The following is a 576,716-nucleotide window of genomic DNA, read 5'->3' as shown; positions in this document are numbered from 1 at the left end:
GGAAGGAGACTGAGGAATGCTTATAAAAAACAAAAAACAAACAAAAAAAACCCACCACAATGTGCAGCTGTCTCTGAAAAATGAAGAATGTAAGGGACAAAATGTTTTCAGTGTGAATTTAAAGGAAACTAGTTAAAGATCAGAGGGGTTTATACATGGCTCTGCTGGCCCTCTGCCAGTGGTGAATTTCACCCCTCTGATTCTAAATTGGAAAGAGTTTGTAAATTTGTTTAGGGACCTAGGGAGAGGGACAGAGAAACAGGGGCAGAAAGTAACTAAATGAGATTCAGGTTGGAAAATGTTAGAGAAGAGTAGTTCTCAATGAAATATAATTCATTCAATTGATTTAGCCCTTCTGCTCACCCATTATACACAAGTGGATTGTGTTTTCCTTGGCTTTGTTGTTTCAGTGCATCTTTCCAAATTTACCAGTGCAAGATGCTGATCTGAGTGTTCCAGAGTTTGAGCTGTGTTCGTTTGCTGTAATTGGTGAGATCAGTTGTATGGAATAGTTTGTTTGTGACCTGGATGAGGGAATGAGCACCTCCAGGGCCAGATCATCATGCTTTCTGTTGCACGTGAGCTTGTCTTACTGGCCCCCATCGCAGTTGTGTCCACACAGCCAGCAGTAGGATTGGACTTCCAGAGCAAATGTGCGTGCACATTTTACATTCATTGTCTGCAAATAACCTTCCAGGAGGCTTTTAAATTTTGCTTTCTAGGAGCTTTACCAATAAAGCTCAACCATTCAGACATCAGAGGAAAATAAATATATAGGCACATAAATATTTAGTATTCCAAGATAGATCCACTGCCATGATTAATTTGGTCTTAACTTTGCATCTTACTCAGTCTTGCCTACCAGCTATTCGCTTAAAGGACCATTTCCAGAAAAACCTTATCAAATGCATTTAGAAGTCCTCCCTACAATGACAGCTCTTGGTGGGATATTTCTTCCCCACAGTGATAAACTCCAGTCATATCAGTTAACAAGATCCTGGAGTTTTTAAAGCCTGGCTGGTTTGCAGCCGTCTGATAACAGCTTTTTAAGCGATACTTTAAGATCTCTTCCTATCCTGTTCGATTTGCTTTAGAATAAATATGTACCAGCCTTTCAGAGGACTGGCTTAATTGAAAGCATTGATGAATCTGTCTTTCTTCCACCATATCAGCCCCATGCTGAATTAGGAGTTGAATTGCCATTGGCTCTCCCCACACACCTGCACAAACTCCTCTTCCCACCTTCAAGAGAGGTACAAACACACAGTCCTTGACTCCTTTTGTGGCTATCCACTGGACTTAGAGAAGCTTTGAAGACTAGCTTCTCCTCTTCCCCTCCCTGTCCCAACTCCAAAACAGATTTTTGGCAGAGGAGATTGATAGCCAAAGGGGGAGGAGCCTTCTCTCCTCTACCACATTCTACAATCCACTTGTACAATCCAACCCCAGTGCTGCCAGACCTCCCTTCCCGCACCCCCTCCCCATTCATACTAGTGGAAGGGACCATGTAAAAGACAGCTAATAGTTTTCAACATTTTCCATCCAGGATCTCCTTTTCCATCTACCCATGAGCCAGAGACAAAGCATGTCTGCTGATAGTAGAGTGGGGGCAGCTTCCTTCTGTGTGAGCATGTTCAGTCCAAACAGAGCAACAAATTGGGGGAGGGAGACATGACCCTACTTGACCCCTTCCCCACGTGTCTCCTCTGCCATGAGCTAACCACAATACCCCTCCGATTTAGCAGTATTGGAAGGGCAGGGTGACTCACCTATTTTGACCCCCATGTTGAGAGCCCCTGATACATGCCACAGAGAATAAGATTTAGCCACTTAGTAAATTAAAGCAACAATTGTTGTTGCTTTCTAAATGCTCCCACCCTTTGATTAGTCATGATTTAAGTCATTTTCCCCCATGGGTGAATAATGCAAAATAAGATTCATACAAATATTTGTTCAGGTGTTTAAATGAATAGCTGGTAGGCAAGACTATGTGAGATACACAAATTAATTATGCCAGTAGACTTAGCTTAGAATACTAAATATTTATGGTCATCTTTAGCATGTGTAACTCATTCTGTGCCATTCACCGGAGTATAAATATCAGAGTCTGACATAGCATTACTCACCATGTATAAATTGTCATAGCTCTTTACTGCTAATCGCTCAGACCATTCCAACCTCATTAATTAATGAGTGAGTGAAATGAATTTTATTCCATTGTAAAGAGCAAATCTCTGTGTATTACTTAAAGAGTAACAGGTACAGCAAGGAAGCAACAGAGATGATTGGTCAGTTTTAAGGAGTGTATGTATACACAGTGATTGCTGTGGAAAGATTTATAATGGCTTAAGGAAGACTTTCAAAAACACCTTTGTAATGTTGCAGCACAAATCTCATTGTCAGTCAATGGAACTTGTGCTCCAAATACCTTAGGCACTTTAGAAAATCCCCTCCTCAGTCAACAAATAACATTACTGCATTATTTGTCGTATTTAAGTATAGCTAATTACAAGTAGGGGCAATATAGGGAAATACTCTGGCAATGTTATTTCATTACCTACTCAAAATTGGAAAAGGTTTGACTGTGGGGTGGGTGTGTGTGTGTGTGTGTGTGTGCGCGCTTGTGATATTTGAGGGTTATTGCCTCAGTTGGTGTAAATCATAATTCCACTGAAATCTATGTACACCAGCTCACGATTTAGATATATACACACAAAAATCCATGGTTGATAGGTGCCATGGAAGTCTTATTATAGAATAATGTAGAGTAGCTGCAATTTTGGAATGCTTGTTGAAGGACTGATATGAAAGGAGAATGAGTAAAATAAAGATTATGTAGAGAGGAACAGCATAACCAGGCTTCCCCCATGGATCAGCCCTCAATTGTGGTTCTCTAATTCTTCTCCTTTTTCATCCTGTAACATCGTATCAAGTTAGTACGCATGGTCCTTCTCAGATGTCCTCTAGAGTCCTGTGTCCCACTCAATGGCAGTCCAAAGGAGGAGCCTTGAACTGTCCAATGCTTTATGATGTGTTTCCATTTTTTGAAGAGAACCAGATAGAAAACAATAAGCAAACCTGCTTCAGCAAAAGAGTGAAGAAAGGGAATGGGAGCTAACCACTGGATGGGGTTGGGGGGATAGAGAGCACAATTTGCAAGCTGAGAATCAAATCAAAAGCATTATGCACAGAACCGCTTAGCACTTTCAGCATTAACTTCCCTCTTCATCACAATACACAGAGACCCAATTGTGTGTGTCCTGTTCCCCTCCTTCAGGGGGCTTAGGGGGCTTTGTATCCCTCGACTCCCTCTCCTCCAGCATGTACTCGCCCCCCTTCACTTTGCTTCTTTGTTCTCTTCTGCATCATGTGGCTGGTGGGACCTAAGGAGCTTCAAAACTCCACGTTTGGTATCTCTGTGTGGTGCAGCCTCATATGGCTCAGGCTACAGCACTGAGAAATGTAGGTTCTTGTGCTATTAACTTATACCAGCTTTAAGGGAAATGTATAACTTTCCTGCTAAATATTCGACCGTGGTTCTCCAGGTTAAAGTAACTACTTTAAAATGTAAGCAGGTTATTTTCTACAGCACAGGTAACAGGAGATTTCTCGAGAGGAATGTGCATGTTCTAGAACAGAAGCCCAGGAGAGGCATGATGCTGCTGTGCTCCATTTAAGTGCCTGATATATACTCCTTCACTATCCCCCCCCCCCCCCAGTATTTTTCTGTGCATGAAACTGAAGTGCTGGTGTAAAAGATTGTCAAACACTAGGATATCCTATCCAGTAATTCTACTATTGGAAGCGGGATCTTGCAGAACCAGTGACTGTTCTGGAGAAGCCAATTATTGGTGAACCACTGGCTATGGGAACGTCTGCCAGAAAAAAATGGCTTGAACTTCGACCACGTTATAATAGTAAGAGAAAAAGATTCTAAACCTCAGCCAAAGAAATACTCCTTGTTTGCTAAGGTACGTGATCTTTGCTTAAATCTGATTTTTTTTTTTTTTTTTTGGCCAGGTTAAATTAGCTGCAAGAGTGTGTCCGTAGAATGCCATGATTATGTTGCAGTGGGGTTTTTTTTTAATGAAAAGGACAAGTAAGTGAGAGAGAGAGAGAGAGTGTGTGTGTGTGTGTTTTAGCAGAAAAGCTAAAAGACCTGATTCCCCCTCTCCACTAGTGTAAATCAGGAGTAGTCCATTGAACTCAGAAGAATTACCCCAGTAATTGAGAGTAAATTAGAGAAGAACCAGGCCCACAGAGGTCAAATGCAAGCTCTTCCTTTGTGAATACCAAGCTTTTCCTGTCTGTAAAATGTCAACTAAACTAGCTCTGGGTTAGTGCCAGTGGTTAAAATGCTCTTGGGCAAATAAAATTCTACATTTTGAGCGCAGTTGCTAAGAGATGCACATTTCAGCCCAGCCTTGGGGAAAACCCCTTTGGCTGCTTTTCCTACTTCCCCATCTCCTGGGGTATAAGCAGCCAATCAGAGCTGCTGCAAGACGTAAGCAGAGCTCTTTCCCTCTGGATATGATGCTGATGGTGTTCTCAGAGGTGGGGAGGACGGAGCAGAAAGAGGGGAGCCCAGCAGCTCAGACCACCTCTCCTCTTGTAAGCAAGTGGATGGTTCCTCCCTGCAACACTTAGCCTGGGAAGGAGGAGAGGGGACGCTGCTGCTGCCACCCTCAGGCCTGGGAAGGGCAAAGAACCCCAGGAGCAGAGGTGAGGCAGGAGGGGGCAGAACAAAAGATGTGAGGACAGAACTGATGGAGGGGGAGAGGGACAGGCAGACTGGATCTTGGTGTCATTTCTGGAGAAAATGGTAGTGCCCCTCCCCTCCAACCCCGCCCCCCCTTTTCAAACCACTTTCAGCACAGCTTAGTGCTTCTTTCTGCAAGTTACTGAATACTCTGGTCTTGATCCAGCAAAACACTTATGCATGTGCTTAAATGGAAATACTTAAAACTAAGCACGTGCTTAAGTGCTTTGTTGGATCGGGGCCAGAATGCGTAGCATACTGCAGGATTGAGCCCCTTTCCAAAACTTTGGCTGCGTGGACAAGAATAGGATAAAAAAGGCAAAGGTTTCCCCCCACTTCTTGGTGAAAGCTACCACATATATCTTACATGGACCTAAGGCAGCTAGAGGCCACGTAAGTTCCTAGATAGAGCCAGATTCCTGTTTTGTGAACAGTACTGAACTGCTAGAGTGTTTGTTTGAAATCCAAACTTGGATCCATAGCCACATTTTATAACTGGAACCTCTTTTTACAGTGAGTTGAAACCAAACCAAAACCCAAACAGCCTCAAGCATTTTAATGCAGCTGACATCTGGATCCAGATTTGTATTTCACCACTTGTGCCCATCTGTATTATGCTGGAGGCACTGGAACCTGTACGTAGTAACCCAGCATGAATGAGACTCCACGCAAAATCTATTTGTCCATCTCGGACATCACCAAAAATGAGTGGAGGACAGGGCAGGAGCATGAAAAATCTGAGGGAGACCCATGCAGTTATTTATAAAATGTGGCTGGCCAGGGTGGTGCAAATCCATCTGATTGTGAGAGCTGGGACCATGCTGGGAAGTTTAGATCTGCATTTGGAAGGGAAAGAAGAGAGACTTGTACATTCACAGATTCCAAGGCCAGGAGGGACCTCTGCGATCTAGTCTGGCCTCCTGTATAACAGAAGCCATAGAACTTCCCCCAAATAATTCCTAGAGTCTCTTACTGCAGGGCAGACATACCCTAAAGCCCTATGTGGGAATGCAGGGCTCTTGCATTGTCACTAAAATCTCAAGTGTGGTTAAGTTTCAGAGCAATTACAGGTGAGCCATTCTTGCAGGTGCGTCCCCTTAATACCAACTAGGATAGAAGGGTGGAAGTGAGGGGCACCTCTCTGGGGCAGAAGGAATTAGGGAGCTAAACCAGAGGAGGATTAGAACACTATCAACAGCCTAGCTCAGGGAAAGACATTTAGGATGAGGTTTTCCCTGTGTTTATTTTGAGTAACAAGTAAAGCTGAACCCAAAGAAGAGTTTGGACACGCAGGATCAGATTGTGACTTTGGCTATGGATCCACATAGGAGAGTAAGGGGATATCAGGTTCCCCCTTACTACTTTGTGCTTTGTGATACTACATATCGTGGGTCACAGCGTGAGGAGAAAAATAGAATCCGTGGGGCTGCTACTTCCCCTTCTTTGCTGGTGGGGAAGCAGGGTCAAGAAGTGGGCAGAGCCAATGCGCGTGCCAGCACAGTTGAGGCGGTGTGCCAAGGGAAATAGAGGGATGGTCCAGATAATGTTCTTCCCCTCCTTTGTCCACCCCCTTCTCTGAGCAAGAGGAGAACCAGAAACCAGATTATGACCCATCACAGTTTGTCCCTGGTCTGGTCCTGGGGCTGTGTCTCTATGTACTGCCCCTTCTCAGGGGCAACACGGTCCTAAATTAGGATGTGTGTAGACTGTTGAAGATGGGGTAAGGAATCAGCCCATTCATATAGGCCAAAGTTGTTCACACTTTAAGCATAATCAGGTGCACTGCCTGCTGACACCATAACCTGTGTGGAAATCCCTGGGAGCAAGCCGAACGTTACTTTGTAATGCTTTAAGGAGTCTGAAACTGATCGTTTTGCTTTGTTTCATTAGCTCTGATGTAATGTAGCAGAGCTAATGCAGTCATATCTCAGTTAAGGTATCAAGCAGCTTTAGCTGCTTATCTGCCATAGAAGGAACCACTTTCACTTTTGTGATGAAAATTAAATGTGGAAATAATTCCCTGTTCCTTTTCTGGACTATTACTGTGCTATTAAATAGGCTTAAGACCATTAAAAAGTAATGACCTGAAGTTGCAAGCATCATTATTTTAAAGAGATTGAATGAAATATACTGTCTATCTGTTCCACTCCTAGACTAATCCCAAGTTTATTAGAGATTTGTAAGGCCATGATGCACATATATTTTAATAACAAAGTTGTATCTTCAGTCGCTAAAAAAGGAATTTTAGTATCTACACTATGAACAAAGCAAGCATGAAAGACCATGAAGATTCTGTTTTCCACAACCATTAAATTAAGTTTCTTCTGTTAGATAGTGTACTTAAACCTACAGAAATTAAATACAAAATTGGGGGAAACCAACTTCTTGTTCCAATTACAGCTACTGTAGAAGGCCACCCACAAACAGCCTTGCCCTACAATTTTCTCTCTAGCTGTCATAGATACTTATGTAGCTCCCCACTGCCACAGCTGTGAGGCAGAGAAATAGCATTGTGTTATTCCCCTATAACAGATGGGGGAACTGAGGCACAGTGACTTGCCCACCGTTGCACAGCAAGTCTGGGGCAGAGTGAGTAACTGAATCCAGGTCTCCCAAGTCCCAGGCTTAACCCCAGGGCCATCCTTCTTCTCTGAAATAGTCACTCCGCTGCACCTGGGGGCTCACGCTGGGCCACTGCTCTTGTTCTGAAAATTAGTTATTGCTCAAAATGTTGATGGCAAAATGTATATTTAATGCGCGGTAACTGACAACATTAAAATGTGAACCTCCACCTTTGTATTGATCTATACTGTACTCATCACTGCGGTATTTCACCTTAATGAGGGAGTGTTATAAGTTGAGGTAAAAAAATAGAGTAAATTTCGTATTCCATATGGTGTAAGCGCAAAGTGAATTGGACTCAGGTTCTTTAATGAGCACATTAAGACCTTGGGGTGGCAACTCATCCCCTAGATGACTAATTTGTGATGCCATTCAGTAAGTGTACAGTGAAAAATCATAGAAGGGGTTACTTTCTTCTAGTACAGAACAAGGAACTTGGTTAGAGTAAAGAAAACCATGTAATATCTAAATTTACACACACTCTGTCTCTTTCTGCATTACTGTAGAACTTCTGCCTTAACCTTCCTCATCCTCCCCTGCATCTCACCTCGCTGCCTGCTAGAGTTTTAAAGAGAGAGAGTGTGCAGTGGACATGGTCTCTCAGTAAAATATACACGGTGGGGTGCCAGGTCTATTGACCACTCGTAATGGAAAAATGTCTTATGCTTCTCAAATATGGATGCCTCTGTTTTTGTGTTCTCTTCTTGAAACACCCTAAAGAGGCCTGTTTTTCATAAAGTACTCAGCTCCCAACCTCTGAAAATCAGGCCCTTTACAGTGCCTCAGGTTGGTCACTAGTCACAGTGAAGATCAAGGCCTTTATCTTTTTCTTTTTTTTTTTTTAAATGGCCAACTGCTTAGTGGTAGGGATTTTTTCATGTGACAAGTACCTAGTGAATCCACTGATGCAGAGAAATACTCATGTGATAAACTGTTCAAACTACTGTGCACAAGAATGCCATGTAAGAATTCTCCAAAATAGATATCAGCTGGACTGGTGGTAGTTTTACAAGACATCAAAAGGCTATCCAGGCGCCGTGATTTACAATTAGGAGTGTATCCCTCAGGAAAATGCTATCAAGTGAGATATGAAGTTATACCCAATTTGCACAGGTAGTTTGAGTCTTTTAATTGTTTGGGATGTTTTGATTTATATTGGGTTCCTAAGTGTAAGATGAGGGTTGTAGCTTATCAGTGGGAAGTCCTCTTACTCGCCTTCTCTCTTAATACTGTGTGGATGGAAGGGAACAAAAATGAAGCTTGTGGGGAAAGTGCTAAATAAGAAGTCGAAATACATAGTCAGAATAAAATATTCATGCAGGGAGGAAATAGGCTCCATGTTTTATTCAAAGGAGATTGTACAGGATGATGATGGTTATATATCTTCACATTTTACATCAGCCTTCAAATCTTGGGTAGGAATCCTAAAATTAATGTTCATATCAATAATAGATTTCTAATTTTCAGCTACAAAAATATGGCTTTGGTTGTTTCTATAGGATAGTCATTTTAAGACACAAATCTTCTGTTTGTCACCAAGGTCTTATCACAAGAGGCAATAATTGGTTGAAATGGGTCATAAATTGACCGGATAACTTCTGTTGTGGGACTGTTCAAAGTATTTCATCTTTTTATAATCCCAATTTTGCTTTTTAAAAATTAATGTCCAAAAAGTTCAAGATGGCTGGTTGGCTCAGGGGACCAGGGATGGGATGTAATTTTTTGGTTTTGGGTCACTGGTTCAAATCAGGGCAATAACAAAGCCATTCCTGTTTGATGGCTTGGATGGAATAAATTGGTGGGTTCAGGCTCATTTACAATAGACAGATGTCCATGTTATGAAAACTGTCCTCAGAGCTGACTAAACTGTTGCCTCTGTTAGCTGTCCCAGGTAGGCAAAGCATCAAATGTGTAAGGAGAGAGAATTCCTCTTTCACTCCTAAGGAATTATTCCAACTGCCCATTCGTTTCCTGATTTACACCGGTGCAATGAGAAGCAGATCCCAGGTCCTTTTTGAAGCACTGAGGAATCTTGCCCTGATGCCCTTGAAGATATCGATCAGACTCCATTGCCCAGGGAACATGCATGTGCCCACACATGCCATCATCACATTAGTTTTACTCTGGCATGGCTCCTTAGGATTCCATAGAATTACTCCTGATTTGTAGAAGTTTAAATGGGCAGAATATTGGGACCAATCCAGTTTATAACATAGAAGCCAAAAAAAGGAATTCTGGACTCTGGTACAAAGTAATCAAGGCACCGGTACAATCTCAGATGGCTCTACTTTAGTTTTAAAATGTTTATATTATATCTTTACAAGCAGCTTTTGCATTAGGGTTGTATTACCATAACCTATCTGCTTTGAGAATTGAGACTGGATAGGATGGGAGTCCTGGCATGGGTCAATAAATTTTTCAGTTAAGAGGAGCATCCAAGTTGCTAAGAAAAGAGAGATTCACCTTTCCATCTTCCTTTCCTTTTCCTCCTTACCACTTTATATGACTATAAATTTGTAACACTCTTCTCCAAGGACTCTGCCACATTCCTACCACTGCAGGTTGTATGCCTGCTTGTCCCTTACATTGATCAATTGACACTTGTGGCAGTACCTCAGCCTGACAGTCAGTCACATGTGCTTATGCCTCAGAGCTCCCAAATGTGTGATTGTTGCCTGATGTTTCTGGAAACTCATCTTCACCATACTTAACACATCAGTTGCAGCCCTTATTCCACCTTGTAAAATGTCCTCACCTAGTCTCACTTCTCAGCCTATATATTTCTCATTGAATGGTTGGTTGGATTTTTCTTTTAAAAGGTTCACAATATCACCATTTCTGTGGAGGAGCATGCAGTGAATCCAAGGGATCATCATGTATTTTTCATAGCCTTGCTGAACTGATATCCTCTTTAAAAAAAAACAAAACAAAAAAAAACAGTGGACACCTAATAATATTGCTGGTTGTTGTGACTTTGTTTGGATACTCATCCTTCTCTGTGCTGTATGTAAACCTGTGCTCCAGCATTGTTATGGAGCAGTGTGCATGCTGGAGGTGCCATCTGTGATGAATTTCCCCCAGGGGTGCCCCCTGGAACTGGAGTACCACAGAGCCGTACTCACCCACCATCCTGGGCTCCCTTTTATACTGTACTGCTGTGGCAAGCTGCCAAGCCCTCTTCAGGCTCCAGCACACATACAGGTAGGGACATACCCAGCTGCAGTTACATGCAGATGCTCTGACCAGTCCCTGCAAGTGAAGGCTCCAACTCGGGCCCCTCCCAGTTCCTAAGGCACGCACCACCTCTGGAGCATAAACCTAAAATTATACCATCTTGCACTGCGCAGGAAACTGTACAGCGTAAGCTTATGAAATTCACCCCCTCCCTCAATGTGGAGAGGCATATATAACAGCTTTCTGCCCCGAGTTATGACTCGCACTCACTGGTTTTAGATAAAGCAAAACCAAGTTTATTAACTACAAAAGCTAGATTTTAAGTGATGGTAAGGGACAGCAAACAGATCAAAGCAGATTACCTAGAAAATAAAAAAAAAACGCAAACGAAGCTTAATATACTACATAGATCAGATATGAATAGCAAATTCTCACCCTCAGATTCTTAAGAAGCAAGCTGTCCATTCTCAGGCTAAAAATTCCTTTGGTCGGTCCAGCACTTCCCCCAGTTCAGACTTTATTCCTTAGGTGTTTCCAGGAGTCTTTTTGGGTGCGGAAGTCAGTGAAGAACCAAGATGATGTCACTCCCCCTACCTTTGTATAGCTTTTGCATATGGCGGGAACCCTTTGTTTCAAACGGTTCCCATGTCAGTCAGTGGGAAAATACTGACATCCAAGATGGAGTCCAGCACCAGGTGACCTGGTCACATGTCCCTGTCACAGAAGCCATTACTCGGAGGCTGTCTGTAGCATCCTCAGGAAGGCTCCCCAGGTGGGACATAAGCTTCTCTGAAGGCCTAGTCTCTCTAATGGCTCATTAAGCTGAATGGGCCCTTCCCAGCCAGCCAGCCAGCTAGACTGAGGGGATATCTACACTACAAAATTAGGTCGAATTTATAGAAGTCAATTTTTTAGAAATCAATTTTATACAATCGATTGTATGTGTCCCTACTTAAGACCATTAAGTCGGCAGAGTACATCCACAGTACTGAGGCTAGCATCGACTTCCGGAGTGTTGCTCTGTGGATAGCTATCCCACAGTTCCCGCAGTCTCTGCCGCCCATTGGAATTCTGGGTTGAGATCCCAATGCTTAATGGGGCAAAAGCATTGTCGCGGGTGGTTCTGGGTACATGTCTTCAGGCCCCCGTTCCCTCCCTCCCTCCTTGAAAGCAACAGCAGACAATTGTTTCGCACCTTTTTTCCTGGGTTACCCATGCAGACACTATATCGTAGCAAGCATGGAGCCCGCTCAGCTCACCATCACTGTACGTGTCCTGAGTGCTGGCAGATGTGATACTGCATTGCTACACAGCAGCAGCTCATTGCCTTGTGGCAGCAGATGTTGCAATATGACTGGTAGCCCTTGTTGGTGTCGTCATCGTCTCCTGGGTGCTCTTGGCCGACCTTGGTGAGGTCAGTAAGGGGTGCCTGGACATAAATGGGAGGGACTCCAGGTCATTCTCCTCTTAAGTTTCGTCTTATGGAGATTCAGTCTGCCCGGAAACGATGACGGCTTTGGTTGTACTGCACCATCTGCTGCCAGCCTACCCGTTGCTCCTCCCCTCCCTCCCTCTGTGAAAGCAATGGCTGACAATAGTTTCCCGCCTTTTTCTGTGCGGGTGACACATTGCTGTCAGCATCGTCATCCACCCACCGCTTCCACTGCCACTCTGCTCTCCTGCAGACGCCATACCACGGCAAGCATGGAGCCCGCTCAGATCACCGTGGCAGTTATGAGCGTTGTAAACACCATGCGCGTTATCCAGCAGTATATGCAGAACCAGAACCTGAAAACAGGTGAGGAGGTGACAGCAGTGCGGTGACGAGTGATGAGGACATGGACACAGACTTCTCTCAAAGTACGGTCCCCGGCAGTTTGGACATCATAGTGATAATAGGGCAGGTTCATGCCATGGAATGCTGATTCTGGGCTCGGGAAACAAACACAGACTGGTGGGACTGGATAGTGTTGAAGGTCTGGAACGATTCCCAGTGGCTGCGAAACTTTCACATGCGTAAGGGCACTTTCATGGAACTTTGTGACTTGCTTTCCCCTGCCCTGAAGCGCAAAGAGACCAAGATGAGAGCAGCCCTCACTGTTCACAAGCGAGTGGTGATAGCCCTTTGGAAGCCTGCAACGCCAGACAGTTACTGGTCAGTTGGGAATCAATTTGGAGTGGGCAAATCTACTGTGGGGGCTGCTGTGATCCAAGTAGCCAACGCAATCACTGAGCTGCTGCTATCAAGTGGAGTGACTCTGGGAAATGTGCAGGTCATAGTGGATGGCTTTGCTGCAATGGGATTCCCTAACTGTGTTGGGGCCATAGACGGAACCCATATCCCTATTTTGGCACCGGACCACCAAGGCAGCGAGTACATAAACCGCAAGGGGTACTCTTCAGCGGTGCTGCAAGCACTGGTGAATCACAAGGGGCATTTTACCAACATCAGCATGGGATGGCCGGGAAAGGTACATGATTCTTGCATCTTCAGGAACTCTGGTCTGTTTCAACAGCTGCAGCAAGGGACTTTCTTCCCAGACCAGAAAATAACCATTGGGGATGTTGAAATGCCTATAGTTATCCTTGGGAACACAGCCTACCCCTTGCTCCCATGGCTCATAAAGCCATACACAGGCAGCCTGAACGTTACCTGTTCAAGTACAGGCTGAGCAAGTGCAGAATGGTGGTAGAATGTGCATTTGGACATTTAAAAGCGTGCTGGCGCAGTTTACTGGCTCGGTTAGACCTCAGTGAAACCAATATTCCCATCGTTATTACAGCTTGCTGTGCACTCCACAATATCTGAGAGTAAGAGGGAGAGTTTATGGTGGGGTGGGAGGTTGAGGCAAATTGCCTGGCCACTGGTTAAGAGCAGCCTGACACCAGGGTGGTTAGAAGAGTACAGGAGGGCGTGGTGCACATCAGAGAAGCTTTGAAAACCAGTTTCATGGCTGACCAGGCTACGGTGTGACAGTTCTGTTTGTTTCTGCTTGATGAAAACCCGCCCCCTTGGTTCACTCTACTTCCCTGTAAGCCAACTGCCCTCCCCTCCCCCCTTCGATCACCGCTTGCAGAGGCAATAAAGTCATTGTTGTTTCAAATTCATGCATTCTTTATTAATTCATCACACAAATAGGGGGATAACTGCCAAGGTAGCCCGGGAGGGGTGGGTGAGGAGGAAAGCACCTGGTGGGGTGGGGGATGAGGGAAGGATAGGCCATACTGCACTTTAAAACTTATTGAATGCCAGCTTTCTGTTGCTTGGGCAGTCCTCTGGCGTGGAGTGCTTGGGTGCCCGGAGGCCCACCCACCGCATTCTTGGGCATCTGGGTGAGGAGGCTATGGAACTTGGGGAGGGGGGTGATTGGTTACACAAGGGCTGTAGCAGCGGTCTGTGCTCCTACCTTTCCTGCAGCTCAACCATACGCTGGAGCATATCATTTTGATCCTCCTGTAGCCTCAGCATGCCTCCTGCCTTCTGTCAGCAAGCTGACGCCACCTATCCTCTTCAACCCACCACCCGTCCTCGCCTTCATATTGTGCTTCCTGGACTCTGACATTGCTTGCCTCCATGCATTCTGCTGGGATCTTTCAGTGTGGGAGGACTGCATGAGCTCAGAGAACATTTCATCGCGAGTGTGGTTTTTTTCACCTTCTAATCTTCGCTAGCCTCTGGGACGGAGATAATAGTGTGAGCGTTGAAACATTTGCAGCTGCGGGAAGGGAAAAAAGGGAGAGTAGTAGTTAAAAAGACACATTTTAGAGAGCAACGGGTAGACTCTTTCACGGTGAACCTTGCTGTTAACATTACATAGCACATATGCTTTTGGTACAAGGTCGCATTTTGCCTCTTATATTGAGGGTCTGCCGGTTTGGTGTGAGAGATCACACACTCAGGGCCAGGCAACAGAATTCAGCTTGCAGGCAGCCATGGTAAGCCACAGTCTTTTGGCTTCTTTAACCTTCATAACATGTGGGAATGGTTTCAAACAGCAGCGCCCTCCTTTCCCATACCAAGCACCCATTGGGTTGGCAATTTAAAAGGAGGGGCTGTGGTTTTTGGGTTAACGTGCAGCACAAACCCAACTAAACCCCCCCCACACACCCAATTCTCTGGGATGATCGCTTCACCCCTCCCCCCACTGCATGGCTAACAGCGGGGAATATTTCTTTTCAGCCACAGTCACACAGCCCAGCAGGAACGGCCACCTCTGAATGTCCCCTTAATAAAATTACCCTATTTCAACCAGGTGACCATGAGGAGTGACCATCCAGGAGATCTTTATGGAGATGTCCCTGGAGGATTTCTGCTCCATACCCAGACATGTTAACAGACTTTTTCAGTAGCTGTACTGGCCACGAATGCATCCCAAGTGTTCAGGGCAAATTTAATCATTAAACACGCTTGCTTTTAAACCATGTATTATATTTACACAGGTACGCTCACCAGAGGTCCCTTCTCCACCTGGCGGGTCCGGGAGCCCGCCTTGGGTGGGTTTGGGGGGTACTGGCTCCAGGTCCAGGATGAGAAACAGTTCCTGACTGTCGGGGAAAACGGTTTCTCCGCTTGCTTGCTGTGCGCTATCTTCAATTTCCTCCTCCTCCTCATCATCATCATCTTCCTCATCCCCAAAATGCACATCCCTGTTGCATGATAATCCATTGACGGAGTCAAAGCACAGGGGTGAGGTAGTGGTGGCTGCACCCCCTAGAATGGCATGTAGCTCATCATAGAAACAGCATGTTTGGGGCTCTGACCCCGAGTGGCTGTTTGCCTCTCTGTTTTTTTGGTAGGCTTGCCGGAGCTCCTTAAGTTTCATGCTCAGTTGCACTGCTGCTGGTCTCTGTTATAGCCTCTGTCCTTCATGTCCTTGGAGATTTTTTCAAATGTTTGGGCATTTCGTCTTTTGGAACGGAGTTCTGATAGCACGCATTCATCTCCCCATCCAGCAATCTGATCCCATACCTCCCATTTGGTCCATGCTGGAGCTCTTTTGCAATTCTGGGACTCCATCATGGTCACCTCTCCTGATGAGATCTGCACTCACCCGCAGCTTGCCATGCTGGCCAAACAGGAAATGAGATTCAAAAGTTCATGGTCCTTTTCCTGTCTACCTGGCCAGTGCATCTGAGTTGAGAGCGTTGTCCAGAGCGGTCACAATGGAGCACTCTAGGAAGCTCCTGGAGGCCAATACCGTCGAATTGCTACCACGCTACCCCAGATTCGACCTGGCAAGGATGATTTCAGCACTAATCCTCTTGTTGTGGGAGGAGTACAGAAATCGATTTTAAGAGCCCTTTAAGTTAAAAAATGGCTTCGTTGTGTGGACAGGTTCAGGGTTAAATCCATCTAATGCTGCTAAATTCGACCTAAACTCGTAGTTTAGACCAGGGCTGAGAGCATTTTGCCTAGTGGGCATTGCCCTGGAATAGATACATAGTCAATATTCCTAACTTCAGATACAAAAATGATACATGCATACAAATAGGATAGTCCTATTCAGCAAATCCACATTCCCTATGACATCTCACATGCCTTATCTTGCATAAAATACATCATAATTATGCCATACTGAATCATAATATCACTGTGAAGAGTATGGGGTGCAGTGTCACACCATCATTGGGATGGGAGGTAAAATCCAGGACCTGACTGGTTGTGTTTTCTGTTGTACTTTTAATGAGAGACGGGTATGTGGATGATATAACAGTGAGTTAATGTTCATTTGAATGTAAATAAGAATGATTTGAGATTACATCTGTATCCCTTTTGTATTCACTTTCCCCAACCATTCCTGCATTTGCTTTTACTTACGGAAGGTGAATTTCATGCTATCATGTTCAAACACTGTGTGAGCATTCACTCCGAAAACTGGACTGTAGGAGTTACTATCCTTCATTGAAGAAGAGAGACAATACCGTTTTATGACTAAGCAACACAGCTTGAATGTTTAATTGCAGGCATCAAATTAGAAGTAATAGAGTAAACAAAACCTGTGAAAAATGCTTAACAGTCATTTCAAATAATGAATAAATTAAGAATCTCACTCTGGTCATGTGCATTGTATGACTAGGGAGAAAAGTGGCAAAACTCACTGAATAAATTCAGGAGGAATTACATGGTCGGTTCTAATATAAACCCTGCTGCTCTGAACAAATTCTAAACCGGGCAATTAATTTGAACCAGCTAAATTGCCCTTGTCGTTTAATGTTCCATCTGAAATCTATTATGTAGTTCTGGTGGACTCTATTAAATAGTTGTGATGCTTGATCCCAGGGTGGCTGCATGTCCATGGTGGTTGAAGTAATCTTTGCGTATAACTTGTAAATCAGTTTGTTTGGTAAAGTGTTTTGCAATCATTCAGGAAAGCTTTCATCCAAATGTAAAATAAGTGTGATTTCTAGCCAAAGCTAATTTCCCTCCCAGGAACAGGAATTGGTCCCAACAACACCATTTATTGCTGCTTCCTGCTTTGGTGGTTTTTATGGTACAGCTCTGTGAAAGGAAAGTGACCATTCTATACAGTGTCAGCTTTATGAAGCGAGAGGGTGGTGAAGATGGGCTGAAAGACAGACAGACTAGTGAGTTGCACTGGCAGAATTAGCAGATTCTCTCACAGTTCAAATGCCCTTGTTGAAAAGAACTGGCTCTGTTCCTCCTAAAAGGAGGCAGGGTATGTGCCATTGGAGTTTTGCTTTGGATGTGTTTACTGACTGACCCCTGCAGCTACGTCTGGAAATACAGTTCTGCAGCTCTAAATGAGTCTTGTCTAATCATGGCAGCTTCCATTGAAGCTGAATTCCCATTGATAACATAAGCCAGATGGTTTAGGAATGCTACATCTCCCAGCCCCTGCTGAAGTGGATTATCCCTAGTTTTCTGTGTTTCTTTTCTAGTATTTAAACAACTGCTCAGTACTGAAAATAATGCTTTGCATATGTGTTATATACACAGCCCCTGTCATTTAAGGGTCTCAGAGGACTTTCACAATAATAAACATCATAACATTCCTGTGAAATAGGTAAATATTTCCGTTTTGAAGAAGAGTAAATAAGGGAGATAGAGGTTAGGTGAGAGTACAGCAGAGCTGTTGTGGGTGCTTGGAGAAACCTATCAGGGTAAACAAAAACAGCTCTCCAAAGTGAAGAGTCTAAGCAGAGAGGAAGTTTCCTGTCTCATCACATAGTTTAGCTGTAATATGGCACCTAGTGCCGTCTCCACCACTGGTGTGTCTGGGGCACCCACTTTTCTTGAGCCGTTTATTTGGAAATTGAGGGAACCAATTGAGAGAGATGTAAATGCTGCAGAGTCAGGCTCAGCCCTCAAAATAGCAACTTCATTTCAAAACAGTCAAGGCTTTGTTTAGATATGGGCCTACGGGAGCAGAAATGTCTCTAAAGGCATGTTCAAAAGTGTCCCTGTGCTCATAAAACCATTGTTTATGAGGATTCAGCTCATCGCTAACCAATTTTTCAAAATATATTTGAACAAGGGTCTCTCTGGAAAAATGAGAACCTCCCCATTGCTTTTTGTGTGTGTGTAAGTAAAAGCAAGCTAGAAAGAAACCGAAGGGTAAACACAGTGAGGTTTTGTTCTCATGTTAACCTGCAAGAAACTTGTTTTCTGAGCTGAATAGCTAACAGTGGCTCCAATCAAAACTGTCCACTAGGAAGATACAGAATATATAAAACCTACTCACTGTGTGGTGTTAATAAAAGGGAAGTGAAACTATTATTGGTATTATGGAGGCTCCAGCTGAGATCACAGTCCCATTGTGCTAGGCACTGTATGAATGCTTAAGCTATGTCTGCACTTGGAGCTGGGGGTGTGATTCCCAGGGCGCACAGATATACTCACAGTAGCTCTCATCGAGCTGGTACGCTAAAAATAGTAGCATAGCCTGATAGCATAGGCCGCAACAGTTGCAACATGGGCTAGATACCCTGAGTACATACTCATGGGATCCAGGCCGGTTTATTTTCACGGCAGCTAGTGTCACTGCCCATGGTAGCACGGCTACTCCACTGGTTTTAGCACGCTAGCTCAATGAGAGTTAGCAAAAGTATGCCTGCCCAAGCTGGGAATCTCACCCTTAGATTCAAGTGTAGACATAGCCTCAGTGAGAGACTGCTCATGCCCTGAAGAGCTTACAAATCAAATAGAGTAGACGGGAACCAAGCTGCTGAAAATATGTTCTAAGGAGTTAGCCATCTAAAAGCCAATATACATACCAGATAGTCAAATACCCCCATGTCACTCATTGATGATTAGTCATTCACAGTGGGCTCATGATGCCAAGCAAAGACTTTAACACACTCCTTCATTTGAATTCATAGCCATGAGAATAGCTCGTGTAACAGGGAGACGTATGTGGGAGGAAGTATTGTGCGGCTGGAGGTTCCACTCTGTATCATTTCTAGTCAAGTGATTTCTAATGCTATATTATCATTACTATTTATTTCTATTATGGTAGCACCTACATGATCCCTTTAAGATCTGGGCCCCACTATGTTCAGGAAGGCAGTCCAGTGTTTTAACCATGAGACCTTTCTTCCTCTTTGCAGTTCATTCCCTTGTTCAGAAAGTCCTACAGAACTTAATAGAGAGGAAACTGATCAGAAATATGAGTTCTATGCCACCTTTGTATATCCCCTTTCCCATCCCTGAACTGTGTGGTGTATAGTCTTGGGTAGACTCCAGCAGTTACATAAATGTAAAGTCAGTGTAAGTGAAAGCAGATTCAGGCTCAGAGAAGCTATATGCTGAATAGATGAAGAGAGGATATGGTATACAGACTCCACTCCACCTAGTGAAGGGGGAAAACAAGAAGGCACGCATAGAATGATAACCACTGCCTTCCAAGGACAGATTTTTTGAGGCATGGTTGTTTCTGTCCATAGCTACTGTCTCTGATGAAAAGAGGAGGAAAAGTTGGAAGAAAACGGAAATGTTTGAAATAAATGAACATAGCTGCAGCACTCATAAACTAAGAAGAGATGTAATATCTTCCTGAATCCCTCCCAACGGGACGTATGGAATTTTTTTGGGCGGGAGGGATATTTTATTTTTCATTTTGAATGTTCTACCTTTCTTTCAGAAATAATCTTTGCAATGAACTCAGTGCTACAAGATCAACAGGCAAAGGACTGAAACGTGAAAAAGGATGAGAGATTTTAGGATAAGGTTGATGGTAGGGGAAGTGCAGCATTTGCTTATACACAGCGAGCCTGGTTCTTATTTACACTGCTTGGACAGTGTAAAAGGACCTTAAGGTGGTCATAAATTTATACTCACTGTAGGGTCTCCACTGTTAAGGGGCCTTGATATAACTTTCATTTCTCTGCTTCATCTCCTCCCGCAGTATCTCCTACAGATCAGTTATGCTCCTCTCACTCCTTCAATTTTAAATAAATATGACAAACACTGTAAACTCCACTCGTTATAGCCGCCTCTGGGCGCATGTAATTCATTAAAAAAAAAAACACCCCTGAGATTGGGTGAATAAATGTCACTCAAGCTGTAAACTAGCATGTAGCTTTCCTTCAAAACACTTAACAAATATAGACTTTTCAGGATTCCCTGAATTTTAACAGATTCAGGATCTACCTGATTATTAGAGGAATTCCTGTGATGAGAACATGCTGCCAGGAACTCCCAGATATTCAAATCTAGGCAATGTCAATGGGAGCACATCAACCAGTCTGTGCTGTTGTGGTGGTTTAGCTGAAGAGAGGTGGCTTCTCCAGGGAGCAATCCAAATAGAACTCAACATCATGAACTGCACCTCGACACTACTAGGATGTGCAGGCACTAGGACACTGATGTACATTGTCCTGTGGTCATCTAATTGGACCATTCAGCATTCTGCATCAGTTTTGGCTTCTAGGTCCTCTTCAGGGATGACTACATTTAGAGGGTTTTGCAGTCCAATACGGAAACTGTGGCAAGGTCCACATCAGAGGAAAAATGGGTGCAATTGTCATGCTCTGTTATAGAGATATTAGTCATGGCTGCCATGAAAATGGTGCAGTTGTGGTTCCAGCCTTACCCCTAAATTGTAGATCTCACTGACGAGGGCTGGGCAAGTACCATCAATCACAGGAGCAGACATTCTCCCCAGGAGAGGCTATAAATACTTCCTTGAACTAACCAGCATCAGATCTGTCTTGCCCGTGTTGAGTGTCAGTTGTGTTGCAGTCGTTGGGATCCCTGAATCTAGAAGGCACTGGGAAAGCAAAGCAACCATACTGGCTTTCCTGTTCTTGCTTTGGATGTATGAGTTTCCCTTTGTTTACTGGTCTTCTGTTCATAATAGAGGCCCAATCATACAGTCCTTTCTTGGACAAAACTCCCACTGAAGTCAATAAGAATTTTGCCTGAGTAGGGCCTGCAAGATGGGATCCTAAGGGGTCCTCATATTTCACATCTCAGAAATCCATGACATACCCTGGCGTTTCTGTTGTTGGTGTTATTTTTTACTGATTTCCTTAGTATAGTGGAGATTTTACAAGAGGCAGGTGGGAGGAAAGGATGAGAGGTATAAAAGGAGGCTCCAGTAAAGACAAACTATTTTGCAGAATGATACTAAATCTCTCATACTTTAGATAGGTCTATGAAGTCTGGTAGAATACTCTGTATCTTGCACTTTGCATCTAACTCCGCTAACCCTTGGAAATGTGATGTAGCTGCAGAAACTTTTTCTATTGCTTAGTTAAAGTGACTTGATTCAAGAGGGTTAAGAACTGACCATGAATGACTGTGATTTTCAGTGTACTGAAATTGTAGTTAACCCCAGAGGTTCTGGTAACTGTTGCCAAGGCCCAGCCAAATTCTGGTACCAAAATAGCAAAACAGGGAAGATATTTCTTCAAAAAGGATGACTTCAGATATATTCTCAACCTGCCCTTCCTTCAGCATCATCTTCTCAAGTTTTATGATCTGTTGAAAAAGGAGGCTCTCCCAGTAAGTTGATATTTGCCATATGGCCTAGCAGTCTTGTAACGAATTCCACCATCTTTGCCTAATGTGCACATCTGATTGTTTTAAAACAAGGGTCTAGGCTGCACTAAAGATGGACATATTCTGTCTATCTCCATGATGTTTTCAGCCTTTGTGCTTAGAGGAAAAAGGGTGAGCAGACATTAAGAGCTTAAGGACACCTAAATCTGTATGTGTAAGTGCTGGGTTACGAAGTACCCATTGTGCATGGGAGGTTTTAGCTGAATGGTGCTCGTAGTTATAGCTGCTTTATATTGATCATGTATTGAACAAGCTCTGTGGATACTGAAACCTCCCTCTTTCATGATATCCTTCTTGCATACCGCTTAACACTTAGTACCTATAGAAGTTTGTTTGTTTGTTCACAATAAAACAATCTAAATCCATGACTTGAAAATATTCCTCTGTGGCAATCTTTAGCTTTCATTAACATTTCAAAATGAAAAGGAGTACTTGTGGCACCTTAGAGACTAACAAATTTATTTGAGCATAAGCTTTCGTGAGCTACAGCTCACTTCATCGGATGCATCGGATGAAGTGAGCTGTAGCTCATGAAAGCTTATGCTCAAATAAATTTGTTAGTCTCTAAGGTGCCACAAGTACTCCTTTTCTTTTTGCGAATACAGACTAACACGGCTGCTACTCTGAAACCTGTAATTAACATTTCATTAACACTTTCTCTAACTCTTCCAGAGCAGTGATCCCAGACCACCGCCCTCGTTACAAATGAATACGACCAATGTATGGTGAGGGCACATTCTGTCTAATAGGAATATCTTGAACACCTGTGCAAGAACTGTGTGTGAGAGAGAGGGGAATGAGTAGAGGAAGGGGATAAAGAAAAGCACAGGGAGAGGGTGTTGTAATGAGAGTAGAGTGCAAAGAAGGGAGAGGTAGGAAAAGGCAAATCAAAGAAGCCCTCCGATGAAAGTACAGTTTGAGAGAAATAGAAAAGGAAAGAGAGAAGTAAAGGGACAAGGGGGAAGGAGGGGGCAGAGTAGAGAAGAGATGGGAATGGGAGGAGAGTAGAAAATAGATAAATGAAAGGGGAAAGGAGTTTAGTTGTGACAGGAGATTTCGTTGCCCCTTTCCCCCATGTTCAGGAACCTCAGTCTGTGTCCTCAAAAAGCTCACAAACATTGGCTGGGAACCCAAGACAGCCTTTTTCTTCTTCTGTAAAACCCCACCTACCAAGGCAGAGAATCGGCCTGGCCCTTATGTGTATGTAGAGTGTGGGGAGTGAGTATAAGGAGCCATAAGGTCCAGGTGATGGGGCTGTGGCTCCACCGCTCCCTCCCACATTTCTTCCTCTCCCCTCCCCCATATACCAGCCATTGGAAGTTGCTGGCCAACCTGGGCAAGTAAACTGCACCCCACAAAAGGGTGTAGTAGCAGGTGTGCTGGCTTTGAGCACCCAGAAACTCTGGGAGGAGGAAAGCCATGCAGTGCTCGCGTGTACAATGAGATTCTGCACCAGCCTTTACTAGGGGCTGTGTCAAAATGGGACAATGCAGCCTCAAGTGAACGAGCAGGGATTGGTTCTCGCTAGCTCCTGTGAACTGAATCTGTGTGTGTTCACGAATCTACCACAGACTGATACCTGCAGTTGCTGTACTCCTGCCTCTAAAAAAAGCTGTCTGTCTTCATAAATACTTCAGGCACTTGAAAGAAGCAAAACTTCTACTGTCAGTTATGAACTGCAACAGAGGACTTGTTAACCCCCTCCTTGGCTTTGTGGTGGTCTCTCGTCAGAGCTATATATTCACTGTGTGACTCTTTGCTACTTTCACTGGGAGGTCGGTAATGCGACGTTCAGCGGCCAGTCAACGACATTGGTATGTTAGTGAATTTGCACCAAGTACGAAAAACACCAACACTTAACAGGAGCACCGACAAAGACAAGATTAAAATCCTGCAGCCCTCCATGGAACCGCATCAAGACCCTTAAGCTCCGCTTCAATGCTGAAGCTCAATGGGGAGCCACATGGAGCATTTCAACCGCTCAAAACAAACCGCTTGTCGTTGACCCTGCTGAGGAGCCACCAGGTTTTGATTAATGTCAGAAAGACTGGTGCAGATTGAATGGCATCAGGACATATCATGGGAGATGTGGACACACCATCTTTAAATGAAGAATGAAGCAAACACCTGTATGCGACTGTGGTCCCTGGGCATAAACGATGGAACACATCATACCTGAGTGTCCCCTTAATTCTTTTGCCGGGGGCCTGAAAGACATTCACCAGCTCACTGCTGCAGCAATGTGCTGGCTATCAAATCTAGATATAAATTTGTAGTCGTTGCTACCTACCTACACCATACAAAAGAAGAAGAAGGCTGTGTGACTCAGCTGCCTTCTGAGTTAGTGTAACTGTTTGCCTTTAGAAACAAACTTAGCGATGCCATTCGTGTGTCATTTTTTTCTTTAAAATATTCATCCCTTCTGATATTCAGTGATGGAAGCTATATAAGCACCTACATAGATAATGCTGGAAAAAGAATACAGAACAGATGACTTTATTAATCACATCATTGTTTGAAGTTGTCATGGGTGGTTGTTTAGTTGGGGGGTTTTGTTTGTTTGGTTTGTGATTTTTTGACGCTTATTTTATTCCCCATTCTAGTGACAAAAGGCCCTTTACAGCAGAAGAGTTAAAAGATAGTCTGGGAGTCTGTCACAGTCATGGGAATCTTTCCCTGCCAGGCCTGATTGTCATCTTACTTCTGTAGAATTTATACGGTAACTCCATGGAATCACTCTTTGAGCTGCCACTTTCTTACAGTCTGTTATGAAACTCGCTTCTTTTTGTGTAAGGGGCAAGTACTGTATAATGAAATGCTTGTAGGCCTTTTGTTGTGACTATTTGATATGGAGGGTAGGTTTTTAGCTTTGAATAATAACTTTTGTTGTTCTTATCCGGACTTGGATCTATAAGCCTTTGTACTATGTTGTTTGATTTCAGGGTCTGTTTGGTTGTGCTTACACTTTCTTCCTTTTTAATGTGGGGTCCTTTTGCTGGTGGGTTTTGATTTGTGTGCAATAATCTTTTTCCCAGAAGAGTATTCCTCTTCATATCCTGTGGTCTTCTTTATTCTGGGACATTCATTGGTTTGCATTTCCTCAAGGCACTGAGCCATTCCAGTGGTAATAGATAATCAGTTCTGTATAGCAAGTTGTATGCTTGAAAAGGTGGGTGGTGGTGTGTTTTTGTTTTTTTGAATGTTCATTCATTTTGGTTTCTACTTTATTAATCTTTTGTCTGCAGTAACTTTTTAAGTTATTTTTACTGCATTCTGTGCAGTATCTTTGTAATATTTGTTTTGCTTTTGCTGGGAGATAGTTTTAGCTTTGCTGATGCTAGCTGTTTGTGTTTACTCTGAAATTAAGGTTTTTCTGTACAATCAAAATCATCTTTATTCATATTGTGCTGTTTTTTAATTTAAAAACGCACAACCTTCAAAGTGTTTTGCAACCAAACTCCAGTCAGATAAAAGACTTGGTGTACTTTAAATTTATTAGATTGATGCTAATATGTGCTCTGAAGGGGGTGGGGCACCAGTGCTACTCAGCCAGGTGTGGAGGGCTGGAGTGCTGCTGCTGCTCCGAGACCACTGCTCTGGGGATGCACCGGCCGCTGGAGCTGCAGAAGTCACAGAGGTCCTGAAAAGTCACGGAATCCATGACTTCCATGACCTCCGTGACAGACTCGGAGCCTTAATCATGATTATGTAGCCTGACCTCCTGCACATTGCAGAGCGCAGAACCTCGCCTACCCATTCCTATAATAGACCCCTAACCGCTGGCTGAGTTACTGAAGACCTCAAATCATGATTTAAAAACTTGAAGTTACAGAGAATCCACCATTTACACTAGTTTAAACCGGCAAGTGACTTGTACCCCATGCTGGAGAGGAAGGTGAAAACCCCCCAGGGTCTCTGCCAATCTTACCTGGGGAAAATTCCTTCCCAACCCCAAATATGGCAATCCGTTACACTCTAAACATGTGGGCGAGACCCACCTGCCAGACATCTGGGAAAGAATTCTCTGTAGTAACTCAGAGCCCTCCCCATCAAGTGTCCCATCACCAGCTGTTGGAGATATTTGCTCTTAGCAGTTGCCAATCAGCCAAATGCCATTGTAGGCCTTCTCCTCATACCATCCCCTCCATGAACTTATCAAGCTCAGGCTTGAAGCCAGTTAGATTTTTTTGCCCCCACTGCTCCCTTTTGAAGGTTGTTCCAGAACTTCACACCTCTGATGGTTGGAAACCTTTGCCTAATTTCAAGCCTAAACTTGTTGATGGCCAGTTTATATCCATTTGGTCTTGCGTCCGCATTGGTGCTTAACTTAACTCCCCTCCCTCCTTGGTATTTATCCCTCTCGTGTTTATAGAGAGCAATCCTATTTCCCCTCAGCCTTCACTTGGTTGGGCTAAACAAGCCAAGCTCTTTGAGTCTCGTCTCATAAGATAGGTTTTCCATTCCTTGGATCATCCTAGTATCCCTTCTTTGCACCTGTTCCAGTTTGAATTCATCTTTCTTAAATATGGGAGACCAGAATTGCACACTGTATTCCAGACGAGGTCTCACCAGTGCCTTGTATAATGATACTAATACTTCCCTGCTTCTACTGGAAATATCTCGCCTGAAGTATCCTAGGTTGTGCATTAGCCTTGTTTATGGCCGCATAACACTGGTGACTCATAATCATCAATCAGTACAACCAGGTCTTTTTTCTCCTCTGACATTTCTACCTGAAAAGGCCCCAGCTTATAGCAAAAAAAAAAAAAAAAAATTGTTGTTAATCACTAAGTGCATGACCTTGCACTTTGCACTATTAAACTTCACCGCATTTCTATTATTCCAGTTCACAAGGTCATTCAGATCTTCTTGTATGATATTCCACTCCTCCTCCATATTGGCAATACCTCCCCACTTTGTATCATCTACAAATTTTATTAGCACACTCCCATTTTTGTGCCATGGTCATTAATAAAAATGTTAGATAAGGTTGGTCCCAAGACTGATCCTGAGGAACTCCACTAGTAACCTCCCTCCAGCCTAACAGTTCACCTTTCAGTATGACCATTACAGGCAGATTAGATCATTTGCATTTCTTTTGTCTAAAAAATCTGTTGTCTTATCAAAGAAGGAGATCAGGTTGGTCTGTCACGATCTACCTTTTGTAAAACCATGTTGTATTTTATCCCAGTTACCATTCACCTCTGTGTCCTTAACTACTTTCTATTTCAAAATTTTGTTTCAAGATCTCGCATACAGTTGAGGTCAAACTAACAGGCTTATAGTTTCCTGGATCACTTTGTTTTCCCTTTCTTAAAAATAGGAAGTATATTAGCAATTCTCCTGTCATAGGGTACAACTCCTGAGTTTACAGATTCATTAAAAATCCTTTCTATTGGGCTTGCAGCTTAATGTGTTAGTTCCTGTAATATTTTTGGATGGAGATTATCCAGGCCCCCAGATTTAGTCTCACTAAGATGTATGAATTTGACTTCCCCCTTGTTCCCATTAGCCATCCTGCCACTACCCGCATTAGCCTTATTAAAAACTGAAGAAAAATATTTGTTTAGATGTTGGGCCATGCCTAGATTATCTTTAATCTCTACCCCATCCTCAGTGTTTAGCAATCTCACTTCTTCTTTCCTTGTTTTTGTTTTATTTATATGGCTATAGAGCCTAACCTTTCACTATAGGTTTTAATTTCCTTTGCAAGGTCCAGCTCTGCTTGGCTTTTGGCAGTTCTCACTTTATCCCGACACTTTCTGACCTCCAAGAGGTAGCTTTCCTTACTGATCCTCCCCATCTTCCATTACTTGTAGGATTTCTGCTTTCTCTTAACCTATTTGAGTTGCTTGCTCATCCAGTTTAGTCTGCAATCCTTCCCTATGAGATCTTTCCCCCCTTGTGTGGGATACAGGTTTCAGATAGTTTCTGCAACTTTGATTTTAAAGTAATTCCAAGCTTCTTCCACATTCAGATCCTTGAGTTTTTCAGTCCAGTCCACTTCCCTAACTAATTCCCTTGATTTCAAAAGGGCAAACTTAAAAAAATTAAGTACCCTAGTTGCAGATCTATTTTTATTTATCCTTCCATTTAGTTTAAATTGAGTTAGTTGATCACTTGAACCAAGGTTGTCCCCTACAACTAGTTCTTCTATGAGGTCCTCATTACTCACTAGTACCAAATCTAAAATGGTTCATTGTTGGTTCAGCAACTATTTGGTGAAGAAATCTGTCAGCAGTCACAGCCAGCAAAATCTGGGCCCTATTATTTTTAGTAGCACTTTTCCTCCAATCTATATCTGGGAAGTTAAACTCTCCCATAATTACACAATTCTCAGTCATATTTATTTCATTAAAAACATTAAAGAGGTCTCTGTAGCATATCCCAAGCACTATCCCAGGGGAACCTCTGGTAGCTTTTCAAAGTGCCAATATCACCTACCTGACTGTTAGCTTCACTGGTATTGGCATTATCTTTTGTCTCAATATCCATTCTCCTACCCACTGCTGTATCCTCTCTTACTTGATTATCCTCCTATTCAATGTTAGAACCAGGTGTAGAGATTACACGAGCATCTCCAACCATCTCCCCCAAGTTCCTAGTTTAAACTTTAAAGCTCTTTTAATCAGTTGTGCCGACTCCACCCCAGAAGTCTATTTCCTTCTCTCAGAAGGTGGAGGCCATCCCATGAGAACAATCCTCTGTCTGTGAATGCCTCCCAATGGTCAAACATCCCCAAACCCTCTTCATAGCACCACTGCATGAGCCATCTGTTGATCATTGTAATCTTGTCTCGCTTTTGTTCTCCTCCTCTAGGGACAGGTAGAATCCAACTACCTGAGCTGCCCTTTCTTTAAGCATCTTCTCCAGCCTGGCATAGTCTCCCTTGATGCGTTCCAGCAAGAATCTAACTGTATGATTTGTTCCCATGTGAAGGACAATAACAGTAGAGTTTGAGGAAAGATGTCACATTTTGGGGTTCAACCCAGACCAGTGAGAGATTGTCACTGCTTGTCCTGTATCCCTGAATACTTTAAAATGCACTGTTGCTGTAGCTCCCTGTATGGTTGCTCTCACCCAGCATACAAACATGCACTGAGTGTCCGTGTGTTAAGTAGCTCTGGTTACAACACACCTGCATTCTGGTCTCCACCAGCCTTGGTTTTTACATCCCTAGTCCCAAATTCCCCCAAAACCCTCTGCTCTGAAATGTCCAGCCCGCTCCTAGAATATTCAGAGAAGTAATAAGGTCCGTTGCTCCTTTAAAGAGACAAAAGCACAGTAGCTTGTTGCTTTAACTGGAGTGACTAATCACTTCAAGTCAAACACAGTACTGGGTTGATTTAGAATAAAAGAAAAACAAGTTTATTAACAGGAGAGAGGGTTTTTTTAGTTCAAGTATAAGGGATAAAATCAGAAATGGTTACAAACAAATAAAAGTAAAAAATGCTTTTAAAAGTCTAAAACTTAATCTAGCAACGCTAAGCTGTCATTATCTTAAACATGTTCTAGTAGTGTTCTGCAGTGGGACTTCATAACTTCACATGTAAGGTTAGCACATGCATTTTACAATGATATTAATAGCCAGTGTGGTGTTAGCTTTGATATCTCATAAAGCATATTTTGTACAAGTATTAATGCAGTAATGTGTAGGATATTAACACAGGAGTGCGAATGGATATGGAAATGATGATGATGATGTGTTGGGATGGGGTAGGCAGGAGGGATACTGGGATAGCTACTTTTACCTTTGAATTAGATAACTTCACCAGTGCATGGAGAGTGTTTCTCTATACGCCATGGAAAGTCTTGAGAAATTGACATCTCTCTTCTTATTCCTCTTCACTTCAAATTCCACATAACTACATCACGTGTTGCTGAGGAGGGCAGGAGAGAGACTTTTTACAGAATGGTGGTAATGCTTCTAAATCAGGGATTGGGGTTCATGAGACAGAGTAGTGCAAAATTCACTATGCTGCTTCCTTGGTGCTTCTAACTTTCACCAACGTGGAGGAGGAGGAAGCACTGGGTCTAGTCTTCACCCCCATTGCTGTGTGCAGAAGATCTAAAGCATGGACCAAATTAAACATTTTAACCTGGATGAACTTAAAAAGAGTAAGTTGGTCCAATTCTAAGGTTCTGACAGGTGGAAACCCACAAAACGTGTCAAGTCTAGAGCTCTGTGTGATTCAGTTACATGGGCACTAATGTCAAATAAGCAATTATACAGAAGTCAAACAACCCCTGTAAATTTGTCACGCAGCAGAAGAACATTATGTATAATTGTTACATCACTTTAAAGATGAGGCTCATATTCCAGACTCCATTAGCTTTCAGTGCCATTGTAATATATCCCTTACATGCATCTTAAAAAGTTTAGAGACAAGATTATTATTGATTTTTATTCACAGAAAGACCGATTTAGCTGACAGTTTTGATGCTGACATTTCAGACCTGCTTCTTTAAATACACATTGGCTTATACCTAGCTACCTGCATTTGTAAGATACTTGTACGATAGCTGCTCAGTTTCTGCATACATTTCTTTGACCTAGTTAGAATTGTTACAAGGAGACTATTGCTAGTGAATAGGCTTTCAAATTCCACCCTATTTCCCCTTTTCTTTCTTCCGCTTAAAGCCAAACCCTGAACTCCTAAATGTCCTTACATTGACTAAATTCCCATTGATTTCATTTTGGGTTTTGTATGAATGACTGACTGACCTTCAGGAATTTGCCCCAGAAGTGCAATCATTCCACAAGACCATTTTGAAGGGGTTGATTTTAATGGAGAGCCATTAAATACACATTTTTGTACAGTTTTAGTTGTGTTTAAACTTAAAAAGAAAACTTATATAAAATCAGATAATTAAAGTTTGTTGACCAAAACCTACATCTTACATAAGGAAATATACTTTTGACAGTAATATCGCCACAGGCTCAGTGAACAGCTCTATAACAAATACACCTGTACCTTAGCCCCGCTACAGCAGCTTTGGGCTGCTCTGAAACATAGGCCATGTCTACACTACAGACTTTGGCTGATGCCATTTACATCGGCATTCAGCCACTGAAATTAACATAACTTTTGTGTGCATGCATACATGGCTGTTTGCATCAGCTTATATCAGTGCTGCACGTACTCATCAGAAGTGCTTGTGTGGATGCAAAGTGCTGTAGACCATAGGTAGGTACTGCAGTGTGCTATGCACCACTGCCCAGCACAATGACTTTTGGGAAATTTTTGCAATGTGTTGGGGGTAAAATGAGTCATGCAGGGCTCTCTGGGCGCTAGGGTTCAGGTTTTCAGTATGCAGTTTTCTCCATCCCATAAAGCCATCCATATCCCATAAACTTTGCACCTTTAAATTTTTTTAAATCCCACAAACCCATGCAGCACTTTTCAGTCTCTGCCATCTCTGACAGAAGAATGGAACCCGCAGAGCTCTGCACTTTCTTCACGAACGTTGCAACTAAAGGATGCACAATCCTCTGGTATTTGCGGAGCTGAAGGAAGAACCGAATCAATGGGAAGATTTCTTCAAGGATAGGTTGCTGAAGGACATAGCGAAAACAAATTCAATTTTGTTGGTGGCGTTCACAGAGCAGCTGCAGAGAGTGGAGCTCCACTTCTGGGCCTGAGAAATGAGCACTTACTGGTGGCATGACATCATAATGGAGGTCGGAGATGATGAGCAGAAGCTGCAGAACTTTTGGATGCCAAAGTCCACATGCCTGAATCTGTGTGCCGAGCTTATCCCAGCCCTCCAGCTCAGGATCACCAGAATGAGAGCTGCACTGACAGTTGAGACGATAGCGCTCTGGAAGCTTTCAGTGCCAAATTGGTACAGGTCAGCACAAAATCATTTTGGAGTGGAAAATGCAAGTTTACAGGGCTATTAATCATCTCCTGCTATGCAGGACTGTGATGCTCAGCGATGTGCAGGACATAGTGGATGGATTTTCAGCAATGGGGTTTCCAAAGTGCATGGGGGCAGTAGACAGTGCACACATCCCTATTTTGGCTTCAGCCCACCTTGCCACAGAGTACCTCAATAGAAAACTGTTTTTCTATTGTTATGCAGGCCTTGGTAGATCACTGCGGATGCATCACTAATACAAACATGGGCTTGGTAGGGAAGGTGAATGAGGCTCCCATCTTTAAGAACACAGGGCTGTTCAGAAAGTTGCAAGTAGAGACATTCTTTCCTGCCCAGTGGATTACCATTGGCAATATTAAAATGCCAACAGTGATCCCGGAGACACCCAGCTTCCCTCTTGCTCTCCCTAGCTCATGAAGCCAAACACTGGCCATCTCAACAGCACCAAGAAAAGTTTCAACTACTAGCTCAGCAGGTGCAGAATAACAGTTGAATGTGCTTTCAGTAGATTGAAGGGATGCTGGGATTGTTTACTCACAAGATTGGATCTCAATGAGAAAAATATCTCAACGCTTACAGCTTCCTGTTGTGTCCTGCATAACATCTGTGAGGCAAAGGGGGAAAAGTTGCCGCAAGGCGGGAGGGCAGAGGTGGAGTGGCTGTCTGCTGAGTTGGCGCAACCAGACACAAGGGCCTTACACGAGTTCAGTGTGAAGCTATGCAGCTTAGGGAGGCTTTGAAAGAGCACTTTAACAGTCAGTCACATTAATGTGCTGTGTAGGGCTGTGCTCTTGCCCGAAGGTCTGAGGCTGTTAGTAACTGTGTAGTGCATGATGTACATTTATAAATATTACCCTGTGTTTTTAACTGAATCTATGCAGTGCTTGCTGTACACTTACACAAATGACTTGGTGGTGTTTTTGAATCTCTGAGTTCTGTGGTGCTGTACCCTTACAATTACTGGTGCTCTGAGTACTGCTGTGTATTCTGCAATATGTGCTATGGACCAACAAAGATGCAAGAGTCTCCATTGACTTTAGTGGGCCTAGACTCAGACTTGTCACTTCAGTTGTGTCCTTAAGACACTAGGTTAATAGTACAGGATTTTTACAAAGTGCTTAGCATTGGTCACCATTGTGGTCAGTGGGTTTGACCATGTACTTCAACAGAAACAAAATTAGGCCAGTACTGAGCACTTTTGAAAATCTACACTATATTGTGTGTCTAAATAGTCCAGTAATAGACAGAACAATCTTGTTTTGTCCTTGACGCAGAGATCTTGTGTCCTTATGTTTGTGATGAGCTCCTTCTCCATCTCAGTAAATCATCATAATAGCAACTCTTCCTTCCAAGCAATGTTGGCCAAGAATATAGTCTTATCTGACTCCCACATCCAAAATATTCTCCTATTCCAAAGAAGAAAATAATTACGATCTATCTGAGATTGTACACACATTATTCAGCAGCTCATAAATCTTATTCATGCATTGATTTATTTTTTTTATCCTTGTGAATCAGTTCTTTAGGTTCCCATATATTATAAACTAGAATATTTCATCAGTGCATTTGTCAGGTTGTGCTGCATTTGATTTGATGCTATTGATCTCAGAAGCTACCAACGAAAGGAGCCTGATAGAATTTTAGTAACTCTTTAATTCCGAATGAAGAACATCAGTTACTGTTGGGTAACAAAATTCCTATATTTTGTTCAGTCTTCATACAATACCTCCCTGATTCCTGCTTTTAGGATGCTTGATGAAAGATCAGATATCTGTGCAATCTTACCAGTCTGAGACGCATCTGTATTATTTATGTATAAATTGTCTATTCCATAGTAATAAAGCACATGCATATGAAAGAGGATAAGTGGAACCAACTGGTGAGAGTCATCAACTATTCTCCTATAAATCAAGCTTTTGTGCTCTATAAGGATGTGTCATATAATAAGTTCAAATCTTTATTTATACCACTGGGTAGCTGATCTCAATAGATAGGTATTTACAGCATGGGGAGTCTCCAGGCCTTTGAGATGGTGACCAAAGTTCCATGTGTCCCAGCATGCACTATTCCTTAAAGAACAGTATCTCAATTAGCTGTGGCAGATCCTATACCAAGGAGCAGGGTTATTTCTGAACTAATAATAAATGTATATACTGCTGGTTTGGATAAACAGAATTAATCAAATCACTTGCCAAATGGTTCCATCAGCACTTTAATTTTCAAAAGCTAAAGTTAATTGACATTGTTCCCCTTCTAGGCCTGTCCCTTGATCATGAGTAATGCAAAATTAGTTATCTTCCATCAGATTGGAAACTGGCCTAGAACAGTTAGAACAAATGAGTCATTTAGAACAAATAAGCTGACGGAAACATTCATAGAATCAGAGAAATAGATGTTCAAATTTCAATGGAAAGCTGGCATTTTATTATTAATGGACACCACAGCAGTGTTATATAATGTTGTGACCTTAGACACTGCTGTATTCACACCCAAACACTGCTGCAATAATATTTGTACAAAATATGCCTTGTGAGGTATTGTATGACCGCTAATAACATGCCGGTTAGACATATTGTTAAACGCATGTATTAACGTTATATGTGAATATATGAATTCCCTCTGTACGATGTTACTAGAACTTGACAAGACAGCCTAGCCTAGGTAAAGGTGATAAATAGATCTACCCTAGGCAAAGGAATGTGGGTTTATCTTAGCAGTAAACAAAGCCATCTAGCTAAGCCAGTGGGGGTTATCCTGATCCTGAACTTGAGAGACCCAGAATTAACATGGCTCCTGCACCCCAGAGAGACACAGGAGACTGAATCCCCAGGAGGCCTTCCTGACTTGTAAGACAAAGACATCTCTTTGGGGATATAAGGAACAGAATGCGACTCCATCTTTACCCTTCACCTGAGAAGACAAAGAAACCCAGTGCTTTGATCCCTGTGATGGTCCTGCCCAGGCTGGCCAATAAAAAGCTGGAAAGAAGACTGTGGATGAGAGAAGCCATTTTGGACAAAGACTGTATCTTGCTAGATTAAGTTTTAGACTTTTAGATGCATGTGTTCACTTTTATTTGCTTGTAACCCACTCTATCTTTAACTTTTACATGGTATCGCTTAATCCAGGCTCTCTTGTTGATAAATATATTTTGCTTTCATTATAATTCACCAGTGCTGTGGAAGTTCAGTAAAGTGTGTGCTTGTCAAAAGCTGACAGGCTGGAGTTTGACTGTCTCTGGAGAGGCAGTGAATCTATCACTCTCTCTGTGAGGGTCTAGTGAGAGGCACTGGTCTCTGCAGTAGGACGATTTGGGGGCTGGAATGGTACCATGGTCAGCCTACAAAGAATAACCAGGTTAGGCAAAGCCAGGGTGAGGCCTGTGGGCTGCTGGCAGGCTGTTGGGATCAGAGCTCTAGACCAAAGATTCACAGCCATATGATACCCAGGGTTACAAGGCAGACAGTGACCAAACCCCTTACTGGCCTGGGGAATCCCAAAACATCAAGCAAATTGTTCATATGAAGAAATACTAGGATCCCTTTTACCATAATAGCGATATGTACACCTATTGTCACCCAAGAAAGCTAGGTCAGTACACAGAGAGGCATGACATAGCTGGAATAATAGAATGCAAATTGTATCATCTCCATGCTTGATCTTTTCAGTAATCTGACATGAAAAGATATTGACCTCTCTCTAATTATTATGATATAATTCAGCAGGTGGTAATGAGATATGAAAAAGAGTAACATGATAGCCTAGTTACATTTCATATTAATAACTTGTGTCATTGTAACAGTGATTTTGTTGGACCATGCTGTGAGTACTGACTTGATTTTTCTTTCTCTCTGTCTCTCTCCCCCGTGTCTCATCCATAACATAAATGGTGAAATCACAGTAATTTGCAGGAATGGATATGATTCAGAAGCAGCAAAAGTACATTCTCAGTTTACTATGTGCTGAAAAAACTGTAACCTCTAGAGAAGGCTATGTACTGACCCTTTTGAAACATCTTTACACCAATAAACTCATTATCAGCCACTGTCAAAGAAACTAACACTTTCTGACTTCTCCTAGGTAAAATACCCTGCATGGCAAACACAAGGGAAATGATACAGTGCTGAGCGGAGGTGCGAAAGGGAAAGCAGCAAAGAAAGGATAGGGTACCAACAGAGAATTTTTAGATCTCAAATTAATAGAGATGCTCTTCATTGTCCTCCTGTGCTATAATTTTTTTAATGGGACTATAAAGTGTCCATTTATTGTATATCTGGCTTGCTGTGGATAAATTGCAGTGGTAAATGTTGATTTTAACAACACTTTCATTTATTTCAAGTATTGGGAAATTCTATGGTATCTCAACAGTGAGTGTTGGTGAATGTTGTCTTTGAAATGGCACCCGCTTCATCTTACAGGTTAATACATGCTTTCCCTTTGCTTGCATTGTTTTTTGCAAAGGTATTCTATGTATTCTCTAATAGATTGGCTTGTTGTGCTATTTGCCTTTATGATTCTCCCATGAATATTTGGATGTACCCCAACATACTATATAGTGCTGTTAGCTGTGTCTTTGGAAAACTATCATGATTTTTACACCATTCTGAACACATGTTCTTTGGAAATTAATACTCATGGAATGATGGTCCTAGCCCTTAAGTCCTAGGAATCTGCTGCCCTCACCCCGTTGTTACGGAAAGTTCGGAAGAACTGTGTGCATTGCTCATAAAATCCTGGAACTTTGGAAGCAAGGATAGTTAGGCATGATCCTGAGTGGGAATTACCCATCTTTTCCTAATCTCCTGGCCAGGCCTTTAGATTTATGGGAAAAGATGAGGAGCAGAGCTGAGCAAGTAACTGGTTTTTCAGTTCAGTAGCCAAACCAAAAAATCAGGGGGTGGGGGGGTGGGAAATCAGTTTATTTCAAACTAAAACTGTTTTTGTTCTTTACAAGAAAATGTAAAGCCAAAAAAATATTGTTTGGCTCAATTGAAACATTCTGAATCAACGTTTCATTTAAAAATGTCGAATGAACGACCCATTTCAACATTTTCTGCAGCTTTTGTTTACAGGCTTCGTTTGGATTTTTTTTGCTGAAATAGTCACCAAATTGGACCGAAATTTGTGAAATGCTCCAAAACTATATTTTTGGTGAACTTACTATTTTCAGGGGGTGTCCAGCTCTGTTGAGAAGGATTGAAGCCCCCCAGTGCTCAACGTCTGCATTCACAGAATTAGGTGAATCTTGCACAAACAATTTTCTAACAAATGATGCCTGCTAAATCCTTCACAAGAGGGCAGCCACTTTCCCATCTGGGTCCTCAAACCCTCTTCTGCTCAAGATCCTGCCAATGTGGCCAGGGGGAAAAAAATTCTTTGCAACCACAAAATTCTGATTACATAAGAGCCTAGTGTGTCCTTCCTGAAATTGTGAAGACTTAATAGAAATGGACTGACCAGTTTCAGAAGGGTTCGGATTCATTAATGTTTGTGAAGCAATTAGATATTACAGCAATGAGCAACCTAGCTCTGACCATAAGGAAATGTCTGCTTCTGTATTATTGCAAGCTTTAGAGGGCATGCAACAAATAAGGCAGAGTCCACTAAATGAATGATGAAGAGAGAAAAATATTGAAAAGTTCCCTCATTCCTTAAGAACATCCATCCTGTGCACTGAATGAGGTGGGGTCCTCTGGGAAGAATAGTATCTGATAATATAATTAACAACGGTGTCGTCGTGACACAGAGATCAAATTAAGTTTTTACAGACAACTCAATTTCTGGCATTTCCTAGCTTTCAAGAGCTTGAATTTGCAATCGAGTATTCTTTTGTAACTCTTCTGCCAGGCGGAGCCAGCAGCAACCAGGGCTGGGTTCAATATCTAGGGGGTCCTTTTCAACAATACAACACAGAACCAGCTCGAGTAACCTGGGAAAATTACATACCATCGCGGGGCGCCTCTGAGAGGCAATATTTCCCCTCTCACAAGCACAGAGTCTGAGTGTAGAAAATAAACTTTTAATGAAAAGAGGGAAGTCATCCGACGTTAATTAGGGAAAATGCCACAAGCAGGATTCATCATAATAAAACTCTGAGCAGGACACCCACCCCAGAGTGTGTCGGGCTGTGTCTTCTGCCTCATGCTCATGAGTTCTACAACCAAAAGTTCTTTTTCTGTGCCCACCCTCCCCGCTCCCTCACCATCCCCCATGCACAGTGGTTGTCCTTGGTCAGTGAGGAGCCAGGGTTCAGAGGTGCATCTGTGAGTTCACCTTCTTGCAAGCAAGAAGGTGCCTTGCTTGCTTCACCATCTGAGCACTTGTGCTGGCTGGCCACCCCACCAACCACTCATTCGCCAGCCAACTGTCAGTCACCTTCTGCTGCCACCTGCTTTTCTGCTGTGACCTCTGCAGGTCAGCCTCTTAGTCGTTGTCAGCTCTTAGTGATTTTTAGCTCTTAGCAGGCTGGGCAGAAACATGATCCTACCACAAGTGATTTCAGCTCTGAGCACTTAAAATAACAAAAAGGCTTCTACTGAAGCCTATTTAGCTCTACCTTTGAACAGTGGGGAGGAACAGGTTAAACCAGACCAGGGACCCTTATGGAGAGTCCACACCTCCTGCCTGGGACACCTGTCCCCACCCCTCTTACTTTCGCAGGGATCTGGCATTCGAGCCCCAGCTTTACGAGGTCCTTTCAGCTGAGGGTGATCCTCTCATTTGGGATAAGCTAAGCACAGTTCTGCTCCCCCTTATTCATACAATAAAGACGACAACATTGCTGATAATATTTCACTACCCCTGCATTCAGTACTAAAGTGATTTGTAACCCAACACCAGCCAAAGTAGATCACTTTGAGCAACACAGCTCTATCTGCTGGATATCTTGGCAGGGTAAGTGTGTTCATGTAAATACAGTTTGATCCTGAAGTCTCTCCCCCCTCCTAGCTAGCTGTCAGAGGAGAACTCATTCAGACTCTGCTTATACTTTGAACATAGCTTTTTCATACGTAATACACTATTTATATATTTACCCACCGTAAAAGGCTAAAACTAACAACTGGCAGATTCTTAAGCAGATGTGATTTTACATTTCTCAAAGTCTTTTTGATTATTGTATTCCACACTGAGGAGCAGTGAACAAATGGTACGGAAAGGAATTTCAGATAGCTTTGCTAATTGAGTTCCTAAAACTGTCCCCAGTGAAAATGAAAGATCAAAGACACAGTCAGGTTGAATTTGTGTTACTTCCTAGGACAAAGAATCAAGCAGGAAAACTTAAAGTTCTTTTTTTCTACTAAGTATTGTAGTGTGAATCTTCATATTGCTTCCCAGGACCTAGTCTAATTTTAAAAATATTAATGCCATAAACTACAGCAAAAATGAGTTTACATTGAACCTGTGAACTGTTGACCCTATTTCTTATTGTGATTAGTAATTAATCTTATAGAAGACATAAGTCATTTGTCAACATATGCTCTGTAAATCAGGTGTTGTCTGGGTGCCAAGGCATTTATTGGTCAGATGAAGGAGACTCCTGACAATCTTTCAGATGAATGGAAAAACTGGAGACATAACTCATATATTCTAGAAAATTTTAAACCATTGGATGCCATTTGGTTTTCTTGAAGATGATGGATCTAGATAGCAAAGAGATCCTCTATCAGAATTGAAAATGAAAGTGGATAAGCATGAAAAGTGGGCTAGATCCTGAGTTGGTGTAAATTGGGGTTGCTGCATTGTGAAGCAATGCCAGTTTATAGCAGATGAGGTTCTAGTTCTTACAGGTCTAGTGTGTAGAGGATGGTTCAACATACGCAAAGTGATACACAGAAAACACTTTCCAAGGTGATCTGTTAGTTTGACACTAATGAGGCCAAAAAGAGTAAAAAAGTGAAGATTGGGGAAGCAAAGTATAAAAAGCAGGCATATGATTTAACAGCTGTAGCTTTAAATCCTCCACAGATTTCTTTCTGGTGGACCCTGACAAATCACAGGACATACCCATCAGAGAAATTCCTCTCTGGAGGAATTTGATGGAGACTAAATTCTAGACCTGCATTGTACAGAATTAATTTCAGACTTTTCACAAGGAGGAGACTGGGAGTTACCTCTGAGTCAAACTGAAAGAGATGTAATTTCTAACCTGGGAGCCCCTGCTATTTAAAAATGGGCAGACAGGTTACTACTCTACTAGGCCTGTTGTTTCTAATTAGCACTGTGGGAAACCTGCCAGCTTCAGCTTGCACAGGTAGTCCAGGTTTGTCCCTCCACTTGTAGCTTTTGGTTCTAATGTAAATGTAAGCAAATATTTCTCTCTATTTTTAAGGCTAGGATTTTCAAAGGAGCGTAAGGGAGTTAGGCATCCAACTCAGTTGAATTTCGGTGGTATTTAGGTACATAACTCATTAAGGCTCCTTTGAGAATCCCAGTTTTAGAGGCAGATTCTCCTTTGCCTTGCACTTATGCAAAGTGAATGTAAAAGGCTACTAAATCAGAATAGCAGTGTTTTACGCCCACTTTGTACTCCTATTTATATAGGTGCAACTAGCGACACAGGATGCCAGGCAATGAAGAATCAGACCCATCATGTCCACACTTCCCAGACTTCTCATTTCATCTGCGATGGAGGGTACACCAGCCTACACTGGGCCAAAGGGGGTTAATGAGAGCCTGTGGGTTCAATCAGTCTTGCCCCACTACCCCTGCAGTGGATGTCAAGCCTACAGGGGGTAGTTAAAAGGGCCGAACCTGGCTCAGTTGGGGCTGACTGGGAAGGAGGGCACATCTCTGGCTCCCCCTCAGTAGGAGAAGCCTGGCTGGAGTCAGGGAGCTGAGTGCGATCTCTGGCAGATAGCATCCCTGAAGGAAGGTAGGCCTGCAACAGGGAGCCCAAGGCTGATGGGAATGACTGGTAGGAAGTGAGTCCGCCCAGGATTCTGCATGCAGGTGCGGGGGAGCCTGCAGGAAGGCTCCTGCTGAGTAAGGGATGCCCTACCAGGGAAACATAAAACTCACCTGCAGCAGAACCAGCTGGGTGGCAGATAGTGTTAAAAAGCTCTGCAGGGAGTCTGTAGAAGAAGCTTAGAGAGGTGGGAGAGCTGATACACTGGGAAGAAGCTGGGAAAGGTAGGAAGTGGTCCAGGAAGGCAGCAAGGGGTCTGTGTAGCTTGACTGCTTATTGAAAGGTCCCTGGACCAGAAACCATGGCGAGGGGAGGGGCTGGGTTCCTCTATGGTTCCATTGAGAAAGGTAGAATGGAAACTCCATGATAAGAGGTAATGACTATTGAAAACCCAATACCATGGTAAGGACTAGTGAGCCTGGAGTCCAACCAAAGGCCCAACATGAGGGCAATGGACTGTTGTTTGTTGGAGTGTTGGTTTGCTCTGGAAGGGACAAGAAGACACCCCTTCATCCTGCACTGAGGAATTAAATGGGTAGTGCGTTTACATTCTTGAAAACGGGATATCAGCCAACCTGGGTTCAAAACGCTAAAAAAGACTTTGAGAAAACTTCTTTAGACAGGAATTGCATGATAATTTAGTTTAGCCTCTAGATAGCCTGTTATGATTTTGTTTTATATGTAACCAATTATTTCTACTATCCTTACTCACTATCTCCTGACTCTCTAGACTTCGATATTTATGCTGAAAATGAGAATAAGTTTATGATCTCAGTGCTGTCTTGTTAAGTAAAGTGCTGGTCCTGAGCTGACGCTTACAAGCTGGTGTGCGTACTGTTCCTTTGGGGACAACAGACCTGGCATTTCTGTGTGTAGCCAGTATCAGGAGCTGCATATCACAGAGGGACAATTCAAAGGGGATCAGGGACTGGGGTGCACTATTGTTAAGTGGCAAGACAAAGAAAGGGCTGTGTAGTGGGGTGGCTACCTGCTCCGGCCCTGACAGGGCTGAGGCCAGCCTGGGGAGAGGTTTGGGGCTGTGGGGAAAAGCCCTGGCTGATGAAGGGAGCAGCCGCAGCTGTGGCCAGCTCAATCAGGCCCAGCTGGCCCCTATAAGAGGCTGTGAGCCAGGAGCCCAGACTCTTCCTCTGCCTGTAGAGGGAGAAGGGCCTGGCTGCAAGGTGCCGAGTAGGACACCTAGATTGGAGCAGGGCTAGGGAAGGGCCAGAGGAGCTGGGAGCTCTGGCCTGGAAAGCCTCAGGCTGCAGGCCTGACTACAGGCCTAATAGGTGCAGGGTTGCAGAGGGGCAGCCCATGGGTAGGCGGAGGCAGCAGGTCCAAAAACCCCTTGCCGGTGATGAGTGGTGTATACACTGCAGTCTGCCCCCAATATAAGGGGCTAAGTGGGGACTGGCAGTAGCCCAGACTGAGGGAAGGTGGGGTTAGAGGGTGGGGGTTCCCCTGGGTGGGGAGACCCAGAACCTGAGAGGGTAGGGGGTACTACCAGGGGGGCAGCACCCCAGAGAAAGGGGCCGGTGGTAAGGCAGATCACCGGCCTGCAGAGGGCGCTCCGGTGGCTGAACGAGCTAATTCTCAACGACTACCCGCAGGGGTGAGTTTGAACCTTTACAGGCTGGTATTGCCCAGAGGAGAGTACTTGAGTGGCTGACAGGCAAGTGGTAATCGGGGGGCTGACACCTAACTAAGCATGAGCGAGATTCCCTCCCACTAGAGGCAGAGCTGGGGAACAGTGCAGGGAGGTAACAAGGTGATTCGGGGAAACCCAAGAACCATCACAGTCACCAACTCGCCTCAGAATTTTGCGTAGAAGCACTTGCACTGTCAGAAGCACCAGAACTTAATAAATGTTGTAGTGAGTTATAGTATTTCCCCAGACCATCAGTTATGCTGCATGAGTTCCTAGTGATGCACCAAAGAGCTACTACAGATGTAATAAGGCAAAAATGGAAAAAGGACTGGCAATAAATATCTCACTCCCACAGTGGAATAGAACAATATAAGAGATCAAGGAAGCAAGCCTGGGCCTTCAATATCATCTCTTTCAACAAAGAAACCATCTTTAAGGTGTGCTGGTCACCCCAGAGGCTTAAAAAATTAAAGCTCCTCCAAAGATCAATGCTGGAGTGAGCAGTGAAGGAGCCCCACTTGCACATATGTGCTGGTTATGCCCTGTTGTTTCAAGCTCCTGAGATGGAATAAAATCAGAATTAACATGATCCTCCTTGCCTTCCCCTCTCAAGACACAAAGGATGATACAATGGACTGGCAGTGCTGCCTGAGAAGGAAAGGATCATATACAGTGATGAGCTGCCAAAATCTTAACAGCCGGTTCCCTCCTCACCCCATGAGGGGGCTGTGGCCCGCCCCCACCCCCGGGACTCCTGCCCCATCCAACCCCCTCCGTTCCTTGACGCCCCCCCCCCGGGACCTCTGCCCCATCCACCCTCCTCCCCTGTCCCCTGACTGCCCGCAGAACCAGGCAGGAGGGTCTTGTGGGCCACCGTAGTGGGTGCCCACCGCGCCCCGCCCCTAAGAGCCAGAGGGACCTGCCGGGGGGCGAGGTGGGGAGTCTCAGCGGTGCTTACCTGGGGCGGCTCCCAGGAAGCATCCGGCAGGTCCCTCTTGCTCCTAGAGGTGGGGTAGCATAGCTATTAGGGAAGCAGGGGAAGCAGGGGGAGCGGCCGCTCCCCCCACCGATCACATCAAAAGTGGTGCCTTAGGCGCCGACTCCGTGCGTGCTCTGGGGCTGGAGCACCCTGAGGAAAATTTGGTGGGTGCAGAGCACCCACCAGCAGCTCTCCTCCATGCTCCACGCCTGGCCCCAGCTCACCTCCGCTCTGCCACCTCCTCCCCTGAATGCACTGACTCGCTCTGCTTCTCTACGGCCCCCCCTCCCGCGGCTTCCCGCAAATCAGCTGTTTGCGCTGGAAGCCGGGGGAGAGGGGCTGAGAAGCAGGCAGCGGCTTTGCGCTCAGGCCCCCGGAGGCGAGCTGGGGCAGGGAGCAGTTCCCCTGCGCGCCCCCCAAGTTACCTGCTGCGGCACGGGCAGCCCTCCTCGTGCCCCCCCCCATCCCAGCTCATCTCTGCTCCGCCTCCCTGGGGCTGAGCGCAAAGCTACTACTTGCTTCTCAGCGCTCCCAGGCTTCCCACGCGAACAGCTGATTTGCAGGAAGCTGATGGGGCGGAGAAGCAGAGCATGGCGGCGCGTTCAGGGGAGGGGAGGAGGCGGAGGCAGAGGTGAGGTGAGCTGGGGCCGGGTGGGAAGCTGCCAGTGGGTGCACCCACCAAATTTTCCCCCTGGGTGCTCCAGCCCCGGAGCACCTATGGAGGCGGCGCCTAAGGTGCCACTTTTGGCCAGTTGTTAAATTTAGAAGCCCTTCTCGGGACAACCGGTTCTAAAAGAGCTTCTAAATTTATCAGCTGGTTCCAGCGAACTGGCTCCAGCTCACCACTGATCGTATACAGTAGGTGGCAGACTCCAGGAAAAATTCATTTGGGACAGTTTCCTAGAATTGGTCAACTAGTCCCCATGCTCCTTGCCCCCACTTCCCTCTTGACTTTGATTTCCTTTTTATTTTCTCTTTTTTAACTTAGTATGTGCCATTAAAATCTGTGTGCTGGAAATATTGTGGTTAATACGCAGGAATTCAAGCATTGTGTAAATATCTTGATTTTTTATCATTTCCATGGATAGTATTTTGTGTGTGCGTTCTATAAGTTATCACCTAGAATTTGTTTGGTTTGTTATAAGAAAAAAGAATGGAAAAGTTTTTAACACATATATTTTTAAAATGTTTTTGGCATTATAATGAAACCAGAAACCATGCAGGTTTTACGTTGTTTTGGATTTCATCATGACACTAGTTATGACAGTAGAAGTCTGTGGATGGCGTGACGGGGATGGGACACCTGTTTTCAGCTTACTTCCTTAAAGAATAATCTAAGACAGGTTGGATTTCAATCTGAGAGATGGAATTTGATACATGAAATGGAACACTAGTTGATGACCAGGCAATAATGTTCTTTAGAGGCTGGTAGAATAGAAATAAAAATAGCATGATAACAAGAGGATTTGATCTCAGAAAATATTGGGAAATATTTTTATAATGCCAGAAGCTCTAAAGGAAAGTGAAAAGAAAAATTTACTAGGAGCCTAGCCATGTTATGATTTTCCTGGAAACTGATTGTAAATAAGAATTATGTTCTCCTCCTTAACTAAAGAACTTCAGCAAACTCTTGGGGACAGTATTCATTTGTAGCCTTGGTTACTCAACCAAGCTGAAGACACTGAGGCATATATTGATTGGAGATGCCATAATAGAAAGCAAGTTAATTGAGACCAAGGGACAATAGTCTTCTCTCCACACTAAAAATCTAGTCTTTCCCCACTATATATAATTTATAGCACACTTTCAAACAGTAATAGGAGAATAACAACTCCTTTTCCTCCATCCATCCCTGTTTCAGACAGAGATGTGCTAGTCAATAGTTCCTTCATTTATTGACAAGTTCTTCAGTTGTATGAAAATATTTTAGGCTGCTGTATCCCATTTCAATAACTGGAATGTGTCTGTTGGTTGAAGAATCTATATATGTCTGTGGGTAAAAGAATGGCTACTTCAATTTAGGTTCAAATTATCTCCCACTGTATACAGATAGGTTTCAGAGTAGCACATGTTAGTCTGTATCCGCAAAAAGAAAAGGAGTACTTGTGGCACCTTAGAGACTAACAAATTTATTTGAGCATAAGCTTTTGTGAGCTACAGCTCACTTCATCGGAGGCATGCATCAGATGAAGTGAGCTGTAGCTCACAAAAGCTTATGCTCAAATAAATTTGTGGCATGCATCCGATGAAGTGAGCTGTAGCTCATGAAAGCTTATGCTCAAATAAATGTGTTCATCTCTAAGGTGCCACAAGTACTCCTGTTCTTTTTGTGTATACAGATAGGTATTTTACATTCTTTTCCTAATATAGGCTACTTTGATTTCATTTGATTGACACTTTGGACTTCGATTGATACTTCTAGACTACTTGTGGCTACACTGCTCTTGCCCACAATAGTAAGCAGAACTCGCTGTTTTATTGTTTGTTGTATGTTTTATCCTAAGCATGGCAAGGGTCTGAATTATCTTGATTCATTGAAATGAACCCCTGAATAACATAACAATTCAGAGAGCATGGCTGTGAACAAAAGACTGTTGTGAAGGGTCCGAGGCCATTCTGTAATAAAAACTGTCCTTGAAAAAATATATTTGTAATTTGATCTTGAATCCGGAAAACAACAAACTGCATACAAGAAATGAACATTTGGCACCTCTAAAACAATCCATTGCATGAATTACTGACTGTCCTTGTAATGCAGAACTGGATGATAAGGAAATGTGATAAATCCAGAAGTAATGTAAATGGAGCAGTCAGTAAAGGATAGGTAATCTGCCATAAAGTAAGGGAGGGTATGCGGGGTTTTATTATTACATGACTTTCTTCCTTGATAAGTCAGAAATCATGTCTTTGGCATGTTGAAAGCTTCTGAAATGGCACTGGTCTCTTCCCCCCGCCCCCCCCCCGGCATGTAAAACTGGCAGAAAGACAAAACTGGCCAATTTTGGATTTGCAGGAGAAGCTTTTCATACACATCTCAATATAATGTAAATCAGTGGTACCGATGAACAGGAATGAAGTAGTGGGATGTCCTTGGAAGACCTTGAGTCCCAGAGAGACTTGTCTTTTTCTGAAAGGTTTTCTCAAGAAATAATTTGTAAAAATTGGAGAATATCCTGATCTAGCTCTCTATTTCTGGATTTCTGTCCCAGTTCAATATCTGCAATCCAAATGTTAGAGAGGAATCAGGAAGCATCTGTTTATTTTAACCATCACTAAATAATATAGGTGAAACAATGTAGGCATCTTGCCATACAGAAATATTGAGGTGGTGGATAGAATAATAAGATTTTGCAATTTTTTAAAGTTGTTTGACCTGAGTTTAGTGTTTGTGAAAGTTTCTGGATTGATAGCCCTGGATATTGAAGTCCTCTCTCTACTCTCAAAACAGGTGCAGGATTGAAAGGTAGTTCAAGCTCTGTGCCTCTTTCTATGCTTGGTTTATCAGCTAAGATTGACAGCAATTATGCCAATTAGTGCCAATTACGATGATGACTTTTTTGATGTGGACACCTGTCCACTGGGAGCTGGAACGTGATGACACTCATTTAGCATAGGCCATTGAACAGCCATTTCAGGCCAACAACTTTTAGTCACAGACCCTTCTATGTTTTTCAACCTGGTTGACTAACGGCACTTTCTCAATCTCAAGGCCAGGTTCGATTCAGAAGTTGTTTTGGTGTCTGTACTGGCTTTCAACTAGAGCTCAGTGTCCCATTTCTCCCTAGTTGATGAGAACTGTTCTTTCATAAACTTTATTCCATGCCTTAATATCACCTTGATGAATCTATCCATCAGCCCTCCCAGAGAGAGCGCCGATCACAACACGTCATTCATGTTGTTCTAGCCAGTCATTCAGCCATCCGCAGGCCAGGCTGTCAGTGACACAGGACACCCGAATGGCATAGTGCACCGCAGCCCAGAACCCCTGAACGATCCACCAGCCTCAGCCTCCCAAGTAGCTGGGATAACAGGTGAATGCCACAGCGCCTGGTGCCTGTAATATATACAACCATATTGCAGCAGTACATGAGAATTTAAAAAAAAAACCCTTCTCTCCTTATGATGTATTATGTGTAGTCCTATTCTTCAGTGCCTGGGTAGTATCGCATTTTGATAGAGATTTTTTTGATTGTGTAAAAAATTAATTATTACGGGCCAGATTTTTAAATTTTCTATTTCAGTGGGAGTTAGGTGCCTAAATACCTGTAAACATCTGCCCAAAGGCTTTTGCTGATAAAACTGATTTAAAAAAAAAATAGGTGGGAGAAAAGCTTTAAGCCATTTTTTATCAGCACCATGTAGGCATTGCAATGGACTCTATAGAATGTGCATGATCATACTGAAATATTTACAGTAGAATTGTTTCTGTATATATTAAGAAACAATGAAATGGCCCAGAGCATTCCCTACATTCAAACACCTGCTGGAGAGAGGAGATCCATATGGAATTTTCCTCATAGCATTGCTAGGGAGCGGGGTGTCAGGTGGGGAAGGGGTGTCAAGGTGAGGGAGAAGGGACAGGGGGCTAGCACCTTCCCATAATGGAAATGTTGTAGGAGTCTCCGCTTCCACTTAAATTTGTGCATGCACAGGGGGGCAGAGGTGAGAGCAGGACCCAGAGGGTCTGGAGTGGCTGCCACAGTGTCCAGGATCAGGCTGGGGAGCAAGTAGGAACCTCTGGACTCCCCTTCCCAATCTGAGCGAGCTTGTCTCCCACCCCCCACATACACAATTCTCAGTAGTTCCCCTTACTCGCCTTCCTATCCCTCTTCCTCCCACCCCCCTCCCCTTCCCTTCCCTCTCCACCGCACCCCTAGGTGGGGTTTGTTCAGAATGGATCTTCCAAGGGTAAGAGACATCTAGGCTAAGGCCTTGAGCCACCACATTGGCTGCACGTTCCTCCCTGGGTTAGAAGGGAACTTCAGCTGTTTTTTTCTTTTCTGTCCCTGTAGAACTCCTCAGCACCCAGCCTGTCCCAAACTAGATTGGAACGAGGATTTGGCCCTAATGAAACTAAGAATTAATTCCTCCTGAACATAAGCACAGCTCAAGCTTGCCCTCTGCCCTCTCATATTTTTGTCTTCGCTGTAGACTCACTATTTATTGCTCTTTGAAATATAAAGAGGGTTTGACATCAAAATAACTTAGAATCACAGGTTTTATCAGTCTCTACAAGAAGTTGAGATATTGGTTTATTTGGTGAACCCAGAATCCTTGGTGTCATATTGCTTGTCAGCAATTGATCCTTTCAAATTTCTTTGTCGATGAAATAAAATGGCAAAAATTGGGAATCCTGAAAGTTCTGCTTCCATAACTGTCTTCCTTCATTCAATTTTAAGAAAGACCAAAAGACACTGACTACTTGGGAGTGACATAAATGACAGATTCTAAATTTCTACTTAATCCTTATTGTGTCACTGTGCGAGTCAAGTGCTGTAGCTTTAATATTAGAAGGGAAAAAAGCAGATAGAAGACAGCAGAATCCTGTATCTCTGACATCGGTGCAGGTGGATAAATGAACTTTCTCTACAGAATGGCCATATGAGCTGTATTCGTAGATAGAAGTATGTATGCAGTCTGGAAAGTGGGTGACACTGATATAGAGTTAGTAGTTATACAACCTAGTCCACAGTTTTGGAGAACTTGTATGGTATTGCCAGCACTGCGCTAAGCAAATGCATAGTAAACGTGAACATCAGCATTACATATAGAATGCAGTGTCAGAAATGACTACCAACAAGTCATTCTTATAAATTAAAAAAAGTAGCAACCCCAAAATAGAGCTCTGCAGGAAATTCCACTCCACGCTTCCAAAGAATGAAATTATTGTCAGTGCCTTCGCCAGCCTGCAAATGATTTGATAAATATTGTAAGAGCCAGTGTATTGTATCTCTCAGGAAGTTTGTTGGTTCAGAGGAAATGGAGTACTTCAGAAGGAGGTTTAATAGACACCATCTTCAGTCATGTAATGGCAGATTACATTTGTATATATTTTGCTGAAATCTGAATGTGGAGACTTTATCTTTTAATAATGCATCTCATTACTTATCTGCCATTATTAGGGCTCCCCTTCAAATGGGGTATCTTTATTTCATTGATCTCCTCTCTGTCCAGCAATTCTGAATGCAGTTCAAAACGTGTATGTATATTGTTAAAGATCACAAACAAGGTGTCTGAGATAGGTATTGGGCTGAGAGAAAATATATAGTACTGGACTTTAAAGAATCTCCCAGTCCACACTTGGCCCTTTCTTGCCTGTGCTAATTAAGGGCTTAATTTTTATTTCTTTGCATCACTTTATAGGCAAAAAGTCCATTAACTTCAGCTGCCTTAAGCGCAGCCTGTTTTTCACCAGCACAATCAAAGAACCTACAAGTCTTCCAAGTTTATACTGAAGATGCTTCCTTAGCTTATATTTTCAAATTCATTTTAAAACTCCACAATAATAATAAAAACTAAAAAATCAGCTTCACAAAATAAACAATACTTTACACCACTTCAGCACTTTCTCATGCGAATATTTCCAACTTAAGGTACCTTACAGAAATGCATCAATTCTGTTCGTGACACTCCAAATGGGGTAACTATTATTATCCCCCTTTTATAAGTGGGGAATATGAAACACAAATTGGCAAATGCATTGCCTGTAGCCACAGAACTAGTCAGTGGCAGTAACAAGAATAGAGCCCAGGAGTCCTTACTCTGTGTTCTGACTGCTGGGTTGAATTGTTTCTGTGTAGTTAAAGGTAGAGTGTGGCAAACCCAGAAATACAAAGAAATTGAAAATTAAGACCAAATTCTTCCATTGCCTGGCAATTGCCAGTGCTAAATTAAGCCAGCAACTTTTTGATAAAATCATAGCAGAGAGAGCAGAACAAGCAAATTAACTTTTCTTTTCCTTTAGTTCCCGTAGTGTCTCTACTTTTGGCTGCTGTTGCTATACCAGTTTAAGGTGCAGACTCTTGTTTGAATGTTATCCACACAAAGATTTTCTTTCCTTATATAAACTTACTTTTGGCAATACTGTTGCCCACATTATATTATTACACATACACCCTTTTCTATTTAAGTTATAAATATCATGTGACGGTGACATTTATTAGCTAAAGGCCTTGAGGATGAAAAGGGTTTTTTCTTTGCCTTAATTTATGCAGGGTCCAATAGTAACTGCACCGTTGTAAAAGAAGATTTTTACTGTGAAAGTGCTAGTTTGCAAAAACAAATTGAATCTAATCCCCAGTAGTGAACCTAGAATCACTACTTTCACCAGTAATAGGGATAAAAGATTTACAGTTCAGCACTGGAAATTCCCTAGGAAAATGTCCACACCACATGGTCAAACAGCAGCATGACTATAAAATATGATAGCAGCTTGGCAAACCTTTTAAACTTCCTAAATCTTGTAAGAATCCACTGGTAAACTAGCCTAGCTCTACAAATATTTTCAGGAACTACTTTCGCAACATTTACCAAACTATTGAAATAGAGTCCAAGGCCAATCCAAATATATTTTACAATATTGTACGAGGAAGGGTCACTTAAGGGGATCAGTTGAGGACAACACCAGGAGCCAAGAAGGATGGTTCCAGATTAAGTTATAGTGAACTAAACCTACTTTGCTTCTGAAGGAGAGCATCCATATGGAGATTAATGCAATTTAATGTGTGCTCATTAACTTCTCCACTTTAGTTGTTTCATTTTAACTTTCCTGAGTGTCAAGTTCGGAAGCTCCCTTTGTTGTTCAGGGCCGCATTTTCAGGTGTGGCCTTTAATTTTGTTTACCTTAATTTTGAGGTGCCAAATTTTAGAAACATCAAACTAAAGGCAGCTAAAACTACAGGCTGCTTTTGCAATTACATTTTCAGACCTGTTATAAAAGGGCAATTGACGCTTCTGTATCTTACAGAAATGAGGTAAGGGTTAATGAGTTACAATTTGTAAAGCTCTTTGTAGATAAGGATCTCTGTATTGGTGTGATTATTACAAAGACTTTGTAATAATTTAGCATTATTACTATTGAATTCTTTGTTAGGGCTGCAAAAAGAAAAGGAGTACTTGTGGCACCTTAGAGACTAACAAATTTATTTGAGCATAAGCTTTCGTGAGCTACAGCTCACTTCATCGGATGCATTCAGTGGAAAATACAGTGGGGAGATTTATAAACACAGAGAACATGAAACAATGAGTGTTACCATACACACTGTAACGAGAGTGATCACTTAAGGTGAGCTATTACCAGCAGAAGAGAAAAAAAACCTTTTGTAGTGATAATCAAGGTGGGCAATTTCCAGCAGTTGACAAGAACGTCTGAGGAACAGTGTATGTGGGCGGGATAAACATAAGGAAGTAGTTTTACTTTGTGTAATGACCCACCCACTCCCAGTCTTTATTCAAGCCTAAGTTAATTGTATCCAGTTTGCAAATTAATTCCAATTCAGCAGTCTCTCGTTGGAGTCTGTGTTTGAAGTTTTTTTTGTTGAAGAATTGCCATTTTTAGGTCTGTAATTGAGTGACCAAAGAGATTGAAGTGTTCTCCAACTGGTTTTTGAATGTTATAATTCTTGACATCTGATTTGTGTCCATTTATTCTTTAGCCAAACTGAACAGTCTCTACGTAAAGTGAGCCGATGAAGTGAGCTGTCGCTCACGAAAGCTTATGCTCAAATACATTTGTTAGTCTCTAAGGTGCCACAAGTACTCCATTCCTTTTTGCGGATACAGACTAACACGGCTGCTACTCTGAAACCTTTGTTAGGTCTATTATCTTTTTTAAAACTATCCTTCCTAGCCCTCAGTCTGCAATTTACAATCCCACTGGGTTCTCCTGATCGTTATGGAACTGAAAGATGTGTATTTCTTTCTGTTTATTTCAGATATAACCCTTTAAAACTACTGCACTCGAAAGCATGAGTATCTTTCATATGTAACCATTTAGAACTCCTATACTTTAAAATAAACCGGTTTTCTAATGAAGAGGTGCATTATATGATTATGATGATTTATAGACTTCTTTTAAGAGTGTTGTAAAAGATGTCGCTGTTTGTGATTTTTTTATGCCTCCAGATCAGGCTGTGGGAGATCATGTGGAAAATAGCAAAGTACATTTTAGAAAGATATTCAGGATATCAATTCCCAACATGCCTTGCTTGACTTGGGTTACTTGGTTATTTTATGGTGCACAGAATAATACTTTCTCCTTCTTTCAGATGTATTAGCATACCCCACAGTGAGGCACACAATGTGCGATGCAGAGCTCTTCATCCGCCGCCCACTAATGCTCCCATTGAAGGTAATGGAAGCTTTAGTGGTGGGAGCAGGATTGGACTCTTCTGTAAGTGCTTGTCCCTATATATGCCGCAGTTGGTGCAGATGTATTGAATGCACTGAAGCCTGGATTCTTTTGTCCAATAATTTCCACTGGGAGCTGCATCTGCACCCTAAGTGCCCCCTACCAAGTGCATAAAGAGTGGGGTGACCCCAACCATCCCTCAGTTCCTTCTCACCACCTGTGGCTATAAGTCAGAACTTGCAGCATCCCAGATTCTTCACTCACAGTGCAGTCTGTTCTTTCATGTTTTGTTGTAGATAGTGCTTTAACTGCAAGATTGTAAGATGAAAGAAGGGAATCACCACCACCACCTCCTCTTCCTCCTTTCTGAATGGCAACTAAGCCCCCCCCCCCGCCCCCCCGTGGATATAGCTCAAAACATTTTTTTATTTATTTTTTTTTGCCTGTAACTATTTGGCAAATTTGTGTTGAGTTTGTGAATAGTTTTAGTAGATCCAAAACTGCATTTTTCTGCGAAGTACCTATTTGTTTGAAAATGTTCACCCATGTACACCCTCTGTTTGGGAAGCCTTTATTTCATTTCTTTGTGGGGGCTGGAGCTCCATCACTACAGACCATTGGTTGTGGAAATCATAGAGATGGGCTGTTCCATCCAGTTTCAGACCCTCCCCAGCTTCCCTGTCTCTTTTCAGCCACCCCGTCACAAGAGCATGGTACATCAAAAGGTGTAGTTACTTCTAAGTCTCAGTACATTGGAGGAGGCACTTCAAAACCAAAGGGGAAAGGGGTTTACTCATTATATTCTGATTCCCAAAAAGAAAAGGGCTTGGTGCCCAATTCTGGACCTGAGACAAGTGAACATCTTTATCCACAAGCTTAAGTTCAGGATGTTGACTCTGGCATTAATAATTCCAACTTAAATCCACACGGTGACATGCAGCTCTTGACTTCCAAGATGCTTATTTTTATATAGCCATTCACTCTACCCACAGAAGGTATCTGAGGTTTTAAGTTGGCAGTTACCACTACCAGTGCAGTGTTACCATTCAGTTTACTAACAGACTCCAGAGTATTGACAAAATGCTTAGTGGTAGGGGTAGCTTACTTTGCAACCCAAGAAGTCCAAGTGTTCCTGTATTTAAACAACTGATTCACTCGTGGAAAGTCACACCAACACGTAACATACTTCTTTCAGTGGAATCTGCAGCTTTTTGCTTCCTTAAGTCTGAAGGTAAACAAAGTCAATACTGACTCCAACTTAAGGGTTACAATTTGTAGGACTCCAGGACAGCAATGACTTATCTACACTGGAAAGATTTCAAGCCAAACTAGACCTATCCCTCCACCTACATACTCACCTGAAGATACCAGTGAGAACTTTTCTCAGGCTGCAAGGTCAAGTGGCCTCCTGCACCTATGTAACTCAGCATGCCAGACTTCGCCTTTATTGCATGTCTGAGTGGTTGACGTCTGTATTTCAGCCAAGCATACATCACCTGGATATGTCAGTACAAGTTCACCAGAAAAACTATCATTAAGTTGGTGAAAAGACCTTCTGAAAGCCTGCAAGCGAGTGCTTCTCTTCTGTTCTCTGTCACCAAATGTTTGATGATATCTACATAATGGGTTGGGGAGCCTATTGACACAACCATCAAACACAAGGCACATGGATACCTCCAGGAACAAGCTTCACAAAAATGTCTTGGAGTTAAGAGACAGATGGTGGATGTGCATAACTTTTTCCTCCAGCTTTTAAAAGGACTGACCTTTCAAATCATGATGGACGATGTTTGATATAAACAAGCAAGGGGGAACAATATCCACTCCTCTATGTCAGGAGGCTGTATGTCTGGAATTTTTGTATCCATCATGAAATTATTCTGAGAGCAATACACCTGCCACCAGCAGTACATAGAAGATGCTGGCAGATCACCTCAGCAGACACTTTTCAAGTGACCATAAATGGCTGATAAAGGACAACATAATCCAAGACAGATTTCTCAGCTGGAGAAAATAAGAAGTGTCAAAAGTTCGGTTCCAGAGGGGAGCAGAGTCAGGGATCCTATTTGATGCATTCCTGATTCCGTGGCCTGAGTCCCCAGGCCTGATATATGCTTACCCTCCAGTTGCATTAATCCCAAGTTTCTCAGGAAGCTCAGGCAGGACTCAGCCATAATGATTGTGGTAGCTTCAGCCTGGCTGAGACAATTCCGGTATACAAATCTAAAGAATTTCTTCATTCAAGCTCTGACCCAGTTACCTCTCTAGCCAGATTTAGGACTGCAGAGATTGTCAGTTTCCCCCAACCAGATCCACATTCCCTGCACCTCACATCTTGAATACTGGCTAGCTGACTTCAGGGGAACGAATCTATTTCAATCGAAGTACAAAACGTCTTAATCCACAGTAGAAATCCCTCTCCAAGGTATACTTATGCTCTTAACTGAAATAGATTTACTACCTGGGCACAACACCACCATTTATCCCCATAACTGTCACAGTTCCCCGACTTACTGGACTACCTTCTGTCATTAAAGAACTCTAGCCTCTCAGTGAGCTCCCTCAGGGGTCACCCAGCAGCCATATCAGATTTCCATCCTCCCGTTCAGGGGTATTCTACATGTTCTCACCCTATGTTGACCAGATTTCTAAAGGGCCTTAAGAGGTTATATTTCCCAGTTAGGAAACCTACGTCTCATAGGGAGCTAACTGTTGTTTTCACAGAGTTAATAAGCCCGCCTGTTCGTTAGCTGCATGTTCCTGTTTCATCTTTCCATTAAAACAGCCTTTCTGGTAGCAACCACTTCGGCCAGAAGAATGGCAGGAGAGATACAAACAGTGGTTGCAGGTCCCCCATATACAAGTTTTCATAAAGATAAGATGTGTCCTTGAGACCTCACCCTAAGTTTTACCAAAAGTATTCTCTCTGGCTTTCATTTAGATCACATTATACATCTACCTGTATTTTTTTTTGCCAAAACCCCAGTCAAATAAAGGTGACTTCATACGCTAGATGCTCTGAGGGTGCTCTCTATCTACATAGAACTAAGTTATTGAGGGTATCCCCCAGACCATTCATAGCCTGGAAGGACATGGTTAAAGGACGGGCCACTTAAACAGAAAAGCTTTCTGACTGGGTCTCTGCTTGCATAAAGCTGTGTTATGAACTGGCAAACACAGACCACCTATGAGATTGACTGCTCACTCTATTAGATCACAAGCAACCTCTGTTTCTTCTTTGAGAAATGTTTCCATACTGGAGATACATAGGGCAGCTACTTGGGGTTCAGTGCATATGCTTACCCAGTATTACCACATAGTGGAAGCATCCAGATCTGATACTAATTTTGATAGGGCAGCCCTACAATCACTGTTTAGGTAGACTCCTACCACCCTCTGCTGTTATCTAGGTCACCGCTTGTGAGTCACCAACGCTGGAAATATAGATGGACAAGCACTCAAAGAAGAAGATATTGTTACTTACTTTACACTACCTGTGGTGTTTTGAGATGTGTTGTTCATATAAATTTCACAATCCATCCCACTTTCCTACTACTATGAACTCTGAAAACACCTAGATTCAGTATTGCCCAAGAAACTGAGGGGCACTGGGGTTGCCCCACCACTTTAGCATTGGTTGGTGGCATGAGGATACTCAGGGCACAGGAATGGCCTCCAGTGGACATTGAAAGTCCAAAGAATCTGGACTCATTGGACACATACACATCAACAATGGAAATATATATGAACAATACAGGTTGAAGAACCACAGTTACTGTAAGGTAAGTAACCATTTTTGTTGGTGGTGCAACATTCAGAAAAGTGAAGGAGGCTCTTCAAGCCTAAGATTTGTAGTGAGGTTATGCAATGACTCCTGTTCTCCATTTGTGATGTATATTACTTACATTCTTCTATGGATAGCTCAGACGTCTCCTTAAAGAGAACTCTGGGGCCAGAATCAAAGCATGTTGAAATTGAATATGTGGCCATGAGTTCCACAGGTTAATTATAAACTGTGTCAAAAAGCATTTCCTTTTAGGTTTTTTTGCAGGTCCTCCACTTGTAATATGAAGGTAAATAGGCATACCCTTTCTGTACTATCCAGCATTTTGTATATCTCTGAGGCCTTCTCATATTTGTCTCCTCTCTAAACTAAACAATCCCAGACTCTTCAATCTCTCCTTCTGTGGAAATCTCTCCATGCCTCTAATAGTTTCCATTGCCTGGCTTTGTACCCCTTCTGTTTCTACTATATCCTTTTTGAAGACATGTGAACAAAACTGAACACCGTATCCCCAGTGACCATGTATCCTTGAGCTCCATAATAATTTAGGTGTATAAAGAATGGGATAGAATTTGTTTACTTTTTGACAGCTTCTGCTCAATAAGCACAACTTTTCATTTAAGCCATCCCCAGTGATGCCCTTGTCTCTTCCCGAGTAGTTACATTTCATGTAGAAGCCAACAACATATGTGAGTGCTTTAAATTATTAGTACCTATGTTGATTATCTTGCATTCATCAATGCTGAAATTCCTCTGCTATTATGCTGCCCATTCACCTAGCTTTGCTCGGTCCCTCTCAAGTTCTTTAGTCTTTTCTGGTCTTGATTACGGTGAATAATTTTGTGCCATCTACAAATTTTGCCACCTTGCTCTGACCATTAATTAATGTATCAAATATTGGTTTTAGGAACAATAGGACAGCCCGAACAATTTTCCATGTTGAAAATTGGCATTTTATTCCTATTCTGTTTTTTATCTTACTTGAGTTTCCAGTTCTTGATTAAACCTTATGTATCTTCCCATAACTACCTTAGTTTCCTTAATAACATCCACTGAAGTTGAATGTCATCAAAAAGGTGGATAAAGGAGAACCAATTCATATAATTTATTGGAACTGTCAAAAGCCTTTTATGAAGAATTCTAGTATATCAGAGAGACATGACTTTCTTTGACAGAAGTCATCATGGATTGTTCCTATCATATCATGTTCACCCACATGTTTATGTTATGAAGCAAGGCTATCTGGTCTCTAACTCCCAGGACCACTTCTACTGCCTTTTAAAAATTGACAAGGATTAAATCAAGAGCAGAAGTTTCAGAATCAAGCCTGAAGCATGTTAATTCTGTTGATAATTTTGATTGCTTTGATCCAATGAAAGTTTTCTAGGATTTGAAATTCTGATATCATGTTATCAATAGTTTGAGGCTCTATTCTGTGAGGTACTGAGCATCTTTTGGGTATGTCTACTCTGCACACTAAGCCTAGGCTCTCAGTCAGGTGTGAGCCCAAGCCCCCCTTGTATTCACACACAGATCAGTCTGACTCAGGACCCAGGTCCTAAGACCCTGCTAGGGGGTTGGAACAGAGCCCAAGTCCCTCTGACCTGAGTCCAAGCCCTGTCATTTTGCAGTGTGGTCGCAGCTTCAGATCCAAGTCAGAAATTCTACGTAGTGCAGTATGAACGCATTAACATGGCTGTACAACACAGGTCCAACAACTCAGTTCGATGTACCCAGAGTGTTACCTGTGGTATATTGAACTTCAGGAATTTGAGTGACTCTGGATGAGTCCCCTAGAACATTCAGTTTAGCACCATTTAAAAAAACATGTCATTTGGAAGCAGTTCCCGATGGGGACTGTTTGGAGACTAAACTAGGAATGGAGGAAGCCAGCTGCATTTGCTAACAATGACCCGCTTGCTGGCTAGCTCTTAATCCATTTTTTGTTTTTGTTTTGTGGTTTGCTGTTCTTCTCATCCAATTAATGTCAGTACTGATCATTAAAAGGACATGATTGGCTTAACTGAATCTGGAGACCTAACATGTTCAACTTCTAATGAAGTCAGTTAGGTTGTTTGCACTAGACTTTTATTGGCAAAAATTCCCACTGTTGTTGCCACTGATTCAGCTCTGCCAGTAACAGCAACAGCACTAATATATACAGGGATCTATATGGCTGCTGACATTTTAAACACCGTATTGTCAATTCCTGCTTGGAGCAGGCCTAAATGACAAACTGGTAAATACACAGGTGGCCATCAACGCTTGCACTATGTCTGGGCTAATAATGGTGAGAAATTTGGGACAAAGAAGTCAAGTGTAGACATCCCCACAGGGATTTGAGGGCACTTGGCATCTCACAGGAATTGCTTAAATCTTGCAGGATCAGATCGCATACTGTAATTAGCCTTCGATTTTCAAAGGTCTAGAGAGACATTCTACTCTGACAATAGTTGACCGACACCAGCATAGTGTTTAGGAAGAGCAACGTCTTTTCTGACAATTTTATTATTTCTCTCTGTGTCTGTGTCTCTTTTTGCTAATCCTACCTGTAGGCAATATTTTAAACGATCAAGGCTACTTCAGTCCCATGAGAAATTCACCACAAATTTCTGAATATCAGCCTTTGTGCTTACAAAGTTCTAACATGGCTGTGACCATGTTAGGATTAGAAATTAATCAAGGACATTTTAGCAGAGCACAATGATCCAGTATCAAGAGTCATGAAATATATTACAAATAAAACTAAATGGGACAAGACCAGAGGATTAAGGCTAGTTGTAGTTAAGATGTTTTATAGCCCTCAATGCAAACTCAACATAATACATCCAGTAACGCTGCAGAGTTGAGTGAGGGGCACCTCCAGTACATTTGGTCCTGGAGCCCCATCTCCGCCCCTTTCTAGGAGGAACTCTCTGAACCAGCAGGAGCAAGAGGAGAGCAATGGAGTAGTGGGTGAGTCAAAGCTTACAATGCTTTCTCCCTGCTCAGGGCTCATCTTCACTAAAGAGTTAGGTTGTTTAAGGAGTTATAATAACTAGGGGTATGTCTATAGGGCTATAAAAAAAACCCGCAGTGCTGTGTCTTGGAACCCGGTCAGCTGACTAGGGTTCATGGGGCTTGGCTGTGGGGCTGAAAATAGCAGTGTAGATGTCCGGGCTTGAGCTGGAGTCCAAGCTCCGAAACCCACCAATCTTGCGGTGTCTAAGCCCAAGCCCAAAGGTCTACACTGCAATTTTATAGCCCCCCCAGCCCAAGCCCTGTGAACCCAATTCAAATGACCTGATCTAGCCGTTCCTTGCCATAAGTCTTTTACTGCAGGGTAGCTGTACCCTAAAGGCATGTCTACACTGCATTCTGGAGGTACAATTGTAGCATGTGTAGAATACCTGAGCTATCTCAATGCATAATGGCAGTGAAGCTGCCGCAGTAGAGACAATGGCACAGGCTTACCCAGGATCTGGGGTACATATTCAAGGGGCTGCAGCCCATGCTGCTGCAGCTTAGATCAAAAGCCAGGTCAAAGGTAGGTCAGGTATGTCTACATATGCGACAATCCAGATTGCAGTGTATGCATACGCTACCCGGATCTTAAGCATGACTTTGCTTTCAATATAGGGAGGATCAAGTCATGGTGCTGATAGAGAGCAGTGGGGGCAGATGCTGGAAAGAAGTCAGTTTCCTGCCTAGAATAGTGAGGAGTTCAGGGAGAACAGGAAAAATAGAAAGCTAACAATATATTTATTTTAATGTTTAATAAGATAATGCTAAAACAGTGAATAAATGGGTAAAGCTTAAGGAATCATAGAAGCATTGGAATTAGAAGGGACCGCAAGGGTGTCTACGGAAGAAAACAAAATTTTATATATATGTAAAACACAGACATACATTCCTGCCCAACCCTTAATATTCTTAGGCTTTTAACAGGGACCAATTGCTATACAAGTTACACGATACCCATAATAAAGGTATGCTCTTGATGCCCAGTGTATGATACTGTTGCCATTTTTCCTGTTCTATGGATCGTGGAAGAATTTACATTTCTGAGGGCCTGAGACACTTCACAGTGGAACTTTTTTGGTATAAAAGTTTTCTGGAGCTTTATATTGACTGATTAAGAAAGGCAATGACTGTCTTTGCCATTGATTAGTAACTGACATTTTCTCACATTACAGTTATGCCTTAAAGCCATCAGATTAATATTCTGTATTGTGATGTGGCTGGTGACACTCCAGGTTGGAGTTCTACACATGTATGCAGAGAATAATGTCAATGTCAGAGCAATCAAGAATATCGGAATAACAAAATAGTGGAGTCTGGGGCCACCATGCAAATCTAAGAGCAGAAGTCTGGGGCCACCATGCAAATCTAAGAGCAGCAGTCTCTGGTTTAAAACCATACTTAGGGCATTTTCTGCTTTGTATATTCATATCTGCACAAAATTATCATACAGAGTAGGAAACCAAACAATCTTCTAACAATGTTGTAAGGTTCAAGGTAAGAACATGAGGGTGGAATTCTCAAAGTCACTCATCATTGGCCTAATTCTGCTTTCAGTAAAATCAATGGTAAAATTCCCAATAACTTGAAAGGTAAAATTCCCAATAGAAGATTTAAGGCAATGCTGAATGTTTTTGACAACTCCACCATAGCAGGAAGAGGCTAGAAGTGTGAAATTTAGAGTTGGTAAACACCCACAACTCCCATACACTTGAGAAGAAGAACCAGGTGCTCAGTACCTCTGAGGTGATGCACTCCTCTTTAAAACACATTGCTCTGTGCACATTTCTTGATGAGCAAGCACTTTTTCTCTGTAGGGTTTAGGAGTGGTTCCAATTGGTAACATACTTCATATAAAACTTATTGTGGAAACAATAAGTTTTACAACAATTTAACGACAATTTAACAAAAATCATGTTAAAGGGTGAAAACTTGCCTCACAAAGGCATGTTTAAAAGGAGACCAATCTGTTGATGTTTTGCTGGTAGCTTGAATTAATTTATCCTGACTTAATTTTGCTGCTGCATTCATTAACATGAAGCAAATATTTTGCTCCAAAGACCTCTTAAGCTCTGTAGTTTCCAAGTCAATGGAAAGTGGTTGATTAAGTGTTGGTGTTAAGATACTATTTTACCCAATAATTTTTTACCTAATTACCTAATTTTACCCAACAATTTTTATATGCAGACTGAAACGTAAACTAATTGACTGGTTCAAGTGAGATTTGTAAAACGCATCTGGATGAGTTCCAAACATTAGAATAACTCTAAGGAAAGCTACCAACTTTGCAAATGAACTGATCTACTGAATATCATGAATATGTAGGGAGCATGCGAGGTCATGCTGTGCAGAGGATGGCATTTTGTTCGACAGGGCGTATTTGGGGCTGGATAGAATCATCCCGCAGGACAGCACTTGGACCACATTTTTTATTAATTCTGGGGGCATTGAATGCATGCCTTACATACATAGGCAGAATGCTACTGGTTCATATTGGGGCAGGGGGAGCAAAAAAAGTTTCAGATAAGTGTTGAAACAAAATGTTTACATTTTCAAAAAGAAACATTTTGATTTTTCAGTGCTAAATGATTTTTCATTTTGAAATTTTCTTCAATTTTATTTTTAAAAGGTTAAATGTCTACATTTAAGAAAACACTTCATTTAATTTTGGATTGAATGAAACATTTGGTTGGACTCAAAATGACTTTTTTCCACTTTTCGGTTCACCACCATTTTTGGAATTTTTTTGTTTCAGGTTAATCTATTTTTTTTCAAAACGGCTGTCAAACTGAATAATCTGTTTTCATTGCTCTGTTATGAATAATACGTTATACAGCAATTTGAAATTATAACTCACCTGCATAAACAGTAGCATTAACTAATTAACCTTCACAACAATAAGAAACTGACCAAGAGAGATTAAGGACAACACTTTCTAACTTTGGTACTTAAAGTTAGACACCTAGATCCATGTTTAAATACCTAAATAAGAGACCTGATTGTTAGAGGTCAGAACAATATTTATTCAGTTTCCTAAATTTAGGCACCAAGATTTGAAAATTGGCCTTAAATCCTGATTTTCATAGGTGCTAAACATCCATAAATTAATCTGAAATCAGTGGGTGACAAGAGCACACACCAAATCAAGATTCGACCCAGGATTAGAATCCAAGGAATCTAAACTCCCAGTACCATGTACAGCATGATCCAGCATGTCCTGGTGGATATGGCACCTGAGTTTTATACTTGGCTGCACCACTGACCTTCTGGGAGAGCACTTCTCCCTGCCTCTATTTCCCCAATAATCTAAATAAACAAGACTACAGTTGTTAAACTCTTCAGGGAAGAGTTTATCATTTCAAGACAGTTTCCAAAACAAAATTTGACATCAACACCTTTTATGCAAAATGTTTTGATTGTTTGAGTTGGTATTTTTCTGATAGAAAAACGTTCTGCCAGAAAATTATCAACCAGTGCTAGGTGCACAGGACAGGCCATGATCTGGACCATCGTGTTTACATTTTTATTTCATTTGCTCAGAATTCATAGAATCATAGAAATGGACCTTTATAGGTCAACTAGTCTAGTCCCCTGCACTGAGTCAGGACTAAAGTATTATCGAGACCATCCCTGTCTAGCCTGTTAACTTTCAGTGATGGAGATTCCACAACTTCCCTAAGTAATTTGTTCCAGTGCTTAACCACCCTGACAGTTAGGGGTGCTAATGTCTAATCTAATCTCCCTTGCTGTACTTTAAACCCAATACTTCCTCTCCTGTCCTCAGTGGATAAGGAGAGCAATTTATCACCCTCCTCTTTATAACAGTCTTTTATGTATTGAAGACCGTTATCCTATTGCTGACTCAGCCTTCTCGTCTCCAGACTAAATAAACTAATTTTTTAAATCTTTCCTCATACGTCATGTTTTCTAGACCTTTTATTGTTTTTGTTGCTCTCCTCCTGACTTTCTCCAGTTTGTCCCACTGCGCATGCCCTTCCAGCTTGACTGTGAACCACTGACAACTACTCTGAGTACAGTTTTCCAGCCAGCTGGGGAAGAAAAATTTTTTTTAATCCTTCTCAGTTTCTAAGTAACCAGAATTTAATGATAACAGTGTATGAAGTGTATTATGGTGGAATGTTTGGCACCGTTTGGCATGCATGTGGGTTCCCCTGTTTGTATAGCCTGCGTGGCCATAAGTGCTCCAGTGGATGACTGGAGGTCTGGCTACTGTATCAGATTTAGGATTAAGAGTAGCTACTGCAATAGCGATTGCTATTAAGTGACTGCAGTCCTGGGGGTTATTGAGAGACTCCCATTTATTTTATTTTTTTGTCTGACCCAGCTCAATATTTTAGTTGACTGTCTCTGTGTCGTGCAATGGGGAAGGATCACTTTTTGCACTTTTGTAAGTAGAATGTAATGAGTCACGAAGAATGAAATTTGTTAAGGAAAGGGATGTCTCAAAGTATGAAAGAGCTCTCAAAAACAGGCCGGTGATCGTTTGTGGGTAGAGACCCTAAAGGATAGAGAAATCATTCTGTACAGTAGAATATATCACTTAAACTAGGTTGGGAAGGAAGGTTTGGTTTAACTGGCTAATAAAGAGATGCAGATGTGATTAGATCAATAAAACTGCAAAGATTGGGTCTCATTATCCTATTCACTACTGCATACTGAGTAACGAAGTGTGTTAATTGAAAACCTTCCGGTATACGAAATGTGATTATAGAATGTTAAAGCCAACATAATACCAAGATTTATTTTAATGCTGACAACCGTACTAGAAATAAACATGAATTACTTTAGCTATATAGGGCAGTGGAGTACACTTATTAAATATATAATAAATAGGAGAAGCCAACAGTATAAAGCAGGTACAAAAACAGTTTTTAAAAGCTTTTACTGGAACTGTCTGGATGCTCCAAATCCACTGGGTTTTCTGATATTGGGAAGGAGTTTTAGGATATGGCATTTACAGATGGGCCCAAAGCACATAATTCACATATAGGCTTTGATCTGGATTTCAAACACCTCAAAACTTTGGGGGTGTTCAGAATTGGGATTCATGACCGGTAATAATAATCCTTTGTAATAAAATAGCAGCTTTAATCTGAGGATCACAAAGTGCTTTAGCAAGGATTATATGAATTCATTTTGTGATGAGTCTGAGAATCTGATATGTACTCCATCCTGACTGCTGAAACTATGTTTGGAGGTAATGGTCAGGGAAATTGGGATGGCAGGACCAGGGAACAGAATCTTAAAAAGGAAAGTCTGGTATAATATGTGTCTAAGACTTCATGTTCTACTGTAGTTGTGATACTTGCTGTGTAGTAGGGGAAATTAACTAGTTTTTGGCAGTAAACCTTGCACTTTGAACAGGCATAAGCAGAATACCCATAATCAAAACAGCTTTGTCAGAGCAATGCCTTCATTAACTCTTTCATTTTCTTAAGAGATATTCCAGTTTCCCTTATGCTTAAAGGATCTACATTATTGCAACCTTACTTCCAAAGAGGAGGACCGGGCACATTTCTCTATGGACACCATCAAAGCAATTCTTTGATGCAAAGCACAAGCTGTCTTCCTCTGATACTGGCTATGTTGGAGAAGAGATAACAGAGTAGGTCAGCCATTGGTATGACCCAATTTAGCAAGATGTATTTTGGAAGAAACCCACTTTCTGAAACTCATGTAAGAGACCAACACAACATCTACTTAAATTCTACTTCAGCTCACCGGACACCTCCAAATAGGGCTCCTGAGGTGTACATGTCTTGTGCTGACCTTTGTGCATAGGGGTGAATTTCACTCTGGTACTGAAAACCATTAGAAACCATTTCAGGTGGTTATTGGTATATTAGAAGAGAAGTTAACCATCTACATCATTTTAAAAATGACAAAGTTATTCCACTGTGGTTTTGAAACAATATTTTTCCTCAGATAACTTTTCAGATTTTGACACATCACATGAGCCTGTACCACTCACTGTCACATTACACAGCATGATGAATTGCAATGTGATACATCACAGCACAGCTAATGAGGCATAAAAACCAACATCAGAACAAAGTCTGCCTCAGAACGTGCAGGCAGAGATTGCTTAGTGTGGCTCTGACAATTTATTTTTATTTTGTTTTTTTTTAAACTACAAACAAATGGTCTATGTGCTTGTACTCACGGCCTGGAAATAATACTATAACGATAAAGAATGGTTATTTACCCTACAGTGACTGTGGTTCTTTGAGATGTTGTAGTCAGTGTGGATCCCGCTGTAGATGTGCATGTGCCTCATGTTCGAGAGATCAAAATCTTTTGAATAACAGTGTCCATTGGGGTCATGCATGCGCCCTGTGCCTCCTTTTGTTCCCATGCAAGAGCCTAAAGGGCCAAGTGGCCATGACCCTCCCTCAGTTTCCTCATCATTCAAAGCCTGTGATAGCTCAGGACTCGAAAGACTGGGGATGGAGGACATTGTGACATCCTCACTGACTACAACATCTTAAAGAACCTCAGTTACTGTAGGGGAGGTAACTGTTCGTTCTTCTTAGAGTATATGTGGCTCCCGCTGTAGGTGACTGGCAAGCAATATCTCCTCAGGATGAAGAGTATCAATGTATCAGTTAAACAGGTCCTTGAGGGACCCCACGCCAGATGCCCTTCCAGCTTGACTGTGAATCATTGACAACTACTCTGAGTACAGTTTTCCAGCCAGTTGTGCACCCACCTTTATAGTAGATTCATCTCGGTTATATTTCCTAGTTTACTTATGAGAAGTTCACGTGAGAGAGTATCAAAAGCCTTACTAAAGTTGAGATATATCACAGCTACTGCTTCCCCACATCCACAAGGCTTGTTACCCTGTCAAAGAAGATATTAGTTGGTTTTACATGCTTTGTTCTTGACAAATGCATGTTGAGTGTTACTTATCACCTTATTATCTTCTAGGTGCTTACAAATTGAGTGATTGATTATGAAGTTAAGCTGACTGGTCTATAATTCCCTGGTTTGTCCTTATTCTCCTTTTTATAGATAGGTACTATATATGTCCTTTTCCAGTCCTCTGGGATCTCTCCTGTCCTCCAGGAGTTCTCAAACATAGTCACTAATGGCTCAGAGAGCTCTTCAGCCAGTTCTAAAGTATGCTAGCATGTATTTCATCAGACCCTGCTGATGTGAAGATGTCTAACTTGTCTAAGTAATTCTTAACTTGTTCTTTTTCTATTTTAGCTTAAGATCCTACCCCCTTTACACTGATGTTCACTATGTTAATCATCCAATTGCTGCTAACTGTTTTGGTGAAAACTGAAACAAAAAAGGCTTTTAACATTTTGGCCATTGCTGTGTTTTCTGTTGTCTTTCCCTCCTCATTGAGTAATGGGCCTACTCTGTGCTTGGCCTTCCTCTTGCTTCTAATGTATTGTAAAATGTTTTCTTATTATCCTTTGTGTCCCTAGATAGTTTGATCTTGTTTTATGCCTTGGCCTTTCTAACTTTGTCCCTACATGTTTGTGGGTTTTTTTTAATATTCATTCTTCATAACGTGACCTAGTTTCCACTTTTTGTAGGACTCTTTTTTTGAGTTAGAGGTCATGAAGATTGCCTGGTAAAGCCAGGAGGGCCTCTTACAATAATTTCCTCTTTCCTACACATTAGGACAGTTTGCTCTTGTGCCCTTAATTATGTCTCTTTAAAAAAAACTGCCAACTCTCCTGAACATTTTTCCCCCTTAAACTTCCCTTTAACTTAAAATGGAATCTTACCTACCAATTCTCTGAGTCTGCTTAAGGCTGCCTTCTTAAAGTCTATTGTCTTTATTCTACTGTTTTCCCTCCTACTATTCCGTAGAATCATGAACTCTGTCATTTCATGACCACTTTCTCTCAAGCTGCCTTCCACCTCAACCAGTTCCTTGCTGTTTGTCAAAATCAAATCTACAACAGCCTTATGGTTTTCTCCATCATCTAAAATAAAAAGTTGTCTCAAATTCATTTCCAAGAACTTTTTGGATAATCCGTGCCGTGCTGTATTATTTTCGCACCAAATAGCTGAAGTCCCTATCACCACCAAGTCCGTGCTTTGGATGATTCTCTCTTTATATTTATTGTTAATTTGTATACTATTACGTCTTGTCTTGTCATTTTAACTCTTCACCAAGGTGAATATTTTATCTCATTCCGCTTTACCAACTTCTTCCATAATGTTGAATGTTTCTGTTGTGTCACCTTGACGTCACCTCTGAGAGTTTGCCTCTTCAACCTCTCCTCTTAACAATAGTTTATTCAAACTTGTCATTACAATGATTTGCCTTGGGTAGTATCCTCTCGAGGCCAGTTTTATGGCTATTCTCAAACTAAATATCCTATTCTATATCGTCTCTGCAGTGACACGATTGCATCTTTCCATTTATATTCTAGCCCTTCTGCTTGAAGTAAACAGTTCCTGTTAGTCTGTTTTACTACAGCAATACACAGAGTTGATGACTTCAAGGATTTTTTTTATGGTAACCCCTAAATGTCTTATGTGGCCGGCATGGTTGTATTTCTGCATGGTTTTTCTTTTTAATATGTACTCTCTATTTTGGTTCGTTGGCTCTAACTTTCTTAGTTTACACATCTACAGTACGCTGAATTTATCATTTTAGTAAACAAATCCAATATCCAAATGTTTCTGAATCCAGTTTCATTTCCCTCCTTTATTTGTTGTGTGCTCCAATTTTGATACCGTGAGCAAACTTTTGTTATCTAACTTTGATGTCGTAATCAAAATAATTTTCCTACAATCTACTCCAGGGCCCTGAATCAAGAAAGTATTAAAATGTGTTCTTAACTTTAATGACATCAGGAGTCCCATTAAAGTCAATGGGTATATTTACACTCCCATTAAACACCCATGGCTGGCCCATGTCAGCTGATTCAGTCTCGCGGGGCTTGGGCTCTGGGGTTGTAAAATTGCAATATAGATGGGCTCCAGAACCCCTGAGCCCAAGCATCTATCCCGCAATTGTACAGCCCTGCAGCCTGAGCCCTGTGAGCCTAAGTCAGCTGACATGGGCGAGCCGCAGGTATTTAATTGCAGTGTAGACATACCCAGTGGGACTACTCATGTAGTTTTCACTTGAGCATGTACTTAAAGTTATGCTGCATAGGGATGGACTCTTAGTCACAGGCTTGAAGTTTAGCATATGCTTCAGTGCTTTGCAGAATCAGGGCCTAGAAGAAAGGCCAAAAAACAACACTCTTTTGTGCTTCCTCTTAGACATTATAAGGCATTGTGTCTCTCAGTTTTCTATCAGATCACTTGTGTTGCACTATGAACTGTGCTTGTCAAAGCTATGTATTCGTATAAGGTAGAGGGGGTAGGTAGCAGAATTTTGTTTTAGATGAAGTTTCAGGAAATTTAAAAATAATCTGACTCTTCTTTCATTTATTGAAATTGCTTGGATTTCTGATCTATGCAAGCTGCATGGACCTTATTCTGATCTTACTTACTGTGAGATCCTACCAGTTCCTACTGGTTTGAGAAATATTGCAGGTTCTGCCAGTATTCCCCATCTTAAGTACAGAGACTCTCTCAAACAGGAGACTTTCATACTCTAGAAGAAATGTTTTAATTGTGATGTCTGTACGGTGAGAATTGTACCTAACTTCAGTGGAGAAAGTAGGGTCACAATCAAGCCCCATGTTTTTAATGAATACACGGACATGAGTTAGACAACTAAGGTTTTCTTCCCACATTAATGAATGGTCATCAAATCCCCAAACGCCACAGTTGAAACCTGTTCTTTGAAAGTCAGCTGAGAACTTAACACAGAGATGGCATGGAAAGAACAGGATTACAAGACGAAGATCTGCCACAAAACTACCAAAGGTGTGTGTTCCATTTACAAGTGATGTGACAAGGTACTGACCGGGCTTTCCTTCACTGATATTTGGCTGCCCCATGCTGCTTTCAGAAATAAATCAGGTAAGAATTTGGCCAGGACATCAGAAAGTTACACAGTGGAGTCTTGTGCAAAGCATTTATCTTGTAAAAGTGGAACCGCGGGGTGTGTATGATCACACTACATGTGATCTTGCATTGGCTGGTATTAGCATAGGCAAATTAGTCCTGTGGATACTTTGGTAAAGCAATGTTCATGCAGTATAGGGTGTAATGGTGTCATCAAACTTTATTATTGCTGTCAAACCTCTTTGTTGTAATATGAACTTATGACAAATTGGCACCATATGCCCTTTTGGAACTGTGTGATCCAGGGCTGGATAACCCAATAGGCAGACTAAGCACGTGCTTAGGGCACCAGCAAAGCAGGGGGCACCAAAAAAAATTTTTTGAAAAAATTTGATATTTCAAAAAAAAGCATCGAAGTAGTCAACATGGGAAAAATCAGAACTTTCTTGACTTCCTTACACTCCACTACACACTCTTCCCCCATTTTTCTGTTCTCTTTTTATTACTTATCCCCGCCTAAACCAGGGGGGCATCTTACTAACGTAGATCGAAATAATGCGAGGAAATCCAATCCTGTCATGTATTGCAATAAATGTTTTATTATTGTTATATTCTTCTGAGTTACACGTACTTGATTTGTTTTCTTTCTTATATGTGTGTATGTATAGACGTGTATGTGTGTATATACATAAAAATAGTGTATGTTGTGTAATTTCGTGTATCTACTTACTACACTATAATTGATACACCTGAAGCTCATATGAAGAGGAGAGGTGAAGTGTACAAAGAAGCATCAAGCAGATTTTCTTTTCTAAATGATATGGACTTATCTGATGAACAATATTCACAAGGTTCCCAAAAGCTAGTTGACTCAATCCCTGTTGACTTGAACATGAATCTTCTGTGGAGAAGTACGGCAGTTCCATTGTTATATGCGCACAAAGTTTAATGAAACAGGAAAAATATGTCAGTCACATTGATCTTCATGACACAATATTGAAAGGCAGAATACAATGTGTATTTCCAAATGTAGAGATCACACTACCTATTTTTCTAACACTGATGATTACTAACTGCTGCGCAGAACGCTCTTTTTCTCAGCTGAAAAGAATAAAAAAGCCCTCAGAGAACACCCTCAGTGTCAGGACAGACTTGATTCACTTTCCCTATTGTGTATGGAAGCGGACATGCCTCGTCGAGTCAGCTTCGATTAACTTATCCCGAATTTTGCAATCAGAAAATCTAGAAAGAAGCTATTTTAATTTCAGCATACATGTAAGTTTTGTGTCATTTCAAAAAATTTTATTTTACGGTATAGTATTGTAATTCAAAATAAAAACATATGAGGGGGCACCATAATCTTTTCAGTGCTTAGGGCCTCTAAAGGTCTTAATCCGGCCCGGGTGTGATCCCTGAGAGCTGATATGTCTTCAAACCACTCCTAAAACTCCTATTGATATTAATGGGAGTGGCGCAAAAGGGTTGCAAATACAGCTGTGTTCTCAACTCTATACTGTACCTCCCATTATGCTGCCAGTAATTTAAATGAATGCAAACACTTCCAAGCATGAATGGATGGGGTATTCTTGGCAGCAGGCCCTCATCTCTTGAATCTGCTACTTCCAGCCATGTGTCTAAACCTGAACCTGGAAGCATTAAAAAAGCACTGGAAGATGTACCTCTTCATTCAGGCTCTCTGCTAATCACTGGCTCCATTATCTCAAGCACTTAGTGTAGGGGCCAGTTTTTGCCATCTCTGCCTGTTGAAGTTGTGGCACAGTAGGTGGCCATGGAGTATCTGCTTACTACCCAGGAGAATTGTTTTTGTCTTTAAATTACATCATGAACATTGCACTGGGCTGGGGGGATGGAGGTCATATACATTATTTTGCACTACATTCTCAGCTGACGTTTATCAGCATAGCTCCACTTCCTTCAGAGGAACTACGCCAATTTACGGCAGCTGAGGACCTGACACAGGAGAATATAACTTATACAGTATTAAGAACATAACACAATTAATAGTCATGTGGTGGTAATGGGATAAATCTAACAAAAACGTATCCTTTTCATCTTTATTCCTTAGGTGGGAATAAATCTTTATAGAAAGATTAAATATGGAACATGGAAAAGCAAATCCCCAATGAAAAACCAATTGACATGAACAGCTGGCAAGTAAAAATATTACAGATGCTATTATCTCTAATAGAAATGCCCCTTTAAAATAAAACAGGTGGATCAGATCCTTACCTGCTCTGAATAGACATGACATCAGTGAAGTTATGATGATTTATACCTGCTGAAGATGTGGTCCATTACTTATACTGGCTTCTTTTGTGTAGCAAATTTGGATCCAAGTCCCATGAAGGGGGTTGTACCGTTTGGCTCACCATAACTCGGGAAATCGGGTGACCATTAAAGTGTTGGGCTCTGGTTTCAAATACTTGGCTTGTCCTTTGAGCAAATCTTTAAGAAGGGACACATAAGACATGCACTCTACTACCAGGAAAAATGAATTTGTCCAAGGAGTAGTTGTGAAAGAATCCTTTTTCTGTAACTGAGTATTCAAGCCAGAATTTTGTTGCTTTGGGTGGTTAAAATCTATTCAAGGCCATTCTGCGGGAATTGTCTATTTTGTAAATAAAAGTAGACTAGGATAATATATTAATCCTGAGTCTGCTGGCCATTCATTTTCTGTCCTAAAAAAATAGTCCACTTCTCAGGTGCCAATGTGCTAACCATGAAACATCATGACAGTATTCTACAGACTATTTTCCCTTCTAACAACACGGTACTGTAAAATGTGTGCTGTTTTACGCCTAGATAGAATAGAAATGGAAAATGCTGAGGTCTGACCCTTGAGGTCTCTTTACCCCATGCTATTCTCTGTGTAATGTGCAGGCACTGTTATCAGTGTCTCATGTGGCTTCTTCATTACAATGACAATGTTTAAGCTTTGTGGAGTGCTCATCTGCAGTATAATCGCTTTAAGCAACTGAAGCCTCTAATTGATCATCTTTCAAACCCATTTGTCAAGGCATTTCTGGCTGATCAAAAACATTTTTGTGGACAAGTTGATCATGCTTTACAAGGAGCAAAGCAGACCTCAGCAATTCTAAAGCCAAATACACAGTGCAGTTAGCCGTGTTTCAGATGAGATACTGTAGCTGTGGGTGCTTTATAAATAAATCTTAGAATATTATAGTAGTAATACTGTGTTTGTTTAAATTCAGTGTTGATGCTGCTAGTTAAAATATGCATAATGAAAATGTTCTAGACAAGCAGTTATATCTTTACCTTTTACCTAAATTCTACAGAGGCACATGTTTTAAGCCACTCCCATAAAATTGAAGCATGACTTTTATATCTTTTTAGGACTATAGGTAGGTAAGATCTGATTCTGCTCTTACCTGCACTAACATTAGTGAGGGCAGAATCCAGCCCTTTTAGTGTATACTCTTTGTCTCAGACCTCTTAAATATCAGACTTTTCCACACCACATACTTTACATTGAGTTTTATATTTCTGTCTTTTGACACTCTGATTATATATTGATCTTTGAGGTAGTTTAAATGCAGCCATATCATCTTATGTTGTCATCACCTTCACTTGTGTGAGATCAGAGTGGATTTGGATGCAGTAAAAACCTTGATGGGAGACCTCCAAGGAACATGTAGGCACTGCAGCAAGTGTTGCAGAAGTGAATAAAGTGTTGTCCATTTGTTCCTTACCTGCCTCATAGGGTATAATCAGACTTAATTACTGGTAGCAAGGTTTTTTGTGAGAGGTGCTATAGAGATACAAAGCATTTTTAAAATCCTACCAAACCTTAGCAAAAGCATCAGGTACATACACAGTGTTTCTCAAGTTTTGGCCCATTGTGTGAAACAGCCACATAAAAATTCATCTAGAAGTACATGGGGCACGAGCAGGAGCCCCTCCCCCCCATCATTCACTCAGATGCGCTTATGATACATCAAGCATGAACAGCAGCTACAAGATTCTCTTTATATTGGGTCCAAATAGTTCTCCTTCAGAACTTCAGATGGGCCCCACCACAACATTTGAATCCAAGTCCAAATGAGCCTAGGTCCAGAGAGAGCAGAAGAGGATCAGAGCTAGTGTTGAACTTTGGACCCATTCTCATGCAAAACACTTCATTAATTTAAACCCAGCACGTAGAAGCACCAGGGTAAGAAGCACCAGAAAGGGATATCCGGTAATGGGGTGTTCATTCCACACTAGCTTAGAAGGAGTTAATAAGACTGAGAAGGGGCCAATTAACTGGACAGGGGAATTAGGTGGCCTAAGTAACCCCTGAATGATAATGGAGCCCAGATGAGAAGGAACAGGCAGAGCTAGTAAGCTGGCAGCAGAAGAGGGCTGCAGTGAGGGAGCCTGCAGCTACTCTCTGGATGTTAGAAAAGGAAGGAAACTTAAGGGAAGAGAGTGTAGGAAAAGACTCAGGGAAATAGCAGCAAGGCTTAAGGTTGAGCTGGAACCTGGAGTAAAAGGTGTGCCTGGGTTCCCCTATTTGCCACTAGGTGGTGAATGGGGAGACTGTCTGAGACAGTTTGTATGGAGAGACTTTGATACCCCCAGAAGGGGAAAATGCACAGTGCTCTGGCCAGAGGGCTAAGCCACAAGGAGAGAGAGGCAGCAGAGCATATGAACAGGCAGCATGATGAGGAGCCCTAATGGTGAGTGGATGCTGTTTCATATCTAATTAAAGAAACTTAACTTGTAGAGACTTTGGGTACAGTAACTCCGCACTTAACGTTGTAGTTTGGTTCCTGAAAAATGCTACTTTAAGCAAAACGATGTTAAGTGAATCCAATTTTCCCATAAGAATTAATGTAAATGTGGGGGGGCTAGGTTCCAGGGAAATTTTTGTTGCCAGACAAAAGGCATTATATACCTATACAGTGTAAGTTTTAAATAATTTTAAACAAACTATTTAATATTGGACACCCCAATGATGATTGTGAAGCTTGGTTGAGGCAGGGGTGTATAGTGGGATTGGGGAGAGGGGGCTTGCCCCACTCCTCCCGCCTGGCACTCCTACCGAGGAGCAGAGTCAGGACGCAGGGACTTGCCCTGCTCCACCCATCGGGCGTTCCAGCCAGGGAGTGGGGTCGGGGCGTGGGAGCTTGCACCATTCCACCCGCCTGGTGCTTCTGATGGGGAGCGGGGTTGGGGGCTTGCCCACTCCCTGGCTGGAATGCCAGGTGGGTGGGGTGGGGTAAGCCCCCATGGCCTGACCCCGCTCCCCGGCAGAAGTGCCAGGCGGGCGGAATGGGCCAAGCCAAACAACCATATAACAGAATATCGCGCGACTCTAATCGAGTATGTTCTCTAAGAGATCAGCAACCCAATAACGAAACAATGTTAACTGGGACGACTTTAAGTGAGGAGTTACTGTATATATTCATATCATCCTTAGCATCAATTTAGTTGCCAGGGTAGGAAGAAATAGGACTGCTAGGAACAGGAATAAAGAATCCTGTTTTGAAAATCCCAGACAAATGAAATTCAAACCAACTATGCTTTAGAAGGATCTAGAATTCTAGCATAGTACTACGCTTTTTGTTGTTGTTTGTGTGTTGGGGGATGTTTTTGTTTCATTCCTTTGAAAGACATGGACAATACTTATTGTATGATTCCATAACAACCCCGTGGAAGGCCGCACACAGAAACATTCCAGTGTTTGCTTGCCTGCTTGTCTCTAATGGAAATATAAATGAAGATTATGAACCATTAACCTTGAGTTCAGTTTGTCAAAGTATTGAACAGCATTTAAAAACAATTAATTACTTTGCTTCACTAGCATCACTCTTTAGACTGGAGCAATTTAGCAGCTACTGCAGACCAGATTTCATGCACAACTATGTTTGTTTCCTTGAGGAACTCAATGTGCATTACAAATATGAATTAAAAGGGCATTGTCAACTTGACTTTTTAAAATTAATTTAACAAAGAATCATTTCTGATTTTAATTTAAATAATATGCCCTGGATTTTTTTAAAAAAATCTTTATTCCTAATTGCATAAGGCATTTGGTTTGGGTTTTTTTTCCTGCTCATCCATTGCTGTTTCTAAGGGTTTTTCCAGCAGGTTAGAAAGTAACCCAATCAAAGCACAAAGGCCCTTATCCAATACACATTTAAGTCCACTGAAAGACTCCCATTTCCTTTGATAGGTTTTGAGTCAGGAAAATATCCACCCACCTTCTTTCATTTATAATCAGCTTAGAGTACTTTTAACTGTAGAATGGTCCAGATTTTCAGACAGAGTTGATTTCCAACTTGTCTGTGTCCCTCCAAAGCTCACATGATCCCATGAAGTAGGTAATTTAAACCCATTGTACAGATGAGCAATCTGAGGCAGAAAAGTATTAGGTGTCTTGCTCAAGGGTGCACAGAGAGTCAGTGGGAGAGTCGGACAGAATGCTTGAGCCTTGATTTGCTTGTCACTGGTTTACAGACCACCTTTTCACAGCTGTCTGTCACTAAATTCCACCAACTTTTGGGTGGTATGATGGCAGGGTTGGTTTGAATTCTGTTTGGATAAGACAGAAGTGGTGCTGATTTAAGAAGGGGAAGTCTTTTAAAGAGCGGACAAAGTCTATGACTGCTTCTGCAATTAAGCCTCATGAGACTATGATGCTGGGCCCCATCCGAAGGCATGAAACACTCAGGACAGGTCTACACTACTGCTTAAGTTGATCCACTACTGCTTAAGTCGCTCAGGGTGTGAAAAAGACACCCCCATGAGCAACGCAAATTACAGCGACCTAAGCTTGTCCATACAAGGGCTATGTTCCACAAGCACTGTAGCTTCCGCTTCTCACAGAGGTGGAGTAATTATGCCAACATGAGAGCTCTCGCCCATTGCCATAGAGCATCTTCACCAGATATGCTACAGCGGCGCTTCTAGTGTAGACCTGCCTTTAAAGCTGTTACAGAAAAAAACGGCAATACATCATTTATGGAACCACCAAAGTCTTGTCTTGTTTCCTTTGAGCCAGACAATACTGACCTGACACTGAGTAATACCCTGCTCCGTGAATAGTCTCATTGAGGTCAGTGAAACTATTAGTGGAGTAAGGCATAACTCAGCGTGAGTAATGGTGACAGAATATGGCCCTTTGTGAAGACTAAGCTAGTAATTTGCAGAAAAGTTCCATGTCTGTGACGCAAACTTTCCAGAAAACACATTGCAGTTCCTGACAGTCATGAGTTTGGCCAATTGATAAGTGTAAAGAAGGGGCTGAATGTTTTTTTTGATATTCTTAATAAGGAGGTTCATATTTGTCTTTGAGCCTCAGCTGCCTCAGTTCACCAGCAATGCACCCCCCACAAAAAAAGTTGTGAAACTGAATAATAAATAGGACCTGACTAATTTATTCATGCAATAAAATAGCAATAGCCTAAAGTTAACTGAGCAAAAACAAACTCAACTAAAATGCTAAATTATACTTCCCTTCTGCACAAAAGTCTATTGCCTCGATGCATTTTCCAAAAGTTTAAACAGAAAACATTAAGTGTAAATGAGCTTTTAAAGATGATTGGAAGGTGCGCTTCTTATGGGTAATTCTGTTTTCTATTATTTTTAACATAAAATCTGAATATTTTAGAATAAATTGTATCGTATACTCATCCATTCCACTGCACTAACACAGCTTATTGTACACATTAAAAACCTGCCCAGCCCATATGCCTTTTTCTGTAGCTAGCCAACCGTGGAAAATTCTTCTTGATCATGTATTTATTACGCCCTCTCTTCTACTGTACTGTTCATAGTATTTTTATCCCCACCCTACAGCAATTCTCCTTGACACCACTGCAATAATTCCTGCTGGGAATTATAACAGGTGCAGGTCTTAAATTCCATTCTATTCCCCATCCCTTTGATGTAACTGTGCTTTGCAGTGCTAGGAAATGGAGAACTGTCTGCTCTTCTAATGTAGTATTTCCCCGATCTACAAAGTACCAGAATGGGTATCCCCTAGCCAACGCAATACATTGCTACAGTACAAGCTGCACGGAGCAAATTTATTGGGCAAATGGGTTTTTGTCCCTTTTTTGTATTTAAAAAGATTCATTTCCCCCGACAATAGTACTGTATCTTGTGAGTGAATGGTTTTCCTCTCCAAGGGCTAGATTCTGCCATGCTTATTTACAGTGAACACTCTTTATTCTGCAAGTTGCCCCCATTGAAATAAATGGAGCTGCCTGTAGAGTGTAGTGATACTCACTGAGGTTAGGGGCAGTAAAATCTGGCCCAGAGTGGGGGGGTTTTCAGAAGAATGATCAAAGTAATCTTCAAGTTACAAAGCCCAGCGTTTCACTGTTGTACATTTACTGAGTTATCTCCTCCAGCATAGGAACATGGCCAAACAACACCCACTTCCTCTAGTCTAGCAACCAGTGAGAAAACTGCTTTTAAGATTTTTTTTTTTACATGTTGATTTGAGCACTTGCAAATGTAAATGTAAAGTATTCCACGTGAATTCATTTGTGAGTTAATGAGGTGGAATAAAAGTCCTATTTCTCTTGAGGTGTGTGTGTGAGAGAGTATGAGTTGTATGTCAGAATGTGGAACCCTAGAGGCAAGATATGATTAATCAACATGTAATCAATAGCTGTCTGACTTTAAGTAAGTTAAAGCACCAGTGTAACTGGGTGGGTCCTAGGAGTACAGAAAGTGGAACCACAATTTCCGTTGAAGACACTGAGGCTATGTCTACACTACAGACCTTACAGAGGCACAGCTGTACCGCTGCACCTGCGCCACTGTAAGGTCTCCTGTGTAACTGCTCTGTGCCGACGGGAGAGAGCTCTCCCATCGGCATAACTAAACCACTCCCAATGAGCAGTGGTAGCTCTCCCGCCAACAGAGCGTTGTCCACACTGGGACTTTTGTCGGTGAAACTTACGTTGGTCACGGTTTTGATTTTTTCCACACCTCTGACTGACAAAAGTGCAAGTGTAGACATAGTCTGGGGAACAAACTCACCGACATCCGAGGGGCAGGATTTCGCACCAAGTTTCCACAGTTCACCAACTAACATAAGAATGGCCATAGTGGGTTAAATCAAAGATCCATCTAGCCCACTATCCTGTCTTCTAACAGTGGCCAATGCCAGACGCTTTAAAGCAGTGGTGGGCAACCTGCAGCCCATCAGGGTAATCTGCTGGTGGGCTGCGAGACAGTTTGTTTACATTGACTGTCCACAGGCACGGCCACCCGCAGCTCCCAGTGGCTGCGGTTCGCCTGGCCACCATTTCCTGCAGCTCCCATTGGCCAGGAATGACGAACCGTGGCTACTGGGAGCTTCGGGTGGCCTTGCCTGTGGATGGTCAATGTAAACAAACTGTCTCGTGGCCCGCCAGCGGATTACCCTGAAGGGCCACAGGTTGCCCACCACTGCTTTAGAGGGAATGAACAGAACCAGGCAATCTTCAAGTGATCCATCTCCTGTCATCCAGTCCCAGCATCTGGCAGTTAGAGGCCTAGGGATACCCAGAGCATGGGGTTACATCCCTGGCCACCTTGGGTAATAGCCATTGATGGACCTATCCTCCATGAACTTATCTAATTCTTTTTTGAACCTAGTTATATTTTTGGTCTTCACAACATCCCTTGGCAATGAGTTCCACAGGTTGACTGTACATTGTGTGAAGTACTTTCTTTTCTTTGTTTTTAAATCTTCTGCCTATTAGTTGCATTGGATGATCCCTGGTTCTTGTGCTATGGAAAAGGGATGCATGAGAACTGTGCAAAGAGGAAGGGATTCTCATTTCTATCCTCTAATCATAACATGTAACTAAATAGAAAAAAGTAAGAAGAGGTCTAATTGCCTGAGACCAGCAATAGAAGCTAGAAACTCTTGAGTACAGTCACAGGAATTCATCTCTCACAGGCCTTCTGAAAGCTTCTCACTCCCTTGCAAAATGGGAATACCTCAAATAGTGCAACAAAAAATATAACCAAATAAATGAGAAGAAAACTGAAAGCAGGTAACTGCAATACCAGGAAAGTAAGTTACAGTTTATTGAACAATATACTTTATATCAGAGAAGAATACGGCCAATCCTTTCAATTGCATCAGGTTGATGGTAGGTGGAAGTGCACTTCTGTTGCTCTGAGCTTTCAGTTTGTATGGTCTCTCCAAAATGAAACAATTCTTTGTAGCCTTTTAAAACTTCTATGGCTTGCAACATTTGTTTTAGCAACAACAGCTAAGCATCCCTTTAAAAGTAAAATACTGACCCGTTATTGAGGGAAAACTACAATCCATAACGTTGTTTAGATGGAAAAGGATTACTTTGTTTTCCAGCTTCCCCCTCTCTAATGTGTTTTAGTGATGGATGATGTGGCAAAAGAATCCTACCCAATTCATAATGCTATATAATCTACAAACAATCTGGCTGGAGTGTGATTGCATTCACCTTCAGCAGGACTGCTGTTTCTGCTGCTTCTCTGTGGCTTCCCCCTCCCACTTTCCTCAGTCAGGCTGCGGGTTTGTTCAACACAGAAACTCCGCTAGTAGAAGTAAGGAAAGGGCTCTGGTGTCCATTACAGGACATCTTTGTTAGAGATGAGCCTGAGCTATGAAGGTTGGTTTTGGATCCAGTATTCTAGTTTGGGCTCCTGCTCTAATCCTCATTGGAAAATCATTACATGTCCCTTTATTTATAAATTCTTGTGCCATGTATCAGGTCATTGAAAAATTCCCCAGGAAATTAAGGTACTAGTTCACTCTCCTTCAAATGCGTTCATACTTTCTCCTCTGCCACCTACTGTGCATAGCAGAAGCTCTCCTTAAGAAAGCCACTACATTGTCCTCCTTCAGATTGCTCCTCATAGCTCATCTCTGCCATGATGCCTGTAATACATTCAGCAACGGCCATGCAGCTGGTGTGCAGTTATCCCCACTTACTACACTAAGCACAATCACCTCACTGTTACCCCGTGCTCCCTCTCCTGATTGTTGTAGCCGCCAGTTGTCTCTTCAGATCTGAAGGCCCCTAATCTTAACTAGAATAGTCAATAGTAGCCAATGAAACTACTCCCATGTGAAGTTAGTGTTTGGAGGATCAGGGATTTAAATTGTAAGCTCTTTGGAGCAGGGACTGTTTTTCACTATAATCCATGTAATGCACGAGGAGGCTTTAACCTGGGCATTGCCACAATACAAATATTAATAAAATACATACTGATTTTAAATAAATATCAGTAAATAAGTTGAGGGTGGGGTGGGTGTTTAACCAGTAATTATTGCTAAGTAAGTGCCAATTAAATAGTGACTAGTAAAGAACAAGTCATTTGTTTGGTAGCAGGAATGTTAAAAAATTACACAGTGTTCGGGTTTTTTTAAAATTATTATTATTAGCTTGGAGAGTCTCTCCCCTTTTGATCATGTGGGAGTCTACAGGAAACACCCCAGTCTGCTGGTTTTTCACATACAGTAAGGTTTAAGCTTCCTGGAGATAGGCATGGAGGCAACTTTCCCCTACCTCTGCTTGATTAAATTATTATCCAGTCTGGAGCTATGTGAGTCTAAGATTAATAATATTCAATTCTATATACTCACCAGTATGTGGCAATACCCTGCAACTACATACTGAAGTCTCTGTCCCTGGAATCACAAGGAATTTTAAGGGCTTTGCTTGTAGGGTGCCCTTCTTTCACCCTATCTTATCTTTCTACAGTATTTTTACTGCTGATTTTTCTCCAGTGCATTTTTTCTTAGTCCCCTTCCCCTACCTGGCCCAGCCATGCTTCCATTCCTCTTGTCAGGCAGTGGTTGTCAAGTCATGCTGGAAATAGCACATGCTTAGCAGGTAAGGCTGTGTTGAACACACTCCTCTGGCGATCAAGTGCTGTGTGATACAGGTGAAGATAAATCAGTGTTGCATGCTTACACCTCAGTCAACGCCTTAGATTTCCATGGAAAACAGTTTGGTCCAGTCGATAGGAGACTATACTGGAAATCTGGATTTTATACCCAGTTCTTCCACCGACCTGCTGCGTGACCTTGGGCAAGTCATTTCATCTCTCTGTAGTTTGTCTTCCCCATCTGTAAAATGGGTATTGTGTATTGATACATTTTTGAGACCTAGGGATGAACAAAGTGTATATAATACAATGTTATAGTTTACTAGTATTATTAGAGGACATGTGGTAGTGCAGAATTTTGTCCATCATCCCAAGGAAGGAGTTGTACCATGGTGAATCCCAGTTTTTCATGCACCGCAAAAAGATAGATTTATACACAGCCAGGACAGCAGATCAAACTATCATTTCTAAGGGTATGCCTACACAATACTTCCTGTCTGGCAAGCTGGGGTATAAATGTATGGTGCTCCAGCATTCTGCTCACTAACTGTCTGGGTCGACCCTGTTGTCGCACACTGAGTTCCCCAGTGTGCATTCCTGTGATTTGAAAAAGCAAGAGACTGAAATCCAGGATATCTGAATTCCATTCCAGAATCCTGCTACTAACTCAGTCTCTTTGCCTCAATTTCTCCATGTGTAAACTGGAAAGATTATAAACATTCATCAATAAAATGCTTTCAGAGCTGCAGATGAAAGACACTGCTATGTAAAGTGCAAATACTTAATACTATGGGGCCTGCTCAAAATCCCCTAGTCAATGAAAAGACTCCCCGTGACTTCCATGGACTTTGGACCGGGATCAGGCCTCAGACTTACAAAGTATTAGAAATAGTGAGTGTACCATTGAAGTTGTATCCTCCATTGAGCATCCTGTATCCAAAAAGAAAAAAAAAAAAAAGAGAGAGAGTTCCCTTAGTATTGTGTATGTGAAGCACTTAACGGATCAATTTCAAAAGCTTGACAATGGCTCTACTGTACCTCTCAATATTTTTGCTCATAATTAAGTACATTCCCTGTAGTTGAAATGTAGACACTTTCTTTCCAATAGTGACTTACTGGATGGGGGAAAAAATGAAATAGAAACTTTTGGATTGCAGGCCAAAGGGTGGAAGTGAAAGATCACAATTCCAAAGACATTGTTCACTGTGCTGTCATCTTCTGTTGGAAAATTTGAGGCTTTAGGCAGCAGCTGTCCAGTGTGACAAATCATTTAAAAATGTATGTCTTACAGGTTCCCAGAAACTGACCCAGTAAATCTAATCAATTATAAAATCAATGTAATATATGGAATTTGGGCTAATAATCTGAACTTATCCCACTTCAAAACAGACTAGCCATTGTCAAATCTGGGCATGTTCCAGATCTCTTCCTATCTTCATTTAAAAAACAAAGTTATTTCACTTACGAAAAGTAGTTAGAAGTATACTTATTCTGATTCACAATGCTGCAGTACCTAACTGTTCTACTAGAGCACCTCATGGGACTAAGATCCTGCCTCAGTGGCAGGAGAGCAGAAGACAGTTTTCTGGGAACAATTGCAATGGTTGTGAAATTCCAATTAAACTAAATATTTCTCTCTTGCTCGCTTCTCTCTCTCTCTCTCTCATACACACAACCGGGGGGGGGGGGAAATGGGTGCAAAAACTAATGAAATCAGGGGAATTGTCTGAAAAGATTTGGAACTTCATTAGGTTTCACAAATTCACCATCATTTCAGGAATGGGAAACTGGTAAATACTATTCCAGTATTCCAGTGGGACAGAATACCAACCAAATCTAGACGTGATCTTGTAGATGGTCTGAGGAGCTGTTGTGGTCCAAACTCATCCTGAGTGTACTGTTTAATTTTGTAGAATGGGTCACATCAAATAACCCACAGAGGATGCAACTGTACCAAAGAGAGAGTTAAACCAGTGAGCTTGTTTGAAGAGGTTGAGGAAGAGGTTCTGAGGTGACTTCACAGCAGTATTCAAAGTTATGGGGAAAAGGAACAATTGTAAAATTTTCCTACCAGTGAAGGATTTAATAATCAAGAGTATAAAAAAGTCAAGGCAGTTGAGGAGAACTGTTTCACTCAAAGCTTAGTAAATGCAAAGTTCACAGTATAAAATAAATCTTAGAAACTATAGATAGAGGGAAGTGGAGGATACAATAACAAAGCAGAGGATGGAGGTAAGATCAGCTTTAAAAGACAAGTGCCTTGAACAAAATGCCCTTTTCCTGCATGCTTCCTCCATCCTTTGTGAATTCTGCTGTCCGTTTAGCTAGAGATCAGGTGAACATGATGGCAACATTACTGTGAGGATCCTTGAGATACCATGAGCAGCTGTGTAGGAAAGCTATAGCTCAGAACCGAGAGTGAGAGACCTAGGGCCAGATTCTGGTCTCCCCTACACTGGTGTTTGTCCGAGATAACATCTGTACATCTACTCTGGATTTATAGTGGTATGAACAAGACCAAATCTAACCCCTAAATTGTATTCCTGGCTCTGCCACAACCCTCCTTTGTAACCCAAGTCACTTAAACACTCTGTACCTCAGAGTCCTTGTCTGTTAAATGTGGACAACATGTACCTATTCTGTAGGGGTGCTGTGAGGGTAAAGTGACTGTTAGTAAACTAATTTGAAATCTTCTCATGGAAGACACCTTATAAGTATGAAGTATCGTCTCCAAGGACTTAGAGTGGCTAATGCACTCCACCTCCTTACCCCAAGGCAAGGTGTCCCAATGGCAAATAGCTGGGCATGGAGTTGCTCCCCCCAAAAGTGAAAGGGTGGACTCAGAAAAATGAAAGCATGAACTGCTGAAGGTGAATCCAGGAAAAGATCTGAGTGTCACAATGTAATAAAAATGCCTTTTTAAAATAAATAATCAACTATTGAAAAATGACTCCAAACCTACATGACTGCTCTTGGGAAGTGAATATTAAGCTTGCTGGTATGAGTTTTCACACTAGAAACCTGATTAAAAGACCAATCCAAGGAATAGAAACAGTACAATGGGGCTTATGTTACAAATCACAGCTGACCAATACCGTGGGAATTTTCAAAACCCATAGCAAATTGTTACCGATTGATCTACAGATTGAAGAAATGTCCACGTGTGCACGCGTGCACACAAAACATGGCTACATGTCAAATAAGTGACTGTTAATGATAAAGTGCTTTGCTCCAACTCTATTCCAGTAGTCATATAGTATTTATATATATTTTCAGCAAGCTAGTGCTGAAAATCCAAATACTTGCTCCAAAATTGTCATTCCCTATTTCCAAGCACTACTGTAGACTTGAAAAAAAAAAGTACTTAATATGTGAATCATCTTTGTTCAAAAGTCCCAAAATAAAAAAAGGTGGGTGGGTGATGGAGATGTTACGACATTGTGAGAGTACCTGATGCGGAAATACTGTAATATTACTGACGCAGGAGGGGAATAATGTTATGTTTGGGTAATTACTGGGTCTCACTGCCAATGCCAAGATGTCAGTAACTAAGGGGGAGCAATTGATTGAGTGGGTGGATGAGTAGTAAATGTGTCAGTGTGCAGGAGTGACATCTGGAACTCCAGCAGATCTGTCACTACAGGCTACAGTTGGCATATTAATGTTTATAATAAGACATGTAGCAAACTACCTGTAACTTGAGTCTCAAACTTAATTTCTTAACATGAACTGTTGTGACCACATAAATCAGCTTTCAGCGGGAGTGGTATAAATTAGCATGATTAATAAGTGGTGTATATCACTAATGAACATTCCCCGTACAGCTTTGGGAAAGGATTAGAAGAGACAATAAAGCAATGTTTTCAAGTGCAAATGCATATTTATGCATCTACTGGTGGTGTGGTGGTTTACAACAAACAGAAGTAGCCCTCTTTTGCCATTGTCTAGTGCTCCTTTCTCGTGCAGGTGTGCCCTCTTAGAGGAGCTTTTTCCCCCAGGATGCTTTCTGCAGCTGACCCTTTAAATCTGGCAGAGATAAAGAGCTGCAGGTCTAAAGTGGCCATTTTGAACTAGCTGCTGCTTGCTGCATCATTCTTCCTTTTAGCTTGTAAGTGCTGCTAACGCCTGCTGTTTTTGCCTCAGGAGAAATGTTCTCATGTGGGCCAATTTTCTATTTGTCTAATTATCTCTCTGTCAATGAATATAATGGTATTTTCTTGGATTATTGGTATTGTTAACTCCAAGCATTCAAAAATCAGAAGATTATCTTAAAATCAGGAGATTTTAAAACATATTTCTTTTAATTCCCTACTAGTTTTGAGCTTTTAAGGTCTGTTTTTTCAAACTTTTCTCCACAACTGTGAAACTTACTTTCATTGTCACATAATCACATGATTCCAGGACCTGGAGTAATAAGAAAAACACCAAATATCATGAGATTTCGGATAAAATTGCAGGAGTTGACAACGCTGAGTTAGTCATGACTAAGTATTACAATCTGGTACTCAAGGGAAGGATGTTTGTAGTTAAAGCACAGAATTGGGATTGTGGAGAACTAGGTTCAATTCCTACCTCTCTGCCATAGGCGTCCTATGTGAATTTTGGCAAGTCACTTATTTTTTCTGTGCCTCAGTTTCCCATCACAGAATTTGAGGATAAGGGGGCTACTAATATACTTCCTTATCTCCCAGGAGTATTCTGAAGATAAATCCAATCATGTTTGCAAGATATTTTGATATTCTATAAGAATAGAAAAGTATGATGCCAATGCTATACAAAGACAGCATTTGGCTTGCCCCTAGTCACAGGACCCAAACATAATGCATGGATTCCCCACAACTCAAGCAATCACTAGATTATCAGAGTGGTATTTCCTTCCCAAAGGCAGAAATTAATATATCTCGTTACCCCAATGGAGTCATTGGGTTCAGTTCTCTAATTAGCAAAGATTGGAGCTGTTTATGTACCCATTTGTCCTAAAAACACTCTCTCCATATGTAGTCTCCATTCAGGACCATATTTAACAAATATAATTTCTTTTTTAAACTAATATATATGTTATCAAGTGGTATGAGAACCTGCTTCTGTTTGAAATAAGATGAATATATTAAATGAAAGCAGCTGTGCGTATGAGCTTTTTTGTTTTAACTAGGAATCTATCCATTTCAATGGCATTGCTTTTGAGCAGAAGAAAATTAATCTTCAGTAAGGAGTCATTAAGACAAAATGCACACCAATATATCAAAACATTATTGCCTCACTGACTTCCATAGATAACTTTAGGAGCTCTTATTTCTTTAGTGCAGAAATCATGACCAGATATATGTGTTGAAAATGAGTTTTTGCAGCCTGTAATACATCTGCGGAAAAATAAATGTGTGCACTCTGTTCTGATATGAGATCATGTTTAATATTTCTTGGAGTAGATCAGTACTGTAGAGCTATTTGATTCATAACAATAACGCCACCCCCCAAAAAAAAAACTTTTTCTGAGGCCACTTCATCATCTCCTTTGTGTATTCATTGTACAGAAAGGCAATAAGAATGGTAAGAAACTGTGTAGGATAAAGTCTACTTCCTTTTTGTTTACTTTTTCTAAGAACATCCAATCTAGTTAGGTGTGTCACAAGTTAGGGCAACTGCACGTGTTTTCCCCTCTATGGTCCACCAAGAGCACCCACTCTAAGTTCCAGGTTCCTCAGCTATCGCCTCTATTGGGTGGAGACATGCATCTCTCTCCCCACTGACTGGGTTATTTCCAGGCGGCTTGGTTTCCTCACTATGCTGTGATATCCCCAGCAAAAGACAGACTGCCTAAGCAGGCCTTTTTTGCCTACCCTACAGTGATGCTACACCATGTAATTGTCACGGTTATACGTTAACACATGGCCCTTTATAAGCAGCCACATTTATTCTTAAGGTGGAAGTATTACAAAGAAGGTATAAGAAAACAATAAAAGAACCTACACACATGCTCATAGCCTTACCAGAGATCACCCCTTTACTCCAGCAAGAGACCAGTTTGGCGATTAGTCCTTCAAAACCCAAGGGTTTTTCATGTGGTCACAAATTCATCACAGCCTCAGTTGAGAACCAGCATGCTCGTGAATATGAGACCCCTCCTTTATCCTCTTTGGGTCTTTGATGCAACCGTGACTAGCTAATCAGCCAGACAGTGGGTTTCTGTTCAAGGCACAGCTTCAACTGGATCTGGAGGAGGGTTATTTGTATTCCCCTCCTCCCAAGTATTTTCTAGGAATCCCTGTAGGATTCATACAAGGTTCATGCGCTTGGCAACATTCAGGGCACACCCGGAGTGTTGTGCTGGACCTGTGCACACACAGCTCCTCTCAAGGGCATCAACCTTGGAATCTCGCCCAGATGACATGAACCGTGGGAAGCCTCTCAGGACTGGGCTCAAGGCCCGAGAGCAAGGAATGCGGTAGATAGAAATTGGTAAATAAGAATGTTAAACAAAGCCAGTGTATTCCTTTTATCTGTTGGAGAATGTAATGCACGGGGGGAGAGAGAGAATAAAGGGGAAGGTGGAAAGCTGACAGGCAGAAGCCTGTTAGCAGACCAGCCGCTTGCTTGCTAAAAGCTGTGTTCTGTCTTGTCATTGAACCGCCACAAATCCCCTACTTTGTCCAGCATATGGTTTCAAACAATCCTTTGAAGTGCATAACACTTCCTAAGGTTTTATTAGCCATGGCTTCTCCTTAAAGAAGTTACATGCAATTCCACAATAGCACACAAACCTTTGCATTTTGAATACAGTGAACTCCTAAAACACTTAAACTTAATACAGTAAGATTTAACTAGGATATTGTCATATCTGGCACAAGGTGCACAAACTAAGCCTCAGATCTGGTGCTGCAAAAACACGTACTTGGAGAGAAATGCGGAATGACTGAAGTATACTGAGCAGTCATTGATAAAATGGGTTTGAGTGATGGGTTTAGGATATGGATTAGAATCAGAGCTTCCCCATATTTGGAGTGGATGTTTAGAGCTGATCTTTCTGTTCAGGCCCATCTCTAGTACCATGCTTAGTCATTGGTTCAGTACTGTTGGAAAAGAAAGAGTGTGCCACTTACTCTAACCCCACTTTCTGTAGAACTTTGATGTTCCTTCATTTCAAGACTCCTATCCAACTACTAATACTGACCTAGTGCAACCCTGATTAGGACCACAGCCTGACTGGCCTTTACATGGAAACTCAGGAGTATGAAGAGATTCCCCTCACCTTGCATTCAGCTGCATATGATCCACTCACAGTTGCAGTACCTATTCCCAAGGGTTGCAGGGGGTGCTGCACTTTTGGGGCTTGCAATCTTGGGATGAGTGAGGAGGCAGAGCTCCAACCCTTGCTTCTGCTCATGGAGCAGGCCCAACATGCTGGAGTGGTGTAGCAGTGGATGGTCCAGCAGAAGAATTCTGAGGCAGAATTTGAAACAGAGTTCTTCCCAGGATGAAGATGCAGGTTGGGGGCCTGATGGGAGTCAAAGCATAAAATAGCATGGCTGTGGGCATACAGTAATTTACGGTAACAGAGCACGACCTCTAATTTACATTAGACATTGAATGCTCAGAATACCTCTCTTTATAAACTAGGGAGCACATTTTTATACCCCCTTTTTAAAATAATGTGTAATACTCTGTTTCCATTGCTGTCAGGAAACACTGGAGCAACCCTCCTGTAGCTGATATATAATACCTCTGTAAATTCCATAGCTTATACAATGCATTAAACATACTGGGCATTGTAAAAGAAAATATTAATAAAAAGAGTATAAAAGCAATAAAGTTCAAACAAACTGTATTTCCTTGTTCATAACAAGCTTTATGTTCATATCCTTTTGGGGTGGTTTTTATTAAAACTTCTATTACTTCCCTCCATCATTCCAATTACATGTTCCTTAACCCTAAACACCATTCCAAATCCAAAATAATAAGAAAAAAATAACTTCAGATCCAAAATACCATATATCACTTCCCCAAAAAGCCAGGAGAGAAAAACAAGAATTCAGCCTTAGGAAGATGTACAATTGGTTCATTTAAAGTTAATTCAAGACCTAGAGATATTCCTGAGCCTAACGGTTTTTGCCATTTTAAGTATAGGGAGTATCACAGTGGGTGCATTGATAGTTCTTTCTGGTTGCAGGCCCTGATCCTGCAAGCACGTACTCATGTAGCTAACATTACTCACAAGGGTGGTCCCATTTGAAGTCAATGGACTTACTCTCATGAGTAAAGTTAAGCATGTGCATAAGAGTTTTGAGGGTTGGGGGGCCCACAGAGAGAACTTTTAATGCACCCACTGTACCAGCTCTCACAAGTTTTGTATGTCACAATCTATAGTGTTACCTGATAACCAAGCAGCTGTGGTGTAATTACCATTAAGTATCTCCTTACCACTCCCTTGCTTTTGTGCTTCTTGACTATTGCTTCTGTATACTGTAAAACAGACTTTGGGACAAACATAGTAAAAACAATTAAGAATTAAGGGGCTCTCCCTACCAAAATTCAAATTCTCTCCTGTTTTCAGTTGTTTTGTTTGAGGGAAATCTAGTAGTAGGCCTTCTCCTATTAGACATTTTAATAGTCTATAAACTGAGTTTTAATATAACTGTTGGTGACATAATCATGTGAGAGGCCATATTCCCAATGTACCATGAGTCAATAGCACAATCAAGAGAACTCTGGTTTACTAACATTAACCACAGCTGAATGCACAGCGCTCCAACTCTGATTCAGCAAAGCACGTAAGCATGTGATTAAGTCCTTTTGAAATCGATGGAAATTAGGGCATACAGACAGAACGTGCTTACGTGTTTGCTGATTTGGGACCATAATAAATAAGTGTCTGCTTTGTTAAAATAAATATTTTTGAATGCTTTGTACTGTAATGGACCTCTGTGCTCCTTTTGGCAATGGAAAGATGCATAAATAGGAGGATGGGGGATATTGTAACGGAAGGAGCAGTTTGAAAGTGACTAGTTAACATATTTCAGATAGATTTGGAACTCTCCTCATTTCAGCAATGAAAATTTCTTGTTAATAGAAATGTTTATAACATGGTCAGTGGTACTGTGTGTGTCTGTCCGTCCGTCCCTCAACCTACCTGGAATGCGCTACTGGTACTGGACTGTTATAGTCAAAATTTGATAGGTCAGATTTAGCAAAGCTAGTGCAAAATTACACCTCTGTGTGCCAGCGAAGTGTCTTAGAGCCATAGTCATAAAGTTTACAGCCAGAAGGGATCACCAGTGCCCAAGACTCTATTTTCCTCTGAGGAGAGCAGGGAATGTTTCTGCTGTTACCCTCCATGGGTTTCAGGCAAGTAAGGTGGCTTTAATACCTGCTTGGGCTTTATATGTTCATTGAATCATAATCAAATGATGTATATCTTTGAATCCTTGACTGGTATTCTGAATGCCTGATATCCCTTATTTTAAATTACCTCAGACACCATTTTTTCCAACTACGTACACAGCAGTTATGATTCAAGGTGAAACATGTTAGTCACCAGAATTAGATATTTATTACTAGGGAAAAATACCTTTTCTCTCCCATGCATATCAGCAGTGTATGCTAGCATACATTTTGCAATATCCGTTTTACTAGGACAGTTTCTCACTTTTACGCATTTGAGAATTGAATTAGCTTTTGGTGCTGCTTCACTGGGTTCACAGAACATTTCTCTGCAATCATTTAACACGCTATTAAATTCTGGAGTATGTTGTCTGTACATCTGATATTTGATACTGAGTGATGTTTATGTCATTACTAAGCATTTTAGTCAGCAGCAATAATGTTAGTAATGTGTAACAAGGTTCTGTTAACAATGAACTCAAAAAGAGTTAGAGAAAACTCAGTGTGAAGCTGGCAATGAAAAGAATAGATTACTTTCACAGTCATCATATTCCAGGATAGATACTGGATTCAGTTCAGTTGAATCTGCTCCTTCTGTGTCCTCAATAGCTTTTTTAGTTTCTTCCATTTATTCGAAACTATGGAAAATTTGATCCATTAAAACAATTTTTGAACAGTTTGTTTCCAAGACTACAAGGCAGAAAGTTCTTTGGGGATTGTGATCACCTCCTTTTTATACATTATGTGAAGTCTACACCTGGATTATAAAAACTAAAAAAGGACACCTAGGGTAATATGATATTACCAAATCATTACCTAATCATCTTAATATGCAGGGCCTCATTCTCCTTGCCCACTAGTGCAAAGGTGGAGTTAATTTCCCTACAAACTGACAACTTTAGAGTTAAACCAGTCTGAAACCCCTGCAAGTGCGCGAAGAATCAGAGCCAGAGCATCGTGAGTAAACTCAGCAGAGAAATGACATTTTCATTAGCAATTTATGGGGTGTGAAATTTCCACCATGATGAAAACTATTCATGGACATGCAGGGTGGTCTCTCTCCATAAATATCAACATGGCAAATTAATGGTGAAGTTTGTGTTAGACTAAGAGTGCTGTACTTAGTACAGGACTTGGGTAGAGCGGTAAGGAGTTAAGGCAACTTTACATGACATTTGCAGCTCCCCATTTCTGGGGCTGGAGAGGAACTGATTTCGCTGCCAGCACAAGTAAAAGCAGCCTCGGGTCTGCTCTAATTTATTCACAATTTCTGATTGTCCCAAGGGCTTCTCATCAGCTAGAAATAGCTGGAGCATAAAGACATTTCATCTAACACCACCTGTTCGGAGGGCTTCGCAGGTTCTGACACTTGGAGATTCCACCTATGCAATGGGAATTCCCAGCCTGTCAGATCTTCTCCAGGTTTCCCACCCCTTTCTGCTGGAATAGTGCAAATTTCATCCAATCACAACCCAGAAATCTGAATAGTTATTCCATACTTCTCACAGAAATTGTCTGCACTAGCATATTTCTTCCAGTTTCCCACCTCTGCACAACTAACCACTGCAGCTCCTCCAGTGATACCACAATGGCGGGGACGGGGGACGCTGGTGTAGAGTGGCCATCAGTGTCCATTGGCATTTTAACGGTCATGTTGTATAGATCTGCTGTGAGTCTTCCGTCAACTTCAATAGTCTTTGGATCTTTCCCCTACATGGCTCAGTGGTTTAAACTCCAACAGCCAGTCTAAATAGCACTCTAACTGCAGGTAAGGAATGGGAAGAAAAGGCTAGTCTGTACACAGCCTAAATAAGAACAGAATCTCCCCCACCCTTCCAAAAAATTTTTCTCTACATCAGCTAGAAATAAAGGTGGAACATATGCAGCAGCATAAATAGACATTTATGTCTAAATGTGTTTCTTTAATTAGACACAGGCATGAAGTGGAAGCCAGATCTGGAAATGGAGAGATGAGAGAGACAAAATTCATACTGCTATAAACCATGTACGCCACAACATTTTTTTCTTTAGATTCCCCACTGTTGCACTTCCTGTGACTCAGCCCCAACCATGAAACAACGATGGGGGTATTACTCTACCAATGACTGTGGTATTTCAGTCTCCTTGTAGCTCAGGCCTGTTCTGAACAGGATTACATGACACACTGGGCTAAAAGGCTAGCGGTCGGTCTATGTTTATGCCAGTAGCTTACACTGGTGTGAGCACCAGTGGATGAATTTAAACTGGTGGCAGTGTGAGAATGGGAAACTCAAAGGAAACAGGTAGTATAGATGATATCCTATTGTCAGTAAAGACCATGCTGTTGATGGGTTTTTTCCTGAGCAGTAATTGACTGAAATCCTCTTACTAAATTGTTTATTGGTTTTTGTTGTTTAATTTCTTTCTGAAAGACGCATCCCAGACAATTCTATCATGAATGCTCAAGTAACTTGGATTCTGGACATTAAATGCAACATGGGCTTCACCATTAATTAGCAACGTGGATGTTTATGGGGAGAGGTTAAACTGCATTGTTGATGAATAGTTCACCATGGTGGAAATTTCACACCCAGTAAATCACTAATGAAAATGTCATTTCCCTGCTGAACTTACCTGAGATGCTATTAATCTTGCCATTCCCATTGGAGACAGAATTACTGTCAGTTTTGCAACAAAGACAGGAATGGATTTTTAATTAGCATCCCCACTACTGTAGATTAAAGATTATTAAAAAATGGTGGTTCATAGGTCCACTTCACAGACCCTGATCGGATTCATTGCCCATCAGCCAAGCTCTGGTATCTAGCATTATAAACAAGATTCACTTTTCATTAACCCTTACACCATTGCCTTTTTGTGGGCTGCCAACCAAACGGATGCTTGGAGGGGCTGTAATGAGTACTGGTATCCAAGGAGAGAAAAGCAGCAATATGGGTAGAAGTAAACTTGAAAGCATGAGGTATCAGAGTCAGAGAGTGAAACAGGTTGTTTTCTAGTTGTATTAATAAGGGTCACTACTCACAGGTGCCAACCTCCTTGCGTTTGGTCTCCCCAAAATGTCCCTGAATCAGATCAGCTAACCCCTTGATGACGTTGCTATAAAGGCAATTACTGGAAGATAGATTATGGTGTCCTGAAAGATCATACATTTATTTTACCTGATTGATGGTCTGTATCCTCACTTTTTTCATAATATAATTTATAATGTTGCCAACATACATGCAACTAGCCACCTCTAGCTTACATGATGATAGGATGATGTTGAGAAAAATAGTATCCCACCTCACTGGGTATATCAGTGCAAAATTAACTCATTGGCTGGAGGAAGAATACATATTATAAATACCACAAAACATTAGAATATGATTTGTGACAGGGTCGGGCCAGATGGCTATAGGAGAGTAATAGAAGGCAGATATATTAGCCCCAGGCTAAGAAGGTCCCTTTTCCCTGGGTAAGGTAACAGGGAAGGTTCCAGAACAATCAGGAACCTTCTGGAGACAATTAAGACAGGCTGATTAGAACACCTGCAGCCAATCAAGAAGCTGCTAGAATCAATTAAGGAAGGCTAATCAGGGCACCTGGGTTATAAAAAGGAGCTCACTTCAGTTTATGGCGTGCGTATGAGGAGCTGGGAGCAAGAGGCACTAGGAGCTGAGAGTGAGAACGCGGACTTGGAGGACTGAGGTGTACAAGCATTATCAGACACCAGGAGGAAAGTCCTATGGTGAGGATAAAGAAGGTGTTGGGAGGAGGCCATGGGGAAGTAGCCCAGGGAGATGTAGCTGTCGCACAGCTGTTCCAGGAGGCACTCTAGACAGCTGCATTCCACAGGGCCCTCCCTGGGCTGGAACCCGGAGTAGAGGGCGAGCCCGGGTTCCCCCCAAATCCTCCCAACTCCTGGTCAGACACAGGAGGAGTCGACCTGGACTGTGGGTTCAGAAAAATGGCCAAGCTGAGGGCTGCCGTGAAGCTCCAAGGCGAGCAAATCCGCCAATAAGCGCAAGACCCACCAAGGTAGAGCAGGAACTTTGTCACAGATTGTTATAAAAGATAACAGATCCACAGCAGTAGCTATAATGTATAGCGCACAAAAAGGGGTAAAATACACTCTCCATAAAGTCATATTCTGTAGTTGATGGTTCTGAGTTTATCTGTTTGAAATCGTATGTAAATACAGAGGCTTACAGTTAATCAATTATATGGGACTTGACAAACTCTGTGAAGTCTTTGAATTTACGTAGCTCAGGCTCCAATTCTCAATCTGTAGGGATGCACTCATAAGTAAATGCTTCTCAACCAGTTAGTAACTGCCTGAAACATAGCAGCAACTCTATTGTAAACTGTGCTGATTTGGACTATTATGAACGAGTAATGTAGGCTGTATTTCCCCCCAGTTGCAAGCCTTTCAATAGGCTGAAACGTCAGAATTTGGATCTGAATTTCAAACACTCCAAAGTTCAGGGATGTCCCGATTTGTTTTGATTCGGCCCATTATAGAGATCAGGGCCTTTTGCAAAATTTAAGTTTTGGTTGGGGTTTATCTTTTATACTCAGCTTTCATACATCATCGCATTGTCAGTGCAGGGAAAGTAACCTAGACAAACTATAGGCTAAATCTTGAGGCCCTTTATTCAGTTTTCACTCAGTACTTGGGCAAAACTCCCATTAACTCCAGTAGGAGATACAAGTGATCAACACCTCTAAAAATGAAAGACCACTGTAGCAGGAGGTGGATTAGATGACCTCCTGAGGTCTCTTCCAACCCTAATCTTCTATGATATAAGTGCCTTAATACAGCCTTACTCCAAATCCCTCAGACAAATTCCTGCTGATTTCAATTGACTTCAGTGGGCTTTGGATTGCCCCCAAATTCCTAACTTTAAGCACCCATGTTTGAAAATGTTGTCCTTGGTGACTAGTAATTCCTTCATGCTGCAGCCTACAATTTTGTGACTTGTCAAACAACCAGTTTTCCACCCAGACAGGGTGGGAAGAGGTTACATTGCCAACTGTGATGTTACTCGCTGCCTCAAGGCCACTTCTCCCTCAGGGAAACCTTCTCTGCAGCAACCAACTGTCATTCACATCAGGTTTACTGGCCTCCAGCAGAAAAACAGGGGTAATGTTCTCTTTGAAAGGGGGAAGCTGGCACCTTTTCATAAAACAAATTGACCACAAATGGTCACTTTGGGCTTTCTTTTAACAAACTCGATTTTTAAAAGTGTATTAGCCTCAGAGGAAATACACTGAAAAGCAAAAGCAGATGAATCGCTGATGCCTGATGAAAAGAGTGGGTGAGCTAGGACGCTAACCCTACAGTTCAATACACCGTACCTCTCCAGAGCACATATGAATTCTGCCTTCTCTCAGCCCACATGCTGGTTGTGTGTCACTCTCCTTGGAGGAACCCATCTCTCATTCAGTGTCTGGGGAAGCCATGACCAAAATGTCTTGGCAGATTTTGAGACCACACAAAGGGTCAACCATAGATACATATGAGAGAGAGAGAGAGAATTTATTTAAACTGCACTCCTATCTAATTACACCATTTCTTAGGAATAGGCACCTAGTATATTTTTTGGATGCTAGAGAAATAAGATACAGGTTCCAGTCCTAATTTATACCTATTTTGGTCATGAACAAAGTTCCAATCTGATCTCTCTTCGTAGGCTTGTATTTCTATTAGTTCCTAGGAACAGTTCTTTTTTAATAACTGTCCTCTTCCATGGTGACTGCCATCTGCATTTTAAAGATATGACACTCAGACTTTAAGGGGTTTTCTGAACTCGGCTTTTTTGCCAAAAACCTCCCTCCACTGCTACTAGCAGTCCAGCTCTACCAGTGTTAGCAGTTGGGAGCACTAATGTGAGAACTGCTCCAGGTGACTGTCTTTCTTTTAAGAACTGTTGTTTACTCAGATCAGGTTTATACAACAGTGCTAACAATCTCATAGACCACTGGTCTGTACCCGTGTTTCCACCAGTGCAAACACTGGCGGAGTTGAACAGCTGGCAAGAACGGTTGGATATTTTTGGCAAAAGAACCTGCTTGTAAGTCAGGCCGGAGTAGAACTGGTTTAGCTAAATGTGGAAATATAGGCCTTCTTAACATACAGATAGGGCATTTAATTTTATTGTTATATGTGATACATGTGGTACTCCTGGGGGAATTCTCCATCACTGCGCCTGTGCAGAATTCATGTTCCCCACAGATTTCTTTGCTTCCCTGCAGAAAAATGATTTCTGATGGAGAAGCTGCACGAGCAGTCATGCACCCCTCCCTTGCAGGATAGGCAGGTTGGTTCGGGCAAGCAGTAGAGATGTAAATCATGGGGTAGGCTGGGCAGTTGTGCATGTGAGAGAGAGACACTCTGTCCCGCTCGCTCGCTACTGCAACACACTTGGCATGGAGAGGCAGAGCTTTGGGGTGTTTCTGAGGAGGTAGGTGTGGGGCAGGATCTGTCCCCTGAGGCAGAGCAGAATATAGCAGCCTGCCTGCTTGGTGAATTGTTCCCATTGTCTTTGTGAATTCCCCCAGGAGTATAAAATAGGTGTAAAAGTTTTAAGAGTCCTTTACACTGCTAGAGTGGTTTAAAGGACCGTATGGCCTTATAAATGCTTATGGTGATTAGAACTGGTCTAAATTTTTGGACTGAAAAAGTTTCCTATCAAAATATGCTCCATGAACTGTTTGCTACTAACCTTTCTAGAGATGATCAGTAGCCAATATAAATTGTGAATTTGATTCACCAGCCTTCGTTGCCTCTGATATAACACTGACCATATTGGTGCATATATTTGTTGACTGATAACTAGAAATAAAGTGTCAAACCTAGCTACATTACTATTAGACATGGGGGTTTGGGTATTTCCTCCATTGCTTCCCACTCCCATTTTCCATCCATTCTATTGTAGTTTTAATAAATTATCTAAATAATTGAAACTGCGTGATTATATTGCATTATTTTGACAAATATGCAGAATTTTTGCAGAATTTTAAAATATTGTGCACAGAGCTTTTAATTTTGTGGTGCCGAATTTTTGATTTTTTGCTGCAGAATTCCCCCAGGAGTAATGTGGGATGGTATTGAAACTGTTAAAAATTGCAAGCTGTCATTTTAATTTGTAAGTGGTTTCCTCATCCTTGCAGGCTAATGGGTTCTATAGGGAGGCATGCAATCAGAGGGGCCCTCTGTCCCCCCTGCTGGCAGGCAGCACGGGAGCTCTGGGACCGAGGGAGAGGCCCATGGCAGCCCTGCAAGCCCCAACTTGCTACCCGCCCCCCCCCCCCCCCCTCGCCACCTCTCTCCTCTCCAGGTCCCTGCTGCGTGGCCTTTTGGAGCTGCTGCACGGCTATTTATAGCCTGCTGTGTGGCAGCGCAGCTTAGAGGGAGCTTAGGGAGATGCACTTAGGGTCGATAGGTGCCTCCACTGGCTTGCGGGCCTTGCAATGAAAAACACTGTGCTATATGTGGGCCTGGCAGACCAGTTCTTCAATGGGAAGGAAGGACTCTGTTTTGAAAAGTTATTTATATTCTAAGAAATCACTCTAGTTACTGAACAGGATATTTCCAATATAAACCAGATCTTGAAATAAACCCCATAGCCAGAATCAATGAAGAGCTACAGGTAAGAAGTTATTAACTTGTAAACTATACTCTACCCTGGAGATTCCTGCATGATTGTCTCATCTAGCGGCATCTCCCAATCTCTTCTTGGGAGTTAGGAGTTTGATGTATTGTTAAATAAGGGAGTCAATCTTAACACTGAGTGTACGCAGCCTGCTCCATGAAGGGGCATCTTTGACAAGGCAGGACAAGAATGAGCCTGCTGAACAAAGTGGTACTAGAAGCATACAGGCCCATAAGACATTTTGAGGAGAATCTTTCCCTGGGAAGAACTAGCTTATTCTAGGTGTACCTTTAAAAATACTGTGGGCCTGGCAACGTGGTCACTGAGGGAGAAGAACAGGTCTCAGGGAAGCTGTCTGGGATTCATAGAGAAGACTGTGCTGCTGGTACCAGTTTTAGGGCCTGAGGCTGGAGTTCTATCAGTAGGATGGGCTGGAACTCCTTTCCTCTCCTCTCAGTGGTCAGACTGGCTCCCCCCTCCCCCATAACTTCAGTCAATGTCTTGCACTCTGTCTTGCTCTCTTGATATTGAGGGAGCAAGATACTGGCTGAAATTATGGGGAGCCAGTGTGACCACTGAGTGGCTAAGACTAGTTATGTGGCTTCTCTGAAGTCTTTTAAAGAAACCCCATTACTTGTCTTAGCCTGGGGCAAGTCATGCTGGGAAATATGGGGAATGTATAAGCCCCACCCTCTCCTCAGATGGAGAGACACCTGGCGGGAGACAGGTTGTGCTGATGGTCTCGCCTGGAAGATTCGGGGCAGGTGCAAATACTTTATTTGTGTTTTGTAAGCCTTTGTTTTGTAATGAATATTGCCTGATGTCTGAACAGGGCCAAGTCTGTTTGGGCAGGCTTAAATAAATACCCCAGGCAGGGGAATGTATCCAAGAACATCCTTTTTTGTTGTTGTTTGGTCTGGCCTGCCATGTGGGGAAATGTCACGCTTCATATCCCACGTGTGCCACTTACTTCCTCATAATCCTACTGCTGCTAGGAGAAGAAAAAAAACGATATGATTTATTAGGAGGTGATGAAAAATGGTGAAGAGGTTTAATTATTATAAATCTTCACTGTTGTTTACACTGATGGCCTAAATGGAGCTCTGAGGTTGGGGTGGATTGGTGTGCATTTCAGGGGGTTGTAGTCTCTAAAAAGTTCTGGCATAAATTCATTAAGACTCATGTCCCTTTGTGACTATTGATGTTTTTTTATGTAAAGAAGAAAAGAAGCAAACCCATGTGCACAGAGCTGTAGGAAGTTTTTCATTATCAGAGGTGACACATATAGTGTCATATTCCCAAAACTTTGAGGTTATTTGAATCCAGGATTTTAGCAGGGCCCATTGGATCAGCCTTAAAATTAAAGGTGTAGTTTACCTCTCAAGTTTTAGATAGCCTAATAAAATCAGCCAAAGGAACAGGAGCCAAGAAGGAGACTGAAATCACTAAGCAGTGTTCAAATGAGGTCTCTGTATTAGGGTCTTGGTCAGAATTGTGCAGGAGAAAAGGGGAATGATGGTGAGTCAGGACTTGATCTTTGGAGGCATTGAGAGACAGGGAAAGGGTAACCATGGACCAAACCCTTTCCAGTCTCTTTTCTAGCTTATTGAAGAGTTTGAGGGGGGAGAGAAGGGCAGCATAGATTGGAGAAAAAAAAGTGCTCTCTTAGAATGTAGTGTTTTTCTTCATGAATATCAAAGATACCAAAAGAAAAAGGGCAGAGAAGCAAAGACTGGACTGACCCTCTCCACCCCCAATAAAAAATAAGCAAATAATTTTTTAAAAAATCATTCTTTTATCTCAGAGACTGAGGAAGAAATAAATGTGAGAGGGGAGGATGGAGAGACAAAAGCAGCTTTCTGTAAGTAAGGGCTGATCAAGGTTTTACAAAGTTTAGGGGGTCTCTGAACATGGAAATACTTTTCTAATTGCAGGTAAGTTGGGTATTTTAATATTACTCCTTCAGAGTCTGATCCAATTCCAATTGAAATCAATGCGAAGGTTCCCTATGACCTCGGTGAGAGTTGTATCAGACCCTTGAGGAGGAATGAGAGGATCTAAGAGGTCAATGAGATAGCATGTGTGCAAATGTAGCCCATTATTAAATAATGGAGTAAGGCTGTTACTAGTAGGGCTGTCAAGCGATTAAAAAAATTAATCATGATTAATTGTGTGATTAATTGCACTGTTAATAATAAAATACCGTCTATTTAAAATTTTTTTGATGTTTTCTACATTTTCAAATATATTGATTTCAATGACAGCACAGAATACAAAGTGTACAGTCCTCACTTTATATTTATTTTTTATTAAAAATATTTGCACTGTAAAAAAACAAAAGAAATAGTATTTTTCAGTTCACCTAATACAAGTACTGTGGTGCAATCTCTTTATCATGAAAGTTGAACTTACAAATGTAGAATTATGAACAAAAAATAACTGAATTCAAAAATAAAACAATGTAAAACTTTAGAGCCTACAAATCCACTCAGTCCTATTTCTTGTTCAGCCAATCGCTCAGACAAACAAGTTTGTTTACATTTGCAGGAGATAATGCTGCTGCTTCTTGTTCACAATGTCACCTGAAAGTGAGAATAGGCGTTCGCATGGCACTGTTATAGGTAGCGTGGCAAGATATTTACATGCCAGATGCACTAAAGAGTCATATGTCCCTTCATGCTTCAACCACCATTCCAGAGGAGATATGTCCATGCTGATGATGTGTTCAGCTCGATAACCATCCAAAGCATTGTGGACTGACATATGTTCATTTTCATCATCTGAGTCAGATGCCACCAGCAGAACGTTGATTTTCTTTTTTGGTGGCTTGTGTTCTGTAGTTTCCGCATCGGAGTGTTGCTCTTTTAAGATTTCTGAAAGCATGCTCCACACCTCGTCCCTCTCAGATTTTGGAAGGCACTTCAGATTCGTAAACTTTGGGTCGAGTGCTGTTACTATCTTTGGAAATCTCACATTGGTATCTTCTTTGCGTTTTGTCAAATCTGCAGCGAAAGTGTTCTTAAAACAAGCATGTGCTGAGTCATCATCCAGGACTACTATAACATGAAATATATGGCAGAATGCAATAAAACAGAGCTGGAGACATACAATTCTCCCTCAAGGAGTTCAGTCACAAATTTAATTAACGCATCATTTTTTAACGAACGTCATCAGCATGGAAGTATGTCCTCTAGAATGGTGGCTGAAGCATGAAGGGACATACTAATGTTTTGTATATCTGGCACGTAAATACCTTGCAATGCCAGCCAGAAAAGTCCCATGCGAACCCCTGTTCTCACTTTATGGTGACATTGTAAATAAAAGAAGTGGGCAACATTATCTCCCGTAAATGTAAACAAACTTGTTTATCTTAGTGATTGGCTGAACAAGCAGTAGGACTGAGTGGACTTGTAGGCTCTAAAGTTTTACACTGTTTTGTTTTTGAGTGCAGTTATGTAACAAAGTCTATATTTGTAAATTGCACTTCCACGACAAAGAGATTGCACTACATCACTTGTACGAGGTGAATGGAAAAATACTATTTATCTTGTTTATCATTTTTACAGTGCAAATATTTATAATCAAAAATAATATAAAGTGAGCACTGTACACTTTGTATTCTGTGTTGTAATTGAAATCAATATATTTGAAAATGTAAAAAACATCCAAAATATTTAATAAATTTTCAATTGGTATTCTATTGTGTAACAGTGCAATTAAAAGGGTGCTTAATCGCAATTAATTATTTTAATCGCGATTAATTTTTTTGAGTTAATGGTACATATAGTGACATTGAGACCCATAATGACTATCTTCTAATGGCAGCCACTAAATTCTTCTCCCACTGACATGGGAAACAAAAATTAAGGAAGAAAGGATTAAAAATAAACGACCCATTTGCCATGTCTGATAGAAAAGAGAAGAAGGAGACATAGGCCCAGTTTTACAAAAATATATAGGTGCCTAGAGTTGCAGGTAGACAGCTAGGGGATTCCAGAAGCACTGAACTGCCAATGAAAGTCGATGTGAGCTAGGCACCTAACTCAGGTGCTTTTGAAAACCCCAGTAGGCACCTGTCTGCATCTTTAGGTACCTAAATATCTTTGTGTATCTGGCCCTTGCAGATTGAGAGAGAGCATCATTTCAGAAGTGTTCTTTGTTAGAAGGGGATTTGGCAAAAAAACAAAGAAAAACCAAGGGGCAAATCAATCTGCACAGTTGTTCCAAAAATGCCCAGAAAGGATCAATCTGATTTTTTTCCCCAGTTCAGCAGCCTTGCCATTCAGTTCTGCAAAATGCTGCAATGCCAAAGGCTGTAGGAAACCTCCCTTATTTGTCTCCAGTTGTGCAAAGAAACGTTATGAATCCAAGAGAGGATCAAGGTTTGCTCTGGCTCTAACATTGAGCGTATGGTAAGGGAGTTAGTGATTGTGTGTGTGTGTACACTGTTAATGAATGAACCCTATAAAAACATGTCTGCTGCTGGCTAGCAAAATCAAACTCCTGTAAACTTAGATACGTCTAGCTACATACAGTGATCTGTGTGGAGAACAATCACAATTCAGGTGCTGTGCATAGGCTGATTGGATCCATTAGAGAAAAATCCCAAGTGTGTGTGGGTTTTTTTTCTCACTGCCATCTTTATTTTGTTCCTGCTGTTTTTCCTTATTCCTATTTGCCCCCAATTTTCCTTCCATCTCTGCTTATTATTACTGCGGTTATGTTCCCTACAGGCAGAAGAGTCTGGTGCAGTCCTTAAAACAATCTCTCTCAAAGTGAGTTTCCAGTTTCCATAAGCTCCCCTGAGATAAGGCACACAGGCCCCCCTGAGAAAATCAAGATCATAGTAAATCTCTTTTCAGTGGCTCTTCTAGACTTCTTCTGGTGCAATTTAATGTTACACATCCAATTACAGGGTGATTATATACTGTAGCTAAAGTGCACATTAGAAAATACAGCAGTCTTGTCCAATTCAATCTGATCCTGTCTTAAAAGAGAAAGCATTAATTATGAAACAAGGCATTTATATATTAGTAATTGACCAGGCAAGAGTTTACATTTATTCCCTCATAAGAAAATTGAAACTATAAATTCAGACAGCTGTTTCAAAAGACATATATTTTATTCATCATCATTAAACATGACTGTTCAGAAATCCCTATTTGACAGGCAAGGTGGTTTTATTACCCAAATATTGTATCTTACATACTTCATTTGCAGTTAAATGAGGGTCTGATCCACTGCCCATTGAAGTCAGTGGGAGCATTTCCATTGACTTTGCTAGGCATTAGCTCAGGCCCTTACTGAGCAGCTGACAAAGCAAACCATTTTCTTGATGCTAATACATTAAACTGCTTTTAATGGTATTTTTAACTTTCCTATACTTGAGGAACAAATTTAGTTTATGGTGATAAAATCTCATTTGGGGCATGATTGTGAGCCTGCCTGTGCACCTGCACAGATGCCTAAGTCACTCCCTACATCTCTGCATGAGCTATCCATAGTATGGATCTCAGTGCAGCTGACAGAGCAGCCTCTGCAGTGCTGCTATTGCCCCTTCTTCATAGGTCTGGGGCAAAGACTGGGCAGACCTTGACTCCATACCCCCACCCAAAACGTGCCACCAGCTAGGGCAGCTAAGCTGCTGCGGAGGCAGAAGTCATGTGCACCAGGTATAGGGCTGCTTCCCACCTGGAGCAAGAGAGAGAACCCGGGACTGCATTGACACACTCTGGCTTGTGGCACAAAGCCCTTTGTAAGTACGTCTGAACAAAAATGGGGTGGTCCTTGGAAAAATGAAAGCTGATATTCAGCCACCTCTCACAGAACCAGGGAGTGGGGAGGAAGTAGTCAATGTTAGCAGAAAACTTCTCATTCTCACAAAGAAAGGTGGGGATACAGAATAAAATTGTTCTCTGTGAGCTCATAGACCTCTGTCTTGAAGAGGGAGGGAGAGAGAGAAGGAGACAAGAGTGTATGGTGATCCCACAGACTGAGAGGAGCTTCAACGAAGGAAGCTGACCTCTGCCAAACTCTCCTGATTTGTCTCTGCAATAATGAGAAATCATTTCAGTTCAAGTGACTCATCCCAACCCTTTACTCATCAAGGGGATAGACTCATTTCTTTTCTCCCATTGTGAATTGAAGGCTTGCAGAAATCAAGATCCCAGAGGGCAATAACGGAGAACCTGTCCTTCTACACTGATTGCTGTACATCTTTGGGGTTAGCAATGTCTTCTTACCTCATAATACATTCACTATCATTCAGTTCAAAGGACTCAGTTCTGATTTTGGATACACAACAATGATTTACTTACTGTATCAGGGCTCTCAGCTCCTGGACTCCTCAATGTGGCAAAAGAAGAAGATGTTTGCGATCTGAGATCTTCAACCAGGGCAGAACTACAGGCTATTTAATGCTCAATACCTTCCTGGGCGGGGTGTACCTACCCCACACCAGCCCGGAGAGGGTTAACTCTGCTTTGTAGGCTGAGGAAGCACTGTCCCTCTGACCCTGCTGGGCATTCTCAGCCAGGAGGCAGCATATAAAAGGTAGCAGCCCAGTACAGCCTGGGCAGGCTGCTGGAGGGGAAGTACACAGGCTGTGAGCTCTCTCCAAGGATTTGCTGCAGGTCCCAACTGTGGGACCATGGCTCACAGAGTTCCAGACAGACTCCAGGCTGCCCGATGAGCCCCAAGAAGGGATCGCATCGGTGGGAGCCTGGCCATTCGAGGACCCCAGGGGAGCTTTGATGAGAGAGAAAGGGCAAGGAGCAGTCCAGGGGACTTAAGCTTTTTGCCGGTGAGTGAACCAGGGAACCAGTCAGTGGGTTCAGGGAGGATCCCTGCTGACTTGGTGATGAGCACCCCCAGTACCACCTGGGCTGGGACTTGGAGGAGCAGGGAGGACCCGAGTCCCCTTACCTGGGGTGCCACACCCCCCTTAGTGGTGCCCCACTCCCCCAACAGGCCAGGCAATCCCACAGAGGTGGGCTACTTTATTTACTCTGGCCATTAGGCCATACTGCCCCATGTAGGAGAGCCATTGGGCCACACTGCCCTGAGTGGAAGGGATGCTTTGTGGACTTCGGCCATTGGGCCATGCTGCCCTGAGTGGAAAGGCTGCTTTATGGACTTTTATTGACGCAACCACTAGGCCCTACTACCACATTTATAGTAAAGTTCACCAACATAAGAACTAACTGGCTGCAGTACTGCTTTTTCCCTTCTTGTGGATCTTACATGACCCAACACCCCGTGGCAGAGTGTACCTACCCCGTGACACTTCCAAAATAAACTTTACTCCATTCTCTGGTAGCTCTTAAAACTTTCCAGTTTTACAAAGGAGAAGCTTATGAGATTACCTCAGTGTGTACAGTATTTTTCTCTTGCATTTCCCTAGGCTCACTATAAGGAATGCTCGCAAATGCTGAGGGAGTCTAACTGCGTATACTTGTTCAGGGTTTGATTGGCAAGGGCACAAAGGGCTGCAAGTCCATGGGAGTTGGGTGCCTAACTCTATTTGTGCCTTTGAGAGTCTTACCGAAGGCCAGGTCTACACTAGATGTGTTCGCTGGTATAGTAGTGTCAGGTAGGGATGGTTTTTTTAGTGGCAGTTCTACATCAGCAAAAGTTCTAGCATAGATGCAGTTGTACCAGCATAGAAGTGCTTTTGCTTATTGCACTCCTTGAACTGGTGAAAGCACTTCTTTGCACGAGGAGGGTGGTGGTGGTACAGCTCTACCGGCAAATTTGTAAGTGTAGACAAGGCCTAAGGGAACTGGCAGTTTTGAAGGGTCACTCTGTAAGCAGTGCATACCCAATGTTTGGTTTTTATTTTCTCACTGATATTAACATAGATGATTGAAGTAAACTGAGATTTTTTTTCAAAGCCAGCTACGGGATATACCCTCAGAAATCCCATTGAAATTAATGGGAATTGCCTAGGGAATTTAGCCAGACAGCTTAAAAGCTATCTCATCCATATGATCTATGCTCATTTTCAAGTCTTTTTTTCCTGATCTATAGTCTGTGGTTTTGCTTTCTCATAGGCTGTGGGCTTTATAACTTTTTGTCCCTAATCTCATTAGCTCATTACATTGAGCAGCATGAGTCATGTTTGTTCCCCCTATTTTCTACTCTCTTATTTCAGATCCAAACTATGCTTTTAGAGGTCATTTCAAAAACACAAAATGGGGGTCAGATCCCAACTCCCACTGAACGTCAATAAGAGTTATATGCTTAGCTCCCCTTTGGGCATTAGACAACCTCCCCCTTAGCACTCTAATATAATTTCATAACACACAGAAAACCAAACCTACTCTGATACTGACCTTTGTGTTGTTTCTTGTTACATTTTCTGTCTTCTAGAACATTTGCTTTTGCTAATATGCTGAGTCCCCTATCCCTGTGCTAAATGTTAATCCCTGCCCATAATTCTTTCTTTACTGTGCTTTTACAATGTGAAAATTGATTTCTATCAATTTGTCAGACATGATCACTCTTCTGAGAATCCTCGTGGCTGACCCCTACTAAAATGTTTCCCTCTAACTGATTTGTAATCTTGTCCTTTGCTGATGGGTTTGCAAAATCCATATTGTTCTGTCTCCCCACTTTTTCTTTCCTTAAACACAGTATAAGAGCTACTGCATTGTACAAATCTAATGAACAAATACTGATGGAGAACACAGGTAGACATTACTTCGGTCTTCTGCAGTTCTGAATCACTAGCTAACAGATAAGATAAAATCTAATTCTTCTGCCATAGATTTAATAAGAGATTGGATGCATGTGCAGCCCTCTAGTGAGATCACATCTCCTGAACACATTTTCGATTCAATATTATAGGCTGTACTGAAAAAAAATGTAAGCATTGTAGGTGTCGGTATAACTTGGGCAATGATGATGTGACAACTCTTGCATGTTTGCCCATGCTGTATAATTAGTTAGCCTGGCTCATCATAAAGTCCCCTGCAATGGAAAATGGAGCCAAAGCATGGCTAGGAATTATTAATACTGTAAATCATTGGGTAGAAAAATTACAATTGTGGTTTGCAGACAGGTTAAAGTGTGTTCCTCACACACTCTTTCAAACTTATTTTACTTTTGGGAGAAAGATAAACACCCCAAAGAGAAGACAGTGGACAGCTGGTGGTGGGAATAGTGCAGATGAGGAGAGGGTAGCAAGGATTGTTTGGGGAAGTGGGTTTGAAAGAGGGATTTGACACAGGTGGGAGAAGGCACTTGGCAGATGGGTATGTTGTGCCTAGACACTGAAGTGATGGGCATATGAGAATGCCTGAGACAAGAGAGCTGTGGGACACAGCATAATAGAAGGTGGGAGGAGAAAAAGGTCTGGGGAACACACTAGGGAAAAAAGGTGGCTTTTGCTATGTGTTAACATCCTAATGTGTAGGATTAACGGTTGTAGCAGTTACATAGTTTTAACATGTGCTGGTAGGTCAAGGTAAACACCAGGGAAAAGCCTAGTGCAATTGGGAATCCGCAGCATAGACTCACAGTTGAAACCGGGGGAGTAGGTGAGGTTGCCAAGAAAAGAGGAGGATCAAAAGGAGTTTCTGGGTTGTCCCATCCATCTTCCTGCATGAGTGAAGAATTGGCTAGAGGCATGCCACATCATCCACTGTGAAAGCACTGGGGTTTTAAAAGCACTGTGTCTTCCCATTAAAGCTGTGGAGAGCTTTCCAACTGGCATCAATAGAAGCAGAGTTAGGCCAATGTTGAGCACTCTTGAGAATCTCCCCCTGCTTGCCTAATCCCAGTTGCTGGTTTCAAAGTGCTTCTGCCAAATGTGCGTCCAGCCTCTTGCCAAAAAATGACACATGGATACAGCCCCAGCCCATTCATACTGACAGACTTGGCTGTCAGTCATACGCTGACTTCCTGTTCCTCTGGGTAAGCACAATTGTACCTAAGGGTGGTTTACATAGTGCCCAGGCACTATTCCAGTCAGCGGAGATTTGCCAATAAGTCTGTTCTTTTTTCCTGGAAGAGTGACAGTAATGACACAAGTTAACTTTTTGGTTTGTCTGTTATTTATTATTAATTTATATTACGATAGCATCCAAAGGCCCCCTTCTGCTGGGCTCTGGACAACCAATGATGAAGAGACAATCTTAGCCAGAACTGTTAGTGGCATGCTGTAATCAGACATCTTGACTCCATAATCATGTGGCAGTGTGAATGATTGGGCCTGCATCCTATTTTGAACACTGGGTTGTGCCCTAGTTCATGCACCGAGTGTCAAGATTTCAGCCAACGTCCCATGAGATCTGGTGCGTGATATACAATTCACAAAAGTCATCACTCTCTCAGGAGATCTTGCAAGAGGCAACCTGGAAGATAAAATGCATCTCCCCTCTGTCTGTGTCTCTGTCTAATGAAATCCTCGAGATTACTGGTCAGTATAAATCTCTTGATTATTATATGCAGCAGTTCACAGTGGTTTATAGTCTGATACCAAAGCTGTGAATTTAGACTCTATTAGACTAGGGTATATTTAAAAGATTTTGGGGGGGACGGGAAGGGTTGGAGTCACTTGTCGTCTAACCCCCATGTGCAAATACACGGATCTAAAGTCAGACTCCACACACACACACTCACAGATGTGTGCTAGAGGTGGCGCACTCTCTGCTACTCACTAATAATCTCTGAAGTACGCAATGTCTTGTTCCTTCACGGGCCTGAACGCAATCCCTGTGGCTGATTGCTGCCTGTGAGCAGAGGGGAGGGCAAGGGAAAGCCGTGGATCTGCATCCCAGGCCAGGTGCCAAAGAGAATGCACACCACCCTATGCATGGATGGTAGCACTATTGTTATGATCTGGTTTCCCTGAGAGACCCTGAAGGAATTGTGGATTCTGACTTTAGTGAGATCCCTCTGGAATACCATTGCTGGCAAAACACAGAATCTAGCCTTTGCTTTCTTGTAAATTTTGAGAATGAATTAAGTGCTCATTAAAGTGTGGGACTAGAAGCCTTGGCTTGAGCCAGCCATAATACAAGTGTGATGGCTGCCATCTTGACAAACTCCAGAGACTGAACAGGGGACTTCCATGGCTGAAAGCATGAGGTTCTACAGCTCTCACTGAGAGCTGTAACCCATATCTCTCCAACGGGTACAGAGGGTGGACACATGGTGACCAGTGGGTTACATAAGCTGATGTTACACCTGGGTCCTCAAGAAGCTCTGCCAGTACGTGCGAATCCTGCCACCAACTGCTATCTTACCATTGCAGCCAGGGGCTTTTCCTGGCCCACGACAGAATAATGTGAGCTGTAAAAATATAGGTCAAACCGTTTGTGTCCATAGCATGCGCTGTGAGTTGAAAAGCTGTAACCTATGACTGTATGCTCACCTGTCTGGAGGATTATGAGAATGACATGGCTGTATTTAAAGCCCTGGCATCCCATGGAGTAATTCAGAAAGATGTCCCAGTATCCAGAGAGAAACACTTTGTTTTATGACAACTACATCTAATCCTGGTATGGAAAAATTCTATTTTATTCCTTCCATGAAACTTCACTGGAAAAGCTGCTACAGAAACTAATGCTACAGTTGACCTAGTTATGTGGTAGCTCTTCCTCTGTCACTTACTAATTTCAGGTGAATTTTGAACTTTAGTGATGTGCAGATTGCTTTTTACCCAGCTGCCACATCTTCTGAGTGATCAGAAAAGAATAAAATTCCAGCTGCTGTTTTTCTTCAATGCAGAGAGATACTATTCATAGTCTACTGGCACAGCACTTGACCACCTCCCTGGCGTGTTTGTTCAGTAGGTGACCTGCCATGGTGTTTAGCTCTTCTGTAAAGAGGAAAACGCATCTGAAATACGATCTGTTTCTTTCAAAGTTCTTATTATTTTCATACCTCCTTTGCTACCAGGTCTTAACTACACAGTTTTTTAAAAGTTTAAAGCTACAGGCTAAAAGTTTGAGCCTTGCCAACATCTGAAAGGAAAAAACTGGTTGCAGCCACTTTATTTATTATTATTATTATTTGATCAAGGTGATTCTGACTGAGGTTAATATGTCAGAGATAAAATAAGGGGAAATATAGTGTCTGATCAACATGAATGGAGCAAGAGAAAATACACATTGTTCTAACTGAAATCAGGATTGATCTCCCTAATGGGAAGCAGAGGGCCAAAATAAATGACAGAAATGGAGTTAATCAAGATAGAATAGCTAAAAGAGTAACTTTGTGCTAGTGAAACTGGTGTTGCTAATATTAAGACAGCTAGTAGAATATACCTTTTTGTAACAAAAGACACTAGACCATTTTATTCCTTTTATTTTATTCATCTTAGAGAGTTTGGGCCTTCCTGGATAAATAGGTTATTTCTAAGGTCATATGTTTAAAAATCCTTGTTCCATTTTATCTTACACCAAAGGTTGAACAACTACCCAAAGCCTAAGGCTACCAAAATGTTTGTTGTATGTCTGATAGTCCACCTTTCCTTTTATTTAAGGAGTTTCTCCAGCTTGCAAGTTTAAATAACCTTTGTTGACTGCAAGCTCCACAGGCTTGATACCAATTCCCCAAGCTTTCAGAATGGTAGGGTAACAATACATGTGGGAAACAAGCGGGGAGGAGGGGGAAGCAATTTAAAGCCTTCTGACAGTTATCAGGTAGAGCAAGCAACATTTTAAATGCCTTTACTCCAAAAACTCTATAAGATGAATGTTTGCTTCCAAAGTCAACAAACTTTGTTTAACCTGTAGTCCCAGCTGCTCTCACTCATCAGCTCAGAAATAAGTGCTGTAGTATCCTTAACTCAAGAGGAGAAAGAAAAAACAGCTACAGAAGGAAAACAATCTAGCAACAATGGCATGGCTGCCAGCAGTGGGTTTTCGAGCAGATTTTTCAAAATATATATTTTGGTAGCATCTCCTTCTAAATATGTATACAAGAGGCAACGCCGTCTTCGAACTAGAAGCAGCAAAGCTGACATCAGTAGTTCTTCACTCCCTGTTGGAAGCAACCTGAAATGAAAAGATTTTGCCTTACCCTTCCTTCATGTGGGGTAGTGGCAGGTCTTCTTTTTCCTCATTTCCTCTACCTCTGCTCTGTTAGCCAGACCCTAGGGGGAGCTGATCACCTCCTCTAATTACTAGGTGATAGCTGCCTCATGGTTTATGACTGTGTCTACACAACCATTTTTCTTTGCATTTCCTACTGGCACAGCTCTTCTTGTGGAGGCAATGAGAGCATTGGTGCAGACTGGCCCACAAGCATTTTAATTGCCATCTATTTAAAACTGCTAATCTACACAGTGGTTAAAGTGCAGGTCACCTGTTTACACCAGTGTGTTCACTATTGCTACCCTAGGGTAATTGTACAATGGTAATTGTGAAAGCTGTTTGCGTAGGAAATGATTTGAAATGAAGCTTCTCTTGTGGAGTTTGCTGGAGACTTTCAAGGCAGTCTAGGGAATTTTGACATATATTTCATTAATTTTAATTCAATTAAATTTTAATTGGAAGGTTTGTATGTAAATGCCCTAGACGCCACTGGAAATCTTTGCCACTGCTCTATTATTGTTTGTCATGAAATGTATTGTGGACTATGCAATAAGACTGAGCTGGCTGTTCTTGGAAACTTAAATTTAGCATTTTCCTGATTGTTTCTGATTTTAATCATACAAACTTAATGGTACATTAATACATGCTTGGATATTTAATATGCATTACAAAGTGACACAAATCTCTGCAGCATCAGGTTGTAAACGTCTCCAACTAAAACTTGAGAGAAAAGAAAAATTTATTTCACATGATTACAGGTGGATTCCATACAAAGTCTCCTGAAGGTTCAAGTGCGATATTTCCTGATGTGGTGCACAATTAAAAATATAAAAGGCATTCAAGAAAACTTGTGACAGTGAAGTTTTTAAAACCATCTTCATTCATGCGCCTTTGTAATAGGTGAAAGCTTCACCCCAAATCAGGCAAAAAAATGTTTCCTGCTCATTAGACAAATCACTTTCTAAAGGAAAGACAAAGAAAAAATATACAGTACAGGTGTCCTAAAACACTAGCCCTGGAGACAGTTGTGTAAATTCAGAACTAGACTATGCAAAAAAGGTATTTGTTTGTCAAGAGTCCGATGTCAGCAACAATTGAAGAGCATGTAAGCAAATCTTTATACATCCCTTTGTTGCTTAAAAAGACAAATGGAATACACGAAAGTAGGTTCCTCCAGTATTTTCAATACCTGCAAAATTGTTTTCTCCCCATCTGAAATCAGTGGGGAAGTTCCACAAAATATGCAATGGTAATATTGGCCTAAAGGTTTCGCAGACGAAAGTCTACCTTAACCATCTCTAGAATGGTTTCTGCCCTATCCTCGGGGTTAAAGTAATCAGTGCTTTCTTCAGTGCAGAAGTGGAGTGGGTTGGTTGCGGTTTAAAATAATCTTTAAAACAAGAGTGAATCTCTCTCAAATGTCAGAGGTTACACTTCCCAGACAGTTTTTACTACAGCGGTAACACTTTGGATGGCTTGGTTACTTTGGATGAAATGTTACTTTATGAAGCTCTGATGGATTCGAATACCTTTCCCTCATTTTAACTGTGGCCCTTTCTTGATATGCAAAGCTGAGGATTCAAAGAAACGGATATTTTAAATAAAGCTATTCCCTGCTGGTTAATACATGAGATGTCAACTCTTGATTGACCTGCGTTTTGCTGGAGGACTGGAAGACTAACGAGATGGGTTTCAGCCTATTGTGCTGCCGCTAAATTGCACCTTTTCCAGCCTTCCGTTGGGGAGAAGAGGGTATGGTGAGCCCTTCTCAGCTGTTCATCAGCAGGAGTTTGAGTTAGAGGCTCTATAGAAAGAGTGGAATACACAGAATCTGATTTAATCTGACCCTCCCCTTTTGCTTGTGAGCATGGAAGGCTGAAGCTCAGGTTTCACCTAACAGGCTGTTGCTCTCCAGCAGATCTTCCATAGGGTTCTGCAGCAGAAACGAGGCAGTCAAGAGTTGATCATTCTCTCACATAAAACAAAGCAATGAACAAACAAAACTCAAAGCAAAGACCGTAAGCAGAATAAAAAAATCATTTTAGGAAGCATGGAGGGAGTGGGCAATTGAGCACAATAAAAGACCAGTAAATGAGTGCTTTTCCCCCTCCTTTGTAGCTATAGCCAAGCCATTCCTGATAAAACATTTTTGGCTACATTCCTTTTAAATGAGAGATTTATGCTACTCCACAGTGAAGAGAGGATTTCTTGTGCTTTAGGATGTGGTGGTATATGCCTGATCATGCTAGGGTGACACATTTAGACTTGAATGGCCAGGGAAAATAGGCCTGGCATTTGTGCCTGTCATTTGCACCACCACAAAATGAGCGCAATATGCACTGGCCTTTAACACCCACTTTGTAAATGACTGCACAAGGGCCAAGGTGCTAGGGACTCAGGGCCAGCAAGTGTACACACAATTCTTACTGATATGGTCTCTATCACGGCAGTATCTGATAAACTCATTCACGTTTTTGAGGTAATCATCACACCTCTGTGAGGTAGGGGAGGATTCTCATCCCCATTGCAGAGTCACTCAGTCTTGCCCATGGTCTCATAGCAAGTCTGTGGCAGAACCAGGAATAGAACTCAGATCTCCTGAATTCCAGGAAAGTGCTTCCCACAAGGCCAGGCTTTCTTTCCTAAGTGTCCTGATTTGTGACAGCAAAAATAATGTCAATGGGAGCACAGCACGTTCATAGGAGGAATATTGAACACATTAATATCACAATATTGAACACACACAAAAACAGTTTCCAGGACTGGAAACTTGACTTAACTGAAACTTGTCTGCATGACTTGCACAATATGGTGTCCTGTAATTACTATTCATGTTAGAGCACAGAACAATGATCTGGAATAACACAGATCCAGATTTCTTTTGGCAACCATGTTTTATGTTGACTAGATTCCAAGGACAAGTTTCCTAATCTAGGAAATACAGCATGCAGGATTTATACGCATCACCTAACAATCTAACAGGAACCACATTGGGGTGGGGGAAATTCCTAAAAAACAGGTAAAACTCCTCTCTTCCATCCCCCAGCACATGCTGAAAAAGCCATTTAACCTAAAATCAACATGACAAGTAATTAAAACAGTTACATCAAATGATTTGATATCATGAATACTTTGAAAAGTTGGAGTTGTATTGCCAACAAGCTACACAGGGTGTGATAGAAGTAGCTCCTCTAGCCTCAAATTTCCACAGATGTGCACTGGAATGTGCTGAATTTCCATCAAAAGTAACTGGGTGGAGGGCGGTGAAATATGCTACCAAAGGGAAACAAATATTCAAAGTAAAGATGTACAAAAGGCATCAAAATTTCTCCTTATCCTGCAAACAGAAAAAGATTGATTTCCAGAGTGCTCCAAGTGATGAGGATTGAAATGTGTCTTTAGTTTCAGCGGCGGCACCCTTGTTTTTGGAATAATATTTCCTGAGAAGCAGCAAACTTGTACAGGTAAAGATTAGATTTGCCTTTTGGCTGCATTTAATTTCTATCCCTGTATTGTTTACTCAGATAATTTGCTGGTATGCATCAGTGTTTTGTTTGTGAGGCTGCCCTGGGAATACTGTGCAGTAGATGTTAATTAACATTCTAAAGGTCACTTTCTTCCTGGTTCACATCACTCACTATATTTGTACTCCTCTAATATGGAGACGCATGTATTCCAGGCTGCAGCAAAGGCAGGACTCTTGCAGGTCAATATCTTCAGGTGTCTGCTAATTTCAAGTGGCTATTTTTTGGGTTTCCAACTTGAGACTCGTTGGTCCTGGTTTTCAGAGATGCAGTGTAGCCAGAGCTCCCACTGACTGCTGTTGGAGTTATGGAAAGTGGTGTAGGCTAAGGAAAACCCCAATCTTGACTCACCATACAGTGGGCTGTGTGGGAGAAATGTTCCAGGCAGCCATGAACATGCCTTAGAATGGAAAAACTGCATCCTGCCACTTTATCTGCTCCCCTCATTTTTCTTTAACTTACATCAGAAGCCCAGGCCACATCATCAGGCCATGGTCACAGAACAGCTTTCATCTGTCCTTAGAGCTGTTTAAGTTTAATTTTTAAATGTTTATAAGTATAAACAGACCAGTTACTAACCCCATGGCATGGTGCTGCAGCATCTGGGCTGAGCCAGATATGTGGGGGGAGCATGGCCTAGAAAGTGGGAGGCTGCCAGAGGACCAGAATGCAAGTGGCCAGTATGAAAGGGCAGAAATCTGAGAGAAGGTCTGAGGGGGAGGGGAACCAGAAAGAACTCAGGCTGGGGCACACCTAGAGCCAGGAGATAAAGAGGGTGGAGGTGGAAAGAACTGGAGAGCATAGATTAAGAATTTTAGAAGGGGCGGTGGTGGCCAGGGGTCAATGCCAGGACGGTGTTTGGAAGGGGAGACGTGGATGGATCTACAGAGGCCTTGAAGAGGTCTGGAGTAAGGGTGGTAAGGATTAAGGTAAGCGAAGTGAAGGACAAGAAAAAAATCTTTCAGGATTGGGCCTGAGTTGAACAGCTCTAGTAATAAATACTATAAAAAATTTATAGTAAAATCTGAACAACTTGTATTTAAAACTGGGTTATAAATATAAATACCCTAGCAAAACTATATTCTCCTGGGGCCAATAAACTTTTCATTATCATCCTTGTATTGGTTGAAGGAAAGTATATTTTGGTAAATTTTCCTGAGTCTTTCGGGGCTGAAATGTAGTCACTCAGTAATTTGTACTAGAGCCATTCTTTACATTCAGAATCAGTTAACAGGAATGGTGTTAACTCACTAAACTTCAGGAAACTAAAGAGCAAACACAAAAGAGATCAGCCTGCTGTCCCTTTAATGAAGCTCCTCTATTTTACAGCAGAAAGCAGACAGGAAAGTGCAACACCTGGGATCTACATTATTGAAATAGGAAGTCAGTCTTACAACCTTAATTAAAGAAAATCAACAACCTGAACTCACGATTGATGGCCAGGGAAACAAAGCCAGAATCATGAACTTCAGAATTACCTAAGTTCCAGAAAGTCTGACTCAGGGAAGTGATGTGGGTTTTGTTTCTAACTGGTTAGCTGAATCACTTAGGCTTTTGGTACCTCCATTTTGGTATTTGGTTTCAACTAAAAAGCTCCCCTGGAAGAAATCACTTGCTCCTTGTTTTATGGGCCAGATTCCAGCATTCTGGTTTTCCTCTTAATCTGGAGTATAATAACGCTGCAAAAGCAGCATTAATTTTGCCCTCCTGTTCAGGCCACCATAGCTTCATGCAGATTATTGTTGCTGGGATGGAAGTGCATGAGGCTGAGGCCAAGTCAAGGTATATGGATGCGTTAAAAGGCATGGATCCTATTTGTAACCCTATGTCTTAGAACGTTCCTCCAGGTCTCCATGTCAATCTTAGAAAATCTCATCCAGTGGTTACAGTACAGAAATTCAGCAAAATAAATTCTGTATTGATCATTCCTATATTGCTTTCCATAAAGTGCTCCTCAAAGCCCCTGCTGGCAAAAGGAAAGATGGCCCACTAGCTAAGCTGCAAGCCAGAGATTTGGAAGACCCAGGTTTAATTCCCTGCTCTGTCACAGACTTACTGTGTGATGTTGGGTAAGTCACCTGCTGTTCCTCTTCTATAAAATGGATGTGATAACACACTTTTTCTTGCAGGAGGGTTATGAGGGTCAGTACATTAAAAATTGAGAACCTCTGGACTAGATTCACAAAAGAGGCTCAAGAGTTAGGCACTGCAACAGCTGGGTGACCTGCTGTCCAGTGGAAATCACAGCCCCATGTGAGACACCCAGACTCCCCATGTATTTTGTGGGAGAGTTAGGCACCTGAGGCCAGCAGAAGCCAGCAACCTGAGTGTGGAGATGTCTAAGCTAGGCAGTAGGAAATGCAGAGGAAAAGAGGTCTGGCTTTCAGCTCAGATTCACAAAGGGATTTACGTACTTAACTGACAGGCCCTGGACACCTCCTGGGTTAAGGGTGCTGAGCAGCTTGGCAGCATCAGGATTTAGGTGTTTTGCACATGCCCACTGGTGGAACCTTAGACAGCGATCTAGGGACTTCAGGTGCCTACAGAGTTAAAGGTGTCAGCAGCACCGGGGGTTTGTGAATAGCAGTAGCCCCTAAATACTGGACTTCTTTTAAGAGACAGCTAAACAATTAGTGGCCTTACCTCCCTTTGTGAATCTAGCTGTCAGATGCTATGATTATGTGCGCCGTACAATTCCCTAAGGTTGATAGATAATTATGCCTCACAGCAGCCATGTGAGATACTTTAGGTAAGTGTAATACATGGGAAAACTGGAGCACAGAGGGAAGTTAAGGTTTCACTCCTATTACTCAGTGTAAAATTAAGCATGTGTGGAAGTGTTTGCAGGAAGATTATACATCAGTCTTGTATAAGGAGGAAGGACAACTTTTGCAAAAGTTATTGCAAAATTAATTTTAAATCAAAATTGGCCTTTTACTCACGCCCTGTTGCAAGCTCATTTAAAAGAGCAGCAAGAGTAGATCATATTATTAATATATGTACATGCCCACACTTACTACAGTAGATAGATTACATTAGATACCATGTCTGAGTGTGAATCTATATGTATCTATGTCTATTTACATAACTATATAATAAGCCAAGGATTTTGCTTACATAAAAATGATAAAGTTGTAGTCTTATGTATGTACTGCTGCCCTCTGCTGATAACTTACTATATAGCACTTATATAGCAATTTTCATCACAGGGTACGTCTACAGTATAAAATTATTTCTAAATTATTCTATTCGAATTTTCGGATGCTGTTGTATATATTTGGTCTTCTGCGTCCCCACTAAAGCACATGAATTCAGCGGAGTGCGTCCACAGTATCAAGGCTAGCATCAAATGTTGGAGTGGTGCACTGTGGGTAGCTAACCCATAGTTCCCGCAGTCCCTGCTGCCCATTGGAATTCTGGGTTAAGCTCCGAGTGCATGATGGGGCAAAAACATTCTCGCAGGTGTTTCTGGGTGTGTCGTCAGTCACTCTTCCCTTCATGAAAGCTACAGCAGACAATCGTTTCGCGCCTTTTTGGCATGCAGACGCCATACTGCTTTGTAATCATGTAACACTTTACACTACTCTGCAATTGTTTGCCTCCATGCATTCAGCTGGGCCCTATCAGTGTGGGAGAACTGCATGAGCTCAGCAAACCTGTCGTCCCGAGTTTGTTTTTTCCGCCTTCTAATCTGGACCAGCCTCTGGGACGGAGTAGATAGGGGCCGCATTGAAACATTTGTACCTGCTGCCGGAGGAGAAAAAAACATTTTAGAGAACAAAGGGGACACTCTTTCTCAGTGAAACTGGCAATTCATAGTACACAGAACATGTTCTTTCTGTACAAGGTCACATTTTGCCTCTTATACTGAAGTGCCTGCCACTTTGATGTGAGTAAGCCACCATGTGTGGCCGGGCAACAGAATTCAGCTTTCAGGCAGCCATGGTAAGCCCTAGGGGCATGCAGGGTTCTGCTTCGTCCTCATTCATTTCAATGCTTTCAAACTGTTGGGCCCCCTTTCCCATAGCAAGCAATGCCTGGTGGGTTTGCCATATAAAAGGAGGGCCTGCAGGCTCTCTGGGATAATCCGTTCACACAACACCCTCCCCCCCCCCACACACACATACACCCACTGTGTGGCTCCGATGAGGTTCTGAGCAGGGATGAGCCCTTTAAACTAAATGAGAACAGCCCAGCACGGCTGGGTTTCCCCCCACCGCATGGCTCCGATCAAGCTCTGACTCACCAGAAGTGCCTTCTCCAGGGTCATGGTCCGGGAGCATGGCTTGGGAGTTGGGGGAGGCTATTGGCTCCAGCGTTAAGAATAGTTCCTGGCTAGGGGGGGAAACAGATTCCCCACTTGCTGCCTGTGCACTGTCTTCCTCCTCCTCCTCTTTGTCCTCCAAAAACTCATCCTCCTCGCTCTGTGCTACTCCCCCCTTGGAGGTGTCCATGGACAGTGTTGGGGTAGTGGTGGCATCACCCCCATAATTGCATGCAGCTCACGGTAGAAGCGGCATGTATGGGGCTGTGACCCAGAGCACCCGTTCGCCTCTCTGGCTTTTTGGTACGCTTGCCTGAGCCCCTTGATTTTTTGTATGACACTGCTCTGTGTCCCTGGAGTAGCTTCTTTCCGTCATGGCCCTGGAGGCTTTAGCTTACGTATTTGCGTTTCTTTTTTTGGAACGTAGTTCTGCCATAACAGATTAGTCTCCCCAACATGCAATGAGATCCAGTAACTCCCATTTGGACCATGCTGGAGCTAGTCTGCAAATCTGGGACTGCGTGGTTGCCTCTGATGGTGGATTGTGATGATGGTCACCTGTGCTGATGGTGACCAAACAGGAAATTCAAAAGTTTCCCGGGGCTTTTACTGCCTACCTGGCTAGTGCATTGGAGTTCAGAGCGGTCACAAGGGAGCATTCTGGTATAGCTCCTGGAGGCCAATATCGTCAAATTGCATCCACAGTACCTGTAACCCAGAACTGCGATCTCGATTTTAGCGCTACTCCATTTGCTGGGGTGGAGTACAGAAATTGGATTAAAGAACCCTTTAAATCGAAAAAACTGGCTTGGTCACGTGGACGAAATCAGTTTTTGTTTAGAAGTAACTCGGCTAATTCCGAAATAACCGCGTACTGTAGACCAGGCAACAGAGTACTTACAGACATTATCCTCTCTGCACCCCTATCCAATAGGTAATTTCTACTGTTCCCATCTGACAATAGGGGAAACTGAGGTAGCCTGGTTGGACCATATAACAAGTCAGTGTTAGAATTAGAACTCAGGAGTTCCAGGCTTCCAGTCATCCATTAAGCTACTCGACCTACCCTTCTCATAATGCTTTAAATATGCCAGACCTAATCGTGCCCATAGATTCCTTCTGTTGACTGAGCAGGCAGGACTACTCCTTAAGGGTTTAACCAGAGGCATGTTTTTGGATCCAAATGTCACCTGTATGATGATGAAAATAGAATCCATAAGCAAGAATCAGACAGCTGAAATCTGTAAGTTGTGCCCTCTTTCACAAATGGCTGAATTTGGCCTTACTGTATGTACCTGACTGACTAGAATTCCTATAAGCCTCTGCCTCAACTGGAGGGACTGCACATGCATTAATGCCCAAGAGGTGTTGTCCTCCTTTTGGGGAGAAAATAAGCAATACTATATTTTCCGGTGCATGTGTATTGTAAATCCTGTTTAAACATAGGTCGAGCAAAATGGCTAAACTGTGAACAACAAGCTGAAACTCTAACATCCCATTTTGGAGTAGGATGCTGGTCTGTCAGAAAGTCACTTCCTTACAAAACATAGTGGCCATAAGTCTCATTCTAAAAAGGCAAGGGGAACACCGATGTACTGTGTCAGTAGGCTCATGCCATGTTAGTATTCCTAGCCCTTGCATGCAAACCACAAACTCGGTGATGTGATGTAACCAAGAAAATGGTAGAGAGGTTTATATATAAAAAGCAACAGTGTCCTGATATTCTTCCCCAGTTCCTTTCCTGGCAGTAATTTATGAATGGAAAAGTGCATTTCCAGATCACCATCCATGTATCTGTGGAAGAATAGCATTAACTACAAAAATAGTTGTTCTCTCAGGCTTTTCCACCCCCATCTCAGAATGAATGAATGTGGGCCTACCTCGTCGGCATTTGTCAAGGTTCCTTCCCCACTCTGAACTCTAGGGTACAGATGTGGGGACCTGCATGAAAACCTTCTAAGCTTACTTTTACCAGCTTAGGTTAAAACTTCCCGAGGTACGTACAAACTATTTTACCCTTGGACTTCCACTGCCACCACCAAACATTTATCTGGGTTTATTTTTATTAGGAAAGCATCGTTTGGAAACGTCTTTCCCCCCAAAATCCTCCCAACCTTTGCACCCCACTTCCTGGGGAAGGTTTGGTAAAAATCCTCACCAATTTGCATAGGTGACCACAGACCCCAAACCCTTGGATCTTAAGAACAATGAAAAAGCAATCAGTTTCCTTACAAGAAGACTTTTAATAGAAGTAAAAAAGAATCACCTCTGTAAAATCAGGATGGTAAATACCTTACAGGGTAATTAGATTCAAAACATAGAGAATCCCTCTAGGCAAAACCTTTAAGTTACAAAAAGAGAAACAGACAGGAATATTCATTCTATTCAGCACAGCTATTTTCTCAGCCATTTTAAGAAATCATAATCTAACACATACCTAGCTAGATTACTTACTAAATTCTAAGACTCCATTCCTGTTCTGTCCCCGGCAAAAGCATCACCCAGACAGACACAGACCCTTTGTTTTTCTCCCTCCTCCCAGCTTTTGAAAGTATCTTGTCTCTTCATTGGTCATTTTGGTCAGGTGCCAGCGAGGTTACCTTTAGCTTCTTACCCCTTTACAGGTGAAAGGATTTTTCCTCTGGCCAGGAGGGATTTTAAAGGTGATTACCCTTCCCTTTATATTTACGACAGCATTGTCACTAAATAGAACATTTATAGGGAAACTCCCAAGTGATAGAAATGCATGGCTCAGTCATGTTCTCAAGGAGCACATCACACAATATTTGTTAGAACTGTTCACAATTTTTCAGATTTTCAAAATTTCTCAAATTTTCTTGATTTTTTTTCATAGGGGACTTTTATTTGTAATGCAATTGTTCACAAATCCCACAGCCTGTATGGGGGCCGCTTTGGGCTAGGTACTGTACTGAAAAGTTTAAAATCAGCTGCTTCGCCTGCTTGCATTTGCTAAGCAAGACAAGCCTTATGGTACTGCAGTTTTGATTCTTGTGAAAATGAAGTGCTTTTCTCCTAACTGGAGATATAGTATAAAGTTCTTCCAAAACCATCCAGGCTTTGTATTAACTTGTACAATGCCCCATACTGACGGCACATCCTCCCATTTAACGGAATAGAATAACAAAGCCATTGTGCTGTTCTGCGTTGCTTCCCAAGGAGAGAGATGAGAAGGAAGCGCCAGGGTGCTGTTGGCCCCTCCCTCATTTTATCATCTAGCAATTTTATAAGAAGATGGTTCCATTTTCTCTTCTGCCTGGAGGCCACTCTGTCTTTCATCCCTCACTGGGTTTGATCTCGTTTGGGTACCCTCTCAACAACTGGCAGCATTCAGGCTTTCTGTTGCTAACTCCCCTGACTTCTCCTTTCCTACAACAATGATCAGCACAGCAGCTGCCTCATTATGGAAGCCAGCCTTCCTGCCTCTAGCAGCCACTGGCTGAAGACGAGTGAAAGGCAGTGACAATTTCAGGACTATAATGAGAATATTGTACCACTTCCTGGTTTTCTGATCTCCAAATGCTATGTGAAAAGTAATTTTTTATGCTGTTCTGCAGGCTCATTACAGCGCAATAATCCTGAGTTGGAGACCAAAGTAGTAATGTTTCCTCATGCCCTGTATGCCACGTAGCCAGTCCTGATGTGTATAATCAGTTGATCCTTCTCCCACACACAAACATCAAGACAAATAAGTGAATCAAATGTAAAAGCAGCTGCAAATGATATGCAGCTACAAAATTCCCATTGAATTCACCAGTCATTGCATGTAGCAAGAGGAGAATGTGGTAAATCTTAATAAACAGCATTTCTCCCTTTCCTATGCAGTAAAATATAATGAACCTACATGGGCAGAAAGAAAGGGCTCTTCTATTTCCTTGTGCTTTAGCAATGCTGTAACCCTCAGCAGAAGGATGGTGTTGTAGTTCAGACACCAACCTGAGATTCAAGATCTGGGTTATATTCCAGGCTATGTCAGACCAACTGGACATGACCTTGGTTGGGTCATTTAATTCTTCCATGTGTAGAGGCCCATCTGTAAAATGGGGATATTACTTTCTTACCTTGTCAGAGGTGTGTTTAAGATACATGCCTCAACATTTGTGTGGTGCTCTGATACTACCACAATGAGTACCATGGAAAAACCTATAAACAAACACACTATTGAAAACCAGTCCTACTCTATGCCAAAAATCAATTAAGCTAAAAACAAAGAAGATTTATTTTAAAAACTTAAGCAGCTCCAAGTCATCTTCATCTTCCAATTAAAAATACATAGAATTATAGAATTGTAGGACTGGAAGGTACCTCGAGAGGTCATCTAGTCCAGTCCCCTGCACTCCAGGACTAAGTATTATCTAGACTATCCCTGACAGGCGTTTATCTAACCTGCTCTTAAAAACCTCCAATGATGGAAATTCTACAACCTCCCTAGGCAATTTAATCCAATGCTTAACCACCCTGACAGGAAGTTTTTCCTAATGTCCAACCTAAACAGCTCTTATTGCAATTTAAGCCCATTGCTTCTTGTCCTGTCCTCAGAGATTAATGAGAATTTTTCTCCCATCTTGTAACAACCTTTTATGTACTTGAAAACTGTTATGTCCCCTCTGTCTTCTCTTCTTCAAACTAAACAAACCCAGTTTTCCAATCTTTCCTCATAGGTCATGTTTTAATCATTTTTTGTTTCTCCAACTTGTCCACATCTGTCCTGAAATGTCGCGCCCGGAACTGGACACCGTACTTCAGTTGAGGCCTAATCAGCGTGGAGTAGAGCGGAAGAATTATTACTTGTCTTGCTTACAACACTCCTGCTAATACATCCCAAATGATGTTTGCTTCTTTTGCAACAGTGTTACACTGTTGACTGATTACATATTTAGTTTGTGATCCGCTATGGCCCCCAGATCCCTTTCTGCAGTACTTCATCCTAGACAGTCATTTCCCATTTTGTATGTGTGCAACTGATTGTCCCTTCCTAAATGGAGTACTTTGCATTTGTCCTTATTGAATTTCATCCTATTTACTTCAGACCATTTCTCCAGACATGCCACCCTGGAACAAAATAATTAAAAACAAAAAACAAAAAAACCTCCCTAAAATCTACCTCAGTGCTCACCCATGTTAGAGCAATTGTGAATTTGTTTCCTTGAAAAAGAAAACTTACTTTATTAAGTCAACTAACATGTAGTGGGGATTCACTCAGCAAGTGCAATTTCACTGGCTTCAGTTGCACTAAAACAATTTTGGACTAGCTTTTGCCAGAGATGAAGTCGGCCTGATACTTTCTTTTTTAAAACATGTCTATTTAAAGGATACTCAAGAAAATTGAATAGAAAATCTCTCTAAATAGACACTGAACATTTAAATTAATTATATATATATGTATGTTTACACATGCACATATGAATAAATGTGCTATTTATTGCCTTAAAGGCTGAATTTGATGAAAATAGTATTTTGTGCCAAGGTGGATATAATTATCATGTAATTCACAAAATGTATGATCCATTAAAGCTCCTTCCCATGCTATGGATTGTAAGAGGGATTAATGTTACCAATAAATCCATTCCCTTAGGGAAAACTATAACAAAAATGGGAAATGGTACAAAATACAGCCCACTTGGTAGTTTTACAGCCCTGTTTGAATTCTGTAATCATTTTAAGGACCTGTTGATTAGTACCAGCAACAGGAGTTGAATTGGCAGCATCAGTAGCATCCATTTTGACAACAGCACAGGAGGTCCTTAAGCCTCCATTTTGTGACTCAGATGAAAATGATTCTACCAGTCAACAGGTGCTATTCACTCTGTATTATACACTATTGGTATGACAGAATAAGGAAGGCAGAATTTGCACTTACAGAAATAGCCAAGTGCCAGAACAATCACACAAATACCATCATTTGAGCAGAGCACTTTATTGTGGAAAGAGTGAATTAAAAATAGAGTCAGATTTTCGCTAGTGGAATGAGTATAGCTTCACTGAAGTCAATGGAGCTAGGCCAATTTATACCAGTTGAGGATCTAGCCCAGAGAGTACTTGTTCCGTCAGCTAGATCCTGGGTTGCTGCAGTTTTCTATGGCTGGACCTATTGGCTTAGTCAAATCAGTACACGTCTTGGGGTGCCAGAAAGGAAGAGAGGATATATTGTAATGCATTCATTTCAATAGGGAAAATATGCCCCTCCATGGCCACTGATTGTGTTGGTTTTAACAATTTAGTAAACTATTTCAGCTACATTAATGAAATCATATCCTAGAACCTTACTAAGAGTCAGTGGTGACAGCTGGAATTATGCCATCAGCACCAACTACTGATGGTTATTTATGGATTGCAACGACTCATGACTTTCTAGTCAGTGCCTTTCAGTGGGGATTGCAAGTGCTCAGCACCTTTCTGGATTTGGTCTTTGGCATTTAGATTTCTTTTCATACTCACTAAGTGGTAAAATGTCCTGAGAGTTGCTTATTCAATCAGGTAGTTAGAGGCATAAATATTCCAATCTGTTCAACTGCAGGTGAAAATCTGTATCCTTTTGAAAAATTGGCTCTAAATCTGTATATAAAAGTTAACAAAAATATTAATACGAAATACACTTTGAGGCTGTCAGCCCCTAGGGGTCAGTACCATTACAAAAGAAAGAGGGGTTTTCTGCAGATCAGAGTTCCCAACTAGTGTTTATATTTTCACAGCCTTTCCTGGTACCTGGACCTAGCAAAGGTTTGACATCCTTATATACATGATGGCAAGGCATGAGCTTACGCACACCATAGACAATCACTTGTTGGTGCCGATGGCACAATTCCCAGCTATCACCACTGACCTCTTAAGATTTGGCCCCAAAGACGAGAAATAAAAACATATCAAAAAGTGAAAAGCATCATTATTTTCCCAATAAAATAAGGATTTGTGTTGTCACTTTCCCATCAGCAGTAAATCACTGTGGGAGTCCACAAACAGGTATTCCATTAACATTCGGTTCATGTGCAGTATGTGCGACATCCAAGCTATCCATGAAGATTTCCGAATGTTTATCAGTTATAAAAAAAACATTTCTGAGAACTGAGTAGGACCATCCCTAAGACAAGACTCTGCACTTGTAGGCCTCAGTAATACTCTTGGCAACTTACAGCACAGTGCAGTCAACTACTAAGGGGCCAAAGCAACTCTCTGTCATATTTCTCCCTTTAGCTCCTCCCAGCAGCATGACTGAAAGAAGAGGTATCTCATCATAATGGGAAGTAAGGCTGGTCTTCCAGTTAATGTATTAGATTGGGCCTCAGGAGATCTGGGTCCATTTCCTGGCTCTGCCCAAGACTTCCTGCATGATGTCAGGCAAGTCTCCCTGTGCCTCATTTCTGCATCTGTAAAATGGGTTTAATAACACTTCTCACCCTTCTTCTGTCTTGTCTATTTATACTGTAAGCTCTTTGAGACAGGTACTGTCTGCTACGCTGTTTTTGTGCCATGCCTAGCACAATGAGGTCAGGCCTCTAGTTATGCTTATAGTGGCAACTTTTCTCCCCTCTGTCAGCTTCGTAGCCCAGTCTAGCTTAATGCTCCAACATGACCCTTACTGTGTCTATTTCTCTGACCCTTCTCCCCCCCCCACCCCTCCCGCATGGAATCAGTTACAGGAGAAGTTAATAATAATTTAGAAGAACACCATCAAAACCACGAGAGCTGCAGCCATTGATCTGGCAGGTAGCACATACACATTGGCTCCATAATTTATGGTAGTTCCATTTTGTTCTCTCTTTTTAAAATTCATTTCTATGTCCTTACCAAATAGAGGCCTGGGGGCAGGGGAATAAATCCCTAGTGTTGCTCATTACTCTTTTTTCTATATTTCTGCTAATTTCCTGATATTTTAATTTTTTCTTATTTTGATTCATTTTCCTTTAAGGCATTGTAATTAATGGACTGTCCTAATTTCCTTTGAGACAACATTCTTAATTGCTGTAATTCTCACTTATGTCTTTTAGGCATCCCTGCTGGCATTGATTCATTTCAATTTGCATTCCTGCATACTTCAGTTATGAATACTCAGTCAATACATATAGACAGCTAGTAACCTGCCCTTAAAAAGGCTGCACATTGTTTTGGTGTATTTTGGTTAATGCTGACATGATGAGGTCCTATTTAAAATTGAACAGTGCCTTAAAAACTGGAGTATGTTCTGCCTTTGATATTTTGGATAGCTTTAAAAAATGACAAGGGTGTTTAAATGAAAACTGTATTTCACAGCAAAGAAGAGCATTGGCTTTAATTGACCCAGTGGATAATACTAATTAATATTAATGTTCATTTTAACCATCTATAGCAATTTAATGAAATGTTGAACCATATCATTGTTAGTCTGTTCTCTACCACTTCATACAGAGGTGGGGAAAAAAGAAGATAACCAGTTCAGATATTTTAAGTTCCTAAGTTTTCCTTCTCTCAGGGTAAAAGTCACAGAGTATGTCTACACTGAAGGAAGAAAAAAAACCTGCTGAAGTCAGTCTCAGAGCCCAGGTCAACTGACTCGAGCCCATGGGGGTTGTGTGAGGGGGCTAAAAATAGCAGTAGATTTCAGAGACCAGGCTCCAGCCTGAGTGTGTGTGTCTACATTGCTATTTTTAGCCCCCGAGCCCAAGCCCCCAGTCAGTTGACCTGGCTCTGAGACTTGCTGCCATGGCGTTTGTTTTGCAGTGTAGGTTTTCACTCCACACAGCCTGAATAGTTGGGTCTTGTGAGGAGAACTCCATGGAGTTGCGAGGGAGGGAATCCACTATGCCATAAAGCATTTAGCTTCTGAAGGACGTTTATATTTGCCCCACATCCTGCAGGGCCCTATGCGATGCCATGCTTCCTGTTCACTCCCACAGACTGAGGCAGGAACCAATTGCAGGGACTGGGATAGTCCGTACAGCCAGGCTAGAGGGCAGTAGCATCAGGCCTGTGTTTATTTTATAAATAATTTCTTGCTGTTAGTTAAGTTATCTTGCAGCTTGCCTTAAGCATTATTGAAATGCTATATCTGTTATGCCCCCACTCCTCCCCAGGGCTACAAAGCAGCTTCTCCACCTCTGATCCATGGAAATGTGGATCCTGGCCTCTTTCCTCCATCACCCCCATCTCATTAGTAATGTCCCCTTCACCTAACCTCTACAGGCTCAGTGCAGATGGACCCTAGTGTGACACCCAGTATATGGAGAGACTCTGCCCTGGATGGATTATCTGTCTGCCTTTCCCTGCACAGCCCCACTTGAGTGCAATTTAGTCTAAGGCCTTGTCCAAACTAGAAAAATGACAGTAGTAGCTGTATTGCCACATTGCTGCTGCAGTGGGAGGTAGCAAGGGCGTAAACACAAGCATAGAGGGGGCTCAGAGAGAGTTTGTATGACGTAGTGTTGGTAGAAATGCATGAGCGCACTCAAAACTGGTAGCCTGGACATCGCTGGAATGTGAGTGCTAATCTTTCTAGTATAAGTGTGTAACATGCTGCGGGGGTTACCCAGAGTTGTGAGCCACTGTGTTACTACTTTGCCTCAGCAAGAGTGAGCTTTGCTGGAGATTAGATTGTCAGCTCCCTCTCACACCACTCTGTTTTCCTCACCAGCAAAATCCTCCAGACTCTACCAGTCTTAATCTTGCCTAGCAGGTAACAATCAGAAAACTCCTGCCCCCGAGCTCCTCAGAGATGTCTTTCTGCAGCACAGAAGATATCAAAGTTTGCTGATCTATTAAAGTGCGAGTACATTACAGCTTATTAACTTAGCTGGGGTAAACACACCCTTCCCTTCAAATACAGCACTAAGTTGGTTTATAGTAAAAATAAAACAAGTTTATTTACAAAAGCCATGGGTTAAGTGATACCAAGTAGAAGTAAAGATAGAAATGGTTACAAACAAAAATAAATAATATGCTTTCCAATGGCTAAGACCTAACTTGACTTGTTAAATGTTTCCTCACCAATTTTCCTTTGTCAGCAATAGCTGGCTAAATGTTAGCCAGGATCCCTACTGAGGCACTGGTTTTCCTTGTCTCCTCAGCTGAAGGATGACTGAAAATGTTTGTGTCTGTTATGAGATGAACGAGGCCTAGCGGGCCCCTGCTGGAGCAGTAGAGGAGTCCTCCAGTTGCCTACAGTGGCTGTGAGGGATGCAGCCAATCAGGGCCCAGCAGGGCCAAGTTAAAGGGAGCTGCAGTAGCTGAACACAGACAGTTGATACCTGGAGCTGGAGGTGTGACACCTGTGTTCCTGGCTGACTGAAGAAGCAGCAGGACCATGGACAGATCAGTTGCTGGCAGGGACTGGGGGGGCAAGAGAGAGAGCTCTGGGCTGGCTGCTGGGACTTAGTAAAAGATATCAGCCCTACGGTAAGGGTGAAGCATTTGTGAAGGTGGTAGGGCCTTGGTGAAGTGGCCCAGAGAACTGTAGCAGCATAGTGACTAGTTAAAGACGATGAAGCAGCATGTGGCAGCTATTCATAAGGTCCCTGGGCTGGGACCTTGAGTTGTGGGCAGGCCTGGATCTCCCCATCACTGCCAGCCACTAGGGTAGTGGCTTAAACCTTAAGGAAGGGAGTTGAGAAGGGGCTGAATATTGACTTTGATACTCCTGGAAGGGGATTAGACTTTAGTGGCCCAGCTGGAGAGCTGGGGCCAGAAAGGCTCAGAGCAGGTGAAGACAGTGTCTCCAGGGAGGAAACCCTGTGAGTAGAACCTCATACCAGGTCTGGGATTATGTAAAGCCTGAGCCCGGGGAGGGCTACATAGATACCAACGGAGGGGTACTGGAATAGGCCCCTGGTGGACTATAGACCCCGGAAGTGGTCTGTTTTGTTTTACTGTGCATGTGTGTGTGAGACAGACTCGGCCAGAGAGCTGAGTCATTGGAAACCCACCTGAGAAACCACCAACAGGTCACTGCAGGCTGAGTGGAGGCACCTGGCCAGGGGGTTCTCGCAAGAGGTGGGTGCCACCCTTTTACAGTGTCCTTGTATCTCAGTCTGCCTTTGTTTCCCCGGTCAAATTGATCCTCTGGGAATTCAGTCTCCTCCTCTCCGGGGGGAAGCTGACTCCATCTTCATTAAGGTGTTCTCAGGTGTGTTCCGATATGATGCTGTTTTATACTGTAAATGTTCTTTTCCTGCAACCTCTAATACAAATGAATAGCTCATTGAATCTGGCCACACTTGTCTGAGATGTTGGCCTCTTCCCTGTATCTGGAGAAAATCTGTTTATCAACTCCCCCTGACATGCTAGTTTTAAACACTTTGTAGTCACAGACTGAAAAGCATAACATCTGTTTGAGTTCATAATTCCACATAAAGCACTGTGACATACATTTTGCAATGATAGAGTTGACCACTGTGGGGTTAGTTTTCAAATGATACCTCAAGTATATTTTGTACAAATATCATTACAGTAGTATGTAGGGTGTGAATAAAGGAGTGCCTAGAGTCACAATGTGCACCCTAAATGAATAGAGTGTTTGAGAAATAAGGTAAGGGAAATATATATATGGGAGTCATAAATGCTGGTGAGGATGTGGCGGAATTGGGATCTATCTGCATAGATGGTGGGAATGCCCACTATTGTACTTCAGAGGAAAATAATAGAATATTCAAGATGTCTACAGTTAGGCTACCCAGAGACCCCACAGAAGTCCTAATAGGTTACAATCCAAAAAAGTGTTGTTTACTCAATGACCTTTGATAATACAAATACTACTAGCAGCTAGATGTGTGCTAGCTCATTTCTGGAAAAGGGCAGATCCCTCAGGATTAGTAACCTGCAGAAGTAAGTGTGGGAAATCCTTCCAATGGAGGAGGGGGGAAATGACAGACTGGCCTTGTTTTAGGGTCAAATATATTTTATAATATAGGCTTACCATTTTTGGAATGGAACAGAATAAATACACAGATCTTGATAAGAGGTTGGCCAAATGGAGATGGGTCTTTTAAAGGTCACAAATACCAGTTATGATTAAGATTTGTTGATACTTGTATGGAAAGTTCATGTAGGTCATAATGTTTTTTAAAACACATAAAAGCAAGTGTGCCATTATTTGAAACTAACGTCTTCTATTTAAGCACATAAGAATGTTATGGGCAGCAGAGCTAGTTACCCCATCCTACCATTTTGTCTAATTCCCCTTTGGAAGGAACTACTTTGACACGTTGCTATTATTTATATTGCAGAAATACCTAGAGGCCCTAGCCACATTGCGCTTGCCACTGTATAAACACACAGCAAAAAGTTTCTGTATGAAAGAACTTACAATCTAAATATGTGGGGGAGAGCATAGTTGAAATTCTATGTCCATTCACTCACTGGCCTCTTCTGATGCTAACCCTCACGGTGTCCATTATATTGTAGACATTTGTACACTAGAAAGCAATCTGAGACCACCAAATCATTTCCAGTAGGCCATCTAAAAGCCATTGAGACAACCCCTTTCAGTCACTACTATGACATTGCACTCCATATGATTTTTATGAAAATATGCTAATGAGTGTGAATATAATGTAACTGGAATATGCTTCATGCAAAAGGTCTCTTGTAAGGTATCATTACAAAGCTTATAATCTACTGAGTGTGTCATCCTATTTGTATAAATGTATCACTCTTGTATCTGAAACTAAAAATATAACTGATGTGCTATTGTAGTTATGCCAAGTGTGGGCCATTAATGGTGGTTTGGAATCTTAATGGCTCCCATTAACCAGGACAATTACCTGTAGATGGCTCTGTTTTACTTGTAAGTCTTCCTGTATACCTGTGGGCTGGCAAGTGGGTAATGAAGTCTTACAGTGACGTGATCATGTCACCTGAACTGGAATCCATCTTTAACATGGTGCTTTTCCATTGAGAAGAGGGGTGGGAACCCAGAGGGACAAAGGATTCCTGCCTCTTGCAAAAGATATATAAGTGGGTGGAACAGAACAAAGGGGGTGGCCATCATGAGAAATCCCCTAGCTGCCACCTGAGCTTGAACAAGGGCTGTACCAGGGGACAGGATTGTGCCCAGACTCGGAAGGCTTCCAGTCTGTGAAAGAAACTTATTGAAACATCTCTGAGGATGAGATTTTTATCTGTATTCAGTTTCATTACTGTACTAGACTTAGACTTGAATGTTTTGTTTTATTTTGCTTCGTAATTCATTTTGTTCTGTCTGTAACTACTTGGAACCACTTAAATGCTACTTTCTGTATTTAATAATATCACTTTTTACTTATTAATTAACCCAGAGTATGTATTAATACCTGGGGGGAGGGGCAAACAGCTGTGCATATCTCGCTATCAGTGTTATAGAGGGTGAACAATTTATGAGTTTAACCTGTATAAACTTTATACAGGGTAAAACGGATTTATTTGTGGTTTGGACCCCTTTGGGAGTTGGGCATCTGAGTGTTAAAGACAGGAACACTTCTTAAATGGCTTTCAATTTAGCCTACAGCTGTTAGGGGACGTGGTTCAGACCTGGGTCTGGGTTTGCAGCAGGCTAGTGGGTCTGGCTCAAACCAGTCAGGGCACTGAAGTCCTAAGCTGCCAGGACAGGAAAGCAGGAGCAGAAGCAGTCTTGGCACATCAGGTGGCAGCCCCCAGGGGGTTTCTGTGATCCAACCCGTCACAACTACCATTGTAGATAAAGTGAGGTAGAGCCAAAGAGCTCCGTGTCCCATTACCAAGCTCCTGAGTTACCCAGTCCCCATGGTTACTTGTTTCTCTCTTTGCTTTTCATTCTCTTATCAACAGTTACTCCAGATGATTGCAAAGTTTTAAAATAAGATGAAAAACAATGCAATTATACCATAGGGTAAGTATATTGAAAATTGTTTGAAAGCCAAAAAACAAAACCACCCACCCCTACAAAGGAATTATCTTCATAGATCACACAGAAACACAACAAATATTGTCATGCTCAAGAAGTAATGTGCTACTTTTTTTTCTCTAGTAACCAACAGAAATGAAAAATCTCAGACCTTGTTTTGAGATTAGTAGTTACACAGTCACCTTTCCTGTACTGGTCAGGTGGAGCTGTAATGGGAGAAGAATACAGGGTTGCAGCAAGGTGGAAAAGGATTAACCAATTAAGATGATTAAACAACTAATTAGGAGAAGGCTTAAGGGCCCAATATGTTTTGAAATATTTACATTGGCAGCGTAAACTGCTTTCGCAGATTTCCTCTCTTCAAACCTGTGGTTATTGCATATGCAGTTTACAAATAAAAAGCGATGTCCAGCCTGTGCTAGAACAAACAGTAAACAGAATGGAGGAAAGTGCATGCTATAATGTGAAATTTTAATGTAGGGATCAAACACCCTCCCTTTCACACTATACTACTAAAATTCACCCCCTCACTGTTTTTTATTCCCACAAGTTTACCCTGAAGATAGAATTGGGCTCTGTGTGTTAAATTCTCTAATAGTTCATATTAACATGTGGGCAAATGTAAAAGTTATCTGGGCTGTGGGTGAAATGTAGTACAGGTGTCATTATTAAGAGCGTTACTACTACTTTTCACAGACAATTAATGTTAGCGTGATATTCATGGTATATAGCAAAGGTTTCTGTGCATCCAACTGTCACATAAATTACCACTCTATAGTTAAAGGCAAAATCCGTTGGTATAAAAGCTTCCCTGTTGAACATCTTTACAGAGTCCAAATAATAAATATAAGAAGCTCTCTAGCTGAAGTAGTACAGTTGCTCCTTGAGCAATGCATTGAGAGCAGACCAAGCTGCCATCGCACCTTTCAGTGTCACATTCACTCTTATTCAATGTCCTTTTGTACTGATTGACTCCGATGCACACTGCCAGCACACTATACACGTACGTAAGGCAATGCACTTGACTGCAGTGTGGAGACCCCATAGTTCACAGCTTAAACCTCCGGGGAGGGCAGGGACTGTCTCCTTGGTGTGCCCTCTGCGGTGCCCAAAGGCATAATTGGGGGCAGGTAGTATAGTGGCCCTTGGATGCATGTGTGCATGTCTCCTACTGAGTGTATGCATGTATCTGTGTGCAGAATGTGTCCGTTTTCTTTGAATGTTTCTTCGGCCTTTTTAGTACACTCTGCATGTTTTACTGGAGGCTTAGTGAATTCTGGCAAGCATGGCTCTGATCTACAGGCAATCACAGACCTCGCTGAAGCTGATGGGTGTGCTGGACACCTTTCATTCAGGCTAAATGAGGAAATGATGAAATGCCCTTTTTGTTTAGATAGCTGAACTAATAGAAGCCACCATCCAAGGCATGGCTCAGCATGGCAAAGCCTGAGGTAGAAGCGGAGCCCCATGGCCTGAGGGGTTTCCTTGGGAATTGTTGAAAATGCAGTGGCTCGAGCATTGATTGGTGGAGCTGTATATGTTTTGGTGGTGGGGGATGTGGGGGGGGGGGTGTTTGTTCTTTGTTTTGTTCCTTTCACGTCTGGAAGAAAATAAAGAGTGAGCAGATGGTGAGAGAAATGTTGGTAGAGTTGCCCTGGGTAGAAGCTGAGAGAGAGCGCTTCTTTCTAGCAGCCTGCTGGCTAGAAAGATAGGCTTGGAAATTGTGAGCAAGGAAATTGCTCCTGTTTGTTCCTACTGCGTTAAGGCAAACAGGACTTTGTGTGTGTTCTTTGTAAATAAACAGGATTGCACCAAAAGAAATAGCTGATTCTATCATCCATTTCTCTTAATGGAAACAACCCAGAAAGGCCCTGAATATTGGCTAGCTGCTCAGGCCAAAGGGGAAATAATATTGTCACTGGGAATACCTGCTTTCATAAGAACAGCCATACTGGGAAAGACCAATGGTCCATCTAGCGAAGAATTCTGTCTGCCAACAGTGGCCAATGCCAGGTGCTTCAGAGGGAGTGAACAGAACAGGGCAATCACTGAGTGATATGTCCCCTGTCATCAACTCCCAGCTTCTGGCAGTCAGAAGCTAGGAACGCCCAGAGCATGGTGTTACATCTCTGACCACCCTGGCTAGTAGCCATTGATGGACCTATCCTCTATGAACGTACCTAGTTTTTGTTTTGTTTTTTAATCCAGTAACAGTTTTGGCTTTCTCAACATCCCCTGGCAATGATTTCCACAAGTTGACTGTGCATTGTGTGGAAAAAGTATTTCCTTTTGTTTCTTTTAAACCTGCTGCCTATTAATTTAATTGGGCAAGCCCTGGTTCTTGTGTTATATGAAGGAGTAAATAACATTTCCTTATTCACTTTCTCCGCACCACTCATGATTTTATAGCTCTCTACCACATTCTCTTTCCCTCCCCCCACCCCCTGTCCTCTGATTTCCAAGATGAAAAGTCCAAGGCTTTTTAATCTCTTCTCATATGGAAGCTTTAATAATTTGTGTTGCCCTTTTCTGTAACTTTTCCAATTCTAAAACATATGTTTTGTGGCGGGGCAACCAGAACTGCATGCAATATTTAAGGTGTGGGTATGCATGGGTTTATATAGTGGCACTACGATATTTACTTTCTGTCTATTGCTTTCCTAATGGTTCCTAACATCGTTCGCTTTTTTGACTGTCACTGCACATTCAGCAGATGTTTTCAGAGAACTATCCACAATGACTCCAAGATCTTTTTTGAGTGGTAGCAGCTAATTTAGATACCATTTTGTTTATTAGTTAGGATTGTTTTGCATTTTTCAACAGTGAATTTCATCTGCCATGTTGTCCAGTCACCCAGTTTTGTGAGATTCCTTTGTAGCTTTTCGCAGTTTGCTTTGGACTTAACTACCTTGAGTAATTTAGTATCATCTGCAAATTTTGCCGCATCACTGTTTACCCCTTTTTCCAGATCATTTATGAGTATGTTGAACAGCATTGGTCCCAGTACAGATCCCTGGGTGACACCGCAATTTACTTCTCTCCATTCTGAAAACTGACCATTTATTCCAACCCTTTGTTTTCTGTTTTATAAGCAGTTACTGATCTATGAGAGGACCTTCCCTTTTATCCCATCACTGCTTGCTTTGCTTTAGAGCCTTTGGTGAGGGATTTTGTCAGAGGCTTTCTGAAAGTCCAAGTACACTAGATCCACTGGATCACCCTTGTCCCCATGTTTGATGACCCTCCCCTCAGAGAATTCTAATGGATTAGCGAGGCATGATTTCCCTTCACACAAACCATGTTGACTCTTCCCCAACAAATCATGTTCATCTGTGTGTCTGATAATTCTATTCTTTACTATCATTTCAACCAATTTGCCTGGTACTGAAGTTAGGCTTACGGGCCTGTAATTGCCAGGATCGCCTCTGCAGCCTTTTGAAAAAATTGGTGTCCCATCATTTGGTACAGAAGCTAATTTAAATGATAGGTTACATACTACACTTAGCCCTGGTCTCCACTATGAGGTTTAGGTTGAATTTAGCAGCATTAAATTGATTTAACCCTGCACCAGTCCACACGACAAAGCCATTTTTGTCGACTTAAAGGGCTCTTAAAATCAATTTCGGTACTTCTCCCCGATGAGGGGATTAGCACTGAAATCGACATCGCCGGGTCGAATTTGGGGTAGTGTGGATGCAGTTCGACAGTATTGGCCTCCGGGAGCTATCCCAGAGTGCTCCATTGTGACTGCTCTGGACAGCACTTTCAACTCAGATGCACTAGCCATGTACAAAGGAAAAGCACTGGGAACTTTTGAATTTCATTTCCTGTTTGGCCAGCGTGGCATGACCATGCAGAGCTCATCAGCAGAGGTGACCATGCAGTCCCAGAATCTCAAAAGAGCTCCAGCATGGACCGAACGGGAGGTACTAGATCAGATCACTGCATGGGGAGATGAATCCGTGCTATCAGAACTCCGTTCCAAAAGACGAAATGCCAAAATATTTGAAAAAATCTCCAAGGGCATGAAGGACAGAGGCTATAACAGGGACCCGCAACAGTGCCACATGAAAATTAAGGAGCTCAGGGAAGGCTACCAGAAAACCAAACAGGCAAACAGCCGCTCCGGGTCAGAACCTCAGACATGCCGCTTCTATGTTTAGCTGCATGCAGTTCTAGGTGGTGCCCCTACCACTGCCCCACCCGGTACGTGGACTCCTGCAAGGGGGGAGTCTCACGTAATGAGGAGGAGGAGGAAACCATTCTCCCTGACAGCCAGGAACTGTTTATCACCCTGGAGCCAATAGCCTCCCAAGGCAGGCTCCTGGACCTTGAAGGCGGAGAAGGCACCTCTGGTGAGTGTACCTTTGTAAATGTAATACATGGTTTAAAAGGAAGTGTGTTTAATGATTAATTTTGTATGTATAGTTGGGATTGTAGACTTGGGATGCATTAACGGCCAGTACAGCTACTGGAAAAGTCTGTTAACGTGTCTGGGGATGGAGTGGAAATCTTCCAGAGACATCTCAGTGAAGCTCTCCCGGATGTACTCCCAAAGCCTTTGCAGAAGGTTTCTGGGAAGGGCAGCCTCATTTCATCCTCCATGGTAGGACACTTTACCATGCCAGGCCAGTAGCACGTAGTCTGGAATCATTGCATAACAAAGCATGGCAGCATATGGTCCCAGTGTTTGCTGGCATTCAAGCAACATCCATTCTTTATCTCTCTGTGTTATTCTCAGGAGAGTGATATCATTCATGGTCACCTGGTTGAAATAGGGGAATTTTATTAAGGGGACATTCAGAGGTGGCTGTTCCTGCTGGGCTGTTTGCCTGTGGCTGAACGGAAATCATCCCCGCTGTTAGCCACGTGTGCAGGGGAGTGTTCACGCTGAGCTGTTAGCGTTTGGTTGGCAGGGATCTTCCCTGATATTAGTCACGTGGTGGGAGGAGGGGTGAAGCGATCATCCCAGAGAATTGGGTGGTGGTGGGAGGGTTAGTTGGGTTTGTGCTGCACATTAACCCGAAAACTGCAGGGCCTCCTTTTAAATGGTCAACCCAATGGGTGCTTGATATGGGAAAGGAGGTCGCTGCTGTTTGAAACCATTCACCGTTAAAGAGTCTACCCATTGTTCTCTAAAATGTCTTTTTAAATACTACTCTCCCTTTTTTTTCCTCCTGCAGCTGCAAATGTTTCAACGCTCCCAATATCATCTCTGTCCCAGAGGCTAGGACAGATAAGAAGGTGAAAAAAACACACTCGCGATGAAATGTTCTCTGAGCTCATACAGTCCTCCTGCACTGAAAGAGCTCAGCAAAATGCATGGAGGCAGACAACTGCAGAGTCCAGGAAAGCAGAAAATGAACGCGAGGAGAGGTGGCGGGAGCAAGATGATAGGTGGCGGCAGCATGATGAGAGGAGGCAGGAGACAATGCTGAGGCTACTGGAGGATCAAACTGATATGCTACAGCATATGGTTGAGCTGCAGGAAAGGTAGATGAGCACAGACAACTGCTACAGCTGCTGTGCAACCGCCCGCCCTCCTCCCCAAGTTCCATAGCCTCCTCACCCAGACGCCCAAGAACACAGGGGGGGCCCTCTGGACACCCAACCACTCCACCCCAGAGGACTGCCCAAGCAACAGAAGGCTGGCATTCAATAAGTTTTGAAGTGCAATGTGGCCTTGTCCTTCCCTCACCTCCTCCTCCCCCACCCCTCCCAGGCTACCTTGGCAGTTATCACCCTATTTGTGTGACAAATTAATAAAGAATGCATGAATTTCAAACAACAATGACTTTATTGCCTCTGCAAGCAGTGATCAAAGTGGGGAGAGCAGTTGGTTTACAGGGAAGTAGAGTAAACCAAGGGGGCGGGTTTTCACCAAGGAGAAACAAAGAGAACTGTCACACCGTAGCCTGGCCAGTCGTGAAAGTGGTTTTCAAAGCTTCTCTGATGCACAGCGTGCCCTGCTGTGCTCTAACTGCCCTGGTGTCTGGCTGTGTGTAAATCAGCAGCCAGGCAATTTGCATCAACCTCCCACCCCGCCATAAACTTCTCCCCCTTACTCTCACAGATATTGTGGAGCGCACAGCAAGCAGTAATAACAATGGGAATATTGGTTTCGCTGAGGTCTAACCAATTCAGTAAACTGCGTCAGCACACTTTTAAACATCCAAATGCACATTCTACCACCATTCTGCACTTGCTCAGCCTGTAATTGAATAGCTCCTGACTAATGTCCAGGGTGCCTGTATATGGCTTCATGAGGGGTAGGCTGGGTCCCCAAGGATAACTATAGGCATTTCAACATCCCCAACAGTTATTTTCTGGTCTGGAAAGTAAGTCCCTTGCTGCAGCCTTTCCCACAGACCAGAGTTGCTGAAGATGCGAGCATCATGTACCTTTCCCGGCCATCCCACGTTGAAGTCAGTGAAACATCTCTTGTGATCCACCAGTGCTTGCAGCACCATTGAAAAGTACCCTTTTGGTTTATGTACTGGCTGCCAAGGTGGTCTAGTCCCAAGATAGGGATATGCGTTCCATCTATCGCCCCACCACAGTTAGGGAACCCCATTGCAGCAAAGCCATCCACTATGACCTGCACATTTCCCAGAGTCACTACCCTTGATAGCAGCAGGTCAGTGATCGCATTGGCTACTTGGATCACAGCAGCCCCCAGAGTAGATTTGCCTACTCCAAACTGATTCCCGACTGACTGGTAGCTGTCTGGCGTTGCAAGCTTCCAGAGGGCTATTGCCACTTGCTTGTGAACTGTGAGGGCTGCTCTCATCTTGGTATTCTTGCGCTTCAGGGCAGGGGAAAGCAAGTCACAAAGTTCCATGAAAGTGCCCTTACGCACGCAAAAGTTTTGCAGCCACTGGGAATCATCCCAGACCTGCAACACTATGCAGGTCCCACCAGTCTGTGCTTGTTTCCCAGGCCCAGAATCTGCGTTCCACTACATGAGCCTGCCCCATTGCCACCAGGATGCCCAAATTGCTCGGGCCCATACTTTGAGAGAAGTCTGTGTCCATGTCCTCATTAATCTCGTCACCACGCTGCTGTCGCCTCCTCACCTGGGTTTGCAGGATAATGCACGAGGTGTTTACAATGCTCATAACTGCCACGGTGATCTGAGCGGGCTCCATGCTTGCAGTGGTCTGGTGTGTGTAGGAGAGCAGGAAAGCAGAGTTGCAGCGGAAACGGTGGCTAATGACCTGTGAGGTGGATTCAGGAGAGCAGAGTTGAAGCGGGTGACCATGACAGCCAACATAGAGAAATTCACTATCAAGACAAGAGCAGGAGAGCAGAGATGCAGCAGAAGTGGTGGTTCGATGACAACAGTTAACAGTCCTATTGCACGGTCTGCTGAAAGCAGTATGGCGTCCACACGGGGGAAAAAAGGCGCGAAACGACTGTCTGCTGTTGCTTTCATGGAGGGAGGGGCGACTGACGACGTACTCAAAACCACCTGCAACAATGTTTTTGCCCCATCAGGCACTGGGAGCTTAACCTAGAATTCCAATGGGCGCAGAGACTGCGGGAACTGTGGGATAGCTACCCACAGTGCAACACTCCGAAAGTCGACGCTAGCCACAGTACCATGGACACACTCTGCCAACTTAATGCCCTTAGTGGAGACCCACATAATTGACTGTATAACATCACTTCCTAAAAAATCGACTTCTATAAATTTGACCTAATTTCATAGTGTAGACATACCCTTAGTAGTTTTTGCAATTTCACATTTGAATTCCATCAGAACCCTAGAGCGAATATTGTCTGGGCCTGGTGACTTATTACTGCTTAGTTTATCAGTTTGTTCCAAAACATCCTCTAATGACGCCTCAGTCTGGGACAGTTCCTCAGATTTGTCACCTAAAAAGAATGTGTCCGGTGTGGGAGTCTCCCACCTCTGCAGTGAAGACTGTTGCAAATAATTCATTTAGATTCTCTGTAGTGCTTGTGTCTTCCTTGAGTGCTCCTTTTGCACCTTGATCATCTAGTACAGGCTTCCTGCTTCTGGTGTACTTAAAAAATTTTTTTTGCTGTTAGGTTTTCAGGCTTTAACTAGCTTCTTCTTCAAATTCTTTTTCGGCCTACCTAACTATACTTTAACACAGATATAATTTTCTCCAAATTACTGGGCTGAAGAGACTTGGTGAAGGAGGGAGAGGGGAAGACCAGAGGAGATGTAGGGAGAAAAGGATCAAAGTAAATTCCAGGGAAATATAGAAAGAAAAGGAGTACTTGTGGCACCTTAGAGACTAACCAATTTATTTGAGCATAAGCATCCGATGAAGTGAGCTTTAGCTCACGAAAGCTTATGCTCAAATAAATTGGTTAGTCTCTAAGGTGCCACAAGTACTCCTTTTCTTTTTGCGAATACAGACTAACATGGCTGCTACAGGGAAATATACAGTTTCTTTTATTGTTTTAAAGACTGCAGGGAAACGCTTTACCATGTACAGGGTAGTGGTACAGCTATTTTGTAGTGATGAGCCACTCCGGTGTGCTGAAGCCAAGGCCCTTGCATCCCTATGAGCCTCTATGCATCAATCAAATCGAAATGTCTCATCTGCTCTGTCTGTGACTCCATCTCATATTGCAAGGCACATTCTGATTCTCTGCCCACTCTGCACGGTCTAAAGGCGCAAGGCAGCGGAGAACCAGACTGGCTGCCCACAGTATGAGCAGACCGGCAGGTACCTGTGCTGGCAAGGTGCTGAGCACTCTCAACTCCTGCATCTCAGTGGGATTGGAGGGGGCTCAGCACCTTGCTGGATCAAGCCCTAATTACCATGCTATGCATTGAAGGTGGTTTAGATACTTTTGTTTTCTGTGCTGAAGTCTTATCTCAGGAATTTGTGGTGTCTGAGTGTGAGGAGAACAAAGGAAAAACCTGTCACATGCTTTTATGCTCAGTCACTTTCACACATTTCTCATTCTTATCAACTTGGCAGCTCTGCAGCGGGGGTGGGGAGGGGGGAGCAGGAAGTCCAACACAATAGTATTGAACAATAAAACACAAACACTACCAAGTGCACAGGCTGTGAAGGAAGACATGGGAGAAGATGGATGAAGGGATAAAATTTACTTAGTCGTTGTTGATCCAAAGTAAATGCAGCCCAGAATTTTCTAGTATTCATTGGAAGTCGGAGTTCACTAGGACACATTGGGCTGGATCAGAGAACCTTGTTTCCTGGAACTGATGCAATTAGGATGCCATTCACCATTAAAAACATAATTGACGGCCTGATTTTCCCTCCCCCCGCCCCACTTATACCAGTGTAAATGGAAAAACACGACTGAAGTCAATGAGTAGCACTAGTGTAAAGCTCGTGCACTTAAGAGAATTGGGCATGTTAAGGGTCACCCTGTGAAGAAGAGGATGGACCAGATGGCTGGAACAATATTAAATGTTGTGGGATTGGTAATGGGCCTTTCAAAACTTGAATCCAGCCCAGGTCAGTTGCAAGGGTTACATGTTCTATGACAAAATAATTGGTGGGTACCAGTTCACTTCCTATGACACTGCTGTCTTTTTTAGTGACTCCCATCAGAGAAGCTGAATAGCAAACAGGTTTACTAAAAGCGAATGACGCTCGCTGTGTGGTGAGGGGCAACTAAGCTTCATGGGCCAATACTCTAGACTGGTTGAAATAGTCTGTTCCTTTTTCAGCTGGGTGTGCATGTAAAGTGCTGCAATCTGCAAGACTGCTGTCTTGTATGCTAATGGTGGGAGGCTTGATTGCTGTGTAGTATACCGTTTTCTTTTTATTTTAACATCATCTTAATAAAATTCTTAAATCTGTTCTTACAAGTTTAACTGACAAGCAGTCCAAATCAGTGTCTGACCAGGTGATCACCTCTCTGACAACCAGGTTTATATGGTATTTGCAGCATATATCAAAAGTGCATTATCAAGGCAACTACTACACAGTGAGTTTTCTGCCCTCCAGTTCACCAGCTGCATCCTTTAAAAGCAGAGTTTCACTGGGTGATTTCGCAAGCTACTGTATATGATGTGATGTGCAATCAGAGGACAAGACCAAGCCTGAATTGTAGATTAGTTTTGGTCTGTATAAATACTCAATTGCCTCATTCTCCTTGTGACTTCGTTTTTAAAAAAAGAGAGAACTTAAAATTAGAGTGAATTAACATTCAAGATGTGTTTTGAGCTTAAAGTTGGCTGGCTTCCAGAATGTTTCACAAAGAGACAATGCCAGCAGGGGAGATAGCAAAAGCAGTGTGAGGGCCTCCCTCCCCCCCAAAAAAGGGGGGGAAACTAACAAGTTGGAAGGGAAGCAGTGATTTCTGTCCTATGAAATGTTCTTTAACTGACAGAGAAGGGTATGGGAAATAAAGAGTGGGTTCCTCTGCATGTGTTTGGGTTTAGGTGATTTTTTTTTTAAGTTAGGTGGTTGAAAAGCAGGGGGATTTATGAGGGGGAAATGCCATTTTTCCCCTTGGTATTTTTTCTGAATTTGAAATTTCAACCTTTGAAATTTTTTCAAAATTTTGAAGTTTGAAAGAATTTGAATCGGCTCTGTAGTTGGTTGGAAAATGGAAAACTTCACAAAAAAGTTGATCGCATTTTTCCTGATTTCAAACTCTGAATTTTGTAATTCCTTTGAAGTTTTGCCTAGATCCAGAAAACCACAAAAAAGAACAACAATAAAGGCTCTGTGTGAGCGAGCTTAGTGATTTGTTCGTATTCTGAAACACAAGCATGGCAGCTGCCTGTAGAGTAGAGCTAGGCCAGGCAAATAATGGAATTTTTGGTTTGCTGTCAGTTCTGAAAAATCAGCAAGTTTTTTGTTTCAGATCAAACCAAAAAGAAAATTCAGTTTTTTATTTAATTTTGGTAAATTGAAAAGTCCACACACACAAAATTGAGTCAGGTTGAAACTGAACACTTCATTTTGATCCAACTCAAAATTTTTGTTTTGCTTTCAGGAAGTTTGACAAAAGCCAAAGATTAGTTTCACAAAATGGCCAAAGGAGGAGCTGATGGCAGCACCATTATAAGCTTTAGCCCAGTGATTAGGGCACTTTCTTGGGATGGGAGAGTCTTAGGTTCAATTCCCCTCTTCCTGATGTGGAGAAGACTTGAACTTGGGTCTCCTACATTGCAACAGTGTGTACTACCCAGTGGGCAATGGGATACTCAGTATGGAGTTTTCTCAGTCTCTCTCATTAAAGCTGTTCTATTTTATTTAAATAAGTAGTTATTGGAGTAGAGACTTGAACTCAGGTCTCATACCTTCAAGATGAGTGGCCTAACTACCAGGCAATAGAGTCACTCTAACACACTTTCCCATGTCCAATAACTATTCATTATCATAAATTACTGTGAATTGCCACTATGTTTGAAGTCCCTGCTCTAACTTGTGAAATGTTAGTTGACCTTATCTGGACTTTTTGGCAAAAAATTCTATTCAAAATTTTTTTGCCCAGCTCTACTCTTTCCATCCATTGAGTTGGCTGTAATCTCACCACAGTTCGGGGGATGGGTATGATAACTTCTAGTGGCAGTGTACCCTGTTGTCTGGGGAGAGACTCTACATATTTTCCTGCCTCCTTGCTCCAGGAGGCAATACTGCCAACTCATGTGATTTGATTGGGAGTCTCATGGTATTTAGTGTTTTTCTTTGAAGACCCAGCTGCTAGAGACAAGTGACCTAATGGAATCTCAGCTTTCATTTAAATAAAAAGTAAGGTCCTAACCCTCCTGGCTGTGGAGAAAAGCTTGAAAATTTGCTCTACAGGTTCAAAAGCCAGACGGCAAATAAAAGGACCCAAATGTGGGGTGGTTTTCTTAAATCTCATGATTTTAAATCCAGTTTCATTATTTTGGGGGACTGATTCCTGGGTTTGGTATGGTTGAGGTTGGCATTATTGAAACAGTGTCATGGGCCACTTGGGGCTGCAGCATAGTTAAAACCAGAGTCAATGAGAGGACTGGCTCTCTGGCAGGAACATGGGACTTCTGGAGTTGAGCCGAACATTGGAGAGGAGGGCTCACCCCTGCGCATTGCTGTCTGGTAGAAGATACTGTAACAAGGATTTAGGGGTTTGGTCGACCCTCTCTGCTGACAGATATTGGAACCCTTTAGAGAGATGCTGACTGATTCCTGCTGATTCATTCTGCCCAGTCTGACTGGGTAACTCTGTAATGGATTTAAGAAAGATGGGAGTGGCAATTTGGGCAGAGGGAACAGGGTGATCTCTGCAGGGGAACCTAAAAATATCTCCGTTTAGGATGGACGCTTAGGCTTACATGTTTGTTGTTACCATTCACGCCACACCCGAGCAAGGGGTAAGTTTGGACTCTGTTCAGTGGCGGGGGAGATGGAGGGGCAGGCTGTCCAGACGGGCTGGGAGCACCACTTGCTTCCAAGGTGTAATGAAGATGAATTCATATTTGAGAAGCAGTTTGAAAATGGAAAGAGCTACGTGTTATTAAGAGAAACAAAATCTGACAAAAATAGCAGCACTCTGGTCTTTTCTTTGAAAGCTGACAAAGCATTGGCTGTCATGGTCAACTGACAATGACATAGAACTGCATCATATTACAAGTATTTGATCGGGTACATTTTGAAGCTGTAAATTCATTAAGATTGCTTTACTTTTCTTTTTACCCTGTCACTTCTAGTTAAAGCTCCTCTGTTTTCAGTGCAGAATTTTTAAGCATATTATGCTGGGGCTGTATCAAGAATCTCTGCCATCTGTCGGTTAAGTTGTGACTCATCAGCCCACGTAACCAATGAGGCTCTGTTTTCAGTGATAGGCTAATATTCTGTAATGCAGCAGTAACTGATTAATTGGACCCTATAGGAAATTTCATGCTTCATTCAAGTATTTTTCTGATAGAAAAATTAGCATTTGACAGTTTTCTTTTTTTTTTCCCCTTGTCCTATGTTTTTAATTGGTTTTCATTCATCAAGTATTTCCTTGCAAAGAAAATAATGGTTGGACAATAAGTCAACACAGCATTGTTTGCAAATGAACTTAACGGAGACAGAATTACCCAGGGGCTGAATGTGCTATGTACACTTAGCTGTGTAGCCTTACTATGTACTCAAATGTGTTGGGCTTTTTCCCCCTAATTACTAGTCAAAGGAATTTGTCCAATTTAGTTTTCTGGTAGATCCATAAATTAATAAGCATTCTGACTAAAAAGCATAATTAAACAAAGAGAAAATGCAGATAAGATGATGCAAGGTAGTATGACTGGAATACCATTTTGTAACTGAATGGCATACACAGGCAACACGAATTATTAAGGCATGGCTTTATTCTCTGGACTATCAAAGGAAATATGAAAACTTTGCTTTTATGATGCAGTAAGTGTCTGCTAGGAAAGTATGTGCAAATAACAGCAAGCTGCGCATCATAAGAATTGCTCCTTCCAGCACTTTTTTTTTGTGTGTAAAGTCAAAGAAACAATTCTACAACACTGCTGTTTAGAGTTAGAGGATATAGTTAAACCTTCCTTCTCTATACTGGACTTATCGGCTTGAGCCCAAACCAGTTTTCTAGTTTGTTATACAGAATAATCGACAGGAAGTAGTCTTAGCCAAATGTTACTAGTGGCTGGGAGTGATTACCCTGCAGCAGAGATTCAAAGAAGATAACCAAATAATAGTGGCTGGGGCTGTATAGCTATAGAAAGGAGTATCACAGCTCCTCTTCCATCCCTGTATTGAGCATCTTCTTCTGAAGTTCTCCTTCCTGGAACTGTCGGAACCAACATATTTGAGGTAGGAGCCAGATTTCTTAATGGCTTTCCTAATCATGACTGCCATTCCTGGTGAGCATGTGCCTTAAAAAATAATGACTAGCCCTTCTTACATGATGGTGTTTGTGTATCAATGTTATCTACTACAAAAACACAAAATAAATCTAATTGTTCCATGTACAGTATTTCTAATGGTGGTGAAGCTGACGAATGAGTAGTTAATATGTATATTTTTTAACATCCTGGCCTCCGTTGAAATGTTACTGAAAGCTATTTGAAAATGTAATCTTTTTGTCAGTTGTATTTCAACAAACTCTAACTTGCTTTCCTATATATAGTACAATGGCTCTATATCTGAATTACAATAATAGTACATGGTAATATGGTGCAGTAGCAGTCTGACTTGCTCACACTAAAGTCAATGGGAGATTTGCCACTGAGTTCAAGGGAAGCAGGACTGCGTCTTATATGGTAGTATTGTGCCCTAGGAAATAAAAATGAAAGCCACAAAGACCATCTTCAGAAGCACTTGTGATTACCACAGAGCAACATGAGGTGCAAAAAGTTGTAGGGACTTCTTTATGGGTGGGGGGGGGGGAAAGGACATGGATGTGCTAGGAAGAAGGTTTGGCTTTTGGCAGGCCAAACAATGATAGAGCCCCCTAAATAAATGGAAGACCTTAAATGTTCTTAAGACTTAGAAAACAGACTAGGGTCTGGACACCTGCTTTTCCCAGTTGTACATTATACCGTTCTCCAGACCAGCTGTTTGCCCTGGCAGTGGCACCATTAGTTCAGAGACAGTGTTCCCGTTTAAAGTTAGTAAGTCACTTGAATATTCTTCATAGTGCAGTGGCTTTATAGAAATTGTGATTTTTAAATTTGCACTGTGTGCTAGCTGCTCTGCCAATGGGCACGCTACAAATCTTTAAATAGTTGATCCATGTTTAAAGTGTTGCATCAGTATTACTATGATGTGCCATGCTTTGGATCAGATATTTATAATTTAAAGGCCGAGGTTCATCCCTTCCACCTTCCTATTCCTTTTCATTGATTGTACTCATTCCTCTGCATACATGTAAGGAGTCCTGAGAATCTGGGCTACAGAATACTTAATTCTTGTACTTTAAACAAGAGATGCACCTTGTGCAGCCTGTTTACAACTTATTCCTGCCAGGAGTTAAGCATCTGTAACTTCGGTGGTGCTCAGCTCATAAGAGGCACTCGGCACCTTGCAGGAATCATACTCTTTAATGCAGGGGAAATTGTTTATTCCCACAAACAAAGAGCAGAAAAGAGGCTCAGATTCCAAGGTCAGTTCTCTCACTGATACACAAGGGGATTTGCATGCTGAACTCACGTTCTCATTAACAAAAGCTACCCACATATAGAGAAACGGACCTGTGTAAACCATGCATATTAAAACTCCCTAATGGCATTATTCTTTCCTTTAAAAAAAAAAAAAAAGGGAAATTCACATACCAAACCCCCTATATTACACTGTCTTATTCACGTACCAAAAACTCCATTAAAAGAACATTAAGGTTCTAAGATGACCAGAGAAGAGGAAGAAAGAAAAATCACTGTGATAAAGGATGAAACAAATCATACCGTACTGTGTTCTCCATTACCTGGGCACTGAGGGGTGCCATTTTGACAGCTTTTTCTTGCACCCCATTGTGCGAGGGCATTCAATGAAATGTGGTTTGTTCTACCCCAACTGTGAATTTCTTTGGCTTTGTAGTTTCTCGTTACAACCTTAATGTTCTCTTACTGTAGTTTTTAGAGTGTGAATAAAAATAGTTGTAGGAAACATTACTCTTAAGGAAATGTTCTGTTTCTCCAGAGTTCCTGCTCGGGTAACTTTTTTGTTGTCTTCAGCTGTCTAATGCATAGCTATGGGAAACTTTTTAATCCGGTGCACATGTTGTGTATAATAAAGTAGGGGCAGTCTACAGTTTTCCAGGGATACTAGCAGACAAGACCTGATTTAATTCTACAGCGCCTCATACGGGGTGTGACTGGTGAAATAAATATGATAACATCTGAAATGCATTAAAATTATTTTTGGCTATGAATCACTTGATATTGTGCCAGTAGAGAACCACTGACCCTGACAGTGAGCCTGATCGTGCATCAATTCAAGACCCCAGTCCTGTAATCTGATCCTTTTGAGCAGATCTATGCAGAACCCGAGTGTCTTCCAGGGATCAGATCTAAGAAAGTGGCAACATTTCCATTATCTTCACCAGCAGGGAGATTGGACCCAATAGCTGTCATATTTTTGTTTTAATTAAATCTTTATTGAAATGTTGAACAAACATTTATTCTTTAGCACTGACAATGTGCTAGTACAAGGTACACAGAACATGAAACAATCATAGAAGTGTAGGACTGGAAGGGACCTCAATAGATCATCTAGTAGAGTCCCCTGCACTCAAGGCAGGATTAAGTAATGATTAGACCATCCTTGATAGTTGTTTGTGTAACGTGTTCTTAAAAACCTCTAATGAGGGAGATTCCACAACCTCCTTAGGCAATTTGTTCCAGTGCTTAACCACTCTGACAGTTAGGAAATTTTTCCGAATGTCCAACCTAAACCTCCCTTGCTGCAATTTAAGCTCATTGCTTCTTGTCCTGTCCTCTTTAACAAGAACAATTTTTCACCCTCCTCCTTATAACACCCTTTTATGTACTTGAAAACTGTTTTCATGTACCCTCTGTTTTCTCTTCTCCAGACTAAACAAACCCTAGTTTTTAAATCTTTCCTCATAGATCACGTTTTCTAGACCTTTAATAATTTTTGTTGCTCTCCTCTGAACTGTCTCCAATTTGTTCACATCTGAAATGTGGTGACCAGAACTGGACACCATACTCCAGTTGAGGCCTTATCAGCGTGGAGTAGAAAGAAAGAATTACTTCTTGTCTTGTTTACAACATTCCTCCTAATACATTGCAGAATGATGTTTGTTTGTTTGTTTTTTGCAACAGTGATACACTGTTGACTCATATTTAGCATGTCATTCCCTATAACCTCCAGATCCCTTTCCACAGTATTCCTTCCTAGGCAGTCATTTCCCATTTTGTATGTGTGCAACTGATTGTTCCTTCCTACGTGAGGTATTTTGCATTTGTCCTTATTGAATTGCATCCTATTTACTTCAGACCATTTCTCCAGTTTGTTCAGATCATTTTGAATTTTAATTCTACCCTCCAAAGCACATCCAAATCCTCCCAGCTTGATATCGCCACAAACTTTATAAGTGTACTCTGTATGACATTATGTGAATCATTGATGAAGGTATTGAACAGAACCAAACCCAGAACTGATCCTCGCAGGACCCCACTTCTTCCAGATTGACTGTGAACCACTGATAACTACTCTCTCTGAGAACGGTTTTCCAACTAGTTTTGCACCCATCTTATAGTAGCTTCACCTAGGTTGTATTGCCCTAGTTTGTTTTTGAAAAGGTCATGCAAGACTCTATCAAAAGTCTTACTAACATTCAGATATATTCCACTTCCCCTCCCCAACCATAAGGCTTGTTACCCTGTTACTGTTACTTATCTTATCTTCTAGATGTTTGCAAATTGATTGATTATTTGCTCCGTTCTCTTTCCGGGTATTGAAGTGAAGCTGATTGATCTGTAATTCCTTGGGTTGCCCTCATTCCCCTAGGATCAGCTGAGTCTGAGGGGACTTCATCTCATTGTTGAGTACATTGTTAAAAGACCTAAACACCTGGGACAGGGTGATGAGATTACACTTAGCAAAGTGTGAGCTGTGTTATGGTGTGGCACCTACCCTCCCTCCCCCCAATTGCCATTGTTGTGCACATTCTAAAGCCACCTTAGGTTGACCGTGACCAGCAAACATGTTTTTAAAGGCCTTAAACCCTGGTTAGTGTTTAAAAGCATATTGGTTAAAATGTGTTGGCTAATACTTCTTCAAATAAGAGCATAAGAATGGCCATACTGGGTCAGACCAAAGGTCCATCCAGCCCAGTATCCTGTCTACCGACAGTGGCCAATGCCAGGTGCCCCAGAGGGAGTGAACCTAACAGGTAATGATCAAGTGATCTCTCCTGCCATCCATCTCCACCCTCTGACAAACAGAGGCTAGGGACATCCTGGCTAATAGCCATTAATGGACTTAAATGTGGTCTCCCTTCCTAGTCTGGCCAAGGAGATTACAGAACATAGGAAGGAACTCCAGTTTCCTGAGTCCCAGTCCAGCCTCTTACCCACAAGTCCATCATTTCTTTCCGGTAAAACTTAGACCTAATTTACACACAGTTCTTGTACTGCTATAACTTTCAGTCAAATCCTACAGTGGACACAGTTATGTCAGTATAAAGGTGCCTTATAATGGGGCTTCGTCTGGATGTATATGGGCACAGCTACATCAGTCAGGGGTGTGAGGAAGCCCACACCCCGATCAGCATAGCTATGCCAACAAAACGCCCAGGGTAGACCGCAAAGGCGAAAGAAGAAGCCTTCTGCCGGCATAGCTAACGTTGTTCAGGGACGTAGTGGCCCCACCTTCTGTCAGTATAGGCTGCATCTGTAGTAGGGAGTTCTGCTGGCATAGACTCCATAATGTAGATTTAGCCTGGGATAGTTTATTCCCCTTCCATATGGGAATATCTATGCTGGTATAAAGCACCTTTTATACTGCCCACCTGACATGCTTCAAACACGCTGCTTCAGGTAGAATAAACAAACAGATTTATTAACTATAAAGATAGATTTTAAGTGATTATAAGTCAAAGCATAACAAGTCAGAGTGGTTACCAAAATAAAATAAAATAAAATATAAGCACAAAGTCTAAACTCTCAACCCTATAAGACTGGGCAGCAACTAGATTAAGCAGTTTTTTCTCACTCCACTGGATATTGTAGTCCTTAATATGTAGGTTTGTTCCTTAAACCTGGGCCAATCTCCTGTGTTGGAGTCTTGTCGTCTTCTCAGTGTTTTGGTTGCTTGCAGCATAGGTGGGGGCAGGAGAAGGGCCCAGTATGTGTCCACTCTGTCTGTTTTATACCCTCAGCCCATGTGCTTGGGGAGCACAAGTCCAGGCATGTATGGGGGGCATTGCTGAGTCTCTCCAAGCAAGGTTGAGCAATTCCCCTGATGTGGCCTCATGCAGGTGAGTCATTGCATTGTAGCTTCCTTGCTGGACAATGGCTGTCGATGCGTTGTTTGACACCCCGCCTGGGCGTTGGTTACTTTCCTTTCTGTTGCCTCTGGGGAGCTAATATCTGGCTGATTCCCCAATTTACAGCATGTTTTAGTGACTACCATACAACACAATTCTCATAACTTCATATGTATTAATGATACACATATATGGGTAGAGAAATGACTTTCAGAAGATCATAACCTTTCCCCAATACCTTACAAGGCATGCTTTAATGTAAAATCACAATTATATGGAAATGAGGAATATGGGAATTACAGTACGCTCCCCCGAGGTATAGAATGTCGCAGTATGCACCAGCGGGTTGAATTAGGGTTGCATAGGCAATCTTAACTCTGCCATTTCCTAAACTTTTGACTGCTTGACTTTGCTACCGTTACGAAGTAGGTTCTTTTAAGGTAGTGTGTGAGATCCATATAAAGGGTACATAATCTGCAGAGCTATACAATAAGCAGATGACTCTTAATTACTCATCCAGGCTCCTACCCTTCTGGGAGAAGAAACGGTGGCAGTAATAGTGGAATTTGGGAAATCATCAGGGTGTAAGGTCAATTGGACTAAATCAGAATTCTTGTAATTCTGCAGATTCTCTGTCACACTTTTAATATTATTTATTTAGTGTTATTTTTCTGTGTTTTCGCCTCAGCTGGCGTAACTTCCATGGAATTATGCCCATTTGAATCAGCTGAGGGTCTAGCCCTCAGATATGAATGGCGCTATGTGGATTTATATCAGCTGAGGATCTGGCCCAGATGCCTAAAAGAAGAGTGGCTGCACAGAAAATTCTTTTCAGGTTACTGTAATATTTTTAATCAATTTTGAGGTCAGATTTATATTTTAGTTTTTCATTTTCTGCTTTTGTAGTTTGTCCCTTTCAGTCAACTGTGAAGTGTCTTGACATTTCAGGTTGTGTTTCCATGTTATAAAGATTAATATCACCTTTGTATGAATATACCATTATAATTACTTGTGAGCCATTATAAATGAATTGTGAGTATAATTTCTTCTGCTTTGGTACTGCAAATTGACATTAATAGCTATTGTTTGGAAAATGTTATTTACGCTAAAGAAATTAGCATAACTATTCCATTATTTAGAGCTTTCTCTATTTTCCGTATGTCCTTTGTACTTAGCTCTTTGTCCCACATTTGGGGCATGGATGGTTGGGTGAGGCATTGCAGAACAGTGTGACATTGACAGTCGTTGGAAGCTTTATCTTGAAGTACTTACTCAAACAGCTTCCCAATGAACCCAAAGGGAGTTTTCTGTGAACTAGTAACACAGGATCAGGGCCCTATTCTGTCAAATGAGTTGAAAAAATGCACAGAGAAGATCTAAGTGTCAGATCAGAGGCTATCATTGAGCTGGGCTTCTCTGGGTAAATATATTACAAACAGACAAATCTTAACCTTCTTTTATATCTAAGTGCTGTATTGGTCATCCCAGAGAGAGAGGAAGCATACACATGCTGAGGTTTTATACTGCTGGAGGGGTGCCCTCCTTAAAGACTTTTGCCTAAGGAGAGAGTTTGTTGTAAGAGCAGTCATTTTGAAGTTCACAGTCTCCTCCCTGTGAAGACAGTGTTCCCTTCAAAGAACATCGCACAACTGCTGTGGCAGCCATTTGACGATTGTACCATCATTTGCCATTTTACAAACCTTTTTATGGTCAGGTATCCCACTGGTTTTCAAGGGAGATGTCATGCAGTAAAACTCATTAGTTTTTCTTTTTAGCATTTTTATCAGAACTTCTGATAAAAATGTTCCCAATTCAACAGAGACACACCAGAGATGAAGTCAGTGGCGGCATCCCAGTGACAGGCATGGCCCTCAAAATAGAAGAGATTTCTAAGCTTATAGATTGTTGTTCACCACAGTCCTGTTGCCCTGTTATAGCCTGCACTGCTTCAGATTACCATAATAGCAGAAAATCTGTTTTTTCCGCCTAGGGGGCCTCTCACATTTTTGTCCTGCTGGGATGGTAAATCTCCAGTGCTGTACAATATTTTAGCATTGTTGTTGTGTACAGTTCCTTCTTGTGCACTGGCTCACTTTAGCAAACAAAGAAATGCACATCCTTGATGTTCAAAAGCTTTGCAGCGATCCCTAGAGTCCCTTCTATGGAATAGTCTTCTTGCATAACCCAAGATGTTGGTATCATAGAATATCAGGGTTGGAAGGGACCTCAGGAGGTCATCTAGTCCAATCCCCTGCTCAAAGCAGGACCAATCCCCAATTTTTGCCCCAGATCCCAAAATGGCCCCTTCAAGGATTGAGCTCACAACCCTGGGTTTAGCAGGCCAATGCTCAAACCACTGACCTAGCCCTCCTCCTGTTGTGTGACAATCCAAGATCTGAGCTGAGCCAGCACATGTCTGTCTACCCGCGTTGGGAAGCACTCTGCCAGCCACAGGGTACATCTACCCTGCATGTAGTGTCCCTGAAGCAATGATCGTGTGAAAGAAGTTCACATCCAGGAGGGTGATAATTCATTGATCATTGGTTTGGTTTTCAATTCTACCAATCACAGTCAGGCCTGAAACATTCAAACACATCACTATGCTGTATTTTGGCTGAGTTTCGAGTCAGTTACTGGAGTAACTTTTCCCTCGAGGTTCTAGAAGGGCTGTATGTTACACAGCATCATACAGCGTGCGCCACGACTTTGATGTGCTTAAGTGTGAAAACATTTTCCTTATTGCTGTTTGTTCCCACAAGTCCACTCAATTGTGAGGCTACAGGGTCTAATGGAGTGAGCAGAGGACTTGGAATCAAAGACCCCAGTCCTCTGCTGGGTTGGGGCTCTCTTGAGCAGGAAGACAACCTAGCATGGGGGATCTTTTAAAGACATACAGCCAGCAGAGCAGCTCCAACCTCACTGCCTTGCCCTGTAGCCAGCGCAGGGGGTGTAGCTATGGCTCTGCTGTGCTCTGATGAGCCCTGGCTGCTGTGACTGCCGCTTAGGGCCATAGGCAGTTGGCACAAGTTAGGGTAGTCCCAGGATTGGAGGAGTCTAAAGATAATTTAGAGCCACGTTCCCTAGAGCTGCATGATGCACGTTTGGGCTACAGCCAGAGACTGGGGCCAGAAACTCCTCAGTGCTAATCCCTGCTATACCAACAGCAAGATATGCAGTCTTGGGAAAATCACTTAAACTTGCTGCTGAAGTATCCCCATTTGTGAATCAGGGATAACCAGGGTCAGATGGTTAATGTTTATATAAAATGTAGAGTGTTATATAAATGACAAGGATTAAACCCCAGGGACATCTTTGATGGTGTGTAAACAGTAAATAAAAATAAAATATTATTAAATTGGGCCAAAGTTCTTCTTAAATAGTCAGTTTTTGCAAGCTGCCTGTGGCACCTTCGTTAACTTACTGTCCTTCAGCAGCAGATTAGCCTGCACCAGGAGCGGATTTACCATGAAACAAACTGTGCGGTGGCATGGGGCCCCCAACGACAGGCAGGCCCCCAAAATGCAGGACAAATCTCAGCTGACAACCTGCCCCCAAGTCCCGGCCGGCAGCAAAACAGGGCTCAGGTAGGCTGCCTGCATGCCGTGGCCGGTGGCCCCACGCTGCCCCCGGAAGTGGCTGGCTGCTGGCACGTCTCTGTGCAATCCTGGCAGGGGGGAGGCGGCTCCGCATGCTGCTTCTGCCCCGAGCAGCGCACAGAGACCCGCTGTCCCCCTCTCCCCTCCCCCAAGGGGTGTGCAGAGACATGCCAGCAGCAGAGCTAAGGTGGGCTCCCTGCCTGCTCTGCCTCCCTCCCTCCACCCTGCTCCCGGAAGTGGTCAGCATGTCTCTGCAGCCCCTGAGGGGAGAGTGTCTCCATGCACTGCCCCTACCTTGAGCGCCAACTCCGCAGTTCACATTGGCCAGGAACTGCGGCCAATAGGAGCTGCAGGGGTGGCACCTGTGGGCAGCAGCGCGTGGAGACTCCCTGGCCTCCCCCGCCTAGGAGCCGCCGCCAGAGGGGGCAGTGTACCAGTCACTTTGGGACCCACGCCGCCCAAGGTAAGTGCTGCTCCCCTGCCCCCCTCCCACATCCCAGAGCCCACACCCCGCAGCCAAACTTCCTCACAGAGCCTGACCCCTTACCCTTCTTGCACCCAACCCCCTTGCCCCAGCTCAGAACCTGACCCCTTCAACACCCCTGCCCCAGCCCAGAGCCACACCCAGGACCCAAACTCCCTCCCAGTGCTCAACCCCTGCATCGCCTCCTGCACCCAATCCCCTGCCCCAATCAAGGTACCTCACTTTATTTTCATTTACTTCCCATTACTTTAAAGCCGCCACTGGCCTGCACGTATCTTCACCTCTGTTAGCAGAGATTTTGCCATCTTGGTTTAAAAGTTAAATGATGCAAGACTGGACGTTAGAATGATTACTTCATCAGTGGAAATGAAAAATTAATTTAAAAAAATCCAAGGGATGTAGACTACTTCTCATTTCCAAGCAAAACTACTTCAAGGACATCTAAAAAGAAAATCCCATCTAAGATCCTGGGCAAACTCTGAGGAACAGATTATTGAACACAGAAAGGATTCAGTTACAGGCCCTCTGGGAAACTGCATATCTTGTAACTTTTATTCCACATTATCTGACTTTGGTGTCTTACAAGGTCATGTGTGTTTTGTGTACAAGGACATGTAAAGTAATGAAATACTGGAGTAGGACATAACTGACAGTCCAGTTTTCAGGGAGACTGTTGAATTTCAAACAGGTCTTAAATGGGGATTACTCCAGAGTAACTCCAGTAAAACAAATAGGCTTAGCCTGGTGCAAGCAAGAGCAGAATCCGATCCACTGACTGGAGTTACAGAAGGTATTAACAGGTGTTCGAGGGAAGCAGTGTCAGTCCATGTACCATCCTCATCAGGGTGGTGTCTGGATATCTGTAATGTCCTTGTAGCGGAGCATTCACTCATTTCATTTGTTTGCCCTTCTCTTTAACTTCCCAGCCATACCTGCCTCTGAGCTGGGGATTACAGAGAAAAGCTAATGGAAAGGAGGGTAAAGGAGTGCTTCATGGACAGATCACAGGAAGGTAGGTGTAGAAAGAGATGAGGGTGGAGTATTAGGCAAGAAATTTAACTATGTGGAGACACCTTCACTGAGTTGCTATATTATCTAAGCAAATGTACTTATAGGTCCACTCTGCCAGGGTGTTTGGGGACCTATAGATACTCTGCAGCTTTCTTTTTAAAACTGTCATATTAATGTTACTAAACCCATCCTGCACTCCACACATGGTTCACACGTTGTTCACCATCTTCTCCTCCCATTGCTCTGTACGTTACACTTTGCTCAGCTGGAAAACTTTTGTATAGACAGGAAAACAAATCTTTGAGGTTATGTCCTCCCATGTGATTTGACTTCCCTCAAATCCCAAAAGAAGCCAGGCTTAAAGTTCAGAATGTGGGGTTGGAGTTTCCTCAGCTGTCGCTACAGCCAGCCTTGATACACCATTGGCTCAGATGCTGGATACTTACGAGCTGAGAATGCTAAATCCATGGAATAGAAAAATACGTGTCTGACGCTTATCCCTATGGGCGGAAAAAGTGTGTCCTGTGAGCCAAATCCTTACTCAGCCAATACTTCCACAACCTGATGGTGAAAGCTTTACTCACAGTGAGGAGCACTTACTCAAGTAGCTCTACCATATTATAAGTGCTCACCACTGTGAACAAGAGTGCCGCAGCTGGGTCATGGGAGTGTCTGTGTATATGCACGTTTGTTTGTGTGTTTTCATATAGACAACAACAGACTCAGGGCTTAATTCAAAGCTCACTGGAGTCAGATTTCAAAGGGATTTGAAAATCCCGTAGTGTAACCATGTCTGTACGCAGAAAACATCTTAGCTTGCTGCTTTCAGTTCTATTGCAACCAACCAGCTGAGCAGTCAGCTCAGACATATTCAAATTCACATGCAGACAGAGTTCAGATTCTGTATGTAATCTACCTACAGTCCTAAAAATTAGTGCATTATTAGACACATTAGCATATGTCTGATAATTATTGAAATGATGCTGTTGAATTCTTAATAGCAGAGTCACCGGGCAGTGTTATCATTCAAAGAGCAAAACAGCATCTTTAGCAGTCAAACGGGGGTTGTTTCATTGTTTGGCTGTGTCGGGTGTACAGCCATACAAATGTCATAAGTTTTAGCACTGGGAAAAGGCTGTCTAGCCCACCATGGAGTGAATTTGAGATTGAGATTGGTTTTTAGCCCCACCCTCTCCTTCTCCAAAAACAAATCGGATTAAGTTAGCCTCCCTTAGTACTTACTTATAACTGTAGTCCTATGCTGTACCCTCTCCAATGATGTGGCTGTACCCACACTCACACCTTCCATTGGCTGAGAGCCGTGTTTGCGTGGCACCTGTTTAATATCCATGTATTTAAGTACTTAAATAGGGATTTAGGTGCCTGACTTTAGGTACCCAAGTGCCAAAATGTAGGTCTAGCAAGTGCTATATACAACAAAGCGTGTTGCATTATGTATTCAAACCTTTTGCTAATGAAACTTAGCCCTCTTCTTTGCTTTCCATACAGATTTGCAGTGGGAGTATCAGTGTGTTTTCCCTTTTCCTGATCTGTTTGCTGAGGTGCATAGATACCATAGTGATATTCACTGTACAGTATAAAACCCTAAATAGACTTATTTTCATATGTAGGTTTTATTGTTTGGTTCATGGTGCCCAGATTAAGTAGCCGTTTTACTTTGTCTAAGTCAAAGTGAGGTTTCAACCTGCTGGCTCAATCATTCTAACAATCCAAGTTCTTTTCACTCTGGTGATATTCGTTCTCATTATTTTACTTCATCTGTGCTTTTGGAGTTATTTTCAATGTATGTTGGAAATAGTCGTGGTCCCAAAGCTGGCAATTGGAGAGATTTCATTCATAACTATTTCCCCACTTCAAATTCCCTTTGCAGTTTTTTCATGCCTGTTCCATACCTGGGACTCTTGGAGTCATGGGATCTTTGCCATTGACTTCAGTGGAACCAAGATTTGTCCTTACTGTAAGTGCACTAAAAATAAGTATGTGAAAATACTCAGGGAGTTTGTCTCATCCTGCTTCTCTCTTTGTTACTTTCAGCATTAAGTGTTGGAAAACTCAGTGTGGGATCTGAAAGCCAAGCTGTCTTTTCTCACTCATGCATGAGTAGCCATAACCCTTGTCCCTGCTGCATTGTTGATGTGGATATGATACCACTAAGGTTTAACCCTTGGTACAGTGTCAGGTAAAGATTCTGTAATTAGAAATTAGTTAACAAGTCTGATGATGGGACTGTACATTATCTCACTTCTCTTCGAGTTCTGCTTTGCTAACAAGAATCAAAAGCAACACAAACTTACGTTTGCCACTACAGTATCTTAGTATCTACCAAGGAAGTATTTATATATATACTTCCTTGGTAGATACTAAGATACTGTAGTGGCAAACGTAAGTATATATTTATATATATACTTCCTTGGTAGATACTAAGATACTGTAGTGGCACATGTAAGTTTGTGTTGCTTTTGATTCTTGTTAGCAAAGCAGAACTCGAAGAGAAGTGAGATAATGTACAGTCCCATCATCAGACTTGTTAACTGATATATATACACACACTGTGGAGTAATATACACACACACACTCTGGAGTAATAAGGTACCAATTTTATGTGGTCTCTTTTCAGATCACACTCCAAGCCTTTTGTTTTTCTGTGTATTCCCCTATATTGTGATGCTTTGCCTTAGCTATTAATCTATAGTGCAAAATTTTGTCAAATAGTTTTGGAAAATCTAAGGGCCTCGGGAATTACAGGGATTCAGCAAGGGATCAGCACATCACCGGACTTTTCATTTAGTATCAAGCATTCACTACTGTCCTTTGCCCTGTCAGTACTATACATTTGAAGATGAATGGTGCAGAGGAGATCTGCTCAGGCTTACACAAACCTCACATAGATATTGATGATGGGCAGAAATTAGGAGCCATATTCTGCAACACTCAGTTATGCTGAAATCCTATTTGTGGAGTAGGATAGAACTTGTGAGTAAGTGTGGCAGAATCTAGCCCTAAATGAAGTTCATAATAAATGTAGCACCTATGTTCACTACATGCGTATGAATGCATTAACTACAGAATTCTTACTCCTTAGCACTCAGAATAAATCAGATTTCTGTTCCTCACTAAGGAGGGCCTCTAAAGATTTGTTGTGCTTTGTAGACAATTTAACAAATTACTGGCTCACGTGGAAATGACTGTGAATTTAACCTGTAGCTGTGACATTAATAAAAAGAAAAAAGAAAAGGAGTACTTGTGGCACCTTAGAGACTAACCAGTTTATTTGAGCATGAGCTTTCGTGAGCTACAGCTCACTTCATCGGATGCATAGCATATTGTGGAAACTGCAGAAGATATATGTCTTCTGCAGGTTCCACAATATGCTATGCATCCGATGAAGTGAGCTGTAGCTCACGAAAGCTCATGCTCAAATAAACTGGTTAGTCTCTAAGGTGCCACAAGTACTCCTTTTCTTTTTTCTTTTTACGAATACAGACTAACACGGCTGTTACTCTGAAACCTGTGACATTAATGTATCTGAAACGTAAGCATCAGGATTGTCGAACTAGTTTAATTCATCCTTTGGTCCTGAGGCTAAATCGCTGCTTATTTACATGGAGAGAGACCATGTAGATTGCCAGTTCTCTGTGTGTGTTTGATGTATGTATAGGAAGAGAAATGTTATGAATAATACTGTATCCTTTGTGCCAGAAACTGTCTCTAGCATTTTAATGTTTTGGTTCACCAGCAATCATATGCTGCCTGCATGAGTGCTACTCTGAATTTGTGTAGGTGATGCAGCTAGAATGAAAAAAGATGAAATTGTATATCCAGCTATCCCGATGTGCTGGCTGATGCCTTAAAACCAAATAAAATAACAAAACAGGAACCTTTAGAAAACTTCTTGACTCTGGTTTTTAAATTATGGTGATCTAAAACAAACAAACAAACAAACTCTTGAATAGATCCAATTATACTGGCTTTATTCTTAATCAATGCTGTATTGAAATTTAGTGTAATATCCAAACAAAATTTGACATACAGCTAACACATCAGTCCCTGCTTTCAAACTATAGATCTATCATTTCCAGTGCTGAAAGGTGTTGTAGTTTTTCATTGAGGTTGGGGAGGTGCTGCTTTCTTCTAGTCCTTTGTGTCTAGGGGAAACACAATTATCACTGGTGTGACCCTACTGAAGACAATGGACCTACATCAGGGATGACTTTGGCTCCTTATTTCTAATATCCTTGTTTTTTACTTAATTATATACATATTAATACAATATAGTAAACATAGTGCCTCCAGCTAACCCTGCCGGTGCAAAGAACATTTTTATTGTTTGTATTACTGTGTTGTCGAGGAGCCCTAGTCATGGCCCAGGACCCCATTGTGGTAGGCACTGTGCAAGCACGGAACAAAAAGATGGTCCAGGTACAGACAAGAGACAACAGATGGTTACAGGATGCGGGGGGCAGGGGAGGGGGGCAACAAGGAAACAATGAGATAGTATTGGTCAGCATGGTAGGCAGTGGTCTCAGCACACCAGCAGCTTCACCGTTCAGGTTTTTGCAGGCATTGTGGCAAAGAAGAGTATTAAGGAGGATCTGAAGGTGGAGAATGAGGTAGCTTTGCAGATGATTATGAGGAGCATCTCCCAAGTGTGAGGGCAACATGGGAGAAAGTACAAAGGTGCTTGTTGAGAAAATTTAACATGTGGTTGATGGAGGCTGGTGTCATGAGCTGACTGGAGGAGGAAGTTGACATTTCAATAGTGAATGAAAGACGATGGTTGGTAAGGTAGGGATAGACTGCAAAGGGCCTTGACGGGGGAGAGAAATAGATTGTTTGGTGCAATAAAGAAGGAGCCAGTGGAGGGGTGCATGGAGGAATGACATGGTCAAAGCGATGGGCTTGGAGAATGATCTCAGATGCAGCATTCTGAATAGATAGGAGCGGGTCTCGATCACATTTGTCAAGGCCAGGATGCTGCAGTACATGTCACACAAGATGAGAGCCCAGACAAAAGGTTTAGTGGGATGGCTAGAAAAGGCTGTATCTTGGAGATGTTATGCAGAAAGAGTCAGCAATATTTCTATATAGCCTGGATGTGAGGACGTAGGACTTAATGCGCATCTTCCCTGCCCTGCCAACATAATTCTGGCTATTAGAACCCATTAAAAGCTTTATAGCTGTATCTCTGTACACAGAGCCAAAGAGAATGGTTGTCAGGTTCTTTGGAGTTCTGCAGGAAGCAGTGGGCTCTGTGGAAGGACAGTGCCACAAATTCCATTTGTTTCTTTGATTCTTGGCATAGTTTACACAGACCCAAAGATTCATCATTCACACTCCTCACTGTAAATATTAGCAAAAAGAAAAGGAGTACTAGTGGCACCTTAGAGACTAACCAATTTATTGAGCTGTAGCTCACGAAAGCTTATGCTCAAATAAATTGGTTAGTCTCTAAGGTGCCACTAGTACTCCTTTTCTTTTTGCGGATACAGACTAACACGGCTGCTACTCTGAAACCTGTAAATATTAGGTTGCAGTTCCCTGCTTAGTCACGAGGTGGCATGTGTCTGTGGTGAGCTATAGTGAAGCAAAACTGGAGTAGTTGCCCTAGAGAAGTCTGCTATGGCGGGAACCAGTTTTATTCTGCCAACTCACTTAATCAGCTCCACAACGTTTCTAACCTTCCTTTTGCTCTCTTGTATATTAAAGTCAAGAATGTGATCCAAAAGTGTGAGCTTTCCTGTGTTAGCAATTAGAAATTGCTTACAGCTTTGAGATCTGTTTCTAGTCAGGCTGGGCAAACACACAGACATTCAAACCTGGGCTCAGGAGTGGGGGCCAGCACTACATTTAAGAGCCTGAATCCAAATCAGTCCTTCAACATTATCGCTTTGTGACATCAGCCCAGTAGAACCGACACGGTCCTTGGGAGGAAGCTGCAAGCCTCAAAAAAAAAAAGGGGGGGGGGAGGGTGGGAAGCTCCATGGAACTGTGGACATCCTCCATCTCCTCCTTTTTCTGGGCCTGGGCCCCTAGATTTCAGGAGTTCCTAAAGATTGGGCACCTGGAGTGTAGGTTCTTCTCAGCTGATAACTTCCAGCTGAGGATCTCAGAGTGCCCATGTGAGGTAGTGGTGTCATCCCGATTTTACAGATGGAAAAGCTGAAGCATAGTGAGCTTAATGTAACCTATCTAGACCCATGAAGGGAGTCTGCAGCTGAGCCAGGAATACAGACCAAATCTCCTGACTCTCATGCTTTGTCTTAGCAAGACCATCACTCTGCCATGAAAATAGCATGATGCAAATGTTATCACTCTGATAAACTCAAATGCTCATTGTTTGTGTTCAGTTCAACTGACTCAAACAGACTTGTTTGAAAAGCTAGTCTGTCTTTTTGTTTTGCTTTTTTTAAAACCACGTGGCTAGCCCTAAATTAGATTTGCTTTTACCTCTGTATCCTGTTCTACTGTAATTATTCTTCCAGCGTAATAGAAACGGTCTATTTCCTGCTGATGCTGGTTCATTTCCTAAGGAAGGGCTTCACAAGCGCCACATTGCTTAACACTCAGTAGCACTTCTGAATTTTTTTGTTTGCCCTGCTATTAAACAAATAATCTCTTGTTTCCTCCATTTTGTTTTTAAAACAAGCAGGGTAAGAGGCAGAGATAATTGGGAGACAGGATTTAGCCCTTGACTTTTTATCAAATAGATGTATATTTGCAACATAAATATGGAGTCGCCTGCTTAGAAACACCTTGATGTCCCCTCACGAATTAAAGGAAAAACATTACCCGAAACTTCCATTGACACTACCCTAAGTATCATCTTTGTCCTAACCACTAGTCAAATTAAAAAAAAAGTATTCATTTGGATTTTGTCAGCACATTTAATTTGCATACAAATCTCCATAAAGTTTCCTAAGATTTAATGGATGTATTAGCATTGTTCTAATAATTATAGATGACTCAATTTACTGAAGAAAAATTTGACTTTTCTTGTAGCGAAATAAGATACATTTAGTGTTTGGTACTCTGTATACAAGATATGCACTTTCTGCAAGTGGCATGATGGGAAGGGATGAATTAATCTTTTCCATTTGAAACCTCTTTGATGCTAGTAATTTGAATGGGATTTGATGCATTTTTAATTAATAACTCTCCATATAGAAGCATGGTTTGGATGGTCTGTGGATGAGGTAGGATACTATTTCTGGGCTTAGCATAAATCATTCTGCTCGTATTTCTTTTTGTCAGAGTTGAAACTTGAATATTTTCCTTCAAACTCTTCATGTCATTTCTTCCATAGCTACAGGGATGAAATAAAATAATTTCATGCATGGTAAGAAATCACTGAGTTCTGTTCTGTGAGAGACCTTTGTACTCATCTCACTCCTAAGCTTCCCTACAATGAAGTCATGTACTTCTCACTACTTATTTCAAAGACTTATTCTTCTACTTGATCTTCAAAGAGTCTTCCCTTGTCACAGCTGTGGTGATGACTTAGTTACAATCAGCAAATTCACCTACATTATGGTGTGTAGTGGTATCTGAATTCATCTGTAGGGATAACTACATAGATATTCCAAAGACTCTGCTATGTTTCCCCCCACCCCCTTATACAGGGTCCAATTCTGGACAGACAAAATCAATGGGAACTTTGGCATTAAATTCAATGGCATCAGGATTGCTGAACAATGGGGAATTTACTTACAAGGATCAGTTTGGAAGTTAATTTCTTTTACTTTATTTGGTATTTTCAAAGGCAGAAAGGAATTTCACGTCTTTGAGTGCTACTTGTATGCCAGTGAAGATTGTGGTTCTGTTTGATATTCCAATAGCTAGCCATGCACTTATTAGACCTGAAAGTGATTTTCTTCTGAGCCACCTTATGATATGGTATTAACAAAAAACTGTTTTCCTCTTTCCATCAGGCCAGCCATTTGAGGTTTTCCTATATCTTTGAATCCCACACACACAGTAGTTCCTACACCAACCCCTTCCTGGGTTTTTGTGTACTGCTCATCTGATCCCTGGCTGCCTAAATGTCCCCTTGGAGCTCTGAGCAAGTAGCTATTGCAAAATAGCCTTTAGCTCTAGCTTGTGTAAAGGAGTGGACAGATGCCAAGTTGGGCTTAAAATCAGGGGATACGAAGGTGGGTAAAAGCCACCTTTCTTTGATCTTGCACTGAGCATAGGTTGGCCATGCTGCAGAATCTAATGTGAAGTCAGACTCAGGCCCACAGTGTCTGAAACTAGGCAAAACACATTAACCCACACCCATGGATGAATGTAGATATGCTTTAATCAAACCATTTTTAAAAAAAAGAGTAGAAATCTCACACATACACATATAAGCAAGCACACACACACACACTCACGAGATGCAGGGTTGAAAAAGTGAATCTGTTCTGTCTGTCACTCAGTGTAACATCAGATCATCTCACTCTCTTCTTGTGAGAAGCAGAGAGGCTGCAATTCCTCATCAGAGAGACTGAGGAAAGCAAAAACCCACTGATAAAACCAATAGGACATTAATGTAGAAAAACAATACTTAGCACATGGGCAGCTCTCTTCTAGATCAGTGGCTGCACTGAAGGACTAAGTGCCTTTCATACAAAATGCTCCATAAAGTACCCCCATCCTTCAATTAATCTGCTTGTCTCCAAATCAACACCTTGCATGGTCTTTACTCTGCAGTATGTGCTGCTTCAATCAATATTCAGCAACAAAGAATTGACAGTTGGTTCACACTTGATCCCAAAGCAGGGGCACTAGTCGACTCTTCCCTCGTCGTCTTCAGTTATTTGAGATCAAAGATTTCCCACCCTCGCTCCCAGCGCCCCCAAGGCTATGTGTGAAACGTGTCAGACATGAGCAGCATCCTACATTGTTGGAGTGACCGCAGTATAGAGAGTTTTAGCCCTCATTTGTTTGTGTGTGTGTGTATAATTCTAGGTTAGGTATAAACCCTACGGGGGGGCTCTATATATCTTACTACTTATTTAAATATCTATTTAATGCAAACCAAGTGTAAAAATAATTGCAAATGAGACTTTTCAAACAACACTACATTAACCTGTTTTGTGTGACCTCGGAACCTCCTTAATATGCACAAGGAACTGTGCATTTGCCAGGGGGTTGGCGGTGGGCAGGGTTTTCAATAGCCTTCATCACTGGCCAAAATCTGCTCCCCCTTAACAATGGGAAGAGAATTAGGCCAATTGTGAGTGCTTTTGAAAGTCCCACCCTTACTTTAAAATTATACCAGATTCAGAAAATTAGGCAATAATGTTACTTATCCAGTACTTACCCGAATCCCCTGGGGGTGGGGGTCTGAGACACATTATACCTAGATTATTAAAAGAAAACAATAGAATAGAGAAAAAGAGGCTCTCTAAGGGGCCAGCCACTCCAAGAGATACCAAATGCACTCACTTCCCATCAGCTCCATTATAGAAGCTAATGGCTTGATTCTGATCTCACCCCAGTCTTAGTTGTGATATATGCCATCATGTGCCAGCAATGCCCCTCTGCCATGTACATTGGCCAAACCAGACAGTCTCTACGTAAAAGAATAAATGGACACAAATCAGACATCAAGAATTATAACATTCACTTTTGTTTATTAATGAACCCAGAATAAGTGTTTAATATCTGGGGGAGCAAACAGCTGTGCATCTCTCTCTCTATCAGTGTTATGGAGGGCGAACAATTTATGAGTTTACCCTGTATAAGCTTTATACAGAGTAAAACAAATTTATTTGGGGTTTGGATCCCATTAGGAACTGGGTGTTGGGGTGCTGGAGGCAGGAAACCTGCAAAGCTGTTTTCACTTAAAGCCTGAAGCTTTGGGATGTGGACCAGACTTGGGTCTGTGTTGCAGCTGGCTAGCGTGTCTGGCTCAACAAGGCAGGGTTCTGGAAGTCCCAAGCTGGCAGGGAAAATGGGCTCAGAGGTAATTGCAACACCTCAGGTTACAGTCCCAAGGGGGTCTTGGTGACTGAACCCATCACATGGGCATTCTTTAAAAGTGAAGAGAGAGGGGAATTGGGTGGTTGAGGAGTTCAATACCTTAGGGGCCATCACAGTGAAGGCGTGGCTGCTGGGAAATCAGGGGCTAATGATTTAATAGCATTCGTATGCCTGCAGCATCAGGCCCAAATAGCTACAGCCATATTGATATCAGCAAGCTTTGTGTGTGCCATGATATAGTTAGCTTAGATACCTTTTTGTCCACCTACTAGTGTCTTTTGTTCTAGTCCAAGAGCTTCATCCTCTTTGGTTGTCAACTTTGTTGTTCCATTGGTGGACAATGGCATTAGCACCAGAGTGTTGTCCTCTTTATTCTCCTACTACTCATGACTAAGACATGGAGTTTGAAATTATATGCTGTGGGTGAAATTTGCCAATTAAATCCATAGTTAATATGTAGGCTTGTGACAGTCTTTTGCATAAGAGCGTGTTTCTCCCGCCTTAGTGTTCTATTCTGATTGTTATCTTCCGCTGTACTCATCCTCTGGCAGTACAGAGAGAAGCTCAGTATGTTTTAAATGCCATTGTCTTTTGAACATATTGACAAGTTCCACGTAGCTGAAATGAGGGAATGGCACAACTTGTAATTCATCCTGTCAATAAGTGGGTGGGTTAATCAAGGGGAAAATCTGTGCAATTGACTGATCTTGATTCCAATTAATTTCCCATTAACAGATTTACTAAATCATTAACAGAATGCCTAGTTACAGATGACGCCAATAATTCTTTGGCATGTATTCTCTTCCACCAATAGTGGAGGCGGGGTGTATCTGCACAGTCTGACAGGAGTTGTCTGAGCCGTGTGTGTCCCTCTGTTAGAGTAAGGTGGACATTCTATATAGGATTTTTCTCATGTGTCCTTTATCAAGGAAAACGTATGCTAGCAGACTCAGAGCCTCCATATTAAGACTTTTCTCATGGGTGTTTTTATGTATCAGAATTATGAAGTTGATTGCTCAAACATGTATTTAACAGGAAGCCCCACACACCACAGGAACATATGTTGTAAATCATCACTCCTGTTTGAAGTGACTGCAGCCCTGAGTAAATAAGGAGATAACATGTTCTTTTTCTTTCTCCTTTCTTTGATGAAGGTTTTCTACCTCCCTACATTCCACCCTGAGCATACAATCCAACCAACCTCCTCTGTCCATTTCCAAACATTATGAACATGCTACAAGACCACTACTAAGGCCACATATAACCACTTCAGGGCAGTCAGAAATGGGCAGCACGGATTAGCTAGTGAGGAACACAAGATTTACAGGGACCTAGATTTTGGCAAGCATCTCACAGGACCAATGGCTGATCCAAATTCTGTATCTGATCTGTAACAATAAGCAATATCAGATGATTTCCCAAGAAAAAGAAAATATCTTAATGCACCTAGCTATTTGCTCAAAGCTGTAGAGAGCACGTCAGATTCTCTTCTGTAACGGGGCTGCTTTGGGCTGTTCAAATGGTGCAAAGCAGCTCTTAAAAACAGATTAGCCAGCTGTGATGGGACTCCTTCAGTGTAGGGAGATCATCGGGTGGCATGGAGTGCCATACCAGCTCCTATACCATCCCCTCTCCTGGCTTTCAGTGCAATGGCATAGAAAGGAAGGGAAATCAAATTGCACCCTACTTTCAAACAAGTTCCCTGTAAATACAGTAAGTATCATGTATAGAAAGAGCATAATTTATCCAATGGTTCTACTGAAGCCATTGGGAGTTTTGCCATTTATTTCAGTGGGGCTAAGATTTCACTCCAGGTGTTTGATTTACAGTGAACAAGGGCACTTATTAGGATTATCTGATTGTACTAAAGGGCCTAACTGAGAGCACTGTTGGCCTTGGACTGGTCCTGGAAAATTGAATAATGGCACTGGAACTGAAAAAATGAGTGGTCTCAGGATTATCCCAGCAGAGGAAGGATCTATCTGTATCTTTTATCATGGTTATTCATTGAAAATGTCGGTACCAAATACACCTCACCCTGACCTTGTTCACATCACTGATTTGCACTGGTTTTAAACTGATTCTGATTCAGCATATATCACATTTGGTAACAATACTTACAAATAGAGCTTTGCATGCAGCAAAACTCTGTGCACCCTGCTTAAAACAATAGGACCAGAAGATGTAGTTAAAGTAGGACCTCTGTATGTATTGCATAATTATGGAATTTAAAACAGTATCTTAGTGCAGAAAAAACCTGTGATGCAAATATTCTCCTTGAGGGAGAGGGAAACAAAATTCTAATTCTATAATTAAACCATCCAGCAGATGACAGACTTTGTAAACTGAGTCCTGTTTCCCTTGGCAAGTCAATTTAATGTACATTGGTTGGAATGATATGTGTTTAACCAGCAGCACAGAAAGCAATTCATTTCAAGTTAAGAAAATCGCATTTAAAGGCTTTCAACATGCGCAGTCAACTAGAGACAAAAAACAAATATATCTTAACAAGCTTTTAAAATTCATTTGAAGTAGTGAGGGCAAAATATTGGAATGCTTATAAACACACATGGAAGTCATTTCAGCAGTTATGGATTGTATAACATAGTGAAAAGATTTTAGTTACTAACAAGCAGTAAAGCTTGTTGACTATTTAATTTGCAGTTTTATATTATAGTGTTTTTAAAATTGCCCTTTAGCAGTGAGACAGAATAAGTTGTGACTTAGATCCCAGAAGACACAACTCATGTTAATATTAAGGTTGGAATGATCATGGACGTGTACCATTCTCTGAGTTCTTGGTATGCCAGCCACTAATGTGGGTAAACAAATGGTCATTCAGATATCCACAGTTAATGTAGTTTTCCTTCACGAACAGTCCTACTGTAGGTTTCAGAGTAGCAGCCGTGTTAGTCTGTATCCGCAAAAAGAAAAGGAGTACTTGTGGCACCTTAGAGACTAACCAATTTATTTGAGCATGAGCTTTCGTGAGCTACAGCTCACTTCATCGGATGCATTCAGTCCTATTGTAGACATCCAGTAAGGGCTTGATCCAATTCCAGCTGAAGTCATTGGAAAGACTCCTATCAATGAGCTTGGGATTGGACCCTTAGCAAGAAGATTTCTTTTGTCCAGATGGCTAGTAAGTAAATTTAGCATTTATCAAAGCTCCATGGGGCAGAGACCATGTCTTGCCATGTATGTGTGCAGCTGCTAGTATGAGGAAGCCCTGAGGTTCTGGGAACTATTATCGAGTCAGTGTCTTGAGATGAATCTCAGTTCATATAATGCACCTAGATGGAGAGTATATTAATTCCATCCAGAGAGCAGCATGCACGAATCAGAAACTGCACCCTTGCGCACCCGGAGAGATCAGGAATTTGGGGGTCCAGCTCTGGCCCTGGGAGAGATTAGTGCTGTCTAGTGTAGTAAGAAGAGTGGTTAGGGAGGATAACACATTCAGTCTGAAAGACTGTGTGGCTAAGATCTGTGTCTGCCATTAACTTATTTGTAAAGTGGCAGAGGGAAGGGAACTCTTGACTGCCTTTAGGATTGTGGGGTGAGGACTTGGTTAGTTGTAAGGGCATAGAAATATAAGTGGCAGTTAGAGGGGAGACCACAACTCACGAGCTAATAGTTCTGAGCTCAGCATACCTTCTCCTTGGCTGCAGAGTACTAGGATGGCAAATCTCTTCCCCACTCCCTCTCCCAAACTCAATGGTGCAGTGGAATAGATAGCCTGACTCAGGTCTAAGACCTAATTTTCTGCAAAATCCAGAAACTTGGGAGCTCTGGGTGCTGTGTGAAAGCAACCTATTATTTTCAAAGATTAAGATTATTTTTTTTAAAGTCTATTTAAAGTAAGGGAATATTTATTCCTTCAGACTTCATACAATATGAAATGGAACCAATCATATTTATAATGGCACTGGCATCCAAGCCAGTCTGAGTCTCTGCTGTCATTTACAGGGCATCTTCATGTTGCACACAAACCATGCTGTGCTGCAGATTAATAAAAACCCACAACATTTCAGCTAGCAGCACAAAGTTTCGCTCCTCCCTTGGTGGTTTCGTGCAGCAGCCTGTGAATTAGTGGTGCTTTTGGCTATTTCCATCCATTTTTGGTTTGCCAAGTCAAACGTGGAAGATGAGGAGCCTTACCCTCTTTGGGGAATATGGCCCACCAGCAGATCCTTCCTTGCTTGTGGAGTTGGCTGACTGCCCTTGCCTAAAGACATAAATAAAGCCAGTTTCCAGAGATCCACAATTCAGATGTCTAAAGTGTAAGATTAAAAAAACACATTTCCCATGTTCTGAGACCTGCCATTTCATACCAAAAGCAAAACAATGTTGGCTGGTATCCATCTAGCATTCCACATACCCCTTTTGATACAGTGGCAAAGCTTCAGCTGCACTTCCAAAGTTGCCACTCATCCTGCAACACCCACTCTGTAGTGTTAGTTGTGGCTGGAATCATTGGTTAGCTGGAATCACTGTTCGGGACACAGACCACGAGAGGGTCTTGTGGGAGAAGTAGCTATCAGGGAACAAAGTTCATTTGGTAACTCACCCTCACCCTGCATGCTGCGCATTCAGTGCATCCTGGAGTTCCAGGCTTTCTGTCGTCTCTCACAAAAAGACAGGAACCAGCTTCAGAGACCGAGAGAGAGATTTCAGCCAGGCTAGATTACAGCAGCATTATTACTCTTTTTAGTTTGTATGTCACTTCTCCTTTGTTATTTGAGTTGTCGCCTTATTCTCTTTTTAGGTCCCGATCCAGCAAAGCACTTAAGTACGTGCTTAATTTTAAGCATGCAAGTAGTCACACTGAAGTTTATTATGGGAGTTTTTTCTATAGATAGGGTGTGGTGTGTGTAAAACCATCACAGTTTTGCTCACTAGAGGCACTCTGAGCCCCCTCTGTGGTTAAGCACATGCTTAAGTGCTTTCCAGGCTAAAGTCCATTCCTCGTCAACAAAGTACTTAAGCATGTGTTTAAATTCCATTGGTTTCACATTTGAATTTGAATGGACCTTATCATATGCTTAAAGGATTGCCGGCAAGAGGGCAGTCATAAATGGCTTGTTTACGGACTCAAGTACAGTCAGACCCTTAATATAAATTGAAATAAAGAAAACAGATAGTGCTTCTATACAAGTTTGCATGATGGGTTCTCTTACTTCCAGTGTGTTGCACTTATGTCTAAATTAAAACTCCTCATGCAAATTATCACTGACTATATAACTCTGCTTAACTAATTGCCATGCACATGTGCGAGATTAGTGATCTGCTATATTAACATTATTGACCTATAGTTTGGCTCTTAGCACTATCTGTTTTTCCCAGGTAATTGCAATTAGAGCATAATTAATTATCAAACAGCGGTGTTCCTTTCATTCTGAACACCATAACAGTTACACACTTAGATCTGCACAAAATCCCAAATGTATAATTCAGTGCGTTCTGTGCTTTTCCCACATAATCCATGGAAGCTGGTCTAGAAAACAGATACAAGTAGTTGATGCATAATGTATTTTTTAAGATTTATAAAAGTTTAATTCCCCCAGAATCCAGCGGGACTAGGATAGCTTGAATTAACTTTTAAAATGTAGAGCTGCGAGATGAAAAATAGATAAAGGGATGAATACTGGCTCTGGCATTGTATCAAAATAAATGTACAAATACTGGCTCCAACCCTCCAAACCCTCAAACATATGAATGACTTTACTCAAATTAATAGTCAGCCACTGAATCCAATTGAGCTACCCAGGAGCATAAAGTGATTCAGGCAGATGAGTATTTGCAAGATCAGGCCCATTGCATGAACTGTTGTTGTCGTTAAATAGGGACCCATTCACCACAACCATAAGCAGGGCAACTCCCTTGACTTCAACGGTATTATCACCGCTTGCACAAGCAGAGAGTTAAGCTCCTTGTGCTCTAGTCTCTTCTGTATATACGCTCGCCAATTCCATTTGTGTTAGCAGCAGTTGTATGTGCATGTGTGGAGGAGAGGAAGTATTTGATGCCAGTGAGAGCTTTCCTCCTTTTCTGTAAACAGCAGTGCCTGGCTAATAACGGTGACTTCATGATATGCCAGACAGGGTTGTGATGGGGCCAAACAAAAAAAAAGTCTACATCCCCACATGTTGAACAAGTTCTTTTGTAATAAAATTGCAACTTCAGAAGACGTGAGTCCTGCATCTTTAAGGGCCAAATGTAAAGGCAAATTGGCTTCTTCAGCCAAAAAAAAAAAAAAAAAGAGACATGGTGGCTTGCTCCAGATAAGTCTCAAAAATATGTATTAAGTAAAGAGTGTGGTTCACCTCACCGAGGGAGGGAGCAAGCTCCCACACTCCCCAGCAGCTCCAGATGTCTGTGACTCCTGTGGCCAGACATCAGCCAGCCTTCTAGCTTCCCACACTTCCTCTCTCTTTTAGAGTGACCCGTTTATGGCCCACATCTGACCCAGCTCTGATACTCTGTAGACAGATCCCAGACTGAGGACGGGAAGCTGCAGTCCTCTTCAGAGACCATTAAATCCTTCCCTCCCAGCTCCTGGCACATCCCATCTCAGGTCATTACAGTGATAGAGATTAGTGCAGCACTTTGGATAAAATGGATGGTAGGGATGGGTATGACTAATTTCAACCCCCCTTGGAAATAAAGGGATTGAAAATCAGACTCAAACCTCAAAGGTTACTGGCTTCATGCTCTTAGAGACTTTGAAAAGGAGCAGAGATGGGACATACAGATAAATCACAGTTTTTTAAAAACCACAGATTTTCAAAGGCACAAAGGGGGGTTAGGTGCCTAACATTCACGCAGAGAATGAACTAGGCTCCTAAATCACTTGGGCACCATTGACAATTTTATCTTAGAGGCCTTTCTTCACGGATCAAAATAAATGAGACTTGGGTACCTAATTATCCATTTGTGCATATAAAAATATCCCCCGCAGAATATATAGCTTCATTTATAGAGAGGCATGTGGCCTAGTGGTTAGAATACTAGACTGGGACTCAGGAGACCTGTGTTCTACTGGCTGTGCTACTGGGTAACCTTGATCAAGTCCCTTCCCCTTTTTGTGCCTCAGTTGTCCCATCTGTAAAACGTGGATAATGTTACTGACCTCCTAAAGTGCTTTGAGATCTATTGGTGAAAAGTGCTATACAAGATCTAAATATTTTATTATTATGACAGCTTGGAATTTACATGCAGGCATCCTCTACACTGTACATAACACAGACTTCCTGAAATTAAAATAATCTTTCCAAAAACTTGGTTTTAATTTACAGAAGGGAAAATGGGTTATGATTTTTAATTAGCTTTGCAAACCCCCAAATTAGAGAGGTTTATAAAACCTCAAGCTCCAGAATACTTACACAGTACATTCTAACCCCCAAAGCAGATGAGACTGAACACAAATGTTTTTGGAGGTTCAAAAATATTGGGAAAATTTTTCTTCCATTTTCTTTCATTTCTGCTAGCTCTGCCCTTTTTTGGTTCTGACTGGAACTGGAAGCAGAAATGGCAACTATCCCAGTAAAGGGTATTTTCATGATATATCTTTTAATTAGAAAGTACCAGGACTCATCTGAGAGCCTGATGACTTGTAGTTCTACAGAATCTAGCTTTAGATCTTTGCTGGGAAATAGAGGGATACTAAACTGTTAATTCTGATTGGCTGCTGAGCAGTTCTTTTTCAGGTTCTCTTTCTCAGTTCATGCTGTTTCTTTCACCCTGAGGCTAGAGAGGAAATTGTCTTTAATATAATTGTTTACGCTTTACCAACTTTTAAACAAAAATAAAAATAAAATGACTAAAACCCAAAGCACTTTAACATAACTCTATCAAAAGGTTATGTTGTAAATATAAAAACTTCATCATTCCAAATAATGTCATGCCATCCAGTAAAGAGTAGAATCTATTCTGTTTGTTTAGGTTCTTATACGTCACCCATAATCATGGCATCCAAACTCCTAAGGTTCCAGTGCTTTCATAGTAATTCTATTACATGATTATACATTGTCAAAGTTCAGAGTTAGAAGATACACATCTTATCTAGCAGGACCTATGGCAAGACCCCTCCCTACTGGAAACGTGCTCCTTGATGGGGGTCCCAGAAAGAAAACCCTGTCCAAACCATTCCAATGGAGCTATGTTAGTGAGGGTCCAAAGAGGGCAAAGGAGGTCTGTGGATTGCAGAATTGCTGTCTGTTCTTCAGAGGGAACCTCCACTCCTTCTGCAATACATGGGACCATCTATGGGAAAACTTCTCACAGAGAGAGAGAGAGAGAGAGAAAGAGATCCTCATGGAATTTTCCATTCGGTAAATTTTAAGTTATGGATGATATTAGTCAGGGATGTGACGTTCAAAAAGCTATTTCAGTTTGCTATGTACAAGAAGTTTCCATATCAGGGTCAGCTGTTTCTTTAGCACATTTAGAGATATCCTGTATAACCGATAAAGCAATATTTGTGGTGCTGCTTTTTCTCATTCTCATTAAATGTCTGTCTCTCCCTACATTTGTTAGGCATTCTTTAGCGCCTCATGAATTTATAACCTTGCTACATGTATGAAATTAAGGACTCCACATACAAAAAGAAAATGTCTTTTTTCGCTGTTTTAAGTGTTTTCCAGGAGGCTTTCCAAGTGTGCTGCTATAGCACAGCTGAGCTCAGCTTTCCATATCAGGTTTTACTGGTATGTTGTGGAATATAATTCTATTTAAAATGGCAGTGTGGAAAGAAGCAAAAAAAAAACTCCAGCAGTGACGGGGTTAGAGTGGGTTTAGCAGAATTCTACCCATCTGGAAACCTTTTTCTGTAAAACTTCAGACATATCAGAAATATTGGGGGGGGGGGGAGAGGGATTAGAGGAGACTTCAGGAGGTCTGAAAAATGTATCCCATTATGCATGTGCTTTAATTGGTGTTCATGAGTAAGCAGAGCTCCTTTTTAGCAATAAAACACATTGGTGAATTCTTCATATAATTCTATTCTCTCACTTTCTGGAAGGGTCTCTTTCTTTTTTTTTTTTTTTTTTTTATTTTCCAGCATAAACATTCTTTTAATATGTGCTTCACAGAACTAAAATATCTCCATATATTTGTGATGGATGTCTGACACAAATTAGGTCAGGGCAAATGGGATTTCAAGATGTTTCATTAAGTCACTGCTGCTGTTGCCAGTTTATACTGCAGAGCAAATGTGAACCATAAAATACAACTTTCTGATACCCATAAATGTGTTCCAGGATACAGAAAGTGATTGTTTCCAAATCTATAACCTGCATGTGCTTCCTCCATGATTCTACTGGCAATTTCCTCTTTGTCAGATACTGCATCAGGTTGAATAACTATCCAGTGTGTCTTCAAATTTCTCATTCTCATTATCAAAACTTTCAATGCACAAAGATAAATAAATATCCTTCAGGTAAATCAAGAAGATCCACTTCCTGGCTCGGCTGTCATGGAAAAGTAATTCATGAAGGATCCTTCAAATATTAGAATTTCAGTTGATTCATCTAGAAACTGATCAATGACTTAATCAGGATTATTTAGGACTGGATCCAAAGCCCACTGAAGTTAGTGGGAATCTTTCCACTGCTTTCAGGGGGGTTGGATTAGAAATTTAGAACAGATGACTGTCTCTACTATTATCTTATTTCACTTACCACCACACTACTCAGAATTTTTGTTTGCTTTTTGCAAGTCTGTTCAATGTAACGTTTTTTTTATTGGCTGAGGTTAGGCCATTTCCTTTGATCACTGGCTATGCCTAAATAGGCATTATAGCCCATACTAGGTAACAACAATAAATAACTTTGAGCTGCTGCACCTCTCCAAATGGGTTAGGTAGCTAGCAGAAGTATTAACAGAATGATTAATTGTCAACCATAATTATTTAATATAATTACAAACAGTAATTCAGAATTTGTACTCAGCAGTATAATGAAGTTATGCTGAACAGTTCTGCCGTATGTGAAATTTTTCAAAGTTTTCCAAAAGGCAACAGGGGCTATTTAAACAAGATGGGAACATATTCTGCTCTATTACACCAATGTAAATCTGGAGCCACTCCACTGGAGTCCACTCCATAAGGATTTAGTCCACTAACTCAATGGGAATATGGGCCAAAATTCTGTTTTTCTTCCTTAAACTATTTTTTTTATTGCTAGCAAGAGTTTCATAACAAAATCCTGCATTTGCATGGGAGCTCTTTTTTCTAGGCCCATGCATTGTCCAGTAGGCTAGGAATGCTCTCCTCTTGTATGAAGAGGAAACAAGATCTAGGAGTATAAACTGCCCTGGACCCAGGCACAAAATTCCTATTGATATCAGTGTTGTTTCACTGTGACTCAAAAAAATTGAAGGTCAGAGGTAATGAAGGTATTGGTGGGAACAGAGGAAAAGTTCAAACAGTCAATGGACTGCACAGAGTGTGAACCAGGGTAGAATTTGGCTCTGTGGTTAAATCATAAATTACAGCCCCATTAGGCAAGGTTAACTGTATGTCTGGAGGGGAAAGAACAAAGGACTAATTTCTTCTAGTCTTATGTATAGATGGGGTGAACTGGTTTCTATAATATAAGAATTGTTCCATCTTTCACCCAAAATTCAACCCATTCAAACCTTTTACTTTGGGGGGAGCGGGCATGGGAGAAAGGGGAACAGATCTGAAAAATTCTCTCTCCCTCCCATTTTCATACACAATTGCACTTCCTGGCTTCAGCCCGCACTGGAAGCTGGCACAAGCTACCAGAGATATGTTGTCCTATTGCTGACTGAGTGGAACAGGAAAATCCCATGAGAAAGTCTGCTTTCAGTTCAGTTTCTCGACTAGAGGTTGGGTTAAGCTTTGGATAAGCATAAAACGTTTGTCACTTAACTAAACTGACCTCAGCTTCTGAATTTCTCTAATCTCTCAATCACTCGGCTACCAATACTAATCCCTCTTCCACTAATCTCTCCACCGTTCCGTGTTTTCCTCTACTGCGCCTGTCTCCTCTCATTCCTAAAACTCCTTGTAATGGTCTCACTGAACCTTTTTATGTATGCAGGAAGCCTGATGGCAAAAAGTAGGTGGACTGGATTTTAAGCAAGTAAACTGACTTAAGTCCACTGACTAGTGGTTAGACTAATGGTAGTCAGATCCTCAATTGGTGTAAATTGGTGTAGCTACATTGACTTCAGTTCAGCCATGTCTGTCTGTTTACACTAGCTGAGGATCTTGTCCATAACATTTGTTGCAATTATTATACAAAGAAGTTTTTGCTATTATTCAAAATTAAAATAAACATTTTTAGAATAACTATTCTTTGGGATTTGGTCAGTCTTCAACTCCCAGGTTTAAGTCCCATTAAAATGATCATTGAGAGAACTAGATGAATAGTTTTTTTAAAAAAATCTTTAAATAAGGCCACTAATTTGCTTTGAAGGAGATCTTGCCTTCTTATTTATTTTCTGCTTACATTTGTATGAGCAAATCCATATTCATAATCAAGTGTCATGATGCAAATATGTATACAGATTTGTATGTACACTGCAAGTGTTCACACAGCCATCTTGAAAGATCTTGTGGGTTGCAGGTTTTTGGGTAACCAACTGCAGAGCACAAATAGCAAATGACAAAGAACAAATACTTTGAGCAAGAGTGGCAGTGAATGGCTTGCAAGCAACCCATAAATAAAGTCATATAATTGATTAATTCAATTTAAAATAATAAATCCATAACAATTGTAAACTGCTCCAAGAACTCATAAATGGAGAAAATGACGGGGGGGGGGGTAGCTCAGTGGTTTGAGCATTGGCCTGCTAAACCCAGGGTTGTGAGTTCAATCCTTGAGGGGGCCATTTAGGGATCTGGGGCAAAAATTGGGGATTGGTCCTGCTTTGAGCAGGGGGTTGGACTAGATGACCTCCTGAGGTCCCTTCCAACCCTGATATTCTATGACTACATTTTTTGATTTGAAGTGTTCGAAAATGTTAAGGTCTGTCTATAAAGAGGACGGTGATCAGTTGTTCTCCGTGTCTACTGAAAGTAGGACAAGAAGTATTGGGCTTAGTCCGCAGCATGGCAGATTCAGGTTAGATATTAGGAAAAACTTTCAAACTATAAGAGTAGTTAAGCTCTGGACTAGGCTTTCAAGGGAGATAGTGGAATACCTGTCGTTGGAAGTTCCCCAAAACAGGTTGGACAAACTTCTGCCTGGGATGGTTTAAACAGCCCTTAACTTATTTGCCGGCTGTTCTCAGGCCCTCCCTCTGTCTCCTTTTCTCAACACTAAACATGCCTCTTTGTTTGTTTGTGTTTAACCTTTTCTCATATTTGCTTTTCTCCAATTTTACACATCTTTCATCCAGTGTGGAGCCCAAAATTACACACAGTACACCACTGCGGAGTACAGCGGGGCAGTTACCTCCTGTGTCATACATACAACACTTCTGCTAAGGCACCCCAGAATATTAGCCTTTTTTGCAGCTGCATCACACTGTTGGCTCATATTCAGTTTGTAATCCGCTGTAACCCCCAGATCCTTTTCAGCAGTACTACCGTCTAGTTAGTTATTCCCCATTTTGTGTTGTGCATTTGATCTTTTCCTTCCTAAGTGACATACTTTGCACTGGTCTGTATTGAATTTCATTTTGTATATTTCAGACCAATTCTCCAATTTATCAAGGTCATTTTGAATCCTAATCCTGTCCCCCAAAGTGTTTGCAACTCTTCCCATCTTGGTGTCATCTGCAAATGTTATAAGCATACTTTCCACTCTGTTAGCCAAGGCATTAATGAAAATATTGACTAGTACTGGACCCAGGATTGACCCCTGTGGGACTTCACTAGATATATCTTACAGTGAACCATTGATAACTACTCTTTGAGTACTGTCTTTCAGCCAGTTGTGCACCCACTTTATAAGTAATTTCATCTAGACCACATTTTCTGTTTGCTTATGGGAATGTCATGTGTGTCAAAAGCCTTACTAAACTCAAGATATCAAGTCCACTGCTTCTCTTCTATGCATTAGACCAGTAACCCTGTCAAAGAAGGAAATCAGATTGGTTTGAAATGATTTGTTCTTGACAAATCTATTCTGGCTATTCCTTATAACTCCACTGTCCTCTAGGTGCTTACAAATTGATAGTTTAATGATTTGTTCCAATATCTTTCCAGGTATCAAAGTTAGGTTGACTGGTCGATAATTCCCCGGATCCTCTTTGTTCCCTTTTTTAAAGATGGGTGCTATGTTTTCCCTTCTCCAGTTCTCTGGGACCTCATTCATCCTCCAGGAGTTTTTGAAGTAATTTTTAATGATGCCAAAATTTTCAGCTAGTTTCTGAAGTACCCTAGGATAAATTTCATCAGGCCCTGCTGACTTGAATACATCTAATTTCCCTAACTATTCTTAAACTTTCTCTCTCCTATTTTGGCTTGCATTCCTGATTGCTGCTGTTAATATTAATTGTGTTGAGTATCTGGTCACCATTAACCTTTTTGTGAAAACTGAAGCAAAATAGTCATTAAACTTCTCAGGCTTCTTGATGTGATCATTTATTAGTTGTTCTTCCCCACTAAGTAGAGGACCTACACTTTCCTTCATCTTTCTCTTGCTCCTAATCTACGTATAGAACCTCTTCTTATTGCCTTTTATGTTCCTTGCTAGATGTAATTCGTTTTGTGTCTTAGCCTTTCTGATTTTGTCCCTACATGCTTGTGCTATTCTTTTGTACTCATTCTTAACAATTTATCCATGTTCCTGCTCTTTGTAGGATTCCTTTTTGATTTTTCAGGTCATTAAACAGCTCCTGATGGAGTCAATTGGCCTCTTACTGTTCTTCTTAACTTTCCTTTACATCAGAATAGTTTGCAGTGTTCCTTTAATACTGTCTCTTTGAGAAACTGCCGGCTCTCCTGAATTCCATTTTCCCTCAGATCAGTGGTTCTCAAACTTTTGTATTGGTGACCCCTTTCACACAGCAAGCCTCCGATTGTGACCCCTCCTTATAAATTAAACATACTTTTAATATTTAACACTATTATAAATTCTGGAGGCAAAGCAAGGTTTGGGGGGTAGAGGCTGACAGGTAATAACCTCATGACCCTCGGAGGGGTCATGACCCCTAGTTTGCTTAGATTTTCTTCCCATGGGACTTTTTCTACTAGTTCTGAGTTTGTCAGCTTTTTTTAAATCCATTGTCCCTATTCTGTTTTGAAGTCCATTGTCCTTATTCTGCTGCCCTCCTTCCTTTCACTCCTTTTCCTTCCAACTTCAGATTCACAACCAATTCCTCCTTCTTGGTCAGAATCAAGTCTAAAATGTGATATCTTTATTCTTTTTAAAATGAAGGCACAAATTTCTGATTCAACAAGGCTCTATGGATAAATGCCACTTTACTGACTATTAGTCCCCTAATTTCCAATCTGTCTATGTGGCAGTCTCTCCATTATGACACTCAAAAGCCTGGAGGATATTCTTCTGTTGCAAGAAATGTCCCACAGGAAAATAGATACTCTACACCCATGACATGTCTAAACTGCCTTAGTACCAGTACTCAGGTGTCATGCATGTTAGCCAGTCAAGGTATGCTGTAAGGCTGATCCCTAGAGAGAGGCATTCTTTCAAGGACTTTTTCTGATAACTGCACAGCAGCAAGATTCTATAACTTGTTGGGTGATAAGAGTTCAGTGTCCTACATTAACTGGAGCAAGTATGGTATGTTCTCGTGGAGCCTGCTGCAAACATAATTTTATTTGCCTGAGCTATATTCCCAAGAAGCAAATCTCAGCTATTAGTCATCTATCTATTCTCCACTTTCCTTAGGAAGTAATCAAGGAATTACCCTTGCCTGAGATTTGCTCCCCAGTACAGTAATGACAGCAGTAACCTCTTATCGTTACCTGGAAGAAATCTGTTATCACCAAAAAAGATCCTTTTTCAATACAGCCAGGATCACGTGCACTAAGAACAGCCTCCGTTTCTTGTCTTAAATAACATCCTTAAATATCCCTAAAATTTCTAGTAGTTTTTTTTTTAAAGAACATCTCCATTAGCTGACCTGTTCTCAAACAGTTTCTCAATTAGTTGCTACAAATAATCTCATTGTATCTAAAAGTTCCTTCTTGGCAATAATTCCTGGATCTCTGGGGTTGACTATCTGTATACCAGTGAGTATTCCATTTCAATATTCATTTCTGAAGTCTCCCGTGAAAGGGCTCTCAACTTATCTCTCACCTTACTGAGATCATAACTTGATTGACTGATGACTCACGACAACTGAATGTTGAAAGGACTGAAGTGTTTGTATTAGCCACAACTTGTGACTAAATTGCTTCCCCCCCCCCCCCCGCCAATCTCCTCTAAACTGCATTCGTTCCAGTGGAAGTAAAAGTTAAGTTTAAGTGTTCTCCTTAATTCAGACTTTTCAATTGATAAGGATGCTAAAATCAACATTAAGATTTCCTATAGTAATCTTAAAAATGTCAGGGCTACAACCATGGCTTAGTCAGAACATGGACACCTTGTTTTATTTCCTCCAGACAACGTTACTGTAACACATTGCTGCCTGCTTTCCACCGCCCCACAACCCAGTTAGCTTATTAAATTGCCCCCATCTTCTGCAGCCAGGATTATAATGAGGAAACATCATTTTATCACAATCTGCTAGCCTCAGTAGATTGATTCCCAGGTTAACCACACATTGATTTTTGAAATGCTCTCTATAGTAGGAAGCTCTACATCGCCTTTCACTTTGTGTTCTTAATGTCTTGTATCCTTGACAGATATTAGCCTTCAGTTGGAACTCTGGCCATATCTTTGCTGTGAACTTCATCTTTACAACTTGCAAGCCTGAAAAATGCCGAACTGAAAGATGACAGATTCACAAGTTTATTAGCAGCTGGAAAAGGTGGTTTAAAATGGAAAAAGTTAGGAACCTTATCAATAGCTTGATCAAGGGCTGCAATAGTACCTCCAAGCCTCTTCTGCTCAGGTGCTGCTACTCCTTACCATCCCGCATCACCAGACCATTTCTGGGATTAACAGTCATGACTTGGATTTCAATGAAGCCCAGAAGACTAAGGGCATTTTTCTATGGATCCAGGCAGTACCAAGGAAACTAATATATTTTTGTTACTCGAAATTGGGCCAGCTAGTAAGCTTAGGGAGGAGTAATGACCCACCAGAGTTTGGCAGAAAGCTGCCCGTTTATTATACTGATAGCTAAGCTCAAATGAAAGCGGGGAGGGAGGGAGTGTCACACTCGCATACTCACACTCCCAGGACAGGCACGGCACTGGAGATGTCAGGATCCTTCAAGGTAAGTGTCCCAAAGTGCAGTGATGGATGGTGTGATGAAGGTAAGTCTTCCTGAGTCATGATGGAATGTAACGCGACGAACCACTGGCCAGGCAGTCTGGGCGAAGGGCCTTCATGGGAGGTACAAGCTTGTGAGTGCACTCCTGAGCACATGGCCCCTTCCCCTTTCATGGGCCTGCTCCTCATGGTTTGCAACTAGAGATGACTTGGCCATGTCTGGTTGGTCACACTCTAATTAGGCAGCGATCACACACCCAATGCATGGACACTGCCCAAGGTGGAGTCCCAGACAGCTTGTCTACCTGGTTGCTCTTCTGATCTTCCAGTTGTTCAACGAGCCCATTCATCCCACAAGCATTCCAGGAGGGAGAGGGAGGGGGAAAGCCACTTCACAGGTATTCAAAGAGGGAGAGGAGACAAAGGGGGGGGAGCATACAGGTTGTACATAGCATAATCATACAGAGCATACAGGTCACTGCTGCTCCTACAACAATTTTATACCAAACATAAAATGTTTTAAAGAGATGGTTAAAAGTATTAATGTATAACACATAATTATTAATAGAACATTTGAGAATATAGAATCTAAACATTTTGGAAGTTCTTGATTATCATTTATTACAAAGTTGAAATCTATGCATACATATACTTGATATACACAGGGGAGAATTTAGTTTAAGTTGTGATGTTATATATAAATGTTATTCCTGTATTATTACTATTATTTATTAGTAAACATACTAATACTTATTTTGGGGGTTACTTAAAAGTTAATTCCAGTATTTAGAAATACTATACATTTCATGTTATTTCCTGTCCTTAAAATAGGGAATATTAATAGATAATATGGTAGTGTGTCTCAGAATGGAATTACCTTCTGTCATAAATATAAAGGGAAGGGTAACTACCTTTCTGTATACAGAACTATAAAATCCCTCCTGGCCACAGGCAAAACCCTTTCACCTGTAAAGGGTTAAGAAGCTAAGATAACCTCGCTGGCACCTGACCAAAATGACCAATGAGGAGACAAGATACTTTCAAAGCTGGAGGGGGGCGGAGGGGGGGAACAAAGGGTCTGTCTGTCTGTGTGATGCTTTTGCCCGAAACAGATCAGGAATGCTCTTCATAACTCCTTAAGTTAGTAAGTAATCTAGCTAGACATGTGTTAGATTTCCTTTTGTTTAATGGCTGGTAACATAGCTGTGCTGAATGGAATGTATATTCCTGTTTTTGTGTCTTTTTGTAACTTAAGATTTTGCCTAGAGGGATTCTCTATGTTTTGAATCTGATTACCCTGTAAGGTATCTACCATCCTGATTTTACAGAGGTGATTCTTTTACTTTTTCTTTAATTAAAATTCTTCTTTTAAGAACCTGATTGCTTTTTCATTGTTAAGATCCAAGGGTTTGGGTCTGTGTTCACCTATGCAAATTGGTGAGGATTTTTATCAAACCTTCCCCAGGAAAGGGGTGTAGGGCTTGGGGAGATATTTTGGGGGGACGACGTCTCCAAGTGGGCTCTTTCCCTGTTCTTTGTTTAACATGCTTGATGGTGGCAGCATAGGGTTCAAGGACAAGGCAAAGTTTGTACCTTGAGGAAGTTTTTAACCAAAGCTGGAAAGAATAAGCGTAGGGGGTCTTTCATGCAGGTCCCCACATCTGTACCCTTGAATTCAGAGTGGGGGAGGAACCTTGACACCTTCATACACTGAGCACATTTAAAAAGTTAATACAAGACTGTCTTTATTTTTAGGTGTCACTATTTCGCATTCTTCTGAGTCGTCTGCAATTCCTATATGTAGTGTGTGCTTTCTGAGCTTACACTGTACCTCAAGTGCTTAGGATACATTTTCCTACATAGGAAGGATATATTACTGTACTTTATCCTTTTCTGTGCTTGTGCTGGCTCTCAAGGGTAGTTTGCCCTTTTTAATATGCAGTTCACCTGCTGTCTGAAAAGGTGTCATGGTTTGGATAATAATTTTTCAAACAAATTTAATACACTAATTTCCTTGGGATGAAGATCAAGTAGTGTTCCATCCAGGATGCACCTAGAGGGCAACTTGTTTGAGTTACGGTTTCTGAAACAGAAACGACAGAATGTCAATTTGTTTTCTAACTGCATGTCATATCTGAGAATCAAATAAGCAATTACATGAGGCTAAATTGAATGTATTTCAATATCAGATTTGTAGTCTACTTGTTGTTCTCTTTGACTGAGATAAAATAGCCCTTCACCTATGCAGTAAACATGCTCAAATACTATATTTCTTGCTTAGCTTCTTTAGTTTGCAGTTTATCAGCCTTAAGTTTGAAAATTGTATGCATTGATACATGACCTCTAACCAACCTATCTACAACTAGAAGCCCTCACTGTATTAACATGATAAATAGCTACGAAGCATTTCTTCTGTACTGCAAAATAACTTGCAAATTGGCACTAATGTTTTTCAAACATAATAATTTTGCATTCACCAAAACCCCAAAGTTGAATGTGCAAATGGACCATCAGGAAGTGAGACATCTAAGCACTCAGTTACCATGTGCAACTGCTGTTTGCACATGCAAATCTAGGCTTTGATGTGCCCCCCAAAATAAGTGCAAATTTGACTTTTGGTATAAAAGTGACCTTGTAAATTTCCTCACAAAGTCATCCAAATGCTTGGAACTATAACTAGACACTACCAAATCCTTCACAAATTCACACTTGTAGGAGTCAGACTGTAGCTGCTCAGTCTTTTGTCTATGGTACTTATTAATATGCTTTACTGTATTTTGGTTTGTACATGACTTACACAAATGTTTCTGCTTCATTAACACTCTGTAAGGAGATTAGATGGCTCAGGGACTATTAAAGGGATAGAAAGGCTAGGCTTCTGGTCCAAATGTGGTCAAGGTTAATCATAATAATAGAGCTGTTACTAGAGATGGGCCAAATCTGCCTCCCCCACTTCCATCTTTTGCTAGAAGAGGATTCAGGAAGCTGAGTGAGTTCCGAAGGTTTAGAGAAGCAAAGATTGTTTTGCTTTTGTCTTTGTCTTTAGGTCTTTGTCACTAAATCAAAGCATAAGAAAACCTTTCCTATTACAAATTATTTCTGTATAAAAATTCCAAAATCTTTCTCTAAGATTATAATAGCCCTCAAGGTCAAATAGAATTTTGGTGAAGTATGTAAAGCTCTTCACTAAATCCCTACTATGATTCATTCATTCTATTCCGTGCAAATAAAATTCCTGTCTTTAGAACAAACATGAAAATGAAACCCCAAACATGACAGCTGAGGTTTTACTAGCCTCAAAATTACAATCCAAAACATGGCAATTGAAGTTTTGATAACACTGAAACTAAAATTTGGCTGCCAGCAGCAATATTTAACTGTTAGCTTTTGATGGTTCTGTTCACCATGTTTTGTGAAGAGGATTAGTGGTCTCCGTCCAAAAGTAGTCAGTGTGCACATGTATTCAGTGGCCATGTCCATCTGCAAAATAAGAACTGCCACCTGAACTGACAACCTCAGATGATTACAGACTGAATTGGCATGATGAAAGAACTACCCCTAAAAGTGGTCCCTGCAGACCAAGTTTCAGGTTAAATAACAGTGCAATTCCTTTGACTGCCATTGCTATGTTGTACTTACTCTAAAGATAAATACTGCACTTCTTCAACCTGCACTGTCAATTTGGCACCTTTCAGAACACTAAATTCCCATAACCTGTTTGTATTAAACAATGATTTTATTTAATAGCTGTCTCTATTATCACAAAAAGAAAAGGAGTACTTGTGGCACCTTAGAGACTAACAAATTTATTTTAGCATAAGCTTTCGTGAGCTACAGCTCACTTCATCGGATGCATTCAGTGGAAAATGCATCCGATGAAGTGAGCTGTAGCTCACGAAAGCTTATGCTCAAATAAATTTGTTAGTCTCTAAGGTGCCACAAGTACTCCTTTTCTTTTTGCGAATACAGACTAACACGGCTGCTGCTCTGAAATCTCTTATCACAACTATTCCTTTATAATAGGTCCCTTGAGCACAATTGTGCTAGTTATTAACACATACTTTCTTTGAATGCAATTTCTTTGGGCTTGTCTGCACAAAAATTTTCTTCATGACAAACCGGAGAGTAAATCGACCCAACACTTCTCTACTGTGGTGTAACTGTCTATGGGAACTCAGCTGTCACACATTTACAGTTTGTTAGAGCACTTTGAGCCAGTCCCATTTCAAAGGGGACTACACTGAAGAACTCTAATGAACTATTAACATGGGTCAAACGGACAGTTAGCCCACAGCAGACTAGTGCGGGATAGATTTGTACCCTTGCTTGCCACAAACTAATTTTTTTGCATAGACAAACCCTTAGTCATAGAAGTTGGAGATAGAAAAGATCTTAGTTCATTTAGTCCGTCTTCTCGATCAGGTAGGTGAGTTCCCCACAGTATGTTTACTAGTCAATGTTTTGACCAATATATGCAGTTTATATCTATACTTGCTCTTCTCGAGATACAAGGTAACATCACATTATCATTGTATGGTAGGATGTCTACCCCACACAAGACTGGAAGGGGTTAAGATGGCCAGGCAGGTCAATTAACTCCATAGGCTGCTCCTGGAGGAGGAGCAAGGGATTGATTGGGAACAGGCTCAGCTGGGCAGGAACAGACAGGACTTCCCTAAAGCCAGGGAGCAGACAACAAAAGAGGGCTGCCCGGAAGTAGACTGCAGTCACTCCCAGGGAGGAGTGTTAGGGGCTAGAGGTTAGTCCACATTCCCTCCCTGATAGGAGGGAGTTGGGAGGCTGGTGAACCCAGACAGGGAAGCTAGGCAGGTAGGAGAAGGCTAAGGGAAAAGCAGTAAGGTAGGACAGTGCAGGAGTAGAGGGTGGGCCCGGGTCTCCCTACCAGCTGCTGATAAAAGGGCATTGGCAGGGTGGTGAGTAGAAAAACTGCCCGAGCTCATTTGCCAAGAGGGACTTTGATACCCCAGAAACAGTGAACACATATGATGGCCCGGCTGGAGTGCCAAGTCACAAAGAGGAGGTTGCAGTTCCTGGAGAGAGCAGGGCAGTGTGGAGAGAACAGATGATAGGTCGAGAGACGGCCCAACCGCTAGCCAGAGCTATTCCTCAGGGCGGCCAGGAGAAGGCACCATTAGCAGTGAATGACCCCCATTGACACATAAGGTAAACTGTGCTATATCCTTTTCTGTTTTCTAGTTTTATGCCATTGTGAATAAAGGGCTAGATCAGTGATACTCGGACCTCATGGTTCAGGGGCCAAATTAGCAATCAACGTTATCCAAAAGAGCCACAGTAGCGTAAATTCATTGCTTCATTTACTACATATGTAAAATCACAGCAAAATGACTGACAGTATTATTATTTTATCAACTACAATTGGTTAATAGCAGAGTAAAAGCATCGTGATTAGTTAATTAAATCACAAAGTGTTTTAATACCATGTGCTGCAAAGAGCCGCAGGAAACACATTAATGAGCCACTTGCAGCTCGTGAGCCTCAGTCTGAGTATCAGTGGGCTAGATAAAGAATTTACTCTTCGTGGTCCATATCTACATCACTCTGGGAATAGGCCAGGGAGAAAGTTTGTTCTGATAGTCCCACTCTCTGAAAATCCCCTCCTGGTTCTTCCCTTGCTCCAATGGAGGAAGTAATCTGCTACTGGTTTATACCATTAGACTATTTCCCCTTCTATGCTGGCTTAGTTACACTGCTGTAGGGGAACAGAACCCATTCCCTGCCCATCTTTACCCACTCCTTGCCCACCTCTTGGTTGGGGGGAGGGGAAAGGTTAGTTGCCTCTCAGAGGCTGATCTTCCTTGCACTGTGACTTGCAGTGTGGTAGTCCAGGCATGTGAGTAAAAGAGAACGTTACTAGGGTGAGTAGGAACGTTGAACAAGTGACAGTCTTGCCCTAAGGGTTTTGTCAATATATTTTTTCACTGTGACTTTTCCTAGCTGGTACCCTAGCTGGCTTTGGAAATTGGTGCAGTTTTTCTTTAGTCTCTAATGCTCTCATATCACTCCAACCCGGATGGGGGAAATGGACTAGTGATTCCCTCCGATCTCTGGTTTCTGTGCGTCTGATGCTGTAGCTGTCCATGGAACTTCTGCTGCATGTGGTGTGGCTACAGAATTGAGCCTGTGATTCTACAGCCCAGTCCCTGTGTCCTTATTGCCTTAGTTGTCCAATCCTTTCAACCTTTCTTTTCTGATTTCTTGCCTTTTTTTAATCTTCAGTATTCCATCCAAATTCAATCGGTTAGAAAATTAATCTGAAAAATAGAAAAGTGATTTTTAAAATGCTCAAACCTATTTTGTCAACTGAAAATATTTTAAATGACTGTTTGTTATATTTTGCAGTTCTGTGTGCTAATTATTTCTGACTTTTTCATGATATCATGTGTCTGTTTGCCTTTTCATCACTGCTAGAAGTGTCATCACTGGAGTCATCTGACAGTAAGTCATAATTCTGACATGTATTTACAGTGATGCAAACAGCAGTTTGTCTCACAGGTGAAGAAGACCAGACTCAGACTCACATTAGACCAAATCTTACAATAAATGGACCAAATGTGGCAGCCTTGAGTAGCCACCCTCCATCTGTAAAATTAACAGCAACCAGGGAAAGGAGGAGTCCCATGTGAATGAGGTGAAATAGGATATGGCTCTTCATAGCTCTACACTCGCAGTTATTACCTTGTTGAATTCTTAAGCTCAGTCATTTGGAGGTCTGGCCTGGAGCTATTCTTCCACTGTCCACACTTGCTCCTCTAGGGTAATAATAACTTCCACTGGTGGCATGTCTCTAATGACTTGTCTACGCGGGAAAGATTTTCACGCTGTGCAATGTGGATTCTCTATTCCAGAAAAAAGTGGCTTTTTTCAGGTTAGCTTAACCCCCTCCCTAGTGACATAACCTAAACCACAAAAAGGCCACCTTCTACTTGAATAAGAGTGTCCACAAACAGGGTTATCCTGGTAGAGCTATAGCAGTTTAGATTCACACTAGCTTATACTGGTATAACTTTCCAGTGCAGAGAAACACTGAGTGGTGAGGTACCTCTCCATTCCCTTGGCAGTTCACCAGCTCCTAGCAATAGCGGCTGCAGGATTTCAGGCTTCCTCAGCAAAACATAAACACGTTTGCCAGCTGCTGAGTCAGTCTCTGAATGTCAGTGATATATGTGGAGCCCAAACATTTTAATTATTGGTTTAGTTTTTAAATGCCGACAATGTGCTCAGCCCTGGACAGGACAAAAATACAAAGACAGTCCCTGCCCTGAGGAGCTTACAGATAAGACAAGATGTATCGGGAGATCCAGAGGAGAATGCAAGCTTAAGTGTGTCATGCACACTTCTTTGTGCCTGCGATTTCAGGGTACAAAAAGGAAGACTGAATACCTGGCCCTTATGCCCACATGTCATCAGTGAAAATCCAATAATGTGTACCAGGTTGGCTAAGGCAGGGTTGCCGTCTCCAAATGAATCATCATCTAATCTTTGCAAGGGGTTGAGTTTGTTGATTGGACTGGAGTCCCTGTATTCTAACAAAGTGCCACACTATCTTTTTTTTTTCTGAAAAACCATTTACATTTGCATTCAACATATACTTGTATTCTTATTAACACTTTAAAAATATCTTTAGCTGGTGGATCTAGAGAAGCTGATTCACACCAGCTGAGAATCTGGCAGTATTATACTTACTGTGATTTTTATTAGTCATCTCTTGTTGGGCGCTTACAGACAGCCCCCCAACCTGAAGCAAATACTCTCCAGCAACCACACAACACTAACCCAGGAACCTATCCTTGCAACAAAGCCCGATGCCAACTCTGTCCACATATTTATTCAAGTGACACCATCATAGGCCCTAATCATATTAGCCACTCCATCAGGGGCTCATTCACCTGCACATCTACCAATGTGATGTATGCCATCATGTACCAGCAATGCCCCTCTGCCATGTACATTGGCCAAAACCGGACAGTCTCTACGCTAAAGAATAAATGGACACAAATCTGACATCAGTAATCATAACATTCAAAAACCAGTAGGAGAACACTTCAACCTCTCTGGCCACTCAGTAAAAGATTTAAGGGTGGCAATTTTGCAACAGAAAAGCTTCAAAAACAGACTCCAATGAGAAACTGCTGAGCTTGAATTAATATGCAAACTAGATACCATTAACTTGGGTTTGAATAGAGACTGGTAGTGGCTGGGTCATTACACATATTGAATCTATTTCCCCATGTTAAGTATCCTCACATCTTCTTGTCAACTGTCTAAATGGGCCATCTTGATTATAACTACAAAAGTTTTTTTCTCCTGCTGATAATAGTTCATCTTAACTAATTAGCCTCTTACAGTTTGTATGGAAACTTCTACCTTCTCTTTATGTATGTTTTATATATCTTCTTACTATATGTTCCATTCTATGCATCTGATGAAGTGGGCTGTAGCCCATGAAAGCTTATGCTCTAATAAATTTGTTAGTCTCTAAGGTGCCACAAGTACTCCTGTTCATATTTTGAAAAAGGTGCCATTGTCAAAAAAGCAAAGGTGCATTTGAGTAAGCATCTCTAATGCTTTCAGACTCAAGTCTTAAGTAGTTGGAAGGGTCACATTTAGGCCTTGTCTACACTACCGGAGTAAGTCAACCTAAGTTACGCTACTCCAGCTACGTGAATAACCTAGCTGAAGTTGACGTAGCTTAGGTCAACTTACTGCAGTGTCTTTACTGAGTTGCGTCGACGGGAGACTCTCTCCGGTCAGCCTTATTTTCTAAATTGAGGTGAAGCTATGCAATACTATTTGATCCTCCCTCGATTCGACATCTAGTCTCTCAACTTTTCTCTTCCTCCTGGTTCTGTAGTGTGACATAGATTATACCAGTATCAAGTAGACTTCCAACCCCATTAATCTAGCTAGCTTGTTTTCTGAGTATGAGTCTTTCAAGGAGCTCCTTTACATTTTGCTTGGAGTTCTCATTTTGAGCTCAAAATTTTTGATGGAGTGATGAGTCTATTACAATTTTGCCTTGTGGCACAGCCAGTTCATAAGGCAGTTGAGGCACGAAGAGCAATGAAATTATTTAATATATATTCAGCCAGAATCCATGTCTTTTTAGAGGAAAAAATGGCTTTTCTCCACAGCATTAGTAAATTTACCAGTTCATTTTTTTTTTGTCTCTAACAAGCCACAGAAGAGATGAGAGGTGAACTGGACACAAGACCCTGAAATATTGATGGTTCAGGATTTGCCGCAGTAATTTTTGAGGAGGATGCCAACGAGCAAAGGGACTGTGAACAAGCAGCAGTCTGTTGTGAAAGAGCAAAGGTAGTAGTAAAGTGCCAATATAAAGTTAAGAAGCTGGACTCCCCCTAAAGAAGATCTGTTGACAGGCATACCTGCAAACCATGGGCTTGATGTAAATCAGGAGTAACTCCTGTGTAGTCCATAGATTTGCACAAGTGTCAGTGAGATGGGAAGTGGACACCTTCTCTATGTGCTGTGGGATTTATTTGCTGTTCAGGATTTATAATCAGCACTAAAAATCTCTTCTTGCTGCTACAAAAATCAAGAACATCTTATACTGGAGCACAGCAATAATATGATTTGAATGTTATTAGGTATTGCTCCTACACATCGTATATTAAAGCACCTAAGTGTTTAACCCATGAATAGAACTCATACTATCTTTGCTTTTGAAACCTCTGTATAGACCATTTAACTACTCAGCAAGAAATCCCATGAGAGACCACAACAGCAGAGAACAAAGTAAAGCAAAGAGGATTGTATCGGATAGGGCTCTTGAAACACATTTTGCACTTGAGTAGAGAGAGAGCCAACTTGCATATTGCTCCTAATATAGATCAGCTTAAGTCAGATTGCTGTACAGCACAATATTGAGAGTGTTTGGCCATCTAGTTTTGCAACTGGAAAGCTCCTCCAATCTGTGTGACCTAGTAGAAGGGCACACAAAGCAGAATATCTGTCACCCCTTTGATAACATGGGAGTCCACAAAACAGGTGATAGATCCAATTTGTTTGTCATCTGTGCACAGGTATGCCCATGTCTGATATGTGAATATGTTCATATAAAGATGACGCAGCAAAGTGCTGTTGTCAAGCAGTTATCGAATCAGATACTAAATGCCATATATCTGAGGCTGTAATGTGTGGCCATTTGAGAAGAATCAGCATTGTCTTGCACGTCATGGGCCTGACTCTGATCTAGATAAATCAGGGTAACTCTGCTGAAGGAGTGAAACAGATATGAGATCAGAATGAGTCACATGAGGGCCACCTTCCCAGTACTGACATACCAGAGGGGACAGTTGGATGCTCTATAGAAGTCAGTCTGTTGGCAAAGTCCACATTCAATTCAGCAAGGTAAGTGGTGCAAAACTTTGGAATCCATATTTGGACCGGACTCTGACACCAGCAACTGAGAAATCAGAAGTAACTTAACTGAAGTCAATGAGATTCTACCCAAAAACTGTTGAGAGGAGACTTCATCTGGGTGAGGAACAAGCCAAATTCTATTATATTTCCTAAATAAATAACGGATTAGCAACAAATGCATAATGCACTAGGGGTTTGTTTTGATTGTTAGTGCTTGCAAAAGATGCCAGCTTGACAGCCCTACAAGAAAAAATATACAGCAAGATCGGGGAAGGATAAGCTTCCCTCCGTTGTCCCACTAACTTGAAAGGGCCATGGTGGAGAGGCCACTTCCAAAGCTCAGTCAGCTTCCCAGCCCATTTAATCCTCAACAGTTCTGGGATTGCAAACAAGTGTGCGAGTTTTGATGGTGGCAGCTATATGCATATCAGGTGACCGGATTAAGATCACGAAACTCAATACAAACAGCCATAATCCATTGTTCCTATAAGTACATTTGCAAAAACATTTAACAATTAGTGTTACAAATTGAATATGAGGTCTTTATATTTACCCTCGCCTCCACCTGTGTTGCAGGTTTGCAGGTACCACCACCTACATGCACACACAAAGCATGTGTCAAGTGTTAGAATTGTTCAAATGCAGGCATAAGTCTTTACTGGGCAAAGTTCAGGCATATGCACGTGTATATGCAATCTTGCCCACACAAATAGATGCCAAACGCCGAAAATAAGGTCCTTAAACACAGATTAAATTTCAAATCCTAATTTATATTCTACTAGTCATATACGGCCCCCCGTAAGTGGCATCTATAGTTATATTTATGTTAAACTTCCTGTAAAAACAAGATTTGGAAAAGAAAGTAAATATGCAGTGAAATGTAGAAGAGTAAATAAGTGTGCCCTCTGGTGATTATATTGTGTTCATAAAACAATTCCCACACATTGCTGTTGTCCCTAAGTCTTTGATACTAAATCATAGCATCCATTCTTCAGGAAAAACATTCATATTACAAATTATTTCTGTATAGAATAAACATGTTTACTGAAGAACATTATGCTCTTTAAGGTCAAACAAAATTTTGGTGAAATTTAAGTGCTGCACTAGGTCCTTAAATTACTTTGATCTATTCCATTGCATAAAAATAAAATCCCTGCCTTTACAATGAACATGACAAATAGAAATAACACACACAGATTATAAACATTTAGCTTTCAGTTCTTCTTCCCCCTCCCCACCCCCAAGCAACAGAATTGAATGAGGCTGGATTTTATAGAAAATCCATGATTGCAGATTTATTCTGGCTCTTGTCAAAAGTTATAACAACACATAACTAGTCTGACATGATACAATCCAGATATCTCAACAAGATGATTATTAGGTATATTGTTCTCCTTTGCTTTAGATCGGGAGTGGGCAATAATTTTCACAGGGAGGGGGGACACTCCACGAATTTTGGTAAGTTGTCACGGGCCACACATTTCTACCATATTAATGGTGGCGGTGTGGGGTCTGAGAAGGAGTTTGGCTGCAGGAGGGAGCTCCAGGCTGGGGTAGAGTGTTGGGGTACAGGTGAGTGGTGTGGGCTCTGGGAGGGAGTTTGGTGCAGGAGGGGGCTCCGGGCTGGAGCAGGGTATTGGGGTGCAGGAGGGGGTTCTGACCCGGGGCAGGGGGTTGGGATGCAGGAGGGGGTGCAAGGTGCAGGCTCTGGCTGGGAGGTGCTTACTACAGGTGGCTCCCGGCCGGCAGTGCAGCGGGGTGCTCAACGCTGCTCCCAGAAGCGGCTGGCTGCTATCACACTGTCACATCTCTGCACAGCCCTTAGGGGAGGCAGGGCAGCAGGTCTCCGTGCGCTGCCCACGCCCACAAGCACCGCCCCCACAAGCACCGGTTTCTGGAAACTGGCCAATGGGAGCTGTGAGGATGGGGATGGGTGCAGCGTACAGAGCTGCCTCCCACTCCCCGCCAGGGGCACACAGAGACATGCCAGCAGCAGCGGCCACTTCCGGGAGCAGCATGGAGCCACAGGAGGCAGGCAGGCAGCCTGACTAAGCACCTCACTGCACCGCGGGACTTTTAGTGGGCCAGAGATTGCGAGGGTGCAGCCAAAGAGCCTGGCAGGCCGGACAGAAATGTTAGACGAGCTGGATCCGGCCCGTGGGCTGTATTTTGCCCACCCCTGCTCTAGATTGACTTCCAGTATGCAGCTGCAATTTCATATACCCTGGAGATAAATCATATTTTTTGATCAATGAAAGCTAGCTTTTGGAAAGGGTTTTCTTGCAAAGTAATATTGAGATGAAATATTTTCGTCTTTTAAGATCCTGATGAGTATCTGGAATTCTAGTATGTAGCAGGGTCATAAAGGTTAGACCCCAATCCAGCAAGCACGTAAGCACAGATAGTCTCATTGAAGTCAGTGGCACTGACCATGTGCTGCAAGTTAAGCATGTGCTTAAGTGCTCTGATGGGTTGAGGCCTTGAAGAGCAGCGCTATGCAAATTGGCTTAAAGTACTTAAAATGCTCAAAACCAAGCTTAGTTTGAGATTGAACTGTATCCCCTCCGGTTCCTTAGTGATTCGTTAGGCCCTTTTTTGTGTTTGTGAACTCTGTACAGGCTTTGTGAGAATGTGTTTACTTGTATTGGATACCCACAAACTGTTTCAGGTTGCTGTCCATGGGTGTATTTGGAGTTTGAGACTTGTTCATCACAGGACACATGGGACAAGTGGTGGGATACTTCTCCTGGTCTGTCTCATTGACTGACGCTTCTGAATAGCTGATCCAGGCAACTCAGTCCAGCTCATCAAAAGCTCAGCTGGTTACAGAGAGAGACACACACACAGAGACTGGATTTCAGTTGTGCTTTCAGGTCCATCAAGAAAAATCTGAGATAAAAAAAGTTTCTCCTTAACCTATGCCCTGTCACTGACTGGAAGCCAGGTAGCCTTGTAGATCTATTAGCTCCTGTAATTCACTTGAAACTCAATTCTTATTTTGTATTTGGCCTGTAGTAAGCATCTTCTAGTTTTATAAGGGAAATGTATTTATATTGGAGTTCTCTACTGTTAGCAGTAGTCTAGTCCACAATGGCAGCCTACAGAAAGTATTCGTAAAATGGTGTGACTGGCGCAGGTCACCAGGCTGGAATGAGGAATGATGGTGGTGATTTTGGTCTTGTTCCCTGGCATCAGCTCTCTCCCATGATGCTCTGGGAGGCCTGTACTGCTCAGAAGGCAAAACAAAAGCTGGAGAAGTACCTTCAAGCATATCATTTGTCAAAGAGAGTCCAACAGCAGGGAGTGCCACCAAGTGCATAACTCAACCAACTCAGTAGCAGGAGACTCACTCCTAGGGGGCTCTTGTTGAACGTATTCAGAGCTAAAATGCACATATTGTCTCTTTCTGTGGGGCAGGAGATGGCATTTGGGAGCTGATAGATTTTGCAACTCCATGATAGCAAATACTGAATGTAGCAGAGCGAAGATTCAGGGGCGCGGCGCCTCCTGCTGGTCGTCTCAGGAATTAGCTCTTTTCCAGCCTCGAAGCGCCCTCTGCAGGCTGGTGTCTCACCTGCCGCTGGCGCCATGTCCCTCCTGGACCCCGGTGCCTCCTCACTCTAGGGTGCTGCCCCCTGGTAGTGTCCCCACACTCTGGGTCTCCCCTCCCAGGGAACCCCCAACCCTCTAAACTCACCTTGCCTCAGTGGCTACTGCCAGTCATCATCTAGTCCCCATTCACTGGGGCTGACTGCAGTGTAATGGCCACTCATCACTGGCAAGGGATTAGGATCCACTGCCTTTGCCTATCCTCAGGCTGCACCTCTGCAGCCTCAGTTCCTTTCTGGGCCTTGCACAAGGCCTGCAACCTTGGAATTTACCAGGCTGGAGCTCCCCAGCTCCCTTTGCCCTTCCCCAGCACTGCTCCACCTCAGGTACCTTGCTTCCAGGCAGCTAGCCCTTCCCACTCCAGGGCTAGAGTGAGACTCTCCCAGCTTCTTAAGGGCCAGCGGGGCCCTGTTTGAGCTGGCCACAGTGGTGGTCAGCTACTCACTCCGCTTCCCCCAGCTGTTCTCAGGCCGCTTCCCCCAGCTGCAGCCCTCTCCAGGGCTGCTTTTTCTATTGGCTCCCCAGGCAGCCCTCTCCCAGGGCTGTTTTAACCCCTTCAGGGCTGGAGCGGGGTGACCACCCTGCTACACTGAAGCATATCTTTTTTTAACTTAGGGCTTTCCAGAGCAGTGCTGGCAGTAGTGTGGTGTAACTTGGCCAATTGTGGGAGTACATTATTCACACAACTACTACCAGCGGTCAAGCCACTGATTACATGGATATAAGTGCCCACTGCTTCAACTTGGGCAGCAGCTCTATCTAACATATCACGTTGTGCATACATGGCTTTGATAAATCCCACATGGCCAATCACCTTTCAAAGAAGCAGGGTGTGGTTCCAGAAGACTGGTTGGCTCTCGTCTGCCATAAAGTAGGAGGCTGTGATGAGGCTGAAATCATAGTGATGGTGGGAGCTTATTTTCAAGATACCTCTTTTGTCTCTGCTATCACAGAACCACTGTTGCATTGGCAGCTCAAGAGAATTTTCTTCTAGATGCTCAGACTCCAGAGGGTTTATAGAGCCTGTCTGTCTCTCACAACCGCAAACTCTTTCCTGACAGGAAAGCATGCACCAGAATCTTAGTGAATCTTACACCTCGAGGAGTTTTTCTCCTCCTGACTGAAGGTCTGAGGCATAAACAAAGCTAGTTGGTTGGACCGTTACAAAATAATTTTCTAAAATGATGAGGGGAGTCACACTCAGCCAAACTTTAGAAAACTATGCCCCATACACATTGAATCATAAATCTTTTACACTATGCTATCAAACCTACAAATGCCATAGTCACTACAATCAGAAATTACATAAAATCAGATTAGGCCATCCTAAACTCATATGGAGTAGTAGTTTGCTCCACAATTAGCTCCAGAGAGCTAAATGACTTTAGGCAAGCCATATGCCAAGGGAGTGTGTGTAAACTATATCACCTGAGGAGTAAAGAGGTGTTGTAACTCAGCCACATCTCTTAATCATAATTTCTCTCTTGCTTTCTCCTTTGTCCCTAAATTTGGTGGAAGGATGGAAGTGCTGGTGGACTGACTGGCCTACACGAGCAGTAAATTATGACACTTGCATGCTGGCTCATCTGCCAACAGCTAAATAGGAAATGGGGCAACGAAGTGCCTGCCTGTTCCCCATCCAGCTGCTCTGGGAAGGGAGTTAGCAAGTGCATTGCCCCACTTATTCCTCTGCATCCTGACCAAAATCTGGATAGTTCCCACAGAAGCTTAGTGGGCATTCTTAGTCCAAGTCTCAGCTAGCACACTGGTTTCAGTGGGGCTACTCTGGGTGACAATCTCACCCACAGTGTGCAAATGTCCTTTCAATACAGCTGTTGGTACTGGTATTGCCACAATTTCATAAAAAATGCTGAGGTAAAAGTTGTATTAGATCAATTGCCACAGAGTATCTGAGTTTTTTGAAGACTAGTATTGAATTCCTCGACTGAGTATTTTAAAGTAAGCTTACAAGCTGAGCAATCTGAACAGTACCAGAAACTAAACAAGAAAACCTAATTTATTTTTAAGACTGCATTTTTCAGTGTTTGACCAAAACAGGTAGTTTACTAGGATCATTTTATTTAAAAAGCACATTTCATTCCTAATTATAGCCTCCACAGCAAACGATGATATCACAAATGAAAAATTATTCACAAGCAAGAAAATGCAGGTGAGTAATGAAAAATCTTTTGTTCGCACATACTTAGCACTGATAATTCATCATAATTCACTCAGACTAAAAAAAAACTGGTGTTTTTAAACATTGACTAATCATGAAAATTAATGCAGTTTCTACCTTCCATCCTTTCTTCCCCTCCCTTTTTTTTCTCTTTTCAGATACTACCTGTCCTTTTTCATTTACTGGGAGGACTATAAATACAAAAATAAAATAAACCATTTCCTTCTGCCTCAGACAACTGGTCCTAACTTAGACATTTCAAAGTAGGTCACCTTCATGAATCTTCCAGGCTTCTCAACCTACTAACTGAGAAGGATAATATGACTTTTAAATTAATGAGAGAACACCAGAAACAAGAGTTGCAGGAAGCTATGATCTATAATATCTCCTTACTTAACATACACTGCCACATGGCAAGAACAGATGGGTGATCCTTTTGTGATTATCCTGGACCACTGGCTGAAAGAAAAAGCTGTCACCACACTGCAGGCTGTAAATAAAGTGTGTATACATGACCTTCTCCCTCTCTCCCCATTGGTAATAAAAGGTTGTGTATGATAAAAAGGTTTTACAGAAGAAAGTGTTAATTTAGTGTGGTGGTAAAGGGAGTAAATCTTCAGTTTTTCCATGGTTTCCTAAAAAGGATCATATGCTAAGATCCTGAACTGAAGTTCTTTCTTAGAAGGAAAATACTAAATGGAACATTCCTTATTTTATACAAACTGAATATAGACAAGGATCTGCTTTAAAAATATTGGACTATAATGCCACAAAAATAGAATTTGGAAATATTTATGTAGCTACTTTATAGATATCATTACCAGAGTGAAAATTTACTTTTAAAGGCTTGTGAAGTCTGAGAGAGAACAACCTCAATATATAAAATGAAACTGAGGTGTATGATGTGGTGTGTGTGTGTAAATTCTTGAGTAACAAAGCAGACAATGATCAAAGATTACTGAAATCAGCAGTGTTACAGAGACATAATGAAAACCAGCTGTGGCATGTGCATATTAAGAACCAAATTCTCTGCTGGTGTAAATGGTCAGAACTCCATTGACATCAATGAAGTTCTGCCCATTTACACTACCAGAGAATTTGGCTCCATAACTCACTTTGAGAAGGGATATAAATGTAAGATTAATAAAATAGGCTTTTTGTTTTTTTGCTTATGAGAATAAAATACAGGATAGTAAAATCTTTGGTACTCTCTCTACCTGAATGGTCAAAACTACAGATATAACCCAAAAAATGATTAAACAAAGGATACGATGGCAGCTAATGATAGTGCTGTGGTTGGAATTAATTTGCAAACTGGACACCATTAAATTAGGCTTGAATAAAGACTGGGAGTGGATGTGTCATTTCACAAAGTAAAACTATTTCCCCATGTTTATTTTTCCCCCCTACTGTTCCTCACACGTTCTTGTCAACTGCTGGAAATGGCCCACCTTGAGTATCACTACAAAAGGTTTTTTTTCTCTCCTGCTGGTAATAGCTCACCTTACTTGATCACTCTCGTTACAATGTGTGTGGTAACACCCATTGTTTCATGTTCTCTGTGTATATAAAATACCCCTACTGTATTTTCCACTGCATGCATCCGATGAAGTGAGCTGTAGCTCACAAAAGCTTATGCTCAAATAAATTTGTTAGTCTCTAAGGTGCCACAAGTGCTCCTTTTCTTTTTGCGGATACAGACTAACATGGCTGCTACTCAGAAAGAAAAAGTGAGAGACTTGGAAAGACCAGGAGACAATCAGAAAACATCCATTGTATCGGATGCTAAACATGTTAGCAGCATTGACAACCTCAGAGGTGAGACAGACACCCCCAAAGGCGAGACAACAAATAGGAGATAACAATGGGAAGACTGACAATAACCATCAAATGATAACAGCAGAAAACCCCGAGATTAACACCACTTAAGGACTAATGATTACAGGATGACATTGCAAAATGCATGGAATCAAATGGGAATTTACAACTATAAAGCTGGGGTGTTTTGCCATGGAACTCTGGGTTGAGTCCTGCAAAGCCTCGGAGCATCGGATCGTGACCGACAGAGCCCAGCTCTTCACTCGTGCTCAATCTAACTGGCCATTAGATTGACTCGAGCTACAACAGACTGGTAACTATAAACAACAACTGGCAGGAGAGTGTGTGTGTGTGTGTGTGACTGAAAAGCATGCTGTTGTATTTTCAATAAATGCAGCGTATTTGCCTTTTCCCCTGAAAAGATCCCATGTGTTCTGTATGAGCATAACATCCTTGCTTCCTCCATATCCATATACCGTTTCATACATGCTCTCATTGTTACTTATAGCCTTCCCCTCTTCTAGAATCAAACCTACGTTTTTCTGCCAGAAAGTTCTCGAAATTCCTCGCTTTCTCACTCCATATCTTTTAGACAGGTAAATCTTATTTTTGACATTCATTTTTCATTCTTTCCATATGTTCAAACCGTCTTAACTTTCCAATTATTGTCCTGTTTGCAATTTAATTTTAAAATTTTATATTATCTTCTTATCCTAACATTACTTACCCTATTAATCAATGTTCTCCTGCACGTATTTCTCAATAAAAGCATTCCCGCTGCATTTATTCGGCTTTCATCCTAATATCATAAATTAAGTATATACCCGGGGTAATGGAATTTATATTAATTATTTTTATGCCTAATTTACAGATGGCGAAGCGAGACCCAATCGACATATTTATCAAGCAGAGACATCCGGTTGCTGAACACGCAAGTAATTCTGAATCAGATAACGGCAATGTAAATGAAACCGAAGTATTGTCAACAAAAAGAATTCGTACTAGCTTTACTCGGAAATATGATTCCTCATACATTCATTTCAGTTTTGTAGCCATGAATGATGGTGGAGTGCCAAAACTATAATGCGTTATTTGTGGCAATGTGTTGGCTAATGACGCAAAGAAGCCGTCAAAGCTCAAGAGGCATTTAAATACAAAACATAATGAAATTAGTTCAAAGCCGAAAGAGTTCTTCGAAAGAAAGCATGATGATTTAAAAGGCCATCAGAAACAGATCTTTGAAGCGTCACACATAAATACTTGTGCTTTGCGACCTTCTTATAAAGTAGCGCTTTGTGTTGCTAAGGCTAAAAAGCCATACACAATTGGTGAGACATAGTGATAGGCTGTATTAAAGATGTCTGCATGGAAATGCTGGAAGAGCCGGCGACAAAGAAAGTGGCTCAGGTGCCACTTTCAAATGACACTATAGCTCGACAAATTCACAATCGGGCTCACGATATGGAAGATCAGCTCATAGGACAGATTAAATTAGCAAAGTACTTTTCTTTGCAGCTTGATGAATCTACAGACGTTGCTAATACGGCAATTTTGATGGTGTATGTGTGCTTTGAACATGAGGGTGATTTGAAGGAAGAGTTTTGTTTTCTGCTTCATTACCAACAAAAACAACCAGTTCTGAAATGTTCAAGACTGTGAGCGACTATGTTAACAAATGTGGGTTGGATTTCAAGTTTTGTGTAGGCGTATGTTCTGACGGCACTGCCACAATGACAGGACAGTATTCTGGAGTGGTTACGCAGATTAAGGTGCTTGCACGCGAATGCAAGTCGACGCACTGCTTCCTTCACCGAGAAAGTCTTGCAACAAAAAAAATGTCAACAGAACTAAACAGTGTGCTCAGCGAGGTCATAAAAATTGTGAACCATGTAAATGCGAATGCTTTAAATTCAAGACTGTTCACTGCATTATGTGATGATATGGGAGCTGATCATAAACAGCTCCTATTGCATGCTGATGTATGTTGGTTATCGAGGGGAAAAGTCCTGTCAAGAGTATTTGAGCTCCGAAATGAGCTTGCCGAGTTTCTTCAGGACAAAAAACCAAATTGGTCACAATTGTTCCGAGATGTGCATTGGATAGCCAAGCTGGCTTATTTGGCTGATATCTTTGCCATCTTTAATGATCTCAACACTTCCATGCAGGGAAGGATGGCTTCGTGTCTTACAATGGCAGACAAGATCAGACAGACAGAAACGAAAGCTAAAAGCTTGGAAGAGTCGAGTGTCAAGAGATCGTTATGACGTTTCACAATTTAGCGACAATCATCGCCGATGCAGGTGAAGACCTCGATGTTACATCCCTAAGAAATGTCATCAGTGAACACTTGACGAATTTGGCAGAACATTTTGAGTTTTACTTTCCAGCAGAAGAACCACCACGGAAAGGGACTGGATGGATCCAAAATCCGTTTATTCCATTGAAAGATGACTTAACTGTCACAATGGAGGATAAATTGTTGAAGCTGGCTGCTGACGAAAGATTGAAGATGAGTTTCAAAACTACAACGTCACTTGCTTCCTTTTGGATAAAAGTGAAAGCAGAATATCCTGAGCTTACTGAAATTGCTCTGAAAACTCTTCTCCCATTTCCTTCAACATACCTGTGCGAGACTGGCTTCTCAACCATGAGTGTCATTAAGACAAAGTACAGGAATAGTATGGATAGTCATTCTCCATTGCATGTGGCACTTTCCTCAATTGAACCACGACTGGATAAACTGACAAAGAAGAAGCAGGCTCTCCTTTCACATTAGTAAAGGTTAAGGTTTTAACATGCCTATTATTGTGTTAATAATTTTTTTTTATAACATCTTTGTTAGGAGACTTTGCTGGTTTGATTTTTTAATATTTTTTATTTGTATTGTAATATTATATTATTTGTTTATAAAACAAACATAAAATAAAGTCTGCCAACTTTTATTTTATTCATTATATTGTTTCTGATATAAATTAATATTACTACGAATGTTCAAATAATATTTTCTTGGATCTTAAACGAATAATAGTCACTTTATACTATCCGCACAGCCTTTCAGTCAGTCTTCAATGTATTTAAATGGGAACATCTCCGCATGTATGCCACACTCCCATTCCAATTAATACAGTGAAGAATGTTAGTTTTTCTGATCTGATGTGCTACGTGCCTACGCGAAAACGATAATAATATGGCACAAATATGGTACCAGTCCCTGGCACATTGGGAAAAAAAATTGCCGGTCCGCCACATCAGATAGTTTGAGAAGCACTGGCTTAAATGATTAGTTGTTTGGCAGCCCTGTTAGCTCTGATCCTGTAAGGATGACGCCAGAGATTTTGGAACAGATTTAGGAGAAACAAAGGTATAGGACACTTTAATGCAGTGGTTCTCATACTATGGGGTGGGCTTCCCAAGGGAGGCATGAGCTGGGTTTTTTGGTCTCTCTCTTTTTTTTTTTTTTTTTAAAAAAAAAAGAGCTTTGGCTGTCAGCCCCAGCTGGCTGGGGCTCATGCAGAAGGCAGGCAGGGATAAAGGGGACAGCTGGAGCCGCACCACCTGGGCTCTCCTTCTTCCTCACCCCAATCCCTCGCTGGGACGCAGCATGGGCTCAGGATCTCCCCCACCCCCACCCCCACCCACCCAGGGCCGGCTCCAGGCACCAGCTTTCCAAGCAGGTGCTTGGGGTGGCATTCAGAATGGGGCAGCAGTCCATGTCCTGCGGTGGCAATTTGGCGGCAGCTCTGCTGCTCTTCCGGGCGTGGTGGCAATTTGGTGGCAGCTCCGCTACTATTGTGGCGGCGGCAATTTGCCAGCGACTGCTTGGGACGGCAAAATTGGTAGAGCCGCCCCTGCTCCCACCCACCCAAATCCCACAGTTGGAGGCGGTGGGGTGGCAGCAGTGCAGAAGTAAGGTGGCAATGGGGTGCTAAGTCTACTGTGAAAAGTGATACTGACTAATATTTTTCACATTGCCTCCCTTACTTCTGTGCTGCTGCTAGCACAGCCCTACCTTCAGAGCTGGGTGCCCAGCCAGCAGCCGCTGCTCTCCGCTCTGCCCTCAGAAGTGGGTGGCAGTATATGGACTGGGTGGGGGGAAGGGTTGTAAACAACTACAGACACAAAGAAGGGGGGCCTGGTCATATAAGTTTGAGAACCACTGATCTAATGTAATTTCTTTTGCCAGGAAAACTTTTCTTTTGCAGAGAATAGTGATGTGCTGAAGAACTAACATTCATCACTGTTGTTATAAGAACATCCAAACTGGGTCAGACCAATGGCCCATCTAGTCCAGTATCCTGTCTTCCGACAGAGGCCAGTGCCAGGTGCTTCAGAGAGAGTGAATGGAATTATCAAGTGATCCATTCCTGTTGCCCATTCCCAGCTTCTGGCAAACGGAGGCTAGGGACACTTCAGAGCATGGTTTTGCCTCCCTGCCCATCCTGGCTAATAGCCTCCATGAACTTATCTAATTTTTTTTTTGGAACCCTCTTATAGTCTTGACCTTCACAACATCCTCTGGCAAATAGTTCCACAGGTTGACTGTGTGTTATGTGAAGAAATACTTCATTTTATTTGTTTTAAACCTGCTGCCTATTAATTTCATTTGGTGACCCCTAGTTCTTGTGTTTTGAGGAGTAAATAACACTTCCTTGTTTACTTTCTTCACATCAGTCATGATTTTATAGACCTCTATTATATCCCCCCTTAGTCGTCTCTTTCCAAACTGAAGAGTGCCAGTCTTATTAATCTCTCCTGTTCCATACCCCTAATCATTTTTGTTGCCTTGTCTGTACCTTTTCCAATATATCTTTTTGAGATGGGGTGGCCAGATTTGCATGCAGTGTTCAAGACATGAGCGTACCATGAATTTATATAGAGGCAACATAATATTTTCTGCCTTACTATCTATCCCTTTCCTAATGATTCCCAACATTCTTTTAGCCTTTTTGACTGCTGCTGCACATTGAGTGGAAGTTTTCAGAGAACTATCCACAATGACATCAAGATCTCTTTTTTTTTTTTGAGTGATAACAGCTAATTTAGACCCCATTATTTTATTTTGCATTACAGTAACAGTTAGAAACCTGGGTCCTCTGGTGCTAGGTGCTGTACATGAAAATAGTACAAGACAGTTTATCAATCAGAGTTTACAGTCTTAAATAGATAAAGCAGACAAAAGTAGTACTATTATACCCATTTTACATATGGGGAACTGAGGCACTAGACAGATTTGCCCAAGGCCTCACAAGAAATCTGTAGCAGAGCTAGGAACTGAACCCAGATCATCATCTTCAAGTGCTTATTCATGTCAATTCCAACCAGGTGTGCACATGCCGCATGCATGACAGGCGGAAGATTTTTCCCCTAGCAGTATCCGTAGGGATGGCCTGTGCACCCCTAGGAGTCGCGCCTTCATGGCGCCAAATATTGGGTCCTGCGGACCCGATCCCCCCTCAGTTCCTTCTTACTGCCTGTGAAGACTAGCTGGAACTCCCTGTTGCTCTTGTTCGGCAAGCGTGTGTTAGCAGCCTTTGTGTGTATATAATTCGTGTTAGTGTAGTAGTTTTTTCTTTCGGGGCGGATCCCCCCTGCCCGTTGTTTTTCCCCAGCACTGGGTTATGCCTCGGTCTCCGGGTTTTAAACCGTGCTCAGACGGTGGGGGGTTTATACTGAAAAGTGACCCGCACGCTTTGTGCTTGAAGTGTCTCGGCGAGGGGCATCTTAGAGACAGGTGCAAAATCTGTTGAGGTTTTCGCCCCAGGCCTCAAAGACACGGAGCAGCACCTCTGAGTGTTGCTTATGGAGGCAGCACTTCGGCCTCAGTCAGAGCCGAGTGCAGCAGATCTGGCTTCAAGTGCCGCATCCTCGGTGTACAGCACTCCAGCACTGTCCATGCGCGAGCTGGTGCCGAGGAAGGACTCTGCTAGAGACTCTTGGCACTGCTACGGCTCTGCTCACAGGTCCCAGACATTGGTGAGGTACCAGTCACATGCCCCGCTGCCCCACAAAAGGAAAAAGGCTGACAGAGGGCGCTCTCTGACCAGGTCTAAAGACCAGCTGGCCAAGAAGCCCCCATCGGGCACCCATTTGGTGGAAATTCTGTTGACTTTGGGCAGCCACGTATGCCCTTTGAATCGGACCCATCCGCCGACATCAACGGTCTCCGCTCCGACGACACCTTCGATGACCATGGCACTGATCATGCCACTGGCAAGGGGGGCTCTGGTTGCCACACTGCCCTTGGCATCAATTCCAACACCAATTGCGCCGCTTACAGTGACTTCGTCGGAGGCACCAGTCCCAACGCTGGCCATGTCTCTGGCCACGTTGCTGACTGTGGCTCTGGCCATGGCACCAACCAGTCTCTGGCCACAGCACCGACCCCGGTGCAGCTGCTCCTTGCCTCACGAGATACCAGGGGGACCGAGGGCAGGGAACAGGCCCCAGTACCAACCACCATCTCATCTTCCTCGTCGCCGGATGAGGCGGTGGTGGGTTCCACAACTGCTCCAGCCTTAGAGGACACTAGGGTCCTTCAGCAGCTGCTGAGACAGGTGGTCCAGAACCTTAATATCAAAACTGAGGAGGTAGTGGAGGAGGCTGATCCGATGGTCGACATCCTCTCCCCTCCAGGCCATCCTGTATTGCACTGCTGCTCATTAAAACTATCAGTGATGCCACGAAGACTCCGTGGCAGACCCCGTCTTCGTCTCCGACCACGAAAAGGTACAAGTGGAGATACTTTGTTCCCTCTCAAGGATATGCGTATTTGTATATTCACCCCCCCGCCAGACTCCCTGGTAGTGGACGCAGCTAACCAGCGAGAGTGCCAGAGCTACTGGGGCCCTCTCCCAAGAACTGCGAGGCCAAAAAACTGGATCTCTTTAGGAGGAAAATATACTCTACAGGGGTGGGGTTTCAGCTTCATGTCGTTAACCATCAGGTGGTGGTTAGCAGATACAACTAAAATACCTGTGGCACAATGGAAAAGTTCACAGAGCTCCTGCCTACAGACTCTCGTGCTGAGTTTTCTGCGCTTGTAGAGGAAGGCAAATTGATTTCCTGTGCTTCCCTGCAGGCAGCCTTGGACTCAGTGGATGCAGCTTCTCGCACTATTGCTTCAGGGGTGGCTATGAGAAGGAGTTTCTGGCTGCAGGTCTCGGGCCTACCATACGAGGTGCAGCAGACAATTCAGGATTTCCCCTTTGAGGGTCAGTCTCTGTTTTCCGAAAAGACTGATTCCCATCTGCACAGCCTCAAGGACTCTCGGGCCACCCTGAAGTCCTTGGTCCTCCACATGCCTGCGACCCAGAGGAGGCACTTCAGGCCTCCCCCACCCCGAAGGAATTAGCCTCAGGGGAGACAGGAAGGGTCGTGTAGGAGGAACAGGAACTCAAGAAAGAGACCTCATCTCTCCTCTGGTCAGGGCTCTGGTCAGTCTAAGCACTCTTTAGGCCAGGGGCGACGCACCAGTGCAGAGACAGGATCCTCCCCACTTACCTTTTTGTCCTGTCTAGCCCCTTTCTACCCTGTGTGGGCCCGTATTACATTGGATTGTTGGGTGCTCCGCACGGTAGAAAGGGGATATTCACTCCAATCCTTGGCCCTCCTGCCCTTCCACCCCCCTTCTCCGTCCCTCTTCGGGGATCCTTCTCACAAGCAACTCCTTATCCAAGAGGTGCACTTGCTTCTCTCGCTAGGGGCAGTGGAAGTGGTTTTTCAAGAGCACAGGAACAGGGGTTTTTGTTCCCGGTATTTCCTAATACTGAAAGCCAAAGGCGGGCTAAGGCCCATTCAAGACCCGCAAGAACTCAATAAGTTCATGAAGAAACTCAAGTTCTGCATTGTCTAATTGGCCTTCATCATCCATTCCTTGGATCCAGGGGACTGGTATGTTGCCCTTGACTTGAAGGATGCGTATTTTCACATAGCAATCACTCCATCCCACAGAAAATACCTCAGGTTTGTGGTGAACAACCACCACTTCCATTTCACAGTTCTCCCATTCGGCCTGTCAACGGCGCCCTGTGTAGTCACCAAATGCATGGCAGTCATGGCTGCGTTTCTGCGCAGGCGCCAGGTACAGGTGTTCCTGTACCTCAACAACTGGCTGATCAAGGGATGCTCCAGGCCTCTTGAGGAGGCACATTCCCCTAGAATTCCAGTCAAATTCATCATCGTGACGTTAGATGAGCTGGGCCTTCTCCTAAACAGGGGAAAGTTGACTCTATCCCCCCTTCAGTGGATAGAGTTCATAGGGATGGTTCTGGACTCGACCCAGGCCGGGGTGTACCTGCCAGAAACAAGGTTCTGGGCCATGGGCGACATTATTCCAAGTCTCAGGCAGCTTCCCACCACCACAGCACGAAATTGCCTAAGACTCCTTGGACAGATGGCCTACGTGGTGCCAGGTTCAGGCTTCGGCCGCTCCAGTCGTGGCTAGCCTTGATGTATTGGCCGGTTCGAGACAGTTTGGACAGGGTAGTGACTCTGCCTCACCCAGTCCTCTACTCCCTTCTGTGGTGGCTCGACCCACAGGTGGTGTGTGCAGGGGTCCCCTTTGCCAGTCCCCAGCCAACTCTCTTGTTGGTGATGGATGCATCAGACTTGGGCTGGGGAGCGCATTTAGTAGTCCTCAGGATCTCAGGTCTCAGGCGGATCTGGCTCTCCACATCAATGTCAGAGAGCTGAGAGCGGTGCACCTGGCATGTCAGACTTTCTGAGCCCACCTAACAGGGAGTTGTGCATCTCAGACTTTCTGAGCCCACCTAACAGGGAGTTGTGTAGTTATGACAGACAACACCACGGCGATGTTTTATATCAACAAACGGGGGTACATGCTCCTCTCCTCTGTGCCAGGAAGCCCTCATGCTGTGGGACTTCTGTGTAGAGCATTCGATTCACTTGCAAGCATCATACCTCCCTGGAGTGCAGAACGAGTTGGCGGACTACCTCAGCAGGTCATTCCATGGCCACGAGAGGTCCCTATGCCCGGATGTCATGAAATTCATCTTCCAGTGGGGTTTCCCCAGACAGACCTGTTCGTCACATGACGCAACAGGAAGTGCCAGCAGTTTTGCTCCTTCCGCAACCACAGTCCGGGCTCCTTAGCGGACGTGTTCCTCTTCCCGTGGGGAGACCATCTCCTTTATGCGTTCCCACCCATTCACAAGGTACTACTCAAAATAAGGAGAGAACAAGCTTCGATGATACTGGTAGCTCCAGCCTGGCCCCACCAACACTGGTACACATTGCTCCTGGAAACATCCGTGGAAGCCCCAGTCAACTTGCCGCTTTTCCTGGACTTAATAACTCAGGACCACGGATGCCTTCAGCACCTGAACCTCGAGTTGTTGCACTTCACAGCGTGAAAGCTCCATAGCTGAACCCAACGGAGCTTGCTTGCTCAGACCAGGTTAAACAAGTCCTCCTTGGCAATAGGAAACCCTCCACCAGGGCAACCTACCTTGCCAAGTGGAAGCGATTTTCAATCTGGGCAATGCAGTATCATTCATCTCCGCCACTTGCCACTATCCCCCTTATATTGGACTACCTCTTCCATCTCAAGTAGCAAGGTCTGTCCACGTCATCAATAAGGGTTCACCTGGCCACCATTTCAGCCTTCCATCCAGGTACAGATAGCCAGTCGGTCTTCGCCAACCCTCTCGTCAGTCGTTTTCTGAACAGTGTCAACAATATCCCCAGGTCAAGCAACCCATCCCATGTTGGGACCTCAACCTGGTCCTTCCCAAACCGATGGGTCCAACTCTTTGAACCACTGGTGACGTGCTCCCTGCTCTCTCTCTCATACAAGGTGGCGCTTCTGGTAGTGATAACCTCATCCAGGAGGGTGTCTGAGCTTAAGGCCTTAACATCAGAGCCTCCTTACACCATGTTCTATTAGGACAAGGAGCAGCTCAGACCTCACCCGGCTTTCCTCCTGAAGGTTGTCTCCCAATTTCACATTAACCAGGACATCTTCCTCACAATATTCTATCCTAAGCCGCATACGAATGGCAGGGAGCAGAGGCTTCACTCACTGGATGTCCGCAGAGCCATAGCCTTCTACACTGAGAGAACAAAGCCTTTCTGAAAGTCTGTCCAGTTATTCATGGCAGTGGCGGCAGAATGAAAGGTCTGCCTGTCTTGTCTCTTAATGGATTTCTTCATGGATCACGTCCTGCATCCATGAGTGCTGCAACCTGGCAGGGTGCCCGCTCCTCTGATCATTGCGCACTCCACCAGGGCTCAGGCCTCTTCAACAGCATTCCTGGTGCAGGTTCCCACCCAGGAAATATGCAGAGCAGTGACCTGGTCCTCCATACACACTTTCACCATGCACTACATGATTGCCCAGCAGACCAGAGACGACGTGGCCTTTGGTAGAGCAGTGCTCCAATCAGTAGACAATTCCGACCCTGCCTCCTGAACTTGGGCTTGGGAGTCACCTGATTGGAATTAACATGAACTAGCACTCACAGAAAAAAACGGTTACTCAACTTCTCGTAACTGTTGTCCTTCGAGATGTGTTGTTCATGTCCATTCCAATACCCACCCTCCTACCCCGGTGTTGGAGTAGCTGGCAAGAAGGAACTGAGGGGGGTCGGGTCGACAGGGCCCTATATTGGGCACCATGAAGGCGCGACTCTAGGGGGTGCCCAGGATGACCCTAGGGATACTGCTAGGGGAAAAATCTTCCGGCTGTCATGCACATGGTGCGTGTACAGCTGGTTGGAATGGACATGAACAACACATCTCGAAGAACAACAGTTACGAGAAGGTGAGTAACCATTTTTTCTGAGTCCCAGTCCAGTGCCTTAACCATAACATATAGAAAATCATCTTGATTCACCAGGCAATGGAAAGACGTAAAGGGAAGATTAGTGCTTTATCCCGCCAAACAGCAATCAGTCCCAAATAGTAGCTCACCAGTTAAAACAGAATTTCTCAAGGGAAATTGGTCTCTTTCAAGTCCTATCCATTCCTTTGTTAATAATAGTACTAAGATGTGCAAGTTTTCATGTAGCCACATGGGTATACAAACATGCTAAGTGCCATAGAAGATTAATCCAGGTTCAGATATAACTCCTTATACAGAACTTGCCATAATGTATCTGAAGTCTAAATCATTTGATCCGATGGGGGGGAGATTGTTCCTATGATAAATGCAATTCTTTACTCTGAAATAATTTTAGTCTTTTACTAACTATGAAATGAACGTCAAAACCATCCATGAGTCATTCTGTGAGTTGGAGTTCAGCAAGTCCTCTAGTGCTTGTTCACCAGATGGGAAATAAGCTCTTCAAAGCAAAGGATATTATTTATTTCTCCTGTTCTAAATTTTCCATATTTCCTAGGACAGAAACTGATGACCGGATTCAGTTTTAGGGTATGTCTGGACGGCTCCCAAGAAGTGTGTTTACAGCAAGAAAGCTAACTCGAGTTAGCTGTTATCTTGCTGTAGAAACCCACTTTTTTTGGCAATGCATAACTCTCAATCATTTGGCAAACCTAATAATACCTTGTGTATTCTGCACCAGATATGAATAGTTTCATGTGAACATGAGCAACATCAGAAATCTTCAGTGAGGATGACACGCTTCTCCCAGACATCAGAAGTGTAGCCACATTAAACTTTTCTGTGATGCTCCAAAGCTCATTCCAAAACTGTCATAGCTAAGATGTATACTGAAGAACAAAGTAGACTTGAAAAGGAGAATCTATTATGCCTTTCATAACATGATTTTGAAATTTAGTTTGTTCCTCTCTGAGATTTTCAAAACCAATTCTTGTCCTTTTTCTTGTAGTGGTAGCTAATATATCCTTCCTCTTGTTTCTCAAGGAATACATCCCTGCCAAGTTTACTTCCTAGTTTATCAGTATCATTAATGTATCAGAAGAATTTTAGTTAGCTAAATTTTACTCCCTCAGAAAGCTAGTTGGCTGTCTCTATAGCAACAGAACAAAAATATTAGCAGCTGTTAGCGGTTCAGTCACTGGTGACAGGGTGATGGGTTTTTAAAATTAGTACCTGACTAGGGTATGTCTACATTACAGCTGTGCCACTGTAGTGCTGTAATATAGACACTTCCCACATTGACAGAAGGGGTCTTTCTGCCATTGTAGTTAATTCACCTCTCTAAAAGGTGGTTGCTAGATGGATGGAAGAATTCTTCCATTGACCTAATTGTGTCTACAGTGGTGGTTAGGTCAAACTAACTACATTGCACAGGGCATGAAATACACATAGATCAATATGGATCTGCAGAAGGCTAAAGACTTTGGTGCTGAGGTTCTGGGCTTCTGAGAAAGCTCTGGCCTCACTTCATAGTAGAGTTGATCCAGTGGAGCCCTACTATGCTGGACTCCCCCAGAAATCCCTGTTAAGTGAGGGATTCCTACTATGATGGGTTCCTCCTGGGGTGCCACCTGGAAGTGGGGTACCACTGAGCCCACCTGGGCTTCCTTTCCACTGTACTGCTGTGACCAGCCTGCTAAGCCCTCTCCCAGGCTCTAGCACACCTACAAGTAGGGACACACCCAGCTGCAGTACATACAGATGCTGAGATGGGGAAGCTACAACTGAAGAACTGCCCAGCTACTCAAGTGCACATCCCCCTCTGGAGTGTAAACCCAAAATTAGACCATCTTGCGCTGCATAAAGATATGCATAGTGTACGCTCGTGAAATTCACCTCCTCCCTATGAAACAGCTTTTTGCCCCAAGTTATGAGTCCTACACACTGGTTTTAGACACAGCAAAAATAAGTTTAACTACAAAAGATAGATTTTAAGTGATTATAAGAGATAGCAAACAGATCACCTAGCAAACAAACAAAACATGCTAACTAAGATTAATATACTAAAGAAATGGGATATGAGTAGCGAATTCTCACCCTTAATGATGATTCAAGCAGGCTGCAGTGATTAAGGGGCCACCTGCACTTGCTTACAGCTTAAAAAACCCCAGATGTTCCTTTCACAGGCTAAAAATCTCTTTAGCCTGGGTCCAGCACTTCCCCCACAGTTCAGTCCGTGTTCCTCAGGTGTTTCCAAGACTCTCTTTGGGGCGTGGAGTCAGTGAAGAACCACGATGATGTTGCTCCCCTGGCTTAAATAGCTTTTGCGTAGGGTGGGAACCCTTTGTCTCAAAGCTTGGTTCCCACGCCAGTCAATGGAAAAGCACTGGTATTCCAAGATGGAGTCCAGTACGAAGTGACCTTGTTACATGTCCCTGTAGTGCCACAGTAGCCATTGCTCATAGGCCGTTTGTAGCATCCTCAAGAAGACTTGAGGTGGGAGATAAACTTCTTCTAAGGCCTATTGTTTTCCCGAATGGTTCATTAACTTGAATGGGCCCTTCCCAGCCAGCCATCTAGACAGAGCATCTTTTGCCTAGTGGGCATTCCCCAGGTGTAAACACATTTGTAATACAGATATATAGTCTATATTCCTAACTTCAGATACATGTATACAAATAGGATAATCATTTTCAGTAAATACCTTTCCAATGATATCTCACATGACTTATCTTGCATAAAATACATCAGAATTATGCCATAATCACACCATAATAATATCACACTGAAGAATATGGGGCGCAGCGTCACACCTACTATGGTAGGAGATTGTACATCTTCCCTGTGCTTCCTGGAGCTATTAGGAGGGATGATATGTATCTCATCGTTGGTCTATCTATGCCTACTGCCTTCTTGCTCCCTGGACTTGCAGAGAGCCTTCCATGGATGCAGAGGAAGGGGAGGATGTTGTCAGAGATGCAGCTGGACTCCACCTCCTCTGCCTCCTTCCTCATAGGAGGGAAGAGATACACATGCTGATGATCCCCTCTATGCATGGCTCTTCACTATGTGTTCTTGCATATGCACAACATGCCTTCGGTGGCACGTGACCAGGATTCATCACCGAATTTGATCCGCTGATTGGATCATTAGCTTCCCCGGCCTTGGCTGGGTACTGACAGGGAGTGCGATGTGAACGCTGATTCCTGCCCCACACTGTGTGTTTAGACCCATTGATATCTATGGCGTATGTCAGGGTTTCTCAAACTTCATTGCACTATTACCCCCTCCTGACAACAAAAATTACTACATGATCCCAGGCAGGGGGTCCCAAGCCCTGCCATGCTGGGGGATGGGACGCAAAGCCGAAGCTTGAGGGCTTCAGCTCTGGGCAGGAGAGGTGGGGAGGGCTGTAACCTGAGCCCCAGTGTCCAGGGCTGAAGTCTGGGCCCTGTTACCCAGGACTGAAGCCCTCAGGCTTTGGCTTCAGTCCTGGACGGTGGGGCTCAGACTTTGGCTTCAGCCTCAGGCCCCAGCAAGTCTAATGCCAGTCCTGGCAACCCCATTAAAACAGGGTCGCAACCTACTTTGGGGTCCCAATCCATAGTTGCAGAACCTCTGGCCTATGTTACGCATGAAATTACTGTGGGCCTACACGCAAATCTTATAACTATACACAAAAATGACCAGTGCGAATCATTACCAGATTTGCTCATGGAGTCAGAATAACTGTATGCACAAATTAGTCATGAAATATACATGGTTTTCCCACGATGCTTAGAAAATCAGCCCCTAAAATCTAGAGGACATTCTCCATTACGTATAACAATTTTAAGGTACCATGGATCAAATTTTGAGCATAATTACTTTGTAGTGTCCCTTTTATACAGAAGCAGCATCACACACTACTAAATGTTTTCTGGCTTTCCATGGTTTTATCATTGCGTATCATGACCTTCACTGGTGAGCTTGTCAGCCAGAGATTAACAAGAAGATATTTCCTTCTATGCAGTTGCATGCAGAGCTGTGGCAGGGTACTGGATAAAATACAATTAAAATGAGTAGCATCTTTGGGAGCTGAAACGAAGAAGAAGAAAAAAAGGAAAATGTCTTTAAGAGGCTGTGTGAGACTTCTTGGGGGGCAGGGAAGCAGCTGAGCCACAGTTAATCTGAAGGGATTTATAAGACTGAGAGTAAAGGCGCTTCTGTTAAAAATCTCACTGGTAATATGGAGCTTCCAAGGAAGATCTTGAGGCAAGCAGCGAAGGCACAGAAAAATCCTGTTGCTATTAAATGAAGAGTCAGGAGATAATCCCGCTGAAACATATATGTGTACATGAACATATTAAATATCCTATTTTTAATTATTTTGCATATTTTAAAGAGCAAATTACATAAATGTACACTGCATTTGAACACTGAATATCTGTGCACACAGAGTATCTAAATCTTGCTTCTTTCACAGCAATTTTACACCAGTGTGACAATAATGACTTCAATGGAATTACTCCCATTTTACATAGGGGTAAGTGAGATCAGAATCTGGCTCTTAGCTCTATAAACATTTCAGAAGTGATTAGTGATTTTGGGAGCCTCTGTGTTTGGGTGCCCATCAAGAGATGCATTAAAGAAATCTGTTCAGAAAGTACCCTCTGAAAACCAAACCACTTTAAAGACGTGTTAAGTTGGGCACCCAAAAATTGAGACCCTCAAAAACGTTAGTCACTCTTGAAAATTTAGACCTTAATATTTAGTGACCAACTGACATAACTGTATATTAGAGCTTGTTTAATAATTGTCAAATCTGTTAAAACATATCTTTAATCTGGACGCTTTTCCGATTAGGGAAAATTGGCCTGATCCTCAGCTGCTGTAAACAGATGTAGCTCTATTAGGAACTATGTCTATTCACACCAGCTATTCTAATGTGGTCCAGTAACATTTTGCCTTCAAACAAAGAAGCATGGAGCAAACCTTGAGAGCTATCTTACCTGGAGATGACATATTATGTACAAACTCTGCATTCTGAATAGCTGGTAAGCTTGAGTGCCACTTAAAATAAGCCAAACACACTTGGAACAATATCCTATTTGAAAGAGTTGGTGCCCGTTTTGGGGCCTGACTCTGATCTTTGTTAAAGGAGGACTATTTGCACTGAAGTCAGTGTGAATTCAAATTCAGGCCCTTTTTTATGTTTATTCTATAGTACCAGAGCAAGGCCATCAGCTCTTTGTGTACGGAATTATTTCTTGTTTCTTTTTCTTCAGGCTATCGTTAGACACAGGAGACTCAAAACTATGTTGATCTGTGAAAAATAAGATTACTCATTCTTAGAACTTGTATTCCTCCACTTCTTTAGCCAGATGTTATGTACTTTTAGATATATCAAATCATTCCCATGCTGAGATTGTGGATCTAAAGGAGAGTAATCAAAGATTTAAAAGCATTATATTTCTAGTTATTTACAACTTTGAGGGAAACAATATATTTTACAAATCTTTGTCCTACTTACCCCTCTCCTACCCCGCCACTCTGCCCTCTTAACACCTCCTCCACACTACCTTTTTGAAAGTAAGTGTTCTTGGTGTCATTGAGCCATGCATTGTATTCCATTAACACAAAACATCACCCTTTGGATCATGATCCATAATTTGTGGTTTGTCAGGGAAAAAAGAAAATAAATAAAGCAAAAAAAAAAAAAAGTGGCAAGATTGCTCAGGCTCTATTCAACTATTGTTTAAAAAAGACAGTACACGACGTGAAAAAGCCCTCATATATTTGGTTTATGGTTTGAAATGTGAATTTAGTTCCTACAGGCTGGGATTGGACTTAACATAGGAACATTGTGCAGATTAACAAAACTCTTTTCTACCATCATCAGAAGATCCTATTATATGTTTAAGATTAGAAAAGACTGATAACCCTCTGGGGAAAAGCAGGAATTAAAGGAACTCACTAAGGAAACAGTGACACTTCATGAGAAGCTGGGAAGATGGTTCTACTCCCCTTGACCCTATCATGCAAAGTGCTGAGCCTCGTCAACAGGCAGGGAGTCGTAGGGGTTCAGCAGTTTGCAGAATCAAATCCTTTAAGAGTCAAGAAGCTGGATCTGCTTTTACTCTTTAATCTCCCTTCTAATGCTTTTTTAAGAAGCCAAAACCCTGCTTGTTCTAGAAAAGTTTAAAAACATATTTGCTCCTGAGACCTAACCCTTTATACACGTATGCAGGTGTGTAGTCCCATTGAAAAGTTATGTATCTGGGTAAGTATTTGCAAGGTTGGAGCAATGAATCACTTCTTTAGAGAAAAAAGAAAAAAGAAAAGGAGTACTTGTGGCACCTTAGAGACTAACCAGTTTATTTGAGCATGAGCTTTCGTGAGCTACAGCTCACTTCATCGGATGCATAGCATATTGTGGAAACTGCAGAAGACATTATATACACACACAGACCATGAAACAAAACTTCCTCCCACCCCACTGTCCTGCTGGTAACAGCTTATCTAAAGTGATCATCAAGGAGGGCCATTTCCAGCACAAATCCAGGTTTTCTCACCCTTCCCCCCCCCCCCCACAGACACACATACAAACTCACTCTCCTGCTGGTAATAGCCCATCCCTCTTTGAAACCTCTCTTTATAATGCGCATGATAATCAAGGTGGGTCATTTCCAGCACTAATCCAGGTTTTCTCACCCCCCCCACACACACCCCCCTCCAAAAACCACACACACAAACTCACTCTCCTGCTGGCAATACAGACTAACACGGCTGTTACTCTGAAACCGTTCTTTAGAGAAGTTATCAGAGGTATGGAAATCAGAGTAGTTAGCAGGTGTCAGGACCTTACAGGTTAAAGCCTAGAACTGGGGCTATTTTGAAATCTATTTTTCTAAACTACAGTTAACACCTTTCCAAAAACTATGCTGTGCTTACCTGGTGGATAAGGTAAGGAGTGGATGAGGAGCTGCTCATTTTCCTTGGAAATCTGATTATAGGAATTCAGTCTCAGAGTTGGGACTATTTTGGGGGGAGGGTTAAATTCTCATGAGACCGCTTTCACTTTTACACATATTTCATATCTGTAGTCTCAGGTGCAGATGCCATTTTTAAAAAGGCTGTTTTTTTGCGTTTAGTTTCAACTGCAGCCCTATAAAAATAAAAGGGTCCAGTCAAGCCAGTGCCCAGGCCAACTGGCAGCGCTCAATGAGAGCTATCTAAAGTGTATAGGCATTGCAAAGAAAAGCATCCAGCCATGCCCTAACGCCATGCTAATTCAGTGTCCATGGGCCATGCTGCACCTTAGCCATGGGTTAAAATAATCCCTGAAGCACTGACACAGGGGGATGAGGGGGTGCATTTTTAACATACCTGACTCCAGCAGCACTAGCCCTGAGCCATATCCAACCAGCCACTGGCAGGGCCTCTAGCAAGACGTTTGGGGCCCCGCGTCAGACTAAAACTGCCCCGCGGGTTAAGAATCCAGAGAGAGCAGCAGGGCGGGGGCCGGAAGGCCTCCAACCCCTACCCATGACTTGATGTGTATCAGCGGGGGGTAGTTCCTCAGACCCTGCACGAAGGAGGGGTGGGGACTGCGCTGCAAACACTGTAGCAGTCTTCAACCCTGCTGCCTTCTCCTTCCCCCTCCCTGCTGGCCCTGGCCCAAGCTCTGCCCTTCAGCTGCCCCCCGCAGCGCCCGCCCTGCACAAACAGGCACCTGCCCCACTCGCCCCGCCGGGGCCTGCCTCTGCTGCCCGCCACCTCCCGCCCAGCCGGGCTCCTGAGGGCCCGTCCCCGCTCTGCCCGCGCGGCAGCCCCCCGGCGGGGAAACCGCAGCCGCCTTCCCTCGGCAGATGGCAGTCACGGCTCGCTGCGCGGGCTGCCCGGCTCCGCGCCCCGCCGGGCTCGGCGCTGCCTACTGGCGGAGGGGCTGGTGTTCTGCGGCTGCCGGCGGACCCGCGGCAGGGTGGGGCGGAGGGGGGCGCGGAGCATTCCCCCGGGATGGAGCTGCCCGGTGCCAGCCGCGCTTGGCTGCCGACAGCCCCGGCTGCTCCTCCTCCGGCTCCGGCTCCCCCGCCCCGCCCCGCCCCGCCCCAGACCCCTCGGCTGCTGCGGGCCAGGGGCTGCCACATCGCCCGGCCTCCCCACTTCCCTCGCCCGCCCCAGCCCACCTCCCCCCCCCGGTCCGCCTTCTCCCTCCCCCCGCCACCCTCGCTGCTGACGTCTGGCTCTGCCCGTCTGAAAACTCTGCGCCGCGGCGGATGCGGCGGCTTTCAGGGGCTCGGCAGCCGCGGCGAAGATGGTGGCGGCGCCCTGCGCTCGCAGGCTGGCCCGGCGCTCGCACTCGGCGCTCATCGCGGCGCTCACCGTGCTGCTCCTGCAGACCCTGGTGGTGTGGAATTTCAGCAGCCTGGACTCCGGCGAGGAGCAGCGGGCCGGCGGCGGCCGGGAGAAGCGGGACCGGGGCGGCGGCGGCGGCGAGAGCAGCGACCACCGGGCGCATCAGCACCGCAGAGGACCTGCTGCATTCCACAGCAAGGCGCTGGTAGGTGCTGCCGGCCCCCCGTTCGCAGCCAGCCTTGGCACGGGGGGGACCCGAAGGCTGCAGCGCGCCCCGGTCTCCCCTTTGCACTTGGCCAGCTCGGCGGCGGTGTAATTAATCGACTCTTCTGAGCAGGGTCGGGTTGGCCCCTTGCAAGTCTGCAAGAGGCATTCGGGCAGCTTCTTGCCTCTGCGGCCAGCTGCCTTATCGGGGGGGGAGGGAGGGGGGCGATATGAATTTCCAGAACCCCAGGGCTCCTTGGACCGGGGGTAGTAGAGGCGGGAGAGTGAGAGAGAAAATCTGCTGGAGGCTTTTAAAGTGCAGGCGGGAGAGAAAGGCAAGAAGTTCTGCGGATGGGCGCAGGGTGGTTTTGGTGATCCGTGCATGCGCTGTAAGGGCAGTTAGAAGGCACGGGCAGGTAACTGACTGAGAAGATCCAGCCTGGAGCCGCTCTGAAAACTTTGAAAAAGGCTGCTCCTCTGCCGCAGTCGTCGCTTGAACCTCGGCAATTGGGGTGGGAGGTGGGGAGGGGGAGTCCTGCAAAGTTAGAACGGGATGGGACCGATTTTGTTGTAATTTCTCCGCTGGCCAGTAAGGCTCCCACCCCCAACCTTTGGAAGTAGCCCTGCTTCAGATGGCGCGATCTAGGCACAGAAAACCTCCTTGGCGCTGGACAGTGCTGGGGTTGTTCAGAACAGTCCGTGGGGGTGCATATTATTTATACATCATTACAGTGACGTATTTGTTTTAATCATTCCTTCCCTCCCCCCATCTACACCCTGCATGCCTGCAAACCTGCTTTCGAAGGATTTCAGTCGTGGGAATGGGACTGTGCTTGTTGATTGCGCATCGTTTCATGTTCATGAGGGTTCTTGCGCGCCGGCTGGGCGCTGCTGTGGGAATGGCTTGTTGTATTCATAGACTTGTCACTCACGTTTCCTGTGGTGTGAAAGTGACAAAGGAGCAGACAGCGCTGCAGTGGCGTTTTCTACTCCCTTGGCTGCTGGCAGCAGCAGACACAGACCTACTAGACTCCACTTTCCCATCATGTCACTCCTCTCTAGGAATGGAGACTGTAACATTGTTAACCCCCACCCCTTCTCCCCACAGGCTTGGTTCTCTCCACCTCAAATCTTGACTCTGCTCTTGCTCTTCACTCTAGAGCCCTTCACCTTGGAGTGCAGCTTTCCTATCCTATGGAAGAAAGTGATGTAGCTGTTGAGTGTCTCTCTCTTCTTAGGGACTGAACCAGGCTCACAAGAATTCTCCCAAAAGAAAGTGAACAAACAGCAGGGGACCTAGTTATAAAACAGCAACAAAGGAAAATGCTTTAATGGGATCTTCTATTATTAGAAGTCCTCCTCTGAGACTTAATTATATTTTGAAATGTATCATTTTCTGAATCTTCCAAACTTCAGTCTGGTGTAGTTATCTCACTGATACATTCTTATGGCCTTTATTATGCTGCTTTTTTGCATCTGAAAAACACACAGACACTATTCTTGATTGCACAACTGTATCAGGTACAGCAGGCAACCAGTGGTGAAATTTAATGCAATAATTTATTAGCCCACTAAGAAATCAATTATTTCTTTTTTGCATACTCTCAAATGTTTATTTAAATTGCTTGAGTCTGAACCATTGTATTTTCACAAAAGTAATTAGAAATTAAAAAACCTATATTTCTGGATTGCAAACAGGCAAGTAATGGTATAGTATGGTATTTGCTATAATGGTGTGGTATTAATTTCCAAAGAAATTAATCTGAAGCCCAAAATGTATTTCACTATGTATAAATGGTATTTAGCATTCTGTAGTTCAAGACAAGCTTCCTTTGTTTATGAGCTTTGCTTTGATAGTCTTCTATGTAAATCTGATTTAGGGAAATTTTGCGTTGTCCCTTTTCAGATATGCAATTCTCTCTTTATTTATTTCTATCTCTGTGTACATCCTAAGAGAGAAAGCAAGAGTCTAGGCTTTGATATGCCTTGTCTTCATAGATGACTGTGGTTGTCCCAACCACAAGTATGTTTTATGAAATCATCTCCTGTAATAAGAATAGATTAATGTTCTGTTGCTAAAATTCAGGGATGGTCTTCTGGAAGATTGCATACACTGTACCAGTGTGTGTGTGTGTGGAGCTTTTTCAGCTTCCAAATAAAATAATCTAAAATTCCTGCTTACTAAAATTAGCTTTTCTCTTGCTTTATTTTTACAGTCTTCTCACTTAATGACTTGTGTTCTGAAATTTTACATGTCAAACTTTGCCATCTTTCTCCTAGTATTCTGCCCTCTGCTCTCTTTTTCCATTGATGTCACTCTTTTCAGACCTCATTTTTTCTCAAGCTGTTTCTCCCATCCCCCCCAGTCTTATATTTAGTTGTTGTCACATAGGGATTTATTTATTAAAGCAAAGTCACAGCTCTGACTTCTTTCAGGCCCAGGAATCAACCTGAAACAAGTTTGCATCCATCTGCCCCTAGTATAACAAAAGGAATGGGGCAGGCTCTTCCTGAGGTCCTGTGGAGAAAATGTCTGTTATGAGCTCTGAACTGCAAGGGGCCATAAGACCATCATGTATTGGAACATGAAAGAATAAGGCTGTGAAGCCTATGGAAAAGCTCACAAGGTTTTCTTGAAAATACAGCATTATGAGCTGCCCATACAGCTTTTGCTACTAAAAGTGAAGAAGATAATGTGCTGTCACTCAAAATGCTGAAGTCCTGAAATATTGGCTGTGTGATGCTCACAGTATTAAAACAGATATTTCAGTGCTTCTTACATCATTTGTGGATATGTGTATTTAGAATAATATTTTTATGCTGGCAATTAGCAGTCATTCCTTTATACGTTTGCTTTCACTAAGGACGTAAATACTGAGTCATCTGGCTCCTTTTGAATCAGTTTTAGATAACATGCTGTGTAAACACGTTTTATGAACTTATTGTCCTTACGCTTGCTACGGCCTGGTCTACTCTTAAAAATTAGATCCATCTAAGTACATTGCAGGGCTGTGAAAAATTTTGCATCTTGAGCACCGTAGTTAGGTCAATTTAACCCCGAGTGTAGATGCAGCTAGGTTGATAGAAAAATTCTTCTGTCGACCTACTTACCACCTCTTGGAGAGGTGGATTAACTGCATCAATGGAAAAACCCCTTCTGTTGATGTAGGAGCTGTCCACATTACAGTGACACAGATGCCACTGTGCTCGTGTAGCATAAACAAACCCTAAGTAACCAGTGGGTGTCACACTAAGCTATGCCACAGTATCTTAAATGTGTTCTGAACCAAACAATAATGTTGTTGTATATAAACAATTTACAGATGCTGTGTGTGGATAGATGATTTGGCAACACTTCTTAAGGATGATTTCACAACACTTGTGGCTTTGCTTAAACTGCACCCCTCAGAGTGGTGACCATCTTTACATTTACTTCATCGGAGTACACACACCCACTAAGCATCCATTTGATGGAGCACAAATTGGATTTTTTGCAAATTTCTGGTAGAAATCAAACTAAGTATGAAAGCTAAAGAGCTCTACTTAATATTCTGTCAACCCCTTTGAAGTTCGTAGGCTAAATTCGCAAAATACTGACCTACAACTGTCTTTTCCACAGATACATTGTGCATCTCAGTGACAGGCGCATGACTGTCTTTATATTTAGGGGGCTCTATATTTGCTTATGTCAGATACGAAATGTTAGCAAGAAAGTTTTAAGCAACATAGGGCCTGATTCTGATCCACACAGTATCTTAGCCCTATTAAGCTCTCTGGATCCCCAGAGACCACAAGCGACTGCTGGGCAGACTGAAAATGCGCTGGGCCGATTGCATGACAAAACTCTTTGGCCAGAAATGGAAAGAACGTGTTTGTAACAAAATAGAATGGTGTGGCGTCAACCTGCGTTTGTGGAGGGACAGACGAGGACAAGCCAGACAAGGGGGACAAAGGTGAAGGTCAATGGAGTTATACCAGTATAAAATCTGTGTGGGAGAAAACTCCAGCCCATAATTTTTGGTGCTCAGTTTCTATGTTAAAACACAATTTATATACTGCCTGAGCTGGTTTAGGTTTTCCTTTTCAGCCTAAATTTCCCATAGTGTGCATTTATCAAATTTGTTATAGGATATTTTCAAAAGTTGGCTGGCCTGAGTACAGTAGCTCCATTATATCCAAACCCCAACTCTAGGGCTTAACCATTTCAAGAAGATTTTCACACAAAGTACTTTATTCAAAGTACTATATATCCTCTCTGTTTATTTTTTTTTTCAGTTTAATCATAAGAGCACATAATGCAGTTTGTTCTAGAGTATTTTTAGTATTCATTCAGTCTGTTAACTGGGCGCTAGTGTTAAAATACTCATTGGTCTGCCCAAAGGGAAGAACTGAATGTCTCCATCTGTGTGAAATAGTGGATAAGTTGATCACTTTTCCTTCCTCCAGGAGAGTCCATAATCATATTAAAAATATCTCTAGACTTTTTTTTAGCAAGGGCCACTTGTACTTTAGATCCATTTATTTTAACTAATATTTGATCATGTGGTCTGCAACCAACTTATTTTCTAATGTTTGCATAGAAAATATTTTGGACATTTGCTGAAGGTGGAACTTCCAAAAGCTCTGTCCAAATATTGCCACATATGGCTAAAATCCTTATTTTTAATTTTCCCTCCTGTTTTTGCTCCTGATCAGTGTGCAGAAATATATACAAGTATTAAAGAATGGCATTTATTTTATTGTATTGAAACACTAAGAAGTAAATAGTGTGGGGTTTTGGTAATCTACTTCTGTAGGAAAAGAAACAGTTTTTGAACGAAGTGTTTAAGGGGTATTTAGATTTATTCTAAATGCCATCAGATACATATAATAAGCAATTTCACTTGCAAAATGAAAAAAAAACTGCATTATAGTAAAAATGTTACCATTGTACCTGGTATAATTAAATGCAAGCTTCCAACTTGGCATAAAGAAATAATTTTGAATCGAGCTATTCTGCAAGTGAAAAAATTTACTGTGCTAGATCCCCTGGCCAGCTACAGCTGCAGTTTTCATTACTCATAAGCCAGTTTCCTGCTGTTGTTCACGTTTAATTAAACTGTATTATGGATGTCTTTAAAGAAGTATGAATATCAGTAACATTGACTTAAGTGGGTACTTGTAACAATATCTCTCTTTTTTTTTACATCCATTCAGGGCTATTTACAGAAGCTATATGCACTCAGCAAAAAAAAAAAAAAAAAAAGTATAGTAATTGATACCAAACAATAATTATGCTACTGTCTGAGAAAGTGTTGATTTTATTTAAAGGTATTATCTTTGAAAGGCACCGCAAAAGCTTTTGCAGGAACGGAGTAAGTGTAATGTTTTATTCAGAATTTTTACATTCAGCTTGGTACTGGTGGTGGCAGTGTCTTGTTGATGGGTATTCTGCGTTATGAGCCTTAAGGAAGGAAAGGAGTGCCAATCTCAGCTTTAGGGCTGGTGCTGATGAGATGAATATGACAGGGGAACTTCTGCTATAATTTTAGCTCCCACTCAGTGTTGCAGTGACGTGCAGTTATGCATTGCAGTGGATGCACTCACATTACCCAGCTGTGGCCTCTTCCCCGGAACCAGTTATTGAAAGCAACTGATGTGGGCTGCATGACTGTCTTTAATGTCATGTGTCATACAGCCCCATTGGGTTTTCATTCTTGTGTATAAAATAGTAAAGTAAAAATGCCAGCACTTTGTTAATATGTCAGTGCGGTGAAATGTAACTGTTGCCTGGCGGTGTGTTATACTGAAGGATCAAAGCATTTCTTGAACCATTAGTCTGAAATGCTGAATATCCATAGTTAAGAAATTGTATAAGAACATGCTGCTGGCAGCAGCCTTCTCCCTTATATACTGAGGGGGATGGTGTGGGATTTTGTTTTGAGCACCTTTGCTGATCACCTCTATAGTAGCATGTGAGATGAGAGGGCATTTCTTAGGTAGGTCGTTTCCAAGACATTTAGGCCTATATAAGTTAATACTAACACCTTAAATGCCACACAGAAACCAACAGGCAGCTGGTACAGATTACTATAGAGCACTGGTGCAATATGATTATGGTGAGATACCTTGCTTAACAAGTGAGTTGCTGCATTCTGCACCAACTGTAGTTTCTAAATGGGTTTAAAGTGTCCCCCCAAGTAGGGTGCAATGGCAGCAAGGTCCTTATTTGAGAGAAAAGACCCCCCCACCCCATTTTTATGTGGGCAGGAGATGGGTATCAAGATGCTGCTGAAAGATGATCAGACAACAATCACTGGGAATTTACCACAGTGCCAAGTTGAAAACATGAGTTAAAAAAGAAAGATAGAGATGTTTATTTGCACCATATCTTCTGGATTTTTCCCCAAACCTCAGTTGCTCTTTGGGTTTCTTTAATCAGAATTGAGCCTCAGGCAGCTCAGTATCATGCATGCCCCAAGCTTAGTCAGGTACTGGGGAAACTGCTTCACTGCATCATCTGAGTCTTAAGAGAGAGCGAGACAAAGCTGGTGAGGACGGTGCTACCCATCTCTGTTCAGTAGCCCTTCTAGTGACCTCATGTACACGTTGAACTAGATGGAGAAGTCGGAACTCCACTCAACTCCACATGAGAGATTGCAGTAGAGGAACAATCAGCCAACACTACACTTCGGGATTTCAGCCCATTTTACTTCCCCTAAAGTCTACAGGCATGTCCACAACAGTGGTTCCACAGGTGGTTAATAGGTGTAATAATATTGCTGCAGATTCTTGATCTTAATCTGTCACTAGGAGGCGACAGTCAGCCAATGGAACTAGCGCACAATTGTAATGTATGCTATAGAGTTAGACTAAAACTTTGACATATAATAATAATGAAGCTAGAATTAAAATACAATTTATTTAAATGAACAAAAAACAAGATTTCCAGTAATGACAGCTAAACCACTCTTATTCATCCCTTTGTGCCAAGGGTGTTAAAACAGAGTGAATTTACGTATAATATATGTTGCAATGTAGGGAGCTAGAATATTCCCTTCTCCCTTTCGTCCCGGATGCTAATGCAGTAAAATAGCCATGTAGACATTGCTTTGCTGTAGTGACTTGAACTAGAGCTTGGAACTCATGCCTCTGGGATGAGTGGGCTTGAAGGCCTGACCCAGAACATCAAAGCAATGTTTACACAGCTATTTTTGCGCACTAGCACGAGCCCCACTGGCGCAAGTGTGTGGACCTGGGCTGGGAGGTGCTATCCCAGATACAACATAGAGATATCCTCTGTGTGCTTTGCCTACGTAGGGATAATACGGCCCTGTGAATTCCAGTTCTGAAATGTGCCTTTCGATACAGCTGGGGGAGAAAAGCAAAAACTACCAAAGCAATGGTTTTTCTGACTACTTTAGGTCTAAAAAGCTTAAATGAGCTTGAATGTGACCTGCACATTTTTATGCTAAATTTCAGCCTGATGTAAGTTAAGCACCAGATCCTGTGACCCCTCACCCATGTGAGCACACCTGTTGATTCCAGTGGGACAGCTCACCTGAGTAGGGGTTAGTAGGATCAGCCCTGTGTAAACAAGGGGGCCTCCCCCCAGGCACCTCCTCGGGGCAGCCCTGCAAATGGCCTCTTGCCTCAGTTTCCCTCTTCAGTTCACACAGTAAGTCTAATACAAGCATAGAATTATAGAACCATAGGATTGGAAGGGATCTCAAGAGGTCCTATACTCCAGTCCCCTGCACTCATGGCATGTCCTCAAGTCTTACCATCCTGATGTCTTCAACCAGATCTGGACTCTTATCAGTAGTCCTTTGTACCTCCACCAGGACAGCCAACCCAGCCCTTCCTTCTCAGGCACAAACCTGCTCTTCCTAGAGAGCATTCTCACAGCTTCTCTGCTGGGAGCCTCTCCTGGTTCTTCTAGGCCTAGATCCCCAGCAAGAGGACACTAGCAGGTAAGCCTCTCAGCTGCTCCCCTCCCTTCAGGTCTCTGGCTCTTGATTCTGGCTCAAAGCCAGCAGACATTTCTCTCTGTTGCTATTTCCTGACTTCAGTCAGTCCTGGCTGTCTGGCTGGAGGACATCAATCATTCTTTCTGACTGAAGCAGTCTGCTCCTGCCGCTCTTAACTCAGTCGCAGGCTTCTGATACCTTCCCAGATGCCTCCCTGCCCTCTCAATTGGCCACCTGGCCTGGAACAGGAGCACTCAGCCCAGTTTCTTTTAGTGGGCCTGCTCCCCTATTGCCCTGACATGGCAGAATTACAAATTTCCTAAAGAATGGGTCCATAATGAAAATACTGACTTGGCCATTAACTACAGCTTCACTAGTTATCACAAGGATAATAGCACCAAAGTACAACTTTAATAACAATTCAAAAGGGCAGTGGAGACAACTAATCATTTTATAATGAGAAAGGAGGAAAACAATACATTTAGAAGCAGAGAACTGCATAATCATTTTACAAAGCTTTAGCACTTAACAAGGCACATGTTAATAAAACAAACACATCTTTTCAGTAACAGGGAACTAATGTATGCATTATTTAAGAACAGTATTAGAGCCAGATTAAATTGATGGACTCTTGTAGTAGTGATCTCATTAAGCATCTTTTCTGTAGGGATCTGCGAAATGGATTTTTATTAATTGGGGTTGTCAGGGGAATTCTTTTTCAGGCCATTGATTATTTTGATTATTTTTTATTATGTGATAGGTCTTTGCAGATGTTCCCTTTGAAATAAAAGCCTCTTTGTGTTCTTGTTTTACCAGGGAGAACCAGTTGTTGTAAAGGAGACATATACAAGTCCCATTTACTTGTCATCAGGTATTGCAAATGGCTACTTTACAGTACAGTATAAAATACCCTCATTACCTGTCATTTTTGGGGGCTATATTGAGAAATATTTTTCAAAATGTTTTTCCCTTTCTGTTTTGAAAGTGCAGATTTCAGATCCATCTTAATAGTGCTAGTTATTGAAACAGGAGCTGTTAGATAAGATTAGATAAAAGCAAGAACTAAGCATAATTTGCAGGTATAGTCACATACTGATCTTGAGGATGAATTTGAATCAGAATTGCTTCTGATTTTCTTTCTGTAGTTAGAGTTCGATCCTGCAGACATTAGAGTCCAGGGGAATTTTGTCTTAATTTCAGTCTTGGCAGGAGGATCAAGTCTTTACTTGTGTATTTTTCCCCCCAGTTTTTCTTACTGTTTGTCTAACTTGCTTAGTCATAGTTCACTGGAGATTGGTGGTATGAGATGTAAACGTGACACCCATGAAAAGTTATTTACAAGATACATTAGTTAGTAGATCCACACTTAACCAATGTAGATGAACTCACTGGTTCTGAGAGAGCCCTGCTTTGTGTCCCTGTTTCTTTTCCTGCTTGAAAATAATCTGTAATGGAAATCCTTCAGATCTAAACCTTATTACTTAAACTGTTAAAATACTGCGAACGCCAAATAACAAGCAACCTAATTTTTGCCAAAACAGAGAATACTTACAATGGGTAAAATTTTCAAAAGTGCCTGCATCTCATTCACAGGCACTTAGACTCTTAAGTCCCTTTTAGGCTTTGACACTGAACCACAGAATGCTGTAGTGAAAAGAAGAGTGTTAGAGCATGGGACGAGGAGTCAGAGCCCTGGATTCTGTTCTCATGTCTACCAGTAAATTTTTGTCTCATCTTCAGCAAGGCATTTACAGCCTCATTTTCAAAAGAGGACCCTAATTTTGGATATTTCAATTTTTGAGTGCTCAGCTTTAGACACTTTGTGTCTGATTTTTCAAAGGAGCTGAGTACTTGCGATTCCCATGGTTTAGTTGTTGGAGTTCTGAGTGCTCAGGCTCAAAGTGTCTCAGGTGGGCCACCCAAAAACAATGGTCATACTTGGAAATTTTAGCTTTAACTTTCTGTGCATCAGTTTCCCCATCTGTAAAACGAGTAGACTCAAGCTTACTGACCTCACAGAAGTGTTGTGGGTCTCAACTAATTACTACTTGTAAAATGCTTAGAAATCTTCAGATAAGTCTGAGCCAACTTCTTAGCTGGTGTGCATCGGCATAGCTCCATTGAAGTCAACAGAGCTATGCTAATTCATAGCAGCTGAGGATTTTGGCCTTGCAAATGTAATGATTGTTATAATAATAGTATCAAACAAGTAATTATTATTTTTCTCTTTCTTTTCATTGAAAAATGAGAACACGATTTTCTCTTGGATCAGTGCAAGTAATTCACATTAATGGCCCACATGGAAGAAATATACATTTGTTCAGTGCCATCTGTGTGCTAGAAACTTTACAGTTGTGTAGAAAGACAGGTCCCTGTCTTGAAGAGCTTACAGTCTGAATAGAAAATGTAGCAAGTATACATGAAATAAAATCTGCTCCCCAAACTGCTTTGAAATATTACACTTACACATTGATTCAACAAGGGATTTAAGCACATGACTAACTTTAAGCACAAGGGTAGTTTCATTGATCTCCATGGGACTAACACACCTCTCTGGAACTATTCTTGTGTTTTGTTAGGCAGGTGCTTAGGTGCCCTGCTCATAGACTTGAAGGCTACCATGATCATGATCATCTAGTCTGACCTTCTGCACATTGCAGGCCAAAGAACCTCACCCATCCTGTAATAGATCGATAACCTCTGGCTGAGTCACTGAAGTTCTCAAATCTTGGTTTAAAGACTTCAAGTTACAGAGAATCCACCATTTACTTTAGATCAAACCAAGTGACCTGTGCCCCATACTGAACAGGAAGGCAAAAAACTCCCAGAATGTCTGCTAGTCTGACCTGGGAGAATGCCTTCCTGACCCCAAATATGGCCATCAGTTAGACCCTGAGCATGGGGGCAAGACCCACCAGCCAGACATGTGAGAAAGAAGTCTCTGTAGCAACGTAGAGCCCTCTCCATCTAGTGCCCCATCTCTGGCTGTTGGAAATATTTGCTAATAGCCATCGCGGATGGGCCACATAGCATCGTAGGCAACCTCATCCTACCATTCCCACTATAAACTGAGGAAGCACAGTCTTGAAAGAAGTTCCGTTTTTTGCCTCCACTACTCCACTTGGAAGGCTGTTCCAGAACTTTACTCCCTGCTGAACTGGGGCCTTAATTTGTGAGTGAAGGGAGTAGCCCTTCCCACTCAGCAGCCATAAAAACTGAGGGCCACATAATGCTGCTATGATTTGCACATTGTGTAACTGTTCGATTCATCCTTTTGTGTCAAGTACCGAAAGGGTCACTACAGGACACTTATCATGTGACTCTTTATTTTTAGAGCAGATTAGTGGATTCCTCTGAGGGACAAACTATTTATGGCCCTATTTATAGCATGTGTAAACTGGCTTTTTTGGTAGTGGAATTAGAGTAAATAGGTGTTGTTTCTATAAAGTAGATAACCATGTTCTATTTTTCTGGTTGTCACTGAGGTCAAATCTTGAATGCTTCCCTCAGTGTGTTCTATTTTCACATTCCTGCTGTTTCTGTATTCTGTTATATTAGTAGAGAGAATTAGTGAAGGGAGCCTTTATTTTGTAAAAGTAATTTCTAAGTAGACGGATGACACTGTCCAGTTTTGGTTTAACCAAGATTTGTTTCTGTGGGTCATGGACAATCAGACTTCAAACTGCAGCCTTCGATTGGTTGATCCTTCAGATGAACTTTTTTTGGTTTGTGTGGTTGCAGTTGGAGAATTTTTTTTGCATTCTTCTGACTTTTTGGTTTTACTTTTCCTAATGTTGTATCTTGAATTTTGTGCTTTCTGAATTTCTCTGAGGTTCTTGTTGTTTTGTGCTTGGAAGAAACCCTAAGATATTTCCAGGGTCTCTAGTCCTCTTGTAGTCCCCCTTGGTGTTTAATGTTTCCCCTATACCTGGATCAGAAACTAGCTAAATAACAATCCACTCTGCTGTAGGCCCTTAAATTGAGTCTCCCTGCAAGAACTGCTTGCCACTGGGGACATCTTAATGTTGGAAATTTGTGTGCAAAAATACCCTGTCATCATAGTAATATATATCCAATGGCAAAAATACTCAGTGTTAGATTAAAAATAGCAAATAATTTTTACACACAAAAGTTAAAATTTTCAAATGTTGGTAGTTATAGGTGTGGACTTACATCCATATTTAGGCCTCTAATTACATTGATTTAGATGCCTGAATGCTGATTTCACCCGTAGATCTCTGTTTAGATGCCTGAAACGGACATTTAAATACGTAAATGTGGATCCAGGTGTGAGACTTTAGGCATCCAAGTTTGAAAATGTGGCCTAAAGTATAAAGCAAGCACAAACAAGCAGAAGAAATGTAAATGGAGTGAACAAAGCTGTTAGTGTGGACACCAGGAGAATAATAATATTTTACACTGCTGTGATATCTCAAGTTAGGCATTCGCTTAATTGAGTTTAGTAGTGTGGTTGCATAAATAGAATCTTTGAGATGCTCTCAGCACATACTGTAAGAGCAATAGTACATCTGCAGTGAAGAATCCGTTACCTTTTTGGCAGTCTCACAGGAGAGAAGTACAAATCTTGACTGTAATATTTTGATAAGTCACTAGTTCTTATTAAAATAATAATTAGGGTGATAATTATAACTGTAGTTTGCTCTCAGACTGAGCTGCTAACTGTACTGGGGAAAAAACCCTACTGTATATTCTGTTAAAATAGTTAGAGCCCTAGCTCTGCCCTTTTCATTTCACATGTGCGTATCTTGGGAGTTTCATTTGTTTGTCCCCCACATATTTTGCCAGTGTGCTGCTGCTTCAGTTTGTAGAATAAAAGGCTGCATAACTCCCCCATAGGAGGAAGCTTTAAATTCCTGCACATACCAAAGGACCTGCTCCTGCTCCAAATTGGAGTTTTTTTTGTTGACCGCAATGTGATCAAAATCAGTGGTGCTGCAGTGGTAAAATACTGTGACGAACCCACAGTCCCTTGGTTCCTCGTGGTTGTTACCATGCTGCACGGTGCAAACAGTGACAGTAGAACTCAGTGCTCCTCCTCCAAGGCCCAGGCTCCTATAATATTTGAATTAAAGGAAACTCTCCATCAGTACATAGGAACGGCCATACTGGGTCAGACCAAAAGTCCATCTAGCCCAGTATCCTGTCTCCTGACAGTGGCCAATGCCAAGTGCCCCAGAGAGAATGAACAGAATAGGTAATCACCAAGTGATCCTTTCCCTGTCTCCCGTTCCCAGCTTCTGGCAAGGTAGCAGTATAGGTTCCATGGCGCCAGCTGAGCAGTTATGATCCTACTTAGTAGAGAAAAATACGAGGTATGCACAGTAGCCAGCTTGTTACAATGTTCTGTTGGGCTCCATTTAATAAATGAATGAACTTGATTAAAAGCCTATGCATTCATTAAATAGGATTTCAAATATGATCATTCTATAAAAAACTAGTTTTGTGGTTATACCACCTCTTCCCTCCCCTACTAATAGGAATGATGGTGCTGTACTTCATTTCTTTTCAGATTAATTTTTCTGAACTAGACCTGCATCCGTTTAGCTTAGCAGAGGCAAAGCAGAAGGCACTGCTCCTTACTTTAGGGTAGCAAGACATAGGGTTGTCACAGTAACTCCAGGATGGGGTGAGGGGAATTGGAGTCTGAAGTTGCTTCCCTCCCCTAACTGTTCATCTCACCAGCTGACCAGCCAAGAAACTGAGCAAGGGGCAGAGCTAGGGCCCTGAGTTGCAGAGCGAGGTTTTCTTGCCTGGGAAGAGTAGTAATTCCAGGGCAGCAATACAATTGTATGAGCTCTGTGATTGTACAACCAATGTAAAACTTAAATAAATCTGACCCTTGCGGTGTTTGACTTTTATTCCATTCTTACCGGAGCAGTTCTCCAGATACACATCTCATCATATATCATTAAATGTGATCACTATTTTTGAGGGGTAATTGGCAGAGAGATGGGGTAAGATTTCATTTGCTTGTTGTGCAGACTTACGATGTAATCCTTTTGAGCAAGTGGCACCTCTGTTGCAGAGCCCTTGTGGAACTGTGTTTATGCACATTCCCCATTGCAGAATTTGACTGAAAGATAGTTTTCATGTCCAAATGGTTTGAGCATTTTTTTTTTATATCTTTGGATCTATAAGAACAGATGATAAAAAGCAGCTATCCCAGGCTCTAAGCACCGTTGGGATAGTGATTTAGAAACACAATACTACAGCTGTGTACAGGTTATATCACATGGCTTAGAGCTCCGGTACGAAACTGTGGTAAAACCTGAGTGTCTCTGGATTAAGTTTAGAAGTGTGTGCAACAAGAGTGATGTAGTGGTGGGAGTCTGCTATAGACCACCGGACCAGGGGGATGAGGTGGATGAGGCTTTCTTCCGGCAACTCACAGAAGCTACTAGATCGCATGCCCTGATTCTCATGGGTGACTTTAATTTTCCTGATATCTGCTGGGAGAGCAATACAGCGGTGCATAGACAATCCAGGAAGTTTTTGGAAAGCGTAGGGGACAATTTCCTGGCGCAAGTGCTAGGGGAGCCAACTGGGGGGGCGCTTTTCTTGACCTGCTGCTCACAAACCGGGTAGAATTAGTGGGGGAAGCAAAAGTGGATGGGAATCTGGGAGGCAGTGACCATGAGTTGGTTGAGTTCAGGATCCTGACGCAGGGAAGAAAGGTAAGCAGCAGGATACAGACCCTGGACTTCAGGAAAGCGGACTTCGACTCCCTCAGGGAACAGATGGCCAGGATCCCCTGGGGGACTAACATGAAGGGGAAGGGAGTCCAGGAGAGCTGGCTGTATTTCAAGGAATCCCTGTTGAGGGTACAGGGACAAACCATCCCGATGAGTCGAAAGAATAGTAAACATGGCAAGCGACCAGCTTGGCTTAATGGTGAAATCCTAGCGGATCTTAAACATAAAAAAGAAGCTTACAAGAAGTGGAAGGTTGGACATATGACCAGGGAAGAGTATAAAAATATTGCTCGGGCATGTAGGAAAGATATCAGGAGGGCCAAATCGCACCTGGAGCTGCAGCTAGCAAGAGATGTCAAGAGTAACAAGAAGGGTTTCTTCAGGTATGTTGGCAACAAGAAGAAAGCCAAGGAAAGTGTGGGCCCCTTACTGAATGAGGGAGGCAACCTAGTGACAGAGGATGTGGAAAAAGCTAATGTACTCGATGCTTTTTTTGCCTCTGTTTTCACTAACAAGGTCAGCTCCCAGACTGCTGCGCTGGGCATCACAGAATGGGGAAGAGATGGCCAGCCCTCTGTGGAGATAGAGGTGGTTAGGGACTATTTAGAAAAGCTGGACGTGCACAAGTCCATGGGGCCGGACGAGTTACATCCGAGAGTGCTGAAGGAATTGGCGGCTGTGATTGCAGAGCCCTTGGCCATTATCTTTGAAAACTCGTGGCGAACGGGGGAAGTCCCGGATGACTGGAAAAAGGCTAATGTAGTGCCAATCTTTAAAAAAGGGAAGAAGGAGGATCCTGGGAACTACAGGCCAGTCAGCCTCACCTCAGTCCCTGGAAAAATCATGGAGCAGGTCCTCAAAGAATCAATCCTGAAGCACTTACATGAGAGGAAAGTGATCAGGAACAGTCAGCATGGATTCACCAAGGGAAGGTCATGCCTGACTAATCTAATCGCCTTTTATGATGAGATTACTGGTTCTGTGGATGAAGGGAAAGCAGTGGATGTATTGTTTCTTGACTTTAGCAAAGCTTTTGACACGGTCTCCCACAGTATTCTTGTCAGCAAGTTAAGGAAGTATGGGCTAGATGAATGCACCATAAGGTGGGTAGAAAGCTGGCTAGATTGTCGGGCTCAACGGGTAGTGATCAATGGCTCCATGTCTAGTTGGCAGCCGGTGTCAAGTGGAGTGCCCCAGGGGTCGGTCCTGGGGCCGGTTTTGTTCAATATCTTCATAAATGATCTGGAGGATGGTGTGGATTGCACTCTCAGCAAATTTGCAGATGATACTAAACTGGGAGGAGTGGTAGATACGCTGGAGGGGAGGGATAGGATACAGAAGGACCTAGACAAATTGGAGGATTGGGCCAAAAGAAATCTGATGAGGTTCAATAAGGATAAGTGCAGGGTCCTGCACTTAGGATGGAAGAATCCAATGCACCGCTACAGACTAGGGACCGAATGGCTAGGCAGCAGTTCTGCGGAAAAGGACCTAGGGGTGACAGTGGACGAGAAGCTGGATATGAGTCAACGGTGTGCCCTTGTTGCCAAGAAGGCCAATGGCATTTTGGGATGTATAAGTAGGGGCATAGCGAGCAGATCGAGGGATGTGATCGTTCCCCTCTATTCGACACTGGTGAGGCCTCATCTGGAGTACTGTGTCCAGTTTTGGGCCCCCCACTACAAGAAGGATGTGGATAAATTGGAGAGAGTCCAGCGAAGGGCAACAAAAATGATTAGGGGTCTAGAGCACATGACTTATGAAGAGAGGCTGAGGGAGCTGGGATTGTTTAGTCTGCAGAAGAGAAGAATGAGGGGGGATTTGATAGCTGCTTTCAACTACCTGAAAGGGGGTTCCAAAGAGGATGGCTCTAGACTGTTCTCAATGGTAGCAGATGACAGAACGAGGAGTAATGGTCTCAAGTTGCAATGGGGGAGGTTTAGATTGGATATTAGGAAAAACTTTTTCACTAAGAGGGTGGTGAAACACTGGAATGCGTTACCTAGGGAGGTGGTAGAATCTCCTTCCTTAGAGGTTTTTAAGGTCAGGCTTGACAAAGCCCTGGCTGGGATGATTTAACTGGGAATTGGTCCTGCTTTGAGCAGGGGGTTGGACTAGATGACCTTCTGGGGTCCCTTCCAACCCTGATATTCTATGATTCTATGAGAGCCAAATTGGGCTCTTCAGGCTAAAATGACCCATCAACCCAGTAGTAGTTAGATGTTTTTTTTTTTTTTTTAACATTGAAAATCTTAATCAATAATATTGGATTATTTTATTTGCCCTTTTTGGTGCGATTACTGTCAGACAGAAAAACTCATGCTGCAAAAGTGCCATCATTAGGATATTTCATTTTGTGGTTTTTTAAAAAGAGCTTTAGGGCAATTTTCCCTCAGTTATACTCGTGTAAATCTGGGGTAATTCTATGACATAAGTGTCTTCAACTCATCCATAGTTATTTTGCACCAGCCTAACCAAGAGGAGAATTTTGGTCTTAAAGTTAAAGTGGTCCTTGAAAAGACTATGTACTGAAATAGTGCGGAGATAAGATATGCACCAGTGATAGAGCATTTGGGTGCTTTTTGAACTATCACTACAATTTCATAATGAGTCATAGTCAGTCAGATAACATCCTATAGAGATTTTCTGGTTGGTCTATTTCTGGAGTGTGCAGAAAAAAATAAAATAAAGGGTTTTTGGAATTTCGTGGGGCCTGGAATTATCTGAATCACTATATTCCATGTCCAGTTTAGCCTAAAGGATGTGGACATCTTCCTTTTCCAGATAGGTTAATTTCAATCAGGCTTTAAGCTACACTCCACTCTCATCAAGAACCTGACCCACAATCCCATTGGCTTCAGTTGGCTTTGGATCAAGCCATATCAGGTATTGTCTATTGAGCTTATTAACAAGTGTCAGACAGAAAAACTCATGCTGCAAAAGTGCCATCATTAGGATATTTCATTTTGTGGTTTTTTAAAAAGACCTTTAGGGCAATTTTCCCTCAGTTAGTTTGTTTTCAAGTGTTTGGGTTTATTTAATCTAATATTTAATCTAAGGGCGAGTCTACATTGGCAACACTAAAGCACTGCCGTGACAGCGCTTTAACATGCCTTGTGTGGTTGTGGCAAGAGCTCTCCCAGTGCTCTAAAAAACCACCTCAATGAGGGGCGTAGCTGCCAGAACTGGGGGCGTAGCTGCCAGCACTGGGGCGCTGTTTATACTGGTGCTTCACAGTGCTGCAACTTGCTGTGCTCAGGGGGGTGTTTTTTCACACCCCTGAGTAAGAAAATTGCAGTGCTGTTAATTGCCAGTGTAGACAAGTCCTAATTGTGTTTATTTTCCTCCTTACTGTTGAATGATTTCTTTTTGTTTGCTGGTGTTAGTTTTGCTGGCTAGTCATAGAACCCAAAACTACTCTGGTTGAAGTCAACCAGAGTTGTGACATTGACTCTTAGGGAAGGATTGGGCCAATATATTGGTAACACAATTGCCCAGCAAGTTAGATGGAAGGTGGATTAATACACCTCTACCCCGATATAACGCAGTCCTCGGGAGCCAAAAAATCTTACCGCGTTATAGGTGAAACTGCGTTATATCGAACTTGCTTTGGCCTCGAGCATTTCCGTTAATAATAGTCACTTCCCGCCCCCTGACTGACCCCTCAGAACCCCCGATCCATCCAACCCATCCTGCTCCCTGTCCCCTGACTGCCCCGACCCCATCCACACCTCTGCCCCCTGACAGGCCCCCCTGGACTCCCACGCCCTATCCACCATCCCGTCTGCTGACTGCCCCGCCCCCAGAACCTCCAAACCATCCAATCCCTCACCCCCACTCCCTGTCCCCTGACCACCCCCCGAGACCCTCTGCCCCTTATCCAACCCCTCAGCCCCGGCCTGGCACCCTTAACATGCTGCTCAGAGCAGTGTTTCGGAGCCAGACCGCTGATGCGCTGATCCACTGGAGCGCGCAGCCACGCCCCCAAGAGCCCTGCTTTACCGTGTTATATCCAAATTCATGTTCTATCGGGTTGCGTTATATCGGGGTAGAGGTGTATAATTGAAAAGCTAACTCTGTTTTGATTCTCTGTCAGATAGTAAATATTAATGATCCTTTATGAATCAGTGTTTCTCTTTTGTTGGATGAATGATTGTTAAATGAACTTGTGCAGTTTTATTTTCTTTCCTTTCATTATTGATTATGGACTTGCCTCAGTAAATAACGAGGCACAAAGGATTTGACTTTGCTGTCATTTGTAGGGTGCTTTGTTATTGTCTCGAAGTTGCATGGCTTGCAAGTGTATTTCCTGTTTTGTGAAAAAATAATTTTTTTTTCTACAGCTGTTGTGCTTTATGCGTCTGCAATCTTGGGGTGCATGGGATCTGAGTTACAGCAGAATTTATGTATTTAAAGTCCACTGCCACCATTTATGTTGCAGTTTCACTGTTGTGTATGGCTACCGTGGGGTTTTTAGTTCCTCTTGAGAAAAGCATCATGGGTGAATGTTTGGTGTCTTTACGAAGGTGACGCATGTTCAGGGCATGGTTTTGCAATCCTTAAATTGGTGAGCCTTTACTCCCCTAGTAGTCCCAATGAAGTCAACTACTATCAGGAGTAAGCATTCACCTGTGTAAGTAGGAGTTATACAGTTGGGTCTTAGGCCAAGATTTTCAAGAGTGTTTAGTGATTTTGGGGGCCTAATGTCACGCTGCCTGGACTGGCTCACAACCATGAGTACCAACCTCAGGGCAGACTGTCAAGAAGCTGGGCAGAGACCACAAATTGCTTGTATGTTCTATATTTAAATTTCACCAACTCAGTAACAAATGTGGGCTCCTAATGCACTATAGCAGTCTTGCCATGGAGTCGCAGACAGTCCCCTTGGGCATTCCAGTCTATCTTTTCCCCAGGTAAGCTCGACTCAGTGGTAGATGCTTGCTATAGACCAAAGATCACAAAATATTCAGGTTACTCCCAGTCCCCAAGGACCAGTCACTTATCCCAGGTCAGTTTGTATCTTAGATTAGTACCAAAGACACCTGCTTGTAGCCAATCCTATAGTAAAGTCTCTTAGGATTTATTAACTAAGAAAAGAGAGAGTTATTAAAGCAGGTAAACATATACACACAAAAGAGTTACACTCTGTGGTTTCAAAAGGTGACAGAGTAGCAATCTGTCGGCTCTGAATTCTTTCAGGGCTAAACCAAGTTGATCCTGGGGATCTCTCCTTCTGTTTCATAGCTCGGGCCCTCTGAGAGTCCAAACAGCAAAAGAAAGGACAGATTTTCATGTCAGCTATTTTTATTTCCTTCTTCCAGAATTCAAGCTGATGGCATGAGCTGTTTTGCATGTAGCCTCTTCATGGGTGCAAGGGAGCAATTAGCAAAGTCTTTGTATTGTGATGTCCCACAATGGCCCATTTAGTATTGATAGGCCTTCCTGATAGGCTTCCTGACTGGATTCATAATTTCAGAGCAAACATTTTTTTACAGTTACAAAGCAAAAACGTAAATAGTACCTTATTGCAGGTGATAAAGATAGAAGTGAGATTAATGTATGCAGCAACTTAAAAGCATTTCATAAAGTCTATACACTCAGCACATTGTGATAAGTCCAGTACCCATCTTAACCATACTAACAGACAGATAAAACAAACTGGTTTCCAGCAATGAATTTTTCCGTGCTTGGCTAAAACCCTAAACCTTTGCAAGAGCTAGCACCTTGTCTACCAGCATCACACCTAATTTAAAGGGGCCTTGAATTTGGAGAGTGTGTGATCATCACTTTCTGAAAATCATGCTCTTTTAAACTGAAGCATGCAAAATAACTAGTCACTTTCTACAATCTTGGCTTCACTATTTAATATTGACCCACATGTTGATCATTAATCTATATAAACGTGGTTATGGGGGTCAGGATGAAATATTACCTTTAGTGACATTTATACAAATGAAGGCCTCAGCCCTGCACTGTGATGTACAGACATGGGGCTCATTGCAGGACTGAGGTGTAAGGAGCGTTAAGAGCCTGTCCCTAAAAGATGTTGACCATCCTCAGTAAAGCTGTTGGAGTTGAGGGTGGTTGGTCTCTGGCAAGATCAGGTACAAATCAAGGCAGAAATATGCTTAAAGAAATATTGCCAGGTTAAAAATCATGTATTTAAGAACACAATGTCATTCCCATTAAGTAATTAAAACTGAAAAGATTTTTAAAAACTGATTTAACTTGCATTGGTTTTGCTGTTTGTATTTTTGCTTTAGTCAGTGAAAGTTGACTGATTTTAGTGTGTCCATTGTTTGTTTGTTTATCTTGAATTTCTAGTCAGTTTCACTTTGAGGTCCTCCTGAAAAAGCACCAGGAAGGAATGTTTTGTTTACAAACAGTGCAGAGGAAAATACAGTGCAAAACCTATAATTTGGGTAAATCTCATATGATAGTTTCCCTTTATAAATAAAAGTGTAAAAATTATATAAAATTCCCATAACTTGGTTTTTGGTTTTTTACTTGCTCTGCATTCTCAAATGGAGATTGTTTTTATGGGCAAATAAATAGTGTCTGTTTAACTCTAATCACCACAGAGAATTGCTATATTTTTTTGTTGAACCCTGCAGTCATTCTCCAACAATGACACTGCATTTTTATGATTTTGAAAAATATAATTTTATAATGTAGAAGATTTTTCTTAGGTGAATGAGCATGTTGCTAATTATTCTGCTGACCTTGTCAAACATCTTTCTAAAAAGTTGTGTTAATGGTTTCATCATATTGCATTACTAACGATTCTCATGCAGAAAGCAATACACATTGAATTTTGTGCTGTGATTGATTTAATGGAAGTTTTCATTTCAGCTTAAAGGTATGTTAAGTGCATTTACATTTTGGTGGGTTTTTTTAGATAGGACCAGTTCATATCTAACAATTGCTTAATTTGAATTCAGTGAGGTGGTCATCAGCTGAACCCTTCACAGCTTTGATCAAAGCGAAGTGGAGTGAGGTTTCAGACAGCCATTGTGGTTGAGGCATCTGCATCTTTAAGGGGCTAACTGTGGTTCTCAACCTGCAGCCCAGTCAGCACCCAGATGCAGCTAGGTGACATCCTCAGGATCATACAGGTAGTACTGGATGCGGCCCACGTAACACATATGCGGCCCACAATGGTAAATAGATTGAGAACCACTAGGCTAGTCTATACTAGCATTTAACTCAAGGTTATTGATTGCCAGTTAACTTGAATTAGCTACCAGCACATTGGTCTCTGCTGGTCTGGCCAGGGCTCAGCCAGTGTTAAGGTAAACTGTGAACACTGGTGTCCTGAAGCTGGGTAGTGTTCAGACTAGTACATACAGCACATTAGCTAATGTGAGTTAATTGCCAGTCAGTTAATTCCTGTTTGAAGAAAACTCTCTAGTGGGACAAATCATAGAATCATAGAATATCAGGGTTGGAAGGGACCTCAGGAGTTCATCTAGTCCAACCCCCTGCTCAAAGCAGGACCAATCCCCAATTAAATCATCCCAGCCAGGGCTTTGTCAAGCCTGACCTTAAAAACTTCTAAGGAAGGAGATTCTACCACCTCCCTAGGTAACGCATTCCAGTGTTTCATCACCCTCCTAGTGAAAAAGTTTTTCCTAATATCCAACCTAAAGCTCCCCCACTGCAACTTGAGACCATTACTCCTTGTCCTGTCCTCTTCTACCACTGAGAATAGTCTAGAACCATCCTCTCTGGAACCACCTCTCAGGTAGTTGAAAGCAGCTATCAAATCCCCCCTCATTCTTCTCTTCTGCAGACTAATCAAATCCCCCCTCATTCTTCTCTTCTCTTCTGCAGACTAAATCCTGAGAGAAAGGATGGTCTTGTGGTTCAGGCACTGCCCTAGTACTCAGGAGATACAGGTTCACTTCCCCAGCTTTGCTACAGATTTCCTGTGTGATCACAGGCAAGTCATGTGCTGAGCTCTCTCTTGGTTCCCGTTCTGTAGAATGGGAATTATAGTGCTTTCTTTCTCTAACGCCTCTTCAGGGCATGATTTGTCTCTTATCATGTGTCTGTACAACACCTATTTCAGTGGGACCCCAAGTTTGGGTCCATGGGCATATTGTAATACAAATAATAACAATGATATGGTCCTTTGGTCTGAAATGGTGTCCCCATGACAGCTCAGGTCCTGGCACGGTCTGACAGCATGGTTGGTTGTCATAGCCCTTTCTGCTTCTGCTCCTTTCTAGGGGACTGGCTGGGCAACCGCTACCAGCCTGCCCTTTGAAGATGCTACTCTCCGTTCTGTCAGACTTTCAGCTCCCTCTGCCAGGAGGTAGCAAGAGCTTGTCCTGTCAGTGCCACTAAGGAAGAATTGATTTGTGTCCTATCTGCAGGGTCATTTACATATTGATGAAGTACTGGTGAATTAGTGCTTGCACAAGTGATGTGTACCAGAACCTGCTTGGAGTGAGCTCTGATCTAGTGAAACTCCTGTCTTAGTGAAGTAGAATAAACATCTCTAATTATCTCAGTGCATTTCAGTAGGCAAACTATAATATAGGTTTACAGCAAACGTCTGCTGTCTAGGGATGGGGCAAATCCAACCCATCCCATTCTATTGCAGTAAAAGTTTCCTCCGGCAGTGGAATGAGGTGTGTTTTAGCATTTGTTACCCATGAAGCACAGAAATGTGTATTTTAGCATTTGTTACCCATGGAGCATAGCAATATATATATTTTAAAGTTACTGTATTGGAGGTACAACCTCTGCAGAACATTCCTATCTGTTTCTTTAGAGGGCTAGGCTGATGTGGATTGATCAGTTAGTTTAGAGATGGGTTGGATGGTGTAAGGAGTGTTAATTGCTTGACATTTGCACGTCTGGGGATACGTAGAAGTTTGTGTGCTGAGAGCACTGTAAAAAGGCTGGCTAATGTAGCTAAAATACATTACGGAGATTTGTCTAGACCAGTGAGATTTGCATTGGTATAACTACGTTAATGTAAAAAGAAAAGGAGTACTTGTGGCACCTTAGAGACTAACAAATTTATTTGAACATAAGCTTTCATGAGCTACAGCTCACTTCATCGGACGCACGTTAATGTAGTTACACAGAAACGAACCTTTAGTGCAGCAATACTGCATTGATGCACAAGCTCCATTTTTTGCTGGTTCAGTGTGTCTACATTAGGGGGTTGTACCAATGTAACAATATTGCTGAAGTTAACCTGGTGAAAATCTCCCTAATCTGGTATTTGGGAAGCACTGGCTTGAGCAAGCGCAGAGAGAGAGAATAAAATGTGTGTGTGTGGGGGGGAACCTGTTGAGAAGAGAGAGCACTGCCTGGGCTTACACTGCGCAGGCAAGGCTGTGCTAGTGTGTTGTGTGCTGCTCGGTTGACAGCATCACGTAGGAATGTGCACAGATATGAATTCATCATAAAACAATATGTCTCGGTAACCAGAACTCTAGTGCGGCACTCAAGTGCAAATTATTGCACCGTCTACACTGAAATATACGGCTGTATGACTTTTGTTTTGTGGGCTGGATGGCCCAAATCAGGAGAGCAGATTACAAATAGTAGCTAGTTACTAGTGCCAGCGGCAATAATTGTGCCTGGCTGGCCCAGCAGCAGCTGTTTCTATTTCCCTTCTGTTTCAGAGTGGTGAGTAGAAGGGGACCTATTTTATCTTCTTTCTGATAGTTTTGTAATCAGCATAATTTTTCAGTGGACTGCACACATCTGTGGCCTAAAATCTGTGCTCAGGCTTCATGTAATCAGTGGAAACTGACATTTCTCATATCTCAAGGTTAGCTTGCCATTTGTGAAAGGCACACGCTACTCTACTCTCCTCTTTTCCTTTTATTTTCATGATTTTATGTTATTTTCTATCAAGTCCTTCTGTTTCTACATGCAAACCTGAACGTCATGACCTCTTGTTCATCCCCACCATCTGCAAGGGTTTTGTTGCCTTTCTTAACTGAAATCTTTTTAACCCCCCATTTTATTGTGTTCAAAAATTTTAAATTTTTAGTCACTTCAGCTGTTGAATTCACTAAGCCCTTGAGAAGAAGCAATTGTATTTTCACTTATGCGCTAAAATGAGCTGACTAAACAAAATGTAAACAGATGTCTCCTTGCTTCAGAAAAACATACCTTCTAAAGACATTAGCCAGCTACATGTTGGAAGGCAAGTTAAACTGCTGCGTATATATGAAGCAATCCATTGGCCCAATCTTTACTCAAAATTCCCACTAAGTGAATCGGACTGCAGAATGGGACAGTTTCCTTGATGTTTTTAAATGACAGGATCACAATATTATGTTAGCCAAGAAGCTGCTGATTTTCCTTGTGGAAATACTGTAAACACATTGGGCCCAATTCTGCTCTTACACTGGTTTACCCTGCTGTAATGTCAGTGACTTGCATTGAATTACTCCTGTTAGAGGAGAGTAGTATCAGGCTCAGGGTTGTACAGTTGCCGGATGAAGGTGATTGTAAACTTTCATTAAACACTTGCTATGATGCGATCTAAACAATTCTGTAAATAATGCATATCAACAAACATTTGCAAACAAAAGATTAGTGGCTAGAAAACAAACTTTTTGCTTGTGTTTCTTTTTTTTGCTAACCTGTTAAATCTGCATCCCGGCCTCCTGCCTGTGGCACTTTTCTTTCTCTGGGTGCAAATAACTTGCATTTTTCATCATTTGGGCTATTTATTGTGAGATTATGATTTTTGGGTCAGTATAAGGTCTGTAGATGTATGTTGGATGATCAGAGTGGAAATCAGATGAAATCCTGTTCTAAATTAATTTGGGACCTTATTATGTCCATGTAACTTGTGTACCCAAGACTGTACCATCTTGTATGGCTGTCTTGGCTAAATTTAAGATGAAGGGATGATTAATATGGTATAGAAGCTGTAAACTAAGGAATGGATACTAAAAAGTTTGAAGATCCCTTTAGTACATTTGGCACTTTCAAGGCTAGTTGTAAAGAATTTGAATGGACTATTTTTGTGAGATGTTTTGTCTAGTCCTTTTCACCATGCTTGTCCCAATGGAATCTAAGTCCCTGCTTTTGTCAAGATGATTTCTCTGGACTTTCGTGTGAGTTGGTGCGTGTTAAGTGGGTTAGTGTTTAAACAGTGATTATTTCAGGCTGTGTTGGTGTCTTTCAGAGACATAAGGTAGGATTGGGGGAGGGGGATTTAAGGCATGTGGTTCGTGCAGTAATTACAAATAGAATTTTAGAGGTGTCACTGTCTCAGACCAGCTGCTGCTCTCTGCTTTCAACCCATTGCCTGCTTACCATTTGCAAACTCTGCCCAATGTAGTTTTCATCCCAGATTCCTTTTTGGTGCAAAACTTCCCTTTATTTCCACTTTGTGCTGAGCTCAGCTCGCTGCTGCTACTGTTTCTAATAACCTGAGGAGAAAACACATGGAAACATTTGACTGAATGCTCAGCTGCTATACTGTGGGATGGCTGCTGCACAGAGGGCCACATAAGTGAACAATTGTACTGCTGTGTTGAGCACTTTGCCAGAATTGTGTTAAGAGCACTGCAGGGCTGAACTTAGGCCACCCGTGATGCAGCAGAACACGCCTTACTTGCCTGCACAAGGACTGGTCACGTGTTCAGAGGTTAAACTTTTGTATGGGGTCTTCAGTAAACATCAGAAATTTTGTGTTGTTCTCACGCCTCTAAAAGAACAATAATAGTGGTGGCACAAAAGAGAACTGTTATCACAGACTGGTATCCTCGTCACTTCTCTCCAAATTATAATTTTCCACAGGTCATATTTTCATGGAGTCCTTTTAATTATTTTTCTTTCCCCCCTGAATAGAGGATGTTTGTATTAAGCTTTGAGCATTACCTAACATTATGTTCCCTGTATGCACATAATGAACAATTTTGTTCAAGAGGAAAAGCAGACAATTTTTAAAATCTTTGGTGCACTGTGCACTTTTTGCAGACTCTGCAAAATACCTATGTAAACAATGCATAGCATATTCCAGCTGGAAGTACGCTTCCGGCATGCAGCTTTTATCTGTGCAACCAGAAACCTTCACAAATGCTACACATTTAATATAAAACCACAGTACTTTTAGATCTTGAGTATTGCAAATAAGTGGCTTGACCAAAGATCTTGGCACTTTGGAACATTCATTATTTCACATAAATAAGGAAAATATACCAAGAAAAGATTAATATTCATCTTATTAGACTTCAAACATAGCGTTTACATACTGCTTGCAAACATTAACTAATTGTATAGTCCTTTATAAAAACCTTTTAAAACTAGTATTTTTATCAGCTTTCATATATCTATAAAAAACGAAGCAGGACTCTGTCCCTTGCGTTACCATGATTTTATCTTTAGATGACTACCCAAGGGCCCATAAACTGAAGTAGTAAGTATTCTTGTTGGTAGAATGAATGAATACCTGGGCAGACTTCATGGTTTGTTTTATAAGCATACAGTTCTTTTTGATGGCTTTGTCTTTAACACAGCTTTCTCTGATGGTCTGATCTATAATATCTGACTTCTTCCCCTCAAATGCCATTTTGATTTAGTATGCAGGGGTGCTGGAACAATTTGTATAGTGAGGTTGCTGGGAGCTGATGAACCCAACTGTAAACCCTGGATATGATGGAAACCACTTCAAACCATGGAGTGCGGCAGCACCCCTAGTTCCGGCACCATTGTTAGTGTACGTTTGATTTAATGACATTTTTGCATTGTGGGCAAATAGAAAATTTTAAATTGAATATTTGTGTAATAGTCCAAGATGGCTAACACAAGAGACCATGTTGGAAGAAGGTACAATTAGAATCTCATCTTCAGACAAAATCCCATGTGTTTGAGGAAATATAGCTGATGACTTTATTTTTATTACTCCAGATAAATCAGAAAGTCAACTTAGCAATGACTGGTCACACTGCCGCTGTTAAATGTCCAAAGGGACTCTTCTGTCTTAAGAAGCAGGATCTGTTAACAATTACTTACAAAATAAGCATTTTACTTTTGGCTTTCCATGAAAGTGGCTAATTAATTTTAAAACATTTTTCATACTTATTCTACTGTGCACTCTTTATGAAACTAAATGTTTTATGACAAGTATCTATTCATCTGTTTATCACAATAATTGAAGACTAAGGCTGCCATTTGTTATATGGACATTAAAATGAATGTATGGAAACAAAATATGGCATATCTATTAAACTGTGTTGGTAGGGCTCTGTTAGAGAATTGATCCCTGCTTGTGGTATGTGTGTGTAGAATATAGTGATTCATATCCTGAAAGCATGTTTAACACAGTGCTACATGTCAGAGTTTTGTATAAATATAGCTAAAATGGAAGCTATAGTTCCAAACTGGACTAGAAATAGGGAATACACTTTTAACAGTAAGAGCACTTACCACTGGAACAATTTTCCTAGAGGCGTGGTGGATTCTCCATTATGTTAACTCTTTAAATAAAGAGAGGTTTCAGAGTAACAGCTGTGTTAGTCTGTATTCGCAAAAAGAAAAGGAGTACTTGTGGCACCTTAGAGACTAACCAATTTATTTGAGCATAAGCTTTCGTGAGCTACAGCTCACTTCATCCGATGAAGTGAGCTGTAGCTCACGAAAGCTTATGCTCAAATAAATTGGTTAGTCTCTAAGGTGCCACAAGTACTCCTTTTCTTCTTTAAATAAAGAGCGGATGCTCTTGCTCAGCCAGAAATTATGGTCTTGATACTAGAATTACTGAGTGAAATTCTGTGGTTTATATCATGCAGGAGGTCAGAATAGATATTCATAATGGCTCATTCTGATCTTAAAATCTATATATTCTGGGAAGATGATATGATAGAACATTAAATCTGAGATTGAAATAGTGTGGCCCAGGGCTGTAGGTGAAAATCTGTCCTCAGATACACTTGGGAAGTTCTCATTAAAGTCATAGAGCAGGATTTGGCCCTTTATCCAGTATTACCAATTCTGTTAGCTGAGCCCAAGGACGTGTTATCCCTTGATAGTCCTAATCTTGAACTAACTACGTTTCTAATATGTTTGAATGAGTTGAATGTTAACATTAAAAAAGTTCTTCTTTCCACTAGTCTGTGGTGTCCATGTGTGAATTTCTGGCCCCATTAAAGTCAATGGAAAGCTCCCATTGACTTCAGTGGGGCCAAGATTTCACCTAATGCCTTCGGACAATTGCCCCTTCCTTAATCACAAACTCCCACTCTAAGCTGTAAGCAATGCTAAATACTGAGTGATTGTACTCTGTCAGCTGGAGCATTTTGCCACGGAGTCGTCATTTTCTTTTTAGCATAGGATGATGTTTCCTCTAACATACCATATTCTAAAATAATCAGTCATTTTTGTATCAAAAGTTGCTAAGGAAGTCCTAAAAATTCTGCCCTTATTTAAAGCAGTTTGGTGAGACATGACGTATATACTGTGGTAGGCTGTGAAGAAAGCACTGTGATCCAAGTTTTTAGGTTTCTCTCTCTCTCAACATCCTCTTACAACTGTCTGAAGTATGTATTTATTTCAACTTATAAAATACACCTGTTCTAGGCCCCAGACAAAGCAGAATATATAAATAAATTCAGAAATTACAGAATAAACTTACATCTATTATAATTCTTTTCTCTCCAGCCTCTCAACCTGTCCAGCCTAACAGTTCTATTACACCTTCACCTACCTGTACCTTCCTCAGTCTGTTCTTCCTCAAAAGTCTGGGAGAAGAAAGAGTCCTTGCAGGGTGCCCTGAAAATCAGAGACTTGACATATGTTGAGCCAAGAACAAACCAGTTCTAGAGCTAAGGTCCCTTCTAAAACTTTGCTGCCAACCCTGTCCCATTTAGACCACAGAGTTGTTAGCTGGAGGGTCCCAGATCTCAGCTGCTGTGGTATCCTATGAGGAGAAAGGTGGCCTTTCATTCCATGCCTTACAGAATCCAGTTACTTCAGTGCTTTGGTGGTATCATGGAAAACAGGAATTCTAAAAATGACTTGTAAGTACAGATCAAGTAAAGGTCAATTTAAACAGTTTACAGAGTAACAGCCGTGTTAGTCTGTATTCGCAAAAAGAAAAGGAGTACTTGTGGCACCTTAGAGACTAACCAATTTATCTGAGCATAAGCTTTCGTGAGCTACAGCTCACTTCATCGGATGCATACTGTGGAAAGTATAGAAGATCTTTTTATACACACAAAGCATGAAAAAATGGGTGTTTACCACTACAAAAGGTTTTCTCTCCCCCCACCCCGCTCTCCTGCTGGTAATAGCTTATCTAAAGTGATCACTCTCCTTACAATGTGTATGATAATCAAGGTGGGCCATTTCCAGCACAAATCCAGGGTTTAACAAGAACTTCGGGGTGGGGGGGGGGAAAACACGGGGAAATAGGTTACCTTGCATAATGACTTAGCCACTCCCAGTCTCTATTCAAGCCTAAGTTAATTGTATCCAATTTGCAAATGAATTCCAATTCAACAGTCTCTCGCTGGAGTCTGGATTTGAAGTTTTTTTGTTGTAATATCGCAACTTTCATGTCTGTAATCGCGTGACCAGAGAGATTGAAGCGTTCTCCGACTGGTTTATGAATGTTATAATTCTTGACATCTGATTTGTGTCCATTTATTTTTTTACGTAGAGACTGTCCAGTTTGACCAATGTACAGATGTCAAGAATTATAACATTCATAAACCAGTCGGAGAACGCTTCAGTCTCTCTGGTCACGCGATTACAGACATGAAAGTTGCGATTACAACAAAAAAACTTCAAATCCAGACTCCAGCGAGAGACTGTTGAATTGGAATTCATTTGCAAATTGGATACAATTAACTTAGGCTTGAATAGAGACTGGAAGTGGCTAAGTCATTATGCAAGGTAACCTATTTCCCCTTGTCTTTTCCTCCCCCCTCACCCCCCCCCCCCCCCCGACGTTCTTGTTAAATCCTGGATTTGTGCTGGAAATGGCCCACCTTGATTATCATATACATTGTAAGGAGAGTGATCACTTTAGATAAGCTATTACCAGCAGGAGAGCGGGGTGGGGGGAGAGAAAACCTTTTGTAGTGGTAAACAGCCATTTTTTCATGCTTTGTGTGTACAAAAAGATCTTCTATACTTTCCACAGTATGCATCCGATGAAGTGAGCTGTAGCTCACGAAAGCTTATGCTCAAATAAATTGGTTAGTCTCTAAGGTGCCACAAGTACTCCTTTTCTTTAAGCAGTTTAACGAAAGGTTGAATTCAAGCCAACAGACTCAAGCTAGTAGGAACAGAAGCAGCCAAAGCAGGGACCTGTGGGACGTTCAAAGAAGTTTCTACAGTTTTGACTGGACTTTCTCTGCCCTGTGCTGTATGGCCATTTACTCCAGACCTCTCCTTCACACACTCTTCATTTCACACTTGCCCCTCTTCTCTCTCCTTCCCCCCCTTCCTTCCCCTTTTATGTCCATTTAGCATATCCCCTCCTAATTAAACCTATTTCTCCTCTCCCCTCCACAATCCCATTGTGGAATTAATACGACGTTCACTGGCCTCACATTGTTCTTCTCGTGTGTTATATCACTTCCCCCAACCAATTATATTATTAGCTTTTCAGGGCAGGGACTGTCTGCTCCTCTGCCTTTGTACAGTGCCTACCACAATGGTGCTTGGTTCACCTTGAAGCACTAAATATGATTTAATAAGACAAATTGACAAGCCATACATGGATTGGGAACTTGGAAAGTACATGCCATTTAAAAAGTATGTAGTGTATTATAGCATGTTGTTATGCAAGATGGCAGAGAGTCTGCTTACTTAAGGCTAATGTTGCATCTCATTTGGGGCTAAATTTGTGCAAAGTCTTCATTTAAAAACCAAACAAAACCCCAAAGTCTTACCAAACCATATTCTTTTTCTGGAAGCAAAAATAGCATCTGAAAATTAGAAAGCACAGTTTACAATTTTTTTAAATTTGGGCTTCTTTTTAGATGCCTGTAAATTAATAATTGCCAAACAATTTGTATTTAATGTCTATAACATGACAAAGCATCTCCTTGTCACAGATTTTTATGGCTGAGTTATAAAGCCCTATAAATGGGAACTTAGTAAGGAAACTAACCAGTCTTTATCTAAGACAGGTGCTGATAAAATAATGCTCAGTTCAAGAGTAAGGAGGCTTGTTGCACAGTATTCTCAGGGGTTTCCCACCTCTCTGGCATGTTAACAGTACCTAACCCTCCAGATCTCTCTTTCTGTATATATTTTTAATAAATACCTAGATGAAATTTCTTTTCATTTGCTCCCTGCAGCTGATTGTCATGAGAAGTTCTGGGTCTAATCAGTGTGGTAGCTGCAACAGAAAATAATGCCTTACTAATCTACTAGAATTTTTTTGAACATGTTAGTGAAGCAAGTGAATAATTGAGAATGCATTAACACAATTTTTTTGTCTTTGGAAAGGCCTTTGACAAAATTTCTCACAAGAGACTACAAAAAAATTTAGCCCGTGAGTGAGGGGCAAAATATTGCCATGATCAAAAACTGGTTGAGGGGAAACAAATAATAGGAATAAATAATCACTCTTCATCATGGCAAAAGGTTAGCAGAGTGCCTTGAGGTTCTTCTGTATGAGGTCCAGTGTTGTTTTAATATATTTATTAATTTGGAAAGAAAGTTAAGCCCTGAGTTTGTTATATATGACAGCTGAACTGGGTGGGGTGAAAGATTCCTCTCCTGGGAAAGGCAGGGCATTCTGCAGCTGCAGGAGTGCAGACAGTTCCCTATCAGAATGAGTAGCCTTTTAGAAATTGATAAAGCCTGAGCCAGCAGATAATTTTTTGGTTGGCTCACAGCCATTCTGTTATGATCAGATTTAAGTTAATGGTATTAAATGACAAGAGACTAGTACTTATCTACATGTCAGAAATGAACAAACTTTTGCACTCAGGTGTGTGGTGTTTTACTACTTTTTATTGTTGCACCGTATCACCTCATCCTGTGATTCTGTTAAATTGCACTAGCTGTGAACAAGGTTACAAGGTTGAGTCTGCACTTGGATGGCTCCTAAGGAGCACTGGGTCTAAATGGCACTATTCCCTTTAAGTCTGTACTAAACAGATGCTGCATTGGTGGAACTATGTTAATGGATGGACCATCTTTCTAATAAGATGCAAAACTGAAGTCCAGTTCACTTGTTGTCATTAAAGATTTCATGCCATCACTATTCAAAAAATAGGTATGTTAATACTGGAGTCATGGCCAGAATCTGATCTGGCAAACTACCATCTTTTTACCTAAATTCCCTATTAAGTTGGAAAAGATTTTCTTCACTCCCTGGTTTATACTGTTGTGCAATGTGCTGCTTTGTGCCGTTAAACAGTTTGCCACATTTCATCACAGAGTTGGCTGCATTTTAGTGGTGGATGAAGTAAGAGCCTGTGTATAGTTGCAGTTTGAGACCTCCATCCTGTAAGTTATTTCTCTGCAGGCAAATGACTGAGTGCACAGAGAACCTCACAGACTTCAGTAGAACACAACTAATGCAGATCTACTTGCACAGTCAAGGCCTATGTTTCTAACAGTGCTATAGGATGTAAGGCCATTATATTGGCACAAAGCAGTGTTTGAAGCTGTACTGGGTGAACTATTCTGGTGACAGACAAAAATCTTTTAAAGGTTCTCTAATTATGATCTGTCTTGCAGATGCTGTCTATAAATGGAATCCATTTTTGGACTTCATCCTAGTTGGAAGTCTGCTTTTATTTTCTAAGTAGGAGTTTACATATTACTATATTTGCTGTGTAAGCAACATTTTAATTAATGCAAAAAAACTTCTTTTGTAGGACTTCTGGAGTAAAGTTGGCGGTTTGTAACATACATACTGTTCCTCAGCGTGACTTAGTGTGAAGTGTCTAAGATATTCACGTAACCATCAGAGTGACTTTGTAAATGCTCAAAATACAATAACTGTGTTGTAGACAAAGCTGTTTACACCTGGAAAATTTAAGTCCACTGACAACATGTGTTTTGTGACTTTTGTACACCTGAACTGCTAACTCCTGATGCAAGTTCAGTGAAATATAGGATTTGACTTCGAAAGTTATGGCCTAAATTCCCTTCATTGTGAGGGACTCCTTTTGGCCCACACACCTCACCAGAAGAGGGCAGAACATCTGGAGAAGATTCCAAAGAGGGTTTGTGGGAAGTAAGGGCAGCTAACTGGGATGCTGCACTCCACCCATGTCCACACACAAGCTCTCATATCTGCACATGATGTTCTTGGTGGTGGTCTGTCCAACCTAGTAGCTCGGTTTTTAAGAAGGTGCCGCAGTCATTTTGGAGCTGATGATTTATTGATAGCGGATAGTGTGAGGAGTTGGGAGGAAAAACTAAGCAAAAATGCCATAATGAAAACAAAGGAGTGTGTAAGATTTTAAACTTGTCAACATTGCCAGTTTTCTTCATGTAACGTTGCTGTCTTTGAAGTGGCTGTTCACAGAAATGAGTGCTACAGAGCACTTGCCTCATTGCATAAATATGAGGGTCCATGCTTTGCTTTGTCCTGCAGGTAGAATTTCAAGTCCCAAATAGATTTTTTTTTTTTAAAGGCTCATAGTCAGGCTGTTGTAGTTAGTCTGCACCTGTTACGTTTGTTCATATCTGCCACTGTGGTTTTACTGTATTCTGTAGAATCCAAGCTTTTGTTTCAGAAAAAGAAAAAAGGGGGGATCAAACCATTAGCACTTAAGGTTGTGGAGGTAGCTTTTGTTATACAAGTCCACATGATATTTTGTCAAGCCAGCAGCTAAGTTTGCTGAAACAAACAGGCGTAAAGTCACTGTCCAGTTCAACCTGACATCAGAACCTGCCAGCGACTAGTACTAATGCACAGACATCCAACTTGGATCACTAAAATGTAATTAGGAGAGGAAAATGAGCTTGGTTTTTGTTTGATATCTTGAATTCTTGTGTAGAACTTTTCTCCCAAAATAAAGCTGGATCTTACCAGTCTCACTGGTGTAACCAAAGCAAAAATAACACCTGTAGCTTTTTTAAAAGCTGTTGCTTCTTTTTTTTTTTGTTAAATATCTTTATTTGCAAGGGCATTTTACTTCAATTGATGTGCAGGTTAGCTAGCTTGCATCAAAGGAATACCTCTTACAAGTGGCAGAAAGTCTTATCTTTTGTTCCTGGTGTATTTTTTTTCCCCCCATAGGAAACTGAAAGATATCTCTTCAGAAATCCCCCCCCCCCTTTTTTTTTTTGGCCTTCCTATTTGCACTGCACCTAGCTATCAGATGGGAGCATCACCTTCAGGAAGTGATCTCTGAATGTCATCTCTGAAGAGGTATCTGAAACATTTACAGATCTGCCTGTAGCGTATGTAACATATGATAGAATGGATTTTTCTCTCTTTAATGAAGGTAGCAAACTTCATACCCACAACTCAAGTAGCAATGTCAAAGATTTAATCTCAGATATGATAATAAAGAGACACTTGCAAGTCACACCATGCACAGGAAGTGATACACAGAGTAACTGCTTTCTATTGTTGTATGTGTGCACTGCTGTTTTCTTGATGTGTGTTGCATGTTTTAAAACGCTGACATTTGGAGTGTTCCTATAGCCTGGTATTCCTCAAAACCTTTCCTTAGAAAACTAAACAAGTATTTGAAGTGAAGAAAATACATTGTTTGCATTATCCAAAGTAGTTCTTGTAGTAATTTTCAAGAAGTACAAGCAAACACTACAGATACAGTTGTGACCTTGCCAGTTACCCAAAATGAATTGACAAGTTTTTAAGAGCTACCACTGTATGTGATATATATTTTAATTGCTGTTGTTGCCACTTTGCAATCAGCAGCATCTTACAGATTATTTAATATTTTTTAAAAATCACATATTAGAGTAAAGATGTATCATGAAGCAATTAGCATTCTGGGTAAGCGGGGCAGATTTGCTGAAGACTCCGATCAGTTCAATGTGATCTCTGTAGTATATAACTCATACTCCAAAGGCTTTTAAGTGGATAATAACATTTTGAAAATGTATGTCTTTAATGCTCTTATTAAGAATTCAGGGTGAAATTCAGCCCCATGCCGAGCAGTGGGACAATGCCAATGCAGCACCTGTGCCCTGATTTTGGGATATAAGTGGTGCATTGATCCTGCCTGGCCCTCTGCAAGTAGGTAAATATAATTATCGGTACTTGTGAAGAGCCCAATAGAGTAGAAGTCCTCCATTTTTGCACAATGGTATTGCTTATCTCACGGCCTTGCCAGAATGTCTTGGCCCTGACCTTGGAGATATTACTACCTATTATCTCTAGAGGTGGGAGGGTATTTCAGAGCATGCTGGGAGGCAGCATGATCTTCTAGTGGATAAGTGTGTTGAACTTGAAATCTGGAGACCTGACTCTTCCTATTCCTGGGTCTGCCACTAACCTGCTGTATGGCAGTGGGTAGTCACTGTCTGTTTTCCCTTCTATCCTTGGTCTGTCTTCTCTACATAGATTGTAACCTTTTTGGAGCAGGACCAGTTTCTTATGATGTGTTTGTACAGTATCTAGCACAATGAGGCCCTAATCTTGTTTGGCGCCCCTAGGAGCTACATCTACTATAAGTAATAATCAGTCCAATAATCAGACATTAAAAAACAGCTTCACTGGTGTATGCTGATGTTTTGGAGAGAACTGAGCCAGTGGAATCCTGTGAAGTTTTGTATGCATCTCACAGTTCACCACCAGAGAACAGCAGTGTGTTGGAAAAGAATACTGTGGGGATCTAATTTTCCATCGGTTTTACCTTTAATCCACTGCTGGAACTGTCCAGTGAATGCATCTCCCAGGTTGTTCTTTAGCTTCTCCCAGACAATGATAAGATAAAATGTATGTGTGAGGCTTGGCTGCAGGAATCTCATCCGAAAAACCATGATGGGCTGAAATAATTTGTTTCATATTTTATCTTAACACCCTTTCATCACATTCTTTTCAGAGCTCCATTTCATTCTGTTTGGATCTATTTTGATGAGGATATTTTACTGTCGACTGTTGCTAATTTCCTTTTTTGGGCAGTGTGATTTATCTAGCACTTGTCTTCAAATGGATTCATTTACCAAAATTGATTGGTATGTGCTGCTGCTTGTTGCTGTCAAAAATGCACAGTGGTGCTTAAAAACTGCATAGCATTTTGCTGCCTAACTATGGTAGTTAAATCAATCCTTTATCTTCAATGACATGGTAAACCTTTTAAAGATGGAATCATATCTCATAGGTCTATTACTCTGTGATGAGAAAATAAATTACTTTTCTATAACATTGTCTGCTAAGATGTTCTTAAATTGTGGCCTTTAGCTCTTTGATTATGCATTAGATTGTCAAACTTTTCATATTACCACTTATTCTTTCTTTTACATTTCTCATAAACTTGGATATATTTGCTTATAATCTTCTTAGTTTAGAGGAGAAAAACTTCTTTGAATCTGTTGCTAAAATACACATTTCCAAGAGCTGCAGTATTTTGGAATAGTAATTCAAAGAAGAAATGGGCAGGATTATTACTACTTTTCTCACTGAATAATCTTAGATTTAAATCTCACATAAACATTTGAAACTCCTATCCAGTTAGAGGGGGCTTGACATTAATATTTTGGATGTGGATAGATATTAGAGGTGTTTTTGAAATGAACCTTTAAGACATTGGAAAGTTACTCCACCAGCATCAGTGAATTTACCCCAGAGATGAATCTGGCCTTGTATGACAAGGGCATAGAATAAGTAAGTGCACATAGTGTCAGACTCTTGAGGCTACAAAGAACAGAATGGATCCAAACAAAAGTTCCTATTTTAACTCTCTGGACAACGTAAAGCTTGAACTGGACCGTGCCAAAGGAAATGTTTCTTGTTCACTTAATTTCGAGAACAATGCCAAATGGTTTCATGGGATGGATAGGTGTTGGATCATATTAAAGAATTTCTGTATTAAAATCACAACTGAGTTTGATTCCCCATAGTTTAAATTCCAGGGTATTACTAATTAAGAGGTCTCTTTGGTTTTAATACTGTTTCTCTCCCTCTCTGTGTGAAACTTGCAAGCTGCTAATTGTGTTAGTACATTCTAAGACAGAGTCTGTTCTCAAAGCAATTCTTTGTAACAACAACTACTCACACAGAGAGAGACTCAAAGCAATACTCTGTAACAACAGAAACAGCACCCAGAGACTCCCCGCCCTTTTGTTGTATTCATCTCGCTTTGTTAACAATTGTGATTAAAATAGAGATAGAGGATGTATGTGGATGGATGCTTGGTGTGGATAATAACTGAATGATCAGGGAGGTGCCAGCCTAAGAATGCAGTGTCCATCGGCTGAAGAAGGCGTCAAGTGGAAATAACCAGAGGACCCCCGGAGGGCAGACTGGAATCCACCCAACAGCCTCCAGAATGGAAGAACCAAAGAACAAGATAACATCTGGCAGCACGGAGCCGTCAGGAATGTGACATCTGCTGATTGATTCAGCAACAGCATGATGAAGCTATTCCCATAGACTGGCATAGGAAGAAATTCCTATAAAAATGGACTCTAGAAAGTGAGAACTTTAGGGTCTGATTCTGCAAACCAACTTCCAGGAGCATCAGATGTGCATCTGACGAGGCCCTGCTCCCTCCTCATGTCCAGGCCACCTGGCCAGTGGCTTGACATGAGCAACTCTAAGGCTGGTAAATATGATAACAACCTTGCAGAACCCGTGTGTGTGTGTGTTTGTATGAATGAATGTGTGAATAAATATGAGATTGAATGGAATGTTATAGCTATAACTAACTGCTTACTATGATTTTTCTGTATTCACAATAAATGTGGTATTTTGCCTTTTCCCCTTTAATAAGATCCTGCTGGTTTTTATTTTGTTGGTATAACATAGGCATGGGGAAGGTTTGCTAGGAAAGGCAAGAGCACAAAGTCTGCCTTTGACAGGTGCACCACATTTCTTCTTCAGAGATTCCCTAGTGCTTCAGATTGTTCTGCATTCTACCAGTTTTGCATTTGTGTCGGTTGTATGAGTGCACATTGTTAAGAAATTCTGAGCTGCTTTTTCTGAATGCCACACTATACCTTTGTCATCTTGTAAAATAGCAATAATAAATATTGACTCATTCACAATGGCTCAAAAAACATGTCAAAACTGTATCATTACAAAGCCCAGCGGTTAAGAAGAATGATGGCAATCAGACACCTTCGTTGTGTTAGAGTGCCCATTAGTATTCTGTCCACATGGACTTTCCTTGAAAAAATCATCTTAATGGGCTCTGAATGAGCCCAACTGCCAGGCATTGTTGGATGACGAGAGGCTGCAAACTCTGCTACTTGTGAGTTATAGCAATGACTGCCTAATACCAAGCTAGATCAGGGTCAGGAGGCAGCTTAACATGACATCAATCAACAGCAGCTACACAGAGGAGACCTGCTGAGGCAGGATAGTATTCCCAGAGCATACTCAACAGGGGGAAGAACAGCGTTAAGCACTGTCTATAGTGTCTGCATTGGAGCCAGAATAACAGATTATTTAAAATACATAACAATTTGGATGTTGTCTGCCAAAATATTATATAAATAGCTGATGGAAAAAATCCAGTTAACCGTACTTTTGTAAGTGCACATACTGCTGTGCAGAGAGGGGGTATCTTCGTATCTATAAACTACCTTGAAATCTTGCTAGCTTTACCTAAAATAAATAGATAAACTTTCCTCAGTACCTGCAGTTTTTTCTTGTATTTCCCTAAATTTACCACATACCTTGATTACTACAGTGAAGTTATTCAAGTCAATTGAAGGTTTTTAAGGGTCATCATTGCATGTGTATATAGTTGCAAAGATTATATGTCAAAAGAGACTGCTCAGAGTCCAAACTGAGGATCTTCTGAACTTCTTCCTGGACACACTGCTTGGAAACTCTTGTTACATTTTTGGCTTGCTGAGGATCCTGGCAGCTTGTATTATTTCAAATAACACAAACAAATAGCTGATGGGATCTAGTGGGGTCCTTCAGGGCTCGTTCTGGGCCCTGTGCTATTTAACATTTTTTTATTGATGACCTGAAAGGAAACACACAATCATCACTGATAAAGTTTGCAGATGACACATAAATTGGGAGTGTGGTAAATAATGAAGAGGACAGGCCACTGATACAGAGCAGTCTAGTTTGCTTGGTAAGCTGGGAGCAAGCAAACATATGTGTTTTAATATAGCTAAATGTAAATGTATACATCTAGGAACAAAGAACACAGACCACACTTACACGATGGGGGAACTCTATCCTGGGAAACATTGACTCTGAAAAAAATTTGCGGATTTTGGTAGCTAATCAGCTGAACATGGCTTCCAGTGCAACACTGTGCTGAAAGGGTTAATGTGATCCTTGGGCGCATAATCAGGGGAATCTTAAGTAGGAGTAGAGAGATTACTTTACCTCTGTATTTGGCACTGGTGTGACTGCTGCTGGAATACTGTGTCCAGTTCTGGTGTCCACGATTCAGGAAGGATGTTGACAAATTGGAAGAGCCATGAGAATATTAAAGGATCAGAAAACATGGTTTGTAGTGATAGATTCAAGGAGCACAATCTATTTAGTTTAACAAAGAAAAGGTTAAGGGGTGACTTATTGCAGTCTATAAGTATCTATCTGAGGAACAAATATTTAATAATGAGCTTTTCAGTCTAACAGAGAGAGAAAGGTATAACACAATCCAATGGCTGGAAGTTGAAACTAGACACATTCAGACTGGAAATAAGGTGTAAATTTTTAACAGTGACAATTAAGAACTGGAACAACTTACCAAAGGTCGTGGTGGATTTCCATCACTGACAATTTTCAAATCAAGATTGAATGTTTCTCTAAAAGATCTGCTCTAGGAATTATTTTGGGGAAATTCTATGGTCTGTGTATACAGAAGGTTAGACAAGACAATCACTGTGGTTCCTTCTGGCCTTGGAATCTCTTAATCTAATCTAAAATGATCAAAGTATAAGAGATCTTTTATTTTATTTCAAAATACATATTTAAACTTCTTTCATGTAAAGGTAGGTGAGAGGACAAGAGCTTTATTGGGCACAGTCTTGGAGTCTTATGTTTCCACCTGTCGGGAAAGAAAAGAACATCTTTCTTTTACAGGAATTCAATATTATTCAGTGGAATTCACCATGCAGGGCAGGAAAATCTACTACAAGGAAGGTGATGATTTAACGCTCTTGGACTGTAGTATAGAAGATACTTTGAAAAAAGATTCCCACTTTTAATTGTGGGAAAATAAAGGGTCACTGAATGTGTTCCTTATGTGTATGTTTTTAATGGGAATTTCAAGAGGACATTGGAGATCTAGAAAATTCCTGACTCCAAGCGTCTGGATGAACTACCAGTTTTTGTAGGCATTCCTATATTGGAAAATACCTTTGGTCCATCTAATGTGGAATCCCATTTCTGTCATTGGCCAATACTGGATGGTTCAGAAAGTGCATGTGGTCAGTTTTGAAACGTGCTTTTTCTTCCTGATTCTGAGAATGAGTTTGCATCCTGAACCATGAGACTGTATCAGAGCTTGAAAAAATGTATCTGACACATGCTAGCCAAAGGCCTGCACCTGTTGCCCAGTGTCTGAAATGAATGATGGAGCGGGAAGGGTGGGGCAAACAAGTTCAAAGGTTATGCGCTGGTGAGAAATGTTGGCTGGTGGGAATGGGTAGGTGTTGGGATCCCTACTAGGGACCTCATCCTCTTCATGGAGTTGGCTTGGGTGCTCCATATTTTGTACTAGCCTCTTGATAGTAGGTAGCTGATAAAATAATGTTCCCAGCCCTGTTCCCTTCTGGCGACTGAAAGGAACTTCCTTTCTCATTCTGTCGCCTCAGAACCTGCTGACCTGTGAGCCGTTTTGGCTAATCTACCTCTCCCCAGTTTTGTAGATGCTGCTGGAGTGTTTTTTTCCCCCACACATCTCCTCCCCCATCTCCCTAAATAATCCAGAGGAGTGGGTCTCTTTTGCTCAGCCCCTACTACAGCCCCCCCATTTAGGTGCCTATGACTAGCCACAATCCTGCCTTTGCTGATCTTCTTCATGTCTTCCAGACTGAAGTATAGTGACACCTGATTTGCCTATATGGTTCTTCATAGTAGCCACAAAACTGCAGAGATCTGAAACAGCTGAGTATTATAAGTTTCACTCTGATAATGCTTGGGGGAACTCGGCATCAGAGACACTAGTCCTGCCATCACTGCAGCATTTCACATCAGAAAAGTTAGCGTCACAAACTTAAGGGCTAGAAAATTAACTTTTTCAGAATTCTGCAGAAATTGATGGCTTGTGCCTCCCTGTTCTCTGAGGAAAGTTTCCTACATACCTCTGGCAAATAGGAGGCTGAATTTTTCAAGCCCTCAATTTGATTGTTTGTTCCAGATTTAGCTTGCATACAATAATAAATACACAAGTTATTAAAAGTAATAAAATGAGCCTGCCACAATGTGTGTCTTTGTAACTAGGGCCCTACCAAATTCACAGTTCATTTTGGTCTATTTCACGGTCATAGTATTTTAAAAATCATAAATTTTATGATTTCAGCTATTTAAATCTGAAATTTCACGGTGTTGTAATTATCGGAGTCCTGACCCAAAAAGGAGTGGTGGGTGGGTCACAAGGTAATTGTAGGGGGGCGTTGCGGTATTGCTACCCTTACTTCTGTGCTGGCGATGGCACTGCCTTCAGAGCTGGGCAGCTGGAGAGTGGTGGCGGCTGGGCGGGAGCCCAGCTCTGAAGGCAGAGCCACCGCCAGCAGCAGTGCAGAAGTAAGCATGGCATGGTACGGTATTGCCACCCTAACTTCTGTGCTGCTGCCTGCAGAGCTGGGCCCTCGATCAGCAGCTGCCACTCTCTGGCCGCCCAGCTCTGAAGGCAGCAGTGCAGAAGTAAGGGTGGCATGGTATGGTACTGCCACCTTACTTCTGCACTGCTGGTAGTGATGTGTTGCCTTCAGAGCTGGGCACCGGGCCAACAGCTGCCGCTTTCCAGCCACTCAGCTCTGAAGGCAGACACAGAAGTGAGGGTGGCAATACTGCAACCTCCCTAAAATAAACTGGCGACCCCCCTGCAACTCCCTTTTGGGTCAGGGCCCCCAATTTGAGAAATGCTGGTTTTCCCCTGTGAAATCTGTATAGTATAGGGTAAAAGCACACAAAAAGCCAGATTTCATGGAGGGAGACAAGATTTCACGGTCTGTGACATGATTTTCATGGCCGTGAATTTGGTAGGGCCCTATTTATAACCTTCTGTTATGTTGAATTTCACGGGCTGACTGGACACTGCATACAAATAGAGCTGGTTGAAAAATTTTTGACAGAAATGTTTACCATCTGAAAATGCCGTTTTGTCAAAATAAAAACATTTTGTGGGAAGTATCAATTTTGATGAAATTTCAGAATGTTTGGAATCAAAATGGAGAATTTTGTTTTGGCTTTTTCATTTTGTTTTGTTTTCAGTGTTGTTGTAGCCATGTTGGTCCCAGCAGAGTAGAGAGACAAGATGGGTGAGGTAATATCTTTTATTAGATCAACTTCTGTTGGTGAAAGAGAGAAGCTTTTGACCTATGCAGAACAACACAAGTTCACCCACCGTCTCATTTCATTTTGACATTCTGGTCTATGCCTAGTTTCATTTAATCTTTATCGTTGTTTGAACTTATTTTTAACTGTTTATTATTTTCAGAGATATTTAAAATTTATATATTGAATATATTATACATATGTAGAGTGTGACTGGGTTTGTGTGTGTGTGTGTGTGTTCATTTTGATGTCTCTGAAATTAAATCCTTGGCAATTTTTGTTCTACAGCAAACTTTGAAATTTTGAATTTTTGTTCTTATTTGGAGTCAAAAGGAATTCCAGAATGTCAGAATTTCCCATGGGATGGAAATTCTGTTATGCAGCCAGCCTTACATACAAATAGTTTTTTTGGGGGGGGGCTTACATTTTCTTTAGCTTTCCATGTTATATGAATCCCCTTTTTATTATTTTGTTCAGGGGAAAAGGTATAACACAATATCTGTGTTCTTACCAAATGAAAAGAATTTCAGCGGAAAGTATCTCCACTGCAAATATGTACACATTTTCTTTACTGCAGTCAGTTCTATTTTTCATGGATTTCTGCTCTCAGTTCACTCATGGCTATATTTAACATATGTCATAGTACTTGGCTGCATTGTTTTAAAGACTCCTTTTATTGTTGTACAGATGTGTGTCGCAATGAGAGCAGTGTTGTATACAGCCACTGAACGTGCCATATAAATCTGTCTCCTACTCTTGTAAATGTGAACAGAACTGCTACATGGTGACTGGCTTAGTTGTTAATGTTTGATGTCTTTTTTTAAATTCCTGCTGAGGCTAACTCAGCAGATCACCTTGATGTGTTCTCATCAGCCTTGTAGCTTTGCAAAAATAATTGCTCAGATTGTCCGTATAGTTTTATATGGAGCTGAAGAATAATTTGCATTAGCTGATGATGAGACCTACAGCATCGTTGCGAGGACGTGTCCTCCATTGACTGAACATTTTTCTAGGAACTTTTGTTCTGAAATGAACTAATAATTTAATCTTCAATAACTAGTTCATTTTAAAGGTCACTGGTTATATAAGTACAATGATCAGCATCTGTTACTATTTTAATTGACAGGAATGAGCTAATATGGTACAGTATTTGACTTTTTTTAATGTTGTTCTTACAGTCTCTTCACTGTTGCCCCTTTGTGCCTTTCCACTGAATGAGGATGCCGGGGTCCAGTTAAACAGATCCGAAGCCCGTGCTGATTCTAGGCCAGGCATTGTTTTTTTGCAGTAGAAATGTGGAGCCCAATTCTGTAACGTGCTGAGCACCCTCAACTCCTATCCAAGTTGATGGGAGCTGCTGGCACTTAAGTACCATTCAGAAGGTGTTCAGAACCTTTCAGGGTCAGGTCTGGGTTACCTATTGATGTAGGCTGGGATTTTCAAAAAGTCCTAAGGGAGTTAGGCACCCAAATCCCATTTACTTTCAATTGAGTTGGTGCCTAACTCATCTAGACCCTTGTGAAAATTCCAGCCGTTGGTCCTTGTTTAGATCTTCTATGTTAAAAATGAGATTGAGCAGTCACTCGTCTGCAACATCATGGCAGGGATCCCTGGTGTGTTGCATTCACTTCCTCCGTGCTTTAGTTGCTAGCATTATCTGTCTGGCGTTTCATTATTCCACATCTGTTAAGAGGCTCATCAAGTACCTGTACTACAAGGGGTTGAATTACAAAAACTGCATCTGATGTGGCACATAACTCAACACCATGTATTTCCTCCAAAAATGCCAGGGGCACAAGACTAGGAGCAAAAGTAGGAATAGTTAGGTATGACATTGAATAGTAAACCACAAGCATGGTTATGTAGTGTGCATTATCCAATTGACAGAACTATTACTAGTGCATTGAGTATGACAATTAATCCGCAACATTTTGGTGCCTCTGAGCCACTCTGCTGTAGTGCCTTACAGATGTCATGAGAAGTCGCAAACACATTTGTGGTTTTTCAGACAGGCATGCAACATTTCATGGTTTTATATTTAGAAAGGATATAGATGACAGGAAGACCGTGTTGATAAGCATATGTCACATGACAATGATAAAGCTCATTTGCCTCCCATATTCTGTTCTAATCAGATGGGCAATTTATCAAGGTAAAAAGCTTGGGCTGGCTACAAGCCAACCCTGTAATAACATGTCGTTTCCACCCAGTTGTAACTGAACAATGAAGGATTTTTTTTTTATTAACTTTTCATTCCCTTAGAAGTTTTTTTGGAAATTCCCCAGAAGCTCTGAACTAATGGTAGCTGCTGCCCTGGAGCTACATTTCTGGTGGTTTTAAACTGTATTCCTTGAGGGTAAAGTCACATCTTGTCTTCTGAAAAAGATGATAAATGCACACTTCTGAGATACCTATTGCACAAATAATTTTTGTGAGCTCAGCTGCTCCATAGCATACGTTAACTTGACTACAGCTCAAGGAAAAGACAGGGCCTACCCAAGCTGTCTAGAGACACTAGTTAAGCTCTGCTGTTGCATATTTGGTCTTACTCCAGCTATGGATCGAGCAGCAGGATTTTAACACTCAATAGGAGAGGGCTGTAGCTGAAGATCCCATTGTAAGTCTTATATTCCTTGGAAATACATGATGGGCTGTCCAGCTTTTCCCCCATGAGCTTTGAATACGTTCTGAAAATGATGTGTAATTAGAATCTATAGCTATATCTACAATTATAGATAAAGATATCTGTGTGTATTATTGGGTGGGGGAAGCTGGTAGCGACCCCTGTTTGTAGGTTGCCTAATATTTTCCATTATAAAAGATTCTTGCAACCTTTTTTTTGAGCTGCTCTTATACTACCATTGTTTGCAGTAGGCCTTTAAAATTTGGCGGGGAGAAAGCTCTTGGGCTATGGAAGTGTCTGGGTTTTTTTTGTCTGTTTGTTTTTTGTCCCATGAAATTCCATTCAGGCGTAGCTGAGCTGTAATCTTTTGAAAATCTCCGTTTCACTTGTGTTCCTCAGAAACATTGTGGCAGCATGGTAAAATAACTGGTGGTGAACATCCTAATCTAAGGCTGTGTCCATCCCACTGCCGTAAGCAGCAGCAGACACTGCAGGAGCCCCTGAGCAAACACCCTCTCTTCGCTGCACACCATTCAAAGCCTGCAATAAATATAGAATTATTCATTCCCTTTACGGTCTTTTCTAAGGCTTGCCACAGTACCTGAGTGCCTCACAAACACTGTCACCACATCAAGATGATAAAGGTATAATCTCCATTCTACAGATCGGGAAACTAAGACAAAGAGACTTGCCTGAGTCCTCACAGTGGACTGGTGGCAGAGCCAGAATTAGGGGTCAGGATTTGACTCTCAGCACAGTTCTCCCCCATGCCACACTGCCTTACTGCCAGTGGAGCTGAGCTGCCATAGCTCTCATTGACATCAGTTGTGGCTATGAGTGCTCAGTACTGCTGCAGATGAGTTCCCAGGTGGTCAGGTTGGGCCCCAAGAGGTGCAGTTGCTGGCCACTTGCCAGAATTGTGGTTTCAGTGGCTTGCACAGTGCTACATACGAAGACTGTGGCACAGGTAGGGATCAAACTGAATTTTCCTATGTAACATTGATCTGCCTTAACAACCAAAGTATCCTTTCTCTTCCTGCAGTCGCTTGCCTTGTTCTCTACACACCTTCTAACTTGTAGAGAAATACAGCAGTGATCCTATGAACAGCCTCATTTACTATGAAGCCCTGATTCATTGTCCTTCCTGTGCACTGAAGGAGGCAGGGATGCCCTGAATGTATAGTATGTGTGATCATGTAATTAAAGGCTCTATGATAATGTACATGCAGAAGGGGGCTAAATTAAGGTTATAGATTCATAGATATTAAGGTCAGAAGGGACCATTATGATCATCTAGTCCGACCTCCTGCACAACGCAGGCCACAGAATCTTACCCATCCACTCCTGTGAAAAACCTCTCACCTATGTCTGAGCTATTGAAGTCCTCAAATCGTGGTTTAAAGACTTCAAGGAGCAAAGAATCCTCCAGCAAGTGAACCGTGCCCCATGCTACAGAGGAAGGCGAAAAACCTCCAGGGCCTCTTCCAATCTGCCCTGGAGGAAAATTCCTTTCCGACCTCAAATATGGCAATCAGCTAAACCCTGAGCATATGGGCAAGATTCACCAGCCAGATACTACAGAAAATTCTTTCCTGGGTAACTCAGATCTCACCCCATCTAACATCCCATCACAGGCCATTAGGTCTATTTACCATGAATATTTAAAGATCAATTAATTACCAAAATCATGTTATCTCATCGTACCATCTCCTCCATAAACTTATCAAGTTTAATCTTAAAGCCAGATAGATCTTTTGCCCCCACTGCTTCCCTTGGAAGGCTATTCCAAAACTTCACTCCTCTGATGGTTAGAAACCTTCGTCTAATTTCAAGTCTAAATTTCCCAATGACCAGTTTATATCCATTTGTTCTTGTGTCCACATTGGTACTGAGCTTAAATAATTCGTCTCCCTCTCCGGTATTTATCCCTCTGATATATTTATAGAGAGCAATCATATCTCCCCTCAACCTTCTTTTAGTTAGGCTAAACAAGCCAAGCTCCTGGAGTCTCCTTTCATAAGACAGGTTTTCCATTCCTCGGATCATCTTAGTAGCCCTTCTCTGTACCTGTTCCAGTTTGAATTCATCCTTCTTAAACATGGGAGACCAGAACTGCACACAGTATTCCAGGTGAGGTCTCACCAGTGCCTTGTATAACGGTACTAAAACCTCCTTATCTCTACTGGAAATACCTCTCCTGATGCATCCCAAGACCGCATTAGCTTTTTTCACGTCCATGTCACATTGGCGGCTCGTAGTCATCCTATGATCAACCAATATTCCAAGGTCCTTCTCCTCCTCCGTTACTTCTAATGGATGCGTCCCCAGCTTATAACTAAAATTCTTGTTATTAATCCCTAAATGCATGACCTTACACTTCTCACTATTAAATTTCATCCTATTACTATTACTCCAGTTTACAAGGTCATCCAGATCCTCCTGTATGATATCCCGGTCTTTCTCTAAATTGGCAATACCTCCCAGCTTTGTATCATCCTCAAACTTTATTAGCGCACTCCCACTTCTTATGCCGAGGTCAGTAATAAAAAGATTGAATAAGATTGGTCCCAAAACTGATCTTTGAGGAACTCCACTGGTAACCTCCCTCCAGCCTGGCAGTTCACCTTTCAGTAGGACCCATTGTAGTCTCCCCTTTAACCAATTCCTTATCCACCTTTCAATTTTCCGTGAGCAGCCTAAATTCTGGCATTCCCTAACTTTGAAGGGTTTGACTTTGCAACCTAAATAATGTCCCTTTAACACAGCTTTTTATGCGCGCAGCAACATGGACAATATTAGAAGCAAATTTTAAATGGTTGAGGCAGCACAACTGGAAATAGCTATTGCAAGGGCACCAGAATTATACCTGGCCCTGGGTTCCATACTGAGGATAGTCCCACCTTCCTGGGCAGTGCTGAGGCACCTGCCAGCCAATGGTAGCACACTCTTGTTTGGAAGGCTGCTATGGGTCAGTCTGTGACTTGAAGAAATGCCACCCCTGAAAGGTGTCAGCAGACAGAGATGGACTTCTGCTTGCTACCCCACACTGCGCAGGATATTGCTTCTCTGTTCCACGGCGGCCAGGAAAGGCTGCCTTTCAGTGTTGCCCAGTTGATTTAAGTTATGGATCAGGTTGTTTTTACTTTTCTGTAACTTTTATGCACCTAGGAGGCTGTTTCAGTCCGTAGGTCCAAGGGGTATGGACTCTTCATAGCCGTATTTTTTTTTTTTTTTAGTTGCCGTCTGTAAAGGTTTAAGAACCAGGCAAGGAGAAAATCAGTGAGACCTTTTGCCAATGAGCTGGATTAATGGGTAGCACTGGCAGGCTGGATAACAGTGCAATGTGTTTGAGCTGCTACAAGTGATACAGTGAAATTCAAGCCATTTGGTTTGGGTGGGCAGGGTGAGAATGTGTTGCATTAATTTATAGACTCTGAATAATCAGTTGCAATACCATGAATTTTTCAGAATGCTGGCCTGGGCAAGCTTTCAGCATTACATCTAAGTGGGAGGTGTGCTGCTTACTGTGAAGTGAAGACAGTTTTACTGCTTTCAGAAAGTGTCCGGTGGCGTACCTTATGGCTTAGAGCTTTCCTTGTGTTGTGGCATACTCATGCCTGACACTTAAAAAGACTTGTAAGTTCTTTGGAATAGCTTGCTAAAACCGGTATTGTTTCCCTTGTGGCATGTAAATGAAGCATTTAACTCTTAGGCCCTGAAGGAAGGGAAGTATGTTTCTAAAGAGATGTTCTGAGTTTATTATCTGTCTGTCTAGACATTTATACTGTGCTCATCACTGTAGTATTTCAGGGTGACTATACTGGTTCTTGGGTCCCCAGCAGGTGGCCTGCACTCTATTCCAGCACAGATCTCTCCTCCTTCTTCCCCCATCTCTCTAGCCTTCTCTTAGGGCCGACTGTGGCTATTTCAATAGGCTCCTCCTGATTGGATGACACGATGACCAGACTCACTACTACTTGTTCTCATCAGTCAGCCTGTTTCCAGGTGTGAAGCCGCTCTGGGCTCTATGCCAAAAAGTCCCCATTCCCAGGCTCGACTGTAGGCATATACTGTCTTTACTCTTCTAATTCCTGGCCTCATGGAGAGGTATGGAACCCAGTGTCTAAGTCAGCAGCTTGCAGTTGGAAAGTCAGCTGGGAGAATGAAGCTAATTCCTGTTGTTTGTTTGTTTTTTTGTTTGTTTTTTAAAGGGGAGGCATCAGTGACCCCTTCCCCCACACACAGTTCTTCCGTTAGTCACAGACTCTCAGCCCTCCTAGTACAGCATCCCATAATGATATTACCCAAATGATTAAAGTTAGCTAATCCCTACTTTACAAGTGTCTATATAGACTCATGGCTAGTTTTCTAGGGGTTAAATACTGCTATGTCAATGCCTTTTATATTACAATAGAATGCTTGGTGCAAAATCTCCCATAAAGCAAATGCTTTCACATATTTCAGTTCTGTCCTGCTGTGGGATATTTGTAACTAGATTATTTCATTGCAACTGAAAAGATCAATCAGGAAAGCAATCTCGTAAAAAAACACCAACCAAGTCAAACCAACACAATGCACATACATTTGCCAAATTAATCTGGTATTTACTAATCACTATCAGTTACAGTGATGAGATTATAGCTAGATTAGTAATGTCTGAGCTCAAAGTCTGAAAATGTGCATAGATGCATTGCCATGTTGGGGAATTTGAGTGAAGTTTGATGTGCCTCTCAAATTTACATCAGTGTTGTCTTCACTAAAGTCCATATGGCTGGGCATTTGTTTCTGTGTTTTCATTTTTCCTGTAATTGGTGCTGAATACTTGAAAGAACATTGGGCACATATTAGAGTTCAGATGTAAGAGACAGGTAATGTATATGCTAGAACTGTGTATGATAGCTGGAAAAATCATGGGTAAAAATACAAACTTGGGTAGATGTGTTGTATGAAACACACAAAAAAATGTAAATTTGTGGGTCCCTTTTCTTAGGGTATCTGAACAGCATTTTTTGAAAGTTTTCAAAGATTATGGGCCGAATCTTCAACTGTTATCAGTCATGTAGTTCTGTTGGCTACATTGGTTCCATTTACAGCAACTGAGGATCTGGCTCATCTGTATCAGTAATTTGGAGAGAAAGGTCCTTTCTTCATTTACGCTTATGGTACTCTACAGATTTCATTGAAGTTATTTACACTGGTTTACATGAATGAAGAACCAGGCCCTATTGCTTTCCTAATTGCTCTATTTAAAGTTTCATGGTCATTATTTACAAGCCTTTTTTTGGCCAACAAGTTTGTTGTTTTTATAATCTCATAGTGTCAACGTGTCACACTGGGCTCTACCAGTTGAGCACAGTTGTATAAGAATCCCGCTCTGTCTACATCATGCCTCCCTGAGAGGCTGCATGTTTGTAGTTTGCAGTGATTGGCAAGCATACTAAATGGGTGTCTTTTATCAGAAGTGTAAAACTTGGCTGTAAGGTAGGTTTGGAGAGGCACACTGCCTTGCTGTTGCACAAAGAAAACTTTTGCTCCTGGGGGAAATGGCCAACTTAGAGCTGTGATGCCAAATGTTAGAGGATGTTGTCGTAGGTAATGCTAGCCTTCTGAAAAATCTCAGACCTACTGGTAACAAGGTCTCATTGTACAGCAGGGAAACTTCTGCATCACCCTCACGATCTGTGCATTCATGAGTAGAATTGTCATTAAAGTTTATTCATTGCCTGATTTTCCTTAGACATGATCAACCAATATGCCCTGCTCTGTTGTTCAACGCAGAAGGAAGCAGTTTGTAAGAGATTGCTATAAAATGATATGATAATCCCCCTGTGCAGGAAAAGTGTGATTAAGTGCATTTTTTTCATCCCAAGATATCCATATGAAAGTAAGGAGCATGCTAATCTGTCCCAGATCCCATGCAATGAGGAAACTGGGCTGGGAGGAGTTAAGGATAGAAGCAGAGATGCTGTTTGGTCTAAGGCATATATATGGTTTGTGTTGTCTCACAAAATATTCTTTCTAGTCCCTTAGGTAGTTGCTTAAATCACGTTTTACTGCACTTGGAGCATTTTTCTTGCAATATCTACCTAATGCACAGTATTCATCACTGTGGTAACTAGGCACTATTCTAACCCCTCAGAAACAAAACCAAACCAAATCTGCCCCATAAGGAACAGTTGGAAAAGCATCACAGTACATCTCCAGGCAGCACTAGTCTAAGATTTGAAGGGCTATTAGAACCTGTTAATTGTCAACAACTATATTATAGTGCCATGAAATGCTCTAAAATTGAGATTGCTATACCTGTGTATGTGTATGGGGCAAAATAGTAGGATTCCAGTTGTCTGTTAATAAATATAGTAGGCATTTAGGGTCTATGGGAATATGGCTGTTAAGTATCAGTATTTTAAGGAGGCTGTGTGTTGGACAATGTTTAGCAGAAGTGATGCTGCCTTTCCCATCTAGCGTATTCCTTCATGTCTCTTTTAAAGCATTTTCGTTTGGATCACTTGTGTGACATAGTTACTCTCTCAAACTTGCACTTAACAAGTTTTCCTCTCGTGTTGTATCTGCTGTTGTGGCTCATCTCGGCCAGTTAACTGCAGAATTATACCCCTAAGATGCAAGCAGAGTATTCTAATTTTTGCTTAAATTTCTTTAGCAAACTAAGTATTTGCAGCCCAACTAATTCCTGGTGCAAATCATTGGAATTACACCAGGGATGAATATGGATTCTTAACTCTGCAGGTTTTCTAACCTCAGTATCTTAGTTTTAGACAACAACAGAAATAGTGAAGAGTGTTTACTATCCTTTTTTTTTTTTTTTTTTTTTTTTTTTTTTTTTTGGCAAAATCAGTGGCGAGAGAGTGCCAGATTCAACCCTGGTATATGCAGGTGAAAGTGCATTGTCTGCATGGAATTATACCTGTTTACTTCAAGGCTAAATTTGGCTGAAAATCTTTACAACATACCAGTGTTACAAACTACAGTGCAAGGTCTTCACATTGTGGTGCTCATCACTCTGCTTGAGTGATCTTCATTGAATCCTAGTCACTTAGTGGTGGCTCTTCTACAGATTACATGTTTACATTAGTATCCCTGCAGGGGTCTTCTGTGTGGTAAATTCTTATCTGAGTACTTGAAAGGCCATACCAAGTACTCTCGCTGAGAATTTCCAGGAATAGAATGAGAGCTCTGTTTCTTGACACAGTTCCCTTTTTTTTGGACTCTCATGACTCTTCTGGAACTTGATTTCACTTTAATTTTTTCTTTCAGCAGCTATTACAACATCTCCTGTATGCACATCTTTGACTTCAGCAAGGCATCTCCCCTTTTGTGTTCTCAAAACTCTGCGCCTATTGCTGATGAGAAAAGTGAAAGAAAAAGACTCAAGCTTGATTTCTGATTTAAAACAATCATGACATATTTCTGTTGTGCATGTGATAGTACTGAAGGACAGCCCAATGACTCTTCGAACCAGACTCTGCAGGAGCCTAAATCCAGTGAGAGCACACCCTTTCCCCATTCTCTCCCATTAGGGCTCTGAGTTCGCTGGCGTAATTCAACAAAGCACATGGGCCTGAGTTTGATTTTCGGCCTGCAAGTAGTTCCTGTTGACTATAGTTGATTTTCAAGGGACCATTCATACTTAAAGTTAAGCACACGCTGAAGTGCTTTGCTGGATCAGGCCAGACGGCTCCGCACCATGTGGGATTGAGTCCATGCTGAGTAGGTACTCCAAACCCATGCTGTAGGCTCTGTTAAAGTAGGAAGGTTTGGTACTAGCTCCCAGAAACCTGTAGGTATGTTTGAAGTATGCCATACTGGTTTGGCTATTTTCCTTTTTCTTTTTCTTTTCTTTAATAGGATCCGCTTGCTTTTATGGCTTATGGTTATAGATGCTGTAGACATGTCACTAAAGCTAAAATTTATAACCTCTCCATTTTGGGGTTTTATGTGTTGCTCTTATTTTGCCAGGTCCATGAAGGGAAAATCAGTTCCCCCTCCAGACTCCTCCTCGGATACTCATTTCCTTGTTTCATTTTTAGGAAGTGAGTCTTTTCTTCCCTCTAGCTGAGTTTGGGAATAAGCTCCATGAGCAACTATTTAAGTGTATTTTCCACTGAATGCATCCGATGAAGTTAGCTCACGAAAGCTTATGCTCAAATAAATTTGTTAGTCTCTAAGGTGCCACAAGTACTCCTTTTTCTTTTTGCGAATATAGACTAACACGGCTGCTACTCTGAAACCTGTGTTTAAGGAAGAAAATCTTTGCTACATATTAAAGATAATGGAACTTCTTAACCTTCAGCCCTTTCCAAACAATGACTTTTCATCTATAAAGAACTGTGGATTACTTATACTTCTGCCTCCACTGAGCTTAGTACAATGGCATTTTTAGCTTAATGGCAAATCCCTGACATCAAATACTGTGGACCCCAGAAGGTGCCAGAGGCAACTTCTCTCTGTCATTGAATGAATGTTGAGTATGTATTTTATAGCCTTCAAAAGCATCAGATCTGAGTATTTGATGACTTCTGTATTTATGTTACTGATCTCTTAAAAGCATAACAATGATATCAGATTTGATGACCTATATACCTTTGTGTCCAGTCAGATACATAACCATTTCAGCCACTCAAGCTATTGGCCAATTTGGCACCCCACGCAGCGTAGAATGTGCATTTGAAAGTAGATTTTTAGCTCTTATTTCCACTGAAGTACTTGGGCTCAATTTTAGCAAAGTAGCAGGAAAGTTAAGAAAAAATATAGTGTGAAAAATCATATTTAAAAAATTGTTAAAGAAGCTCTGTATAAATAGTTTTAAAAAATAATAATTCCCTCCAGAGGAAGAATTGGAGAGTACTGATTAAAATGCTGTGCATTTGCTCTGGGAATGATATTTTATCTTCAGAGTAGTTCAGTGGAAAGAAAAGCTGAATTGACATATTTATAAACAAGCTGTTACTTCAGCTGTGAGATAATTGGTTGAGAAAACTGTATTACTATTCAAATATAGGGTCCTTTGTACTTTAAACAGGGCCTGATACATTGTCTTTACATATAGAAAATATTGTAGGTGCAAATTGCTAATAATAGAATGAACTTCAATTTCAGGCCTGTTTGTTCTTAGATAAACTGAGTTTCCTATTTGTAACACTGAAATTCCCTTTCAGACACACAATATTTATCACCTTCTTGTTTGTTCATTTGTTTGAACAAGTACTAATAAGGAACAGCTGTTAGGAAGATAACGCTTGGAATTTTCTGTTTTTGTCAGAAAAGCTGGAGATGTTTACCATATACTTAGTATATTATTTAGATTTTCATTAGTATTATTTAAGGAAGGTGAAGTTGCATATTACTGTGGGGAGGTGGTTCAGTCTGACTCCTCGCTAAGCTTGGGTGACTAGTTTGTCGGGAAACTTTGTTCCTTCCATCTAGACAAGGACCTGGCCACAGTGATCCATGCAATTTGTCACATACAGGCTGGATTACTGTAACTCACTGTATATGAAAACGAATGTGAAGACAATGCACAGGTACCAGCTGGTACAGAATATAGCTATCCACCTTCTCCATAGCTCAGGCTGCTGCCAACTCAGAATGCGAGTGCTCAAATCTCTCCACTGGCTTCCAGTCAGTTTCCAGTGACAGTTTAATTTTTGAAGCAATTTCAATGTCCATTTGAAAGCTCCTGAGTTGGTGTTTGATGATGTTACTCCATTCAAGGTGTTGAGGTGTCTACACTGATGTGCACCAAGTCATGATGTGGCCCAACATGATTGTTTTTATTTCATTACTCTCAGTCATTGTACCAACTCATCAGCAACATGTTCTACTCACAGAATGCTTATAGCATTCTTTGCCCCAAATGTGTCTTGACTACTCAAAAAACTGGGGGCCATTTGATTGAGAGACAAGAGGAACTGTTCAGCCAAATCAATTATAATTATTATTTATTACTGGTATTATCTTAGTGCTTAGGAACCCCAGTCATGGACCAGGATCCCATTGTACTAGGTCAGGAGTAGGCAAACTATGGCATGCGTGCCAAAGACAGCACGCGAGCTGATTTTCAGTGGCACTCACACTGTCCAGGTCCTGGCCACCGGTCCGGGGGGGCTCTGCATTTTAATTTAATTTTAAATGAAGCTTATTAAACATTTTAAAAGCCTTATTTACTTTACATACAACAATAGTTTAGTTATATCTTATAGATTTATAGAAAGAGACCTTCTAAAAATGTTAAACTGTATTACTGGCACACAAAGCCTTAAATTAGAGTGAATAAATGAAGACTCGGCACACCACTTCTGAAAGGTTGCCAACCCCTGTACTAGGTGCTCTACAAACACCGAACAAAAAGATAGTCCCTGTCCCAAAGATCTTACAATCTAAGTAGTAATACCAGTTCCTGCATCTCAGCAGATTCCTTGCTTATGGATGATCCCATTCTGAAACAATGATGTGGTATCTGTATGCACTCAGCTTGGTCATGTGCTGATGTGAACACCATATGTTGTTTTGTGCCGGATTAAGAGGAAGACCTAGCTGCAGGAGGCACTGATGATTGTCTTTCATACTATCAGGGAGAAGAGGGGACTGGCATCTTGCTGCTGTTCTCTGCTAGGTCAGCAGTTCAGATCTCTAAGGGATATGGTTATGTGGAGATTAGACGTACTAGCTAAAAGGTTGATCAGAGTATTATAGCAGTGAATTTGTACTACTAGTGTTAGGTGGTCTTGGAAGTCAGGCAGTACTTTGTAACTCTCTGCTGAAAATATTTGCTCCATATACACGACAAAAGGACCAAATTCTTAAAGGTGGATAGAACAGGTGAATTTGCAACAAAAGCCTGGGCACCCATCATTCCTCTAAAAGCCCATATTTTTTCACTGAAAATGCAGTGTGCCTCTGCAAATTGGATAAATGCACATGCACTGAGGTTGCTGTTAAAATCTTTACAATTTTGCCTTTGCAAGCAGGTGTTCCCACAGTCTTCATTAGAACTGGTTGGAAATTTTCTGACAACATTTTTTTTTGTTAGAAAATGCCAGGTTTTAGAAACCAGAACTGTTCGTGGGAAAGGGTTGGCTTTGACAAATCTGATTTTAAAATTTGATTGAAAAAATGTTTTGAAATTGTCTCAGTGTTCTGTTTCTACATACTCAGTTTAATTTTTCCATTCTAAATGACTTTTCAGTTCAGTTTATTCTAAAAAGTCAATGAAATCAAAACTTCTTAAAATGATCTAAACAAAACATTTTGATTGATCTGAGCTGAAATGTTTTTGAATTATCAGTTTGAAAATTGGAGATTTTGACTTCTTGCCCTGATTTAGGATGAGAAGAGTTTTTGAAATCACAAAAACTTTTGTGGAACAGGAAAATCATTTCCCATGCACCTTTAGTCCTCATAATATGAGGAATATGGTTCCAAGGCTTCCCCAGCTATGTTTTTATGCCATAAAAATGAAATTCATTTAAAGAAAGGATGTAAAATCAGCAAGAGAACCCAGAAATCCACAGTCAAAATTTAAACTCTCTCATTAGTGTGTTGCTTCTACTTCCTTGTCTTGTTCTCTGCCGAAGCATACATATGTAGGCCTTCAAGGGCTCTGCGTCATGAACTGTGTGCGCTTTGTTTGGAGTGGAAGGAGAATTGAAGAGAATAATCCAGAGATTAACCCATAAAGGCTAAATGAGATGTCCTATTTCCTAGGGTGCTCATGATATTATCAAGCTGGGGAATTTTTCTTCACAAAATCCCTTACTGTGGACAACTGTTATCCAGCATTTACTCAAATAAGTTCATCAGTGCTCAGTCACTTGAAACTTCAACTTAAGGGCTCCCTCTGACGAGGCAGCTGCTCTTAATAATTAGTTCTTTTGTCTGATTTCCCGAAATGTGGAAAGCCACTTACTCCACAGCTTCAATTCCAAGCTAGTGCCAGGAATCAAACTGGTCTGCTGGGTACAGCAACTTCTCTGTGTACTTCCGGTGTAGTAAACTGAGCCACCCCACTGGCTAAAAACACAAGAGGTAATTTTTTCTCATAGGTGGTCAAACTATCACTGCAACTATAGTAACAAAACAGTTGTCAGTTCTGTGAAATGAACAGTTGCAGGTCGGGCAGGTAATGTCAAGTGAATTACCAAAAAGACATTGGAGCCATTTTAATTGGAGCATTAAAATGTCTTTAAAATCCAGATGTTGCACGTGCCTATGCATAAAAGGGCATCAGGGTCTATGGAAATACAAGTTAATCAGGATTGTCATATGGGTTTTACATAGGTAGATGGGATTGAACAAGTATTCCTCCAAATATTCAACTTGAAAATATAATTGTCTGTTTAGATCTTATTTTTTTAAGAAACCTAATGGGCCTGATTCTCCTCTCATCTATGCTGGTGTAAATGATGGGTAACACCACTGAGGTCAGTGGAGTTGCACTGATGATTAAGCATAAATGCAAAGGTTATCACACTATCTATTTATGTATGTAAGTTCTTTTAGAGGCATCCATCACCATAGCATCTGAACTCAAGTACAAATCAGAGATGTGATATATAAAGAGACTGGCGTGTGCACTCCTGTCCCTCTTATTTTAAATGGAAACCGGTGTTACCAACTGGTAAGATTTTGAAGTATTAACACAAATTGCCTATCTTGATACCCTGAAAATGCAGGTTTTAAATTTCCCCCATCATGGCTGCTGTAGTATCATCCAGTGCTGTGTTGAACCCACATTTCAGGAGAGGGGGACCCTGTGGCTGTTTTTTAGGAATTGCACTGGATTGCTTACTGCACCAGCACCTGGGTTAAACATTCTGTCCTTGATGTAACTTGGGACCCATCTCTCTGCTTCTGCCATGCTAATAAAACGTGCTGTGCAATAAGGGCTTGATCCAAAGGTCATTGTAGTCAATGGGATCAGGACCTACTAAGAATGCCTTTTCTATACTGTGTATTTTTGCACTGGTATTGCTCTGCTGATATAGGTGTAGTGGAACAAATATCTAATGTGGATGTGCTGAACATTTGTATAAAAATATTATGTGTATCCCAGTTTCAAACTGAGTTAAGCTGCTCAAGTGCAAGTAATGTTCTACACTAGTGTAGCGTGTGCACGCACGCGCGCGCACACACACACACACACACACACACACACTAGCAGTGTGTACCGGGACAGCTATGCCTCTGATGTTTTTAAATTGTTACACACACCCAGGATGCAATGGGTGCATCTTTTTCTATGTGCTGAAAAATATAAAAATGAAAATGTTACTGGGTGTTGAAAATCAGGTAAGATGTCAGGGTTAGAAATACAACTGTGGGAGATTACATCAAAGAATTCTGATATTTAGTAATGCAGCATTTCTATAGTACACAAACACTGGGCCAGATCATCAGCTGGTATAAATCTGCAATGCAGATGTACTGATCCATCATAGTAACTGTCCATGGAGCAAGTGTTCTGATATCCAGCTTAGTGTCTGTATCTGTTTAACAGATGGTTACAAGGGAAACGAAGTGTGACTATTTTGCCATTTGGCTGTTGTTTGCACACAGTATAGTGGTCTGTGACTCAGCCTGGAAGCTTGTTGTGGCTGGAGACTGTTTACTTTGGTTGCTCACTGATGTATGGTTTATTTTTTCTGTAAGGTTTTCTCTATTGTAAGGTTTTCCATTTTTACAGTAACATATTGTGTGGAAACTTTAGATGATTTTGCTTATTGAAATTGGTCATGTCTTTCCCGAGTGATTTTTTTTTTCCGCACACTATGTCCTGTTTCAGAATTTAGCAGATTGCATTCAAGAGTAGTAGTTCAGAATTGTTTTCATAGGAGACCGAGGCAATTGCTAGCTTGGAACACTATGGTATTTTTAAAATGCAATGGTTATTTATTAAACTAGCTTTTAAAATAACATTATGGTTACTCAGTTTAAATATAGGAGCCCTTTTCTAAAGTTTTAATTAGAAACTTGTTACTTGAGGGCCAGTTTCTGCTCTGTTACTCCATTGTTAATCTGAAATTACTCATGATTTACATCTGTGTAACTGATTGTAAAATTGCCCTGAGTTAGCTGTTCATTCTTGTGTGACATAAAGGAAGAATCACTCACAAAGTGTCTCTTCTTAAGAAAATGGAAATGAAACTGCATTTCATCAAATGGTTGAGAAGGATGAGTGTTTTTTGGAGAACTATTGGGGGATGGGGAGAGAAACATCTTTTCTAGTGTACTGTATTTTATACCTTCAGTAATCAACTCCCCAGAGACTGATCACAACATTATTAGATGATATTATAATTCTTCCCATACACTCATCTATGCAGTGCATGCTCAAGCTGAAAGTTATTTACTATGCAACACAGAGAAATAGACTCTTGTTTGCTAGGAGCAACAGCTCATAATAGTAATACTTCTCCCTGGGCTAATTCTTAATAACAAGACTTTGAGGAATGCAAAACCGTTCTGATCCTTGCTGTGAATCAATGGGATGTTGTGCTGTCATTCTTAAGTATAGCTTTGAAAATGTGGTGCCACGGTAGCTGTAGCATATTGTGCGTCCGTGCTGGAAGAGAAGCCTGCCCTTCGGTTAATCTTCTCATCTATTGTTTTTTTTTCTGCCTTTAACAGTCAGCCAACATGTCTGACCTATGTTGCTAACCAGTTCAAAATGTCAGACTGATGCATGTGTAATACCTTCTACTTGGGCAGACATCTTTTACAGGCGTCTGGAGGACCCTTTCCCTAATGCTATGTACATGCTGCTGACTGAATTCGGTAATCCGCGCTGAGCTGGTAGCAGCGGATATTTGTAGGCGGTACCACACACTGAAGATACGGATTGTGCAAACCACATATTTAACCAGAATTTCAAGATTCAACAAACATCAGGTTCTGCCAGTGGCTGAAATGTTCAATAAGACAGCACAGATTTCTTTTATCATGGTATTTGAGAGTTCTCCTCTATTTCTGAGCGCTGGCTATTATTGAAGACTGGCAGTGGCTGCCTGTGACTCAAAGGTTTATTGCAGTCCAAGTTTTGTAAGTGGCTAAAGGCTTCTGTAAAACTCCAGCAGGCAAGCATCCAGTTTGTCTCTGCTGAAAGGCAGGGAACAGAAGCTTTTAGATTCAACTCGAAACCCCTTCCCCCTTTCTTCTGGGGCTTCTTGATGAGCATGCAGGTGCTCATTTGGCACTAACATTGTTTGTTCTGGGTCATATCAGGGAACATACCTGACTCCTAGATGACCAAGACCAAACTGGATTTGGAAATTGGAGTATTTGATATCCGGTGTTAGGAACTTAATCTTCTTGGGTCAGTTCTTTCCTCCATTTCCACAGGCAGAGGAGGACTCACTTGGGTGTACCTGGGGACAGACAGGGTGAAACGCCAGTTCTGAAGTATCAGTCCCTATCCTACTATAAGCCATTCTTCATGTGCTCCACAGGAACTGAGCTCTGTGGGTGGGATGCTGGCTAGGGAACAGCCACATCCACATCTACCTGAAAGGGGGTTCCAAAGAGGATGGATCTAGACTGTTCTCAGTGGTAGCAGATGACAGAACAAGGAGTAATGGTCTCAAGTTGCAGTGGGGGAGGTTTAGGTTGGATATTAGGAAAAACTTTTTCACTAGGAGGGTGGTGAAACACTGGAAAGCGTTACCTAGGGAGGTGGTGGAATCTCCTTCCTTAGAAGTTTTTAAGGTCAGGCTTGACCAAGCCCTGGCTGGGATGATTTAGTTAGGGATTGGTCCTGCTTTGAGCAGGGGGTTGGACTAGATGACCTCCTGAGGTCCCTTCCAACCCTGATATTCTATGATTCTATGATAGCATTGTCATCCCTGGAGAATGGACATTGACCCAGTCAGCATTACATAAGAATGGCCATACTGAGTCAGACCAAAGGTCCATCTAGCCCAGTATCCTGTCCTCCGACAGTAGCCAATGCAGGTGCCCCAGAGGGAATGAACAGAACAGGTAATCATCAAGTGATGCATCCCCTGTCGCCCATTCCAGCTTCTGGCATTACTTCAGTTGCTTTCCCCCTCTGAGGGAGGTGGCAGGACAATGAATGGGTACATGGTATCCATGGGAAATATACTGCCGGGCAGATAGGGGTGGGCTGGAAGCACCACTGTACACTCAGCAATTTTGATATGAGCTCGGGATTTCTAATTCATTTTTCTTAATGTGTGTGCTTAATTTAAGAGCACAATGTGGGCTCTCAACGTAGTGCATAGTTTCGTACCTTACACAAACACACAGAGCCAGACACATGTACCAGCACAGAGACCAAAGGGAGCCATTTTGTGCCTCCCTTTCTCTGGCCATTAGGGCCTATGTTACTGTAGCCTCCTCTCTCAGGTTAGGACAGTCCTGAAAGCTGACCTGAATTGAGCCTAAATATGAGTCAACAGTGTAACCCTGTTGCAAAAAAAAAAAAAAAAAAAAAGCAAACATTATTCTGGGATGCATCAGCAGGAGTGTTGTAAGCAAGACAAAAGAAGTAATTCTTGCGTTCTACTCCATGCTAATAAGGCCTCAGCTGGAGTTTTGTGTCCAGTTCTGGGCATCACATTTCAAGAAGAATGTGGACAAACTGGAGAAAAATCAGAGGAGAGCAATAAAAGTGCTTAGAGGTCTAGAAAACATGACATATGGGGAAAGATTGAAAAAATTGGGTTTGGTTAGTCCTGGAGAAGAGAAGGCTGAGGAGGGACATGACAACAGATTTCAACTAAGTAAAACCTCAGAATTACAAACACTCGGGAATGGAGGTTGTTCATAACTCTGAACAAAACGTTATGGTTGTTCTTTCAAAAGTTTGCAACTAAAAATTGACTTAATACAGCTTTGAATCTGTACTATGCAGAAGAAAAATGCTGGTTTTACCCATCTTAATTCAAATGAAACAAGCACAGAAACAGTTTCCTGACCTTGTCAAATCTTTTTAAACTTTTCCTTTATTTTTTAAGAGTTTACATTTAACACAGTACTGTACAGTATTTGCTTTTTGTTTTGTTTCTGTTGCCTGATTTCTACTTACTTTCCAAATGAAATGTGTGGTCGACTAGTCAGTCCATAACTCTGGTGTTCGTAACTCTGAGGTTCTGCTGTACATAAAAGACTGTTATAAGGAGGAGGGTGAAAAATTGTTGTCAGCCTCTGAATGGGACAAGCAGCAATGGGCTTAAGTTGCAGCAAGGGAAGTTGAGGGTGGACATTAGGGAAAACTTCCTAACAGTCAGAGTAGTTAAGCACTGGAACAAATTACCTAAAGAAATCGTGGAATCTCCATTATTGGAGATTTTTAAGAATCCATTAGACAAACACCTGTCAGGAATGGTCTCGTTGTTATTTAGTCTTGCCTTGCAGGGGACTGAACTACATAACCTATTGAGGTCCCTTCAAATCCTACACTTTTTAAGATTCTGTGACCACTACTGATGGAGCCATGATACTTTTAGTGTGATCATTTAGGATGGGATTTTCAAGAACACGTAAGTGATTTAGGAGCACAAATCAGTGAGACTTTTGCTCTGAAATCATTTAATAGCTTTTGAAAATCCCACTGTACTCATCTCATCCTACTCATCCCATTTAAATGTCTGAATGTTTTTTCTTTCTTAGGTTTTATTTCGTAGGTGAAGTTTTTCTTAGAGTGTAATATACTGCAGTAAACTTAGGGCTAGTCTACACTGGCAATGCTAAAGTGCGGCGGGAGCAGTGCTTTAACGTACCTTGTGTGGTCGCGGTGCGGCGCTGGGAGAGAGCCCTCCCAGCGCTCTAAAAAAACTCACCTCAATGAGGGGCATGGTTCCCAGAGCACTGTTTACACTGGCACTTTACAGCGCTGAAACTTGCTGCACTCAGGGGGGTCTTTTTTCACGCCCCTGAGCAAGAAAGTTGCAGTGCTGTTAATTGCCAGTGTAGACAAGCCCTTACTCTCATCCGCTCAACGTCTGCTACGTGGACTGAATGGTTGTTAGGTTTTTAGTGGATAATCACTATGTTGTGGCTTTTCTTGTGTCGGATGTGTTTATGAGCCCTAGCCAGTGGAAATTACTTGCGACTTATTTTTAAAAAATCCTTTAAGTATAGGTTTCAGAAGTTGTTGTTTTCAGAATTGTTTGTTTTCTGAAGTGTGCTAGATTTATTGTAAATAACTCGTATCTGTATCAAAAGCAGAGCAACTTTCAGTTATCTCACTGGATATATAGTTACTCTGTCCATGGATGTGCTTACTCCTATACTGTGCTGGAGCATATATTGGAACAGAGCTTCAGTTCACTGACTTCAGTGGAGCTACACTGATTTACTACCCCAGCTGAGGATTTAACCCATTGTTACTGAACCAGTAACTGTAGAAGAGGTTTTAATTTGTTTCTGTAGGTGAGATATCAGACGGCTGTAAAAACATCTGTTTCATCACCAGTCCACTTGTCTTTATAACAGGAGTCAGCTGGAACATTTGTTTCTCAGCCAGAATTTTCACACTATACTATTTACCTGGTATACGTACATCTATGGTACATGATCAAACAGTTGCATGCTGGGCTCAGATACTGGAGTGATCCTGTTTTGTGCAGGGGTTTGGACTAGATGACCTCCTGAGGTCTCTTCTAACCCTAATCTTCTATAATTCTATGATTCCTACCAGCTCTTACAAATTACAAAAACTTCACCAAACTTTTTTAAAGCTACTCATGTTCAAGAAAGCAATTCAGTGCTACTCAAACATGTCTCAAGCCTCTGCTGTCTTGTTTCATAGCAGTTTTGATTTTTGGTGTAAGTGAACTGTAGTTAAATAAAAATAACCTGACAGCTCAGGCCTCTTCACCTTTGTAATACTGTTATCACAGGCTTAATACTTAAATTATTCCAGTGTCTATTTTTTTTTCTTGTGGAAGTGCCTTACGTGTTTGTCACAGACTTTGCCACATTCTCAAATGTTACTGTTGGTGAAACTATCTATCCAAAGGGAAAAATTTCACTTTTTGTATTCTCTTTTGAATCAAATCTGATTTTGAGTAGAAAAATCTTGCAAATTTTTGCAGACTGTTCATAAATTTGGAAAACTTTTGAAACTTTATTTATCAAGATTTTTGGTGTTTCGTTTTGAATTTTTTGCACACCTTGCCACTATTAATTGCATATTTACAAGTTTGTATTTTACCTCCATGCAGAGGTGAAAGTAAGCTGGTATGGGCTGTTATGGCGTACCGGCAAGAGCCAGTGCTCTGTGCCGGACCAGACTGGCTTCCCCAGGCCGGTGATTTAAAGGACCCGGGGCTCCGGCTGCTGTGGGGAGCCCTGGGCCCTTTAAATCACTGCCCGAGCCCCGCTGCTTGAGCCCTGAGTGTTTTATTACCTGAGGAATCTCCAAAGCTCTGCCTGTCTTTGAACCCTTGTGAGGTTTCCAAATACACATTGATAGGCTTTGTCCTGCCCACCGAAGTCAATGGGAATGTTGCAATTGACTTAAATGTATTGGCACCTTAAATGCCTACAGATAAATTCTGTGTTGTGCCTCTAAGAAGTGCAGGAGAGAACTCCAGAGCAAGGGTAGGAGAGGCTCATTGGCTTTCATTCAGCTATTTTAGTACCCTTTTGATTCTGGGCTGCTCCAGGGGATGGAACTGCCCCTGCAGGCTGCCAGATTTACAGCATCTGGTTACCAGCTGCATACAGGCAGTAGCATTGCCCAGAATTTTCACAGTGCAATGTGGTGTGTGGTCCCACGCCCACTGTGCCAGTGCTCGTGAGGGCGTCCTCGGAAAACAGTCTGTGGCTCTCCCTCAGTTCCTGTGCTGAGGGAACTCTCCCCTGGCTGGATCTAGGATTATTAGAGCCCTTTTAGACTGCTTCAGCCCTTTTATGCTGAGAAAAGCAGGTGAGTGGGGGTGAGAATCTCACCCTTACTCTCCATTGTTCTGTTCATCTTACATCTTACTTCAGACTTGCTCTGCTGTGTTAAAACTTGCACAGAGCCTGTTGCAATGGCTGAAACTAGTGTCTTCAATAAGTCATAAATTTCCAAATGCTGCAGATGTCAACCATGTTGGGAGGATTAGTACACTAGTAAAGTACTTGCCCCTGAGAAATGCTGTTAGCATGTAAACAATGCTAGAGAGTGAAACTGGGACACGTGTCCCAGTCTTGGTATCCAAAGATCACCTTTCACTGACTAATTCCCCTAACTATATAATAGGGAGAGTTTCCTGTAGTCTTTTCTTTTTCTCAATCACTTGCTGGAGAAGAAAAACTGTTAGATAATGGCTTTTACAGCTGTGTACCAAAGCTTCCTGGAGGTTTGTTAAGATGTCCAGAAGAAATAATAAAATTATATTTGACATGGCCTGTGATAACTGGCTGAGAAGCCCTGCTGAGTTTTTTATGGAATCAGTATCTTTGCTTGAATGCATCCTTTGCAGACCAGTTATTCTGAAGTCGCTGTGTAGATTAGCAAGGTCTTTATTTCTTTTCTCCTCTAAGTGAACACTCATAGAAAACTAGTGAAGTGAAGCAAGACAAAAGAAATGCAGCCTGCTACTCTGCAGGCTAAGCTGATAATGGCTAGTCTTTTCTAATTATTGTCCCATTGTGTTGATCAAGCCTTTAAAACAGTGGGCAGTGTGCAAAAAAAAAAAAGCATCATGAGCCATTTCAAGCTTTGATTTCTGGTGCTGTAGTTACTAAAATGTTGCCGGTTGTCACGTCTCTAGACTTGGGGCCAGAGCGTGGCTAATCCCTCCCAGTGGGGATGGTGCTCCTTGGAATGGCAACTCTGCCTGTTGCTTTGAAAGGGGGCAGCCCCTCCCGTCCCTCTGCCAGGCCAGCCACATTGGCCAGTGTAAGAGAGGCTGGGTTATGGCACTGTGCTTACTCCTCCCAGCATACCCCACTAATCACTCTGCTCTTGGTTAGTGTGCACCAAATAAAGCAAGAGGCTGAACAATGAGGATAAAACTAAATATTAAAAAGATGCTCATTAAGTGAGCTCATAGATTCATGAATTCATAGATTCTGATGCCAGAGAGGACCATGCTGATCATCTAGTCTGACCTGTACAACACACGATATAGAACTTCCCCAAAATAATTCCTAGAGCAGATCTTTTTAGAAAAACATCCAGTTTTGGTTTAAAAATTGTCACCGATGGAGATTTACTGCTATCCTTGGTAAATTGTAAATTGCTCCAATGGTTAATTACTCTATTAAAAATTTACACCTTATTTCCATTCTGAATTTATCTAGCTTCAGCTTCCAACCACTGGTTCATGTTATATCTCTCTCTGCTAGATTGAAGAGCCTATTATCAAATATTTATTCCCTATGTAGGTATTTAGATTGTAATCAAGTTGCCCCTTAACCTTCTCTTTGTTAAGATAAATAGATTGAGCTCCTTGAGTCTCACTATAAGGCATGCTTCCTAATCTTTTTAATCATTCTTTGTGGCTTCTCTCTCAACCCTCTCCAATTTATCAACATCCTTCTTAAATTGTTGACACCAGAATTAGACACAGTATTCCAGCAGAGGTTGCACCAATGCCTAATACAGAGATAAAATAACTTCTGTGCTACTACTTGAGATTCACTCTATTTATGCATCCAAGGATAATCCATGCTTCCCAGGGTAGAGTTCCCCATCATGTAAGAATGGCCTATGTTCTTTGGTCCCAGATGTATACATTTACCCACGTTAAAACACATATTGTTTGCTTGTGCACAGCTTGCCACGTGATCCAGATCACTCTGTATTAGAGGCTTGTCCTCTTCATTATTTAGCAGTTCTCCAATTTTTGTGTCATCTGCAGACTTTATCAATGGTGATTTTATGTTTTCTTCCAGGTCATTCATAAAAATATTAAATAGCATAGGGCCAAGAACGGGTCCCCGTGGGATCCCACTAGAAATATATTCGTTCAATGATTATGCCCCATTTACAATTGCGTTTTAGACCTACCAGCAAGCTTTTAATCCATTTAATGTGTACCACCTTAATTTTATATCTTCTAGTTTTTTCATCAAAATGTCATGCGCTGCCAAGTCCAATGCCTCACAGAAGTCTATGTATATTATATCAACACTATTATCTTTATCAACCAAACTCGTAATCTCATCAGAAAAATATATCAAGTTAGTGTAACGGGACCTATTTTCGTTAAACTCATGTTGATTGGCATTAATTATGTTACCTTCCTTAAATTCTTTATTAATTGAGTCTTGTATCTGCCATTCCAGTCTTCTGGTGCTATCACCCAGCTCTTTTAGAACTCTTGGATGCAAGTTTTATGTACCTGCTGCTTTAAAAATTTCTAACTTTAATAGATGCTGTTGAACATCTCCCTGAAATAGTAGTGGAATGGAAAGAGTGTAGTTATATAATATGATTACATCATCTGTTTCCCCCTTCCCCCCCCCAAAATACAGAACAGAAATATTTATTGAACACTTCTTCTTTTTCTGCATTATTATAGATAATTCTACCACTTCCATCTAATGGACCAATACCTTTGCTAGGATTCTTTTTGTTCCTAAAATACTTAAACAACTCCTCCTTGTTGTCCTTAACTCTGCTGGCCATAGATATCTCCTTGTGTTCGTTTGCATCCCGTATAGATTTTCTAGAATTTCTAGCTTCTGATTTATATTCATTATTATCTACTTCTCCTTTCTTCCTTTTGTTATATATCTTTTTTTTTAGCTGCCATCACTTCCCCTCTAAATGAAGTCATTTTTTTGAATCAATATAGCCTTCTTCCTCAAATATGGCTTTTTGGACATCTAGTAAGGTCTTCTTAGATTCCCAGTTATCATTCACATTTTTCTGATTACATTCTTCTTCCCAGCTGATTTGGCTCATAAATGTCAGCTTTGTGAAATTGGCCCTTTCAAAGTACCAAGTATAAATATCACTAATCTGTACTTTATTCTGTTTGAATATTATAAATATGATCACATCATGATTGCTAGTACCTAAGTTACCATTAATTTTTAGTTCTGTGATCAATTCCTGTTTATCTGTCAAGACAAGATCTAATATACAATTCCTCTGTGTCGGAGGCAACGCTTTTTGAATTAGGAAATTGTCATGTATAATCAGGTTTGATATTCTCATAGAGTATTTTGCAGAGGCGACTAGTGGGAGGGACACAAAGGGGGCACCAGCTAAAGGGGACGTCTGACCCCCTCATGTGACCCGCCCATGTGACTCCTCCCTGCCCCCCCATGTGACCTTCCTCACATGATTACGTGGCCCCCCACATGACTCGTTGCTGCCCAGCCCGGGGGCCCTGCGCTCTCCCCGTCCCCTCCCCATCCCACGTTACCTGAGGGGGGCGGGGAACTCTGCAACAGCTCTCCTGGCATGTGTGGAGCCACTAATGCTCTCTCCCAGGCAGTCTCCAGCCATGCTGCCTGCCTGGGCTGTCCCAGGCAAGCGGCGTGGTCGGAGGCTGTCTGGGAGAGTGCAACCGCTGCATGCTGCACCAGGGAGTGTGGCCGGAGGAGGAGGCTGGAAGAGGACAGACTCTAGCCCTGCCCCTTCATCTCCCTGGCTGCCGGCCTTGCTACCCCTCTCCCCCAGGCTTTTTGGGGAGGGTCATGTAACCCCCCTGCCCCCCGCCACGGGTTGCCATTGCCTGGGGCACTGGGGTTTCTGTCCCAGGGGTATGAAAATATTTACCGAAGCTCCGTTCCAGACAGCTCCAGCTGAATTCAAGCCTTGCCCATAATATTTGGAAATTCAAAGGATGTTTTTGTACTGGCAGCATGAGACTTCCAGAAGATGGTGCTCGAATTGAAGTCCCCCATGATCACCCAGCTTTTTTCCCTACCCATTACAGACCGCTGAATAAGAAGGTGGTCATCCTATTCCCTAGTGTGATTTGGTGATCTATAGCAGACACCAACTGATATCCTATCTTTTGCATTATGTGTTAGGACATTGATCCATAAGTATTTAAGATCATTTTCTTCCAAGTTACCAAGTGACTCGAAAACTGGTGATGCCATTTTTGATGTAGTGTAATTCCCCTTCCCTTTTGCCCACTCAATCCTTCCTAACTTTCTGCCCATGGGAATCATCCCACCAGGATTCAGAAATACCAACCACATCAAACGTATGCTCATAAATCAGCAATTCCAATTCTTGTTTGTTACCCAGGCTCCTAGCGTTGGTGTACAGGCAATTCAAGAATTTGTTCTGTATGTGTCCTTTGGTTCCCTGATTAATTTTGTTTTCAAATCTCAATTTTGTGCTGTGTGCTCATATCTTCCCTCTTTTTTTTTACCCTCCACTTTTGTTGTTCGTTTAACACTTTCCTGACTACTTTAGTCAGCTTATCCCTGGGAAGGTTGGTCTCCCTTCTACTGCAGAGGAGGCCATTCAAACTATACAGCCCCTTCTTCCCAAGGAGGGTGGACCCCAATGTTCCACAAAACCAAAACCCTCCACCCAACACCATTTACCTACTCCTCGGTTCACTTCCAGAATCTTCTGTCATCTGTCTTCCTTTGCTCATGGGAAATGAAGAATCTCAGAGAAGATCACTTGGACTGTCTTCTTTTTCAACACGCTTCCGAGTTCCCTGAAGTCCTATTTACTTGTGTTGCTTCTGGTTAATAGAAACAGGAGGGAAGCACTCAGAGAGGAAATAGCAGAGGTTTTTGTGCCAAAATGGAACATGGGATGAGAACCATAAGCTCACAGGCCTGAGGTCTGTAAAAGAGACAAAGCCACAGCGCCCTGGGACGGTTGTGTCCCTACGCTTCAGTCTGTCAAGTCAATTCTACCCACATGCCAAGATATTTATTATTTGGATCCCCTTTTCCCTGGCAGTAGATAGGGCTGTCAGGCCTAACGTTTTAAATTGTATTATAAAGAGATTTTTCTCTATTATCTGAGACACCATCATGGAAAAGTACAACAAAACAGAAACCAATTTACAGTCTGGGACTGAGATTTGCGATAGTAAACATATGTAAATTAAGTGAAAATGGCCATGCCAAGATGAGACCTTTTCCCTTGTTTACTACACATCAACCCAAGAGGAACTGAATTTCAGGGTAATCAAAAATTTTAAACTCAAAGTATTTAGAAACTGACAAAGAGGATATAGGAGGCCTTCACATTACTCTTCTCTCTGCTGCCTTAGGCATTTTGTGGAATGCACAGCAACAGAAAATGATACTGCCCGCTGCCCCCCAGACCTCATCTGGGACTTGCCATAATCAGTCCTGGACCAGTGTCAACAATGCATCTGACCAGATTGAGGGGCCAGTTGCTGTTTTAAAGTCCAATATTTCTAGTGCTAGAAAAATGTGTTTTGTAAAACAGGAGAGCAAAGGTGGTCTTGTGGTTAAGGTGCTTTATCTTGGGAGATTTGGATTTGATACTTGGTACTGTCACAGATTTCCTCTATGACCTTGGACAAGTCACTTAATCTTTCCATACCTTGGTTCCTCCCCTATAAAACGGAGAAAATAATACTCCCTTTCTCCCACCCTTTGTCTGTCTTGCCTTTTTCAAAATGAAAGTTCTCTACCACATGTTTGTACAGCACCCCGAGGCCCTGACCTGGCTCGAGTGTAATAAAAATAATGAACACTATTGGTAAACTAGAGATCTTAGCATTTCAGTAGTAAAGTATTCTTGCCCTGATCTGCCCTCAAATATCAGATATTAACCTCATGCCATTCAGATGATCTTTTTATTTGTTTAGTTCTCACTCAAATTCCAACAATTATTTCTACCATGTGTAAAATGGCAGTCTGAAAATTGAGAGGTGATTGTTTAAGTCACTGGTTGCTATTCTAACATTTCTCAAGATACTGTCGCAAGCAGCTAAAACTTTGTGGAATTTAAGTGGAACACACACAAGCAGAGCAAGATTTAACTCAAGTAATGTCAGTTATTTCATGACCTGAAACTAGCATTGGTCTTGGTCCAGTGATCAGGAAGAAAAAACATTTCTGTCTGATACAGAGGGTTTTCATTAACTGCTGGTGATAATCAAATAAAACAGGTGTGTTAAATAAGCTAATGAAACTTGAACTGAGGTATGGTGGCAACATACAGTTTGGCACTTCTGGAGCACCCATTCCAAAGAGGAAATGCAGCTTGTGGTAAGTCATGCTGTTCTTTGGTGGGTGAGGGGAAGTTACTGTCTCATGGCAATTCTTTTTTTACTGTTTACTTTATTGGAGTGATAACCTATAAACTGGTATCATAAGAACCATATGTCACATCAAGTTTTGCTGGGGGTACAAACAAACCAGTCATTTATACTGATATATTTTGTAATAACAATGGTGTGTGTGCGCGCACGTGTGTGTGTGTGTGTGTGTGTATATATATAATTTGTTATATTTACCATAAGCTATAACTTAAACTGTTTCAGCTCTGCTTTGTTCTCTTATCTTTGTTTGATGGAGTTTCTATCACGGTGTATGAAAATAATTTGTACGGTCAACAGTTTTATTTACCTTTACTAAAAATTAGTAGCCAACTCATTTTCATGTATTGTGACTGCAGTGGCTGCTTTGTAAAAGAATTAGATGTGCTAATATGATGTGATGATATGAGGAGATTGTGTTGCTTACTGTTTAGGGCAGGGCAATTCAAAATGAGCGGTGTTGGTTTCTCTTCCTAATATATGTCTTGATTCTCCAAGTCATTGCGTGCTATTGTGCTTGTGTGGAACAATTTGCTGGATCTGGGCTTCAGTCTCTTATTTGTTATGTAACACAAATAACTTCAGCCAAAGTTTCCAAAAGGGTCCTTGAATTTGAGTGTCTTGTTTGTTTGTTTGTTTTTGCATGTCCAAAGTGAGTCATTTTTGAGCCTTATTTCAAGAAGTGCAGAGCAATCCCAACTCCAGCTGGAGTCAATAGGAACTGCTGGTGCTCAGTGACTCTGAAGAATCAAGCTATAAATGTTTCAAGTTAGCCAAAGTGAGGCAAGTTTGAATTAATGGACAGTTTAGTAAACTTGGCCTTAAACTCTGGGCCAGTGCACTTACAGCTTGATTTTCAGAGTTGATGGGCAACAGTGGCTCCCACTGACATTTTGAGGTTGTTGTGGGTGCTCAGCACTTGTGGAAATCAGACTGCTAGACCTATGAATAGATATTCTATACATTGAAGCAAATAAACAAATCTGCATCTATTCCTGGGCCTTCCACAACTCACCCCCGCCTTCCCCCCCCCCATCCCCGGCCTCAGTTTTACCTGTTTGTGAATCAGCTGTCATAACACCTACTTCACAAAGAGCACTGTGAGAGTCACCTTGAAATAAATGGAGAAAAAACATTAGTCAATTACTAATATGATGTTCACTTTCAACTTTCTTTTTAAAATGCCATCATTAAATCTCTGTGCTAAGCATTTGCTTTTTTCCCCTCTTATCAGGCAGCTGATTTTCTAAAACAATTGTGCATGTACAGCTATCCAGAGAGCACAAACTGGAGGATGGCTTGTCACACATGTTCTCTTATTACCAGCATGGCTGTTGCTCTAGTCTAGCAAAAAGAAAAGGAGGACTTGTGGCACCTTAGAGACTAACAAATTTATTTGAGCATAAGCTTTCGTGAGCTACAGCTCACTTCATCGGATGCATGCAGTGGAAAATACAGTGGGGAGATTTTATATACACAGCGAACATGAAACAATGGGTGTTATCATACAGACTGTAACAAGAGTGATCAGGTAAGGTGAGCTATTACCAGCAGGAGAGCGGGGGGGTGGGGAGAAACCTTTTGTAGTGATAATCAAGGTGGGCCATTTCCAGCAGTTGGCAAGAACGTCTGAGGGACAGTGGGGGGGGGGAATAAACATGGGGAAATAGTTTTACTTTGTGTAATGACACATCCACTCCCAGTCTTTATTTCAAGCCTAAGTTAATTGTATCCAGTTTGCAAATTAATTCCAATTCATCAGTCTCTCATTGGAGTCTGTTTCTGAAGTTTCTAGAAATCTCTCATAACCTTGGCAATGGGTTCAGAGAGCTTAGCCCTCTTGACGCCAAATTCTCACCTCTCAGAAACAAAAACAATTGAAGTACAGTAAGGGCAAAAATGTGCTAAGTGTTAATGAAAGGAGTTCATTATTATATAATAAATGTGCTTTTCCATCAATGTCTGCTTCACAATAATGTTACAGGATGCTATATTCTGAAATGCTTTTATTTTACTCTTCCTGACTGCAATAGGAATGAGGCCTCTTTGTTTAGATTAAATGGAACATTCTTAGCAGCGGAGCAGAGTGGTTAACTCTTGGCTGTTTCATTTTGGCACAATGATGTGATAACTTCCTATTTGACAGGCACACAAATGACTATACAATAAGCTTGCAGCACGCTGAGTTTTGTGCACTACACAGGAAGTGTGCTGTTGCTGCCAAGAGTATTTGTAGTACCTTCACCACAAACGGCAGATTCAAGGAGTGCTTCAGTCCATAAAGTGAAGGGAAATTTTCTATTCTTGCTCTGCTTATTTTCTGTCTTTCTGCTATTATTTATTTACTGTCCAGTTGAAAGTCAATTTAGTGACAGACTGGCCCGGTGTAAGGTGCCAGATTTACAGCCCTGTATGGTGAATATCACTATTTATCTGAAGAAGAGGTGCAACCCAAGTAGCAGCCAGGCAAATACGCCACTTTGCCATTATTTCTGAACCCTATTTAGAATGACCACTGTTATGAATTAGAAGCCGTAATGTGACATTTAAAAGAGCATTATGAGATCATGTGTCTATATAGTTTAAGTGGAAAGGAGGAGGTGATCATAAAAAATTAAATGTAACTTGAATAGTGAAAACTGTGTGATTGCATTTTGACAGTAATAGTCCGAGATATGATGAACTTAAGAATTATGGACCTGATTTTTATATTGTCTTACACTTTATGCAGTCATTAACACTAGGGCAAAGACTTTGTACCTTTGTAGAGGTGCAAGGAAGTGAAGAACTAGACTTTATATCTTGTAAACGAGAGAGCTGGTTGGATTGTAGGAAATATTCATTGCAAAATATTTTGCAACATTTCTTTTCCAGTATTGTTATGTAGAGAGAGAAAGGCAGAAATTTTCCAACCACAGACACACACATTCATTTAGCGATGTTACTATAAACACTTCGCATTATTAAGATGGAAAGAATTTTTTAAATGAACTATGCTTTTCATACGTACTGATTGTTTACTTTCTAATTTTTTTCAACTTAGTGAAAATCAGTGAAGTTACTTGTTTGTTGTAAATTTCACAAATTAGATTCTCAGTCCTGCAGTGTGTGGGTTGCACACACCACAGGTTTATGTGTTTAAATGCAACAGTTGCGTTAGAATATGTGTTTAAGTATCCATTATTCTTTTGTAATGTAAAAGCTTAATTTCACAAAATCTAAACTTAAGGCCAAATTGTAAAAGCATCCTTTTAAATTGCATGCCTGTTGTAATTTCTGTTGACTAATGTATGTTTGCCTGCCTGATTTATCTACTTCTACTGCCTAACTATTGTGAACCAAATCCTCCGCTGGTTGAAATTCTCAATGGAACTTGCCAGTTTATAACAGCTGAAGATCGGACCCTGTTACTAGGTATGGTACCAATCATCATAGCTTCTAGGCACCAGAAAAGGCATCTGGTATTAGCTCAGCAGAGGCAGATGAAAGAAAAACTTATTTAGAAGTGTTCTGTTTTTATTTCAGTCTTTCCTCCAACAAGTGTAGGGCCTGTCCTGTTCTTCTTAAACCTTGTCTTCATAAGATCAGTGAGTTTTGCCATTGACTTCAGTGGGAACTGGATCAGGTCCATGGCCATTCCTTGAGCAAAGAGGTCTTTACTATATAATTCAGTGTTAGGGAGTTCCATTTTGTTCCCTGTGCTGAATCCGTGGAAACTTTATTCCATCACTGTTTGAGTCAGCAGTTCTGTGGGAAACTGGCCAGACTTCAAGCCTCACCAGGGTTTCCAGTCTTCTGGCAGCCAGTTCACGCATTGCATTTACCTATTTTGAGTCCTACTGCCTGGCATCCAGTTACCTTACAGCACGTTAAACTAACAGTTGTTTTTTTTTTTATCACATCAGGGTGATAATGGTGAGACCCTAGCAAGGAAAAGAACACACAATGTGCAAAAGGCATCAAAATGTTTATATATGCTCTTTCTGGATTTGCATGAAATGGGTTAGAACCACAAAGTTCTTTCAGAGTTTATTAAAATATTCTTTGTTAAACAGAGCAGAACCACAGCAGAGATTCAAGAGTCAAAGTAAATAAGTAGCTGCCCTTTGAACAGAGGGGTCCTTCCACGTGACAGTGTTCATGTAGGGAGTGACTTTATGCAGTTTATCAGCTTTCCTTTCCACAAAGAGTGACACAACTAGCAGTGGTAATGATGCTGTCTATCTGCAGTACATGAAGCAAAGCAGAAAAATCAGAGGTCTGAACAGGTGGGGGGAAGGGCGCGGGCATTAGGTAATACAGAATTCTGTTTGTGGACCAAACACGTTGTATGTCTTTTCAAGGTCTCAAAACAATACGGAAGCCTACGCAGTATTGTCTTCAAAGGCTCTATAAACTTATGCAATTCAGTTTACAGAGTCATTACTTTAGTTTATACCAGGGACCAGTGGAAGTCGGTGGGGGTTACTCTACATGTAACCTACTTTAACAGTTCAGAATTGGTTCATATTTCATAGTCCTTGACAGACTTCTAATAATAGGCAAATCATTCAGTGAGCCAGTTATCTCAGTTAAATTACTGCTCCCTTGATGTGTGTGAACTTGATCATACCGGAAGTGAAGGTTTTTTTCCCCACATGGTAATGTTTTGCTGCTATCCTATCCAATTTGTTTGTTCCAATTTTCACATATTACCTGAGACATCTGTGAATGTGGCCTATGTAACTGTGGTGTGGGATAAAACAACTTTGTGTTGTAGCATTTACTATAATGTTCTTTCCCAAGACTTTCAGCTGCAAACAGTTGTATTCATCTTTTGGGTGTCCAGAGACATTCTTAAAGGCAAAAGCGGGAGTGTCCAGTTTTAAATCCAGTACACAAAAAGTGGGAAAGCAGCATTGTGTTGTCACAACGATGTAAGAAAAGGAGAGTAAGTGTTCACAGATTGAAGTAAATGGCTACGTGGGCAAGACTGATGTTTCACATGTGAGGCTATGGACTGATTAGTTTTGTTCTTGCTGCTGACGTTGTCCTTGCTGAACAGATCTCTCTTTGTCTCTCTCTTTTTGTGTTTCCTTTGTTTTTCATGAGCAAGTTGCTTTCAATAACCAAATCAAGCAGAATATGGACCAAATTCTCCTCCCCGCCCCATGTGCACCAGTGTAAAAGTTTGCTAAAGTCAAACTTACTTCGGTGTAAAGTGGAAGCAGGATAGGGCCCTGAGAGACGAAACGGGGTTTCTCTTACAGATCTCAGTATTGTTAGACCAATTGCCAACCTGGGTACTAGACTGTTTCAGTGAGAAGGAGTTGGTTGTGTATAGGAGGAGAGCAGCTGAACTATGAAGCCTTCTGTGTTCATTCCTGGTAGCCTTCAGGGCAGGGTTTGTGGTCCATTTGAGCAGGCCTTTTCCCATCTTCAGCCCTTATCTCGTACACGCCCATGTAAGTCAGTTGGCTCTGGATTTAGAAGGCAAGTGCTGAGGGATTTTTCTAGTAGATGGATCCAGCTGTCAAGCTGAGTGCTAATAGTTTGCTAGGTTACCAAAGCAGTTTGGTTGCCTGCATACCTGTGCAATTGTTTGATTTTAGTTTCTGTTGGGTGCTAGATGCTCTGGTGATAAGCACTGAATGTATTTTTAAACAGATACATTTTTGAAATGTGTATGAATTCAGCTGTATGAGGAAGGATTTGGCTGTTCCAGGAATTTTCTCCCTCCAATACATGTACCGGGTACCTACTGGAAGTGACCTGCTGTGTTGCAGGAGGTGCAAATCAGATCAGCAGGGTTGGCACAGTGAGGGCATATTGAGGTTTATGAGCCAGCTAACAATTATTTTTTTTCTTCCAGTTACCACTGTTTAAAAACGTTCATGTTTTGTTTCCAAGATCATTCAGTTCTAGTGGGCAGGGCAACTTGCAAATACTGTCCTCAGAGCTGAAACTCTCTAGCATGTCCTCAAGGTGGTTATGCAGTAAGCTCTGTGGTAACAGGATCTGTTTGAAACTTGTTTAATCTCAAGTAATATTTATTTTATATATCTTGTATCGTGGCAGCTAGGCACATTGAAAACATACAAAGATTTTAAAATACTTAAGATAAGTCCCCTGCAAACACTGGCAATTAAACTGCCAGCATCCTTTAGGATACTCAGTGTGCCTAACCAGACAATATTGTATTCCCAAATTAACTCAAGTTGACCTTTGCATTCACCGAACCTACCTGAGCATTTAAGGGAAGGCTGTCTTTGGGAAATACTCTAAAATTAACTAACTCATTTTGAATGAAAAGTAAGTGTGTGTATCTCTATGGAAGTGGAACCCAGTGGTTTTTTTTGTTAAACTCTGGCAATTGATTCACATCTTAAAAATACCATTGCAAGGAAAAGGACAAGAAACTTCTTTTTATTCTAAATATTTTTGCCCCCTTTAAATGAAAGCTAAGTTTCTACTTTTACATTTCTCATATAAGGGTGTGCTCAAGGTGCTGAGCTTTTTGGGACCCAAAGATCCAGCTCTGGAATTTTCAATCAATAGAGAAACTAAAGCAAAACAACACAAAACTGAAAGTGAACCAAGCACTAAGCAATATAAATGATCTTCTTAAATGAGGCACACAATGCTCACAAAATTTGGGGCTAGGGTGCGGGCTCTGGGGTGGGGCCAGAAATGAGGAGTTCAGGGTGCGGGAGGGGGCTCCAAGCTTGGGCAGGGGGTTGGGGTTGCGGGGGAGGTGGGCATAGGGCTCCAGATGGGGATGCAGGCTCTGAGGTGGGGCTGGGGATGAGGGGCTGGGTGTGCAGGAAGGGGTCGGGGTGGAAGCTCCGGGCAGCACTTACCTCAAGCAGCTCCCAGAAGCAGCGGCATGTCCCCTGTCCAGCTCCTATGCAGAAGCGCAGCCAGGCGGCTCTGTGCGTTGCCCTGTCCGCAGGCACCGCCCCTGCATCTCCCATTGGCTGCGGTTCCTGGCCAATGGTAGCTGCGGGGATGGTGGCAGTGTGCGGAGCCCCTTGGCTGCCCCTACGCATAGGAGCCGGAGTGGGGACATGCCACAGCTTCCGGGAGCCTCGTGGAATGAGGCAAGCCCTGGACCCTCCTCCCTGGCGGGAGCTCAAGGGCTGGATTAAAATGTCTGGAGGGCCGGATGCAGCCCCCGGGCCGTAGTTTGCCCAGCCCTGATCTATGAGGTTAATACTTTCTTTTCAGTAGTTGTTGGGCTTTTATTCTAAGAATTCCCTGGACCCTTTCAGGATGCTGTGGTTCTAACTGAAGAACCAACAATGCATTTTGAAAAAGCTATTGTCTGCAATGTAGCTGGCAGTGACTAAGAAAATCCAGATGATATCCCCAAGGGAAATCTGTACAGCTGGGCCATTGTATTGGAAAAGTAATAATTTGCTGTTACTACCTTAGAAAGTTATTTTTGGATTCTCTCTCTCTCTCACACACATACACACTATTCAATATTGTTGGTGTCTCTGATTTGGTGTAGATCTCACAGGGGAGAAAAATTCAGAACAATCGAGACCCATTCTAACCAAATTAACAATTGATCCCTTCACTTAAGAGAGGAGAGGTACTTTATAGTGTCTGAGCTTGTTTTCTTTGCTGGCATCACTTCCTTAGAATCCAGTCACACAAGGAATTAATTTAATCTCCTGAGTCCGTAACAGATGAGCATGCTAAATGCATGTATTCAGTGTCTAGTGTACATGGATCATTTCCTTTTGAGAAAATAGGGGGGCCAATCTTCACAAGAGCTTTTTTCACTAAATAAGATCCTTTTCTAGTTTAGCTGAGTGAAATCATTCATGGATACATCCATGTTTCTGCACATCCTACAACTCTTAGTATTATTTGATCTGTGGTCAGATAACATCCATGTGTGAGGAGTAGCTGTACTCCAGTGTTTGAATATGTTGATAAGATCACTAGATGTTGGATTAGAGGTAAGACTTTGATACTTCTCAGCTGTGCATAAACTGCTGGCAGATATCACATAACTTATTTATGGCTTGGGGGGAAAAGACAGGCAGTTATCTAAAAGGCATCTCTGTATTTGACTGGTAGTCTTCATTCTGGGCTTTATTAAGAGACCCCTTATTAGTACAGTTATAAAAAATGTATTAAACCAAAAACTATGCAGATGTTAACTGCATTTGGTGTAGTCTTTAAAGGGAAAGGAAGGAAGCTAGCTACTTGTTACACATTGTGGCTCTGCAGGAACAAAACAGAATCACATCTAGCTAAAGTATCCTGGGATTTTAAAACTCTTATTCCCAGGGGCTTTATAATCTGACAGGCCAGAATTTACCCTACTCTCAACTGAAGTTGTCTAATTTTGACAGACGTGATGGATTAAAGAGAAAGCATCATTGACCTGGTTCCACTTCGTTAGCTTTTCCGGTTAAACAGGATGCTATAGAAAGTGAGACCCCCGCAGTAATAGCTTGGGCCAGCAGGACTGAAGCTTTAAAAGTGTACCTGTGTACTTTAAAAGATGATTCTTTAAATATTTTGTTTGAGAGCTAGTCCCAGAACACTAATGATTAGGTTTGAAAGGATTAGGTTTTTTTAAAAAATCAGTAAATATTGGTAAACCTATTTTTCGCTGCACACACAGAAACCAACGAAGAAAAATTTCCAATGATGATGATTGAAATTTACAAATAGACAAAGTAAGAAGAGAACTTAGTTTGATTTAGAGATATTTACTTTGTATACTTTGACGTGGTGTTGACAATTTGTGTTTTAACAGCTATAAAGTTTTAAATTTTTGAATTTCAAAACCTACTGTAATTGTTATTTCATGATCTCCCCATAATTTTTCACAACTACGAAAATATAAAATTTTGGAGAAAATGCTTCAAAATAAGTGGATAAAATGCTTACCCCATAATTTTGCTCAACTGTGAACATTTAAATTGATAATAATCAAAGCAAATGCTTAAAAATCAACATAAATACTATCTACCAAAATTATATAAAAACCCCACATTTAATTCTGCAAAGCCTACTCCTGATGTAGCTTCTTGCAAGGATATTATCTTTTTTTGAGGACATGTTCATTAACTGGCCACATGGACAGTTTTTATGCTTTAGTATTTAGGAGTACTTTAATGAGCTTTGGACCCCTAGCCAAGTTGCAATAAGGGTTCTTACTTTGTGCACAAAAGAAGATATACACTTCAAAGCTAGAACTGTTTACTTAAATATAATGACACATTATTAAAGCTAGTTGGATCATCAGAATGAAATTTTGATGAAAAATAGGAATAATCACAAATATATTCAGTTTTCCAACCAGCTCTACACATTGCCAAAGTCTCCAGTTAACTTTCTGAAAGAGCTCAAAAATTTTAAAGATGCACAGATCAGTTGTATTGCAATGTAAAAATAGAACAGAGCAGGAAAAATATGAAAACCAAAATAGGAGATCAATGATATGAGTGCCTCATATGACCCTGAGTCTATTCTGAAACCTATGTGGTCTCCCTAATATTCTTCTAATATTACTTTTATCCCATGCAACCAAATATTGTGGCTGGCAAATGCTTTGTATGGAAGTGGAAGAGAGGTGTATATGAAAGGAACTCTATCTTAAGAAGAGAACATTTGAGAAGCCTGGGCTAGAGTAAACACTTGTTTCTTTGGTGTCATCTTGCCTAGTCAATAACAGCTCAAAAAAATCCCATCTTCTCGGTATTCTGAAGACTAATGTCTATTTCTGTGACATTCTGCAGGGATGCTACTGAACAGCTGTGTCCCCTTTGCTGTCCAGCCTGGGATGCCTTTCATATTGCTTTGCTATAAGAGCCACCACTTCTGATGCTGCTCACACACAGCCTCCAGCAAAATAACTCGCAGCTTTGTTACATGAATGCTCTGCCAGCCACTCATGAATTGTATTGCAGAGTGACACCAAGAAATCCCCAGTCCCAGCCTACTCCCTCCAGAAATGTGTATCTTGTACTGCCCAGCACTCTACTGGACAATAAAAACTCATAGAAAGTCCATCCTTTCCTCAAAGGAAAATGATATGCACAGACCCTGTTATCTCAAGTGGTGGTTTCCAAACACTTCAGTCCAAACACACTGGTTTAGATAAAGTAATAAAACAAATTTATTAACTACAGAAAGATAGATTTTAAGTGACTACAAGTAATGAGTCAAAGTCAGAATTGGTTACAAAGAAAATAAAAAGATAAATCGCAAACGAATACCTAATTTAGCAAGCTAAATGGATTCAAAGCAAAGGTTTTATCTCACTATATGCTTATAGCAGTCAGTACTGTCCGAAAAGCCTTCCAGCCAGCACCTCTACACCAGTTCAATGATGCTTCCTTTGTCTTTCAAGAGTTTTGTAGCTGCCATGAGTGGAGGTATTGTCAATTTAGAGAAGGACCGGGATATCATACAGGAGGATCTGGATGACCTTGTAAACTGGAGTAATAGTAATAGGATGAAATTTAATAGTGAGAAGTGTAAGGTCATGCATTTAGGGATTAATAACAAGAATTTTAGTTATAAGCTGGGGATGCATCAATTAGAAGTAATGGAGGAGAAGGACCTTGAAGTATTGGTTGACCACAGGATGACTATGAGCCGCCAATGTGACATGGTTGTGAAAAAAGCTAATGCGGTCTTGGGATGCATCAGGCAAGGTATTTCCAGTAGAGACAAGGAAGTGTTAGTACCGTTATACAAGGCACTGGTAAGACCTCATCTGGAATACTGTGTGCAGTTCTGGTCTCCCATGTTTAAGAAGGATGAATTCAAACTGGAACAGGTACAGAGAAGGGCTACTAAGATGATCCGAGGAATGGAAAACCTGTCTTATGAAAGGAGACTCCAGGAGCTTGGCTTGTTTAGCCTAACTAAAAGAAGGTTGAGGGGAGATATGATTGCTCTCTATCTGGCTTCAAGATTAAACTTGATAAGTTTATGGAGGAGATAGTATGATGGGATAACATGATTTTGGCAATTAATTGATCTTTATTCATGGTAAATAGACCTAATGGCCTGTGATGGGATGTTAGATGGGGTGGGATCTGAGTTACTACAGAGAATTCTTTCCTGGGTATCTGGCTGGTGAATCTTGCCCACATCTCAGGGTTTCAGCTGATCGCCGTATTTGAGGTCGGGAAGGACTTTTCCTCCAGGGCAGATTGGAAGAGGCCCTGGGGGTTTTTCGTCTTCCTCTGTAGCATGGGGCTGGGTCACTTGCTGGAGGATTCTCTGCACCTTGAAGTCTTTTTAAACCATGATTTGATGACTTAAATAGCTCAGACATAGGTGAGAGGTTTATTGCAGGAGTGGGTGGGTGAGATTCTGTGGCCTGCATTGTGCAGGAGGTCGGACTAGATGATCATAATGGTCCCTTCTGACCTTAATATCTATGAGTCTATGAGATGCGAGGAGAGAAGTGAGGTGATGTGTGCATGTCCTCTTGTCATGCCATTCTCCACTCTTTGAGGATTATCTCCAGCTGTGGTTCAGGCAACAGCCAGTCTGTTTACGCTGCAGCTGTTTTCCATTGCTAATATGTAAAGTTCTTGCTTGCACCCTTCTTCCTGCCAAAGAATGGTGGTTAAACTTGGTGATAACCCATCATAATCCATTTGATTATGCTGATATCTGGCTGGGGTGCCAGAGTTTCTTTAGTCTCTAAAAGATTGGTTTGTGCCTGATTTTCTAAACTTGGAACATGTTATACAGTAGAACATTTTATACATGAGATTTTATATATGTATATATAATTTACCAGGACAATAATGTTCAGCAGATTATCAGTTTTCAAGTGATACCTCATAAGGAATACTCTGTACAAAATTTATTATAGTCTTGTAAAAGTGGTGAACATAATGGTATAGACTGTGTCACAATTTCCTTCTGCTTTCTTTTTACAGGACCAGCCTCCCCATCCCTACACCGGCTTGGAGACCCAGGTTAGTACTGTTTTCCCCCCCTCTATTTGTTTAACTTGTAGGATGTTCTGGAGGGTACCTGCTTCCAGAGTGACAAGGCTGTGCCATCACCTCAAATCTTGATTGAACTTAATTGAAATCTGTACCACATTGTCAGAGCAGAGGACATAAATTTAAAGCCAAAACAACTGTCAGTACATGAGTCTCCCCTCTTCCATTTGCCAAGCTCAGCTTCCCAGACAGTACAGGTAAAGGTGTTGGCTGCCAGTTTGTTACTTTTTAAAAATACAGTTGTATTGGAGATTTCTTTCTAAAACATAACAATGCACAGTAATGAATCCGTGGAGATGCTTGGCACCAAAAGGTCAAAGTGACAGAGGGGTTTTTACAAAGTCACCAAGTCTTTGATTTGTGTTTCCTAATAAGGCAGCAGCATTGATTTCCATTCGCCTTGATCTTTGGGAGACAGCTAAGGCAATAGCATTGACATACTGAAGATGAGTCATATACATTTCCAATTTCTCCAAATAGAGATAACATTTTCTAACCTGGGCTTCCATTGGACTTTCCCAGGGGAGAATTGTTAACTATTTTACAGTATATTGGTGGCTGCACCGAGCTCATTCCATCCGTTTTCATACCCCATTCTCTGGGAACCAACCGTATAAGGTGTGATTGATAGGGTTGGGGTAGCACAATTGTTATTGTATGGGGTCGGAGGGCCTTGGTAGAGCTGTATCAAAATACAAAGTAGTTAAGACAGACCAAGTCTCTTCATATTAGCAAGCCATAAATTGCAGGGAATTGAACAAATATGGTAATTATCAAGGCCAGTTCATTACTGATTTGAAAGGAAGTTGCCTAGAAATAGCTTCTGAGACCTGAAGTCCTACTTTGAAGGGATCTGTCACCTGCCATTGACTAGACTTAAAAATCTTACTCAGTAGAATAAACAATGCAGTGTCTGTGTGTTCGTGAGTATGTGTGCAGAATAAACAGCACTACAGATTGAGGTCTTCCATTTAGCCACAGAACAAGTACAAATTTTCTCATGCTGCTCTGCCAAATTGCATCTTCCCTGATCTGAGTGTAGTTCATTTTTCATGCCTATTAATTCCTTGCTAAGACTACCAATGAGAGTGCCAAGTGGCTCCTAACATCACTGTGTTTTTAGTGGGCTTTAACATTTTCAGGAAAGAAAGAAAGAAAAAAAAATTGTTTAATAATGAAGACAAATTAAATGTATTTTTACACATTGATATTTCTACCAATATCACTAGAAAGCTATATCCATTTCTGAATCTAGATAGTTGGTATCAATTCACATAAAAAACACCTGTCTCCTTATCTTGAAATTAATTGTAAGGGCTGAGAATAACTCTTTTTGTGTGATACCTTTATTTCCCATAGCACTCTGAGCTGGTAGAGGTGGCTTAAACATGACTGCTGAGATCTAGTGGGGCATGGCAAGGAGAGGGAATCAAGTGATCGTATCTCTCACAGTAAGAGAGAACTAAACCTGTGTGCCACAACTGTGATAGCTTAAGGTCAAAGGATATGTTCTGTTTGCTGCAGCATATTTCTTTCTGCCACATTTAGGAAAATGATCAGAAGGGTTCAGATTCTCAAAGACAAGAGCTAGTCCATACTATATCCACAGCTCCCACTGAGTTCATTAGCCATTGTATATATACAGCAATTGCAAGATTGGGCCCTAATTCGAGCAGGAGGGAGCTCTGTTTCGTTTGCTATGAAAAGCATCATGTTAAAAATAAATAATCAGCAACTTTGTCATTTTTGCAAATTCAAATAAAAAGTTAATTTATTTAGTTAATGAGGGGTTTTGTTCTAGTATGATGATTTTACAATCCCTCCCTAGTTATTTCTCTTATTTCTTTTTTTTTTTTTTTTTTTTTGCTGGGGGATTGAAAATAAGGCTGCTGCTGTGTGGATGCTAGGTTGGCGTCCTCAATAATGGTGGGATGAATCAGTTGGTTTGACAGCACCCTCTCCACCATCCTATGATTCCATCCTCAGTTCTAGTCTGATTGGCATTTGGAACCCTACCCCGACCCCTTAAAAACTGTGTTGTGGGCTTTTGATGAATTTTAATTGAATATTTTCCCCCTGTTTTTGGGCCAGCTGCACGGCTATTGGAAATTTTACAAATGTTGGTGAACACTTCTATTTTATAAAAAATATTGCAAAACTTCAACCAGCTGTGCTTGGTCTACTCTCGTTTTAAATTTATCTAATTAAGATGGACTTTGCAGATTAAGGGCTAAAGGAAATGGGAGGTGAGTTAGTGTGTGCATGAAGAGTGCTTGCAAGAATATATCTTGGTTTTTGCAGTTTTAATACAGAATAGTTAAGATGCTAAAGTAACCTAACATGTGGTTGTTTAGTCACTTGTTTATCAAATTAATGAAGATTTCAATAATTTAAAATGATTTTTATATGCTGCTTCTATACTGCCTTTTTGCTTAATTTTTTAATGTTATTTTGTGACGGTGAAGAAGCGAGAAGGTACAGTTGGAAAAAGCTTGTGTAGCGAGACTAATGATAGAAATTAATAAGTACACATTTTGTTGATTTATCTGTTGGGAGGGTAAAAATTAGGGCTGTCGATTAATCGCAGTAAACTCATGCGATTAACTCAAAAAATGAACTGCGATTAAAAAAATTAATCACAAATAATTGCACTGTTAAACAATACAATACCAATTGAAATGTATTAAATATTTTTGGATGTTTTTTACATTTTCAAATATATTGATTTCTATTACAACACAGAATACAAAGTGTACCGTGCTCACTTTATATTATTTTTATTACACATATTTGCACTGTAAAAATGATAAAAGAAATAGTATTTTTCAATGCACTACAGTACTTGTATGAGGTGAAATCTCTCTTTTTTCATGAAAGTGTAACTTACAAATGTAAATTTTCTTTGTTTGTTACATAACTGCACTCAAAAACAAAACAATGTAAAACTTTAGCGCCTACAAGTCCACTCAGTCCTAATTCTTGTTCAGCCAATTGCTAAGACAAACAAGTTTGTTTGCATTTATGGGAGATATTGCTGACTGCTTATTTACAATGTCACCTGAAAGTGAGAGCAGGCATTCACATGGCACTTTTGTAGCCGGCGTTGCAAGGTATTTACATGCCAGATATGCTAAACATTCATATGCCCCTTCATGCTTTGGCCACCATTCCAGAGGACATGCTTCCATGCTGATGATGCTCATTAAAAAAATCATGCATTAATTAAATTTGTGACTGAACTCCTTGGGGGAAAATTGTATGTCTATTGTTCTGTTTTACCCACATTCTGCCATATATTTCATGTTATAGCAGTCTCGGATGATGACCCAGCACATGTTCGTTTTAAGAACAATTTCACAGCAGATTTGACAAAATGCAAAGAAGGTACCAATGTGAGATTTGTAAGGATAGATACAACATTCGACCCCAGGTTTAAGAATCTGAAGTGCCTTCCAAAATCTGAGAGGAATGAGTTGTGGAATATGCTTTCAGATGCTTTCAAAAGAGCAACACTCCGATGCGGAAACTACAGAACCCGAACCACCAAAAAAGAAAATCAACCTTCTGCTGGTGGCATCTGACTCAGATGATGAAAATGAACATGCGTCGGTCTCATTTGGATCATTATTGAGCAGAAGCTGTCATCAGCATGGTTGCATGTCTTCTGGAATGGTGGTTGACGCATGAAGGGACATATGGATCTTTAGCACATCTGGCACGTAAATATCTTCCGATGCTGGCTACAACAGTGCCATGCAAACACCTGTTCTCACTTTCAGGTGACACTGTAAACAAGAAGCAGCCAGAATTATTTCCTGCAAATTGTAACCAAACTTGTTTGTCTGAGCGATTGGCTGAAGTAGGACTAAATGGACTTGTAGGTTCTAAAGTTTTATATTGTTTTGTTTTTGAATGCAGTTATTTTTGTACATAATTCTACATTTGTAAGTTCAACCTTCATTATAAAGAGATTGTACTACAGTACTTGTATTAGGTGAATTGAAATATATTTTTTTTATCATTTTTACTGTGCAAATATTTGTAATCAAAAATAAAGTGAGCACTGTACACTTGGTATTCTGTGTTGTAATTGAAATCAATATATTTGAAAATGTAGAAAACATCCAAAAATATTTAAATAAATGGAATTCTATTATTAACAGTGCGATTAATTGTGATTACTTTTTTTAATCGTGCGATTAATCGCGATTACTTTTTTTAATCGCTTGACAGCCCTAGTAAAAATATAGGGCTATATTCTGCCCTCAGTTATTCACCTATAGAACTCAGTGAAGTTTCCCACATTTGTAAAGAGTGTACATTCAGGAGATCAAGAATTATCGGCTGAGATGTTTTTTCAGAGGAAAATATATTTTTTCTTAAGTTGAATTTTTTTTAATGGAAATTTGCCAAAAATGTTCAAGTTTCCATTGGAAAAAATCTAAATGAAATATTTTGTTTCAGGTTGGGCTGACCAAAATCAAAACATTTTCAGGTTTATTTGAACTGAATCAAAATATCACATTTTTGTCAGTTTGACATTAATCTGTGTCTACCTATGCTGCTCTGGTGCCTCATGGGAGTTGTAGTTCAAGTACCTTCTGCCCCTACTCTTCTCCTATAGGTCAGGCTCCCTGGCTAAACTCCATCACATGAATAAAGATTTCGGATCTCAGAATTTCTGTCAGTGATACATAATCAGTGCAACTTGTCAAGGGTATTGACTTGGTGTCAAAGATTAATAAAGTACTATTAATCAGTTGTCTTCAAGGGGAATCCAGAAGTGGCAGATTTACCTCCACTGTGTGGCAAAATGATGTTCACATAGGGTGAAATCCAGATGTTTTGTAACTAGTGAAGTTGTCATGGACACTAATAGGCAAACATTTAGGATGGCATGAATGATGGCGGAGGTTGCGTTGTTTTTTTTTTTTTTTCAGTACCCACTGTATGGCAATTTGTTGCAAGGATACTATTTTACTACTTAAACCTGAATTTTATACCTAATGTAGCCCTGCTATGTTAATTACACCACTATTTAATATCATATTTGATTTCTGTATTAAATACGTACATTTTTAAAACCAGTTTCATGCATTTTAGTGTTTTAGAAAAAAAGGGCCAAATTCATACCTCAGTTAACTGAAACGGAATTACAACAGGTACACTGTGTTAACTTACTTAATAGTAAAGACGGGAAACAGACTGTTTTAAAATCTCTCTATGATCTTAAACTGAACCAGATGGCATGAAACAATCTCTAGTCAGTTGGGATAACCAGGATTGGCAGAATTCTTTGAGAGAGAGAAAGAGTCAGATGGCTTTATTTTTGACATCATGTAAGAACTTGCTCACATAAGGAAGACCTACAGAACCAGTTTAATTCTCAGCCATTGAGACAGTCAGACCTTACATCTGAAACAGATGTGTCCTGAGAATTACACCATTATTTAGGGGCCATGTTTCTCATGTTAGCCTGACCTTATTTACATCAAGGAGGAGTGCTGTTCAATTTCACCCCCCTCATATCTTTCCATCTACAGAAAAACAAGTGGCCAAATGTACTGTCATAAGAACAGCCATACCGGGTCAGACCAACAGTCCATTTCGCCCAGTATCCTGTTTTCTGCCAGTGGCCGGTGCAAGATGTTTCAAAGGGAATCAACAGGACAATCACTGAGTGATCTCCTGTCATCCAGTCCGAGCTTCTGGCAATCAGAGGATAGGGACACCCAGAGCATAGGGTTGCATACTGGACTATTTTGGCTAATAGCCATTAATGGACCTATTCTCCATGAACATATCTAATTCTTTTTTGAACCCAGTTATAGTTTTGGCCTTCACAATATCTCCTGGTAACAAGTGCCACAGGTTGACCATGTGTTCTGTGAAGAAATTTTTCCTTATGTTTGTTTTACATTTGCTGCCTATTAATGTCATTGGGTGACCCTGGTTCTTGTGGTATGGTGAAGGGGTAAATAACACTTCCTTATTCACTTTCTCCACACCATTCTTAATTTTATAGATCTCTGTCATATCCCCCCTCAATCATCTTTTCCAAGATTAACAGTCCCAGTCTTTTTAATCTCTCCTGAGATGGAAGCCCTAATCATTTTTGTTCCCCTTCTCTGTACTTTTTCCAGTTCTAATACACGTTTTTTGAAATGGGGTGACCAGAACTGCACACGGTATTCAAGGTTTGGGCATACCATGGATTTATATAGTGGCATTATGATATTTTCTGTCTTATTATCTATCCCTTTACTAATAGTTCCTAACATTGTTAACCTTTTTGACTGCCGCTGCACATTGAGCAGATGTTTTCAAAGAACTAATCATGATGACTCCAAAATCTTTCTTGAGTGGAAACAGCTAATTTAGACCCCATGATTTTGTATGTGTAGTTGGCATTATGTTTTCCAGTGTACACTACTTTGCATTTATCATCATTGAATTTCATCTGCTATTTTGTCTCCCAGTCACCCAGTTTTGTGAGATCCCTTTATAACTCTTTGGGGTCAGCTTTGGACTTAACTATCTTGAGTAATTTGTGTCCTCAGTAGGATTTAAAATGTTTTAATTGCCTGAAGAATTTGAGACTATGCAAAAACATCAGGCAAGAAGAATGAGATTTTATTTCCCTCTCTGTTACAGAGAACATTATTGATTGTTTTGTAAATTGTATATTTGCAGCTGTTCCAAGCTGTGCTATAGATGGATTGATCAGATGGTGAGGATTTCTCTATTCTTAGTATCATTAGAACTGTGGAGTACTGCAGCTGGCAGGCTTGGCAGAACTCTGTTTAACAGAATAATGAAACAAATAAGCAGTGTTCACATTTAGCTACTGCAGTTCTTACCTGTGTGTGCTGCCCAAAGGAAGCAGCTTTTGGGTTTATGTGTGGAAAATCTTCTTAGTCTCATAAGCACCTTTTGGCTTTAAAAGTCATTTCCTGAGTGGTAGGCAGTGCAGCAGGCTGATGTATTCACCACCTCAGGAGACCTACATTTTTTAACTTGGTTTTAAGTTAAAGGAGTAACCAAAACCTCAGATCAAAAGGCCTCTGCACGCTGGGGAAATTTGGATAGAGATCTGGATACAAACTTCACACAGCCCTTATGTTCATAATAGGCCACAGCAAAACTTGGTATCCCAACTTTGTGCCTTTGTAAGTGTCTTTACGTACAAATGAAATTAGTTTTAGGGTCTCCACCCGTTCCCTGCACAGCTGTGTTTGACTTTTCAAGAGAGGTTCATGACTAAGACTTGGGCAAACATGCATAATATGTAATACAATGTTTATACTGTGATCAAATGCCTTTCCACAACTCTGAAGTCAGCAATGTCTATTCATATATAACCACCACTAACACCCGCCCTCCCGAAGAAAATAAAGCAAAAATCAGAACCAAAAAGAAAATATAATGCCCATTTTCCTTTGTTGTATAAAGTCAGCGTAGACTATGAACTTGTTTTCTAACTTTTTCAGAAATCAGTGTTGTCTGATTGGTCTGTATTGATAAGTGCAGTTGATAACTTGCATCCGTATTGAAACGACCACAGTGATGTGAATTGCAGATACAGTTCCTGAACATTAGAAAGTAATTGAAGTTGAAAAATGTTAAGTTCTGAAATAAATTATACAGCTAGAATATAGGATGTGGGAGGTGAATATATCAGATGCCACATTTGGGGTGAAAGGAGGAAATATTTTTGTGGAAGTTTGTTTTAATTAAAAGAAAAAAATCCAGTTGCTTGAAGTGTTCAGAGAGTTCAGATTGTGGAGCAAGCGTCAGTGATGAAAAAGGGTCACACTGCGAGATGTTGTAGAAGTCTCTCTCTGAGAAACAGGAATGTTCTCTGTTTTGTGAATCAAATTCTGGTGCTGAAATCTATGAGGCTATATGCTTGCCACAGTACTGTGGAGACATATCCCCTTTGTATAACCTTCTGTAGCAGTGGCATTTCCCACTTTCAACTCTTAGCAGTTAAATGCTGCTTTGAGAGAAATAAGACATTTTTTCCCTCAGTTTAAATTATCATGGAAAACAGGCCAGACAGTGATAATTTCCTGACAAATGTATAGCTTAATAGTAGAGCACTGAAAACCGCTGTGGTGGCGTTTGGTTCTGTGAGGAGGCCAGGGGACGTCTTCCGGACTGACAGGATTCAGAAACAGGCTGACACCGTTAATAGCCTGATTTACCTTCCAGCCTCCAGAGCAGCAGTCTTCTGTCAGAACGTACTTTTCCTTCTAGTGCTGCTGGCATTTTAAAATAGATCATTCTGAGGTGGGAGCTCTGAAGTAGAGTGCTTGCCATCAGTAATAACTCTGTATTGTGGCTGGGCAGGGGGTTAACACGGATCTCAGTAGGGCCAAGATCAGTGTAGCTCAGAACAAATCTTACCTGAAGATCCAGCCAGTTAGCCATTGTAGAGTCTCTGATAGCTTTTAAAGAGACACCGGGAGAGAATTGCTTATTATAACCCTGTCTGCTTTTTTTCTCCTTTAAGAGGGAGCTAGTTTTAGAACTAAGCTATGCTGCCCTGTAGAAAATTGTGTAGGAAAATAAATGTCCTATAAAAGGCTATTTGTTTTCCCATAATCCCTTTCTCTGGAACTGATTGTTGGTTTAATGCAATAAAAACTTAAAGTTGAAGCTTCTCACTGTGTCATTGTTTTGTAGAAGTCTGCCTTCACAGTGAATGTTTGTCCTTCAGTGTTAAGTGGCCTTTTTGAACAGTGGAAATATCCTCATGTCGCATTTCTAACAAGAACACAGCCAGTCTCCCTTGAAATCATTTCTGAATCCAATAGCTTTTTTGTCCATGTTAGACTATAAATAATTGCCTGGTCCTTAGCCATTTTTGTTAAACAGAACAGAACAGAAATAAGAACATTTAACCCCCATCTATGCGTAAAAAGAAGATAATGAGGCACAGATTCTGTAGAGAGCACTCTGTGGGCTATACACACAGGTGTCATTACAGGACTTAAAGACCTGTGTGTATTTAATATGTCTGAACAATGCCATATTGACAACCCTGGAGACTGAATTTCTCTGCTTGTCCCTAGAACAGGTAGAACATCAGTCAGCAGCAGTACAAGTTTCCCCATGCTGTCGTGCCTGAAAAATTACTTGGAAAGAACCTCTTGTAGGGTGGGAGCATTCTACTGGCCACAGTCCTCTGTTATGGCTGCCAACAGCTGTCAGTTGGTGCCAGTTGTGGTGATGGTGGTTTTTGTGTACTGGTAACTAAACTGAAACTATCTGACTGATTTCACACATGGTGCCAGACGGCCATCAGATATCGACTACTTACAGTCACTTCTGACTTGGGCAGGATTAACTTCTCAGCCTGGAAGTGAAGGGCTCAGCATCACGTTACTAATCTCTTGAGAAATGAAGACATTTTACATGGTAAAGCCTCAGTATTGTCAACCCCGACCATTCAGAAATATTGAGATTGGCTTAAAAATCATGTTTTTGGTTTTTTTAAAATAATCATTGGGTTTGGATTCTTTTTCTTTGCCTTCTGTTTTTTTGAGTCTTTAGGGTTCATGTTTTCAGGCTTTTCTCTACATTCATGAGGGCTAGACGCTTACCTTCATTGGATGGGGCGGACAACAAAAAAACTGATCTTCTCAAGTAGCAACATAGATCCAGGAGATTGGACTTGAAGAAAAACACCCAATCTTGCAAATTCCATAATAAAGTGGTGAGAGTTGGCAATATTAAATGAGATTTAAAAAAAAAAAAAGATGGTAACATAGTGGGATCTGTGCTTTCCATGGTGCAGAGAATTTTTTCTTCTTTTAACTCAAACTCTTTTGAAGGGGAAATTTACAGGGCATATAAGTGAACAAAAATGTAAAATGCCAATGGGATATATGCCCACTGGGAGAAATATGAAATTCCTTGAAAGGAGCGTGTTTGCTTTTGATTAAGAATCCTTCATTCTGCAGCCAAAGGGAAGAGAAAACTGCATGTGCTACCAGCTGCAAAACGTGAAGCTACGAGTAGATTTGGATTGACTTACCATTGACGTCTTAAGAGCGCAGTCCCCATAGAAAACATTCAGTCTAATCAAATTGCTATGATATTGTCTCCTAATCAGATATAGTGAGTCAGGAAAAGCGATGCTCTGGAATGCAACAGCTAGAGTGTCTCATGAGATGCATGTAAGAGTGAAGTAGGAAACCCAAGATTAGATGTGGATTTGGCTCTTGCAAAAGGCTGAATGTTGCAAATATATCTGCTTGTTCTCCAAAGGGAAGATGTGTAGGTCCTGTAATACTACAGTGCAGTCTCAACAGGTGAGATGGACATTTCAGTTTATAGCAGTAGTTGCTCTCCATCCCTAAAAAGTGTTTTGTGCCATTCCTCCTCTTACATTTACTACAGAATTGGTAAATAAAAAGGAGAACATTCTGTTGATCTGGGGCAGGAAAAATCCCTTGCTGCTTACATAATGTGACAAGAAAATCCTGCACTGGAGAAGGAATGAGTGAGTAAACAGCCCATGCTGGTAAATAGTGGGTGGGAGCTATTACAGAGTTGTTCCTGGTTAGGTCTACTGTGAATTAGGATACTGATTCTTCGTCCGTCGTCTCCCCCCCGCCCCCGGCCCCCCGCAATAAATTAAAGACTTCCGGTGGAATTCTGCTTATAAATCCTTTAGGTGCGACTGAAAATAATCCTCCTGGCACAGTAACCTAAGAGGAAACTGGACTTCATTTATCTTGTTTTACAACAGTTATTGAGTTAAAAATTATTTTTTATCTTATTTCTGGTAACTGCTATGAAAACTGCTGTCTATTTCCATGGGTAAGACTGTGCAGTAATCACAAGACCCTGCCCTGAAAGAATAAGATTGTAGCCTGATTCAGTCAGGTGACTGTGCGCAGGTATCATTGTGACTATCCCAATGATCTGCAAAAGCATAAAAGAAGAAGAAGCTCCTGTAATCTTCAGATTTCACATTCCCTCTACAATTTTTCATCAGGCTCCAATAATCCCAAGATACAGTGGTTCTTATTTTTACTTTATAGTAGACATTAAAAGACTCTCTCTACAGGTGTAGTCTTGGCATATTTCCCAGGACTATGTTTAGCCCTTTACTGGAGGGACCATCTCTGTAGGGTGCAAGAGAAGTTCAAACTTAGAGTCCATTAAGGTCCTTATCCAAAGCTCAATGAAGTCGATGGAAATCTTTCCACTGATTTCAGTAGGTTTTGGATCAGGCCCTAAATCCTTGATGTTTGCTGAGACAACCAACCAGAATGGCAACTGTAGCTATATCCCTTTTATCTTTTATATATGTCATCAGCTCTTTTAACACTGATGGGAGAAAATAAACTTGTCCTATCAACAGATCTGTTTCTTTCAATAAAAAGTTGGTAACCAAAGCCCTGATTCACTAGGGTACTTAGACATGTGAGTTCAAAAATATGAGCGAACCTGAGTCATATTTCTGAGGTTATGCACATGCTTTCAGACCTTGATTCAGCAGGGTACTTAACTAGTTCTGAATGCATTCCTGGGTTAAATTTTTACAGGGAAAAAGATAATTAAGGCATTTCTCTGCTGAAAGTGATAATCAAAACAGTTTTCAGAGTGGTAGCCGTGTTAGTCTGTATCAGCAGAGAAAATAGTGGTGGTGGATCCATACAGCATTGACAATACTGTGACATACACCGTATGCCAGCAAGAGTTAATTTTTGTGAATCATTTAACCTCCCATAGAAAGTGAATTGTAAAATTAGTCTGTGTTCAACCTTTTTTATTATATCGGGTATGTTGACAGAACGAGAGATATGTAAATAATGCTAATTATAATCAACTTCCTTCAGTACCAAGCTGTTAATATAACCCTGTCCCTGACATTCAGTGAAGCTACCATACCCGGATGTGCACCTCCATTTAACTTCACCCTGAACATTTTCTCATAAACTAGACAAATTCTTGGTTATTGAGGTAACTTGGCTTAAGTTTAAAAAAATAAAGTTTTTATTGGTGTTGGATTTGGCTGATTGTTGAAATTACACCCTGGGTTAGGACAATTCTGTGAACAAATGCAGAATTACACCAAAGAAATCTTTCCACTTATGAAGAAAGAAAAACAAAGATAAAATGTACATTTAAACAGAATGTACTTAAACCAACTAGATGTTCTGGGTACACAGTAACTATTGTTTAAAGAGACCTCTGGTGAATTTTACTCAGAATTTGTGAGAGTAAATACAGATTTTCTTAAAAACAAACCAAAAAAAAAACCCCCTCATAAAAGTCCTCAGATTGTAAATATTTTGTGATATATCTATTGCCGTTTCAATACTTGTTTAGCAGTCAGTGACTATAAATTTTTTGCAATTTGTTTTTTGTCCTGCTCTGTGTCCTCTCTTTTCAAAGTGGCAACCTTCATGTCCTTCTGTATGTTGTATGTAATTTTTTAAGTGCTCTCCTGAATCAGGGCTGTCATTACTTATCAAAGACTGAATTCTGTCTGGAGAGTTTATACTCAGCTGGTGGTAAATCAGCAGAGCCCCGTTGTCTTCAGTGGAGCAGTGCCAGTTTGCATGACCTGAGGATCTGGCCCATTGTATAATTTCACACAGTGTAAATAAAATAAATGGAGACCTATCAGCCTGGCAAGTTGCCAGGATGAATTCTGTTCTGCAGCAGAGGGAGGTACAACACTTGAAAGAAAAACTACATAATCTACTGGTGTCTGATTTTACAACTGGTGCTACATACCGCATGCAACGGTGTCTCTCAAACATCTGGAAGGCATTCTGCTTTGGGGATTTGTTTAAAATGGTATCAGGACCTTGGATCTATGTCTTGTCTTATTTCATTCTCTGTGATCATTACAGGTAAGCAGTGCTGTGAAGGTGTTTGGTATGTTCCTGCCGTCTGCTTAGGCTTTCTGTTAGACTGATTTCTCTGAGATTAGGCTACTATTCTTTGGTCCTCTATTTGCATAAATCTGCAGAATAGACTTGAGTAGTTACTGTAGTTTTTTAGTTCCATTTGTGTTTACAGTATTGTTTGAAATATACCATAGAAAATCTGAATACACTAGTAATTTATCAAATTTGAGTAAAATCAGTTTGGCCATTTTTACTTCATCAGAAGAGGATAATATCATGGGAGAGCAACTGAAACTATAATTTAAATTTAAAAAGTGTTTTTTACAAGCCACTAGTTGATTATAAAGATGTTCTGTATATGGGGGCGCGCACACACACACAATACTGTATTTAAAGTATTGTAGATACATTTGTATAAAAGAGTATAAGGGGTGACTTTTGCTGAGTATTTTTGTGTGGCTGCCTTTGACAAAAAGAAAAGGAGTACTTGTGGCACCTTAGAGACTAACAAATTTATTTGAGCATAAGCTTTCATGAGCTACAGCTCACTTCATCGGATGCATATAGTGGAAAATACAGTGGGGAGATTTTATATACACAGAGAACATGAAACAATGGGCCCTACTACAGGACAGTCCCAACAAAGAAAATAACAGAACGCCACTAGCCATCACCTTCAGCCCCCAACTAAAACCTCTCCAACGCATCATCAAGGATCTACAACCTATCCTGAAGGACAACCCATCACTCTCACAGATCTTGGGAGACAGGCCAGTCCTTGCTTACAGACAGCCCCCCAACCTGAAGCAAATACTCACCAGCAACCACACAACAAAAACACTAACCCAGGAACCTATCCTTGCAACAAAGCCCGTTGCCAACTGTGTCCACATATCTATTCAGGGAACACCATCATAGGGCCTAATCCCATCAGCCACACTATCAGAGGCTTGTTCACCTGCACATCTACCAATGTGATATATGCCATAATGTGCCAGCAATGCCCCTCTGCCATGTACATTGGTCAAACTGGACAGTCTCTACGTAAAAGAATAAATGGACACAAATCAGACGTCAAGAATTATAACATTCAAAAACCAGTCGGAGAACCCTTCCATCTCTTTGGTCACTCGATTACAGACCTAAAAATGGCAATTCTTCAACAAAAAAACTTCAAAAACAGACTCCAATGAGAGACTGCTGAATTGGAATTAATTTGCAAACTGGATGCAATTAATTTAGGCTTGAATAAAGACTGGGAGTGGATGTGTCAATACACAAAGTAAAACTGTTTTCCCTTGTTTATCCCCCCCCCCCAACTGTTCTTGTCAACTGCTGGAAATGGCCCACCTTGATTATCACTACGAAAGGTCCCCTCCCACCACCCCCGCCCCGCTCTCCTGCTGGTAATAGCTCACCTTTCCTGATCACTCTTGTTACAGTGTGTATGGTAACACCCATTGTTTCATGTTCTGTGTGTATATAAAATCTCCTCACTGTATTTTCCACTGTATGCATCCGATGAAGTAAGCTGTAGCTCACAAAAGCTTATGCTCCAATAAATTGGTTAGTCTCTAAGGTGCCACGAGTACTCCTTTTCTTTTTGCAGGTACAGACTAACACGGCTGCTACTCTGAAACCTGCCCTTGACAAGTACAGTGTAATATCTGGATTAATGATATTTTTCTAAATGTGCACATTAGCATTTCTACAATATCCCCATACAATCATTGCCTATAATCCTTGGGATCAGGATGAACGGTAGTTGGCATTGGCATTTACCACTTCATTAGTCCTGTTAGAGTTCACAGTATAAATAACATACTGTTTATAGCTCACCGGTGTGCATGTATATTTTCTTTAGAACAAAAATTAAACAAAAGTCTAATTTGAAACAATAGTAAGGGTTAAATTCTGCCCTCGCACGAAGTCGGTAGAGATGCAGAGCAGCAACTGAGGACAGATTCTGATGTTATGACTTGAACCTACAAAATCCTGAAAGTTCCGAAGGCATTTCTCCTTTGTGCTGTTGTCTCCAGTGTTAGGTGAATCTGAGATTAGGCCCAGCCCTCCTCAGTCTGAAGCCACTGTCAAGACTCCCGTTGGCTTCCATGAAGGTGGGATTGGGTCCATTATGTGATGCACTTGGCACTGTAATTCATTATAATGACATTCAGTAAGAAGATTGGACTATGAAATTGCTGTGTGTAAATCAGAGCTTTATACAGCTGGTCTTTCTCCCTCTAATGGCTAGTAGGAACAGCTAAATATTTCTTTGGGCTGGACTGCGTGGGAAAGCTGAAGTTCCTTCTGCGTCCCTCTGAAGATCTCCCACTTTACATGCCCTGATTCAAGTTTATCCTCCTTTCCACCAAGGGCTCCCTGTTTTTGAAGTCCACTGATGCTTTATAATCAGCATATTCTGTACCTTATATTCAATAGTTCTCCTTATGTGTGTGCAAGAATAAGTCACAGTGGCCTAGGCAGGAACTAATGGATTGTAGATTTTCCGTTATCCCTGGAAGGTCAAGCCTTACATTTAATGCACTGATGTTACTCATTTAGTATTATTTATATCATGCCCTCACAGAACAGATAGGTAGATATGCTCTCCGCCCCATATGGTTTAGTCTTTGGACAAGGCACAAACAGCAAATGAGGGAGTTGGTGCGGTTGGGTGGAGTTACATTAACAGAATCTTATGATGACTCCATTTGTTAAAGTACTAACCGTTTTTAAAGCTAAATGTTTGTCGCCTTCACAGTAGAGGTGAGATTCTTAGGAGGGACTTGGATAAAGGGAAGGTGATTATTTGAATAAGTAAAGGCCTTCACATGAAATCATGCCTTTATTGGGACACAGCTTAAAAATCACTTTTCTCCCTGAAGTGTTTTTCTATTATTGTTGTGAGTAATATCAACATTGTGGAAATCAGAAAAGATTATAGGGGAAAAAATTGTGTTTCCAGTTTTACTTTGTTCACTTAATTGCAATTTGTGTATATTTGGTTTTACTGCTTCCCCTGTATAGTCAGTCTGTGGGTTTCCATTGTTGTGTTTGTGGGTCTTTCACAGAGCAACTGGGAGAAAGAACCTAAAAATAGAATAGTAAAATATGATTTGTAAAACTGCAGGGTGGATAAAAATCAGTGATAGATTTTTTTTTAAATCTGATTTTTTTTTTGATTGAAATGGTTTTTGAGGAAAAAACCTATCTAAAGATACACTATAGCTCAAAGATATCTCATCATGGAATAGGGATTATAAATTCTAATTCTATAGTATGAGACAATATATTCATGTAATGTTAAAGAAAAGTTTTGTAAATGAGTTCCAATAGTTCATGGATTAGGGACCCAATCTCATGGGGTTCCAGGGGCTTCTGTATAGATTATTTAGGTTAATCTTTCTATCTACCCAATGGGACTCAGTGCTAAGTCTAGAAGATACCATCAGAAATGCTTAGTTTTGCAGTTCTCAGACTGTGGATTTGTGTCTCCAGAGATGACATGCTTGTTAACAGCAAAAATGTTTTAAAATAAATAAATTAATTAATATATAGAGATGAGAAATAACAGACGTCAACCCTATTGTCGCTCTGCAAACTTGTGTACATAGAGTCAATCCCTTACCACTCTCTAAAAGTGCAAAGTTTCAAAAGTTCAATGAATAGAAGATTGTTCGGGGAGGAATAGATCTGGACAAGGAGAAGAAGTCTGGAGATAAATGTGAGAAGGGAGGGACAGGCAGTAGAAACAAAAGTGAAACTAAAGGAGTACTTGTGGTACCTCAGAGACTAACAAATTTATTAGAGCATGAGCTTTCGTGAGCTACAGCTCACTTCATCGGATGCATACAGTGGAAAATAAATAGCTCACAAAAGCTTAAGCTCTAATAAATTTGTTAGTCTCTAAGGAGCCACAAGTACTCCTTTTCTTTTTACGGATACAGACTAACATGGCTGCTACTCTGAAAAGTGAAACTGTTTGAACTGCATATTCCAGAAGTCTTGAGGTCTTTCTGAGTGTAGCCTTCACTGATTTGAGATCTAACATACCATTCTCTCACTCGAAGGGAAAACCTGTAATGGCAGCAGGCTGTAAAAGAGACCCTGTTTGGGTCTCATCTATCTCTGAGTTGTGAAGAATATGTATTAAGGTTACAACAACCAACAAGAATGCACTTTTATGTAGAAATCCATGATTAAATCGAGTCTTCCTGACTAGTGATTTAAATCTACCCTGTAAAACTGTGACATTGGCAGGGGACATGGTCAAGTGTAGTACCTGTAACTGCTTGAAATGCTAGATAAATTACCTAACTGTCAAATTGACAGTGTCCCTTTTAACAATATCTGGCTTCTCTACAAACTGGGAACATGCAGAATTTGATGGCTATCTGACAAGCTCTTTTATTGGGACCTAACTATTGAACTTTTAATTGTTCACATCTTTCTTGTGATGTACAGTAGCTAGATATAAAGTGCCTTATAAATTTGAGAAAGTTCAGCGTAACTAACAGAAAAAGGCAAAAATCAATTAAAAGAACAAATCAATGAAGCTTTATCAGTAAGTACCAGATCAGATTCATGGTAACCTTTCTAAGCATGCTGTCTATTCGTTTGACTTTGAAAATTCAGAAACATGGTACTTCTGAGCTGGAATAATTGGAGGTCATTGACTTTTATTTCTGGCATCAGTTAGACAACTGACATCATTTCCTGAGTTCATTTATTCCAATCAAATAGATTGGGCATATACCTGTATATTTCATAACTTGACCTTTTAAAAGTGGAATAGAGATAGTAAACTGTTAACATTCTTATCTTCTTTAACTTCTAAGAGGGTATGCAGTTCAAAACAGAGTGAAAACTCTGCCACAGATTTGTGTCTCCTTGGTGAAGTCACTTAATTCCTGCCCCACCATCCTCATTTCCCCCATCTCTGTTGGGATTATAGAACTTCCCTACCTCAATTGTAGAGCAGTTTGAGTGCATGGGCAGAGAACTGCTGAAGATGTACGAAGTATTATTATCAAGGCCTTTTTACCTGGAAGCTCCAGCACATTTATAACCTAATCTGGCTATTTATCAAAAGGAATTCATTAACATCAATGTGCTGTATTTAGGAAGGCTCAGTCAGATTTATGTAGATTGCTAACTGTGCCACTGAGGAAGATCAGGCAAGACGAAAATACACAACAGTAGTCACTCGTAAGCGTTAAATTTCCCTAGACCTTCCCTGTAGTTAGGGCAGGGAAGACGAAAAATACTGAGGTAACTTTATTGATGTAAGGCAAGCTAGTAGGTCCTTAAAGGGTGACCTCTGTAGGTGGTAATGTTAGAAAAGATCAGAGCAACACGCTCCTATTTAGCAGACAAATCAGAACTCTTCTTGTTTAGTGTCACATTTTGCTTCAGATTGAACTTTAATTTCAGATGGAGCACAAAGAGGGTGTAGCAGCTGATCAATATTAAACTATTATTGTGTCATGTTAAGAGGTAGCAAGGCCAAGGCCTTATTTATATAACATGGAAGTTGGACAGAGGAGCATTAATCACCATTATTACACCAGGAGGATGTGCAGAATAATTACGGCTGACCTCATAGGAAGGGGAGTCCTCTCTTTCTGGGGAAAAATCTTACTAAGAGGGTAGATTGAAAAATATCTAACTGTAAGGTGACTTCATTGCTCTCTCCCTTCATCCCTCCAATTAAAATCAAGTTTTGTGCAGTATGTGTCATTACATATGGTGCCTCATTTTGTGTCCCTGTTAGTCCCTCTTCCTGCTATTTTCTGGCAGTGTGTAACTAATTCGTTACTTTAATTTACCTAGGTCAGCTGTGGGAAATGTTTGTGTATTTATAAGAGCCAGATTTTGGCAAGTTCTATTCCAGCATAACTGCCTGAACATTTTAGTCCCTCACTGTTGACCATGTTGCTGGTGCAGCCACATGCTCAGGTGCCAAATGTCCCCAGCATTCAAAAATGTATCTGTTTTTTGCACTAAGGTTGTTTCACATCAAGCAGTGGAAACGGCATGGGAGCGGAGATCCAAGGGCCACCAGCAGGCAAGCTTGGCTCTGCAAAAAATCAATCAAGAAGTTGGCAAACCTCACCTGACAATTTTAAGCTTTATAGGGATCATAAAAAAGGATGGTGCTGCCAGTCATGCAAAGATGGTGTTAGCAAGCTTCTGGAGTTCGTTCTTGGAAATTCAGTGCATGGTGGGTCATCAAGGATTGCCATCTGGCTGAGCTGGAGGCTTGCTGGCTGGTGCTGATACGCTCCACCTGGAAGAATATTTTAGCAATGCTGAGGTTTGCTAATTTTTAAATTATCCTGACCTCCCCCTTCCCCAGTTTAAATGATGCAGCCCTGAAAGCCTGTGTTTTTTCTTCTAATGTTAGCCATTGAGGCCTGGTCCACACTGTAAAGCTAGGTTGACGCAAGGCAGCTTACGTCAACCTAACTATGGAAGTATCTACACAAAAATTTTGGTCCCGCCGGCATAACTGCCCCACTACGCTGACTTAATAACTCTACCTCCATGAGTGGGATAGAGTCAATGCTGATGTAGTGAGGTCAACGGAGTGTCATTGTAGATGCTGCGTTGATTATGTCGAGTGTTACTGGCTGTCAGAAGCCCGTCCCACAATGCCTTACCCTGACAGTACAATCAGTACAAGCACTCCTGGTGAGGAAGCGCACTGCTGACCCAAGGAGTGAAGTGTAGACATGCACAAGTAACGAATTACTGTGATGAATGTATGCTGATGGAAGTTACATTGATTTTAATTTTGTAGTGTAGACATGCCCTAAGTTTCCCCTTGTGACGCTTGCAGACCACATGCCTGCGCATGCCAAAGCCCTAGGCCTCACTGAACACTTACCAATGCATAGCTGGAAGCCAGACCAATTCACTTGTATATTAGTATAGATCAAAGTGATTGTTAAATGCATAAGAATATATTTGGTGTTTAAACTTCATAGAAACTGATGGGATGCTGCATGCATTGTTTTCACTTATCTGTATCCTGTTCTAATGTAATAGCAAACATTTTTTGTTGTATATACTCCTGTAACTAAATAATCCATCAAACAAGAAGGAAGCCTTGTGTAATTCAAATTAAAGGAAAAATAAAAGGAAAGTGCTAAATTTTGTGACTTTGAAGGCAAGTTGTCATTGTGTGTGATGATTAGAGATCAAAGACTCTCTAAATGTATTCCTCTCTCTGTAATCAAAGAAAGAGCCCACGTGGATAGTGACCCTGTCAGCTTGTTTTCTGTGAGAAGAAGCTATAAGTATGGACACAAGGAAAAAATTTTCATCTCTGGATTTTTTGGATTCTAACAGGGCAGAATAACTGAATGAAGAGATGGAGATCCCCGAGTTATTCTAAATAGCCCTGAGAGCCTTTTGGGAAACTGGCAGATTTTACTACATCACTGCTACCATTTGGATTTATAGATTGTGACTCACCCATACATATATTTTACCTGCTTTAACTTCTCAATAACTCTCATTCCTTTTTCTCAGCTAATAGTTAGTTTACTATAGAATTGACTTCCAGCATTGTCTTTGGTGTGAGATCTAGGATGAAAATCGACCTGGATGAGTGCCTGATCTCTTGGGATCGGGTGTAACCTGAAATATTTGTGATTTTTGGTGTAAGTGACCATTTATCACATAGTCTAGCTTGTTTGGATGGCAAGATAGACTGTCTGTGTGACTCAATTATAAGATTATTGCAGTACTTTAGGAGTTCACATTTCTACTGGCTTGATGAACTCTAATAATAGAACATAACTCCAGTTTGGGTGTCTGCCCTGCTTTTTACAGGCTGCCTTGTAGTAGGCACTCATGGTTGTGAGCCTCCCCCCCTCAGCCCCCATCTCTCCATTTGTTTTTAACATTGTTTGATATTTGTCATTATTAACTCTTCTTTCTTTCTTTTTTTTTTTTTTTTTTAGTAATGACTCAGGTCTCTTCTGCTTAAAAAAAATGTGGTAATTCATTTTGGTCTCTATAGATAAACATAGAGTTTATCTATAGGCTGAATAGGACATTTTCTGCATGGCTTTATTTTCACTACTGTCTTTCTTTGCAATAACAGGAGTATCAGAATTAGTCTTAGGTGCATGAAACACATTTCAGGGTACATCCTGTTTGTGCTGCTTTGCTTCGAGGATCACTGTGATTTTTCTGTTCACAAACACGGTCACCAGCCTTGTGCTGAAATTAGACCTGTGCTTTGTCTTGCTATTTGAGAGGAAATTATTGCCATTGCATAACTTTATTACTGCTTGAAAAAATTGTGAGGTATATTTCTTAATTAAGGGGCAAAATGGCTCCAACTCAGCTAAGCACTTAGCATGTGAGTAGTTCTACTGATCAGGGTTGGATGACTCCAGCTCAGCCAGATGGCAATCCTTGATGACCCACCATGCACTGAATTCCCCAGAACGAACTCCAGAAACTTGCTAACATCATCTTTGCTCAAAAGCTATGCACATACTTAAGTACTTTGTGCATGAAAGCCCTAATTCAGCAAACATTTTCCACAAATATTTGTTCACAGTTTTAAATGAATTTTGTTTCCATTGTATTCCATTTGTGTTTGATTTCTTACTGGCAGTAGTGCTCAAGGAAGGTGAATTTAAAATTTGCACATGAAATGTTTGTTCTTTGAATGCTTGCTCATGTTAATTTCAAGTAGGTGTGTGCTACCCGTGTGCAAAGTCACCGGAAGGTTTTTTCTCTAGCAGTACCCGTCGGGTCTGCCCAGGCACCCTCTGGAGTTGCACCTTCATGGCGCCACATATAGGGCCCTGCCGACCTGCCGCCTCTTCAGTTCCTTCTTACTACCAGGGATGGTCATTGGAGCATTCTCTCTCGCTCATTCTCGACTTACCCACTAGTGCACTTTCATTTTTATCTGTAAATAGTTTAAATAGTGGTTAGTTCTTAGTAATAGTGTAGTTTTCAGTTAACCCCCTTCTTTAACCTGGGTCCCCTTCCCTGTTCCCTTCCCCTCCTGGAACTGGGGCATGCCTCGGTCCCAAGGGTTTAAGGTGTGTGGGGTCTGCCAGAAGCCTATGCCAAAGGGCGACGTGCACACATCCTGCTTTAAAGTGCTTGAGGGAATCCTACTAGATTGATCGGTGTAAAATCTGCAGGGGATTCTGTCCCAAGACCAAGAAAGAAAGGGACCATAAACTGAAACTTTTATTGATGGAGGCAGCCCTTCATGCACAATCGGAGTCGAGCATTATGGATCTGGCACCGTGTACTTTGGCGTTAGTGCACAGGGCACCAGCCTTGATCAGGGAGGTTCTGGCACCGAGGAAGGATTCTGGGGTCATGGACCCTCAGCACCGTCACTCCCCAGCACTGAAGAGTTCTGCGCGTGCCGAGACTTGGCACTGCTCGGAATTGCTGCTGCCTTGCAAAAAGCACAGGAAGACTGACAGAAGGCGCTCACCCACTCATATAACTGAGCGTGAGCCTGTATGCGGAATGCGACCCGTGCCGGGACGCTCCGCCTCTTCCATGCCTGAGGCGGTGCCATTGAATCTGGGCCCACAGAGGGGTCCGTTGAGTCTGGTGCCAGTAGAACTGGGCCAAGTGGAGGACTTAGATCTCCCCTCTACATTGGAGACCTTTGAAGCATCCAGGGACCTCATAGCTCTAACGGCTCTGCACTCGCCTGATTGGCACGAGAGGGCACTGGCCCTTAAGCCTCCGGCACCACAAAGACCTATGGTGCCATCCAGAGGCAAGCCAGAGATAACATGGCACCTCTCTTCTTCACCCTGGCGCCGTCTGGCACCGCCCCGCCATGGTCTCCGCACTCAGAGTAATCAGTGTCAGACTCGAAGAGGAGTCAGGTCTCTAAGAGGAGCCGGCACCAGTTAGAGCGGCACCCCCAGAGACCGGAGATGGGACAGTCCTTCTCACCCGTGCTGTGGCCAGCGCAGTGGAAAATGCCAGTACAGTGGCCCTTTTGGACCCCTTGGACGTACCATCAATCCTGGGGGTCCTTTTCACGTAGAACCCTCTTGGTCACTTCCGAAGGGCGAGCCCCTCTGCCCTCACCTGATGAGGCAGTAGCAGGAACATCCTCAGCACCAGTCCCAGCTGAGAATAGAGCCCACCAGGAGCTTCTAAGACAGGTGGCTCAAAATCTGGGGCTCCAGGTGCAAGAGGTCACTTAGTTGTCAGACCCTATGGTGGACCTTTTGACATCTGCTGGCCCCACGAGGGTAGTGCTATCTCTCATAAAAACTATACAAGAGACCACTAAGACCCTGTGGCAGACGTTGGCCTCTCTGACCTCCTCAGTGAAGGGGGTGGAAAGGAAGTACTTTGTGCCATCAAAAGGGTTACGAGTACCTTTTCACCCTCCTACCCCCACTGGACTTGGTGGTGATGGCGGTGGCGGCTGTAAATGTGCGGGAGAGGCAGGGGCAACAAGTGCCCACTCCCTAGGCAAAGGACACAGAGAAGCTGGATTTCTTCATCAGGAAGGTGTATTCCACTGGGGGGGCTCCAGCTTCGCATTGCTAACCAGCAGGTGATCCTCAACTGGTACAATTTTAATTCCTGGGATGCAATGACAAAATTCAAGGAGTTTGTATCAGCAGACTCCAAGGCAGAGTTCTCAGCCTGAGTGGATGAGGGTAAGGCAGTGGCGAGGGCCTCATTGCAGGCCTTGCTGGACTCTGCGGACTCAACAACCTGCACCGTGTCCTTGGTGATAGCCATGCATCGTTGTTCCCTGGCTTCAGAACTTGGGCCTCCCGGGTGAGGTCCAACAGACAATTCAGGACCTCCCGTTCAAGAGTTTGACTCTATTTTCAGAAAAGACTAACTTGAAACTACATAGCTTAAAGGATTCCCAAGCCACATTAAAGTCTTACTCCTTCACATAACACAAGAACTAGGGGCCACCAAATGAAATTAATAGACACTAGGTTTAAAATAAACAAAAGGAAGTATTTTTTCACACAACCCACAGTCAACCTGTGGAACTCCTTGCCAGAGGATCTTGTGAAGGCCAAGACTATAACAGGGTTCAAAAAAGAACTAGATAAATTTATGGAGGATAGGTCCATCAATGGCTATTAGCCAGGATGGGCAGGGATAGTGTCCCTAGCCTCTGTTTGCCAGAAGCTGGGAATGGGTGACAGGGGATGGATCTCTTGATGATTACCTGTTCTGTTCATTCCTCTGAGTTACCTGGCATTGGCCATTGTCGGAAGACAGGATACTGGGTTAGGTGGACCTTTGGTTTGGCCCAGTATGGCTGTTCTTATGTTCTTTAGGGCTGCATACACCTGCTACACAGCAGAAACACTTTAAGCCCCAGTCTACGCTGTGCCCTTATCAGGGACAACCTAGGCAGGACTTTAACAGAAGACAGGGCAGAAATCACAGGTGTTGATCGTCTCAACCCCCTTCCAACCAGGGGTTGGGGTCAATGAGACAGCCCCCCCCCGGTCCTAAGCAGGCCTTTTGAAGATGTGTCCGGGGTGACACACCAACCCAAATCCTGGATCCACCACCACCTTCCTCAGCCCATTTATCCCATTTCTACTGTGTGTGGTCCCAAATTACCTCAGGCCTCTGGGTACTACGTACAGTAGAACTGGGATATCCAGTTCAGTTCCCCCCCTCTTCCCATCCACTTTCCCCATCCCTGTTCAGGGACCCTACTCATGAGCAACTCCTAATGCAGGTGGTGCAAAAACTCCTATTAGCAGGAGCAGTAGAGGAGGTTCCACAGGAACTAAGGGGTAAAGGGATTTACTCCTGGTACTTCCTCATCCCGAAAGCCAAAGAGGGTATCAGACCCATTCTCAACCTGCACAACCTCAACTGGGTCATGAAGAAATTAAAATTTCAGATGGTCTCTTTGGCCGCCATTATCCCTTCCCTGGATCCAGGGGATTGATATGCTGCCCTTGACTTGAAGGACGCATCCTTCCACATTTTGATAGTCACGTCCCAAAGGAGGTTCCTCAGATTCATAGTGGGCTGCACTCACTACCAATTTACAGTCCTCCCTTTCGGCCTGTCAGCAGCCCCTCAAGTGTTCACCAAGTGCATGACAGTCATAGCCGCCTTCCTGAGAAAAAGGCAGGTGCAGGTATCCCCATACCTAGATGACTGGCTGGTCAAGGGCCGCACCAAGACACAAGTGAAACAACATGTAAGCATGATAAGGTCTACCTTTGACAGACTAGGTCTCCTGCTGAACATACAAAAGTCAACTCTACCCCCGACTCAGAAAATAGAGTCTATAGGGGTAGTGTTAGATTTCCATCCAGAGTCTTGTTTTCAGACAATTCATGACGTTATAGAGGGCTTCAGGCAATACCACCACAGTAAGGAATTGCTTGAAGCTCCTCAGACACATGGCGTTTTGTACGTATGTAGTACAACAAATGAGGCTGAGGCTCAGACCTCTCCAGGCCTGGCTGGCATCGGCATATCGACCAGGCTGAGATAGTGTGGACAAGGTAGTCATGCTCACACCACAGGCTCTTGAATCTCTCCAATGGTGGCTTGATCCACAAGTGGTGTGCACGGGGGTGCCCTTCTCCAAACCACATTCCTCCTTGTCTCTGGTCACCGACGCGCCAGCGATAGGGTGGGGAGTGCATCTGGGAGAGCTCAGGAGTCAGGGCCTCTGGTCCCAAGCAGAGCTCTCATTTCACATCAATGTCAGGGAGCTGAGGGCAGTTCGTCTGGCATGCCAGACCTTCCAAGCTCACTTGGAAGGGAGATGTATGTCAGTCAGGACAGACAATACAACAACAATGTTTTATATAAATAGACAGGGTGGAGCACACTCCTCTCCCCTATGTCAGGAAGCTGTCAAGTTCTGAGACTTCTGCATAGCCTCCTCAGTACATGTGGAGGCATCGTATGTCCCTGGATCTCAAAATGAGCTGGTGGATCATCTCTGCAGATCCTTCCACAACCGCAAGTGGTCCATTCACCCAGATGTGATGAACATTTTCCAGTAGTGGGGAGTTCCCCAGATCCACTTGTTTGCGACGAGAAGCAACAAGAAGTGCCTGCAGTTCTGGTCCTTCCTGAATCACAGTCTGGGCTCACTTGCAGACGTGTTCCTCCTCCCCTGGAAAGACCACCCATTCTTCGCCTTCCCACCTATTCTGCTTGTCCACAAGTTTCTGCTCAAGGTCAGGAGGGATGGAGCCTCAGTGATACAGATAGCACTAGCCTGGCCCCACCAACACTGGTGCACCATGCTTCTGGAGCTGTCCCATTCATCCTGCCCTTTGTTCTGGACCTGATCACCCAGGACCATGGCTGGCTCCAGCATCCCAATCTTGAATCTCTCCACCTCACGGCTTGGAAGCTTCATGGTTGAACCCGTTAGAGCTGACATGCTCGGAACCTGTTAGGGAGTTTCTCCTTTGCAGGAGGAAACCATCCACCAGGGACACCCACCTGGCTAAGCAGAAGAGATTCTCAATCTGGTATTCGTGGAGTCATACCTCTCTGATGCAGTCATCAGTACACTTCATCTTGGATTATCTGCTACATTTAAAGTAGCAGGGCATGTCGGTCTCATCGATATAGGATCACCTAGCCGCCATTTCAGCATTCCTCCCAGGGATGGCAGGCCGATCAGTCTTCACTAACCCGATGCTCGGTCTTGACAGGTTATGCCCTCAAGTTTGGCAACCGATCCCTGTTTGGGACCTCAATCTGGTGCTTTCAAGTCAGGTAAAACTGCTTCAGAAGATTTAAAATTTTGAATATTAAAAGCTCAATAGCTTAGAGTTAGAGATGGTCCAAAAAACTTGGAACATTTCTGACTAATATACCTCTTTGAGAAAGTTATAAATAACTGAAAAAAGAGGATATGTTGGAAGTCTGATTTCGACTTAACTATAATGATCACTACTTGGATATCTTCTAAATTTGCAAGAAACATGCATGCAAACCTTATTTTTTAGGCTTCACCTGTTACGATAGTATAGAAATTTGCGGCTGCAAATTTTAACACAAGAAGTTAGAAAATGCAAGATGCAGCATTTCCGCATTCCACAAACTCTGTAATTTAAAATTAGACATTTAATAATCTAACTAGTATTAGAAAACACTACATTTGTACAGTGCAGCTGAGTAAAGGTCATAGGAACAACCATCAAAATTGCTGTTTTGTTGATATTCTCAGCAGAGAAGTCAAGACGGAAAGAGCTTTAAGAATGAATTCTCTTCTCACCCTAAGTACTCAGACATGGGAGGGATGGGCATTGAATAAACATGTAGACACAAAGAGCCAAATCTTTCTTTGGATCTGTCTACTTGACAGGTCAAGTGTTTGACAAATTAATTTAATACAAGGGAAAGATGCTGCATTGGTAACTAGTGGAGGATCTGCCCCACTGATTAGGATTGAGGCTCAGTGGTGGGACAGCCAGGGTGCTGTGGATAAATACAGAGGAATTCCCGTTTCCATGCTTGCCAAAGCAGCATCTTTCATTAATACTAAATTTACTTCTCAAGTCCTCGCAAGGGGAGATCTTCTCAGAGTGCGGCACAAAGGCATGGCTGTTTTTGAAATTGATTTTTTGGCTTTGAAAACACTCTTTATTACTGCATAACATAAAAGAAACCTTAGCCCAGGAAAGCAACAGGCACTGCAAGTCAGTGTAGCATACGTAGCAAACACAGACTCCTACTGCAGTTCACCCCCGTACAGGGCACCACGCCAGACATTACCGTTGGCTTTCAGCCTCAAATTGCTCCCTCAAGGCATCTCTAATCCTTGCAGCCCTGCGCTGGGCCCCTCTTATAGCCCTGCTATTTGGCTGTTCAAATTCAGCCGTCAGGTGTTGAACCTCCGAGTTCCATGCCTGAGTGAATCTTTCACCCTTCCCTTCACAAATGTTATGCAGGGTACAGCATGCGGATATAACTGCGGGGATGCTGTTATCGGCCAGGTCCAGCTTCCCGTACAGAGAGCGCCAGCAACCCTTTAAACGGCCAAAAGCACACTCCACAGTCATTCTGCACCACCTCAGCCTGTTGTAACCACTCCTTGCTGCTGTCAAGGCTCCCTGTGTAGGGTTTCATGAGTCACGGCATCAAAGGGTAAGCAGGGTCTCCAAGGATCAGAATGGGCATTTCGATTTCCCCTACAGTGATCTTCTGGTCTGGGAAAAAAGTCCCAGCTTGCAGCTTCCTGAACAGGCCAGTGTTACGAAAGATGCGTGCACCATGCACTTTTCAGGACCAGCCTGTGTTAATGTCAATGAAACACCCACAGTGATCCACAAGCACCTGGAGAACCATAGAGAAATAGCCCTTCCTATTAACTTACTCGGAGGCTAGGTGGGCTGGTGCCAGAATTGGAATATGCATCCCATCTATTGCCCCTCCGCAGTTAGGGAAACCCATTTGTGAAAAGCCAGCCACAATGTCATGCACACTACCTGGAGTCACGGTTCTTCTGAGCAGGATACGATTAATGGCCCTGCAAACTTGCATCAACACGATTCCAACGGTCGACTTTCCCACTCCAAACTGGTTAGCGACTGATCAGTAGCTGTCTGGAGTTGCCAGCTTCCAGATTGCAATAGCCACCCGCTTCTCCACCTTCAGGGCAGCTCTCAATCTCATGTCCTTGCGCTGCAGGGTGGGGGCGAGATCCTCACACAGTCCCATGAAAGTGGCTTTTCTCATCCGAAAATTCTGCAGCCACTGCTCGTCATCCCAGACTTGCATGACGATGTGATCCCACCACTCAGTGCTTGTTACCCGAGCCCAAAAGCGGCTTTCCATGGTGGTGAAAGTGTCCATGAATGCCACAAGCAGACTCGTGTTGTTTGCGTTACTCGAGTCGATATCGTCGTCGGAGCCCTCACTGTTTGGTTCTTAAGGAATAACTCGACTGTCAAACGTGATGCGCTGGCGAGACTCGTCAGCATATTCCTCAGCAGTTCAGGCTCCATTCCCGCAGACCGAAAGGGAAGACAGAGCGCGCAGTACAAAAACCATTGAAAGATGGCACCAAATGTGGATGGAAGCAAAGGGAATGCTGGGATGCGAACTGATGCCTCCCGGGGCGTTGGGACAGGACCCAGAATGTCCCGCACTCCCCGCCCCTTCCCACAAGCCACAGTGCCAGACTGGGAAGAGGTGCTGTGTGGGATAGCTGCCCACAATGCACTGCTCCCAATGCGGCTGCAAGTGCCGCAGATGTGGCCACTCCAGTGTGCTTGCAGCTGTCAGTGTGGACACACTGCAGCGCTTTCTCTACTGCGCTGTATGAAGGCGGGTTTAACGCACAGTGTTCTACATCTGCAAGTGTAGCCATGCCCTAGGAAGACAGGAGGCTCTGTAGACAGTGGGGGAGATTTTCAAAGCTGACTGGGAGATTTAGCCCCATTAAATCCTCCCATCGGCTAGGAAAATCTCATCCAGAGTTCAGAAATCTAAATGGAGGTATATATTTATAAAAAAAGAACCAAACCTTCTGATGAGACTTTAATGAGTGGCTTGGCAAAAATACCATTCTATCATCCTAGCATTTTTGTTGCTGAAAGTACTAAGGGTAGCATCTCTTTCTTTTGTGGCTGACCCATAATGATAGTGGTTAAAAAACCTTTGTCATTCGGCTGCCAGTGATCTATTATTATGAGAATATTTTCCATAGGAAATATAAGCAAATCCAGAGTTTGGAACACCTCTATACCTGGGCACAAAGCAGCCAATTGCCTTCTAAACACAGTTGTGCTAACCTTGGGGTTGATTCTTCACAGGGGCCATAATTTATACCCTTCCTACTCTTCCTCTAATCAACTTGAGTCAACAATCCAAATTGTGACCCTGATACCTTGCCACAGCTCTGTGGCTTGAAAATACAGGTGAATGCTCTGTATTTCCCCTTTCTTTGGTCTCTGTGCTGATTTTTCCCTGACAGATTTGCTGCAGCTTAGACCACCCTTTCAAGAGTGCATTCTGCACAGAAGCTGAAATGCAGGCCCAGCCTTAGAAAACTTTTTTCCTTGATGGCATACCTGGTATAATATCAGGAACTCCTATTACCCATACACATTTCCTTAACAAAACACCTGCGGTGATAAGGGGATGATGCAGACCTCTTCTCTCAACTGTTTGTCTTTGGATCTCTAGTATTAAAAGAAATAAATCTACTCTGGGGAAAATGCGATGAACACCTTTTCTTTAAGCATCTTGATATAGCCTTGTTATTTCAGTATCATCCTGACATGAAGGAAGAGCAATTATTAGAATCTTGTGAAGGTGAATTAATGTTGCTATTCTCCACTATATAACTATATGAAGTATAAGATTTCTCAGTATGAGCTTGAAGATTCTACCTCGATCTCCTGGTTATTTGACCGAGCATTAAACCCCAGGCCCTGGGAGTGTGAGTGGTAACAACCTTCAGGCAGATTGCTAAACACTAAGCAAACATAATGCAAGTAATTGGATATTTTTGCATAACCCTTCACACCTCACCTGACATGTTTGTGCATTCTACAGTTGGTGTGTATTGACCTAAGCACTAGCAAATCCCCAGTTCTTTTAAATCATGCTCCGAGAGCCTTGCCAGCATTTGAAGAATTGAGTGGCTTAGATTTCAAGAAATGCTTGATTGCTGTGACTGAAACGGAATGGAGATGGCAATATCTAGGGATCATCATTATGGTGTTAGCTTGGAAAGAGAGTACCTTAACTATAAATGTAAATAATATAATTGTGTATCTGCTGGATTATATATAGCTGTCTGTAAACAGCTGTGTGGTTTTAGTACATTGTTTCTAAAAATAATAAGAAATAGGTTTGCTTAGTTTTTCTTTTGTCTGTGCCTGTGCACAAAATGGCCAAGATTCTCTCCTTCCGTTCGGATGACTTTGCCCTACTCAGGCAGGGGGCAAAATGGTGGGTAGAATCAGCTCCAAACTAGCCAGTTGAGAATTCCTCTGACATAGAAGAGCTCTTAGTTGGCATAAAATGGTGTAGCTGCCCCCTGTCCTCCCCCTCTGCGCCCGGATGAAAGAGGTGTGAGAAGATGGAGTGGAGCACATCTGTGTTACACCAGCAACAACTGACATAAGGTCCTCTAGTTGGTGTAAATTAGAGTAGCCCCATAGCTGCTCTGACACCAATGATCCAGAGGTGGTGGTGATGCACCAAAGAACCAGGAGATGATGCCCTCTTCCCACCATGTGCCCAGAAGAGTTCAGTTCAGGAGGGACCTGGGGCCTATATCTGTCTAATGATCATTTGTATTTCTAGCACACCTTGCATCTAAGGCTCTCAAAATGTTTTACAAACCATAAGTAACGCGCTGGAAAAGCATGGTCATGCCCATGTTATAGAAGAGGTGTCTGGAGCCAAGAGATGTTGAGACCCATATTTTAAAGAGTGGCATCTAATTCTGGTGCCTTTATTTTTCGTTGCCCAGTTTGAGACACTCACAGGAGTTACAAGGGGCTTGGCACGTATGACACGCAAGTTGTAGGTATGTTGAGCTGGACACCCAAAAACTGAGGCACACAAAAATGCTTTTGAGTCCGTGGGCCTAAGTGACTTGGCAAACCTCACACTAGAAGCCTGACACAGAGCCAAAAGTAACCATCCAGTCTCATGACTTCCAGTGTCATACTTTAACCACAATACTATCTATCCAGTATGTGTACCTGCCTGCTATCAACAGAGATTAACTGGATGCAGAATGGTGTCTTAAGAGATCTGAACTTCATGTACTACTACTGCATGATATGTTTGAGTGGTAGCTGTGTTAGTCTGTATCAGCACAAACAACGAGGAGTACTTGTGTCACCTTTGTTAGTCTGTAAGGTGCCACAAGTACTCCTTGTCATTTTTACTGTATGATATGCACGCTCTCACCCTAAATATAATTCCATTAAAGTCAGTGCAGAAGGCGGCCTTAAGTTTCTATTTTTCATTGTCTGTGTTTTCTCTTTGGTGCCTCACAGCTCCTTACCCTGTCCCACAACGGTCCTTCATGAGCAGAACTTGAAACTATTACCCATCTTTTCATGTGCTGTAATATATATACTGCTTACTGTATTTTTCACTCGATGCATCTGATGAAGTGGGTTTTAGCCCACGAAAGCTTATGCCCAAATAAATTAGTTAGTCTGTAAGGTGCCACAAGGACTCCTTGTTGTTTTTGCTGATACAGGCTAACACGACTACTACTCTGAACCCTATTAATATTAAGAGTCTCCATCAAACTTTCCAACCCACTGCTTTGGAGTAGGTTTATAACAAGTGAATAACGTTAACAACTTGAGTGTTGCTTTGTTTTTATTAAAGTTGCTGTATTTACAGTGCTGCTTTAACTCTATCATTAACAAAAGCTTATCTTGTTCAGCAGTCGTAGCCTACAATGATGTCATAACTCTGTTGTCTTCTAGCATTGTAACCCATTATTATAGGATAGTGCACCTTCCACAAAGGCAATTTCCAGTTTTTATGTCATAATGGTTATGAAAATCTTGGTCAAGTTGCAGCGAGGTTTTACAAGATCTCTCCCTATTGAACAAAAATGTCTTTCTGAAGGAACTTGAACAATTTGAATGGTTCATCAGGCCCTGTAACACCTAGTGCCCCACATACTGCACAAAAAGGTAGTACTGGTAAGCTATGAAGCAAATGCAGTGAAGACTGCATACCCGGCTTTAGTTAAATAATTTGCTGTTTACTATTTCTCTGTTTATGAATCAGTAAACAGCGTTTTTAAGTGAAATTGAATAGACTACAAAGTGTTGGTTTCATGTGTTTTATTTGCAGTTTAATCGGCGTGATCCAGCTGCCAGTGCAGGGGAAACCAGAGCTTGATTTTTAATTATCCCTGCTTTGCCTGAGTTAGGAATTCCCAATAGTGCTGTCTGAGAAAAGATGCCAAAAACCGCATTGTTCTTTAATTAGCTGTTGTAATTGTTTCAGCCTAATCTCCATGATTAGCGGCATTATTAAATACAGCCGTAAGAATAGGCCTGCCCTCTTTGTGCTGCCCTAGTAAACACGATATTCTCACTTCTGGTAAGGGACATAATGTAAAATCAATTAGATACCAACCAGTGTTGATTGGAAAATGGTAAAGACCGGCTACCATGAAGCGTAGATAGCTTTGTAAATCTGGTGTATAAATATGCTCCTGTAGTGGCTTTATTTCTCCAGTTTTGGGAGAGAGCATTAGAATAATGACCTGTTACACAGAAGTATTTGAAGATCGCAACAAGACTGCCTCCCTCATCAGGGCTGAAAGGGTGACAAAAAAGAAGTGGAAGCAGGTTTTACTGTTACTGAGATCAGTGTATGTGCAGTTCTAAAATGAGATCATTCATACCATCCAAACAGCTGTTTTGCCAAATACAAACAATTGCAGAACTGTTCAAACCAAATTAGTTGCTTATTGTTCTGAGTATAGCTTTTTTAAAAAAGATATTTCTGGAGAAATTAATAGACAAGACATGAGATGGTGTGGGGTTGTGTGTTGAAATCTTTTTCTAAAAGATATGCCCTAGGAGTTGTTTTGAGGAAGATCTATGGCCTGTGTTATATAGGAGGTTATACTAGAGGATCACAATGGTCCCTTGTGGCTTTGGAATCTATGAATCTTTGAAAATCCATGCTGCTGCTGGAAGGTGTAAATCCTAGCACAAACGAATAGGTTAACATCACACCACAGGTTATTTTTGGTTACTTGGAGCCATATTTACAGTTAAATGCCTGAAGATGCAGATAGACACCTTGGGAGTTATGCATCTAACTCCCATCGACTTTCATGGGAGTTAAATACCGAACCTACTTTAGGCACTTTGATTTTGCCAGAAGCTGCGAATGGGCGACAGGGGATGGATCACTTGATGATTACCTGTTCTGTTCATTGCCTCTGGGGCACCTGGTGTTGGCCGCTGTCGGAAGACAGGATACTGGGCTAGATGGACCTTCAGTGTAATCCATTATGGCCATTCTTATGTTCACTTTTGAAAATCCCACTAGGCCCATCTGCATCTTTAGGTACCTAAACACCTTTGTAAATCCGCATTCCCCCCCCCCTCCTGTGTATAGTATCAGCGACAATTAAAAATACAACTCCTATTGGAGAAATACTGACTGAAGAACGGTCATGCAGTTCAGTTGTAATCACAGTATCAATGATGGTAAAGTATCAGCCTGTTTATGCAAATGTGAATTTTTTAATTTTTTTTTTTTTTGCTGATGTTATGTAATGGTTGCATAAATTTTGATCATGACTGTCAGAACCAATTTGTAAGCTGGTAAAGTTCTAGACCTTCTTTGTGTTCAAATGCTCCAAGACGCGATGGCAGCCTAGAATCAGGCTGGACGCTACTTACACTAGAACATAGCTATGAAGTGGAGCGATGGAGTATTTCCTACGCGCATATCAAGGGCAATTCAGAGTTCGGTGAGCCTCAGTTAGGGCTCTAGAATGATGTAATACTTTTCCAGGGGTCAATGGCAACACTGAGGCCAGCATCAGTTCTTCTGAATAGCTTTGCAATGTCAGTCAGGGCTTTTTCTCAAAAGCTACACTTCCATTGTGTTGATGCTACCACGCTTGGAGAGTGAGAGTTAGAATGCTGGCATCGAAGCGCAGGGTGAAATTTTATAATTACTTGAGGAGCAGCAGCTGCAAGTTTCCAAGTCTCTGCACAAGGCTGGAGTGCTGATTGAGGTTATCATAATGGTCTTGCCCATGTGAATTTTTCTAATTTGTAACAGAAAAACCAGAGGGAGAATTGGAGATGGATTTCTTTTCAGATGATCTTGCCAAAACCAGTATAGTTATGTCTGGTCTTCGCAGCAGACAGCTCTGAAGAAGCAAAGATATATTCTCTGCCACTATTACTATGCAATTGGTATGAAAAGGGTTTGATAAAAAGAACGGTAAGGTGAGGAGAGAGATAGGGTGGATTAGATATTAACCATGTAAGTGAGAGCAGTACATGTGAGCCAACAATTTCAGTTAACTGGCACTTTGGGAAAAATTTACTGCAGTGCAAATCTGAGCTTCATTGATTTGAATGGATTCTAAATTTGTGTTAGAGGAAATAAAATATGGCCAGTTGCAAAGTCCTGTTTTAGTTCTCAGTTGTCCTCAGGTGTATGCATGCTTGAGCAGATCAGTTTTCATGTGATTACTGCAACTGAAAGATAGAACAGATATCCGTGTATCTGGCCCTCATCACTGTAAGCTTTACATAAGCCTTCTGATGCAGAGAAGTATTATTTACATTTTGCAGATGGGGAGCTGACGCAAAGAGGTAAGTAGCTTGCCCAAGGTAACGTGGAGTCTGTTGCAGAGCCATAAATTGAAATGAGATCTCATGAGTCCCAATCTAGTGCTGTGAACTAAATTTAGATTTATTTACACTAAATTGATGGTGAATTAAAGTTAGACTAGAAATGAACTCAGATCTGTTTAGTGGGCGCTTTAGTTCATTTGATGAGCCAAAAGATTTTAGTACTAACCAGTTTCATACCATTAATTTTTTGTACAATGTATTCAGTGCTTGAAATAATTTATCCAACTATTTTGAAGGATCTTAATCTTTTAGGGCCAGATTCTGCTTACTTTGAATAGCCTTTGACTCGCTGTGAGTAGTCCCATTGATATCAGAATCTGCTGTGAGAATCTGGCCCTCATATTTCATAGAAATATATTTACCAGTGTAAACTGACTCCAATAGAGTTGATCTGGTTTTACTCCTTTGTAACAGAAACCTCACCCCATTGTTTAAAAATCAGGCTTCTACAGCTGTAACATATGGAACAAGATAACCCAGTATTTCAAAATATATTTATCATCTGGCTTAACTTTAAAATGTATTCTTACAAAGCATAAAATATTAAAAGTGTCCATAGATTTAAATAAATCCTTTGAGATTACTGAATGCTCTGTGCAAATACCCCATGGTATAAAACTGGTTATTACTGAAATCTTTTGGCTGGCCAAATGAACTAAAGCACCAATTAAATAAATCTGGGTTTATATCCATTCTAACTCTGTGTTCTCCTCTCTGGCTGGAACATGGGTGGAAGGAAGGGAGAAAGATGCCATTTTCATCAGCTGTTAATCTATACTGGTTCGGCTTTTAGAAGTAGCTAAAAATAGACAATTAATTCCAAGGAAGTAACTGTATATAATCCTAGTGGCCATGAAAACACATGTAAATACACTTGCTCTATCAAAACGTTGCAGTCAATAAATCTAATTGACTGCAGATTTTATCATTCAGTTTTCAGTAACTATGTAAAAATTCATCAGCTAAAGTATGCCTAAATACTGATGAGAATTGAAAACTAAATACTATGCTGTAACATTATTTCCTCTAATACATATTTACCATCCAGGAGTTTGTTTGATCAAGTTCTTCTTTTTGCACTGGAGCAAAGTGTGATGTCATTACCAGTGCTGGGTTTTTTGGCTAAAAATGTCATTTTGGCAAAATTATTCATGAAACAGGGTAAATTTTCTGACTTGAAAAATGTTTGGAAAAAAGTTTTGAAATTGGAAAGTTTCAGTGTTGTGAAATGTTAGCAGATATAGACTAAAATGAGTTTTTTAAAAAATGAAAAGGTCAAAATCAAAATGCAACATTTTTGAAATTACCTAAGGAAATTCCGAAGGAGATTGTGGAATCCCTGTCATTGGAAGTTTTTAAGAACACATGTGCTAGGGTGGTCCACTCACTGCTAAGATGGAACCTCCTTCTGGTCACTTTGGGGAATAGCTTGTGAGGTCAACACCCCTTCCTGCGATTGCATGCTGTCTCTCCACCTCTCTCTCTGGGTTTGCAACCCCTTTCTCGCTCCACAGGCTGCTGCCACCTCTTCGTGACTGAGCCCCACTATCTGTGTTTTTCCCCTTCCACGGTATCAGTCTTTCATTGACAGTCTTCCCATTCACTGCCTCATAGGGAGTGACTACAGACTTCCCCGACAGTCCCTCTGCTGCCAATTTCCTGCCTTTATAATTCCTGGCCAGCTCTTCCTCCTCAGCTGGGCTTCCTCGTTCAATCAGGGGATTGCTTAGCCACCTGATTCCTCTCAGCTGTGGCCTGTTGGGTTAATTGGCCCCCTTCTCAGTCTGCATTAACCCTTTCAGGGCAAGTGTGGGGTGAACACCTCACAACAGATTAGCCAAAACTGGCTAGGGGTGGTAGGTATACTTGGTCCTGTCTTAGCGCATGGGGGCTGGACTTGATGACTTCTCAAGGTCCCCTTCCAGCCCTACATTCCCATGATTCTATGACTCTATTACTTTGATGGAGCTACACTGATTTGCACCAGCTGGAGATCAGACTCTGAGAGTAGAACGCCTTCAGGCATGTCACTTTTACCTCTATGTGCCGGCTAATGCTCACATATCACATTGATAGACACTCTTGAAATATCTTGGATGGATGGACTGATGCTTTTGTTGCAGCTCTGTAAAGTTAAGTAATTCCAACCTCTGTCATGTCAGAAAATTGCCATGGCTACTGAAGCATCATACAGCAGGATTTTAAAATATAGTTTTATCCTTGACATAAAATTACCTGTAACTTTGTCACACTTACAGAATCCAACCCCATAGTCAGCATTAAAGGAACTATGTCTTTCAATGCTTACTTTAAATACCTAATAGTCCTCCAATTACTGCTTTCAGAGACACTATAAAGCTCTTCCCAATGCCCCCAGAGGTGAACTGGAACAGAAAGCTAATTTTGAACTGGGGCAAGGGGATGACAAGTCTTGTAATAAAAAGTTCTGAAATTTGGGCAGCAGCGCAAGGGAATTCTTATGGCCTAATCATGCATCTAGAAACAAATAGTATACAATAATTGGCTGTCTAAACTTTTGGTAAATATGTGATGTGAAGATTTTGAATCAGCAAAAAAAAAAAAGACATGACGTTTTCTTTTCTGTTCTTTGCTTCTTTGGCTGCAGTGCAATTATAGTGCTGACATGCTCATTATAATTTGTTTTGGGTAGTGTTTGGGATTCAGGAATAGGTTCCATTAAACTCTTAAATTCAGGCTGTTTTGACTGTGTCGACTTGCAGAATATCTGCTCAGAGATACAGTAAAATCAGATCAAGTTTCTTTGAGTCACACACACTGTAATGTGACTTTCTGTGAAACTGGTTAGGAAAGGAATGTTATGCTTTCCTCTTTTAAACTAAGTTATTTACTTTTATTCCTTGTTTTCACTTGTTACCTGCATGAGTTTCTTGTAGTTTTCTGAGCACAGTGACCTTCCCAAGTAAATGAATAAAATTAGACCTAAAATTGCTGTAGCTTCAGCAGGATCCTTACAGCCAAAGTGCTGCATAGCGATTGCATTTAGTGAAATATCTAAAAAGATTTGGCATGTCACAGGGTACGTAGCTGCCTCAAGGGGGTTAAACAGATCATTTGCAACTGCATAGGTTCAGAAAACTCCTAAATTATTTCCAGTTCCAGATTAAAATAATACTGAATCCCATAATGCCAAATGAAAGGGTTTGGGGATGAATAAAATTGTGACTCTTCCTTCCCTTTGCTCCATAAATGGGTTCCAGTAAAATGCTGCATTTGGAATTAACTGAAAGGAAATCAAGAGACTTTGGGTCAGATGTTCTGCTTGTGTAAACTGACAAAACTCTGCAGACTTCAGTGGAGCTACTCTGATTTACACCAGGATCTGCCCCTGTAGGGTTTTTTTTTCATATGTACTTAATCTTGCATCCTAAATTATTACAGAAATAACTAGTGGTATCTAGGAATGTAATAGAAAACAGTTAGCAAATCACATTTTCTAGAGGCATAAATTGAGATATTATATTGAAATGGTTCATAGTCTGATTGCTTTCCTGCAATTATGAGGATAGTAATAAGACTAAGACCAGTAGTTCTGAGACCTTACTTCATTTTACAGAGCAGCTTTTCCCCTCCAACAATGCGTGATTTGTCCATGGGAGACTGGCAGTAAACTACATTTGGGGAGCTAACTATTCATGCTTCCTGTGGATCACAAGCAGAGCTCTGTCCTGCTGCTAACCACACACAGGGTGCTGAAAGCTGTAGTGTGCTGTTTCACAGGGCCCTTTTGTCTATATTTTGTCTTGAAACATCCATGGCTTGTACAGTAGTACCTTTGCAAGGATATGTTTGGAGACTGAATATTACTACACGTGACTACATAAAGTGAATTGCATCTGCAAACAGGGACTTCTTTCTGCATGGAGTTTGAAAGTTACCTTATCTCTTCAGCAAAGCAGAATTCACAGCAAAATCTCTAAACCATGTTTATAAAAGGATGCTATTTTAACATTAATCAATTTAGCACTGAACATCATTTCCTACACTAGACTGAAAATATCTTAGCGAGAGAGTAAACCTTTCTGATCTGTAGTTCAGCACTGGGGCAGGGAAAAGTTTTCTAACTCTTAAAGCATTTATACTGGACTGATAAAGCATTTCTAACTTGAGCATATTGGTCCTTTTAAAATTACATCATTCTGATTGCCAGCTTCTTTTCCCACCCACTTTGATCTGAATATGATTTTAGTGGCTGATACCTCATAAATGGCTTAAGTTAGATATCACTGCTTTATATATTTGGAAAGTAGAGATTCCACGCTTGTTTCAGATGGTAGAAAGCCTTGGTTTGTAGATTCTGCAGTTTTAAGATATCAACTGCTAAAATAATCTTGGAAATGAAAGGGGGAGCGGGGGAAATAAGCAAAATGGATAATTCAGTGATGTAAGATTCTAGTCCTATCACGTGACCTGCCAGAGCTAGGTCTGAAGGATAAGACCCCCTGCAATCCACTGGCATAAAAAATTCATTTCCAGCTCTCCTTGTTCACAGGATATTAGCCATGGTAATGTATCACTTGGCCCCCAGGATAGCAGTCTCTTACTTGGCCTCCCTTTTTTGGTACTAGTGCAAGGCTGAATATGGCAAATCCTTAACCTCAGAGCAATGTCATTGTCATAAATATAAAGGGAAGGGTAAACACCTTTAAAATCCCTCCTGGCTAGAGGAAAAACCCTTTCACCTGTAAAGGGGTAAGAAGCTAGGATAACCTCGCTGGCACCTGACCAAAATGACCAATGAGGAGACAAGATACTTTCAAAAGCTGGAGGGAGGGAGAGAAACAAAGGGTCTGTCTGTGTGATGCTTTTGCCGGGGACAGAACAGAAATGGAGTCTTAGAATTTAGTAAGTAATCTAGCTAGGTATGCGTTAGATTATGATGTCTTTAAATGGCTGAGAAAATAAGCTGTGCTGAATAGAATGGATATTCCTGTCTTTGTGTCTTTTTGTAACTTAAGGTTTTGCCTAGAGGGATTCTCCATGTTTTGAATCTAATTACCCTGTAAGGTATTTACCATCCTGATTTTACAGAGGTGATTCTTTTTACTGTTTCTTCTATTAAAATTCTTCTTGTAAGAAACTGAATGCTTTTTTCATTGTTCTTAAGATACAAGGGTTTGGGTCTGTGTTCACCTATGCAAATTGGTGAGGATTTTTATCAAACCTTCCCCAGGAAGGGGGGTGCAAGGTTTTGGTGAGGATTTTGGGGGGAAAGACGTTTCCAAACAACGCTTTCTCAAAAAATAAACCCGGTTAGACATTTGGTGGTGGCAGTGGAAGTCCAAGGGTAAAAGGTAAAATAATTTGTATCTTGGGGAAGTTTTAACCTAAGCTGGTAAAAGTAAGCTTAGGAGGTTTTCATGCAGGTCCCCACATCTGTACCCTAGAGTTCAGAGTGGGGAAGGAACCTTAACAGTCATTATTTCATTTTTTTTCTTATTTCTGTCCTTTACACACAGTCTAACAAAAGTGGATTTTGACTTGACTTTACTGACATTGAGGTTTCTTATTAAACATCACTATGTGGTTTTTATTATTCGATTCATGTAACTGTTGATTTGTAAAATGCACTCCTCAGAAAAACCCAGCATATGCACACTATTAAAAACTCTTCGCACCACCTGAGTCTTCCATATTACTTCCACCTGAAGGAATAACTTTTGGCACTGTCAAACTGCCCTTGTCCCTCCCTCCCACTTTCTCCACTTGCAGATTTCTCCCTTGTGCATTTATTTCCCTTGTGCATTTATTTATGACCGACATTCTTTGTTATGCATGCAAGTAGGGCTCTTGTCAAGTTGGCAGTATGGGTGTCAGTGTTTGTAGTGGTAGCAGACCACTATCACAGCTGAATTCTTAGGGCTATCTGAAAAGCAAGCAGGTGCAGCATAAAGATGTAGATTTTGTGAAGGTTAGATATTTATAAATGTTGCCATAGGTGTCTAAAGCAGAGGTAATATAGTGTTTGAAATGAAATGTATTAGCTTGAATGCAATAATTAAGTAGAATATTGATAAGGAGGCTTTGGAAGCGGACTATCCTGTAGACCAACGGTTCTCAAACTGTGAGTCGCAAGTTTGTTTTAATGGAGTCACTAGGGCCAGCGATAGACTCTCTGGGGCTGAGGGCAGAAAGCTGTAGCCTGAGCTCCACCATGTAGGGCTGAAGCAGAAGCCCGAGGGCTTCAGTCCTGGGTGGCGGGGCTCATTAGCTGCCTGCTTACCTTTTTGCCAAAACAGAGATTTTAATTTCATTTTTGTGTATGTGTGTTTTGATTTTCAATTCTTCAAATCAGCCTGAGCAGCAATGCAGACTACACTATTTTAGTGATGTGGGTGAGCTGTTGAAAAGCTATTAAGTCCTGATTTATATATCATTGAATAATCAATCTGGTTCACTTGACAAATCATTCCTTGCTGTAGACGAACAATCGGGACAGCATGGAGTGCCAGGCTCCATTCAGTAGTTTCTAAATTGTTAGTGTCATCTCAGTACAGCCTTTGCCTCCGCTGTACCAACACATATTTGCTTTACTACTGGATAAAACCAGCTGTGGACCATATGGGTACTTCTAAGCTCTTTTGGCTTTGCTAAAGTATGATTGAATGATCATGTACTCAGATGTCTGGCATTATGATGACTATTCATTGACCTATAAAATGAGGGAAATAGAAGCTCTTTATGACCTTATCTAAATGTAATGCTGTTACAGATTCTCACTTCTCTTTATATGCACTTCCATGAGGTGTTTATGGAGTATCCTTTATGTAGAATGGAGTTCAAGTCCAAATACACTGCTGTTTTGTTTAGAATGTCCCCAAGTTGAATGTTGGATAGGAGATTTCCACTGTAATGCCTAAATAGTTTTCGTCTATTTTGCAGAAGAATTTCTTCTATTCTAGATTGTGGAGGTGCTGCCTTGTTCTCTATGGGCCAGATTCTGACACCCTTGTGGAGTAATACCCTTGCTCACATTGGGCTTTATCAGAATCTATTCAATAATTTTTTAATTTCCATCCATGTCCCTCATACTTTCTGTTTGTGTAACATCTACAGATTCTAAGACAGGTTGCCTCCAGTGTCACCAAACAAATCTTTGGGGAATAACAATAATATTTTCATTACTTGTATTGTTATTGTTAAGCATTTAAACACTGTAAATACCATGCTACTCGCTTGGTCTGCCCATTGCTGAATAGGTTTACAAAGCACAAAAGATGGCAAAATGCTTTATAATATAGAAATATGCTGTAAATATACATGTCACTTTATAAAACCTGGAATAAAACAAAAGTCCCTGCTCCAAGTTGTGGTGGTGTTTATTTAGAGCCGGATTCTGATACCCCTATTCATACCGTAGACCACAGGGAGTCCCAATGAAATCATAATCCGGACCATATTCAGTACAGTTGGTGTATTGCTAGCCCCATATTTGTACTCAGTCTTGCCCCATATTTGTACTCAGTCTTACCTCAAGTAATACACTGAGTTTGCTAGATCTTTCAAGGAGGTAAGGTATGATTATCATGGCAGAATTTGGCCCTCTAAGAAGAGATAAGGTCCTTTTCCCATGGGCGTTTACTATTTAAGTGAGATACAGACCATACAGTTTGGATATTTGGCATAGGTTGAAGATCCAGACTTCAGCTTCTGGAGGGTTCCTATTAATGAAAATTATTTCCAGATTTGTGGTAATGTTAAAATGCCTGGTGTTTCAATGGCAATGTGTGTTTCTGAAGCAGTTAGAGCATTCAGAATGAAAGATACTACTATATAAACTTTAGGCTATTATTACATTTTGATTTATTAAGTGACTGGGAAATAACTTTCTTTTCTGAACTTCATCCTCAAATTGTGGCAAGAATTCCAAGAGAGTTATGTCTCCTATCTTCCCATTTCCCCTTTTTTGTCTTCTCTATGTTGTAAATCATTTTGCCTTTTTCTGTTCTTTGAGTGGGCCAAGAAACGTTTATGGTATTGACACTCTATTTCCCTTACAGGCTTTTGGTTCGTGATCTCTGGGTGTCACACTGATTCTCCATATTGGACACAGAGATGGAACCACAGACTTCACTGTGCAGATCTTTCTCACTTTTTTGGTGTCAGGGTACCTTTCTCTTGCCATAGAGGTGTCTAGTTGTGATCCTTTGCCTTGATGGGGGGAGGGATAGCTCAGTGGTATGAGCATTGGCCTGCTAAACCCAGGGTTGTGAGCTCAATCCTTGAGGGGTCCATTTAGGAATGTGGGGCAAAAATTGGGGATTGGCCCTGCTTTGAGCAGGGGGTTGGACTAGTTGACCTCCTGAGATCCCTTCCAACCCTGATTTTCTATGATTCTATGTGCTAGTTTATGCCTGTTGGTGCTAGTTTTTCATTGATACAGTGGTGCATTACAAAATACGCATTCAACATGCCTCTGTACAGATGGGCTTATGTTCATGACTCTGACTGAAGAAAACACACTTGCTATGCTCACCCTTTTCATCTTGCGCCTCTTGCTGCTGCTGCTGCACATGAATGCAGATCATATGGAGTCTGACCTGTCACTATTATCTAGCCCTAATTCTTTTGGATTTATTTGCTGTTGATTGCACTCATTTGTACTAATGGAATGAGTGGCTTCAGTATGATGATTTCAGCAAGAAAGGATAACAGCTTGGCTTTTCCAGGAACTCATAACTTCCAGGAGCAATGAGTCACCTGCTGCTGCTGGCTTCTTTTGTTCCTCTAACTTTTTCAGAATTGGTAGCAGGGATCATCCCTCTGCACCTTAGCACCTCGGATAAAATAAAAATAATTGGAATATAAAAAGTTTTCAATATCTGTCATAAATATAGAAGGAGGGGTAACCACCTTTCTGTATACAGTGCTATAAAATCCCTCCTGGCCAGAGGCAAAACCCTTTCACCTGTAAAGGGTTAAGAACCTAAGGTAACCTCACTGGCACCTGACCCAAAATGAACAATGAGGGGACAAGATACTTTCAGATCTGGAGGGAGGGGTGGGAACAAAGGGTTCTGTCTGTCTGTGTGATGCTTTTGCTGGGAACAGATCAGAAATGCAAGCCTTCCAACTCCTGTTAAGTTAGTAAGTAATCTAGCTAGAAATGCGTTAGATTTCTTTTTGTTTACTGGCTGGTAAAAAAAGCTGTGTTGGACGGAATGTATATTCCTGTTTTTGTGTCTTTTTGTAACTTAAGGTTTTGCCTAGAGGGATTCTCTGTGTTTTGAATCTGATTATCCTGTAAGGTATTTACCATCCTGATTTTACAGAGGTGATTCTTTTATCTTTTATTTAAAATTCTTCTTTTAAGAACTTGATTGCTTTTTCATTGTTCTTAAGATCCAAGGGTTTGGGTCTGTGTTCACCTGTACCAATTGGTGAGGATTATTATCAAGCCTTTCCCAGGAAAGGGGGTGTAGGGCTTGGGGGGGGGGGTATTTTGGGGGAAGACGTCTCCAAGTGGGCTCTTTCCCTGTTCTTTGTTTAAAAAGCTTGGTGGTGGCAGCATACTGTTCAAGGACAAGACAAAGTTTGTACCTTGGGGAAGTTTTTAACCTAAGCTGGTAAGAATAAGCTTAGGGGGTCTTTCATGCAGGTCCCCACATCTGTACCCTAGAGTTCAGAGTGAGGAAGGAACCTTGACAATATCAGATATTGCAATTTTCAGGCACTGTCGTCAAATACTAGAGAAGAGTAGTATTAGAAGCTTTATCTATTGCCATTACAAAAGGGAGTTACATTTTCACTTGTAGACATTTTTGAAGATATGACTCCCTTTAACTAAGTCTGCAAAGTAGACACCTAGGAAAGAGGGTTTTTTTCCCCCCAACCCTATCCTAACTGATTTGGTTCTAAGATTTGCTTTTCAAGAATGGATAGAAACTTGAGAGAGCATGCAGTCAGTCAAGGCAAACAAGTATTTTTTTTCCCTCCCAGAACCAGTTAAAAGCTATCTGATACACAGCTTATGCATGTGTGAGAGATCTTATCAGGAAAGAATTGTTATGAGCTTTGCAAAATATGTATAATCTAAGTTGTTGTTTTTTTTAATTTGTCTTAAATGTATACCAAATATTTCTGTTTCTGAGGTCTATAAGTGTGGCCCTTTTGTGTTTTCTTCTTAATTGGGTGTATAGTACAGACCCGTTTATGCGCGGATGTCGGGAGTCAAGCCGTCATGACCGCGGATTAACGGACTGTGGGTTAAGAGGTCCATGCTGAAAAAAGTGTCTATGATTCACTTAGAAAAAAAACGCCGTTATTTTCTGCTCTTTCTGGCTCGCATTTATTTTTTTTCTTATGAAGTCTGTCATTCGCCACAGATGAATCGCCTTCGCGGCCGATTCATCGGCTGATCGGCTTTCTCCAGAAATGGATACATGCGCCATGCCATGATGCTTTTTAAAATGACATATAAACCCTTTGCTGGCTTGGAATAATTCATCCCCCGAAATTTCCAAATTTTGTCGCTTGGGCTTGAAGAATTGGCCCACTTAGCTGCATTCCTTTCAGTCTTTCCTGAGCAAACCACGTGCTCATGTTTTTGTCTATTGTGGGTTTTGCTGAAGAGTGCGCACGTTCTCACTTAAGCCCCGTGGCAGAATCGATATTTTGTACAAAGCCATTCAGTTTAGATTCATTTTTTAGCCATCCTTGGAGAGTAGATTCGGCAATCTCAATACCTTTTGAAACTTTGGCCTGGGTTTCTCCTCTATTTACTCGATCTATTGCAGCTAGCTTTTCTTCTATAGTGTAGGAACGCTGACGCTTGCCATCTGCCATTATATTAGGCCTATGGTTAAAATTTTCCAATGTAGTATATGTATTACTATATAACTACTATATATTTTATCTCTCTCTAGCGTGACAGTGACTAAGCGTGCGTGATACGTCTTTACCAATATCGGTAAAGACGTACAACATGTTTCCGCTCCGCACTTCCTGTCGATTTCTATGTCAGTGAGTTAGTGAGCAAATCTGTAGCGCTACATGGCAAGTTCCTGTACGGCGTGTTAACGAGTCTCATGTGTTAAATAGGTAGCACTGGGAGGCAAGGCACTACCGCTCGTTAAGCGGATTCATGCGTAAACGGGTCTGTACTGTACTAGCACTTTAAAGCTAGTAAGAGAAATCTCTGAGGCCACACGGACTCATTGCAGGGTTTTCTGGAAGAACTGTATCTGTGGGACTGGCACCGCAGTTGCTAAGGAAGAGGAAATGGTCTCTAGAACGCTGTTTTGGTTGGGGGGGGGGACCTAGATTGCTATGTCTGGTTTGCATGGTGGGATGAAACTCCCGTCTGCTCTTAGTAATTGGGGATTGAACTAGGGCATTGAGCTAGGAGAGCAGGGCAGTCTGAGTGCTGCAGTTCCTAGAGTAGCTGTGACCTGAGAGCCGGAGTTCTAGCAAGGCCTGCTGGGAGAGGGGCTGAATATATATACACACACTCAACGTCCTTCCCTCAGAACAAAAAGAGACCTGGAGGGACTCAAAAGGGCTTAGAAGTCCCTCTAAACAGCAGGGACAAGTAGCCCATTATTTTATTGGCTGTTGTGTTTACATGCACTGGACTTTTGATATGGAAATAGCTTTTGGATTAGAATGACCTTGGAGCAGACCTCTCTGACAAGGAGGAAGGTGTTAACTTCAGAATTTAATTTGAAGAGGTCTTTTAAGGGAGCTCCTGCCGGGAAAGGGCTATGCTCTCTGCAAAAAGACTGGGGAAAGAAGAGGTAGAGCCTTTGTGATTTTGACAAATTCAACAGGAGCAGCCTGTGGTTTGGTTATTTTTCTTTGTATATTTGTATGGATGTAATCTGGTATCAAACTATGTAGCAAAGGTTCATAATTTTTCAGAATGGATTATTTTAGTAAAATATTCATAATTTTTCAGACGCAGACAAATTCTACCTCACATTTAAATACATCCAGTATCTCCTTTGTTTGGTGTTTTTTTGGTATCACTTGTTCGGAGATTTATTTTTATTAGCTAATCCAAAATCTTCATGTTCTTCATTTTTGCTTCTGTCTTTTCTATACAATTTTGTCAATTAGTTTCATTGCTTGCGAAAGACAGAGAGATGAATAGCCTTTGCTAGAGCCATACATAGTAAAGGAAAACACTGTGCATGCTTCCCCATACCTTGTTGCCAATACACATCGCATTTCTGACCTGCAGCATTTCTGCTGCTCTAGTCTTGGGTCTCTTCTGAACCAAAAATTGACAATGATGACAAACTGCATAGTTTCATGAGAAAACTATGATGACTAGAAGGAGACCATCAAAGTGGCTTTCATGTGTGAACTGAAGTGGAATATAAATTCAGGTCAAAAAACTGAATACCGTATCATGTTGTTATGCAAACTTGTTACATGCTTGTGATCCTGAAACAGTTTCCCAAGTCTTGAAAAGTTATGTTTGCTTTGCAGTATCCAGATAACTCTCTCCATTGCAGTCACATTTAACACGTATGAATGGTTTTGCTCTGTTAAATAATACATGCCGTTTACATCCGCTTTTGAAGGTAGCTGTATCAAACACCTGCTTCTCATCTTTCCAAGGCAGACATCATAGAAGTGTGAAGGGAGATTGATAATACAACTTTAATAAGGACCCTCTTTGTAAATGTCCAGCAAGATGGATAATGTTACCATGGCAGGAATGTAACCTGAGTGTTTTACTCCGAATAAAGAAAATGATTACTTAGAACTCTTCAGTCTGCCATGTTTAGGGATTCCTTCTGCTAGTGAGATGATTAATGACTATCAGATCTATTGAATCATTTATTACTTTAGTTCTCTAGTCTTGTTGATTGAATTTGGCTTAGGAAATTCGTTAGTCTTCCATTGACTTCAGCGGGCTATGGATCAGGCTTTTTGTACCCACATACCATTGTGATGGGTGTGGTATAAACAACAGGATAGCAACTCTTTAGATCAGCGTTTCTTTAAACTCTGGATCATGTAATCTTGGAGCCTGACTGAAGACAATGAAAAGACTTAATGGAAGTTTCAGTTTATTGCAGTACTGTGAAGCTCACTTTATCATAGTTATTACAGTTTATATGCCAGTTCCAAGCAGTGTCTCTCAGTCTGAGGATAAGAACAATTGAACTCTTTGTAAAAAAGCATTCTCTCTCTAAAATAGTTTGAAAATCATTTTGTTCTGACCCATGAGAAGTACAGGAAGGGAATGAGCAAGGCTTGTTGTCCAGAAGGGAGTAGGCTGGTTACTTCAAAGAAGAAGAAAGCTGGATATTGGCTTTTGCAAACAAGGTTACTAGAGATTTATCACGGAGTATGGAGAGGTGAGCATTTTGAAAGAAAACTGGAAAATACTTTAGGTTGTTTTAGTGTCCCAAAATATAAGTTGATCATTCATTTTAAAGAATCCTTTCTTAAGGCAAGTTTCTCTTCTCAGTTGTACCCATATAAAACTTCCTCTGAAGTCAACAGAGTCAAGGGCAGATTCTAGCTCCCATGAAGGCCCCTTTAAGTCACTCTGATAGGTTAAAGAGGCCTTAAAGGCAGTATAAATAGCCCACACTGAATAGCACAGGGCTGGTATAGGCAATTCTTTTCCAGAAGCCTCTGGAAGTCCCTGACGACTCATTGGGGAGCTCTGCGCTTTGCTTATTCTGGACTCCGGAGCAGCACACTTGCAGCTGTGGTGAAGTTGCTGTAAATTTGAGTCACTCCTGGGGCTACTCTAGCTTTCACCAGGGACCACAGCCCTTGGGGGAGTCCAGCATCCTGGAAGTGCAGCACACAGAATCTGGCCCACTGGCTGTACACTTGTGCAAGCAAGAGCAGAATTTGACCCTCGGTTATTTTTACCTTTCTTTATCCACTTAGAAAAAAAGTCTTTTGTTCCCAGCTTGACAGCTCTTCAAATCCACACAGATTGGAACCAGAGGAGGAGCAGCCGATCAGACAATAGGTGAACTGTCCAGCACCAAAGCAGAAACTGAGAGATGTAACAAGATTAAAGGAAAAACACACAAAGGTTATTATACCAGCCATGCAAGGCATCTGACTGTGAAGATTCCTAACAGTGACAGGCTCAAGATTAGGTCAGAAATTAGAGTCTGAAAGAAACTCCAAGGCTCAATAGGAGTGAGGCACATTTAATCTTGGATTCATTTCTTTAAACTATGTTTATCCATTTTGTCTAGAAAAGAGATCTTAATAATTTCCCTTGAAGCTTCTGGTCCTTTTTCATTGTTTATGCTACACATATCTTCATAGCAATTCCCTTCTGATTAATGTATTTATTTGTTACATAGACGTCAATGTTTTCATTCCATTTCCTTTCACTCCTGAGAGTGATGCCTGATCCTGTAAGGTGCTCAGCTTTCTCCTGCAAGGTGCTGAGCACTCTGCATGCCTGTTGGCATTAATGGTGCTTAGCATCACACAGAACTGAGCCTTTAATAGGGATAAAAGAAAAGGAGTACATGTGCCACCTTAGAGACTAACAAATTTATTTGAGCATAAGCGTTCGTGAGCTACAGCTCACTTCGTCGGATGCATTCAGTGGAAAATACAGTGGGGAGATTTATATACATAGAGAACATGAAACAATGGGTGTTACCATACACACTGTAACCAGAGTGATCACTTAAGGAGAGCTATTACCAGCAGGAGAGCGGGGGGGGGGAGACTTTGTAGTGATAATCAAGGTGGGCCATTTCCAGCAGTTGACAAGAATGTCTGAGGAACAGTGGGGGGTGGGGTGGGGGGAAAAAACAAGGGGAAATAGTTTTACTTTGTGTAATGACACATCCACTCCCAGTCTCTATTCAAGCCTAAGTTAATTGTAACCAGTTTGCAAATTAATTCCAATTTATCCGTCTCTCGTTGGAGTCTGTTTTTGAAGTTTTTTTGTTGAAGAATTGCAACTTTTAGGTCTGTAATCGAGTGACCAAAGAGATTGAAGTGTTCTCCAACTGGTTTTTGAATGTTATGATTCTTGATGCCTGATTTGTGTCCATTTATTCTTTTACGTAGAGACTGTCCAGTTTGACCAATGTACATGGCAGAGGGGCATTGCTGGCATATGATGGCATATATCATATTGGTAGATGTGCAGGTGAACAAGCCTCTGATAGTGTGGCTGATGTGATTAGGCCCTATGATGGTGTCCCCCGAATAGATATCTGGACACAGTTGGCAACGGGCTTTGTTACAAGGATAGGTTCCTGGGTTAGTGGTTCTGTTGTGTGGTGTGTGGTTGCTGGTGAGTATTTGCTTCAGGTTGGGGGGCTGTCTGTAAGCAAGGACTGGCCTGTCTCCCAAGATCTGTGAGAGTGATGGGTTGTCCTTCAGGATAGGTTGTAGATCCTTGATGATGCGTTGGAGAGGTTTTAGTTGGGGGCTGAAGGTGATGGCTAGTGGCGTTCTGTTATTTTCCTTGTTGGGCCTGTCCTATAGTAGGTGACTTCTGGGTACTCTTCTGGCTCTTTTAATCTGTTTCTTCACTTCAGCAGGTGGGTATTGTAGTTGTAAGAATGCTTGATAGAGATCTTGTAGGTGTTTGTCTCTGTCTGAGGGGTTGGAGCAAAAGCGGTTTTATCGTAGAGCTTGGCTGTAGACAATGGATCGTGTGGTGTGGTCTGGATGAAAGCTGGAGGCATGTAGGTAGGAATAGCGGTCAGTAGGTTTCCGGTATAGGGTGGTGTTTATGTGACCATCGCTTATTAGCACCATAGTGGAGTCCAGGAAGTGGATCTCTTGTGTGAACTGATCCAGGCTGAGGTTGATGGTGGGATGGAACCTATCCTTGCAAGAAAGCCCGTTGCCAACTGTGTCCACATATCTAAGCAGGAAGTGTGAATTCTTAAGATTATAAGATTGAGTCTGTAAAGTGCTGAGAAACTCCTGGAGTTGCTGAGCTCCTTCATATGACAGTGTCTTAAGTGTGATGCTCAGCACCCTGCAGGATTGAGCCATGTATCCTGATCCCATTGTAGCCAGCATCAAAACTCCCATTGACTTCAGTGGGGACAGGACTTTACAAATAAGTAATCATTTAAATTCTTTTCCCTCTGACCTTCCTTTTCTTTATGTATTTTATCATTACATTTGCCTGACCTTTTCTGCATTGTCCAGAATTAAGATAATTAGCTTCTGGCAATTGCACTAATGTTCAATTTTCCATTAAAAAAATCAAAAAACCAAAACCCCTGCACATTATGGCTAAATTGGATAATCTAATGTTGCTTTACATGTGGACTCTGAAATACGTTCTGAATAAAGGGCTTTACACCTTCTTTTCAAAATTTCTAGGGAAGACTAACCCTGGAAGAAAGTTCTGTTAAACAAAGTGTAGCAGGGAATCTTCTAAATCTAGTCCAATCCTGCTGTTTGTGTTCCCTTTGTTTCATCTTCTTTGTAATGAAAAGTGACAGTTCTTTAACATACTGGAAAATCTTGCATGATTGTTCTCAGTTCAATATCTTCAGGGGGAAATTAAGATTGCACTACCCACACATTAATGATGAAGTTCCCATGGCTTTTTAATGACATAATTCTACTATAAATGCAGATGTGCTATGGTGGTGAACTTCAGAATGGGAGCCTTACAGTAAAATTCTAAAGAATATGATCAGCTCATATTTGCAGTAATATAATCAGTAATTAGAAGCTACTGCTCCGTAATAACAATTAAAATAATGTGTGAGTAATTAAATGCTGCTCTATTAAGACTTCTTTTGTATTTATATTTAAAGAGTATCAAATTGTGTAATCAAGAGAACAGGATTTAAACAACTGTATTTTGTGGAAATAATTGTCAACCATTTTCATGTTGTTAAATTATAATCTCCTGGGTTTTTTCTGCCTTGTTCCCCACTCCATATTCTGCACGTGTAGGCTTCTGCACTAAAGCAGATAGTTAAACTACATCCTTGTTTACATTGATTTGGATTTTGTTGAGTTTCATCTAATTTGATACTGGATTTTTATCTCCCTTTGGAATTGAATTGGGATTGTCATTTTGCGATTTTATATGTGTCTCATAAATGTCCAGGCTAGATGGGCGTCAATAGAGATAACATTTATTATTTCTATTTTTAACTGACTTAGGAAATCTGTACTGTTTTTCTTTTACCTAGAAGTGGTCCAGCAGCTTCTTTCTGTGTAACATATTTTGACCCAAATCATCACCTTCTCTTGTTCAGATGGAGGGGACAGAATTCTTGAGGTGCTGGGCAGATTAACCATAGATGTGTGAATGCCACCTTGGGGACGTCATTTCTTTCTCATCATCAGACCACTTCCACAAGGTCGCCACAGGTGGCTAGGGAGATGGTGGGCAAGTCTGGGGTTTGGTTGCTGTTTTTGCTTTGTCCCTTTTCTAACCCTATGGGGATGTGCTGAGGTAGCTTTAGATCATCAATTTAGGTGCCTTCTCCTTCAGTGCTAATGCCTTAAAAGGTCTTTTTGACACACTCTGTGGAGGTTGGAGTCCCTGGAAGCAGGCCACAGGGGGCAGAAAGCCTGAGCAGAGGCACAAGGCCTTTGCCCTGCAGTTGCTGGTGTCCATGATTTTCAGGGATCCAGTGGTTTTGTGGACCCTGTTTCTTTCTGATTCCATGGTGGGCAACATCCTGTCCCAGAGAGCCAGTGCCAGAAAGTCTCTTTCTGGTGGAAACTTTGCTGAGTTCCCAGCCTCCTATTGAGGCTATTCCAGGAATCATCTGGCTCCTGGAAATTATATCCTTGCAAATTAGCAAAAGGACATGAAAGGGCAGCACACCAAGATTAAAAATCATGGAGAACAATTGGCTCTTTAGTTCATAAGATATGTGTCACCTGGATATCAAAGCTAAATAAGCATGTGACTGACAGGGTTCCCAGGTGACACTTATATAGATATCAAAGGTGCTCAACTAATCTTTATGGGAGACCTTGGGCTAAATTAGAAAATATACTACTTCCTGGAACAGGCAAAAGAAGCCCATGGCATTGTTTCAAAGGTTATGCTCCAGCATCAAGGAGTAGTGATACAGGGGATTAGTCATCAGCTTTTCACCTCAGGAAATCGGGCCGGGTTTTAGGGGCTCTGAGAACATGCAGCCTCATGGGGCTTCATGGTTGAACGGGCATTTGCAGTTGCCCATGTGCTGTGGGCTTGTTTGTCCCCCGCTGAAGTCATTAGTCACTTGCGTCCCTCTGCATTTAAACCAGATGCCACCTTCTGGCATTGTCTAAGGGCGTGGTTACACTGGAAACTTCAAAGCGCTGCCATGGGAGCGCTCCCGCAGCAGCGCTTTGAAGTGCGAGTGTGGTCGCGCGGGAGCGGTGGGAGAGAGCTCTCCCAGCGCTCCTGGTAATCCACCTCCACGATGGGATTAGCTCCGAGCACTGGGAGCGCGGCTCCCAGCGCTCGGAGTCTGTCTACACTAGCGCTTTAAAGCGCTCAGACTTGCTGTGCTCAAGGGGGTGATTTTTCACACCCCTGAGCCAGCATGTTAGAGCGCTATAAAATGTATGTGTAGCCAAGCCCGAAGTGCCTACATTTCTAATTCCAGAGAAGTAGTGTCACAGGCATACAGTTACCTGTGCGGGCAGACGGCTGATAGTAATGCCTGGTGATGGGCAGCCCTCCAGAGGCTGGGCATTTGGGATTTGGTTCAGATAATTCAGAATACCTGCTCTGGCACAGCTTCTTCCAGCACCAAACACACTTTTGCTTGCATCAAGACGTTATGATTAAGGGGAATAGTCCAGAAAAGGTCCTGTTTCTTCTTCCTCCCAAACACACACACAACCTGTAGAGCTGAATAGCTCCTGGATATCATCTCCCCCCTCCCCGCCCCCCCCTTCCACAGACTGGGTGTGTAGGGGATTGTGGCCTGAATAACTGGTCATTGTGTTACAGTACAATAGTCTCACTAAAAAGAAAGTACCTTAATCACTACCGGCAACTGCTGTGAATTTAATTTTGCATGGTTGGCAGTCTTGGACCGTCCAAGGATTGAATAAGACTATATTGCCCTGTCACACAGAGAAGTGTGGTACCTACTGACAAGCAATCAGCAGACATTTACATTATCTCTAGCTAAATGGTTGTTTCTCCCTCTATTGACTAGTCCATACAAAGGATAAGAGCCTACTACTACTGCTGCCTGTTGTAGGAGTTATTCATTTAGATCATGTGGTACAGGCTTGATACTGATGGTGCCAATCGCAGAGCAGATGGTGAAGGTCATTTTGCATGCTTTCCAGAGGATAGACAATATCACTCTATCTAGTACTTTTGTGTAGAAGTCTTGGATCTCCAAGGGTGAAATTCTAACCCCATTGAAATTAATGGCAAAACTTGCGTTGACTTTAGCTGAGCGAGATTTTCACCCTAAATCTATCAATCTAACATTTCTCACCAGTACTGAATTATTTCAATACCCTTAAATATTAGAAAAATCTGTTTACAGATAAATAATCTTGAAGAGCTGCTGGACTCTGCAGAGCAGAGATTTGTGATTTTAGCTGTTATATCGCTTTGTAATTTTCATTTCTCAGTCTCTCTGGACAGTTATTTTTATTTTCAGCCAGAACACCTTGTGTATGTCGTACTGCAGTTTCCATTTTCCGTGGGGACTTTTGGCTAATTAGAATACATTTATTCACAAACAGGCAAACAAACAAAAAAATTCAAGTGACTTGTTTGCTGAATCACTTATATACAATTACTGCAAAACCATGTGTTTACTGGAAGTAGCACGGCTGGTGCATTTCAATCAGAGAGGTGAGAATAATAATTATCTCCTCATCCTTATCAGAGCATGCATTATCTCAGAACCTTCAGGATTTGGAGAAAATACTACCATCTTAATGTTCCCTAATAAGCTCCAATGAGTACTCTCTTTGTATTTTCTTGTGGAGCCTTGGGAGCCAGTTGGAACCTATGTGAACGTTAATAGAGTCCTTCAAGCAGCTTTTACTATGATCAGAGGACCACAAAAATCTTTTTAGAATATATATGTGAATCTGGGCATTCAGCAGGTCCAAACATCATTTTTGCTTGTTAAATGCTCTAACCAAATTGCTGCTATAAAGGACAACATGTTAGTCTAAATAAATAAGAGAGACAGCCAGCTTTCAGCTTTCATCATGTGCATTAACATATCTTTTCCCAATAATAATATTTACTGCATGGATGCTAAGATCAGATTTGTTCAAATCTGTTTGAGAAACAACATAATTTGATGATAATAATAATAATAATAAAGGCCAGCAATTTCAGATCTGCTGACAATAATAAGCAGTGCTGGCTTTATAAATGATAGCAAGCTACAGCTCGTTTTCTGAGAGGAAGCTTTATTATCACAAGTGCCGATCACTGATATTACCATGCTCAGAATTGCAGTGGGGTACCTGCAGGGAAAGCTGATCTCTGGCTGTTTGTTTTCTTCATGGCAGAGGTCCCCCACCCCACACAAATGCTGTTAAGCATCGCTGCTCAACTACATTGGTATTCCAGCCGACATGCTCTTGAGCAAACATCTCTAACATCGTCCTCACATAGCGGCTTTAGCCCATGGCATTCAGTCGGAGGGAGAGAGATTTTGACAGAGAGTTATAATAAAAAGAGTAATGAGACTCTGCTCATTGCTTGCTTTTTTTTTTTTTTTTTTTTACTCTACAGCAATAACAGGTGGTTCAAAGACTCTTGAATAAATATTTCATGAGCTCAGAGGTCAGAAAGCAGGTGGTTCTGGGCAGAGGGGTCCAGAAAATGGACTCATCTACTTCCATAGCTTGGCTCCCTCTCTTCCCTTGGCCCTGCAGAAACTCTTGTGTGGGAGAAGTCTCTTCCTGTGTGTAGATCAGGCACAGTGCTGTAGGGGGGGTGGGATTGGGATGGCTGCACGCTGTGACATTGTTATCCCACCTTCTCCTCTCCAAACCCACCAGAGTTTAGAGGGTGAGGTAACGTGGAACCCGTGGGCATTAACTTGCCTGTTTTCCATGGTATGGAACAACCCCTGATGAGAGTAGGTGGTTAGGAAGCAATTAGTGGGGGAGCTTCTAGCCCTCTGCCTCCTGCAGGAGCTGTGCTAGCAATGGGCCAAAGGGGCTGTGAGAAACTCAAAGCCCACACGAGAGGCTGCTGTGTGAATAGCTCTGTTCTCTGCACAGCCTGGGGTATCCACAGGTTTTATAGGCTGCTTCTATGGGAAGCTACCTACTCCCTGACTATTGTATGCAAAAGAAGCACAGTGAATTTCCCTTTTCTGACATGGGAGTAGCCATCATAGAGCACGACATGGCGGAAAGTCACTGTCCTGCCAGATTTCAAATATGGTGAAGAAGTTTAACATCTGAGGGCTAATGGCCCTCATTGTGTGGATTCATTAAAGGCACCACTAGGTAAGAACCTTTAACCAATCAGAGAGTTGAAGTAAAGAAGCTAAGATGAGAATTACTTGAACTCTAAATATATGGTATTAAGTGCAAATATGTGCATTTTGTTTTCACTAGTCACAAGCACTTGTTCGGTTGTGAGGCTTTGACAGAACCATCTTTACAAAACTTTGGATTAGCATCAATTTTGTAATCTTCTAGCTCCATTAGGATAATTCCTGACAGTTTCCTCACCTTGACAGTTTCTGTACCCAAGAAGAGCTTTCAAAAGGAGACTTTCTTCATCTCAGATTTTTAAAGAGACTAGTATCTTGGAGCATTACTATTATGTTGGTAAATATAAACCATTATATTTACAGGTGTCACTTTCCCTGATGGCTGGGCTGGAATATTGCAGTAAAAATGCGATGGAGAATGCACAGGCTTTTTGAAGAAGGGCATGTTCCATACTATGAATATTCGTATACTCTCTGACTGTGGAGTAGAATTGCATTCCTCCCATCAGAAAACTTCCAATAAGCATTTATGTTTTTAAGAAGAGAATTACAGTAGCAGGGCAGTTTGGGATTATCACGTAGGTTTAGGAAAAGACTTCTGTATAAAATGACCAAATCCTGGCCCAACTGCCAAGCTTGAAAATAAAGGCACATGAGAATTTCTGCACATGGGGCAGGTGAGGAGGGATCCCTCCCCCTTTGCCATGCCATTGCACAGGGAGGCAATGCTGGTGAATCCGTGTAGTCCAGAGGTGGGCAAACTACGGCCCGCGGGCCACATCCGGCCCACGGGAGGTCCTGCCCAGGCCCTGAGCTCCTGGCTCAGGAGGCTAGTCCCCGGCCCCTCCCCTGCTGTTCCCCCTCTCCAAGAGGACAGGGGGAGGTTGGGTGGGGCAGAGGTTCTGTGGTGGTGGTGGGGGGGCCGTCAGGGGACGGGGAACAGGGGGCGGTTGGATAGGGCAGAGGTTCGGGGGGGCAGTCAGGGGTCGGGGGGGGTTAGATAGGCATTGGAGACCCAGGGGGCCTGTCAGGAGGTGAGGGTGTGGATAGGGGTCGGGGCAGTCAGGGGACAGGGAGCAGAGGGGTTGGATAGGGGGTGGAGTCCCGGGGGGCGGTTGGGGCAGGGGTCCTGGGAGGGGGTGGTTAGGGGACACAGAGCGGGGGGGTTGGATGGGTATGGGGTTCTGAGGGGGGCAGTCAGGGGGCAGGAAGTGGGAGGGGGCAGATAGGGGGTGGGGGGCAGGCTGTTTGGGGAGGCACAGCCTTCACTACCCGGCCCTCCATACAGTTTCACACCCTAATGTGGCCCTCGTGCCAAAAAGTTTGCCTACCCTTGGTGTAGTCACTACTGACATTTCACCATTACCACCCATTTCCTGTGCTTGGTGCAAGAAATATTTGTGTGTGATTTAGTAAAGTATACTGTTAGGAATTGGGGCCTGGCTGAGATGTTGTCAGAAAGATCCAGTTGGCTGAAAAGAATGGTTCTCTAGACAATCCAGGCTTGATTCTTCATTGTCCTGCACTTATGTAGCCATTTTACATCAATGCAAAGTGGATGCAAAACTCTACCATTCTCACTCTACTATTTGGTAGTGCTTCACACCCACTGTGCATTTGCTTTGCACTAGTGTGAAGGGATGCCCAAGGGGCCTTATCCAAAGCCCCTTGTAGTCAATGGAACCTTTCCATTGACTGTCTTCAACGGACTTTGAATTAGGTCCAGTGTGCAGGGCGCACAGTTCACTGAACCCTCTGTACCTACAGCCTGACTTTAATGGCATCTTTTAAAACTTTCCATTGCTGATGTGAAGCACAATCCTCTGCTTGCTCACTCTTAGCTCTGTTGTTTGTGCAAAGCAGTCAATTAGTAAAATCTTAACTTTTCAGTAAAATGACACAATTTTATGATGGTCAAACTTAATTTTGTTTTACTGCTACAGAATAGTGGGGAAATGAGGAAGAGTTGGAACAAGAATTTCCCCACATATACAGTCTGATTCTCATGTGCCTGAAGGCCCCTTTACACTGTTAGAGCGGTGAAAGGAACCTTTTTTGTAAATGAGGATCAGGCTTATAGGCTGTAAAGGCCCAGTCCATCAAACTATTATGCATAGGAGTCAGTGGAGGTTACTCAAATGAGGATGGATTAAAGATTTCTCACATAAGAAGAAGTTTACTGTGGTCCTGCTCTTCTCTGTAGGGAACTCCTTTTAAAGGATTGTTCATATGTGATGCTCAAGTGAAAGTTTGTGCAAAAACACTAAGAACAATATATTCACTTCTGTTACTGGGCAAAGAGATGAGGGGATAGGTGTGAATTACCACCAAAAGCACAGGGGAAAACTGCGGAAGAGAAATGTGATATACTGTGGCAACACATAGCTGCCACTGGATGGATGCATCACCATCTGATGTATTGCATGAAAAATTGGAAGTTGTAGCCAGATAGGCGTGGGGGGGGGGGGTACAAATTGTAAATTGGCATATCTCCATCGTTCAAGACTTCAGTGGGTAATTTCTAACAGCTGCAGATCTGCCCCTTTGACTCTACATGGCATGTTGCTCTCCATGAACAGGGACTGTCATCAAAAGACTTTGGGGATAATTTTGGTCCTGGAGTCACTGTTGCAAGTGGGGACTTCCTTTACGTGAGTCCCCTGCTCAGCAGGGAGAGATTGGCAGGGCTCTTCATGAAAGGTAAATACCTGAGGAGGGCGTTACATTAGTAAAATATTGTTAACTTAAAGCTACAATACTAGAAGAAAATGAAGGAATTATTTTAATACCCTGGGCCAAATGCATCTCCCCTGTAAGTACACTGACTTCACTGGGCTAACACCAGGGATTAATTTGATCCCATAAAGCAGAATAAAGTAATGAAATCTGTGATTGAGCACTAAGTGCTGATTGTAAATAGTGACAGCTTCTTCAGGCGGACAGTTTACTGAATGTTCCTAGGAGATAGGGAGCCGTAACCCATTTTGGAGTCAGAAGCAGTGATAGGTTATTATTTATGCTAATATGTTCTGCTTTTGTGAGATATTCCATACCTGCGTCTCCGTCTCTGCAGAGACATCAGGCAGAGCACTATTGAAGTGTGAATAGCTGTAATGCAAATCAAGACGCAGCAGTGAATGCTTCAGATGTGAGAAGTCATTGAACACTAACTACAGTGGCCATTAATGCAGTAAAATTTTATCACTTTAATTTCCCCCATTCTTTGTGAAGCAGATGATAAATTTCACCCTATGGATGTTGAGGAAGCATATTTTAGGTAACCTGAAATACTGTTGATTACAAATAAACCTTTTGGGATAAGTGCATGGCAAATGATTGCCCTTGCCTATGAAGTAAATTTGTTACAAGTTAGCATAATGACATTGCTTAAGACAGCTAGGTTTATTGTGCTTTGGGATTGTTAATAGCTTCCTAAATGACATGACATAAGTAGCGTCCTACTGAATTTATATTATGCTGTATCCTTGCTCCAGCTCTGAAGTTAGTGTGCGTATGTGTGTGTGAGAGGGAGACTGTAGCATGAGTGTTTTTTTAGGCCAGCTAGTATGTGACTCTGATGTCTTGGAGATGTGATCATAGTTAAATTGCAATGTGATTACAAATGACTATTAAAACTGCAGCATAGTTAGAGCATGAGTGAGGGGCTGTTGTCTCGTTTAAAAAAGGAGGGAGTTGTATAGTAAATATAGTTTCAGACTAAGCATAGCCCAGGGTGAATTGATTTAAATAATTGATTTTAATTGTGTTTTACATTTGTTACTTTTAGTTATTTTCCTAAAGAAAGGTTGATTATTTGTTGGTAACCATTAAAACACGTTGATTTACAATTAAAAATAATCTTTATGCTAAATTTGGTGCTTCTTTTTGTTAGCCAAGGGGATACACTATATCTATACACATTTATTTAAGCAATTATGTAGCTTAACTTACATTTATTCAGTTTCTTAATTTTTATTTTTTTTATTATATTAGAAAATGGTGATTAATTTATTTCTTATTTACTAGATGATTTTTTTTAGCTGTAGTTTGTTTCAAGCTTTATTTGGATGCAAATTCAAATGAATTAAAATGCATTCAAACTTCATTTTAATATTTTCAATAAATAAAACTATCTTAAATGTGTGAGATACATAAGAAAATTTTAAATCGAAAATGTTTTTAGTTGAAAACTGATTTATTAAGCAAAGAAAGGATTATCTGTAATTGATGAATTGAGCTAAATGTTTTTGGTCCTTTAAGATTTTAGAAATAGTAGATCTCATCATCTCGTGCCTAGTTTTTATTCATAGATTGGCAGAGGAACACAAGCTTTCTTTCTTTTTCAACTCCTAGTTGGTTTCTTAACTTTGAATGAATGAGCCATTGACCTGAGCTAGCTGAATAAACTTGAAATAATCTAAATATTTTCTCTGCACCTAAAGAGGAGGCTACTACTGTGAAAAGCTGGTTTATGCAGTGTTGTAGTAGTCATGTCAGTCTCCGTATATTAGAGAGACAAAGTGGGTGAGGTAATATCTTTTATTGGACCAAATTCTGTTGGTCACCGAGACCAACTTTTAAGCTACACTGAGCTCTTCTTCAGGGCTGGGAAAGGTACTAAGAGCATCACCGCTGAATACAGGATTGAACAGATAGTTTAGCATAAGTAGTTAGCGCATATTCTAAGGGACCATTCAAGGTGAAAAGAAACGGCGTACTTGTGGCACCTTAGAGACTAACAAATTTATTTGAGCATAAGCTTTCGTGAGCTTCAAGGTGAAGTGGCTTGTTAACATCCCTGTTTAGTGCACTGACAGAACAACAGATGGAAAATGTGCACACACATCTCCACTGCTACAATTATCAATACCCCTCACAACACATCTTTCAAGATCCATGGGTTCGACGCATGCCCATCACAGCATGAGGTGTTCCTCATCCGGTGCACTAAATGCCCGAGTAACAACGTTGTGGTTGATACCAGACAATCACTACGCTCTCAAATGAACTCACACAAATTCATAACTTTGCTATACACTAAAATCATGATTTTAATAAAGACACTGGATTTATGGCTTCTTACAAAAATCTGTAGCCCACTAACCCCCTTTTTGTTCAAGGATTACATAACTATGTATGCTAAAAGAAAAGGAGTACTTGTGGCACCTTAGAGACCAACAAATTTATTTGAGCATAAGCTTTCGTGACCTACAGCTCACTTCACGGAAGCTTATGTTCAAATAAATTTGTTAGTCTCTAAGGTGCCACAAGTACTCCTTTTCTTTTTGCGGATACAGACGAACACGGCTGCTACTCTGAAACCTGTCATTATGTATGCTAAATTATCTGTTTGATCCTCTATTTAGCTTTGACACTCTTACCTTTCCCAGACCTGAAGAAGAGCTCTGTGTGGCTTTAAAGCTTGTCTTTCCTACCTACATGCCTCCAGCTTTCACCCAGACCACACCACGCAATCCATTGTCTACAGCCAAGCTCTACGATACAACCGCATTTGCTCCAACCCCTCAGACAGAGACAAACACCTACAAGATCTCTATCAAGCATTCTTACAACTACAATACCCACCTGCTGAAGTGAAGAAACAGATTAAAAGAGCCAGAAGAGTATCCAGAAGTCACCTACTACAGGACAGGCCCAACAAGGAAAATAACAGAACGCCACTAGCCATCACCTTCAGCCCCCAACTAAAACCTCTCCAACGCATCATCAAGGATCTACAACCTATCCTGAAGGACGACCCATCACTCTCACAGATCTTGGGAGACAGGCCAGTCCTTGTTTACAGACAGCCCCCCAACCTGAAGCAAATACTCACCGGCAACCACACACCACACAACAGAACCACTAACCTAGGAACCTATCCTTGTAACAAAGCCCGTTGCCAACTGTGTCCACATATCTATTCAGGGGACACCATCATAGGGCCTAATCACATCAGCCACACTATCAGAGGCTTGTTCACTTGCACATCTACCAATATGATATATGCCATCATGTGCCAGCAATGCCCCTCTGCCATGTACATTGGTCAAACTGGACAGTCTCTACGTAAAAGAATAAATGGACACAAATCAGGCGTCAAGAATTATAACATTCAAAAACCAGTCGGAGAACACTTCAATCTCTCTGGTCACTCGATTACAGACCTAAAAGTTGCAATTCTTCAACAAAAAAACTTCAAAAACAGACTCCAACGAGAGACTGCTGAATTGGAATTAATTTGCAAACTGGATACAATTAACTTAGGCTTGAATAGAGACTGGGAGTGGATGTGTCATTACACAAAGTAAAACTGTTTCCCCATGTTTATTTCCTCCCCCACCCCCACCCCCCACTGTTCCTCAGACGTTCTTGTCAACTGCTGGAAATGGCCCTCCTCGATTATCACTACAAAAGGTTTTCTTCCCGCCCCCGCTCTCCTGCTGGTAATAGCTCATCTTAAGTGATCACTCTGGTTACAGTGTGTATGGTAACACCCATTGTTTCATGTTCTCTATGTATATACATCTCCCCACTGTATTTTTCACTGAATGCATCCGATGAAGTGAGCTGTAGCTCACGAAAGCTTATGCTCAAATAAATTTGTTAGTCTCTAATGTGCCACAAGTACTCCTTTTTGCGAATACAAACTAACGGCTGCTACTCTGAAACCTTTAATGATTATAGTTACCAAAGCTGATAGTATGAGACTATTAAATAAGCTCTAATTGCTTCCTATTTATTTGCGCTGTTTCCCCCCATGAGAAACAAAATGTAATTTAGAGGTTGACTATGATTCTTTGCATTGTATTTTGTCTAAATAGATTTTTCTACCTAATTAAGACTGAATGTATTTGTATTAAACTGCTCCTGCTTTATGAGGGGTGGGTGGGTGGGTGTGTGTGTGTGTAAAGCGTGTTTTGGTTTCCACTATCCATATTTTAACTGTTTAATTTCCATGGCTGTTCCCCTAATACGTATCACAGCAACTGAGCCCATGTTTCTCAGAATTGTTTAGATACAGGCTTGAATAGTCTTCCAGTTGACTGTAGTTGGAATCTAGTTACTAACAACTCACCAGGAAGTAAAAAACTGAAAGAAAAGAATCAATGAAGGTGCTAGTCAAGGAATTGGAATTCCAGTAGCCAGTCAGATTAGTCACATTATTTAGTGAAAAGCAGGAAAAAATACCAGAAACCATACAGTGAATAAACAAATGAATGCCCTCTGATTGGCTGATAATGGTTGTCAGCCAATCAAATGGCTAGGGTTTACATTATTGCATTATTGTGCTCACTTTCCAAAAATATTCAAATGATCAAGCTTTGATCACGTACATGCTCCAATAAGGTGAATTTATTTTTATATTTATTGTTTGTGTGGGGTTTATATACAGTTATATAAAAGAGTCTTTTCTCCTGGGCTCAATTAATTAAATAATACAGCACGGTAATACTTACAAATCCAAAACAGCGGCAAATGTTCCCTTTCACCCACATAACCACCACTGCTCAGCACAAATATGGGAATCTAACTCTTCCCCCCCAACAAAGTCTCACTCTCAGCCCTTCACAACTACCCGTCAAACACATGGGCTTTGATTCAGAAGGGCAACACATTCACGGTAATTCGGACCAAGAAGAGGAGTGAATTGTAAAGCCAAGGACCCTGCTAGCAGCTCCCTCTTGGATACTGGGGGCCTCTGGCTGAAGAGCCTCTCTTGATGTCAGCTGCAGCACGAGGAGATAGGCAGTCTTTTAGGATGGTTGGTCTCAGACTATTTACGGCTCTTGGGGTGCTGCCACAAAACAAATAGTAAATAAGATAGATAGCTCATGACTAACCTTTTCAACTCTTCCATAGACCACTGCATATTCATTGTGGTGTCGTGAGCCCATGATGCAACACAGTGTTTAACAAGCACAAGTGGTTTGCATTTTCAGTCATGTTTTATGTGGGACTGGGCACTGATTTAAACAGCAGGGAGACAAAGGTTCCTTCAGCTTTTCCCTAGAGCAGCACACAGTGGCAATTAAATGAACTCAGTGAGGATCTTGGTACTAGGCCTGTAGATACAGTTCCGTTGTTTGCATTTGATGAGGGAAACTTTGCATTCAGTCAGTGAGTAGGACAGTAGCCTAATTTTTGTAGGGATGATGCCACAGTTACTTAAAATATTTCTAAAATTTCCTAATCCTGTTTGCTTCCTCCCTTTGAACTGGAACCTGCTTAAGCTTGAAAGAGTCAAAACCCCAGAGGCTTATTCAAGTCCACCTCCTGATTATAAGAAATATGCGTGTCCATCCAGAGACCAGAGTCAAAACTCTGTGTCTGATGTGCCCAATCACAACTAATCAAACGTATCTTGTATTCCAAAACAGCCATCATCAAACATTAAATTATTCCTGATGAATCCATAAAGTTAGACAGCTATTTGGGGGCGGTGAACATTGAGTAATTGGGATAAGGACCTATCTGACAGGTTTCAGAGTAGCAGCCATGTTAGTCTGTATTCGCAAAAAGAAAAGGAGTACTTGTGGCACCTTAGAGACTAACAAATTTATTTGAGCATAAGCTTTTGTGAGCTACAGCTCACTTCATCGGATGAAGTGAGCTGTAGCTCACGAAAGCTTAGACCTATCTGAGAAAATTAAGATCTGCTTATGGACTTCCTGCAAGCAGGAAAAAAAGAGGTTAAATTCATCAGCTAAATTATTCCATGGGAATTATTTACTTAGCTCTAGTGATTATTTAAATTACTCAAAGAACCAATTAGAATACAGGTAACTGCTTAAGATGCAGGGGGTGGGGGATATATGGGTATGGTTCAGTAACTGTGCAGCATCCATGCATAGTGACTGGCTGAGACAATTCCATTGCAGTATAAGATATTCTTCTTTGTGTGAAGACTGGAGCCATCTCAGTTGTCAGTCAAATAATACAAGTAGCCGAATGCCTGTTAAAAAGCTACAGGGTATTAGTAACTATTGTTTTTGTGGCAAAGCTATAAATGGTTGTGTGGGGATTGATTAATAGGTGAGGTCTTCAGAGCTTTTATGAGCAAACCACAAAGCAATAGACATTCCTATACTATAACAAACCATAATATAAAAGAGTAAATTACTGTTCTCCCGGTGAGTTACTGACTGCCTTCTTGTGAGGGGAAGCTGTTGGTGTTTCAAAGTTCCCTCATTTTTAATCTCTCAGCTCTTCTTTTCAGAGTGATCTGATGAATCTTCTTCTAATGGAGAGGCATAGGACGCTTGAGAGCTTTGTTGCATTTGCTCAGAGGAGGTGGTGTTTGGTGCCAAGGGGCTGGTTCACCCCCCATCCCTCTTTTCAGGCCTTACAGTGAAATCAATTCAGAGATGTGGTTAGGTTGAAATAATTGAATGGAATAGGATTAAAAAAGCTAGTAAGTGCTCCAAGGCAATTCTTCAAAGTGAGTGATGGTTTGAGGGAGCTGTCTTTCTGGAAATGGAGTGATATGTCTAGACACACAAAGATAAATCCTGCTGTTCTTACAGAAGTAAAACTTCAATTGACTTCATGTCAGAGATGGGAATCAGGGATAAAATCCATGGGCCCAATTCCATGCTGATGAAGTCAACTGGGGTTACACAGATGTAACTCAAGAAAAAGTTGACCCAGTGGGTGGTTTACCTGAGTAAAGGCTGCAGTGATTGACCAATACTGTCGGTGATGTTTCTGTGTCATTTGTGAGGGGATAATGTCAACATTTTATGGTCAGTTATTGGTTGAAATTCTATTCTTGTTGTATGACATTGAGTAAACTTTACTAGTTTATAGTGTCTTTCAAAATTTTCATCAAAGTTGCTTTAAATTTCCTATAAAGGTCTGAATTAGCCAAAAAAAGTAGATTAAAAAAAAAACACTGAAAGCGTATGCTTTCATTATTCCGCCTAGGAGCAGTACTCTGCATTGTTGATAAACATGAACCCTATAGAATGACCCGTTATCATTCTGACTTACCTCGTTCAATGAAAATATAGCTAAATTGGTGGAAATAAGACAATGTAACTGGTTTCTAGAGAGCCCCAATATTGTTTTACTTTTAATGTGATTGAGATTAGAGCGTAAGGTCCAGCTGTCCTTGTCAGAGAATGAAAAACCTATTTTTGTGAAAAAAAATTCTTAATTTCAAAGTTGTTTTCATTCTAAAATGAGCACACACACCTAATATGGTGCACCTAAAATACGAGCACATACACCTAACATGGAATGGACATGAGCAACACGTCTCAAAAAACACCAGTTATGGAAAAGGTAACTGTCTTTTCCTCTCTGTGAGATCCCAGGCATGGTCGTTATTTCAGAGCTTTCAAAACTTTACAGATTCTGACAAAAACTATTTTGAGTAGTCAGTTATTTGTTAGCAATAGCTATTGAAAGGTGCTGTACAGTTCAAACTTTTCAATATGTGAGAATCATCCTTTAACAGCCAAATTAGCATCTATTCCTTGTGCTCTTTTTACATAGCAGAAAGGACTATCTTTGACACAATGGATGCATGCACCTTTCATCTTCACAAACTTTTAGGTTCAAATTCTGTGTATTTATATTTTTCGCCTTTTATATTTTCTTCTTTTATGTGAGACACAAGATTATGTTTCTTTGTGTAGTTTTCAGTGGCTGTCACAAACCTTAGAGGTTTAAGCTACTGACAGTTATTAAAGTACAATTTACTTATTACAGTCAAACAGAAAAGCATATGGAAAAGGCAAACTGCATTAACATCTGCTGTCTCTTCTCCATCTGCTCCCTTGGCTTTGCTCTTGTCCAAATCTGCCAGAACTGCTAGTTTCCAAGGATCTTATGGCATGTGAACCATTTCTTCCACTAAAATAAATAATTTGTTCATTCTGATTGAACTGCAGAATATTTGCATTCTTTCTGATGCAAAACGGGCCCATACAAAAGTTTTGTTGTTGTTTTTTTTGAAGTTTGAAATGTTTGGATGCGATAGGACAGGGGAAAATATGAAGGCTGCTATATCCAGGATGGATTTTCTAATGGCAGCATCCAAGCCTAAATGGTGAGATCTCCTCCTTCATTTAGTGCCTTTTCCTTTTTTCCTCCTGAGCATGTGTAATCAATATTTGAAGAATGTCAAAAAATAGTTACAACCAACACAGAAGATTTTTCATATCCATTACATTCTGCTTCCATGGACTCTAGCAGGTCTCTGGTATACAGGTGTGATGCCTGAAGCTTCTAAAGAACGAGTACAGGATGTCAACTCTGAGTGCTCTAGCTGACAGGTTAGATCACTAAGGAGAATGGAGTCACTTATTTTGACAAGAAGGAAGGAAAGAATCTGAAGCATTGTTTCTCTCTAATACATTCACGCTGTGACTTGACTTCTTGTAATTTTGTTTTTTCATTTATTAGTGTTGTCATTCTCATTATCATGATGATGATCTTCCTTTTCTATGTATCATAACACGAGAATGCAGAGAGTGCCTGGATGGCTCTAACTAAATATCTTTTGAGTTTTACTCCATGCTGAAACAGAACATGCTTTTCGTGTTCTTGGCTGCTTGTGTATTCTGAAGGAGCATGGACCCAAGTTGTATCTCCAGGATGATATTACTAAGAAATGGCCACCAGTTCTTCTCTGTGTTTGTGGTGATCTTTGTTTGGCAATCATTCCTACAGGACACAGATGTGAAGAAGTAGCAAGTTTCTTAGGACAAGGAGAATTTTATTTCTGACATGATATTAGCAAATTCGAAGATGTTATCTTAGGCTGGATTAATCCAATATGTGCATATCATTTGGAAGGGATAATGAGGGCCGCTGTGACTGTAGATGATATTTAGAGAATCATCAAATTAGGTTCTCTTGGAAAAATCACAATAATAGTCAGCAGCTCTTGTAGTGACTGTTACACAAGGAACTGGTACAGACAGTGGAGTCTTGACAGCTGCATTGTAGTTTGATGAAACTGATCTGATCATGCATAAATGCATGTAGTAAAAGCATTCAAAAGTGGTGATAACCAAGCTCGAGTGCTTCTGCTAACATACTGGATTCTTAATTGGGCTTCAAACCATCAGGCCACAACATGGAGGCAGTCCTGGGGCATTGCTGAATTGTGCCAAAGTAAACTGATCCCTTCAGTTCACTGTTGATGATGTTTACTGCGCCCCAATCAATTATCCTGGCTCGGAGGTGGACACTGCACTGAAACAAAGATAGTCATTAGGGAAATGCCTTCAGAATAACATTTGCTACACTTGCGTTTACCAGTTACAGTGGTTTAGAGAATCTGATTTGAAATAAGGCACTATCCACAACCTTTTCCTTCCTCTTTTGAAACATCCCGCTGTGGTGCTAGAGTCTCATTAGAGCCATATGGCTTTAAGGATGTTAATCATTGAACAGAAGAGCAAAACACATAACTTCTGTAGTTCGGTGCATGAGAGAGGTTTTGATCTAAACAAAGAAATAGCCCACTCGAAGGTGAGAGTACAAAAAGAAGGATTTGATGTAGCAGTTCCTGTTTGCAAAGGTGTTATCTTCTGACTTTTCTGGCAACAAGAAGGTATTATTATTGAATAATTACTGGCATTACCAAATAATATGTCTCAGAGATATAATTAATATTAAGCAGAGGGGAAGCTTTTTAATTATCCTCCTTTTGTAGTTCAGTTTAAATCCTTCCTGGACATAGGATAACGATAAAATAAAAACAATTGTACAAACAGACCAGTTCTTTGTTGGGCATTTCATAAAATCATAGGACTGGAAGGGACCTCGAGAGATCATCTAGTCCAGTCCACTGCATTCAAGGCAGGATTAAGTATTATCTAGACCCACCCCTGACAGGTGTTTGTCTAACCTACTCTTAACAACCTCCAATGATCGAAATTCTACAACCTCCCTAGGCAATTTATTCCAGTGGTTAAACACCTTGATAGTTAGGAAGTTTTTCCTAATGTCCAACCTAAACCTCCCTTGCTGCAATTTAAGCCCATTGCTTCTTGTCCTATCCTCAGAGGTTAAGAAGAGCAATTTTTCTTCGTCCTCTTTGAAACAACCTTTAATGTACTTGAAAACTGTCTTCTCTTTTCCAGATTAAACAAACCCAGTTTTTTCAGTCTTCCCTCATAGGTCATTTTTTCTAGACCTTTAATCATTTTTGTTGCTCTTCTCTGGACTTTTTCTGTTTTTTCCAGAGATGTGGCACCCAGAACTGGACACAATACTCCAGCTGAGGCCTAATCAGCGTGGAGTAGAGCGGAAGAATTACTTCTTGCATCTTGCTTACAACACTCCTACTCATACATCCCAGAATGAAGTTCAGTTTTTTTGCAACGGTGTTACGCTGTTGTCTCATATTTAGCTTGTGCTCCACTGTGACCCCCCAGATCTCTTTCTGCAGTACTCCTTCCTAGGTAATCATTTCCCATTTTGTATGTGTGCACCTGATTGTTCCTTCCTAAGTGGAATACTTTGCATTTTTCCTTGTTTAATTTCATCCTATTTACTTCAGACCATTTCTCCAGTTTGTCCAGATCATTTTGAATTATAATCCTATCCTCAAAAGCACTTGCAGCCCCTCCCAGCTTCGTGTCGTCCATAAACTTTATAAAAGTATTCTCTATGCCATTATCTAAATCATTGATGAAGATACTGAACAGTACTGGACCCAGAACTGATCTCTGCGGGACCATACTCATTATGCCCTTCCAGCATGACTGTGAGCCACTGATAACTACTCTCTGGGAATGATTTTCCAACCAGTTATGCACCCACCTTACATAGTTCCATCTAGGTTGTATTTCCCTAGTTTGTTTATGAGAAGGTCATGCGAGACAGTATCAAAAGCCTTTCTAAAGTCAAGATATACCACATCTACTGCTTCCCCCCCCCCCCCATCCACAAGCCTTGTTACCCTGTCAAAGAAAGCTATTAGGTTGGTTTGACATGATTTGTTCTTGACAAATCCATGATGACTGTTACTTATCGCCTTATTATCTTCTAGATGTTTGCAAATTGATTGCTTAATTATTTGCTCCATTATCTTTCTGGGTACAGAAGTTAAGTTGACTGGTCTGTAATTCCCCAGGTTGTCCTTATGTCCCTTTTTATAGATTGGCACTATATTTGCCCTTTTCCAGTCTTCTGGATCTCACCCATCTTCCATGACTTTTCAAAGATAAACGCTAATGGCTCCGATATCTCCTCAGTCAGCTCCTTGAGTATTCTAGGATGCATTTCATCAGGCCCTGGTGACTTGAAGACATGTAATATATTCAGTATGTTTTAAAACTAGTTAGTGCTTCGCATAGTTGGTAGCAGCATGTGAAGTATACATCTGTCCAGAGTTAACAACTTGACTGTAACAGTGTCATTGGGGCAAAAGTGACAAGCATTGTGATTGGAACTTTGGGCTTCCATTTTATCTCATAGACGTGCTATCCTGCATGACTTCACAGTAGTTGCAAGTGTTCAGATATATGATCAGTAATTGCTGGCATGTGCTTTACTGTGTGAATAGAAAAATGCCAGTTCTCCACACCAGAGAGTTTCATTTTACTTCTAGGTCCTGGGCCCAGCCCCGTAATATAATGTATGGCTTGTGGGGAAGGGCAGTTGTATGTGGTGGCAGTCATTGGGTGAGGGGGTTGTTTTTTGTTTTGTGTTTTGCCGTGAGACAATGCCACATTTTACCAAGGGAAAAAATCACAAAAATGTGCTGTCAGTGTAAAACGACAGCAAATTTTGCACATGCTGCAGGGAAAATCAATCATGTCACAGAAATAGACCATGAACATTTGCCATTCAGGATTTGATTGAATACAGCCTGTGCATCTTTGTAGTATTTATAGGACTTTCCTGATACAGGAAACAGCAGCAAGAAACTTATTTTTCCTGACAGAGTAGCATTTTTTTTGTTTGGAAGAAAAGCACTACACAAAGAAATGCGCACCTTACCGAAATAAAAACAGCTCCTATTATGTGCTTTTGTAAAATTATTAGGATGTTTTTTAACTTACCTTCTGAAGTCTATAAAAGGAGCCATCTTGTGGTGCTGCCTTTCCACTAAATTAAAAGATCATGGAACATTTTTAACTGCATAAATTATATACATTGTTGATTAAAAAGAGGAGGCGAAGGGGTGAAGGAGGGAGTGCAAATATAAGGCTAGATCTTCAATTAGATTAAATCTGCATAGCTTCACTGGATTCAGTTTTGATTTACACCATCTGGGGTTCTGGACCATGGTATTCATATCTCTGTTAGTGTATATAGGTTAGGCTGCATCTCCAATGGCAGGTTGCTTTGCAGTGCTTTAGAATGTAAAGCTATGATAAAGTAGTGGTTCTTGCATACTACAGGAATTAATATTCCCACTGCCTAATTCTGGAAGGTGGTTAGCAATGGAGCTTTCTGAACAGAGACCCTTAACCCTGCTGCTGAAAGACACAAATTAATTCTTAAGAGCTTTGTATCATTTACTATTTTTTCAACAGCTGGAAATCTTCCTAAGAACACAACTCTCTTTGATACTTTCTTTTAGTCAAAATGTTTGTAGTCATAATCTTCTCCCTCTTGTCTATTGTTGACTGACTGGCTACATGCTGTAGAGACATAGTTGAAAGATGAGCTCATAATTTATATGGGCTAGATTTTCAAAGTTAAGCATGCAAGTGCACATATACATTTGAGTATGCTTAAGTTATGTGTGAAAATATACAATGGAGGCCAACAAAGATATCTGAAGAAATGCGTAGTCAATTACTCAGCCAGCTGTCTATGCATGTAATTAAATATTTGATTCGGATGCACTTATCAGATATTTGTATTCATAAACAAGAGCCATGATAGTGGTAACAGGGTGCTGTTAAAAAGTCGACATTTGGCATTAGAGACTGTTACAAAGTTACTCCCCGTTCTACGTACCGGGGGGGAAATTAGTTCTCTCACGCCATTGTGTGTTACGGTTGGCAACTGCTGATTTTTTTTTTAGTGCTATTTAGTTTCATCATGGATTTTAATAACCTATCAGATTATGACTCTCGCAGAGTATGAATATTTTGCATCTGTACTCATACACAGAATCCCAAATGATTTACTTTCTCTCCTGAGACAGATGATGCGCACTCTCTCTCTCTGGGTATGTCTTCACTAGCAGCGTTAAAGCACTGCCACAGTGCTGTAAAGTAGCAGTGTTGACAAGACCCCCCCCCCTCTGATGAAGGTGATGGGGGATTGTACAGTGAAATCCATGAATGTAGCAGTGAATATATATTTGCAGCAGAGTTCAGACAAAACTGCTTTGAGGCACAAAAATTTTTGTGATAATTTTTTATTGTTTAGTATTAACACAAATCAGCATTCTAATGAGCAATAATTCCATGCACTGCCCTGTGTACAGAATGTTCTTTCCCAGAGTAGGAATAATTTGCACAAAAAGGTGTTTTTCTTGCTGTATCACAGTGTCTTCACACAAATATGGAGGCCTCACCCCTCCTTGTCTCTTTCCACCAAATGCTTGCCAATTGGCTTCTCCATGAGTGTTTCGCAGGGGAGACAAAATTGGTGTGGAAGACTTCCACTCAAGGCTCCTCCTGTTGGGCATGGTTCTATGGTATATGCGCATGGATATTTAATTCAGAATTTAGTCCTTAGATTTGAAATGTAGAGGCCCATTTTGATGCTTGGAATAGGGAGGAAAAAACCTACAAAAACTTCTTTATAGAAGTACACCATTGGTAGAGTTTACTCTTGATGCTTTTAAAGTATAAATGGGATACTTTGGGCCTGATCCTGCTTTTCTATATTTAATGGCAAAGCTTCCATTGACTTAATTGGGGGCAAGATGAGGCTTTTTATCTACTAAGCTACGAACGCTAGCACCTGTCTGCCTTCAGGTGTTAAGTCTTCCTTCTGGTGATGAATTTATCATTTATGGTTGCAAGAAAGGTATGTGCAGAATCTCACGAAACAGTGAATGTTTTAAATGCAATATAAAGGTTACAGAGTTCAAGTTTATAAGTTGAAATTTTCAGTGCAAGGCTTAATTTACGGTGTGTGTGTGTGTGTTGCATCTTCAAGCAATAATAATAATGGAGAAGGAAAAAGAAGACAAGTTTCTCCATGTATGATAGTAGGAATGGAGCAGAAGGATCTACTGGGCCAATGACTAGCTGATCTATATACGGTAACTTTATAAGAGAGTGGGAGTTGAGAACAGCTTCCCAAGGTCTACCCTTGAAAGAGAAAATTATTCTACTTTCAATGCTAGAGATAGGGCTCACTTATAACAATATTTTTGCATGTAGTCTGAATGTGATTAGGTCTCTACAACAACAAAGAATAGCACATTTTGCTATTGGCAGGAAAATATCCCACTGTCTCCTTCAATTAGGATCCTGTATTGTTAACATCAGTAGTGCTCTCTCTATTTATAAGGTTGCTTCAAGACCCTGGTATAACTCTCCATCTGTTGAGTGTTTCAGTTGATTTGCAAGTGCAAAGAGAGACAAAGAAGGAGCTGCCAAGAAACAGATGTGCAAGAGATGAGAAAAATGGATTTTCAAACAGAGAGCCCACTAAAACATACATTGTGGTATCATCTTAATGGGAAATGACTGGTTTTCGAGAGGATGGTTCTCTGGGATGACTTTTTGTGCTGATGTGAAAAATTAAAGAGATCCCTGGGAAATAAAGTGTGCAGTTGGTCCAACATTATCAACATTATGGGCCAAGAAAACCCTTCTTCGTACAGATGGCTTAAGACCAGGTTGGGTTGCATTCATTTACACCTTAGCATATTACCAGTGAATACCATTTGTAGTCAACAGCTTCTTGAAGCCTTACTCTTCAGTTACAGAGCCTGATTTTCCGCTGCCTGGCCACTTGGCATAGAGCGCCACCGTCATGTATCGGTCTGAGCCTGCAGCCACTGGCCAGCCAAAATCACTAGTGACCTCTGTGAGTGAGTAGGGACTTCAGGATTAAATGGAGTGGAGATTAGGTAGCATTTTACAATCAAATTGCACAGATGTGAAGTGACCGCATGAAGGGCTGGAATTTGGAGGATCATGCCCATTGTCTGCCATCTGTCATGTATCATTTTATTTTCCAGCATTTCAAGTTTTCAGGTAGCACTGTTAATTGTTTTATTTATAGAATTTTTGCATTAGTTAGAGTCTTTGCCCCTCAAGAATTTGTATTTCTGCAGACACACTAAGTCCTATATTGTAATGAGCTTACAGTATATCACTTGTTAGCTCATGTTGAAGAGTTAATGCAAGCCGTAGTTTTTTATATATGTCTTTGATGCATGTAAGGCAAATTTCTCTTTTCAAATTCCAGGGGGAGAGCACACTGGGGGGGGGGGGAGGGGGAATAATTAAAGAAGTGAAAGACACAAGAATAAATCTTCTGTTTGTCTTCCTTTTTCTCTTGAGGTTTCATCACACCTGCCTACCAGCAGTATCTGTGTGCTAACACCCACTAGCTGCGAAAGAGCTTTGTTATTTAAACACTCAGGGCCAGAACCTCAACTGGTGTAAATCAACACAGCTCTGTTAAGATCAGTGGAGCTATGCTGATGTACACCACCTGAGGGCTTGGTCCTCAGAGTTGTATTTGTGGTACGGTTCAAATCTGTACTTGAAATACAGATGGGCCCAAGCTACAAAATTTAGCTCCTGATCCAACATTATGAAAATCCAGAGATATTTAGGTCTGAGCTTAGATTCAGTCCTTTATAGACCATGGGATAGTTGAAAAATTCAGAAACAGAAATACATTTCCCTAGTCTCAGGATGGGAAGGGGGTATTCATCCAGGGGTTTGGTTCAGGCTGATTTGTAATCTTCAAAAAAAAATTGTCCCACACAGAAATTCCCAAGACAAATGGTATTGGCGATCCCATCCCTTTGTCCTTTCTTCCTTACCCACTTGCTATTTGCTGTACAGATTAGGGCTTTTTAATGTAGATCATTCAGTGGGTTTTTTAATTTAGAGACAATCATTTAGAAATAATCAAACTGTAAGATGGGATGTTGCCAAGATATACAGAAATACCTTATCCTGGAGTTGCCTTAAGAGACCTTTGAAAGGCTTTAATGAAAAAGACAGATTTTTTTTTCTCATCACTGGAACTAGGTATTTTGGCCCCAAGTGTTGAATGATGGAATGTTCCAATTATAGGCAAAAAGTGCTTTAAAATGTATTTAAAATGAAAACTTACCTCAGGGATACTTTTGATTGCTGTAAAGTGGCTTCCCTGTAGGTTTACCTTCTGCACGCTGGTATTGTTGAAACTCAACAAATAAAGTTCTTGTTTCTTCTTTCACGTTCCCCCCTGTAGTCCTCGTTCTTAACTCCCTAAAGTTTAAGAGCTACATATAGAGAATAAATTGGTGTGCATAGGGGGAGGGATGGTGAGGATTTATTTTGTTGGAATAATTAGTATTGTGTTGTATTGTTAAGGGATAAAACTAACAGGTCATGAGTGCTGAAAATCCCACTGTGTACTTTCACAAATGTGTGCAACCAGTTCTGCTGCCAACTGGGTATTTTCTGCAAATGCTAGTTTAGTAATTAGTGAATTTTCAAAGAGTTTTAACTAGCAGTTTCAAAATGGATGGATGGTCTTGCAGGTAACGAATAGGGCTATGGGTTATCTGTCCCCAGCTCAGCCACAGGCTTGTGTGATCATAAGCAAGTCATTTAACTGCCCTAAAATTCACTTTACTCATTTGTAAAATGGAGCTAATAAGCCTAGATCCTTAGCTCTGCCTGAAGGCTACCTGGTACTGCTGAGAAGGGAGGGCAAAGTTGGCTTTAACCTACCTATCTAATTCCTTATCTAATTCCTACACCTTCTGATAGCTGGCCTAGGCTGGCCTTCTGCATAATTTAGGAGAGCCTCAAAATGGTTAGTTCCTCATTTAGGCCACCTATAAGTCTGTTGAACTAGGTGGCCCCTAATGCTATAGGTCTTGCCTATGCCCAGGAGTAACACTGACTCCTCCATATCACATCTACTTACTTGTGTGGTACCCACAAGTGCCTCTCTGTGTTCCCACTTGCACCAGAACATGCCATTTGCCTTATTTAAGGCATGCAACAAGCACACTATATTTTGAATATGTAATCTGTAATGTGTAATATCTAACTCAGTGTTCATTCTCCAGATCTTTGTAACCTGGATAATTTAAACCACCCGTGTAACTAATGTTTCACTGATGATAACCTGATTTAACTGAGCGTTAAAAGTTAAAATGTACATGCAACTGTCTTTGTGCTTTTTTGTCTAAGCAGCTAAATGTAGTAGCCATTCCTGCCATTTAAATTCTAGACTAGAGGCAGTGGAAAATCCTCTGATAAGACTGGGAATAGTGAGTGACATTTTCTAAAATGGGTTTGGTTTTTTTAAAATTCAGATCCCACTACAGTGCAATCCATATCACAGAACAATTATTGCAGTTTTCCTATTTGTGCCTGATCTGGAATTTGCTCTAAACATGCCTAAGGTCGAATGAGAATGGAGGACATTATTGTATTTAATTATTTCATGAGAATAAATAAGGATTCCAGCAACAGCTTAGAGGTAATGTAACAGTAGAACAATTAGAGTTTCTGAGCTACTGCACAAACATACAAATGCAAGATCATTACAATAAGTACATTGAATATTTTGACTTATTTTATTTTAATGAGCATAACTATCCTAAGGTTATAGCGATTGCTAAGAATAAAGGAAACATGACAACTATCAAACATATGAAATAATAGCCAATTTGTCAAAGCAGTATCAGTTCAATAGAGATGTCTTTTTGGTATAATGTTAATGAGCTTTATATTTTTTACATTTCTCTCGTTCTGTTTGCTGCTTGCTTCTTTTCTTGTTGAGTCATGTGCTGGAGGCATGGTCTGAACACAGGTTGGGAGCCGGTTACCGCTGAGGTCTAAGCCTGGCTTTGCTTTGATATTGAATCACTGTATGTCCTGGGCAAGTTGTTATCTCGTTCCTCCTTCTACACCCCCACTCTGTAAAACAGGAATAATAATCTGCTTCCTCAGGGAAGAGGTGTGAGAAATAATTAGCTAACATTTGTAAAGTGCTTTGACTATGAAATGTGATTATTACCACCAAGAATTATTACCATCATTCATTATTGTTAGTGGATGTCATCACTGGACAAACTGACTCTGTTTTATTAGACCTACCAGAAGTGACAAGAAAATTTGGAGAAGCCTACACAAAAGTCAGTATGTATTCCTGAAGGTAGTTTCATACCAGTTTTCCACCACGTCCTCTGGCTGTTGGTAGCATTAATAAAGGGAGACATTGTCTGTTCCTGGGGCCTAAAAAATGTATTCCTCACCTACTAGCTTGAGGGCCAGTACTTATTGTGGTGAAAAATATCTACTCAGCCACACCCCCTGCACGCTAAAGGAATAAAGCAGTTGTTCTGTGTGTTTAACTAAAGTATTGTCAATCAATTTCCCATTTAATCAGTTTATTAAACATGTAAGTAACTCCTGTGGTTCCCTCACTATTGTCCTAGCTTTTTCTCCATTCACTCCCCTTTTTCTTGTTTTTCTTTCAAGGAATAGATCATCTTTTCTCTCAGGTGTTTGTTTCCACTCGTTTCTTAACCCTTTTATACCCCACCTTCCCTCATTACCCCCATAGTCTTTCTCTGACATGCACAGTCCTCCCCTCTCTCATATGAATATATATATCCTGTTTCTTAATCAAAATACCCTGCTTCCTGGGAGAGATTTTCAAAGAAACACAGGGGAGTTAGGTACCTAACTGCCATTGACTTTTCATGGGAGTTGGGCACCTCACTTCTTTATGCCTTTGAAAATTCTCTCACCCCCATCCATACAATATCTCTCCCTTATGCCCATTACATGCACACCCTCACCTACTCAGTGTCTCATCTATCCGTCTCTGACACAGGGCTTGAAAAATGTAACATAGCTAGCAGCCAGAGGGCTGAACTGTGATAAGAGGCTCCACTGAGTAGGTAGCCATGTGCATAGACACTGACTCCAGGGGTGCTCTGGGGTTCAAGTACCAACTACAAAAAAAAAAAAAAAGTGGGAGCTCAGCACTCACCAGCCACAGGTATTTGGAGGATGAGGGAGGCGCTTGGGGGAGGGAGGAGAGCAGCGATCAGCAGGCGAGGGCTTCGGCGGAAGGGTTGGAGTGGGGCAGGAAGAGGCCAAGTGAGGGCAGGGGCCTTGAGGGAAGGAGCAGAGCTGGGATGGGGCCTCAGGACAGAGCAGGCGTGGAGCACCCCCAGGGAAAAATAAAACTCCATGCCTATGGCCACATGTCCCCTCTGCATTTCCTCTCACTGCTACTCATGCAGTAGCTTGCATAAATGTCAGCGGTGGAGCTGTGCAGAATTTGGCAGCTGTGTTTTACTAACCAGCTTGATGAGAAAAAAATGGATATCTGAATGTAAATTCATTTTTGCTACCTACAACACTTATTCACTTCTGGAGAATGTTTGTATGAATGTTGCAATAGAACATTAGGAGGAAGAAGAGAAACTTGCTGTCTCATGCCAATTGTGAAGGGGAAACGCCCATCATACATTGTAGAATTTCACTGAATTTGCTTAGTGTATCAGTCACACTTTGAGCTCTAAGGGACTGGATAATTTTATGACCAACAATTGAAGTCAGTCACAGATTTAGATAAGGACTGGTTTATTGGCAGGTTTGCATATTCATATGGAGTAATTAAAGATCAATACATGGGTTGTAAGCTGATTTCTGCACACATTATGATGGAAGTGGTTCCCCCATGTATCCCATTGTACAGTCAGCCAAGTTTGTTGTGTTTCCCAACCCCCTTTTCTGTGAGTCATCAAGTATTGGCCAGAACTGGAGGCGGAAACTGAACTTGTTAACCAAATATGCTGATTTGGTGTGACAAATCTTTTGTTTCTCTTTCTAGAGATACTTGCAATATGGAACAGCAAAAGATGGGTTTTTCTGGGTAGATCTCATAAATGTGTCCCGTTTACACATGGCAGCACTTACCTGATGTATATTTCCCACTCCCAAAGTCCTTTTCTGATGCTATTCCACTTCCTCTCCCAGCAGTTCTTAGTGAGATTAATAAATATGTTTTGGAGACTATTGAGTCATCTGAGAGAGGAAGTGGAATAGCATCAGAAAAGAACTTTGGAAGTGGGAAATACACATCTTGTGAGTGCTGCCATGAGGCTGGTTCCTGAGCTTTGCACTCTAAGCTGCCACAAGCGACTAAACTTTATTTTTCCTGTGACCCAGTCACTAAGGCTTGTAACAATCTGAGATGACAAAAAGGATGTGGTCTGCCTTGAGATTCTTCCTGCTGACCCCTATCACCATCACCAAGACCTGTCAGGAGCAGAACATTGAGCCTGATAACAAAACAAAATGTAACCTACGAATCTTCATTGGTAATCGCTGCTATGCTAAAATGAGTTTCTATAGCAATGGGGGGGTGAAATTATGAAGCAAATTGTTGTTATTCTATGCCTGATTAGGAGAGCTAATAATTGATTACATCAAAAAGGCTGGGGTGTTTAATGCCTGTTTTGCTTTAGTCTTCACTAAAAAGGTTAATGGTCACAAGATACTCAACACAGTATGAACAAGGGGAAAAGAATGCAGGTAAAGTTAGGGAAAGAACAAGTTAAAGAATATGTGGCCTGGTGAAATTCACCTTAGGGCACTTAAGGAATTAGTTGAAACAATCTCAGAACTGTTAGCAATTATCTTCGAGAACTCCTGGAGGACGGGTGAGGTCCCAGAGGACAGGAGAAGGGCAAACATAGTATCTGCTTTTAAAAAGGAGAACAAAGAGGATGCAGGGAATTATATACTAGTCAGCCTAACTTAGATATCTGGAAAGATACTGGAACAAATTATTTAACAATCAATTTGTAAGTACCAAGAGGATAATAGGGTTATAAGGAATAGATTTGTCAAGAACAACTCATGCCAAACCTACCTAAGTTCTTTGTTAGGGTTACTGACCTAGTAGATGGGGAGAAACAGTAGACGTGATATATCTTGATTTTTTAGTAAGGATTTTGACACAGTCTCACATGACATTCTCATAAGCAAACTAGGGAAATGTGATCTAGATTAAATTATTGTAAAGTGGGTGATAAGTTGGTTGAAAGACATACTCAAAGAGTCAAAAAGAAAAGGAGTACTTGTGGCACCTTAGAGACTAAACCAATTTATTTGAGCATAAGCTTTCGTGAGCTACAGCTCACTTCATCGGATTCATCTGTAGCTCACGAAAGCTTATGCTCAAATAAATTGGTTAGTCTCTAAGGTGCCACAAGTACTCCTTTTCTTTTTGTGAATACAGACTAACACGGCTGCTACTCAAAGAGTCGTTATCAGTGGTTCACTGCCAAACTAGGAGGGTGTATCTAATGAGGTCCTGCACTGGGCATGTTTAATCTTGAGAAAAGAAGAGTGAGGAGGGCCTGAAAACAGTCTTCAAATATGTTAAGGGCTATTATAAAGAGGATCGGGATCAAATGTTCTCCATGACCATCGCAGGTAGGACAAAAAGTAATGGGTTTAATCTGCAGTAAAGAAGATTTAGATATTAGGAAAAACCTTCTAACTATAAGGATAAATAGGTTCTGGAATAAGCTTCCCAGGGAGGTTATGGTATCGACATCACTGGAGGTTTTGAAGAACAGGTTGGACAAATACCTGACAGTGGTGGTCTAGATATACTTGGTCTTGCCTCAGCACAGAGGGATGGATTTGACGACTTCTCAAGGTCCCTTCCAGCCCTACATTTCTATGACTCTGTACATGTTTCCTTGGGTGCATTGCCTTTCCTGGATAAAACATTTTTTTAAGTTACAGCAGTGGTGATATGTATAACTGGCAATATGATCTTTTTAGGGAGGAGGAATATTAAAGAGAAAATCAGTTCTTAGACAAGTTTCCTTTTTGAACTATGTAATTCATCAGGCTGTTGGAAAACGAACTAGATTCCTGTGCGGGGATGAGGGGTGTAATCTGAACATCACTGACCACCATTCACTCCACTCGTACACGTTGTTTATTGATTATATATAACCTTTACTTATTGGCTGCATTGCTGTGATGCTGTGAAGCATCAGTCAGTAGCAACTCTCAAATCAAGTATAATTTTAAAAATGAAAAGTTTTATAATTGCCACGTAGCATCATATGAACACAGGAGGGGAGGGGCTGGACTATAGCATCTTTACTCACATTGAGTAGTACTTTAGTCCATGAAGCCAATGGGACTACTCAAATAGGAAATCACTGAGTGGTCTAGATTCTGAAGCACTGACTCATGCAAGTAGTCCCATTGAAGTGATTTGAAGCTACTCAAGGACTTAACTCTGCTCCTTTTGAAGTCAGAGTTTCGATACTGACTTTAATGGGAGCAGAATCAAGCCCCACGGGAATCAATGCTCACAAAGATGAGCCTCCCTATTCTGGCCCAGTGAGAATATGGGATCTGAGTGTGGGGATCGCAGCCTGATGTATACTTATTTGGTGTATTTTAATGTGTGTGCCTTTTTTTCTTTTTTTTTAAATTGACTTTACTCTTTAATGTAGAAGTTGTATGTAATGGGATTTAAAAAGTGTAGTAACATGCATATAACTTTCCCCCTCCCTTTTTTAGGATGGTTATTTTTCCCACCGGCCAAAAGAGAAAATGCGAACAGACAGCAATAATGAAAACTCTGTACCCAAGGACTTTGAAAATATTGATAACAGTAACTTTGCTCCCAGGACTCAGCGGCAAAAATACCAGCCTGAACTGGTGAAGAAGCCTCTTAGCAAGCAGAAGGAGCACTTGAAAAAGAAACTAGAGCAAGAAGGAAAGGTGAAGGAGAACTCAATCCTGGGGAAGAACTCCAATGAAGTGCTTCAGTTCAGGCATCATGCTCAAAAGAACAGCAGCAGCAATTTGAAGGAGATTCACAAGTCTCCCCGACAGCCTCATTTAAAAAGGAGTGGGAACAACTCCCCTGAAATAAGATATGACCAGCCACCAAAATGTGAAATATCGGGCAAGGAGGCAATCTCAGCTCTGTCTCGGTCCAAATCCAAGCACTGTCGGCGGGAGATTGCAGAGATATACTGTCAACACAAGCAAGGAAAGCTGATGCCTGAGAAGGTGATGCGTTTGTGTCCCCTGGATGGTAAGTCAATAGATCCAAGAGTGGAATACGCTACACCACCACATGGGGAGGGGGGAACTTTATGCAATAACAGCCGCGTGACTCTGGTCCAGTACAATAAAAATCAACATTATGCAGTAAAGTATAACGTTACTTTTCTGGTTTGTGCCAAACAGCGAGTATCTAAAGATGTCTTTAACAGAGAACTGTGCAGAGAACACAAAATTCTTGTTAAGCTTATACTGAATGTTCTGCTTCAGTTTTCTTCCATTACATTTTTCCCATGCAATTTTAACCAGTTTTCAAATGACGATGCTGATTCTTTTAGGCAGTAGCAGTTGCAGTGTTTCCCTCTAAAGTTAAAGAGGCATATTCGAGAGTGGATGTTCATTCATTCCATCCCATTATTCAGCAAAGGAGATGTATGTATGTTGGAAACATGGAGCCAACCACAGTGAACATTGGCACCTTGTGCCAGCCAACAAATGGGCAGCATTGCTGTCTCCTGCCAGGGGACAGAGAGCTGTTGGATGGAAGCTGTTAATCTGGAGGCAGGAAAAGTAGGGTAAATAAGATAGTAAACAAAGTAATTTGTGGCTCAGTTCCGTTTTTAGTGAAGTCTTGGTGCAACAAATGTGGTTTTCAAAGCTTATTAGTTCCGAGTTTCAAATCTGAACCCGTAGTCAAAGACAAGGCTGTTTTATTGAGTTTTTTAAATGTGGGATCAGATTTGTGGCTTATTGCACAAGGCTTTCTTTTGGTGTGTGTGTGCTGACCTTCTTACACCCTTCAGGAAGAGCTCTCATTTCACCATTTATTTAACTATGAACTATCCATAGCTTAAAATGCATTCCTTTACTGCTGAATAGCTTGTGAGTGTGAAAGATTACTATTTGTGGTATTTCTACAGCACCGCTAAGGCTCCAGTCCCGCAATCAGCACTTCTGTGCTTGCTCAGGGTTAAGCACATGCTTAAGTTCTTTGCTGGATCAGAGCCTAAAGTGTACTTGGTGTTTTATAAACAAATGAGGAAAGGCCTGAAGAGGTACAAAGGGAGGGGTGCAACTAAATCAAGTCTGGTGAATGAGATCTTTCACTGTGTGTCTGTGGTTCCACTTCTTCAATATTGGTTTCACAAGTGTTTGTGAGAGTTTTTTATAATTACTCTCTCATGTTTGGAGTCCCCATCATGCTCACACTAACACTCAGCATCACTTCTCTGAGTGGCAGAGAATAGGAAAACAAGAGACGGGTTAACAGACCTTGTGGAAGAATCAGATTTTAAGGAGGTATTTGGAGGAAAGAGTGGAGGCATGGCAGACCGGGTGAGAGAGGAAGGTAAAATCAAAAGATAAAGAGAGAAGAAGATCAAGCAGAACTCGACTTCAGTGGCAGGCTGAGTTATATTGAGCTCTCTCCCAAAATAGTTCAAGAAAGTATGGGTAACGTATTCAGACTAAGGAATCTCTCAGCACACTGGTTACTGGTACTGTGTACCTGAGCCCTTTCCTGATAAATCATACCAAAAAATAAAAACTCAGATTCAGAAATTGTAGATTTACAGCAGATAGGGCTTGTCTACATGGACGTTTAGTTTGTGGCAAGCTGGGATATGGCTCTACCCAACGATAACTTCTACGGATTAACTGTCCACGTCGACTCTGCTGATGCACATTAACAGTTTGTTCATGCACTTTGTTGTAGTTCTGTTTCAAAGAGGTCTAGATCAAAATGCATTAATGCACTGTTACTGTGCGTCAGCAGGGTCCACCCAGATAGTTAGTCCCCAGCAGCCTAGTGCAGGGTAGATTCACACCTCAGCTTGCCACAAACTAAATGTTCATGTAGACAAGCCCTTAGGAATGTACATGATCACCAATATAATGTGTCTCTGGGCATCTATATCACAGTCAGCAATAAAGTGTTAGGGTTACTCTGTTTGATGTATCTTCTGTTTGCTGGCCTAACGGTACCTGGGCACCTGGGGCTGTTTTATGTAAAATAACAACAGTGAGATTGGTCATTGCAAATGTCTGTTATTATCATTTCCTCCTTTTTGTCCTTTAAGATACACAATTTGGGTCTGGCCTTGTGAGATAGTTGAGGGGGTCCAGCACCTTGCAACACACCCCTGTGACTGCATCACTTGCCTGCTAATCTTTTCTCCTGGGACTTATTGTAACGTGCCAGATTCCACCACAGCTTTAAACAGCCACCATTCTTAACATCAGCCTTCCCCAGAAATATTTCCTGATTCTGTCTTTAAATATGGAATTTCCCACAAGTACCTCTGTCCAAGGGTGTGGACAAGCACCTTTCAGTCCTGGACCAATAATAATTTTCGATACTCAATTGTCTCACAAATGGCAGCATATGACATAAAATTAAACCTTTTATTTATTATACAATATGGTAAATGATAGAGGCAAATTGACTGGTAAGTGAGGAGACTAGGAAATAAGTCACTAAGATTATGTCAGTTGGTAAGTCATTTGATCAGTTTTTATTTTAAAACTGTGAATTCAGTAACAGCTGAGGCATGTTCCTGGATATCTACCTGAAGAGAGAACCCCCCCCCCCCCAAATAAAAAACCCCAACAACCAACAGTTCCATAAATGAGGTGTGCAGGATGTATATTAAAATGTAAGGTGTAGACAGGCCATTGCTAGGAGTCTTCAGATTAGCAGGAATGTCCCTGGAGCTCCGTAAGATTTTTATTGTCAGCAGAGAGGCCCCTTTTTTGAGAATGCCTTTACTTAGGCAGATGGATCCTAGTAGAAAATGTTGACTTTTCTTTGCCTCAAGATTATTCCGTCCTGCCACACTGACAGCTGAAGTTAACCGTTTCAAACACTGCCAAATTCTCCTTCAGGTAGTGTTCCGTGTCGTCTCCCATAGACACAGGGGTAGAAAGAGCAAGCTTGGCAGTTTTGCAGTGGGGAAGTGACAGAGCAGCAGCATAACCGATGAAACGCCAGATGCTAATGCAGAAGGTACAAGCGTACTGTGATGTAAGAGTCTTCTTAGGAATGGCAAAATTCCTAGGCAGCTTCTCAGCTAGGAAGTCCCACCCCTTTCAGAAGAGGAATTTTAGGGGTCAAGGAAAGACATTAGGAGTCAACAGCGTGGCCTCTCGATGCCCTACAGGAGGCTCTCAAAACACCTTGCAGGGAGTAGGTCCGACTTAGATGTTCAACCCTTTCTCGTTAAAAAGTGAGCCTGATTTAAAAAAAAAAAAAAAAAAAAAAGTTGTAGTCCCTTGTATTTTACAGCTACATTTCTAAGATACTTATCCACAAAAACGTAACTGTGCTGTGATTTAGTAGGCCAGTTGGATCAGACGTTTCCTGCTTTTTATCCTAAACTGTATGTATTGTGCCCTGATAAACAACTGCGCCGTCCCTCAGAGGAGGTGGCTACATGAACCCAATATGTTCCTTAAAGGGGTGTTAAGCTTAATTAGGTAACATCTGTAGAGCACTAGCCTTGAGCGCTTGGAATGAAAGCACTATAGTGCTGGTATTCCTGATTCCTTGTGCATAGCTCTTAATGTTCTAAACATCAAGAAAGCTCTGTGCTGTGTGTCAGCACAAGTCAGACATTCTGGGGATCGATCTAAGTGTTCAGCGTGCCAAGTGATGTATCCTTATGTTTGCATATGAAAAAGATTTGTTATCTGTTTACAAGACAGCTGTGAACTTTAAATATTTATGCATTGGTCCTACTCACTCATTCGTTATCTCAATGTATAAACTTGTTTAAGAGCTATGGGTTCCATTGAGATGTCATCTGGAGTGCAATTCCCTAGGATCCATTCATAGATGCATAGCTGTTCAAAGCTGCAGAATAGTTAAATGTGTTCATCAATCGTGGTATATGACTCCACTGAGCCAGACTGTCATAAATTCTAAGCAATACATTTACATCGGTGTTTGTCAAGAGGAGCAGTATTTTACAAACTTTTTTTTTCTTTGAAGTATTTTATTATGTCGAAAGGCAAGAGGTGTAGAAACTCAAATGGATTATGGAAAGGACTGTTTAAACCTACAGTGTCATCCATTGCTACTTCTCTGAAATGGATATGTTTGCTCCCTGAGAACCAGAAGAGAGAAGCTCCATTCCAGCTGTGTACTGTACACTGAGAGTATGATTGAAGCAGCAAAATAGAATATGAGACTTTACATGTCACCTGAATTGTTTAGCACTGTTAATATGCGTAGTTCTTTACAAATAGACACTGTCCCTCACTCAAAGAGTACAAGGAATGATGACAAACCTGGGATAGGGAGGGGGATGTCAGAGGCTTCAGCTATAATATTATGCTGTTGTGGAGGTCAGCATAGCAGGCAGCTTGAGGGGCACACTGCTTTGGTTTCTATGCACTTTACTTTGAGGGGAATGTTTAGAATTTATAGGAGTGTGTTTTGAACAGGAACTTGAAGGAGGAGAGGGTGGAAGTGTAGCAGGTGAAGTCTGGAAAGATGGATGAAGATACAAGGGGTGACATGGATGAATGGGCAAATCTAGCGCTGTACTGATTACAAAAGGGAAGCAGGAAAATTGCCGTTTTGGTAACCAGGAAGATTGTCTTTTTGGTGGGGCTGGCATGACAGTTTAGTTTACCCTTCAGTAGGGGCAAGATGCAGAAGCCTGCCTCCTCGCTGTGGCCACCCGTACCTCTGTGCTGTGTGCCACCGCAGGCTACCACTCCACTACCATTAGTTGTTCAAAGCCTTGTTTCTGGTTATCAAAACCATTGCTGGGTCAAGGCCCAGCTATGTCACTGAGTGTACCTCCATCTGTAACCCACCAAGACAGCTGCACATCTCTGAGTCAGCACATCGAAAGCCTGGATGAAGCCAGTGAAAGTTGGAGATAGAGAGCTCCTGGCTGTGGAACAAGTTTGGAGAGGAGGCCAGACTGAGAGATTGTACATTGTAAAACTCTCCTCTTTGACAAAGCTAGTCAAAGAGAGCTTACAGCGGCACAGCTGTACCGATGTAGCTGCGCTACTGTAAGATTGCTTGTGTAGCCACTCGATGCTGATGGGAAACCTCTCCCATCAGCATAATAAAACCACCTCCACGAGCGGCAGTAGCTATGTCAGTGGGAGAAGCTTCTCCCACCAATACAGCGCTGTCCACGCTGGTGCTTTTGTCAGTGTAACTTATGTCACCCAGGGTGTTTTTTCACACCCCTGAGTAACATAAGTTGTACCGACAAAAGTGGTAGTGTAGACATGGTCTTAATCTGTATTATAGACTCCCCAAGCAGGACCCCCTGTAAGCAGGGAAGGGAAAAGAAAAGTCCACTATTGGCTTCACTGTGCAGACTGAATTTATCCCTGTAACTCTTCAGATAATTAGGCTTGACAGAATTCAATTTTTTTTTTATAATTTCAACAGATGATTATCTCTGCTGATTTTAAGCATTTTAAAAAGATTTTTATCAATTTAAATTTTTACAGTTGTGCAGAATTATGGTTTTTTAAAATAATTTCCCCCCGTTGATTTAAATTTTCCAGTTGTGGAAAATTATTGGGGAGAGGGTCCAAAAATTACTCAATGGCAATGGGCATTGAGATTCAAAAAGTTAAAGCTTTTATAAACTAATAAAACACACTGTCAACATCACATTTCAAAATATACAAAGTAAATATCCTTAAATCCACAAATCGCAAGTGTTTTTACTATTCATTCATTAGTCCATTTGTAAGAAGCCTAATTGAAAAGTCTAAATCACTGGATTTTTACTCTAATAAGTTCTCAAGCAGCATTTTTCTTTCTTTGCCTGTCTGTGAATTTTGATGATTATTGATGAAAATATTTTTCATTAGTTTGTGTATGTATGATGAAATTGACATTTACCAATAAAAATCTAATCCTTCCAAGCCCACACACAGATAATGCAGTTATGGGCACTATAAAAAGGATAGCTGAATAGAGATTAAAACTGTGATTTTTTTTTCTTTCCCTTGATATTCCTTTCAGATTTGTTGGATTCTGATCTATTTTTCACACTTACTATGTAGCTCTCAGTATTTTAAATCTCTGATTCCTCGAGACCTGAGTGTCAGTTTGAAAGTTGGCCAGATAGATGGCAGACCAGTCCCTGCATGACTGACCCCCACTCTGAGTCATCAGTAAAGGAGTGTTGTCACATGGTATCTAAATCATTTCTTCTTTGATCCAGGTCATCAGACTCCCACATCGATCTCAAATCTACCCTTGGTCATTGGTGGCTGCAGATTGGTACTCCTTGATCTAGATCTTTGGTGCTTGAGTTCAGATGGACACACACATGTTTCCAGTTCCCTTTTGGATTTTTTGTAACATGCACTTTTTAATTAAAGAAAAGTCCCTATTAAGAATGGAGAGCCCGGAGCGAAGTTGGTTTATTTCCCTTTGGCTCCTATGTCATCTTTGCTCAGTTTATAAGTCAGAACAGGTTTTCTTCTACCTTCAGCCCTAGGGCAACCTGGCTCATAAATAAAATAGAAAAAAAATCAAACTGACCTTTTTCTGTGTCATACATCAGCACTGAGGGAGTTCTTCCCAGATCAGGGTGTTTTCTCACCTGCTTCTACTGATGCTGCTGCTCTGTCACACAGAAATGAAACATTTTGATTTTTAAGCAGCTGCTAAGGAATAAAATATTCTGGTGCACAAGAGTAACTGAGATCTCATCATGCTCTCAAATTTTGTCTAAGAAATGCAGACCAGGTACTGTAGATTAATGGAACTCTTTCTGTTGAATAATATACAGGTATATTTTGTACTACTATAATTCCTTTTGTCTGAGGACTTCAAAGTGCTATATAGAAAGAAGTAGGCTACATCGTGGTCACTTCACTTGCCCCTAAAATTCAGCCACTTCTAGGGTAGAATACAGCAGCAGTTCAACAATGTATGAGCAAGACTACACAACTGTTAGACAGGAAGTGAAATAGAATTCCATATACAATTTAAACTGGAGGGGAAATGTAGATAAGCAGGACATAGGTAGCTTAGCTATAATTTGACCCTTTGACCATAAAAATGATTCTGTTAAAATGCTAAATAGTTATCCTTAGGTTATATATGTATATTGACAGCTGAAGAGACAGCTTTGTTTAGTTTTCAGAAATTTCACAGTATGTTTTTTGACTCATTTGGTTTGATCCAAAATTTAAAGAGTGTGGGACCAATTCCATAAAGATTATTGGATCTATCTCTGTTTCTTTTGGTTTAGCCATTGCAAGCCACAGTCATTGCTGAGACTTCTCTTCACGCCTTAAATCTATTCGGCAACATGGTAAAAATTCTATGATGAGTATAAGCTCTTTGAGGCTGGCATTGAAGAGCCGGTGCATATGCAGACCCAACAAAACTTAATTTGCTGCTCCACAGATGACTCCTGTTGCAATAAATTTACTGTGAATAGACTAATTGCAAAATAACCTTAATTGAGTAGTTATCAATGAACAACATCCCGTGGAACAAAACTGCTTACAATTAATAGCATTTAAGCTATAAACTATTCCTCTGTAGAAAGCTAAGGATGTAATTACATCACATATGGAGATTGTGTTCACCTCTGGAAATCATTATGCCAGTGTTTCCTTCATTATGAAGGGTAGTTTTGGCTTTGACTTCGAACAACAGCACTTGTATTTTATGCTAAATGAATTTATGAAAATATAAAGGGTCTGAGTCTCTTTTCTTACAGCAGTAGGAATAAGGTGCTACTCCAGTGAGGTCAGTGGAGTGGCACCAGTGTAAATCTGGGGTCAGTGGAGAAGAATCAGACCCCACAGGATATGTACTAGACCATTACATATGATAAAGCAAACCCGTTAAAACCATCTGTCTTTCTGTATGATGGAAGAAGAATATAACCATGTAAATATTCTTTATAGGATCAGGATTTAAAGGCCTCTTGCAGAGGGGAAGGGAAATAAGAGTTCTCTCAGCTTGCAGAATGGGGCAGTGTTGTCTCTGCATCTTCCTGTTGACTGTCCTGAGAGATTTCAGTAGCTCTTCTGAGAGACCTTGGCATTTTGAACTCAGCATATCTGAAGGAAGTCAGCTTGTGGCAAGATAGAATTGGGAGTCTCATCCCAAAACACCAGAAAAAATATCGCCATGCCCAAAAGTTGATCATGTCAGCACAATCTTGTGTGGGTTTCCCCTTTCCCTGAAGGAAAACACCCTGTGAAAGGGGGTTAGGGCAGCTGTAACTGGCCAACCAAAGGTAGTATGGGATTTGTAGGCCCTGGACCACCCTGGTGCTGGGAATCAGTGCAGGGCTACACGGTCTCTGTACAGATGGTCCTTTCCTCCTTCAGGTGTTCTGAAGTACATGCAGCTCACAGGACATTGACAAGTTTAAGAGGCAGGGCCATGCTCGCATTTCGAGAGAGCAAATGTCAACCCTCCTTCGCCACAAAACAGCCCCCTTCCCCCAGTCCAACTGAATGATGATTTTAAGGTTTTAAGTGGCATGGAAGTTTTGGCTTGAAGTGATATGACATCAAACACCAGGAAATAGATTTTCAAAATTTGTCACTTTTAAGGAAATGCTAAGAACAAGCAAAATACATTTCTAGCAACAAAAGCAGAGGGTGGAAATAGGCTTGAAACTTTCAGCCACTCAAAATCTTGTAGTAAAATGTCAACTTCATATAGCACCTTGAAATGGGAGGGGTGGTGGTAAATATAGAAGGAAAGTAATGACCAAATATGTCCCAGGAATAAACCTTCTGAGATAAGAGCAGAGGGGTGGGGGTCGCTTAGTGAAAGCTTTGGTTAAGAATTACTGCGCACAGAAGACACGATGAGGAAAGAAGAGATGCTTGAGTGTCTAATGCCTCTGTGTGATATTGAAATGCACATGTAGACAGAGAAAAATCAGTCAGATGGGCCATAGCTACAGAAAATTGTCAGTGTGATGTGAAGGCAAGAGCTGGGCAGATTAGGGGGAAAGGCTGCCAAGCAGAAGGAAAGATACACATACACACACATACACATGTTGACATAAAATATTTTTTCAGTCTCTTGACTATATTTATTACATTGATGTCACTGGTGAAATCTCCAAGGCAAAATAGAAGGGACTGAACTGTGCTATTTTTGTTCTGGGCTGACCAAGTCTGTCTCTCTGTCTTCCTGACCCAATGAGATCCTCAGGTTAGACAAATAAGTGAATAAAGTGGAAAACTGCTCAGTGCAGGCCCTCTGTAAATTCTAATTTTTTTCTTGAGTTGTGAAGAAGCAGTAGGTTTCCAGGATTCGGTTGACAGTCCATACTTTAAAATCTGCTGTGCATCTATCATTCTGAAGACATAAATACATTAATTTCCACATACAGTGCAATGTGATTTATTCAAATGTAAAACCATTGGCTAAACAAAGATTTGGATGGAAGGGAGAACTCTTTGGCCAATTATCTGCAGTCTGTGCTCAAAGCTTCTACCACTGAGGCACAATAAAGTGATGATGGCAGGCATGCCAGCCAGCTGTACAGAGTTTTTCTAGGTTTCCAGCCCTGTAGTGTATTGAAGAATGATGTCTGACTTTTCCAACTGGCTTTAAGAGGGTGGCCTCCCTGAAGATATCAGTAGTTGTGCAGACCCAGGGGACATACTGTAACCAAACTTTATTTTTGCTTAAACAGTATTGGGCAGTATTTGTTCAAAAGTGGTGGCAAAATAAAGCCTTAAAATATGTAAACTTTGATGTCTCTTCCTAAAAAGAGATTAACTTTTTGAATTCTGTGGGACAAGGTTTTTCATTTGTTGTGGCTTCAAGAGCCAGACACTTTTCATGCAGATTGTCCAAACCCAGGCTGCCCTATTGTAGAAGAAACCAAACACCCACAATATTTGGAATATATAGTTACAGAGAATGTAAACAACCTAGCCCTCCTCCCAAAAAGTGTTTTAGAAATTGTACGATTATTTTAGGACTCCCTAGGCTTTATGTGGCAAGTGTTTTGTTTATTTTGTAATTGTTTCACTTGGAAGTGAGAAAGAAAAGGTTTAGGGAACTCATCTCAATTGAAATGCCAACACCGTAGACATGAAGCCAGTGTTAAAAGGAATTAATGCCATTTTAAGACTCCAGGCCATAATTTGGCCATTTCCATTGCAAGTGAGTATTTCTTAAATAGAATATACTTTTAACACAGCAGACTCTTTTTCTTCTTCTTCAAGTAATCATGGTTTCTGTAGAAAAAGAAGTGACAAGAAGTCTGTAGCTCAGCAGCCGTGGAAAAGATTTTGAAGTTACTCAATATAAATTTAGTCTGATGAACAAACACTCATCATTTGATGATAGTTTGAGGGCTTGTTAAAAGTGAATAGGGCTTGATTCTCCTCTCACACAGTTTTAGCATCCATGAAATGCCATTGATCAACTATCCAATGATGTCAAAAGACTCCTGATTCATACCAGCATAAGCAAGAGCAGAATAAGGCCCAACATCTGTCTTCTGTTCATGCCAGGAAGCTTTGTGGACGAATGGACGTGCACAATAAGCTCTGAAGTATACTACATACAGTTTTACAAACACTTTATTTCTGGCAAGGTCATGGTGAAATCCTGGCCCTAGAGAAGTCAATGGCAAAAGTCATTGAGTTCAGTAAAGACAGGATTTAACCCCTCATTCTCTCATCATCCATTCAGGCAGAAGTGTCATTCCCTTATTACATATGGTACTTGCTGAAGCCAGATCATCATAACACATTTTATTTATTGGGTACTTATCCATCAGTGCTGTTCCGTCTCTTACCGTGAAATGCAATAGAATTTAATAGAGAATTGTATCCTTTCTGTAGAATTCAAACCAGCTAATGGAATTTTATTGCAGGAATATATCATTTTCTATTGAGTCCAATCGTATGGCTTGTTTACAGTAATTTCTATTGATACCTATTAAATTACAGTGGATTTTTCCATAGGCATAAGGCACTAGGCACTCTGAAATAAAAAGTTCTCCAAATGGCTAACCGCACAATCTTCCTCAAAGCTTGGGCTTAAAACGTATAAAGATTATCTATTCTGCCTTCTAAAGACTCATGCCGAATAATCTAAAAAGGCAAAAGGGTACGTACATTTAGAGGATGCCAGGAGCTCAGTGTTATGAAAAGCTTTAAATGTTAAAACCAAAGTCTCGATCTCCTTGTACTCACTAACAGATGGCCATGGTTGAAAGGAACCATATGGTAGGGAGAATCCTCTCTCCCCATCTCTGACATCCACCGCGCTGCTGGATTTCTGAACCAGCTTTTGGGAGTTTGAAAAGTTCCTCATCTTGAATTCTGAAGACAACTATCCTCCTACCCCCAAACAATCTCTCTTTAGATTTCCAAGATGGCGAGTGAATGATCTTCTCTGCAATACATGTATTCCATGGATCAGCTATTGGGAGAAGCTTACATGTAGAGAATTTGTCACCATCCTCCCCACTCCGAATTACACCAGAATACAATTTTCACTATTATGATCAATTAGCCTTCAAACATACTGTTCTTAAGAGACATTGGTCTTACCACATTGCAATATCAAAGAGGCTGGCTATCACAGTGCTGCTTTTTTTCTATAAATCTTCCTAATTGTATTAGTGGACTGCAATTGAAGGCCTATCTTTATGTAACTAGAATATAATTACCTGCATTGTTCTTTTTGTTGTATAGTGCATGCTTTTTTCTAGAGCATTTCATACCCCAAGGAACCGTGAGGTATTTTGTTCTACTCTTGGTTCATTTGTGTAGCTGGTAAAAACTAGTAAGAGTACAGTTATCAAATGAGCATACAGCCTTGTTTGTGACTAGATTTCAGCTCTCTGTTCTGTGTTTCTTAATTGGAAATGGTTTCCATCCAGCCAAGGGATATTATGGTGCAGAAGAATATTTTAAATCATACTACTTTTAGATTGAAAGCTTGTGTGTGTGCAGCATAATATTACTGAGGTTAACATTAATATGACTAAATAGAACTATACATTTCCACATTCACCATCTGCTTGTGCGCTGTGAGTCATTTTGTTTTTTAATTTACCAAATAGAATAGCTGGCAAGGACAGGTTTTTAACTTTCCAAATAGCATGGAGGGGAAGGAAAGTTTAAGAGAAAAGTTTACTAAGATCTTGTTTTACCCATTATAGTTTTTACAATGGGCCAGAGTTTCAAAGATATTTAGGTGTTTAAAGATGCAGATTGACCTCAGTGGAACTGCCAAAGTGCCTAAGTGAGCCCTACCTCCCATTGATTTCAAGCTGCTTAGGCACTTCTGAAAATTCCACTAGGCCCAGATCTTCCTAAGGCCTGGTCTACACTACGAGTTTGTCGGATTTAGCAGCATTAAATCCGAATTAACCCTGCACCCGTCCACACAACGAAGCCATTTTTTCGACATAAAGGGCTCTTAAAACCGATTTCTGTACTCCCCAACGAAGGGATTAGGGCTGAAATCGACATCGCCATTTCGAATTAGGGTTAGTGTGGACGCAATTCAAAGGTATTGGCCTCTAGGAGCTATCCCACAGTGCACCATTGTGGCCGCTCTGGACAGCACTCTGAACTCGGATGCACTGGCCAGGTGTACAGGAAAAGCCCCGGGAACTTTTGAATCTCATTTCCTGTTTGGCCAGGCAAGCTCATCAGCACAGGTGACCATGCAGTCCCAGAATCGAAAAAGAGCTCCAGCATGGAACGAACGGGAGGTACTGGATCTGATCGCTGTATGGGGAGACGAATCCGTGCTATCAGAACTACGTTCCAAAAGACGAAATGCCAAAACATTTCAAAAAATCTCAGAGGCCATGAGGGACAGAGGCTACAGCAGGGACGCAACACAGAGCCGCGTGAAACTTAAGGCGCTCAGACAAGCGTACCAGAAAACCAAAGAATCAAACGGACGCTCCGGGACAGAACCCCAGACATGGCGCTTCTACGCTTAGCTGCATGCAATTCTAGGGGGGGCCGCCACCACTACCCCACCCCTGTCCATGGACTCCGATGATGGGGTACTCTCCGCCATGGCTGAGGATTTTGCAGATGGGGAAGATGAGGAGGAGGAGGAGGAGGAGCTTGGGGAGACCATTCTCCCCAACAGCCAGGATCTTTTTATCACCCGACTGAAATACCCTCCCAACCCAACGAAGCCAGAGAAGGGACCTCTGGTGAGTGTACCTTTTTTAATACAATGCATGTTATAAAAGCAAGCGTTTTTTAATGATTAAGTAGCCCTGAGGACTTGGGATGCATTCGTGACCAGTACTGCTACTGGAAAAGTCTGTTAACGTGTCTGGGGATGGAGCAGAAATCCTCCAGGGACATCTCCATGAAGCCCTCCTGGAGGTACTCTTTAAGCCTTTGCAGAAGGTTTCTGGGGAGAGCAGCCTTATTCCGTCCTCCATGGTAGGACACTTTACCATGCCATGCTAGTAGCAAGTAATCTGGTATCATTGCATGACAAAGCCTGGCAGCGTATGGTCCCAGTGTTTGCTGCCATTCAAGGAACATCCGTTATTTATCTCTCTGTGTTATCCTCAGAAGAGTGATATCGTTCACAGTAACCTGGTTGAAATAGGGGAATTTGATTAAGGGGACATTCAGAGGTGACCGTTTCTACTGGGCTGTTTGCCTGTGGCTGAAAAGAAATCCTCCCCGCAGTTAGCCACGCGGTGGGAGAGGGGGCCATTGGCGCTGAGCTGTTCGTGTTTGGCTAGCAGAGATCTTCCCTGATACCAGCCAGGCAGTGCGGGGAGGGGAAAAGTGATCATCCCAGAGAATTGGATGGGAGGAGGGGGTTAGTTTGGTTTCCGTTGCTGCACGTTAACAGGAAAACTGCAGCACTAAATGGCCAACTCAACGGGCTTTGCTTGGTATGGGAAAGGAGAGGGCTGCTGTTATGAAGGTTGCAGAAGCCGAAAGACTATGGCTTACCATGGCCACCTGCAAGCTGAATTCTGTTGCCCGGGCCTGCGTGTGTGATCTCTAACACCAAAGCGGCAGGCACTCAATATAAGATGCAAAATGCGACCTTGTACCAAAATCACATGTGCTATGTAATGTGAATAGTGTTGTTCACCGTGAAAGAGTATAGCCATTGTTCTGTAAAATGTATCTTCACTCCCTTTTTTTCCTCCAGCAGCTGCAAATGTTTCAAGCCTCCCTCCTCTGTCTCAAAGGCTATCTCAGATAAAGCGGCGAAAAAAACCCACGCGCGATGAAATGTTCTTTGAGCTCATGCAGTCGTCCAGCACTGACAGAGCTCAGCAGAATGTGTGGAGGGACACAATAGCAGAGTACAGGAAAACGGCCAATGAACGTGAGGAGAGGTGGCGGCAGGAAGATCAGAGGAGGCATGGGGAAACGCTGGGGCTACTGCGGGATCAAACGGACATGCTCCGGCGTCTGGTGGAGGTTCATGAACGGCAGGAAGATCACAGACTGCCGCTGCAGCTCCTGCTTAACCGCCCTCCATCCTCCCCAAGTTCCATAGCCTCCCCACCCAGATGCCCAAGAACGCCGGGTGGGAGGCTCTGGGCACCCAACCACTCTACCCCAGTGGACAGCCCAAGCAACAGAAGGCTGGCATTCAACAAGTTTTAAAGTGGCCTTTTCCTTCCCTCCTACCCTCCTCCCACACCCCATCCAGGTTACCTTGTGAGTTATCTCCCTGTTTTTATAATCATTTCATAAAGAATACATGTTTTTTAAATGATAGTGACTTTATTTCCTTTGCAAGCAAGCTGTGATCAAAGGCGGGAGGGCGGGTGGCTTACAGGGAATTAGAGTCAACCAGCGGGGCGGGTTTTCATCAAGGAGAAACAAACAGAAGTGTCCCACAGTACCCTGGCCAGTCATGAAACTGGTTTTCAAAGCTTCTCTGATGCGCACCGCTTCCTGCTGTGCTCTTTTAACTGCCCTGGTGTCTGGCTGCACGTATTCAGCAGCCAGGCGATTTGCATCAACCTCCCACCCCGCCATAAACGTCTCCCCCTTAGTCTCACAGAGATTGTGGAGCACACAACAAGCAGCAATAACAAAGGGAATATTGGTTTCAGTGAGGTCTGAGCGAGTCAGTAAACTGCACCAGCAACCCTTTAAATGTCCAAATGCACACTTTACCACCATTTTGCACTTGCTCAGCCTACAGTTGAACAGCTCCTGACTACTGTCCAGGCTGCCTGTGTATGGCTTCATGAGCCAGGGCGTTAAGGGGTAGGCTCAGTCCCCAACGATAACTATAGGCATTTCAACATCCCCAACAGTTATTTTCTGGTCTGGGAAGTAAATCCCTTCCTGCAGCTGTTTAAACAGACCAGAGTTCCTGAAGATGCGAGCGTCATGAACCTTTCCCGACCATCCCACCTTGATGTTGGTGAAACGTCCCTTGCAGCAGCACCATTGAAAAGTACCCTTTGCGGTTTATGTACTGGCTGCCCTGGTGGTCCGGTCCCAAGATAGGGATATGGGTTCCGTCTATAGCCCCACCACAGTTAGGGAATCCCATTGCAGCAAAGCCATCCACTATGACCTGCACATTTCCCAGAGTCACTACCCTTGATAGCAGCAGCTCAATGATTGCGTTGGCTACTTGGATCACAGCAACCACCACAGTAGATTTGCCCACTCCAAATTGATTCCCAACTGATCAGTAGCTGTCTGGCGTTGCAAGCTTCCACAGGGCTATTGCCACTCGCTTGTGAACTGTGAGGGCTGCTCTCATCTTGGTATTCTTGCGCTTCAGGGCAGGGGAAAGAAAGTCACAAAGTTCCATGAAAGTGCCCTTACACATGCGAAAGTTTTGGAGCCACTGGGAATCATCCCAGACCCACCACTCTGTGCTTGTTTCCTGGGCCCAGAATCAACGTTCCACAGCATGAGCCTGCCCCATTAACACCATGATCTCCAAATTGCGGGGGAACGTGGTTTTAGAGAAAAGTGTGTTCATGTCGTCATCACCATGCTGCTGTCGCCTCCTCGCCTGGTTTTTCAGGTGCTGGTTCTGCATATACTGCACGATAATGCGCGAGGTGTTTACAATGGTCATAACTGCTGTGGCAAGCTGAACGGGCTCCACGCTTGCTGTGCTATGGCGCCTGCTCCTGCTCAAGTATTTTCAAGTAAATCTTACAATACCTATAAGACTCAGGCATTCGCTATTTTAACTTAAGATCATACCAGAAGAAAGTAAGGAGGATGTTCTGGTCACCCAGGAATGAATGGAAATTGAGATTAGTGTCAGTGTCCAGGGCTGGAAGCATTCTTGTGGCACCACTCAGTGGAAAAACTTGACCCTAGGCAAAGCACACCTACCAGTATTCTGGGCCCAGGAATAGCTTTCCTGGTACTTCACTGATTTTGAAGCGTGTCATAGACACAGAAATGAAAGACAAATGAGCCAGTAATTTAGACCAAGTTCCAGAGAAGTCCTTGCAGCAGGCTTCAAATATCAGAGGCATGAATATTGCTCTGCCTTCCGAAGAGGAAACTATTAAAGTTATCCACTTGGTAGAGCTCCTAAATCCAGTTAAAAGAAAAGGAGTACTTGTGGCACCTTAGAGACTAACCAATTTATTTGAGCATAAGCTTTCGTGAGCTACAGCTCACTTCATCGGAGGAAGTGAGCTGTAGCTCACGAAAGCTTATGCTCAAATAAATTGGTTAGTCTCTAAGGTGCCACAAGTACTCCTTTTCTTTTTGCGAATACAGACTAACATGGCTGTTACTCTAAATCCAGTTAGATATAGCACCATTTGTTGCCCCCAAGAGAGTGAGGCCTGCCTGGGATCAGCACCAAGGTCCACACCTTATATTTGTTGTTGTTTTGTTTACCGCAGTGTGTGGATGTCCTTGCCAGAGTTGGAAAAAGTATCTTGCTTGTGTTTTTCTTTTATAGCCTATAATTACTGTAGGCTGTAAAACTTTGGATGAGACAGGAACAAATTGAGTTGGGGGTTTCAGCGTAGACCAGACAGGGCTGAGAATATTATACACAGAGCTGGTCCAGACAGAAATCTTATTTGGGGAAATAAAACATTTGTGTATGTTGACTATATATGTATATATGTAGATATAGATATATAGATAGATAAAATTTATTTTTAAAATAAATAAATAAATCTATATATATATAAAATTTATTTTTAAAATATATGTATTGGACCAGCTCCTGCCATACCTCACAGAAATCAATAGGAAGTTCTTGAATCAAGAGTGATGGTTCTTTCTGTTGCATCATAAAAACTAATAGTGCACTGGGCTGGGACTTGGGAAACTTGGGTTCTGTCCCTGGAGCTGCCGCTGGCCTGTTAGATGACCTTCAGCAAGTTACTTCACCTCTGTGTGCCTCATTTTCCTCCTTTGTAAAGATTTATACACAGAAGCTCCATAGAGTAGCTAGGTAGCACTTCTCTTTTAATCTTTTAAAATCAGTTTCAGGACCTGCTTATCATAAGCTTGACAAAAGTTTATAGTTTTGTTTTGACTGTTTTTTGGCTCTCTGTCTTTTACAGGAGGTAGACATCTCAGCATGAGAGTACAGTGTTTTAAAGAAATAAGGTGATGATTCTGTCTCTGAAGATATGTAATGTTTCTGAAGGGGAACATATGGAATCCTACCACCATAAAAAGCTTAATGTCTTGTTCTCTAGCCTACCATCATTCTCTCCACATTAGTTCTATAAAGTGAAAGACTGACTTATTGTGCCTGGTGCTGTTAATTTATTAGCAGGTCGCTCTTGTGGATTCTTTAGCTTTAGGCTGAAGCAGGGTGTACGGGTGTGAACTTAGTGTGTCAGTTTTCTACTGTATATTATCCCAACTGCATCTGTAAAACTCAGTAGCTTTGGCCTGTTACATGAACTGACCTGCTAGTCGCAGCTGTCACTTGTGTGCATGTTTATGAAATATCCAGGGTTTCACTTAATTAATTTTGCATTAGAGGCCTGATAAAGCAGGGGTTCTCAACCTTTTTCTTTCTGAGATCCCCTCCCCCCACATGCTATAAAAACTCCAGGGCCCAGCGGGGGAGGTTCGGGGCTCTGCGGGGGAATCCCCTTGGACATAAGCGTAGTTTGACTTATATTTTGGGGGAGGGAGAGAAGGCAGTGGGGGTGTGTGGAACTGCCCCCAGGACTGCCTGGCTCTGGGTAAGGAACTGCCGTGTGGGGGCACAATGGCCCCCGGACCTTCAAACTCCGTCCATGGGCTCAGAGCTTCTGCCCCCTGGAGAGAATCAGGGCTCAAGGCTCTGGGATTCAGCCCTGCAGTTCCTGGCTTTAGCCCCATGTGGGGAGCTGTGGCTCGGGGCTTCAGCCCCGTGGCTCCCAGCTTCAGCCCCGTAGTGAGCATCAGAGCTTGAGCCCCATGGGGGCACCAGGGTTCTGGGATTCAGCCCCATGGGGGACGCTGGGCTTGGGTCTTCAGCCCTGTGGGGGACCAGGGCTCCACAGCCCTCCTAAAAGAGCTTGTGGCCTCCCAGGCGGTCGCGGACCCCCACTTGAGAACCGCTGTGGTACAGCACAGTAATAACTTTCCATCTTGATTCTGTAACTATTAACTTATCTGGTATTTAAGCACCAAAACGAATCCTTTGCCTGAGACTGGCTAGGCCTGGTTACAGTACACAGCAGTCTTAGAAATGTATTTGGTTCCCAGGGTAAATTTCCTTTAGGTAAAATGACAAAGCAGTATTTTTTCATTATCTATCAGCTACCCATGAGAGATTGGATTTAGGTCACAATTTATTACCCTGTGGAATTGAATCCAATATTTAATACAATGCCAGCTATTCTGATATGAGAGTATTTTAATGGCTGTGAAATGTATACAATGATAAAGTAATTTCAGAGATTTGTAGAATACATCTGAGGCAATTTGATGTGTACAAACCCTGGGGTTGAAAATTGGATATAGGCTAAACATGGAAAATGGGGATTGATTGGTAGAAGGTTGCAATAATGTCTGCCTTGGTATACCCTTTAAAGTTTAAATTATTAATCTAATACAGTCTTCTAAACTTTTAGAAGCCTCTAAGTTGGCATTAAATCAATGTTAAATCTTCAAACACAGAAAGATTCCATAATTCAAACCGATAGAGTAAAACATATCAGAGGGAATAATGATTCATCTTAATATTTTAAAGTGGAAAAGATATTATTCTACATTTATTAGATTACTTACTGGGAATCCCCGTAAGGGGACTGAGCCATAAACCAGAGGAACAAAGATCAGGAGACCAAGATAAATACCTAGAAAGAAAGGTAAAGCTCTGCATTGGTTTGGAAGTTGGAAGCAAATTCTGGCTGCCTGCATGTGTAACCCCTATGTGTGTGAAGATGAACACCATAAAGCAGTGTTATTTTACGTTCATATCCTGGCTGTTCCAGGGTAACACAATCCCTACAAAGATCGCTGCGTAGATTGCTCATCCCAGAAGGCATGTAAGGGCCACAGGTATATTGCTGAGTAGTGTATGTGCTAAAATTCATGAATCATACCCTCTGATTCCTAAGACCACCTTTCTGTGACTCAGAATGTGGAAAACAAATGGAGAATCCATGGACTGTAAGCGCCGCAGGAGCCAGGATGAAGGTGCAACTCTAACAGCCTCTTTTCCCTTGTGGAAGTGACTATATGGGTAAAATTCACCCCTGTGCAGAGAGCCAGCACAAAGCGTGGGTGCCAGTTAAGCTCTCAATATAGTCTCATTTTCTCTTACAGATTCCACCCACCGATTTTATCTGATTTAGAGAGACTCTCATGTGTGCCTCACAGCAGACCTGTGGACTTTGAATTTCACTGTACAGGATACAGTATATAATGAAAAACATCCCCATTCAGCAACTCTTCTATAGCAAAGGCAGGGATTGGTTATATCAGGATATAGGACAGGATCAGCAAGCATGGCTTGAAGGAACTCTTCTGGTGTCTATATGCTAATTTAATCATGCCAAAGAGGAATCCAACATACTCAATCAAGGAAAAAGAAAATCCTGCTTCAGGCAGTAACTAAACCTGGTGAAAATTCAGGGTCAGTTTAGGATGTGTAGTAACCTGGTATTAAGAGAATGAAGTGCACTGTTTTGACAAGTGACCCGTGGGAAAGTGGAGGAAATACATTCCTACTATACTATGCACACATTTAGCAAGACTGTCTGGTATGTGAAAAGTGCTTTTTCCCTTCTGATTTACTGTCGATGAAAAGATTCAGATCCTACAGCCATAGACCTTAAAATAAGGACATTTAGTGGGTGAAGAGCACCTCTTAAACATTAATGTGAAATTCTCTTTGAATATTATAAAGTTTATTTTCTGAGGTGGAGATGGGAAGAAGGACCAGATGGTGAAACTGAAGCTCCAAACAAGTTTTGATCTTCCAGAAGAGAAGAACCTCCTACATCTAAAATAATCAGATAACTACAGTGGCACAAAATTTTCACAGGCAGAACTTACTTGGTCTTTAGTTTTCATTACAAATTCAAAATTAGGCAGGGCGTGTATAGCTGCCATCAAACCTGGGTCAGCATTGAGTGATTCAGCTCTGCACATAGACCCCGCAGCAGAAATAACTGAGATTTAACATCTCCATTTATTATTTTGGCTGAGAATTTTAGGTGCCAGATTCTCAGCTGGAGTACGCCAGTATCGCTCCATAGGGTTAAACCAGGCCCCCAACTGACAGTGCATCTTCTTTGAAATATCATCTTGTGTTTTAACTACACAAAGGAGAAATGCAGAAAGTCTTGTGTTTCTTCAAATTAACTTGATTAAGATGGATTGGAGATTGCATAATTTGACTCAGTGGGCACTTTAACATCCCTAGAACTTCAGGCTTCAAAGAACAGTTACTGCTGCAGCTGAGACACTCTACCTGGACTTGTTTATTGCTTTGAACAGGGAAACACACTTTTACCATTCATAATTGCCTATAAAGAAATTTAACGGTTATTTAAAATGCTCTGTTTGGAAGGGTAGGTAGTTATTCATTAATAATGCATCAGTGCAGCAACAAAAAAGAGACAGTAACAGGGATTGGCAAGGCCTATGCGTGTCTCAAGACTTTTTTTAAGTGCCTGATATCCCCAGGGTTAGCTCATCAATGTGCAGCTACTCTAAGGATCTTCTGATTGTCCACAGATGGGGCAGTGTCTTTATAAAATACTGAATCAGTCATGAATGTATCTTTTAATTAAAAGTAAATCTAATAGTGATTCTTGCAAAAAAACATCTCACCACATTGGGTGGTTAAGGGTATCAACAAACTGGTTCTTGAAATGGATTCAATGGAAAATTCTATCATAGGCTAGGGAAAAGGAAACACAAACTGAAAAGTCAATAACATCCTTGAGGGGGAGAGGTTTTAAGGTGAAGAACCGTGAAAGAAAGAAAAAACCCAATACTTTGAGCCACTGCTTATTAAAATGTTTGCTAAAAGGAATAAGTAATTCAAGTATAAACTTTTGCAAACTAATGATGTTTGCATACAGCGGGCTTCTTCAAGTAATGACAGTGTAAATGAGGATTATTTCTACCTGGTGTAAATGAAATCAGAATTCGGCCAGCTGAGCATTGTTTCAGTATGCCAATAAAATTGGAAATTTGTCGTAGTAACTGCTGACTATCAGAACCACACCGTTGTCTCACTGGTGCTAAGGAATAGCATGGATAAATGATGAGATGTGTCTCTATGCCTCAGAGATGTTCTGTTCTTAGTATTATTTGTTACCGTTTTACTTTCATGCTAAGGGATTACTAGATTTCCAATTTGTACTATCTTTGCATGATAATTGGTAGTCAAGAGAATTACTTGGGGTGCAAGATTTAATATTAATTCCTGTTGTCATGCAGATAGTGAATTAGCTTTTCTAGACTCCATCATATGTTCTCAGCAGGCACATATGTAATTAAAATGAACACGCATTGGGTTTCATATTAGCAGTCAGAGTTTGCCTATGGCAAAAGGTCTCTAAATTCCTTTGGGATTGGATACCCAGGTAATGTAATTATAGTATCAGTAATAATTTGTAGATTTTATATTCAGTATTTTATTATTCTGGAGTAATGTTAACTCTTTCCAAACCATGTGGCTTTCAGGTTTAGGCCACATCTTTGAAGAAGAATCTCATTAATCCATAGAGTTTCTGGCAAAATGGGTATCCTAATAAATTGGAGCCAGTGAGTATATATATATGCAGTATATCACTAAACATCTAAAGAGTTAAGAAGGTTATTTATTGTATTGAATCAATATATGTGAATCAGTTATTTCAGAATTGAAACTTTTTTTTTATTAAAAAGCACTTTATTTACTATAACAGTGAAGTCAAGATTGGAGACCAGTTTCTTTTATAATCTTGTTTTCACACACACACAACTTTCTAAAACATTTACTTTTAAGGATGAAAATTTTGATACTTCCCTCTGTCCTTGAGATATATATATATATTTTAAAAATTTAATTTTTTGATGAAACTCCCTTCAGTTGTTTTTGATTTACAATTAAGTGGAAAAAGTACTCTTTTTTTTCTGATTGTGGAATAAACTTACAACTACACTTTTAAAAACCCAGGTTACAACAAAAACAGCTCAGAGTTGAAACTTGGAATAGACAGAATTTTCTCTGAGGAATAGTGACTTTTCCTGGGGGAAAAAATAAGAAAGCTATATATCATTGAAAAACTTCTGAAAGCATGTGCAGTAGGCCTCCCATCATCATAATTTGTACGTTACCTTAATTAAATCCCCACCATGTGTGTTGTATTGCTGCACATTCTCCCTCTTTTGCTTCACTATGGGGCTAAAGATGCTGTTCTGGGAAGAGTTTGCATGAGGGAGATTGTGTATTACTGAACCACAAGCAATACAATCTTCTAAAATTAGTTACTTTTAGTATTGACTCATCTCACTGTTGTGTGATTTGTCAGTCTTGTCTGCCTGTGAAGAAAGGGATCTATGTATTAAATATAGAAACAGTTCAGCATTTCACATTTCAGCTCTGAATGTATCAGAAATTAAGTTGGACAAATTGTTTGTAATCTGTCCAAATATTAAAATAAAGATAGCCATTTGGTTGATTTTGATTGCTTTTTCTAAGCTACGATGACAGATCCTCAAGGAAACTCAAAGTTATTAATATGGAGCCAAAATCAATAAAAGCTATATATGAGTAAGGTGAACAGGATTTGGCTCTGACATCCAATTCTCATTTCATACTGGTTTTACACTGATGTCATTCCACTGACTTCAGTCGAGTCACTCCTCATTTACAGAAGTGTAAATTAGAGGAGAGTTGGGCCCATATAGTTCATGAACAAATTCCTTGGCTAATGTAATAAGTAACAGCGAGATAGATAACTCGGTCCTTGTATATAGTTAATACTTTGACAAAGTTCCTCCTCTACCTTGGTGGGTCTTACGCAGATTTGCTCGCATTGGAGCTTCATGGCAGCCCTTAGTTTGGCCGTTTTTGTGAACCCACAGTCCAGGTTGACTCCTCCTGTGTCTGACCAGGAGTTGGGAGGTTTGGGGGGAACCCAGGCCCGCCCTCTACTCCGGGTTCCAGCCCAGGGCCCTGTGGAATGCAACTGTCTAGAGTGCTTCCTGGAACAGCTGTGCGACAGCTACAACTCCCTGGGCTACTTCCCCATGGCCGCCTCCCAACACCTTCTTTATCCTCACCATAGGACCTTCCTCCTGGCGTCTGATAATGCCTGTACTCCTCAGTCCCCCAACAGTATGCTTTCTCACTCTCAGCTCCTAGCGCCTCTTGCTCCCAGCTCCTCACACGCACACCACAAACTGAAGTGAGCTCCTTTTTAAACCCAGGTGCCCTGATTAGCCTTCCTTAATTGATTCTAGCAGCTTCTTGATTGGCTGCAGGTGTTCTAATCAGCCTGTCTTAATTGTCTCCAGAAGGTTCCTGATTGTTCTGGAACCTTCCCTGTTACCTTACCCAGGGAAAAGGGACCTACTTAGCCTGGGGCTAATATATCTGCCTTCTATTACTCTTCTGTAGCCATCTGGCCCGACCCTGTCACAATACGTTTTTCAAGTCTGAAGTGTAGGGTTCTTATTTTTTTCAGCCTTGAAATCTATGAGAATAAAAAGTTAATTACAATATAGCTAGGCTGAACACTGCCAGGTTTGATCCATTAACGTGTTCTGAGAAGCCAGACAGTTTTCTTGGGAGTTTAAAATGACCATGGTCCCTTTGGTTCTCCGTATGAAGTGAAAAGATGAGGTAGGATAAGATTTCATCAAGGTTTGTATGAAGATGCCAGATACAACAGGTGTGCCTTGACTTGTGCTAATGCCTTAGGCCCCAATTCAGCAGGGCGCTTGTACACATACTTCAGTTTAAGCATGTGAGTTGTCCAACCCTGCTTAAATCAAAACCTGCGACTAGTCCCATTGAACATGTTAAGTGCTCTGCTGAATTAGGGCTGTATTTGCTTAATCTCAAAGAGCTCAGGATGTGAAAACTATGGGACTTCAAATACCTGAAGTTTTGGCCTAGCTAAACAATGGGTTTTTTTTATATTCTACTTCCTGACCCATCAGACGTGGCAGTGTGATGCAGTAGTGGGTGGATTGAGGCATTCCAAGATTATGGTGCAGTGATAGAGGCCAAAAGGTATGATGTGGCAACTATTCCTTAAAATGATTTTAATGAACAACAAATTTAAAGCTTCAAAGGATTAAATAGCAGCATAAGTCTCTCAGGGATCCATGCACATGGGTAGCTCCCAGTAGTTTAACAGGAGCTAGCTGCATGGACTTGGAGAGAACAGCTATGGACTGGTACATGTAAAACAGTATCAAACACTTAATTTATTTGAAAGCCTTGATAGCTCCATATCTTCCCTAGAGTCTTGGCTTTGTGAAGATTTTTCCACTTTCCAGCACCTTCCTTTGGACCCAGATCCTCTAGTTCCCTGTATCAGAGGGGTAGCCGTGTTAGTCTGTATCCACAAAAACAACGAGGAGTCCGGCGGCACCTTAAAGACTAACAGATTTATTTGGGCATAAGCTTTCGTGGGTAAAATCCCCCACTTCTTCAGATGCATCTAGTTCCCTGTTCTCTGTATGTATGGAAGATGGGGGCATGATAAAGCCCCATCATATCCAAACCTTTGACCATCTCTGCAATGATCCTTTTATGGTACTTTGTCACTCAGTCAGCTGTCAATGTTCATAGCATTATCTCCCAAAAGAGGTGGCAGTACTTATCCTTGTGTGCTGCTTCACCTCCTGTTTCATCTTGGGACCCTGCAGCTCTTAACCCTCAGCAGTCTAACCTACAGCTAATGTCAGACTTTAACCTGCAGGCTGTTGGTTGTCTCTCCGTTGTCACCATTACGCTTTGGCAGTCTTTGTTTTCTCTGGTTTCTTTTCTAAACAAACAAGTACATTTTAGAAACTCTGAGATGCTTCTTGTGTTTCAGACTTTTGCATCTCTTGAATTCGTTTTTGCTTAGCATGAGGTGCTGCCAGTCAAAGATTTTTAGTCCTGGTTGTCAATAAAAGCCATGCTCTAAATGCAGGGCCGGCTCCAGGCACCAGCGTTCCAAGCAGGTGCTTGGGGCGGCAGTTAGAAAGGGGCGGCAGAGTTTCCGCCGCAGCGACAATTCGGTGGCAGCCCCTCTGTCCCGGCAGCGGTGGCGGCAATTCGGCGGCAGCTTCTCTGTTCCGATGGCCGCAGGGGCAAATCGGCGGCAGCTTCTCCCTTTTGCCATCCGCGGCGGCAGTTTTTTTTTCACTGCTTGGGGTGGCAAAAACTGTAGAGCCGGCCCTGTCTAAATGGAATGTTTATTTTGTAATCCTTATTTGGAGCTCCATTCTTCTGGGGAGAAGAAACTGTCAGCTACAACATGCAGAGTTTCTTTCTAATTCTTCCTCTCTGGGTAGGGCTGGCAAGTAGGGTTGTGTGCATGCATGTATGTTGACGGCAGAAAAAAATAGGAATATATTGGCAACTGAATTGTTGCTTGAGCCTCAGAGCTGCAATTTTTGTTGTTTGATTTGAATAAGTAGCTATTAGGTCATGTGCCTCACTTCAGAATATTTGTGCTGATTTTGAAGTCAGTCATAGATATTCACACTATTATGTCATGCTTACCCTTGCAGAGTTCTCAGTCCTTCCTTGGAAACCAACTGTATGGGCTAAGGGCCCAGTTCTGCAGTCCATGCATTCCCTGTGACCGAATGCACCCTTGTATTCACACTAATGTGATAATCTGTACAATATATGCCTTATGAGGTATCATCTGAAAACTAATAACTTGCTGGTCAATAATATCATGGTGAAATGTCTGTAGCAACATCATATGTAAAGTTACGAATTTCTCCTGTATAATGATGTTAGCACACGTTCAAACCCACACAGCCCTGATTAAGCAAAAGTTGTTAAACAGGTCTGTCCTAAACAAAGGAGTGTGTGTGTGTGTGTGTGTGTGTGTGTGTGTACCTGTGTTTTACATATAAATAGTAAACAGGGTTTTGAGATAGCAAGTGCGGGAAATCTACATTTCAACATGCACATAAAGCCACCTTCCCCACCAGACTCCATGTCAACATCTTTGATGTTTGAATAAACTTTGCTTTAAGGGGTAATCCGGAGAAGAATCTACTTCAAAGTGGTACTGGACTGTAAAAGTGAGGGACAAAAACACCCCCAGACATCTCTCCCTATTTATACCTCTCTCTCTTTCACCAAAGAAGACAAAGAAACCAGCCCTTTGACTATGGGGGGAGATCCTGACCTGAAAATTTGGTCAGTCCTGTTGCTGGGATCATGTGGTAAGGATTTTACCTTGAATGAAGTCTAGCTTATTAAGTTTTAGCTACTAGAAAGCATTTTATCTTTATTTCTCTTGTAACCATTTATGACTTTAGTGCCTCATACTTGTACTCACTTAAAATCTCTCTGGAGTTGAATACACTTGTTTTATTTTTTAATCGAAACTAATCCAGTGTTGTGTTTAAACTGAACTGTTTGGTAACTTCAGTTAAAGTAGCAGAATTTTTACCCATTTCAGGGGCAACAGACTTCTAATATCTTAACTGCCCAGGAGAGGGCTGGACAGTGCAGAAAACATGTTTTGAGGACAATTAAGGACTGGGAGTGTGTTGAGGTCACTCTGCAGATAGTAACCAAGGCTTCTGGAAGCCAGAGTGTGGCTGGTGTGCTGCTGATGAGTCAGAGTTGCTGGACCAGGGCGCTAGCTGTACACTGATACCCAGGGTGCGACCCGCATGCTGGTAGGCTATTTGTGAGCGGCATATGTTGGAAACTGCAATAGCAAAGCATTGTGAGGCTCCCATGCTTGCAGGGCTGGTAGTGAACAACTCCTTATTAGTCTGGATTGCACACCAGATGTGACACACCTGTACTGAAATAAAGGTGTTCCCAGCACTTCCATTGTGTGTGTGCGCGCGCACGCACGCACGCACACAAAGAATGTAGGGTCAGGCCCATAATATGTAAATGTGCTTATGAATCATATGGGGCTGTGTCCTGTTGATTTGGGATTCAAACATGCCGATGTCTATTAACTTCAACTTGGGATTGTGAAGGGGAGGACGCACCTGATAGCATACGTTGTGGTACACAGTTGAAACAGTTTTGGAAATAACACTGATCACATTTGCCCCTTAGCAAAGTCCTGGTTTTTCACTTTGTATGTTGTGTTTTGTACACCTTTTTTATGTTAAAAATGGAATCTGAGTAATTTATAAATGTCTGTTTTTTTCATTCATGCAGCTTCTCAGAACCCCGGGAAATCTTGGTCCTATTTAAGTCTATGAGAGAACTCCCTTTGACTTCAGTAGATTCAGTATTTCATCCTCAGTTTATAAAGTATGAAATCATTATGCATTCATATGTTCCCAAGAGGCTTGGGCTTGTAACAGCAGGCTGTGGCTTACAAAATTTTTCTTTTTGAAAAAGGCTGAAAAAAAGTTTAGTAAGGCATAGGAAACATTATTTTATATTGTCTTTGAACATTTTCTTGTTGTGGTATTGTTTTACTATTGCAGTGTATTCATGTGATATACTTCTATGGTATAATTGAGAGTAAAAGTTTTGTGTTGCACCACAATAGCAATGTGCTTCTCCTCTCGGTTCCAGTGTGTCTACAAACCTGCATATGAATATAATAGAGAGCATATTTGCTTAGGGCAAAATGCTCCATTCGCAATTTTCAGGGAAACATTTAAAATGTCATGCTAGGGTGAAATAGGCTACATACCAAAGTTAAAACTAATGGTCTTCCTAACACTTGCACAAATTTATGTTCAGGACGAATTCTCTGCTGGAGTAAATGGAAAAAATGCCACTAACATTAATGGAGCTCCATTTATGTGGACCTGCTAAAAATCTGGCCCTTGATCTCTTATAAGCTGATTTTCCTTCTCATTAGATATAAAATGTAGTGTTAATGCTATGTCCATCTTCTGTTCTGCATGCTTGTTTAATTACATATCTATAAATCTGAAATAGGTTCTAAAATATAAAAACCTTCTTTTAATGGTGTAAAATTACCATGACTCCTCATCACGCATGATGTGACGCTGCACATGGGTTCACTGGCAACTTGAACATAATGTGTACAATTTGAATCAACAGATTGTATGGGGAGCTTGTTGTTTGTTTTCAAGGGAGGGTGGAGAACAGTCAGCTCAGACAACAGGAATGACAGTCATGAAGACATTTAAGAACCATCTTATTAATGAATGTTTGGTTAATACAGAACAAATCACAATAAAGCAGGGAATCTAAGATACGATTTCCACTGCACACAAATTGAATTAAAGGGATTGTATTAAAGATGGATTGACTATGAAATGTTTAGAGGATTATTTAGCAATGATTTTCTTCTTCTACCGCCTTGTCACTGGGTCCCCTCACAGCAGATGGTGCCTCCTCCTGGCCACTGTGGAGATTAGCTCCTTCCAAGTTCAGGGCAAGCGCCATTGCCACTTTCTCTCTGTCTCTGCAACTCCAGGTGCTCCTTCTCCATGACCTGGCCCTCCGGCTGGGTCACTGTACGTGTTTCCCCCTTCTAGGCTGTCAGTCTTTCCTCACTAGTAATCTATGATGGTCTTCCCATTCACTGCCCTATGGTGTCACTGCCTCAGTGACTGGTAGGGGAACCTCTAGTCTGGGTTCCAGCTCAGGGACCGTCTAATCAGAAGGCAAGGTTGGTTGCCTCCTGGACCTTACTGCCTTTCCCCGAGCCTGTCATTACCTTCTGGCTCTCTCCACTTCTCTGGGTTTGCCTGCCTCAGAACGCCCTCTTCCCAGGGAGTAACTGTAGGCTACCTGCCTCGATAGCCCCAAATATACCTCCCTTCTCCCAGGGAGTGACTGCAAACTACTTCCCTGCAGCCCTTTTCTCCTATCAGCTCCCTGGCTTTATAGAACCCTCGCCTGTTCCCCTACTGGTGAGTTTCCCCTAATTAGGGCTTTCCTCTCAGCCTTAATTTTCCCAGCTTGTAGCCTAATAGGTTAATTGACCCATCTGGCCTTCAGGGTGAGTGTGGGTGAATATCTTTTTACACATCTTCACTAATCCTCTTGGTCAAAAATAGCTTTAGAAAAGGACTCCAGTCAGGAGGTAGGACATATGAGTACCATTCCCATCTACCTAAAGAATATCTCTGTTTACAGTGCAGAGGGGGTAGGCTGAATTCTGTGTCCTATGATAAGTACTTTTTTTGATGGCTTTAAAAGTTTTCTTTAAGTAGTTCTGGGATGACTGCTATCACCAGTATTAGGAAGTAGAATTGAGACTTTCGATTCACAAGGATTAGTCTTTTTTTTTAAAAGATACACACATTTTCCCATTTGAGCATACCATTTCGCCAAAGGAACACTCAGCTTTGTAGTGTTGAACCAGCCAATGATGGATTAACATCCATCTAATACATTTTGATCATGAGTCTTGAGCAGTGGGGATAAAATGTAATTTAGCTCAAGTAGCATAGTGATATTTATTATTCATGTGTTATTGTAACTCAGCATACCATATGAGTAATCTTTTAAAGCTTGCCAAAAGAACCAATGTTAATTGCGTACAATAGAATGTATTTGCTGCTGGAAATATCACACCATAATTATATTCCATTTCTGTCTGACAAGTAATATAATACTAAAAGAAAATTAGTCCTGGTTTTTTTTTTCTGATATGTAAAATTATTCATAGTACTTTTCAAGTAGTGTACATGGCAATAAGTTTTTGAACTACAAGAATTAATCAATGATAAAAATAATTCCTATGTTATTAAACAAGCAAAAGGTACTAAACCTAGATAGCACAAATGAAATAAACAGTGCAAAATTATGTACTTCCTTAAGTATTTAAATTGCACAAAACAAGTTGATTTAACACACCTAATCCAATGAAAATAAAGTGATTTGTACAGTCGGTGGCTAAATCCAAAGTCTTTTTTAGCCCTTATTATCAGTCAATGGGAATTTTGGCTGAGTAAGGCACTGCATGATTAAGCTGTAGGTTGTCAATAATAATAGTTACAATGGAAATGAAGTAACAACCCTGCGTAGGCCTGCTGAACTGAATTCTGGGATGTAAAGAGCTAGAAGCAGAATCCTAACCACTAGAGATAAAGGAGTAACTCCACTAGCTGGTAGCTATAGTAGACTGCTATCCTCTTATGTGGATACAACTAGAAGAGGCCAAAGACCCATGCTTTGCTAGTGTGGGTTTCAGTGACTACTAACAAAAAATATATATATAATGCAAACTAAATAGCTACAGAAGTTTAATGGTTTCACTTTTGAACCTTTCTTGCTTGTGTAATGTTTCTTTGGGTTACTCAAAGGTAATGTCAGTTTCCCAGAAACTCTTAACACCATGCCAAAATTCCTTGTCATAAGAAATATTCAAAAATAATTATTTATAAGTGTCCACTCCTAAAAATGTACACCTCCATGTAGCAAACTAGAATTTATTTTATTTATTTTCTTGGAAAACCCTTCAAATATTGGCTTTAGCTTAAACTAACTCATATTGTAGTATTTATCCATAGCCAACTGATGTCTCTAGCATACCAGTTCACTGCTACATAAGAATTAAGGGTGGGATTTTCAAAACTGCTTATCAATGGTATAACTATGCCGCTGTTGAAGGCATTGGCAAAACTCCAGTTTAACTTAAATAGGAGCAGAGATAGGCCAACACTGAGAGATTTTGAAAATCCCATCCTGTGTCTCATATTTTGTTTATTGTCATCACAGGTCCCCTGCAGAGATGCTAATTCTGTGAATCTCTTGAGACAGCAGAGTATGCAAAACAGTAAAGGGAACAATCACCCATCCGTAAGCACAGGTGCTTCTTATATGAGACATCCTCTCACTGCCCAACCAGTGAGACAGTCTAGTCCCCTGCAGGGAGTTAAGGACTGACCACATTCAGCAAAGTGCTGAGCACCCTAAACTTTCATGCATGTTAACTGAAATAGGTGACTGATGGGACTTCCCACAGGGTGCTCAGTACTTCACAAGGGCTAAGCCTCCATTCTTCACAGTAGCTAACATGCTGAAGATGTGCACGTAATTTCCATTGTGGTTTCCATCATTAATTTTCTTTACAAAGTTCTTCTCTCCTGTGCTGAAAACTTTTTGTTATTCACAGTTTAGGACCGTCAACAGAGGCATCCATAGCAGCAATTGCTGATTAAACTGGTTTAGGTTAGTTACAATTTCTTAACTATTACCAAATCTTCACCCTGTTAAATTCTTTTCCCTCTCTTCCCCAACTCCCCATGAGGCTCTGAGACTTCTTTCCAGTAAATGCCCCCCTCACCCTATATTGAAGCCAGCAGTGGAAGCTTGGTACCATATTAGAAGCAGGCAAAGCACTACTCAGAGGTGTCTCAACCTAGATTGTAGTCAATTGGACTTGAAGGTACTCAGCATATTTCAGGAGGAGGTCCACACTTTACAGCATCAGGCCTTAAGAGAAAATTCTCTTTTATCTTCACTGACCCTGTCAAAGAAATGACAGATCTAGTCATAAGAACAGCCATACTGGGTCTACTCCTGAGGGCATTCTGCACCCAAAAAATTCTGTGCACAATATTTTAAAATTCCTTAAAATTCTGCAGATTTTATTTGTCAAATAAATATGGAGGCTCCAGCATGGTACTGGGGAGCACATACCACTGGCTGCACAGAGGTGGGAGATCACTGTGCGTCTCCCCTCCCTGGGACATGGACTCAGCAGTGAGACTGCACCCAACCCTGACACAGCGCAAAGACTGGACCTGTCCCAGAAACACCCCAGGGCCCTGCCCCTCCATGCCAGGTGCACCAAGTGTGGCAGACAGGCTCAGCAAGGCAGGATCCAAATATGGAGGGGCTTATTCGGGGTGGGAGGATCCAGGTGTGATGTGAGAGGGTTCTGTGGAGGCCAATCTGGGTGTGGGCGGCTCAGTGGGGCATCTGGGTGCACAGGGGATCTGGATGCACAGGGGCTTGTTTGGGGGTTCAGGGTGCAATGGTAATGGGACTCTGCAAGGGGGTCCAGGTGAGGGTGGTGGAGGATCTGGATGTGGAGCATTCAGGGAGGGCAGATGCTGGAGAACTGGGGCTCAGTGAGGTAGGTATCCACGTGCAGCTGGTTGGGGCTCGGTGGGGTGGAGATCTGGGTGTGGGTGGCTCGTCGGCATGGTCCAGGTGCAGGGGAAGAGGGGCTTATCGAGCGGGGTTCTCAGTCTAGGGGAGTAAGGCTCAGTGGGAGGGTCTGGGTATGAGGGGTTCTGGATGCATGGGGGTTGGGCGGATGGAGGAGCAACTCCCTGTAAAGGGATCCCTCCCCCTGCAGCTGAGGAGCAATGGGTGCAGGAAGCCTGGGGGACTGGGGAGTTTGTAGAGCTTCCTGCAGCCAGGGGAGAAATCTGGAGGTGGGTCTGACCTGGCCCTGGATACTGTGCAGGGGAAGAAGTAGTCCCATCTTCCCCAGCCCAGCCTAGCCTAGCCTAACCGCTGAGCTCAGCGCAGGGGAAGAACCACCAGCCGGGTTTTCCCCAGTGCCACCTCCTATCCCACAGTGATTTACCTCTCTGCCAGCTGCTCCGGGCACACGAAACGTACTGCTGCGGAGGGTCGCATGATCACTCTTGTGACTTCCCTTTGCTTCCCTGTCAGAAAATCATTTTTCTGTGCGGAAGCAAAGAAATCTGTGGGGAACATAAATTCTGTGCATGCGCCGTAGCGCAGAATTCCCCGAGGAGTATGGGTCAGACCAAAGGTCCATCTAGTCCAGTATCCTGTCTTCCGACAGTGGCCAATGCCTGGTGCCCCAGAGGGAATAAACAGAACAGGTAATCATCAAGTGATTCCTTCCCTGTCACCCATTCCCAGCTTCTGGCAAGCAGAGGCTAGGGACACCATCCCTGATGATCCTGGCTAATAGCAACTGATGGACCTATCCTCCATGAACATATCTAGTTCTTTTTTTTCTTCTTCTTCTTCTTCTTTTTAAGAACCCTGTTGTAGTCACATATTGCCTTTCCTGCTTCTCCCCTGGAATGAGAGTTTCTTCATCAGGGCTGTATTTAACAGTTCAGGTAACTGGTTTGATTTCGTTGGGTGAACAGCAGGGTGACCATATGTCCCGTTTTGGCTGGGACAGTCCCTTTTTTGTTAAGCCCTGATCATCAGTTGGCAAGAGAAAACTGGACAAATGCAGGTTTTCAAAAAAAGAAGGGTGTGACCCCTAGCAGGTTGTGGAGGAACATGAGGGAGGGAGAGAGGCTCGGGCCAGGCCAGCCCCGTGTGGGCAGGTGGCAGAGGGTTTTGGTCCGGCTCTGCATGTAGCGGATGAAAGCGGGGCCTTGGGCTGGCCCTGCATGGGCGGGCAGCATGGTGGGTCTCGTGGTGATCCCACATGTTGGGGAGATGGGGGGATCTCAGGCTGGCCCTGCGTGGGAAGGAGGCCGGGAGACCTCCTGCCAGCCCCGTGCAGTGTGCCATTTTCCCTTTGGGAAAATATGGTCACTCTAATGAACAGTGTTCTGCCATTCTTTACCTGCCTTGACGCAATTGTCAGAACTGAAAATCTTCACTTAGAACAAATGTAGTCAGGACCGGAAGGCTAAGGATACAAAATGTAGTATGACGGGATAAGAGGTGAACAGAAAGGGTGCTATATCCCAAATATTTTTAATGTTGGCACAGAGGAATAAGATACTGCAAGGAATGTCCCCAGCATTTTGCATCCATTGTTAGACCCGCTTGATATAATCTCTCTGGAGTCTGGTAATGTCACTGGGTATTGCTTTAAATGAACTGATGATCATTTTAAAGTAATTTGGTATTCACTGTAATAATGTTCATGATGAACTAAATGGTTGTTAATTGGTATTGTCGTATTAATAGGAAATTCATTCTAATTCAGCATTAATTAATATATTGTTACTTTAAACTGTTTCTCATTTATTTATGAGTCACCGAGAAAGGGGGGAAGAATGCTTCACTAAACACGCTCCACCAAAACAAGTAAATAATTGAGATTCATTTCCCAGGAATGATACTATTTTTATAATTAGAATTGTCAGAAATGCAAGTTTGTTTTTAAGATTATTGGCCTGGCTAGACATTTATCATAGTAAATTAGATTCAGTATCTGTGTCTATCTCTATGTGCACCAGTGTCCTGATAATTAGGCACTGATTTGTAAAACATGCAAATGGTTTCAATAATTGCTTGAGACTGACTATAAGACTCCAAAATAATAAGGTTGTTTTTTAAAATATTACTCAGACCACTCCTCCACCAAATGCTACGCAATCACATACACATTGTGAGTAAACTAGAAACAAAACTACATCATAGTCATAGTCAAGATGTACAGAGTCATATTACAGTATATCCATTTTCCTTTCTTTTTTTAGTTTTCTGTCATGGAAAATTGATTTATTTCTGTAGAATGAGAGAGAGAAGAGAGAAATAAATCCTGATCTTCTTTTCAAACCTCATGTGCCAACTTTGAACCTGGAACAAATTTTTCCCTTTTTCTCTTTTATAGGTAGGATAGAAATCCCTGGAAATCTGAGGTTATAATGGAACTGCAGTCAGAGCCAGACCCATAACTGTGGTGGCTTTCTCTGGTGGTATTGTAAACCTGAAGGAATAATAGGAACTTACAAGTAATGTCAGGAAATGAATTGTCCTGCTGGAAGGCAGTAACTCAGGCTCCCATGCTGCCATAAGTTTATTCCATCACTCTCTAAAGTGATTAAAGCAGACTTAAAATGTTAGCATCAGCAGCACCTTTACCACAAGTAAAGGCTTCCACTCAGGAAGGAGGAATTTGACTGAGATCTCTCTCCTTAAGGTTAAATTGACTAGTCACAGAGTTTTTGTAAATTATATCCTGCTGCTTCCCACCCACAGGGCATTAATTTTTGCTTATAGGTTACTTAATCATATGAAGTTGCAGAAAATTGTTTATGGAAGAGTCTGAGAGTAAAGTACATTGAAGCAGTGTTACTGAGATACTTTATAAGAATGGAACATCCATTTATCAATAGCAGTATACTCTCAAACTTTATCCTCACTCAGCACCAGAGCAGAGAAGAAAAGCCTAGGAGGCATCAACTTTAAAGTAAAATCTGAGGAGGTTGGGGTGCAGGAAGGGGCTCTGGGCTGGGGCTGAGGGGTTCGGAGTGCGGGAGGGGTGCAGGTTCCAGCTGGGGGTGTGGACTCTGGGGTGGAACCAGGGATGAGGGATTTGGGGCGAAGGACGGGGCTCCAGGCTGGGGCAGGAAGTTGGGTGTGGGGGGAGGAGGGGGTGCAGGTTCTAGGAGGTAATTTGGGTACCGGAGGGGACTCCAGGCTGGACCAGGGCGTAGGAGTGTGGGAGGGGGTTTGGGGTGCAGCATCCCGGCGGCGCTTACCAAGGCTCCCAGGAAGCAGCCACTAGGTCCCTGCAGCCCCTAGACGCATGGGTGGGCAGGGAAGTGCCACACATTGCCCTCCCGCTGGCAGGCGCTCCCCCCGCAGCTCCCATTGGTCATGGTTCCCGGCCAATGGGAGCTGCGGAGCCAGCCCTCGGGGCAGGGGCAGCACATGAAGCCTCCCTAGCTGTCAAACTTTTGTACTGGTGACCCCTTTCACATAGCAAGCCTCTGAGTGTGACCCCCCCCCTTATAAATTAAAAACACTTTAAAATACATTTAACACCATTATAAAAGCAGGGTTTGGGGTGGAGGCTGACAACGCATGACCCCCCGCCCCATGTAATAACCTCACGACCCCCTGAGGATCCCGACCCCCAGTTTGAGAACCCCTGGTCTAGGGGCTGCAGGACCTGGTGGCCACTTCTGGCAGCCGCTTGTGGGAGCCACGCGGAGCTAGGGCAGGCAAGGAGCCTTCCTTAGCCCCGGGCCGCCGCTGCGCCGCCGACTGGACTTCTAACAGCTCAGTTGGTAGTGCCGACCGGAGCTGCCAGGGTCCCTTTTTGACTAGGCGTTTCAGTCGATAACCGGATGCCTGGCAACCCTATCTCCCAAGAGGCGCTCCGCAGGGTTAGGATCAGCCCCAGCATGAGCAGAACTCTGTACAGAGTCACAGGCAGAGAAAAGTCCATGTGTTCGTGCTGTTAGTTGTGAAGGTTAAGAGCTGCTAGTAGGGACCATAGAACAAGGGGTCGAGAATCTGTACAAACAGGAAGTAAAGTCAGTCTTGCATTCACTGCAGCTGGGTTTTTGTCATCTGTTACACCAGTTCAAGGTGCTCTCCGTTCCCTGGGAGCCATGCATGGGCCTAGCTCTGCTCCAAAATGAGTAGTAGCGGGTGGGATAGGAGGAAGGGCCGCGGATATACAGATTCTGTAGATGCCCACTTTGAGGGGGCTCTGTGCCAGTTGTGCTGTGTGTTTCTATAGTTTTCCTTCACTTAGGTTGTTGGTGAAAACAGCTACAAATATTGTAGCCAAAGAAGTGTAGAGTGTTCAGAGATGTGATTACACTGTGTACTTCAGGCTGCTTGCAGCTTGGGGCAGGAAAAGACCTGTCAGTCACTGGCAGCAGGGCAGTCCCTGGCTCCCAGAAGTTCCCTTGTTTTTTCTGCCTCCATGCCAGGAAGCAGGCGTTTTGGCCAGTCCTCCCGGTTCCAGAGCTTTTCTGAGGAAAAGTCCAAACTTTATTTCACATTTATGAGTGACTAACAATCTGGTTCAAGAACGTGTCCATCCAATTCCCAGCTTTGTCCTAGGGCTGCATTGGCCTTTTGTGGAGATTGACCTGCTCAGCTCCTTTTCCCCTTTCTGAGGCATTTGCCGTACGCTTGCGGATGTTGCGGGGAGAGCTAGGCCAAGAAAAGCTAGGGGCAAAAGGGAGGGGCTGTCTCCTGCTTCACCCCCTTTTTGAATGTCTCACTGGGGAGCCTGGCTGGCTCTGTGAGGACAATGCGGCTTCCCATCTCACAGCCCAGTCTGGATAGGGTTGATCAGCTCCCTTTCCCCAGGCAGGAAGGGAGCCAGGCGGGACTGGAAAAGCTGGCTCCCCAGGACTGCACAAAAGATAGCAAGGAGAGAGCTGCAGTGACACTGCTTTTTTCTTTCTGTTTGATGAGACTATGGCGCTTGGGCAGGAGCAGTGCCAATCTCAGAGCAGAGAAGTCTTGTCTCCTGCATTCAGATCTACTAGGCAGCCGTGTGGCCATCAATACATACATTCTGCATACTGGCCATCCAGTCTTTAGCTAGTGCCATTTTTTGGCAGAATTCTTCTCCACTATTTAGTGCCCAAGGGAAGATGGAGGCTATATGGTATCCTTCTTTTTTAATTCTTCGGATGATACTGCTTCCCACTCTGGAGAAACTGCTATGAAAATGCCATTGAACAGATCTGTGGACCTTAGCACAAAGAAGAATATGCAAATGTGCTCACATGAAGGTGGAGGGTTTTTTGTTTTGTTTTTTGGAGTAATAAAGTCCACACATCCTACACGCCCTGGAGACAAACAAATCATCCAGAATAGAGATGGCATTCAAAGATTTGGATGTGTCAACCTGTGGAACTCCTTGCCTGAAGAAGTTGTGAAGGCTATCACAGGGTTTAAAAGAGAACTGGAGGTTAAGCCCATTAATGGCTGTTAGCCAGGATGGGTAAGGAATGGTGTCCCGAGCCTCTGTTTGTCAGAGGGTGGAGATGGATGGCAGGAGAGAGATCACTTGATCATTACCTGTTAGGTTCACTCCCTCTGGGGCACCTGGCATTGGCCCCTGTCGGTAGACAGGATACTGGGCTGGATGGACCTTTGGTCTAACCCAGTATGGCCATTCTTATGTTCTTATGTTTCAGTAGAAAGAATTTCCTATTCTCTGTAGTAGGAGAAATTGTGTTTTTCCCCTAAAAGTATGGTTAATGCCTCTGTATTTAGGAAAATAGGTTTGATTTAACTTGGCTGTGGAAGCCTTCTCAAAGAGGGGCACTTCAGAGAGCCGGACATTTCCCTGCTGTTAGTGACTGACAGGTCTGGTTTTGCCCCCAAGCTGCAAACAGGCTGATGTACCTGCTTAATGGATCTGTGGACCTTATTAATCAAAGAAAGGAAATTTTCATGTAAGTACAGATACACTTTTGTATTATCAATCCTCCATAACTCAGCTATTTCTCATCAGAAAAACTTCTCACCAGAAAACTCTTAAGATACTTCTCCTGGAGGCCTATTTCTCTGCCAACTTTTTTTTCTCTTTTATCTCCAAGCATTTGAATATTAGAGCTGTTTTTAAAAGCAATTTTGTTTTTAAACGAAGGAAGGTATATTTTTTTCACTCTCCTATCATTTGAAAAAGGGTAAATTGTTTTTGCTGTGCTGCACCAAAAGTAGAAAATCATCTTTAGGCAAAGACCAGAGCTGGATGAAAGGTTGTGTAAATTATGAGAAACTGAAAATGGGGAGTTATAGTGGAAAGCCTAAGTAGGGTTTGCAGAATCTGTCCATTCAGCGGAGTTATAACTAGCATTCTAGCTGTAATAAGAAATCCAACTATTCATTTAGTGGAGCAGTAACAGTAAACAGCCTCTAGATCTGCATAGAAATATCTCTTCTACGATCTGTGGTATCAATACACATGTGCAGCTGTGCGCAGGAGAAGTAGGCAGCAGCAGATATATTTACACAGACATAATGTACTGTATAAATAGTAAAATCTAAATATAGGAGTATAAAGTGATGGATTGATTTACAAAATCGGTTCCTTGAAATAGTCTGGATTGTAAAATCCTGTACCAACAGTTTGTGTTTCTAGCTCTTACAAAAATCTGAAAACATCAGTAATTAGCAGCTGAAGTAAAAGATTAGAGGTAAAGGATGTGCGTTACATTGATGAGTTCTATATTGAGTCCTATTCACTCTACAAATGAGATGCTAAAATTATAGCTCTATATTAAGTATTGTGGCACTTGTTGATGCCGCTGTTGTTAAGGGTCAGACTTTCCATTAGGAGAGCTGATTTTTCTGGGATTTATAAAGGCCATTTGACATTCCATTGGGGCTGACATTTTGTGTGTAACTTGCCAAACCAGGTATGTATTTTCCTAAAAACAAATGTTGTAGATGGAGCCAAAACATGCAGATAGGAAACTTCAAGGGCTGTTAACGGTTTCATTTTAAAAGGCCAGTTGTTGCCAGTCACTTGGTCTTCGTGCTAAATGTAGCTATCTGTTTTAAATTTAAAACGGCAAAATAAAATCATTTTGATTAGCAGCTAATACGTTGGTAAGTATGGGTTTTATTAAGAGTGTGAACACCACCACTTTAGGTGAAATCTTGGCCGCACTGCAGTCATGTGGAGGTGCTCCAGGAGGTAAATGTTACAAGGAGCCTCTCCCCCAACCTCTGTGCACAGCACATAATGAAACTGTGAAGTTATGAGACGTTTAAGAACCCTCCGTGGCTAGAGCCACTCCTTTCACCGTGTAGAGGGGTAGAACCATAACCTAGCTCTCGTTCCCCACTCACCAGCTGAACTGGCCTGGCATGGATGAGACTGTTTGCTGAATCTCTCCAAGAGTGCATGACTATGGTTTATAACTCTACCCCTTTGGCTTATAACCCAGTCCTGGTAACATTAACATTGTAGGGTCTATTATTACTGTTTATAGAGTGTTGGTATACATGGCACATAGAGGAAATGGTTATAAATCCATGAGAGCATGAAGTCTACAGGTGGGAAGAGACTAAACCAGGATAATGCAATACTCAGAATTGGATATGCTCATTGAAACCAAACTGCTTCATAAAGGTTTCTTGTAGGACAGGGGGATGGAGCTCGATACCCATTAATTGGGAGGCTACTATAAGCATCAAGGGGGTGGCACGAAAGAAGGTAGGAAATCTCCTGTGTCAGCTTGGCCCATTGCACCCCAGGTATAGGTAGGTGGAAGATAAGAAGCAGAGATGTGAAAAGTGCTGGGGGGTGGTAGGATAGAGGAGGACATAAGGGAAGTGATGTAGACAGTGTTGAGTTATTGCTTCACACATAAGGAGGCCCACTGAACAGAATGGGCAAGAATGGGAAAGTGAGTGTAGAGATTTAAAAAATGATATGACTTTGTCTGGACAGTGAAGAGGAAACTCATCTTGGCAGCTGCATGTTAGTTTGACTCAAGGATGGCCAGGTGACAAAGGCTAGTTGCACCGGCTTACTCTGTGATCTCTAATCCATGTGGGCCTGCAGAAATATAATTATAGTATTGAAGGAGCTATGAAATGCAAGTGCCACTTTAAAATCATTTTAGATTTTTTTTATTGCCACCATATGGCATGTTGTTAATTGAAAAGCAGCTGATGTCTCTCTTGCATTGTTGTTGGCATCCTAACACCCCAGAAGGGGACGCACTTCTGTGTGATAGGCAAAATGACTAATATAGAGACAGTAAAATGTGTAAATTAGTTTGGAATAAATTTGGATGAAGGGTTCTATAAAAATGCAACAGTTTTTGAGATAGTGGGGCCATCCTAATATTGATATGTTTTACAGAACACTGCCTATTCACGCTTGATTTTCAAGTCCGACTGCATCTTTAGAGTCTTATAATCAGAAGAAAATACTCAATTTTACCTGTCTTCCCAATTTTATCTTATTTGAAAACCAGACTGGGTCTGTGTCATTGGGCAGACTGCTAAATAGAAGGTGCTAATCAACCACAAACTAAAAATAGGCATATGATAGGCTACACCACAAGTAGCTGGTATTATGACATATGGAAAAATTTAACATACTTAGTTTTATGATACTCTAGGCAGCCAAGAAAAAGATTAGACTAAAGAAGCTATAATAGTATGCAGGTGGAAAATGAGACTATAAAGAACTGAACCAAAATAAAAAAAACAAAATGTAAAAAGATAAAATAGGAAAATTGCGGGAGAGGAAAAAAAGACATTGAAGGAATTCAGTAGGAGAAACCTGATGAAAAGGGGGCTAAATTCAGATTAATATTCTGGAGGATTTTGTGTTCAGTATCTGCCAAAAACACTATGGTGTTTTCTATGAAAGCAAATTTATTAAAGAAGACAACAACAAAAACACAACACCATCATGTGGCTAACTCTAAAGTGCATTAAAATAATATTGTCAAGAAGAAGCCCCACATTGGAAAAAAAAGCCCAGGTCACTGAAAAAATTTCCTCTCCTTTTACTTGAGAAGCCACTAATGTAGAAAAATAGATTCCAAAAATGAAATGAAAATATTGTCAAAACATTTGAATCCACCACAGGAACATTTAAAGGGACACTATCAACTTGAAGTTCAGTTGTTTAAAAGAAACCCGAGTCAAATTGTTTTATCAATTGCAATTGTCCCTGATTCCCCAGGCAGTTTTTCTGGTTTTACAATCACATTTTCCTATTTTCCTCTTTTAAAATCATTTTCTTTCCCCTCTTGTTTTGCTAAAGACTGAAACAAACAAGACGGGGAACTGATTAACTATGTGGGGGAAACAGTGAAACTGACTGTGCACAAATATCCAAGATAAACAAACTGGAAAAGAGAGAATTTTTTTTTCTGTTTTTGCTCTAGTCATGCAGTTATTGTTTTATTCAGTCTTTCTTACTATTAGTGGTGGAAGTGCAATTTTAAGTTGATAGCGTCCCTTTTAAAATTAAGGGGTCAGAATTTTAGTGCTGGCTTTTTTTAAAGGGGTGCACTTTCAAGCCAGCATATAATTGCATCCACATTTTTGCAAAAGCAGTGAATTGTGGGCACTGATATTACCAGTTAGACATCTTCTCAGGAGGCCACGTTGAGGATGTGTCCATTTTCCCATTCTATTAGCCTTTTGTGACTGTGCTTTAAATGCAGGAAACAGCATAGTGTCTATTTAATATGTGCTGTATACAGTATTTGTGTTTTGAAAGCCCCAATTGAAGTCTTTGGGAATCTAGTTACAGAGAATTACTAATTCTAATACGTATGACTTCCGTGATCCCATCAGGATAGTGAGAGCAAATCCTCTGGTGATACTGGTCTGCTCCTGGTACTGAGAGGGGAAAAATATTCCCTCTGGGGGTTGTTTGTATAGGCACTTCTCTCAGGTGTGCTACTGCGCTCCATTTGGGATAGTTATTGGCATTCATTAGATAAGAAGTGCTGCAACAAGATATTACAAAATTAACATTTCAGCACAGCCGAGGGTACCAAATTGTTTAGAGAACCTGCAGTAACACCATATGTCTGTGCATGCAGTCAGTTTGTCATTTTAAGGGGGACAAATTAAAAATAAATATCAAGCAAAGAAATGTAATTTGTCTGCACATTTCTTTAATAAATTAACAAGCTTTTAAAAATCATCACAAGTCGGATGGCTCATATTGACCATTGTTTACTTTATTGTTAACTCTATTGTATATCTTAAAACTTGAATATAAAGTGTCTTTTCCTGTCAGTTTTCTCTTTTTTGATTTGACAATCATCAATTCCCCTGCCTCTTGCATTGAATCAAATTTAAATCAACATGACTGGACTTTATTTTAATAATTACTTTGACAGATATTTTAAAAATGAAATGGACACTACAGTGTTTGCAAGACTCTATACTGTAAATCTGTAAAATGGGTATAACAATTACCTGTCTCTAAAGGTGGAGGTGGTAGGCTTAGTTAACTAATCTTTGTAAAGTAGTAGCATGTTGATGTAGTTTTTATCGTGCTCCAGCTACTTCTGTCTGAATTTTTATTGACCTTATACACATGCTCTGAGCATAAAGCGCTTTAAATTATTTGGCTGAAAGGTTATGTATAAATATAAAGTAACGATAGAAGTATTATCACACTAGATTGCACCACAATTTTTTGCTTCCAAAGTTTTAAAAGCTTTACTTTTAACAGGAAGTACACATTTGAGCTTTGTGCATGTTGAAGTGCATTGCCCATAATTAAATGTGCATTTTCAATCAAAATCAAAACTTTTAGACCTTTAAAGACAGCTAAATGGATTCGCTTCTCAGAGGACACAATCCAAAATGGCAGCTACGATTTCATAGACCTGGAAAACCCTGATGTTTTTCTTTATGGGGCTGAGGCACTTTTAAGATACTGATACTGCATGTAGTGCTCTTTGATATTAAAGGCAACATAGATAGTGGAAAAAATGGTGTGGTACCTTTTTTAGTTTATTTAAGGTGTATAAAGAAGGTCTGAAAAGTAGTGTGGGCTTTTTGTTGTTGTTTTTAACTTAGAAATATCAGGCTCTACCTGTCTTGTTTGCTGGAGGTTTCCCTAAGGGAGCAGGGAAATGGAGAGAGAATTTTATTGAAGGCAAGGCTGTTGACTCTTTAACAAAGATATTTTTCTTCCAAACTGTATATGAGGTTTTTGAGTGGAATAGAGGTTAACAAAAAAACCCAAACACAGAACAAAGCATTTGAAAAGTTCTGAACAAGCAATTACCTTTGGCTCTTCAATTACTCAGTACTTCTTGTCATAATCTTACTAGTTTTCAGTTCTCCATAGAGTATTCTTGGGGGAAAAAACAGGCAAGGCAAAACCAGAAATTCTCATATAAAAACAAGCAGGAAAAAAAATTTTTATTTAAAAAAAAAAAAAAAATATTGTCAGGCACACTTCTACATCAGAAAGAAGCAAAGAGCAATTCAAACCCCAATTTTATTTTCTCATATTTTGCAGGTCACCCTTTAAACATTTTGATTTATGCCTGCTATTATAGATGGCATTACAGCAGTGCACATGCTATAGTTGTTTGATATTTTGGTCATACCAGTTGCATACAAGAACATAATTAGGCCATTGCTTGTGCAAACTGGCACGGTTCCTCCAACTTCAATGGAACTGCGCTGATTTACTCCAAGCAAGGGCATGGCCCATTAGTTGGGGAGCTTATGCCACATAAGTAGTAGCTGTGCTTTAATATTGATTTCTAGCAACAAAGGCTAAATAATATTCCAAATATAATCAATTCCCTAGTACTTTTCTGTCTTTGTCACTGTTGTGTTGCCCTGGATACAGATTAGCAAACTTTAAAAGATTTTGCAACAGATCCTCAGCTGATGCAAATCTGCATAGCTTCCCTGAAGTCAATGGAGCTTGGTTTGATTCAGTTAGATTCAGTTAAGGGTCGAAAACATTTGAATATTTCCTCCTGGCCCTGGCTGAGGCACATAAGCAGGGCAGCATGAGGAAAGCTTGCATTGCTGCTGCTCATGCTTTCTGAAACCTGTTCTGTGACTGAAGAGAGGAGTTTGATCCCTAGGGCAGTCAACCTGGCACCTCTTACGAGTTCTCAGTTCCCATTAAAAATTGTTTAAAAGAAAAAAAGAGCCAAAATTTAATACAAGCTGCTCTCTGTGTCCCCAATCTGCAGATGCACTCAGAGATGTCCTTACTATGTTTTGTTTTCAAACAGGAAAAGCCAACAACAATGTACAATGGGATGAGGACTCCGTAGAATACATGCCTGCCAACCCAGTCAGGATCGCATTTGTCTTGGTTGTTCATGGCAGAGCTTCTCGGCAGCTCCAACGCATGTTTAAGGCTATTTACCATAAAGACCATTTCTATTACATTCATGTTGACAAGGTAATATATCACTGGTTATAAATTGCCTGTCTCACCATTTGTCAATCTGTCCATCTTTGTCACCTTCTCCAACATTCTTTTTATCTCTGCTGCGTACGGTATGTATCACTTTTTGTTTTTCCATCTATTTTATGTTTTATGCCGACTGTATTTTTTGTTTTTAAATCTTTCCATTTGTGACTGCCTTCATTTCTCCTTGTGTCTACGGTATCTGTTCATGTCTGACTGTCCTATGTTTTGTAGCGATAACTGATAAATCACTGTAGGCTCTGATGCACATTTAAAGTGGAATCAGTGCTGCCTGGGGGAGATCAAAGAGAATAAAACAAAGGGGGCTCTTGACACTTTGAAATTAGCTTGCACTGAAGGTAGGGATGTGTTCTTCAGTACCTCTTAGTGGGGAAATGGCTAGCAATTGTTGAGTTTTGTTGGGAGTATATTTGCTAGATAAATTACCAAATCCCAGATACCATTCACAGTTCTTAATGTATTTTAATCAGTTTTACTTACCATTAAACTGACTGCAGGCCAAAATCAACTGATCTGAAAAAGCTTGGGTTTTAAGCCGTTCAGTTGGTTAGAGAAGACGAGCGAGAGGAGCCTTTCATTGTATTTTTTTTCCTAGTCTGCTGAACATTTTACTTTCTTTCCCTGTAAAGCGATCCAATTACCTACACCGGAAAGTGCTCCAGTTTGCTAGCCAGTATCCGAATGTGAGAGTCACCCCTTGGCGAATGGCAACTATCTGGGGAGGAGCGAGTCTTCTGTCCACCTATCTACAGAGTATGAGGGATTTAATTGAGATGAATGACTGGCCCTGGGATTTCTTCATTAATCTTAGTGCCGCCGACTATCCTATCAGGTATGGTGACCCCTTTTTAAAATGTGTATTTTTCCCTCATAAATGAACAATGGACTTTTAATGAGACATAGGCCAAAATGTCTGTACTCTGATGCAAGAAGGAGAGGAACATTCAATCGGGCAGTTTCATCAGTCCCTAGCAGTAAGCTCAGTGCTGTAGCTTCTCCCTATCTCAAAAAGAAAAACGTACTTCATTGTCACTGGGTCCAGCATCAGCACTTTTGCTACCGAGGCAATGGCATCACAAGCACAAAAACACTGTGTGCGCACATTGGTTTCATGCTTGGGACTGCCTGTAGCTAGGTGGCTCAGGAGTGTTGATTCTTCAGTTTGTGAACCTCAAACTTGAAGAGAATTATCCCACCCAGAGCTCTGGTAAGCAGTTTGCTACAGCTGGACTTTGTGTTTCAAGAAATTTGGAAGATATGCATATAGATAGATTCCATCAGAGAAATGTTGTGGTATTTCTTTTTTGGTGCTTTTACTGCGCAGGATAATGATAGTAGAAGTGACAAATAAGTTGCTGGATCTCATATATATCTTCAGCACTAACTGTTGCTTGAATAACTTCATTCAGATGGGTTTCAGAATAGCAGCCGTGTTAGTCTGTATCCGCAAAAAGAAAAGGAGGACTTGTGACACCTTAGAGACTAACAAATTTATTTGAGCATAAGCTTTCGTGAGCTACAGCTCACTTCATCGGATGCATTCAGTGGAAAATACAGTGGGGAGAGTTATATACACAGAGCACATGAAACAATGGGTGTTACCATACATACTGTAACGAGAGTGATCACTTAAGGTGAGCTATAACCAGCAGGAGAGAAAAAAAACCTTTTGTAGTGATAATCAAGGTGGGCCATATCCAGCAGTTGACAAGAATGTGTGAGGAACAGTGGGTGGGTGGGGAATAAACATGAGGAAATAGTTTTACTTTGTGTAATGACCCATCCACTCCCAGTCTTTATTCAAGCCTAAATTAATTGTATCCAGTTTGCAAATTAATTCCAATTCAGCTGTCTCTCATTGGAGTCTGTTTTTGAAGTTTTTTTGTTGAAGAATTGCCACTTTTAGGTCTGTAATCGAGTGACCAAAGAGATTGAAGTGTTCTCCGACTGGTTTTTTAATGTTATAATTCTTGATGTCTGGTTTGTGTCCATTTATTCTTTTACGTAGAGACTGTCCAGTTTGGCCAATGTACATGGCAGAGGGGCATTGCTGGCACATGCTGGCATATATCACATTGGTAGATGTGCAGGTGAACGAGCCTCTGATAGTGTGTTTGATGTGATTAGGCCCTATGATGGTGTCCCCTGAATAGATATGTGGACACAGTTGGCAACGGGCTTTGTTGCAAGGATAGGTTCCTGGGTTAGTGGTTCTGCTGTGTGGTGTGTGGTTGCTGGTGAGTATTTGCTTCAGGTTGGGGGGTTGTCTGTACACAGAAGTTCACGGATCACCACATGACCAGGCTTGTGATTATTCTAAGTGAAACTATAGTCTCTCTGGAGTTACGGAACTCGTGCCCCAAAGCTGCATTCAATAAGGTTTGCTAAACTGTGCATAAGTACATTCTCAGTTAAAAAAAAAATCATCTAAATGTGCTTAAACAGTTATTTTTAGGCTGCAAAAATTATGAAGAACAGAAAATTCTCCTTTTGACTTTTACTCCCTACCATGTCGAAAGGAATTAAGAAAGGGGAAGTGGCTTTGTTGGGTCATTTTTCTAACATGTGATTATGCCGTAAAGTGTTCCTGATAATACTAGCATCTCATATTCCATTTGCTCTGTCATAGTCTTTCATCTCAAAAGCTTCCACAGCACCTCACAAATTATGAGCCAAACCCTGAATTCCTTACTCAAAAACTCTCCTTCAAGTTATGTTTGAAGTTGGTGGAAGTTTTTGCCTAAGTAAAGATATAGTAAAAACTGAATAAGGGCTTCAGGATTTGGGTACCATACATATCCATTACCAGTGAAATGCAGCCAGCTCTGTGGACGTGTACAGCAGCCAGGAAAATAACTTGAAAGAGTAAGAACATTAGAGAGTGTGTCTGTGGTCTGAATGCAGGAATTTGAAATAGGAGCTCCAGATTTTTAATATTGGATGATTGAGACCCTTTCTGTAGCCTTGGGAAAGTCTCTTAAGAAATATGACTCATCATTCCAGCTGTCAAGTGGAGACAGTAATGATCACCTACCTGCATCCCTCACTTAGTTGTTTGGGAGGACTAAATTGTTTCTTCGTCTAGAGTACTTTCCAGACAAGGAGAGCTATACTGATCCCAAGCAGTAGTGTAATGGAATGCACAACACACCAATGGTGAGGGGAGATGATAGGAGAAATATGGTCCAAGGACACTCTTTACAGGGTGGCAGATTCTAGGCACCAGGATAGGGATGGGTCTGATACTAGGTGCTAGAGCTCTGAAAGTACAGTGTAACTAGTCCAGAGTTATTCTAATAGCTGCATCTTGTTAGCTCTAAGCATGATATATGAAGGAATGGGCAGAGGAACTAGACTGGAATTTTACGGTGACATCATGTCTCAAAAGTCTGCACTGGGGCATCTATTGTGAGATTGGGGCCATGATCGGTAACGTTCTGTACTATAATTAGTGCCCTCTGGGGTAAGTTAAAATAGAGAGCCAAACTTGGCTGGTAATTTATAAACATGGCCATAAATTGTCCCATAATGTATAGCTGAGACTTTGGCCAGCCCTATCTTAATAGAGTCACAATTATAATACAGTGTTGTTTAACGTTTTTTTCAATAAAAAGAAAAGGAGTACTTGTGGCACCTTAGAGACTAACCAATTTATTTGAGTATAAGCTTTCGTGAGCTACAGCTCACTTCATCGGATGCATGAAGTGAGCTGTAGCTCACGAAAGCTTATGCTCAAATAAATTGGTTAGTCTCTGAGGTGCCACAAATACTCCTTTTCTTTTTGCGAATACAGACTAACATGGCTGTTACTCTGAAACCTGTTTTTTTCAATAGCCCTAAAGAAGTGCAGTTAGAGCGTAGACATTACAACACATTTTTCTTCCCAGCAATGGAAATGATCCTTAAGTTCCACTTCTCTGTTGTTTTGAAATTGCATCTGGGTTCCCAACTGTAGGTCATTGGTCGGAAGTGCACACTTCCCATTTCTGTCAAAATACTCTAATTTCAGAATTTATGCAAACATGTCAATCATCTAGAAGCTGCACTTCAAAGAACACTTTTTATTTTTAAATGCTGTTTCTTTAATAACGGAGATATCGGTGCAGTTAAAAGAAATTCAAATACATACTTTTATCATTATAAACCCTGTAAAATGTTATCCCATCAAAAATGTATGCAAATATACAAATATGCAGTATTCATTTTCAAAGTGGAGATGAATTGGTGTTCTTCACAATCTTTAGGAAGACATTTCTTCCATGGTTGTGTACCATGTAGGAAGCTGCTTATTATTCCAAGCAATAACAAGGAAAGGATTCGTTTTGGGTTTTTTTTTCTTTCCTTCAGATGCCATACTGTGATTTGCCAGCTAATAGACTAAAAGCAGTTTACACTTGTTACTCTGGTTAGTTATATTGAAATTGTTTTGTTAGGTTTCCCAGCATAAGAACATATGAATTTTGTGGATTAATATATTTTATCCAGGCAGCTCCATATTAAGCTTTCACTTCCCATCTGTCATCCCATCTGTAACACTGAAACCCTTACTCCTTCTCTTCTGATTGATGACACTAAGCCAACCTTGTGAGACAGCACAACACATGCCATAGAGCAGGGTCAGCACTAATCTATATTGTGAAGCCCAAATCTCTCTGACGAGTTGCCTGGTGTGTTCATGGGTTACATTACAGTTGCAAACATCTCTGTCTCATTTATCCTCACAAGAATCATCCAGATGTGGGTATTGAAAATTATTAGATGCATGAGAAGATACCGCATGAGAGGTCAATGAGAAGACTGGGACTGTTCAATTTAGAGAAGTGACAAGTAATAGGGAACATAATATATATGTGTACAATAATGAATGGGCTAGAGAAGGTAAACCAGGTGTTCCTACTAACCCTTTCTCACATGCTAATCCTTAGACCAGTGGTTCCCAAACTTGTTCCGCCGCTTGTGCAGGGAAAGCCCCTGGCGGGCCAGGCTGGTTTGTTTACCTGCCGCATCTGCAGGTTCGGCCGATTGTGGCTCCAGGCCAATGGGAGCTGCTGGAAGTGGCGTGGGCCGAGGGTCGTACTGGCCGCCGCTTCCAGCAGCTCCCATTGGCCTGGAGCAGCGAACCGCGGCCACTTGGAGCCGCGATCGGCCAAACCTGCGGACGCAGCAGGTAAACAAACCGGCCCGGCCCGCCAGGGGCTTTCCCTGCACAAGCGGTGGAACAAGTTTGGGAACCACTGGCTTAGACTATAAGCTCTTGGGGCAGGGACTGTCTTTGTACAATACCCAGCACAACAGGATCATGGACCATGACTGGGACTCCTGAATGCTATCGCAGTGCAAGTCATAATAATGAATACAGTACAACAAAGAAACATTTAGCCAAATTCATAAGCAAAACACTTTCATTTAATTACTAGGCAATTGACAATTTTAGGTCCTACATGAAATGATTGGTTAGTGTCCGATTTTCAGCAGCATGCACCAGCATTATAACTGGCTCCCTTGTTAACATCTTAAGTGCCAAACTCAGAGATTAATTGCCAGGAAACTGTACTACACACTCACCCATAGAAGTGGTCCTTTCAGGGAAGGAGGGGTCAGTGTGGGGAACCTGTAATTGCCTCTCCTTGCAATGCAGGTTTTGTATGAGTAGAGGACATCAGTCTTCAGAGAGATCCCTTTCAAAACAACTTTGTTCACTCAGAAATAAAAGAAACCAACACACACACACAATCAGGGGCAAGAAATGCCACCCTTCTATTTAAAAAAAAAAATTATGTGTATAGTGCTTGTCACAATATGACCACGGTCCCTGTTTGGGCCCCCTATCACCACTGTAATACAAAAAGTAAATAATACTGTGTGAATATCTGCATTTAGTGTAAGGACATTGCCATATCTTGCATGAGGAGACCATATCTACCTTTGGGAAAGCAATTAGGGTTATTGATTCTATTCAGGAGTTCAGCTCAGACTTCTACCATGTGGAATAGTCTCCAGAGTGGAGTGATAGGGTCCTAGTGCATTTTAAAAGTTGCCTGGGAGAAAATATAGGGAGTGATCCTGATACAATAGATGCTGAAGTCAATGGAATTTATTAGATTACCAATAACCCCCGAATCCGACTCATAAAGTAGGGACCAATCCTGCACTGGCTGGGGATGGTCTAGTGTATGCCCTCTTTTATTCTCAATATCTTTAATTCTATGGTATGTTGTCCTCATTCCTTTGTGCGCTACTCATATTCATGTCAATGGGTAAGGCCCAATGTTATCAAGAAATGTAACCAAGCACTTAATAAAAAAATCTAAGAATGTTGCTTAAAATAATTTGGTATTTTGATATATTGTTCATAATTAACAAGTATTTGCAACTTTTATCCAAGGATATAAAGCGCTTTACAAACATTAACGAAGCTTCCACAAACCTGTATAGTACAAAAACCTACATCATAGATGGGTAAACATACACAGAAGTTAAATGGTTCTCCCAAGTGCAAACAACTACTTAGCATGAAATAAGGAGTCCTGGTTCTCCTTAAATGAAACCTAAAACAACATGGCTTTGAGAAAAGTCATTATTTAGAATTCTTCTCATTTCTGAGCAACCAGTTGAAGTAACCTTTTGGGAACTATATACAAAACACACTGGGTGACAAATAAGATCCTTGAAAACTGAGCAGAAAAGTGTTTGCTGGGGTGGAGAAGTCTGGGCGGTCTTTTGATTTTCAGGTCTGTTGACAGTTGGAAATAATTTTAACCCAAGAGAAATTCAGCCTTTAGGGAAGCATTGCATCATTCTTTCCAGTTATCTTTCAGGTGAGAGAACAGTCAGAGTGAATAGTAGGATCCTTGTTTCGGCCATTCGGCCAGATTCATCCCACGTGGAAACACCAGTGACTTCAATTTTATTGAAATGACATCAGAGATTATTTTTGTTCATTCTGCCCAACTAGCCATCATGTGCTGAAATATCTGAAAGTTTCAGCCATTTGGGTTGTAAACAATTTCTCCTGGACATTTGACCAAATGACAGAAACGTTCAGGTATTTGACCAAATGACTAAAAATGAGAACTAGGTTTTAAACAGGTCGATTAAATCACTAAAGGCACAAACCAGGCTCCAAGCTGCCAGAGTTGCTTCTAGGAAAGCTCTAAAATCTTCAGGGTGTTCAGCATGCAGGACTTAAACTAACAGAAGATTGGTCCAAATCAGAAATAAAATAAAAAACAGAGAAGGCCTACTCACAGGGTATGCTGGCTCTTTAAGGGAGGTTCCCAGTCCAGCCCTGCCCTGTTTGTGGTTCACCCCCAAAACAAGATACTCTACGTCTAGTAGTTCCTGGTGCTGATGGGAACTGTAGGTTTTGCAGCAAGGAATGCTGGGAAGGGAAGCTGTGTGTAAAAACTACCTTTTATGCATTGTGAAGAGAGACTTGAGGGGCATAGGCCCTGATGGTTTGGTTTCTCCAGTCAAAGGGCCCATTAGGAACTTTGGAAGAGCCTGGGAAGAGGTCTAGAGGGATAGCCATAGAGCTGTGTAAAGTATCCCAAGGAACGGGAGGTGTGTGGCTAGAAATCCAGGGTCCCAAGAGGGAAATTAAAGGTCTCTAATAGAACATAGGACGTAGCCCTGTGGGGTAATAAAGTGGGACTAGTTTTTGGATGAAGCAGACAGTTGTTCTGTTATTTAGGGCTCCACAGATGTAGATCATGGAAGAGAATGTGAGACCCACAATGCCTCTGAAAGGGCACCAAAGACAGTGTTATGCCCCAGTAGGGAAAGAGACTGACAGATCCTTGAGGGAGGGCTGTGACCATGGGAAGAGACTGAGTGAAGGGTTTGGCCTTTTGGTTTTGTTTTGCACTTTCATTTCACTGGAAGTGGGCAGGAGGGGCTGAACTTCCAGTGAGATTGTTCAACTACCTAGCCAAGGAGAGAAAATGAGGTATTTCCACATCTCCACCATGAGGTAAACCCACTGTTACTGGAGCAACTGTGGCACAAGTGTCATTAGCTGTTATATTTCAGCTTCTATCTGAAGCATTTACATCTTTTGGTTTTGCACTTCTTGGGCACCGTGCAGTTTGGAGATGGATGGCTGTCAAACAGAACTTTTCTCTAAGATTCAGCCCCTGCTGCTGGCACACTGGACCAAGTGCAGGCAATGTTTTGGTATTCTCCAAACCCTCCTTTAGAACAATACCCTTAAATGAAACACTGATAGGTAATATTAATACATCTAGATGGAAGTATAGAACTGGTGGCATTGCAATAGACCAATGGTTTTCAACCTGTGGTCCCCGGATCCCTGGGGATCTGCAGACTATTATCTAAGGGGTCCACGAAAGGTTGTCGTTACCATAGAACAGTGGTTTTCAACCAGGGTTTCGCAGACTATATCTAAGATTTAAAAAGGGGTCCACACCACCATTCAACATTTTTTAGGGGTCCGCAGATGAAAAAAGGTTAAAAACCACTGCAATAGAACATCTGTTTAGATGCTAGTGCCTAAGGTTTTTTTTATCTCTGCATAGCTGCTGACACTGTTTGCTCAGAATATCTTTATCAGACAAGCCAGACATCAACCACTCTTAATTCTTCACAGGGAAGCTTTTATTTTATGTCCAAAAAGAACTTTATCTGTATTTTTTTCTTAAACCTGCATTCTGTTAGAATTTCAAATGTGTGCTTCTTTCTTAAACCTCTGAAACAGCCTCCTCACCTCCCCCCAGTTCAACAGCTATGTACTTTTGTTTGTACGTGTTTTTTGTTTTGTTTTTAACTGTCTTCTGGCTCCACGTGCCCTAATCTGTTAGAGCAAACAATGAGGCATTTAACTTTCTGAAATGCTTGTTTTCGCACATGCTGTTCATAAGGGTTTGGAAGATGCTTTGACAGGAGTATGGCTTTACCAGTTTTGTTTGTGTCTGGTGCTAAAGTAAACTTTCTTCAGCTTTGTATCTTTTCAAAGCTGAAAGGATACAGCAGCCGTAGCCAGGGTTTTGTTTTCTCTCCCTTCACCATCTGCCCCCTTGGGTTGAAGGTTGTAAGACCGTTTCTGTTTTCAGAGGAGTGCAGCACCTGCAGCTCCTATCAGGACTTGGTGGGTGCTCAGCAACTCTGAAAACCAAACCTCAGGAGCCTAAAGTTCAGGCTTTAGGGATATATTTAGATGCACCCTAAATTAGAGGCCATTTTTGGAAATCTGACCTTGATGGCTTTAGGGATATATTGATAAAGCACATTTTTAAAATAGCAGCACTACTCAAAGCACCCTTGTAATTGCAGTACTTCCTTGGCAGTACATCATCTTGTTGATTGCGGTGCTAAATGCTCAGCCCTTCATCCTCTTCCTCTATCAATTCCATCATCCAAGCCAGCGTCTGAGACCACTCATCTGGCAAGCTTGGCAGAGGAAGGTCCCAGATGCCAAGCTTTACAGTTTAATGGGCACTGCAGCATCTGAGTACTTGGTTGGCTTCCTGATGGGCTGGTATCTTTTCTCTCCTCTTGCTTGGCTCCGTGGCTGCTTACCTGGGGGGGGTTCCCCATTGAAATGCCGAAGGGCTGTCATCTGGATACCATTTTCCTTTTGGATGCCTTTTATTTATGACTGAGAAAAAATCAGATTTATAAAGAAGTATAAAATACTAGTCTTCACTGGATCCTTACCAAAAATCCAGTTTTGTATACATAAAAAAGTAATAATTCTGCAGTGATTGACAGTAATGGACCCTAAACACTACCGTAACATTTTTTTTTAGGCTTTAGTATTTTGGACCCCTTCATAGAATACATTAGTATTTTTGTAAGGGTAGTTCATTCTTCTAGGCTAAAAAAGGATGAGTGGGATTTCACAGGCTGTATTTCCTTCAGAGCTTTAGGGCTTTTTATTAAACCCACGCCTTTACTTACTGTGGCACCCAAATTCTCCTTTCTTTCCATGAAAGTAGCTTCAATGAGGTTTCCTGAGTGTAACTGGTAACAGGACTTGGCCCTCATTCTTCATACTCACTGATCATGCAGAGAGGTCCACAGGCACTGACTCTTATTCCCATGTGGGATCCCAGGGAAGCCTTGACTGTAAAACTGTCTGTGTGAATCTTCCTTTGTTTCACTTCTTTAAATTAAAGGGGTCCTCAGAGGGAGCTACCAACAAACGGGCATACAGAGCTTACTGAATTTTTGTGAACAGGACTTCGTCTGTATTTGAAATTACTCTTTAGGAAGTTCAATAAAATCATTAATGAATTAAAAAAATGACATTGAAGAAGAAAATGATCTTATTGTAGTATTACGTAAATGTTCTCCCCCTCTATAGCCCTTCTAACTCCTCTACAGAGTTCTCTTAAGAAATTAACAATCTTGAAATTACCGTAAGGGTGTTTTTGTTTGGACTTCAGGATGCCACTTACAATAAAGCAACTACAAAATAATATCTGGTAGTAAGTCAAAGTGGCGATGAAATAATAACCTGCAGTTTATTGAGTCATTTTTTAATATCAGTTGAAGTGTTGTTAATGGGTAAGCAGAATTTGTTTCTGATTCAGTACTGTTCAGCAGTGATTTTTCAGCAGGGAATGCATACTGAACAGTTAAGCAAGGATTAGATGAACTAGCTTTGGCAAAATAATTTACCTTTCAACTCTAATGTTTTTCCACAATCAGATTGTAAAGATTTGTCTGTCAGTTTACAAATATAAATTCTGATCTTGTTTTAAATGCGCTACAAATTAAATTGTGCAGGCTGATATTTTTTAATACCAGATCACTGTGTGTGAATGAGCTGAAGCACTGAATCTGATTGTCTTATAAAGGACACTAGACTTCATTGGAACATGAGACCTCTTTTAAAAAGAAAAAGTCATTCTTTGAATAAATAAAATGGAAAAGAAGTAGTAACTAGAACTGGTTGGGAAATCATAGAATCATAGAATATCAGGGTTGGAAGGGACCTCAGGAGGTCATCTAGTCCAACCCCCTGCTCAAAGCAGGACCGATCCCCGACTAAATCATCCCAGCCAGGGCTTTGTCAAGCCTGACCTTAAAAACTTCTAGGGAAGGAGATTCCACCACCTCCCTAGGTAACGCATTCCAGTGTTTCACCACCCTCATGGTGAAAAAGTTTTTCCTAATATCCAACCTAAATGTCCCCCACTGCAACTTGAGACCATTACTCCTTGTTCTGTCATCTGCTACCACTGAGAACAGTCTAGAGCCATCCTCTTTGGAACCCCCTTTCGGTAGTTGAAAGCAGCTATCAAATCCCTCCTCATTCTTCTCTTCTGAAGATTAAACATCCCCAGTTCCCTCAGCCTCTCCTCATAAGTCATGTGTTCCAGTCCCCTAATCATTTTTGTTGCCCTCCGCTGGACTCTTTCCAATTTTTCCACATCCTTCTTGTAGTGTGGGGCCCAAAACTGGACACAGTACTCCAGATGAGGCCTCACCAATGTCGAATAGAGGGGAACGATCACGTCCCTCGATCTGCTGGCAATGCCCCTACTTATACATCCCAAAATGCCACTGGCCTTCTTGGCAACAAGGGCACACTGTTGACTCATATCCAACTTCTCGTCCACTGTAACCCCTAGGTCCTTTTCTGCAGAACTGCTGCCGAGCCATTCGGTCCCTAGTCTGTAGCGGTGCATTGGATTCTTCCGTCCTAAGTGCAGGACTCTGCACTTGTCCTTGTTGAACCTCATCAGATTTCTTTTGGCCCAATCCTCCAATTTGTCTAGGTCCCTCTGTATCCTATCCCTACCCTCCAGCGTATCTACCACTCCTCCCAGTTTAGTGTCATCTGCAAACTTCCTGAGGGTGCAATCCACACCATCCTCCAGATCATTTATGAAGATATTGAACAAAACCGGCCCCAGAACCGACCCCTGGGGCACTCCACTTGATACCGGTTGCCAACTAGACATGGAGCCATTGATCACTACCCGTTGAGCCCGACAATCTAGCCAGCTTTCTATCCACCGTATAGTCCATTCATCCAGCCCATACTTCTTTAACTTGCTGGCAAGAATACTGTGGGAGACCGTGTCAAAAGCTTTGCTAAAGTCAAGGAATAACACGTCCACTGCTTTCCCTTCATCCACAGAGCCAGTTATCTCGTCATAGAAGGCAATTAGATTAGTCGGGCATGACTTGCCCTTGGTGAATCCATGCTGACTGTTCCTGATCACTTTCCTCTCGTCTAAGTGCTTCAGAATTGATTCCTTGAGGACCTGCTCCATGATTTTTCCAGGGACTGAGGTGAGGCTGACTGGCCTGTAGTTCCCAGGATCCTCCTTCTTCCCTTTTTTAAAGATTGGCACTACATTAGCCTTTTTCCAGTCATCTGGGACCTCCCCCGATCTCCATGAGTTTTCAAAGATAATGGCCAATGGCTCTGCAATCACATCTGCCAACTCCTTTAGCACTCTCGGATGCAACACATCCGGCCCCATGGACTTGTGCTCGTCCAGCTTTTCTAAATAGTCCCGAACCACTTCTTTCTCCACAGAGGGCTGGTCACCTCCTCCCCATGCTGTTCCTCTCTCAGCTGTCTGGAACCTTCACTTTGGGTGATAATCAGATGCCCATCACCTCCCAGCAGGTTGAGAAGGATGTTGAAGTTACAAGCATCCATTCTTGTGTTTTCAATATCTTGTATGCCATTGACGAGAACAAGATAAAATGCAGTGGGGACAAAGAATAGGTCAAATTCAGAACTTTTTATGCTCCCTTAGAGACAACTATACAGTGTGTAAAAGCAAATATTATTAGGAAAACAGACCTCATTTTCATAAATAGAACAGCACCTATGAAAACGATTGAGCAGACAAGAGCATTCAAGCTATTACAGCCAACCAAACTGTTCCCTGGTATAGTGACCAGATATGTCCACTTTACTCTTTCTCAGTTTGTGATAATTGATTTTCCTGCTCAGTGCATTTGATATGCTACTAGATGAAAGTGGCATGTGCTGATGTATTCATTTTGTGAGGCAAACCTACTTTTGCCCTATCGTGCCATTTTGCGAACTTTGGGCTCAATCCTGTGAGGTGCAGAGCATTTAAATGGTTGGCTTTTTACAGATCCTAGGATTGGGAAACACCTTTGTAGTTTTATGTGCATTATTCATACATGTCTCTACATATGCACCTGTACCATATGACACTATCACTTGTGGTCACATAGTACCACAGAATGATACATTTCCTCTGGCATGCATATCACATAACTGAGGGTAGAATTTGGATATTGAGAATTTGGGGAGAGATTTAAAATCTCATGGTATGGTTTGAAGCATGTGTTTAGAGGCCTTCAGTAATTTAATATTCAAAGACGCGTGGAGAGATTTTTGATAAGGAAAATTTGATAAGGAAAAATTTGTGAGAAGAAAAGTATATTTGTGGTGATTGGAGGCAGAGTTTTGTGCCTCTCTTTCTTTGTCCTGTCCCATATCACTGGTATCTGAACAACTTTAACATGAATCAAAATGTATAATACATAGGGTGACCAGAGGTCCCGATTTTATAGGGACAGTCCCGATATTTGGAGTTGTTTCTTATATAGGCACCTATTACCCCCCACCCCATGTCCCAATTTTTCACACTTGCTATCTGGTCACCCTAATAATAGATACCATGGTTGCTAAGCCCAGTTCACCCAGGCTCCATTGCATTCGCCTTTTTACTTCTCAAGTTGCCAGGTAAAGGGTCTTATTGGCTGCACCTCCAGATAAAAAGCATTCCTGGCTGCTCCTGCTGTTGCTCTCATCTGCACCTGACCAGAAGGATGAGATGTTTTTCTTGATGAGATGGATCTCACCAGAGTAGTTCATGAGTTTTGCAATGCACTCTTCATGGAGTTACATATACACTTGGGACCACACCACACACTACAGATAGTGAATGCAGCTACCCATTTGAACTTCTTCCTGAGAGGATATTGCACTGGTGATGGACACTGGCTTATGATAACTTTCTGGGTGTAATTTAAGATGCTAATTTTAATTTCTAAATCCTCTACATAGCTTGTGTTCTGTGCAACTCGGAAGCAATCCTTCTGTGGTACTGTAGCAGCTGGGATCAGTTGAGGTGCTCAAGCTAACAATCTCTTGACATAAACTTGCTGGGGTTGGAAATAGGACATTTCCCATAACGGGGTCCTTTGCTCTGAAAATTGCTTCCCTCCCTTTGTGTGTCAGAGCCAGAATTTATTAACACTCAGGTAACATTGCAGAGCCCATTTTTATTTCTCCCAGGTTGCACTGTGAATCATCTTCAGTCCTCTGGAAATCTGCAAAAATTTCAGGGTGCAAAATCGTGTGAACCAAACTGGCAAGAAATTTCACATGAATTTCCATTAAAAATGTCTTGTCTGGTTCTTAGTAGACCTTGCTGCCAAGTTTTATCCTCCCAATATTCAGGCTAACTTTTCTTCTCTTAATTTTTCACTTCTCTTAATCTCAAATCTCCCCAAAGGTTGTACTGTATCTTGATAATTTATACTTGTATCCATTTGACATTATGCATCTACCCCTAGAACTGTCCAATAATAGGATTTGTATGGGCAGGTACTTACCCCCTTGTGTAGTCCCATTGAAGTCAGTGGGTTCCACACAGATGCCAGAGTCTTCCAGTTGCATGCTCTAACAAAGAACATGATGCCATGAAGCCTTAGCACAGTGAGTAAACTAGAATGAGTAATGTTGATTCTGCTGCAGACTGGCAATTTATTTTACATAAAATATTCCCAATCTTCCCACCACCACTTTCTTCTCTTTTCCTTTGAAGGAAATGGGTGCTTTTTTATTATAATTACTCAACTTAATGAGGAAAGCATCTTCCTTACTCTTTTGTGTAAAAAAAATCTCAGACAAATGAAAGGAATGTATAAATCAGAGGGGAAAGAGAATTGTTGTCTTTAATCTGGCTTGTATTTAATTTTGCTTTCTGCTCTTTCATTCCAAACACTAGTGAATTTAATTTGGAAGATAGTGACAAGAAATTGCTGAAAGTCGCACACATTTTTATTTGTTTGCTTATTTATTTATTAAATCCTCAGTTCAAAATCTGGATTGATTTATATATGCATGTATGTATTTATTTATTTATTTATTTATTTAACCAGAGTCCCTAATCTGAGTAATGGACTTGTTGATCATTTTCTCAGCTCTTTTGACTTGCTCATTTAATCAGTGATTATTGTTTTCATCAAAATGGGATGTAAAATGGGAAGATGATGTTCTGTGTGAATATGCAACAGCTACCAAACGTGGAAAAAAACAGAATAGGCAGCATCTTTCTCTACTATATAAATTCCCAGTGTTTAGATAAACCTAAAAATCCATAATGTTTTGATTTTAATAATTAAATATCCTTGGGTATTCACAGCTGTTTAGAAAAATACTTTAATTTTTATTGAGATTTTTGTAGCAAGTATAATAAGTGGGATGGACCCCTTTTGTGAATTAAACATGCAATTGTAATTTCACTATTAATTCCTTCTCCAGTTGCCACACACTTCTGACCAAGCATATCATATCTTAGGTCATATCTTATGTTTGTCTTCTGGATGAAGACCACCACTCCATCCTTTAAACGTGATGGATCCATATTAGATGCTGTTGGAACCCCAAGGTGTGCACGCATTTCTTGAGCCCTTGATCAGAGATTTGCTGTTAGAAATGTCGGTTCGGCCTGCACATGTGCTCTGTACAACCTCACACTGCACTCGAAGGGTACGTAGGGCTGTGCAGGCACACCGTCCTCAGTTCCTTCTCTGCTGCCTTGGCCCGAGACTGAGCTCAAGTGTGCCTCAGCATGTTCTGTAGTTTTTTAGTTAGTTTAGAATATCTAGTTAATGTTGTTGTTGTTAGTATAGAATTAATTAGATTGTTATGAGAGGTTTCCGTTTTTCCCCCTCACTTTTTTTTTTCCTCCCCATTTTTTCTGGGGAGCTTATTTGGCCTGGCTGGCCATACCTGGCTAGCAAGGTTTCAAATGCTGCCTCTCTTGTCAGGAGGCTATCCTGATCAGCGATGGCCACTCTGAGTGTTTCCATTGCTTGGGAGAGTCCCATGTCTCCCAGAAGTGTAACTTTTGCCTGGCTCTAAAATCTAGAGCTAGGAAGAATCAGGAGACTAAACTGAAGCTGCTGCTTATGGAGCACTCCCTTTGAACGGCTTCTGAGTCAGGTCAGTAGACCCTCTCTCCGGTACATCAGTCTCCAGGCTGATCCAGTGCCCCTTTGGCTTTGGCCTAAGAAGGGAAAGATCTCAGAGGATTTAGGGAGGGCTCTGAAGAAGAGGAGCTTGGTCTCCCACCACAAAGAGCCAGCTTCCAAGAAGGCCTAATCTGCTAATCTACGGTGTCAGAGGCCTTGACCTCCCAGCCCGGTATCATGGAGGCAAAAGACTCTTCCTCTAGCACCAGCAGAGCAGGGAGTTCCTGGAGCGCTTCAGAGGAATACATCAGGCCCTGGTGCTGTCCACCGCGAGATCACCACCATCTATTTCAGACTTAACAACAATGCCTTCCCACTCAGCTCCATCGGTACTGACAGAATGGAAGCACACGCTTTTGGCCTTGGTGCTTACTCACTCCAAACCCACCACTCAAGTCAGCTGCTGTGTCAAAACTTACCCACCTGGTACAACAGGAACTCTGTTACTGCAGGGACTTGTCAGTGTTAGTTGAGCTGGAGTCCCCATGGCTTATGGGTACAGAATGACGCTTGGTACCAAGACCCCGGTCTCTGGATTACCAGTGCTTCCTAGTACCATGGTATTCTCAACAAATAGGGAGGAGTGAGATCTTGCTCCCTATGTGCCAAAGCTATAAAGTTATGGAATTGGTGTACAGCCCATGAGATTCAGATCTCAGCCATTTACCTTCCTGAGTCCAGAATGTCACAGCTGATATGCTCAGGAGGCACTTCTCCCAGTTCCTTCATGGGATATTCCAGAGAAGGGGATTTCCACAGGTGGACCTATTCGCCACATCCAGCAACAGGAAGTGACACTTATTCTGCTCAAGTGGAGACCTAGGTCACCTCTCTTTGGGAGATGACTTTCTCCTTCCTTGGACAAAGGGCCTGTTCTATGCTTTCCCTCCAACACTACTAATTCTAAGAGTGAGGAATAAGATCAGGGTTATCCTCATAGTACTGACTTGGCTGAGGCAAGTTTGGTATACATACCTGCTTCACCTGTATGTCCAACCTGCATTCAAGCTTTCAACTGTCCCTCGTCTTCTCTTCCACAGCGCTAGTCATGTGTTTAACCCCAGCCTAGGTGTCCTCCATCTCCATGTGTGGCTCCTATATGGTTTGCAGGATTAGAGTCCACCTGCTTGACAGGGGTACAACAAGTATTGCTAAACAGTACAGGGGAGTCAGCTCAAATTACTGACATTCAGAAATGAAAGAGGTTCAACCACTGATCACCACCTTGTTCCTGAACTTTTTCTGTTCTCGGTCATCTTAGAATATTTGCTGGATTTAAAAAAAATGGGTTTATCATCTCGCTGGGATCTCAGCATTTCATTCCCCAGTAGAGGGGCTTTCTGTTTTTGCACACCCTATGTTCTCAAGATTTATTAAGGGTCTGTGGAATCTGTACTCCCAGGTTCAGGATGCTACTCTGACTTGGGATCTCAACTGGTACTTACAAACGTTATGGGTCCTCTGTGTGAACCTATGGCAACCTGCTCCTTGCTTCACTTATTGATAAAGACAGCCTTTCTAGTAGCTATCACATCAGCCCACAGGGCTGGGGAAAAAAAAGAGTCTTGATGGAAGACCCCCCATTTACAATATTTTTCAAGGGCAGGGTCTCCCTATGACCTCACACAAAATTCTTACCGAAGGTGCTGTCAGATTTCCATCCTAACCAGCCTATTCATCTACCAGTATTTTTTTCCTAGAGGACATAAATCTCAGCAGGAGACATTCCTTTGAACGTTAGATGTATGATGGGCATATGCCTTTTATCTGTATAGGACCAAGCAATTTTCGAAATCACTTAGATTCTTTGTCTCCATTGCAGAAAAATCAAAGGGGTCCACGATCTCTTCACAGAGATTGTCAGGATGGATCTCTGGCTGTATTACTTGTTCCCATGATGCAGCTGGTGCTTTGCCTCCAGAAAGGATTATAGCACGCTCTACCAGATCACTAGCAACTTCCACAGCATTACTCAAAAACATTCCAGTGTCTGAGATGTGCAGAGCTGCTACATGGGCTTCATTCCGTCTCTTTTGTAAACTCTAGGCCTTGGACCATGCCATCAGATGTGATGCAGCACTTGGTTCTGCTGTACTGTCTTCAGTCTTGGACTTGATTCCTAAGCTCCCTCCTCCCTCTGAGGATGGATAAAGCTCAAGAGTCACCTGAAGGAGAACACCCATAGGGACAGTTCTCGAAGAAAAGGTTACTCACTTTGTGCAATCAATAACTCTGGTTCTTCTAGACTTATGTCTCCCTATGGGTGCTCCACTACCTGCCCTCCTTCCACTCTGCTTCGGATTGTTCTTGTTGGACGTTCAAACAGAGAAGTAACGTAGGGCGGTTTGCCTATGCAGCCATGTGTACCCACAGACCGTGGTAGGAGGTTGTATAGAGCGCATGCGCAAGCCGAACGGAAACTGCTAATGGAAAATCTCCAATCAATGGCTTGAGAGGTGCATGTGCACCTGAATTTGAGCACCCACAGCAACACACATCTCGAAGAACCATAACCTTTTCTTCTTGTGATGGATGTACCACAAGTAAAAGGAGCTTGCTGCACAATAGTTATCTTGACAAATGTATTTCAACAAGTGTTACGATGGTGCATACGAGATAGATTGAACACCATCTGTCAGGAATCCTATTTTATATCCCCTGGACATATCAACGCATTGTGAACATGGAGGAAAATATGAGACCTCTAAGTCTCTCCCTGACAGACTATGATCTATTCTGTGTAATACATAAGCAAGGAAATATAATAACGCCCTGGGGATGGTCTGGGGGAAAGCTAATTTTAGGCTGTTTACATGTGTTAGCTAACATGTTATCATACCTTCAAATCCTAGTCTAGACAAGGCCTGAGAAGACATTTCTTATGGTTTCTAAGGGCCTACACTGGGAATATAGAGCCCAGTTCTGTTCTCACATAGTTGTAATCAAGAGTAACTCTTCTGAAGTCAATAGACTTAGAGTAGTGTAAACAGAATGAATCTCACAGTCTTACTAATAAGAGGGTTATGATTTATGGAATGAAAATGTTGGGCTAAATAACAGGAGGAGCGTTTTCTTCCACAGAAGTGATTGGAAGAGAGAACGATATGCCATTATACCATTGTGAAAGCTGAGAGTATAAATAAGTTAATGGCCAAGATGCTGTACACTTGCAGCTAACTAGTATAGTCAGGTCCTTTTGCTGTATCTCAAGAGATATCTCCTATAGAACAGGGATAGACTACATCTCTCAGTCCACAAGTTTTCTCTTTCTGTGGATAAAGCCTTTAAGTCAGGAAAGCTAAGAAATGGGCAAGTGCGAGGAGGAGAAATACATACTTTTTAACAATATCCCTTGAAGCAGTTTTTTCCTTGGAAGGTTAAAATTAGCTAAACAACATGGTTAACTTGAGCAGCCCTGGGCACTGATCCCCTTTCACAATCACTGTAAATAGAAATAGGGTGGTTTTAAATTGTACATCTAATATCTCCGGGCACAACGTTATTCTCTTTTCTTCAGTAAGGTTTCATCTGTCAAACTGATCCTTGTTTCATGTGTTACACGCAGAAGATGAAAAATCCAACTTCCATACAAAGGGCATTTTTAAAAATCACAAATGCTGAACTGTAGAATGTTAAAATATCATTTCTACATTGAAAACTGCACAAACAGCTTGTGCACATTAGCTTCAAAATCTTCACTAAATCATTTTATACAATCTTAATAGAAAAAGTTAATAACTTTCATACCTGGACTCACTGATTTCATTAACCTGCCTAGCTCAGTGTTATCACAAAAAAGCATAACTCTTCTTATTATCTTCACCACAACTTTCTTTGAAAATTGCTGACTAAAGCTTTAATGCCACCTCATACTTAAAGGTTAGCTAAAGTGCTTCGAAAGGCAGGACCTGTTGTGCTTCCTATAAATCTACTTGTCTACGTGAGGCTAGTTTTCCATTATGTTCTTCACAGATATGCACACGTTCACCTACCATTTTAGTTTTGATTGTGACATTAATTTGGACTGAAGAATTGATTTTTTTTATTTATTTTTTTTTTTGGCCACAGCTGTGGCCATTATTAGCTTGGTCTCTGACACTTTGCTCATGACACACAGCAAAAATGGAAAAGGATAATTGCTCTCTTTGTGCCTTGCTTGGGGAAAAAGGAAAGGAAGAGCTGAGTTTAAACACAATATCACTTTTTTTGCCCCCTATATATCCTGGGACAGATCCTCAGGTGTAGTACATGATGACAGGGCCTCCATTGAACATATAAGGCACATTTATCCCTCGTTTATACCGACAGAGGATATGGCAAGACATAATGGCCCACAAGTATGTGCTTAACCGTGTACATGTATCGTGGGAAACTGAAGCATGAGTTCACCCAGTTAGGCTTTATCAATTTTCACCTTTATACATTTTCAGACAGAATCATTGTCACTTACAGATTCTGATCACGTATATATAATAGATAACGTTATTTAACATTACACATACCCAGTTATACATTTATCCAAACTTTCAGAATTTGTTTTTCATTCTCCATTCTATGTTGTTATAAATCATTAACACTACATCAATATTACATCAACACAACTCAACATTAAACTAATGAAACGTAACCCTTATTTTCTACCATTGAGCAATTTTTGTCTTCTTCTGTGATATTTGAAATGTGATATTTCAGTATACGTGGATCGTCCTAAATTATTCATTAATATAACGTTATTTTTTTATTTGAGGAGGAAAGTTATGGGGAACAACACTGCCTTAATGTCAGCATATTCTTAACTTTTTCAAATGTGGGTTTTCAGGGGACTTTTTGCTCAAAGTTTAGCATCACTCTTGTAAATCATTAAAAAGCCTTGTAAGTAATTTTGCTGGTTGCATTTTGAGGTGCTGTATTCAGTTTAGGGCCTCGCACCTCACAGCATCTCAGAACTCAGGCTCCAGCCCAAGCCCAAACATCTACATTGCAATTTTGCATCTGGAGTCCTGGAATTCCCCTCATTGACTGCATCAGAGGAAATTGCTGCCGTTCTGTTTCTTATTCAGTTGTTGTCTTTTTGGTCTGTAAATGACTATCACTATTCATGAAAAATATCCTATTGTGAGAATTCCCATTATCTCTTTTCTACTGCTTCTGCACCTGCATTTGACAATGACTCTTTCAACCAGTGCAGCCTCCATGTTTACAAGTACTCCACTTCTCTAGTGGAAGTCTGGAATTATGTGGACCAGAACTTAAATGTTCAGAGAGTATTTTCCAGGGCTTGGGGTTTCAGCACCGTGGGGGCCACCAGGGCTCAGGGTTTCTGCCCTGCTAGTTTGAAAATATTTACCAGAACTCCACTCCGGATAACTCCGGCTGAATTTAAGTCCTGTTGTGGATTCTCCTACCGTTGTTGTCTGCTCATATTGTATTGGTGTGTAGACATTATCACAGCAGTGGGGGAGTGTGTTCAGATTTTTTTTTTAAAAAATAAAGAGCCACTCCAAACTTTCTCCAGTACCTCAAATCAAAACCTTAATGATTCAAAACTGTTCAGTGAGCTTTCAAAATTATATTGACAATTCCTCTGTATCTCTCAGCTTTTCTGTGTCTGTAAGAGGAAGTGTCTGATCAGAAACAGGAAATACACAAGTATACACAATACATAAGGCAGTCTATTCTCCTGAGATTTACCACCCAGGTGAGCAGATGGTGGCTCAGCTAGGTTGAATAAGCTCTGGAACTTTGGGGTGCTGATCTGGGAATAATAATTAGTAGCAGCTAAGCCCCATGTTCTAACCTTTTTCTCTTCACAAAGATGCCATGTCAATTTCATCTTTCAAGTGTGAATATTAAGAATGCAGCTGTGGGTGAATCAACCATCTTTCCCCTCAATGGGGAGAAAATGCTTGGTTGAGCTTCCTGTCTACATGGAGAGTTTAACCAAAGTGGCAGCCCGTCTGTGACTGTGGAGGGAAACACATTTTATTTTTATAATTAACATGCACTTTGTACAGACGAGAGGGTTTCCCCAGCCCTTATCTAAATTAGACGCGTCTGTGCATTTGCCTAAAAGTTCCTGTTGCAAATGTGCAATTACAGACATTTTTTGTTTGTGAAGGTACTAGACCTTGCACTCCAGCCCTGTGATAGTAGGGTGCACAGACAAAATACTAAATTTTTAATGTACCTGATTATTTATGTAAAAAAAACAACAACAAAAACTTAAGGCTTCTTTTGTGACAGAAAAGAATGGACCAATTTTCATCAATTACCAGTGAAAAGTCATTGAATGTAATGGTGCTGCACCAGTTAACTCAGAGGCTGTAGTTTGTGCTCTCTTTACCTGGTAGAGAGTATGTAATGGAGTATATGTAAGTGTAATGGAGTATATGGAAAGAATATTAAAAACTTTTATTATTCAAGCTTTTTAACAATTACATTATTTTTAATAATGAACAAACATGCTGTAGCTCACGAAAGCTTATGCTCAAATAAATTTGTTAGCTTCTAAGGTGCCACAAGTACTCCTTTTCTTTTTGCAAATACAGACTAACACGGCTGCTACTCTGATAACCCAAGGAAGAAATTACTGTTGAGCATTACACTTCTCAGTTCTACTTTGAACACATAGGTTGCTTAAAAATTGGGGGGGAAATAGTAGTAATTTGCACTAATTTGCAGTAGAAAGCGCTTAAACGTAAATTATTTCCTTTAGTCAAGCAGAGGGCTTTAGAAAGATATTTCAGACTGATGGCTTTCTAAGCTCAGTTCAGTTTTCAAGCCTCATGAAACGGAATTGAATCTCCCAGTTCTTTGTAAATGTCAATAAATTAAATCTCACAACATAGCTGAGTGAGATATAATATTATTACATACATTTTACAGATAGGTAAATTGAGGGACAAAGAGAAAAGAGACTTCCCAACTATGGGAAAGTCTCCTGCACACACTTATGCATATGAAATAAATTTATTCAAGCACATAAGTGACTCTAAGATTAGTCTCTGGGTCACAAGAAGTCAGTTACTAGAACTCAAGATTCGTAGCTCTTAATCCTTTGCTGTAGCCACTATACACAGTGCTGCCTGAAATATGAGCATACATGCCCCATATCTATCCAAGTATGTAGGGCTATGCTTAACTTCAGACATGTGAGTAGTTCTCATTGACTTCAATAGAATTACTCCCTTGCTTAAAGTTCAGCACATGTTCGAATGCTTTGCTGGACTGGGATCGCAGTTGCTACACTACAGAGTTGTATGTTCAGTGCAATAATACATTAAACACTTCAGTTGAAACTGCACTGCAAAAAAAAAACAATTGGAAACTGAATATATTATTTTCTATCTAGTGTATAGCTAAAGAAAGTCAAAAGCAGCAATAAGATAAAAAGAAGTTTTAATGAGTATATTTGGTGAGGGTTTTTTTATTATTTTAAAAGCCCCAGTGCTTATTAGCTGATAAAGGTTAGCATTTTTCATTAGCCAAAGGCATTTCAAGGTTTCATGGGATATAACTGCAAAACATTCCAAACAAATGAATATTCTGTTTTAAAAGAATGAGACATTGAGGGTTTTTATAAATTACAAAGTTTGCTAAACCAATAGCTCTAATTAGACGAAGAAACCCTCTATAGAGGATTTGCATCAGTGGCTTTGCACTCGGCAAGTTTTTAAGCATTTACATATCAAATACTGCTGGCAGTATTTTGGCTGCAGTCCAGAGCAGCAGATAGTTTTAATCACATTTGTTCACTTATCCTTGGTGGAATTCTCTTTTAGGGTCTGTTTAGGATTTTCACTTAAACTTGTGCTATTTCTTGTCAGCCATGGTTTGTTTTATTTATTTATTTTAAATTTGACATCTGAGGCATTGAAATCTCAGAAACTAGATTATGGAGTGTCTTCTTTTCCTCTCAGTAGTTTCCTTGGGTTACCTAAGCCTTTATATACATTTACTAGAAAGATAACTTTATTCAGCAATGTGACATTATTAGAAAAGAAGGCTTTCACTCTTCCATGGATGTGGTAGCTTAGCTCTTGTTTTTTTTTAAAAAAAAATGGGAAACAGACAGCAGTTGAATGGGAAGCAGTCACTGAAAGTACAGCCAGGTTGATCACGTTGCTGATAAAACATCTTGAGAGTCATATAACACGGTCATTGTTGCAGTGAGCGTTAGCTGCATCTCTTATGATGACTGATCACTGCCTGGAGCATCAAAACGTAGAAAGCTAATGCTTTGAAATCTGTGCGTATGACTTCCCAGTGCAGACGGCAGTGCTGTTCCTAGAACAGAACTCTGATCTCTCAAGAACACTAGTGTGTGAGCTGCCGAAACAATTGTTTTCTTCCATTGTCTTGTTCCTGCACTAAACTTGACTTGAAAGATAAAAACCAAATTTAAAACAACAATGCTGTAGAGGCCGATAGGGTTCCAATCACCTGGGGTCTTTGGCATAAAGGTGGCCTCTGTAATAGCATCTATCTTTCTGGTTTTTATAGCATGCCAGTTTTATGAATGACTGCCCTTGTGTGACCTGAAGAAGAGCTCTGTGTAAGCTCAAAAGCTTCTCTCTCACCAACAGATGTTGGTCCAATAAAAGATACTGTCTTTTGTTGTCTCTCTTGTGGAAATCATCATCATCTCAGAAATGTGTCCCATTCTAGTGTCTGTTCTCCTAGAGATGGTGAGAGCCCCCAGGTATCTATATACGGCCTTTCCCAGTCCTTGCTTTTCCAGGCTGAAGAGTGCTTTTCATGCTTTGACCTGGTCGTTGGTGAATAAGGGGTTAATCTCACTTGCACATGTAAAGGACTCTAAACTGGCTGCTTGATACAGCAGGCAGAGAAAGCCTTTGGGAAGGTCAGACTCCGCACTCAACGTCAGTGGGCTGAACCCCATACAGGGAAGTTTTCTGCTTACATTCGCTTGTCCCACTGTCTTGCTGTAAACACTGTCCTTCAGGAAAAGACATTGAAAGCCTCTGCATTTTTTCTGCTGGATCATCAGCTTCCACTTACCTAATTCTAGCCTGCATATATACCATGGCAGCCTCAATCTTCTACCCCCCCACCCCAACCTGGGAGAGAATCATTCACCATGTTTTTTTCCCCCCAATAGGTGTAGAAAGATCACACCCAGTCTCACATACAGAGAGCTGCCAATTTCCAGAGAGAGGCTGTAGGGGAACTTTCACAGTACTGGCTGGACATTGTACAGGATGGGGGGAGATTTTTAATATTTATTTTCTCACCGTCTTCAATTACTGCCCATACCCCCTATTTGTCATTTCCTGTAGTCCTCATTGTGGTCTGACACTGACCTCCAAAAACTCAAGAACTAGTCCGAACACCAGGTCCTTGCTCTGTCTGCAATACATGGTCAGGGAGCCAACCCCACAACCTACATGTGTGTTGAGCAAAGCAAAGAATGCTCCTGGATCAGTGCTTGGCTTCCCAGTCTGGCCATGTGCTTTAGGAGTGAGTGGGGGGAGGGGAAGAGAGTGCCAGAGAATAGCCTATGCAAATAGTGAGATCCCCTCGAACTGGAGGAAAGTTAGAGGAACAACTGCTCTTCCTTACCCTAGGCCATTGGCAGGCCTGAAGCATAGCCTTCTCAAATACCGTCAGACATATCTCTTGTAAACCTTTCCCATCTCCTAGTCTCTCTAGCTCTGGGTGTGTGTGCGCGTGCGCAAATGGGTCAATATCATTCTCCCCCCTGGAGGACTAGTGCCCATTCCTGTCACAGGTTCTACATTCCGCAGTCTTTTTCTTTTCTTTCCTTTTTTCCCCTGGGGTGAAGGTGGGAGGATTCTGGAGTTAATCGATTTTAAACATCCCACTTCCTTCCCTGTGCTCAAGACAATTGACTCACTGCTAAGTCCCACAATAATGAGGACATACTGTCTCTTCCGTGACTATAGTGTTTCTCTATACCAGTCACCAGGAGGTTATCTGATTTCTGCAGGAGGCGCCCTCATTCCGTGACCCTAGAAATTTGGAGCACTACATCTGTGATGCTCAGACACCTGCTGGTCCATTTTTAAAATTCCTGTGGCTAGCCTCAAACCCAGCATTCCAGCACAGTAGCACAGCGTGCTATCTACAGAGTCATTGCAACATGGCAGTTTCAGGTCAGTGCTTCAGTTTAGTTCTCGTAGGAACCCCTCTTTTTGTCTTTGTGAAATATGATAAATATATGAAAGAAAACTCAGAACCAGTATTACAGAAACATTATCAGCAAACCCAACAATCTTCAGTGTGTGAAGAATATTAGCTTTGGCTTGGAGAATTCAGTTGCATCTCCTACATAAATGACTTTCAGGTATCATGATTACTACTCACATCAACTAAGAACCCTTAGCAGATAGCTGAATGCTAACGTATGTTAAAAAGAGGAAGAATTGTGCAGCTGTAAAAACAGAAAGCCCTGCAGTTCCACCCCTTTTAATAATAAGAAGAAATGTGATTAGCACAGGAATTAATTTGTTTAAATCACTGAAATCGATTACTTTTAAGAAAAACAACATGGGAATCCACAGAACTAATGATCCATTTTTGTTTTAGGGGGCAAATCTTATATCCTCCCATCCCAACACATTCTCTCTCTCTCTCTCTCTCTCTCTCTCTTTGAGAGAGGCAAAGAGTCCTGTGGCACCTTATAGACTAACAGACGTATTGGAGCATAAGCTTTCGTGGGTGAATACCTACTTCGTCTTTGAGTGTTCGTATCTGCCTCAACTCCAGGAGGAAGGAGCCACTCTGTGGCCAATAATGTTCTTCCTCTGAAATCAGGGTCTTCTCCCGGCAGCTTTCAGGGTAGCACAACTTTGACATTGACCCTCTAAATGAAATGATAAAATATATACATTCTCTGTTGCCTTGTGCCTTGTGTAGTAATTGACACCAGTCTAAAGTGGGGTGTAAATTACCATTCTGATCTAGTGTTGACTTTTTATTCACTTTGCATTGGTATGTGTGATGCCTGTGTCCAGGGCAACAGATAATTTGTCCTAGGGTTTAAATATAGCAATAATAGAAATGCATTAATATATTTTTACTTGTCCAATTGGAAAGTCTCTCAGATAAAGACTCCGGAAAATGCTCTTCATTTACATTTTCACAGCGACAAAACAATAAATAAATACAAAAATTACAGTCAAAGTAAATTATGGGTTGGAGACAGAAACTTCCAACAGACAAAGAAATTGTCAATTGCTGCAGGCATTATCTTTCATTTCAATGAAACAGTAAAGACTGGGTGCTATGGATGGAGCAGCAGACAAAAATTTAGGGAGTTTTTCACAACCTTAAGGCCAGATTGTGATACTCTTACTCCAGTTTGTTAGCACCTTTTACACCACAATTTATCCCATTACTCAGGGAATAAGATACAACTGCTTGTAAGGGTAACAGAATCTGGCTCTTAATGTTGGAGTTTGTATTTAGCTTGGCAGCTTACCGTAGGCAGTGCTTGTCAATGTAATTCGGGATAAATTACAATTCTGTGTCATGAAAATATGAACATTCCCAGTGGATGAGCAAGCATAGGACTCCCCAGTGTGAGATTTAGTGTAGTATTCAGATCTTGTAAAATGCCACCTTTTCAGTGGCACTCTCAAGGAATGTAAGTGGCAGTGATGAAGCTATCCTAAAGGGCCTGATCTGAAGCCTATTGAGATCAAGGGAGAGATGCCCATTGTCTTCATTGAATTTGGCCCTTAGAGAATAACAAAAGGATTATCTAATTACTATGAGGAATAGATTCAAACCAGAAGTCTTGTGTTAAAAAGAGATCAAGAATCTTTAAAAATGTGTAAATCACTTTTGTTAAAATGTTCGTTTAGCCTTGATATCTCTGGTATATCAGAAGCAGGATAACTGTGATTGATGGACTGATTCTCATACCTCTGCTCTCATTGAGTACAAACAGAATGTAAACAATAAAGTCCAGACCATCAGGATAGATATAGATATCTCTCCATTTGCTGGATCAGAAAGAAGTCCCTGAGTCAATTTAAACTCAGACTGTTTATCTAGAACTCCTTTCTTTGTCAGTTGGTCCCTGGAAGATCAGTTGGAACCGTTATATGCAAGCCTCTTCAGGTGGTGGGAGTTCTCTGAAGGTGTTACAACCTGAGTGAATTTACGTAATCACCCCTTATTGTTCTTAGTTCCTGGAGGCCCCTGGCCACACTACCCTATGGAATTACATACAATTCCTGCCCTACAATGATACATAAAGAGATAGATATAAAGGGTAACAAGAAAACATTCTACAAATACATTAGAAGCAAGAGGAAGACCAAGGACAGGGTAAGGCCCGTTAGTCAATGGGGGGGCGGGGGAATAACAGAAAATGTGGAAATGGCAGAAGTGCTAAATGATTTTATTTCTTCAGTTTTCACCAAAAAAGTTTAGTAGCAATTGGACATCTAACTTAATGAATGCCAGTGAAAACGAGGTAGGATCAGAGGCTAAAATAGGGAAAAGAACAAGTAAAAATTACTTAGACAAGTTAAATGTTTTCAAGTCACCAGGCCCAGATGAAATACATCCTAGAATACTCAAGGAGCTGACTGAGGAGATATCTGAGCCATTAGCGATTTTCTTCAAAAATCATGGAAGATGGCTGAGAATCCAGAGGACTGGCAAAGGGTAAATATAGTGCCAATCTATAAAAAGGGGAATAAGGACAACTCAGGGAATTACAGACCAGTCAGTTTAACTTCAATACCTGGAAAGCTAATGAAGCAAATAATTAAGCAATCAATTTGCAGACACCTAGAAGATAATAAGGGTGATAAGTAATGGTCAGCATGGATTTGTCAAGAATAAATCATGTCAAACCAACCTAATAGCTTTCTTTGACAGGGTAACAAGTCTTGTGGATGGGGGAAAGCTGTAGATGTGGTATATCTTGACATTCGTAAGGCTTTTGATACTGTCTCACATGACCTTTATGTAAACAACCTAGATGGAGCTACTAAAAGGTGGGTGCATAACTGGTTGGAAAACCGTTCCCAGAGAGTAGTTATGGGTGATTCACAGTCAAGCTGGAAGCGCATATCAAGTGGGGTCCTGCAGGGATCTGGTCTGGTTCTGTTCAAATCTTCATCAGTGATTTAGATAATGGCATAGAGAGTACACTTATAAAGTTTACGGATGATACCAAGGTGGGAGGGGTTGCAAGTGCTTTTGGAGGATAGGTTTAAAATTCGAAATGATCTGGACAAACTGGAGAAATGGTCTGAAGTAAATAGAATGAAATTCAATAAGGACAAATGTAAAATACTTCATTTAGGAAGGAACAATCAGTGGCATACATACAAAATGGGAAATGACTGCCTGGGAAGGAGTACTGCGGAAAGGGATCTGGGGGTCATAGTGGATCACAAGTGAAATGAGTCAACAGTGTAACGCTGTTGCAAAAAAAGCAAACATCATTCTGGGATGTATTAGCAGGAGTGTTGTAAGCAAGACACAAGAAGTAATTCTTCCACTCTACTCCATGCTGATTAGGCCTCAACTGGAGTATTGTGTCCAGTTCTGGGTGCCACATTTCCGGAAAGATGTGGACAAATTGGAGAAAGTCTAGAAGAGAGAAACAAAAATGATTAGAGGTCTAGAAAACTTGACCTATGAGGGAAGATTGAAAAAAGTGGGGGGTTAATCTGGAGAAGAAAAGCCTGAGAGGGGATATGATAACAGATTTAAAGTACATAAAAGGTTGTTGCAAGGAGGAGAGAAAAAAATTGTTCTCTTTAACCTGTGAGGATAGGACAAGAAGCAATGGGCTTAAATTGCAGCAAGGGAGGTTTAGATTGGACATTGGGAGGACTGTCAGGGTAGTTAAGCATAGATTGGACTGTCAGGGTAGTTAAGCACTCGAATAAATTGCCTAGGGAGGTTGTGGAATTTCGATCATTGGAGGCCTTTAAGCGTAGGTTAGACAAACACCTGTCAGGGTGGTCTAGATAATACTTAGTCCTGCCTTGAATGCCGGGGACTGGACTAGAAGATCTCTCGAGGCCCCTTCTAGTCCTACAATTCTATGATAAACTTAATTCAGTAGGATCTCCCAAAGATATTGTAGGAAATTGCCACATCTGTCACAGGGATGACCTAGGTAATTATGGGCTTGGCAGTCTGATATTGATCCCCGGCAAGATAATGGAGATCCTGATATGGGACTCAATTAATAAACAAAATTAAAGTGGAGGGTAATATAATTAATACCAATCAGCATGGGTTTATGGAAAATAAATCCTGTCAAATTAACTTGATATTTTTGATGATATTACAAATTTGGTTCAAAGAGGTAGTAGTATTGAAGTAACATTCTTAGAGTTCTGTAAGGCATTTGACTTGGTATCACATGACATGTGGATTACAAAACTAGAAAGATATAAATTTGACATGGCACACTTAAGTGGATTAAAAGCTGTCTGTCTGGTAGGTCTCAAAATGTAATTGTAAATTGGGAACCATCATCGGATGTTTCTAGTGGGGTCCCACAGGGATCAGTTTTAGGCCTACACTATTTAACATTTTTATTAGCGACCTGGAAGAAAACATGCAGTCATCATTGATAAAGTTTGCAGATTACAAAAAGTTGAGAGAATTGTAACTAATGAAGAGGACAGGTCGCTGATACAGAGTGATCTGGATCACTTGGTAAACTGGGCACAAGCAAACAATATGTGTCATAATATGGCAAAATGTATACGTATACATCTAAGAACAAACAATGTTGCCATACTTACATGATGGGAGACTCTATCCTGGGAAGCAGGGACTCTGAAAAAGATTTGGGGGTCAGCCAAAAAAAATGTGGATAATCAGCTGAATATGAGCTCCCAGTGCAATGCTATGGTCGAAAGAGCTAATGCAACTCTTGGATGCATAAACATGGAAATCTTCAGCAGGAGTAGAGAGCTTATTTTACCTCTGTGTTTGGCACTGGTCTGACCTCTGCTGGAATACTGTGTCCATTCTGATGCCCATTCTGATTTATCAGGATGTTGATAAATTTGAGAGGGTTTAGACAAGAGCCACAAGAAAATATTAAAGGACTAAAAACATATCTTATAGTGATAGAGTGAAAGAGCTCTATCTATTTAACTTAACAAATAGAAGGTTAAAGGGTGACTTGATAACTGTTCCCCTGGTAACTACTTGTAGACTATCTAGCAGAGAAAGGTATAACACGACCCACTGGCTGGAAGTTGAAGGTAGCCTAATTGAGACTGGAAATAAGACGTAAATTTTAATAGGGAGAGTGTTCCAATGGTTAATTAGTGTGCCAAAGGTCATGATGGATTCTCCATCACTGACCATTTTTAAAACAAGATTGGATGTTTTTCTAAGAGATCTATCTGCTCTAGGAATTATTTTGGGAAAGTTCTATGACAGCATGCATCCGATGAAGTGAGCTGTAGCTCACAAAAACTTATGCTCAAATAAATTTTATTCTCTAAGGTGCCACAAGTACTCCTTTTCTTTTTGCGGATACAGACTAATACATCTGCTACTCTGAAATCTATGACCTGTGTTATACAGGTCAAGTTAGATTATCACAATGATCCCTTCTGGCCTTAGAGTCTGTGAAATGAATAGATCCTTGTTACATGTGTAGTCCCGTGAAATCAATAGCACTACTCCCAGAGTAAGGTGTGAGGAAGAATGGCAGAATCTGACTCTCAATGAAGAAAATGAAGTTTTGAGCCAAAAACAGAGGTGGCTGAAATAAAGGGATGCTTTTTGACTACAACACACTGTTTAGTCTTACACTGATTTTTTCAAAAGTGTCCAACGTTGGAACTTCTGTTCCCCTTGAACTTGATGGTAAAACTCAGCTGATTTCAGTGGGAGCAGTTAGGCCAGTGCTGAGTGCATTTGAAAAGCCTGCCCTAAAAGCACAAAGAAACCACTCAGAGAGCAAGGAACTGCTCATTGTGTGCAAAGGAGGCAAGATCTAGCCCTTAGATAGTTGCCTATAATAATTATTCTGGCTTACTTAGTAACTACAGCTTCTTTCTATTTCTGTGTGAATGAGATGTAATTATATCTATTTCAAGCACTTGAAGTGGGAAACTTCCTTCCACATCTTCTGCATCTTTGTATTGTGGTGGGGAGGAGCAGACTCCAACCAAGAAGAACTGCTGAATTTTTAACTATATCTGCAGCTTTGCTTCCTTCTTTCTACCCCTACTCCACACCACAATTCAGAGATTGCTAACTTCATCGGTTTTGACTATATCATATTTTCTTACATCTTCCCTAGCTTGCAAAAGTAAGGAAGGCCAGGAATTAAAGCTGTGAGAGGGGGGGAAAAACAGAAAAAACTTCTATAAATGTGTCTTTAAAAAAAAAACAGTTGTGAAAAGAATCTGTACTCAGAATTCTAAAACCAAAAATCACAGATTTCCATGTATTGGAAAAAAGAGGACTTTCATTCCAATTAATTTTTGAAAGTATTTTGTCATTTTGCCACAGAAAATATGTGCAAAGCAAACATGTAGAGCTTGAACTAGAAAAAACTAGAACATTTTTCCCCAAGAGATTTTTGTTTTAGTCATGGGTCAGCAATGAAAAAGCTGTTTGTTTCTCTCTCTATGTTGGTAGGTAATATTCCTGTGTGCACAACAGCTGCTTTCTATTGGAGTAGATAATGCCTGTAATATGTATGTATCAAAGGTATTTCTGTGCTTCTAATCACGATAGTGTCTGTGTACCTTGTATACTTTAATGAGTCAAGCCTCAGAACTACCCGGTTTGAAGTAGGAAAGGGGTATGGACAGGCAGGAAAATAGACATAGAGAGGTTAATGCAAAAATTTTCAAACTTGATTTCTGAAATATAGACGCCGAAATCCATACCCAGGCCCCTCAGTAAAAGTGGCTTGATATTCATAAAAAGAAAAGGAGTACTTGTGGCACCTTAGAGACTAACCAATTTATTTGAGCCGATGAAGTGAGCTGTAGCTCACGAAAGCTTATGCTCAAATAAATTGGTTAGTCTCTAAGGTGCCACAAGTACTCCTTTTCTTTTTGCAAATACAGACTAACACGGCTGTTACTCTGAAACTTGATATTCATAGGTGCTGAGCATTCGCAGTTCACCAGTAACTTCAACTGGAGCTGTGAGTGCTCAGCAACTCTAAAAACCAGGCTGCTTTTATTTCGAGGCAGACTTTAGACACCCAACCTTCAAAACATTCAAATAAGTGACTTGCCCAAGTCACAGAAGAAGTCTGTGGTAGAGCCAAGAATAAAACCCAGATCCCCTAGCTCCCAGTCATGTGTTGGCCAAAAGACCATCTTCCCTCAAGATGCAAACATTGCAGATCAGTCCAATCAATGTGCTATTCCTCTTTGTTAACAGTAATTTCCCCAGGACAATAAAGCAGATTGTTAGCAGTAGGCAGGTGCCTAACATATTCATCCTAACAAGAGTAGTAGTCAGAAGACCTGTGGGGCAGTCAGGGAACCCATACCCAATGTTGTTACAAATATTCCTTTAATCATTAATGAAACCCTACACCAAGATGTCAGGAATTTAGTACTCCTGAGTGTAATCTAAGAAGCCATTTGGTCTTATTGTTGTAACCCATATTCTCTTTTCACCCTCCCACTCCTTTTGTTTTTCTTATGTCTGTTTGTTATATCACAGCTTTATGTAGATTGTAAGCTCTGTAACTCAGGGATAGGTTCTTCTGTATGTTCTGCAAAGTACAACTAAACTCTGGGGCACTGCAAGTAGTGGTCGTGGTAACAAGGGATAATCATTCTTCTGGTGCTTCTGAAAAGGCCCTGGCATGACCATGACCATGCTTTATGCTTAATAATTCCAACCATTCCTCCTCAACAGTTAGCGTAAAACTTCCAATTATCTTCAGACCAATCTGAAAATATCAGTTCCAGTGAGAGACAAGATGGGTGAGATAATATCTCTTATTGGACTAACTTCTGTTGGTGAGAGAGACAAGCTTTCTTTACACAAAACCGTGTCACTTGAAAGCTTGTCTCTCTCACCAACAGAAGATGGGTCCAATAAACGTTATTACCTCACCCACCTTGTCTCTCTAATGGACCAACATGGCTTCAGCAACACTGCATAGTTTCAGTCACAGACAAGTGGATACCATTTTAACAGAAGTGCCCTAAGGCATTCGATAATGTATGATATTGATTTGTCACACTGGTCCCCTTCACTAGTTTAGAGGTAATAGGTGTGCGGCTCTTACTAGTTTCTGGATACTGTTGGCCCTGGCCCAGCTTGCATGCTTCCTTACTGCTATGAAAAGGATCGGTGTGTAGACCACTGTCCCTTGGTTGAAGACATTATTCAGATTAAGGTCATGATTCCCAGTTCAGCCAAAGAGGGCAAGATGCAAACCCAAGGAAGGTGACTTGCCTTTGTGCCCCTGACCCCGAGGCTGTGAAAATCTAATCTACCTCTGCCAGCTCCCAGGGGCTGTTACAGCAACCAAAGATCAGGCAGTCCTCGCCCTTTCTTTTCTGGCTACTTCCCCTGCACCACCAGCTGGTGGAGGGGTAGCCAGGTGCCACAATAGCAGCTCTAAGCCATTGAAGATACCTTCTACCCAGGGGGAAGCCTCTGGGGTCCAGTTGTAAATGGGAGTTAGAGCAGCTTTGTGCTGCCAGAGTGGTGCAATGTGTCCTAACCAGGTATTAAATCTTTCTTAATACAAAGTCGGCCAAGTGAGGCAGTCTGATATAATTTTCATCCATGTTTTCTGCCATTATGTCCAAAGCTGGCAATCTCTTTTGTGAGTTCCGAATCAGCAAGATACTTACACGCATGTATAACTTTAACCATGTGTGTAGTCCCAGTGAAGTCAGTAGAAACTACACATGTGCTTAAATACCTGGATGACTTATGGCCACATACCCTAGCCCCCACATCTTGTGAAATAACATTTTCCTTTGTCCCTTATCGAAATGTTCTGCAGTGCACTCTTGTTTCTGGTCAGGTTTACAGAGCTAACTGAACCTTTGACCCCTTTCTGGTTTCTCAGATCCAGGGATGAATTCGAAAGAATAGGACTGCTCCTGCTCCTACTGATAACTCTGGCAAAACTCACATTGACTTCACTGGGAGAAGAATTAGACCAAATGGTTTTAGCAACCATTGCCAGAGACATTAGCAAGAGCTAATGCTAGAGGCATCGCATGGTGCAAGCGGCATTACTGCTAGAGAGCACTAGGCAATGCTGTAGTGATTATGGCCAGAGGCATCTGAAAATACACCACTAAAGGCACATTCCTCTATGTGCTGCCTAGGACTTTAGCTGCTCTATTTAGCCACAATGCTTTTAAAAATATAGGAACCTATGAGATGCTGAGCACTTTCAGCTCCCTGAAAGTGTGGAAGGTAATAATGAGGAGATGGTGCTCAACACCATTGCAAGTTCAGACTCAGAGGAAGTGGCTCACAGGAAAGGAAATTAAAAGTTCTGTAATATTTGTGCTGCTAGAGCAAGCGTAAGCTTGAATTGGTTGAGCACATAGATCTAAATGTCAAATATCTAGAATATTTTCCAAATTGAAAGTGGGATGTCAAAACTTGAGAAGAGTGATATTTATTTTAAAAAACAAACAAAATGCGTAGGTTAATTCTTACAAAATATTTGATCAGAAACAGATTCAAAATGCCACTAACTTATTCAAGAGATGGAGAAAATGTCAACAGATTTGAGGCTGTTCATTATCGTGAGAGCTAAAAATTAGACAGGGAATTACAGACAGTAATCTAAAAAGCAACAACAGCTGAAAACTTTGTGTGACAGTTCTGGTTTCAGATACGTTTTGAAAAGCACAATTGAAAAGTGAAACATAGATTGGTGGGAAGTTTGTTAAGAAAACAATAGAGGAGTATTGACCAGTGTGGGGTGTTAATTTGTTTGATTTGATTTTATCCTCCAAGCAAATTAAAGTCCAAGCACCTCTAAACTTTGTTATACTTTTGTACATCATCCTTGCATGCCAGCGTTTGCCTAGAAACTCACCCTAAGATGTCAGTCATTGAAACTATTTCATGTGGAAGCATTGCTAAGTAAATTCACTAAATGCCTATTCATCCCAGTAAGATGGAGAACTACTGAAGCAGCAAATGTGAAAATCTGCACAGCTTACTATACAGAAAGCAGTTTTCTGAGGATGCCAAATTGAGACACAGAGTCTGACCCTGGGAGGCATTAAAGCTCACATGAGTGAACATGGAAGGAGGGTCTCAGGCTCCTACAATCTAGCCATTTAGGTTGGTTGATAGACAGATAGTCCAATTGGTCTAGACTCAATCAATAGTTAACTTGGTCTTTATTCATCCGTTCGGTAATGAACTGTTACCTATGATGATGTGAGAGTTTGTAAATATAAGGTACTTAGATGCTTTACTAGTTCGATAAAGTCCCCAAGTTATTACTACAGATTGCATAATTTTAAAGCATTTTATAGAGGGAACTTGTTTAACTTGGTTTGATATGGCTTATAAAAGTGGAATGTTTCCAAGATGCTGTACCAGCTACAACTGTTTTATCTCTGACTTGACCTGGTATCAGTTGCATTATAGACCATTGCCAAAAAGGGTCACATATCTCTTATTTTTAATATTATGTTTTTGAATGTGAGTCAGTAGCTGAAGATCTATATATTCGTTAGAATTTTCTCAGTTTTCCTAAATATGTTGAAGTAGATAAATAAAGGAGGAAATGTGTTTGTACCTTTGTTGAAGTAATAGTGAACCACTGGCGCAGACTCAAATACATAAATTCTTGTACATTTAGGCTCAAAATTTGAAAACTACTTAGGATTTGGATGCCAAATAACTGATAAACGGAAGTTAGCCATCCAAATTCCTTTGTTCCCATTAATTTTATTGGGAATTTGGCATCCAAATTCTAGGTAGGTTCAAATTTTCACATTAAGTCAAGTTAAATAAGTTCCCTGTATAAAAAGCTTTAAAATTGGCATTGAAAATCTCAGTCTTAACCTTTTTATTTATGGGAGAATACTGTGCAAGTGCAAAATTAATGTCTCCCCACAGATTTTACTTTTTCCCCCACACAAAAATTGATCAATGCACCCCTTGCAGGCAGTGGCGGGGGGCGGAGAGGGTTACGTCTGGTTCAGGAGTCAGGAAGAGCTGGGGGAGATGTAAATCACCACCTTCGGGGTGGGGCTGGGCTCTCTCTGTCCCTCTCACTCATTATCGCAGTGTGCCTGGAGCCAGGGAGGGGCGAGGCTGGGGACGCCCCTGCTGGTGGCTTCTACCGTGTGCTGGGCTCCAGCTGCTAATCTCAGCTGAAGTGGGGGGAGTTCCCTGCCCCCGCACAAAGCGGCCAGGGCTGGGTCAGACCCACCCCCAGGAACCTCCTCCAGCTCCAGGAAGCTCTGCAACCCCCACATTTCCTGCCCCCATCGCTGCCCATCTGCAGTGAGAGGAGTCACTGCATAGGGAGCTGTCCCCTGTCTGCCCAACCTCCATGAATCTGACCACCCCACACCCAGAACTCCCCTGCTGAGCCCCACTCCCTGCTGAGCCCCCTGCACTTGAACCCCCACCCCACTGGTCCCCCACCTCCTGCACCTGGATCCCCACTCCACTGAGCCCCAACCAGTTGCACCCAGACACCAAGCCTACCAAACCCCACTCCCACAGCACCCGGTCTTCCCCGCTGAGCCCCCTGCACCCAGACCCCCTTGCCAAGCCCCATACCCCCACACTCAGACCACCCCCACTGAGCTCCAACCACCTTCACCTGGATTCCACCCCCCCCCCCAGAGTCCCATTCTTCCTGCACCTGGAACCCCCCCCCAAAAAAGCCCCTGTGCATCCAGATACCCGCCCCCCCCGGATCCCGCACTAAGCTGTCCACACCCAGATTGCCCCACACAGAACCCTCTCACCCTACAGCTGGATCCCCACACACTAAGCCCGTCCACACTTGGATCCTGCTAAGCAAAGCCTGCTTGCCTCACACCTGGATCGGGGGTGGGGTGGGGCTGGACATGCATGCAAGACTCTGTGGGGCCTTGGTGAAGGGATGGCATGGGGCGGGGGCGGGAAGAGGCGGGGTGGGGGCTTAGCGGAAGGGATGGAATGTGGGCAGGGTCCAGGGCTGAGCAACCCCTGGGGAAAATTAGGCATGGGCACCTGTATACAGATCTGATCTGATTGTGTTTGTTCAGAGCCTGATCTACTGACTTGGTGACAAAAATCATTGTTACCAACCACATTTTACTGCTGTGAGTATCACTGAGCTATGATTGTGTGAGTGTGATTGTGATTGTGCTGTGAGTGTGAGCCCAATTCTGTTCCTCTTTATGTGCTTGCTAAATTGACTCTCAGATCCCACATTAAATTTTCAAGACTTGCAGTTTAAAAAAAACAGCATTTTTGGCTCATAAACTGAGCACATTTGAAATAGAAATCACTGAAAGATAATAAGCATGCCTTTCTTTCTATCCAGTAGAACCAGTCTGTAAAGTTCAGCAAAACCAACAAAACACTTTCAGCAACAATGTCCTTTGTAGAGGAAAGGTCTGCATTAAAAATAGTGTTACCGTAATAGTATCTTAAAACTATGCCTTGAAGAGTCCAAAGGGTCTCAAAATAAGAAACAACAAACATAAATAACTCCGTAGAAGACAGATTTCTCTATCTGATTTGCACATTTTTTGTTGTTTCTTTCACAGGACAAATGATCAGCTAGTAGCGTTCCTGTCCAGGTATCGCGGTATGAACTTCTTGAAGTCACATGGGAGGGACAATGCAAGGTAACATGACTTCTCTTAAGTTTGTTTTGGACGTGACAAAAAAGTTAGACAGCATGGTTACTCCCAGTATGTCTGGATGAAGGAGTCCTGAGTTCAGGAGACTCGCACCATGAAAATGAAACTGTGTCTTGGGAATAGTTGTCTCTCAATCTTGCATGGCTGCTCCTGCATGTTATCTACAGCTTTAGTGTAGAGAAAGGCTTAGAATAGATTGATGCTTACTCCACTCTCCTAGGTAGAGGTGGGTTGCTGAATCAGAAGGTGGGGAGCTGAACACAAGAGATTTTCTTTTGTTCTCAGTTTTCTCAAACAGCCTAAGCAGTTTTACAAGTGCAAATGAGCATTTTCTAACTCATTTCTGTGTGCAGCAAAAATTCTGTGTGGTGGTGTTCTATCTGTGTTGGTCCCACGATATTAGAGAGACAGGGTGGGTGACATTAAGAGCTCTGTGGAAGCTCAAAAACTTGTCTCTTACCAACTGCAGTTAGTCCAATAAAAGACCCTCTTCCACCTTATTTCTGTAGCAAAAATTGGTAGAAGTAGCGTAGAAGTCACACACCATGTGAAATTCCATGGCAGGGTCCTATTAGGTTCTACAATGGATTCTTTAATAGAGTTTTATACTGGATCAATCACAAGTTACTGGTCTTGATGCCAGAATTACTGAAAATCTATAATGTGTCGAAGGTCTAGATGGCCCTGGCCTTAAAATCTGTTAATCTATGGATTCCTTAACAGGGCTCTATCATTACAATGGAGCTCAAGACAAAGAAGAATATACTTTTCCCTTTATTATGTTTACAAAATCAAGCCTTAATCTTAGAGTAGGACTTTAAGAAACAATAATAAAACTTTGCATTTATGAGATGTCTTTTCCTCAAAGGTCTCAAAATACTGTGTAAAGATGAATAATATTATTTCCATGTCATAGATTATTGAATCCCTTCAATTCCTTATGTTTATAATTACCCCCATCTGTATGTTGTATCTTAATTTAGACCCCAATCTTGCAACTGGTTCCATTAGCACAGACCCCAGAGACTGTGTGAAGATTCATTAACTTCAGTCTTGTAGATTTGCTTGCAGGTTTAGCAAGCTAAATCACCAGGTCTGGGTCTTCCTCTGTGTCCTGTAAGATGCCTGCCACATCTTTGGTTATGGTACAGAAAATAAATAATAAGAGAGCAAGCAATACATCCAGGGTCACAGAGCCAGCCAGTGGGCAAGTCAGGAATATAAACCAATCCCTTGACTGCCAACTTGCTATTGCTGTAGACTGACAGCCTCCCTTTTGTCCTTATTTAGATGAATTCTTCACAGCGTTATCATTCTAGTAGTGTTGTGTATGCAGGGCTTGTATTGCATTTGGTACCAAAATATATTTGAGAGGGAGTTATATAAAAACAAGTCAAAAATATAAATAGCTTTCAGATCATATTCTCGGGTTTGGAAATACAGCTCTTCAGTGTGATTGACAAGCTTGGCTCTAGCTGGCAGTACAGTTAAATTGGAAAAGCAATGGAAAAGGTTAGGGAGATGCATTCCGTCGCTTTAGCTTTTCTTCTATTCTGGTGCACCTGATTATCTCCAAACATTGCAGCTAGCTAACTAAAATAACTAATAAATTATGACATTCATGCATAAAGCTGGGATTAAGATGCCAACCTCAGCTGGGACTAGAACAATTTAGATCAATTAAATGCACTAATTTGTTATTAATTTAATAATAAAATGTGCTAATGTGCCACTCGTCCTCTCAGAAGAATAATATTCCATTTTATTAGTTCAGCTGTTTCTTTTGAATGTGTAAATATGTAAATGCCTATTTTACTCCTGACATGGTCGTATTAATGTTGCAGTTCATCGCTAGACATGGAAGGTCTTTGACTGCGCAATCTCACCTGCACAGAGGAAATAAGTATAGGCAATGCTTGAGTTCCTTTTGCCTTCTGATGGAACAGCTGAAAACAACATATAACAGGAGCAGGTGTAGCATTGGCACCTGGACATTTGCATTATGAGCTTCAGGCTGACTCAGATGTAGCATCAAAACAAAACATAATCTCAGAAAATGAAAACTAGTTCCCCGTTCTATTGGGCTGGGCACTGGGCAAATGCACAGTGAGAGGAATCCTCCCGCATCAGACATCAGTGTGGAGGACTGGAAGATCTTTGCAGCAGCAAAACACTGGCCCTTGTTTGGCTCTGTCCATACCATCCCCTGCATGCTGAGATCATGCATCCCCCAAACAGCCCTCATTCTGGCCCCACTCCTTGGGTACCAGAATCCCACTAGTTCCATTACAGTGAAACCTCTATGGATGTGGGAAAGATTTGCCCCTATGGTATGTGAATTATGACAGTCTTTGGGCCTGATTCTTTGTTGTCTTATACCTTGTGTTGTCATTGTAGCCCATATAGGGGGTGATATGACCATGAGGTTAGTGGGATTCAAAAAGAGGATTAGACCTTACATGAATAACAAGGATAGGCAGAGTTATAATAGTAAATATTTAAAACAATAAAGAAGAGCTTTGGAAAGGCTATAAACCTTCCAGCTTCAGGGGGTAAGTCAAACTCATAACTATTGGGGGTTGGAAGAAATGTCCCTTTGTGACCTTATCCCATAACGAGCTACTGCAGGGTTTTTTCCTCTGAAGCAGCTGATGTTGGCCATTGTACGAGCCAGGATACTGCGCTGAATGGGCCACTGGTCTGATCTACAGTGGCAATTCCTATGGTCCTAGGTGTTTTCGTCAAAATATGAAGAACCATTAATACAAGGGTGCAGTATTTAAAACACAATTAGAGCAAAGTATAATCCCTAAGACTACCTTTTTGAATTCATGGGTGAATAACTGCTTCTAAACAATAAGTTTTTCAACTGCCTAAATCTTCTTTGTAAACAACTACCTACACTCTGAATTTAAAGTTACCATAGTCTGGTTTGTACAATGGAGAGCGAGGGGGAGAGAGATTAAAAAATACATCTTAAAACTGAAATGCTTATACTTCTCAATTGCAACGTAGTTTGTATTCAAGCCATGTAGACAATCAGTACATGTTTTACTGCCAAATATGGATAGAAACCAGGCTTCCTTTTATAGAATGAAGTTTTCTTTTAGTTATGCCAAAGTCATTAAAAAGTACATCACTCTGATTTTCCTTTAGTGACTTCAGAAAAGAAATGAAGGTGGAAATGTCTCCTTAACTCAGCAGGAGAAGCATTATTTTCTTAGGGAACTGGATGTATGAAATGAAATTACATACATTGGCTAGAGTTATTACATCGCACTTAGTGGGCAACACTTACCTTTTCTTCTCTTTTCAGCATCTTATACTATTAAAAGCAGAAGAATAACTCCATAGTTCTATAAGCTATTACAACTTGGCTCACCCAGAAGATATTTTTGACAGGAGCGGCACCTGGCTGGTGTATTATAAAATACAAAGACAGTCAAATGTGACATCTTCACTGACAGTCAGGAAAAGACATTTTTTTAGAAACCCTGCCACAATAGTCATTTGGGGAACAGTGTAAACATGCTGTGATTGTTGGATGCTGTTAAATCTTAAGGGAATGGAATGGAAACAGTTCAGAAAAGTTCCATTAATTTTTTTCTGTATTGTTTTATCATTTTCTTTTTGTTTTGGATGTTTCCCCTCCCTCTTGTGTCACATAACCCCATCTATGGTCTTGAGTTCTAGAAAACAGATAGACATCCACTCTAGAGCCGCTTAGTAGACATGTCCTTATGGTTTTCAGCATCCAGCAGTAGGAGCCAATCTTATTCTCACTGGCAACCTTAACGCACCATGGTTCAGGATTGGTTCCCAAAATCCTCCAAACCTTTACATCAGATGTTTAGTGAGGTAGGTGCCATTTTCCAACATATCACATGCTACTCTGGGTACTGTATATTGTGTTAGGTAAACAGTTGTGTTAGGTAAATGGACAATATTACCTTTGTTATCTATTTCTAAGCAGCTAACCTGAATACTGGAGAATAGAACATCCAGTAATTGCTGCTGTATTACTGTTCTTATGAATCATCCATGTAATACCCGGCACTACTAAGTACTGTACATAAAGTGCAATTTACTGTGCCTGATGCCAAAATGTTTTTAACCACTTAGCTGCCAGAAGCCTGTACATTCTTAATAGTTCTGAGGTACGAAAGTATTTGTTCAATGGCTTACTTAGCTGAAATTTCACACCGCACACATGTCAGTACTGTATCATCCTGAAATACCTTGACGAGAAAGGTCTATTCATTGCCAGTTGGAAACATAGTCCAGTATTTGTGGACACAGTATATCAGCTGAAGTAGTAACACTCTTCTTAGTATGCAAAGCAAGTGCATTTATCATTTTTATACCTTACAGCTAACTTTCAGATACTCCCCATTGCTTCCTAATCAGTGCTAGAGGTGACATAAAAACTGCTTGTACTTGGCAATTTGCCTTCTCCTAGCTTTTTCATTTTACTCTGTTTAGAAGATTGTGATCAGAAGAGCCCAGCACTAAGGAAAACAAAATAGGCTGAAAGTGTGGGAAAAAATAAAGTAAGATCAGCTCAGATGGCCTCATAGGAAAATAGCCTGGGATTGTTTTTAGCAATGTGTTGAATGAATTTGGCTTGTGAGTACAGGAACAGTATCAGTCACCAGCCCAGATAGGTGACGTGATTTTAAGTCCTCCTAGAAAATATTTTGTTGTGCACAGAGAAGAAGGGAAAAGAAGAATTATTGGTTGAGAGAAAGCAAAAAGATTACATGAAATCTTTTGTGCCTACTACTTAACAACTAGCTGCTGATTTCATTTTTAATTGTATAAACAAATAATATTTTGTGTTTCCATAGTGTCTTTCCACTCAGCAACCTGAAAGCACTGTATAAAATAGCTGAGTCCAGCAAATATCATTATCCCCATTTTACCCACAGGTAAACCAAGAGCTTGGTGCATGGTGAGTTCGTGTGTGACAAGCTTTAGAGTGTGAATCTACATCAAAGAGCATAGTAGAACTTCTAGTGCACTATAGCCATAAGTGCTGACTCCGTGGTGCACCCACGGGAAAAAAACAGTGGGTGCACCACTGGCAGCTCCACGGATTAGTGCCTTCCCCCACCCCCAGCACCTCCCACCCACCAGAGGCCCCACCGATCAGCTCTTCCCCCTCCCTCCCAGCACCTCCCACCCGCTGATCCACGGCATGCAGGAGGTGCTGGGAGGAGGGGGAGGAGCGGGGGCAGGAAGAGGCGGGGCAGGGGTGAGGGTTTGGAGGAACTGGTGGAGTGGGGGTGGGGCCTGGGGCAGAGTGGAGGTTGAGCACCCCCCAGCAATTAGGTAAGACGGTGCCTATGAAAAAAGCAGAGTCCACACAGCAAGTTAGTTCGTGGTGAGCTGATGCTATGGATTCAGACCCTGGCTTGCCGTGTACTAAATCACCTTGTAGACAAGCCCTACATCACAGGAAGGTTAATAGCCTGATTTTGGAGCTCTGGGTGCTCAACACCTCTGAAAATCAGTGAAGAAGTGACTTGCCCAGAGTCTCACATTGAGTCATTTGGAGAGCTGTGAATGTCGCCCACATGTCCTCATTCCCTTTCCTCTGTTCCAGTCATTTGCTGTGCAGATACCAAGATGATGAGCACAATATAAATACCTAGATAAACATGAAAAATAGTCTGGCACTGGGTGGACGTATGAATTCTGTCTACACAACACTTTTTTCTTCAAATTTTCTATCAGAGCGACCACCAGTTGTGCTCCATCAGTGGAGCTAGTGTAGACTGGGCTGTCTATGTTGCATAGCTAGATGACAAGGTGCCTAAAACTGCCCTCTCTGTAATCTAACGCTCCCAACTTGGCTACTGCTCGTGGCGCTGCACTGCTGAGAAAGGTTGTAGGGTGGGGGAGAACACTAATATAGAGAAGGCCATGTAGTGGCGATTAGGTACATAACAACCATACGTATTTGATGTTATTTGACCTGTCTCCGTGGTAAAGTCACACTGCACTACATACGCTTCATTAATAGCTGATTTTGTCCTTTCAGCGTTGTTTATTTTGGGGGACAGAATGCTAAACATTCACATTGTGTGCTCTTTAAGATTGAGAGCGAGTTCTTACATTTTTATTCTTGTAACCTCTGCTGTTGTGTTTTTGAAAACATCTCATTAGTGAAGAATGGTGGAGAAAAGGCCACAAGACAAGAAAGACTTGGAATGTTCCTCTAAGGCCATGTGTACAGAAGGGAATTTTAAGAATCCATGCTACTACTAGTCCAGCTGCATCAGTGCAAGCTCTGGTAGAAGCCATCGTACAAAAAAAGTTCTGGCAGTTCCCAGTGTTTAAAAACATGCCTCTGAGGATTCTTTTCTTTGAGTGAGGGACGACTCTGTTCCCTGACCTGCAACCCTAAAATGCTGAGGAGCTGTGAGAACTTCCAAGCACTTCTTGCCTTTGAAAGTTTAATTGCAAGAAAATGGAAAATAAGATCTTTCAAAAATAGTGCAAGCTAAATCATTAGAAAAGGTGGAGAAGGAGGAGACTTTAGAAGACTTTCTCCTAGCCAATATTTAAGGATGGGATGTGAGAACAGAATTAAGGTTTTATATATATATATATAGGGCAAATTCTAAGTGTATAAAAGAGGCAGGAAAAAGAAAGTAAGACTTTTACTGTACAGTTGGACAAATTCAAATAAAACCGCACAGATCCCTTATAAGGAATGGACTAAAGGTGTGTCTTGGTGAACCCTCGATAACATTCATTACAGGGTATTCTAAGCTCTGTGGATATTTTATTACAGTAAAGATGTCATTAATTGAGATGGGTCATGTGGATCATATTATTTTCATGAGTAGGGAATATGTTTGGTACTTTGAAGAAACAAATGAAAAACTGTGCATTACCTTGCAGTTTTTGCCTTTAATTAATGAAAATGAGCTAAACCTTAGGTGTCCTGACTTCTGTAGCACTGGACCAAATGTCTGCCCAAAACCTGTTTGCTCAATAAACATGGAACCATTTGGCATGAACCATGGCAAACATGTGGTTAGAAAATACTCCCAAAAATCTGTTAGTTTTCTTTTCTTTTAATTATCAGTGCCAACCTGTTTAATTTGAGAAGTGCTTCGTACTTGGATGCCATGCATTATTATGATTGATGTCAGGACATAATTAATATTTAATCTCTAATCATTAAAGCAGATTTCATTTTCTCTCGTGTTGTTTTAAACTTGCATATTTATCATTGTTTGATTTTTCCCTTTACTTAATCCAATTATAGCAGCTGTGTCAAAATGATAATTAACATCACAGTTGGTGTTACCCTCTTTGTCAAGTTTGAGTAGAATGTTTTCAGGAGGAGGCTATCTTTGCTTTTTTATTTTGTTTGGTTCTAATTTTTCTTCAGACTTGTATTTAAAGTCTCATCAAAATTAGCGGGTAAAGCAAAATTAGGTTTTTCTAAATGTCTGTTAATTGCAGAAATAATTAATTTCCTGTCAGTGCAGCCCCCACCCAAAAGAGGTGTCAAGGAGACATATTGATATTTTGAAAAAAACTTTCTCACTGGAGAAACTTTTAACTGTATCTCATTTCAAACATAAATCCATGAGCCTTTCACATATTTTCCATAAATATTTTTATGTTTCTTAATTCCCTAACTCTGCCCTGGCAGCATCAAACACTATATATTGTTCCCTTACTTCGTTAAGATTCTATTTTTCTGAACTATTACCCAATCACTTTTCTCTTATACAAATCCCCATTTCTAATTTCTTCCTTTGAGAAATCAGAGCTGTAGTATAATAACATTGGGTGGTGTGCAGGGCTGGATATTTCCAATAGGCACAGTAGGTGCGGGGGAAATCTGTGTGTGTTGGGCATTGGGCAGTTGTGGTGATGGAGCTGTGCTGCGGGGTGCCTAAAAGTAAAAGTGGCAGGATCCCTGTGCTGCCCGTGGCAGTTTGGAGTGCCAAGCCGCGTTTACAGCACCCATTTGGCAGATTCTCTGTTTGTTTGGGCCCTGCGTAATCGATATGCAGATTTGAAAGTGCTTTGGGGCTTTTTTTCACTCTTACAGAGTATCCCAGGAATTGGATCTCGAAGGGTATTTTCAACATGTTTCTCATGCATAAAACACTGGTTGCTCACCTACATGAAATGTTCTTCTGGGAAAAAATTCCCAGCACATGAAAAATCAATAGGAATTGCGGCAACAGGTGTTTATTGCTACATCCCTAGTTATCAGGCTCCTTTTGTGTGTGCGTGACCAGTATTCTTAAAATTGAAGGGTGAAATCCTGGCCCCACTGAAAACAATGTCAAAGTTCCAATTGACTTCAGTGGAGCCAGGACTTCATCCTAAAAGTTATTCATGGCATGGACTAAGTAGATGGGGGTCTAGCACATTGAGGAAGCTACTGGAAAACAAATAATAAATAATAATAATTTTAAAAAGAGATTTTTTTTCCTGTGTTCGTATTTGTCTTCCAAGCGTTATCACAATTCTAACAGAAATAGTTTTTGTTTGTTCGCTTATTTTTAGTTTTGAGTTTGCATATGAAATATCCCCAATCTCACTATCAAAAATTCATGGGAGAGATAAATTCTATACCAGCTATATAATTTTGTTTGATGTTTGTGCTATTGTCATTAAAGCACAAGGGACTGAGATGGCTAGGATTGTACTGTGTTTGTAATATCTTCTTCAGACCACAGGAATTAAAGCAAGATAAGAAATAATTTCATTTTGCCCTTGCAAGGACTGTCATCAAGATGTTTCAGTTTTAACACAGTGTAAAATGGGTTACATTTTGATGTTTTTCCCCCATCGTTTTTATCTGTACTCAGAGTTTTTTCATGTTCTTTTGAAATAGCAGGGTATTCTGAATTCTGTACTTTTTTCACACCCAGTTGCCTATCATACCAGGAGGAACTCTGCCTAATCTTGACAGACTAAGTAGGTGCTATTTCTTTTGACACTGTTCCCCTCTCTACCTTGTACTCCATTTATTGTGAAATAATGGGGTGGGGGGAGGCTAAGTCTAAAGGCTTTCAGTACTACAAAAAAAGCATCTTGGGGAGTGTATTGCAAGATTGTGTATATGAAAGCAGGTGTGATTCTTCGAGTATATGTCCCTATGGGTGCTCCACCATAGAATGTGCGCACACCTGTGCACTCTTGACTGAAGACTGTAAAACAGAGTCCGTGGGCCTGGGTCTGCTCAGAGCAGCTCCTCAGGCTCCTGGACAAGAACATATAGAGAGTCACGGACCTGCCGCCACTCAGTTCCTTCTCAGTTGCCAACAGCTTGAGATGGAGCACTTGGTGTCAACTGTTCGACAGCTTACTACCGATTCTCATTTACTGTGAATTTTTCTTTTTCAGAGTTTGTCAATGAGCTCAGTCAGATTACACCTGGCAGCTCTCATGGCCTTCCGCTCACTCATTGAGGGCTTCTCAGTTTTTGTCCATCTACCATGACCCGATTCATCAAGGGTTTACATAACGTTTCCCCCGTACAGAACCCTGCTCCTGCATGCAACCTTAATTTCATTCTCAGTGCCTTAAAGAAACCTCCATTGAAGCAGTGGCTTACCTGTTCTCTCCTCCATCTCTCCCTCAGGACCTCATTCTTTATAAAGCTATCACTTCAGCTAGATAAATGGCAGAATTCGGTGTGCTCATGGCAGACTCATTGTTCACTACCTTCTACAGGGATATGGTCACATTATGTCCCCAGCATCATTTCCTGTCTAAGGTTTTTTCAGAATACCACATTAATCAGGAAATCCATCCATCAATGTTCTGTCCAGTGCTTCATGCCTCCAGAGAGGAATCTAGCCTACACACACCTACATGTCCGAAGGGCTCTTGACCTCTATTTAAACAGAGCCACGGCCTTCAGTATCTCTCCCAAACTCTTTGTATCCTTTGCTGAAAGGGTGAAAGGCAGCCCATTTCCACGCAAAGACTGTCACAGTGGGTCTTGGGTTTCATCTTAAAATGCTATGAGACTGCAAAAATGTAGCCTCCTCATAGAGTAACAGCATGCACCACTAGGGCTTAGTCCACATCTATAGCCTTTCCAGAAGATGTTCCTATAGCAGTAATCTGCAGGCCTGCAACTTGGTTTTCTATCTGTACGTTTGCCAAGCATTACACTATCTCACCTGCTTTCAGAGCTGACATGACATTTGGTGACTTAGTCCTCCGATCTGCCTTGGATTTGCCTCCTCTGTACCTACCTCATTGAGTTAGTGCTTGGGAGTCTCCTATTCTGGAGCATCCATAGGGACGTAAAACCAAAGAAGGAGAGGTTACTTACCTATACAGTAACTTGAGTTCTTCCAGTTTTGCCCCTACGAGTGCTCCACCTCCCTCCCTCCTATCCATCTGCTGCAGAGTCTCTGGCTTTGCAGCTGATCAGGAACTGAGTGGTGGCAGGTCCATGCCTCCCTATGTGCCCTCGTCTGGGAGCACGGAGAGCTGCTCTGGGCAGGCATGGGCCCGCAGACACTGCTTTACAGTCTCCGTTTGGGAGTGCACAGGCATGCGCCCGTCTTGTGTGGAGCACCCGTAGGGACAAAACATCTCAAAGAACCCAAGGTACTATACAGGGAAATAACTCCTCCTTTTATTTGACATCATTTGGCACAAAGAGGAAACTAAAATTGAATGAATTATTGGCAATTTCAGATTTTCAAAACACATATAATCCATGTTAGAGCTGCACTATTTGTAGGAAACAATGGATGAAATCGCAGCCCCATTGAAGACCATGGGAGTGTTGCCATTGACTTCAAGAGAGCCAGCTTTTCACTCGGTATTCAGTGTGTGTAGCCTCTCTTTCTGCACATTTTATACACTTGCATATTGTACTAGATTACTCAATGAATGGTTTATTGAATGAATGGTTTATTACTCAATGAATGGTTTATTCAGATATATTTCAACCTAGAGATTTCTCGCAAACTCTTTGCTGTACTAGTTGCGTGAGTATTTGCAATTTGCTATGTGTGCTCTGCAATTGGTGAGCTACACAACAAAGTATTATTTTTGCTTCCTCACTGGACGATTCCCACCAAGAGTTTTCAAGATGGCTGCATAAATATTTCTGGCGGACAGACTCATGCGCATACCTGTTCATACAAATATTTGCTACACTTTCTCACCAAAATTAGTTGGCATCTACAGGTGTTAGTCAAAAGTAAATAGCGGGCTGTGGATATAGTCAAAGCAGATATGTGGGTTTTGTTCAAACAGATGTTCACAGATACTTTTTTGTGGTATTATCTTGGCTCCTAGCACTCCAGGTTTGACACTGGCTTTTTGCTTGTGATGAGTTGTTTCTCCAATGCATCTTTAAATTTTTGTTCATAGTGGTCAGTGTCATGTAGTAAATAATGGTAACAAGGGGTCAGAAGGTGTGCAACACATCTGAATAACTGTGAAGTCTCAGCAGCAAGCCTTTTGGGAAAGAAGCCAGAAACAGGAAATATTTACGAAAAGGAAACTGGCTCTCGGCTTAAAAAATATACCTCTCTGAGCCAAGGACCTTTTTGTGATAAAACCTACCGGTCAGGTTTTAATATCTGACAACTTCCTATGTCAGCAGAAAAGCTTTGTTCATAAACTTTGAAAATATGAAAAATAGGAACCTTCTTTATTTAATATATTGCAAAAACTGTCAGGAATATGCATCTTTCTGCTGTAGAGATAGCAATAAAAATAATTGAGAATAAAATATAAACTTTTTGTGAATTACAAAATCAGTCAAACACTGGCCTTGACTTTCAATTGAATATCTTCATATATAAAATAATACATGGAAAGCGTGTTATAATAATCATGAAAAACTGTTCACATGACAATGAAGTTTTGGTTAACAGATAACACTTTAAAAGAGTTATTTAAAAATTGAGTTAAAAGTGCTTTCAAGTACTACATCCGTTTGTGAGTCCCTCAGCCATTTTTGTGTCTTTTCAATCACATTTTCCTATTTTAAAAATTGTTTTTCTCTCCCTATGATGAGTCACACAAACAAGGGAAAGTAACTGCCTAGTATGGAAGAACAGTGAGACTTTCTCTTCACAAAGTGCTGTCAAATGCACACAGTAAAAAGACTGGGAAAAATAGAGGGAAATAATTTTCTTCTCTAATTTCTTTCAGGTATAGGTGTCACTTGCAACAATAGTAATATTCAGACAAAAGTATGATTTTTAAATTGACTGTGTTTCTTTAAAGTCTAAATATACATTTAATAGAGCAGTTCCTTGTGTTAAATAATGTTTAATATCAGTAAATGTAATATAAAACAACTGAATAGGAATTAGTGTGAGTAGTTCACTTTAATAAATATATTTAAAGCTGATTCTTTTTAGTTGTGGTTGATGATGTATGTTCAATGTAGAATATCTGTCTTTATAAATGTAAATTTAGCAGGGCAAATGTAGCCTTGGTGTAAATAGGTCAAACTCTGAAATCAATGTGTTTTTTCAGTGCACTCTGACATGAGGGCAGAAGTTGGCCCAGCATGTATTTGAGAACTATAACTTTGGGTTATTATATTTGGGGATGAGTTAGTATCTGTTCCAAAACCCACTGAAGTCTGTCAGTCTTCCCTTTGGGTCAGACCCCTAATGAGCAATTGAAGCAATGCAAGTGGTTTTGCTTGTCTTAGTAGCTGACAGAAAGGTTTTCTCTTATCATATGAGCATTAATAGACATATTACATTTGATTTCAGAAGAGCAACAGGAGCTGGAGGCGGGAGGGAAGCATGAAAAAGTACCAAAGAGAAAAGAGATTTGCAGTGAGCTTTAGGGTTTTTATTTTATAATTCCATAAGCCTATCTGAAATGAATCTGTAAATATTGTCAAATGTTGCAGAGTGAGAGCAGGGTCTTGAGACACATGTTGTACCCCTGAGCTGTCAAGACCAGGGGTTCTCAAACTGAGGGTCGTGACCCGTCAGGGGGTCACAAGGTTATTAAGTGGGTGGTCGTGAGCTATCAGCCTCCACCCCCAGGAGGACCAGGAGGAATGGGGTGAATATCTTCATCTGATATTGTTCCCAATTCCATCAAGTTCCAACCCTTATACTCCACCAGCCCTGAAACATGCTTGAAGAAAGTGGTTTGTTATCTACTCTGACAACTGTACATCATCGCCGTTGCAAGTTAATTTGTGATTACCTGAGCTCTGGAGACCTTTGTGTGTAGGGGTCTTGGCACCCTTACTTCCAGTTCAAAATGCTGGAAAGCCGCTGAAGTTGTCCACTTTGGCTAATGTTAGAGAAATCTTGGTGCTAAATCCATTTTTTCTTTAATCTGGGAATTATCATGTAGCTCTCCTATTGTGTAAAACCCCAAGAAGGACAAAGAAGATGGGAAATATACTATTGTCTGTGCATTAACCACTCTCCTTCTGAAGTTTAGCATGGGAGAGGTTCTAGGAGCTTAACCAAACAAGACTAAAGAAATAGACATTTAAATTTAAAGACTAAGAGTGAAATCTTGGCCTCTTTGAAGTAAGTGGGACAGCTCCCATTGAATTCAGTGGAGTCAGAATTTCATCCTTATATATACATGTATTTGCGTGACTTGTTCTCTGCACATAGTTTGTTTGAATGCTGGCTACGTCTCTTTGTGGGCAAGTTTAAGTGATTTTGTATTAAGTACTGTGATTTTGTCCGATCTGGAAATCATTGCAGCACAGGCAAACTGAGAAGATTTGCCACGGAAGCTTGTTAGCAGATTGTTGTTGCACCCATATGTTATAATGTCAAGTATGTCAAGTAAAAAAATAGGGAGTATAAATGTATATACACCAAACAGGCAATCATCCTGCTGAAAATTATTTTCTTCTTTTGTCTTAATATTGTATCTCATTCTATTTTGAAGCTGTTATATTATTTTAGGTAAAGTTTACACACACAGACAGCAGTTAGCAAAGGAATTGTCCTATTAGGTAATCCAGGCCATTCCCCCTGCCAGCGTAGTTCCCCGATAGAGTAGTATCAGTCAAATACTACAATCAGTTTGCTTCTGATAGTCTTGTTCTGTAGGATTTTAAGATTGGGGTTTACCATGCAAATATTGCATGCTCCCAACAATTTTATAATTCTCTGTATATGCTGTTACACACAGAGAGAGAGAGAGAGAGAGAGAGAGAGGGTTGGTTATTTGGAAAAACATTGTGTTATAAATAAAGCTGTAAGGCCAGATTCACTGAGACATCCCAGCCATGAAACTGGACATATTCTTTCAGAGCCAGCTTTAGCCGGGTTTTGCTTCTGGGCAGAGGGCAAACCCATCTAATATTAATGTAATTTTAGTGCTTGCAATTCTATTTGTTTATTATCTGTTTATTTTGAGGGTAGTGTGGGGGGGGTGCTGTTCACAATTAAGGAAGCTTCTTTTTAGTAACAATAGGACAAAAGTCAGGAAGTTCATGCAGACAGCAATTGAGAGAAACTAATAGGAAAGGACTCTACATCCCTCTTAAATATGATCAATAAGATCCCACTATTTGGTTAAAATAATTAATCTGAATGGTCATTTCCAGCTGCTTATTTTTTGAGAAAAGTAAATAAATGAGCAAACTTTCAGACACGTTAATATTTGATTTGCAGATAACTGCATAAATATTGAATTTGAAGATTACTTTCCAGAGGACTGCATTAAAATTGCAAGACTTTTTCCATTATCCCTCATAATGGAACATGAAATTAGAAACTTGTTAATGGAAAGAAAAAATTCTCAACTCTTGACTGAAAGTTCACGTAAATTTCACTTTACGTTAACAGTGTAGCTTTTCTTTTCTAAGTTCCAGGACTGGAAAGGTAGATATTAGACTCCAAAATTAGTGGGATTTAGACTCCTTTTACCAAGCATTTTGTCATTAGATACAAGAAACAATCAAGTTATAATTCTGTCCTGGTTTCTTCATTAATTCTAGAAGGAAGCCCTAATCAAGGAGTTAGCTTGCTAATGGGCAAAATATCAAGGTTTGAGGAGATCTGGTAGTTCACAAAGGTTTTTGTTTTGACTGTTGATTCTTTTTTTCCTTGGGGTTGTGTATCTGTGAGGGGGACGGGATGCAGAAATGTTTTCTTTGTGTCTTAATGAAAAAAACCAGAGAAGAAATTTTACTCAGAAAAAAATACTAGTAGAGTCACTTCTGTGCAGCATCACAACACTCAGCTCTTTGAGAGCACCTCACTCCTGACCTGAAATAGCATTTTGTTCCACGTCTTGGTCTTTCTTGGTTTCTAAAATGTAGTGAACTGGCTTTCCCGTGTAACCATTGGGACTGCCATCAGATAGCACCACGCAAATGCTGGCTTCCTTTACCATTTTTTTTTCTGTTTCTGAATACGGTCGCAAATGTTCTATCTTTTAAATGTTTCTTTGTAAAAAGTAATAGATAATTACAGTGTTCTACAAAACCAAGGGTTTGGGGTTTTTTTGACAAATAAAACACAGGTCTTTTGCTACTGGCAACACAACTCAAGTTCGCCTGCAGCTCCTAAATCCAATGGGTTTTATGGTCTCTGACTAATACCTGATGGACATTTGTTGAGTATAGATGAGCCAGATGGCAAATATTTGTTACTTCTCAAAATACACAGGCAATCTTCAGAACTGAAAGTAGAGATCTGCATTATCACTAGAAGGCAATATCCTTCCTGACATTACATTACTGGATCAGCTAATTTATGTTTCTCATTATTCTGCTTTCTAGATGGTATCACTTTCTGGGAAGTAACTCTGAAAATGGTAAAACAAATAGAAACCTACATCAGGCAGTCACAAAGCCACCTGTGAGCGTGCAACCCATCCTGCTTTCAAACATACCTTGATTTTCCAAGTCTATTTCTCTTGCTGTATTGGACTCAAATAATCAGTGTCCATAACATTTCAATTCTATCATTGCTTCTTTTGTCTGTGGGTCAGCAACAAACAAAAAAGATGCCCAGTATTATTTACTCTAGACTTGAAAGTGAGGGTGGGAAACATACTTGTTCTATAACAAAAAGTAATAAAATTTTACTTCTGATTTTATGTGCCTTTGATAGAAATGTACGTGGAACAATAATTCAGCAAGAAAATAATTTCCATTTTCTGAAAAGTTATTAGGTATCTTTCAAAAGCAATTATTTGACTTCTTTAAAAGCAGAAATCAATTAAATCTTAAATATAAATACCTAGATTTTCTCAGTGATTTTTTTTATATTGCAGTTCTGTTTGTAACGGGTTAATGAATGTTATAAACATATTACAGACATGCGGCGCATGTGTAGTGGATATTTATAAGGACATCAGCAGAAAGCGTATAGGTGTTTATAAGCAATTGATTGACCTTTGGACTCTAACAATGTATAACAACTGATTCATTATTTATTAAAGTATTTATTAATCTTTTATAAACAATTTATAAATGGAACACTCATATAAACCATAACCATTTATTTCATTTGTCTGTAGTAGCTTCTTTATTTTGAGTGCTAGTGATGTTAAGAAAACACCAATTAACTTTTCATGGCTCCCTTTTCTTTTTCCTAGGTTTATTAGAAAACAAGGTCTGGACAGGCTTTTCCTAGAATGTGATACACACATGTGGCGCCTTGGAGACCGGAAAATCCCAGAAGGAATAACTCTGGATGGAGGGTCAGACTGGTTCCTATTGAACAGGAACTTTGTGGAGTATGTCATCTTTTCCAGTGATGATCTGGTGACAAAGATGAAGAGGTTCTATTCGTATACTTTGCTTCCCGCTGAGGTGTGTGGATTTACAGAAGCCTCACTCTTCAAAGCTGTCGCTAGGCCTGATGCAAAGATCACTAACGTCATTGGGATTCTCTGTTTTGATTTCAGTGGGCTTTGGATTGGGCCCCATGTATGCTTAACAGAAAGTAATTTTACGATGATTAAGCCTTTTAATATTTCAACTACTTTTTTTTCTTTGGTTGGTTATTTACATTTTGAACCAGTTAAACTATTACAGAGTAACCAAAACTTCAAGTTTCCTTTCCTTACAAATGTCCTTCTATAAAGACTTCTAAAAACTAATAGGGATGGAGACCTATATCCATAAGTAGCTTTCCTCATCGCATCCATCCCTTTTATTTAAAAAAAAAAATAAGTACGTTAAAATGAAAGGTCTGCAAACAAAGATTTATTGTTCAATTCAAAACTCAGCTGGAAGGCACAGTCACAAATAATCTAGATCACTCAGAAATCACTCCAGCTCTAAGTAATGCAGAAGGGAGTGCAGACTAGAATTTGTTTCAGTCTAACATGTAGCAGTTTGTCAGGAAGGGTGTGCATTATCTTCAAATAGTGTACACAGTCTGACATTTTCACAGGTTGTTCTTTCACGAGAAAGAATAATTGATTTCCTTCAAGATTATCAATATTTAGGACCGATTCACAGAATTTGTGGGGAGTTTTTGCACTGATCCCTCTTGTATCTCTAAATGTATTTGAGAGCATCACCTCCATAATCATTAGCTGTGGGATTTCCCAGGATGGATGAGATAAACAAACAAAAGTAGATGTTCCATTCTGAATGTGATCCAAAAGTGTGATTTAGATGTAAAGATGATCCATTGCTCCCATGGGTTGTCAGACTCTTTCTCCAAGGTATTAACGCGCTGTATGTGTTCCTGAGTATCTGTGAGGAAGGCTAACTTAATGACTGTCTTTTAATGATATCAGCCTTTCTCGGTGGTGGCACCTGAGTCTTTGGTGGATTGATGAGACCAATCTTGCAAATAGAGACCTTTTGTCATTCAGTTGAGCACAGTGGTTCTCATAATTTGATGGGGTTTATTATTTCACACACATTAAATAATCTCCCTTTAATCCTATTTCTTCTAAAATTCACTTCTCTCAACTCTGATAACCTTTTCATCCATTATCTTGCAGAGAATTTCTGTATCATTATGAAAGGACACAGGGCAATGAGAAATTGGGTAGTAGGGTTTTTTTTTTCCTCGCTTGACTGGGAATGTATGCCTTTATGGGTTTAACCAGACAATTCAAGCGTAAAATCTATATTCACTGGGCTGTCATTTAACATTAAAAAAGGGTAGGGGGATTATTTGGGGGTCAGCCATGCTAATGCTATGCCATTTATTTATAGATCATGCTATAGCAGTTTTTAAAGACAAGACACTGCTCCTAAAAATCATCTTTCGCAGAGCTAAATTTGATCATGTTGCACTGCTGCCCTCCACAAGGTTTTCTTATGCTAGGTCCATATGTAACTTCTAAAAATCATTCTGCCTTTCCTGACCTGTTAACCTGCTACATCGGTCCCCATTACACAGGATTTATGTAATAGCTGAAATTATGATGAGATAATTAGGAGAACCCAATAGGAATTCCTTGCTGCCTTGAGTCAGCAAATAAAGACTTACAGTTTCAGAAGTAATTGCAGGAGACAGAATGTCTTTCTGGTAGCTGGGGTTAGTGTTATTTTTCCGTATGAGGTCACTCAACTAGCAGCACATTACAAGTAATCCTTGGTCTCTGAGGTAGACAGACGAACAGAAGAATTGATTATGAGGCTGTTTATTTTTCCATCAGTAACGATGGTGGAAGAGACAGGCTGAGAGTTGTTATAGAAAATGCTTTGAAATTTATCATCAACGTGTCTCCAAGGAAAACAGTTCTGAGCGTAGTAGACCACAGAGTAACTTCGAAGACAAAATAATGGGGATCCCTTGGAGAAGGAATTTCTCGGACAGCTGAAATAAATACAGCACAGTAATGAGAATGGTGCCTTTCAGTCTCAGGATCACAAAGCCAGTCATTCCAGAGGTCTAAAGAGCTAGAATGCCTGTGGCCAATCAGCCTTTTGTAGCATGGCTTTGCCCCAGACTTTATTATTGTTTGGGCTGTGTCCGCACTGTGCTATGCTCTCTATCCTATAGAGAATGGACCAAGGCAAAGCTACAAGGGAAGGTAACTCTCTTACTTCTAGATAGGATAGTCCAGGTCGGTCAAGGTTCAGGACTGTAGGCTGGTTTTCTGAGCTGAAAGTGAAGATGAAAACCGAAGTCTGAGGAGCTGAATGTACTGAACTGTTATTTTCTTGCAGTCCTTCTTTCATACTGTCCTGGAAAATAGCCCTCACTGTGACTCCATGGTGGACAACAATTTGCGCATCACTAACTGGAACCGTAAACTGGGCTGCAAATGTCAGTACAAGCACATTGTTGATTGGTGTGGCTGCTCGCCTAATGATTTCAAACCAGCAGACTTCCACAGATTTCAGGTAAGTCAAGTCTCTGCTTGCCATGTGTCAGGGGGGCTGGCTTTTCATCTCTCTATCTCTTTGATGTTGGGAAGAAGTCTAATTTCATAGCTATGGATTCAGGTAATGATGTAAGAATCTGTTTTCACTTTTTAAAAAGGAAGATTCTGACCCTCATATTTGAAGGGGAAAAGCTTGAAAATGTGACCCGAGTGAACCCTGAAGGCTCAAAAGGCAAATTAAAGGACTCCAACATTTGTAATTATAATTTTTAAAGTCATGATTTGCAAGGCAATCTTATGATTTTGGGGGTCTGACTTATGGTTTTTGACACTTGGAGTTGGCAAAACTGCAGTATAGGAACCTTAAGACGTTTGATTTCCCCCTTATGCTACACTATCTAGGGACGCGTACGAGAGCAACATTGGATGGGCAGTGGGTGGGATTGGGCTCTGGGCTGTAATAGGCCTGAGTGCTTGGTACTAACAATAAATTACGGTGTGTTGCATAAAGCAAGGTGTTACAGTTTGTATCTTTTCAAGCATTTCCCAATGCAAGGGGGCAGTGAACCACACATGAGAGAAGCTGCTCTTGGACTACGGACCAAGTTACTGGATCTGCAGTTCCATTGCCCAGTCCCTGCAAGTTTCCCTGCGCAAAGCCTGTTTACTCAGGCTTTGTGTGGGGCAGGTTGTAATGAAGCATAAATGACAGCCAGTCCAAACCAGAGACCTTATTTCTGTTGAAATATACTATATACCAAGCATGGCTAATGTCAGTGACAGAGGCACTCTCAAAAATGCTAAACAAGACATTTACCCTAAAAGAGCTTCTCTGACACACCCAGGCATCCCAAACTCTGATCCAGTAAAGAGTCCAGCGAAGAATAAGTAAAAAGCCTTTATAAACTAGAGAGAATCAGCAGCGTCTGACCCATCTCCAAGCTACGAAAACATGCGTTAGCCACGTTTCAGGGAATAATCGGGCAAACTGTTCACTAAAAGCTCAGAAATCACAAGTTGAAATAAGCGGAAAAGGAGACTTCTGACATATACCTGATGAGAAAGTCCCTGAAATACACACATTTCACCAAAAATATGACTCAATTTGCAAAGGAATATAAAGTGTGCTACAGAGGGAGGGAATATCAGAGGGGCGAGCACATGATCTGAGCAGTCGTAGAGTGAAAAATAATTCCTTATAAGAAGATCTGTAGCACCTTTGAACTCTACCACTGCCCAAAGCTGGCACACAAAACCTGAACAAGATAAAATAAAGCCAGTTTAAAAGCTAAGGAAAATTAAGAAGTGTATAACTACTAATACATCCAAGATTCTGTATAGTACAAAGCAGGAAATTTAAAAGGGACTGATCAAAAAGTAAGAGCCTCTGCCATAGATGGCACCTTTCCCAGAACCCTGTTAACATTTTGAAACAGCAAATCTATACATATAAACTATACAGCTAAATGATTGTTTTTCAGCCCTTTGATAGCCAATCTCCCTGTCCTTCTCAAAGCCCTTCCAGGAATTGTGAAATGTATAACCTAACAGAAGCTATGTTCAGCTGACACTGTTTAAAATTCTGTTCTTGCTCCTCTTCTGGGCTTCTGCACTTCTGCATCTGCATATTCTTTGCTCGCTACTTGACCTCTTATAAATTGTTCTAGTGCTGCAGGGGCTCCAGGTCTCATGCTGACTGCTCATCATGAAAAGTTTGCTCCATCTCCCCAGCACATGGTGAGTCATCACATGAAGGAGAGATGGAACTGGCTCTCAGTATGGGAACTGGTGCGAGAGAAGGGAAATTTCAGCTTCTGTCCCCAGTGCTCTTCACAACTGCTTTGTACAGATTGACTGTACTGCATTGTGCTTAATTGGTCTCCATGTAAGTTAACATGGCAAAATCACTCCTCACCCATCCCTCTCTAACTTTTATCTGTATCTAGTGACCTAATTATATATAATGGGCCATGTTCTGTTTTCACTCACAGCAGTTTTATACCTGGGGAGCATCCACTGATTTGGATGAAATTAATCCTGATTTACAGAAGTGTCAGTGAAGTGGATAATCAGGCTATATATATGTGTGTGTCCATTCATATATATATATATAAACTAGCTTGATTTGCCACACAAGAAATATGTTTGTAAAGCTCCTCAAAGAGTTCATTATCTGGGTTGATTCACTGAAGAAAAAAAGTAAAGGCACATGTTTAAAGAAGGAAGAAACTCAGAAAAGGGAAACAGACGCCCAACAGCTCATTGTCTTATGTTCTCCCACTCAGGTTCCCTTTACACCCTCTCTGGCTGGGTGTGGCACCCTTACTGCACTTTGTGACGGATACGATTGATTTTTCTGATGTTGTCCTTGTTTCCTGCCAATTGGGCAGACGTGGATAACAAGAACTTGGTGTTCTCCGCATCCAGGCCTCCTCACCACTGCAATCGAACAACAGGGTTCTCTGGCAGGGGAGAGAGGAGAGTTCTCCCACTCTGTAGGGAGTGGCTGTTTTTTTTCAGGACTTTGCAACAGCCCATTCCAGGAAAGCCAGTGCAGCTGGGCAGCAGTCATACTCTCTAATAAAAAAAGAAACCTCTGAAATGAACACTTGCTAGTGCAGAAGCCATTGTCTTTGGAAATACAGAGCGTAGAGACTTCAGGAAAGGAATCAGTAAACATTGGTTATGTATCTTTGGTTCCTCTCATTTATTGACCAGGGAGGAAACCACTATTTATAATCTCTCTCTAACACTCTGTCTTCTTTGTGTTGATCTAGTGAGCTAGATTTGTACTGTTCTTCTCAGGAAGGGTGGCTTTAAGGCATTTATGTGCCTCCAGGATTCTGCCTGCTTTGGGGGCTTGTCAAGCACCTGCAGTAAGCTTGGTGAGTCCCAGGGGCTGCTCTAACTTACAGCAGCTTCCCCATGGACTGCTGGGCAACCCTCATTAGACAAAGGGCATAGTTCTTCTACCAGTCCCTCTCCCACATCTTCCTTTTTATCCATCCATCACAGCCCTATGCTGGGGTGGGGAGCTGAGTATCCGAACCTTATTCGGTTGTGGAACATCATATAAAGGCCAGAACATGTTTCTGAATGCAACCAGTATTAACTATATCCTGTCACAGCACAAAACTCTTGCCCCATTTGTGGAAGAAGATAACAGCAATGGGATATAAATCTGTAGCTTCCAGACATCTCCTGCTCTCTTTTGCAAGTCCATCTCTCTCTCTCCACCCCCCTCCTTCCCCTCCCCCGCCTTTTCCGCAGACCCGTCTCTTTCGTGTAGACTTTATCTTTGTGACCACTAATCACCATACCTCTTTGCCCCACTGACCTGCCCTGTATGGGCAGTACTAGCTTATTACTTCACATTCCAAAACGTTTAAACCCGCTTGGGACATTTAATTAATTAGCTGAGGCAAGTGATGGAAAACCTGTGCTTTTCCCAGTACGGGTTATTTTGCTTGGGGGGAGGGGGGTCCTACAGTGAACTATACCAGCAAAAGTGCAGTTTTGCTGGCATAAACGTTTGTCCACACTACTAGCCCTCTGCCAGTCACAGTACACTAGTATAGCTATACTGGCAAAAGGCTGCTTGTGTAGACCTGGCCTCACTCTGTCTTCTCCCGAATGAGATACAAAAGGACAGGATTAAACAGAATGAGAACCAAAAAAGCAAGAGCTATGTTGAGGAACATTGAACTTATAGTGTTATAAAGGAGTTGTAATTTTCCAAAGTAAATTCTTCCATCATCTTCTAAAATGATTTCAAGCTAACTGACTAGCCATCCATGCACAGTACTCTAAAATCCAAAGAGATCCTCTTTGGAAAATAGCCTCTTCTGATACAAGAAAGATGAAAGAGCAATCCATGATTTTTCCCTTAAACTTTCTGTTTTTCCTTTAATTTGATTAGCTTTCAGACACCATATATTAATAACAAGCATTGACTCTAACTTGCTTGCATTTTAATCCCCTAAACTGATTTAGCATATTCCTCTCATTTAAATGTGATGAAATTCAGGAAGAGAAGATTGTTTATAATGGCAATATGTTGAGAATAAAATATAGATGGAATGCTGTGAAGGCTGCAGTAATCCTGTTCATTTAGGGTTTCATGCAATGGTAACATGTTCCCTAAACTTTCTGTGTATGCTCTACTAAACTTTAGCGTGATGCTGATAGAAAGCCTTTCAGTAAGTGCACTTGAAACATATTATCTTGGTCTGGAAACCATTATGGAGCTTTGTCTTTAGTCTAATATCATACTGCATCCTTGCTGGTCATTGCCCGCTTATTTCTGATGGCAAAGAACCTTGTTCTGAAAGGGTGCAATCCTCTCCTGTAAAGAGGGTCAGCACAAAGCCTATGCACCACTTAAGACCCACTTAATTTTGAGGGCTTAAATGGAACTTAAGAGTGGCATATAGATCTTGTACTAGCTCTGTGCACAGGGATGAGTTTGAACAAAAGAGAACTAATGAATGGTTGCAAACAAAGAGTTTCTATATATTTGTATTACTGTGCATAATACTGGTCTTCCTGAGTGAAATAACTCCCCTGGTACCCTCAATGACAACTGCAAAACTTCATGATACCAGTTATGTCTTGCAAACAACTGGTAGCGAATTGGTCTTTAGCATTGTCATTATAATAGCCAAATTCATCCTGGAAGTCAGTGGAGTTACACCAGGGATGAATCTGGCCCAATGAGTCCTACAATCCTGTTGAAAAATTTCCCACATACTGTGATAAGAAGGAATTACTCAAAAATGCAAAATCTTTGGACACAACAGCTTGTTTTTATAGATCAAAGCAACAGTGAGCTATTCATCGCCACTCTTCATTTCTCTATACCTGGCTCATATCTGAGTACCTATGAGAGATCAGTATACTTTGTCCGTATGGGTAAGGGTCACTAGCTTTGACCGCCTTAGGATTTTTTTTTAATGTAGAACTCCCCAACTGAATCAAGATGACCCCTCTGATATCCTTTGCCCATCTTTGACCACTGATCTGATAGACGTTATTCTCAGCCTGAGTTGTCTGTTGCTCTGAGACTGACCACTATAAGACAGTGATTTAAGCAAAAGGAAATAGTCTCCTCTCCCATTTTTTTTTCTGCATTAGTATTATTATTTAAATGTTTGTATTGCAGCACTGTGTAGAGGTCCTAGCCATGATCAGACCGTGGTGCTAGGCATTGTACATATCCTTTGGGAAAGGGACAGTTATCTCATCAAGAGTTTATGGTCTAAGTAGACAAGATAGACAAAGAATGAGAGAAGAAACAAAGGCACACAGAGGTGATGTGACTTACCCAAGGTCACACAGCAGTTTAGCAGCTGAGATGCTATTCACCAGGTCACACTGCTCCTTTTCTGTACCCCACTAATACTGCTATACTTGTTTGCCTGCATCTCACAGATGACATTTTGGTTCACTTAGCAAAGTTACCTACCAGGTCCTAAGGGAATGATATATCCAATATGTTCACCTTTCTCTGTATAAAAGAAACACATTGTCTAGATCTTGGAGTTGACAAACCTATTTCTTATAATTATTGGTGGTAGATTTCTATTTCACTGTTTTCGCTCTCTAGAGTGTATTCACACTTTGTATCTATCTGCTATCTCCTATCTTAGAGGAAACAAATTTAAATAGTCTCTGCAAAGGGAAAGCCTAAACCCAAGTAAGCAGCAGACTCTTGATTTTTAGGTCTTCCACACCACTACCCCTTTCCCCTGATAGACTTCAAATCCTTTTGTTATGCAATGGCCATAGTCTTGTTGTAATTCTTATCCTTCTCTCTTCCTGCTGTTTGTCATGCCCTGTCTTTATTTAGATTATGAGCTCTTCAGGACAGGAATCATGTCTTCTATAGATTCTTTAAAGTGTACTTCTGTGCTGTAAAACCAAATATTTAGAATAAAATTCTGTCTGGCCCTGGACAGGTAAACAGAAGGCTCAAGGATGGGGCAAGAAGTTTCTCCTTTTGTGCACTAGCATAGGGACCTTCTGCAATATGGTTGGAGGAAAGCACAGCTTTTTATATAATACTTACTCCATCTCCAGCATTACTGCTTAACTCGTCTGTGGCCATGGGTAAATGCTGCTTACATCCTTAACTCCAGCCTATTGCTTAGAACGAGAGGTTTGTGACTGGAAACGGGAACTAACTCTAAGGTATTTTTTCTTTCGTATCAACACAGCAAACCGCCAGGCCAACGTTCTTTGCCCGCAAATTTGAAGCCGTGGTGAATCAAGAAATCATTGGTCAGTTGGACTATTATTTGTATGGTAACTACCCATCTGGCACGCCAGGCCTCAGGTCGTATTGGGAGAATATATATGATGAGCCCGATGGCATCCATAGCCTCAGTGATGTCATTCTGACCATGTATCACTCATTTTCCCGCTTGGGCCTAAGGAGAGCTGAGACGTCATTGCACACTGATGGAGACAACAGCTGCCGGTTAGTTTTAAACTTTTCTTTTTCCCTGTGAAAGCAGGAGTCTTAGAGGTACAGGGCCTGATCCAAAGACCAGTGAGGATCCCCACTGACTTCAGTGAGCTTTGTATCAGATCTGAATATTGGGGTGTGATGTACAGTACAGAGTGGCTGTGCTGGATTAGAATGGAGTGAACAATTCACCCACGCAGGGCATTTCACCCATTTTGTTGTATAGGCTGACGTACGTACAGGGCTTGTCAGCTCTGATTTTTATAAACTGTGCATATTTTCAAAGGTGTTTATACTTACTGTTATATATCAGTTGTCCAGGGTTGACATTATGTATATGATTTATTTGATAGACTTTTAAAGAGCACTTCTTAGGCCTAGTCAGTAGTGACAGGTTCCATTTGGGTAGTGGGTTTTATTTATTAATTTAGTGAGTATCTGTTTACATTCACTGCTCCTAGATTCTTAGTCTCATTTCAGTAGAGGTCATGCTGACATTTGTACTTGCCAGGAAGCAGAAGACAGGATTTCAGTCCCTCAAAAATGAGGGTTAATGATCGTTCCTGCTTGCCCCTCTGTGAGCAGATTTTCATGTGTGGTGTTCACAAGAAGTAATCACACAAGTTAAGTTTTCTTGAACAGTTGCAGTAGCCTTGTGCTGAAAATGCAGCCAGTGATGTTTTCAAAAGCAACAGGCAATTATTCCATTAATATGAATAAAGTAATAATTTTTTTAAAAAAATTAAAGATGTTAAAGACACACTTTTATTAAAGGTTTCCAGCTATAAATCAAGTGAAGAAAAATCCATTTTAAAAAATGCTTATAGTTAAACAGACTTACTTTCATTCATTTCAAAGCAAAGCTAAGTCTTGTGGTAGGTGTTTATTGCCTGCACTCACATGTTAAAGCTCTTTATTTTCAACCCAAGGATATTGCATCTTTTAAAGTCTCCCTTATATTGTATGGTTCCCTTTCTGCTCTAAAATGTAATTACTTATACATTGTTTATCGGGACTCATGTACACTTCTAGTTTTTACCCTAACAGAAAATTCACTTAATCTAGCTCTGCAAGTGCTAAAGCCATTCCTTGCAGTTTGAGAAATGGAGTTGGTCTGTCACGTGTTCTTGAGTAGGAACCTAATTCTCTGTGGTGTTCTTAGTCCGTCACCAAAGTGCTGAGTACTGTCCCACTTGAGAAGCTCTGGCAATATGTGATCTAGATCAGTGGTTCTCAAAGCTGGTCCGCCGCTTGTTCAGGGAAAGCCCCTGGTGGGCCGGACCAGTTTGTTTACATGCCGCAGCTCCTGGCCAATGGGGGCTGTGGGAAGGGCAGCCAGCACGTCCCTTGGCCCACGCCGCTTCCCACAGCCCCCATTGGCCTGGAGCGGCGAACCGCGGCCAGTGGGAGCCGCGATCGGCTGAACCTGCGGACGCGGCAGGTAAACAAACCGGTCCGGCCCGCCAGGGGCTTTCCCTGAACAAGCGGCGGACCAGCTTTGAGAACCACTGATCTAGATGTCTATTACAGCCCTACCACTAAAGGCTCTTGCTACAAAGCAATAAAAGATCAACAACAACTAGATATAAATAATAACTGGGAGCATACCATCCCTGATTCGAAATAGAGACAGATCTGGTGAATGCCAACGGCACTTGGCTTTTAGCAATTTAACCAGGACAGGAGAAGAGAGCTACATGTGACTGATAAAAAAAATCATATTACAATTACTTTATGTTCTTATTCCTTTTGCCAACATTGTGATGATTATTTATATTAATAATCTTACTGCATTTATATCGAGCCTTTCATCTCAAAGGATCACAAAGTGCTTTTCAAGCTTAAACTGATAGACTGTATACGAGACAGTACCTTCATCCACCATTGAAATGCAATCACCACTGGGGTGAAATATAGCTGTTTAACCCTGCACAGCAAAACTATGAAACAGTTCAGGGCAGGAAGTGAGGACTGTCGTATCCAATTGAAACTGCACTTGGATACTTGGGCTAAACCTCTAGAAACATTCAAAGCAGATTGTTAATTTCTGATTATGTAGCAACAAGTACAGTTTAACGTACCATCCAATTTACATTTTATAGGAATGGCTAGTCCTTACTTTACAAAACACAACTCTTCCCTTTTTGGCGTCTCCTCCCCTGTGTGTCTGTGCTTTCTTTTCTTTCCTGCCTCTCTCTCTTTCTCTTTCATAAGTTTGGGTTTCTTCGAGGTAATAGACTTGGGTTGGGTTCCTTGGCTGTATCACTTTTGCTGTAGGGCTGGCAGCCACGCGACATCAGATGATATTGCAGTCACCACCCCAGTTTATTTCACACTGCTGTAGGCACCACAAGGAAAGCTGTACAGTTCAAGATCACATTCAGAGTCAATCCCATGCTGCAACCAGTGCCTATGAGAAATTGTTGCTGCCGCCCAAAAGATTGCTATAAAAGAAATTGTCTGACAGACTTCACCTAAAAAGGAGTAGACCACTGCCTCAAAAAAAAATGCACCCCCGGCAGTCTGTTCTTGAACTAGATGATATTACATGTCGACATATTCAGTGCAAGCCATATTAGAGGGTGCTGGGACTTAATTTATTTCTTTTCACCTCTAGACATTTTTGCCAACTGCTGACATGAGACAATTTACTCAGACTGTTTCATGGATACTGTAAATATTTGCTGCAACATATACATAAAACAGGAGGTCTTAGTATTCAGAACAGAAGTTAGTTTGTTGCCTGTACTGGCTGCAGTGATCTGTTTGCGGTGTTTTAGCAGAGTCCATCAGTGTCAGCCTTGTTTGTATTCTGTCTTCCTATGTTTATTTCTCATGCTCTAGATATTTCAGCCTTGGTGGTACTGGTTTCTTATAATGCAGCATTGTTCCTGGCTGGCTGTCTTCATTGCTAGCTCCCTGTGGTATTATATTGTGGGGAGTCTAGTTTTTGTGGGTAGATGTGACACCAGCAGGCTTTCAATGGGTCTGTCACATATCTGTTTCTGAGTACTTACAGTAGACTAACAGTTAATTACAGGATTGTAAAAATTGCAAGTGATATTGATGCCAAAGCCATAAATTATACCTTTTTCTATATTGTTAAGAAAATCTTTTTCTGGATGAAAGAACCAGTGAGCCATAAGTTTAAGTCATTTAAATCTGTGGCCATGGTGTCTTTTATTTCAAGAGCTTAATGAAAAGCTACTAAATCTCCTGGTTAGTCTTTCTAAGGGCATACTGACATAGCAAGTTACTGTACAGCAAACCAGGTGCCAATCTGCAGTGCACCAGCTTGCCATGCGCTAACTCGCTGTGCGGACAGTACGGCAGTGCAGTGAAAGTCCTGGAATGCGGCTCAGTGTACTGCAGTATAGTCCACTACGCTGCATGCTGGGATTTTCACTGCACTGCTGTGGGCAAGCTGGTGCGCTGTAGATTCGCACCCTGGCTTTCTGCACGAGATCTCGCTGTGTAGACCAGGCCTAAGAAGTAAAAATGATGATGATCCTGAGCACAAGCAATCCCAACCTTCCACTAGTTCTGTTTTAAAAAGTTTGGGCCAGCTCCTTCTTTCCGTTTCACCCATGCAGCCCTGCAGAACTCAATGGGTAGAACACGTCCCTTTGTGAATGAATCCAGTACTCATGAGAGCAAGACTTAGTTGCATTGACTTGAATTGGGCACTAGCTCAGCCAGTGCATCTCCTGTGCCCTGACTTGCAGTGCCCTCTACTGTTCCCGTTGTGTGACTCTCTTGAAGAAAGCATACCAATCACTGCATACAAGATGTGGTGGTTTTGTGACGTGAGTCTCATGGTCAGTATGATGATTTAATTTAAGACTGGTTGGAGTTGGAAGAAAGCAGCAGGAAAAGAGCTCTGTGGTGCATCCAGTCTTTGGCCATTGGAAGACAGAAAGGCTTTCCTTGACTTTGTATTTTTCATTTGTATGTGGCAAATATAATATTGAGAAGTGGTTCAAGATGACCACCTTAGAATTTTAATGTAATTCATGTAAAAGAAGCATCCGTTTTTACTGTAGCAGTGAGGGGAATTTGGATGAGATGGTGATGGGGGCCATAAAAACAGAGAGACAGATAATGAGAGATGATAGAACGTATACATAATAAACAGACCTTCTGCTTTAGTGTCCAGTACTGCTTTCAAATATTCACAGGTTGGTTGGGCTGTTTGCTACAGTTACTTTATGGACTACCCTTTACATCTGTACATTGGTATCAAAGGCTTTCTGAAATCACAAGGGTAAGGAATTTTATAACAGTAATTATGTAAACAGTGGACATTTATTAATGTCATAGAACTGTCACCAGAAAATCTAGAAACTGGCCAAGCTGCATTTCTCTCCTTTTGCTTGGAAAGTTTTTCTCTTTGGCGCAGATCCTATAAATTTATTTTTTCTTTTATTTTGGCTTCTCAGCCATGAGGCAGAAAGGCCCCAATCCTGCAAAGACTTACATACTTAGCTTTACACACTGTAAATAGTCCACTGCGAATTGAAGGCATCAGAGCTACTTATAGCGTAAAAGATTAAGCACATGCAGAAACAGGGCCAAAGAAGGAGTGGATTCTCCCTGAAATTCAGTGCAGTCATATCTTCTAATGGAAGGCCCTTCTCATTGATACTTAAGGGTTGTTAGAAACGTATCAAGTCTGTAGACTCCAATGCTATGTAACTGTATTTAAAGTAATGCTTCTCTGTTATCACGTTATTCAGAACCAACTGGTATAAACACAATTCACAGTTTCTTCTCAGCAGAGTTCCCTTGCTGGAATTTTGTAAGCCAGAATAGGGAGCATTGGCAGAGCTCTGTGTATGAGAGAGGGAGTAAGAGGCTGCTTGACTTTGCCCCACTCTAGCCCGTGCTATTAGGGTTTCTTTCATGAAATCCAGGGTATGTCTAGACTGTAATACAGAACCTACTGTACCAAGCCTCAAAGTCCAGCTCAGCTGACTGGAGCTCACAGGGCTGCAGGACTAAACATAGCACTGTAAACATTCAGGCTCGGGCTGGAGCCCGGGCTCTGAAACCCACCCCCTCGTGGGGTCTGAGAGCCCAGGCTCTAGCCCAAGCCCACATGTCTACATTGCAATTATAAAGCCCTGCAGCCTGAGCACAACAAGCCTGAGTCAGCTGACCCAAGCCAGTCATGGCCATGCCGGGGGTCTTTTACCGCAGTGTAGACATATCCCCACTATCCACCCCCTCCCTTACAAAATGAAATTAGAGAAGGACTTGAACATGGCTTGAAATTGGATATCCCCCTCTTTAAGGAAAGTTTGGATTTGGTTTTGACATGGACTTCACTTTGGACTGGAACCCCTAATCTGAACACCCCTAAATCTGGGAAAACTTTGGATCTGAACTTTGTAGCTTGGTCTCCCCACCACTCAATAAAATAATATCTTCAGAGTTCAAACTGTCCACCTTTGTGCAGGACCTTTTTAGCAGAAAGGATTAGTAAGTAAATGGAATTTTCGGGCCCAAAGAGACAGCTTAAAAGTTTAGCTGTGAATGCCTTTTAAATGAATGCATGTTCTTACTAACAGTTTTTTGTTTGAGTAATCAGAAAAGCCTAAGAATATCTGATACCGAGTAATGAACAAAGTTAAAATCTCTTAATGTTAAAGCAGCATATGTCGTAGTTGAAACGAATGTCCTTTTAAACCATTAGCCCAAAGTAAATGGTGATTTCATGTGTCTGATTTTTCATAATCCTTGTCCATGTGCATATACTGTGTGTTTTACAGGTACTATCCCATGGGCCATCCAGTTTCAGTCCAACTCTACTTCCTCGCTGATCGTTTTCAGGGCTTCTTAATCAAACATCATGCAACAAATCTGGCTGTCAGTAAACTAGAGACTTTGGAAACTTGGGTGATGCCAAAGAAAATGTTTAAGATTGTTAGTCCACCAAGTGATTTTGGAAGGCTGCAGTTTTCAGAGGTAAGCATTCCTAGCTAGAGCAGCCCTCGCCATTTTGCCAGCCAGGGCGCATTTTTGGTACTAGCCCCCCTTGTGCAGCCAAGCCAAAACCAAAAAATGCCCACAGCCTGCCAATTAGTGGAGCAAAAAAACCCAACCAATCAGCCACATCTTTTACAAACAACTGGTGAATTTGCATGTCAATTCATCAACTTTTTCAAATGCAGGGTGGCTCAGTGCGTTAGTGCACAAGTCCTTCATCGCAGGAAATATTGATGCAAATCATGATTTATGGCCCAACCGTGTAACATGCTGAGCACTTCCTGCAATATTCTAAATGCCCTCAGATCCCCTGGAGTTAAGTGGCAGATGAGGACAGCTATCTCACAACAGGTGGTCAGTGCCTTACAGGAATTATCATCTGTGTCAATATCCCCTTCCAGAGAGACTCGGGGATGGGGGGAAAAGGTCACTGCAGCTCCAGATTGAGATGGACTGTGTGATGGAGCCAGCTCTTTTCTCTAGCCCATGCTATTAGATCCTCCCTCTCGTGAACCCACTGAAAAAAATTAAAATTAGGAAAAATGAAACTACGTATGGATAGAATGTTGATGTAGGAACATCAAAGAGAAAATTACCACAGTAATGGTTGAGATTTACCCACAGATTCCGTTATTTCCTCATTGGATTTGTCCCATTATCTGACACACACACTGTAAAAAATGTACCCCTAAAATGCATCATGAGAAATATACCAATAATAGAATCGGACATCTACATTGTATTTTAAACATATAACTGTCTAAACAGTTAATTTCATGATGTTTCTTGTTAGGCCACAATTTTCAATTAAAGCATAAAATTGATTGAACAAATTTGTTCCCATTCATTATGGCCAAGTCCATAAATTATCGTCGTCTTGGGCAATTAAGAAAGGCCTAGGTAGGATTCAGTGTTTTGGTGTGCGTGGCAAATCCGAGACATTAATGTCCCATTAAGAAGATGAATGTGGGATGCATTCTGTTTATCAATGTGTCTGGTGGTTGACTTGCCATTTCGTGCAGTGATAAATTGTCATACAAGCTGTATTTCTTGTGATTTGTAGCACTTCTGTTGTTTGTTTGGTTCATAATTCTACTTTAGCATGATTCCTGATTTAAGTGCTTCTAAGTTTGAAAACACGTGGGTGAGCAACAGAAACAGTTCATCTAGCTGAGTGACAAAATGTGTTTAAAGTACTCGGGTGTCTATTTTAAATACAGTGTTAATAAGAAAAAAGAAAAAATCTTGATTTGTATCAGTTCCTGGAAAAGGCCCAAAATCTGTCCTAAGATTGATGCCTGTGTCCCCATTGACCTCAGTGGGAATCATGTAAATGTAAGCAAGGGAAGAATTTGACACTTGGTGAGTTCCCCTCACTTCAGAAGGAAATTTTTCTTCCATTGGAAACAGTCATCCAGATACGCTTGAAAAGAGTTTTGTTTGCTGTGTCTCAGATTGTTCTCTCCTTTCGCAGCTGATTCATATTAAGACAGACTAGGAAGCACAAAGCCAATCATTTTAATCATTATTTAATCATTTACTTTATTTTCTGACTACCCTTGGAAAACAGATCTCTCTGCCTTTGGACCCAGCTTTGCTCCCTAGTGTACGTACAGAATAACTCCATTGGCTTTAGTCAAGGCTGACAAGCCCCACAACTGATCCACCGTCATTCTAAATGACATTTCTTGTTTCTGAAAGATCTCATGGCTGTAAAATAAATCAGTCCGTGCTCCTACTATGAGGATTACCACAGTCTTAGGATCAAAGGCTGTGAGCTAAGCAACCAGATAGAAAACTCAGGATGATGGTTATGCTTGTCATGTCATATCTGTGCTGCCTTTCCCAATAACTTTCTTCTTGCGATCAGACAGTGAATTAGAATTGGCAAGGTGGTTATTGGCTGGGCACTGCAGTCCTGTTGCTGGCTCACAGAAATGAGGCCAGCAGGAAGAGCACAGGGAGGCTGCTTCAAAATGTGCTGCAGGTAGGACTTTAAAGTTTACAGTGGTCATTGTGGTCCATGCATACAACCAATAGGACAGCACGGGTGATAGGATCACTACAGTTCAGATTAGGCTTATGCTGCTTTTACTACTGTTATGGCTACCACTCCCCCATTTGGCTCCTCAAACTCCGCTTCCTGACCAGCGGGTTTTCCACAACACCAATACAAGGGTGAGACAGAAAGGTGTGTGTGATAGACGTTATAAGGGTGCTAGTGTTGAGGTACCAAAGTGTTGGCAAAGTTTACGGCAGAGTTGCAGTTGCACAGTAGATTCTGAGCACACTTTATTGTGTTGAATTTTATGATTAGAGGAAATATCGGAGTGAAAAATTGCTAGGGTTCCCCCCTCCATCCTCATCAGATGACAGCCCCAGACCCCTCAAAAATGATCTGTACATAACATGTATACTGTGTGGGTGTCCTTGTCATCTACTACAAACCTGGATTCATGCTATATGTTAGGAAACCTGAAATTTAATGCACTTGGAGGGGAAAAGATTGATTTAATTTAAAGTATTAAATGACTTCAGCTCTAACTGTACCACAGGAACACTAAGTTCATTTATGGCCTTGTTAAAAGTTGTGATTCATCACAGAAAATAAAATAAACTAGGTGGCAAGCAATTAGTGTGCATTGTGTGAACCTAATGGTCCTACTTATGAAGAGCAATGAGAGACAAACCCATAATCAAGGCATAATTTATTTTGGGCAAATTTTATCTTGGGATTGAACAGGGATGGAAACAGGAGCTTTATACCAATGAGACAAGGGAGAATTCCAGCTTCCCAAGTATACCCAGCACTCACACCTTGTTCTGGGATCCCAGAATAATCTACCTTGAGAGAGGTCTGTAGTATGGCTGTCTCTATAGAAAACTATCATGCGATGTGATGTGGTACAAAAATTTTTCCACTGTGGATTTGGAATAGACGATTTACTCTTGGATGTCAGAGTCACACAAGAGCTCTGCAGCTTGTCCCAAATGACTGTTAATGAAGCCTTGATACCGGCCCACGTTGTCATGCTCTCTGTGTGTTCCACATATGGTATCCAAAACTTATTTTAAGAATGTTTTAGGGCAGGGCTCAGAGGGAGGGATAAAAAGTTCTCAGAATTGCTTAAAATCACCTTCACTATAAAATGCTACAACTTGAAAGCCTCAGCCTCTCTCCTGCACTGAAATCTGCTCAGCACAACAGAGTGTGTGTCTGGGAAGGACATGAAGAAGCTGGTTGTGATTTCCTGATTCTGTGGACTGATCTGCACTGGCCCTGGCCCCAGTGTAGATTAAAGCAGTGCCTGGTCTGCTGTAATATACTTCATCTAGCTGAGGTCCCCAAAGGAACGTACCACAGCTGGAGACTGCCAGAGCACACTGCGCTCCAGCCGTGCTACCTCTCTGTGTCCAACATACCCCTCACTCCTTCAGCTAGGGACTCCTTCATGCTATGTCTAGGCTGAGGCATGGGCTTTGAGTCTGTCTGAGAGTTTTATGCTTTGGCCTATCATTGTAGTATCTGACCAGCTTCCACATAACATCAATAACGAAGTCCCTAGTGGATTTTATAGAGTCTCTGGCATGTCTCCCTATTTGGAGTAAAATCTCTGCTTGATGTAGGATCGTTGTGTGGGTTTTTTTTCCCCCCATTGGCAGGGGTTTATTTGGTAGAAAGGGATGTCAGTGTTGTGTGTGTGTGTGTGTGTCATTTTTATGGTGGAAAGACTTGGTCGAAGAGGAAGGTTTTGCAGCATTTCCTAAAGACAATCAGACTCTGGATTCCTCTGATCCCTTCTGGAAAATTGTTCTGTAGCCGGATCCCCTTGTCCAAGATTGGTTTATGCGCAGCTCTCACATGCTTCATCTTGGGCTTTGTGATGTGCGTTGCCTTAGAGCGGAGCTGTCAATTGTTCATAGATCGAAATGTGGTCTGTAATGTTGCTGGGGCTTGATCCAGTAATTGCTTTGAAAATTCGGACAAAAGCCTTAAACTGGCATCAAAAGCCGACTGTGAGCCAGAGGAGGGACGTCAGTATGGGTTTGATGTGCTCCCGGTGGCCTAAACCATGGAGAAGGCAGGCAACTGCATTCTGTACCAGCTGGCACCTGTGCATCACCTTCACATTCAACTTCCATCTGGTGAATTACAGTAATCCAGCCTAGAGGTGACGAAAGCATAGATCACTGCAGCCAGGTCCTTGTCCGGAAGGAAGGGACAAAGCAGGCATTTTTAGATACTGATGATAACCTGGTCATCCAAGCTTAGTGAGGAGTCAAAGAGCATCCCAAGGTGTCACACCATTCTGACAAATTGGAACTGTGTGCCTTCAGTGGAAGGTGGAGACAGTGACTCTGCTGCTACTTCAGAGCATTTCCCCTTTCTGAGCAGCATCATGTCAGTCTTTCCTGGATTCAGCTTGAGCCAGCTGCTTTTCATTTAAGAACTCATTTCTGGAAGGCATGCTGATATTTGAGAATGAGATCTATACAGCAGAACACCAGAGTTACAAACTGACCCGTCAACCACACACCTCATTTGGAACCGGACGTATGCAATCAGGCAGCGGCAGAGACCCAAAAAAGGGGGGGGGGCAGCAAATACAGTATAATACTGTGTTAAATGTAAACTACTAAAAAAGGGGAAAGTTTAAAAAAAAAAAAGATTTGACAAGGTAAGGAAATGGTTTCTGTGCTTGTTTCATTTATATTAAGGTGGTTAAAAGCAGCATTTTTGTTCTGCATAGTAAAGTTTCAAAGCTGTATTAAGTCAATGTTAAGTTGTAAACTTTTGTAAGAACAACCATAAAGTTTTGCTCAGAGTTACAAACATTTCAGAGTTAGAAACAACCTCCATTCCCAAGGTGTTCATAACTCTGAGGTTCTACTGTAGTTAGCAGCACACTGTTGGCCACTGAGTCCATGGCATCTCCCGGTCTCTCTCTGCTCTCAGGTAGAGAAGAGAGGTTAGTATGGATCCCTGGAGAACTGCAGAGGTGAGGGTAGCTACTAATTGCCAGTCTAAGCTCTGCTGGAGAGGAACAGTTAGCTCCACTGTAGTGCTGGGTGACGTATCCTTCTGTATCAGGCAGGTGGGCTAGTAGTCCCTTGTGGTCCACGGTTGTCAAAGGCTGCAAAGAGGTCCAGCAGTATGGGCATGGAGCTCTTGTCTGTATGAATGGCTAAGGGCCGTTTTTAGTCTCACCAGAGCTGTCTCTATGGCATATCCTGGTCTGAATCCTGGTTATGAGACATCTAGGATGTTAGCTGATATCACATGTTGGAGGTTACTACATAGAAGGAGACAGAACAGGAGTTGAGAGGTCTTCAGGGTTTAAGGGTAGACTTCTTTGAGGATTGGGCGAGCTATTGCATTTTTAAAGGAGTTAGGTTGGTGTGCTTCTCTGAAGGAGACATTGGTCATTCCTGTTAGTAGTGGGCAAAGTTGTTTGCTGGCTTTTACCAGCCAGGAGGGTCATGGATCCATTCCATAGGCTGTGTCTGTATTATTTTTCAGGGCTTTTTGATCTTCAGCAAGTGTGACAGGGCCACACTCAGGTGGATAATACAGTGTGGTCAGGGAATTTTCTTTCCCATTTAGCCCCATAGTTATGCAATTGATCTTATCGGAGAAGTGGATGCTTGGGTCTGGGCTATGCAGTCTGGGTTAGCCAGCTCACTATATGAAATAGCTCTGCTGGCCATGATTCTGCTGCGTTAATTGTGGAGAATTAGCAAGCTTATTTTGCCTCCTTTGCTACAGTGATATAGTCCTGTAAGAAGAAAAGGAGTACTTGTGGCACCTTAGAGACTGACTAATTTATTTGAGCATGAGCTTTCGTGAGCTACAGCTCACTTCATCGGATGTAAGTCCTGTAAGAGGCGTTTCTGCTGCTGGCAGATGAATTCAGAATGTTTTTGCACTGCTGGCATTTTAGTGTTCTGCCTGTGCCCTTCATCTGCAGGAGTTCACCTATAAACTGTGCTGATCGCCTCAGTCAGTGTGGGTGGAGTGGGTGGCTTTGGGGCCTACGTATCGATGGTAGTGCATATCCAGAGATCGTACGGCTGTATCTCATCAGCACCTAGGCATTGTGTTTGGGTGGCTAGTTCTCCTAAGACGAGATGAGAACTTAGAGAATACAAGAGTCTAGTAGCAGGCCAGCTTTGGGTGTTCACTACCCTCATGGGAAGGAAAAACATAAACATAGGAACGGCCATACTGGGTCAGACTAATCAGCCTCTAGCTCTGTATCTTGTCTCTGACAGCATAAAGTACCAGATACTTCTGGCACTTGGAGGTTTAGTGACAGCTGGAGTGTGGCTGTGCATCCCCGACCATCTTGGCTAATAGTCACTGATGGACCTTTCCTCCTTGGCAACAAGTTTCACAGGTTGACTGTGTGCAGTGTGAAGTACATCCTTTTGTTTGTTTTAAACCTGCTGCCTATTAATTTCATTGGGTGACCCCTGGGTTATGTGAAGGGATAAATAATACTTTTTCTTCACGCCATTCATGATTTTATAGATCTTTCTCATATCTCCCCTGAGTCATCTCTTTTCCAAACTGAAAAGTCCAAGTCTTTTTAATCTCCCCTCATGTGAAAGCTGTTCCATACCCCTAATTATTTTCATTGCCTTTCTCTGCACCTTTTCCAGTTCTAATATATCTTTTTTTGAGATGAGGCGACCAGAATTTTACACAATATTAAAGTTGTGGGCTTATGACATTTTCTGTTTCATTATCTATCCCTTTCCTAATGGATCCTAACATTGTTAGTTTTTTTGACTGCCTCTTCACACTGATCAGGTTTTCAAAGAAGAACCCATCATTTTGTATAGTCGGCATTATGTTTTTCCAGTAAGCATTACTTTGCACTTATCAGCATTGAATTTCATCTGCCCTTTTGTCTCCCAGTCACCCAATTTTGTGAGATACCTTTGTAGCCCCTCGCAGTCAGCTTTGGACTTAACTATCTTGAGTAATTTGTATCATCTGCAAATGTTGCCACCTCACTATTCACCTCCTTTTCCATATTCATATTCATGGTAAATAGGCCTAATGGCCTGTGATGGGATGTTAGATGGGGTGGGATCTGAGTTACTACAGAAAATTCTTTCCTGGGTATCTGGCTGGTGAATCTTGCCCATATGCTTAGGGTTTAGCTGATCGCCATATTTGGGGTCGGGAAGGAATTTTCCTCCAGGGCAGATTGAAAGAGACCCTGGAGGTTTTTCGCCTTCCTCTGTAGCATGGGGCACAGGTCACTTGCTGGAGGATTCTCTGCTCCTTGAAGTCTTTAAACCGCAATTTGAGGACTTAAATAGCTCAGACATAGGTGAGAGGTTTTTCGCAGGAGTGGGTGGGTGAGATTCTGTGGCCTGCATTGTGCAGGAGGTCGGGCTAGATGATCATAATGGTCCCTTCTGACCTTAGTATCTATGAACACTTGTCCCAGTACAGATCCTGGGGGGGATCCCGCTATTTACCTCTCTGCATTCTGAAAACTGACCATTTAGTCCTACTCTGTTTCCTATCTTTTAACCAGTTATTGATCCATGAGAGGACCTTCCCTTTTACTCCATGACTGCTTACTTTGCTTAAGAGCCTTTGGTGAGAGAACTTGTCAAAGGCTTTCTGAAAGTCCAGGTATGTGGTATCCAGTGGGACACCTTGTCCACAAGCTTGTTGACTCCCTCAGAGATTTCCAATAGATTGGTGAGGCATGTTTTCCTTTTACGAAAACCACATTGACTCTTCCCCAACATTCCATATTTATCTGTGTGTCTGATAATTTTGTTCTTTACTATCATTTCAACCAGTTTGCTTGCTACTGAAGTTAGGCTCCCCAGCCTGTAATTGCCGGGATCGCCTCTGAAACTGTTTTCTAAATAGAGGTGGTACATTAGCTATCTGCGGCTCTCCTGGCATAGAGGCTGATTTATGTGATAGGTTACATTCCACAGTTAATATATTTCATATCTGAGTTCCTCGAGAACTCTTGGATGAATACCATCTGGTCCTGATGACTTGTTACTGTTTAATTCATCAGTTTGTTCCAAAACCTCCTCTATTGACATCTCAATCTGGGACAATTTCTCAGGTTTGCCACCTAAAAAGAATGGCTCGGGTGTCAGGATCTCCCCTCATATCCTCTACAGTGAAGAGTGATGCAAAGGATTCATTTAGCTTCTCCGCAATGGCCTTGTCTTCCTTGAGTGCTCCTTTAGCACCTCAGTCATCCAGGAAGGAAGGCTCCTGCATGTGTGTGTGTGGCGGGGGGCTATCCACAGTTAGATAGTTATACACAAACATATGCTATAATAGGCGGTTTGGGTGAAAAAAATGCCTTTTGGAAAGGACTGACTATTATGTATGCCTTCATGCTATCTGTTTACAGATATTTCTCTCTTTAATGTATAAGCAAAGGCTGATAAGTTCACATTATCCGTGGGTTACAGGTGAGCCATTAAATCCCATATTAAGTGCACTGAAATATGAAAGCTACTAGGAAAATGAAAGGTCTATTAAATATTTACTGTGGGATGTGAATCAGCTACTTTACTGCTAGTAAATAAAAAAAGAACATCAATGCTGTGACAGTAAGAATAGGGCTTACCAGTAATAACCCCCGCTACCAATCAGGAAGGGAGTGTTGTGACTGCTGAGGAGGTGGGGGGAAGCGTCTGATCTGTAAATTAAGTAGGGCCTGAGTCAAGTTCCATTGAAGCCATTGACTTTGAAGCAACTGGATCGGGCCCAAACTACATGATTCTGCCGATCAAGGTTCAGTATACTATGTTTGGTTAAAAACGGTGCTGGGCAAAAGGGTGACATGGGAATCCAGTCTGAGTCTGCGGTTTCCTTACCTTTGTCTGACTATAGATTTTTCCAAATTAATTTTCCTCTTTCAACAACAAAAGCAAAGCAAAATAGAGAGAAAACCTCTCCCATTCACACAGTGTCGAGTCAAAGGCTCGCTTAAACCCATATCAGGTCATTGGATTCATTGACATTTTTGCTTTAACTTTTGAAGCATGGGCATCTCAAGAGACCATCTAGCTGCCCAAATCAGCAATTATGTACCTAAAACAGGCATGTACATGTCTACATGCTCTTTTGAGCATCCAACTCAGGATTGAGGATTTCCTGCTAATGTGTCCATGTGTAAAAACTAAGCTCCCCTGTCAAGCTAATTTGTGCTTATTTCTTACAATACATTAAAAAGCTCTGATCTCTCATTACAGTACATCTCTGTACTGTGCAATGCACGTGGATTAAAGACAAAAGCTACTGCAGTGAATATTCAGTAGCTACATTTGGACCATAAATTAATCTTTTTTTATTTATTGCTTAAATACTAAATGTTCTAAGTTCTCATTCTGGATCAATAATCTGCAAACTTTAATATTTGCAAATGGGCTTTTTTTTATTTTTAAAAATCTTGCTACAAAATTTTAAGTTTGTATGTTGAATTTCCATTCAAAGCATGTTTTAATGCCAGTATTATAACACTGACAGATCCTGATTCATGTCATTGTGCAGAGGTACCGTGTGTGTTTCTGTAAATAACATAGATTTATGCCCTGATCCTAGAAGCACATACACACATTTTTAGCTTTAAGCATGTGAATAGTCCTGTCAATGAGAGTGGGATAGAATTTGCAGGATCAGGACCTTCAATTTGTTTACAGAGACAACAGTAGTGGTAATATTGTCTTTAATTTCAGATTGGCACTGACTGGGATGCAAAGGAAAGGATATTTCGGAACTTTGGAGGACTTATTGGGCCGATGGATGAACCAGTTGGCATGCAGAAGTGGGGAAAAGGCCCTAATGTCACAGTCACTGTGATCTGGGTGGACCCTATCAATGTAATCGCAGCTACATATGATATCCTTATTGAATCTAGTGCAGAATTTACTCACTACAAACCACCTTTGAATTTGCCACTGCGGCCTGGAGTCTGGACCATTAAAATTCTGCACCACTGGGTACCTGTAGCTGAAACCAAATTCCTTGTTACTCCTCTTACATTCTCCAACAGGCAACCTATCAAGCAAGGTAAGTGGTTTTTGTAGGTATAGTAGGTATTAAAGTTTTCAGAATAGATGTAAAGTACTAGTATCAAAGAGTATTTCATTCACTGTCAATGCTATGATTAAAAATCACAGTACCACTACACAGGAAAAGTACCAAAAAAAGGAATAGTTTAGATATTAAATATGAAGAAAGCTTGTGTTTTGAAGATGAGTGCAAGTAGCTGAATCCATTCTGTAAAACATAGGAACTTTGGACAAAAGACTATTCATTTCTATAAAATAAAGGATTTAAAATATACACAACCCAGAACCTAAAGAACTTTTAGACATTTCATAATCAAAGAGCAACGATGCAAACCATAATTTAAGAATACAAGCAAACAGGAATAGGCCATTTCCTTTCTTTGCTGCTTCTTTCACTTATTTGCTCAAAGAGGTTTACACTGTTCATATTGTGTGCTTGACAAAGTCCTTATGTATAATGGTAAGAATATTAGTTTATGAAATGTTGGATTCATCAAAATTACCTATGATGTGTGCTATAACCCCATCTCCTTCCCAAACAACTGTTCCAACCTTTCCCCATAGCTGTCTAGACCTTCCCTGTAACCTCAAGATGAGATCCTGTGCATCTGAAATTGTACCTAATTGTGCATTGTGACCCCAAAATGCTTAAGACCAAACCAAAGCTTATTCTCTTAAAAGAAAGTTACTTCTTTTCCTACCACAGTATCATCTAGCTGTCTGAACCATCTATTCCTCTCTAATACTGTTAGAACGTGCTATTAGAAACCTTGACTGCAACTTCCATTAGAAAATCCATTCATTTGAATATTCTTTAGCATGTATCAAATGTATTGGTGGTGAAAGCACTTCCAAGTCACACCTGTGAGATCAGAGCATGTTTGTTGCTGTGAATATCTTTGCCATATTTTTTTTACATTGCGAAATGTCATTAATATTCATAGCATCAGCCATTGTAAAGTGGCCAAATATATAAACCTATCCTATTTAGTTTTCAGAAATTCTTTGTCTTTCTGACAGAGGAGTAAATAAACTGAGTCAGGCATTTACCTTACAGTGTAACATGCTGCTTCAGTAATGCAAACATCACCAGGCAACTGCTGAGAGCAAATACAGTCCTAATCTTCCTGACCAGGAGCTTGATTCCACACATTTTTTACCAGAACAGCTAAATTACTGATTTTTTCCTTCTCACATGTTTGGATGGACTACATTTTTGGGATTTGAGTCAACCAGCTCCTAACTGTGGGTGTTACTGATTTGTCTCTTTTAAATTAATTTATTCTATGTTCTTTGCTAATTTAACTGTCTGAATAGGTTGAATAGAAGATGTAGTACATACCTAGGCTGTGGCAGCAGTTACAAACTTGCTTCTTTTTGCTACATTGCTTTGAGTCCCAGTGGACAGTCCAGCATTTCCCAGACTTTAGTCAGGAGGCTTCTCTCCGTGAAGTCAAAGACAAAACTCACATTGGTTCAAATTCTAAATCCAGAATGATTCCATTGATTTCAGTGGAGTTACTCCAGATTTACACTGATGTAACAGACAAAAAAATTGACCCATTGACTTCAGTGGGAGAAGACAAGGCCCATATACTTTTTGTTAAACAGCCAAGGTTACTGCGGTAATTGTAGTTTACTAGAGGTGTTAGATATAAAGTTTGGAAGCAATATTGTTTGCTAAAAGCAAACAAAGAAAAAAGCAGCAGGAGTGCTTTGCTAGTGACGTATTATCTCAGAAATTCGATGTGAAAATGAAAGAGAAATTTAATTGCAGGGGCAGATAGAGAGACACCACTGTAATTAAGGTTATATCAGCATTCACAATGAAAATCTCTGTTGTTTTCTCACTCAGGCACAATATTGTGCTCCAGGCGGAAAACTGTCATTTAGATTTGATTTCCCAGCTTTTGTCAGTTTGTCACCATTTTAATATTTAAACAGTTTTCTATGCCAAATAAGGGCATTGTGCAACTATGGCAGAAAAATTAGAACTTCTAAAGGAACAATTTCTGTTACAGTTACAAACAATACAAAGGCTGCCAAAAAGGCTTATAGAATCAAGGAACAATGCTATCAGTCTTGTTTTAAGATTGAAAAAAAAAATTACACATCAGCATTACGTTCAGGGATTGTCAACAGAACAGAGCAATTCATTTTTATTAAGAGATTTTCTAAATAATTCTGGCAAAGCTACCAGGCACATTTAGTTTACTTCAACATCTAAATGAAGACTGCCTTTTTACATTTCCAACTAATTAGTCCATCTGCACTGATGAGGACATAGGAGAGTTGCTAAGGGCAACCAGAATGCCACAAAGATTAAACCTCTGTGCAGAGTTTGGGAGGGGACAAAAAAGGATGAAGATGGTTACAGAGCTATTAGAGACGATGAGATGACACAGAACACAAGGATCTGGGAGGCAGAAAACCTACAACCCCCCACCCCCACCCCGCAACTCACAGAGAAAATATGGACATTGATTTTACTTTTAAATACTCACCAGTTATAAGTATATCCATCAGAATTATGTTATATGGCTTGGAAGTATCTTGAAGTTCTGGTTTTAATCCCAATTTTGAATGGGAACCAGGCAGTACTGCTAATTCATGCACACTTTGTATCTGCTGAAGGCACTCAACATCACTTCCTATCTTGCTAGGCACCCAGCCTCCTACGGTCTGTTGTCTTACTGCTTACTAGGACTGATACTCTGTTTGTTTTAAGTACCATTTGATTGTTAAAACCCCTTTTTGAGAATAAGCAATTTACAACACATTGTTGTCGCACCATTTTTTTTTTTGCGGTGAATGTTAGAGCTGAGAAAATAATTCACAGAATAAATAACTCAGGCACCAGTATTCCTGTATGGTCCAGCTGCTCTGTGCCACTCCAGCAAAGCTCCCCTGGCTACCTTGGGAATCCCTTTGTAAACAGCTCTAGTCCACCCCCTACTGGACCTAGTATAGAATATGCCACTAGGGAGGAGGAAATAGGAACAAGCGCCAATGCCCTTTTGTGATCCCCAGGTACTGGAACATTCCCAAGACAGCCAGGAATAACTTGAGGTGTGGGAGTGAAGCCGGCCCCTTGCCAACTCCAGGACTAGGGAGCCACACAGGCAGCCGCCCTTTCAGCTCTGCTTTGTCCTTAGGCGAAACCAGGCATCAGCCACCAGTGCTTTTATTTTTATTATTTTATTTTCGCTGATCTGGAACAGTCTTATGTGGTTACTGGATATGCACCATTCAGCATTTGAGCCGGCTGTTGCAAAGGGTCTCTTAAGTCACATGATGCTAGTTCTTTTCCCTGGTTGGATGAATTGCCTTATAACCATGGGAGCTTTGACTCTCTCTGGGAGAGGTGGTAAATTCACTGACAAAAAAATCATTTGAGCGCTGACTTATATAACATGTCAGCTGCAATTGAAGGGGTCATCTTACTATGGAGATTGTCAGCAAGGAGGTGGGATATGGGGGTGGTGTACAGGTGTTATGTTATGTTATGTAGGTAAAAGTGTTGTGTTATAGGGAATCCTGCATGTAAGAATTAAGGGGTTGTAAAAAGTAGTCGTTAGGACTGTTTCTGTGGAGAAGGCTCAGTGTTTGAGGGCAGAGCAGGGGTAGATTGCTCCTGTTTAACACAGCTCACCTAAACACAAGTTTTGCCTTAGCAAAGAGAAGGCATCTGACTCTGTGCTACAGTGATCATGTGCCCTATTCCCTGAGTGTGCTCCACCACATGCAAAGGCAGAGGGCAAGTGTGGTGGTTCTTGGGGTGCCCAGGACTGCGAGTTGCCATGTTACCCCCTGCCTCCAGCAACTGAGAGAGAGAATTGCAGTGGTTAAATGACACCAGCCTGTGAGTCACCCAACCACCCTCCTCAGGGCAATGCCATCCTCACTTTGTTCTGCGGGTCAACAGTAGGTGCACCCCAGTCGCTGGGCATTCCCCTGTGATATCAAGCCCCTGTCACTGGTTACTCACAGAAATACCAGGTTTTCTATCCCCAAGGGGATGTTGAATCAAATCAGATGGTGTGTACAACTGAGGATCAGCTCCTGTGTAACATCACAGCACTGATATACATTTATAGTGGAAACAATCATATGTTTATAATCAAAGGTTAAAAGAAAGTGAGTGAGGATAATAGAAACGGAAGGTTACATATAAAACAACATCAGTGCACGCTATTTAGAGACTAAATTTAACTTTACCAGGCTAGTAGTCTGTCGAAAGAGCAATTTCATCTCACCCAAAGTTTACTTGCAGCATTTCCATCCTATGCTGCTTGGGATTTTCATGAATGTAGTTGTACTGCTCAGTTACTTCCTCAGGTGCAGGATAAAGAGGTGTCCTTTTACTTTCTCCTTATATCCTCCAAAATTCATTGTTTTGTCCTCAGAGTCAGGATTCCTCCCCCTGGGCTTATTCCCCGCTGCGCTGACTCTGCGTTGCCATTACATCCTTATGTTGACTTCATATACAAACCTGGCCTCTGTTGTGTTGTCTCACAGTGCTTAATTTACACATCAACCAAGGCATCCTTTGTCTTGCAAAAACCTGTTTGTCAATTCTGCCTTGATTCAGACTTTAGGATCATATTTTCATTTTGCATATATCACTTTTTCCATAATATCAGCACATGCATTTTACAACAATATTAATGGTCAGCGTGATCCTGGCTTTCACTTAAGATCTTACAGGACATCATTTGTGGATAAGTACCGTGAAAGCATTGTGCTAGCTGTAGTGAGTTTTTCAGGCCTGTTAAGAATCGCTGTTACAAAGCAGTGAACCCTTTGCTGGTGGAGTTGGGGAGCTGACCTCTGGCAGGCACAGACATGGCTTCCTCCCACTAAAGCCAGGAGGTACCTCATAACCCTGGGAAACATCAGGTGTAGCTAAGGCATTGAGGGTTTCTTAAGGTCACAGCGAGTATATGTGTTATGAACTTATTTGGTCATTGCCCTAGAGGGCAGAGTTAAGGTTATATTTTGTGTATCTTAACTCTTTATTTCCTGATTTTCAGAGGTTTGAGTTTTGCTGAACTTCACATTCTGGAAAGGCACAAAATACTACCGGGCAATCTTAACTCTGCATTAACAAAGGGTTTCTTTCAGTGAATTTCCTAGGTTGTTTTAACAAAAAGAAAAATGTTTTGTGTAGGAATTAGTGTTCATTTAGGCGATTGTAGTTATCACATAGATTTGCAGTTAAAGTTCTACGGTGGCTACTTAAATGTAAAGAACGTTATGTGATTCTGAAGAGCATAGCACTTTGTTATAGTGGAATTATCAAAATGCTCGTGCTTTGATATGTTTGGAGGGTGGAGTTCCTGACAGGGCAGGAAGAGAAATCCCAGACATGGTCTGCGTTCCACAACCTTGACAGTTTTTTACCCTATGTTGGTTACAGTAACTTTGAGAAGACTGGTGTGTCTTCCTCCTCCTTCAGCTCTCTCTCCAATCATCCCATCATCCTCCACACATACCACCATTTCCAGCTACCCATCCCTTTTCCATCTCATGAGGCCATTAGCACTTCAGGAGCCATTAGCATGTAAAAAATGGCTCCTTGCTGTCTGGCATTCTGTGCTGCTGCATATACATATCACAGGCAGCAGCTTACTAGGTCTCACCCTTGGTTACATAGGCTGAGTTGTACACCGATCTGGACCCTATGCCCATACCACACCCCTCCCCCCAGGCAGGCCTCTCCACCCAATCCACACACCCCTCCAAACCAGCTTCCTCTTCCCCACACTCCATCCAGCCCCCCACCCCAAGCAGGAGTGGTATGTGCTTAGAGTTGTATTTCCTGGTTTTCAGACATTTAGATTTGCGTTACCTTAAATCTTCATTTCCTGGTGTTCAGAGCCTTAAGTTTACCACTCTCTGAAAGGCCACTGGGCACCACTGCACAACTTTAACTGTGTGTTAACTAAGTTTGGGGGCATTAAATGTCCTTGTTTTTTAAAACTATTCTCTTCAACCCCATTTACTAGCTCTCCCCCTTCTTGCCTCAGGCTCCTTGGCAATTCTCACGCAGGACACAGAACGCACTGGCTGCATTTTGATCCTTTCAGTGCCCTGCATCATCTCCGTATTTCCCCTCACACTGCCTGCCAGCACAACTGATTCTCCATCTCCACAGAGAGACAGGTGTCAGCATGGGACCCAGAGTTAAGAAGCTGGGGAGAGGACATCGGAACAGTGCAAGGACTAGAATACAATCAGTGACGATATTTGTTGGGGGCGGGGAGACAGATATGGGGAGGAGTATGAGAGGAAGGATGGTCTAGTGGTTAGGACCTGGGACTTGGGAGACGTGGGTCCAGTTCCCTGCTCTACAAAAGACTTGTGGAGTGACCTTAGGCATGTCACTTGTACGTCTACACTTCGAGCTGGAGGTGCAATTTCCAGCTCAAAGAGACATACCTGTGCTAGCTTGATCAGAGCTAAAAAGAGAAATGTCACCATGGCAGCGGGAGGGGCTGGTTGCCTCAAGTACATACGTATCATCTCAGACAGGATCAGACTCACAGCAGCTAGCTCCTCATGCTGCTGCCGCTACATTTCTGTTTTAGCTTGCTAGATCGGCCAGAGCTAGCGTGGGTCTGCCTGCTCAAGCTGGAAATTACACTTCCAAAGTGTAGACATACCCAAAGTCTCAGGGTCCATCTGCACTGGAGCTGGAGGTGTAATTTCCAGCGCAGGCAGGTGTACTTGTGCTAGCTTTGATCAAGCTAGCATGCTAAAAATAGCTGTGTAGCCACAGCTGCATAAATGGAGGAGCGGGCTAGCCACCCCAAGCACAGTCCTGTCTGAAACCCAGTGCGTGTACTCAGGGCGGCTAGCCCACTCTGTCGCTCGCATCCTGCAGTTCTTCTGCAACCACATCATCCCCTCTGTGCTGTGTTAAGTTCTCCATTACATATGAAATATCCCAGGGGAGGATACATAAATCCCCTCTGGGAAAGCCCTTTCTTGGCTTCTGTGGAGAGACACCACATCTGTCATTTCCCAAGCCAGCGTCTCAACTGTTTGCTGCTCCTGCTAGGAGGCAGAAATCTTTATATCGAGTTTCCTGTAGGTCATATGCTTCCTCCTAATCATGTGCCCTGCAACCACAACTCCCTTTTGATGGGACCGCAGGGTCATAACAGTGTTCTGAGTACATACCTCAGTGCCCTGTAACTATTACTTGATGTTAGTGAGTTAATAATCCATATTTATAGATCATTCAGTTTAATGTATACTGGGAAGCTTTCATTTTGCCAGTTCTTTTGGGAGGAAAGCCATGGTTACTCGCAGTTGCTCAATCAATATGAATTGCACCAATAAGGATTATAACGATGGTGAAAGCTAGTGCCACAACTGCTGTGAATTCAGGTGTCTGATGAGAAACCAGAGGTAATGTGACAGATAAACATAGCAGCAGCAGCAGGCAAACACATTGCTTCAAAGGAACAGTTATTCACTAGGCTCTCATTCAGAGAAAAACCCTACAGGCAAAAGGATTTGCTTAGAAATTTAGTTCATATCCAGTTGACAAGAAGCCCATTAGTTTCACAATGACCAAATGCAACACTGTCTTGTTTGCAGCAAGAAAAGACAAACAAAATGTCAATAAAAAATTACCTCCTTGCCTGAGGGGTTCAGTGGAATTCAAGAAAAACTCCAATCTGTATTGTTTTAAAAAATTACAAACACAGTGTTGTTATGCACCAAGCTAGCCACACTTTCCACTCCTCTGTCCAGCTCTCTAACTTCTTTTTCCGCACATTGAAGAACCCAAAAAAAGAGTGCTGAAGTTTTAATCTTTGCAACAGACTATGGGACGCACAGCCATTAGAGAGAGAGAAATTATACTAGGAAAAGCTACTGAGGAGTCAAGTGTGCACCCAGTGTGGAGAATCAACAAAAATTGAAGCAAAATTTTTATCCTAAGAATGTAATTTACAGTGAATAAGCTATATTTTGCACTGATGTACATCTCATGCCCACCACTGAAATCGGAGAGGTTTCACTGGGATATACTCTGACAAAGAATTTGGCTTAGTGACTGCAGAGTAATTAATTATCAATAATATGTTATGACCATGACTGTTTTTACTATAAAATGTATTTTATTTGTATGGGGCCTGATCTTACACCCCTTCCTTTTTTCTGTGAGAGGAGTGCAAGGTCAGAGCCAAATATACCAATTTAATATACAGTATCAATGCTTTAGCTACATATGTGATGCTTCCCAGAAGTACCCAGGGTTGCGAGGCACCTCGCTACCACCTGGCTTTAGTGTGAGGAAGCCTTTTTCTGTGCCTGCCGATGGTCAGCTCCCCATCTCGACCAGCCATGGGCAACACAAGTACTCCCCTCTCAGCTTGCACAGGCCCTGCTGTCTCTCCCCAGGAAAGTGATGGGCACACTCCAACCTCTGAGCATCCCCATGGTGTGTCCAGTCCCTCTTCCACTGGCTGCTCACAGAATTCACAGGTCCCACAAGAGTAGTACACCCCAGTTTGCCAGTTGCATCTCAGGATCACCGCTCTCCTTAACACACAGCACTTAGATATGTTTACAGTGGAAAGAAATAAGTTTATTTAACAAATAGAGATTTGAGAAGAAGCAAGTAGATGGAATGGAAACAAATGGCTACATATTAAATAAAATCATAACAGGCATTATAGAGCGTAGCCTTATCTAACCAGGTCCTGTAGAGTTTAGCTTACCCCCAAAGTCTTTCTCCCAGCATTTTACAGCCTGGCTGGCTGTGACCCTCTGTTCATAAGACATGTAGACTGGCAACTTGTGCCCTAGGCGAAGTATCCTGGGTTCGCCCCTGTATTCCTAGATGTATTCCAACAATCCATTGTCTTTACTCGTAAACAGGACAGCCTCCTCTGTACTCGTTGTTTTTTCCTGTAGGCTTCTTTCCTGTTAATTTTTGCAAACTGTGCTGGTGGCTCTGTATGCAGATAGACTCAGATTGTAAGTTACACAAGGGTCATCCAGGAAGAGAACTGTCTTCTATCCCTGGCTTGAACTTTCTGTTGAGCTGTCTTAACTTACATACATACATACATATGTGCTTAAGAACATAGTTTTCAGTATAGACACATAAGTCCTTAAATATCATGTGTACGTACATCCTGCACCGATTAGGATGACCAGTGCTTTTACTGGCTGTTCGTAGAGGCCTCACATGCCATGCTTTGGTGCACTATTATGTAGACGTTAGAGTCAGGACATGCCTATAAACCCCGATGCACCCTTTATGCCCTCTGCCAGTTGGCATCAAGGGGTCACTGGGTCACAGCATAATGCGCCTTTTACAAAAGTTGCTTATGGGAGGCAGTGTGATCCTATCAATGAGGAGTCCGGAAATCTGCGTTCTGTTCTCACTTCTGCCAGTGACCTGCTGCATGACACTGGGCAAGTTGCTTTGCCTCTTTGTGCCTCAGTTTCCCTATGTCTTAAATGAGGATAATGATGCCCAACTTGTTAAAACTGTTTTAAGATCAGTGGATGAAAAGTGCCAGATCTAAGTAGTGCAATTATTGAATTCCACAACCTGTCTTTTTAAACCAAAGAAAAAGCTTTCCACTTTGTGCCACAACAGGACTTCTATCAAATGGGAAATATTGTTTTATTCTCTTAAGCAGAGTATTCTGTTAAGCAATCTTCTCTTGCATAGCTATATACTACTAATAATATTTTGTGAATACCTTTCATATAAGTCCATCTAAAAAGGCACTATAAACTTTTACAAATGGTATGCCAACATTGTATTGCTCACCATTGAAATGCAGCCAGCTCCGTGACTCAACACATTAACTCCTCAATAGTGCAGAACAACATAACAATTTAATGATGGACATGCACAATAGCATGCAACTACAAGGAGGAGTTATGAAGTCAAAATATAATTGCTCAAATTCAAATTTGGCAAGGCCCCAGAGATTAATACCCTTATTCCAGCAAAAAATGCTCCGGGATCTTTTAACAAGTGGCCAGTTCCTTGGTTTTGTGTTTGAGTTGAAAGTCAGTACCTCTGTCAGTGCAGAGTTACAGTACTGTATTTGTTTTACCTTTTTGCTTAGGCATTCCCTTTTAATTAATAGGTTTACAAACAATCTTGCATATTTAGTTGCTTCCAAAGCAGGAAATTGAATTATGTGTCCTTGTTTTGTTTCCTACTACAGTCCTCTGTCAGACACGCATTTCTGATAGAGCTGCATGGCACAAGCCTGTTTTGTCTAATGGGTTTGGGGATAGGCAAAATCTTAGCTAAAATAGGGTTTCAGTTGAATAAAGGAGCATCATGGACATGAGACAGGAATTGTAGACACTAACATGTGATTTCTGGCCTGTAAATGATATCTGAACATAGTGTGACTTTCCTAGCCCTGGAGGGACTTGAATGAGCCCATTTTGTGTTCTAGACAATGTGTATCTTGGCAAAGTTAAGCAAATCCTTTATGCAACACTGAGTGCTAATGTTACAAGAAGTGAACTGAGAACTGAAAGAAATAAGTGTATAAACTGAGAATTCGCACCTGTAAGGCGTTTTAGCAAAAGGTACATAGTGAATATTTTCATAGGGCCAGATTCTGCTTCCATGTACCCAAGGCCAGCTCTAGGATTTTTGCCTCCCCAAGCAAAAAAAATTTTGGCCTCCCTCCCTTTTTTTTCGTGCCCCTCCTCCCCAACGCCGCCCCTTCCCCAAATCCCCAGCCCCATCTCCTCCCCCGGGCATTCTGCATCACCCCCCCCCCCGATTGCTTCCTGTGGCTTCCCCTCTTCGCAACCCCCACCCTAGCTCACCTCCGTTCTGCCTGCTCCCCTGAACACGCCGCCGCTTCGCTTCTCCCCCCTCCCTCTCAGGCAAGGGAGAGGCAGCGCGTTCAGGGGAGAGGCTGAGCGGGGGAGGGAGCGCAGGAAGTAACGGGAGGGGGTAGAGGAAGCGCTCCCCACCCCAGCTCACCTCCGCTCCACCATTGCCGCCTCCCTCGAGCGCGTCGCCACTTGGCTTCTCCTCCCTCCCTCCCTCCCTCGCAGGCTCCCTCCCTTCCTAGAGCCAGCCCTGCATGTACCTTACTCTACAAATAGTCCCACTGAAGTCAATGAGGCATATCTGTTGTTCAGGGGTGTGAAAAATCCACACGCGAGAGATGTCGCTGTGCTGACCTAACTCCTGGTGTGGACCGGGCCAGGCCTAGCTGTTGCCTCTTGGGGAGGTGGATTAACTACAGTGACAGGAGAACCCAGCCCATCACAGTAGTGAGTGTCGACACTGAAGCAGCAGCTGTGCCACTGTAGCATTTTAAGTGTAGACATAGCCTTAGTATTTGCCTTAAGTAAGTTTATTTTTCTTTTTGTTTCTGTTTTGTTTCTTTTTGTAATTTCATAGATATGACTGAATATTAAGATTTTGGGCAATATGCCACATTTTAGTGAGTTAGAAGAATTGCAGCAAGGAAAAAAACCACAGTGCACTAAAGGGTATTATTAGGCATTACTCACACAAGAGCTTGAAATGTGATTGCTATTAAAAATATGTTTCCAATAAAAATGGTTCAACCTGAAGTGCTTCCAGGAACCACATTGGGGTCATTCATTACATCAACCCCATCTACACTGTCCAACACAAACATCTTTTCAAGTTCTGGGAATGATACCACCCAGTTTTTGGAGGTAGGTCAAGCTAATAAATGTATGGTGACATATCCACAGTCTTTCAAAGATGGGGCTCTTTTTTCTGAACAAATTCACTCCTCCCTAAGTCTCAGCCATTTCCCCAAACCAAACACTTTAAGATAACACTTTAAGTCTGCAAAAGTTTGGCAGCCTTTTTTGTACCAAATATTATTTAACTGTTTTCTCCTTTGAAATACAGTTCCTTGATCCTCTAGCTTTGATGTGATGATCACAGTGGTTTTCTAGGTCTCCCTTTCATTTCTCTGTCCTCATTTCACCATCTGAGGGTTAAGTCAGTCAGCCCATCTATGTTTGCTGTTGGGATAGAACCCAGTTGGAAAGTGTGGAGTTTAGGCTTAGAGCAGAACTGAGCATTGTTTAAGTTCCAGTTCTGAACTTCACCTATTTTATCCGATTCTCCTGTAATCGGGGCAAGCTCTTTGGGAACTGGATTGTTGTTTTGTTCCATGTTTGTACAGCACCTAAGTTTAATAAGGTCTTGGCTCATGACTAGGGCTCCTCAGTGCTATGGTAATACAAGGAATTAATGATAATAATAATACTTTCAAACCAATCTTCTCATTATTTTGATAATGTAGCCGTCTCATGATTTGGGATTTTGTTTGAGTATGGAAAAACCTAGAGCATGTGAGATCTAAAAGCCTGGGCCCAACAGACCACACATCCTGGTTACACAGGACAATCTCAACACTGGTCAACGCTATGGAAATGAAGTTTGATGCACCGGTAACCTTTGCATTTTGTTTAGGTCCTAGAGTTACATCCCAAATGCCGTATTTGTTACAGGGCTCTATTTTTTGTATTTTCAGAAGAATCCATGAGGTTGCACAGTGGGCCTCCTAAGAACGCGTACATGGAGCAGAGCTTCCAAGGCTTGAATCCGGTTTTAAATATCCCTATCAAGGCAGCTCAAGTGGACCAGGCAAAAAAGAATGCAGCGCTTATAGGTACCAAGCTGGAGAACTGGGTGGACACCTTGGTCAGCAGCATATGGTCAGCGGTGGATGTCTGTAGCACAGGTCCAACTTCCTGTCCAGTCATGCAGACTTGCAGTCAAACAGCCTGGAGCTCCCTGAGCCCAGACCCTAAGTCAGAGCTGGGTCCCATTAAACCTGATGGGCGTTTGAGGTAGCATCTGGTATACCCTTCTTTGGCACAGGTTTTAAAAGAGAATTTAACCTTTCTTATATATGAACCTGACTACAGATTCCAAAACCTCGATGAAACTTTTTGTTGTCTATTTTTAAAAATCTGGCAAAATCTTTGGCATTGTTTCTCCTTCAGATCCATCAGTCTAAGCTTCAGCAGCACTGTGCATCTCCTCTGTATCTTTTATAGAGTCACAACCCTTCTTCATTCACTTCGTATCTAAAAGGCTCCAACATTTTCTTGCTCCGATTATGAAATGGTAACATAGCACATCTGGTATGTTCAGAGGGTAAAAAAGAAGCAGTTGCTAAAAATATCTTTTGTCAAAAACACCTATGCATATTTTGAATATTAACATTTTAATTATTTTGCTACCATAAATAACCAGAAACTCCAATATATCTTTACCGGGAAGAATGATCTATAAAATATGGTTAAAATGTTTTACAAGATGTAAAAAAATTGGGACCCACCCTGACTATTTTTATAATGTTAAGAATTTCTAGGCTTGATTCATCATTGTGTTAACTCCAGTTTCAGACCAGCGTGCATCACACTGGCATAGAAACCAGGCTAACAGAGTGGTGCATTAGGCTTCCTCTCTCTTTTTAGAGGTCAGACATTCTCATCTATTTGATGATCTCTGAACAAAATGAGTGTTATAAAATGATATTTTTTATTCCTATTATGAATAGTCATCAGTCACCACAAGGTCTGGGCACCACTTGCAGTATTAAAAACAAGTATTCTCATTACCCAAAGTCCAGATTCTTTGAAATCTGCATTTTAAAAAAAAATCCACACAGAACACCCTCTGCATATAAGCAGGTGTGCAAATTCCACATATATCAGCAGGTTTGTGCATGCAGCTTATATGTGTGGAGGCTCAGGCCCAGGCTGTGATACTCCTGCTCACATGGCAGCATACCCTTTTCCATGAGTAGCCTGATTGGGTTCAATGGGCCAACTCACAGTGTAAGATTCTACTCTGAGTTAGTCAAAGTGGCAGAATCTGGCCCTTAATGATTTAGGTTTGGAACCTTTTCCAGTGATTTCAGTGGGCGAAAGACTGGGACCTAATTATGCAGTGAGCTGATTCCGCACTATTTTAAGTAGCGGCTAACTAGTCTAACACTAATTGCCTCTGTTGGTCCCAGACCTGCCAGTATTCATGAAGAAGGATAGTTTTGAGATTGCATGGTACATCTGGAAGGTTGTGGAGAGTGGCACCTTGAGTGTAATGGAGATTCCTGACTGAAGCCATGAATTGAATAAAGGAGAGCAAATGCCCTTCTTCAGAGTGTTTTATTTTATTTTATTTATTTTTGTCAACAAGCTCTAATCTTGCTTGTATTGACCCTTTTGACTCTTGGGCAGGCTGCATCCTGTTTAAATACAGATGTGGTACATCATTTGAACCTGAGCTTTCAACACTGAAAAAAATCCAATTTTAAATTCTGAGGACTTTTTAAAATATTTTTCTTATATGCAAATTCATCTCTAGCTGAAGCATTTTGCATGTAATGTGCACTTTTATTTTGTGGTCCGTTGAGTACAATGTACCCAGAAACTTCAAGGAACCTTGATGAGATTAATTATAAAATGCCCTGTTAATTTAATAAAGTAAGGTGTCTGTTTTCCCTTCTGTGGCATGTATAACTTTCATTACCGCTAATGAGAGTTAAGCTCACGCATCAGGGAGGAAATAGACCCTTAAATCTTTTCATAACCACATATCACAAAAAAGGTTGAATTCTCTTTTAAATAATGGTTGCAAAATGACCATAAAACAGAGATCCCAATGGCTTGTTATATTTTTCTCCATTTAGTTTAAAGCTCCTGCAGTTTGCTTTGGACTTGAAATTGCAATGTCAGCTGTGCTGGCATTAAGGCAGAACATTTAAATGTTTATCTGGAACAAAGGTGGATGCATAGGAGGAACAGTTTAGATATTTATTTTTTATGTTTTTAGTCAATGACTAATTCGTAGGTGCTGCTTTTGCAGCTTGAAGATTTTATCTTACTAACTAAAGCTGCCTTTATTAAGAAAAGGCCTTTTCCTCCTCAGACCTCCATTTCTTTCTACCTTCTTGATTTTGACAGTCTGGGAGCTGTAGTTCTAGAAAAGCTTGTAGTTATTAGAGCTGGTTGGAAAGTTTCTGTCTAAACAATGTTCCTGTTTTTCAGCTGGCTCTAGTGGTGAGTGTGTTCAGACCGACATTGCCAACAGGTTTATATAATAGAAACACTTCTCTTTCAGTGCTTTTTAAAAAATAATAGTTTTTATCTAACATTCCATCAGAAATGTCAAATCTCCAGGGGACCACTAATCTTCACTATGAATTTAGGGTTTTAGCCACATTGACCCAATGGGAATTGCAATGGCTAAAGTAAAAGCCCTGCAGATCAAGTGGAGACTATCACATTCAGTCATGGATTAGGGTATAAATAATAAGATTCATCCACTCTCCTAGTCTTTAGATCATTCCAGTTAAATCTGCTGATGAATTCATGAGATCTGGACTTTTGCGCGCGCGCGCACACACACACACACACACACACAACCAGGTTTTTAAATTTGATACCTTTTTTATTATTGAGGAGTGTTTTTTTAATGCTTTGTTGGGAAGTTCTCATTATTAAATTTCTCAAACAGAAGTTGGAAACAATCCAGTCTCTCTTTTATGGATAGAACAGTAGCCACCACTTGTATCATTTAAAATATAAGAGATTCAAAGGACTTTGTTTTAGTTCCTATTTCACAATTTTTAAAAATCCCAAATTGTTGGTGACACATAAATTTTATGCTATGTTGTAAACATCTCAAAAGAAATATTTTATAGTATTTTATTTTCTAAATAACAAAAAGAGTCTATAAGTACTGTAGCAAGCCGGCAATGCCAGTGCTGCTATTAAAATACTAGAAGTAAAAATAAAGGGTCAAATCCTGCAGTCCTTCTTAGGCAAACTTCTGTGGATGGATGATTCTGAGTACGGTCTTTAGACTCAAGCCCAGCATAAGTGAAAGTATGACACTGGGCTATGAATAAAGTCTGTATGTGTTTAAAAGCAGCAGAGAATGAGACTCTTCGAGAGATTCTCAGTTCACAGCATTATTTGAGGTAGGTGTCAAGCTTTCGACCGAAATGATCATGTTCTACCATAGCTGCTATTCTGCAGCTACAGAAGAATACAAAATATAATGGACAGTGTGTCATAAAGTTCTATAAATTATGAAGTGAAAAATCATGGCAAGCAAGACTGTTTCTATTTGCGAACAGAGCCTGCCCCAAAATTATTACTAAGACAGTACTGCTAAGGTCTAGATTCTGCTCAGTGTCTTTTCTAGTTCTAAAATACCGGGCACTTGATAGCTGTGATGAACATTATGTCTTGTTAGAAGAGAATAACTTTCACAGATCTTACATTTGGTAAAAAGGAGAATTCGAAGCAGGGAGCCATAGTTTATATGAAACAAACAAGTTATACATGTGTTCATTTGAAAGTTCTAATAGTATTTTCAGAGCGTGCTGGCTAGTGATATTTTATAAGATTCCATTTGAAAGCCAGCTGTGACCATATGCCTTCCATGGGAGAAGCGTGTATTTCCATATGCACTGTGTGGAGTGATGTGCTCATTTAAACACCATGCCCCTGCCGCTAGATAGACATGTGGCACTTGTACAATCAACCAGCCTGATTCAGGCCAGAAAGATATGTGGCAAAATGCAGAACATCTGCATACCTTTTTTTATGAATTAAATCCAAAGTGAATCCTAGTGATATGCAGACCTGCTTCTGTGGTGATATTTTACCTTGAGGCGAACAGAAATTAGTTCAAATGAGTTTATTTTCTAGATGTGGACCAGTTTTTTTATTTATAAAGTTTGACTGGATATGGAGTAATAATATTTATATATTAGGTTTCTGATGTGTGACATTTTTAGTATTAAAATCATGTCCTCATTTTTGTTCTATATGGAGGGCTGAAGGGACAGAGTATACTAACAATTTTCTCATTGGGAAGTACTGCTATAAGCTATATCTCTATTGCTACGTGTAGAGAGCTAGGTGTATACAGTAGGGTGTAACAGATTAACTTTCCTAGATACTGGCTTCAACGCAAAAAATCTTGCACATACCGTTGCTTTAATGATGATCCTACAGCACCTTCCAAAGGATCAGCTAATGGGTATTCAGCCTCTGGCCATCTTTTACAAATCTAATGGTACCAGTAACATCACAATCCCTTTTATTCACTAGTATAGGGAAGAGGGTGCTAGAGTCAGTGATTCAAACAAAGAACTGAGAAAATCCAAAGCCTTCGAAAGGAGGTAATGCAGGGTAAAGGAAGCACCAATCTTAGAAAGTATTTCTATATTGCAACAAAGGGGAAGCTAAACTCCTTATCTATTTCACTCTAAGGCTCAGGAGCACTGGGATTATGGGATCTTGGGTTTGACTTTTCTGATTAAAAACAAAACCCAGCTTTTTATTTTGTTTGGACTCTATGGGGCAACTCTCCGTTGATTTCAATGGCAGCTACAGCCCTTACACCAAGGTTGAATCAGGTCCCGCAGCTGGGAACGGGCTTCCCAGCACAGGTAGACAGACGCACACTAGCTCTGCAGTGTGGCTGTAGCAGCTCATGTTCATACCCAGGGGGTTGGGCAGGTTTGTACTCGGGTTGCTGGCCCGAGCTGCCACCTCGGCTACCGTGCTATTTTTAGTGCACTAGCTCGAGCACACCCACTCTGGGAAGCAAGCTCCCAGCTGCTCTGTAGACATGCTCTTAGTTTGAAACAGAACTGTCAACTTGCCCATACCTATAATGCCGTGCTCCCTAGCTTCCACAGATTGCCTCTTACTCTCTGCTTGGAAGTAGCCATGAGAATGCCTTCTGTCTTTCCCAGAACTCCAAAGCTTAAACCAACTGGCCAGACTAAGCCTTGGGCTAAATCCTTTATCTTCAGCTGAGTTGAACTTCCTTATACGAAGGCTGAATTTGAATTCCTGCGAATCATAAAGTAGCATTTACCATCTTGTACAAGTAGGTTATACTATGCTGTATATCTGTATTGTCAGGAGAAGTCATGAAAACACTGATATTTCTGCCGTTAACCTTTTGATTGTTACAACATGGAGCTGCATCAGAGTGGCAGTTTTTAAAAACTGGAACAGACGTCTTTCTGGACCCTCCCCCCTTTTTTATCTAAGACTTACAGCTTGACTGTTTCGATGTACTACTTAGCTCTCAAAACAAAACCCTTTATGAGTTTAAATTGTTTGAGTTCTAAGACCCCTATTCGTCCCCTCAACCCACAAAGGCGAGAGGGGAGAATGCTCCCCTCAGAATGAAAGCAGGCCACTATACCATGAAGCCACAGAACAGCTTTTGTGGCTGTAAAGTAGATCAAAAGGAGAACACATCCACTTGTGGTCACAGGGTGGAACTGCCCTGCCACAGGCTCGGTTGTTTTCAGTGCTTTTAGATTTATTATTAAACAAATGCTGGCTGTAGATCTGAGAGTAATTCACGCATCCATACATGTTCGTGTGTTATTTCTGATCATATAGACTGGAATTTTCATAACTCCTAAGGGAGTTATGCACCCATCCCGTGTGGCCCAACTCCCCCAGACTGCATTGAAACCCCAGATATAAATGAGAAAAGTTTGCTTTTGAAAGCAAATCAGTTTGCTCAGTGCAAGGATATATAGAAGGATGCTCTGAAGGTGCTGGTAATCATCAGGGACTATCTTTCCCCCATTCTCAGAGGTGGCGATATGTAACGTATCCAGTAATAACTTATTTCAGAGTAGCAGCCGTGTTAGTCTGTATCCGCAAAAAGAAAAGGAGTACTTGTGGCACCTTAGAGACTAACAAATTTATTAGCTCACGAAAGCTTATGCTCAAATAAATCTGTTAGTCTCTAAGGTGCCGCAAGTACTCCTTTTCTTTTTTTAGTAATAACTTAGTTTATTTTAACAGAAAAATACACACATCAGGTGGTAGTTAGCAGCATCTCCTAAGGTTCCTTACTCCAGTTTGCTAATGGGAAGTAACATTTTAATGCATTATTTTATTTCATCTATACTAAAGAATGATCCTAGGCCCCAAACATAGGGTGCTTAGGATATTACCTCATATGAACACTTCAAGCATCAGAAGTAAAGTAGATTTCACAGCATCGTCCCCTGTTCTCAGGATCCTGAAAAGAGTGCTCTCTGGGGGTTGGAATCCATGCGGGGTGGGGGCTAGGGTTAGGGAATAGGTGACCGAGTGTTAGGAAACAATAGGGTTGGGGGATTTGCATTGTTCCCCGGCTGGCTCTGCAGGAATTACCTGAGAGCACAGCCTCTCGCTCTGTTACCTTTCTGGAAGAGCTTCCTCCACAATGGGTCTCCTTTGCTAAAGAGGTCACCAGAACAGCCACAGATACCCCTAACCACAGTGGGGCCACACTACAATGCAGCAGCGGCAGGAGATCTGGGGCTCTATAGCCAATACATGGCTTCCATGTGGATCCCAGGGGATCAGTGTGATTTGTGTGAGGGGGATCTCTCTCTCCTTTCATTGGGCAGAGAGGACAATGTGGGGAAAATTCTGCAAAGGGATCCTCATGGGATATTCCTGCCCTCCAGCCCTCTCCTGCAGGTTTTGCATGGGAGGGGTTGATCTGGCCTCGGGTATGGAAATCTTGTGTTAAATAGTCTCTTTCATTGTGCAGCTTGAGCATTCACAAACATCTCATTACTGTTGAGTGGTGGAAATAATTATTATATTGCATAGCAGTCTGTTAGAAGGTGCAGAGTACAAAGGGAGATTTGAATGGTTAATTGCACAATTCCACGTTGTAGGAGTACAACACAATGGTCCTGATTCTCCTCGCACACCACTTACCACTGGTTTAACTCCATTGACTTCACCGGAGTGACTCTTGATTCACAACTGGTGTGAATGAGAGGAGTATTAAGCCCAAAATATTTTTAACTGAAACAACGAGATTTTCACGTTAGCTGACACGAGGGCCACGGTAGCATTTAGGCTATTTTCAGTTACATGTGCTGTTTTCTGTGATGAATTGTGATGCGGTAATACTGCAGATGCCCTGTTTATTTGGTTCTCTTATACCAACAGTAGCGTATAGATCACTCTTTGCTGTTTGCTTCAACCTTGGTTACCTTCTTTTGCCCATGGGTGCTATCACAGCTGCTACCTCACTATGTCTGCAAACAAGTTTACCTGACAACAACAACAAAAAAGGTACCAGAAATCTCCTTGAGCTGAATGTACAATCTATGCAAATTCTCTCGCTATTTTGTTACAACTTGGAAATATTACTTGTAACCTTGCCAAATAAACAGCAAGATATTGTACAGGTGCCTCTGATAACAGAGTAACAATTTTCTGCACGGATCATTGCGCTGCATTTGTACATTGTAATGACTTACTTGTCTTTGGTTCTGTTGTAATTAACACCCTTGACTGAGAAGACAGTCGTTCCTCTTGTAAGAAGGGCAACTTCAGTTTGCTGGGAATATTCTGGAGGAGAAAGTCGACTGCAATTTTTTTCATTTTTCAAGTTTACCTACAAAAAAGGCCCAAGCCTAAAGGTCAGTAATTGGATCTTGGTTTAGATTTCCTGGAGCAGATCATATCATTTTGAATTTCTAAGTGTATGTTCACATTGTGACGTTCTGTGAATTGCCCGATTAAAAAAGCCTTACTTTCTTTCTTTTTTTTAATTGTGGCCTTAAACTGTAGTGGAAAGTTAGATGTTGTCTCTTTCTCTCGGTCTGTTGTCAACCTAATTAATAAAAGGCACCTTGAGATTTCTGTTGCAACTCAGAGCTGTGTAGCTGTCAGCAGACACTTCACAAATACAATTGGAATTGCTTACAAATGCAGTCTTCAAGAAAAAAAATGACCTTCCCTTTGGGCAAAAGGAAGGCTTGAATGCACCTATAATCCTTAGCAAACTATGAGAATTCTCTTCTGCAACATATTATAGCTAAACTGGGTGGTCTAATTACCTACAAAATGCTAACATCATGACTTTCTATATAGCGGTACAGATTTGGTCTCAGTTACACCAGCATGATCCTGGAGTAACTCTGCTCGCTCCAGTGTGACTTCATTGGAGTTCCTCTCTGATTTACAATAGTGTAACTGAGAAAGAATCTGTCCTGGTGACTTTATGTAATTCAATGAAGATTAAAAATCAGAAGAACTTCTGACATTTAGGGCTAGATTTTTAAAGGTATTTAGGCTCTAAAGATGTAGATAGGTGACTAACTCCCATGGCTTTTAAAATTCCCATATGCACCAATTCACATCTTTAGATGCCTAACTACTATTAAAAGTATGGCCCAGTCTGGTCTTTGGATCAGGTTCAGACACTTTTCTTTTTAACTCTTTGCTTCATTGGCACTGAGAACAGCAGAGTTTCAATAGTCCCAGTATTCCCAGCAGGCTGGCAGTGCTTTTAAGGACCCAGAATGTGGTTCTCAACCTATTTACCATTGGGGGCTGCATCCAGTACTACCTGTATGGCCCTGAGGATGTCACATGGGCAGCAGCTGGATGCTGATTGGGCTGCAAGTGGCCCGTTGGCTGCAGGTTGAGAATCATCTTTTTTTTCTTCTGATGGTGGTACAACCCAAAGACCCCAGAAAAGGGTTTACACAGAAAATATAGTGTATGACACACACACATTAATTTGAGCTAATGAAATTATCTTTCTAACTTTGTCTCTTCATTTTTGTTCCATTGATTTGGATTTTTTGTATTGGTTAATGTACTCCATAATAAGTTATTAATGTTCCCTCAGAGACTGGTAGTGATATAGTTTTCAGAAATAACTATTTTGTTATATATCATAATATGCATAAAACTGTACAGAAATATTTTGTAATCTATTGATTAAGAAAAAACCATGTATATACAGTAAAGTTTAAAAAAAAATTGGAAATTCAAATGGCACACACTGAAAGATGTAGATATTTTGCTATTTATTTAAAGGAGTATTTTATGAGATATTAAAATGTCTTAAATTGACCGGTAATCAAAGTTCAGAAGTCAGAATGCTTTTCTTGTAGTAGAATGTGATTTTCAGCAATTATTGCACTACCCATTTTTGCACCCTTTTGTCTTTCATTTAGCAGAAAAACAATGTGCCTTAGCGGTATTCTTTGTCTATGGGAGTTTGGTTTTTTGTCTGACAAAGCAAATTTTTTTGCAGAAAAAGAAATGGATGTATTAAATACTGTATTATACCAAAAACACTGCGGTTGTATATAAATGCTTTCTGTCATACTGTGTTTTCAGATGCAGAATTTTAAAATTAAAAAAAAAAGGCAGTCTTTAGGAATAATTGTGTGATTTACTCTTTTCATCTCAATCTGATTTAAACATTTTTTTTAGAGAGAGAGAGACACAGTCTGGTGATGTTTACCAAAGGACTTGAAAACAGGAACCCTTGAATTCTAATCCCAGTGCTGACAATTTCCTCTCCTAGGTTCAGCTTCCCAATTTCCCAAAATGGGGTAAGGCATACTAAGGACATAGGGGTGTTTTGGGAGCTAGGTAGTATTTGTAAAGGACTCTGAAGATGTAAATGTTGTGGCTCCATTTCTGCAACCTTCACACACATGAACATTCCCTACTCAAGTAAGCAGACCCATTGACATTAAGAATTAGTCACAAAGGTGTTTGTAAAACTGGTTAACCACACCCCATAGCACAAATTCCAGCCTGTCATGGAAATCCACCAAGGCTCTCAATATTTAGAGAAAGGGGGAAAAGGACTCTACCTACACTCAAAATATGATTTCCACATCTTGGATTCTAAAGACACTGCAATGTGTCCTGACTTTAGCTCTCCCATAGCTCCCTGATCTGCTGGGCCAGATTATCCCTAGCTTTTACACGGGTGCATGAGGATTGGGGAGGGGTGCAAAGAGCTTTCCGACCCACTTTGTGCTCCATTTCCATCGCCCATGGACAAATTTGGAGGAGTGTGGGAACTGCTTCCTCTGTACACCCCTGAGGCACAAATCACCCCAAAAAGAATAGGGAGAATAAGAGTCCTTAATTGTGACACTGAGCAGTCTGTATGCAGAGATGGGAGTTGGTACAACCAGCAGCTGGTATTATGCAGCTGACTGGCTGCAGAGATGGTGAAGTGGGTATGCCCCACCTACATTGAAGAAATGTTTCCCCTGGCTGGGTCAAATCCCAAAGGGTCCAGTGCCTAAATCGCATCCAATAGGTGCACTTAGCCATTGTTATGCTCCACACAACGTCTGTCTTTCGCAGAACAGAAATGAACAATGTTGGTATTTGTCAATAGGCTATTCCACAGAGCCCAGCTCCACCAGATCCAAGAAGTTCCCAAACATCAGTGAACGTCTCCCGCGGAGGGAGGTCACTTGGTTGTGACTAAGGAGAGATATTGTCATGCTGTCTGGCATGGTTCACAACTGGGAGTGCCAAACTCCGGGCAGACTGTCAAAAAACAGGACAGACACCCCACACTGGCGGTGTCTTCTATAGTTAGATTTCACCAACCCAGTAACAGATGTGAACTCCTAGATCACTGTGACAGTTCTACAATGGCATCACAGACACTCCCCTTGGGCACTCCAGTCTGTCTTGCTACCCAGGCAAGCTGGACTTAGCGATAAATGGTCACTTACACCAAAGATCACAAAATGTTCAGGTTGCAAAATGTTTCTGTCGCTTACCTGAGGTCAATTTGTACCTTAGAATCTCATACCAGAGACAATGTTTGTAGCCAGTCCTGTAATAAACTATCTAAAGGTTTATGAACTAGGAAAAAGAAATGTTATTTACAGGTTAAAGCAAGCATACATACACAAATGAGTCTGTAATTCAAAAAGTGACAGCAGTGTAGTAAACTGTTAATTCAAAATGTCTTCAAGGATAACCCATGCCAAGCAGCATGGAGATGGATCTCTTTGCTCATGTTTAGGAATCTTTGCCCCTGAGGGTATGTCTACACTGCAGTTAAAAACCTGCCGCTGGCCCATGCCAGATGACTCGGGCTCGGTGTAAGCATCTGGGCTTGGACTGGAGCCCAGGCTGTAGGACCTTGTAAGGTGGGAGGGTCCCAGAGCTCAGGCTGCAGCCCAAGCCAGAACATCTACATTGCAATTTACAAGCCCCTGCAGTCCAATCCCTTTGAGCTCTAGTCAGCTGGCATGGGCCAGACGCAGGAGTCTAATCACAGTGTAGACACACCCTCAGAATACAGACAGCATAAAAGAGATTAGAGTGGAGGAACTAAAAATACCTCACAAGGCGAAACAGAGTCCAAACTGAAGGCATAAGTCCACGCATAGGTTTCTCCTTTGATAATACACAGTACCTTTTTTGCCACCAATGGGCCAACTTGTATGCAGGGCAAGACCTTTACCTTAATTAATATGACTTTTCCTGTTTGGTGAGTTACACAATTAGTGTTTTACAATGCAAACGCTCAATATAACTTACACCATGGGCGATAAATGTTACAAGTGAGATCAATACATGCAGCATCCTACAAGCATCTTTAAAGTCTAAACAGTAAACACATTCTTAGATGTTAAGTGGATAATATCTATTTTGAGCATGCTAACACACAGGTAAGCAAGACTGGCTTCCAGCTGTGCATTTGTAAGTGTTCAGTGAGGCTTGGGGCCTTGGCATAAACTATCACCTGGTCTGCCAGTATCAAAGATATCCCTTTTGGTTATTGCATTTGTTCATGAGTTGGTGACTGGTGTGTTTAGCAATGTCATTGTGAGTATATTGAGTGTTTTGGATTGTCTCTGCTGCAATTGTCTGATACAGGGTTGCCTGCATAGGGTATGCCTGAGGGCTGCACACAATCTTTGACATCATCAGAAAATAATCTGTGGGTTTCCCATGCACCCTTGAGCAAGGCAGAGAGTTCTCCTGGCAGCCAAAAGTGCCTCTGAGCATTTTCACCTGCAGTTCAGGAATGCCATTTTCTTCTGGCACTTAAGTGCGATGAGCTGAGCTCATACATAGGGAACACAGTACCAGTGTTTTAGTCCTGGCACAGAGGAAAGATTGTCTGCAAAAAACAACAAAAAAATTTCACTAAGTTTTATTCAGAGGGCCTTAAAACCTATCATTGTCCTTTATTGGTGAACCAGCGCCCTGATTAACCATGCATTTAAGTTCTTTGGTTAATTGGGGCCTACAGCTTGGGTATGAAGCGCCTCTGAGCAGATAAACAAAGTGACTTCCTAGAGAAAGGGCCATCTGAGCAGTCTACAAAACCACACTAACAGAGAAACATGTCTGGCAACTACAGAGACTGTATATACTTCTAGTAGAGCTATTACCATCCCAGTTTGCATCAGCCATTCCTAATCAATCTTCATCTGAATAAATATTTACATAGAGCAGAACCTGGCTAATTCACACGCATGACTGGGAGACCCATTGCTAAATGTAGTGAGTTAGAGTAAGTGAAGACTTGCAATAGAAAAAGTTTATTTTGTTCCTCTCTTTTGGCAATAGCTTAGTTTTATTGCCTGTGTGTAATACTTCATCTGTTCGTAAAGAATTGTAGCATATTTTCCAAAAATAATGACATTTTAGACATCACTACTGTGAATTGCTGCTAAGTCTTTGGTGAGAAATAAGGTGAGACTACCATTTTTATGTATGTAAATGACGATGTGTGCAGATTAATGAGGTATTTAAAAACATTTCAAAAGACATAGATGGCAAATTGTCAATCATTCCATGAGACACATGTTTGGGCTGTGGTAGAATGTCATAACCGGCTCTTCACTACGTTCTGTTCTCTATACTGGACACTCTTGGGAACAGGCCCAAACATACTTTGGTATCCCTGACATATGGCTCTCAGTAGAGAGAGGATCACGATGCAAAATCCGGACTCCGATTTCAAGCACCTTTAAGATCAGGAGTGTTTGAATCCAGAGATTTAGGTCAAATTGGACAAACCAGCCATCAAATTCAGATCTGGCTCCAATATCCATTCCCAAACACAATGTTCTGAGTAGGTATAATCAGACACTCTTGGTCCCTAATTTCACTCAGGACCAGACCAGCGATTTCATGGTCAAGGATCTTGGAACCTCTTTTTATTTGTAAATAGCATAAATAGGACTCAATAAAAGGTATGCTGCTTTTTGCACACTTATTCATGATCCAGCTGCTAATTTTGACCTCAGCCAACACACCAAGCTTTTGTTCCTTTCCTCTTCTCCTCAACTTATTAAATAAAGCATGTGTGGTCTAAATGTAAATTTTAGTTGTGCATCAATAACTATCTAATCTTGGGGAAGCATTCAGATTCAGCATAGTTCATATGAAACTGGAAACTTAAATAACAGCTGCCAAGAGTTCATGAAAGATCTGACTGTGTGGTCAGTGTCATGCATTTATTCAATCTGTCAGGATCAAAATGTTATGATGTTTGAAATGCAGCAGGAATAAGATACCATATTTAATTCAGGAAAGTTTACTCTTACTTGGTAAGAGAATTATGGATAACTTTGGTCACCCAGCAATTTAAGATCCAAAGCAGACATTTAAACCTAATCTTTTGACATTCCCCTGAGCTGTAGTTCTACACGGTATAACACAGATACCTGACGTACTGTAAACAGGTAACTACAGGCTTTCTTAGCCTTGTTTTTACAGTGTGATAACACAAACAATAGCCACTCAACATTGAAATGGGTAAGATGACGATAAGTGTGTAGGATCAATATGGCAGAGTCATCATCAAGCAGTTCCAGACATGACGGGACAATTTCCTGCTTCTGCTCCTACATGATTATGTTACTCTGTGTTTGTTACAGACAATGTTACAAACTGCCCAGTTGTACTGTCATGGAAGATGTCAGACTTAGAACTCTACAGGCTGATCCTGACTGCATTGAAGACAATGCAAGGCCAATCCCTCTCCTTATAAGGATTTAAGGTAGTAGCAACCTATGGTCTGCCCAAACCCTATTGCCTCCAAAAGACCTGTGGGAGATAATTGAAGGGGGCCGTCAGCCATAGAAGAAAGAAACAGAGCTTCAGGCTACCGTGGCCTAAAGGCATCTAAGGGAAGAAGGGCTGCTCCCGGCTTGTTGAGTGGTGCAGGGAAGTAGACAAAGACCCCTGGGCAAAAAATGTGGGACAAGGAAAAGGTCAGCTCTGTGGTGTTCCCTTCGGAGTTGGAGTTTGTTGAACTTGAACCACAGACTCCCAGCCTCTGTAGGGGTATGTCTACGCTGCAATTAAGACACCCGCATGACTTGGGCTCACAGGGCTCGGGCTACGGGGCTGTTTAATTGCAGTGCAGACATGCAAGCTCAGGCTGGAGCCTGGGCTCTAGGATCCTATAAGGTGTCTTAACTGCAGGGTAGACATACCCTCAGAGCTTAACTGTGCAGCTGAATGCCCCAGCTGCATAAGGTGCGAAGAGAATTTAGCACATTAGTCCCTGCAACTTTAAATTACTTGTTCTGTCTGCAAGTAAGCAAGGTATAAACTCCCTGGCAACCCAGCAAAGCACTCTGCTGCCGATGCCTCACCTTCCCAGTCTACTGGAGCATTCAGGCAGTCGGAGGATAACTCTTTTTATAGCTGTACAAACAGCTATAACAGCTAAAATAACAGAGGTATTAAATGGAAGTCTGAAAATGAGAACTTTATAAACAGCACAACACTATAAACCACATGGGCTCCTAGGGGAGAGTCATTTAAATCAATACACTATGGCAAAGCACAGAGTAAAGGCTTTCCTTATAGGTGACAGAGGATATAGCACTGATCGGAGATGCAAGTCCTACCGCTGGCTCACGGTGTAAACCGTGGGTGAGTCAACCGCTCTGTGCCTCTGTTTCCCCTACCTTTCTTAACCACTGCCTCAAATGTCTCGTGTAAGTAAGGATCAGTCCCTAACTTTTGCTTTGTCTCCCACCTGCCATCCCCATGTTCTTGCCCTACAGGAAGAAGAGTCTCCCTGCACTCTTGTTCCAAGGCCAGGATGAATTTGCTCATTAAACTTGCTTATTTGCTGTGACTCTACGTGTGTCTCCCTCGAAAGGAAGAGCACTTTCCATTTCCCAACTTTAATTTGGTTTTCCTTAGAAATAGTAGAAGGTGACAGCAGAGTGTTAGCTGCTGAGATGGTATTGACAACCGCGACCAGGCTGAAGGAAATAATACATAACCTCTGCTAAGCACTAGCAAGAATAAAGGTCCAGCACCTGCAAAGCAAAATAGTTGGGATAGCACATTTACTTCCATGCCAAAATCATGTGATGATCCATGCTTTTATATCAGGCATGGAATGGACCAGGTTGTTTCTGGCTTCAGCCTTTGTGTGCAGGGGTGGGGGGTCAAGAGCACAAGAGCGCAGGGACTGCTCCCTCCTAGCTGTCCTAGGGCACAAACCACCTGAAAGCGAGCAAGGAAACGGCAGTGCCATTACCCTCCACGCTGTTGGCTCCAGTCTGTGGAACTGGCTTATCTCAAAAGGGTGGGGTGGGGGTGTAAGCAGGCTATGCCATTCAAAGGGATGATGGGCGGGGGGCCTGGCCCCATGCAGTCCAGGGAGCTCAGGTAGGGATTGTACCTACAGAGGCGACCTGGTCAGCATAGTCTTCCTGTCCAGTCTAACCAGTCTCCTTGTAGCCTCCACTTTCCTTGGGCACATTAACCGTCAGGATTCTTACATCTCCACAGCCACAGCACCCTGGACGGGAAATAGTCGCTGCTGACAATAATTCTGTGGCTTTTTCTGTGCTACTGAGTAGCAGGCCAATCCACAAACATCTATTCACAAATATTCTTTATTCACCTGAATAGTTCCACTGAAGTCAATAGGCCTACTCCAGATATTGTGAATTACTGGCCTGAGTAAAATGTGCTACGTTGGGGCCTAGCATTGCTCAAATGTAATAACAAAAGCAGCAATCCTGAATATTTTGAAGTGCTTGGGAAATGACTAATTAGAAAGGAATAAAATGACCCTTCAAGCCCTGCAGACAACACCACAAAACCCCACCAGAGTGATTTTTCAGGGTTTGCTAGCCAGGCACAATATCCTTAAAGCAGTTTAAAAGCAAGTCTCCAGCCTGACTAGTGATAGCTATGGTCCTAGAACTATATTTTTTAGTGCTGGAGTGCACAGAGGTGCTTAAAAAGATAGATTGGTTGGGACCACATGGATCCAGTCTATTAAAAGAGTTTTCCCAAGCCTGTAATTATATTCAGTAACTCCAAATCCACAAACTATGCAGAAAGATAATGCCTCAGAAAACTAGCTTTATTGCTGGAAAGGAATTATGCCTTTTTTGCTCTTCAGAATTCTTTCTTAATTAAAGCCATTGGACTGACATACTGTATTTACAATGTCACATTCATGAGGCTTGGCAAATATTGGGTTATCATATGCAAGCACATGCTTTCCCAAAGAAGAATCACTTTCCTCTATGCTATGTTCACTCTATCAATGGTTCTTTCTGTTTTACTTCAGCAGGAGTCTGAATTAACTTCTCTCCACTAAAATGGCTTCTACAAGCAACTCCACTGAGAGTAATAAGATGGCTTGGCTGGGGGAGGAAGTTCTAAACCCGAGTTCTGTATAGGCTCCTCTGAGAATAATGCCACTGACGTCTGTAGGACCCGTCACCCGAGTCAGTGTCATGCTGTGATTGTAGCATGGGAAATGCGGGGCCACTGATTCCTCAGTATGGTGATGGGCAGAGAGAAGCCAGGAATCCTTTGTAACTATCAAAATAAGTGACTTTTAATTAAAGGTCCCACTGAAAAACATATTGACTTACTTTATGAAGTTGCAATAGCAAGGGTCACATTAAACAAACACCCTTTATAAAATCCACCTTTTAAGGGCCAGGGGGCATCTGATAAAAATCCTTAAAATGAGATCTAACCAATAACAAACATTTCATCTGGGCTGAGGGCTTAATTTGGAATGTGCTTCTGGGCCTCGCTGGGTCATTTAACCTGATTGCTCCTAGTCTGAGTGAACTTCCCGAACGGAACAAGTTTCCATGACTGGAAATCAGCTGTATAGGCTATTAGTTCCTGGGATACTATGCCCCATATTCTTCATAGAGATATTGTTAAGATATGAATATAGCATAACTAAGATGTGTTTTATGCAAGATGGGTCTTGTGAGTTATCATTGGAAAGGTTATGATTTACTGAATAGGATTATCCTATTTGCATGCATGTATCATTTTTGTATCCAAAGTTAGGAATATTGTAACAATTACAAGTGGGTTTAAATCTAGGTTTAAGCGGGGGAATAGTCCCGCTATTGTGGGGAACTTTCCTGGCTTCTGTACTACCCCGGTGAAGTGGGTTAGCAAAAGGATCTGAGTCCTCGCTCCCACTTCTTTACCCAGTGGCCTCCCTGCCCTTGAGGACTCCCCTTCCACTCTCCTGTCTGGCAGAGTCCTCATAACCCCAACAAGGCTGGGCCCAGGATTCCTGGGGGGCTCGACCCCCCAACCCTGCTCTGGTCACCTAGGACAGAGGCTAGGGTGTACCCACTCCAGGGTACTCTGTCTGCACTGGGCACTTCTCTGACACACTGACCATTACATACAAGTTAAAGCAAATGCAAGTTATTTAATCAACAATTAATTTTAAAAAGAATAAGGAAAAATGGGAAAGGTTAAGGAAACACACCAACCCGCTCTGTGGCAGGGAACATCACAAACAGTGTCTCTGGAATGTCAGGGCAGTTCACAATCTGTTCCTTGTAAGTCCCAGGCCTTCTTCTCAGGCCCTGGCTGTGCTGTGGGGATGCTGTGGGTTGGACACTTGCTCTCGTGGTAGCCACACGCTCTCAGGCTCTAAGTGGTAGGACCCTTCTTCCCAGTGTCGCCCCTGCCCTATCAGGGTTACGATCCAAGCCTGGTCTGCAGAGCCTCTTGGCTGAGGCGTCTCCCTGTGCTGGGCCCGCTGCCCAGGGTCCCCCTCGGTCTCCCCAGCTGCTCACCGCACCCAGCTCCAGACTGCTCCAGCCCCAGCTGCACCACTCTGTCTCAGCACTGCTGCTGCTCTGCCTCCAGCTCCCTGGGCTGCTTCTTCGGCCCCTCTGGCTCTGGTTGCTGCAGCTCTGCTCCCAGGGCAAGTCTGCTCTCTCTGGGCTGTGCCTCTAGCTTTGGGGCTGCATCTCTGCTCCCAGGACAGGGTCTGCTCTCTCTGGGCTGCTTTTCTGGTCCCTCTGGATCTGGCCCAGCTCTGCTCCCCAGCTTAGCTTGGGCCCCTGCTTTCTCCTTAGCTCGACCCCACTCTGTCTGACCCAGGCAAATCCAGCTCACATGGAGGACAGGACCTCCCTGACCTCCTGACTCTCTGATTAGCCTGCCCGCCCTGTCATTCAGGCTGACCTGGAGTATTGGCCTCTCCCCATTGTTCCTGGGGACTATCAGTCTCAGAGTCCTGGTTTCCCACAGACCTTTTAGTACTGGGAGCTAGCCAACCAAAACACCCTCACTGAATGTTAGTAAGGGGGCAACAGTCCCCTTACATAGGGAACACTCACCGGACAGAATGCAATCAGTCTGGATTGGCCATTAGGGAGAACAGTAGGACTTTGAAGTCGCTAATCTCCCACCTTCCTGGGAAATCTTTCTGAGGATTTATGGCTGCTCTGACACTGCAGATTCATGTCATCTGGTACTGAACTCCATCTTGGACTGCTAGTATTTTTCCACAAAGGGGGTGGTGACCGAGGTGGGACATAAAGAATTCCCACCATATGTAAATCCTATTTAAGGCAGGAAAGTGAGTTAATCAGGGTCAGTTCTTCCTGGAATTCCTGCCCAAGATGACTGCTGAAAATACCTAAGACTGAGCGGGGGAAGAAAGTACTGGACCCAGGCTAGAACGTGTCTAACCTGTGAAAGGAATACCTAGAGTTCTAAGCTGCAAGCAGGAGCAGTTTGTCTTCAAGAAACTCTGCAACCTGCTTAAAACAACATTTAGGGTGAGAAATTACTACTTGTAGCCCGTTTCTTTAGTGTATTAAGCTTAGTTTGAGTGCTTGCTTTATTTGCTCAGTAATCTGTTTTGATCTGTTTGCTATCCCTTATAATCACTTAAAAATCTATCCTTTCTAGTTGGTAAACCTGTGTTTGTTGTCTTGAGACCAATTTGTGCAATTCATAGCTGGGGGGCAAAAAGCTGTGCATGCCTTCCTCCACATTGAGGGAGGGAGCAAAGCTCACAAGCTTATGCTTTACAGTTTTCTGTGCAGCGCAGGAAAATACAACTTTGGGTTTACACTCCAGAGGGGGTGTTCATTTAAGTTCTAGGCAATTCCTGAGCTGAGTCTTCCCATGCAGAGCTGACCTCAGTGTCTGTATCTTTCTGCAGTTGGGTGTGGCCCTACCTGCATGTGTACTGGAGGAGGCTTGAGGGCCTGGCTCAGCAGGGCAGTGTACCCCAGTACATCAGGTGACACCCTGGCACGGGAGAACCGATTACAGTTCCACCCCTTATTAGTCTTGGCCAATCAGCCACCTCTACCTCTCTATGCAGTTTCAATAGGAAGCAGCTGGGCTACTCCCTCTTGCCCCACTGCATTTCTAACCCCAGACGGTGCTGTAGAAAAGCATAAATAACAGTTCTTTCAAGCCCTCCTGCACATGAATCAAAATGGAGCCCAACAGCCAGCAACAAACACTGTGGTCTTCCCTGGTTCCAGGGAAAGCTCCACCAGCAATTTTCCCCCAGGTAAGAATGCCCAAGTCCCTTTTTTAAGGTTAGGACCATTAGAAGATGGAAAGGAGAAGCAAATTCTGTCGTGTGCTTCCTGCTACTACTTTCCCATCTTCCCTGGAGACTTTGCCATAACTCAGTAAGGGGTTGTAATGTAAATAACCTACCTTACTAAAGTACCCCCTTCCCTCTTGGACTCTGGGGCTTCCACATTCTCTGTGATGTCCTTCTCCAGCACCAAGTGTTTGCAGAGTTGTTGCCCTTACACAGAAGGACCTCTCAGTCTCAGGAAGAGCTGGGAGAACTCTAGCTCTCATTAGCTGCAGGTTCTCTGCACTTCCCAGGATACACTCAACACTTTGACTCCAGCGCTCATGGGCCTCTACCCGCCCTCTACAGACATGACCTAAAACAAACAACACGAATCTCATTTTGGAGGCATTTGTTGTTTTTTAATACAGTAGTTATGGATATTCTCTTATGATCAAATGCCGTTCTTTTCTGTCATTCGCCGTTAATGGGGGAGAGTGTGTTACTAGGTCCTATATCAAAGTAATTCTGATGGTGTTTAACTACTTATAATAGATGGATATGCTCCCTATCCCACACATAATTGAAGAATGGCATAAAGGCTTGACAAGAGACCTCACCTGAATCACAATAGCATTAGCTCTTGGCTCTACTTCACATCATTCACAAGTTATGATCTAATCAGTTACTGCAGCGATAATGGGGCATAGCAGTTAGATCACAGGACTGTGTTCTACCACTGTGAGATTTTGGGCAAATCACTTTACCTGCCCTGTTTCAACTTTCTCATCTGCAAAATGGTTATAATAATGTTTAAATACCCCACAAAGGGAAGGCAAAATAAGGGGGCTGGAAAACTCTATTAATGGTTGCAAAGCACTTTGTGATCCTCTGAGGAAAGGTTCTGTCGAAATGCAAAATACTATTCTGAATTTAATCATTACCATGAAAGCTGTAAAAGAAATTCACCTTCTACAAGCCCTGTCTTTGGAACATTTGTGCCCTTTAACCCTCTCTGGTTGGGACTTCTAAAGAAATCTAGGGGGTTTAGACACCTCATCCATAATTTTAATCTTAATGGAAGATATAGTATGTGCCTAAATCCCCTAGATGGCTTTGAAAATCTCGACCTCTGATAATAGTGAATAAAGGAAATAAAATAAAGTCTGGGCTTGACTCTGATTCTGGATATTGTCTGAACTCAGGGTGTTGGCTGTGATGTTGTAATATAGGCCTATTTAGGTTTTATTTTATCTTTGCATTGCAATGACTTACCCTAGTGCAGGTAGCATAGCAGCAATGGAGCCGCGTGTTCTTGAGTCATTTTACTGTTATACAGTGCGTATACTCCAAGTATGGGAGCTAACTATACGTGGGGTAAAAATAAATTAATTTATTCCTATTACACTGACTCCATGATTGTGTTTTTTAATTCTCCCCAAATAGGACCTGTATAATAATTTGACTTGAAATAGGAAGTTCATTTTAATGTGATCTCATTTATGAAAACGTATCACGGTGGTACATATGGCAAGGAAATGAAATCATTCTTATAATAGATTAGTATTCAAGATTAAATATTTCACTTTCGAATATATTCTGCCTATATGTGCTTTTAATCCCCCAACTACATTTAAATTCAGGTTTTTCATATATTGAGAGCAAGCTGCTGCCTGTCATGTCACTCCTGATTTTCCATCACTGTTAACTGATGGTTTGCATTCATTAGCATACAGTGACACTGGTCATCTTCTTTAGAAGGCGAGGATTTGACTTGTTTCTTGTTGCCTTCAGGATAAGTTTGAAGTTAGATTATTTCAGGGAGCCAGACTTCAAAGACAAATGTACCTACTAAGTGTATATTTATACCTTCACCTAGTACACTACACATAGATTCACCTCCTGGAATCAGTGGCATTGCAGGAAATGCTGGTTGGTATTAGATTGGAGCACTAGACTGGATGGGGAAAACCGCTAAGAAGCAGTTCAACAGTTTAAGCAGACTTCTTGGATGACCTGGTGCTTGTGAGGCAAAGCCACTGTCCCGGCAAGACACCATGATGAAATTAGTCACTCAGAACACTGGTCATATCAGTTCTGAGCTCTGCATCAAGCGAATCTGTCTCTAGACCTAACTGAGAAGGGTGCCACAACCCCGTACCATTAGCTGTCTATTAAATCGGAAATGACTCTGAAAAGTCCCAAACTAAATCCTTTAATACCCCTGAATTTAAGGGTGGTCAGTATCCAGTTCTGAATCTTGTCTGGAGTCCAAGTCCGCCCCCTCTCTGTTGTTGCTTGTATTTTGCTATGGACAGTCAGGGTTTTGGCTTCATTTGGTTATTTATAGAGGTAATTTCAGGAAGACAGAATGGAGGTTGTAGAGTAAATGATGTAAACAAAAGAACAGAATATACATGAAATTATGCAGGCAAATATGCAGCCAGGAAGTATTGCAGGGATATTGCGAGTCCATTTTTACACTGATAATATATTAAGAAGGGAAGCTAGAATTTGGTACAATGAATCCCTTTGTAATCAAATAGCCGGCAACTATAAAGGTGGGCCAGATTGTCTGCGGCATCACTATGCATAAGTTAGACGCTTAAGTGTGGTGATGTCTTAGTACTCTCAAAAGCCGAATCCCCAGCTGGTGTGAATCAGCGTTGCTCCATGGACATCAGTGGAATTATGGGGATTTAAACCAGCTGAGGATCCAGGTTCTGGGTTTTCAAAGAAGACTCAACCTGACCTCTCACTAGGTAGCTGTAATTTTTGTACCCCCACTGAACAGCCCTGGACTGCAAGAGCTGGGGTACTGTAGGCATGCAGTGACTTAGCTACAGAGAAAGCAGTGGCAGGAGGCTGCAATTTGTTCTTCGCCATATCTGTCTCCAGCCAGTGTTACTGATTCCTCACTTCCATGTAAATAGAAGTGATTTATAAATCAAATCAAAATAAAGAAAAGAAAAAGGGGAGCACAGAAAGAGAAGAAAACTGGAAACTGAGAGCGAGGACAGGAGAGATCTTCTTAAAGAACCTAAAGTTGTCGGAGAAGAGACAAAATGTTCATGTTGAGTGGCTGCATTAACTTTACAGAGAGGTTTTCATGCCTTCTTGCCCTACAGCCCTTCGGTCTCCATGTTCCTAATCTCCAGAAAGATTTCAAAACATTACCATGCAAGCAACGCATTACTTGGGATCCTGCATATTTATGCACTTCAGTTTCCCAGTTCAATTTCCCACAGTCCAGTTCCCTGCTTGGTTGTCACCAGCTGGATGCTAACTGATTCTTCTGTCTCTCTGGCCTTTTCTTTTGCAAGGGCAACAGCTTCAGCTGCTGCCAATTAACATTAATTAAGCCAGTTTCAATATAATAGATCAGACTCTGGCAATTCACAGAGCACAATAGATTTACCCCCCAAAAAGTATACTTTTAGGTTGTTCATGCCACATCAAACTCTTAACTAGAGAAGTTTATAGAAAAATCTGGCTAATGGGAAGAAGACCTGTTTGTACTGTTTAAAACCCACAAGCTACAGTAGAATGCGTCTTTAATGGTGACTTTAAGATCCTGGCCAAAGATTTAACCTTTCAGGGACAGGTCCTCAGCTGGTGTAACTCTGCGTAAAACTACTAAAACGAACTGTTATCCTTGGTCTAGGCTCAAGAAAAAATTCTTCCCACTTTTGGTCTCAGAGAGATTATAAAACAGACAAACAAAAATCAATGGTAGAAGAAGGATCTTGCAGTGCTATATTTTTATTTTTAGTTCAGCTCTTAATTTTGTGTGGTTCACATTGTACACAGAACGTACCATCGAGAACTAAAAGAACTTCATAGTGCTGTTGCAGCTATTGAACCCAGAAATCAAAAGTCCTTGAGTTCTCTCTCTCTCTCTCTCTCTCTCTTAGAAGTGGCTGATCATATAAGATGCTTTATATCCCCAAGAGAAGGGGGGACCCTTTCTTAATCTCTCAAACCTTTTGGGCGGGGGAAGGAAATCTTAAACTGTATGTGTCTGAAAGTGTTATTTAGCAGCTTTTCCCTCTTGACAGTCTTGTTGTACGTATGGCAGACACTCTTTTTCATAGTGTTTGTGATGGTGCTCTTCTTCCTTTCACTCTGAGCCCTGGTCTACACTACAAGTTTAGATCAGATTTAGCAGCGTTAGATCGGTTTAGCCCTGCACCCGTCCACGCTACGAAGCCATTTTTTCCGACTTTAAGCGTTCTTAAAACCGGTCTGTACTCCTCCCCGATGAATGGATTAGTGCTGAAATCGACTTTGCTGGGTCCAATTTGGGGTAGTGTGGATGCAATTCGACGGTATTGGCCTCCGGGAGCTATCCCAGAGTGTGCCTTTGTGACCGCTCTGGACAGCACTAGATGCACTGGCCAGGGAGACAAGAAAAGCCCCGCAAACGTTTGAATTTCATTTCCTGTTTGGCCAGCGTGGCAAGCTGATCAGCACAGGTGACCATGCAGAGCTCTTCAGCACAGGTGACCATGCAGTCCCAGAATAGCAAAAGAGCTCCAGCATGGACCGAACGGGAGGTACTGGATCTGATCGCTGTATGGGAAGATGAATCCATGCTGGTAGAAATCCGTTCGAAAAGACAAAATGCCAGAATATTTGAAAAAAATCTCCAAGGGCATGAAGGACAGAGGCTATAACAGGGACCCACAGCAGTGCCGCGTAAAAGTTAAGGAGCTCAGGCAAGCCTACTAAAGAACCAGAACGGCAAACAGCCGCACTGGGTCAGATTCCCAGACATGCCACTTCTATGATGAGATGCATGCCATTCTAGGGGTGTCCCTACAACTACCCGAGCCCTGTGCATGAACTCTGTCAATGGACTCTCAAGCAACAGGGATGCAGATTTTGGGGACGAGGAGGAGGTTGAAGCACAGCAAGCAAGCGGAGAAACCTTTTTCCCCGACAGCCAGGAACTGTCTTTCACCCTGGATCTAGTACCCTCCTAACCCACCGAAGGCGGGCTCCTGGACCTAGAAGGAGGAGAAGGGACCTCTGGTGAGTGTACCTTTGTAAATATAATACATGGTTTAAAAGCAAGCTTGTTTAATGATTAATTTGCCCTGAAGACTTGGGATGCATTCGTTGCCAGTACAGCTACTGGAAAAGTCTGTTAACGTGTATGGAGATGGAGCGGAAATCCTCCAGGGACATCTCCATGAAGCTCTCCTGGATGTATTCCCAAAGCCTTTGCAAAAGGTTTCTGGGGAGGGCAGCCTTATTCTGTCCTCCATGGTAGGATACTTTACCACGGCAGGCCAGTAGCACATAGTCTGGACTCATTGCATAACAAAGCATGGCAGCGTATGCTCCCGGTGTTTGCTGGCATTCAAGCGACATCCATTCTTTATCTCTGTCTTATCCTCAGGCGAGTGATATCATTCATGGTCACCTGGTTGACATAGGGGAATTTTATTAAGGTGACATTCAGAGGTGGTCGTTCCTGTTGAGCTATTTGCCTGTGGCTGAACAGAAATTATCCCCGCTGTTAGTCACGCAGTGGGGTGAGGGGTGAAGCGGTCATCCCAGAGAATTGGGTTTGTGTGTGTGGGGGTTTAGTTGGGTTTGTGCTGCACGTTAACCTGAAAACCACAGCCCCTCCTTTTAAATGACCAACCCATTTTAAAGGGCCAACCCAACAGGTGCTTGGTATGTGAAATGAGGGTGCTGCTGTTTGAAACCATTCCCACATGTTAGGAAGGTTAAAGAAGCCAAAAGACTGTGGCTTACCATGACTGCCTGGAAGCCAAATTCTGTTGCCCGCCAGCCCTGCGTGCGTGATCTCTCACACCATAATGGCAGGCCCTCCAAAAAGAGGCAAAATGCGACCTTGTAAAGAAAGCACATGTGCTATGTAATGTTTACAGCTTGGTTCACCGTGAAAGAGTCTACCCATTGTTCTCTAAAATACTAATCTCCCTTTTCCCCCTCCCGCAGCTGCAACTGTTTCATCACTCCAAGTATCATGTCCGTCCTAGAGGCTATCAAAGATTAGAAGCCGAAAAAAAACGCACTCACAATGAAATGTTCTCTGAACTCATGCAGTCCTCCCACGCTGAAAGAGCCCAGCACAATGCATGGAGGGAGACAATGTCAGAGTCCAGGAAAGCATAAAATGAGCAAGAGGAGAGGAGGACCGAGCAAGAGGAGAAGAGGCAGGATGCAATGCTGAGGCTACTGGAGGATCAAACTGATATGCTCCAACATATGGTTGAGGTGCAGGAAAGGCACAGACCACCACTGCATCCCCTGTGTAACCAACTGCCCTCCTCCCCAATTTCCATAGCCTCCTCACCCAGACACCCAAGAAAGCAGTGGGGGGGCCTCCAGGCACCCAGCCACTCCACCCCAGAGGACTGCCCAAGCAACAGAAAGCTGGCATTCAACAAGTTTTGAAGTTCAGTGTGGCCTTGTCCTTCCATCCTCCCCTCCTCCCCCACCGCTCCCAGGCTACCTTGGCAGTTATCCCCCCATTTGTGTGATGAATTAATAAAGAATGCATGAATTTGAAACGACAATGACTTTATTGCCTCTGCAAGCACTGATCAAATGGGGGAGGGGAGGGCAGTTGGCTTACAGAGAAGTAGAGTGAACCAAGGGGGCGGGTTTTCATCAAGAAGAAACAAACAGAACTGTCACACCGTGGCCTGATCAGCCATGAAAATGGTTTTCAAAGCTTCTCTGATGCTCAGTGTGCCCTGCTGTGCTCTAACTGCCCTGGTGTCGGCTGTGTGTAAATCGGCAGCCAGGCGATTTGCCTCAACCTCCCACCCCACCATAAACATCTTCCCCTTACTCTCACAGATATTGTGGAGCACACAGCAAGCAGTAATAACGATGGGAATATTGGTTTTGCTGAGGTCTAACCAAGTCAGTAAACTGCACCAGCGTGCTTTTAAACATCCAAATGCACATTCTGCCATAATTCTGCACTTGCTCAGCCTATAGTTGAACAGCTCCTGACTACTGTCCAGGCTGCCTGTGTATGGCTTCATGAGCCATGGCATTAAGGGTTAGGCTGAGTCCCCAAGGATAACCATAGGCATTTCAACATCCCCAACAATTATTTTCTGGTCTGGAAAGTAAGTCCCTTGCTGCAACCATTCCCACAGACCAGAGTTCCTGAAGATGTGAGCGTCACATACCTTTCCCAGCCATCCCACGTTGATGTTGGTGAAACGTCCCTTGTGAACCACCAGTGCTTGCAGCACCATTGAAAAATACCTCTTTCGGTTTACGTACTGGCTGCCAAGGTGGTCCAGTCCCAAGATAGGGATATGTGTTCCGTCTATCGACCCACCAAAGTTAGGGAACCCCATTGCAGCAAAGCCATCCACTATGACCTGCACATTTCCCAGAGTCACTACCCTTGATAGCAACAGGTCAGTGATCGCTTTGGCTACTTGGATCACAGCAGCCCCCAGAGTAGATTTGCCCACTCCAAATTGATTCCTGACTGACCGGTAGCTGTCTGGCGTTGCAAGCTTCCAGAGGGTTATCGCTACTCACTTGTGAACTGTGAGGGCTGCTCTCATCTTCGTAGTCTGGCACTTCAGGGCAGGGGAAAGCAAGTCACAAAGTTCCATGAAACTGCCTTATGCATGCAAAAGTTTCGCAGCCACTGGTAATTGTCCCAGACCTGCAACACTGTGCAGTCCCACCAGTCTGTGCTTGTTTCCCAGGCCCAGAATCAATGGACCAGGGCACAAGCCTGCCCCATTGCCACCAGGATGGCCAAATTGCCGGGGCCCATACTTTGAGAGAAGTCTGTGTCCATGTCCTCATCACTCTCCTCACCACGCTGCTGTCGCCTACTCACCTGGTTTTGCAGGTTCTGGTTCTGCATATAGTGCTGGATAATGCTCGTGGTGTTCAGAGTAGGCCCCATGCTTGCCGTGCTATGGCGTGAACAGGAGAGCAGAGTGGCAGCAGAAGCAGCGGGTGGATGACCATGCTGACAGCAATATGGCGCCCGCATGCGCAAAATGATTGTCGGCCATTGCTTTCACAGAGGGGGGAAGCAAGGGGTAGGCTGGCAGCAGATGGTGCAATACGACTGCTAGCCGTCATCGTTTCCTGGGTGCTCACGGTGCTGCTGGATGGGAAGGCAGCCTGAGGCAGAATGGCCCCCTCAAGGATTGAGCTCACAACCCTGGGTTCAGCAGGCTAATGCTCAAACCACTGAGCTATACCTCTGCCAAGATTCCAGGCACGAGTGAATCTCCATTAGACAAAACTTAAAGGAAAGAATGACCTGAGCCACTCCCATTTATGTCCAGGCACCCCTGACAGACCTCACAGAGATCTGCCAGGAGCACCCATGTCTGCCCAGGCACCACGACCGACTGCACCGAGGCTGGTCAAGAGCACCCAGGAGACGACAAGAACAGATAACAGACGGTGCAGTACGACTGGTGCCCCAAGGCAATGAGCTGCTGCTGTGTAGCAATGCAGTACTGCGTCTGCCAGCACTCAGGAGACATATGGTGACGGTGAACTGAGTGGGCTCCATGCTTGCCGTGGTATGGCGTCTGCACGGGTAACCCAGGAAAAAAGGCACAAAATGATTGTCTGCCGTTGCTTTCACAAAGGGAGGAAGGGAGGGCCTGACAACATGTACCCAGAACCACCCGCAACAATGTTTTTTTGCCCCATCAGGCATTGGGATCTCAACCCAGAATTCCAATGGGCGGTGGAGACTGCGGGAACTGTGGGATAGCTACCCACAGTGCAACGGTCTGGAAGTCGACGCTAGCCTCAGTACTGTAGGTGCACTCCGCCGACTTAATGGTCTTAAGTGGAGACACACAATTGACTGTATAAAATCGCTTTCTAAAAAATCGACTTCTATAAATTCAACCTAATTTTGTAGTGTACACATACCCTGAGGTGCTTCCCAAGAACACTCTTAAAACTTAAAAATGTTATTTCAGGCTCCCCTTGTCTCCTTCCTTCTGGCTCTTTGTTGTTTCTTGAGGGAGGGGAGGAATGCTTTCAAAGTACTCTTCCGATACTCAATCCAAGCTCTCTTCTGTCTCCTCTCTGCAACTGATGCACTCTCCTGGGTGCTCTTTGGAAAAACAAAACTGTGCAATGCTGGTTTGAAAGTGGAAACAGTGGTAGTCCAGGGATCAGTTTGGAGCCCCAGGATGAAATTCTGTGCTGTGCTTCTGTGAGACACAGCACTGAACTCACCACCCAGAGGAAGTGTGGGGGTGGCTACGGTGGCATGAAGCCACCTTCTCATCCTCCATATACTGGGCTGCTCCATGGGCTGGAGTGGGCCCTAGTGTAACATAGACAGCCTCCTCCAAGTTACACCAGCTGCTTACAGCTGTCCTATGGGCTGCAGTGTTGTATGCTGTGGTGCTACCTCTTACACGACACTTGCAAGTGGGGGGTCTTTGGAAAGGAGTTCTATGGCTGTCTTCTACAGTGCCTGTGCAGGGGGAATCCTCCCCTGTGAGAAAACAAGGCTTTTAAAGCTCCTTTACACCACTATATTAGAGATAGATAAAGAGGCTGGAACCCGGCTGAGGCTCTCAAGGATATCATTTTCCTCAAGTACTTCACGTTGGTTTAACTCTGTTCCCATTCAGGTCATTGGCAAAGTTCCCCTTGCCTCTAGAGGGAGCAGAGTTGCGCTAACAAAGGGCACTTGTGAAAATCACACCCCAGTCAAACAATATTGGACCATCACAAGATTTTTTTTCTTTCATTCCCCTAGGCACTAGACATATGTCACAAATGGAATCTCCTGTCCAAAGTCCTATGAATTTTGGAGAGTTGTGAATTTTACTTCCCAGGTCTGAATCTGTCCCTACAGCTTTGACTCCAGGCTAAATCCAGATTTGCAAAGGGGGGGGGGGGTCCTCGTTTTGTTACTGTTTGAAGTGATTGTGAAATCTTGTGACAACAGCCCATCTCATGAGGCTCAGCTGATATACTCAGCTCTCTGTCCCTGCGCTGGTTAAATAACAGAATGAGAATATATGAGAAGCAGTGACGCTAGCATTCAGTATAGCCTTTCTATTAGTAGACTCTTGGTAGCCTTGTGCACTCAAACACATACATATGTATTTTGCCTTCTTAGTGTTACCAGGTTTTCCATTGTCCGTACTCTTGGTTTTCATGAATTGATGGACAGCTTGACACTGGCAATGATGAATGCACAGCAATTAGCTTGCTAGTTTTGAGGACTCTGTTGATTCAAGTTTGTCAGTAAGCAGAACAAAATATGATGTAGCTTTTAAGATAATGATTATTGAGTAAATAACTCCATAAGTAAACCTAGGTGGGAAATAAATTTGCTTGGGATGGGAAAATTTTGAGATGTCAACATTTTTTTCTGTCCTGAATGGGGGTGAAAAGTCGCAATCTCAAAAATATTAGTGAACTGGCAATTTTGGGGTGCGGGGGGGGAATCAGATTGGTTCAATTGAAACATTTCATTTAAATAAGTTTGAAATGTTTCATTTCAGTTTTGACTTTCACAATTTTTTATTATAATTAACTTAAATTTCTAAAAGAAAAGCCATTTCAAACTGAAAGGGTGGAATTATAAATTTTGAAATTTAAGCTAATTATTGTAAATAAATATTTAATAGCGAGGTTCAAATCCAACCAAAATGTTTCAAAACGATCAAAATGAAACATTTTGAAATTTTTCATTTACAAAATATTGAAACGGCATTTCAACAATTTCAACCAAAAAAAAAAAATTCCAAATTTTGTTTGCATCAAGAGATTTGTCTGTACCGATCTTTTCCCATGGACAGCTTCTGTTTCAATGAATGAGTATGTTCTGATGAAAAAAAACATTTTGTTGAAAAATTCCCAACCAGCTCCACTCAAAGCTTTGGAGATGGGCCCAAAGCTTGGATCAGAGAGCTGCCCAATGGGCCCCGGTGAAAAAGTACAAACAAGTCAAAGCAAAATGACTAAGAGGAAATCTCCTATGTCATCCCTATTGCCTCCCTTGTGAATGCTGTACATGCCACTGATGCTGTTTAGGGTCTTGTCCCATAGGTAAATTCCGCATTGCCAGCCATATTTATAGAGTGAGTAGGATGGAGATGAACACCATGCTATTTCACTTAAAGTTGAGCCCCCCTCCACCCTGTATATGTGTAGGTATATTACTATTGTTATAGGTACATATATACAAGCACTCATCCCTCAGTGTGTGAGGTCATTAGCTAAAGTATAGTGTGTCAGCAAACAGAAGAAGCCAACATTTAGCAGTGTTTACTTTCCAGTCCCTTTAATTCATCATTAGTGGAAGTGGGCAGTTCTATTATTGCTACCATAGGCTTCATTTGAGCATGCTATACTAATGTAAGAGTAATAATTACTTATGTGCTTATAGACTGCCTCTCAATTTGAGATGAACACATACTTAGGAATACCCTTAAAAAGATATCAGAACATCTGCACTCATTTCCTTCTTAGCAAATAAGAGATCATTAGAGAAGCAGCCATTTATTTCTCCTCCCTTTAGCTTGTCGCTACTTGATGTGTCACTAAAAATGTATGAACAAAAAAAATTATTCTTAATGGTAAATATATTATGTCCAAACTCTGCAGAATGTGCTTGGGTATTTAGAAGACATAGTGTATTTAGGGCTTCTGTGGTGATTATTATGCCTAGTTTATATTGAAATTAAGATTTATTATAGAGTCACTATGATGCCTGGTCTGCCGAAAGTATGTCTGGCCATCCTCTGTATGGGCACATTGTTACAAAACATGCACCTGATCCTGGACTAACTGAAGTCAGTTGGAGTTTTGCCATTGACTTCAACGGATGCACAAACCGCCTCATGTTGGCATGCTAGCTGAGTAAAACCATGCTCTTGTCAGAACATGTCATGCTGCCAGTTCTCGCTATTGGGTGATCTCTTTGAGATATATGAGATATGAGATATCACTTTTTTGCCTTTGGCTCAGCTTGCTCCTATGTTTGTTCTTGCTTGGAGTAAGAAAGAGTCACCACACGGTAAGATGGACAGTGCTGTAGCAGGTCCCTGCCTGAAGGTGAGAAATGGTTCTGCAGGAACACTTTTTTCCAGAGATGTGGTCAACTTGCAGTTGAATATCAGTCACCACGCATATATCATAGCAATGCATTTCAACCTGCCTCTGGCTCGCTCATGCTCAATCTAGAATTAGTAATCCATTTCCATGAGTATTGCGTAGCTGCAGATAATAAAGGCAAGAAGGCCAACTCATGGGCATGATATATTACTCCAAAAAGTAAAGGCCCAGTGACTTGCTACTTGAAAGAAAAGTGGAAGACTTGCATCTTTTTGTTTCAGCTTACAAACTGCAATTTGTTGCTAAGAGACTGTATAAAGTGATATCCATTAAAGCACAGCAGAATCCACATGTGGTTATATAATACTAAAGCCTTTTATAGAAATGCAAATAAGGCATGTGCTAAATATGCCTGCAGTATGTGCTGAGTGTGATAAGGGGATTTCTGCTGCAACTCAAAGTAGTCCAGTCTTTTCAGAGTGGGAGGAGAGGGGAGAGTCTGAATTGATTTATTTTCTCTTGATACCAACAAACAATTTTTAACATTAAATTGTTTAACATTTTAACAATTTTTAATATTAATTTATAAGTGATTCAATCCCCACTTCACAACTGGTTTTTACACAATTAGCACCAGAGCTAATTAGCTTAATGGTGTTGTGGTGTGAGTTTTAAGTGTAATTTTTTCTGACAGCTTTGAAAGGGTGTAGTGAAATGAAGGTTTCTGTTGTTACCCAAAATGACACTAAAATGCTGTTGTTTAACAGAGTTAGTACTGCTCAATCCTAAACAGATCATTCTCTGTGATAAACCTTGTGTGTTCTGGCATTTCCCTAATTCACACAAATGCAGTTCAGAGATGAGGGAGGTGGTGGTGGTGGTTTTGTATTACCATAGTCCTAAAAGCCCAGACATGGACCAGGAGCACCTCATTGTTCTAGGAACTCTACCAACACAGAACCAAGAAAAAGTCCTGCCCCGAAGAGCTCACAATGTAAGTATAAGACAAGCGACAATATATAAACACGGACCGACCGATGGAGTCCAAGCAAACAATGAGACAGTATTGATCAGCTGATGGGCAGTGGTCTCAGCACGGAGGTGAGTTACTGAAACCATAGCATGAAAAACCTCCGCTGTGTAAAAACTGTCTTAGGTGGGGCTCACATTAGACATAGTCATTGTAATTCTTAGATTTTCTTGGCATCACACAACTAGCCAAAACCTAGAGGATAGGGAAAATACAAGTGATTTTTCTCTTAGTTGCATTTTTTCACTGGGGCCCACTGAACAGCTCTCTGATCCAATCCTTGTGCCCTGTCTCCAAAGTTTTGAACAGAGCTGGTCGGGAATTTTTGGACAAAGTGTTTTTTCATCAGAAAATACTTCGTTATTGACACTAAAACTGTGAATGGAAAAAGGTCAGTACAGACAAATCTCTTGATGCAAAAAAAAATTTTTGGAAATTTTGTTTTGAATTTGTTGAAAAATTTAAAATTCTCTGAGTTATGTCTTCAACTGGTGTAAATCAGCATAGAAGTCAATGGAGCCAGGACAACATAAATTGACTAAATGTAAAATGGAGCAATTCCAAATAGCACAAAAATCTTTAAATGAGGATTAACTTTTAAACTGTAGAACTCATTTAAAAGTCTAGATCTGATCAGAACTATTATAATGCTTCAAACAATAATTATGCTCTTATCCTGCCTGTTATCACAACCCCCTTTCCATTCTGTGTACTCATCCTGTCCACCAATATGCAAGTTACACTTTGCGAAGAGGAAAGGTGTGGGGGGTTTTACAGCTATCAAAACAAGAAACCTATGTAAAAAAAGACCACACAGAAAACTGCTACATCATGGTCATGCTTTTGCTATCCATCTTGTTCTTTAATCTTTGAGTTCTTTTGTCAGTCCTAATTTTGTTCAGCCAGTGGGCTAGTGAAGAATTGGTGTGTGGCAAACAGAGGGCTCTAGAACAAATAGTAAGGGAATCTCCATGAGTAGAAATACCGAGTGAAAAATGTAAGAAGAAAATGCCTATGGGAAAATGAAACTTACTCGGTTGTCTTCTAGCAGTGCAATGGAGTCTGATTCACAGGTTTTTCTTGTGTTAGTTTCCATGCATGTGGCTTCAGTGGTGTTTGCTGTTGAAAAAGTATATGTAAGTAAAGGTAAATCTAACATACCGTTTTTCAAATAAAAGCACCTTGTATCCAGTCCAGGACATGTGGAACTCTGTCCATAAATTTGATAAATAAGGGTTCCCCTTAAAAGGAGAAACTCCTCTTTCTCTTATGCACTGACTCACCCCAGAAGAAAACACAAGGTGCAGCGCCATAACTATGTTGTTGCTGTGTCGGGAAAGGCTGGCATAGAATGGGCTCCTTCAGTTTTTACTCAGTCACACTGCCACTGATTTCAATGGGAGGTTTGTGTAAGGGACAAAGTGCAAGGTGAGTCCTATATTGTGCCCCCAAATCCATTCATGCAGCAATTGGTCCTCTGCAGTGGTAGTCCCCACAGAGACCCTTCCCTAGAGTACAGGCTACTCATTGAGGGGTAGGAGTGGAGATTGGCTGAGGTAGGAGTGGGCCAAGACTGGAATGGAGATTTTCTGAGAAATATAATACAACATATGTCTGTATCCTCATTTCTGTGTTCCCTGCCTGGCTGGAGTCCGAGGAGTATCTACAGTCTGTGAAATCATCCCTGGGAGCACAGCTCCACTGGCACCATGCTGCCAGGGACCGGAACATCTGTGGGCAAATGTGTCTTCCCTTGGATGACCCTGGTTTTGCATAGATCCCTGGGGAGCCACAAGGTTTGGGAGCAGTCCCAGCAGCCTATTCTCCATTCTCTAGCACATCCAGAACATAAACTGTATGGGACAGGAAATGTATCTTCAGTTTGTTTCATGCTGAGACCATCAGCCATTTTCATATACGTATTCCCATGAGCTGTATATCTAGAACGCATGCTAGTTACACCACTGGTGCCGTGACACTCGCCATGAACTGCATGCAATCCTCCAAGTTAAGTTTCTGATCATCTTGGAAGTAGACACAGTCATTCCACACTACATTGCTGCAGGATGTTGGTAGCAGAACAATTTAAGAGAAGAAAAGAAAAAAAATCCCATTTTTCTTTCAGATTTCTGCATAGAATTTGCTGTAGTATGTTTTCACACACAGACGGACCAGTTGACTCTCTCAGGGAATTTTGGTGGTGTGGGGTTGGTTGGTTTGTTTATTTATAAGTAATGTCTAGAAACATTGCACCAAAGCAAGAATGAGGTGCTGTAGCTTTCAAATAGAAACTGGAAACTATCAGCAACAGCGGAGGGAAAATGAGTTTTGAGGCTTACTGGGAAGAGGGTGAATCTTATTTTATCCAGGCCAGGATTTTCAAAAGGTGGTGCCTAAAGATAGGTTCCTAAATACTGATCTGGGAGCCTGAGTCAATGACTTGATTTCCAAAAGGGCTGAGCACACACAGCTCCAGCTTGACTTCCTTGGGAACTTCTGTGGGTTATCAATACTTTTGAACATCAAGCCATTGAATGAGATGCCTAAATGGACTTAACTTCAGGCATCCACTTCTGGGAATCCCATCGTTGCATAATTTCTCCTTGAGAGTTTCATCAAAAAGGTTCTTAATGCTAATGGATTCTGCCAGTGAAGTTAGTAGCTTTTTGAAAAGCACAAGTACTGATCTACTGAGCCATTCCGAATGCTGTCTGAAATACTCCCCTGACTTGTTCTTTCCATCATCCTGGGGAGACCACACTCCTAAGGATTTTGACAGATGTCTTTCTCCAGGCCTTTCTACCACTGCAGTTTTTTGGAAGAGAGTGGGAAAAAATCTCTCATCAAGAAATAGATTTAACACTGAGAAGGGTGAAGTCTAGGAAACCTAATATCCTGCACTTATTTGTAATTATCTCTCCTTTGCCGCTGGCATTGCTCGCCGGTACATCTGGAGAACAGGTGTGCTTCCCCAGGGTGCTAGCACAAATGCCCACTATGGAGAAGGCATGCGGTAGCAACACTGCATGGAGAATGAAGTCATCATGTTAGCAGTGTACCCAACCTCCACCCACCTCAGCAATCAAAACTCACTGCAGGCCGACCTGGCAGGACTCCATCCCCCGTGAATCGGGAAGAAACACAGCACCGGAAGCAGTCTCAATTCAAAGTGGCAGGGCTAAATAAAATTGCTTCTGCTTTCCTCACTTCCTCCCAGGGGTACAATATCATCCCAGTCCTTGATTAATGAGCTGATTTAAATAATCTCCTCCTCCCCTCCCCAGCGCCGTACTCCATTTCTTATTCATTCCTTATGTCTGTGGGAGTTTTGCCTGAGCAAAGAATGAAAGCTAAGGGCCAGACAGTGTGATTAATACCCAGCCTGTGTTGGGGGCCAGGCCGAGTGCCCAGAGGATTTAGGAATTCAGGAGGTTGATATATCCCTGGCCTGTAGGGGGAATCTTCATGTTTCTCCAGGAATGCTGGCCTGTGTACAGAGGGGAAAGGGGCTATCTTTCCCACCTCTTGCCACCCCCAGTCCCCTCTGGGGAGACTAGCACCTCAGGGGGTGGCTCCTCCTACTCCTGACAAGATCCCCTATCATAAGAAGACTTATGGACACATAGCCTGTCTCTGATATCTTCTTGAGGGAACCAGTTATCTTGTTTATCCTCATTCTGGGTCATGTCCCCCATCTTCAGTCTACAAGGGGCCGCCTGTACAGGGTGTTCTGTGTGTGGGATCGGGTGTGGACTAGAGGCCTACCCTTCACTCTGTTCCCTCTGCTGCCCCTGGCTAACTGAGCCTGTTGCCTGACTCTTCGCAACTCTTCTGGGCTGCAGGCTGGGAAACCGAAGAGCGTAAATGGTACCAGGCAGCATCAGACATGCTTAAATCCCATGGATTTCATTGAGGCTTAAGTATGTGCTTTCCTGAGTTGGGTCCAGTCACTCTAATACTAACCCAGCCTGGCAGACCTTCAGCTCCCTGACCACTGTCAGTCATGTGTTTTATTTCCCCTTCAAGGCAATCGTCTTTCTCCACAAGTCTAACTATTCACAAAGCTCTTGGCATCTTCCTTTACTTCCAAAGAGTCAGATAATTTGAAAATAAATCATTGGTTTTTGTTTTGCTTCATGTTTAAGTAGCCCTCTTTAAAACTCATTTGTGGCATCACTGTTTTGTCATACCACCATCAGATAATGGCAAGAAGGATTAAACTTGTCTGCCCACATAACCGCGTTTCTGTCCACACATAAAATTCAGAGAGCATTTCTGGGGAAGACTGATTTTTTTTTCTTCTTCTTCTTCTCCTCACCTTCCTTCCCCCACCCCAGCCAGTTTTGATACTGGGACAATAGTGAGTTTGTGCGAGTTTATCACTCTGCAATTAGTCACGTTTTTAATAATTTCTCTGTGTGTGTCTGTGTAGATGTTTCCACTCAGGCTGGAGACTGGAGTCTGAGATCTTCCCCCCGACCGGGTTTCAGAGTCTGGGCCCCAATTCAAACCAAAAAGTCTACACTGCTGTTTTAGCCCTATAGTGTGAGCCTGATTCAGTAGACAGGGCTCTGAGGCTCACTCCTCTGGAGTGTTTTGCTTTTGTAGACACAACCTTAGTGAATAATCGCTAGCACTGAGCTTTTTAAGGGCACCATTCCACCACCTGTACTTTCACTGAGTAAGGTACTAGTCAGTGTGGGAAATGGGACTATTAATAGAGTGATGTACAACGCATCATTGCGAATAAAGATATCAAAATCTGGCCCTAAATAATGAGCCATATTCATTCTTGCTATAACTATACTGACTTTGTGTACACTGAAGACATTTGGGCCAGATCTTCCCTGGTCTAAATCAATGTAGCTGCATGGAAACGGATGGAGCTAAGCCAATTGACACCAGCTGAGGACCTGCCCATTTGTGTGTGTGGGTGTGTGTGTGTGTGCGCGCGCGCGCACACAAATCCAATTTTGTGACACACAATTACATCAAAATTAGATCCATATTTTCTCTGTAACATAATTCGATCTTTCCACTTCAACCTCCCAGCAGGATAATACATTAATTACTGCCCTCACCACACTGAAATTGCAGCTTCTTGCTCCCCCTCCGCACAAAATACTTTCATACTTCCCCTCCCCCTGTAAACCAATTCTTCATACGACTCATGTCACCAAAAAATTAATTACCCTCTTCAACTGCATTCCATCGCTGTGTCCCTTTCCTTCCAGCAGCAGTTAAGCTCCCATTCACTTTAAACACATGTGCTCCCGCACTGGAGAGTGTTCTGGTCCTCTAGTGACAGTCAGTGTGGTGGGGCTGCATGCCCGCAAGCCAGTGCATCAGTCCAGGCCTCTCTGCAGGTCATCATCGTCTTTGTATGGCCAATGAAAATGTAGAGCAACAACTCTAAATTTACATTTAGATGGTTAAGCCAGACACTTGTGTCTGGAGTAACAGAGTGTATTGCTGTGATGCCTCCTTCATATTTGTGAATCAGGCATTGAGTTGTTATATGTTCCGTGGTCTGTTCTAGGTGGCCACAGTTGCACCACGGAGAGTCTTTAATTTTCCATGTGTGTAGCAAGTATCTGCATCTTGAAGCTGGGGCTCTTCTGCATCCACTCTTTCACGATGTGTTTGTTTGTGACTTCTTGTGAACTCCATTTGGCTTTCCAAACTTCATCACGGTTGAAGTTGCATTGTTGAAGGTTAAATGTGTGGGTCCAAAAGGGCTTGTGTGACTTCAAGCAATGCATCAATACTACCTGTATGGGTCAGTTCTGTACTGATTGGGCTGCAAGCGGCCCATGAGCCACAGGTTGAGAACCACTGAGTTATGCCATGGAGTGTGTTGGGGAGCGGAGCCAAGACTCTGGCCATTCCTCACCCTTCTCCACCTGCTTCAGGAGGGAGGTGGAGTCAGCAAGCATGCAGTGGCCACTGCTCCCATGTTCCAATGCCCCACATACAGGCTGGATAGAATGGGATTCTTACTTCCCTGAGTAGCTATGTAGCCCAAGTGTAATGGACGGTATTTTTCAGGATGCAAAAAAGGGGCCTCATTGTCTTGGGTTCCCCAGATTCCTTGCTCCAGTTCCAGTAGCCAAGTGAGGCAACATCCATCTAGCAGGGGCAATTTAGATCCAGGGCAACCTGCCTAGGTGTTCCAGGGGAAAAGGCTGCCTCATAGCCCCAGAGCTGTATATAAAGTAGTCAGTACAGTACTAGTGGCAGCTAGGAATGCCAGCTTTCCATGCACAGAAAGGAATGTATGTAGAGTTTTTTGCTTTGGATTGTGGATTTCTCTGGCTTAACGGCCAAGACAACCTTGGTTGACGTTTGTTACATTGACCAGCTGAGAATAAATCTGCAGGCCTCCCTATGACAAAAGGTTCTTGTCTTTGCCTTTTAATAGGGTCTTTCCTGCCTTTTGTAAAAAGGGTGGTTGTATTGTTTTAAAACTAGGCTCCACCTCACGTTGCAATGTAGCCCTTCATTTTTGTTCCCTGTTAGAAACGAGGTAAGTCAATCATGGCTCTCTCTGCTCAGTCACTTACTCTTCACATACAGCATATGTAAGATCAGAAGAGTTTGTTTAGGGCATCCTAAAATAGAGCAATGGAAAGTGGGAGTGTGGGGTGAGTGTGAGTGTGATGTCAGTTGTTAGCACACTGGAAAATATTTCCCAGCCATAACACAGACATTGTTCCAAAACCCAGATGTTGAAAATTCTTCGCAGTACCTCTCCCCTCACCCCTACTCCAGGCGGTAATAGCCAAATACTGACTGCTGTCTGATGGCTTTGGTAGCCCACGTGAAAAGAATTGGCAGACTCCATCCATTTCTTGTGAAAGTGTTCCCATGACATAAACCAGCACCACCTCAACACTGCTGCTCAGCCTGGTTAGCAACTTCAGCAGTGGATTAGATGTCCTCTCACCCATAGGGTGGTCTGTCCGGGTCAGGATTGAAGCATATTGACAGAAGGATGTGGAGAAAGCACGTACTGCTGCTGTCCCTCTTCTGTGGCTAAAGATGAAGATCCAGCACCTCAGCAGGGGTAAATCAGCATCGCTCCATTTGAAGGGTGCTGATGGTCTGGCTGGGCTTTCCCTCCGGCCCCTTGCACACACTGTCGACATGCACACAAAACTGAGACTTTCTTTATAAGAACCCAGCGCATCATGAGAAGCAGAAATGTCCCAAATGCCAGTCATTCAGTTGGCAAGCCCGTGCACTCTTGTACCCGCAGGGCCAGCTCTGAGCTGGGACAGCTGGAGGTATGGAAGCATGTTGTGCTGCTAAAATATGCTGATTGCCAGCAGGTTTGTTCCACATGCTAGCTTCTATTTGGATAATAATTACTTCACAATGAAGACAGCTGAGCTTCTGTAAGAAGGTAACCGAATCGATATGCTAAGCATCACTGCTTTGATAACAGGGGCTCCTTGTTCTGTTCAGGAGGGACCTGCCGGTGGAAGACTTTGGCCAGACTGACTGCTTATCAGTTTGACTGATGAATAAACTTAGTTAATGTCTGTCAGGTAACCTCTAGAGGGATGGGCTCATCTGCTAGCCTTGCTTTTGTAAATTATGCCGGCACTGTAGATATTATGTCCTAATTGTTTAGTCATAAAAGCCAATGAGTGGTTTAGGCAGAAACTTGAAAAGAGACACCTGCCAAGTATTCATCAGGCATTTAGTGAAATTCTGTCCGTACATGGTATCAGTCAGCACCGATTACACTCCAAGAGGTATCCGTGGCTAAGATTAACATAGGGCTAGATCATCCGTTGTGCTTCCCCAAGTGGAGGAGTCTCATCGAGGTTGCAACTAGGAGCCCCAGTCATGGATCAGGACCTCATTGTGCTAGGCACAAACATGGAACAAAAAGACAGATGCTGTCCCAATCAGCTTGCAGTCTAACTAAGAAAAGAGACGGCAGGTGGATACAGCCAGACGTATGGGACAGTACAAAGAAACAGTGAGACAACACTGGTTAGAATGATAGGCAGCTGCCTCATCAAACTAGTGGATCTCCCATGGAGTGTGTGGAAAGGGAGTCAGCTTGGTGGCCACATTTCCTCGGGTAGCTTCTCCCCTCAAGTGGACATTTGGGTGCTGAAGTGGTGGGGAGGGGTTTGGGAACTGAGTGCTTTATATGACGTTTTCCTCTGCTGATCTCATGGATGTCAGGCCGGGCGTTGTTAATGCTTCAAAAAGCATTAATTCCCAACTGAGCTCCTCCGTGACTGCTACTGTGCAAATGGCAGCCAGGATCTTTCCAAAGGAAGGACAGCAGAGCTCTCTATCACCCCATGGGTCCCAGAGTCCTTGTCTGCTCAGCCTGGAGGAACTATCCTTGCCCACTTACAATGGAATGATTTGGAAGAAGCTCTGGGAGCTGAAGCTCCTGGGGTTTCCTGTCTCCGAAATGGGCCCTGTCCCACCAAGGAAGATCAGGCCCTTAGAGTCATGGAGGTTTAGGTCTATCCTGTGTTTAATAAGATAACTGCTCTGAGAAAAGATAAATGACCCTACCCCCAAAAATGAAACTTAAAGCATTACCCCCTAGGAAACAAAATATTCTTTAGTATAAGTGCCATCGTTAATCCAGGCTTTCCTCCAATTACGAATGCACACATTTGAAAACTAAGCAGCACTGACTTAGGCCCAGATCTTGCAAACACTTTAAGCACATTCATAACTTCACTGACCTCAGTTAGTCCCATTATATCATTGTATCAGAGATCTTTGAGGTATGGCCAGCATTTTCAAATAGGGGTGTCTATAAAGTTAGGCATCTAAATCCGTGTTTAAGCACTTAAATAGGTTGCCTGTTTTTCAGAGGTGCTGAGTACACTCTGTTCCCCTTTGATTTTGACCTAAATCTGTAGGCATTGTCTAGTAGATAAATATAAGGGATACTGCATGTTCTAGGCCAATTGTAGCTATGCCTCCAAAGTTCTCAACAGAAATAAACTAAAGACTAGACATCCAGCAACCCTAAAAGCCCTTCTATTTGAGTCCAAAGTGCTCTGCTTTTTTTTTTTTTTTAATGCCAGCAGCTACGCAATTTAAAAGTGACTTTGCTAATGCAGTGTCTCCTTCATGTAGCTTTGGTAATACAGTACAGTATCTTTGCAACTGTCACTCAAGGTTTCAACACTCAGCAAGAGATAAATGAATCATTAGAAAACTGACATTACTTATGGACATCTTTAAAGAAGTTGGGTAGGTTTATGTAATCCTATTTCCCTTTCTCCTTAGTGGCGTACCCTTCTTTGTCCCAGTCTCTCTCTCTGGGACTTATCCTGCAGTCAAATCTACTACTAATTTACCCAGGAGTGGATTTTTTTGTTTGTTTGTTTGCTCCGAGGACTGCAGGATTGGGCCATGGTGGAAGTGGAGTATGCTGATGGGAGGTAAGTATAATTATTTCCAGAGGGGAAATAGAGACAGAGAAAGGCCAAGTAATGTGCTCAAGGTCACACAATAAGTCAGTGATAGAGTCAGAAACAGTTCCTGAGTCACCGGTTTCCCAGTCTCCTGCTCTGTCCGCTGTACCATGCTGCCTCCAATAACACAGAGAGTTATTTTAAAAAGCTAATCTCATTTGGTTTGGGTAAAGAATAATTTAAAATGGAAAGTAATTTCCTGAATTCTCTGGTTCCCTGTGGAAATAGCTTTGATTCCAAACCCTGCATTTTTTGGGCCCAGTCACAACAAAGTTCCAAAAAGAAAATACTAATTATAAAAAAAATAAAAAGGAAAAAATTCCTCTGGTTCTGTTACTGGCTAGATCTGAGAAGTCGTATGTGAAAATACTTAACAGAAGAGTTGTTTTCTGTATGCTACAGTATGTCAGGCCACTGTGTTCCGGGAGCTAGTGCCACAGTGAATCTGTGGAAACAAACAGAAATTATCATTTTTGATGGGTGCTTTTCTGCCATGTATTATGGTGGTGGTTGAATTGTTACTGAAACGGGGTTGGGTTTTTTTAGATTTTGAGATTAATACAGATAAATGTAACCAGAAAACACTTGGAAAAAAAGTAGCAGACAAAATATAGGGACCAAGTTCTGCCCTCAGTTGTTCTGTTCCAGAGATGAACTGGCTAGGGCACTAGTCTAGGATTTAGGAGACCTGGGTTCAGTTCCCTGCTCCTCCTCAGGCTTCCTGTGTGACCATGTGCAAGTCATGCTGTGCCTCAGTACCCTGCAGGGATGAGTCCATTTGAGAGTGTGAGTTTGGTGAGGGGCCCACATAAGATACGTCACTCTTTCTTTGGCCTAGTGTTAACCTGAAGATTTGGGACATATCTCTCTCCCAGAAGAAACGTGGCTGTGGGAGCCCAGTGGGGAAGAGTCCACCCAGCAGAAGGAGGGAGAAGGGAAATGCTTCAGCCTACCTTTCAGGCTCTGTTCTGCTGGAGGGGGCCTAGTGCTGACCAGTGCAGTCCAGAAAGTGAGCAGGCCCAGTCAGGTAGGTGCAAGGCCAGAGCATTCGGACAGATCACAGGCAGCTTCTGGAGTTTAAAGCTAGCCCTTCCTTGGCAGAATGGCCCATGGGCAGAGTAGTACTCCTGTTTGTCATCCTCTAGGAATGAATTCCCTCACTGGCCCAGCGGCCCCATGGGCGTGGTGAATGACCCAAGCCTCGGGCACTCTTTGCACATTCTCAGTGGAGCAACCCCAGAGTATCGCCAGTTTGACCTGCTGATATTTTGTTGTGGTGGAATCGGCGGTGGGGGGGTGGAGGGGGAGGGGTGGTGGAAAGGGGACAATATGGGAGGGACATCTAAGGATGTGCTAAGTGGCCATTGTAGAGTAGGGGCATTGGTATCTACAGAATGCGGGAGGGTTGCAGGTCTTTCCTGTACTGGCTGTTGTGGATGCTTTATTCTACTAAAGCAAAGTAGATTAACTAATTTCTAGCTGCACATGCTTAGTCTCTTGGTAGCCCCGGGCCCATGGTAGTTTCAATGCAAATGGTTATATATTTTTAACAATACAGGCACTTTCTCTCCATCTTTCTCTAAGAAAAGCAGGATGATTTTTCAGCCAGATATGAACATGGGTCACTCCCTTTCTTTTTAAATTTTTTTTTTATTAAGCAGAAAATCCAGCAATGAATATTTAAAGAAATACCCTTATTTTACACTCACTTATCAGTAGTGGCAAAAGACCCTCCAGTTAAAAACAACACAACTTGCTTTAATGGTATTTTGTAAATATTGAACCAACACTTAAAGGCTCATTGTTTTAAAAAAGAAAAAGAAAGCAAATCCCAAACCACATGTTTTCAGTAGCTTAGTTCTCTTTTAATTGCACATTCTTTAGCAACTAGGTTTGACCTTCATATACATTATGTGAAACCCAAATAGCTGTGGCTTTTCAGAACTACAGTTTTGGGGGAAATAATAAAAAAACCTTCCTGTAAAAGATTACCATGGAGCAGCTGCCTGTGTCCTCCTCATGGCAAGAATTGACATTTTATACATTATTGGTCACAGTTAATGTACCTTCTAGTAAAGCCCTTCCCAACACTGAGTGTAATTCATTTGTGTGTGTAGAGTGGATAAGATCTCTCTTACTCGTGGTTTAAAACACTAATTTCTTGGCAATTATAACAGTTTTTGTGTTCTTGCATGGTGCTTTTGAAATATGCTGCTGTTCACCTCCATGATGCCTTTTATTTATAGTCTTTAACTTCAGGACTTTCAGGATGATTTGCATTTTGTGTACAGCGCTCTTCAAAATCTTATACTTGAGTTACTCCTCTTCAGATGGAAAAGTAAGGACTAGAGGTTGGTTTTTGGCCCTGTTTCCTAGAAGCATACTTGCACATTTTAGATTGTCACAAATTGCTCATCAGGCCATCAGTCTTAGGAGGGTAAGGAATGGAGGGAATATACCCTGAAACTATGTATAAAACAGCACCTAATTTCTCATGCCATATTACACTAGTGGCCTATTAATCTACTCTCCTGCCTTTGCTAGTGATCAATATACAATATTTCAGAGGAAAAACCCTCATAAAGGACTTATCCAAGTGTTCACTGCAGTTCATTTGTGTGTGTGAGGAGCAGGGGAGAGGGACTTCAATTTCTCACTAGCCCCTAGTTGCAGATAATTTACACCTGAGACAAAAGATATGATTATTCTGGGATTTAGCTTTGCTTGCTTCACCTAGCTGCAAATATTACCGGTTCTAAATTATCCGACCCTGAACTGATAACAAAGGAATTTGCACTCCACATGGAATCTGTATTGTTTAGGTTTCAGAGTAGCAGCCGTGTTAGTCTGTATCTGCAAAAAGAAAAGGAGTACTTGTGGCACTTTAGAGACTAACAAATTTATTTGAGCATAAGCTTTCGTGAGCTACAGTTCACTTCATCGGATGCAAGACATAGTATCCAAGTTTGAAACAATACTGAAGAGCCCAGCGCTGTTCCCTGAACTGGTGGGCAGGAGCAGGATAGTGTCAATTGCTTCCAGTCTCTCTGTATTGTTGTTTGGGGATGTTTTGGTAATCAGTCCAGGTGCTACTGTTGAAAGACCAGCCTCACAGCTTTAGACAATACTGATTGTAATGACAGGAAAAGTAGCCAGTGGCCAGAGGTAGGTTAGAATGCAGGGTTGACCTCTCCAGTTAGTTCAGTCTTTTCTTTCTGCTTGGACTGTGACATCTTGTTGATTTGTGCCAGAAGCTCCCCTAATTGATTAGGATGCTATTCTTGGAAACAAAATATTAGAGGCCATCCTGTGCTTGTTCCCTTGAAGATATCAGTTTTCTTTGTGCCAACTGAGTCACGCACCGGTTCTTTTCTTATTCAAGGTAACCTGTCAGGACAACACCCGCGCCTCCCTCCATGCCAAGAATAATTACTTTATCTTCAAGAACAAAAAGTGAAGGAAGAAAGGTCCTATACAGGAATTGGCCTTTCCTTCAGTCAGGCCACTGTTACCGTTATTATTTGTACTACCATAGCACCTAAAGGTGCCAGCCAAGATGGGAGCCTGATTGTTCTAGGCACTGTACATACATGTAGTAGGAGACAGTTCCTGCTCTAAAGACCTTATAGTCTAAATTGACAAGACAGACAAATGGTGGGTGGGAAAACAGAGGTGAAGTGACATGCCCAAGGTCACACAGTAGGTCAGTTAGAGCTTGGAATAGAATCAAGGTTTCCTGAATCCCAGTCTAGTGTCTTACCCACTAGACCACACTGCCTATGCAACAGTATAACAAAAGGAAGCAAACATTCTAGGTCAGATAGAAAGAGTCAGAAATATCATGCTATTTAGTCATAATCCTCTCTATAATAAGGCAAATTCCAGCCTTCTATGGTTCTTGGATGGCTGGCTCCAAAAATTAGGGCTGACACATTTCTTCCGGAGGTCTTGGAGTGTGTGTTCGATCCAAGGATGAGGTTTACAAAGGGAAACATTAAAATACCTCCTGATTCACTTGTAACAAGGCATCTGACAGCTTTATCAACACATGCACAGTGCGTGCAAATTCAGAACTCTGATACCTTCTAGTCAGTCACATCAAAAAATTAATACTGCACATGACACTAATAACACATTATAACATGCTACATTTAGCACAGTTAGAACTTGATTTTCAAAACATCGCAGGCCTGATCCAACTCCCAGTGAAGTGAATAGGAGCCTTTCCATAGACTCCAGGGAGAGTTGGCTTGGGACCCTTAAGCCCAGAGCCATGCACAAACACAAGTGTGCAGTTGCAGTAGAATTTTACCACATTTTTTGTGCATGGAACTCAGTGATTTGCAGGCACAAGGAGGCAGTTAATATCCACTGGGCATTTGTGTACACAGATACTTGATTTGTTTGCAGAGCTGTGTATGCTAATAAGGCACATAGCTGCACAGACATTTTGTCTGGGTTTCTGATGTTTGCAAAATCAGGCACTTATCCAGCCAAGCACCTAGGCATGCATCCACATAATAAAGCACATGAATTGTCCCAAGGAGTTCAAGATACACACATGATTCAGTTCTTTACTGGATGCGTTTGGTGTCCGGATAGCTTGAAATGAACTACACAGGACATATATTATTTTAAGATATATCACTGTACAGGACAAGTGTTTTCTTTGTGAAATAGGAGAACAATAAAAGGCAGACATAATGAAAAAGTGACTCCTGCATGAACTCTGATATAGCATCATTCCTATAAAGTTTTTGTTCTAGGATGGCATGAAAAAGAGCTACAAGATTGATATACAGGTGACAATGGGCTCACGTAAACTCTTCTAGCCCCAGAGTAATACAGAAAAAGGTACTTTGCTATGCTGTGCCTGTATTTATTTATTTGTTGTTTTTTGCATAATCCATATATGCATTTTCCAATAATTCATTTGAAATCCCCTGATGTAAGTGATCTGAATATGGCTATTTTCCTATGATGAGCACTGGTCCTTGTGCCTGCACTTGCAAAGAAATTATGGCATAACACAAGACACGGTGTTTATTGATTTAAGATCTGACACTTTATGTCCTCAGAATAACTGGACTAAGTTAATGTCAACAGGAACTTTCAGAGGAGAAATGTTTTTCCAGTGTGTTTGTTACAGCATGTCCCAGATAACCACACACATACATCCTGCCCTCTGCACAATAAAAGTGATTAACAACTGCTGGAATTCTTTGATTTTAAAAGCTGTGTTTTGCACCCACTTAAAGGAAACATGGTCAGATGAATTCAGTGCTACACTTTCTCAAGTGGGGTTGTTGCAGCACACGTTCTACGGCACTGTGCAAAACCGGGGCGGGGGAGATTCTTTGTGACTAATAAGTAGGCATTTCCCCACGTATCTTAACGTTGTTCCTTATCCCAGCAGCCTGGTTCTGCATAGAAGAGTTCCCCTAAGGTGGTTGGTGGGATGCTTCCCTGTAGGCTACCCAGTGGTACTGGAGCGCCTGCACGGCTGTTACTGCTGCCTTTGGGCTGGGGTAGCCTCCATGCTGCTGGTGTACCTGCTATGGACAGGGGGCTAGTAAATTTACATAGTCACCTTCCTTCTTCTTCCCCCCCCCCCCCAGCTACTCCTGAAGATGGATGTCGGACTATCTAGCCTAGGGAGCGCACAATCTGTGAGTGGCTTTCCAAATCTTGGGCCTGACCACACAGTGGCGCTGCACCAGTTTCACTGCAGGAGAGGCCTCCCTGATTGCAGAGGAAAAGTCAGTATTTGTCCCAGATGATGTGCATAGATATATATGTATCATTTATAAAAATAATATAAATTCATTCATTTCCGTCAGTGTGCTAAGCTGTGCAAAACTTCATCCAAAGTTTGGTAGCTGGTGTGAAATGGGGTGAGGCCCATTAGTTCCTAGTGACAGTTTTACTGTCAAAGTATCCTAACTGGTATTAATTGCCCGCCTGTTGGCAGTGGCAACCAGTGCTCCCAAGCACTGAATGTGTAGTTGTGGTCTGAGAACGACCCTTTCCCTCCTGGCGGCAAGGCGCTCACTCCACTTGTTATGAACAATAGAAAGTGGGGAGGAATATACACAGCTGATGCTGAAAGGTGTCTTTGCACCACTGACTTTAATGAGGCTGTGAGCATAATAAACCAGCTGAGGAGCTGCCCCAAGATATCGACAGATCATTTCCTGCTAATTATTTGACATTTCTGCCTTCAAAGACCTTGTCTGCAGTGTTGTAGCTGTGTTGGTCCCAGGATATTAGAGAGACAAGGTGAGTGAGGTAATATCTTTTATTGGACCAACTTCTGTTGACAGTCAGAGGGTTATAGATGGTGAGGCACAATCTGTCCTTTATCCTTTTGTTTTTCTCCATTTGATGTTAACATCTTCCGCCCATGATAGCTGGGGGTGAAGCCGATCTCTCACATTTTGTTTACATCTGGTGGACACTTGAGAAACATGTGGGGAGGATCCCATTAGACTTTTGCATGGAGATTTTCTCTAGCCTTGTCTTCCACTTAAAATATTCTCAAGATTGCTTGTGAAGTTTGTTGGCAGTCATACGTCTCAATTAGAAACAGAGCAGCTTTATAGCTCTGAAACTGGTTTCAGAGAGACAAAAGCTGTCCCACTTTAAAGCAGTACGCTTTCCTGCCCCCTTCCCCGGTCCCTCCCCCATCCCCAGCGTGGATGAGATTACATTGGTATAAAAGTGCTTTATACCAGTACAAGCATTCCCATATGGGAAGAGGAATAAGCTCTACCAGTGTAAGACACTGGTGTAACTGTGTCTACATGCGGGGGGAGGGGAGGGTGTTGAATCATTACTGTGTAACTATTTTGGTTTTAAAAAAAAAAATCACACCTCTAACAGAGTTATAGTGGTACAAAAATTGTGACCTAGGCCTAAGTCATACAAGAGGTGAAACAGATAACTTGAGACCACTGACTGAGTGCATGTTACCGGTTTGTTGGCGCTCTTGTGCTGTCTATTGATATTTTATGCTCTCTCTCTGCTCAGTACTGCTGTCAGCAGCACTGTCAGATGGTATAGAAATCCTTCAGGTATTAGATGTAGATTATTAGCAGCTGGAATTGCACACGTAATCCACTGTGCACAAAGCGCTCTCTCTCTCTGAGATATATATGAATGAATTGCCCTCTGGCCTCCAATTTGACTTAAGGGATGTGGTCTGGTTGGAGGAGGGGACTGAATGTGTTCTGGAGTAGTAGCATTCCTAGCTCTTCCTCTAGTTTTTAGCAGGTCATATAAATCTTCCAAGAGTTTTCCCATTAGTAAACTGGTCATAAGAAATACCTACCATGTTGTTAGATATACTATCTGTAAAGCAGCTTGAGGTGTTCTGTTGAACAGTACCACATAAGTGTAAAATATTGTTTGTAAACTTCGTACAAACTTCCCCAGGTAGCAGTTAATTCACAACCTCCTATTACTCATGCTAATGCTTTTAGTATTTTTAGCCTGTGTTCACAACTAAGTGGATATTTGAACCAGGTTTTTCAACTGAGGACCAAGTTACTGGGATGGCAGTGTACGTACCAGTTTTTGATTTGACATAATAATATGCATTTTCTCTATGGACTTGTCCCATTGACTTCAGCAGGCTTTAGATCCAGGTCTTAAGAGTAAACCCAAGCAATCAACAGTTAATCTACAAGCCAAAGTTTTTAGTATTTTATATTTAAAATAGTCAGGTATTCACATACTTTACCTGCCTAGAACTAGTGCCAAATTCAGTCCATTGTACATAGCAAAGGCGTTTATATGGGTTACATTTTATTTTAATATCATTTTAACAGATTTTGAAGGACAGCCAGTCCTTCAAAGTGACATTTTACAAAGGCATTGACATATCATTACAAACAATATAAATAGATTTATGCATAAGAAACAAATTCACAACGATCTTTGCAGCATCTGAGAGGCCAAATCCCCAGTTGAAAGCTTAGCTTACCTCTATTTAGTTGAAATACTAGTAATCGGTAGTGAAGAACATACCAGCCACAATAACTCCAATATGAGAGAAAAATAAAACCAAAAATTAACAATTTAAAGGATTAAGACGGAAAAAACCCATTTAGTTTAGATTTTCCAGATGTGAGTAAATTATTACTATTTCTTTGTCAAGGATGTAAGAGAAATATCTATTACCAGCCTTGGGAGAGTCTTGGTCCTCCTGAAATCAATGATATAAAGTCCTTTTGACTTCCCTTGAAGGAAGATCAAGCCCCGTGCAAACCGTACAGGTTGTTTTAAGTAACACACATTGTGGGCAATGTCTCATAAGATTTATTTGTACCTAAACTCTCTGAGCCCTAGCTTCATAGTCTCTCATGTTGGTGACAAGGGTCCAATTTTGATCTCCATTACACCAGGG

The 576,716-nt window shown here is 41.8% G+C and overlaps 1 protein-coding gene across 1 annotated transcript; it reads left to right on the top strand.

Moving 5' to 3' along the window:
- The first annotated feature begins 220,009 nt into the window (after nt 1-220,009).
- On the top strand, nt 220,010-535,303 carry XYLT1 (xylosyltransferase 1). The gene is made up of 12 exons (XM_074965390.1): nt 220,010-220,280; nt 304,236-304,274; nt 386,651-387,173; nt 432,041-432,213; nt 432,873-433,075; nt 471,192-471,272; nt 487,851-488,067; nt 490,393-490,569; nt 496,766-497,028; nt 502,788-502,983; nt 512,740-513,073; nt 525,609-535,303. Exons 1-12 carry the CDS (start codon nt 220,035-220,037, stop codon nt 525,929-525,931), a joined length of 2,775 nt encoding a protein of 924 aa, XP_074821491.1. The 5' UTR covers nt 220,010-220,034; the 3' UTR covers nt 525,932-535,303.
- Nucleotides 535,304-576,716: the final 41,413 nt, after the last annotated feature.

The sequence above is a fragment of the Natator depressus genome, chromosome 10 (genome assembly GCF_965152275.1).
Source record: "Natator depressus isolate rNatDep1 chromosome 10, rNatDep2.hap1, whole genome shotgun sequence".
In the NCBI taxonomy this organism is placed as follows: Eukaryota; Metazoa; Chordata; order Testudines; family Cheloniidae; genus Natator; species Natator depressus.
The sequence above is the reverse complement of the archived record's forward strand: the minus strand, read 5'-3'. Positions and strand labels throughout refer to the sequence as shown.

Coding starts and splice junctions, on each gene's coding strand:
- XYLT1 (XM_074965390.1), top strand. CDS start 220,035: ATGGTGGCGGCGCCCTGCGCTCGCAGGCTGGCCCGGCGCTCGCACTCG. Junction 471,273..487,850: donor CATGGGAGGGACAATGCAAG/GTAACATGACTT, acceptor TCTTTTTCCTAG/GTTTATTAGAAAACAAGGTC. Junction 497,029..502,787: donor GATGGAGACAACAGCTGCCG/GTTAGTTTTAAA, acceptor TGTGTTTTACAG/GTACTATCCCATGGGCCATC.